This window comes from Meleagris gallopavo, chromosome 3 (assembly GCF_905368555.1).
Source record: "Meleagris gallopavo chromosome 3, MGAL_WU_HG_1.1, whole genome shotgun sequence".
Classification (NCBI taxonomy): domain Eukaryota; kingdom Metazoa; phylum Chordata; class Aves; order Galliformes; family Phasianidae; genus Meleagris; species Meleagris gallopavo.
In genome coordinates this window covers 14,494,529-14,984,989 of record NC_139406.1, presented here as the reverse complement: position 1 = coordinate 14,984,989, position 490,461 = coordinate 14,494,529, and the positions used below count along the sequence as shown (strand labels likewise).

General features: G+C 42.4%; 10 protein-coding genes and 2 long non-coding RNA genes across 19 annotated transcripts in view; 7 read left to right on the top strand and 5 right to left on the bottom strand.

The window, feature by feature from the left end:
* Positions 1-5,264: 5,264 nt before the first annotated feature.
* Positions 5,265-31,413, top strand: TNFRSF11A (TNF receptor superfamily member 11a). 2 transcript variants are annotated; one of them, XM_085220330.1, is made up of 10 exons: positions 5,265-5,545; positions 16,474-16,555; positions 17,027-17,152; positions 17,698-17,841; positions 18,903-18,996; positions 19,353-19,447; positions 20,245-20,352; positions 22,052-22,101; positions 23,765-24,602; positions 28,419-31,413. In XM_085220330.1, exons 1-10 carry the CDS (start codon positions 5,486-5,488, stop codon positions 28,784-28,786), a joined length of 1,965 nt encoding a protein of 654 aa, XP_085076456.1. In that variant the 5' UTR covers positions 5,265-5,485; the 3' UTR covers positions 28,787-31,413. The 2 variants fall into 2 exon arrangements, with proteins under 2 accessions (XP_085076456.1, XP_085076455.1); XM_085220329.1 differs by having other exon boundaries at positions 5,267-5,545; positions 22,049-22,101.
* A 28,709-nt stretch (positions 31,414-60,122) lies between these two features.
* ZCCHC2 (zinc finger CCHC-type containing 2) lies at positions 60,123-115,570 on the top strand. 5 transcript variants are annotated; one of them, XM_085220323.1, is made up of 15 exons: positions 60,123-61,446; positions 73,347-73,458; positions 76,664-76,740; positions 78,964-79,035; positions 82,135-82,247; positions 84,723-84,817; positions 88,218-88,301; positions 89,986-90,043; positions 92,889-93,027; positions 94,442-94,506; positions 95,389-95,483; positions 97,869-97,997; positions 98,694-100,202; positions 101,206-101,278; positions 106,307-115,570. In XM_085220323.1, the coding sequence occupies exons 1-14, from the start codon at positions 60,502-60,504 to the stop codon at positions 101,271-101,273; spliced, it is 3,561 nt and encodes a 1,186-aa protein (XP_085076449.1). In that variant the 5' UTR covers positions 60,123-60,501; the 3' UTR covers positions 101,274-101,278; positions 106,307-115,570. The 5 variants fall into 5 exon arrangements, with proteins under 5 accessions (XP_085076449.1, XP_085076451.1, XP_010706729.3 ...); XM_085220325.1 differs by lacking the exon at positions 106,307-115,570 and having other exon boundaries at positions 92,892-93,027; positions 101,206-103,229; XM_010708427.3 differs by lacking the exon at positions 106,307-115,570 and having other exon boundaries at positions 60,124-61,446; positions 101,206-103,229.
* A 4,704-nt stretch (positions 115,571-120,274) lies between these two features.
* On the bottom strand, positions 120,275-124,650 carry LOC116216429 (uncharacterized). The gene is made up of 2 exons (XR_004159151.2): positions 123,581-124,650; positions 120,275-123,270 (listed from the first exon to the last, which is right to left on the bottom strand). It is a non-coding gene; the product is annotated as an uncharacterized LOC116216429 (long non-coding RNA).
* A 6,512-nt stretch (positions 124,651-131,162) lies between these two features.
* Positions 131,163-264,938, top strand: PHLPP1 (PH domain and leucine rich repeat protein phosphatase 1). Its single transcript, XM_085220322.1, has 17 exons — positions 131,163-132,406; positions 204,364-204,560; positions 206,891-207,016; positions 220,930-221,096; positions 231,345-231,491; positions 232,014-232,244; positions 234,136-234,338; positions 235,919-235,979; positions 236,913-237,008; positions 240,777-240,932; positions 248,935-249,135; positions 250,061-250,223; positions 254,020-254,150; positions 257,119-257,223; positions 258,158-258,352; positions 260,785-261,013; positions 262,897-264,938. The coding sequence occupies exons 1-17, from the start codon at positions 131,290-131,292 to the stop codon at positions 264,013-264,015; spliced, it is 4,644 nt and encodes a 1,547-aa protein (XP_085076448.1). The 5' UTR covers positions 131,163-131,289; the 3' UTR covers positions 264,016-264,938.
* Positions 264,939-273,132: 8,194 nt separating this feature from the next.
* Positions 273,133-289,345, bottom strand: LOC104917132 (MARVEL domain-containing protein 3-like). Of its 2 annotated transcripts, none has more exons than XM_010728244.4 (4): positions 289,215-289,345; positions 288,127-288,282; positions 285,268-285,437; positions 273,133-274,020 (listed from the first exon to the last, which is right to left on the bottom strand). In XM_010728244.4, exons 1-4 carry the CDS (start codon positions 289,325-289,327, stop codon positions 273,314-273,316), a joined length of 1,146 nt encoding a protein of 381 aa, XP_010726546.3. In that variant the 5' UTR covers positions 289,328-289,345; the 3' UTR covers positions 273,133-273,313. The 2 variants fall into 2 exon arrangements, with proteins under 2 accessions (XP_010726546.3, XP_085076454.1); XM_085220328.1 differs by having other exon boundaries at positions 288,127-288,397; positions 289,215-289,290.
* Positions 289,346-310,903: 21,558 nt separating this feature from the next.
* BCL2 (BCL2 apoptosis regulator) lies at positions 310,904-401,270 on the bottom strand. The gene is made up of 2 exons (XM_085220321.1): positions 399,295-401,270; positions 310,904-315,702 (listed from the first exon to the last, which is right to left on the bottom strand). Exons 1-2 carry the CDS (start codon positions 399,859-399,861, stop codon positions 315,568-315,570), a joined length of 702 nt encoding a protein of 233 aa, XP_085076447.1. The 5' UTR covers positions 399,862-401,270; the 3' UTR covers positions 310,904-315,567.
* On the top strand, positions 362,294-365,470 carry LOC146544619 (uncharacterized). The gene is made up of 3 exons (XR_014882332.1): positions 362,294-362,435; positions 364,022-364,172; positions 364,788-365,470. It is a non-coding gene; the product is annotated as an uncharacterized LOC146544619 (long non-coding RNA).
* A 4,974-nt stretch (positions 401,271-406,244) lies between the features above and the next one.
* KDSR (3-ketodihydrosphingosine reductase) lies at positions 406,245-427,210 on the bottom strand. Its single transcript, XM_085220320.1, has 10 exons — positions 426,916-427,210; positions 421,336-421,425; positions 420,854-420,910; positions 417,416-417,481; positions 417,155-417,250; positions 415,832-416,023; positions 414,706-414,789; positions 411,905-411,988; positions 409,993-410,094; positions 406,245-409,648 (listed from the first exon to the last, which is right to left on the bottom strand). Exons 1-10 carry the CDS (start codon positions 427,021-427,023, stop codon positions 409,529-409,531), a joined length of 999 nt encoding a protein of 332 aa, XP_085076446.1. The 5' UTR covers positions 427,024-427,210; the 3' UTR covers positions 406,245-409,528.
* Positions 427,211-438,703: 11,493 nt separating this feature from the next.
* VPS4B (vacuolar protein sorting 4 homolog B) lies at positions 438,704-456,706 on the bottom strand. Its single transcript, XM_085220319.1, has 11 exons — positions 456,504-456,706; positions 453,870-453,981; positions 452,632-452,782; positions 451,365-451,432; positions 448,844-448,963; positions 448,451-448,607; positions 447,524-447,672; positions 447,273-447,354; positions 445,588-445,807; positions 442,654-442,791; positions 438,704-440,885 (listed from the first exon to the last, which is right to left on the bottom strand). The coding sequence occupies exons 1-11, from the start codon at positions 456,693-456,695 to the stop codon at positions 440,784-440,786; spliced, it is 1,491 nt and encodes a 496-aa protein (XP_085076445.1). The 5' UTR covers positions 456,696-456,706; the 3' UTR covers positions 438,704-440,783.
* Positions 456,707-463,571: 6,865 nt separating this feature from the next.
* LOC109366617 (uncharacterized) lies at positions 463,572-464,513 on the top strand. The gene has a single exon (XM_085219907.1). The coding sequence runs from the start codon at positions 463,572-463,574 to the stop codon at positions 464,511-464,513; it is 942 nt and encodes a 313-aa protein (XP_085076033.1).
* A 5,527-nt stretch (positions 464,514-470,040) lies between these two features.
* LOC116216410 (uncharacterized) lies at positions 470,041-470,982 on the top strand. The gene has a single exon (XM_031552692.2). It carries the CDS (start codon positions 470,041-470,043, stop codon positions 470,980-470,982), a length of 942 nt encoding a protein of 313 aa, XP_031408552.2.
* Positions 470,983-478,833: 7,851 nt separating this feature from the next.
* The window catches only part of SERPINB5 (serpin family B member 5), a 13,405-nt gene continuing 1,777 nt past the window's right edge, over positions 478,834-490,461 (top strand). Inside the window, exons 1-6 of one of the 2 annotated variants that reach the window (XM_010708417.4) lie at positions 478,834-479,100; positions 484,629-484,803; positions 487,068-487,205; positions 488,195-488,312; positions 489,643-489,785; positions 490,239-490,406. In XM_010708417.4, coding sequence (XP_010706719.1) covers positions 484,630-484,803; positions 487,068-487,205; positions 488,195-488,312; positions 489,643-489,785; positions 490,239-490,406 — 741 coding nt within the window. In that variant the 5' untranslated portion in view covers positions 478,834-479,100; position 484,629. Of the gene's footprint in view, positions 479,101-481,888; positions 481,908-484,628; positions 484,804-487,067; positions 487,206-488,194; positions 488,313-489,642; positions 489,786-490,238; positions 490,407-490,461 lie in introns of those variants that run through there. The other variant, XM_019613781.3, reaches the window with a different exon arrangement.

Sequence of the window (490,461 nt, the reverse complement as noted above, 5' to 3'; positions counted from 1 at the left end):
TAGTAGATTGGTTTAGGCAACAAAATGAGTCAACAAAGGTATAGAGTAGTGCTGCTGTTGAGTATGTAGGCTAAGGAGATCCTGGACGTTAGCACTGCATGATAATGTAGCATGTGTTAGCTAATCTGAACCCATAATTATGAATGAGTAATCATTTTCCAAGAATGCTGTTTCTAAAGCGCCACACGCCTCTAGGTTTGATGCTCTCCCGTGCTACAGGTAAGCAGTAAGAAAACATGGCTCTGCTTACAGAGATCGTAAAAAACACACACGTCACTGGTGAACGGTGCAGTTCTTTGGAGGCATCCACACTCTGTGTGGAACTTGTGTCATTCTTCCAGTATAGATTTTGTTTGGCTGAAGATGTACTTATCTTTCTTTTTGCTAGAAACTTTCAGTAGAAATCAGTGACTTGGAAATGTGACTGGTGAACCTGCCTAGTTCCTTTCCCAGCACTTGCATTGGATGCACTCCTCAGTGTCTCCCTCATCCTTTGCCTCTTGGGCTGGTCTGTACCCTCACCTGTGAGACTCTTTGAAACATCAGCCTCCCCAGGCGGACAACCTCCAGCATTTCCATTCTAGAAACGGATGCTTTTTATTCCGATGTTTAAATACTTTGTGCATACAAGGAAGTGTGCCTCCTGTGTATTTGAGTATGACCATTCCAAAAATTATTTTGCGACCTTGGAAATCTTTCCTATCTCCCAAAAGCTGAGAAATTTCCATGGCCTCAGGTGCAGCTGCAGAGGTGGAGGCATGATGATGTAGAATCCCGTGTGTTGTTCTGCTGGGCCTGTCACACTTTCCCTTTAAGTTTGCTGCACGGGAACTGGGGTGGGGACAGGGAAGAAGCTGTAGCATTTAATAGGTGACAAGGTTTCATTTCAGCTTGAACCTTTGCCGAGGTATCAATGAGCTCATTGATCCAGGCATGGGTCACCTAAGTATTCAGGTGAAATTTCAAAGTTCACCACAGTTTCAGTGCGCTGACAGATGGCGTGACGGATGGCTCTGTGGAACCCATAGCGTGGTGTTCCAGAGCAGTGCTACAGTGCCCGTCCTCACAGCAGGGTGGGCTGGCGAGTGCTCCATGCTGCACACAGCTTGAGGGATGCCCTGAGCAGTGTGAGGAAAGCTCCCCAGCACTCTTGCCCTAAGGATGACTGTGTGACTCGTCTTGGAGATCAGATTGGTCTCTCACAAGCACGAACAAATATTCGAAGTTAAAAATTCACCACAATGTTTGTATTTCCTTCCAGAACTATGTGGGCATTGTTAACACCACAGAGGCTGGTGATAGCAAATCAGCTCAATCCATGCTTGCCTGTACTTCAAATACTCGGCACCATCACAGTGGCAAGCTGTGAGCTTTTACTCTTTTGAACGTAGCAGAAGTTTCTGAGAGGCATTCAGCACTGCTACGTTCTTGTGCGATTGCCAGAAGCGCGTTTGATGTGACCCACATTGCTCCGTCATGACATTTTGAAGCACACACACTGTGCAGATTGGGCAACCATCCGCTGTCCAAACATGCACTACACAGGAAGAAGACAGTTTCAAGTTGACGGTGTTATTTGTGTTTGGGTTTCTGGAGGGTAAATAATACAACTTTTTGATGGGTTCATTTTAATAGGCAGAATCCACGACTGCAATTAGAGTCTATGCTAAACATGTGCAGACATGTCTTTTTTTTTTTTCTTTTGCTCTGTTAGCAAGCCCACACCCTGCACCATATGGCAGGGCCTCTCCCTGCAGTGGGCGGTGGAACAGCCAGTGCACCCTTCCTCCCTGGTTCCCTGCATGGCTTGCTGCTGCTCTGGCAGCTTTGCAGGTGCTCTGGGCTTCTCACCTGTCCCAGCTGAGACGGGTTCTCCTATTTACAGAGCTTGTGTGTAGTTCAGAGCTTGGAATCCCAACCAACATTTACTACGCTAAGTGGAGGAAAAGCCCTGACCTAGATCCAACAGATTCCTTCAATCCTTTGCCAATATGCAAAGCACTTCCACAGCATTTCTCTGTAGGATGAAGAGAGATCCTCTGAAACAAGCATGTAGCTTTCAGTTTTGCATCTCTGCCCAGAATTACTTTGTGTCCACGTGGGACATGGTTACTGGAAGTGGTGGGGATGGGTTGGCAGTTGGACTTGATGATCTCAGTGAGCTTTCTATGAAGACCCAAGCTTGCACACAGCCCCTATCCCACCCCCACCCCTCCTGCTGGGGAAGTGGAGCCCAAGTCCTGCCTGTGCCCAAGGCACCATGCTGCTGGGTCACAGTTGCCCAGATGTGCAGCTGGGGGCTCAGCCAGATCATTTGCTTCCTTAGTGCCCTCTGGTTCTCAGCACATGCAAACCAAAGCACCAAAGTAAGTTTGCAGATGTGACACTTGTGAAAAACATCAAAACCAAAGCCCCTGTTCATCCCGTCCATCTTGTGCAGATCTTATGACACAGGACTGCCTCTTGAACTTCCTTGACATATTTTTCACCTGTAATTTCCACTTCTCTCACTAGGATGGAGGTAAGAAGAGATCCATCCTGACCGCGGCACTGCTAATTTATCAACTGCTGTCATTATCTGTTCTACTGAGGGCTTCAGAAAGGAAAGGAACCTGATATTGATCAGTTCTTCAATTCTGTTGTAGCTGTAAAGCTGCCCACTGTTTTCCATCTCTTCTGAAGGCAGAGCATCACAAGGGATGGCCCAGGTGAGGCTTGCACCATATAGGGGTGAAAAGAAACAGGACACACTCAGACACCATCTGAAGTTCAAAACTTTCAGATTTCAAGCATTTCAATTTTATTCAAAATAGATATTTTGCAAAGATAGCTGAAAAAAAGCACAACTATAATTGAAAATACATATCTTTTCTGTGAAAGAAAAGCTGACAGTTTGAGAGTAAATTTTTAGTTTTTACTTGCACTACATAGAACAATATACGCAATAAATGTAAATGCACTGATAGCACTTTCTGCTATCCATTCCATAATTTGTATTTCCAAGCATTCACTTTTCAGTTTCTAACTATCTACTGCAGTACATGATTAGAACTATAAAGCACCCAGCAGTGGCTTCTGTGGGTTTTGGCTTAGAAACGTTACATTTAACTCAGAGGAAAATGTCTGAATTTTCAAAAAGAAGCTGTTTTCACATAGCAGGGAGAAAAAAAAAAAAAGAGAGAGAAATTCCAGCCTGAACAGCACATACTTCAGGCAGGATTAGGGATCAGAGTGCAGAAATGCTGCAGCTGCTGTGCAGCACAGAGCTTCCTGGAGCAACTCTGCACAGAGCACTGTGCTCAGCACATCCCCAGGCCCAGGATAAGGCGTCCGACTGCTTACAGCAGCCAGCTTGATCCTGTAAACCTGTGGTTAGAGAGCAGCTGGCAGATAAACACTGCTCATAGCCTTGGTATTGTGCTAAACGTGAAAAGGGGAAGAGCCTTAATAAAACTGTTCTGTTTAAACAGAAGCATTTCCTTGTGTATCTCAAATACGAATGCTTGAAAATGTCTGGCCGGCCCAGGGCTGCAAGCTACCCACAGTGGCGGAGGTGGCTCAGGCAGAAGGATCCATCCATGGGAGCAGTACCACCCTCAGCAGCCAGGGACCCACTGGTTGCACTGATGCCTCCCAAAGCAACCAACCAAGGAGGCCTTAGGCACTGCCCTGCAGACAGATCTGACACATGGCCTCCTGCCTGTCCCCATGTTTGTTTCTGTTTGGCAGCAGAGCTGTGGCCTGTTTTGCCCCACATCCCTCTGTGGAGAGCCAGACTCACATCAGGTGAGCAGTGCCCTAGTGGCCACATGGCACCTGGACCCAGCTCAGGCACTGAGGCCTGCTGGGCACACGCTGGGCTGAATGCTCACAGAGGACACTAAGGGTGTATGAAGTGTAGATAGGAGCTTTAGAAAGATTAAACAGGTCTGGTTTCACAGTCTCTGGATATCGTACAGAGGTAGAGAGATCACAGCTTTGTTTTGCTGTGTAGATGGGTGTTCCATATCAACTACAAGAGAGAAATCCCAGATGCCCCTACTCTGGTGCCTCCCTGCTTCTCCCAAGCAGAGACCACAGTGGTACAAGTAAATAAAAGGTGTTTTAATCCCCTTCATCTTCTGTATTTGCATTTATTTATTTGCAAATGTAGAGCAAGACAGAATCATAGAATCACAGAAGAGCTCAGGTTGGAAGAGACCCTAAAGCCCACTCAGCCCCAATCCCATCTGCTGTGGTCAGCTCTGCCCAGGTCCCATCCAACCTGGCCTTGAGTGCCTCCAGGGATGGGGCACCACAGCTTCTCTGGGCAGCTGTGCCAGGGCCTCACTGCCCTCTGAGTAAAGAATTTCCTCTGAACATCTCACCTAAATCTCCCTCCTTTTAGTTTAAAGACGTTTCCTCTCATCCTATCGCTATAAGACCATGTAAAAAGTCAGTCCCTCTGCTGTTTATAAGCTCCCTTCAAGTTCTGGAAGGCCACAATGAGGTCTCTCTGGAGCCATCTCTTCTGCAGACTGAACAAGCCCAGCTCCCTCAGTCTGTCGGCATAGGAGAAATGCTCCAGCCCTCTGATCATCTTCATGGCTCTCCTCTGGACCCTCTCCAACAGCTCTGCATCCTTCCGGTATTGGAGGCCCCAGGGCTGGACGCAGTACTCCAGATGGGGCTCACTAGGGCAGAAGAGAAGGGGACAATCAGCTCCCACTCCCTGCTGGCCAGTCCTCTTCTGATGCAACCCAGGATACTGTCGGCCTTCCGGGCTGCAAGAGCACACTGCTGGCTTGCATCCAGATTAACTTTTCCTTTTTTTTCTGGCCAATGGTTAAATCTAAACACACATGCGAAAGAATCTCTTTCTCCTTCTCTCAAGTCAGAAGCACACTCCTCACTCTTCTCACTCCAGCACGTGAGCACGGCAGATGGGGCTGCATGGCATGAAGGTCGGGTGGCTGCGTGAGGGCAGGAGGGCAGGGGAGACTGGAGGCACAGCGGAATCCTGAACTATCACAGAATCATAGAACATCCCGAGCAGAAGGGATCATACGAGTTGAAATCCTGCTGAGAGAGGTGTCCTCGTGCCCAGAGGTGTTGGGGAGGACACGGCAGCACCGTCCCAGAACATAGTAGGCAGCAGGAGGGAGGTGGGCACCCCGCCGAGAGGGCAGGAGCAAGGCCGGGGCACGGTGACTAAAAGGGGGTGGAGAGAGGAAAGGGAGGGACGAGAAGGAGGCGGGGGGGGGGAATAAATAAATAACCAGGGGGAAAAAAAAAAAACCTGCATGTCAAGTCTGAGGAAATGCTGTGGGAACTAGAGCCGGGCGCTTTTTTTTTTTTTTTTCTCTCTCTCTTCTTCTTCTCTCTTCTCCCCTCGCGTAGCTGAGAGGAAGGGCGGCACGAAGGAGAAGTAGGCAGCCCCATGCGCCGGGCCGCGCCGCCGGGGCGCGGGGGCTGTGCCGGCCGGCGGTAGCGCGGCTCAGGCGCCATGCCGGGCCCGCCGGGCTGGCTGGCGCTGCTCTGCCTGGCCGCCGCGGGACGCCCGCAGGTAAGGGCAGCGCGGGGACGGCGGGACGACTCTCAGTGCCCTGCACCCCAAGCCCGCCTCGGCTCTCTGCCTGTCTCTCTCTCTTGTGGTGGTGGTGGTTTCTTTTTCGCAACTCGCGAGCGCCTTTTGCTTCTTGAAAACGCTGATACTTTCAAACGAAGGCAGGGGATCGGCGGGGAAGGCAGCCCGCTGCTGTTGAGGGGTAACATTTGTACGTAGAGCGAAAAATAAGGCAGGCTCCACCCTGCCGAGCGGATTTACTCCGGGGAGGGTGAGCGCGCTTGTTGGCCCTTGCCGTCGTGAGCCGCGCCGATCGGGCGTGGGCCGTGGCCCAGCTGCTCGCACGGAGCCCACGGCCCGGGCGGTTGTTCGAGCGCATCGAGGAGCCTCCGGGGGAAGGGTGCCGGCGGGCAGAGCGCTGTCCGCGACGCTCCCCGAAGCACGGGCTGGCTGCTTCTCGTGTGGGATCGCCGGCATCGCCCCGCTCTCGCAGATCCTTTCCTGATGTGGCTGAGCCTCCTCAGCGCCGTGCAAAGGAGCTCACAGAATGGCTTGGGTTGGATGGGACCCCTGGAGAACATCGGTCCAACCCTCTGCTAAAGCAGTTCCTTACTGTAGGTCGCACGGGAAAGCGTCCCGGCGGGTTTTCGGTATCACCGGAGAAGGAGACTCCACAGCCTCTCTGGGCGGCCTGTTCCAGTGCTCCGTCGCCCTCACAGGAATGAAATTTTTCCTCATGTTTGTGTGGAACTTCCTATGTTCCAGTTCGTGCCCATTGCCTGTCACAGGGCACCAAAAAGAGCCTGACCCCATCCACTTGACTTCTACATTTTAGGTATTTGTAATCATGGATTAGATCCCCCCTCAGCCTTCTCTTCTCCAGGCTGAACAGCCCCTGGTCTCTCAGCCTTTCCTCTTAGGGAGGTGCTCTCACTTTTTCTAATTAAACTGCTTAAAAATAATTCCTCTTTCTCCAGGTTATTTAGGGCCTTCTGGGCTAGCAGGTTTTTCATCACTCCTACACTAAAAACGCTTTATTTCTCCCATTAATCACTATTTGGCAGCCATGTGTGCTTCTTTCATGTGAACTTCTACAGTTTCTCTCTCTCATTACTCTTGATTAGGTGCGAGTGTCATTTTAAGTGCCTCCCTCAACTTAGTGCTGTCACAGTGCTGCGTGGGTCATGGTTGGGCTCCCTGAGAGCAAGGTGCAGCTTCAAGGAAAAGCGATTACGGAGGAAGAAAAAAGCCTCTGTTGTCTGCAGCTTACAATTTAATGTCTGACCACATAGCCCTGAGAGCCTTCCCTCTGGATCTCTGTTCCTAAATATGTTGCCTTGAAACCACACAAGCCTTTTTTTCCCCGCCAAAATATATGTTTCTTTCTGTCCACTCTCACCCCTTGGGCTTCTCTTAAATAGCTGCTTTCCAGGTGTTCTCCATATGTATATGAACAAGCCTGCATGTTTCAAAAGAGACCTGCCCATCATAGATTTTGGATGGATTCTCCCACCTCCTATCTGTAACCTCTATCTGCCTATTTTCTGCCTGCTCTTCAGAACTGTGATCGGTGCACTGAGGTGAGCAGACCTCAGTGGTCTTTGTACTTTTGCTCCCATGACACCTTCCTTCTGGAGCTGTTTTGTTTTGGGGCGCTTGTTACTTTGGAATCTCCTTGTTGCCTGAAACCTGCTACATTCTAACCTTGGAAATTTAGATCCCCTGCTTTAGATACCTTGAAGTAGGAGCCAGCAGTCTGTCAATTCATTGCTTTTCAGAGGATGCAAAACAGGGAACTCATATTTACTTGGGACAAATATGTGAAGTCTTTTCTCTGCTTTCAACATGTGCTTAGTTCTGAGTCTGTAAGTGCATCTTTCCATAGCCAGTGTTTCGGACAAGCAAGCAAAATAATAAGGGATTCCAGGAAATCTGTAGCATTAAGTTTGCATAGAAAGAAAAACATACATCGTTGAAGAGCTGGTTGACTTTAATACCTTGTCTTCAACAGTGAGCAGAGCTGGCAAGTCCAGGAGGTGAATGTAAGGCAGGCCTGGAAAGATGCTGCTCCCAGAAGTTCTCCAGGTTCTCCTTTGGCTGACTGGTTTGAACGGCAGCTTTGTAATCCCTTTAATGGGTTGTCATTTCTGATGGAACCAGTTGTGAGAATAAGTGCAGCTGGGCTGAAGTTTGTCTGATGCACTTGTGTTAGTACAGAACCACCAATATGTGGGTGGTGGTAGGACAGTAAATCTGCAATGTATTTCCTGCGAGGAATGAGAAACGCAAATGTAAGTTAATGGGTACTCATAGTGCTGCTGAGAAAAGACATCATCGTCATCATTTTCTCTAAAGAGGAAGCAGGAACAGAGAATTCGTGACTTGCTGTAGGTCACACACCGAGCATGGAGCAGAACTGCTGGGAGCAGAGCTCACCCTCCTTGTCTTGTGCTTCAGCCACAAGATGATCTTTTCCGAGTGATGCATCCTGGGCGGCTGTCAGAGGACACGGCGTTTGGCTTTCTGAGACACAGTCTGCATTTACAGTGTGCATTTAGAATGTGCAGTTACAAATATGCAGTAACCGAGTTGCCTGATGTAACATCAAGTCTTCTTATTCTCTTGTATAGCAATGGGATTCTTCCACTACTTCATAGTCTTTGCTTTACAGGGAACGTTTGCTCAGTGAAAGCATCTAGAAGTCTTCATAATCTAGAAAACAAATGTTTTCAGATGTTTTGGCCAACATCTGTCTGTTAACTAAAATGCATGCTAGGGTGAGAGGTGGAAAAAAAAAAAAGAATAAAAGTGTCCATTCTGTGTTAGATCATGGGTCCTCCCAGTCCGTGTTCCTGCTCTGATTGGGACCAAAGGAATCACTCGATAGAGCAAAACTTCTGTAACAGCTCATCTAAAGCCTTGGGTTTATTCTGGAGTTAACAGTGTAAAAGTTACTGTAGTTTATTTGTCCAAATGCCCTTGCAGGAAAGGCACCTGAGAACTTCTCATTGCTTTAAAGTTTCTCCTAGATCATATGAAAAACATTTTACAGCACCACATGTAAGAGGAATAACGCATTGCATATAAAACCAAACCAAAACATGGTTTAAGAAACTGGTGTTGCTTCTCTTTTCATGTTAAGCATCATCTTCCTGATGTAATTTCTACTTTCCCACAGACAGGACCAAAACAAGCCTTCACCACATTCCACAAGTCAGTAGAATTAAGAGCCTATCAGCTGTCTGTAGCAATACTAACCCTTGTCGTTTAGGGCACAGAAAGTCACAGAAACCTCAGAGCATCGCCCTCTGGCATTTATGCCTTAGCACTGCTCAGGGGAGTCTTTGTGTGTGCTTATCTGTCCCTCTGAATCGAAATGCTGAAAGCCCTGCTGTAGGAGGGACATGCATAGATGCAGTGAAGAGATGACACGTGCTGTCCTGCTGCTCCCTGCCCACTTCCCCTCAGTGTGACCGGGGCTCCTTGTGGCATCTGCAGTGACCAAGCCAGCAGGGTTCCCTATCTGTATTCCAAAGAAATAAACACAGTAATTCTCATGACAGCAGAATCCAGCCCACTGTTTGCAGGGAGTGAGCACTGGAGCAGGTTGCACAGTGAGATGGTGGATGCTCCATCCCTGGAAACGCTCAAGGTCAGGCTGGACAGGACTCTGAGCAACCTGATCTCACTGTAAGTGTCCCTGTTCATTGTAGGGGAGTTGGACTAGACAGCCTGTAAGGGTTCTTTCAGCCCAAATGTGTCTGATTAGCTTCCAGGAGGTGGGCAGCAGGGAGAAGAGGGAAACTGGGCTGTATGGTTCTTTGAGTCCTCAGCTGCAGCTGTGTTCTTGCAAAGGCTGCCCTTTCCTTTCATTGGAAGCTTGGCATGCCATCCCTTGAGTTGTTGGCTTCTGCTGCAGCTGCTCTTAGACTGGCTCATTATTACTGATGGAAAGCACAAAGGCAAACATTTGTGCGTTATAGATGCAATATAAAAATTAAGTGCTGTTTAACCAGGTTGCACTATGGACTTGGGTAGGCCTCTGTCTGTGTAATGCAATAGTCTGCCTGCAAGAACTTGCCCTGTTTTATGACTTAGTCTTTAAACACAGCCCAAAGTTCACACAGATGTGGGATGGAGCAACTTGAAAGCTGCAGGGTGGGCTGCAAGGGTGGCCCTGGCTACATGTCAGGGCTCCAAGGAAGTGTGGGTGTCCTGGTGGGCCACTGCCCATTTGTCACCGCGCCGAGGCATCGTGCCTCTCACATGGTGTCTTAATGGCGGCGGGTACCATGCTGGGCTCAGCCCCACTCCACAGGGCCATGCTAGCTGCTGCTAGGCACCCCAGAACACTCTGGTTTCTGTCCCATGCCTGCACACCTACCTCAGCTGCTTTGCATTGCTCCCTTTAGTTACCTTTCTGTTTGTCTGTGCCGGGTATGAGTTCTCTGGGCGGAGAGTTTGGCTTTCTTCTCTGTTTGTACAGCGCTTAGGGTGTCATGGCTGCAAACACAGCTGAAGACTCATTAATCACAGCAGGTTAGGGCCCTGTCCTCTTCTCACCAAAGTCACGTGGAGGCCTGCTGGGAAGGAAGCAGATACATCCTGTAGCCCACAGCCACCATACGATTCCTAACCCTCACTCTTGTTCCCCACCCCAATGGCAGGGACCAGGAGAGGCTGTGTATGGTGGTAGAGCCAAGCTGGCCAGTTTAATCCACCCTGCAAGAGCCAATTAGCTGGGGAGGGGTAAAAAAAAAAAAAAAAAAAAAAAAAGTGAGGTCATTCACCCTGACCACTTTGTGGCTACTCCAAAAGAAAAAGAAGTGTATAGGATCTGTTCAAGAATGACAAAGAACAACATTTGTGACTGCAGATTGGTGCAGAGTATATTTAGTCAGTGGTCAAAATGGAGGGAAAAGAAAAAGTCTCACATGGAAAAAAAAATACTGTGAAGTTTTGTTAGGCAACCTATTAATCTGGAGTACAGATAGGGAAAAATGTGCCACTAGGTTCATATGAAGTCTTAAAAATTGCTTATGTAGCACACAGGGGAATCTATTTTGAGCCTGTTATTTTGCTGCACCAAATAGTTTTGCCTTACGAGCATCGTGTTCTCTGTAACTTTTCATTGCTCGGCAGCAAGAACAATGAGATGATTCCATGAATCTGTTCTCACAGGAAGAAAAAAAGCTCTCCCTGCTATAATACTGCATGTAGTAAAGCAGGCTTATCATGGAAATCAGCCAAAGCCCCATCAAATCGGGGAGGGGTATTCCTGCTGACTTGGCTGAACCCCGGCACAGTTGGTTCCTCATGGTGACACTAAAAGAGTAAATTAACCGTTTCTGAGCCCAATCCTTTGTAAAAGCAGTGATTCCTTCTCGATGAAGGCAGTGCAGACAGACCCTGGAAATCTCTCGTAGTTATTTCTGCATGAAGCATGGAAAAGTAATCTTCTGAACTAAAATGCAAGGGGTAAGCACTCCCTGTAAATGTGTCTCTAGTGCCTTATAATAATAATTATTATTATTATTATTATAAGTGTGAATGGGTGAAAGGTTACTCACAGCGAGTGGCTGATGCTGTGCCTGGAGGGCTGAGACTGCTGAGCTCTGCTTGTAAGCAGTGCTGTTGCACCTGTTTCGTTTAGGAGGGAGACCTTGCAACTTTCCTCACAAGCACAGCTACGTAGTAGCTTTGGTTATGTCTTTACTCTGTTGTTCTTATTCCTGCTCGTTAGGGACTGTTGTGTTGCTACTCTCTGCTAAATATTTTGGTTTGGTTGGCTTTTGGGTTTCTGCTCTCTGATTCATCTTTAAAGCACCCTGCCTAGTAGCTGCCAGTCTTTGAGTGAGTGTGGCAGCGAGAACCAGCAGGCTGAGGCATTCAGGATGCCACGTGTTGACAGACACACATCACCGTACACAGGTCCAAGCCTGGAGCTTGTTGCGTGGAGATGACTTTGCAACTGGATGAGCACTGCTGTGCAAGTGATGGCGAGTTTTCGGCCCGCAGAAGAAAGCTGCACAATGGACATGCTCAGTTGGCTGCATTCAGCCCTGCCATCTGTCTTCTCAGCCATCTCCCATGCTGAGGTTCTCAGCATGCTGCTGCCAGCATTCTTCTTTGCACGGTGTACCCACTCAAAGCAGCACCGACTGCTGGTCCTTCCCCTCCGTGGAGCATGGCCTGTTGCTCAGATGCTTGCTTTTTACCACATGTTAAAACCAAAAGGCAATGGGAATAGTCAGGATTGAGCTTTGACCACTGCTTATCCACTTTCTGGTTGCAAGTTACATTTTTCTCTTAATCTCTTTATTATCTATTTTATTCCTCATATCCCTTCTGGCCTCTTTAGGTATTCAGGCTCTTGCAGGGTTTCAAGGACCTATTTTTAAGATTGGAATAATATTTAGTCGGTAGCCGTTGCCATTTCCCGGCTATATTTTACCACGTGATGGTAGTTTTGTGATGTGGTTTACTGGTCACTGGAAAGTTGACATCACCAAAAGCATTTCATTCACAATCTGAAATTTTTGTGTTGAATTACAGACCTGCAAGTGAATAACTGGAATTGTGTGGTGGTGACTTGCGTGCTGTTCTAATTTAATTTTTTGTATCAGCAGTGAAGCCTGTCCCTGCTGAAGACCAAGGTGCCAAGGCTGCAGGGTCTACTTCAGACTGCCTGAGAAACTGTTGGTCAGAGCTCAGCCCTATTGACAAGGGCAGAAAAAGCCTAAGCCAAGGAGCCGTAGAAATATTGTAGTTGTACATTAAGTATGGCTAAGAATCTCAAAAGCAAGTAGTATGGGTACGTTCAGGGCCCAGAGTTCAACTAGCAAATGGTGTGCAAGGCCGGAGCCACCTGAGTTTGCTCTCCCATAGGTAGTTCGGGTCAGCAGTACTAAATGGAGAAAGAATGTGCTTTGCTCAGTGAAATGATTGCAGATATCTTGAATGCTCTCCAGAAACAACCACACTGGGCACAAAGGTGTCATCTTGAGGTAGTTAGGCCTTGGCGTGTCTCTTTACATCTCAGCTTTTCTAAACTAAGATTATCGCTAATCAGCAGTCCCAATTAAGGCTTCAGGTTCTTGTTCAGAAATGACATGGGAAAAAGGCTGTGGAAACCCCCGAGCTTGTTCTTCCAGATTTTTTCTTTTAAAAGAAAGAGGCCCGTGCAACTTTATCTTCTCTGAAATGTCCGTCTGAATATTCATCTGAGTGAGAAAGTAATTTTAGCATCCATGACACACAGCTTCTGCTGTCATCCGATTGCTCAACAGCACCGAGAATAAATATTTCCGTAAGCCCGAGGACAGGAATCTGAATGCTTCTGGTTCCCCTTTCAGAAGCACCTGTGTGTGTGTTTTTTCAAGATCTGAGTAAGATGGTTGTGCTTTGTAGCTGACTCATTGAAGTTCTAGGACCCTACGAGCACAAGCACACTCTTGCTTAGCGTCCTTTTCAACAAATAGGAGGAAAAAAGAGCTTGGCACAAAAACACAGTCCTCTGCAAACCTTGACAGGAGCACGCATGTTTCTCCAAGGAAGTCAGTGGTGCTACTCATGTGCTTGGAGGTAAGCAGGTGTTGGCATGCTTTACCAAACAGCCTTTGACAATCCACTGAGCCCAGAGGACATTTGTTGTTTTTTTTCTCTGGATTCTTCTCCTGCTGGGTATTCTTGTCTTATTCTTCTGAGGAAGTGTTTATCACGGCTGAGAAGGGAAAGGACCACCAGAGTTCTTCCAGTTCAGCCCCTGTTCTAGCAGGACCCCTAGAGCAGGCTGTCCAATACCAACTGAAAGAAGAACTAACTTTATTTAGGAATTGGTACAAATATGTGTGCTTTGCACACATTTTAAGTGACAAATTAAATGTGCAGAAGATACCCAGGCCATTTTGAAACATTCATTCGCATCTTGTGGTGGTATTTACTGCAAACATTTACCAATAGTGAGACTTAAAGGAATGACCAGCTTGGGTTTTCTTTGTTCTGTGTGATTACTTCAGATAAGGTTGGCATCTTTGCTTTCACCAACGCCCCTTCTCTAAAGAGAAGAGCTCCATGATGTCAAAATCACCATTGCCTGATAAGAGGAAGGGTGTCCTAGGGTTTACAGGGCAAGCTTAAGACTTTGGAGACTTGTTTCTCTTTCCTGCTTCGCCACTAATTTCCTGTCACCTTTTGAAGCCATCTGGCCTCTGGGCCTGAGTTCCTCCTCTGTGAAATGAATTGCACTTCCTTGTCTCAGATGGACACTGTGGCTGGGAATGTGTTGGTGCTGGTGGAGCATCAGCCCATCGTGCTGCTGGCAGCACACGTGCTTAGTATTGGATTCTTGCACCCTCCAGAAAGCTGATGTCCTGTTTGACAGTGCGCTGCAGTCCTCTGGCAGATGATTGAACAAGGAACAGCCTAACTTCAGTGGGGCCCTGTTAAGAAAAGGCTCCAAGATCACGAGATCTACCTAAAGAAAATGTGAAGGTTCTGTTGTTTCCCTTCCCATCCTCTCCATGCTCGTCTTTCACACTCAGCAGGTCCAGCCAGTCTTTCACCTTTGTGAGCTCAGAACAGAGTTAACAAACGGACACTGATAGCTTTGTCTTTATTTCATTGAGATAAATAAAAGAAGGGAATGTTGCAGCTTTATAAATGCATTGCCTTGTCTCAAAAGGGGAAGGACGCTGTCACAGAGGATAATGCTTATTGACACAGAGCATAGATTTACGCAGCTGCAGCTGGGAGTATTTTGCAATAATAGCCCTCTTCATGCTACAAAGCAGGAAGGTCCAAAGCAGTTTACAAAAGGTAGTGAGCAATTAGCATATGCTCCTGGCCTCCACGCAGGGAGGTTGCTTGTTCTGTTCAGGATGAGTGTTGGTTCTCAGAAATTATTCCAAACCCTTCTGCTGAATGCCCTTCAGCAGATTTGCATATCCTTCCTTAAATGGGACAACTTTGCCCTTGTTTGACACTTCAGCTTTTTGCCTTTTCTTCTAAAGAGGAACTTTCAAACTGGGGCGAACGAGGAAGAAAAGAACGTTCTGTTGATAAAGCAAGTGACTGGATCCATCCTTGGTCTCACTGCTTTTCTTGGCACTTCAGACTGCTGGGAATAGGAATCGATTGCTGAAGATCTTCTCTCTGCTGCTCAGTGCAGCAACATAGCGTGAGCGCCATTCTGTCGACCTTGTTTTTAGCTCCTTGCATTACTGGAGCATTTCAAGAGTGTCTCCAATGGTGTTGAGCAGCATCACCATTCAGCTGCCAGCCTGGCCAGCTTTCTATTCATAGATCATCTGTTGCTTCACCAGCACTGGTTGTTGCCCTGGTAATTGGGAAGACGAACAAGGTGGCTATCAGGAATAAAGCAGAATGAAAGCTTTTGAGAGTATGGAAGTGCTTATTTATGTTATGGTAGATGGTGCTTTTGTGTGTGGTGCTGTGCAAACATGAAATGCAATCTTTGTTCCAGAAAATGTATGATCTGATCAAAAAGCAAGATACTGCTAATAAGTGAAAAGAAAGAGGCAAGGAAGCAATAAGACAAAAGAAGTGTTCTTGCAAGATTGAACTCTTAATTTCACATGGGATCATTGTAGTGATAAAAAATGGCTATAAGGTGTATATAACCTGTAAAAGTATGAAAACTCAAAAGCTCTGGCTTGAGGTACTTACCCTGTTTCAGGCACAATTTTGGTAAAGGCAAGTCATGCACCAGCTCATGGCTCAAACTCCAAGCCAGGAGGTGATGTTTTAAAGAAAAAAGTCATTTTCTTTCATCAGTTTTAAGTCACAAGACCCGTTCCCAGCATTAGAAGATCAAGATGCTTGGAGAAAAATAGTTTATATTCAAGATATTGCAGTTGATGTGATTAGAAAAGGAGGAAAGAGGAGAGGAAAAGACACAGAGGAAACCAGAGGAGAACACTAAGTAGTGGAATAGAAACAATTATCAGCAGGCAGTACTTTTATACACTATTAGACAGCCAAAGCTCTTGCTGAGCAGCAGCAGAAATCCTGGTGCAGCTTTCTCCAAGTAAAAAATTGAGTAAATGAGATTTTAATAGTGGCGTTCAACCATAATGAATAATTTCTTGCTATGAGCTGATTTGGAGACATTTCACCAACTGGCGGATCACCAAGTGGGTGTGAGGTGTTGAAGTTGCTTGAAGCACCCGTACCAGGAGATTCCCAAAGCAATGGCCTCACATGTAGCACTTCCACCTGGTTTGTTTGGGATCGGTTGTGTTGGATTTTTTGGGTTTGGAGAGGAAAGAAGGCTGTTGGCTTAGTTTGTATCGCCTTGGTGGATTGCTGCCTCAGTTAAATGAGGTCACCTCTACAGAACACCTTGGGAGCCATAAAAAGATGCAGAATTAAGGTCTGGCATTTTCTGGGACTAGCCAGGAGTGTTGTGTATTCTGGTGGGAAGCTGGGAACTTCTTCTTTTCAAAGGGTGTAAATAATTCACTGTATTTGTTTGCCACATACCATATTTTAAAACTGTCAGTGGCCCAGGTCTTGATCTCAGGTCGCATATGTGGAAGGGACTACAGAATTATGTCAACACTTTTTTCTTTTTGTTACAATTGTCTTGAAGTCATAGGTTCGAAATAATAGAGTATTGTAAAAAAAAAAAAAAAAAAGGTTAAATAGCATGCCAAAAGTTTCTGACAATTGCAAGATTGTGATATGATTGATTTATCACCTGACTATATTGCAAGTCCCTGTGCATACATGTTGTTGTCTACAAAGAGCCTTTGAAGTCATGAATGTTTAATGCTTTACTGCTCAGCTATAAAATGCTACACTGGAGAAATTTTTTCCTTCTCTCTTATCAGCATTGTGACGAGATAGGTCTGAAGCTTTCTGGGTATATTGGGTCTCATGTCCTCTCTGTCTTTTCTCCTCTCCAGTTGTCACTACAAAGCACTCTGCCATGTGACAGTGAACAACACTATGAATACTCTGGACGGTGCTGCAAGAAATGTGAGCCAGGTATGTGAGTGCTGGGCTGTACTGCCTCAGTAATTGAAGAGCTCCTTAGAAACTCTAAGAAGCTCTGGAGGTCAGTAAGGCAACTTGCTCTCGTGACTCTGCAAATCTATTTGCACATACAAATGCAGATGCATAATTTCAGGCTCACAAGTGCCTTCTAGTGTAGGAGTGTTCCTGCTGACCTCAGCAAAAGCTGTAGCAATATTTTTGTTGGGATAACAGTTTACTACTGCACATGGTGTAAAGCAGCTTGGTCTTCATGCACGTACATAGGATTGCTCCCATGTCATGAGCTTCACAGATGTTTCGGTGCCACTCTGATTCCTCACCTGAGTGAGAAAATGAGTGGGGCAGGAGGAAGAAATGGTTGTTCCCAGTAGCACAGCAGTGTTAGCCCATCTCATTTTCCCTGTGCTCAGAGAAATGGTGTGCATCTTACAAATTATCTGCTTGTCCTTCTCTCCTTCACAGGAAAGTATATGTCTGCTAAATGCACTGAGACTTCCGATAGTGTGTGCCAGCCATGTGGCCCAAATGAGTATATGGATGTCTGGAATGAAGAAGACAAATGCTTGCTACATAAAATATGTGATCAAGGTGAGCTGTTCATACTGAAGAACTTTTTAATCCAAATTAGTGAAGCATGAGATGGGCAAGTGAATCTAGGAATATCCTCCTTTTGGGAGCATGGCAATGAAGGCTGAGCTTGCACAAGAACCTGGTGGATGGGGAAGTCCCCAGACACCAGAGGGTTTTGCTTCTATGCTCTGCTGAACACTGCAAATATGGTATTCGTGATGCTGAAAAGATCGTCTTCAGTCAGGCCCTTCACTCCCTGTGAGTTGGATCTTAATGGCCATCCTTTTGCCCAGCATATTTTGCACTCACTTCTGCCCTTGTCTCATTCTTGCAAAAGCTCTGTTTATTTTCTACAGGAGCTACAAGGAAAAGTATTGCTCAGGAGCACAATCAGTGAGGTGCCCCATGCTGATCAAGGGCCTCCCACGCTTCTTGAAAGATTCCTCTAACATGAGTGGTTTCACCTCTGGCATTCAAGCAAAGCAAATAGGTAGAACAGGATGTTCATAAACCCAAGGCTTGTTTTCAGAGAGATATTTACTGCCATCTGCTTTCTCTTCTAGGGAAAGCTTTGAAAGAGGTGAACCCAGGAAACAGCACGTTCCAGCGGCAGTGTGCCTGTACCACAGGTTACCACTGGAACGAGGACTGTGACTGCTGTCAGCGAAACACCATTTGTGCTCCGGGGTTTGGAATTGGGCATCCTGGTAAGATACAGAGAGGGGACATACAAATGAAATATCCAGCTCTGGCCTGCATAGTGTGGGTTGTGACGTTAAAGAGTAGATACTGTAGACTCTCAGACCATTGCTACTGTGTGTAACTCTCCAGGACTATTTGCATTTGAAAGGCTTCTGCCTTTGTAGTTAAATAAAATCTTGAATCAAGTGAGGTTTGCCAGCTTTAACATGGGTATGACAGTAACAGCAAGGTCTTCAGTGCGTTTCTAATGATTGCTGAGGTGCCTGACTGTGGATCATTAGTTTATGCATTGCTCCCATGTTCAAAGGAGTGATCCACTGGTGGTTGTTGCTGAGGTCAGATTTGAAATCAGTTTTTGTCAAATGGCTTTGTTTTGCCATTCTATGATGTTAGGACTTAAAAGCAATAAACACCTCTAAGGTAGCGCAAGTATTCCTTGCTTTAGATGACATGCAATGCAAAAATGTATTACAGACATGCAATTTAGTCCCAAGTCTGACTGAAAGCAAAATGCAGGTATTTTGTGGGTGGAAAATGGAGATGGTTAAGTTCAGGGTTGTAATAGATACTGAGAACAGCTATTACACCAAAAATTCAGCACACAGTAGAGCAATAGAGGACGAAACGCTGCATGGGCTTGGAGCAGAGTGGTGGTGTTTTCCCTGCAATCTAGCAAACCCTGATACAGAACTTTGTTTACTGTGGCTTCACAGAAGTGACAACATCAGTTAACGTCACAGCCTGTGTTATAGCATTGTCAAGAGGAAGTTAATGGGAGTGGACTCGTATGAGAACAGTGTATTATTTTGCAATAACTGGAAATGGTTCCTGGTCATTTCTTATTCTGATCGTGCACGGGAGTGTGCTTATCTCACCTGAGCACTTTTTTCTGCCTATGTGTGACTGTCACTGTTGCTTTAATATAATTTTAGATCCCTCTATCCTGAGGGAAGCTTTTGGCGTGGGGGTGGAGTGGGAGGATGGGGGAACATAGTCACCTTCCCCTTACTTGGAAAGAACTCACAGAAACTCAGTTGTGATGTTTTTCTTCCTCTGCTACACACAGTGCAACAAGACAAGGACACAAACTGTATGCCGTGTCCCAGAGGCTACTTCTCAGAGGTTGCTTCATCCACTGATGAGTGTAAATCCTGGACCAAGTAAGTTACTTTGCCTTCCAAAAAGCCTATTACAGCCACAAGGCAGTGAGAAGCTTGAGCAAACACACCTTTTGGTGGAGTGTCTCTGCTTCTCAGTGGCATTTATAGAGCATGTTGGTTGGTTGGATAGCGATAAGGGCTTTCTCATGCTGAATCTCAAGTCTTTCTGGGGTGGGAGAAAGACAGCTAGGACAGCAACTGCTGAGTTGAGATAGATGAAGATAAAGAAGGTGTCTGAGCTTCAGGATGGAGAAATGCAAGAGTACTTTACAACAGAAAGTATTACTCTGCAGAAGTGTAGGAGCCACGATAAGCTCCCTCTTTGGGATTCTAGCTTCTTTGTCTTTCCTTTTCAGCTGTTCAGCTCTGGGGTTGGCAGAAATAGTCCCTGGGACTGATAAGTCGGATGCAGTTTGTACAAAGCAGAAGATGGCTGAGCAACCAGAATATGGTATGTGTCCTCATAGAGCTTATCTATTAGAAAGTAGTACCAGGGAGGAGGAGTATATGTTTACCAGGGTTTTTGGCTGGCTTGACTCCTTTCCCACAGTGGATGAGTCAATGGGAAGCAGCAGACCAAGACAGAGCTCTTGTGAAATCTTACCTTTAAAGCCTAGCAGCTCTAGGGCTCACGCCCAGTGCTAAGCAGTGCTTCACACTTCTCTCTGAAGCTGCATGGTGAGCAGTGTTGCTGTTACACATCCATCATTTTTCCATCACGTTTACTGCTCTTTCATTTGTCAGCCTGCCAGTTTCTGTACACATTAACTGTTTCAAGGCCACCAACTTCTCCTCGTGTCTCCTTTATAGCAGTACCTAATGTTCCCTTCTTGCCAGTTGCTCTCTTCTCTATCCTGTGAAGCATGCAGTGATTCTTAAATGTAGGCAAAATTTTGCTGGCTGAAGTCTGTAGCTTCCACAAGATATGCATCCCTCTCATCTTGAGACAGAGCAAGCATGGCCCATAGGCTGCTGGTGGATTGCAAGAAGACTTTCAGAGGAGTGTGGCTGAGTCATACCTCCCTCAGACATTAAGTAGTGAGATGGCTCTGTACCATGTACCTTTAATGAGGCTGGTTGTCACAGAACTCCATAAGTGCCAGAATGTGGTCCTTAATATAGAAACTGAAAATCAATTAGGAAGAACAAAACCGCTCTCCTGTGGAAAAGCAAGTGACAGGAGCAAGGATTGTCGTACTGCTGAGAACAGCAACGTGTTGATGGTATTATCTTTCTTATACCTTACAGGAACAAACAAGATCTTGTATGTGTTGATTGTCATCTTGTTTTTTGTGGCACTAATTGGCATTGTCATCTTCATCGTATACTACAAGAATAAGGGAAAAAAGCTGACAGGTACATGATAGCTAATGTTATGTGTGAATGTGACAGCTGCATGTCTATTTGTGCACTCTGTTTTCACAGGTACCCACCAAGATATGAAACTCAGGAACTTTTTTTGAATTCCTGTCCATACGGATGTCTTGACTAGCACAAAGCCAGGCTTGAAAATCTTTCCTATAGGCAGGAGTATATTACATGTCTGCATAATGCATCTTTCACAGCATCTTCCTGCAGCCAGCTGTGCCAGGGAGATGAGTGCCTTGAGACTGGATGTAGCCACAGCATGTATGATGGAGGGGAGGAGGGTGGATTTTGTATTAGCATGGTAACTTTGTACTGTCTGGCACAGCAGAGGGAAGCAGGGGGAGAGTAACATAAATAGTAAGTATATATATATAGTAAATATACACATTTAATTTTTAATCTCGCAAAGGTACACTGAATAACATTGGATTTTTGAATATACTGTGAATAGGACAGAAAAATTTCCTGCAGTTACTCAAATCTGTGTTAAGATCTGGGTCTTCACAGTTAAGAACATAGTCTTACGTTCTTTTCATTTTTTATTTTCTTCCCCTACACATGGAAAGCATTTCCTACCGTATTTTTCCCTTGATCTCCTTTCCTAAGCCCCAGAAATCTATGAAATGTTTTGGGAGCAGAGGAAGGGAAGGCAGCAACCCTTGTAAGGTATTTTTCAGCCCATGTTTTAGAAATATGCTGCCTCTACCACACTAAACATGGGTTGTGCTAAATCTGGAATTCCTGGGATGGGCTGAAGGAAATGGTGACTCTCCTTGCAAAGCAAATACTTATGATGCACAGCAGGTTAGGGGAGAGTGCTCTTTACTTAACATTCCTATTGATCTGGTGCTCTGCAGTGACAGTCCTTCACTGCCTTTGCACAGTAGATCCTTCTAATTAGAGTTCCAGAGACTTGCAGCCTCAAGAAGAAACTCTTCCTGAGTCTGCCTGCTTGGGGACTGATTATAAACGTGCAGACCCAACATCAGAGGTACAGAGTCATTGCTGGGAAGTGACAGGGGCTAAGTGACTTATCTATCTTCAAATATACAAAAACCAGTGCAAGCTTAAAGCAAAACTTAAGCCCTGCACAATCTCCTGGAAGCATAAATAGAAAGCAAGAGGAATTGCTAACTCTGTAAAACAGCTTTAAAGCATTTAAAGCAGCTTGAAGCTTTTCCGTGGGAGATACTTCGATAAAAAGTGTTTCCTAATTAAGTACATCTCTGTTAAATGGAATGCTATACTTGAGTCTGCCATCTCGTGGTTTCAGTGGCTTACCCTCTTCTCTCCAGTCTCCTCACTCCTGTCTGGGAATGGTCTTTGTGCCATCCATGTGACTTCTCTTGAAATAGACTGCACAGTTCTAAGTGGGTCGGTATCAGGCCAGTCATAGTGTGGTGACATATGACAAGGAAAGAAACCCCATTTAATGTGGAACACAGTTTAACGTGATCTATCTTAGGAGCTTGGAAACATTTGTTCCACAGAAATACATCCCTATTCCAGTTAGAATGAATCTCAGACAGCCTGATGCTGGGACAGTTGAACAGTCAGTAAAAACAGTCTTGATGGTTTTCATTTACTATAATATTATGGGTCGTGAATGACTGCGGGTGTTTAGGTCTGTGGCTAGTTTCAGTGCCTGCTCTGTGTTACAACTACTCTTTTGTTTTCCTTACAGCAGATCTACAGAATTGGGCTAACGAGGTGTGCAGCCAAATGAAAGGAACAAAGGTAAAGTCAGGGGCATTAAGATTTTCCCTCTGTTTTATGGTTTCCTCAAAACGTTCCTGACACCCCTCCTTACTTCAGACTTCATATTAGTGTTTGGCTAGAAAACAAATTTTGAGTTTCTCAAAAGCCACTTACAGCTTTGGCTTTTTTAGTCTGTTTTTCTGTAAATGTGAGGCTTATGAGATCAAGATTCTCAAATAGCTTCTGAACCTGCTCTGTGGTTTCAGCCAGCTTTAACAGTCTCTGTGATGATTAAATATTCGTTGGAAGAGAAAGTTGAACATGAGCTCATGTTACTGAACACCTGAGACTCTCACCTAGGAGAGAGCCTTTCCGAATTCTAAGGCTGGGAAAAGCTAAACTTGAGTTGCATGTTTTTACATACCAGAGTCCTCATGGGAGAGAGACCTGGATTTGATGCAACACCAAGAATGCCGAACACTCGAGGAACAAGAACAGAGCCATCAGCTAAAGGAAATGGCCACAAACCCCTTGCATTCTGTCAGTCACTGAAAACCTCGAGTGTGAAGAGCGTATGACTTTCCAAAGAGTTTTGCTCTGGAACAGCCTCAGATGCCCTTGCTTGAAACTCTTGGTTGGGAACATGGATTCGCATGCATGTGCACTGTCTGATTGACATCAGGGATATGGACTGAGGTCCCCTAGCTCCCAGGTGCATGCTCTTCCATTGCCCCACCTGCCAGTCTAAGAGCTCTGTCTAGCTTAGATGTGGTAACACTCAAGTCCTGTTGCTACAAAAAAGAAAACAAGCCTAGCAGCTTTTTGAGCAGGCAGTTCCTCTTTTGTCTCATAAATGTTCTTGCAGTGTCCTGCACTGGCAGCTGCTCAGATCCTCTGGGACAGAGGAGTGAATCAACAGCAATTAGTGGCTGGCAGCATTTACTTTGTGTCCTCCACTGTGGAGGAAGGGAACAGATGCTAGAAATGAAAGGTAGCGGTTCCCAAATACCCATCATTATGCATGACTGGCAGGAACTGAAGGGAACCCTTGAAGTATTTCCCAAACCTTTGTTTTTTATGGAGCTTCAACCAAAAATATAACTTAACTGTAAAACTATTGGCAAAATGATGTCACGGGCATTTGCATTTGTTGTCTTAAAGTATTTGAGGTTAAAGCAACCTTGTCTGTTTGACTTCTATTTTTCTAACACGTTTCTGAATCAATCAAGTATTTGAATCAGTTATTACTACTATTACTATTTTATTACTACTATTTTATTATTACTAATAAAGATTTTGCTCACAGTGGGGTCTTCACAGATCAACAGCCCTTCAAAGACGTAGATTATTCAGGGGAGTTACGAACCTTTTAAGCAGTTAGGTAGTTCTAACCAGTGTCCACAAGAAACAGCAGAATCCAGCAGCCCTTCTAGATTTATTAACTCTCAGGTGCTCTCTTGACTAGTAGATGGTTGGACTTGATGATCTTAAAGGTCTTTTTCAACTGAGATGATTCTGTGATCCTTAAGAGCTAACCAACTATATTATCTGACATTACGTTTTATCAAATCCAGCAATGCCACTCAATCCCACCAGCTCCACGCTGAGGAAGCATTAAGACATGCCTGCTTCTTCTTCATTCAGAAAATAACCTTCAGCCAGTTTCTTTATTAAATTCAGTTTTATTTCAACTTTCTTTCAGGAGCCATCTAGAGATGCATACGTCACTGTCAATATAACAAACACCACCGTCCCGCAGCTCTCTGAAGACATGCGTCTCCTGGGCCCTGCTGGCTCCCCTGCCCCTGGGAGCTCACCCTGTGGTCAATCCACGTGCAGGCACGGCAGCCCAGGCATGGCACCCTGCAGGGCTGGGGGAACCCTCCAGGAGATCTCCGTGGGGACCGAGACCGACGATGACCATTTCTCCCCCGTTCCCACGGAAGATGAATATATGGATAAAGATCTCAATACTGCCGATTATTTACCTTTGCTGAGTCAGCCTGACAGTAAAACTTTGTCATTGTTTTCAGAACCAGTGGAGATAGGGGAGAACGATAGCTTAAATCAGTGCTTTTCAGGGATCGGGAGCACAGAGGACGTGTCCATCCCTCAGGGCTCCGACCCTTCCTCCGATGCACATGGTGTACATGCCACCACGGACAAATACCTGCAGAAATCTTGCCAGCATTCCCATGGTTGCCCAAAGGAAATTGACAGCAAAGACACAGATCGTTTTGCAATGAACCGTGACTCAGAGAAGATCTGTGTGAGGTGTGGCATTTCATACAGGGAGACTCCCAGAAAGGGGAGCAGACCCTGCTGTGCTGCAGTTATTGGTGCCTCCACCTCCCCAGAAACTGGATGCTACACACAGTGCACCTGTGGCTTGAATTTTCTCTCTGCTGGTCAGAGCCCTCTAGCAAGTGACCATGGTATGGAAGATGTGTCTTCTGATAGTACCAACACAAAGTACCAGAACACAAACAGAAGCACTTCAGGGACAAATAGCAGCACTTCAGACCTCCCTCCAGCATCCGGTAAGTCCATTGGGATTGGCCTGTACACAGTTGTGTAGGGTTAACTTCAGTGCTAATTTGGTGTTATTCAGAAGGTCTGATCTGGGAGAAGGGAAAAATGAAATGGTGCTTTTTCACCTAGTTGCCCTGAAGCTAATCTGAAAGATAGAAGTGAAATAGGATGGCCATTTGGTTTATAGTGAATTTCACGTGTAGCGTGAGCACTATGAGGGATCTCTGTAGGAGAAGACTAAGAAAGAGGAGAGAACAGTGACCAAAAGGCTGAAGTGAGAAGAGATGCATAACTCCGAAGGGCATTTTTTCATTCTGCAGCCTGCATGTGCATTTTTCTCCTTGCCATTAGGTTGCAGTCCAGTTATAATCACGTGGTGGTCCATGAAACTGGCTGCAGCTGTAACCTGGTGGTCACGGTTGGGTCTGAGAGACGGTGATCAATTTTTTGCTTTTAGCTCTTTCTCTTTGTTTTAAATTGCTAATGTATGAACATATTTACATATATAATATATAAGCAAAAAGTAGGTGAATTCTGTGATTCACCTAAAAATAATTTCATATAGACATTTTTTCTCTAAATATTAGCACTCGGTCTCTAAACAACTTTGAAACACCAGTGTCTCCAGTTTACTACTTGGCTCCTAAGTTACTAGTTCAGTGAATATAGCAAAATAGTTGAAATGAAAGCAGGGATAAAAACCACCGAAGAAGGGAAGTTATGAGCCTTTTCTGGAGACGAAACTTATGTCTCTTTTCTTCATTATTAAAAGCCTGCAATCTTTTTGTCATATCTTATTAGTTATTCAAGATGATAATCTCCTGAAGACGGATGCTCTGTTTTTATTTGCCTGTGCACTGCCAAGCATAATGGGACCTTAGTTTTGTCTGGGACATCTGAGTGTTACTGTAATACACACAGCGATCATCAGCAGTTGCCCTTCTTTAAAACCACATCATGCCTTAACGTTTCTTATGCAGACATTCTTGTCAATCTGCCAAAGACCAAAAGTGACGCTTTAAAGACCCACAAGTGAAATTTTGAAGGCCCTTCCCTTCTAAACATACAGTGCTGTGCAGGAATCTCGTAGTGTGCAGTGATCTTTCTAAGAGCAGACACTCTTTCTACTGCTTCAGTTTCCTGAAATCTTTAAGCAGTTTCACTGCTTGATGTGTACAAAATTCAGAAGTAGCAAAGAGAAGATGGATTTTATTTCTGTGGAAGGTGACTCTGAGGTACTACTGAAAGTCAAGTCATATCTGGCACTGCAGAAGTACTGCTTTTCTTTCTGAATCGCTCGAGAAGAGGAAGAGAGAATAGTAAGGAACAAGAGGGCAAGCAGGTTTAAGTGATGTGCTTGCAAATACCATCTTCCATAATTCTTTATATATGATTTTCACTGTGTCAGTACCTTTGGCTGTGTACTTGCTATAGTGTGGTATCTGGTGAAACCTGAGCATAGATGGAGAGTTCCTGGTTCACCCCAACCTTGGCATAACTGCCTGGAGGTACTGGCTGAGCAGTAGGCAGTGAGAGAGTGTGGGTTTAGTCAGTATGGAGCTGATGTGCCTTCTGGAGTGGCCTTGCCTGCCTGTGGCATGGTGGGTGCCCTGGTGTGGCACTCCCCAGCTCATTCTGGGGCTGCTTGTGGAGCTGTGGTGGTATCACCCATTTTGCTGGGCATTGTGAAATGCCCAGGTGGAATAAATATGCATGCATAATAAAGCTTCTTCAGGCAGATACTTTGGATGCAGTTGTGCTAAGGCAGAACTGGATGAAAGTGGGTGGATGAAAAAATGGGAAGAAAAATGATGTGGGTAATTCCATGAACTTTTGGTTTTAGTTTCTTAGTACTCAGAATGACAAGAGAAATTGCAACATCTGCCTCTGGTGTGAAATAACCCTAGAAGACCAAAGCAAACCTCTGGACAGGTGCCATTCAGGCTTCATGGATAGTAATTGATACGAGCCTTCAAGCACCTTTCCAGATCTCCCTGAGCCTGGAAGCAGTCAGAACGTGGAGCATTGGATCATGGCCATCTCAGACTTTGTGCAAGACTTCAGCATCAGGCACAAGTGGTGGAGGACTTTGGTGACTCATGGCTAGGGATGGCTTTGCAGAGCCTTCACATTCAGAGCCCACACCATCCCAGCTCAGCTGCATGAAGCAACATCAGATGGCTCTGAGGAAATTAATCACTTGCATTGTTCCAGTTCCTAGCAAATAATTACCACAAAAATTTATCTGTTTCTGTAATTAACATCATCAAGTGATTGAAAGGCTGAAGTGTTGCATGCAGCAATGCCTTCATTTATCCTCTGAAGGAATCCTTTATGTTATCTGGAAGCACGTTTCTTAGTGCAACCCAGGGAGTTCTTGTGTCCATTTGCTCTTCTTAATCTTGTACTGAGCTCAGGTGAGCTTTTACAATGCCTTTTTTGAGTGAAAGGCAATCCATGTAAAGGTTTTGGTGTAGCCCCATAGTGCCTGACAGAGTTGTGTTGATGGCAAGCAATTAACCTGAACACAGGGGAAGCACCTAGGAGGGAAAAATCCCCGTGGAAAGCACTCAATTGACACCTCGTGTTCATCAGCAGTACTTGGAAAGAAAGCAAAGAGTCAGCAGTGTGATGGTTTAGCTGAAATAAATAGGATTACTTAAGGGGAGCTGTTAGAAAGATGCTCCAGTACTGCCTAGGCTCGGTTGGGTATCATATGAGGTCTTCACTCAGTTCTAGTGGAATCCAGCAGTGGTGTATAAACAACACCTGGGGATGTATGCAGCACCCTCAGCTGCTGGAGAAACAGCACTTCTCTGGGCTGGGCCGTGCTCAGTGCCTCTCATGTCTAGAAGAGCATTAAGAAAATGACTAAAATATCCCAAGAGGTGCATGGTCAATCTGCAAGTTGTGATTAAATGAAGCTCAGTGGGAAAAAAATATTTATAAGAAGTGGTGTTCATAGGCTTCGAGAGTTTCTTTTTGGGTTGGTTTGGTCAGTTTTATTTCATTCTGGGGACGTTTGTTAGTTTGTCATTTAGAGTTTGTTCTAAATATTTTCTTTCTGTTCTGAGAGAAGTTTGTTAATTCCACAGCCTGGTCCTGCTGTCACTTGAGTCAGTGACCCAGTCCTTGAATTACAGAAAGATTGATTGAGCACTGAAAAATCTCTGCCCACAGGGAGACTTGCTGAAACCGTAACACTGTTAGGTTGCTGTGTATAGATTGTCTCTGCCCTGTAGCGGGCTGTATCCTAATAAATCCACTCACCACAGGGTGAGTGCTGGGATGTGCCTGTGTGGGAGCACAGACAATGCAAGGTAATCTTATAAGCTCCATTCCATGTGACTGCATGGCCTGATGTTAAATCTTTCAGCATTTATTGATTAAACCTGCTGTTTTGTCCACAGAGTAGGAGTGATCACGTACCAAGGGGGAAAACAAGATGCTAATAGCTGTTTCCTCACTAACTGAGCAGTTTCCTCACTTCTCACTGGGAGTAGCTCATGTGTCCAGAGGCAGTGGGAGAATGGGGTTATCACGCTTTCTCGCTTGTGGGAGTGCATTGTGTAGGGACAGCTTTTCCAGATGCCACAGACAGCCCCCCTGAAGCAACAGGCTTCATCCTGAGGAGGCACAAGTGGAAATCGTGAGAAAGCCCCGTGGAAGGCATTGATTATGAGAGCATCCCTATGTCACGGGGAAAAAATCACGGAACAAAAGCAAAGCTATCGCAGCGGATTGAATTCACGGTGCTAAACATCCTCCTCATGAGAGAAAATATTAATCATGCCTGTCTTCTTCTCTCCCCCCTCCTTCCCCAGGAAATGTGACTGGAAACAGTAACTCCACGTTTATTTCCAGCGGACAAGTAATGAATTTCAAGGGAGACATCATCGTCGTCTACCTTAGCCAAAATTCCCAGGAGGGAGCTGCGGCCTCGGGGGCGGCTGAGGAGAACGTCAGCAGCCCAGTGCAGGAGGAGAACCCCAGCCGCTGCGAGACCTTCGCCGGCAATGCTCAGCACTACAAGGAGAAGTGCGCTGAGCTGCATGCCAACATCCCAGTGGGCAGCGGTGGGACGCGGCACCACACAGCCCCAGTGCCAAGCCTGGCCCGACACAGCGAGGCCTCACCGCCCGTGCAAGAGGAGGGCAGGCTGGGGCACAGCTCGGAGAAGGTGTTGAACTGATGTGAGACACCATCCCACGAGGGGTCGTCCCCAGATCCCGGTTGTTGGGACAGATTTGTTTCTTCCGAGAGCGCTGCTGGCCCTGGGGTCCTCCAGGAGACTTGGGATTGGGAGCCAGGCCCCGCGGGCCGCCTGTCCTCAACAGGGTGGCAAGTTCTCCATGACTTTCCCAAACAGCAGCGAGGGACAGCTGAGGGAAACCCCTCGGGCTGGGGCACTTGGCGAGAGTGAGGACGTGGATCACCAGTAGTCCCCTCCTGGAGAGGGGCAGCATGCTGGAAGGGGCTCCAGACCAAGGTATTTTTTTTTTACTGGGTGGGAATTTAGTAGCTCTGTAGGTGATCCCTCTCACTGGGACTTCAGTCCTCCTCGATACCTCCCATGAGAGAAGGAAGCAATGGCCACCTCTGCTGCTGAGCTTGGTGCCCACCTGGCAGGGCAGGGATGGAGTAGGTTGCTCCAGCCCTTCTCATCAAAATGTAGCAGGAGCTCCAGTCCTAAACCAGCACAACAGTCAAGATCCTTGCCTGCCCCTTGCTAACTTGTGGGTGTGAGTTGGTATAGCACTGCCTTGGGTTACAATAACAGGCAAATTAGCACTGATATGCCTTGAAAGTGCATCAGATTAATCCTGAACAAGAAGCATTTTTATAGTTTTGAACCCTGATTCACTGCCACCTTACTGCATCTCCTCAGAGGAACACAAGCCCCTGAAGCTGAACGACTAGCAGATGAAGGCAGGATTTAGGACAGCTAGCTGCAGACATTTCGCAAGTGACAGGAGAGGGAGGGAGTGCCTGAAGATGGAGAATTTGCTGAGGGTCAGGCACATGTTCCTTCATCTGCCCCAACAAATTTGTCATTCCCATTGATCTTTTCATTAATAAGCAGCGCTTTATTTAGGCAGCATGAAGCGATTTCCAGAGCTCAGCCTGTCTGAACTGACATCACTGTAACCACTGTCACACTTAGAGCTGTAGAACCAAGGGATTGGATTCAAAGAGTAATAGCGATTGTTAGTAGAGTCTCAGCTATTCAGTTGGCTTTGGTTCAGATCCTGTATCCTTCAGCCTCCTCCACCAGCCACTGTGGAAAGGTGAAGGGAAAAGAGCCTCAGGGAACCTCCAAGAAGAAATCATGGTATTTTTTACATTTCCTGACCAGGGGTAATTTTCTGATGTTTTCCTGTATGCACAAGAGTTGCAGGAACCTTTCTTCAGTCTGAACGTATAGGAAGATCTGTGCTCGTTTCCTGCTAGAGTGAAGGGATCTCTGGTCAAGTGTATTCTCATCTGCTCTGACAAAAAAGATCTCAGCAGGGAGGGCTCCTCTCTAGAAAGTTATTAAAGCTGTTTGCAGTAGTACTGCTCTGAGAGTGTAGAGAACCCATGAAGCTAACAGGGTGACCACTGTGTCATGATGAACTTCTCATCCACAGAACAAAAGGATGGCCTCAGCCACCCTCATCTCTCAGGAGAATAATTCTGCATTATTTATATAGCTGGGGTGGAAAGCTCAGCACAGTTGTGAGAGCCTCTCTTGGGTTGCTGGGGCAAGGGACGTGTGACCAATCCGACTCCCTTTCACCTTTATGTGGCCTTCAAGAAAGCAGGCCATCTGACCTGAGGCTCAACCAGGCAGGAAGGCTGTGCCGTTCAGTGATGGCCACTGCTACCTCTTCCTCTTTGAAGGAGGTGTGCAACTGGGGCTGTCTTATCTGTGGTACTGTTTTGTCTTTCCTGCTGGATCCTGTAACCACCTCGCTCTAGCCTCTTCAGGCCTGTGTCTGTATCTTCCAGGCACTGGTGCAGTGGGGACAAGGAAGCAGAACTGCACATGAGGTTCATGCCAGCTGGTGCAGATGCTTTCCTCCTTCAGTTTTGTAGTTGTATTTTTATAGAAAGCATTCATCTAGGGCACCACTCAGCCAGCCCCATTTACAGGACAGGAGGGACTGAATTAGTGTGCTCAGCTCTGGGTGAACCAGCTGCACACAGGTCTGTCTCCTTCTCCATCCTGTGGTCTTTATACACCACCAGGGAGCAGGCTCAAAATCCTGATGTCAGAGAAGACAGTGGAAAGTTTACTGTGCTGTGTCGCCAGTGAGGGTACGTTTTTCCCTCACTGAATTACAGGATTCTGCTGAGTGGGTTTTGAAACTGGGATCAGCAGCAGGCATGAAGAAAAGGGTCATCGAGATCTCAGCACTGTGGCCGCTCCCGTATGGGAAACACAGCACACCAAAAGGTCCAATTCTTGGTCTTCCTCCAAAGTCTGTGTAAAAGTGAAGAAGCCATATCACAGTCATCAGTGTGCTGCATGTTCCCCAGGTCTCTGCCTGGCTGCTTAGACGTGGACCCCAAAAGGGACTTCTGTACCTTTGTGACTTCACATGTTGTCAGCTTGGAGCAAAAGCTGGTGTTTAACATGTCTTTGTACAACGGGGCCTTGTGCGTTGGGCACTAACTTGGAGGCTTCTGGCTGCTATTGTAATACACATAACTAATGGTAATAAAAATCTTAAGGCCTATTTGAGAATGAGTGAAGATTTGAATTAACGGAGAGAATCAAATGTTATTATTTGCCCACACTCATTTTTACAAAAATAAATCATTAATATAAAAACATTCCTGGATAGGCTTTTGTAACCTTTTTTATATATGTGAAATTGTTTTAACAAAAAATTCTGTATTATCTTGGGAAAACGAGGAGCAGGCTTGTGCTCAAGTGCACCAGAGCAGCTGTTCATATCCCCATGAAAATCAGTATGGGGTTAAAGATCAATATGCACAAGAACTGCTGTTAATCTCTGTGCCTTGCTGCACGTTCAGATGTAGATGAGAAATTGTTCTCCAAGGGGACTGCACACCTGGGAGGAGCACTGCTAAAGTGTTGAAATTTCTACCTGCCCATTTCCTTCCTTCAGGTTTCTTACCATAGCAGTGGTACCTCAGCAACTACACCGCTGTGTCTGTTACAAGAGGAAACCCTGCTGAAGGCTGCCTTTGTGCTCATCAGGTATTTTAGTAGAACTGTAGTTTTAGCCATTCAAATTAGCCTTAAAAACCATCCACAGTGTTTGGAGAATTCCTTTCTGTCAGCACATGCCAGCGAACACGGTAAGCTGCTGCAAATTCTTTGTGTGGGAAAGATATTTCTGGAGCATGTAATATACATGTTCTTAATAGGCACTTAATTATAGCCACTGTAAAATAGAAGTGTATTTGACCACACTGCCTGAGGTTTTTGTGAGGAAGGCTGAACTGCTCTGAGCTTTACAAGTTGGTTTTCTCAGCCTCCTTCTGAATGGCTGTCACCCTCTTGAGGTGCCCGGGGATACTTTTGGTCCACTGGGGATCTTTCCTCCTGACCTGAAAGATACACACTCTCCACAGCCTGCTCAGGGCAGCACTTGCCAGCACTCTCACTTGCAAATGTGGGCACGGGAGAGCTCTGCCAGCAGAATTTGGTCTCATGGGGGATTGTCACCCACCGCCACCCCAGCATGCTGAATATCTGCAACATGCATTCATACATCTCTTGGAAAATCAGACTGCTTGAGACCATAGTGGGCACCCGAATGCCCAGCACCAACGGCAGTAAGCTTCATTTCAGAGCGAAAGATTGTCATGGGATGTGTTTCTCCTCTCCTCCTTTTCCTTTGTGCTGTCTTACTTTCTAGAATGAAGAGTGAGTTGTTTCTATACAATAAATTATTTCTCCCGGAGCTCTGCCATACGAGTTTACTCTGCCTCTGTGCTGCAGTGTCAATCATCTGGTTGAGTGGGAAGATCGGAGTAGGGAAGGGCGCATTCGCACAGCTCCTAATAGTTCCAGTCTATCCAAACCATTTACATAGTAAAAAATGTTTCTTTACATCAGCAAAATGCTGTGAGGGACAAATCAAAGAGCAGCATTTCCCCCTCGAGCCAAGAGGAGGAACTGCTGCTGTTCAGATAGCATTGCTGATTGCACGTGGCATCTCTTCCAGAGGAGATAATGCAGGAGAAAATCCTTTTTTCTCTTTTTCCTGTTCTTAAAGTTTTTTTCATACATTATTTCCTTTCCAGCTCCATTGTATATGGGGTGATTTACTTGAATAAATGTTATTTTCAGTCTTTGTGATACCTTCAAACCCATTCTACAAGGCAGTTTAGTGACTGTTGATGAGCAATGTGCAGTTTTATTGCATACCCTTGGGAGCCTCTGCTATCACTCAGTGATGGCACCCTCAGAATTTGCACCACGAGGGTCCTCTCCTTAGCAGCTGCCCAATGCATTTCCCCTTGCTCTCTATTCCAGAAGTCTGCTTGTCAGGTTTTACCTTCTGTGGGGCATGAAAGCTGTTGGTGGCTACCAGTGTTGGTGTCATCTCCACAACTGGACTGGCTGCCCCTCCGCTCTTGTCTTGAGGGCCCACCAGTGCTCCTCGCTGCATTGTCAAATATTTGTTGAGTCTTGTGTAAAGTGGAGCATATGTGGGCCCAAACACAGGGAAATGTACTGCTACAACTCTTCTGGCTTATGAATGAGGCAATGACAGGGTGCAGCATCTCATCTGGGAGCCTTGTTGTGGTGGATGATAACCCAGAGTGTCCGACTGGATGTGCCTTAACACTGCCTTTTCTCCTTTTGGATAGCTGGCTGTGGCTTCTTTATTTTCGCTGAGGATTACCACGTTCTTTATGTGTTTAACCACCTGGTTGATCTCCAGACATTGCTTTTATAGCATGAAAGTTGACCAGTCTGTTGTATCTGACATTTCTACTGATGGGCTCAGAGTTCTAAGCATTATCTGCAACAGATCACACACAGAACTGCACCCAATTTCAAGGAAATTGCACCCAGTTTCTGGGAAATTTTTTCCCAAGGAAAGCTGCCAAAGAGGCTGAAGAAGCTCAGGAGTACCAAGACCACTCATACAAACTGAGCATACACAAGTTGATGGGACTTGGCAGCACGTATCTGAGAGGGCTTAGTGGACAGTGTGACTGCAAAGCCATGCTTCAACATTTGTAGCAGGGGAAGTCCCAGATGACTGGAAAAGGGCATATATTACACCCATCAACAACAAGTGCAAAGAAAGATTTGGGAAATTACAGATGAGTCAGCCTCACTTGAGTCCCTGTAAAAATTATGGAGCAGATTCTCATAAAAGTTACTTCCAAGAAGAAAACTGAGAGAAGCTAATACCTACGTCAGCTAACCCAGCCCTCTTCCACTATAAGAGTTCACCATTTGCTTTCTCATTGCTTCAAGAGAGGCCTGCAAGGCTGACTGTGCTCATGGAGATGAAGGCAAGGAAGGCCTGAAGGAAAACCTTCACGTTTTGTCATCTGTAATTAACCTGACTGCCTGTTCAGCAGCGGGCCTGCCTTTTCCTTGACCTGTGTGACAGTATGTATACAGCAAGTCAGTACTTCCTTGCTACTCTTGACACCTCTTGGAGGTCTAGGCTTTGGCTGGGCTTCAGTCTCTATTTCTGCATGCCTCGACAATACTTTTCTTGTTTCCTTTGAGAGCCTGTTCCCTCTTCCATACCTCTCATGCTCCTTTCTGCAACTGAGCTCTCCCAGCAGCTCACTCTTCAACCATGCTGGTTTCTGTGCACATTTTGCCTTTCAGGGAGTCAGGGCAGGTGGCAGCACCGTTTTGGCTTTGCCACCCCCAGTGCTTTACACCAAATACATCACCAGCCCACATAGAGCTGCTCCCCTTCGGGGAAGGAGCTCAGTGGCCAGCCGGTGGCTCAGGTTTCCATCTGTGCCTCTCAAAAAAATCAGTGTCAGAAAAACAAAGTGAAATTGGCCATAGGCAGCTGCAGAAGAGACAAAATCACAAGGCAGCACAGTCGTTTCAGATGCAGTAACCACGGCCCTAATAGGCTTTTCCTATTGATCTGCACCAGATTTTAATGGCAGGCCATTTCAGTGAAGTCTCAGTTGTTTGAAGCTCCTTAAATGAGGATTTAGGAGGTGTTTTTCAGCATGCGGTCTAGACATTAAAGTTCCTAATTACTTAGTCTTTATGAAGCAGCTTGTTTCCTCTACTTTCTCTGCTTTTGATTCTTTCTAGCATTTATTTCTCTCTTTTACTGTCCTGAAGTACAGAAGTTCCTGCTCCATGTGGGGAATACATAGCACTGTTTCCCTAAGGACATTTGCTTATTGCATCATTTCACTTCCTCGCTGGGTTTTTTGCAAGCTTAGTTGGTGATAAATGAGCCAGACAACAGATGGCAGAGCTCCCTCTGTTAACGTGGAAAGTGGTCCTTTACCAGGGGCGTCCACTTAAAAATGCAGCTGCCCGCTGGTGTGCAGCCAAACTCCCTCCTGAGAACGCCCTCTGAGAGCACTGCAGACTGGGATGGATGCGAGTGGCTCTAATCATCTCCTCAGCAGGCTGCTGCTAAAGGCATCCTGCAGTGCAGCCCTGCTCTTTTCATCCTCACCTTGCAGAGCCGACAGCGGGCAGCGCTTCACTGCATGTCAGAAGCTCATCCAGCTCATCGTCTTCATTTAGCCAAACGGTCACTGCGAGGAGTTGTTCCTTTTGTCTGAAAGGATGTTGCATGGATAGCATAGAGAGATGCATGGAAATAAATCCTCTTCAGTGCTCGGGTTGTGTGAGCCAGATCAGCCTGCCACATGTAGGTGCTGCCTCATTCTAAGCGTTTCCTTTCCTTTCCAGAGCTGTCTTTTGTATCAGGTCTCACCTGAGTCCATTGCATTATGCTTTTATCCGCTATGTAGTAAATATTGAGGAAAAATATTAGAAATCAGCTTAATATTCTTATTCTTTAGGGTGAGACTGAACATGAGAGAAACAGCCTCAGGAATACTTTCCCGCTGACTCATTTTAGAAGCTTTGAAGATCTGAGAGCTCTTGGATCCTCATGTTTTGCTGAGATGTTACACTGACAGCGAGCACCGCCGTGGTGCCACCATTTTGCCCTCTCACAGCCCTTTTCTGCTGCAGGACGGCAGGACAGCTGTAAGCTAAAGGTGTTACCGGATGAAACTCTCAGGTGAGCCTTCTACCAGACGGACGCACACAGCTCTGCTCTGCCTCACTGCGACCAGAACACGGCTGCTGCAGGGACTGCGGTGCTGCTGATGGTGGGCACGGCAAACAACCCCCCCCCTCCACACCCAACTTCCTTAACCTGCAGCCGACTGTGTTTCAAAAAGCAAAGCTGTGCTTGGCTTCTGGTTTTCTTTCCCTCTCCGAAGCTCACCATTCCTGTTTTTGGTGTAGATACAAAGGTCGTGGCTGTCAGTGCGGTGAGTGACTCACTCTCATATTTGAGCAACGTGATCAACGTGGAAGCACCGAAGTCCCCGTGCAGTGCGTGCTCCCCGCGGGCTGTGTGCATGGAACGCGTCGAGGTGGGTGCTTGCTGCCCTGAGCAGCGGCAGCACCGTGTGGGACTGCTCGTGAGCTGCGTGCCAGAGCAAAGACGTGCTGGTAGGAGGAAACAAAATCTCCAGCTCTGCAATTTCAGCGTCGTACGCATCCTGTCCCCTCTCCCGGCGGCACCGGTGCCGCTAGGTGGAGCCGTGGGGCAGCTCCTGCACAGGAATGGTTTGGGTTGGCAGGGATCGCCTGGTCCCAACCCCCTGCTATAGGCAGGGTCACCTCCCTCCTGACCGGGTTGCTGGAAGCCCATCCAGCCTGGCCTTAAATGCCTCCAGGGAGGGGGCAGCTGCAACCTCTCTGGGCAACCTGTTCCAATGTCTCACCACCTTCACAGATGCTGATGGTCTCCAAAAGAGTTCTCATTGGCTGTCAAAGTCAGCGGGACCTTGGGCTGCGTGCACACAGTGCACACAGTTATGTGCTTTATCAGACGGATACACGCAGAAGCTCGGCGAGCTGGGCTGCAGCCAGCACTGAGTGCCATTCACCAGCGCAGTTTGCAAGAGCAGACATTCAATTAGGAGAAAACAAAATCCGAGGAGGAAATGATTGGTTTTATCCGTCTTGTGCCAGCTAGAAATTAAACCTTTGAAGTCAAAGACTGTTTTGTGCTGGTATTAAAGCGTTCTTATCTGGCTCTTGTTCTGCTGGGGCGAGAGCTGCCTCCTTTTGAAATCCTTTCCTCGAAGTCTTCTCATTTCTGAGCTGCCTTTGAGAGTAGAAATTCTGGGGGGGGGGGAAAAGTCTTAAAAGAGAAAAAGGAACCCTGAAATACACTGCGTGGAAAATTACAGTATGGAAATACTGAAATACTCACTGAGTCCAACCTGTGCATCCGTCCCTGAAGTGAGGGAGAAAGCAATTCTCGCTCAACACAACAAAAACAATTCAACTTATGAAATACCTATCATAACTTCTGCAGAATCTGAATGATGACATTTATAGTATCAGAGATGGAGTGTACTTATGTACATTTTTTCCACTTCAAAGTCTAAAAAAAGCGTTGATCTAAGATGGTTGATTTGTGAGCAAAGACTACTTACTGAGATTAAAAAATAGAATGTAGATGTAATATAGCTACTGTAACAATGTATTTTTTTAAAGCAATGATTGGAAGCCGAGTAATTGATACCCTTATGGACTTTCCTTGCATGAGCAGCTACCTACGCATCAGGAACTGGTAGAACACTGTGTTCAGATTCAAACCTGATGGCAAACACCAAAAACACAACTTGGTTTTGCTTAGGATAGATTTTAAAATAGCTGAGCAAAGCTGAGGTCACACAGTGCTTGGTTTCAGAGCAGATTATCCCTTCATCTTCTTTTACATAGAGCAAACCACCTCTAAATGAACCAGCATCATCTAAATTGCTAACTGAACTTATCACACCTTGCAGTGTTTACAAGCTTCTAGAATGGAGCACGTTTGCATGGGAGCCATCTGAGCAATCACCACACTCCCACTCTGATACACGGGCTGTTTTGTTCAGTCTGCAGGAACCACTGGAGATCTCTTTGTATAAAAAGAGGTTTGGGGGAGTATTTACAGTTCTGACTGTGCCACCTTCTAGGTTAAAAATAAGTAAATCAGTTGCCTTCCCTGAGTTCAAACCTGTCTAAATAATCCATTCCTATAAAGCCCAGGTCTCATCACACAAACCAAGGCTATGCTTTTGCCTCAGTAGACGAAAACAGGGCTTAATGTCCTAGATATGAGGGAATGACCAAAGGTGAGAACAGTGTTCAAATCGCTATGCAGAGCACCACGAAGAGGAAAACCTACTTAATGGAAAACCTTACTTAATCACAGAATCATTCAGGTTAGAAAAGACCACTAGGACCATCTAGTCCAACCATTGACCCATCCCTACCATGCCTACCAACCACGTCTCTCAGTGCCATAGTTACATGTTTCTTGAATACCTGTAGGGGTGGTGACTCTATCACCTGTTCCAGCCTGTTCCAACCCTCACCACTCTTTCTAAAGAGTGAGAAGAAATTTTTCCTAATATCCAACCTGAATCCCTCCTGGAGCAACTTGAGGCCGTTACTGTAACTGTTACTTCAACTTGTTCCTTGAGAGAGCTCATAAGCCTTCATCCCAGTAGGGAACTATCATGTCAATTTCTCCCTAAGACATGGGCCTTTTTCTTCCTTTTCCCATGCCAATTTTCAAGTCTTGCCTGAAATTTATGGCTCTTTTCACAAAAGTTTTTGCTATAGACCTCAATATATATAAATGAAGTAATGATGGTACCACACAGAGAAGATAATCAATGTCACTTTTCAGCTTAACAGCGAGAAAGATACACGTCTGCAAAGAGCAAGACTCAAAGGCTCTTTTTTCCTCCCTGAGTGGGTGTCTGATTAGAGCAGCTTATCCTATATTAAGGCTGACACAGGACCAAAGACTTTGCATATAGCTCAGGGTTCCCAGGTTGTGCAAGCTGCCCAAGCAGCTTTGAAATCATTAGATGTTCTGCACCCAGCTGTGCTAGTTATGTGACGGAATCACATTTGAGGTTTGACATGTGTCAGGAAAAATGCTCTCATAGAGGCCTCGTAAAGCAGAAGTCTGTTTGCTGCATCACTATTGAAAGGTCCAGGCCATGTGCTGTGAGATGAATGGAAGACATTTGTAATCTTCACAAAGTATCTGACAAGGTCACTGTGTATGCAGAAGGTCGTGCTGCTTAGTCCATTCACATCTGCTTGAGAACAGATACATCCTCTGCCAGTTAATTTTGGTGAGATCTGAGGGTGCAGGCTACCCACACAACTTGCAATCCTGCATGAATCTGATTGTTTTTGATATTCATACTTCCTTTCTAGATTAAGGTTTTGCAGCTCTGACCTACATTCATTGAGCCAGAGCTATAGCTCTTAATCATCACATATTTGTTACTACACCACTGCCGGTGGCTTTCAACCTCACAGCTAAGCAGTGCAGAGCTGCCAGACCTCATGTACCTTGCTACGTGGCCAGTTTAATCCTGGCTTCAAGGTAAGGAGCCAGACTGTGATCTGGGGTGACCAAGGAGCCAGCATCTGGGACTGTGCTGCAGGAAAGGATGGCCAGGTAACCTCTTTCTCAACCACCTCCAGGGATTTATACTCATGGTTTATGAGAAAGTATTTCCTTTTATCTGTGTGCACTTCCCATCTACCAATTCGCTGAATATTCCCTTGTTCGGCAAAGAAGGAAAATGAGAAACCCTGGATCTCTCTTCTCCACATCATTTCTCATTGCCCACTCTCATCTTCAGGACCTCTGCTACTTTTCTGCTTTGCAGGGTATGCAGTCTCACTCCTTCAAATCTCTCTTTGGTTGGGAAGGTTTCATATTTAAACCTTCAAAATTTGTTGTGTTTAAGAACTTCCCCAAGCCCTTGTGATGATACCTTTTGTGAAATCTGTCAAGCAGTGAATATACAGTATTATTCCTGCCTGGGTCTGCCTAATGCTTGGTCTTTTGAAATGTCTTAGAAACTGTTCTTTTTCTATCTTTCAGCCCACTCTTTAAACTTCCTAATGTCTTGTCAATGGTTTTGATTGCCTGTTGAGCTCTGCAGTGCCACCTGGGTCACTTTATGAAACTGAGACAGTTAATTTAGAGCCTTTAAGGTGCTTGAAATGCTCTCATTATGCCTCCAGCCTGGATTACTCTACATTTACTGACACGAAATTTAATTTCTGTTCATCTAACTAGTTCATGTCTCCAAAGATAATAGCAAAGAATTCCAAGAGGGCACTTTACCAGGAGAAGCACGGCTTTATGTTCGTTACCAACCAGTCTGTGTAATGAGGAAGATGTCCTATGGAAAAGAAAAATCCGTGCAGACTTCACTCAGACAGTGTGCTGAGGTGAGAAGGGGGGACCCTCTGTTTTAGACACTCAGATTTCATATGCAAGCAACATAATAAAGCAGCGCCCTTTGTGGCTGCAGGCGGTGTTGCCAGGGTTAATGAGGGATGACTTCCATTTGTAGGACTGGTGCTGGTGAACTGTCTGAGCATTCCAACCCAACTCGACAGGTATTTGTAATGACATGCATCAGACCATAGTGCTGGCTTCCTTCTGTTTCCCAGTGTCTGTAATATTGAGTCAAGGAAGAAACAAAGGATTTGTCCTAACCACATAGAGAAAATTTTTGTGCAGGAATAATCTTGGTGATGGATATTCATGCAGCACATGAATCCAAATTTTCACATGGATTTATTAAGAAAGCTTTTTCTGGAACCAAAAAAAATCAAGAGTCAGACAGACACTTTGGGTAGAAACACGTCTTTCTGGCAATCTCGGGTGGTTCGCTCTCAGCTCTGAGAACACCCACTCCTCCCTGCTGTCTGGAGCAGAGAGGCCACGGGGGTGTTTCAGTGCACTTTAGCAACCGCCTGCATGACTACAGCCCACCACACACAGCCCGAGAGCTGCTCATCTTCTCACGTATTAACTAATTATTCCAGAAAGCATCAAAATAATCAATGAATGACAACTGTGCATCCTTTTGTGATCTGCTTTGCAGCATTACGTCATCACCAAGGCACCATTAAAGCAGCGGTATTTGGGATGTGAGAGTATTCAGGTTCACAGTAATCTTGCTCACTTCAACCCTTCCACCTCCCCCATTCACTTGGAAAACCAGGGAGGAAACGTGCAGCTCCCAACTCCTTCCTTTGCTGGGCATCTCTCTTAGAGCATCCCTAGCATTGGTGATGCTCTCAGGCCAGTGGAGAGGCCGCCTCATGCTGCTGGACCTCCTGCCCTGCCCCACAGCGAAGTTATTTTAAAGCCTGCCAAATTCAGCAGTGTTGATGTGTTCTTCATTCCTCTCCCTGTATCTAGTTGCCGTAGTTACCTCATGTATCTAAGGCAACCAGATGTTGTAGACGAAATAGCATCAACAAGTGCAAGAATGACAAGTGCTGTAACTGGCTGCCCAGAACTAACCTGCCCAGGGCTGGTTCCCACCAAGGAAGAGGTCTTAAGAGAGCTGTGAAGGGATTTTTGGAGCACGTGGCCAGCCTTATCAATTTTTGCAGGAAAAAAAAAAAAATCCAAGCTGGAAAAGAAGCAGCTAAGGCACATTTTGTTTAAATAAGCTGCAGAGGAAAAGGAAGAGTGGAAAACTCCTAAGCTAAGCATTGCTGCTTTATGAAGAAAATTACAGTGGATCTACAGCACCTTAGGTGCTGCCGTATTCCAGCATCCAGCAGGAGCATCTTGCTGCAGCTGCTCTCCTGCACCTCCCTCCCTCCTACAAAGGCTCTGACTCCATGCGAGGGACCAGGGAGAGCTCTGAGCAATTAATTCAGATGTTAAAAGCACCCTCCCTCCCAAGGCTGACAAAGCACAAATCAGGCACAACACCTTTTCAGGGAACCTTTCTCACCACTGAGGGAAGCAGGTGCTTAGCGTTACATTAATTTTAAACCCCTAATTAGTGTTACTTGAATCCTGGCCCAGTTCCAGGTTAATTCATTATATTCTTCCAAACTGAGCTCCCTGCTGGCTTTATTTGCATGCAGCAGGCTGGATACCCACCCACCAACACCTTTTCTTTGCTCTGCATGTAGAGAATGGAGTGGCATTGAGCTGCCATGGAGTTGGGGCTTTGCTATGAATCCAGATCCTTTGCTATGAATGCAGCATTAGCAGCAATAGTCACTGGGAAGCCTTCAGTGCTGCTGAAAGATGTTAAGTATGAGGAGTCGCTGAGGTCCCTGGGTTGTTCAGTCCTGAGCAGAGGAGCTGAGGGGAGGCCTGATGGCGGCTGCAGCTCCTCACAGGGAGTGGAGGGGCAGCGCTGAGCTCTGCTCTGTGTGACAGCGACAGGGCCCGAGGGAATGGCATGGAGCTGTGTCAGGGGAGGGCAGCTGGGGGTAGGGACAGGGTCTGCACCAGAGGGCAGTGGGCACAGCCCCGAGTGCCAGAGCTCAAGTCGTGTTTAGATACAGGACCACCCAAAATCCAAACCCTGTGTGGAATTGGGAGCTGGATTCAGTGACCCTTGTGGGACCTTTCCAGCTTGGGATATTCAGTGATTCTGTAAAGTGCATTGGCCAGAGGTGGGATGGAGCTGCACGTGAACCAGGCCTTGGCCTGCTACTGGTTGCCACAGAGCTTTGGTGGTTGTTGGCCACCAGCACCTTGGGAGCCAAGGATGTTTTGTGCCTTGTGAGTGGGATCTGCTTGTGGGAGCTGGGGGGGATTGCAGAACAACCTGGGCCTTTGTGGCACCAGCTGGCAGCCCAGCTGCACACAGTTATTATAGAACCATCCAGGTTGGGAAAGACCTGTATGATGCTTGAGTCCAGCCATCTACAGAGTCCCATCACTAAGCCATGTCCTCTGACACACGTGTCAAATCTGCTTCTGGCTCTGTGGAATTTTAGCTGAGTAAGAACTGCTGGGTCACCAAACGTGCTAGGGCAAGGAGCAGTACAGGAGGGATGAGGAAAAGGACTTGGCATGTTTCAGCCAGGATTTCAGCTTGGCTGAGTTATCAAGCAATCAGAGACACAAAAATGTCATTGTGCAGAACTGGCTCCAGAGCACATCATGCCTTAAGCTGTGAGGTGAAGGTGAGGGGAGAGGAGGGCAGCAGGGGCACTGTGGAGGGTGTTCAGGCACTGGCATTGCCTGGTGCACAGCAAAATGTGAGAAGAATGATCACTTCTTGGGTGTTTGCTGGACTGGATAGGAGGTACTTAAGACCTGTGTGAGCAATTAATGCTGATTAGCAGTTCCCTCTGCTGGTTGAGCTAATGAAGTTATGGCTTCTGTCCTATAGGCATATTTCTACTGCTGGAAGATGCAGTTAAGCCAAGTGATATGATATTTCTGCATATAACTTAATGAGGACAGCTACACAAAACAGTGCTGGGGGGGGATCTGTGCGACAAAATAAAACCATAGCTCACTTTTCTGCCATCAAACTCCTTTCTGGTAACGAAAAGAGCAGAGCAGCCAGGGCTGCTTGCTTTAGGAGTGATCCTGGCATATATTTCCCCAGATAGTTCAGATGCTGATGATAATTTGTGTCGGTTTTGTTGCTGCATCATCTCACAGGTTCGTATGTGCGTACAGGCACTGTTTGTGTGGGACTTGGAGCAAGAGTGGAAATCTACCAATTGTTTAATGTTTTATAAAATGTTATTTTAAGAGGCTGTGCATTTCATTTTTTAATGGAGCAAAATACTTTTCCCTCCTCCTTTCTTCCTTTAAGGAAGGGTAAGACAGACCATTAACAAGTATTCTGCATCTCTCACATGAGATGTGGTGACTTACATAAAACAAGATATGAGCCAATTGTTATGAAACTCCAAAGTCTTAAATCACCATGAAATAAGAAATAGAGGAAGCCCATTTCAGGCCAGGTAGTTGGTATCTGATCTGCTACCTTCTGTCCAAGCATCTCTCCATGATGCGGTTCTGCAGGAAATGAGGACTTGCTGTGAATCCACTGTCTGCTCACAGACCTGAAATCATCAGCTGGAGTCACAGCTCACACAGTGATCCTAGGAAAACATTGTTACAGACAAATGTGCTTTTCTTTTATTCTATGGATTTATGTATGTACTTGTTTTAAGTGTGATTTACTGATCTGCTGTGTGCTTTTGGATATCTCTGTCTACTTCGCTGTGTGGAGCAGGGCCAATGCCAGCCCACCTGTGCCACAGGGCTCTACAGACACAAAAGGGGGTATGAAACTAGGTGACTGTTTTCATATTCAGGGTAACTGGCTTGAACCCAGCTGCTGAATGCTTTCCACTATGGGATTCTTGTGGGTTTTTGTGAAGAGCTCTTCCACCTTCTGCCTCTCCACCACTCGGCAAGGGGGAGGACTGGATGCTAGACAGCCACCTCCAGCCTTGCCAGGGAAACCTGCTCCTGTCTGGCCAAAGCTGTAAAGGGTTTGAAGTACAGACTTGAACTCCTCAGGAAAACTTCTGCTACAGCCAAAGCAATAGCTGAACACAAGCATCTCATGCCCAGATCAGGCTTACTGTGGGAACGACTGGATGCAGCCAGGGAAAGAAGGCGGCTCAGAGAGTGGCTGCGGTGGGAGGCGAGGACAGCCAAGCTAAACAGTGTCAGTCTGCTACCACATCCTCTTCCTCAGGAGAACGATGGGGAGCAGCCGCCCTCCCACATGAGCTGGGGTCAAGATGCCCTGCTCAAATCTTCACTATCCAGGGGCCAGGGAACCCTGCTATGCCCAGCTCTGCTGGCATCAAGCCTTTGGGCTTCAACTCACCCTTGTACTGCTCGAGTGCTGCTGCCTGGGTGCACTCTCACTTTCTTACTTGAACCGAGGGAATTTGCATACAAAAGCCCCGTTAGCCCTGATCAAGTGACATTTATGTTGTGTTGTTAAGCAGCCAGAAGCAGACAGCCAAGTTATGAACTGAACACATTTTCCTTCTAAAACTGAAACAATTGGTGGTGCCACAGGAGTTTCTCAGGAACGTGTTCATAGTAATTGTATAGCTTTTCTTGCTGGGTTTTCATCAATACATTAAAATTGAATTTCTGCAATGGCAGGAAGCTTAGTAAAATGTTATGCCCTTTAAAAAGATATTTTTTTACATAAGGTATTGAACCTTATATACAGATGCATTTATTCACTGTTACTGTTTGAAATTTATTTTATTTAAGCCACTAATTATATTAGCTACTAGATAATAATTGTAATAGAGCTGCAAGAGTCCTCATTCCCTGCATGGTCCAAACTACCAACTCCTCAATAAGGACTGGGTCTTTGCTAGCTAATGATTCCCAAATACTTCCTGACTTTGTGTGGCAAAATCAGTGCTAATGTTGCTTATTGCTTTATATGCTGGGTTACTGGAGCCGCTACTACTAACTGTTTTAACTGGGTTAGGAGGTTGCATTACAGCAGACAGACAGCAGAGAAATTGGGGAAACCCCACATAGAAATACAGTCATGGCAAGAGTTGCTTTTATGCATGCACACACACTTCATAGATCTCAGTCAGGTGGGAAATTCAGAGGTCCCTGTGTGAAAGTTCACAAGTATCGGTATGCAAATACTGGAGCTCTCATATGTGGGCTCCCTGTTCCCAGCATCAAAATGAAAAGTGCCATACTGCAAATATGGCACACTGTGGTGTGCAGCACTGAGCCGTTTCAGCCACTGCCCATGGGTTGTTTCATTGGATGGGCATGGGGATGGCTACATGCAGATACATATACACAGACAGAGGCTAGGAGGAAAACAAAACAGAGGATACAGAAAAAAGGATTCACCAGCAGCAAGGAGGAGATGGGCTGGCCTTATATTTCCTTTTTTTTTTTTTTTTTTTTTTTTTGAAGGCCATGAGAAGTTCATTTTCACCTCATACCCATCAGGTGTGGGGTTTTTGAGCAGCAATCCAGCAGCCTGCAGGCTCCAGCTGATGTCTGTTGCAGGATAAAGGTCTTGTGGGTGCTTTGGGACATTCTGTTACATGCTGGGGACCTGTATGGATGAGCACGTGGAAGTGACTTTGCAAGCAGGCTGATGGCTGAGAACTTGGGTCTGGAAACAGCAATGGAAAGTGAGAGGAGGGAGAGCAGGAGTTGCTTGTCCAGGGAGGGTGAAGCGGGAAGGCCCAGGCTGGCTGAGGGAAGAGGAAGAGGGTTTGTGGTATGTGAAGGTGTGGTGAGAAACTTGCATCGTATTTCAGAAAACAACACACGTTATCCACAAACCTGACTGAGAGCAAATTCTGAGGATCATTTTAAAAATGAAATAGAATCATTGAGAGCAAAGCTGTACTTCATTTGTTTATAATCCTTTGAATTGAGATATATTTCAACTCAACTGAAGACTCCTGACTGCCGTTCACAGAAGAAACCTGATCACTTGGCAGAGGGAAGGATTGCCTGTTAGAACTAAATTCTCTCAGCTGGCATGTTTATCACTAGAGATCAATGCAGACCAGAGGATAAATAAAAGCAGATTTTGAAAACGAACAGGCAGACATTGAGGCACAAAAAATCTTTTCTTTTCTGGGGAGGGGGGCATTCCTTTTGTTTTTCTGCCTCGAAGAAAATTAAATTGAAGTGTATTTTACTGACAGGTCAGTATCTTGTTTGCAGTCCTGGTAAATCAGTGGAGAGCATAGCAGAAGTCTTGCATCTGCTGCCCCTCATGACCTATGGGTTTGCCTTGCTAAATGCAGGCACTGAAACAGGAGCGTATCTTCCAAAGGGATGTTCTGCTTTAACAGGAAGCACGGGGTCCAGTTCTTAATTTCATCACAGGACTTGGATAGGACTAAAACTGCCAAATAAACTGTATTTTCCCAAGGAGGCTTAATATTTCAAAGGAAAAGAGAGTAAAGAGGTGTGTTTTTAATGACAGACTGACAAACTCTGTCTTCCCTGATCTTGTTTCGGAACTGCTGCTTCCCTCCTCTGCCATCTCCTGTGCTCATGCTCAGCCACACCATCCCTGACCCCACCAAAATGATCAGCCCCTCAAGCTGGCAGCCCTATAAATGCTGCTGTCTCCACTTTCTGGAAAAGCCAATGAAATGAACAACATCACATTTTATCCAATGCTACTTTTCTTACTGAAGAAGGCACGCGTGAGGCTGCTTTCTTATCGTCTCTCATTGGTCACCTCAAAGCACCCCGCGTTGTTATGGCGCTGATAAAAAGAAATGACAAGGGCTAAGCCTCCTGGACGCCGAGATCAGGACATCTCGCACTGATGAATATCTCTTCATTGCCTCTGTGCATTTCCCCATTGACTGACCGCTGTGCCCGGCCTTACACCCGCACTGCACATCCGCCGTTCTTTTGTTCTGTTTGTGCTGAGTATAATGGAACCTGCATCCTTGCCTGAGATCTCAAAGGCTTTCTGCAATTAAACACTTAAGGTGAGTAAGAGTAGCTGAAATCTCTTCATTAGCAACCCTTTGTATGGATAGAGTAAGATTTCAGTACAGGTTTCAAACACAGATGTCTTTCATTCAGCAGTTCTTCCTGTGCTTTTTGTATATAAATGTGTGCTGCAGTAGGAATGGTGTAGATGGGTGCAGAGCTATAATTTTTTTAGAGCAACAACAAGGTGAGAAAAAATATGATCAGTGTGGGAAGACATAGCCTGTTTCTGTAACACGCTATGTCTGAACGGGAGCCTGTCCTACAGCTGCCTCCAATAGACAGATAAGTCATTATGCAGGGGAAGAATTACAACAGTGACGTGTGCCACATTTATAAGCAAAACCTCATAGGCTCCTGCAAGGGAGAGGATCTTCTGCTGCAGGAATATGTGGCCTTGGTTGTCTGATAGAATAATATTAAGACACCTTGAAAGGTATCTTGAAGAAAACATATGTAGTACTCAGCTGTCCCAGTGATAAGAGTGAGAGGTAACAGAGGTCTGTCTGCCTCTTGATTTTCATTTATTTATTTATCCTGATAAACCTCTGCTTTGCAGAAGTCCTTAGTTACTACTAAAAAGGCTGTGCTATGAAAGACCTACCATGCTCCTTCACAGACCTGGTGCCCACCCCAACACCAGGCCCTGCAGGTTGCACTGGGGCAGGGTCAGCACCCGCCAGTCCCAATCCTCAGCCTGTACTGACACACTTGTGTTGCTGTTGTTACCAGGCGTGGAGTTAGCCTGTCTATGACACATCATGTATGGCTTCTTTATGCTTCTGCCAGACTGTTTATTGCTATGGCAAGAAGGAGAACATCTCATCACTTTAATTCCACTGCCTCTCCTTATCCATCTTTGTTCACTGCATTCATAGAATATCCCAAGTTGAAGGGACCCACATGGATCATCAACTCCAAGTCCTGCCTCCCCACGGGACAAAAATCAAACTCTATGTCTGAGAGTGTTGTCCAAACACTCTTTGAGCTCTGAGAGTTACAGAGCTGTTTGCCCAGCTCTCTAATTTGACAGGATCTCTCAACAAGGCTTCTTCACTCCTGAGGGAGCTAACAGTCCTCCCAGTTTAGTGCTGTCCACAGACTATATGTTGGAGGCCTGTGTCCAGGTCATTTCAGCAAAAAATCAAAGAGAACTGGCTCTGAAATGGAGCCCTGCCAGTGGCTGGCCACCAGCCTGATGGAAGCTCACTTACTATAGCCCTCTGAGCCTGACCTGTCAGCCAATTGTTTACCCATCGCATTCTGTTTTTGTCTAATTGTATGCTGGACAATTTTTCCAGAAGGATACTGTGACAAACAGTATAAAAGCTTTGCTGAAATCCAAAAAGATTATACTAATGGGCTTCCCTTGGTCGATTAAGTGGGTAGCACTGTCATAAAAGGAGATTAAGTTCATTAAACAGGACTTTCCCCTTGTGAACACATTGGCTGTGACCAATGACTTCACTGTTTTCAGGTGTTTTCCAGTAACATCCAGAATAATCTTAAAATTTTCTAGTGAGACCAAAAGGCATGTAATTGCTGGAGATTTTCTTCTTGGCATTCTTGAAAAGTGGGACAACATTTACTGGCTTCCAATTGACTGGGACCTCTCCAGATAATGGATAATAATCAGAGGGCCATACCATGATAGTGAGTTTTTCAGTAATGTCTCTTACCTCGTTTCCCTCAGAATGGAGTCACTCATGACCACAACTCTTATTTTTTTCTTGTCAGAGGTACTCTAGTACGAAGGACAGTCTGGCTAACCCTACATGACCTTTCCAAGCAGTGGACCTTCACTGACATGACCTTTTTGCAACCACTCCATCTGTTCACTTTTATCCCTGGTGTGTGGGACATGTCTCCTGGGCATCAGAGAGCGCTTCACTGTCCCACCATCTGCTTTTGAGTCCCACCGTATTGCTGCTGTGCTGCATCCCTAGCTGTCAGCAAGTGGATGGGGTGGTTCAGAAAAGGATGCAGGTTGATGGTATGATGCCAATCAGGAGGGTGTGGGCACCTCTGAGGATGGCTACACATGCTTTACTAATCGAAGCCAAGAAACTGCCTCTGCAGCTGTTTAAGTAGAGCAGGACAGCTTCTTTGAGTGTTAGCACATACAAGTCTGGTACACATCTATATTGCTCTGTTTCTTTGAAAAGGGAGCACAAATGAAAATATTTAAAGTTTTTTGATACTTCTGTATAATGGGTGGGCTGGGATTCAGGAAAGACACTGGATTTGCTTGGATTTAAGCAAAGAACGTTGAAAATAGAGACTGAGTAGTTCAAAGTATGTGTAATAGGAGATGAGGTCTGCACCAAATAAATTGCCAGATTAAGTAAACTCAAATGTAGTATCTAATTAATATTATGTCTGTGATGTCTGCTTGGTGGTCTCTGCAAAGAGCAAGTTTTGACCTTGAAGAGATCCCTAAGGTATAGTGAGTAATAGCTCTAAAGTGGATAACACTGGCCCAAGCCTGGAAATTAGAAAACATTTAGGATTCATGTCCATTACAGTTTAAGCTGGTGTAAATGAGAGCAGGAACAAGTGTAGTTCCAGTCCTAGCCAAACACTTGCTTTGCCTCAACATAAAGTTTGTGCAGTGATGAGACAGTTTAAAGAGTAAAATAGAAAAGTAATGGATGCAAAACTATAATTACACAGTTAAAGAAAAATCCAGTAACTTTTTGCTCAGTTCACTGCCTGAACTGAAATGCAGTAGGATTAGAAAAGCACCAGAGCTGATGGAGAGAAAAGGCAGGACATGCCAAAAAAGGGTTGGAGCAGCTCATGCCATTTTTATGCAACAGAACTGTGTTGAAGCCTCTACTGCAAGACTGAAAAATTCTGACCGTTTATTTGTACTTACACCTGATTGACAGTAGGAAGATAATGCCAGTTTTCAGACATCATCAAGGATTTCATCACAACTAATGTATAACTACATATCACCTGAGCTTTGGCAAAACAACATTTTTTCAGTGCAGATACATTTTGTTGGAAGTTCTGACTGGTCCAATTATTTTGCTTCCATTTTAAACTCCTTTTTATATGGGTACAGGTCTGTAAAAGGGATCTTCATACTGGCTCTTGACAGGGTCAAGCAATGTGGGTTAGGAGTACAGAACTCCCTGAGAATGGGCTGAGTGAAGCGTAGGGCTGGTACAAGCTGTGTGGTTTGCCCCTTGGTTCCAGCAGAGAAGGTCTGCTGCTTGGAGGCAACAACTTCACCTCCTGCTGCATCACTGTACCTGTGGATTTCACCTTACTTTTCAAGCATCTTACAGAGCTTCTAAGCAACTGTTCCCATTGGGGGGTATGATTATCACATTCTTCTTCTTTTGTCTCTGCTTGCTTGCTTTGGAACCTCCTGTTTCTTGTCCTCATCAGTTGCTTCCTTCAGCCCTCACTCCTGAAGATGGAATTGCTGAAGAGATTACATCTGCTGGGGATAAATTCTTAAATGATGAGGCTTAACTATGTTTATTTCAATTTCTTCACCTTGGAAAAGAACTCAGTGATTTCTTAATGGTCCCCCAGGAGAGGGTTAAGATTAAGTAAACAGTGACTGAAAAGCACTTGGCAGATGGCAAAAGAAGGCAAAGTATTTTCAGAGCTCTGGTGAGAGGAAACCTCTTGTTAGGCTGTATGTCTCAAATCAGCTTCAGCAGATTTACTTTTATGATCATGAGCTTTAAAAGGAAAAGACATGTTCACGTTTGTGGCACTTGCAGTTTGAAATTCACGTATTTGTCACATTCCCTTGGCTTTTCTCTCTTGTTCATTGCTATGCTCTTTAAGTGCTTAAAAAACATGAGCTCTTCGGACAGCATGAATTTAAAATTAGCCAAAGTGTGATGGTCAAAGGTATTTATGGAGCTGGGAACCCCTTGGAATTCATAAGATGCTGGATTTAAGCTATATGTCCAAGCTAGAGATTCACATTTCAAAGGGTTTAGGATATTTTTTTTGTTTTTGAAGCATTTAAACAGAATGTTCAGAGCTGAAGAACAATGATCCCTGGAGAACCTTAAAAATGGGAAAGGAAGAGAAAAAAAGAATTGGGCAAAACTATCTTGCAACTAGCTTCCAATGCAGACCAGCATTGTTAAAAAAATAAATCGTAAAAGGAGCTAAAATCCTGGTACAGAACATCCCTTCCCAAGGAACTGGAGTACCTTTTTAGGGATTCCACAAAAAGATTTCAGCAGTGTAATTCATGTGGTTTAATTGATTTTTCCACCTTTTCTCTAGGAAGTGATAAAACTCGTTGTCAAGTCAGATAAGAAAGCTGCACTGTGGACTGCATGTTCACAACATTTTCCAATTTAATTTTTCTAGCACTTTTTTATCATCCCTAGGCAAACTCAAAGTATTACGGTTCGTTATTCATTTAGCATCTCAAAGTACATCAGGCATATTAAAGACATAAAAGTAAAATGTGTCCCTGACTAAGACAGAATTTCTTAATTACTATTTCATTTTGTATGTTATTACTTTCTAGAGGCCCTGATCAATGCCTTGGTCACTGCACAAATACAGAGGAAGGATCAATCACAGATGGGTGAGCTTGCCTCCGAAACAGATGGTTCAGGTGTAGGGTGGAAGGAAAGGAAGATATTGAATGGAGACCTCAGGCAAATGCACTAGTCTACACCAGCCCTGAGCCAGCCAGCTCTGGAAGCAGCATCACTGCCCACCTTGGAAGCAGTGCAGGCCTCATCCATGTTGCCCTTTCAGCAGCCTGGCTTCTACAGATGATTTCTTCCCTTGCAGCAGGCAAATCTTAGCACCTCTGGGGAAGGGGTACTGGGCAACCTTATTTGACCAACATTGCAGCAATACAAACACAGCTATAGTGACAGGAGGCAATGGAGGCCCCTGAGAATTGCAAAAACTGGTCACTGCTACGTGTAGGTGTGCATTTAATTGCACCCTGGGGTATCAGCCTTCTTCAGGCACAGGTCTGGGGTCTCAGTACCAAAATGGGCCTCTTACAGTCAAGTGGCACATCTGTTCTCTAGCCCACTTCAGGATTGCACTTAAGTGACACTGAGGCTGAAACTTGAGGATACCAAGATATCTGGCACAAGTCACAGCAAGAAAACATCATCTGGGCTAAGAGAAGATATATTAAAGGAATGCCTTTCAAAGGCCATCAAAAGGCATTTCATTGGTAAGTAATGGTAAATATTTAAGGAGTAATAGTAGTTATGTATCAAGTGAAATAAAGGGGAGAAAAAGGGATGAAGTCAGTAAACCTGGGATTAGCTTAATTGAGAGGAAGATGCTAAGAGTACTTTCGACAGAAAAAAAATTTAAAACCATTAGTTGTTAAAGCCTTTGAGCAATCCTTTAGCCAGGCTTTCTAGCTTTTTCAGAGCTTGTAAGACTTTCCACACTGTGAGGAAAACAAAACAAAACAAAACAAAAAAATAGTGTTCCTCTTTGAAATACTGATTGCTCATTCAATACATTCTAGAGAAAGCAAGGATGACTAGCCTATTATTTTCAAGAGTTGGTAGATGATTGTGGATGATAATTATACCCTGTTAAAAACATCCCTTGAGGTAGGGATGAAATAGAGGCAGGGTAAAATGGCGTAATTTTATGGCCCTTCACTTGTCTTCAATTATTAAGGATAGTCTGTAACTGAGGATAAAGGAAATGAGTGAGGCTTTGGGCTTCAACCACTTGAAATGTCTCTTTCTGCTAAGCAAGTACAAGCATCATCACTTTTATATGCAAGTAAGTTTGAGGTATGCATATGCTCAAACTCTGCTCTGCCCTGGAACAGTTGAAGTGCCTCGATTTATTCAGCTCAAAAAAGACAAGGCTGAGGAAAGGCCTCATGACAGCCTGCAGCTCCCCACAAGGGGAGCGGAGGGGCAGCACAGATCCCTGCACTCTGGTGACAGCAACAGGACCTGAGGGAACGGCATGGATCTGCTTCAGGGGAGGGTCAGGTTGGATAACAGGAAAAAGTCCTTCACCAGAGGGCGGTGGGCATGGCCCCAGGTGCCTTAGTTCAAGGAATATTTTGGACAGTGCTCTCAAACATAGGGTTGGAATTTTGATTGGTGCTGTGTGGAGCCAGGAGAGGAAAGAGACCCACAAGAAACATTGAGTCCAACGTGGGATATTCTGTGATGAGTGATTCTATAATTCTATGTTGGAGCACCTTTGCTGTACTGGAACTGTGTCTATCTATGTACGGATGATGCCTTGTATCCTTCATGCAGGAACCACTCTTCTTCATAAAAAAAGAAACACAGCTGGCCTCAAAATTGGACAACATTACCAAAAAAACCAAACCACTCAACCAGAAGAGGAAGAGTGGAAGTTTGTGGCACTAGGGGCTAAGGCTGAATACTGTCTGAGCTGAGGACAGTACTGATGATGCACTCATCATTTTTTGTACAATGGTTTCCCACTTCAGGTTTGCTCAACTTTCTTGATTTTGGTACTAAATGCCAAATTTGATGCTCTGGCCCTTCAAAGATCTCTGAAGTGAGGCTATTTGTTTCAGTAGGACCAGAAATTTATTTAGATTTCTTTTCCCTTAGGAGGCATCAACTCTATTTTTTTAATTTCTTTTTTTTCTTTTTTTTTTACCAGAATGATTTTTGTGATGCTTTTCCTCAAATATCCCAGATTGTAAGCCATCCCACTTATGTGCTTTAAAGTCCCTAGTAAATATATATCAGACTTAAAAAGCTTACACAAGTGTCATTATTTCAGTGCAACCTACTCATTCTTTGGAATTAGAAAATGAAAAACCTCTCCAGCATGAAACATCTACTTGTCAAGAGATTTCCAATTCTTTGTTCTATTTTCAAGAGGATTGCCAAATGGAAAAGTTAGTAGCATGGATTTACACCTGAACTGAATACTGGATGTCCCCAAAGAGCAAACATTAAAGCACTCAAGGACTGATAATTTGAACTATGAACTTCTCAACATAAACACATACATTGCAAGAGACAGCATGGGGAAAGTGAGGGTTTTTTCTTTGGATTTATGTATTTTCACAACCTACTTTAACTGAGTGGCAGTGTGTAACATCTGCTCTGGCAAGCATTCTTGCATTATTTTCGGGTTAATGAAAGCTGTGGATTCAAACAGCAATGGTGTACCGAGGTCAGCTGAAGCTTGAGAATTTTTCAACAGCAACACTGTGTGCCCTAAGCCAGTTAAAGTGTGCAGAGCTGGAGTCAAGTGAGCAGTAGCAGCTGGCTACCCCACACCTCAAGTAATACTGTGAAATGTGCAGCTGAGCAGCTGGACTTTTTTTTTTTTTTTTTTTGCCATCCATAGGCTTATGATGGCAACTCCCAACCTGGATCCCTCTTCTTGTTGTACAGCCTGGTTTGCTGGCTAAATCAAGCGAAGTCCCATTGTTGAGAAATCAGCTCTGGCAGTTGCAGGAGCTGTTCCTCTCTTGAGGCCTTCTATGGGATGTAAGCCACACATGACAGAAGAGGGGTTTCCCTGGCTGTAGCTAAGATCAGTATCCACAGCTCAGGCTGTGTAGAATGCCATGTTCTGAGCACCGAGAGCGACTCTTTTGCACAGTGATGGTGAGAGCTATGTGTCTAATTTGGGCAGCAGCAGATGGGACTCCTAAGACAGCAAGAGACTGGCACTACCAGCAGAGGGAAGGGATAATGTGTTCCTTCTGCAACAGAAATTTCACAAGTGACTCATGACTCTCCTGCAGCTCATGCTGGCATCAGTTGGTCTTTCTAACCGTGACTGCACATTTTAAAGGTCAGGACGTAATGCTTCTTTTCCAAGAACCTTTGAGTTCATATTGATGAGAGTTTTGTTCTGAAGGACGTTCGGTGCACACAGAAGTTCCTTATGATCTAACCAGGAGTTTTCTCTTCTCCTGCTGGCACAAGTCTAGAAGTGATGAAATAATCCAGTCAGTAAATCTCTCAGGGGAGTTTGATTCCTGGGTCCTAAATGCACACATAATTATCGTGTATATGACTAACACTAAGCAGGCCTCGTGCTTGGGCTCTGGCATGTCTGAGCAGCACCTACATTCCTCCTGCAGGCCATCATTTGAAAACAGATTTCAATTAGTTATGATCAGATGTTTAAGGTGGCCTAGGTCTTTTATCTTACGTGTAGGTGTTTAATTTTCACTGCTTTACACTTAAGGATACAGTTAGTTGCTAACTAGAACAGGGGCTGACTTAGGCACGTGCTTGAACGGTCTCAAATAGGACTTCCCATGACAGCAAAATCCCAGCGTTGGCTGAACAGTGTATGCAGATTATCCGCATGCATTGTGAAAGCTTACAGCAATGGTTCTCCTGCAATTTTCCACAGTCACTGGCATTTCACCACTGTCCTCTGCAAAATGTGAAAGCCCAAAGCTGAATGCTTTTGGGAGTTGCATTTGTTCTCCCCGGGATGAATTCTCACCTACATTAGGTAGTTGTCTGTGCAAATTCCAGCTCTAGCACGGTTTGTACTTGCTTGAAATCATCGTGATCTAAATCAGCACAGTCTGTGATCTGTAGCAGTAAAGCCACAGTGAGAATTTCCAGTAGGGGAAACTGCTGGCCAAAAAATCCAAAGGATACAAACATCTCAATGCTACTGTGTTCTTCACTCTCCCTAAATTCCCTTGTTAGCTGTCATTTACTATTTTACACAGAGAAGAGTAAACCAGTGCAGACTGCTATTTGTACCATGGGTTGTAACCCCATGCAGGTATGTAGCCTGCTCCATCTACACATAAGCTGAAATCCTTGTAGTTTTTTGTACTGTTTCAATCTTTCATACATTTCTGATCAGCATTCAGTTTAAAATAGTAATAATTCACCTTTGATAGTTACGTAAAAAAAGGGTGTCAGCCTCAGTTCAGCTTTCCTTGAGTGGTGAACTGAAATTTGTGACTGTGTTTCGTAACAGCACCTTTCTTGGCCAGCTTGCCACAGAGGCCTGGGACAGGTGACCTTTGCAAATCAGTAACCAACTTTGACTTTAGAAATTGTCTTTCATAATCATGTTAATCCTGGGGACACACCCTCTGCCTACACTGAACTAATTTTTCAGTAACTTTAAATTGAAAATGACGTGTGAGTGATTGAAACTGTGTTTAAAACCATATGTTTATCCCTGCACGGGATGCAAACATGATTAGGACTAAGGATCATTTGCATTTCACTGGTCATACTGAGTATTAAGTTGTAGAAACACCTGTCTTCATTTCACATGTATATAGGAAAAGAAAACAAAAAACATTGTTAAGCATAGCTTTAGCTTTCATAATAACACACCATGAAATGGTCCATCCAACACGACTAACCTTATGTAATAAAATGCCCTGCCAATACCAGTTTTATTTCGAGAGGAGGTTACAATCTCAGATTTAGAAGATCCATAATTAAAATGAGCACTTAAATGTATCCTTCTATTATTGAAAACATAATTGGGCTACAAACTGTGTACGTGGGAATATGGCTAAGTAAATGCCACCATTTGTTCTGTCGACTTGTTTCTTGATTGAGAGAGCCAACCTCAAAGGTGCTGCAGATATCCTAAGCCTTCCATATACAGTCAGACTGCCTTATGCCAAGACATTAAATCCCACGTGTGCTTGTTACATACAGGGGAATATAAGCTTGTTCAACTCGTGCTGAAAAAGAGGACACAGGAAAGAACAGATGAGCTCAAACATTCAAAATCTTTACAATAAGAAAAAAAAAGTAGTAACTTATTGATTTGGCAGGCTTTGTTTCCAGTGAATTACAAATTGTCATGTTCTCAAGGCTTTCTCCTTCCAGTTCTCTCAGCTAAAATGTAACAAACGCTTGTTCCACAAAAGGTAAGATACTCAAAAAAAATGCCAACTATCATAAGGTAAATGACAAATAATGACTGAGCAAAACTGCTCAAGTCTCTACTGGAGATCTGTATTTCCTGCTCTAGTTAGATTATTCCCTCTGTGTGCATCACACCATGACCAGCTTAGCTGCTTTGAGAGGTTTGCCTTTGTTTTCCCCCAACACTGTGCTGTCTATCATACAATGTCACAGTTCTTCCTCTCATCTCCTCTAACAGATCACTAAGAAAATCAGGTTAACAGCTCTCAAGATCAGCTTATCACATCAGTATTCATGCATTTCCCCTCTGCTTGCTTCTTCCACCCACAGCCCTGAGTTTCACTTTCATTTCCCCTGGATGCTCAAAGTTTCAGTTCTCATTCCACTTTGTCTCAGTATTTGCTACCAGCTCCTTGAGCTCTAGAAATACTTTTAAGCTCTTCATTTTCTTCTTCCTTTCTCACACTATTGGTTTTCCTGGTTTTCTTCTCCTATCTTTCAAATCAGTTTTCCTCAAGTATCGCAATTTCAACCATTAGAAAAAGGGAAACAAAATAGGGCTGAGTTAATCAAATTCTTAAGTTTATTCATGAAACAAAGTATCAGCTTGGAAACTATCACAAATTGGGATGGATGTAGGCACATGCTCAAGTATTTCCTAGACTTGATGAGCGAACTTTCAACCATAACCGTTGCATGCATACTGTTTATCCCACCACTTTTTGGACCACTTTTGGACTCAGGAATGAGTCAGTGGATTTTCTCTCACTCCCTTTATCCCTTTCTACCAAAATTAAATTCATTTTTGCCTCTCTGTAGAGTCACCTGTTTGGAACTATTGCATTTCATTTGAATTACATTTTGTTCAAGTATAAGAAATCTTACTTTGAGCATCCATATAATTCTGATCCAGCATACTTTATTCAGATAAAAAAACTACATTCAAATTAAGGAGAAACCTCAAGCCTTGTTTTGGCATTTGGCATTAAATGATTCCAGTTTGACATATCTGCTATTTTTTGTTTGGGGAAAAAAAAAAGAAAAAAAAAACCACCATAACAACGTGACTAGAATTACTGTAATTCTAGAATTACTACTTCACAATGACAATATGAGAAAATAATATCCTGGGGTATTATGATAACTGCTCTGACTAATAACTGCAAGGATTTGGAATGATTCGTGAGCCCATCAGGCCCTAACCAGAGAACAGAGAACAGTATAAAATAAAGAAGGATAAAATGGGTTTATGCAGCTCTTTTTTTTTGTGTACTATTCACCTTCCTTGTCCTGGGACTGACAAAGATTTGCTAACAATCTGGGATGATAACAATTTCCCACTCTCTGCTACATTTCTGCTCACAATGATCTGTAACAATAATGAAAGAGCTTTGCTGATTCAGGTTCAAGTCTATTTGTGTCACTGGAAGAGGACAGAACAACCATTAGGAAAGTAGAAACCTAACATATCATACCTTAAAGTTTATTTTGTTTTAAAATAAAATGCCATGGACTAGCATAGATATGAGAAACTGGGATATGGTTTAGTTTGTGAGCAACATTTAAGAGTAGACTGATGCTTTGTGGCAAGTCTGAATGATGCATGCAAGATTATTATAATCTGCATGACATTTACTTGGTTAATAAATAGGCTCTTTCACTGCAGCACAATCAGCTTCTGGACAGACAGATAAGGGGGGTTAGCACTGACTGTTAATATTTCTTTTCTGTAAACAGTTTAGGGATGCTGTTTTGCATAATTCTAATTAAAACACATTTCATTCTTCACTGTGGTGCTCTGCAAGCCATAGGCTTGAGTCTGTTTCCAAATATACTGTCTTTCTCTAAACATGTGGGGACTGAAGCAAGAGGCACCACAACTTCCCAATTACTGACTAATGCTTAATGGTGTAATTGTAGGCTCTCCATCATCTCTGATCACAACAACTGGTAACAAAATGGGTGAAATTAGGGTGAATCCAGTGTTCTGTTTCAGGATCAACTGTCTCAAAGGGCCATACTTTCTTAATACTCTCTGTTTTTCCATACTGCAAAATTACCTGCAAAATCATGCAGAAAGCTGCATGATACTGTAACAGCAGCAATATGCTCTGTATTCAGCACTGGTGAGGCCGCACCTTGACTTCAGTTTTGGGCCCCTCGCTACAAGGAAGGCGTTGAGGCCCTGAAGCGCTTTCAGAGAAGGGCAACAAAGCTGTGAAGGGTGTGGAGCACAAGTCTTATGGGGAGTGGCTGAGGGAACTGGGATTGCTCAGTCTGGAGGAGGCTCAGGAGAGACCTTATTGCTCCCTGTGACCTGAAAGCAGGTTATGGCTACGTGTGTGTGGGGGCGGGGGGGGGGGGAGAGGGAAGGGGGGAGATTGGGGGAAGGCTAGAATCTTCTTCCAAATAACAATGATAGAGAGGTAATAGCTTTAAGTTGTGCCCGTGTGGAGGTTCAGGTAAAAAGAAAAAAACTTCCCAGAAAGAGCAGTGAGGCAGTGGCACAGGCTGCCCAGGGAGCTGGTGGAGTCACCGTCCCTGGAGGTGTTCAAGGAAACTGTGGATGTAGTGCTGAGGGACACGGGTTGTTAGAACGGCAGGGAAAGGCTGGATGGTAGGGCAGGATGAACTTAGACTTATTTTCCAACCTTCTTGATTCTAAGATTCTGTGAATATAAAAATGACAGCTCTCGCAACAGCGGTTCCCATCGTATTAGGAATGCAAACACACCAGCGGGTTTGCACCCAGCGTCGTCCTACAGCTGCGGAGCTCCACACACCAAAGGCAGCAAATGGCGTTACTTCAGGAGAACGCCTTTTTTCAATATCGGGGCTGTGAGGCGAGCCTCGGGGCTGCGCGTGAGCCTAACGGAACGCAGGATGCACCCGCACGGCCGAGGCAGCGCCGGAGCCGGCTCAGCCGCCCACCACCACGGCCACTCCTCCGCTACCAAGGGACGGGAACGGCAGGTGGGATAAAAAAAAAAAAAAGCACAGCCCGTCGTCGCCGGAGCGGCCGGCACGCAGCAGAGCGCCGCAGCCGCCAGCGCAGCCCGAGCCGGGGGCGCCGCACGCGCTCGTGAGCGCGCAGACGTCCGTTCGCCGATAGGCCGACAGAGGCGCCGTGCCCGCCTCCCCGCGCCGGCCCCGCCCCTCGCCGCGAGCTCGCGCTCGGTCGGCTCGGGCCCGGGCCGCGAGCGCCGACGGTGGGCCGACGGGCGCGCGCAGCGGCGCTGGATCAGGGGAGGGGGAAGCGCCTCGGGAGCTGCCGCCGCCAGCGAGACCCGCCCCTCCCCCACCGCCCGCCCCCTGCCCACACGCGCACACGCCCCTTCCCCCCCCTCTTTCCACACGCACGCGGACGCGCGCGCCGGGACCGTTGCCTCCGCGCGCGCCTCTACTCCCGCGCCGGCAGGGCCGCAGCGGCGTGAGCGTCGGCTCCGCCAGAGCGCCGGGCCCCACCTGACCGCCGCTCCCGGCCCGGCCGCGGTCCCCCGGCCCGCCGCCGGGCCCCGTCGGACGCTGGCGGCCGCCTCGCGCCGAGGATGCTGAAGATGAAGCTGCCCCTGAAGCCGACGAGCCACAGGGCGGCGGCGGAAGAGGCGGCCGCGGCGGCGCTGGGGCTGAAGGAGGCCGGCGCGGCCCCGGACTGCCACCCCTCGCCGCCGCCGCAGCAGCAGCAGCAGCCGCAGCAGGTGCCCCGGGCGCCGGGCCGCGGGGGAGCCGCCGCGGGGCGGGGGTGCGGGCTGGAGCGGCCCAGCCAGCTGCACGGCCTGGGGCCGGGGCCGGGGCCCGGGCCCGGCCCGCCGCCCCCCGCCTTCTCGGGCGGCTCCGGCCCCGGCGCGGCGGCGGCCCGCACCGACAAGGAAACGGTGTACGAGTGGTTCGGGCTGGTGCTGGGCTCGGCGCAGCGGCTGGAGTTCATGGTGGGGCTGCTGGACCTGTGCAACCCGCTGGAGTTGCGCTTCCTGGGCTCCTGCTTGGAGGACCTGGCCCGCAAGGACTACCACTGCCTCCGCGACTCGGAGGCCAAGGCCAACGGGCTGAGCGACCCCGGCCAGCTGGGCGACTTCCGCGATCCGGCCGTGCGTTCCAAGCTCATCGTCTACCTGGCCCTGCTGGGCTCCGAGAACCGCGAGGCCGCCGGCCGCCTGCACCGCCTCCTGCCCCAGGTGGACTCCATCCTGCAGAGCTGTCCGGCGCGGCGGCCCCGGGCGGGTGCCGCCGAGGAGGAGGGAGCCGAGGATGAGGAGGAAGTGGTGGTGGTGATGGACGGGGCCGGAGAGAACGGACAGGGCCCTCTCCCCGCCGCCCAGGGCCTGGGCTTCGGTGCACAGGAGGAGCTGCTCCTGCTCTTTACCATGGCCTCGCTGCACCCGGCCTTCTCCTTCCACCAGCGGGTCACGCTGCGAGAGCACCTGGAACGCCTGCGGAGGGCCCTGTGCGGGGACCAGGAGGAGGAAGAGGTTTTCGGCCGCCACCGCACCCAGGTAACGCCGCGCTCCGCTCCTTCCTCTTCCCCTCCCCTTCAGCCCTTCCCCACTTCCTAGCTGTTGAAGCAGAGCCCCCCACGCAAGGCTTGGCTTTCTCTGGTTTTCTCCTTGGCCCAATCTGGTTTTCAAATTGTGTGTTGTGAAATAATAACATAATAATGCCTGACCGTGACTTAAAGAAGGGGGTGAGGGGGAGGTTCTTGTTCTTGGCCAGCCGAATGTTCTGGTGTGCTTCTTCTCAGACCCTCCTTGCTAGAGTGTAGGATGCTGAATGCTCGTAGGGCCTGGTAGGCTTCCTCGCAAACTACAGGCCTGATGGCAAGGCAGCTTAACTCAACTCATAGAAATAATAGCAATAGTGCTAGATAAAAACCATAGAACATTCACCAGGGGCTTGGGACAATAGGAGGTGTTGGAATAATTTTTACATGGAACCTGTTCTTCCTGCCTCCCCCCACCCTCCCCAGTGAGATTTAGAGTGGGGTTAGCAGGGACCAGGGCAGCAGTTGAGGGTTAGTGTCTGTAGGGTTGCATCTCTCCAAAGCTGCATACTGTAAGGCGGTTGAAGGCCTTGGGGAAAGGGGTTGGCAGCCGTTTTACTGAAGGAGCAAACTGAAATGTCACAACTGGAGCTTTTGTGGAAAGAAAATCTGAATTTCTGTGCGACTGTCAGGAGGCAGTGAGGCACATCTTGAACACAGATGTGCCACTTGTTGCTGAAAGGCAGCAATCCCAGAACACAGACTTTCCTTGAGTGGCACTGGAGTACCCTCATTTGCAGCAGCTATATCTAAGTGCAGGTAATCTCATTTTGCCCCTTTGATAAATGTCTGCTTTAAAAAAAAATCAGCCCCGTATTTATGCAACCAAGCCATTGTGTTGGAGCTCTATGGTTTTTGGTCTATAGATGGCCTCTCATGCAAAGAGGAAGAAAGGGCTGGAAGATAGGTACTTACAATGCAGATAGACTGCTGAAACAGACGTGAGGTTTTCATTGGGCACTTAACAGAAAAAGGTGGAAAGCAACACAAACAGTTGTTTTTAAGTTTGCGTTCAGCGCTGTCCAATTCAGCCACTCCGGGAAAACTGCTGCCCTGCTGAAGTAGCGGCAGCCCCTTTTTCAGTTTGGTGGGGAAAGGATATGCTTTTGAGTACTGCTCGAAGGAGATGGGGATGAATTGTCAAGACTTCAAATATGCTCAGTAAATGCTTGTATCGTTTTAAGGCCAAAGCACATTTGGCAGGTCATAGACTAGTGGGTGGATGTTACGGTACTGAAATCATAATGAATTCATAGCATAAGTCCAAAAAGTGTTTGTTTTGGCTCTTAGGCCTGCTCCAAGTCTAGCTATCCCAAAATGAGTCCTGAAAGTCCTTTCTCAGAGAGAGAAGAGGGGGCTGGAGGAAGCAGTGAGGCTGGGCTCTGATCTCATGGGGTCTGAAGCACCAGTAACTAGAAATGCACTGCCTGACCGAGGCTGGCACCCCAGGCACGACTGTTCAGAGCCCAGGTGAGGGCATTGGGGAGCTGACTGCTATAGACTACTGGAATTGAAGTCTGTGTTGTGCAGCGTTCTGGCTGCAGTGTCAACACAGCCTTCCAAGTTGTAGTGGTTTCATTTACTGAGGGAATGCTGAGTGGCCCGGCCCAGCTTGGCTGAACATACCCATCACATAGTTCCTGGTCTGCACGGGGCTGAAGCTGCATCCCTGCTGCAGGGTTTTTTTCTTTCTTAAATTGTAAGTAAAGCAGAGCTGCTTCCAGGGATTAATGGCCAGTGAGGATCAGAGGCATCGACGGGTTTCTGCTGAGGGTTTTCAGCTCACACATGTAGTGGACCCCTTGGATGTCACACTCCAGGTAACAGAGTTAGCATGGTTGAAGGTTTCCCTCTGCAAATGCATCCATACTGTGAAATTGGACTTGATTTAAAATCCTGTCAGGTGCCCACGTGCTTTTTATCCTCCTTTTATCTGTGAAATTTAGTGCCTTCGGGGCACCGCGTGTATGCTGTGAGATGCTTTATAAAGAGCTCTTTGAATCTTGGGGCCGGCCTCAGGTGGGAAGAGCCGGGCTTCCAGCAGCACCTCGCGGCCCGGCCGGGCCCTCCGGCACCAACACGTCCCTGAGGCATCGGGCAGCGGCCGTGCCCTCCTCGCTGAGGCCGGGGGGAGGGCGGACACGGCCTTAGGGCGGAGAACGCCGCCTACAGCCACGCATGGCGCCGCGGCGGCTGTCCCGCCGCCCGTCCCGGTCCGAGGCGCGAGGAGGAGGGCGGAACTCCCGCTTTGTCTCCGGGGTGCGGAGGACGGAGCCGTCGCGGCCGCGCCGCGCCGCCCCTCCCGCCTCCCTCCCCGCTGGCCGCGACGGGGCCGTCCTTCGGGCCGCGCCGCGGGGACCGGCGGCGCTTCCCGCCCCCGTTCAAGATGGCGGCGGCGGGGCCTGCGCGCCTGTCACGTGCCCGCAGGGCGGCTTCCCCTCCTCCCTCCTGCCGGGGGCGGGGAGCCCCGTCTTGCATAACGGGAGGGCGCCGTCGCTTCCCGCCGACGTAGCGGCGCGGGCGGACCCGAGCCGCCCCTCCCGCTGCGCTCCCGGCTCTCCGCCGAGCGGTGCCGGGGAGGGAGCTGGCGCCCTGTACGGGTGAAATAATATGGCGAACCGCGGTCGTATGAGATCAGCTCCGGAGGAGATCGGTTCTGCTCCGGGCCCGTCAGACTGTTCTGTACCCTTCGTGGCGTGAAGCCCGTTGAGCGAGGACCACGGCCCCCCGTAGGAGAGCTGGAGGGGGTCCCTTCGTCGGGAGGTGTAGTGATAGGTCAAGGGGGAACGGCTGTTAAAGAAGGGAAGTTTAAGTGAGATGTGTGTCGTAAGTTCTCCGCTCAAAGGGCAGTGAGGTGCTGGCACAGCTGCCCAGAGAAGCTGTGGTTCCCCATCCCTGCAGGTGCTCAAGGCCGGGTTGGATGGGGCCCTGGGCAGCTGAGGTGGTGGGTGATAGACCTGCCTACGGCACGGGTTGGAACCGGGTGGACTGCAAGGTCCCTTCCAAACCGAACCTAAACTGTTCTGTGGTTCTGAGATGTGAACTATATGCGGTGTCCAATAAAATGGCATCATTTGGGGTTTCCAGGAGTTACAATATATAGCTGTAATGAGCAGTGGTGCTCAAGAGGTTCACCTATGAAGAATTTGACTGATGGCTACGTGCTCTGGTTACCAGAGTGTAAAGTTTTATTTTTTTAATATATAAATATTCATATGTTTTAATATATAAATATTTATATATTTTAATATATAAATATTTAATGTGAAGTCAATCTTACCTAGACAACGAAGACCCTAACCGGAAGACACGATCAAAATCACAGGGAGAAAGAAGTCATATATATATATATATCTTTGTCGTCTGGTAGGATTAACCTCACATTAAACCTGCTTCTTGACAGAAGATTAATAGAATTGCTACTCTTGGTCTCTTGTTCTAATTATCCTTTAAGAACTTAACATTTCTTAGTGATAGCCCTTTACAAATTCAGCTGGAAGTGGTCGGTAGATTCGAAGATATTGGGGAGAGTGCTGATGGAGTGGGATCTGCAGAGGTAGGATTGCTTTGTAATTGCAAAAACTTTGTTTAACTAAATGTTCTGAAGCACTTTGTTTAGGGCAGAAACACCTGATACAATTTGCAGTTTTTGTAATGAAGATGGAGTAACACTACTTGGAAAGCAAGCCTTTGGTGAATTAAGCTGTACAGAATGTGAACTTTGAGTCTAGAGTTACATATAAAAATAAACAAGCAGCATTCACATCTGTATTCATAAGCCAAACTTACCACTGTGCTAAAAGTCTGCTGATATCTCTATTATATATAATCATTTTAAATCAAAGAACACAGCTTAATTCATGTGTTGATTGTATGTTTTTAATATGTGCATAGAAGTCGAAGCTGATCCAGTTTATTGTCTGTCATGCTCCATTCCACACCTCAAATTTGAGTGCTGCAATACTGAAGAAGGTCTGAATACATGCTAGCGTAATAAACGTGGCTTGTATTAGACATGGAAGCATTTAATCAGGCATATTTGTTGGTAACAGAACTGAGGTTCTATTGAAATAAACAATCTCCTGCAGGTAATTGTTTGGTGAATAGTATTATAATTAGCTGGCTTGAGGATTCTTTGCAGCAAAAGTCCCTATTTAAAAACAAAGGGAAAGTTTCTATTTACAGAATGCTTGGTTTAATAGTTTCTATTTATGGTTTATTTTGTCTGTGAAGGAGAAAAGTACTTTCATGATTGATCTTCAATGACTTGCAGTTGAGAAAGATACTAGAAATTAATTTTAGATTCTATGAGCTATGAGGGAATGAAAATACAAGCAATCCCATTTTGAATCTGCAGTGGACCAATATACTCAGCTTTAAGTATCATGGTGTGAGGGAAAGTGTATTTTCAGAGTCTGGTTTAAATAAGAGGCAGAAGCACAAATTTGTCATTTTATTGTTGGCAGAAATCTTTTAGATTGTGGTATGATGTTCTACATGTTTTGCACATAGAGATACAAAGTGCTCGTGCTCTCTTAGTGATCATAACACCCTTGTCACTTAGCAGAAATTTTTCTCACTCGAAACGGGAGTTAAGGATGTCCAGAAATGTTACTGGAAAGCTTCTGGAAAGGAAGTCATAGATAAAAATGGAAGAGCTTTGTTTAAATGTACATGCTAATAATGCTCTAGGAGACTGCATACTGAAAACTTTCACTGCTTTCATTGTTGTAGTTGTTCAGCTCTAATTATGAAGTATTAGGATGAGACAGATCTGTAATCTTACCCTGGGCTTCATCAACTTCTCTCTGGTTTCCATGTCATTTCTTCTCTGTTGTCTTAAATAAGCAATGGTAGCATTGCAGGTATACCCATGGCTTCCTAGTGTTTGCACTTACCTTACTGTTTGTCAAGCTGTGGCTGGATTTTCAGCATTGCCCGATGCTGACTTGTTTGTAGTCAGTAGGATCTTCATGGGCTTGTAATCCTGAGGATTCTCAGTTTGTTTTTCTGAAGAAAAGGATACAGATGCCAGAGGTGAGACAAGTATCTATGATAGCACAAGAGTATGTACATTTCTCTCTACTTCAATCTCTGCCTCCCATTTGCTTGTTGATATTGATGTCTAGCCATAGATGTTTTAGAAGACACTACTGAATATCTACATTTCCTCCCTGATTTAATGAGGTTCTTTAGTATTTTCCAAATCATAATTGTTTATACTTGTAGAGGTTGAAGTTTGTAGAAGACAAGCTCAAAGATTTGGCTGGAAATTACATTCCTTCGTAAGCTGTAAGCTTCCTGACTTTCCTTAGCCTCCTAATCTTGTCCTTTATGGTGGAAGAAAGTGAAAATACACTTAATGGTGAAAAGGGATTTGAAGCCTTCAAAGCTATCCTAGGAGAGAGCAAATAGAATGACAGATTTTTTGTTGTTCAGAACTGCTGTATGTTAAAGAATACTTCTAAACCTTGCCTCTTAGATGTATTATTCCGTGTAAGGAGTTGGAAGTAGTAGTGAAGGCTTTGTCACCTCTCAGAACTAATTGTACTTCAGTGAACCATTCTTGATGTTTTTCAATCTTTCTGTCATTGTAGGTGGTTGTGAGAATAACTTCTGTGTATCAGTCTGAACATTCAAGTAATTTTCTTCTCAGTCAACAGACAACACTGAAGCTATATGAAGCTGTGGGACAAGCAACCAAGGGGAGATGCAGGAACATGTGGACTGCTACATTACTGGCTTTAGCTTCAAGATCTGTATTTGTCATGGGCTGGCTAGGTTGGGCAGAAATTGTTGTTTAAGTCCAGGTAAAAATTCTAATGCAGATGGGTGTTGAAGACCTTTCTGTATGATGAGCAAACATAGGGTGCAGTGTTCTGTCAGCACTGAAAATCGCTGCTGTAGTTGTAGTTGTCTTCAAGTTTAGTTGCCATAGGCCTTGATAGTCAAAGTTAATAATCCTGTGTTAGAGATTGGTATAGCCTTTGTCTCAAAATTGTTGCAATTTTGCAGTGCTACAACTTGATTTGTATGGGATTGTTGAAGCTTTTGTATGGTTTGCTTACTCCCCAAATCAACTGGTGACTTACTGGAAGCTTTCTGTGTCCCTCACAGTATATTGTTGCTGACTCTTACAGATAACATTGTTTAAACGCTGCAGGCAGCTCAGCTCAGCACCACACAGCCAGTCACTTATTCTCCACAGGTGGCATGAGGAGAGAATCTGAAAGATAAAAGTGTGAGAACTCACTGGCTGAAATAAGGACAGTTTACTAGTAAAGGAAAAGCTGTGCACACAAGCAAAGCAAAAGAGTCCATTCTCTGCTTCCCATTGGCAGGCAGATATTAAGCCACTTCCAGAAATGCACAGCTCATCACAGATAGTGGTGAAGACAAACCCTGGCTATTGCTCTGAATGTCCCCCCTTTTTCCTTCTTTCCCCCAGCTCTTATTGCTGAGTATGATGACATGTGGTATGGAATATTCCTTTGGTCTGCTGGGGCCGGCTGTCCCCTCCCAGCTTTTTGTGCACTCCTAGCCTCCTCTCTGGCAACATCCCCCTGAGCTTTTTCCAGTCTGAACAGTCCCAGCTCTCACAGCCTTTCCTCACAGAAGAGATGCTACAGTCTTTTCATCATCTTTGTGACCCTTTGTCTGAACTCTATCCAATGTGTCCATGTCTCTCTTGTTCTAGGGAGCTCAGAATTGGATGCAGAGCTCCAGATGTGGCCTGAGTTAGAGAAGAATCATAGAATGGCTTGGGTTAGAAGGGACCTTGAAGACCATTTAGTTTCAACCCTCTGCTGTGGGTGGGGACACCTCCCACTAGCTAAGGTTGCAGCTTGTTGGAGTTGTGAAGTTGAAAGCTTGCAAACTGGAGTGTAACTTAGCAGCAATGCCAGTTGAGCAGTTGCCTTCGGTTTTATCTTACATTTGGCTTGCAGCTTGTTCAAGAGAGTAAGAGGATTTTTTTTTTTTTTGCATTGGAGGCAATCTGCTGCATCAACAGTTGTCATCATTGAACAAGTTTTCAAGAATTGGGTCTGCTCCTGCCCTGTATTTTTGTATTCGTGAGTATTAGATGCATGTGCTGAATTTCCATTTAAGTACAAGATAGCATAAATAGCATAAAATAAAATCCCTATATCCAAGCAACAGCAATAACTAAGAAAGAGAGAGCAGTTTCTGTTGCATATGGTCTTGAGTCGCAAGGCTTCGTCTTCTGCTCTTGTCATCAGAAGGTTCAGCAGCACATACATAATGTGGGGTTTCAGCTGTCTCACTTCGTAAGAGGTCTTACTGAGCCTTTGTGCCAGCATGGCTGCGTAGCTCTGCATCTGCTGTATAGCAGTATAGCAATAAGGACAACAGCTTGTAAGGATTGTTCTGAGTGAATCGTAGCTTTGGTCCCACAGCTGGCACCAGATCTCTCAACTTGGGATATTCTACTCTTCTGTGATTCTATGAATCTAATAGAGATTACTCTGATGTTATTCACATTTATCTAAGGTACAGATGTTGCGTTTAAGAATGTGTGGTTGTGAGGTGATCCTTCCAAGGTGCTTTCTTTCATGTTTGTTTATTGACATCTGGTTCTGTTTGCCAGTTTCCCACTTGTACATGAATGAGTAAGCTGTGCTGGTTTGCATCTGCACAGCCTGCAAGGCTGCCCCTAGCAGCACATCGACTGAAGTCTTGCAGAAAAACAAGCTTTCATTTTTTGGCATGTAGAACTAATCAAGCTATCCAACTGCTGTAAGCAGGTTTCCCTTGTTAGTGTTCATCAGAGCTGATGCGTGAATAGCTTCTTTTATGAAAGTGCAGTGCAAACATCAGAAGACTTATGTGCATCAATCACAATGATTAGTATGTTATCCAGTAACAGATTTCATTACATATTGCCAAACCCATACCAGCATGACATTTTTTTCATCAGCAGTCTGTGCTAATAGAAGGCAGTGTGGACATCTGTTGTGTATAGACTAGCTCACATATGTTAGTTTAACAGAGCAGTGTCCTCTTGAGCAGAATGACTCACCTTTTTCAGCAATTGATGCTTGTGTCCTGGGACTAAAAAGACATCTCAAGCGTTAGGTCTTTCTCTTTAATACACTACTTGTTTCAACCATACGAGGAGGAATGGTGTTCTAGCTACAGTGCTCTGGTCTAGATTGTGAGAGCAGGCAATTTTTATAGCACTGTTTTGCTTTACTTTCAAAGAGAAATGTAGCTAACGTCACAGAGATCTGTGAGATTATCAGATCAATTATCTGGCAACTCATTTGTGGCCACCCACATTTCTTGCTTCACTGTATTTTAATCATTAGCAGCAGCGCTACAAACCACATCTTTACATGTAGAAAGCCTTGCAGTGATAAAGGGCTGCTCCACGCCTGGAGCTCCTCCTGCACTGACCGTGGGGCCTGCAGAGCTGCTTCGCTCGTGCTTTACTCGCTGCTCTTTCTCACAGCTGCTGCGTGGCATTTTTTATCCGTGCTGAAATGTGTTATCACAGATGTGCAAGCAGCATTACGCACTGACCGGCAGCAGCTCCATTTCGGAGCTGGCTGAAGCTGCCTCTTATCTAACTATATTTCTGTATATCTCCTGTATTCCATCATGTCTTATGAAAGCTGTCAGTCACAGAATACACGCATGTAGTATTGGTTTAAATTGCCAGGTGAAGATTTTCTCAAGTGAATTATTTTTTTCTGTGCTTACGATTATGTGTAAAACTATCGATGTCAAGACTTGTTTAAATACAGGATTGAAGCCCATATTATTTTGCAGTTTAGAGGGAGCCTTAGAATGTGAGTGTAGTTCACCTTACACAGAGAGTGTTGCCATAGGTAGAAAAGTAACCATTCTAGAATAATTCTCTGCAAAAATATTTGAACACTATTACAAGGACGGTGTATATTGCTGGTGAGAAGCAGTTTATGAGTATAAAGAGGTGCAGCAGCAACCTTTGCTGCTTCTCTGATAGAAGCAGTAAAGCTTCTATCTCAGCGAAATATATGTTTGAAATAAATTTTATTTCTAAACTCTTTTAAAAACTGCTGACAAATTCTTTGACTTCCTAACTTTAGTTATTTCTTGGAATAGACTGCAGTTTATTTTTCCATTAATAAAACAAATGTCCTGATTTAAAGAGCAAAATAAAGTCTGACTTTAAATTGATTTGGTTTTAAATCTTTTTTTTTTTTTTTTTAGTAGAAGAAAGTGATGATCAGGTATAACTCTCAGTATAACTCTCAGCTGACTCCTTAAAATGAGTACAGCTCTGCCTTCAGCTCTTACAAATTAAATAGTTGGAGGGCTGCTGTCAGAATAAATGCAGATTTCTGCTGTCTTCTGCACGTGGTGTGGATGATAGCAAAGCTGCTCTTGGCGGAACACATGGATGCCATTTAACAAAGGCTTTACTTCTGCCAGGCAATAAACATTGTTTGTCTCTTTAAAAAAAAAAAAAAAAAAAAAAAAAAAGGGTTCAGTTCTCTGATTTCCTATCAGGAAGATTCATACCAAAACATGCACTGAACTTGTTAATTTAATATAGTTTGGTCACAGCCAGTTAGTCATACGTATGGACAGTCTTAAGCAAATCTGTTTTAGCAGTGTGAATTCAATGCCCAAATGCTAACAGTTCTGTGAATATTGCATGCCTGGGAGTTAACCAAAAGGAAGTGTTACAGTTTTTAAGGTTATGTGTTTGGGTGTTAGGAAATATCAGACAAAACAGTGTCAGTGGGAGTCTACAAGAGATCTTGGGGTGGCTCTCACCAGGCTATACTTGTGAAGCTTGCAAATTTGCTAGAGCTGCTAAAATGCAGTCCCACTGACGCACAGCTATTTCCCATTCTTGTTCCTGGTCTGACATTGTTTGTGATCTGTTAGACACTTGGAGCGTGAAGAGAAGCTTTGGTCAGTAAAGAAGTTTGCTGAACTTGTCTACTGAGGGACAGGGGGCTGGTGTGAGTTTTAGCTTGACAACAAGCGCTGTGTATCGTAAGTCACATTGCTTTGAAAGCTGAAATTACTGATGCTCAGTATAGTACATAAGCCAAATGCTGTCTTGGGTGAGAGAACTGAAGTGCTTTCCAGTTCCTCTGCCCATTTACAGTGCAATCTGAAGGCAGGCTGATGCTGATTTTATGCTGCCATGGATTTATCCAATGAACATTCAATTATAGGTATGTGCTGGGCAGGATTTACCCAAGTCCTCAATGAGTTCTGAGTATTGTTAGGAGTTACCTCAGTTTATAGCCACACAGTAGATGGCTGATGTAAAGCTGGTTAAACAAAATGAAGCAAGCTATGCTTGGAACATCTGTCAAATCTTCAGAGTTAATTGAAAAATTCACAGACTGTTTTGTTGTGTTTTGACACATGCTTCCTCACTGTGGTCTTTTTGTGACAGTCTTGGATCCTCAATACCAGACAAGGTGTAACAGGTCTTATCTGCTTGTTTGTCCCATCACGAGTCCTTCAGGAAAAGCAGAAACATAACAAAAGCAACTCTTTCACATTCTGGCACTTATTTGCAAAACCTTATGCTTCCCTTATTTAAAAATGATAAGTTCTGCCAAGGATTTATCTTCTGCCCCTGTGTTCTGAAGGACGTAATGCAGTAGCACTCTTCACCCTGAAGGAGAGGAAAAGACTTTGAACTTCAAATATTATCTACTTCAAAAAGTATCCATTTCCTCCAGTAACTGTGTGTTTTAAGAAAGTCTAATAAGGTATTGCTTTAGTTCCTAGTTTTCATACAGACCTAAATATTTCATACAGCTAAATATTTGTGGTGCAGTGAATACTCTCCATCTAACTTGCTTCTTTTGAATGCTTTTTCAAGAAAACAAACTTCTGTTCTACCTTCCAGTACTTAATAAAAAAGAACAGTATGTCATTGATTTGTGCTAAGTAGAGAACCTTCTTTCCTCCTTTGTGTTGCTGCTACCCTGCATGCCATCCTGCTTGCCCAGAGGTCAACATATTTGCATATTGCTGGTACTTGCACGCATATACTGAGCTCGTATGTTTACTTGTTACAGTAAAATGAGATACCTGACTTAAACGTAAACTCACTACTAACTTCTAATATTTCTTAGTTCTATGCCCATGGTTTTTTTAAGGTGTTATTTTATGTCACTTCTTTGAAATGTGGACTTAAATTGGTCATCTGGCAAAACCTGTTACTTCTAAAGTCACTGGAGGCATTACACTGCTTTGAATTTTATGTTGGCTAGTTGGATTGCTTTTTAACAACATTTGGTCACTGAAAGATAAGTAAATTGATACATAAACGTTTTATATCAATTTGAGAAAAATTATATAGGTTCATATTAGTGATGGGACTAAAAGGAATGGCATCAAGATGCTCCAGGGGAGAATCAGGTTGGATGTTAGGAAAAATTTATTCTCTGAAAGAGTAGTCAGATGCTGGAATGGGCTGCTCAGGGAGGTGGTGGAGTCACCGTCCCTGGAGGTGTTCAGTAAACATTTACATGCTGTGCTAAGGGACGTGGTGTAGTGGGAAATATTGCTGGTAGATGTATGGTTGGATGGGATGATCATGAAAGTCTTTTCCAACCTTGGTCACTCTGTGATTCTGTGTTACCCTAGGAGAAAAAAACCACATGAAGTCCATTTTCACCTAACACCTTTCTACTAGGTTAGTTCTTCTCCCTAGTTTGTTTTCCTCCCACTCTGGGAGACTATTATAACTATACAACTATTACTAATATATATAACTAATATAACTACTATGGTGTGTTTTCTGCTGTTAAGAGTGTGCTTGGATTATTTACATTCTATTAATACGCTTCCTTTCTTTCTTCCTTCTCAATTTAGGATGACTTTTCTCGCAGTGATTGCACGTCAAGTAATGAGACCAGTTTGCTAGAACGGACCACAGCACCTCACGATGGACTACCAATGGCTTCCCATAGGCCTCAGCGAGAAGGTATGTAGTCTGCACTTTCTTTTGAGGAGTTCTTTGGGTTTTTTTTGAAGGTAAAACTCACCTTGAAGTTGTGGAAGTCTTGGTTAGTTAGAAGTGCTTGTAACTTAACCAGCTCTTGTGTTGTATGTCTTTGTACTCATCTAAATCTGGAGTGGTTGGTAAGTGTATTAGCTTCTCTGCTCGTTACTTGGTCTTTTCTTTATTATGACATATTATCATCCTTGTTAGTTGCTAAATACTAGTGACTGCTTGCATGAAAACTGATTGCAAATGGGCTTCCTCCTGAAGAAAGAGACATGGCATTTGGGAGAAGGCAAGAAAATTTAATGTCACTGTATTAGCATTGTTAAGGTTTTTGAAGCAAAACTAAACATACTTTGAATCTGTGAATGGCTTTTGCTGCATCATTCGTTTGTATCTGATTAGTCTTAAAACACAAAGGAATAAAGAAAGGAAAAAGACATGTTGAGAGGTTTTAGAGGAGTGGTTGCTTGGAGAAGTGGGAGAACTTTCCTTATGAAGTAAATCACTTTTGGTTCTGCTGGGAAGAGGAAGGATAAGGCTTCAGAGCACAATCAGAACATTAGTGTGATTGCTGGAACACCTTGAGGAAGTGAGCAGCATTGAAAACAGATTTATTCTTACCCTTTATTCTTCAACAAGCAGCTCACTTGTCTACTCAAGGGAAGCTTACATTATCTTCCAGTTAGTGAAGAGCTAGCAATCTGGGAAAGGCTTGCTATTTTATCCTGATAAATGTCCTTTTGCCTCTACTGTGGAGATTTAATTATGCTTTGAGACTTCTAATTCCTTGGGAAAAACACAACAACAACAAAACAACCAGAAAGATTATGTGAGATTACAGACAGTAGTCATATTTGAAAACCTACTGTAGAGTTCTAAGTACAAAATGTTCGTATTCACAAATTAGAAACAGAAATGGGAAACTCAGCAGCAGCATTCTTGAATTAAGTAACAGAAGCAGAGCGAAGCTGAATAATTGAATCTATCTAAATGCTTAAATACTTCTCAGTTATTATATTGCCATATTAACAAACTACTGTGAGGGATCAGAATAATTTTGTGATAGTGATATGTTAGGTTTATGATATAGAGTCCTTAATATAGTCTCCTTAGTGGGTTAAAAACAGCATAGATCATTGAAAATTATTTTTATTTTCAATTTTAATGGTACTAGTTCTCTGAAATCTTAATACTTAAAATGGAAGCAGTGATACACATGCTTGACTTCATCATCCTGACTGTATTTGCTACATTTAGAATACATTTAGAGATGCTACATGCCTCATTGGCTCATGTTTCAAACATTTCTTCTTTGTCTAGCCACTTAGAATAGCTAAAATGTGATTGTGGAAACAAGATTTTAAAGTAGGCTGTTGAAACTGTGAAGCTAAGGTTGTCCTGCAACAACACAGTAATTACCTGTTGTATCATTTATTAAGACTGAGCATTGACTGCAGCAAAGGAAGTTGAGGAAGTTAAAGGTACTACAGTGTGTAATGAGATGTCTTATGGTAGAGGACAAATATATTTAGCGTTGATAGCATCCAATAGATCAAAATAAACACAATCTTATTAGAAAAAAAGCATGCCTGTATGTGAATGTTAATGGTGGTGATTAGTTTCTGTAATTAATGTATGTTAAATATATGCATGTAGGGAAATAATGGAAATTAAAGCATTATACTCGGTTCCAGTCATGGGAATCAACTTTTTAATTAACTGTTGAATATCAGCCCAGCTGATGTTACTGATTTAAACACTGGCTGTTAAAAAGATTCAGTTAGCCAAAACTGATGTTAGGCCATAGCCTTTTCTAACAGCAACCTTGGCTCATCCCGTATGTCTTTGATTTTGCAGTAACTAATCTTCATTAATTGATAAAAACAAACCAGTTGTCCTGTTATTTAACTTCCAGGTAAGGGGCCACTATACAGCCAATATACACGCTGTTCCAACTCAGTATTTGTCACTCTTCCCAAGAAAAGAATGGAGAGTTGTAACACTACCACTGGGGTTATATATGCTTGCTTACTATTCTCTAAAGGACACTGAATACACTTGGTTCTCATAGCTCTGGCATGTGCAGATAGGGATGATACTTCAAGATGTTTCAAATGGGTGAAATGGTAACTCATTAAATTCCAAGGATAAGCTTTTGTAGCAAGTACTTGTAGGAGATTGATAGTTGTAGCTGTTTTGAGTGGTTCCCAGTATGTGTCTCGTGGGACTTAAGAATTGCAAGAAAAGTGTTAGCACCGAGAGGGAGCTTTTGTGGTGTATAGTTGGTGGAGCTATTATTAAATAAGATTTTTTTACTTGTCGTGGTGGTGCTTGTAAAGGAACAAAGTTCTGCTGAACTCTTAGAATAATGTAGCAGAAAAGCTGATACGCCTATCTTAGCTCTATAAGGATTTTTATGTACAGTATTACAATGGTAATGTTCTGTGCTCTCAAGAAACATTTCCAGATCCTGAATGCCATACATACATTTGCTGCTGTTTATGTCACAGCCAGAACTTGCCTATATCTTAAGCACAGCACTCTTCAGGGAAGGAGTGTTAAAGTAGCAAGTGCTTTAAAGTGCTCCGCTTCTGTTTCAGTTCTGCTGGTACTCTGATGTGATTACAGTGACCTTCTGCTCCTTGTTCTCTCTTTGCTAACACTTATTTCTGTCTCTGAGGCCTTCACCAAGACTTTTCTTCCACCTAAGTGGTTTTTAGAAATGTGGTTCTTAATTTGCTCTCACCATTACTTGATGTTTCAGGAACAGATGTGGAAGACACTGTCACTAGGTTATTTGTTTTAGGATTTTTTTCAGCACTTGTTACTTCTCAGAATAAAGATGCATCTTGACTTCTTTTCATTGTCTTTTTCACTTCCAGTGGTTACATTGTTGTATTTATGTGGCTTCAGGTCCAAGTAAGGTCTTGGTTAATGCAGGAATTCCCATGATCTTCAATGAAAGAACTGTGGTCAGGTCAGAGAAATACATTGAAGAGAATAAGGTTCTACCTGCCCCCTACAGTTTGTTACAGTAAAATAGCATCTGAAAAGAAGGGAGATATTCTGAGTCAGTAAATGTATGGCACTACTCAGAGTAGCTAGATAAGTAGATATGTTTTTAAACTGTTTTTAAACTAAAACAATTTTTAGTATGTACAGTAAACTCTTTTTCTTTCAGCTGTACACATTGAGAAGATAACCCTGAAAGGAGTACCAAGAAAAAGGGCTGACAAACATCTGGAGTACACATTCAAAGTAAGCAAATAACCTCCAGCACAGCAATGTCTTCATGATCTATGCGTTGTAGAGGCATACAGCTTGTTTCAAAGACCTGCTCAGAAGGCCATTTTTAATTACATTAGGCTATTCAGAAATTCTTGGGATTATCCTATAATTCTCTTGGTTCTGTGTGCAGAGTAGGCTTCTTTGTATAATCCTGGGCTTAATATAGGAAGGTGTGAAGCACTAACAGCAGTCAGGTGTGTGACATTACTTCAGGAAACCTGGCATTCCTAATTTGGGGCAAGCACAGCAAATTAAAGGTAACTGATTGTTTTAGTCAAATGACATAGGAGTGCAGTTCTTGTTTCTGCAGCTCTGTATTTCTTGGAGTCATACGTTCATCTCAGATGTCTTTTATGAATGTTGACCAGAAAAGCATGGCTTCTGATAGACCTGTTTGTTCTGATTTGGTTTCATTTTCTGAAAAAAAAAAAAATAAGCTAACAAATTTTAAGGGTCTTCCCAGAATAGTCTCCATGTATGATAATATCATCTTCATGCATCATATAAAACAATTGTGACTAAATTTTAAATAAAACTGAAGCATTCCTTCTCCCTACTTTGGAAAACAGGCTCTCAGTATTGAGATCTGATATTAAAGGTTATAGGTGTTAAATAATAGCTGCTAAGGCTGTTGGTGGTGATGTTCTAATCCAGTCAAAACTGGCATTTCCTTAGCAAGGCTTGACTAACATCATCAGTCATATGGCCAGTAGATGTGAATCATGAAGGGTACAAGATCTGCACACAAAAGAATGCTGTAGATCAAATGTTATATGTATATATAACTGATCATTGGATGTGCTCACAGAAGCTCTTTGAGGAGGTCAACTGCTTATGTGTTCAACGAGTCTGAAGCCAAAATTCAACTGAAAAAAGAAGGAATCATCACCCTTCTTTTGCTGAGAATTTAGAATTTAGCCCTCAAAGTCTTGATGATTTTCAAGTGCTTCAACATTGCGGTAGATAATTTTGTCCCTATAGTCTCTGAGTTGGATACTAAGATACAGTAATAGATAGCAGAGTTTGTACAGAATGCCCGTATGGATCATCAATATTTAAACTGACAAAACTATTTGGAAAATTCAGCATGTAGATGGATTTGACAGTGGTTTTGATTTTCTTTGTTGAAGGGGGAAATGTTTGGAGATATTCTGGGAAGTATTTGAGTAAGTTTGAAACACCTCCACCTCAGTTCTCTTAGATGAGGAGATGAAACACTTTTCTGTGCACGTATATGCTGTGTTCCTCACTGCAGATCATTTTATGCTTGCTCAGACAATGGTATTGTAAGGTTATAATGGCAGTTACAGTCATGACTTCCTAAATGAGATCGACAAGAGTAGCTGGCGTTTCTGGGGACTAAGTTGAAGGCAGTTGGTGGTTAACGTTATCCTATCTGCTCTTCAGAGTGAATTAATCCTTATAATTGTCGTGTCCGCTCCCATTGCACAGAATCCTCCCATGCACGTAATGGGAATCTTAAAGCCAAAGGTAGACTTAAAGCCAGGCAGCACTCATCTAACCAAGCTTCTTTTTCTCTCAAAATATGCACGTAAATGTGCTCTTTTAATACCTGCATGTTGTGTCAGAACCATAAAATATTGAAAATCTGATAGAAGCATATATCAAAATGCTGTCTTATTCTTGAGTGACTTCTTGAGTAATTTGCAGTATTTTTTATGGATTGTACCCTTCCCAGGCAAGTTCTTTATGACCATATAAGATTCAAGTCCAGTGCAGATAAAATTATCTTATATGTACAATAAGCAGAAATATATCTATCTATTTTCTGATGGCAGCAAGAACTAAATGCAGTACATCTAACCAACTCTGCTTTGGTTTTTGAAGTTAAAGATGTTTGATGAAAGTCCTGTAATGACACAGCCTTCTGCCTGGTTTCTTTCAGAGCCAGAAAGTAATCTTCTGGAACTTCAGTGCGTTTATCTGAATTTGTTCATAATACATTTAGCCTCAAATAACATTAAAGTGATCTTCAAATGTACTCTCAAAAGTAGTGTACCTGTCTGAAAAGGTACACTGTTAACCTTGATTTGCCTGGTATTCAATTAGCTGTTAGTGTTAACTCTTCTACTGAGATCATCAGACTTATGGAAGTGTTGAAATCAACTAATTGGTATGTATGATCTTTGGAAAAAAGAAACTTTACTCATTCTCTTCACCTTCATTATTCAGGTAACGTGGTCCGACCTTTCGGTAACGTGTGTAACAAAAACACACCAGGAGCTTCAGGAATTCCTGCTAAAAGTATGTATTGAAATAGAAAAGCAGTATTTACACATCAGATTTATAGCTTCCTATTGTTTAGGAGTGCTCTAATTTCTGGAATATGATTGCAGAAGCAAAAGCAAGCTACCAAGTTTTGTACTTAATAATTATCTTAACCATTTTAATAGTGTGTACTGTGGAAATAATAAAATATGTGGGGAGTTTCAGATGACGTAAATTGTCACTGAATTGTAGGGGCTGGAAGGCACCTCTAGAGATCATTGAGTCCAAGCCTCCTACAGCAGGCTGCACAGGTAGGCATCCAGGTGGGTCTTGAATATCTCCAGTGAGTCCACACCCTCCCTGGGCAGCCTGGTCCAGTGCTCCGTCACCTCACTGTGAAGAAGTTCTTTTGCACATTGGTGCAGAACTTCCTGTGCTCCTGCTTATGGCTGCTTCCCTTTGTCCTGTCCCCACAGACTGCTGAAGAGGCTGGCCATGTTTCCCTGATACCCACACTTAAGATATTCAGAATCATTAATAAAATTATTAATAAGATAAGGGCAGACAAATATTAATAATTTCTTATTAATAAGAACATTAATCTCCTGGGAAGCTGCTTTTATAGTTAAAACTATGCACTACCATAAAATGACTGTACAAGTGTTTAATATTTTCCATAGAATTAAAGCATAGGTGCAAACACTGCTAATTTGCTTAATTATGTCCCTGTTGGAATAAATTCAGCAGTATAATTTTTTTGTTTTTAATTAATTAGGCAGAATTGTAAGCATAACAGTTTTTAATTTTACCATTGCATTCGGCAGAAGAAAGGTATATTCACTGACACAAGGAGTTACATTTGAGAAAAGCTAGCAACTACTTGCACAAAATACCCCTATTCCCTAAGAGAACCTTAAAAGCAGGGCTGTTGTATGAGATCCCCTGCAGTTCTTGGAATGAGTGTTACCTGCAAAGATGCACACAAGCTTATGAAATGGATTCTCTGGTACCTACTTGCTTCCAGGAGAGGGAGGAGGAGGAAGGCAAACAGGATCCAAAACGTACTGTTGCAGAGCTGTAATGTCTGACTGATTGGCACTTCCATGTGCTGGCTGACTGCTCCCTCTACGAGAGAGTCTAGATAGAAGGTGGCAGAACAGGAGGGAGACAACCACAAACTGTTAGGAGCTTGCTAAGGTGGTTCTGTGGGGAATGTGCACAGCTGAAAAATCCTTTTGGTTTGTAGTGGTTTGATAGCCAATAGAAGAAAGAAGGAATTGTTAATAATAGGATAAAAATTGTATCTTGCTTTTAAAAGCACGGTAGAAGTATGAATGCTGTGAAGGTCGTGCATATTTGCCTGCTGGCTTTCTGGTATTCTAATTTCCAATCTGCCTGTTGGTGTTAAGTAGTACACTGTATTTCCTAAAACAGAAAGGAATGGTCAAACTTCCTGATAGGAAATTCCAAGTTTGTGGGTAGGTAGAAGTAAGATAACTGTGCAAGAAAGTTTTCAGGCTAGAAGAATTGGTGGGAAAAGCTAATGTAGTAAATGCAGTAACTTTGGTGCCTTATATTTAAAGTACAATTTCCGTTAGGTAATAAGCATAGAAAGTTACTTGTGTGCAGGAAATTACCCTTGTGTGTGGAAGGATAAACGTGCTTGTTGTAACAAGGCATTACCTGGAGGTAAGATAGCAATAACCTAAGCTTGAATTATCTAAACCTGAATGAGCTGAATCCTTTTCATTAAAAGTTTTAAAGCAAAAATAGTTGTAGCAGTTTCTTAAGATAAAATTAAATAGAGAACATGAGGACAGGAGAAGTACGCTCTTCCCCATGCTTCTGCATGAGCGTGCTTCTCTAACAGAAAGCATGAACTTTTTGTAGTTTTGTCAGTTACCACTGACAGATACTTTAGTCAGAGATACTTAGTAGCATGTATTAAAGCCAAAGTGGTCAGGAAAACTGCTTTTTGTTCAGAAGTCTTTCCTCCTGGGTTTGTAGTGCACTTGAGGTGTTATGTCGTGGTACTAACACTAATGGCACGTCTGTCTGGATTCCAGGATTTCCTTCCACATGTTTAACCGAGCAATTATCTCCATTAGACAATTAGACACAGTGTCTGTATGTTAGTAGCAGTTCATTCACTCAAAGAGTTGCTTAGAGCTTTGCTGTTACATTGCTAGCACATGTAATAGACCAGTTGGCACTCTGGGTTGAGTGTGTTCCAGGCACAAAAAGAAGATGCTGCTGTAGTGTAAATTGTGTAGAGCTGTTCATCATAACGTGTGGCAGATGTTAACCAAATCAGCAATAGTTTTTAAGTGTAGGGAACGCGTTTCTGCTATGACTGTCTTCTTTTAACAGCACCAACGTTTAAATAAATTAGTATTTTTATGAATTTTGCTCAATAAATTAATGTCACCAGCTTTCATATACTTTACTGCATGCTTTGGAAGTCATAAATGTGAGAAATCTTCTAGGGATTTCTCTGTTTTCTAGTTCTCTAGGGAGAATTTTTCATTTAAAATTGATGTGCTCTTTAGTAGCAATCATTTTACACTATAAGCTAGAATATCAGAAAGCCTCACTTTGTGATTGGAAATGGTCGTAATGAATTTTAATGAACAACTTGGATATTAAGAGCAACTGGAGAAGGACTTACTATTGAGGAATACCAGTATTGCCCACTGTATTATAGAACTTATAACACTTTTTTTTTTCCTCTTTCTTTGAAATAATTTCATGATGGTAGCGAGTACAGTGCATGTCATATTCCCTGGTGTTTTGTTCTTGTTATTTTCAGACCTGCTTTCTTTGTGTGAAAAGATTAAAGAAAGAAAACAAAAAAGGCTGTAAATTACTCCGAAAAAGAACATAGTATTAGTAAATTTCTGAATCTCCATCTCCTTTCAAAGAATGCTTTAAAGCTTCCTACGCCTGGATTTCATGTGAGAATTTAGAGCAAAGTGTTTCTCTGGCAAATTAAATTATGATAATTTGTTGTACTTAGTCTTCAAATTACCTTATTCAAACTGGAACAATAGAGTTTTTTGTTGATAACAAAAGATACAAAGATCAACAAAGATAATATGTGAAATGAGTAATTGACCTTTTTAACCTTCTTCTCAGCTTCCAAAGGAACTGTCTTCTGAAGCATTTGACAAGACCATTTTAAGAGCACTAAATCAGGGTTTTCAGAAGAGGGAAGAACGAAGGCATGCTGATCTTGAGCCCATAATCAGGTGAGTATTCTATGTGAAATGCATTATTTGAAGAGGGATTGGAATCAAACTAGGTGACTGCTAGGCACAGTGGAAATTCTGTTGTGTAAATGAAGTTTTTGAAGAGGATGGAAAGGCAGTAATGAAATTGATACTCTAGTCTCTTATTCTTGAAATTGAGACTCTGTTCTCAGACTTTAATGGTATGGTCTTCTTAAGGAATAATCATACAGTCACAGAAATATTTGTCCAGGGCTGCACTGTGTAGTAATGATTGCTAATTCAGGGAGGAGCAACTTACTTCCATTATGCCACTAAATATATTTAGAAATATTAAAAACAGTAACTCAGAGTTTCTGATTTTAAATCAGGGCAGAATGACACAGAACAGCATTTGTAAAAGAATAAAGAGTGGTAACGAGGCATATGCATAAAATAAAATACGATTCACACATTTATAAGAAAAAAGCCAGTATCTCAAGATCTGCTGTCTAGCGATGAGAGTCCTTGCTGGGATGAGGGATGTGCTGTTCAAATCCTGTAACTCAGAAAAACAATATAAATTTGAGTGTACCTCCTTTGTTCTTCTTGCATTTGTTATAAATCTTGTTTGGTTTGTTGTTTTTTGTTGGGGCTATTCAACCTTATTCAAAATAACTTAAATGATTTATTAGGTCAGGCAGATTGCCTCTTGAGTACATGCTGAAGTAATCAGGCACTTCTTGTCAAGCTCCTGCTCTAAATACTGCAGATATTTGGGTGTGAGCTTCTCACATCATTGGTTTTTGTCTCAGTAGCTTACCTTTAGGAGATACAGAGCTGCTGTGTGCCTCAGCCCTTCCCTCCAAATTTTCTTTATTTTGCTCTCTATTATTTGTCCTTTATTGGCTCAATTTTGTTTAATAAACATTCAGTTTTTTAAATGAACAAACTGCTTTTAAATAGAATAGGATTTGTATTTTAAGTAGAAAGTATTTATCTACAATACAAAAAGGCTGTAAAAACAGTAGAATGATTGCAGACCCCACAGATTGTTTGAGGATACCCTGAGAGCGTATCCAACGATGTTATAGTGTGGAGTTGTAATTACTGTTTACAACCTAAGTTGTGACTATGCTAGAATACAGTCTGAATAATCTTTTAACAGTGGCACCACTGTGTAACGTTTTTGTTTTCTTACAATGTTAGTTGAGCATAAATGTGTATTTGAGGGTCTTAATTATGCACACCTGATTGGCAAAAAATATAGACACAGGTCGCTCCGAAAGTATTGCCTCCTGTTTATTTCTGTAGAAACCACAACAGCTATAAAGGGTGCAATAACACTGTTAGATAGAACAAATTTTCAGCTACAAAACACTGTTTTTCAACACAGTTGCCACTGTTAACTGTGCATTTTCGCCAGCAGTGAACAAGAGCCTTCATGCTATGCTCATAAAAAATCTGAATAGCTATCTGGCAAGTGTCTTGTCTCTCACATCACTGTCACCACTGCTGAAATGCATCACCCACCACCTCACTGTGCTTACATCTACTCTTTGGTCTCTATAAATGTTCAGCGAGTGCTGATGATTGTTGGTGGGTGCCTTTTTTTCCACATGGAGGAATTCAGTGACACACCTTTACTACATACACACTTCCATGTCAGATGCCATTCTGTCAGACTGCCCCTCTGCTGCCTTCTGTCACACGGCTACGACACATCATGGAATATTGGCAGGAGGGTTCAACCTCTACTGCCATACCATCAACATCTGCTTCTGATGTTGTAGGCCAACATAATAAGATAGGAGCTGTTACTTTCGGAGCAGCTTTTGTATTTTGTTTCTTCCTCCCTCCAGAAAATAGAGCTGGGTAGTGCTGGCAAACAAAAACTGGAAACCTGGTGTGGGACTTAAGATGTTCATTCTTGGTCTGTCCTCTTATCTGGTGCTAACAGAAGTCCCTGACCTCTTGGGAAGAAATTCAAACCACTGCTGAGCAATTTTGAGAATCTCCTCATTTGCTCTTGAAGATAACTATTAAATTCAGTCACTGACATTGTAGGTGAATTCAGCTATTTGTTTAACGAAATAAGTGTGGTTAATGACCAGGTGCATTGCTTGTGAAACAGTAATGTGCTCTCTGTTTAAAAAAAAAAAAAGATACACCAAACACGTTAAGGTTCAGTGCTTTTTTGAATCTGCCTAAACTCCTCTTTGGTAATGTTACAGGTGGCTAAAAGATTTGAACTGGGATGGCTTAAATTCACACACCTTTTTAATTTAAAGCACCCATCATACCAATCTCTTGCACTGGCTGGACTCCAATGTCACACCAGCACTGAGCATCAAAGCTCTGAAGTAGCCCTTAGGTTTCTGTACACACAGTGTGCGAGTTTGCGAGTTCAAGCCTCTTTGTGAAGTGTCAGATTTGCTCTCCAGTGGTACTGTAGTATTTTTGTATTCTTCCATGGAATATTACTTACAGTTTAACAAACTCTCCCTTGAATTTCAGGCAGCTATTTTCAAATACATCACAAGCTTTTCTGCAAAATCAGAGAGTATACAACTTCTTCCAATCAATTTCATCAGAATCTTTGCACACTCACAGTAAGAAAAACCTTAATATTGTTTTGTATAATGAAATGTCTATTAAAAGTGATTCTTCCTTTCTTTCCTAATTATGTTTTTTTAATTACTTATTCATGTTGTGTTGTATTCTACTGGGTATAGTTGAACTTGTTGCCAATGAGTAGTTTTTTCAGGAGATACATTAGACATTGGGAATGTGCTGTGAACCATCAGCTTCTGTTCTTTACCTTTCCTTCTCCATTGTACCACCGTACTGTCAGAATAGGTAATAATGTCCATCTGTTTGGGACTTTATCCTTAAAAGGAATCTTAAAAGTGCCAGGCTTCCCTGATCTGATTCCATTTCAGCAGTAAGGCCAGTGGAATTGAAGAGAAATGCAGCCAAGTATTTTTGACTCTTCAAAAATTTAGTTAAAACTTCATGACATCAAAGGAAGAGGAGACTTCTCTTCATGGTTGTTTTGTTGTTGTTGTTTTTTCATTAAAGCTACTACAATGTTTTTTGTGAATCCTGTGAAAATGAATGAAGCAGTTGCATACTTCGGAACAAAAGTCTTGAACTGATACAAAAAAAATCAAATCTGTTATTTATTTCATTTCTTTTGTAAATGAAGGGTTTGTTTTGGTGTTTAAACTAAGATTTGGCTTGGTTACATAGTATGTAAGTAATGGGATGGTCCTGACTTGGGAACATATGGAGTATTTTTCAGAGCACTTGTACTGCAGGTATTTCCTTGGTGGATCTCTCACTTGTGTGTTCACCTAAGCTTAGCTTCTCTGTATGGCTGCCTTAGGATGTGGTCTTTGTTTCTGTTGAATCTTTTCTTCTTTCAATGCATGTTGACTTAACTGTGACAGTTAAGGCACTGAGTGTGAAACCATTGCCTCAGAAGTTGCAGATCTTCACACAGCACTGTGCAACTCAGAGTTTTCAAACAGCCTGCTTGTTAATGCTTGAAAGAAAATAGAGGGATGACAGCTGACACAAATTTGATACGACTTGTGTGATGTATCAGATGTATTCTTTCCGTGATCAGATAGAGCTTTGTGATTACAGGAGAAGCTGTAGATGTCGGTTTGTGACTTTGTTGCTGGTTTTAGTAACACTTAAGACATTTTTATATGTCAGTTTCATAAACAAATTAAGCAAATGAAGACCACGATGGTTGCGAAACTGGCTGGAATTCACTGCTGTGAAAAATTCTGGCAACCCTTTGTTAATAAGAATCTGCATAGGGAGGAAGAATTTCAAGCTCTGGGAAGATTTGCATTAATGATGGGCACACGTGATGTACATATTTTAGTCTATGGCTACATCTAGGTGGGAAGAAGTTGTAAATGCATTGTTGTGTATGATCGTAGTTTTCAAGTGGTCGTGGTGAGTTGTTGAAATGATCTGAGGAAGATTCAGTGCTGAGTTCCATCGTAGTGGACTTAACTGCGTTACTGCAGGGTGTCAGTGATTTGTGCAGAGAGGTTTCTGCAGAAAGTTTGTGAGGATTTGTCACATCTGAAATGCATGGGAGGTAGAAAAGATGAGGAGCTTGTTCAGCAGGAAGGGGAGAAAACTTCCAGTGGGCTCAATTTGCCCAAGTTAGAATAAGGGGTAGGCAAGAATCTGGTGATTACTGGAGACATCCTTGGCAATGAGTCATGCAGAAGAGTCAGGAGGTCAGGGTTAAGAACAGCATCAGTGAGGCACATGGCCAGGCACAGCATGGCTGCAGCACACCCCAGGCACAGGCCTAAGCTTGCATGCAGTTCCTAAGGCAAGGGATGAAAGCCCTGGATGAGGGATCTCCCAGCAGTCTCACCCAAAATTACAGAAGTGCATTGTGTCAGCGCTGCTCCTGAGCAGGTGAAGTCCTCAGGAGGGTAGGGGAAGAGACTGTAAAGCCCATTGGTGTGGTTCAGGGCCCCAGTATTGAGTTAGATATTAAGGAAAACTTTAATGAAGACAAATAGTGTGGTAAATATATAATTATTCTTTGATTTTTCAGTTGAAGAGGAAGACTGGTGACTTGTGTGAGATAAATCACCATTATGTTTTCTGTGGTGCAGCTTAATAGCTGCTCTACTAAGACAAAAGCACTCATTTTCCACTTCATCAGAATTGCCACAGTTAAGCAACTCATGAATTTCCTTTATTGCTGGCCACTGTTTTCACAGCTTTCCTATTTGGGAATCCTGAAATCCTGCTAAGTTCTGACAATTGCAATTTAGGCTGTAGTAGCATATTTTGAATACAGTAACTGTCAAGGGAAATGGAGGAAGCATATTTTTAAGAAAAATCTCATTCCACTTGTCAAATTGAATGTGCAGAATTAATTGGCAGACAAAGCAGCTGTGGCTTAAGTTGGTCTTCAATTACAAGTAGCAAGGATAAAATATCTTTTCATGGAAGCGCAAAAATATTCACTTGCTGAAGTACTCAAGTGCTGTAGGTATGATTTTGTATTAAAAAAAAAAAGTGGAATAAATTCTCTGTTCAGTGGAGGATCTGTATACCATAAATAATAGTTGGAATCTCACACTGAATAAAACATTCTGTAAGTGTAATTATGTATGCTGTCATGGTTCCATTAAGGAGGGAGTCAATTAGCTCCCCCTCGTTCATAACATCAGTTATTTTCGATGCTTCCTTAGGCTGGCATACACTTTTAATCCCAGTAGACTTCATTAGGATATGATCTCTTGGGCTTAGTATGTTCAGTTCAGACAGTACTCAGGAGGATCTTCCTAATGTTTCAGGCTCCTGAACAGCAGCTTGCAGATGTTTTTTTCTTACGCTGGTTTGGAACTTTTTGAGAAGAGTAGACTTATAAAGTTAGATGCATTGTTGAGTTTAGTTTTCTTTCAGAGTATGGTTGTGGTATTTTTGCAACAAAACTGTAAATATTATTGCCATTTCTCTTTGTCATTCCATCTGTCATGAAAAGGCAAAAATCATAAATTGAGACTGTGATAAGGGCACTGGAAAACTTTACCTTGAATTAGGTCTCCTTTGGCACATGAATGATTTAACAGTGGAGGAGCGTAACTCATTGCCTCGAAATTACAGTAACTATAGTAAGGCTCCTGCCATTTACAACTGTAACAGGACATTCTTTATTAATAAGTAAATAAATAAAATCTGAACTGCAATGTAATACCAGTGTTCTTAAAACTATAATCACAATCCAAACTTTTAAAATTGCACCATAGCTTTAAAATTGTTCTGCACGCTGTTTTTTTAAAAGAAAAGCATCTCCTCTTGGAGGTGTTCTACTTTGAAGCAGATGATGTCGAAATTGTTGCCACGTGCAAACCAGTAACTTCAGTCATCCGTTTCTGTAGCTTCCAGTTCAGTACAAGCATTCAGGAACTGTCTAGTTGTTCAAGATCTATAAAGTTACTACGTGAACTTTATTCTCTGCAGGTAACTTACAACCCTCTTTGAAGACGGTTAAAGCACCAGAACACTTCAAGGAGGACAGTTCAGAAGCTTCAAGTCAGGAGGAAGGTAGTTATGTACTCAAAGGTGGTTTTTCTCTGAGCAATTTTACCACACTCAGTTCTGTAAATTGTGCAGTTGACTGATTCCTTTGTACAGAGCTGAGAGGCTTGGACTAAATGTGCTATGTAAATGAAGAATCTTTGCATACTTTGAGCAGTTTCCTTAGGGAGTTGCTAATAATCCAAGCAGTGGGATTGTTTGTAGACAGCGTGGAGACAGAAGTTCACAGCTCTATCAAGCAACGAGAAAGAAACACTTTACAATATACATGAGCCGTGTTTGTAGCTTCTCCTGTTGTTACCTATTATTCAGTTATTTGGGTTACAAACTGAGTGCAGTGACCTGTTTTGCTATAAATGTGTCAAATTTGTCTAGCTTTTAGTTTCACGTGAGAGGATGTTGGTGTTTTCCTCTTCTTCTTAGCCTGTGCTGCGTTTATACTCTGGCCAGTTAGTAAGGACTTCAACCACTTGGGTCTGCAATGAACATTGGTGACTGTCTGAAAGCTGGTGTTCCCCAAACACCTCAAAAACCACTAGCAGCTTAGTGGCTGGTCAGCAATTTCATTCTGAAATGGATGTCAGACCAGTTTTGCACTGTTTTGAGCAGTAGACAAGTACAAGTATGATCTTCTGGTAGGTGGAAATAGGTGCTGACAGGTGAGCATAGGCACATACACTGGGTTTCACAGAATGACAGCACTCTTACCCTCTTACACGTTATTAAGCTTGCAGTTGACTTTGTGTGCCATCAGTAATCCACATACATAGTCAGACAAGTTCTTATTTAAAAACTATTACCATGCTCTTTGTTAGAGTTCAGAATACACTTAAATAAATGTATAGTATATTTGGAAATAGCTTAAATAATGCCTTTATATGCTGTACTTAAAAGGAATCTGTTCAATTGATGAAGGAATAAACACAATTCAGAACTCCTTTTGTGCTGTTTGTGTGAAGTGCTATCAGGAGTTTAAAAATCAGAATATTTTTTTTCAGATCATAATTTTTACTTCTGTGTTGTATATGGAGAGGTTCAGGTGAAATGATGGCTACCAAGAAGGCTAGTTGCAATTGGGAAAAGTTGCTTTTGTTAAAGTTTAACCGTTGTTTTAAAAAAATAGGCAGGCCTTGTATCCAACTTTCTTGTTTGAGGCAGTATTTCTCTTTCTGTTTCTTGTTATTTGCAAAGCTTTACTTGCACAGTGAAACTTATGAAGGTAATAATACAATGCTTCTGTGTAAGATTTATCTTCATTAGCTCTTCAGAATATGTCAATAACATGAAGTTTAGAGATTAATTTTGGCAGTCCAGAAAAAATTACAGAGTTCTATACTTTTCTGACTGAATTAATTTCTCTTCATCCCTTCATGCTGGTTGATATTTACACATGCAGTCCTTATGCTTAAATACAGAGGTGAGCAAAATTATAGCTCCTATTTTTCTGTTTTATTCTTCTGTGAAATTGGAGGTAAAGAATGAAGATTCTACTGTGTACAAACTGGTCTGTTTTTTATGTAACACCTGCCAGACTGAGCACTATAAGCTAAGTCTAGTGTATTTAATAGAGATGTCTTACTCCAAATTTCTGGTGGTGATGGAAAAATGAATCTGCTGGATTGATCTGGAAGAAGAAATCAGGATTGCTGTTGGAATCATGCATTTTGCTTTCTTTTTTTTTTTCTTCCAGATGTAATGCAACATGCAGCAGTCCACAAGAAACATAATGGAAAAAGTCCTGTTGCCAAGTAGGTACTAGGATGTGATGAGTCTGCTATGTTTCTGAGCTTCCGTTGGTTAGGGATTTCCTCCTAAATTAAAGCTTGCTTGATTGGGTGCTATTGGTTAATGTAATCTGTATTAGAAAGGTATATGTAACATAGAGCTCTCTGTTACAAACTCTATTTAAAATATTATAAAATAAACTACTTCTAAATCTGCAAGTGTAGGTCGTTTGGTCATTCTTCTTTTCCAAACTTTCAGAATTTATGAATTTCCAAATTTGTTATTTTCTTTTTCTAAGTGAGTAACATAAATTTTAATTTTATATACTTTTCCCACGTGCACCCTCACATGCATTTTTTTTATATGAAAATTTCTGTTGCTGTTGATTCTCTTCTTGTCTTCTATAGTTTTTCTATGGCCTTCTATGAAAAGGCAGTCCATCCCTTCCCTTGTGTAGCAGCTAAAGCGTATGTGCTTCACTGTTCTACATCCATTGCAAATGGAAGTGCTTCTTAACCGTGTTAGGTCATAGGCTTCATGTACTGGAAAGCACATCTAATGTGAATTCACTTGTTAATGTATCTTATCCAGAAACTTTGGAGGTGTTTGCACATGGTTGTGCAATATTTTAACTGTTTTAAGAGAGAAATTGTTACAGTTTTTGCTATGGTTGTCAGTCTTATCCTGTATTTCACTGTTATTTTATCTGTAAGATGTATTTACCTCAGGGGAGAAAAATTTACCTGAGATTAAAATAATTACTGTATAACAATAGCACAACGGAGTGCTAGGTGAAAAGAAAGGAGCAGACTCTTTAATAGTGTCTTTTGTGATAGAACAAGGGGAAATGGTTTCAAACTAAAAGAGGGAAAATTTAGATTGGATGTAAGAAAGTTTTTGACACTATGGGCAGTGAGGCAACGGAACAGGTTGCCCAGAGAAGTGACGAAAGCCCCAGCTTCTGGGATATGCAGGGTCAGGCTGGATGGGGCTCTGAGCAACCTGATCCTGCTGTAGGTGTCCCTGCTCATTGCAGTGGAGTTGGACTAGATGGCCTTTTAGTGTCCCTTCCAATTTGAATGATTCTATGATTTGATACCTGTGACAACATAGGTGTTTTTTTGTTCTGGTTTGCTTTTATTTAATCCTCCTCGTTACTCTAAACTTCCACGTGCCCAGAAGGAGAATGTGATCTTTACCAAATCTTTGGTAGAAAATCTGGATAGACATTCTGTTACGAAATAATGAAGAATTCAGTTCAATCTTGTTATCATGCAGTTATAACTGTAAGAATAAAGATTTTTTTTCCTTATTCTATTTATAGTAAAGTATAGTGAAGCTGACTGTAGTTCATGATCTGTCTTTCAGATGAGGCTTTGGTTAGAAGAATTTTGATAGACTGAGACAGACATTTCCACAAACCTCGGTGATAGGAAATTATTATACTCTTAAAGAGAAAATAATAGCTAGTGAGAAATGTTTACTACCTGACTACTAAAGGTCTAATTCTCCCCTGTTCACTTTGAGGTAATTTCTATATTATGTAGGTCTGTTTTTGAAATTAGTTAGTATGGCAGCCTTATTCTTGGAAGCATCCAGAAGTTTACTTAAGGGAATGAGGTTGAACAATGAAAAACTCACTAGTACTGCAGCTCATATGTAATGATGCAAATTTAGCAGGAGTTTCACCTAACTCAAGTTGACAGAAGTTTCTTAAGTGACTTTGCTCACGTCTCTACAGTCATGGACTCACATCTGTATTTAGGGACCTCCTTGGGTTCTTACTATTTATCTGAGCTTTTTTTTTTTTTTTAATATTTTATTGCACATCTTTAAGTAGCCAAGCACTTCTTTCCAGAAGCATTTGGTAAGTAGCTGCTGGAACGTCGATGTGATTCTGCTTTGGATTGATCTTGGCTTGTGCCATTGTGGGATCTGAGTGGCATTGCACACTGTAGTAATTTTGATTACCTTGACAACAGCTCTGAATTAGAAGGTGCTTTACATTTTCAACATGAGCACTTAGATTACAGTTTTAAAGTATTAACTCATTTTTCCTTTTTTTTTTTTTTAAATCCAGTGAGTAGTAGGGCGTATTTTTGAATAGTAGATGAAAAGTTTGTAGGTCCTTGTGCCCTACTGGTGCTGCGAGAACCCTGAACAGTTCCTCCAGCAGTCTTCATTGAGAAATGCTCTCAGAGCTGGTTAAAAGTTGCTATTGGCTGGCAACTACTAATTGAAACTTCAGTGAAAGGCATAATAAGGCTCAAAGGAAATGCCAAATGCTACTTCCATTTCCCAGCACTACTCAAAACTAACAATATTCAAGGTAAAAATACAAAACAAGAAGATTATTTTGAAACTCAAATAAACAGCTGCAGCATGATCTGTAAGTAGCCCTTCTTCTCTTATATGTGTCATGAATTCTGAAGCAGTGATTATAAAGTAATTCCAGCTTTGTTGTTAATAATACGGAAGAAGGAGAATAAATTCAGAATACATTTCTGTCTGTAAAATTTCTCCACATCATGTATGACGAAAGCAGGCAAAAAGACAGTGCAGAGATATCCGTGACAATTCTCTCAAGTGCTGTTTTTTATAAATTGTGTTGCTCTGAATTTTTGCATCAAATTAAACTCCAAGAAGAACTCCACGTATGTTCAGATCATTACTGTAACTGAAGTGCACAACAGCTCCTGTAACTTACATCTGTAAAATCTCTTGAATTTCTAGCATTTTTGAAAACAAAATACCTCTGATTCCCAACGTGTTACAAAAATGCCTACATTGATTAAAAAAAAAAAAAAAAAAGAAAAGAAAAAGTTTGAATGTTTGCTCATATTGGCATAACTTGTTTTTTCATTTCAGCAGCACTAGCAGTGCAAAGTGTTCTTCACTGGATAGCCTTAACATACAGCACTCTGAGCAAAATGGGGTAATGGACTGGAGAAGGAAAACCTGTATTGTCCAGCAGCACCCAGAGCACTGTACAAACATACTTGACCAGGTGTGTTGGTTTTTGTCTGAAGCAGTGTTTTCGAAAGTGAGGATGTGACTCTCAATTGAGGAGGCTGTTTGCTGCATAAGTTTACATTTAGTTTTCAAAGATGAAGAAGATATGAAAGTTGCTTGTGACTTACCCTGGTCAGAAAATGCCTCGTAATTCTTACTTACCACTGTCTTCTTAAATAAATAGCTTTTATTTGAGCTTATAACTAAAGTAGCACAGTAGGATGTATGTAATCAGAAAAGTCTGATGTTCATTTCTAATCAGGCACGTTCTTGTCTGATTGTCATCAGAGAGAATTTCAGAAGTTCTGAGGAGTTCGTGTTATTGCAAGGAACAAACTTGAAATTACGTTAACAACTAAGCTATATGCATCCAAGTATAGTGGAAAAGAATAATTGCTTGTAAATAAGATGGTAATACTGAAATTGAGGAAAGGAATATTACTCAGTGTTACATCTGGAAAACCTTTAATGTTAAAATTACTTTGTAATTAGTTAATATTGCTTTTATTCTGTGTGCAGAACTTGGCCATTAGATATTGGGTGGGAAGCAGCAAGCCAACCAAAACCAGTTTCCTTATTTCACAAAGTAGGGTAATGAACTGAGATTTGCTTTCACAGATGAAATGGTAGAGATCATGCAGGCTTGAAATATGCAAGTTTGAGGCAAGAAAAATTTGATGTACTGCACCAGGAAAAGCTACTTCCCGTATTGAAGATGTGCACATACAGCATAGATAGACATTTTTTTGACTTGTCATAATTTCTATTCCTGTGCCAAATAGGAGATATTATCAGCAACTACTAATAGTATATTTGCAGAAAAATGGAGATGTTGTAATTTTTCTAGTATGTTTGTAGGTGATATTTTGCAGAGTTTAGTTTAGCAGCAATCAAGGCTGAGCACTGGTTTTGACAAGATCTACAAATAACTTGATGCTATTTAAAAATAATTTGCCACATGGGTTCCCTCTCCCCCCAGTTAGATAATTCCAGTTAAATCAAAAGGTTCTGTATCTGTTTAAGCCTTATCAACTCTGATGAGAGAACTTCTTTTTATGGAAGAAGTTGTTAGGGGATATTTGATTAAAAGTGTTGGTTTTTATCCTCAAAAGGAAAGACCTGGAGCTTACTCACAGCAGTAATTTCATTGATATCTTCTGAAAAATTGGAAGTGGTAATTTGCTGAGTCCCTGCTGATCATAGCATAAATGAAGATAATTTACATAATTCTGAAGGCCTGATTGCACTATGCAAATAGTTGTTTGTGTGACTGTAGTGCCTGTGAGCACACAAATTGTGACTCACAGACCTTTAAGTCTAGGACATATTTTTTGTAAGGGTTTTTGTTTGTTTGTTTTTTGTGAAAGAAGTTCTGTCTTTTGACTGACATCCTCGTGTTTTCTGTCTAGCATACAGGGGAAAAACGGAGTTTATCTGCAGTAAGCAAGAAGAAGGGAAAGCCACAGCTGGAAAAGTAGGTTTCCAATGTAACCAGTAATTGAGGAACAAAGTGTAATGCATTCACTCTGATAAACAGAGCGGATAGTCAATTAGATGCTTTGTTTTTTAGTTGGTGAAAGAATAGCTGGCACGTTGCAAGGCTAGTCTATATAGAATTCCTTCTTGTATGTTTTGAAAAGAAGTAACGTAAAAAATAGAATGTAATTCTGTGCATTCATTTCCTACAATACCACTTGTCATTTAGTGAACAGACAAAGAAGTAGGTTCTTAGCTGATACAGAGTTGCCTTTTTTTCTCCCTTGTATTTATTATTAAGTTTGAAAGAGTAAAGTTGTGCAGAAAACGCTGAAAATTGAGGAAGGTTTGCCAGCAACCTTTAATATTACTCAGGTAATGGTCATGGTTCATGGTAACATGGTGAAATGTTTTATTGAAGATAATTTGTGCATTAGAGGGCTTTGGAATTTATTGAACAATCCTGCAACGTGAAAAAGTTTCTGTCTTATTTAATACTCTGCCTGATTCTTCTTGTCGTTCTAATACTCTGTAATCAGATGCTTTTATGCTAGTCTAGACTATTGCTCCATTACGTTTGTCATCTTTCAGGGAAGAGTTTACAATCAGCTGCACCCTTTTTTTTTCCCCCCCCTTTTTTTTTTGAGTGTGTTTTCTTTCAGATCTTCATTCAAAGTGCTTAGTAGCACTGCTGGCATTATAATGCCTGGTGTATCACTAGTAGCCTTTACCTGTTTATTATCTACATTTGTTGTTATCCCTATGAAATATATGTTTGTAGCCTGGAATTACTGCCTTTGTTTACATTTGATTTTCCTACATAGTTGTTTATTTGTGCAATGCATTTGGAAAGAAACAAACATGAGAATTGTTTACATAGGGAGAAAGCAAAGAAGGCTGACTGCCGGTTGAATAACAGGACAAATGGAGTTAGAGTTGCAGCATCACAGCACATCCGTGCAGGGACAGCAAAAGGTAAGGTGCTCCCTCCTGAGCTGATTGTACGATTCAGCTCTGCTCATTTATTCATGTTGGGCTACTTGTATATGAAATTGAGCAATCTGAGCATGTGGAGGTCCAGTGCCCTGTCATCAGTGATCTCTTTGCAGCTCACTGGTACCTTCTGATGAGGAGTTGGCCTGTGAGGAACTTTGTGAAAACTGTCTTGTGTGAAATTTGGTTGAGCTATAGCTTGTAAAGCAGGTGACTACTGAGCTACCACACAGAACTGTGTATGCTGCCCAAACAGGGTTTTCAAATTTAGGTAATCTAGCAAAATCCAGAGTCTAGACCAAGACTTCTGTACATCAGTAAGTGATGAACAACACAAATGTCTTTTTGTCTTGTTAAATTGAGCATCCAAGCTTTATTATCAATTATCAAAAGGCTGCGTTACCCATCAATTTTGCTGGCCTGATGTTTTTGCAACCTAATACCAGATACAACCTCATCTCTCTTATACTCAATTCTCACAACAGAAAATTGATAAAGGCTTTGCCTTTTGTATACCACCTAATAAGCTGATGTGTTGAAAACATCTTATGAAGTGCCTTGTCTGGCTCTTGTTTCTGCTTGGGGTGCAGTCTTTAAAAGTTTTCATGCTTTGTCACCGCTTCTCAACTTGAGAGTTGCAGGTAGATTGCACGCTGAATTACTGTCATGTGCTTTATGAGCAGTTTTTGTCATCTAAAAACAGTATTAAAATCTGACTGAAACTAAGAATTCACTGTTAACAAGATTAGTAAAAACAATATAGTTTGAAAAAGTAGGTAAGAAATCTACAAGTAGAAGACTAAATCTACAGGACAGCTCTCTGTGTGCTTGTCTGACTGGTTGCTGTTCTTGTCATGTAAAGCACGCTGAGTGTTTATGACCTGATACATTTCAGAGGCTGTGTAATTTTGTGTGATACACTGCAAAGCTAAAAAGAAGTGTTTAGCCGTAGGAGTTCTGTCCACTTGCAACACACTGACCTACAGATGTGAAACTGCCTGCTTGATAGGAATGGCTGGTTAAGGCCACTGCAAGAGGAAACTGCAACCCACAATTGCTGGAAGCAATTCAGTCCTCAGGGATTAGCTTTCTACCTGTCTTTGTATGCAAACATCCAAGTGTCATCTGATACAACCTATGGAGAGGTGGTTGGGGGGGGAGAAGCGGGGAGCAGGGGGAGGAAATAACATTGCAGTCTGAATCTCTGCCTAGCTTTATATATGGAGACATTGTTTGAAATGTCCTGTTTTGAGTCAGTAGCTCTTAACTCTTTTTTTCTTCTATTTTCACTTTCTGTTTTTAGCTTGTCAGTCATTTCTTAGTAACTTATAGCTTTGGAGACTTGAAACTTTGTGACTGGGACTTTAAGCTTTTTCTTTTCAGTGATAGGAAGTTGGCATGACTGTTCCACATTATATTAGGAATTCAAAACCCTTTTTAAAATAACTTGACCACGTATGGGTTTAATCCAGGAAAATGGTTGCAAGAATCAAAAATGAAAACTTTACGGCAACTTTGTAGTAATTTAACCTAAGCTGTTACATTTGCAATTGTAATAATAAATTAACAATTTATTTTCTTGCAATTACTAATAATACAAATAAATCCTAGTGTTCATTTTCTGTCCTGAAGTTTTTTTAACTGAGTTTTTTTGGCAGTGGGGTTTGCTTTATACTAGCATCTGGCCTACAAAGTGTGAGAGCACGAAGCTGTCTTGCTGCTTCACCTCTGAGGCAGAATTCAAAAGCCAAAGCATTCTGGCTTGCATACTGGACTTTGATAATAGTTTCTAAACCCACTCTGAAATATAGTTTCCAGCAAATGAGTTTCCCATGATTCTTTTTGAAATCTAGAAGTGGCAATTTTACACTTTTGTAGTTTACCTCTTTTTCCTGAAACAGGTCTTGTTGATGCAGTTTAAGTCCTGTTGTTGAGGAGTTCACTGTGAAAAGGCATATTGTTTTGATTTTTGCCTGCTGAGTTAGCTTTCTGCCTTTGCTGATATTCCCCATGGGTTATATTCATCTCTTTGGTTGGAAATGCTTGATTGTTACCATTCAGAGGAAATTACTGTAGTATGATTTTTATAAGTATCACAAAATTTATGAGGACAATTATTTTTATTACTCTTCATAAATGTGAATTTTCATTGCCCCCTCCTTTGACATGGAGGATTCAGTCATCAGGAACTTGAGGACAAGACCAGTCCTCAGTGCAAGGAGTCACAGCACTGGAAGTACAGGGAACAGATCCATTTAAGTAGGAATACAGGTTAACAAATAAAAATCTGAACTAGCACGATGTCAGCAAACCAAAGTAATCTTATTTCACTTCAGTACACTGAAAAATACTTGTTTTTATTTTTAGACCTGAATTTGGACACTGGATCTGGTCACGATACGTGTGGAGAAACATCATCTGAAAGTTACAGTTCTCCTTCTAGTCCACGACACGATGGGAGGGAAAGCTTTGACAGTGAAGAAGAAAAAGACAGAGGTTGGATTTATGGAGAGTGTGCATGAACCTTGTATAGTCCTTGATATTAATCTCTTTCTTGTATTAATTTTAATTAGTTTCTCATTTTATCACCTGCTTTTATTTAACTAGCTGAAGATGATGTTTTTCTTAGTTTTGTGACTGTGTGGTTTGAGGACTTTTAGCAAATAGCAGAAGCTGTTTGAGTTTTAGATCACTATGTAGATGTATGTTGTACATGATATCCCATTTTTCTGACTTTGGCAGTATCTTGAGAAATTTCAGCAGTACAGCAAATAACATATAAAGTTATAAAACTATGCCAGCGTGTCTGAGAGGTCTTTCTCTTTGTGTTGACTGTTTAATTTGTCACTCCTTCCAAATTTGAGCAAACTTTATCGATGTCTTTCTAGGTAGATACAAATTCCTAATTTGGCCTGTTTACTGCTGTTCACATTTGCAGACATACCCAAGTCAAAGACACAGCTAGCTGAAAGCAGGACACTAGCCAGGCATTTTGATTTAGATGAACGATAGAGATTGACCTAGCCTGATCTGGATGACTGAAAATAATCTCAAAATTAGTCTAAGTCAGAAAGACGTCATTATCTTTTATGTCATCAAATTCATTAAGTTTTATATGTAAGTAGGTCCAGGGTGAGACTTAATACAGTTTCAGTTCATTCTTCTGACTGACAAATGCTGCTTTCTCCACAGACACGGACAGCAATTCTGAGGACTCTGGAAATCAAAATGCAACCAGGTTCACAGGCTACAGTGCTGTCAGTTCATCAAATATGAACAAATCGTCTGCTCAGATCTCTTCGGCGAATAATGAAAATGGAAGCCTTTCAGAAGATCCTTTGAATGCAAAGTTTCAACACATTTCCTTTATGCCTGCCTTACACTGTGTGATGCACAGCGCTGCCCAAAAGCCTGAAGCGGTTGTCCCGCCCCCCATATCTGCAGATGGGAAGACAATGGGAATGCTTGTTACCACGCCTGTTGCTGTCTCACCGGTGAGAGAGTCTGCAAATTCACCTCCTGGTGGAATGGGCCCAGTGACTTCTGGCGAGCCTGAGAAACGCCTTGAGCTGATGGCTTCCCCTTTGCCAGTCCCATCCACTTTTCTCCCGCATTCTGTCCAGCCTGGTAGCCCTGCTTTGCATTTGGCAATACACAGATTGAAAATGCCCTCTCCGCAGGGATCGTCGGAAAGTTGCACGGTTAATGGACCACAGCAGCCAACAGGAAACTTAAGTATTGGATCACCAAATACTGCCTTTATCCCAGTCCACAATCCAGGTAGTTTCCCAGGATCCCCAGTTCCTACTACAGATCCCATCACAAAACCTGCATCCCAGGTGGTAGGACTGAATCAAATGGTGCCTCACATTGAGGGAAACCCAGGAGCAATCCCTCAGCCTACCAATCTGAAGGTAGTTCTTCCAGCAGCTGGTCTCTCCACAGCAGCACCGCCACCTCCACCAGCTTCATACGCTTTGCCAGGCAGTCCTCATGCTACCAGCGTGTTGCCCAACCAGAATACAAATGTGCTAAACACTGTAGCAACTTCCTCACCACCTCAGTCAGCTGGTTTAGGTGTTGGTCAGATCCAGTCCTCTGTTCCTCCTGCAATTCCTACACACACGCCAGGCCCTGCCCCTAGCCCAAGCCCTGCTTTAACACACAGCACTGCACAGAGCGACAGCACATCCTACATAAATGCTGTTGGAAATAATAACACTAATGGGACAATGTTACCTCCACAGCAGCTGGGATCTGGTCCTTGTGGTTCTTGTGGACGTAGGTGCAGCTGTGGGACCAATGGAAGCCTTCAGATTAATAGCTATTTTTATCATAACCCTCTTCATGGACAAGTCTACAGAGTTCCATCTTTCTTCACTCTGCCATCACTTTGCAATGGCAGCTACCTCAATCAAGCACATCAAAGCAATGGAACGCAACTTCCTTTCTTCCTGCCTCAGTCTCCGTATGCAAACGGGCTTATGCATGACCCAGTAATGGGGAGCCAAGCCAACTATGGTATGCAGCAGATGGCAGGATTTGGGAGGTTCTATCCTGTATATCCAGCACCTAACGTAGTTGCCAACACAAATGGGTCGGGACCCAAGAAGAATGGGAACGTTTCATGTTACAATTGTGGTGTAAGTGGACACTATGCGCAGGACTGTAAGCAGTCATCCATGGAGGCCAGTCAACAAGGTAATCATGATAACTCCCAACGGACTTGCTTTTGAGTTTAGCAGTTTCTCTTTACCTAACTGAATGTGTTGTTTCTGGTCTTGCAGAAAGGTGTGCGTGCGTGTGTATGTTTTGTGTAAATGGTTGTGCATTAGTGACCTGCTCTAAAGCTGCAAAGTATCTTATCTCTGCTTGAAATTTCTGTAGAACAGCGCAAGGTAAAAGGATTCACAGCGCGAAGCAGAAAATGAGCATGATTCAGAGCTGGGAATTCCAACTCTATCTGTTCTAAATTGTCATTCTTTTCGCTCATTTGTTTTTGGTATTACATTTGAGGTTTGCATGTCGTTTCAATTTTTCCATTTCTGGTCAGTGTTTTCTAGAGAGAATTCATTGGCAAAAAGCAGAGAAAATATAGAAGAATTAAAAAAAAAAAAAAAAACACAACAAACTGGCCATTTAATGATTCAACTTTTCTAAAGCTTACCTTTGCACAACCAGCCATCCTCTATGCCCCATCATGAAATACACAAATGAAATATGCTTGAACTTCTCAGACAAGTTACAGCAAAAAAGCAGAAACCAATTGGAATTAGAAGTCGAAGGAATGGCTGCAGTCTTGCGTGCTGTTTCTTCGTCCGTGCAAAAACAAACAAACAAAAAAAAACAGGAAACTCAGCGTTCAGATGGAACATAAACTATTTCTGATTCTTGGCCTGTGTCCATTCTGACTTGACTTGTCTGGTCAGACAGGAACAGGAAAGACTAGCCATGATGGGGTCTCCTTCTCTTTGTATTTTTCCAACTAAGGTAAAATCTGGTATCTGCTGTCTATCTATTTTTTTAAACTGATGTTTTTAGTGAGCGGTTGAAAGAAAATAGTGTAAGATCTTAGGACCTACTTTAAACGGACTGGAGGATGATAGTGCCTTTTGAAGAGCATGTCCATTTTGATACCTTGTAGTGGTTTTGTAATCCATTTTAATTGTAAGCAGTGACTTAGTAGTTCTCTTTCCTGTTTTAGGCACTTACAGACTGAGATACGCACCTCCCCCTCCCCCTTCCAATGATACCTTGGATTCTGCAGACTGAAACAAGTAAACATTGCCTACTTAAACTGAAGCTTGGGGAATTGGGGGAAGGTGTGTGTGGGAGGTGGGGGGTGGTCTTGTGTTTTGGGACATTCCCAGTTTTATATTCTTTTGGAATTTTTCATTGCTATCGCACCTCTTCCGTACAAAAGAAGAAAGCTGAGTCCCTGGTCTCCTCCTGGTTCTACAAAAGGCTTGCGTAGTGCATGTAATTCAGACACACAGCCAAACAATCAAAAAGAGCATTCGAACCATGCTTTTGCACTGAAGACTTGAGACATGTGCAATGTTTACTGCATCTAAAAAAAAAAAGTCTCTGACCTCTGACATCACTGATGGAGCAGCCATATGGTGAAAGAAGAAAGTTGGTCATGTTCCCCACCACAATCTTCTTCCTCCCTTCCCTGTTCTCTTTATGCTGCTGTTTTATTTTCTTTTCCCTGTTTGTCCACGTGGATTTGTTGGGCTTGCATGAGTGTTTAGCGCAGTTCATACAGACCCTGCCCGTACGCTGAGTTAACGCTCGTGAATTGAGGGGAGATGTTCAGACGTCCTATTAGGAGGGTCCAAAGGAGCACGCCATACTGGATGTGTGCTGTAGCTGATAATAGTACATATACGCAGCTCTTGAGAGTCCCAAATAAATTAAAATACGTAGAGCAGGAAGTGACTGAAGCTGTGTGGACTTGAACAGATTTATAAAGGTAAACAAGCTTAAGTTAACAGATTTTTCTCCCATTGTAGCTTTTTAGCCTGTATGTTCAGCAAAAAAAGGTGAAAAACTGGTATGAATGTTGTACTCAGTGTGTTTGCATTTGTAATGAAAGTTGACAGCATTTTTTTCCTTTTTTAAAGCTATTCTACATCGTGTCAACACAGAATGAACATTACTTGATCGAATATTTTTTTCCTAAACTATTACAGTGTTGCATTGTACTTAGAATGTAAATGTTTTCTTTCAAACTGAACAAAAGCTATGGTTTTCTACAAAATAGTCAGGTATTAGTATTAGAACCTGTCTACCAAATAGCAAAGTCACTATTTTATAACAATTTACCACTATGCGTAATTACGGTATAATGTGAAAGACTGAAATGAGTGTTAAGATGGTATTAATCATGTCAGTATCATGAGTAAGTAAGTTTAATGCTGCTGTATTTTTTATTTTATTTTTAAAAGCCAATATATGTACTAAATTGCTTCCAGGTAATATTTGATTTCCTGAAGTGCACTGAGGTTATCTGGAAGATGAGTGTATTTTTTGACTGCTGCATTCAACACCGATGAACAACTACCACTGTATATCCATAGGGTTTGGCATTCCTCACAGTTCATGGCAGAAATCTTTTTTCTTAAACTAAGAGTTGGTGTCCAGTAGAGGGATGAGATAAAATCAATCTTTGGTTCAGCCGTCTAATAAATTGCTAAACAAACAAGAAACTTGAAGAAAAAAGCTTGATTATTACATTTCTTCATAGGTAGCATTTATATTTATAGCACCAGTGTACATTTTGGAACTTTTTTCTCGGAGGGGGGGCTGGGGAGGGAGGTAGATGAAAGCTTTAATTTAAAAAAAAAAAAAAGAAAAAAAAAGAAAAAAAAAGAAAAAAAAGTTTAAGTAGTAAATGAAAATTATTTTGATTAAAATTTTTATTTGATCTGGGTATTTTTGGACCACTTGAAATGAATGAACTGCGTTTGAGTTGAAGTGAGGGTGTTAAACCACCAATGGACTTGTATTGTGAATTACCTGCCAGTTGTACTTTATGGAACTTATTTTATGATTTAAAATACTGTACTGTAAATAGGAGGTATGTTACCTTCTCTTTATTTGTATGTTTACCATATACTTTGATATTTGAAATGTACTGGAAAGGTCACTTATATTTCTAGAAGAGATTGGATTTTATGCAACCTTTTTCCTTGACTTAACAGCAATAAAAAAAGAAAAAAAGTACCTGCGTGCAAGTCCTTTATCACTGAGAACAATGAAATGAAAGTGATGGTCTGCCTCTCAGTAGAGGGATGGGTTTGTGGAACGTTTTTGGCAAGCTACCATTTTGGTTGGAATCTGTCGCTTCTAAGATGAAGCTGACTGTGTTTGACTTAAGGTCAGAGCAGGCGTGTAACTGCAGTCAGGGTGCTGTCCCCTGCTCTGAGCTCCAAGTAGATGGATCTCTTGGGAGATGGAGGATGGCCTTCTGTGATAAGTCCGGGATATTGAGCTAAGCTCTTCTAGAACGGTTGTGTCTGTGTTTGATTCTGATGGCTTTTGGAGTTGAGATGAGACGCAATTTAAACATACTGTTTTTTTTTTTTATTTCGTAAGTTTTGAATCCGTTACGCTCCTCGGTATAATGTGTGCATGAAGTGGAAACTTCCAGCTGCTAAAATAGATGGAAGGACATAGGGAAATACTGGGGCTAGAGAAGTGACTTAGGGATGTGTAGATTACAGCTGAGCGGTCTGAATTTAATACCAGAATGTTTTCTGGTAGTTCTGAAAGACAGGAGGGTAGCAATTACTCTCACTTCCTCTCTGCTTTGTAGCTCTTAATTCCTAGTGCTTAGCAGCAGGTTCTCTATGGAGCTGAAGACCACAGGCTGTCATGATCCTTATCTCAGCTTACTCCCCTATTTCATAAGAAACCAACTAACATGGGAAGGCTCGAAGTTGCCGTGAACCCAACCTTTTTTTCTCAGGCAACTTGCATGATAGTGGGTGTTTAAACCAGGCATCATGCAAAACATCATTATGCAAACACTCAGTTTCTTCAAGGATCTTTATCCCCTCTCATAAGTCTGTGTGTCTGTCCGAGGAATTTGGAGTCACCGTATTACTTTGAAAACGAAATCTGCTGCTTATCATTCCATCAGAGATAGCAGTACTTTGGTTTGTCTGAATGGCACCATCTGTTTATGCTGCAAGCAATCCTAACTGTAACAGATCTTGCTTGCATCTATCAATTAAAACATCTAAAAATGCTTACCCTCTGGCACGGCTAATACTATAAAATGCCCCATTATTCTGCTGCTTGCTTTGCTGGGGGCCTAACAATTCCCTTAACAGCTCTCCTCTTTGGTTACCGTGCCTCATATCTAGGCAATCTAGGTTTAACTATCTGCTGTTGGAGAGAGATTCTTCTGGGTGGCTGAGAACGAGCTGAGCGCCATGCAGTCACATGAGGCAATCCCACCAGCTGGTTGGCCCTAGCTGCTGTGCAAGCTGCCCAGGAGCGACTCCTAATACTGCATTGCTGCTGGTCTGTACTGCCTGATGCAGTAATACTGCAGATGCAAACGTATTGTTTGGTTCCCAAAACTGGAATTAAAAATCAATGAGTTTGACATGGGCAGAACTGCAAAATGGGAGTGCAAGGGAGAATGTTGATGCACGTGGTTTGCTTACAAGTGAAGAGATGATCTAGTTTTCCCAGCTAAGCGGCACTAGGGTGACAATGATGACCTAATGTCTAGATCTTGACTGAGGTGTAGGAACTTTCACTCAGAGAGAAAAAAAAAAAAAAAAAAAAAAAAAAGAAGCATATGCATGGTGCCAAGGCAAATGGAAAAGCAAAAGGCCCAAAAATGTATACTGAGAACTGGACCAGTGCCAGACTGGTCGTAGAGACGTGAAAGTACCGTTGTAATTTGATTGTCTCCTCATGCCTGCTTCTAGAGGTGCACTGAGCTGCGCCTCCTGCAGCTGCTCCCCTGAACTAAGGTTACCTGAATTCTGCACGCACAGAAACAGAGCTCTGGGCAATTGTACTTTCTGTTCAGGGCTGGTAATTAGCAGCACATTCTATCTTCAGCAATTATCAGTAGCAGATATTTAGGAAAAAAGTCTTTTTAGCAAGAAAGAGATGCAGTGATAGTTGGTGCATATCTGTTGTGCTAGCAAAATGAAATGGATCTCGTTGATTCGCCTTCACAGTAGGTGGCAGCATAACTCCAGCAGCTGCATATAATGGAGCTTCTATCTGAGACACCCTGCAAGACACTTCAGTTTTACTTGGTTTTAACACTTTCCTGCCATGAAAATGACCTTGTTTGGGGGTTTTTTTGACTAGTGATTTTTGATACATTAGTTTCTTTAGAGTTATCTCGTGTTTAGGTATGTTCTACCGTGAAGAAGATAATTCTAGTCTTGAAGAATTTGTGCTAAATGTGTATCTGAAATATTTACTTGTTTTACTACTAACATAGACCAGATCTCATAGGGAGTATTGAATACGTGGACAACTGCAGCCAAATGTGCACGTGATATCTCAAGAACTATTGATAGTTAGAAATGGTTTTAGATATTGGTATTCTTGTAATGAGGAATGCTTTCTGAAATCCACATGGCTTGTGAACAGGCTAGGATGGTTCCCAAGGGGTTATCTTTCAGGATATGAGGATCCACAGTGTAGGGTTTAACATTAGGTGACACACTTGTCTGGAATGTCTTAGGCCCAGAAACATGTCGACCAAGAGATGGGACTTAATAAAGCCATAGTTGTTAATTCTTATATACGTGCTCCCTGACTAGAGCAAAGGGTTGCTGTCGTATGAACTGGGCAATAAAACAATCTATAAAACTACAAACTGTGAAAACAGTTTAACTCAGTAAACTGATAGAATAACTGTTTCTTAACAGTTCTTTTTTCTGTTGACCACTGAAGTACATTGTTTTCTTGAGGTACAGGGTGTTACTAAACGAGTCAAAGTTGAGTTAATTCATAAAATTGATATGATTGCTGAAAAATGAGGATTGCTGCTTTGATTTTAAAATACTTGTTAGAGACTCCTTAGGGGGAAAAATAGTACTTTACATAAAAAATATCATCTGCATAAGCAAATATGCTTACTTTATAGCAGTCTTATTTTACACCACTGGTAATTTGAAAGTTGAACAATGGTACTTTCAACAGATTTGGGTCTTGATTCGACTGAAGCGAAGTTGTGAAGCTGTTGATGTGTCTACATAGAGTAGTCAGTAAGATGTATAAAATTGTGTCGCTATCAAAACACTCTTTTCCTTTCTCTGAAGCTCTTTTACAGGACACACACACAGGCCCCAGCATGAGAGTGGGCAGCTGAGCAATGGCAAGGCTTCGGGTGAAAACCTCACAGGACTTGAGTAGCTCCTTGATATCCAGATCTGCTCTGAGGTGCACACTGACAATGATTTCCAGGTATTTCAAAGTGTGCGTGCAAATCGGGAAGTCCTGGCCTCTGTTACCGTATGAAATAAAGATTTTGAATGAAAACACCAGAAATGTGTGAGGAGGGGAGGGAAAGCTGCAGCAAAGAATACCATCGGGCACTGGGTTAGGCTTAAGGTGAGATAATTTCACACTGCGTTGAACTTCTGAGCTCAGATCCAGCTCATAGCAAAGAACAGCAAATAAGAGATTGCATCTGTGTGGGACAAAGGCAACTGAATCGTGTGCTGGAGCACAGTACAGCTGACCATCTCATGCACCTAATGGGAAGTTGGAGCCTCCTGCAACCTACCTATGATTCTAACAATACATTTAAAAAGGTATAGCATTCATGATTATTCTTAAGGCTATCCAGAGCTGTCAGCTAGCGAATGCACCCTTTATGGTGTTGTCTTTCTTTGCTGTGCTTTTCATTTTTAATTTTCATGCTAACCTTTTATTTTTTTTTTCCTCTTGCTTGTGCCCTGATTATCCTTTCAACATTTCTTTTACATGCCTGCTGGAAACAAGTACCTAATGGAGTGCCATTGGAAATACAGTAATCTGTGGTGTGCAAACTCTCAGACAACACTACAGAAAACTCGCTAATCCAAATTAAAATAACCAGTGCAAAGGGGTAGCTACTTCAGTATGTGACTGTGCCAGGAATCGTCGTTGCGAAAAAATGGGAGCCGTGACTTAAGCCACTTTGGAGCCTCACTTTGTTCTTCCCCTTCAAGGAAAGATCTCTTATTTCTTGCAACTTCTCAGGTGGAGGATGCAAAGAATGGGAAGTTAATCAAGAGACCTCAAACAATAAACGTGTTCAGCCACTGTACTTGTCTGCATGAAAGTTGGGAAACCTAAGTGACCCACGTTTGTATTTGCACCAGCAGCACCATGGTTTCCAGAGAATGCCAGAAGCAGGAGGTGCTTAGCAGGTGGAAGATATGGTCTCTTCAGCAGGGCCCATCCTGTGGCTGATGGGTGATAGCTGACCCTCTGTTTAGCTCACAAGCTGCTCGAGAGATCAGCTGCAGAATCTTCATTTCCAAAATTTGTTTCTGCATATTTACTGAATTTTAAAAGCAGAAACCTTCCTAACCTGGAGTATTCTCATGACTGAGTGCCAGGATTGGGACAGTGCAGGTCAAGCCCATTCAGTGTTACCAAGTGGTCAGCCACCCCATATTTTTCGAAGTTTCCTTGTTTAGAAATGTATCTCGTTTCCTCTGCACCCTTTAAAGCTCCTTGCTTCCATGACTGATGTGGGTAATGTATTCCATATGCTTGCTTCCTTTTTGTTAGTGAGCTCTTTCAGTCACTGTCTGTAGGGATACCCCAGGTTACTGCTGCTGCCACCTGAGAGCTGGGAAATGCTCTCAGCCCTTTAGCAAAATTAATTCTGTTTCAGAGCTCTTAAGCTGTACATAATGCTGCTTTGCTTTGCTGAGGTGTTTGCATGCTGTGCTGTGGATAACTGTTTTGTCTGTGCCAGGATATTGTTTTTACAGCTGGCCATGCCTTTGAGAGAAGGAAATGTGAGAGTTTAGGGGATGGAGAGGGAGAGGTTGTGGGGAGCCTCAGTGCAGGACAGGAGAAAATACAAGCCAAAGCTTATGCAAAAAAAAAACAAACAACAACAACAAAAAAAACACCAACTGAAGTCAAACCAAAGAGCTGGTGCTGGAGAGCACTGATGGGCCTTCATCCCCCTGCCACAATCAGCATGGGCCTACACACCTAGGCCTGGCTGTGGCTGAAGGGTCCCTGGGTGAGCCTCAGGCCCGCACTGCTGATACCCCTGCATTGCTCCTCTCCTGCTACCCTGCCCGGCTCTCTGCTGGTGGCCCTGCCAGGCTGTGAGCCTGCTGCCAGGCCTGCTCAGTGTCAGGGGACAGCCAGCTGAATTGGGCGGCCGGCGTTCCCCCTCAGGAGCAGCCCCTGCAGCTCTGTGGAGCCTCATTCTTCAGTCATGCAACAAATGCAAAGTCAGGATGACGCAGCGCTGATTTAGCCAGCTGTGAAGCAAATGGCTTTCCAGCTACACTTCTGTGCAAGTATTTCTGTAGCAGTGCAGAAGCCATTAAACCATACAGTTATGTATTTTGCTGCTCATTTGAGACCTATTAAAATACGTAGAGCCTGAGGGAGCAAGGACAGGTGGAAGAGGGCGGGTTTTTCTGCAGACTGCTATTGCCGTATCAGAGAAAGCAAAACACATATGTCTAATTTACAGATAAAATCAGGTTTTTTTTTACAGATAAAACTCATTTTCCAGTGTTATTGCATGGGGTCTAAAATGTCATCTTTTCCTCTCTGAGACAACAAGTGGCAGTGATCCCATGGCACTAACTTACAAATGCGAATGTAAATGGGTTTTGAGCAAGTTTTTTTAATTGTCTGTGATGTCTCCAGCCTACAAAGTGCTGGCTCTCAGTATAAGATTTTGCCTGCCCTTTGCTTTGTCTGTTAAGAGCATAGTGACTTTGGTCAGATGCTCGCAGGTGGGGCCTTGGATAGCACCAAGGATGAGCAACTTGGGCTCAGCTTACCATGATTATCCAAATGAAAAACAACATTATTTACCTGTTCATCTCCAGTTTCACAGTGTTGGGTCTCATCTTTCCATTTTTGGCCTCAAACTACAACCATCTTTACTATGTCCTGCATTACTTGCTTCCAGTGGAGCAATGGAGTCAACATCCAAATCTTCAAGTCCAGCTCTGATGCTGTTGGGTGTCACTGATAACATGGCTGTAAGTCATTTCTCAGAGTTATCTGTCCATTTTTGCAGTTATTTTTCTGCATTGTTTATTTTATCATCATGTCACATTAGGATGATGTCATGCTTTGGCTCTAAGAGCTTTAAAAGTTCAGGCAATGTGATTAGGGATGAGTTCACTCCTCTGGTTCATTTTCTTCCCAGCACCAAGCAGATTGGCCTTGCCTTTTCACATGTGTTGAGCATTAGCTGTGGTGAGGAGACAAGGTCCAGCCCTGCCTCTAGGGCAGGAGGCACCGGAGGGGAGTGGAAATATGCTCTCTGCCAGTAGTAGTGTTTAGGTGAAATTATACAATCATAGAATGACCAAGGTTGGAGAAGTCCTAAAAGATCATCCAGTCCAACCATCCACCTGTCACTTATATTTCCCATTAAACCATGTCCCTCAGTACAACATTTAAGTGTTTCTTCAACATTTCAGGGTCGGTGACTCCACCACCTCCCTGGACAGCCCGTTCCAGTGCCTGACCACTCTCTTGGAGAAGTATTTCCTAATGTCCAACCTGAATCTCCCCCAGTACAACTTGAGGCCATTCCCTCTAGTCCTATTGCCACTTACATGGGAGAAGAGGCCAACCCCACCTCACCACAACCTCCCTTCAGGTAGTTGTAGAGAGCTATAAAGTCTCCCCTGAGCCTCCTCTTCTTCAGACTGAACAATCCCTGTTCCTTCAGCTGCTCCCCATAAGACCTGTGCTCCAGACCCCTCGCCAGCTTTGTTGCCCTTCTCTGGACATGCTCCAGGGCTTCAGTATCTTTCCTGTGGTCAGTACATAGAAGCATGGACACAGGCAAGGTGGTGTCTGAAAATGGGTAGCAGAAAGATGCTGATCTCTAAATCAGCACAATACAAGATGGAGACATGTGGCGTATTCAGGATGCTATTGTTGCCCCAGAGGCCAAAGCACAGCTGAGCTGGGTTGCGTTAGAACCAACCGGAAACATGAGGCTTACACGCTAGCTGGGGTAGAAATCATACCTGGCACAACCTGGGGGCTGAACAGTGACCTCCCAGCCCCACCACTGGTATGTCTGAGTGTTCTCTGTAAACGTGCAAAACCTGGACTGGGGGACATCCCCGTCAGCCGGATCAAGGGGCAAAGGTACCAAGTGCACATGGGGAGGGCGGTGGCACATCCTTCTCTGTCTTCCTCCTGCAGAAACTCACACTGTTCTCCACTCCTGGGGAAACATCCATGTGGGGCTTTTCTTCCTGTTTAGGTTTCCAAATAGTGCTTCAAGGTTGTAGCTACAATACACTGGATACTCCTAAAGACTGAATTATCTGTGCACTTAGGAAGCCTCTGGAATTAATTATAATTCCATCTCTATGAGACACAGAGATAGTTTTGTCCCCTGTTGTGTTGATTGTAAACAGAGGTACTACTAGGCTGGAGTCCCAGATCATGCTGTCCACTGCGGACATTTGGTTTGAGAAAAAGGCAGAAGATGTGTGTTAAAAGCCCAGGGCTACATCTGTGCCCCTGTAAAAGACGGGCATGGGGCTGCTGGGATGGAGCTCTGGAACAAGTCCTCTTTGTAAGTATGTGGGTACACGGCTGTATTCTCAGCATGGTCCCGGGAAAAAGGTGGGGAAGGTGGGGTGAGAGCACTGAGTTATTTGCTGAGCACGAGTCAGAGCATGAATCCCCTCCATTGGAGGGAATCCAGGCTTGGCTTGTGCCAAATGGGGCAGCGGTGTGCTGAGTCACCGCTCCTCTTTGAGGACCTTTGTTACCGGAGGGCTGAACAACTATAGCGTGCAGGTCTGGTGTTATAAATCGGGCAATTACAATCAAGCCGGGTTGATTACAGTGCATGATTTTAGGTGCTTGAGAAATTCTGGCCTCCGGCTCAGAAAAATGTTGCAGGAACATGCCAGAAAGCAGGGTGAGCAAATGGCGGTGGAGGGCTGGGTCATTTGGCTGTGTAGACTGCTCATGTTCACCCTGGTGAGGTTTCTATCCTGAAACCAACGGCAGAACAAATTCATCCCCTGCCTTAAACCCACCAAACACGCTTCCTCCCCAACTGCCACCTGTGTCAGCACGGCAGCGAGAGGCTTGGTGCATGAGTGACAGGGCTGGTCCCTCTCTCCCAAACGTTGTCCCTTTTTCCCTTCTCCAAAGCATGAGGTAGGCTTCTTTCAATGACAAAATGAAAAATAGCAGCTACTGCTTTGTGGACAGAACCAGTTGCACTCTTGCGGTGTAAATTGGCTCTGGCTTCTGCAAGGTCTTCCAAAATATCTTCTGAACAGCTCAGGAGTTGTGCTACAGCAGATAAGGGCAACTCCACTATGTGCCCAGCCCGAGGTGCCATGTAGGGGTGCCACACAGGCTGCGTGATTGTGACTGGCCCGAAATCCAGGGCAGTGCTACCCCTCACTGTGCACAACTTTTCTGAAGGGGGAACTGACTGCAGCAGTAATTGGCTTAACTTCTGTACTCAGCTGGTCTGCCTCACAGAAGTGTTTCAGTGCTTTTGCTTGTGTCAATTGCTCCTGGAAGTGCTGGGTTGATGTTTTCTCAAGCAGGAGATTCAGCTTTCATTGGCCTCCCATTCAAAGTCCATTGCTAGCCTAACCACCCTGCTGCCAGCGCTGCTTCCTTGACTGTGTGTGGTCTTTTTGCCAAATCCTGACATTTTTTATTTTTGGTTAACATCAGAATGGGAGTCCAGAATAATTACTCTTTCACTTGGCTCTTAAGTAGGCCATGCTGCTTGTCCACATAAATAGTCTCTTCATGCATCTTGTCACTCTGCCTTCCAGTCTCCCTTGGAAAAAAAAAACAAAAGCAAAACCAAAACACTATGTTGTATAAGATGCCTTTTCTTCCTCATGAATTGCCCTTGCCCTGTAGGATAGACAGAAATGAGCCCTGAAGGGTGAATACTAAGCAGCTTTGCCAAGGTGCAATTCAGCTGTAAGACTTCCTGCCTACCCAGGGCTGTCCAGCAAGACCTTGAGTGCAGGGGATTCGAAGCCCAGTGGCAGTGAGGCTGCCTCTGCAGCTGCACCCACCTCATAGATTTGATCTCAGGTCCAGCACAGGTTTGAGCCACAAGCATGCAAGGCCTGTTGACACAGGAAGACGAGCTGCAAGTGCAGTTTTGTCAAGGCTAAAAGCCTTTGGCGTTAAACTGTTCGAGAGGAAACATTTATAGGGAATGAAGAGCCTTCCTGGGTCAGAAAGCACAGCCTCTGTCATCACCCACCTCACATTGTAAGCTTACTTTATAGACTCCTGTAGCTCCTTTATAGAGGTAATTAGGCTGGGTTGTGTTCTTCTCTCAGTAAATGGTTGTCTCAGATCCCTGTATCTCTCAAGATTAGAAACCAGATAAGATGGGTGTAGCCTTGTGGGGTCAGGATCCTTTTAAATATCATGCCTGGCATTTGTCTGCAGCATATTTAGGCGAGAAAATCTCTTAAATTTATTAAAAACAGAATATGCCACCTCAAACAAACTACAAGCATCTGTGTAGAAAATACAAAGTGAGGCCACACCTAGCATTCTGTGTCCAGTTATCGGCTCCTCAAAACAAGAGGGGCATTGACCCACTGGAGCAAGTCCAGTGGGACACGGTAAGGTTACCACATGGCACTTCTTTAGGCTGAAGCTGTCAGATACGTTCTTTGTGCTGCGAGTCTTCTGTCAGTACGTTCACCTTCTCTCCTTTGGCGTTCCAGTTTAAGTGCCCTAACCACTTCCAAGAACAAGGTCACTGAAAGGGTCGTGACCAAGAGCCAGGAGGTGGCTTGGAAACCAGGTCACATCTCCAGCAGATGTGGAGCAGGGCGATTGGGTGGGTAATGTTCCAGCCATGTGGGTGGTCAGAGTCCACACCCGGATACAGCTCCTGGGTTTGCTTTCTGTGGCGGCCAAAACATGACCTTATGTTTGACCTTATGCTGGCAGGAGCCCTACCCTCCCCAAAATCTGGCCCTGGTCCCCAACATTCAGTACCTAGAAGATCCCTGTGACTCACACAGTAGCTCAGCATCCATACACTGGGGATGGAGCCCAACCTCCTGGTGTCCAGAAGACGAATCAGGTGGTCACAGATTGGGGTGGGATGGTAGGACCTGAAGGAAGTGTGTCTTTCCCTCCACCGACTGTGGAGTGCAATCCCTCTGAGTCCTCTGCTGCTGAAATGAACTGCACCATGCTTAGGTCAAATGGCTGCTGCCCTCTCTGCTGCTCTAACTAAAACAGGTCAAAAGCATGTTTTAAGTGAAAATGGTGGGGCCTCTAGAGCAGGAACAAGCCCTCGGACATTTCTGACCATACCGTTTTTACTGCAGCCTATCCTCCAATACTTCAATGCAAAGTAAGGCACTTAAAATGGATGGTCATACCCACAGGACCATCACTCTCAATTGTGAACCCTTCACGAACCCAGTAAAAAAAAATCAGTGAAGGGGATTAAAAAAAAAAAAAAACAACAAAAAACAACCAAGAGAATCATATTTCATCTCCTCTGTGGCAGCAGATCTGCAGAGAAATTGTAGGGTTGTTTGCCTCTGGGCTGAGCTGGGCAAAAAAAAATAGTGATGCAGGTTTCCCTGTAGGGGATTAGGTTTCATTTTAAAATTTAAACAAACACAGAAATCTTAGCATAAGCTTCTAGGAGATTAAGCATTCTGGCATGAACCTAGGCATAAGGAGCAGAAGGCTGGGACTCAGGAGACATCAGGATTACTGTCTTCTCCACCACTATGCAACCTGTTGTGTGATCATCTCCTGCTTCATTTAAGCCAGATCTTCAAGGCTGACTCCTTTCTTCTGGTTTCAGTGGGAGTAAGAGCTTAAATGCCTTGAGAAGGTGCACTTGCTGTCTGCTCATCACAGAAGTGTTGCAAGAGTTCTGAGGTGAGGGCTGGTCCATACATTTCTATAAAATGACATGGTCTGCTCACCATCCCTGTGGACTAGGGGATGTTATAAGAAGTCACATCACTGTGTGGTGATTCATATTTTCTTTTGAAAGGTTCACTTGGAGCAGGAAACCTGTGGGGTTGAAGTTTCGGGGCAATGGCCAGTCATCTTTTCCCTTTGTGAAATGTCCTTCCCACTGGTCATTATATACATACCAAGGTGGCCAGGTACAAACTTCAGCTTCTGACCTCGTTTCCTTCACCCTGTGCAGAAAGGAGGATTACCTGTTGTTCGCCCCAGCAGGCAGGCAGTGTTTGGTATGTGCAGCTGTATGCAGGTGGGCAGGGAGAGGTATGTGTGATGTACAAATAGGCTGCTGCTCACAATACAGCCTTGATTGTACGGTTGTATTGTAGATGGAGGTGACACCAAATATTATTGTGCAACAGGAGGTTTTTCCCGAGTTGCACAATTGCTGGATCCCGTGATGAAGATCAAGGAACTCTGACTAATTGATTTCAGGTAACAAAATGTGCCCAGGCCACTAGAAACTCCATACGTTACCTGCGTGTGCACCACAGAAACCGTCCTGACAGAGATTAAAGGTTTTTAATTTGTTTTACCTCAAGATTAATGTGCGTGTCATAGGCCAGGGTGCACTTTCCTAACGAATACCTGGTGTCTGCTGGGATAGGACACCAAGTCCTACTTTTCCCTCATATATTAGGGGCTCCCCAGGGCCCACTGGTGCATCCAGGGCAGCACATCCCGCTGTGACCGCCTGGTTGGTTGCTTCTGGGGGAGAGGAGATGCTGCCAGCCCCTTGCAAGGCATCTCTGGTGGAAAGTAGATCAGGGAGAGAGAGCTGGATCTGAGGTTGGGTGGGAAAAATGATCTGTGAATACAGGAAATGTATTGTTCTGATGTGACTCTTCCTGGCCCCTGGAGCTGCAACTACTATCAATGAATCTTAAGTTATGCTCTGTGCCAGGACTCAGTGCGTTACTGCAACAAAAGCTGAGCCAGGAGCTGACCTCAATCCTGAGAGAGGGTTCACGTGGAGCCGTGAGATTTCACATCTTGTCTACAGCCCTGGTGTTGTACACTGCATCTCCATTATGGAATTAAGCATACAGCACGGTTCTAGGATAGCCTGAGCTTTTGTCTTCTTTTGTCTTGGCAAGAAGGAATCGTTCTCTAGATACACAAGGAAAACAGCAAGGGATTTTCCAAAACCACAAAATGATTGTTCTAGGTATATTGCTGCAGCAAACACAATTCACTCTCCTTATAGCTTATGTTTCTTGGTAAACACAGGGCTTGCTGCAATGAGGATCATTTGAAAGGCAAAATCTTGTGATTTAAGATCTTATCCAGGGTATTCACAGGACACAGTACTGACATTTGTTCTGTTTTTCATGACAATAAATCACCAGCAAGAATGTTTCTACTGAAAAAAAAAAAAAAGTATGCCCTCAATCACATGCTGGCTGTCCTTAGAAAGGTGGCTAAAAGCAATACTTTCCTGCATATTTTTGTAAAAATTTGTGATTGTCTTGCATAGACACATATGTATGATACATATAATTACTTTTCTCTTCCATATATTTACTTTTCTTAAAAACTTTGCAAAAACTTTTTTCAGAGCCTGAGATCTGAATTTTTTTTTAGAAGCAGCACCAAGTGCCAGAGGAAGGTGTGACCAGGATTTACACTGCACCCATCCAAATCTGCAATCTGCTGCATGCAGGCCAAATTCCCATTAGCACTTGAGATGCAGCCAGTGATACAATCCTTGTTTCCTTTTCTGCTCTTTCTTCTAGCTGATTCACAGCTTTTGTTATCCCCACACTGCCGCTCAGTTTAAGGATTTTGGCCAAACTGCAGCAATAACTCTCTTTGCCGATATATGAAGGAGTGAGAGAAGTTGCTCCTGCTACAGAATAAGTTGATGGCATTAGTTGTAAGCGGGAGGGGCTAGAAAATCACTCTTGGACAGCACGTGCTGGATGCCTACAGCACCTAGGGAAGGAGGTATTGACTCCTCTTATAATCTCTGGTCTCCCTTTTTTTCTTATCACAGAATCACAGTTTGGGTTGGAAGGGACTCTTAAAGGCCATCTAGCCAAACTCCTCTGCAATGAACAGGGACATCTCCAGTGAGATCAGGCTGCTCAGAGTCCCCTTGAGCCTGACCTTGGATATCTTCAGAGATGGGGCACCCACCATCTCTCTGGGCAAGCTGTTCCAGTGCCTCACCACCCTTATTGTAAAATACTCCTTCATTATATCCAATCTTATTCTCCCCTCTTTTAGTTTGGAGCCATTTCCCTTTGTTCTATCACAACTAACCCTGCTAAAGATTCTGTCTCCTTCTTTCCTGTAGCTCCTCTTTAGATACTGCAAGGTTGCTATCAGGTCACCTCACAGCCTTCTCCTCTCCAGGCTGAACAGCCCCAGCTCTCTCAGCCTGTCATCATAGGAGAGCTGTTCCATTTCATGGATTGTTTTTGTGGCCCTCCTCTGGACACACTCCAGCAGGTCCACATCTCTCCTGTACTGAGGACTCCACATCTGGATGCAGTACTTCACATGAGGCCTCTCTAGTGCAGAGCACAGGGGCAGGAGCACCTCCCTCGCTGTGATGGCCACACTTCTTTTGATGCAGCCCAGGGCATGGTTGGCTTTCTGGACTTTGAGGGCACATTGCTGGCTCATGCCCAGCTTTCCATCCACCGGTACTCCCAGGTCCTTTTCATCAGGGCTGTACTCCACCCTTTCGTCCCCCAGCTTGTATTGATAACAGGGGTTTCTGTGACCCAGATCCTATGTAGGACCTTGCACTTGGCTTTTTTGAACCTCATTAAGTTCTCCTGAGCTCACCACTTGAGCATGTCTGGGTCTGCCTGCACGGCATCCCTTCCCTTGGGCATGTCGACCACACTGCACAGCTGGCTGTCATCTGAAAACTTGCTATGGGTGCACTCAATCCCACTGCCCATGTCGTTGATGAAGATATGAAAGACATCAGTCCCAGTACCAACCCCTGAGGGACGCCACACGTCACTTATTCTCAAATCCAATCTGGATGGAAAGAAAAATGCCTGGGCTCTGCTCATCTGCAATTAGGGAGGGAGCAAGCATAATGCAGGTGTGTTTGCATGTGGTTGAGCTTTCCACTCTGCCCCTCAAATTGCTCTTAATTCAACCGCGAGTGTTTTGCAACTGGGCTCCTGTTGGATGATGCTGCAGCTGGACAGAATACCAAATACAGCCACCATGGTCACAGTATCATAGGATCATAGGATCATAGAATCATAGTACCATAGAATGGTTTGGGTTGGAAGGGACCTTTAAGATCATCTAGTTCCAACTCCCTGCTATAAGCAAGGACACCTCCCACTAGACCAGGTTGCTCAAAGCTCCATTCAGCTTGGCCTTGAATGCTTCCAGGAAGAAGGCATCCACATGATGCTGGCGTGCTTTCACATGTATCACACTATTGTTATTATAATGGCCAATAACTAGCTGCAGACAAATGAGGTGACTCAATGCCACACTTTAATGAGCTTAACTGCATACCCAGTGGTAGGCAAAAGGTAAAACAACAGCACCAGGCAGGTAATTGTTGGGCCTGTTGCAAGTAATTTGCAAGCGCAGGCATCTCAGTTTTGCAGTCTTGCTCATCTTAATTTCCTTTGAGCACCGCATCTTCTGGCAGTGTGAGCTGGCTTCTTTTTGGAAATGTTCAGCTTTTGTTCAGCTCTTTAGCTGCACTTGCACAGGCATCAATAAATGTTTAACTCCATGGATAGGTGGAGCCTGAAGCAAATGGGACAAAACTTCCATAGAGTGATAAACATTTTTTCCTTTTTTTTTTTTTTTTTTTTTTGCTGGTGATACTAATTGGAGTAAAGAGGGATGTGTTTGCCCATTGGCACTACTCTTACTGCACGCTCTGTAAGGGCCTGGCACGATCCCTTGGGCTGCAGACAGAGCTTACAGGCTGCCATTGCCTGCAGGTAGGGATCTCTGTAAACAAGGAAGAGAGCACCTCCGTGTTGATGTAAGTTTCTTTTTCATTTGTCATCCAAAAAGAAGGAAGAAAAGGTGGATTTCTGTGGAACCAGCTGGTTGATTGCTGGGTTTGTGAGTGGCTCCAAAGCTTGCTGCCCCCACTCACTCCCTCTAGCTGTTGTCCTCATCCATCTCCAGCCCAGGAGGGAAGAGTGGGCAGAAGACACACCGAGCTGGTGAGCTGCATTCTAAGCATAGCCCCAGTGTACAGGAGTGGAGAAAAGTGAGGTGGAAACCAGGTGCCACAGAGCAGCCATACTGGCAGAAATGGTGGATAAATATGCTGAAATGGGAAATTTTTGGCGGCTTTCCTTTTGGTGGTAGAGACGCCCAGTGCCTTTTATGTTTTACTTCTTTTCCCTGAAGCATCAGCTGCCTGTGGGTGCATGATGCAATTAACAGCAATTCCAAAAGGATGAGGGCAGGTGCCCCTAGCAAGGAAAGCAGAGGATGTTGTGCAGAAGTTAGCTATTTGTGCATTGGCAGCGATACAGAAGTCAGTTATTTGCAGGCTGGAGGCTATACTCTGACCTTGGATACCTGGAGACCTGGCTAACAAAGTCCGAGCTGCAAGCAGTCATCTGTAAGACGTGATGGAGGACAAGTAAAGCTGCCTTTAGCTGTAGTCCTGTCTGAAGGAGGAAAGAAGGCCATTGCAACATGCCAAAGAGAGGAATGGAATTGCCCTCCTCTGCCTGTGGGGCAGCGAGGAAGTTTCAGGCTAGTCACTGGGGGAAAATCTTACATGTACAGCCAGTCAGGGCAGCAGGGTGGGGCACAGCCAGTCTGGGAGGTGGTGGAGCCTCTGTCACCTCCTAGCATCGAGGAAAAAACATCTGCTGAAACTACATCAGTACAGCTTATGTATTACAATTTCTGCTGTATGACAGATATGATCAAATGGTGCCTGTAACATGCTAACCCTGAGTGGGATGTGTGCAGGCCCAGGCTGCAGAGCCCCAGCTTCCGTAGGCCAAAGCTTCAGCCAGCGCCAAGGACAAAGCCCACAGCGGATGGAGAGCCCGAGAGGTCTGTCTGGGGATCAAGGATGCAGCAAAACCAATGGGGGCTGAGCTCACAGTTTGGGAGGCGGCTGCAGATTTCTCAGCCTGGTTGTAAGGGGCTATAGGCACAGGGAAATAAGCAGGAAATCTTCTTAGCTGATATAGGTCACTGTAAGTTGCATTCCCTGCAAACGGGGAAGCGTGCTGTAGGAATTGTGCTTTGAGCCCAAACATTTTCAGGAGCTAATGAAAGGCATTTTGTAATTACGTCAAGCAGGAGGGAAACATCTCTATAGTTACTTAGTAACTAGGATACTTTGTCAACATAAAAGTGACGGGGATCTTATTGCCTAGTTAGCTGCTCGGGAAAATTGAACTATTTACAGCAGAGGCATTCAACGTGCTATTTGCTAATGCTGCATTTCAGTGGTACAGCCGCGGAAATGAAGGCTCATTAATAACCAGGAGTTTGTAATGCTAGAATCGTGGTGGAGCCCCTTGGAAAAAAAATAATGCTTGCTGGGAATGGGTTTTATATTTGCAATGTGTGCTTTATGAGATGGAGAATTAAACCAGCTCCGTGAATCAGAGGGTATGGATATGGTGAAGCTGCTGATCTTGAACTTCAATTTATTTTTAAAGACATGTACAGCTCTGCAGAAACCCATACCAGTAGGTGAACTTGAGGGCCCCTAACTTTATTCAAGTCAGGGTAAAAAAAAGTCTCCTGATAAATAGGGCAGAAAGAGGAGAATTTGTATGGCCACCTTCTGCCAGTGATTGGTGAAGATGCAGCCTTCTAAGAGCCAGGGACGTGAGAGCTGGAAAAAATGCTGGTGGAGATGCTTTTCAACATCGGCACGCTGCGGAAAGGTTGGCATGTTTTAATGCTCCCTTTCTGCCTTTTGATTTATTGTGGGTACCATTCACTCTCCCCTCTCTGTTTATAACACAAAATGAACGCACGAGATCAGCTGTGACAAGCAACATGGGGAAAGCACACATTAAAGATGTGAACCTTTAGAGCAGGAAATAAACCACGGTATTCAATATTCCATTGTTGCATTTAATTAGGATAATTGATTGCTGCTCTTTTGCAAGTGGCATGAAGTGTGAGCAGCCGTGAGCCACAGAGAAGCAGATGGATGGGGCTGGAGGAAGCTGCGGACAGGAGCTATGGGCGCTGTATTTGGCTGTGTGTCCATAGGGGGTTCCACTGCTCCAGGTGGCCTGGGGGCGTCCCTTCGTTAGCACTACTTTTAATCAGCAGTGAGCACCCAGCAGGCAAACTGTGCGGAAAAGGAGGAAAAGAGGAAACTGCAGGAAAGCCAATGAGTAGGTCCCCTGCTGTGCTGAAGCAACTCTCTTGTTCTTTCCAAAGTAGGCTGCATAAATATTGATCTTGTTGGGATGTGTCCTACATTCATTTGCACAGACGTTACAAATGTGCTTAAGAACGAGAAATCAATCTTGTTTTCCTGTGTGGTAAACATGGGCAGCCAAGGATGCTCATAGATAATGTGAATTACAGCACTCAGCTTTGCCACTTGTACGCTGGGTTGGAAAGGGTGTTCTTTGGTAATAGAAGAGAAAAAGATGTTCTTGCCTACTGGACTATTTTAAGGTATTTTCACAAATCCAGACCCTTTAAAATGCCTTCAACTCCCATTTCAGTTCTCATAATAATCTTTAAGTTAACTAGTTTTCTGCTGAATTTGCTTGAGTTGCTTTTTCACAGCCTACTGCCAGCAAATCAAGGTACAACCTTAGACATTCGTACCACTTCATCACTCCCTCTCCCATTAACCTTTCATATGGTTTAGCACTGCAACACTGTAATTTGGAAAATCATATCATTAGGTTGCAAAAGCTGTAGGATTCTTGCAGTAGGCAGCCACGGGGTGGCTTCTGAGTCACTGGATGATTAATAATTAATAATAATTGTTGGATAATCTATTTAGACAGTCACAGTGTAGGGAATTTATTATTGTTTTCTCTGGAGAATACTGCCACTAAAGTAATAAAACTTTAATGTGTCCCCTCTCCTTGTCGTTCTACTGAATTTCTCTTAAGGAATAGCAGAAAGCTGCCACATCTTGCTATAGATCGCAATGCGGTAAATGGCAGCTCCTGCTTTCCTACCAATCAACATATACGTGTGTTCGTAAAGCAGCGGACGTGAGAGAGGTGTATTTCTATGTTCGGGTAGATTTTAAAAGAAAATGATTCTTTGGAAGTATTTGCTTTACTTGCTTGACTTAGCATTTGGCTGATTTCTATATTATTTATCTGGCTTGTCATTCCCAGTTATTTTCAACTTCATTTACACTATATTACATGTGCTCCTCAGAAAGTGTTTAAAATGTTTATGTTATACATATAACAAACGCACAGTTCTCTTTCACAAAGCGAGGCAGGGAAGAATGGTGACCACGGTATGCTGATAGAGTCGGCAAAGGCAGGAAGTCAAAATGGAAGAAGTGATCCCCACTTCTTAAAATTGCCCACCACTCCAACACAGCTCATCACAGTCGACCTCAGAATGGAATAACTGCTGTGCTGCATTTCCCAGCTGTGACTCAGGAGCTGTGGGATGTGTCACGTTGTTTCCCGACACACAGAGATGCTCACCTTTCCTGTGAGGATGCTGAATGTAGACTTTTCCTGCCTTGCAGAAGTGTAGTTTATCTGAACGCTGACTTACTTATTCTTTGTGACTAATGAGCCCACATTAAAGCATTGGATAGTGTCTAGAATGGGCAAGTGTATTATACTCCATACTAAGAAACTTGTTTTGTTCAGCTGTACGTCAAATGTGATTTGTAGCTGGGCTGTGGAGTCAATCCAAAAAGATAAATTTGCTTACCAAAGGTAGCTGTCAAGCTCTACCGTGCTGAAGCTCCAGCTTACAGAAGGCAGTGTCTTCCAACGAAAGGGTTTCAGCCAAATAAAAGGAGCTTAGAGAAAATGCAATGTTACAGCTGAAGTGCCGGGATAATTGAGCCTGTAACATCTGCTGAAATGCAGTGACACCAAAAATAAACACTTCTGCCCATGCTGCTGGTACCATTCCCTGGTAAAGCAGTGTGTAAACGCGTGATGTGACCCCAGCACATCAGGAAATGTGTCTTGCCATCACAAGTACCCTTCCCTTGCCAAGGAAGGAGCTTTTCGAGCACAGCTGTAATAAGGATATTGCTTGGGTTGCTCTCCAGCAGCTTTTATGAGAAGGGAAAAGGGATCATGTGCTTAATTAGCCCCTTTAGTAAGAGGTGTTCGTGTGTAGATTTCGCAGTTGGAACAAAGGGACAGGGTGAGGGTGAAAATGTATGAAATCATTCCTGGGTGGCAAATAGGGAAAAAAAAAAAAAAAAAACAACCCAAAAATCTTTTGTCTGTTATAAGGACTAATTTTCCTATGAAAATGCTCAAGAATAAGATTTTCCTTTTGTTGCAAATTACTGTTGAGTTTGATTAAAAGAACCATTGATTTGCTTATTCTTCTCTGTGTGATTTCCCCTGGCTTGGAGCTGTGGGAAGCCAGGCTCAGCCTCTGTCCAGCAAATGCCCTCACAAACACATGCTGCTGGTTTCACTTTCACAGTATAAACACAAGGGAACGTTCAATTACATTGAAAAGAGATGCTTTTAAAACTGATAAAAAGGAAATAAATTTTTGTGTGGCTTGCAATTACTCTGTGGAATCCATTCCTCTTGAGTGTCATCACAACCAAAAGCTTAGCAGGATTTGAAAGAGGGCTGGAGGGCTAGTAATACATACATAAAAATAAACAAGGGCTCTGGAAGGGATTTACACTCTTGGGCTTCTGGGGAGAAGCCAGCCTCCCATTGCAGCAGTTTTGGGAAAGGTTTCTAGAGCTGCTTGTCCCACACTGCCTGCCACCATGCTGCTTGCACGTCCCCTTGGCGTGCTGCAGTGACAGCCTCCTTCAGCAGGACATTGTTGGCAAGACCAGTGGTTTCATCCTCTGTGATCCACCTTTATGCTCCTGAGAGGACGTAGATTGGAAATGTCACAAATGATTTCCATTCCTCAGTTCCTGAAAGAAAGGAGTGGTTGGTTAGTTACGTATTTGACAATCTGTCGTTACACGCATTCAGCAGCCATCTCACTGACAATGAGTTTTTTGTCCTGTGAGTCAGGCTGCTAATTTCAGCCTGCAAAGCCCTGCCTGACTTGTGCCTTGTGTACAACGAGGCCCTGGGCGATGCGATCTCACTTTGGTGCTCACAGAATGATGACCTCCAGGGTCTCTTCCGTCCAACCTCTTCAATGATTCTGCTTGAGGCATGACAGCAAGGAGATGTTACAGCAAAGAAAAGCATCCATCTCAGCACGTTCTAGCTCACCTGTCACTCCCTGGGAGAGGTACACCTTCCCTCTGCAGTGAGTGTGTTTGCTCCAAGCTTCATGTGGAGACTTTCCAAACAACTTGGCTTCCTTCAGTCTCCAGTAAAATCATGCTTGTGTGGCCTCCATTACTCCACAGCCACACTGGCTCAGCATGATCACTCCCTTCAAAAATTGTTTCGTGGCACTAAGGATGGAGGGAGAGTCAGCACAGCCTCTGGGCTACTACTTTCTGCATGTGCTGGAGAATGGAGAACTGCAGCCAGCAAGAGGCAGTGCATGCAATGATGCAATACCTTTCTTCTCAGGGTATGTGATGGAGAGGAGCCACGCCTGATGGCATTGAGGCACCAGAGCTCTGGCTAAAGCAAGCAAAGACAAAGCTTCACATTCTAGCAATTAGACAGCTTTTTGAATACAATGCCATAGCATGGAGGAAGGACGTGGTAAATGGTTTCCTGCCCATCACCCGAAAATCTGCTGGAGGTTCTTGTGCACTGTAATACGGAGAAAGTATAAAAGGGCAGCCAAGAATGGCACGACACAAAATATTCAGCTATCAGACAGAAATCCAGGCAGCCAGCTGTGCTACATCATTGTGGATGGGAGTGCTGCCAGCAGCCCGTCTTCAGATGATGGGGAGAAATGCTCTATGGTGAGGTCTTCTCTGCTGCAACACAAGTCAGCTGCACAGGAAAAACTTCAAACACTTTTAAAACAAAACAAAACACAACGCTGATTGCTTACTGCCCCAGCTGCCAAGCTGGTTCCCTCTCTCCACCTTTTCATCTCTGCAAGAAAAGCCTTCACCGTTTGCTCTGGGCAACCACCTTTGTCAGAAATTCATGCTTGAAAGGTTACGTTTGCACAGCACTGAATTTCAGACCTGCTGTTGGTGCAGGTCAGAGCTGCCTGGTGTGCCAAAGAAATGCACCAGGCAGGCGGAAGCTGAAGCGATCCTGTTGTGAAGATGGCTTGTCCCTATATGTTGGCAGATGTAGAGTTCCTAAAAATCTAGCTGACTTTCAAAGCGCCGCAGTCCTCAGCTGTATGAAGGTTTTCACAAGTTCATCACCTGCCATCTCGAGAGGCCAAGGAAAATTTTATCCACAAAATGCATCTCGATCTGTGCAATAGGTAGGTCATGGGTCCTTGGTACCATGGAGAGCATGGACCGGTGATGGTAACTGGGTATTATGCACCTGGAAAAGATGAGACATATTCTGCTGTAGCAAGGAGAATTTGTGCTCCTTTGGGGAACCTGGTTATCTTCACTCCTGCCAGAGTAGGTGGAGTCACACAGAGTCTTCAGCTCTGTTTGCGGCATTCACAGAACAACACAGGGCACCTTTGGGAAGCTGAAAGCAGAATGATGCTGCTGAAACAGTTTGATTGCCAAATAAATACCTGTGACCATGATTTGCTGTGCCACTGCCAACATCTGCAAAGCTTATGGTGCAGAATCATTCTTCACTTCACTGAAATCTGGATGCCGAAATGGTAGCTGCTCCCACCTGCACCAGGTCAGCTTCCACACAGACTTACAGAGGGCATGAGGCAGGGCCTCACCACAACCTGGTCATTGCCTGGGGAGCCCTATCACCTCTAGGCTGCAGGTTGGCCTCATTTTTCTGAATGTCTTTAGATTCATTCTTCAATACTGGGTTCATTCATGTTGTCCTACTGTATTGCTAAAAGCATTCTTAATTTCATGCACAGCCCTACAACTACACTTCCACTGCTGAGATGGCTACTTTAGTACTACCTTCTAGGTTGATCCTGAAAATATAGCTTTATTTTATTAAGCTCCTTGGGGGATTTCTACGTTTTCTTTTAACAAGATAAACCTTTCAAGTTCAAGAAATAAAGTTAAATAATTCCCTCAAAGTGCATAATGTGCATCTGTGCTCATACTTCTAGTAAATTACTGTAGCTGCAGCCATTGATAGCACTGATTCTGTACTGGTATAAATTATCAGTAACATATTTTGAAACTTCATCTTCCACGGCGCTGTTCTCACATCAGCATATTCATTCTCAAGTAAATAATATGCGCTTATGAGATAGACTCTTACTGCCTTGAAGCAATACCTGACATTCTTAAGGCATAATTCCTGTTAATGAAGAGCATTTCCATCTCCCGGTTGCCAGGGCAGCCTCAGAGTCACAGGGCAGCATATCATACAGAAGTGACGTATATAAGGGAGAAGAGGAATGCACTTTCTTGGCCAGCCTTGTTGCCAAATGTGCAGTATGGAAGAAAAATATGCTCAGCTTTAGTGAAAGGCCTTCATGTACGGCCCTTCAAGAGGCAGTGCCATCACTTGGCTGAGACGCTTCCAAGTGAATCAGAGGGAGATGACAAACCTCACGAAAAACTGATACCAAAAATGTTTGGATCTCCTGGGTCATTTCAAAATATGCCAGCCGTGCTGGTTAGGGTTATATAGTGTGTAAAAACATTGCATCCAAGTCTCCGTTTTGGTTACAGCTTAATGAATCCACCATAATCCATCTCTATCAGTAGTGATGAATACTGTACCTCCAGGAGTTGTAAGGCTCTGAAACAAATGGGCTTAAGAAGCCATACGAGCATGAAAGATAAAATGAAATAATTACATGGAAGGATTGCTACAGTTCTGGAAGAGAATCTTACAGTGCATTAACATCTAACTGAAAATGAAGCTCTCTTCCTTTTAAAAAAACAAACAAAACGTGCAGCTGAGGATGGAAGAGCCAAAGATGCAGTAAGAGGATTAGTGTATAGAGGTTGCTGAATCCACTGGGAATTAGAAGGTCTAGCTTTGCAATTAATATCAATGCAAATGAAAAACAAAATCTGTAAAACAATGTTTTAATTTTAATACAGGATTTGATACTGGAATAGTTAACATCGCCCTGTAATCAATCCTGGTGCCGGTCAAAGCTTTCTTCTTGAATTTGTTTCCTCGATGTGTGGTTTTCAGCAATGGGGAAGCTGGTATTTATTTCTGTAAATTGTTTTCTTCATATATGATGAAGACAAGAAGTTTGTGCTGGAGAAGAAATTCCACTATTTGGTAATGAAACTGCACTTCCAAACTGTTTAACTGCAATGCTGGCATACTGCAACCTGCATACATCGCAACAGAAAGCATTTGTGCAACCAAAGGATCTCCACACCACACTGCTGGTGACTGCATAGGAAAACCGTACCGTGTTGAGTGCAGTACAGCTCAGCTCTGCCAGAAGCTGAAATCTCAGTGGCAAGCAGGGGCACTGCAAGAGTAAAGACCTTCCTCCTTGGGGACGGGAGAGCCCCATACTGCTGGCAGATAATGCTGTGTGCCAACTGACCATCGCAACAAGAGTGCTGAACCCAGCTCCAGCCCAGATAAGCAGGGGCAAGATGTTCCTTCAGCCAGAAGGGTGCTTCACAGCCTCTTGAAGGATGTGGGGACCTGAACTCTGCCCATTTCCTTCCAGAGAGCTTAACGTGAAGCCAGGAAGGCTCTTTTCTCCTCTCCCTGTAACATGGAAATAATTATATTTTTACATAGTGCTTTGAGGTGTAGAGCTGAATAACATTTAGTGGTGTTGATATAACTTGAGTGGAAGTGGTTTTGGAATTAGAAACACAGATCAAGCCTTGCTGAAAATTATTTAGGGGGCTGTAAGTACAAACAAGCCTCCAGGCAGTGCAACTCTGCCATTCCTGAATATATAAACACAAGTGCAACCTGTTAGATAATTTAAAGACTAACTCTATTTCAGGCATCAATTAATGGAAACTTCTCTATTCAAGAACGGTTCTTAATCGTATGCTCAATCTAAAAGCACATTTATAATTAAGAGTTTTGTTGAATAAGCACCATCTTAAATGCCTTACTACGCTGAAGACCTTACACTGCTGGATGAGCACAAACAGCCCAGAGCATGCACGGTGTTGTGTTTAAGCTCACAGCTGGAGCAGCAATCAGTGTAAATTTTCTGTTCCTTGTTACGTGCATACCCAATTTGCTCCTACAGTTGTGACAGCCCCACCAATTGATGAGGCATACAGGTGCGTACCTAGCATTTTAAAGACTGGAAATCATCACTACTGATAAAATTAGGTATTATTGTCAGAAGAGCTTCCGTATAAAGACATTCCATTTCCCTTTACAAAGAAGGATATTATTATAGCGTTCAATCTGAAATGGTCCCTTTGCTCATCTTTCTCCTGCTCTTTGTATTATTTTTACAATGGCAAATGTTTTGTCTTTTCCTTGAGTATTTTGACATTGAAATCGGTCTCTTGCTTCCACGTCTGTAGGGAAAATCTCTCAGACTAGAAAAACAGGCTACTGAAGAGAGCTGAATAAGCCCCCTAGCATTTTGCAGTGTTAAAGGACATGAAATTCCTTCTTTCTAAACTCCCTCCCCACCTTCACGCGCTAACTGGAATCACTAAGGTGATTTATACCTTCTTAAATCACAGATGAACATTCAACAGCGCCATTGATGATGACTTATAGCAGAGGAAGAATGAATAGAATTTTTCCCACATTAGCATTTCTCGGTGCTCATCAGCTTTTCATCCAGAACTGACTTGTCAGCCAAGTTTTCTGCAGTCAAGGAGTAGGGATTCAGTAATTCCTGTTTAACGAAGGCGTGTTTTTCTGAAAGGCTTTATTTAAAAACAAAACAAAACAAAACAAACAAATTGGGTAATTGTTGCATATTTGATACATTTCAACAATTCTCTTTGAGTATAGTTTATGGCAAAACTGATTCTATGAAGGCTGTATGTTGTCTGCCTCTGATAACTGGGTATATTACACAAAGGTCACTGTGGGGTTCCAAGGCCTTCTGGTGTTTCTTGCCACTGTCTGCGGGTATGTACACTTTGTTCACTGATATAAAGACTTTTGGTATGGTAACAGAGTAATCTGTGATGGATTACTTTTTATTTCCTTATTTTTTGTAGAAAGCTCCTATAATCAGAAAACTCTTCATCAAGTTTGCCAGACTGGCTGGAAAACTGCAGATTGCAAACCATCCTGTTTCATTTTACCATTCTTCAAAATAGCCATCATCAATCAAACTTTAGAAAAGGAAGATGTGCGTTTCACCCTTCCACTTCCTTCTGACAAAAATCAATTTCATAAGCTCCATTCCCATGTCTCATAGCAGTAGACAATCTGCAGCAAAATTCACAATTCCTAGAGATTTAAAAAGCACTGATCAGTTACTGGGAAATGGAGAATAGCACAGTCTTCTCATATGCCTGAGTTCAATTTGAACACGCATATAATTACAGGATTTCAAACGCGCTTCCCTGCATAAAGCAAAAACAACCTGGCTCTGTACCACTTTGCGTTTGGAGATGCTGAGTTGTTACAGAAATCAATGCCTGACTATTCAGGAAACCGGGGAGGGATACAGTGTGCTGCCTTCTCTCCCCATGGCACAACACAGGAAGCCTCGCTGCCGCCTCCTGCTCCTGAGCAAATTTCACAGAGTAGAGACAAATCCAGCAGTTTTCCATCTCTGGACTGCTACTACTTGGTTGTTTGATTGCCTAAAGCCCTTCATTAGCAAGGCCCGGAGCAGTGGTAAATCAGCCGAGCAGCAGGAGAAGCGAGGTCAGCTCAGCCCCTTGCTGGCTTACAGCATCGTGCGGAGCTCCTCCAGCTCACCCCACCACGTGCCTGACCTGAGGCTACCGAAATGACCTTCACTCTGTGTTATCATAGAATCACAGAATCGTTTGATTTGGAAGGGACCTTTAAAGGTCACCTAGTCCAACTCTGCTGCACTGAACAGGGACACACACAGCTAAATCAGATTGCTCAAAGCCCCATCCAGCCTAACCTTGAATGTCTCCAGGGATGGAGTGCCCACTACCAGTGTTCTTGTACTCTGTAGGCTATCTTGCCATGGGAGGCAAAAGAAACTTGTTTAGTCTAGGAAAGAGAATGCAAAGACTGCTCAGGGATACAACAGCTGCCTGTAAGTACATTGTGGGGAGACACTGAGAAGGAAAAAAAAAAAAAGCTATTGGAGTCAAAGGGCAATGTGAACACATGGATACAGACCACCCATGTGTAGATTCAGACCGAAAAGTGCAAGAGAGCTCTTGACCACCAGGGTGGTAATGTGGGCAGACCCACTTGGTTCGCTTTGAGAGGACATTCAGCTAGGCAGGGAGACCTGGGATCCCGAGGACGGGGGACACCTGATGTCCCAGAAAACCTCCCTTCCACTTTGCATTCCTGAGATGTATTTAAAGATCTCTGTGTTTTAGATCTTTCTGTGAGCGTGAACAGTCAGATAATTGAACAATTAGAGAAAAGCACAGCTCCTTTCTCTCTTTGCTTCACTCCAAGGACTGCCTTCAAGGGTAACAGACTGTTTTCTACAAACTGCCTTTTATTTCAAGTGGTACTGCTAACAGGAATGTCTCCAGAGCCTGCTGTCTTCTTCTGCTGAGTGTGTCGGTGTGTGCCTTTGCACGTACAGTGATTTTCTCGCGCATTTAAATTAGGAGACCTGGGGTAACCTTCGTGAAACAGGTAGCATGAGGGTACTCTGAATCTGTAGGAATCATTAAAATTGAATGTGGGGAGCAGACAGAATCGGGCTGCAATACACTCAGTGCTGCACCACAATCCCCACTTTATTGAGGAGCACAGCATTTCTGATGAGTCTCTGGCATCATGTTTTGCTGCCATTTTACAAAAGGTATTAAAAAGGAATGACCTCAGGCAGCTACAGCTTCCGACCCACGTTACTCAGCTAAAACATCCCCAGGAGCATAAGCGAATTCTCTGAATAAATACTGCAGGTAAATAGGCTCGTGCCTTTGTGCTAACTGCATTTATCCGATTGTGATTTATCCTTTTAGCTATTCGTTTAAATTAACTTTATTTGCAGGCAGGAGGGGGGCGTATTGCCATCTAGATACTGATTCTTCAACAGTTTTTCAGGAAATATTTCTAGCCCCTGAAATACAGTGACAAGGTAACGATGCTTTCCTCGTGACCCTTCACACCAAGCAGCTCCATCGGTGCGTGTGCACGTCCTTAACACCCCCAGCCCCTCTGAACGTCGTCTCTGACGAGACGTGGGACGGCCCCAGCTCCGCGCTCGGGCAGCCGGCGGGGAAAACACGTCAGATCCCGGCGGACGGGATGGGTCAATGAGCCCGTTCCACACGCTGCCGGGCGCCCGCCGAACAGCACCCGCCCGAGAGACGGAGAGAAAGAGCGGGAGACGGCAAGCCGAGGAGCGCGCGCAGCCGGGAGTTGTAGTCGCCGGGGTGGGGGGGTGGGAGCGGCTGCGGACTACATTTCCCAGCAGCCACCGCGCTCCCACCGCTCCCCTCCACCCGGTGTCACGCTGTGTTTATGGACGAAGCTCCGCCCCGCCGCGCGAGCGGTGTCGTCACGACGGGCCACCTCCCCCGAGCGGCGGGGCCGCTTAATATTCATGAGGCGCGGGCGGGCGCGGCGCCGGGCTCGCTGGCTGCCCGCCTTCCTCATGGCGCTGGCGACGGCCGGAGAGCGGGGCTGAGGCGGGCGCGCGGCGCGGGGGCAGCGGCGGAACGCTGCGCCCTGAGCCCCCCCCCCCTCCCCCTTTTCCCGGGGCGCGGCGCCTCGCCCCGCTCGGGTCCCCCTCCTCGCGCCGGCCGAGCGGCGCTCCCGGCAGGAGGGCGGCGGCGGCCCCGGCCCCGGCCCCGCGGGCGATGGAGCCCGCGCAGCAGCAACAGCAGCAGCAGCGAGCGAGAGAAGCGGCAGAGCGCTCCCCGGGCGGGAAGGGCCCGGCGACGGAGAGCGGCGCGGAGGCGGCCGGCGGCCCGCGGAGGAGGCGGGGGGCGGCCGGCGGCTCGGCTCCCCCCGCGGCGCTGGCGGCCCCCGGCGGGGCGGGCGGCGGCTCGCTGCTGCTGCGGCGGGGCCGGCTGAAGAGGAACCTCTCGGCGGCCGCCGCGCCGCTGGGCACCCGCAGCCTGGACAGGAAGGCGCTGCTACCCAAGCCGCCCCGCCAGCTGCAGCCGCTGCAACCCCCGGAGCGGGACTGGGTGCGGCGGGACCTGCAGCGGGGCTGCGTGCACGTCTACGAGCGCTACGCCAACCGCTACCTGCGCCCGGTGCTCTGCACCCTGGAGACCACGGCGGCCGAGGTGGCCGCCCGCCTGCAGCAGCCCGGCCCGCGCGGCGGCGGCGGCGTGGTGCGGGTGCCGGGCAAGGCTGGCCCGCAGCTCCCGCCGCCCGAGGAGGGCCCCGCCGCCGCGACGGCCGAGCCGACGGCCGAAGGGGAACGGCCCGGGAGCCGGCGGGGGACGCGGGGCGCGCCACCCGTGGGAGGCACCGAGGAGGGCGGCTCGGCGAGCCCCGCGGCGCCGCCGGCCGAACTGTACCTGGCGGGACCGCCGCTGTCGTGCCCCTCCCTGCTGGGCGAGCTGGGGCCGGCGGGCTCCGACTGCGAGAGCTTCAGCCCCGGCGCCGAGAGCGTCTCCGAACGCCTGGACCCCTACAGCAGCGGCGGCGGCGGCGGCTCGTCCTCCTCGGACGAGCTGGAGGCGGAGCCGGCGGCCTCCGACGGCGCGGAGGCAGGTGCGGGGCCGGGCCGGGGCTGCCCGCCGCCCGGAGAGCCGGGGGCGGGGGGCGGCCGGGAGGCGCCCGCGGGGCCGCCCGCGTTGTTCGTGCAGCTGCACGGGGAGACCAGCCGGCGGCTGGAGGGCCACGAGAAGCCGCTGCGGATCCAGAACGACTACCTCTCGCAGCTGGGCTTCAGGGACCTGTGGCGGGTGCAGGAGGAGGGCATGGACGCCGAGACCGGCTGCCTCATCCGCTTCTACGCCGGTGAGTCGGGACGCGCGGGTCTTGGCGGTTCGGCGCTTTGCTCTGACGTCGTCTCGTAGCGGAGCCGGCGGCGAGGAGAGCCGCGGGCGGGGAGAAGGGAGCTGCCGTCCCCGCGGTTCGGCCCCGGGCATAGGGGACGGCTGCGCTGCGGCCGCCGTGAGGGCGATGCGTTCCTGCGGGCTCGGCCCGCTGCTCGCCTCGTGCCGCGGGAGCGGTGGTGGGTTCGGGGAGATTGCCGTCACGGGCTGTGGGAACGGGCTGTCGCAGGGGGAGAGAGCTTCCCGAGGCGGCCTCACCGTACAGCCGTGGGCGCGGGGTTTGGGGGGTGTCGGTGGGAAAGTTATCTCTCGCGTCGAGGTTATGCAACGGTGCTCTTTTACGGGGGCTTAAAAATACCTCCCGTGCACGGATACCGAGTGGCGTTCAGTAGAGGAGCTGACAGGACGGGGTTAGGTAGGGAAAGAGCAGAAATAACTGCGTGTCCGGGTGATGAGGTGGGGTTCAGCAGGTGGTGCTGGAGGGAGCGCTGCTCCCTTGCTCCCGGCGGCCGGGAACGCGCGGGCACGTTTTAGGTTGGCCCGTTCTAACAGGATGTATGCGATAGGAAACAGAATCAGCAGACGTCGGTCAGCCTTAGGCACGCAGCGACGCCTGTTTGCATGTAGCTTTTGTGCGTTAAGTGATGAGTTCTACCTGCTGAATGCAGATGCTTTATTTCGGTGTCACAACCCATTGGCGAATGCAGCTTGTGAGCTCTGGACTTCCTTGTACGAGGCTCTGAAATAGGAATGTAAATCTGTAAGCATACGTGGGATTAAATGAATGCAAATGTGTTATGTAATTCCATATCCCGGGCAGCGTGCCTCTGCGCTTCAAAAGTGCAGTGTTTCTTTGAAAACTTTATCTCTTTGGGGGCATCTGTGATCAACACCTGAAACACCTGTGATCCGGTGCTTGTAGCAGAGTGTTTCCAGCCAAAAGCGTGAAGGGAGCATTGCTGATACATCATCTGCTGACTTCCTGCAACTATTCTGGCAGCTCCACTTGACATCCTTATGGCCTTTCATTTTTCTGCTGGGTGATGAAAGGGAGGAAAGGAAGGAGACTTAAAAGGGAATACGCATCAAATTAGAGAGTCAATTTTGGCTGTGGAGTTAGGGTGTTGGAAGCACCTTTTTTGATCAAACGATCCTCCAGGAATACCGAAAGGAATTTTTAGCAGTGGTTTCCTGCTTGCCCTGGACTCATCGGCTTAGGCAGGCTGCCTTGTCCCAGTCGACAGAGAGCAACCAGCAGCTCTATCCCCCTGCAATTGTAATTTCCTGCAAGCGGTCTCAGTAGGATTTGATGATGCTGGTCTTGTACTGATGTGAAATGGTGTAGACTGAGGCTGGATTCATTGCACTGCTTCTATAAAAAAATTCTTTTCCCTAATCCCCTCGGAGTGTGGAGAGAGGAGAATGCAGTGATAACTTCTGGGCTTCTCTGTTTCTGGGGAGAGACCATTCTAAGGCTGGAAGATCTCAGTGCTGCAACAATGCTAAAAATTCTAAACAAAGTAAGGTGATACAGCCAGTGATTTCAGCAGTTACCTTGTGGTGGTGATTTCTCTAGCTGTGGAAGCTGTGAAAACATGCTTTTTGAAAAAAACTAACTAGGAGAGCTGCAGAGGATCAGGAGTTTTACAGCAGTGATACAGCTTTCTTAATATGTAGCTGTTCAAATATGTAGCTGTTCATAGACATTCTGCAGCGAAATGTCTGTTCTTTAGGCACAGCATTCTGAATTTAAGAGGCTCAGAAAACAAAATGTGACACTGAGAATGTAAAACTGCCTCCTGCGTGCTGTCTTGACTCACTTCAAAATGTGGTTAGCGTGTATTTTTGTGTCTCCCCTACTTGTACTCTGAGTGAGCTCAATTTCTTCAGTCTCTTGACTGAGCATTGCTGTGCAATAACGCTGTTGCTAAAACAAAACCCATTACAGATGTAAGCATCCAACTCTGCCCCCTGTAACATTGATTTGAGCAGAACTGGGCATTAGTGGCTAGCCATGCATGTCAACTTCTCCCTGTGTTGAAATCCATCTCAATAAAAGATACTGTCCTCAAAGTTTGGAGTACTTAATCTCTCTTTAAAAGGATATGGTTAAATAGCTTTCTGCTGAGATACTTCTTTACTGGTTATGGAACTCTGTAAGAATCCATAGTGCAATTACAGTCCTGATATTGTAGCTGGGAGACCGATTAGGTCAGACTTACTAAACTATTCCTAAAACCATAACAGTGGCTGTGATCCAGAAGGCTTCTCAAAAATAAGTTGTAGTATTCCTTATTGCTCTGTAAAAATAATTCTTGTAAAATGAGATTTTTCCCAGTGGCCTTGCCTTCTCTGTAGTTTGTGTGCCGAAGGAAAATGGGCTAATGCACCAATGTAGCCATTTGAAAAACTGCAGAAGCGCTTACTTGTTATGAGCCCTTAGGTCAGAAGTAAGTGTGGAGTCTTGTTCAGCCCTGTGCTGTGGAGCATCTACATGGCAAGGGACTTGAGAGATTTGGTCATGGACTATAAGACCAGCTCAGGACAGTGGAAGTTTGAAGCTTTTTTTGCTTTTCAACTGAAAGGTGATGGTGTTTGATTCTCACGCTCGGCCCTTGTTAAATTGTCTGCTCTCTGATGTGACATAGGGCTTCTGCACCTGATGGTGTCATCAGATGTATCACTTTCCAGTAGATGGCTGCCTGTAGGCAGAAAACGAAGAAATGCCAGATGTAATTAAGGGTGTTAATTTGGCAACTGGCTGTCAGGTTTTGTTTATGAGGAGAGGCTTGTTGCTCATGTGACCTTTTAGAAAGCTGAGAGGAGAAACCAATCCAGCTTTGTCTGAAACTTCACTGCAGAAAATGTTGCTCTGTCCATTGTGAAGGTAAGAGTGGGAGCATGTAGCGTGGGTCTCCCAGTGTGCCCACTGAGGTCCCATGAAGAACTTACAGGTATTGGATGCTTAGTGATAGACGAAAACCATAGGCATGGCAGCATTTTGTGAGGTATGTATTGAGTTGCCAGCTGTTTGCTGCATGCATGTCTTAGTGAATAAATCAGCCCAGCTATTAAATGCATTAGTAAACTCAATTTAAGATAACTGCATGATGTTTAAGGGGAAAACGGCCATAGACATACCTACTCTTTAGAGCAGGACAACGGCTGTGCTGCAAGGAATAGCTTCTGACTTTGGGGCACTGGCTTTTTTTTTTTTCCCCTGAAATCCAACACCTTATTTAACATGAAATCAGTTCACATTTGGATGCCTTTTTCTATGGGAGTGATTGTAAAGGTAAGGTCCCAGTGAGTGAACTATTCCTCAGCTGAAAGGAGAAACATCCTCTGCCAGTGGGCTGCTGTGCTCTTACATTTTTTTTTTTTCCTTCCCAGTGTGGTTTGGATGTATATCTTGTTTACTTTGTAATCATGTGTGTGTTTGTATCTCCTGCAAGGGAAGTAATATGGAAAACTTCCTGCTTCGGAAAACGACTTCATTTCAGTGACATCATGTGTTTAAATCCAGGCAATCTTGGCATGACCAAAGTAGTGAATTTTCCAGTCCTGTTCTGCAGGATAGTGTTAAATGGTGGCAATGCTGGGCTTGCTTCACCTGTCCCTGTGCAGCGATAGCCTTTGCTTACGTAAGAGTGCCAGCTGGAATGGGGTCTTCCCAAGGCAGGCGGTTCTGAGAGGCTCTGAGGCTGAGTGCAGATAGCTGCGAGTCCTCCCCAGCATTCCAGCACTAAGCCTTGGTATGTAGCACCTGTTAAGTACAGCGGTTCTTGCAGCTCTTACATTCTCTTGTGCTCCTGGCTGGCATCCATAACTTAAGTATGTGTGAAGTACCAACACATAAGTTTCAGTTCTTTATATATAAGTAACTCTATATACAAAATATTAGGTTTCTCAACTGAGCTGCATCGGGGAGTGCAGCATTCATCTTTTTTCTTCCTTTTTCTTCTCTTTGTATTCTGCTGCTACCCCTCTCTCCGTATCTCACCAACCATTTCCTTCTTTTTTTCTTTCTGCAACTGTGCATAAACATTCCCTTGGTGGTGGCACTGCTGATATACCTACATGCCTTTGTGCAATTAAAACATCCATCTGTTCTGTTAGAACACTGGCAGGCTGCTATGCAGCTAAAATGGTACATGGTTCTTGGAAAGATAATAGTACAAAAATAATAATGTTAGTACCTGGCATGTGCTGCTTAACTATGGAGAACTGGTTTGTGGCTTAATAAAGCAATGTGAAGAGAGATGTCTTGGTTATCCACGTGGTCTTCCAGAAGACAAGGAGGTAAAAAAGCATGTCTGAGGAGGTCAGTTTGAAACGTGTACATCCATGGAATTTCACAGAAGAGGAATTCAGAGGTAGGAGTGCTACTTGTTACGCTCAGCATTTTAATTTGGAGGGAACCCGTACCTCACATGCTAACAGTTGTATTTTTTTCTGGGCTTAAGGGAGCTTCATGTTTGAGTTAAGTGTATCAACTTCTAGACAAAAAAAAATAATCCAAAACTGACTTGTAACTTCTATTTGCCTTGGACAGTAAAAGCAAAGATGCTTTGACTCAGTCTTCAGTGTTTAATCACTTCTCTGCTTGTGGGATGCGGCACACTGGCATTTTGGATAAGATCAAATAAATCTCTGCATGTGTCTGTTTTCAGCTGTTTCCCTTGACTCAGTTTTATTGCTGTGTTTTAGAACGTTTGCTCACGTGGAGATTTCAGCTCTGTGAAGCTGTGTCTGAAATAGCCTGGTAATAACTTTATTCTTTGACTCAGAGTACTGAATATCGCGTTTACCTTTTTTTGGTTGCTATTTTTTTGAGGTCTGTGTGTGTGGATTGAAATGGAATGGGCTTTGATGCTTGCAGTCAATTGCAGTTTGTGTGAGGAAACCAGCTCAAGCAGAAGGGACAGATGTACTGAAGTCATCTGTAAACATCACTATCTTGATAGTATAATTCCAGCTAATTTTTTTCCTTCTCAGTGATGCATGAGAGAAGTGCAGCCGACCCTTGTAAATGCCTAAAAAGATTTGAACTCACTCAGGGATTAATGCCTTAACTTTTTCTTCTAGATGTGGGTTTAAGACAGGAATTCTGAAATGCATGGCTTTTTATAAGATATTTAAGAAACTTCAGGGGAAGAAAACATCCTCATTTAAAAGTAATTTAACTTCTTGCTTATACTCACGAGTGAGATTAGAAACTGGAGTTGAAATTCCAGCTGCATGGTAATGGCTGAGTTGTGTATAGATTGGTGGTAGTTGAGCACTGCAAGTTTTATGTCAGGAAATATTTATTTGAAAATGCTATATTTTCTGCTTTACTCATAAGTCCTTAGTTTTACTCTTTGTGTAATTCTTGCACTTCACATGGCTTTTCTGGACAGTTGTGTGAATTACAGCATTACTTTTTTGGAGAGAATAATTTTTATATTTTCACTATAAAATAGCCTATTGACTATAGAGCTTATTTTTCCCAGTTGGGCTTTCATTTCTCAAGTTATGCTGTCCTTATACAGATACTGTTTTCCAAAAGTAACTAGTTCTTGAGTGCTTGTTAATCACTGAAACTGTCTTAAATATTGGAGAATTTTAGACTCAAGTCTTTTTATGATGTATCTTAAATTGGCACAATTTCCCTTTTTTTTTTTTGACTGTTATGTGATGTTGCATGCAAAGAATGCACATCATTTGCCTCTTGAAATGCAGCAGCTGTCCTAACAGCATGGAGAGACACATGTGGGTTGTAAATGGACAGTGCTCCTGAGTCCAGTTGAAATTCCAATTGGGATTTCAGGTAAGCAAAATTAATAGTAAAACTAACATTCTCTGGTGTCTGAGCTGTCACACCCACTTAGTGTTTGCTTTAAAAAAAAAAAAAAAAAGATTGTCAGCAATCATCATTTGGAGTCTTGTAAGATAGCATGGGTATGGTGGCCCCTACCGTGCTCCTGCCACTGTCACATAGAGTCACTGGTTTTAGGTAGTGGCCACTGGCAGAAAAGCTACACAATCTGGATTCTTCTTGCTTCCCTGTTGAGCTAGCTGACCAGGCCTGACCCTTTCAGTCTGGTTGCTGAGTCTGCTCCTGTAGATGTGGTTAAAGTACATGGATGAATGGAAATGCTGTAGAATGTCTTGCGCGTTCGTTATGGTTGTTGAACTGCCACTACCTCCCATTATTTTAGGGGCAAAAATTGTTCTTCAGAGAACAATTTTTGTTTAACAGTGACAACTTTTAAATCAAGAAGACAGACCTCCTGAAGAGTCATTTAATTTCATAGCATAGCATACTGTCTTTGAAGCTTCTCTTGTTGATGGAGAAGTAAAATTTCTTCCAGCTGGCTTTGACTTATTTGAAGGGATGCTGAAAATACTCATTGCCCAATTAACTGTGCGTTCCTTGATCTGACAGTTAAGAACAACTACCTGCATACCGATTTAAAATAGCTGGTTTCAGGGGATTTTTCTCTCCAGTCTCATCTAGCTTAGTTCTCCGGTATAGAAGGAAAATGAAGTGAAGCCGTTGAAGAGATGCAGGCTCAAACGTCCAAGTAGAGTGGAGGAGGCTTTTAGAAGTTTAATGCTTTTTGTGGACCAAAGGTGAAGTTGGCCCTCTGAACTCCGTGGGCTGTTACTTGCTCTGGGCCTTGTCTAGTGGCAACGGGACTCTTCCCACCAACTTCACTGGGCACCGAATTGTATTCGTAACTCTCGAAACCCCATAATCGCCACATTAAGCGGTGCCTCTCATCTGCAAGCACTCCAAGCGCTATGCCAGCTTATTTAAATAAAAACAAAACAGCGGGCCTTGTTCCAAGGGAGTAATGAGGAGCTGGAATGCCTTTGAAGTTCAGAAGCTGAGGCTGTAGGTGCAATTTACATAAACCTAATTATGTAATCTGAATGCAGTTTCTCTTCCTGTTTGTTCAATTTATGAATCTTTGTGTCCAAAGAGAAAGAGATAGCAAGACCTGCAATTAAGATAAATAGCAGACCACTCCTCTTCTGAATGTGTGCTCTGGTGAGAGGAGAATTTCCGAAGAGTAGAACAAAACCTGTGATTCAGGCACCTTCAGTTGATGAGAATAATACCAAGTCCTTTTCCTTTCAAAAAGCTGCATGCTTCTTTAAACAATAACTATGCCTAGTTCACCCTATTATTTGCTTTAAAATAAATGGTATAGAAAACCTTGAAGTCCTTACTAGCAAAGATTTTGCTTTCAGATAAGCCTTAGATAAGCAGCTCCTTAGTTTTAAGGCTACCTTGAAACCAGTAAGTTTCCAACTGAACGGTGAGCTTCCTGATCAGATTGCTGCACAATGATGTTTTGTTGTTCTCCAACACTGGCTTTTTTTTTCCTCCTGTCTGATCCTTTTTAACCTTTTAAAGCAGATAATAGGAGCACTGGGCTTCGAGAAGGGTCCTACAAACAGCAAAGATACTGTATGCGCAGTCTGCTGAAGACTTGTTGGAAGATAATTGATTGTAAACAAACCCTGCTAGATCCAACCAGTTGCTTTATGATGCTTATCAACTCAAATTGTAAATGATAGAGGAACATATTTTTCCTTTTGCTGTGTATTATGTAGTGGGACAAACAAACCTCTAGGGGATGACAGTCCCAGTGAGCAATCATTTTATTTGTGAAACTGAATTATAATTATCCGAGACAGCCTAATACTGTATGTCATTATTGTCTTTCATACTATAATGCTTGCTTGGTGTAATAAAACACTTAATGACAGAAGCTGTTATGAATGAAGCATTGAACTCCTGAAAAAAGGCTGTACTCAAGTTAACAGGTTAGGACCTCTAGTTTCTTCTTGTACTGATAGTACATGGATGTAAGCACAAGGCAGGACAGTTTACACATTGCAAACAGGATGTTCCTAACTGTAAAGTTAATCGTATGTGTGGGAGATGCATTTTAACATTTCAGAGATACTATCAGAAGGCTATTTGAAAACTATGAAATAAGTAGTTACATGAAAGGTTGTTTTTTTTTTTTCTTATTTCAGTGCTAGGGTTGAGGATTTATTGTATGCTGACTTGGTGAAAGTATGAAACTCATAATTGGTGGCATGGATTAACGTTTCAAGGTTAAAAGTAGACCAGGGCTTATATCCTTTCAGAGCAAATAGTTAACTTTTTTTTCTCGTGGGTGTCATAGCTAATAAAAGAAAGGACTGGCTGAGAATGGGAATCTGAACTCTTTGAAGTGTCCAAACTCTGTGAAGTGGCTGTGGACGTGTCTTATCTTTTTTCCTTTGGTGACATGAAAATCATGTTTCTTGTCTTTGTCAACAGAAATAGAACCTGTAGTCTGCATCTTTCATGTGAATCAACTGAAAAATAGTGTGATATGCTTCAGACTATTAAATAACAAACCGTTTTCATTTCATAACTTCAAGAACAGTGAAATCATCTCTCTAAGTATATTAATTCCACTTGAGATTAGACTGTAGCACTGAGGACTGCTTGGTTCGTGTCTCTTTAATCTTCTTAATCAAATGACAACTTTAATTCCTGCTAATACAAGAAAACTACATTACATTGTTCTTTCTTTTGATTTGCAGATTCCGTCTTTGGAATGTCTCTCTAAGAAATATCCTTCAGAATGTTTGTTTTCTGAATCTGGGATAAAAGATCCTAGTTTATTTATCATCTTCCAAACTTTTCCTTCATAAATAAAGCCTAGAACAAAAATGTGCAGATTAGTATTGCTGGATATCACAGCAGAAAGATTAAGAGGCTTTGTAGTCTGCACTGGACTAAGTCATACTCCTTCTGTCAGTGCCAAAATAACTGTCCAGAGAAAACGGTTTACTAAAGCCTGAGGTATATATTATATGTACTTAATTTGCAACACCATGTGTGTTGTGTACCTTTATGTAATGCTCCACTGGAGTGTGAGCAGTTCCAATGCCTCTTGCATCTTCAGTTAGGCATTAAGAGGAGGCATGTTTGGAGTTGCTGGCAGACAGTAAATACTACTTACCCTGTGGGGGGGGGGGGAGGGTGGGGGGGGGGAGGGTGGGTGGGAATCCTTTCAGCCTAGAATATGCAGCCAGACTTTTCCTGCAGGAAGTTTTGGGACATTCTTGGCTGCATTTGTGAACTCATTGATTTTGTGCAACAAATCCTGTTTTCAGTTCTTGAAGGTTCTAGGATTTTTCACTGCAGTGCCCACTAATCTGTGGGTCTCTGTGTTAGAATTTTTAGGTGTTCCCTCCCTTTCCCCCCCCCCCCCCCCGTGCATCTATGAGTTTGTGTAAGAAGCAATTGCATGAAGTTACATGTGGACAAGAGCATTAATTGCAGCCCCAGGAAACATGGGGCTGCAAAACCAAGCAGAATTGCCTTCAGAAAAATCACAGTATGTTGCTGCAACAGAATTGTTGTGTATATGTGTATTAACAGTGTAGGATAAGGGAATGAGGTAATAAAAAGAAAGAAGCAGACCCTTGGAAGTGTTTAAGGTTTTTTTTTTTTTAAGAGGTTTTACTCTATTACAGAAACAAGCACACGAAAAGTTTAAATAAAAATCCTGTGTTACGTGTATGTTCTTCGCCCACCAGTTCATCTCTTGCAAATGTAGGATTTTAGGGGGGCTGCATAACTTTATCAAAGGACTTTTTTAATAAGAAGAATTTGTAAAGTGATGAGGAAAGAAAAAATATCCTGGTCATGCATAGTAAGAATTGTGTCTGATAGTAGAGGAGTTCATGCTCTTAAAATCTTTGAACCTCCAACTGGACTTACTGAATCTTTAATACCAGTCTGACTTGCAAACAGTGGCATTACATTTGGCACTTCAGTAAGGCTTATGCTTTTTAGGAATGTGTGCAATGAACATGGAGGACCTAAAGCATTTGGCAGTGCCCTCCTACTTGCTGTCACCAGCTAAGCTAAATACGATCAACAGATCAAGTTAAAAAATGTAGTTAGCCACCTGACTTTTCTGAGTTGTAAAGGGAGGTGCTGCTGAGGAATAGGGCCTGGAGCAAGCCTAGTCTCCTCCTGTAACCCTGAGAAAGGATGGATTCCCAGTAAGCAGATGCTCGGAACTCAGTGTGCAGGTGTTTGTCCAGGAGAGGATTACGTGCATTTACCTGATGCTAAACACAAAAAATATGCGTACATGTAGTCTTCGTTCTGCAAGGTTCTTGAGCATGTCACAAAGAACTGGTGAATTGCCTTTCCAAACATGGTATTAAGTGCCTTTGAGCTCTCTCAGATACCGTGCATACTGGCAGCTCTTAAGTGGAACTCTTATTGGAGACTCTTCAACTGTTCATTTGACCATTGTGTCCTGGCACTCTGTGGGTTATTGCTGGCCCTTATTTTTTTTTTACTTTTTTTAATGTTCAGGTTTTACTTTTGCTGAGCACTTTGTAGCTCATATCCACTATTTTTTTCTAAACATGTAAGGCACATACTCATATGAAAATCCTTTGAACCTTTCTCTGCAGACATGGCTTTGCAGCAAAATATGTAGATGTTCAGAGATGCTCAGAGGCTAATGTCAAATTCCTTTACCTGGTGTAGATGCTGTCTGTACCAAAACAAATGACATGGTATAAAGTTAATGAAGAATCACAGAATGGCCAGGGTTGCAAGGGTCACCAACCTCCACATTTAATACCAGACTAGGCTGCCCAGGGCCCCATCCAACCTTGCCTTGGACACCTCCAGGGACGAGGCATCCACAACCTCTCTGGGCAGCCTGTTCCAGCACCTCACCACTCTCTCTGTGAAGAATTTCCCCCAACATCCAACCTAAATCTCCCCTCCCTCAACTTAAAACCATTTCCCCTTGTCCTGCAGTTATCAACTCCTTCAAAGAGTTGATTCCCTTCCTGTTTGTAGGCTCCCTTTATGTACTGAAAGGCTGCAATGAGGTCACCCCGCAGCCTTCTTTTCTCCAGGCTGAACAAGCCCAGCTCCCTCAGCCTGTCTTCATAGGGGAGGTGCTCCAGTCCTCTGATCATCTTTGTGGCTCTCCTCTGGACCCTCTCCAATAGCTCCCTGTCTTTTTTCTACTGGGGGCTCCACACTTGGATGCAGTATTCCAGATGGGGCCTCACAAGAGCAGAGTAGAGGGGGACAATCACCTCCCTGTCCCTGCTGGCCAACCCTCTTTTGATGGAGCCCAAACTAATGCTCACTAACCTGTTTGAATCAGAATATTGTTGTGTCTTTCGTCCTCAGTAGCAGGGAACCGATACTTTGCTATTTCCCTATTGAAAGATTATGCAAACCTTGTCTTATCATTTGTACATAAATATCCTGGTTTGACTTGTTGAACTCTCTTGAGTATTTGCTTCTCAGTCTTGAAGTTACCCTCATCCTTTTGGCACCTCGTGTTCAGAGGAATGTATCCCAGTGGGTATTGGTTTGCAGTCAAGTATGCATGGCTTTCTTGCTATGAATGTGAATACTTGTTTGCTTCTTATTCTTGATGGCTCGTGGAAAGCATGGTGGTGTGAGGTGTGGTAGTTACAAGTCTCATGAAGCTGTGTCAGCATGGTACTGGTCTGAGCATTTCAAATCTTTGTGAGTTGGTGGGTGGCTGACATCTTTGTGGTAAAGTGTGAGGACCAGGTGCTGGTATCAGGAGAGGTGTCGTACATAACAGGCTGAGTTCCCAAGTCATAAGCAAGGTTGGCTGAACTGTAAGAATGAGTATACTGTGCTCTGGGTCAATCTTATCTTTTCCACTGTGTGGTATTCTCATCCTGTCTATTTTCCTACATGTGTATTGGAGACAGAGAATGGCCGAGGTTGGAAAGGACTTCTGGAGTTCATCTGCTTCAACTCAACTGCTGTGCAGGGCAACCTAGAGAAGGTTTTTTGGGCCTGTGTCCAGGCGCCTTTTAAATGTCTCCAAGGAGGGAAATCAGCAGCCTCTCTGGGCAGCTTTTACTAGTGCTCCATCACCTGCATAGTAAAGCGGCATTGCCTGGTGTTCAGAGGAAACCTCTTGTGCTCCTGTTCGTGGCCGTTGCCTCCTGTCCTGACGCAGCGTTGCTGAGAATGATCTGGCTCCATCTCTTTTTCTTAGTATTTGTACACATTGAGATCCTTTTCTTCTCTGAGCTGAGCAGTTGCAGCTCTCTCAGCCTTTCCCCCCAGGAGAGATGCTCCAGTCCCTTCATCATCTTGATGGCACTTTGAACTCTCTGCAGCGCGTCATGTCTTTCATACTGAGGAGACAGATTGTTATATGAGGCTGTTGAGAGATTTGGTGAGAAGCAGAGCCCTCAGTAAGGGAAGCTGCCTTGATTTTTTGTTTGTTTATTTGTTTGTTTTGTTTTCTTGAGACTGCAAGGCGAACTGCAGAGTGGATCCATTCCTGGCTAATTATAGGGGGATGGAAGATAGCAAGCGCAGGATTGGGAAAGTAGAGGTTTTAACATCTTGCTGCTTGGCTGTAGTTATTCTTGTTAATGTGTCTCCTTTAATTTTTACTGAAGGAGGTTGAAGCCAAGCAAGGACCTGTTGAATGCTGCATTGTAAATGCATCTAGTTAGAGGTTGAAGATACAGTGGTAAATAAAGATGTAGTTTGTCTGGAAATGTCAGGAGTTTCCCAGTAAACAAAGTGCAGAGGTGAAACATCCCCATGGTAAGTCGACATGGCTTGTCAGCAATGTAGTGGTGAGGCTTGTGGTCCCAGCAGGTAGGCAGTGCTCTCACACCACAGCCAGCTCTGCTGGGTGCTGGCAGAGGCACTGCTGATGTCGCCCTGAGGAAAGGGAGAAGGTTAGGCCGAGTCACTGGGTCTGTGTGTTCCTCACAGGCACTTGGGAAGGAGTTTCTTTCGTATGCCGTCTAATAGATTCAGCCTTTTATTTTATAATATAATTAAATAACCAAGCCTTTGTGAGGCTCCTGAATTCCTTTAATTTAACGGCGGCACAGAAGCTGAATTCAGCGCATTCATGGGTCTGTACTATCTCCCTGACTACTTGCCAGCTCTATTCATGCTGTTCTGAGTGCAGGAAGTTCTCACATTGATTCAGGGGTGGGGGTGGGTGGGTAGATGGCGTTATGTGCTTGGCTTTTTTTTTTTTTTTTTTTTTTTTTTTTTTTTTTTTTTTAGCAAGGGAAATAGTTATAAGGAAAATTCTTCAGTGATTCTCTGGGACCAATTTACCAACTGTTAATCTGTGAGTAAATAATGGGAACAGTTTATACACTTGGCAGCCCTTGAGAAAGAGCAAAGAATCAAGAAAAGTTCGCAGTCCACAGACCCAAGATAGCTGAATACTTTAGTATGTTAGGATTCGTCTGAACAGGGATAGAGCAGTACTTCTCTGTTAGCAGAGGCAACCTCATATATACTGAAGTACTAGGTCTGATGAGGAAAACTGTACTGTGGCATGTGCTAGCTGGCTGCTTGTACTGGGTCAAGTTAAATAATTCTTTTTCTGCTGCAGTTTCAGTGCTGTAGCCACTATGTTCAGGCTGTTTTACAGATGTCTGCTAGTGCGCCCTCAAGGAGGGGATGAGGAACTTTATGTACAGCCTGGTGAGGGGAGCTGGTGGAAGAGTGGGTTTCTTTTGATGCAGGGGAAGGGTAGAATCATGGAATCACCAAGGTTGGAAAAGACCTCCAAGATTATCCATTCAACCGTCCACCTTTCATCAGTATTTCCCACTAAACCATGTCCCTCAGTGCAGCATCTAAACCTTTCTTGAACACCTACAGGGACTGTGACACCACCACCTTCTTGGTCAGCTCATTCCAGTGCTTGACCACTATCTTGGAGAATTATTTCCTAATGCCAAACCTGAATCTCCCCAGTGCAACTTGAGGCCATTCCCTCTAGTCCTATTGTTAATTACATGGCAGAAGAGGCTTACCCCCACCTTGCCACAGCCTCCCTTCAGGCAGTTTTAGAGAGTGAAGAGGTCTCCTCTGAGCCTCCTCTATTCCAGACTGAACAATTGCAGCTTCCTCAACTGCTCCCCATAAGACTTCGCTCCAGACCCTTTCACTGCTTCATTGCCCTTCTTTGGACATGCTCCATGACCTCAATGTCTTTGTTGTAGAGAGGGGCCCAAAGCTTGAACGCAGTGCTTGAGGTACTGCCTCACCAGGGCTGAGTACAAAGGGATGATCACTTCCCTGCTCCTGCTAGCACCGCTATTTCTGATACAAGCCAGGATGCCATTGGTCGTCTTGGCCATCTGTGCACTCTGCTGGCTCATGTTCAGCCAAGCATCACCTGATACCCCCAGGTCTATTTCTGCTACATAGTCTTCCAGCCATTCTGCCCCAAGCCTGTAGCATTACCTGGGGTTGTTGTGGCCAAAGTGCAGGAACTGGCAATTTGTCTTGCTGAACTTCATCCTGTTGACCTCAGCCCAGTGATCCAACCTGTCCAGATCAAGGTAGAAATTGAGAGGAAAAGGTGAAACACAACTGAGAAAGCAATGACAAAATCAGAGCTAGCAGACAGGAAGAACAAAATGCAGCTTATGCACAGCTTTACTTCCTAGGAGCTGTCCCACATCTCTAATCTGTGGTATCTTATCTTTGTAAGTAGATACCACAGTGATAGACAAAGTTGACATATGTAAAGTGCATAGTGGAAAGGAAAGTGACTTCTCAGAGAGGGTGTTCTGCTGATGAAGCTGACAGGTCTTGGGAAGAATGCAGGTAGGTAAATAAGGCAGATAATCTGCAAGACAGTTGCGTTTTCACCAAAACAAGCAGAACTGTGCTAAGACTCTTCTTCAGATCTGGTATTTCTTGGTGAAGTTCTGTGTCTGGATCTTCTTGCAAATTAGAAAGAAAAGATGTGCGAAGTACACTTTCCTGTGCTGGGGTACAAAATCAACCAGACAGCATACCCTTCAAAACAACATCTTAAACTTAGGTTACCTAAAGGCAATGTAACTACTGTTGCAAGATCTCGTCTTTATAGGTAAGCTGGCACGCACAGGGCTCCCTAGCTACAAGGCTTAATTTGCCACTGTGGTGCTTACCTACAGCTTCCTGTTATTCTGAAAACTGGAGTGGGTGCTGGAGTTGTGTTCCTTTCCTTTGTGGTTTCTGTAAGGAAAAACATTTCTCATAGACTCTGGTATAGTTCTGTTTGTCCACCATGAGTACTTTGCCCTTTTCTCTTTTCATCCTCTGTGTGTTTTAGAGGTCAGTCTGAAATCCTCTTCCTGAGCTGTCATGAATAGAATAGTTTTCTTAAGGTGCTGTAGTTTCTAGAATCACAGTCTGTTAAGAACATTGACTTGTGGATTATGGCACACATCACCACGTGCAACTGTGTGGAAAGTGTTGCTAACTGCTTGGATTGTTCAAGTTAAAACGAGGAAAGGAGGAGAGTGAAATTGCTGCTCTTCATTGCTTTTTTTTCCCCTTTAAGTTAAAACTAGGTTTTCGTTTCTTTTTATTAGAGGTAATGGTGCTGAATATCTGCAGCTTTTCTTCTTTTAAAAATTTACCATTTTAAGCTATAAAAGTACTGTGACAGCTTTGCTCTTTACATACAGGCAAGCTGAAGGTTGTATATTTATTTGTACACAAATGTGTACATGTACTTATAACTCTTCAGAGTTTAAAAGGTTTTTACTTATTTTGTGAACACTTATTTCATAACAAGGCTCAAAAATATGTAGGAGTATACATTTTCTTCAAGGTTTGTCTTCTGTAATTTTTTTTAGCAACTTGTAGAAGTCTCTAGCTAAACAAAGATAAATAGCATCAGCTATTCTACCTGTTCTTGAATATTGGAGGAAGGGAGTGTGTCAGTTGAGGGAAGGTTTGCACTTTAAATAAAACTCCCATTATGAGGCAGTTGAAGAAGTGAGTTGACATCACTTTAAAATGAGAGTGGATTGTGTTGAGCATTGGAGAAATAGAGAAAATAAAGAGAAGCATGAATGCTTTTAAATTAGCTTATTTCTACTCTCATAACACAAAATATTAAAGGGAAGGTAGCTATCTTGGAAAGTCTATAATTCTGTTAGAAGGAAGTAGAGAACTGGACTTCACTGGAAGGCTAATTCTCTTCCCTCTTTTGTTATTATAGCATGTCATGGTGAGTTAATGACTGCTATTACAAAGTAAGATGTTAGAACTCTTCAGGTTATACTGTTGTTCCTCCTAGCTGTAAGACTTACTTGATGGATGCTCAAGATACTCAAGGGTCTCCTGTAATGGTAAGTCTTTTTGTTTAGCTTCTGGTTCATATAAGTGAGTTGAGCATTTGCTGCAAGCTGTTTGATGTGGTGTAACACCCACCTACAAATTCCAATCTCCATAGGGTTTTGTTGTTCCTCTGCCTTCCTAACCTGGGGTTATGCACTCTTCACACCCTGTGACTGGGAGTCATGATGTGACTAGAGACATGGTGTGTGGATGAGTTTTGTATAAAAATGTTTTGTTTTTAATGAAGCACTTGTCTCCTCCCTCCATCAGTGGTGTAGGACTTGCTCTGCTCAGACATGTACCTTTGTAAGATTAAACTTGTCTGTGTGCGTGTGTTCAGCAGAATGTTTTAAGATAGCAATTGATGCTGTAGCCATCATGTGAATGGAAAATATTTCTGCAAATGTGTCTGTGTATCTAGATACTTAAGTGGATAAAATTAGGCTTTGGAATTTCCCTCTTACCCTGTTTAACTTAGAAAACTCTTGGACATACTTTATTATGGTGATAATGGTTATCTGCCATTGTTTTACTTCTCATGTCAGCGTTATGCTGTCCTTTGCAAGAGCATAATGTGCAGGCCATTATGCAGTTGGTTTGCAGCAAATCAGGAGGGTCAGCTGGAGAATATCCTCTTACGTTCCAGCATCTGGTAAGCCTCCTTCGTTTCTTCCATTTTTGTGCACGTCTAACAACTTGTGTGGCATTGTTCTTGAAAAACTTATAATACTAAAACCCTTGTTGGAAAGTACAGTATTACTAGCATATATTCCTTTAACTTGGTCTTCAGCATTTGTATCCTGTGAGTATGGTAGATGCTCATTTAGCTGTGACTCTAACTTATCCTAGGATTATTGAGTATAGGATAAAACTTAACTCTCAAATCTTCTTGCTACAACTGTACTGTTTCTTATTTTTGGTTTACTTATTTGTTTGGAGAAAAGTTTGGGTAGCTCTAAAGGGCGCACCATATTGTCTGCTTTTGCTTATATTTTAAAAGTAACTTGTTAGGAACTATGTAGGAAAGCAGTTAAAAGTTGTGTCTTCTGGTCCTTTCCCCCACATCTTGCTGAAAATTGTGTTTTAGTGCACGTTTCTTCCCATGGTTCTGACCTTAAAACTGTAGTGGGGAACTAGTGTTTTCTGGGGCTGCCTATGAAAGAGGCAACGAGATGGTTTGAGACAGCAGTTTCAGCCACAAATGAGATGGTGTTGGTAAAGCATGACTCAGTGAACAAGGAGTCTCTAGGCTATGTGCACCGATCAGCTTTGATTGCTGCAGATACAAACACCGAAATCCTTTTGTCCCAAGAGCCCTTGAGTGTAAGGTTCATTCTGTACAGAAGCTCCTTACCCAATACGAATGTGATGCGTCGTTCTGTTGCATACAAGGATTCCTGCCAGCTGCAGGATTACTGACAGAAAGCTGACTTCGTGCCATGGATGGTAGGGATACGTACAGTAGAAGCGTGGTGTTCAGCTGACTTTGCCTTTGCAAGCAGTATTTGCACAAAGGTCCTTTCCTACTGTTCAGTGCTGCCTCTGCTTGCAGCCTCCTGGGTTTTCCTGTAGTACGAGCAGTAACCTTGAGGTTTTGTTTCCTTTGGGAGTCCTGTCCTGGAAGTTGGGGATGTGAATGCTGGTGGTGTGGAGACCTACTTTGTTTTTTTCCCCAGGCAGCTGTCTGAGAGCTTCTTGGTTTCTCCTGCGTGTTGCTGGGCAGCACTGTGAGCAAGAGCTTTCACCTCTTCTCTGAGGAACCTTCTGACAGAAGGATTGGGTGCTCCCCTATGTTTGTCCGAAGCAGTTGGTATCCTTCTATTCTATCCAGCTTCTGTCTGGAGCTGTGTTCATGTTGTATTGACACAGGTGTTTGAGGTGGCCCTGATGTTGGAACTTCTAATAGCTTGCAATAGCAGACAGCTAGATTAAATTATCTGAAACTTCAGAGGCTGCTAATCACTTGTTTTCATAAAGCTGAGCCTCCTGTTAGCTCTAAGCCAGCGTGTGATTAGTTACAAGAACTCAGTGGAGCCCTTTTCCTGAGGCTTTTAATTTGCCAAGGAATCCAGCTGTTGCTTGAAAGGCTCTGCTCTTCCTTTCCCTTCACCTCTGCCTGCAAAATAAAAGTTTAGTTTTGTGAAATTGAAGACCCTAAATGCAGAATTCGGATATTACAGATTTCTAAAAATGGAGGGAAGAGAGGGCGGTAAGGCAGGAGTCAGTCCAGCACCCTAATACAAGGGAAAGAAAATAAGTCTTGTTATAATATCTTTATCTAAAAGCTTTATTTTGCCAAGCTTTCATAACAGGCTGGGTAAACAGTCCTGATAAAGTATGTTGTTCTAATTTTTGTACACTTTAAACCTTAATCAGACTTCAGAGTGTTGCTTTCAAGCTCAGAGGCAATTATCTAGATTACTGAGATTAAATATTTGTGATGGTTGGATTTTTTACCACAGCTTTTTTTGGCTGTGTGTGTTTTCAACTGCAGAAGGGAAAAAAAAAAAAAAAAAAAGCAGTAATAGACAACTGCATTCCCATTGTAGTGGTTTTTGGGGCAGTTTGGGGGGGAGGGGGAGTGAAAAGTAGGCTGAAAGCAAATACAGAACTCCTGGCAGCGGAGCAGTGCAGTTGCTCACCCACTGCTTTGCCTTCTTGATTGCCGTGTTGCCTGTTTAAAAATTACTCATTTTTAATTAAATAGAAGAACACATTGTCTTTTTTTCTTTAAATGGAGCTTTTTTTTTATTATTCCATCAAGAGAAGGAGTCTTGATTATTTTGCTTTTTAATTGTTTGTGAGGAGCTTTTATAGACTGTGCTGGACTGCAGCTCTCAAAGGCCCTGGGGAACCCGTCAGTGTTTGCACAGCTTCATGGAAATGTGACCTGCCAGAGCCAAAGGGCTGCTCTGTGCTGAATGGGAACAAAATCTGTTTCCTTTCAAGGGGGTTCTGTACTGAGGACAGTGCTGTTGCACTTCTAGAAAAGCTCATGAAGGAGCAGCTTTCCTAAGGCCTGGTTTTGGGTAGGGCTTTGTTTCACTCTTCTGGATGAATATCCATCTAAAGAAAAGACTTTGTCTTGTACTTACTTGATTGCTTTGCAGGCTTAAGTAAAATGTATGTGCTATCTGGCTTGAAGAATCATGTTTGTTGTGTTCTTTCAGCCCACAGAAACACATAGAAGTGGGGTAAACCTTCTGAAAGAAGAGTCTTGTTTTGAATGCAGCTATCAGTGCTATTGGTGTTTGCTGTGGTGGTGACAAATCTGTGCTCTGTTGGCATAGTCTTTTCCACCCCACTGATAGGGAGACTTAATAGGCTTTTTTTTTTTTTTTCCCTAAGCTTGGCTGGTCTTTATCATGAGTGATACCAGAATGTTGTATTAAGGAATCTGGCTTTTTTCCTTCTTTTTCCCTCATCCCCAATCTTCAGTGACAGTAACAAGCCCTTGCATTGGAGTCCCCTAGCAGTGCTGCCTGGTGCTGCTGTTGGTGCAGTTGATCATACGTGCTTGCATGGGCCAGATGCTGTTCCCTGGGGCATGCCTCTGTAACGCTGCCTTCTGTAGGCTCTTGAATGGAGGACTGCGCTCAAGCCTTGGAGGACTGAAAGTCTTATATTCTATAAACACTGAGCATGAAAAGCATGTTTTTAGGGACTCAGATGTGTGGTGTTCAGCAGGCAGCGCTTTCCATTGTCTCCTTTTTGTAACATTCGTGCTCAAAGGCTATGGAGAGATCCATAAGTAAGGCCAAGGAATGTCAGTACCATTAACTGTGCCCACGGACATCTTCTGCATAACTGAGCAGGGATTAGTGCTGCCTCTGCTCTCTTGTGCATGTGCATTTTGTTATTAAAAATGTTCTGTGTGTAGTGCCTGCTGTGCTGGGATTGCAAATGCACTGGTGGTAGTAATGTGACATCTTGTTCTTAAAATATCTTAATCTTATTTTTGTAGTATCTTAAGTTAGGAGTTTGCCTGTATTTCTAACAGTTGCTGAATTCTCACAGGCTTCTAACTTGAGCCTTCTTAAAAATAAATGTGTAAATATTTACATGATACCTTTTTAAGTGAGTGTCCTCCTACATCTCCTGCAGCATACCATCCAGTCCACATATTACAGCCTATAGTTAGTTATACATCGAACCTGTGCAGTTACTCTCTATTAATTATGGAAACGTGACTTTAGCTCTACTAGAGTGGAAACTTTCATCTCCAGGCTCTTTCAGCTTTGACTTTACTGTTTGGATGCTGAAAAAAGATGAGTTGTGTGCAGTTCTGTGATTAGCTCCAGCAAAGGTGGAGAGTGACAAAGCTGATCATAGTATCTTTGCTGTGTGAAGTTTGAGGTAACTGTGTTGTAGTTTTTGCACAGGAATCGTGTAATACATATAAAGGCTGTACATGGTTGCACACGAAGAACTTCCTTTCTGAAATGAGGGGAACTGCATTTATGTGATGAGTAAAATGAATGTGCTGTGTTTAACTCTCTTTGAGGAGAGGAGATTGATCTTTTCTTTCCTTCTCCTACGTACTGTTGACACATTGCTGTGTGTCCACTTAGCATTCTGGAACATCTTTAACCCTGTAGGAGACTTTCTTACTACTGTGCAGTCCAATACAGTATGTGTTATAGCTAAAGTGTTTTCAGAAATCTTAAAGAACAATTAAAAATGGACTGGTGTCGAGGAATTTAAGAAGACCACTCTTCTTAGCACAGAAGTTAAAGGTTAAGCCTGGGTGCCCTTACTTGCATAACTTTTAAAGACTTAAGCTCCAGGCATAAACAAAACAATCCATCCTACTCATCTCTGAAGTAGAACTGTTGTGCAGATTAGAGAGTTGCTTTACAGTAATTTGCAAAGTAATGGTACTCTCATGTTGACATTTCTATGGGCATTATCTGGACCTGGAGTTTGGTAGAGGACACTCTAAGGTAGTAGAAATTAATATGTTAGTAGGTTGATTAAAATTAAGCATTTTACACTGCTGTTGGTACCTTATTTCTTACTTTGTTTCTCTACGCTTCAAATGGACATAGTATCTTGAGAAACTCCTTTTGCTTTGTTGTTTTTTTTCCTCTCAGGAGGTCTCAAGGAAGGGGAGAAAAAGTTCTTCTGACCTGCCTTGCCCAAAAAGAAAGCGAAGCACCAGATGTATTCCTGCAGAGCAATTTTCTAAGTCATTTCTGTTAAATCTTCGAGAGTTCTCTATTTCAGCCAGGATAAACTTGTTTCCCTCTGTATCTGCATGGTGTACCATACCATGCAACTGCTAGGATGTTATCTGTGGATCTCCAGAATAAACGTAATGTTGACTTGTATGGCTTCGCAAGATCTGACTTGAAAAAGATGCAGCTTTTCCAATATATAGTTTGGGTGATATTTGTCATTTATGATTTGTAGTGTTTTTTTTTTTGTTGTTGTTGTTGGATTTAAACAACCTTATCTTAGTCAGTACTGTCTAACAAAATTATCTGAATCTCATCATCTTGTGTGAACTGACTGTTTATGAAGTGGTGCTGCAGTATAAAAATAATAACGTAAGTCCTTTTGTAGCAGTTCTGTCAGCATGCAGAAGGAGGGAGGATGTCACACTGTGCCTTTGTCCTCTTTCATCTCCATTATAAGCTCATTTGGGAAGACTGAGATAATATCAGTTAAAATGTTCATTTATAATAGGATGATACACAGGTATACTAACCCCTGTAGAAGTATTGCACATAGTTCTGGTCCTGATTCATCTTACTTGAATGTGTGTGACTATCAGAGGAAAGGAACACTACAGGTAATTAAGGAATATACAGAGTTGGGGTGGGAGTTACTTTAGGTGCTGGCGTAATGGAGGTCAAGGAGAAGTTGATTTAAATCTAAACATCTGGTGTTGAATGTGAGCTAAACCTCAGTGCTTTCACTGCATCTACTACAATGTAGTTTGAGTCATCTCTGAACTGAAATGTAAGCAATAAATGTAATTCAACTCTAACATAAGTGAACACTTTGTTAGGACTATGCCTGTCTCAAAGTTTCTCAGCTGCTTGTATTGAGGTCTTCAGAATTAGGCTGCCTTGGAGACAAATGGGCTATGCACAGAGGAAAAGCAGATGTAAATTTGAGTGTGCTGCACTGTCTAGGAGATGATGACATCCTATCTCAATGTTCCAGTGTTTCCTAGCACTTAAGATCCATTTAAGAACATGGATTTTGAGGTTTTTTTTTTTTCTACTAGAGAAAAATCTGGTATTACTTTGCTGTCATTGGGTTTAAATTTTAGCCTTTGAAATACAGTCTGATTATTAGGCAGATATTTGCCAACAGTTTCTTGAAGAAAAGACTTTTCCTTGGAGGAGGCCACATTTTCTATTCCTTGGTAGGGAATGTATCCTGATTTGGTGCTGGTGCTAGGGGGCAGTTGTGTAGGGGATAGGGGATATTTTTCTTTTTTAAAACTCTAGATTTCAGTGGTTACAGGGGCAGAGGATGGGAGGATTGTCTGGAAGGGACCTCATAAGGTCTCTAGTCCAATCTACTGCTCAAAGCCTCTACTGATGGGTCTTAAACTCCAGTGTTTCATGGTCACCACATCCATGGTCGCTGTTGATTGCTATAAGCCCAGTTAGCTTCTCTTCGGTGAGCAGCAGGTCAAGCTGGTAAGTGATAGGCATGGTGTACTGAAGCTTCCCTTGAAGTGATTCATCTGGGAAGTTGAATTTTGTATCCGAATTCTTTTTGTTAGTGTTTCTGGTGTCCTTTTTTTGAAACAAACAAAGCAAACAAGCAAAAAACCAAAACATTGAAAGCATTTGAATACCAGATTGCTTTAAAAGTATTTCCGCTCTAACTTCTAGCTACTATCATAGATCTACTGCATACACTCAGTAGCTTGCTTTTCTTTCTTCCTGCCTTTCCTACGGGAAGTAATTGGTGACTAATTTCACATTTTGCTTACTTCTCTTTTCCCTCTACTCCAGCGTAGTTTGTCGCTTGTGTAACAGTGCTTTGTTTTTTGTTTTTTAAACCCATTCATCTTGATTAGCTTGAAGACTTTGTTCTTTATTTTCATTTTGATTAGTTGAAGGAGGAGGAAGGCAGTGTACAAAGTTTCTTAATGGGGGAGTGTTGCAGGGACAAAAAAAACCTCCCTGCTACCCACTGCATTGGCATCAATAGCATGACTTTGGTCTCTTGTACAGTGTTTAAGACCATTAAACTAAAATGTGCCAGAGCTGTTGTAGGAGAGTGAACCTGGTTAATTTTCTGAAACACAGTAATAGAGGGGTGAAAGGGTAGCAGCCTGCCACTGTATTTTAAAAGGTTAGTGTTTATTTAGTTTGTATATATATAAAAATATACACCTGTGAAGGAACAAAAAGACAGGTATAGAACTAAGATGTTAAAACCAGGTAAATGTGATTGTCCTAGTAATGCTTAGGTATCAATGAACAGAAAGTCTTCAGTTCCTGCCCCTTTTATGAGGGGTAAATTGAACAGGTAAAGAGGAGCTAGGGTTCCCTAGACATTAATTTACAGTGCCCCCACTGAACCAAGAGTTCTCTTCTTTAAGAAAAGGTGTTCAATTGCGTAAATACTTCTATAGGTATCTATTTAATATGGCTTAAATAATGATTTGTCTAGTGTTTTTAACCCTTTTTTTAATATATCTAGATGCCCTTGTTCTGTAGAGGGTAATAGATTTGTGGAACAAATACCTTGTCTACTTATATACAGAGTCATTTCCCTTGTGGTCAGAGGTGAAGGTCTAGCTGTCTCAGGCTGATGAAGAGCATGGGCTTAGCTCAGAGGAAATGCAGCAGTGACATGCCGGAGTATTTAGGTAGTGAGTGGCATCATACTATTTTAGCAAAGGTGGAAGTCCTTCTTAAACTCAGTTTCACTTTCCTTTCTGTGTCCTTTGTTCTGTCTGTTAGCACTGAACTTCTGTGCTTGTTTCAGTAAGAATAAGATTACTTTTCTTTTGCCCTTTCTTGCTGGTCTCAAAGCCTTTGTGCAGCATGAGTCTTGCACTCAAAGGGAGTTAAAATAATCTAAAAGACTTAAAAGGATCTCTGGATAGTTACTGTTTTGCCACTAGCAGATATCTCACAGTATCTTTCTCTAATGAAGCTCTTGAATTAATTGTTGTTCTAAGATGGAGTTAAGTGAAATATATTCTACTGTCTTATTTCTGCTGAGTTCATTTGGTGCTTAAAAGGTTATTCTTTGTTATCAGTGTGATAGGACAGATGCATCCTTGAGGCCATCAGTTCAAGTGTGGACTTGGAAATGTTTCCAACTAGATTCTAAACTTCTGGTCGGGTGATTTTTAAGGAGGAGGAAACTAATTGATAGGAGCTAAAGGGATGAGCTTACTATATAGTGGCAGGAGTTGGAAGTAAATTGTTGTCATCAAAAACTGTATAGAATTCCTGCTTGGTGAAAGCAGACGGATGTGATCTCTTGGATTTGTGAAAGCATCTTTACTTCTCAGCCGACTCCTCACAGATGAGTTGTGTGTATGTGGAAGCTGGCTGAATATAATGCAGGAGTAACTGGAGGCAGAATTGGAGAGACTATTTTGAGACTCTTCCAAGAAGAGAAAACAAAAGAACTGTTTCTGGAGCTGAGGAAAGGCAGGATGCATGATGAAAAGAACTGAGGTATGAGGTGTTAAAGGCCTAAGTAGTACTGATTTATAGTGGGGCTCCTATCCCGGGTTGTACTTGTAGTACTCTCAAATATTAAAAAGAACACTTCAGCTTAGATGTGAGGGCTGCATGTGAGAGAGAAAAATCTCTTTGAGTTACTAATGTTTGTATTGGTGATTAGGAGATGAAGTCTCCTATGAATTAGAAGTTGAGATTCATTACCATTTCTGCATGAAAATGTATTTTTCTGTCCAAGTTGCTCTGTATGTATTTGTGCAAAATTTCAAGCTGTTTTAAGCAAAACTGTCTAGGTTAATAGATTAATTTGGTATTTTTAGACTTTGGGGTTGTGTCCTTGGAATAAATTAACTATTCCAGAGTTGAACAACTGTCCCAAAGTGATTTGAAATAAGTTCATGGAACATTGGAAAACCTTGCACAGGCATTTGGGTTTCGGTCTGTTTTTGCAGCAGGAATTTGCAGCTGAGCTGCAGGGTTTGTTCTCCAGCACACAGCTATTGTAGTTCCTCTCTTGTTCTGCAATTACTTCATTGAAATAAGGGAGCTGAGAGGTACACTGTGAGTCACTTGTATACTGGAGTTCACCATGGCTTTATCCATAACAGCGTCTCCTGTATACCTCTTGTTCTCTGTTTCTACTACTTAAAAAGATGCACAGGAAGCAGGTTTGAATAGCTCAGTTGGAAAATCTCAACAAGTGGCTCTCCGTTCTGTCAGAAGGAACTGCTTCTTGGGAAGCTGATGTTGGCTGTACTAGATGACCCTGTTTAGATACTCCTTAATTCATGAATTAACACTTATTTTTTGACTTTCAATTCTTAAACGGCATCTTCAGAAACAGAGGATAGATCAGTATGGATTGAGAATGTAGTCTAAGAACGTTTCCCCTCTGAGCAGTTACCCTTTGCTTTTGCTTGTAGATGTTTGATATATTCTTGAAATAGTTTGTCTCTTCAAGAAGGGCTGTCAAATCTCTATAAGGACTGGGATCTAGACACTGTCTAGAGTGTCTCTTATCTTAGCATTAATAGCATGCTTTATCTAATTACCACAGGTCACAGGTTCAAAAAACTTGGATATTCACTGCAATAGAAGTGGTGCTGAGTTGTTTGATAGTTATGGTAGCAGTGTTTAATCTAAATACGGGTGAATTGAGTCTTAATTTTAAAGGGAGCACTCTTAAACACATAGCTTGAAAGGTTTGTGTGCCTGTTTTCTCCAGCTGGAAAGTTGACTTAAAAATATGTGTAATACCTGGATGTGTTGTTTTACAGTGTACATCCTTGCATCTGTGGGACTGTGTCAGGAAATGCTCGATGTGCTCAGAGATTTCTGTTATTAGACAAAACTCAATTTTAAATGTGCTGCATGATCAAGTACAGAAATGTCTCTCTAATCTGGCTTTCCTATTTATGAGTTACGGTAACCTATGTATCCCATTTGAGGGAGTGCAGTGGAATAAATCCTGCTGAAAGCTACCTAATATCCTGCAGCAGTGATTTGCTTCAATTTGTAGCTCTATTTCTAAGTAAAAAGGCAGCATTACTGCAAACGTGGAGTATTAGCTTCTAAAATATTATGAATTACCATGGAATTTGCAGTGGTAATGCTGCACACAAAAATCTTCTATTTGATGGAGGCTCTAAGGTAATGTCTGAATTGATGGTTGTTTGTTGCATGGATTTCTGTATGGTCTTATGTAAAGCTCAGATGTTGATTTTATCTGATACTGTCTGCTGTGAACTCCAACTAGGCAGAGCCAGCTACCTGACCCTTGTGGGTTAACACCTGTGTGTTCATTGGTTTGTGAGCTCAGGAATTTCCAAAAAGAGAAAATTGAATTGGTGTCCTTTACTTTAAAAAGAAAAAAAAAAAAAAAAAAAAAGGGGTAGGGGGGAGGAGAGGGAGTGGAAGAGGAAGAAAAAGCCAAACAAATAATTTGAAGGTGTCATTGCACAAATCCTGCACTCTTGAGAGAATACTTAAGCTTGTCTGTTTAGTGGTGAACATAATTGATTCACCTTCTCATTGCATAGAACATAACTCAATTATGTAGGAACAAACAGTGTCTCCACAGATGCAAGCTTGAGTGGATATGTAAGATCCTGGCTTCCATCCAGCAAGTGCTGCCATGGCTTCACTTACTTCTGGTGCTTCAAATCTTGTACTAATTCTTCTGTGGGAATTGATGCAAACAGGGCAGAGGGGAACTGAAGTGGTTCTATACAGTTTTAGCTATCTTGATAAGGCATTGCTGTCAGTTTAAAATGTAACATGGGAATTTTTAAAAAATCTGTGTCCTTTTAGGATGCTTAATTTCATCTTTCTTTGGTATGCAGGCAGTTGAGGATGGTTTTTTACGCATGAGCTTTATTTTGGAAACTGTTTTTTCTTCCATTTATTATACTTAACATACGTATAACAAAATGTATCTTTCAAGCAGAGCTGTCCATTTCCACAGCGCTTTTTCTTTTTTGTGTGTGTGTTTGGCTCTCGGTTTCAGCATGCAAAACAGAGTGGTAGCAGGATGACTTCTGGGCCTCATTTCGTCCCACTTTCTACTCAGAGCTGGTCTGGCTAGATTAGGGCTTGTTTAGGGTTTTGCCCTGTAAAGTTTGGCTGCCCAGTGAAGTTCCCCATGACTGAAAAAAGGGGAAACATACTCCCATTTTTAAGAAAGGGAGAAAGGATGACCCAGGGAACTACAGGCTGGTGAGCCTCACTTCTGTGCCTGAGAAGATCATGGGGCAGATCCTGGATCTTAGAAGCTATGTTAAGGCATGTAGAAAAGACCAAGAGGTGATCCAAGACAGTCAGCATGGCTTCAGCAAGGGCAGATCTTGCTGGACCAATCTGGCGGCCTTCTGTGATGGAGTGACAGCATCGGTGGACAAGGGAAGGGTGACGGACTTCTGCAAAGCCTTTGACATGGTCCCTTACCACATACTTCTCTCTATATTGAAGAAGTATGGATTTGAAGAATGGACTCTCATAATATAAAAGCATTTCCTGGTGTCTTATTAAAGCTTCCTGTGTCTTAACTAGTGTACCTCTTATGTTATACCACTGGGCATCTTTGAAAAGATTCTTAACTCTGTCTTTGCAACTACCCTTATGCCACTGTAGAGAGCAGTAAGGTCTCTGCCTTCTCTTCCCCTGGTTCTCTAAGCCTCTTGTGATGTCAGCCATCTGTCTCAGCCTAGAAATCAGTGTGGTGACCCTCTTTCCTTTCCTTACTGCAGCATGTCAACGTCTCTTGTAGTGGAAATCCTAGAACTGGATACAGATGAAGTTTGATCACAGTTATTGAGCCTGATGGTACAGCGCCTTATTGTCCATTTATTATCCCTATCTCACCAAACTGAGGATGCAGCAGGAGAGCAAACAAAACGGTCTGCTTAAACTGCAGTAAGCAACATACACTTTGCATAGACCCTTGTCTTGTTGCAGAATACAGCTAGGCTAGTTGGGTGCAACTTAACCTCATTAGAACTGCCACCTGTGCCTAGACATCTCCTTGCCTTTCATGTGCTCAGAAGTGGCTTCTGGGAGGATTGGCCCTTAGGTGCCCCAGGGTGATTCCAGGTCTTCCCCCCAGCTCACCACAACGATGGTGAAGGGCCTGGAGCATCTCCCCTATGAAGAAAGGCTAAGTGAACTGGGTCTGTTTAGAAAAGAAGACTGAGAAGGGACCTGATCCAAGTCTATAAATATCTAAGGTGTGATGGGCAGAGTGGCCAGGCCAGACTCTTTTCAGCAGTGTGCAGAGACAGGATAGGGGGAAATGGCCAGAAACTGGAGCATAGGAAGTTCTGCACAAATGTGTGCAAGAACTCCATTATGGTGAGGTTGACAGAGCACTGGAACAGGCTGTCAAGGGAAGTTGTGGAGTCTCCTTCTCTGGAGATATTCAGGACCCGCCTGGACACCTACTTGTGCAAACTGGTGTAGGAAACCTATTTTGGCAGGGGGGTTGGACTCAGTGATCTCTGGAGGTCCCTTTCAACCCCTACGATTCTATGATTCTGTGATTCCTGCTCGTAGTTGGATGTGTTTGCCATTCAGACTGAAGGATGGGAGCCTGGTCCTCCTGAGGGCCCCTCCAACAAGCATGCCTGTGATCTTTAGCCATTGGAACTGAATAAACCTGGGACTGCCTATGACTATGCTGCTGGCACCTTGGAAGGCCACTTATTCAGGAGTCCTGAAGTTCTGTGTGTTACTTCATGCGCATCAGAACTTCTAGGCTTATTTTATTATCTGAGAACTGACTCCAGGATAGCAGAACTCTTTGTTTGGGCATGTAATTTTGCCAGTGGTTTGGTTCACTGGGGAGATGACCCTTGCACAAATTTAATATGAAGTCATAGTTTTCCCATAAAACCTCTGGAGCTGAATTATTGATAAGTACAGAAGTAGTTTGTTTTGAATGTACAATGAAACACAGAATGGACTACATTAAAAATATTTTAAGTGTGTATTGCTGAAATACTTGTCCTAGATGGAAGTACAGTATTGAAATTGTATCCATACTGCAGAATGCCCTACTTAGTAAGAGTTATGGCTGCGGGTGGTTTGGCTCTAAGTGGACTTATTTCTTCAGAGGAAGAACAAAAGTACAGACAGCTGTCTCCTGAAGCTATGTATGGCTGTTACTTGGCACAAAGTTGTTAGCAAAGAGAGTGTTGGGACTTCAACAAGTAGGGAATAAGCTGGGAAAAAGAACTTAGTGGGAAAGTCTGCCTTACTTTAAAAAAAAAAACAAAAACAAAACAAAATATGTTTTTGGTGATGCAGATAATAGATTCACAGAAGGGCTCGGGTTAAAAGGACCTTGCAGCACACCCAATTTCAACCACCTGCTTTGGGCAGGGTTACTGCCCACAAGATCAGGCTGCCCAGGGTTCCATCCCATGCCCTGTCTGTAGGTACTGTGATTTTATAGTAGGCTATTGAGAAGCATAAGTGGTGGGAAGGGAAATAAAACTTTTGTGCCTGAGCTGGAACTTTTGAGGTGGACAAATTACCTTTGACTAAGCGTACTCTGAATTTGATTATTCAGGATTTGTAAGCTTGCTTAAACTTGTTTATATTTCTGACCATATAGAAAAAATAGTTTGTCTTCAGTGAATGTAATTCTGGCTTCAGGGGTCTGACTTGGAAAGCTAAGCATGAGTAACTTGAACAGTGCAGGCTTAGTCTATTCGTATTGTTACAGTTGAGCTTGTAATTACACGTTCAAACCAGTAATTATGTGTTCAACCCAGTGTACCCCTCTGGAAAAATACATGTTGCTGTTTTGCAAGAGTCCAAACAAGTATTTGTATTCAGCTGATTACATTTCTCTAGCCAGTGTGCACTATTTTAAAAGTAAAAACATTAGTACACTAAGTAGAACAGTAGTCTCACCCTTTGCAACAGAGTATGTCTAGAAAAATGCTTACAAATGTTACTTGTGTTTCTGTAATAGAGGAGAAGATTGAAGTATGTATTGATGTTAAGTTTCTTACTATTTCTGGGCAGGAGGTTATTAAAAGATATTTCTGAAGTCCTGTTTCTACTCTCCTCTGAAGATAGGACATGAATCCCTGTAGCATGGAATAGATGCTGTTGTTTCCTATTTCCAGTGCTACTAGTACCTCCATGTTTCTAGACTGCCCTCTCCACAGGGCAGGCAAGTAATGAGGGGATTGGCTCACTGGTTTAACTAGCTCTTTTCCACCTTAATCTTCGCCACGAACAATGTAGCTTTTAAAATGTAATGTGCTGTTTTTGGTGGCTGACCAAATGTTTTCTAAAATTCTGTCTGGCAGTGTCAGTTAGCAGTCTGCTCAATTTCAGCTCCAGCGTAGGAGAATCTGGTGGTGTTTTTGAAATTAAGTGGACGTTAGGCCAGATGTGCGTGGAAGCCTTTGGTTTAGAAGAATTGAAATGGATGCATCCTGATGCAGCACCAGCAGTGAGAGTGTGAACCCCTCTGCTGTGAAGGATGTAGGAAGGTAACACCTGTTGCTTTTCTAAAATTTGAGATTAGATGTCATTGTGGAGGATCCGGCAAGGGACCAAATTAGTAGAAAAGGTTCTTGTGTAAATGCAGATGTTAACTTCTTTGCTTCTGTTGGTTACAGACTTCTGAATTTATAGTGATAGATGAGTTCTAATGATGAAGTGTATGGATGTCCTCTTCTGCAGGATGCAGGCTTCCATGACTAGCAGTAGATTATAATTAGTGTTTTTCTGTGTTTTGTTTGCTGACCAGTGAAGCCTGTTGCTTAGCTGAGTTTTGATAAACACAGGCTCAAGAAATAGATTTCCAGGTGGTTAAACTGTGAGCATCAGTCCTGGTTCTTGTTCTCTTGCCTGTAATTTCTTACAGCTAGTGGGACTTCCAGTTCTTCCTTAAGCCTTTTGCTCTGTTCTGCTTGTGGCAGGCCTAGATAAATGCTAGATTGTAACACAGATGATAACAAACAACTATTGTACTCTTGTCTTCTGGATGAATGAATGCTGTGTTCTGTAATTACTAGGGTAAAAGAGGACACTTGAGTTCTTAAAAGTGAGCCATTTTCTGCTTCTTTCTTTTCCATCCTTTTCATTGTCTTTCCTGGATATTATCCAGGCTGCAGAGGGAGCTTGTGCCCTCACAAGCAGAAGAGTATGATTCCAGGTTTGTTCCTGTCTGCTCTTCTCAGTCTCTCTAGCAGAGGTCTCCATGTAATTGGTCCTCGTGTAAGCTTCAGTTTTACTGTTTTTTGGAGGATGGTGCTGATTGGCAAGATACATGTAGCACACTAACGAGAAAGCTATCTTTTAACTTTGACTCTGGCCTGGAACAGAGTAAATATTGTTGTCTGAGTGATTTTTCAATCTTTGTCTTCCTTATTGACACATGGATCTTTACTGATCAGGAGTTACAGGAATTGTGTGTGCACAGTAGGCACAGGACAGCCTTTTGCTGCTCTGAAGGCATTAGAAGTGATCATTCGAGAGTTCTGCATCATGGCAGTTGAAACCTAAAGTCTTGATGCTCGTTTTTTATCTTCAGTGGATCGTCACCATGTCTTCAGTAACTCTGTGGAACAGCATGACAGAAGATTTGTCTTCCAGAAGCAGTCGAATATATGGATTCCTTTGTTGCTGTAAATCTTAAACATTCATTTATGTACAGATCTGACTCAAAATATTGATTGTAGTAGTTGGAGAGGAGGGAAGTAGTTCCTGATATAATTCACAAAAACTGCTTAATAGCTGGGAATTGAGGTTCCTCCATTCAGGTGTTCTGGTTTTTTTTCCCTTAGCTGTTACTCTGTGCAAGAGCTAATAGGCATGGAGGTGGCACAGTGGATGCCTTGCATGGGCCAGAAATGACTATTTCATCACGTTTTCCAAGAGATGCATAGCCTACTAAGCAACTTCTTACAGCAAGAAGTTCTGCTTCCCTAGAAATTTGCAGCTTTCAATTGCGCATCTCTTTTGAGGGAAGGGGGGCTTGGGCTTCAGACTCCAGCTGGCAACCTGGAGTGATCGAGTGCTTGGTCCCCAGCCGTGGGATAGTTGTGATAAGCTGTGGATCTCATTATAAAGTGATGTTTTGTTGCTGGAGACTTCTAGCCTCAGTGCTTAGGTTTTTGTTGTTAGTTATTGTAGGTTCTGGCAATCTAGCATCTAGCTCAGAGGTAAAAAAAGGCTCAATATGGTGGATGCGTTGTTTGTGTTTATGTAGTGTTTTGTTATTTTTTCACCCTGAATTTTCATCCTGTAACATTCCTGGAAATCAATAAGGCTTTCCTTGTCAGAGAAGCTGAAAACAATGAAAGTGCACTCTCTAGTTCAGATTTCTAATCACAGCAGTTCTTAAGAGCTGATTAGCTATCCTGAGAAGAAGTTGTTGACAATAGGAGTGGAAATCCTGTTCCTTTCAGGTTGGGTTCAGCTTTAGAAAAGAAAGGTTAAAGGAATTCCTCGTGTCCCCTGCTAGGGGATTTGTAGGCTCACAAAACTAAGCTGTTTTTATCAGTGACTGTATGTCCTTGAGCTTGTCCCCTGGTTCTTCAGAACACTATCTTCTGTCTTCTTCCACGAGCAGAGGAAATGCAAGAATTGACAGAAATAGTGGCTTATCTTCCACTACGTGGATCCCTACTTCAGAAACTGAAGTGCAGGGAAGCATTTCTGCCGTCATATGAGAGTACCAATAGAAGGGTGATGGGAAACATTTTCCCCTCTCGTTGAGTGCTGTGAAGGAGTAGAGAGCTAGGTTGGACAGTGTTGCACAAGGCCCCGTTCCTTTCCTGTGGGCTGTTACCATCTCCTCCCTTCAGAGAAGAGTGGAGGCAGTTATGTTAGGGCAGTTCTGTTCTAATCTCTAGTTCTGTTTTAATCTCTCTAGGAGAGATCCTACTGTACAGCTTCTCCAGATCAGTGGTAGAGGTGCATGAGCTACAGTTGCTTTTGGAGAAAGATACTTCTGCTTTTATTTTAGATGGCGAAGGACTGACCCTCTCTTTAGTATATATGATTCATTAGTACTTTTTCCTATTTTAATTTCATCTTGTAAGATAAAAAGAGGCGGGTGGGAAGAAATGGAGAAGGCTTTTTATAAGCATGGACCATGATGTCTTGATTTCCATCCCCTAAAGCAAATAGCAAAAAAGGCATCAGGATTTCTGAAGCAATTAAATGACTAACACATTTCTATCTTTATAACTTGTACAGTATAGCCAGAACTAGTAAATATCGGGCATTGGTTTGTCAGACATCTTTCTGTTATAAGATAGTGGTGCAGGTGCTGATGAGATGGTCAGTCTCCTTGGGCTCAATTTCCACACAGTGTCTGCTCAATGCTGAACTGTTTGTAGGAAACCTCAAGAAAAATACTTCAGTTGCTTTCAGGAAGGATTAAGGGAAGTAAGTTTCCTTCCTATGGAAGAAGTAGGGTTGTATGTATGTGTAGTGAGGGGAGGAGTGTTAACAGTGTTAACTGTTCTGTATTCTGGGGAAATAAAAATTAAAAAAAAAAATAAATTGCTGGACTACCTACATGTAACTCTTCAGTGAAAATCTTCAGACTTCTGTATTGCTTTTCCAGGAACTGAAAATGTTACTGTACACATACTTGAGGAAATGTAGCTTGGAAACTGCGTTCTTGGAAGATAGCAGCTGTATGAAACATTGAGCTTCTGGCTTCGGAGATGCTAAATGGATCTCTTTGACTACATAGTGGAAACAGAAAGTGCTCCTTTTGTATATGATGCAAAAAGAATTTTTTTAATGCTGATTTTCAAGCTCAACATGCTTGAAATAGGGAATTAGAAACAGTTTTGGTGTTGCGTCTAATTTAAGAAGTTTTTTTAAATGTGCATTATATTTCATTGGTTGGTGTTCCATTCCCAGACTTCACCAGGTTGTAGATCTTCATGTCGAAAATGTTATATTCTATCCCTGTATTTTCATCTTTACTTGAGCGTTCAACAAAATGTTTGGGTTGAAACCAGTTTTCTTGGATGAAATGTCTGCAGTGCTGTGTTTTGCCTGTATTGGAATCTCATTAACTGTTCTGTGTATTTTGGGGTTAGGAAATTACTTCTTGCAGGCTTCAAACTGTGTGTCAAAGTGATAAATTTTCTCTTGCTGTGGCTGTTGGGCTCCATGGAGGAGTGGGTATTTTATTGTAAAACAAGGAGAGGAGTCCCTGCATGATTTCTGGCCAAATACTTAGTGCAGACTTACAGAATGAGGGAGCTTGATATGTGTTTGTTAGGATGGTTGCCCCGATACTTATTACTGAAAGACTGGAATTGAAGTCTAATTTTCTGTATCACAAAAAAGGCAGTGTAGGCTTCTGATAAATATACTTTAAACAACATTTTTCTCTGAGCTAGACTGTTCCAGTGAAACAATTCTTGAGTTTCTATTGCTGCTGGAGTTATGAATCTGAGCTCTTCATTTATATCTAAATCTCCTGTAGAGTTTTTAGACTGAAAACGACTTGAGCTTTGGTGAGGAAAAGAGAAATTGTCTCACCAGCTTTTACCTTTTAAATAAGTTCAGTAATTGAGGCATGGAACAGCTGATTCTAGCTCCGTGTAAGTTGGATGTCCTGGGTTGCAGGTGTTTTTTTTGTCATTTGATGTCTAATACTCAACACAGCTTCCAGAAGTAATTTTCTCTGTACACAAACCTGTAAAGATAGTAGTGTCTTAACCACAGAGTGAGTGCATTAGGCTTCTGAATGTAGCTATGCTCTCCTTGCCACACAAAATGAGCAGATTATGTGGTTCTGTTTTTTGTTAAATAATTGTGTGGTTTCTCTTCAGAGGTAGCTGGTACAATTTAGAAAATTGAATAGGATTGCTTTGAGAAATTGAGTCATGAAATCGTGGAAAAAAGAAGTATGCAGGGAAAATCGCTCCTTTCAGTTTCTCTGTAGCTGTTCAGTATGAAAAGAATCGTATTTGATGTCGATTGGAATTTTTATAGTGCATGCTTTTGCTAAATTAGCAGTGTACAGAATAATGGGGAGTTCTAGTAATTGGTACCTTTCCTATTTAGGCTTGCATAGACTGATGACAGGTTTTTAAATTTAATTGCAAAGCCATGTCTGAACGTTCTTCAAGAATGCTTTAGTACTGCGTGCTGCTGGGATGGTAGTTTCTCTCGTACAAGATGAAGTTTTGCCAACGGTGACGTATTGGCTGCTATACAGAGAGCTCTAAAGATTGTATTTTAAGAGGAGGGTGAGAAACTTGGATGGGCCTCAGCAAAATCTTTAGCAGGGAGTGGAGAAAAAACTGTAAGTTCCTTCTCATTTTCTCTCTATTGTTAGATTTAGTATCAGTTTTTTATTCCGTACCAGTAGTTGCTTCAGCTTTTGTTATGACACAATTTGAAGACCAAATTTTACAGAAATTGTGCTGGTAACTCAGCCAACACTGGGCAAATTCTTAAGCTGCTTATTGGTTTTTCTATTAGTTACTGAGGAGAGAAAAAAAGTATAGGTGAGCAGACCAGGCTTGGAAAGTTGAAAGGGTAATGTTTTAGGCCTTAAAGTGTTGACTAGATGGACATAACTGTGAAGGAGGAATGGCTAGTATATTTCACTTCTTCACAGACAGAAGAAATGCTGAAAATGGCTGCTCCCGAGCTTGCTTGTAGTTCCAAACAAACTGGTTTTGTCCAAAAGAGTATCTTAATCCTGCTTTCCGAAACTGTGAGCTGCTTTTTTTTTCCATTAGGGTAACACTGTGCCTGCTGTTTGTTAGTCCTCTTCCAATTGCGCAGAAAGGTTTTCAGGCACAGCTGCTAAAAACAGCTTCCACTGGTTCCAGCCATAGAGTTCAGAGGCCTTCTGCAGCTAAGCTTTTCGCACTTTATTTTCTGTATACCTCTTCATTCTGTATTCAGCACTGCCATCAATTGCTGGAACCGGTTGTTTCATCTTGACAAAGCATTGCTCAAAGCAGGTGCCGAGAGGTGGGGGAGACCTTTTCTTGCTTTGAATTATTCAACAGTGGATCTCTGGCTGACACTTCTAATATTAACTTTTAATAGAGGCTTCTGTCCTCTGGTAATCCATCTGGATTGCTTGATTGGGTGACAATTTTTTTTTTAATGTAAGTCACGAATTCCCTTAGTAGGAAACCTGCAGCTTTTTATGAAAGCCTTTGGTCTGAATGTCACCTACGTGCTTTCAAAGGTGCACAGCACGTAGATCGTCATAGCTGTTGAACTGGCCCCTAGCACAGTGCAGGCAGACCTGGGCTGGTCACCAAGCCTTTAAAGCCATAACGCCAAGTAAGGCCTACTGGTATTTACCAGCCTGGGGAGTCTCCTCACCACTGGCTCATCCCTCTCCTACAGCAGATTTTATCTGGGATCCTGGAGTAACACAACTTCAGTTTCTCTTACAGAAGTTCTTTTTGGGGCAGGCTGGTAGTTTCCCCGCCCCTTACTAGCTTTCCATGCAAGGCAAGGTGGTTGCTGTTTTCAAATAGGTGGAGATGTGTTTCTGTGCATGTATGTGTGTTTGCACTCCTGCATTGCGAGTGTGTGTCATTATGGCAAAGCTGAAGGAGACAATACAAGCTCCTTGAGAATGCCTTCAATGCAGTGTCTTGTAGTTGAGGAAAACCTGAATAAACTGTACCGTGTAATACCAAGTCAGTATTGAAGTGATGCAGCTGAATTGCTGTATAACTTGCTTGTTTTTTAAACACATAACTTGGCTTCATCTGTTGTGAATCACAAGTGGTAGAGAACTTGCAGGAGTTAAACCCTGTTCCTTAATGCACACAATGGGAAGAGCAGATTAGGAAAACAAAGGTTGACAGTCATAGCAGGGAAACGAAGGGAGCTTCTGGTGTTTCTGTCATAGCAGCTGGAACTCTGCAAAGGAGGAGAGCTGCAGTGAAGGATATGAAAGAGCAAAGAGGAAGGATGGAAGGGAATATGAACAAGCATAAAGATTGTTGCCGCGTCTTCCCCGTGCTCTAAATGTACATCATCCCCGTAGCCCAGGAACCACACAGGCTGTAAAAGCAACTGTTAAAATTCAGCTTTTTGTTTGTACTGTCCAGGTTGCAAACATTGCTTGACAAAACCTTTTCCTCTTACTTTAGAGACAGTGAAAACAGTTGCTACTTATTTTCTGTCAGTTAAAGGGGAAGAAGTCCAGTCTGCAGTGCTTTAAATATTGTGTATAATATCCCTTTTAAGCACGTTTTTGTCCACTGCCAGCAAAACAGCTTAATGCTGATGAGGAAACCCTAGCACGGAGACTGCAGTTTGGAATGGACCAGCCGAGGTTTGCAGCTGAAAGGAGTCCTCCTGTTTCTGTCAGCTGTTTCTGTGTCAGGGATGCTCCTACAGTCTGAGCCACATCAAAGCCCTAAATCAGCTGGCAGAAACTTCAGTGCTACATCAATACTGCGTGCTTTGTCAGCTCAGTCTTATGCAAAGCAATTGCCCTCTTAATGTGTCTTGGAAAGAGTGAATTGGGGTGTCAAACTGAAAGTATTTGTTTCTATAATAGTATGTTTTACATCAAAAAAGCAACAACAAGAACTTAATTTAAAATGTGCATTGTTATAGCTAGGCTTTCCTGCTTTGTGGTTCAATCTCCTGTTGTCCACTGCAGATGAACCATAAAGGTGAACTGTTTGTAAATTGTCAGCAGGAAGAAACCATGGCTGTCATAGAGTCCTGAAATACGCAGATTTCTTCTATTTACTGCGTAAGTTTTGCTAAAAGTGAAATACTGCTGCAGTCAGTACTTGGAAAACTGAAAGTAGAGCTAATACGAATTTTTTCTGAAGGTGCACGAGCATTGGGTTGTCCATCTGCTGCAGGTAGTGCAGATGACCTGTGCACAGATCAGGCTCATTTTGTCAAGGGGAAAGTTTGAGTTGACACTTTCTTTGTGAGAAGTTAGTGATGCAGTGAAAGCTAAAGCTTAGGGCTGCAGACAAGGGAGTGGCTTTGTACCTAACTAAATAGGAATGAATACTTTTATACCCTTATTTTCTAACAAGGAACTTACTAATTTACTCGACTACCTTTTTTTTTTTTGTGTGTGTGTGGATGAGCACTAATTTGTTTCCTGCTTTCTAGATCCACTTTAGTGAGTCAATATATCAATTCTTAAGATAGTGGGAGTAGTAAAACTTCATTGTCTGAGAAAGGAGTTGAGGAATGAGAGATGAGATCCTACTTCTACCGCTGACTCATTGTGGCCTAAGGCAAGGCTGTCTCTCGTCTTAACCATCTGCAGAATGGTGAGGATACTTGTCTCATGGTGATAATTGCAAGCATGTGACACAGTTATTGTGGTATTGGTGAAAAATGAACTGTTCAAAGCATCTGCAGAGTAAATAAGGCAGAGGCTGCTAATTGGAAGAAGATGCGTTTTTTTCTCCTTTCCAGAGTAATATCTCCCTTCTCTCAAGTTGGTGCTGTACATGAGTAAAATCTCTTTGAGTTATGTGAATGCTCTTTTGCAGAATGGAAGAATCTAGCTGTGTATCTCTTATTTTCCAATCGTCTCCCTCATGTGCTCACATAAAGTTTTAGCTAGTAATTTTGAGGATGTGAAGGCCCGGCGATGGAGTCTCAATGTGTTAACTACTACTTGGCATAGCTCATGAGTTCTTTAATATGAGCATTTGTGGCATTATTTAGAAGTCTAATGACTTCCGTTAATACTCAGCGAAATTTGTGATGACTACTTATTGAGCACATAATGTTTGGGAAAGAGGAGATGATAGCTCTGATGCTTGGAAGGAACTGCATGCTACATGCAAGGCACAGTGAAGAGCTTTAATGTTTCTGCATGTATCAAGTCTGCCAGACATCTAGATGGTAGTAGGAAATTTCCTTGATATTGAAAGTTTGGTGTAGAACTTCATTTTTCTAACTGCTGCTTTGGTGATTCTCGTTACAGTGCTGTAGCCACCAGAAGTTGAACATTTTCAAAACTGTCTTTAGGTAGCTGATGGCAAATAGTAGTCAACACTGGGTTTGTTTGCAGAGTAGTCCTCATTTGAATCTGGTTTTCAGATCCTAATAGCAACAATTCACTTCTTAAATACCTTCCTTAGCAAAATAAGCAAGTTGTAGTTGTTGGGAGAGAGGTCTTGTTTTCTGAGAAACGTCAGAAGGTCAACAACTCTTTAATATAGCATAGTAGAAAGTGTGAAATGGTGCATTTGCTTCTCTACTGCTCCAGATTCCTCAGATTGCATTTGGAGCATGACTGAGGTCATGTGTATAAAAACAGTAAGTACAAACTAGATTTGTTTTGTCTGGCAATTAATTTGATAGCTGCAGTTTTCATGATGATGCACATTTGTCATGCTCTTCACAGGAGGTGCTCAGGAAAGAGATGGCCACAGGATAGAAGTGAGCTGTTTGGGACAAGCTTGTCTTGTAGGTTGTTTTTTTAGTGCATGTTTGTGGGTGTAAGTTTTCTGCCTTTATTTAGATATCATCTAGCATAGTGGGTTCCATTGCTATAACTAGAATTCCTAGGTGTTACAAAGACCAGTATATGCATAGGAACAGTTGAAGCAGATGGCTTAGATGAGGGCCGTTGTGAGGAGAGGAGGCATTGGCAATGTGAGAGTGTGGTGTGTAAGAGGAGTGAAACAGCTTAAATAATTTCTTACTAGTGTGTGGCTTTATTTTTTTCTTTGCTAAAGAGATCAGAAGGGTTCCAAGTTGATGTGCGATTACTTAGTTATTAATTGTATGGGATGAATGTGCATAGAAAACACATCATCCAAAACCCTGCTGATGCTTTCTTCACAACCACAGCAGTTTTCAAAAATGAGCTGTCTGTAAGAAAGAAGTGGCTCAGTGGAGTTTAGCCTCTGAGGTAGGGCATGCTGTTTCGTAGCTTTGCAAAACCACATGGAAAGGTATGAGGCTTCCTGTGAACTGTTTTGAGTTGCTTCTAGGTTCCTGTATTCTTGCAAGCTCTTACCTTTAAACATACTTGACGACAAAGAACTGAAGAAGGGAAATGGAATGTAAGCTCTGTTACAGGCATGGAAGGTGATATATTACTTCTGAATTAAATGTTACCTTGAATATTCTGTGGTGGCTGATGGCAGTGTTGCAACAGTAGTAAATTGTTTGGGTTACCTGGCTCTTCTGCTCTGGTTTCCTGTGGTTGCTAATACTGTTGTTCCTTTTATTTTCCAAGAACCTAAATTAAAGAAGAGTCTGTGGGGCCCTGTTCCTCCATCACTTCCTTCACCTAGAAAATAAAGGAAAAAAGCACTTGGCTGATATCTGGAAGGGTCTAGTTCATTCTTGCAGCAGGCCAGTGTGGAGTGAAAGTGGAAGGTATGCTGTTACCTTCTGCTTGCTGGAACAAGAAGCAGAAATGACACTATAGCTGCTTAGATAACAAGGTTGATAAGGAGACTTAAGACTTAACTCACGGATACGTTGTTAGAATTTATCCTGTTCATAAAGATACTCATCTCTATTAAAAAAAGAGAAATTTTAATATTTGTTTTCTGCTTTTTAAGTGGAGCATTAATCTCAGATCTGAGCAGGGGAAAAAAGCTGAAGTGTGAAATCAGAACTAGCCATGCATGTAAGTCAGATACCATAAAATGTTTCCAGATTTCGGAATGATCTCCTGCGTTGCTTCCTTTCATTTGCTTTAAATAATATCTGCCCACTGTTGCCAGTACATTTTCTAATAGTATAAATTCCTCCAAAATAAGTGTTTAGAAGTGTGACAATCCAGATGTGCTTGGCTAATCGAGTTGTTAGAGCTAGATGGATGCTTTGAGGTTAAAGCATTATACATCTGGGAGAATGTACATCTCTGTATAGTGAATTACTTTAATGTTTGTGGTAAAAATCACTGTAGTAACAAAGTTTGCTGCTTTGGTTGATGATGACTTTAGGTTGAGATGTTTTCTTGACAACTCAGCCTTCGAGGATTTGCAGAGTGCTTGGACTTGAACAACACTTTCACATCTTTTCAGCTCCCCGCTGCTAAACAAAGTTCTCTGCCATGACATGGCAACAAAAAGTGATCAACTGCATGCTAGAAAGGACTAAGAAGATAGCTTCCTGATGCAGCTGGTGAGAGAGCCTACCAAGGGAGGTGCTCTGCTAGATCTGCTGTTTACAAACAAGAGGACTGATGGGAGGTGCGGAGGTTGGCAGAGGAACCACAAAACAGTAGAATTCTCTATTTTTGGTGAAATCTGGAGGGAGGTCAGCAAAACCTTGAGGGTGGACTTTGAACTATTCAGAACACTGGTAGAGAGAATCCCTTGGGCTTCAGTCCTAAAAGAGAATGGGATCCAGGAAGGCTGGTTGCTCCTCAAGAAGGGAAGTCTTAGAGATGCAGGAGCAGGCTGTCCTTCTGTGCTGTAAGATGAGCTGGCAAGAAAGAAGGCTGGTGTAGATGAACGGGGAGCTTTTGCTGAGACTTTGGGAGAAAAAGTGTCTGCTTCTTGTGGAAGAAGAGAACGGGCAACTTGGAGAGAGTACAAAGAAGTTGTTAGGATATGGAGGGAGAAAATTAGAAAGGAATAAATCAAGCTTGAACTCAACCTGGCCACAGTAGTAAAAGAGAATAAAAAACTTTTTTACAAATATAATAATAGTAAGAGGACGGCTAAAGAGAATCTCCTTCTTTACTGGATGAGGCAGGGAATGTGACCACTGAGGATAAGGAAAAGGCTGAGGTTCTCAATGCCTTCTTCGCATCTGTTGTTAAAAGTCAGATCAATTATCCCTGGAGTACTTTAGCCTCTGACCTAGAAGTCTGGGATGGGGAGTGGAATAAGCCCCCCACAATTCAGGTGGATTCCACCTGGCCTGTCACAAGTCCGTCGGGCCAGATGGGATCCATGTGAGGGCACTGAGGGAGCTGGCATAAGTAATGGTCAGGCCACTTTCCTCCATCTATAAATGGTCCTGGCCAACCAAAGAGGTCTGAGAGGATTGAAGGCTTGCCAGTGTGAGACTCCCATGTACAAGAAGAGTCATAAGAACAATTTGGAGAACTACAAGCCTATCAGGTTGACCTCAGTTCCAGGGATGGTTAGGGAACAGATGATCTTGAATGAGATCATGTGACACATGCAGGACAACCAGGGGATCAGGCCCAGCCAGCATAGGCTCATGAAAGGCAGATCCTGCTTAACCAGTCTGATCTTCTATGATCAAGTGACCCTCTTGGCAGATGATGGAAGGGCTGTTGAGCTAGCCTATCTAGACTTCAGCAAAACCTTCAACAGTGTCACTGTCTCCCACAGTATTCCTTTGGAGAAGCTTGCAGCCTGTGCCTTGGACAGGCTTCTGGAGGTGTTCAGACAACTTCCGGATGTTGTACTAAGGGACATGATTTAGTGGGGAAACATTGGTGGTAGATGGGTGGTTGGAACTAGATGATCTTGGAGGTCTTTTCCAACCTTAGTTATTCTATGATTCTGTGACATACTGTGATGTAGTTCTGTTTCTTGTTTAAGCTGTAGTAATCATTTAAATGATTTTTTTTCTTTTTAAAGACTAACTTCAGAAAAGTTCCTAATACCCAATCAAAACTGCAGTGTGTGTGTATGTGCAGTGTTGTTTATGGAGGATTTCTGTTCTCCATAGGACTCATTCAGGGGTTTAAAGTCATGTTGGTATTAAACGCATCTTGTAGCATGAGTGTGCATGGTTTCAACTTTCATCAATTTTTATTGGTACGTATTTGTTGGATTTGAAGTTGGATCTTGAATTTTTCATCCAGTATAGAGAAGATCTGAAGACTAAGTTGCCTCTTTTGTCTTATAATGGGCCTAAATAAATCAAACAGTTAGCAAATGTAACTTAAAGGTACAACTTCAATCATCTTATTTTTACATGTTTTTCCTGGATCAGGTCTTGCTTGCCTTTGAGCTGTGGATTCTAGAACTGGCTGCAGTATTTTGCTAGCTGTTGCACTGGTGCTATAACACTTTTAATCCTATTTGCTATTGTCTATTTATATTCTCAAGGATAAAGTCAACTCTTTTGACCTAGCATCATGGAGCTTTTGTGATTCAGGTGGAAAAAGAAGCCAGACTCATGCCCAGAGTTGCTGTACGGGGTGTGAGAATTCTGCAACGTGAGACCTGTTGTCAAGACCTCCATGTGTCCACAAGGCTACTGCAAGTATGTTTTGCACTAATTTTTACCCAGCTGTCTGAATCTGTCCAGCTCTTTCTGAATTGAATATCTTCAGAATATCTCATTTACGGGGTGATGGCTCTTTGTTTTTATTAAGCAGAAAGACCTGAATTTCATCTAGACCTGTGAAATAGTTTTCTGTTTCTTCTGCAGAATTATCTTTTTCATCCATACTGGTAAACTTACCTCCTACAAACACTTTATTTCTATCCAGTGTTGCAACCTGAATAAATGTTCCATAGGCAACACATCTCTCTCCTTGGCTGGACTCTATTCAGGTCTTTACAAACCATTTCCTCTTATGCCTCTTTGGATTTATAGTGATGTTCCACTAACACGCCACTCACAAGACTGGCTGTCAGGAGCTTGGGTTGGGAAGGTGCTCACCTACATGATTAGCCAGATGGATCGTGGCTTTTGTAGGTGCACTGGGCTCTGATGCCTGTCAGAAATATCAGCTGGTTTGTCACCTGAACCTGCACATTTATGGCTTCAAGTTCATACATACTGATGCGCATGTTGTTTCATCTTCTCCAGCTCATCCAGCTACTCCACTCGACTCTGTGTTGGTAAATAGTCCTTGCTAGAATTCCTTACCTTGACTTTCTGCATCCTTTATGATCTTTGGATGAGTTGATTTGGTACTTAATTTCTTACTGTACAATATGAAGAAACGATCTGCAACCCTCCTGGAACCTTTGCTTCAGTTGAATTTTTTTGACTGTACTTTTAAATTCATCCCCCTGGAAACTGATATTTTGTATCTGTTTTGGTTTTAAAACTTGTTGTTTGGGTATGAATGTGCTTAGTTTACCAATTCCCAAAACAGTATGCTTGAAGACAATTGCTTCCAGCGTGTAAGGCCTTCAGTACTTGCTTTGCTGGAAGTAAATTCATGGCCTTCTCCGGTACCTCAGAGCTTTCCTGACTCTAGAACTAGAGTTCTTCTGATTCAGCAGTGCTGAAATATTCGTTGAATATGAGAGAGATAAAAGAACTGTAGAGCAATGAGGAGAGAAGTCTTTTTTCTTTTTAAGAATCTTTGTGGTATAAGCTGGCTTTTCAATAAGCGGAGTTAAGTTGGGAATGTTGCTTTTGCCTATCTGTTAATAGCAACAAAATTGGTACATAAGCAAGCTAACATTCATAGTGTACACTACAGAAGTGCTTGTGATTAATTGGAATTGTTTTCCCATCGTGTTAGGCATTGTACAAGATATTCCTGCCCTTGAGATCTTTGTTTAGACAAGACATAAACAAGCACAGTTGTGGTGTAGTGAGGCAGGCATGTTTGTATCCCAGCTGCTCTGCTTTTTGGTCTCAATGAAATCTGATTTAACTTAGTGGAAAGACATGAAGGCAAGTTGCAGGGGAGGGGTGAAATTGCAGTCAGTTATGGAGGAGCTGACTGGAAAGAGCTGGGGAAAAAATCACTGCTGTAATTAAGAACCGAGTCTTTCAGTGTGGTAGGGGGAGGATGGCAAGAGAAAAGGAAGAAAGGGCTGGGCTAACTTGCAAGGCCAGTGACTTTACAGTCTGAAATGCCTGCACTGCAAGATATGTTCCTTTTGTCCTTTGGACTATGAGAGCTCTTTCCTCAGTTTTGTTTACTCTTCAGTGTGCATTGTGGCAATAAAAATATTTGCAATAATTAGAAAAACTAATCCTTTATGAGAAGCAGAGGCAGTAATTACACTACTTACAAGTTGTCCTTATGCACTTCCTGGTGTGATTAAAAGCAATTGCTTGTTCTTGTGGATCTCCTCCAACCTTTTCTCCATTTCATAAGACTTTGATATTTGAAAAATAAATGCCTTCTCCCTTGCTTGCTTTACAAGTGGTTTTTTTGTTTGTGACAAGGGTGTCTTTGCAGAACATACTATAACTGGTAGAGATAGACTGATAGGATATCTGTAAAGATGAAAACAATCAAATTCTCTCCTGTCTGCATTGCCATCCTGTGCTATCATCAGCGAATCCGAAGGTGCCCATGTTCTGTAGTAGATGGAAATTTCCCTGGAGCATCTCTTCTTTAAATGGGCCTCCATCTGAATCACAATTGTCCCTCTTGTGGCAGTTGTGAATCGTTATAACCTTACTAATGATGGAACACTGATCTCCTGTGGTTTACTCCAATAAGATGAGTCACTAAAATGTTACCTAATGACTGCTGAAGCACCTTAAGGTAATTTTCATATTTAACTCATTTATTCTAAGAACAATGTTAATATTTACCATCGGTAACTACGATGTATCTAGTTAGTTCAGCATCACTTGATGTAGTTGCAGATGCTGTGAACTTCAGTGGAATGGAGCCTGCCTGCTCTGACAGCACTGGACTCTTAACAGCCTGAGTCTGTTTCATTAAACTAAAGATGTAACTGTTCAGAGTGTCTAGAATAATTAATGTCATTTGCTTCTCTGTAGGATTTAGTTGCTTCTATCTCTATGTGAATGTGGTATGCACCTTCTGATGGGAGGTGAAGTCTGAACTCCCACAGTCCTTAGAATGAGAAGAAGATTGTGAATTGAGGATGTGCAGGTCATCTTCAAAGAATTTAGTGGTCTGCTTTCAGTAATAGTAATAATATAATAATAATCAGTATCTTGGATGTGACAGAATTCTTACCACGTATTTTCTGACTCCTGTTTCTCCCCCCATTTTTCCCCCCCAACAGTAATTGGAAACGATGGATATTACACTACAGGGTACATTTAAGTGTTTGAAATTGGTTTGTGCAAACTACCTTGAATGTGACTGCCATTCCTTGTTTGATTTGATGCTTGAGAAACAAGGTGAATAATACATGGGGAACCTCTCTTAAGTTCTGCCAACCTTTCCTTTTGTTTTGACATAATTCTTCTGTGTTCTAAATTGTGTCATTTCAAAAACTAGTAGGAAAGGCTGAGGTTTCAGGACAAATTTTGTTTACGGAGCAAGGACAATGAATTAGTCTCTAAAGAGGAACTCGCACTTTAAGTTGACTTCCTATCTTGTGGGATGATTTTAATGTAGGTAATTAAATTTCTCCAGCTATGAAATGACTGAGAAGTACCTGGTCTATGCTATATTGCTTCTGGGAGAGTATAGAAAAATACATTTCCTCGTTCCACTTCTTAATAGAGCAGTCATCTAAATGTAACCTTGCTGTCTCTGCTTGAGCAGAGGGATTGGATCAGATGACCTCCAGAGGTCCCTTCCAACCTCTACCCATTTGTGAAATGTGTCTGTATCTTAGCTGTGTCGTCTTGGTTGATGATGAAATAAAAGAGGCTGTTTAAAACCATCCCCTTGCAATTGTCCCTAGTATGCTACAAATGCTCTAAGTAGCAGCACTGTGCCAGGTTGAGGCAAAGGGTTTTAATTATAAAGGCTGGGAATCTTAAAGCATTAGTGCCCATGTGGTTTCTTTTTACCTCTCATGCTCCTATCTTAGGATGGGAGGGCAAGGAATGTGAGCAGTGAACAAGTATCTGGTCAGATAAGAGGGGCTTTTGGAGGTGTATATTCAGTGAAAATAGCACCTGCACCTTGAAGCAGAGTGTTTGTGATCTCAGGCAGTATTGCTGCAGGGTGGAACGGGCATTTTAGTTGTCGCTGGCATTCAGTGCATTCAGGGTGCCCAAACTTCTGGTAAACACTACTAAGCCTGCGACAGTATTTCTGCTTCAGTCTGTTTTCTGTAGATAAGTCTGAGCCCCTTGGAAGGAGGAGGTTACAGGAGTATAATTGGCCCAAGGATGACTGCAACTGCAAAGCTGTCTCTGGTATGTTGTTCTGCTTGCACTAGGCTAAATTAAAAGTAAATAAAACCCCATAAGCTTAATGAAGAATCAAATATACCACTAGGGAGCTGTGGCTGTTCCATTTGACTTTTTGAATTAAAATTCTGAAGCTTGAAGAAGTTTGAGAGCGAGCAGCCTAGGGGTTCAAACAGTATTGAGAAGTGATAATTTAAGAATTTTGAGCCCTGTGGGAAGGGAGTTACATACTTGAGGCTTGCTAGTATAGATGAAAGCCTCGTTTTCCTCAGGATTTTTCATTCTTTCTTAACAGCTTGTTGTTGGGTTAGGTGACACTTTCAAAATTTTATCTGAATTCACTGATAGTTTTCCCCATAATCCCGGAAATTTGACAAATGTGTTATCTAGGTAGAGGAGAACCTTCATTTAAGTTTTGGAGGAAATCTTGTCAAGTAGCATGCTTTTATAGTCTGTGTGGAAGAGAGGGAGCTTTTTCTTCCTTAATGTGTCTCCAGGTGATGAGAACTGCATTCAAACATGTGACAAACTTGCCAGTGTTCCTTCTGTTGAGCCTGAAGTAAGAGCTGATGGTAGGTAAACAGAATTGCAGACTGTATAGTTTGCTCCTAGGTAAATTAAACATGAACAACAAAACCACAAAAATTGTTAAATGTACTTTGCAAGGTGTCTCTCGTTTAAGGAGCTGCTATACAATTCCACCTGCTGCTTTTTTTCTTCCATCAGTTCCTGTACTGAGGCTAGTAAGCTCTAAACTCTGCAAGATATGTAAAATGAAAGCCAACTCTGAGCAAATTTAGAACAAAAACAAATGTGTAAGGGGGGGGAAGGTGCCACCTCTGACCCCACACGTGGGATGGAATGCATCTGTTTAAAGAAGCATAAAAATAACCACATCAGACACTCTTTACCATGACGGGGGTGTATATTCAACTTGTCCAGGTAAAGGATATAAGAAGAAACTTTGTATTTTGTGTGCTTATTAATCCATGGAAATAAACTGAAGTTTAAATATCTGATGCTTTTGTGAGAGATGTTCTCAGGCTACCTTGAGCTACATGTTGGAGAGGATAAACAGGATAAACTGCCATACTCAATGTTCCCAGCCTTGCTTTTCGGTGACTTTTCTAGCTGTTGTTGTTATTAATTGACCAGGAAGAGAAGCAATACCACATTGTTCAGGCAGGGCATTTGTCATGCCACTAAACCTTTGGGCAGAGAGCCCTTAGAGCATTGTAAAAGCAGGGCATGAGTTTGTTTTAGCACTTTCACGTAGCGTAACTCCCTGTACTGCTGTTCATTTTGTCACAGTGGCCTCAGCTCAGCAACCTTTTTACTTCAGAGAATGGTTGGTCAGATAGTTAAATCAGTAAGCAGTGATGTGGTGTATTACATGGAAGGGTTGGTTGGTTGGAAGGAGTAATGCGGAGACTTCTCATGCTAAGGAAGAGACCTGTATTGGCACTGAAGTCTGGAATATGTTAATTTAAATGCTGCTATATTCAGCAGTGCTTTTTTTTATAGGCAAACAACTTACTGTACAACTTTTTCTAAATAATACAGCCTGTATTATGATGAAGAATTGCAGTTGATTTCTTCCTTTTTGAAATACTGTTTCATGTAAGTTTTGGAATCCTCTTATAGGTGAGTCACTTGAACGTTAAATTTCTTTTGTGGAAGCGTTTGGGAGTTTCCCTACCTGTAGTTGGAGATCAGTGTGTGCTTTGTACATGTCCTAAGCTGTTTTGGCATGAGAAAGATTCAGGTTTAGCCCACGTGGTTGGGGATGTGCAGCATTTAATTGTTGTTAGCCCTTTGACTTTTTATACTTCCCACATCTTTATGATATTATTTAAATGGTGGAAAACTCTGATTTGGATGCTGACATGCAAATGTGAACATATTACTAATTGAAGGTAGCTGCATAATTTCTTGCCCTAGCATTTACTTGCTGCATGCTCTGTTATGCCTCTTCTGTGCTTTTTCCTAGCGCTGCCTCTTAAAACCACACATACCAGTGCTTCTGCCGCCTGATTGAAGCATTATAACTTTGTACAGTAGGAAGAATGGAATGAAACTGCATAGCAATTATGGCTCGGGGGTTTACTTCGAAAGTATTCTGTTCATATGATTGCCACCTGACCTATTGTTTTGTATCTAAATTATCACATGTGGTAGAAGTCACCTGCAAACATCAGACTTGGAAATTATCAAGTGAGAAGCATTCAATAAGAAGCAATAATGGCTTAGAAAAACTCGAAAGAAAAAGCATAATAATTCCATGGTCTGGCCAATGCTACATTCCCACAAACAAGTATAATGTCAGGGCTGGTTAGCAGAAAAGGAACGCTGTGGAAATGTATTGCAGAAGTGGGGTTAGAAGAGTTGAGAATACTTTAAGACAGTCTTGCTGCTAATCTAGACACGTAGTGTTGTGTAACTGTGGTTTGAGGAGGAACCATAAAGGAATTGCGTGCTCTCATGTGCTCAGAGTGCGGAGGTGGTGTGTAAGATGGTTGGGCAGTATAGGAAGTGAACCATCACAATACTGAGTTGTTTATTTTATTGTTGCTGAAGTTAACAATTCCCTTCAAATTTTTTATTGCTGTTAAGTAACATGCAGTTGATGGTTGGGCATTTCATGGAGGGATCAGATATGAGTAAAGAGGAGAAACCATTCCTGGCAGTCCTTGGGACAGGAGGGGAAGGGAACAAGCATTTTGAAGGTCTGTTTGGGAGATAGCAGCCATGGGGTGAAACCATTCGCAGTGCTTGTATGGAAAAGAAGGAGCCAGACACTTTGCTGCAGAGGCTATATGACTGCTTTCCTGGGCATGAAGTCAAGCAACTGCAGTGATTTCCAAAGTTCATGTTAACATTGTTGATGAAGCTCTACTGAGACCTTGCTTACATCTTTGTTGCTGAAATGCTATTAAAAGATTAATATAATCCTTCATTGTTGTTGACATAACAGACATGTAGCAGTAACAGAAGAACACAGATTGCCTAATACATGCTGTTTTTTCCTAGAATATTAAAAAGTATGATATGTTGAGTAACTGCTGTATTTTCTGTTGGCTGCTATATCTTAAGCCATTCATATCAAATTTTTATCCCTTCCAGTAGCTGAAGGGTTGCTTCCCTCTATGTTCCTTTGTGAGACTACTTAAAATATTTGACTGCTTCAGAAATTATTGTCAGAAATGTTAAGAGCATGTCAGTTCTAAAATAACTTCTTCCCTTATATAGGAAGGTGAATTGAGTTTCTGTACTGTAAAAATTTCTTAGACTGCTAAATTGATAATTCATTGTCAGGGACTTTTTCTGCCACCTTTCTCCTAGTGAAAATGATTTCCAGCTCCAGGAAAGTGGCATTGCTGTGCTGTGAGTACAGAGAACCATTGATGTAATCCTAAGCATGCAGGATTCAGTGCAATTTGAATTGGAAAATGTGACACTTGGGAAAGTTGATCAGCCCTTAGAAATCAAGTGGACAAACTAAAGGCTTGTGTGGGCTGCAAAAAGGATTATATTTGTATTTTTTTGAGACTTAAATGCTTAGCAGTTGTAGGTGTCACTGGGTAACAACTGTTTCAACACTAGATACTGACATGATTATTTTTTTTGGCTTGGCAGTTGGAATAATAAATGTTTAACTTACACCTTATACTTTATTTCTTTATCCTGTAGCCACTTATTTTGTCAGTTTGTAGTTCATGACAAGACAAGATGTATCTCTTCCTTTAGAGAAGGAACATGGTGGTGTAATCTTTCTGTTGTTCCAAAACCAGTGATGAAGTAAAATTCTAGAAAACTTCTTTCTCCTCCTATGTAATTTGGCTAACCCTTAAACTCCTGAGACCGTGGTACTTGTTCTGAAAATGTACTTTACTTTCTTACCTTGTACATGAAGCTTGTCCCACTGGTTCTCTTGTTTCTGGTGACTGCATCTGAGAAATGCTACTGACTTTGGTTGTTACTGCTTCTGTGGAATTACTGCTATCTGCATTCCATGATGGGAGCTGAGGAAGAAAAGTGAAGACATGTCTTTGGTAGGAAGAGTAAGAAAGGAAGACAACAGACTAGTGGTTTAAACTCCAATCTCAGGCAAACAGCAGTGTGTGCACCAGATGCAGTTGTGGGGATTTTGTCTCCATTCCTAAGTTGGTACTGTCCTCTACCCCTTACCCAGTGTGAATGTGACCCTTAATGTCCTTGCCTGCAGCAGTCCTGTTGTTTTAAGAACAAAACCTAAAAAAACCTAAGAGATAAAATATCTTTGTCCTCTGGTCAGTGAGTTTGTCTGGATTTAGGCCGTAAAAAGGAAACACAAGCTATGGGACTTGAGTGGGATTTTACGTCATTTGAAAACTGCATCTTCAGTTCATGATAGCTGTGTTCTTTGACATCAAGCTTGGAATTAAAGTTAAACTGAATCTGGTAACTTGGAATTAAAGTTAAGCTGAATCTGGTAGGAAATGCTTGAGCTGTTGGGGAAGGTTTTCAAAAAGGTAGATGGACAATCAGCAGTCTTAACTTGGCAAGATGTTGGTTGTATTTGTTTCAGGGCAGACTACTATGTGTAGCATTCAGTCAGGGCATAAATAGGGATTGTATGTATTCAAACTTGTGAGCTCTGGCTGCAAAAGATGTTAACTCAAGTTTGCTTTTTGGGAGCTGTGTTGTTGCTTCGACTCAGCTGCAAGCTCAGCTTCCTCTGCTGTGGAGGGGATCAACTATTTCTGTGTGGCCAATTTTGCTGAAGCCAGTTCTCAGCTGGCTCCGTAAATGCCCGACATCAGCAGCCTTCAACTTTTGTTGTTTGCCTTTTTAAGGTGGTGAAGTTGATCACTGTTGTGAGGTTGCCAGCATAATTTTAGGAATTTTAAGGTGGGACTGTAGCTCATTACTGCTCTCCTGGTTTAAAGTACTTGGGGACAAAATGTTGGCTTCTGAGTGTTACAGAAGAACTTTATCACCAGGAAGCTCTAGATGAAGTTTGTTATTTTGAGCACTTAAACTTGTGGGTAGTTTTTTTTCCCTTCTGCTTCACTGAATAAATTTCAAGTTGGAATTAAAACTGTTCTATTTTCCTATTCCCTAATGAAACAACATGCTCCAAACATTGAAACTGCATTCTTACATCATCCCTAACTTCAGGCTTGAGATGGGTCATCTAACCTTTTCATCAAAACTGTGAGTTAAACATAGGCTCTTTTTGGTAAGGGAATGTAATTTTAAAATACAGACACTTTGAAGTTCTGTTGCATGTATACTTCATGTTAAACTTTGAGCTTGCATTAGGAAGAGAAATCTTATCTGAGCTGGGTTTGTAGGTTGCTGAAGTTTGTCAGCATCAAGGCTCTTCAGAAGACAGCCTTATCTGTCTCTAAATGACAGATTTATTCTCTATTCTTTAAAACCACATTATGCACTGTGGAATGTCATCCATGTTGTCTGAACTAAAGGGCTCTTTCATCTAAGTATGGACCTATTTTATTCAATGCTTCTGTCTTCTAACTTTTTTTTTTAACTACAGAAAGTAAAAAATGCTTACAAGTAGGATGTAGGAGCTGTTTCTTTGTGATTCCTCGTCAAGAAGTGAACATGGGCAAATAAAATCACACAAAGCTAGAAAGCCTAATGTCAGGAAATGCAGGCAATCTTGAGGAAAACTTCAGTTTGAAGCAGGTGGCTGTTCCTATTTTCTCACCTTCTTTGAACAGTTTAATATCTACTTCCATATGCTTGAGGAGCAAGATAATACAAATTAGATCTTCATCTGTAGGCTTGTTTGATAGCTGAAATCACATGGGTGTCACTACCTGTTGTCTTCTTTCATCATGGTATGAGTCTCCAATTGTGTGTGGTAGGGGATTGCTGATTCTTTCATGCCCGAGAGCTTTGTGCCCTCTTGGTGATCTCTGCAAGGACAGTGACTGCACTATACTGAAAAACTTGACTAGTACTTCTAAATTTGAAGCACTGTTCTTATAATAGATCTACCTGTAGTTTTTCAAGGCACTGTAACAACGTGATACGTTACACTGAGGTTGCAGACACTGGAAATTCCTGTTAACGTGAAGAAAATGAAAAATGGAAAAGGGAGAAAATGGAGATTGTGATTCTGAAGTGTCTATTATGCTGTGATAAGTTTTGGTGTAATATCACTACTTTTGTCTTGGTATCACATGATCTGGCATAGCACTTGTATTCCAGGTGCTGGGCTGTGTCCTGAGGCATGTGGAAAATAGTTTCACGTGCTTACGGGAATAGAACATACCAAAAGGAGCAATCTAGAAATAGTCCAGGCTGGTCAGGGAGTTGGTATTTAAGATGCCTGTCTGGTATATGTCTGTCTGTCTTCTAATTAAAAAGTACAGTGTTTTGGGGTGGGGAATATTCTTTGTTTTGGGGTTTGATGTAGAGTGTTTGGTTTTGCTATGTATGGCACACCAACTGAAGTTAATAAATACACACACAGTATCTGTGTACGGGTGCATTTAAACTGGAGAGCCTGGAAAATTTCTGCAAGTTAGGAAATAGCACTCACTCTGCTAGTCTTGAATCACTGTCCAGCAGAATCTGATGCTACATCTGCTCTCTTCAAGCTCTCAATCCAGAGTGGAAAAACAGAAAAGTTTGGAGTCCTATTTTTGGTTTTAGTGTCACAGGAAAGGAATTCCTGAAACTGCATGTCTTGCCTCTTATAGATTTGGTTCTTTTTGAGGATCTCAAGGATGCTGAATGGAGATAGAAATGAGAGCAGAACCTCACTTTCAAAATGTTTTAGCGTTTAACTTGCAAACTTGGGCAGCTCTGGCCCTGCTGTGTGTAGATGATGGTGGGAACAGTAAATGCTTCAAGGGATGTACCCTCTGGAAGAGCAGTGCTTTGTTCCAGCATGTCATTTAGTGCTAGCTATTCCATTAGCCTTATATTTTGAACAGCATTTATTTTCCAGTAGAACTGTAGAATCATTAAGATTGGAAAAGACCTCTCAATTGCCTAGTCCAACCATCAACCCATTCCCATCATGCCCACTAACCACGTCCCCCAGAGCCACATCTACATGTTTCTTGAACACCTCCAGGAATGGTGAATCCACCACCTCCCTGGGCAGCCTGTGCCAATACCTCACCACCCTTTCAGAGAAGAAAATCTTCCTAATATCCAACCTGAACTTCTTCTGGTGTGACTTGAGGCCATTACCTCTCATCCAGTAAAAACTGAAATTTCTCAAGTACTTGAAGAGGGGAACTAGCTTCTCTAAAGTCAGCAGGAATTTGTTAGGGAAGCCAAATCTTTACTGACAGTGCAGTCTTGTGGTTTATCCCATCTACCAAAAAATCATCCTGTGCACGCAGTGCGATAGGCTTGGGGGAATTCTCTGATAAGCAGTGTACATTCCTCCTCAAATACTAACTGCCTTCTGAGTCTTTGAATATCAGTTTGCACAAATACATAAATGAGAATCTCTTAAAATAATGTCATGTTTTAGTAGGCCTATAGGCAGATAAATATCATAGAATCATAGAATCACAAGGTTGGAAACGACCTATAAGATCATCTGGTCCAACCATCTTCTCATTAGCACTGCTACCACAAGCACTAAACCATATCTCGCAGCTCCTCATCCAGATGCCTCTTGAACACTGCCAGGGACAGCGACTCCACCACCTCCCTCGGCGGTCCAGGCTTCCTGGACCCCTTTACCCTTGAGAAGCGACTCCCAAGGGATGTTTAGATCAAGTTTGAGGCCCCCAGTAGTCTAGTTCAGAGTTTTGTTGGGTAGCAGTGTGAATGAGACAACAATGCAGGGCTTGCAGAGCTGGAGGTATCAGCACCGAGGCTGTTATGCAGCTCATGCTAGCTAGATGCGCAGAACTGTGAATCAGAAATTGTAGTGACTTTGAAAATATCACTTGCATCACAAATAGGCTAGGATAGGAGTGACTTGGTTGAATTTGTCTGTGTGGTCTGGCCCACAGCCAAGAGTTTTCTTAACCAACTGCAGGATCAGGTTTTCTTTATATATCAGGTAGCGAAACAGCCAAGGAGCCAGTTTGCTTATGGTATAATGTATATATAGAACTGTGGGACCAAGGTTTAGGATCCCAGATATGATGCTATCATCCTATTAAAAAAATAATGTCCTTTTTTTATTCAGTAAATCTTTAAATTTTGTCTGGCCTACATACTGCAACATTCATAACCTGTGTGGTTTCTTGAAGGAGACAAATCCAGAGGCTAACCTTTTGCCTGCTTTCTGTGGAAAATGTTCTATCTCAAATGGAAATTGAAATGGTTCTTAACAGAAGAGCTCTGAGAAATGTGCTTGCCAACTCAGGGAAGCTGCTTGCTTGCTTCAAATCCAAACAAAGACCAGACAGGATATATTTGAAAGCCCTTTTTCATGATTCAGATCACTTGTCCTAGTTTCCAAAGGCTGACTTCAATAATGCACATTTGAGGCAAACAATGGGGTATGTCAGTATTTGTTCTACCTCTTCTCTACTTAATAACATCCCAGTCCCATTATTTTATCCCTCCTCTCTTCCCATTGTTAAATAGCTTGATTCTGTCAGGTTGAATAAATATCTAAATTCTGTCTGCTAGAGAATTGCTCGGTTTCATCAGCAGATATAAATGACCCACGATTTCTAGAAAATGGAGCAGCACATTGTTGCTGTCTTTGCCCGTCTGTGGGCTGCCCCTCTCTACAGAGCCAGTAAATTGGAAGTGAAGGGATGAGAACCGCAGCTCCTGGATTCTGTGGGCTGCACCTTTTGTGCTCTGAATGAGTATGCAGTTGTGTGAGCCTGGCACCCCTGGGCTATACTTTGGCCACCCATGTGTTCATATATCACAGATGATGGTAAAATAAATTGTTTTAACTGCTGATTGCTGCAGACATGCTGAAGTAGCATGTTGTATTTCGTGAATATGATTTGAAGCTAATGAAGCAGATCAGAGAGAAGCAGCCTTTTACATAATGCCATTGCTTCAGCACTAATATGACTAATCTGTTTGGACAAGTAACGATGAACTTCTGAATGGCTTATTGCAGGATGCTTGAGTAACTCGGTTAGAAACAACAACCTTTGTGTTGGCACGATAATCTCTTTTGTAAGAACAAGTGGCTGGGTTCTTTTCAAAAGCGTACTATTTTTGTTTCAGAGCAGTGGGATGACAAGTCTTGGGGCAATGCTTTAATAAAATGGAAAAAAAAATCAGGCGAACTTCATTATAATTGCAGGCTGGAAGATGTTATTTGGATCGTCTGTGGATACAGAAGAGGGTAGGATAGAGCTGGGGATACGCAGTGACACAGGAGGTGTGTTGGGAATAGATAAGGCTGATAACAGCCACCTATAGAATATTTTGCACCTTGCACATAACAATATTTAGGTATGTGATAATTTAGCCTTAAAGAAATGATAAAGAGCCTTAAGTTTTAGCATACTGTAGAAAGAAACCGTTAGTCCTCTGTTGGGAGTGCAGTGGTTGGATATTTTTCTGCTCTAGGAATTCACTGGCTTATTTTACCTTATAGTGTGTATTACCTTTTTGCACGTATAATGCTAGTGCTAGTCTTTTAGTGTAATAAGTAATGTAGAAGACTGAATAATACTTGGTTTGAATCCACTGTCTTCTCTCTTCATTGGTGGAGTGTGTCTGTGTGCCTGCTTTAATGTGTTACTTCTGATGTGCAGTTCTGTGGTGCTGACTGACTCTCCTGGAGAAGAGACAATACATCAAATGCCTTGTATATTAAATAAAACATGGACATCTGTCATACTTACAGAATTTTGTTAAACTGAAGCGCTCTTTTGTCAGTAAGTGTGGTGTAGGTGCTTTGAATTTCTGTTGAAACTGAAACCTAATGAGAAGGCAATATACATACCAGAGGCAAGTTTTTTCCACTTGGGTGGGAATAATGAAGCATCAAAGGACCTTGGAGCATTCCCTATTTTTCCTGTCTGGTGTGGCCTTTATTTTTGTCACAGGAACACCTGCAGCATCGTTCAAGTGCAAATCCTGCACTTGGTATCATCTTTTATCTTCCCGTACATGTAGATTTGTGAAAGCACTTAAAAGTGTTTTGTTCCTGTTTTGTTTTAATTAAATAATGAATTTTCTACTGTCATGTAGTATTACTCGTCTTAAGCATAAGAAAGTAAGAGTACATACAATGCTGTGGGACTGGCCTTATATAACAGGAGTACTGTTATTTTCTTCAGAGTTGTTTAGATAAAGCTGAAGGTGACTTGATAAAGATTATGTGCTTTTTGGAAAGGATAGACTTCCAGAACGCACCGTTTTCATTACTTCAGTCTTCTGACCAGATATGCCCCTAAAACTGCTGCTGACACATTTTTAGCTTTCAGCAGCCTTCCTTTATGGAAGAGATATGACTCTGATCCATCTTTAGGATGATTACATTTAGTCACGTGGAAACTATCTGTTGCAACTATTTCCAAGAAATATGAGCTATTGTTCTGAGGTTATCATTGTGACAATTCTTAGTTGAGACTATAATGCTTGCGAATAGATTTTGAAGAAAGTCCGACTGCGTAGAATTGTATTTACTTTGCTCCCAAACAGATTTTCTCCTAATGAGAGCTGGATGAACGCAGCTGCTCTACTTCAGATTGCATTGAAAGCTTTAGAAGTAATTTTGTCTGCATGGATTTTTTTTTTTTTTCCTGAAATGGCGAATAAAACAAAATCTAGAAGGCAAGGAAAGCTGCTGAGAGAAGTTAGCATTTCAGTCCATTATCCTGAGGCCTAGCACAGTGAGTTGAGATCACTTCCATGCTCTCCACAAGCAATCTTTACTATGGGAACATGAGAATTTTTGGTGCGTTTAATCCTCCGTGGCAAAAATATGATACCACCTATGGATTCAGAATGTCTCTTTTGCATTAGTTTAAGTCATCCTGGGAAAGCATACCTTTGTAGTTATGTCATAATTGCTTCCAGTAAAAATAATAACGTAGGGATCTTTTTTTTTTTGAGTAGTAGTCGTCTTCATTCGGGCTTTAAAATGCCTAAGTTACGTAGCCTTGGCAGTTTCAAATTGAGTTGATAAGTCCTTTCAGTGCTTGATTAAGAAGCAAAGCAATTCATCCAGAAAAAAATGGTTTGCTCTAATGATCAGGTATTGGTAGATCAATGAATTTGTTTTCCAAAAATGGTTAAATGATTTTGAAACCGTGTAAAGTCCTTGGACATCTAGCTACATCATGATTCAGTGAGACAGGACCGTGTGACAGCTGTTAACACTTCCCTGAAGCTGAAATCTCCAAGTCAGTAGTTCAAACAAAGCCTGTTTTTTGGAGAAGGGTGGTGGGTTTTTTATCTCCTGAGCAAGTTCTAGTTGGCTTTTTGTACACATGTGAGTGTTAGAATGCACTAGCCATCTCTGCAAAGGTGTCTTACAAATTCTAGCACCTTTTTTCCCAAAGTTTTGCTAAATATTTTTGCTTCCTTTTAATTTTGTTGTGACAACTGTTCAGTTTTTTCAAATTGTGAAACCTGTCAAGCTTCCATGACGTGTGATATGACACTCTCAGTTCTTGATTGAGCTGTGATCTAATCATCATGTATTTTGCATCATTTTTACCAGGAATTTGAGGTAGCTTCAGAAAAACAGTCTTTGTCATACTAAGTAAAACTCAGCCTTAGTTTATGTGGTAAGCTTTAGGATGGGACTTGGGTTGGTTCATTGCTACTGAAACCAGCTTATGGAGAGAGACAGTGGTGAATTCTGCCCTGTGACTGACAAAACTTGAAACAGAGAAGCAGAGAAAGTAGGAGGAAAATAGAAGTATTAACTAACAGCAATTAAAGGCAAAAGTTTTAATTCTCCCCAAGAGCAGAGGGCAAAAAACTTGTGGGAATGACTTTTGCTCAAATGCTATGTTGTATAAATTTTTGCATACAGTTAAAGTGCTTGCTCAAAGCTTCTCTATTTGTCAACAGTCAAGACAATTGTACGCTTCTATAGGAAAATGATGAAGTAAATGTGAACCAAAATGTTGCTAAACTCACTTCATGGATTCTCATATTAACAGCTCTCATGAAAATACTTAAGAGGAGCAGGAAGATAAATTACATCTAAACAACTTTTTGTGCTATGACTTAATATGCAAAATGCAAATGGGATGAGGTAAACTACCCTTAATTACATTTCAGGTCATTACTTGGCTTACTTTGCTTCAAAAGCTAACAGGAGCCAGTATGGAAACTCAGAGTTGTGAGTAGGATTTAGAGCAAGGCAGACTGGGGCAGTTCCCCATGTGAGGGTGACAACAGTTCTTGACCTGGTTATAACTGAGAACAGATTTGGTTGTTTGGGCAGTGGTAGCTGACTGAGCAGCTGTTCCCCATTTTTCTTTGGGGAACCAGCATTGGTGAGGAGCAGGGGGATTTCAGCAGACTTGATGTGTTGCCTAGATGAGCTGTGTGATACGTTTGCCAATGCTGATTGAGGCTTACGAGTTCATTGTGTGGGCAGGGTAATGGACCTTCTCTGGGGACTTAGCCCAGTTCCCTGTGTCCTGCAGAATGCTGCAAGCAGCATCAGCCTTCTAGTAAGAACAGAAGAGCAGGCCTAATATCAGTTGCAGTTGATAAAAGTTAGTTTGTCTGATTTCTCTTCTTGCAATGTCCTCTTTTAGTGTTGTCTCTTCTTGTATGCTTTCACATGTAACATGTGAGGCAACATGTCCTCTTTTGAAGTATTTTCTTCTTGCTTGTTTTTGCTTAAGATTTACAGGAATCTGCAATCATGCATGTATCCTTCATTTTTAGGCTTCTGCATATCCAAAATAATAATGAAACACAGGGAAAATAAGCTGGATTTTCTTCATCTTTTATTATTTCTAGAAAAACACTCAGCTGAACACTTCTGTATGGTTTCAGCTTAAGTCTCATTGTCCTTTCTGTAGCCAGAGGTGAACTGTCCAGCTACAGGAGATCTCTTCCTACTTCACATTCCTGAAAATTAATTAAATCATCCATTAACTCAGTTCACCAGACAGCACCTTACATTAAAAATACATGCCAGTCTGAATATTACTGTTCTGAAGTAAAATAAAGTAGCATCGATTTGGAGGTTGGCAACATGTTTTACATTTGGTATCCAACACACTTTTCTTGTGCGAAGTAAATAGTTGTAATTAACTTCAAAGATTGTTTTTCCCCTAACAATAAATTTAACTGAACAGATTTGTGTTACTCCAGTATTAGAAATGAAATTAAAGTACCATTTATACATAGATTAAAAAAAAAAAAAAAGCCAGCTTTCAAGCAGAATGCATTCTTGCCCTCTTCTTTTTTTGCTAGAGTGGAGATAGAGATGTATAGAACATAAATTGTGTGGGAGAAAAAAATCTTCAGGAGTCTTAGTTCTTCCTCAAAGCTGATTGAGTGGGTGGAAAAAACGCTAGTGTTTGGGGGGAGAGAGTTTTCAAAATCTATTCAAGTGCCTCATAAACTCAATCCTGTGAAAGTTTGTGGATGGGATAGCATCATTAATTTTTCCTGTGTTGGTTTTTTTTTCCTGACAATGAGCTTCATACATGTTCTAATAAGGTCAGATCTGGCAGTGATTTCTGAAGGAGGCTGTTACATTATGGATGTGTCCAGCAGTACGGCAGAGCCGTGGAAAGGCAAGGCAAAGAGAAGGGTTCTGATCCATGCTCACATGTTCCTTCTCGCTGAGTTCAGTACGTTGGTTGCTGAGATTGCATAGCAGAGGATTTTTGCTTTTGGAGTATGCTTGTAAAATCGAGACATTTGCATTCCACTGCATGGAGGTAACTTGTGAAATGACTTTCAGAGAAATGAATGTGATATGATCTCTTACTTCATAAGAACCCAAACATTTAGACAATTGAACTGTCAGAGTGGGTGGATCAAAATAGAGCCCGCTTACATAAGATCTTGCATATTTTAGTTTTTATTGTGATTGCTTACAGGATGGAGGGTTCAACACAGATTTAATAAGATTTATGTGTGTTATGCTTAAAATGCTGTACTTTTTGGGAGGGAGGAGGAGTGTTGGGGGTTTGTTTTCCTTGAGAGGAGATTACATGCTACCATTGGACATGGATTGAGTGGGGGACAGTTGGAGTTTCTCTGCTTTTTCTGAGTACACAATTTAAATGGTGTCTTTGAGCCACAATATTTTTTTTTCCAATGGTACAGAAAGTACTCATTTCTGTGACAGAAAATTGAAATGTTATGGTCTGACCACAATCAATATACATAAACAGACTTTATTGTGCTCTGTACTGAGCGTTGTCCAGCTGGACTGCTCTTCTGTCTTGGTATTGAAAGGTCTTGTCAAATGCCAGTAAAGTTCTCAGTGTTTAGGGTAGGTTTCTCAGGTGTGCGGTTGGGCACTTCAGACTCACTTGGGTAATAGTCAGAGAGCTTTGCTGAGTAGCCCCAGCTGCAAATTGGTCCTGCCAGTGTTGTGCAGTGTGCTCAAAGTGAATACTTAGGGATCTCTTTCTAAAATTGAACCAGGGTTAGTCGTACTCCGACTTCAAGTTCACAGGGCTGTTTTTCGCACACTGACTTTCCTGTCAAAGCTGAATTTTGATCTTGTTTTAATTTTATCTCAGAACTTCCTGCCTTACAAGTGGCTTCAGGAGCTCTTAATGGGACTGTGTGCTTGAAAACTGGACACAGGCTTTTTCTTCTTTTGCTGTGGATGTGAGAACTTTCAGCATTATACTTATAGGGGTGTGTAACATAAAAAGGGAATTCTTAGTTCTTAAATTCGGAGTGTTTTATTAGCTAGCACTTACAGTTGTACTTTCATGGACCCTTGCAGCGCTCTGGACAGAAAACTGATGAGTTTGGGATGACTCATGTGTGTAATAGTTTATTTTAATTCAGAGGGAATGGAAAAAGCCAATCTCTTCTGGTTTTTCTGTTTTTCCTGCCCTTTGTAATAAAGCTGTATGACATGTGCCTGCAGACAATTACCGTATGCTATCCGGTCACTTTTAGACTCCATTGTGGAAAAGAGAAGAAAGTGGCAATTCTGATATCTGAGGTCATGTGGTAAATCATCTCTGCCTCTGTTTCCAGGAGTAGAAAGGCACTGAGAAAAATGTTCCCTTTCATGTTTCTTTGTGATACTTACCTCACTCCCCACTGTTTCTTTCTTCTCCAACTTTAGAAAATCAGCTGTTCTTTCCTTGTTTTCTTTTTTCCCTCTGAAATGTGCTCTGAAGTACAGAGTTCTTATGTAAGTTGCCTTTTACTAGTGCATATTTGCATGTATTTACATACACATTTAATGTATGTCAACATAATCCAACCTTTGTCATGTAAAATTAAAAACCCAAACACTTGAATGACAAGTCAATTGAGAGAGGATCAATGGGGCACCTTCTTCAGCAACTGAAACACCTTGTCAGCTGTCAGCAGACTGAAATCAAAGTAGTGAGGCTTTGAGGGCAGCTGTTGATCCAGTTTCTGTGTTTCCATCATTCATATTTCTGCACAACTCTTTGCAGATTCTGTTAAGAGAAAAGTTAAGGAGGATGGGTACACTTACATAGCAAGTTGGGCTGGATGGCTTTAAAGGATGGAGTAAGACTGGTTTACAGAGACATTGCTCAGCTGGAATTCCTTCTGGTCGTTGCATTGAAATCTTATGTTAATAAAATTGAATTAGAAATAGTGTTTAAAACCAAGAGGTATTTTGTCTGACTAATATGCTTGCACTTTTTCTTCTGGGTTTTGTTTTTTTGTTTGTTTTTTTTTTTTTTTTGCCTTCTTGTAGCTTGAGGTGGCTGTTCTGTTTTACCTACAATTTCATTGTTTATTTATTTGTTAGGTAATGATTGTGGTTGTTGACCGTTATAAATCTAACCTTTTTACAGTCCTAAACCTTGAAGGGACTTTACCAGACAGCATTTAACTTCTTTAAATACTGTTTCATTTTAAAATTATTTGGGATTTTTATGTTAGACTTAATTGATATGTACTAGTAATAGCTTTGTAATACTGCACAGAACTGTTTTGACATAAGATGCTCATCAGCTGGGTCCTATAATGAAACTTGCATTTAGATTTTGATCTATACAATAGTGCTGGTACAGTAGTCTATTGTAGGAAATGTCATACTTAAAATGCTTTAACTTCATAGGAATGTAAATCACCATATGCTTTTAGATATGTTGTAGAATACCAAATTTAGTTTTTTCTAATGAAAGAGCAGGTAGAAAATCTTCTTACTTGGAACTTGAATGCATTTAATGTGCAAAAATAGTTTAATCATCTTGTTTATGGCATTTTAGTCTAGAATACATTGACAGAAAGCATTTGTATTATACGTGACATTCATATTAAACAATGCTTAATTTAGTGTGCACAAAAGTTCTTGTTCCTCTATAGCTGTATATTTAAAATATTTGACTGTCTGCATATTCCAGCCTCGGGTTAAGGCAGGTAAATATTGGACTGTGGGGAGCTTTGCTCAACTTCTGCTGGTAAGGAGCAGAGATTTCTTTGTTGTAATGCTAAGGCACATAGATGAACTTCGAACTTCTGCCAGGGGCTGTCATTGTTCCTCCTCTGAGGAGTGTGCATTCAAGTAGTTATTTTGAGCTTACTTGCTGCGCTTCATGCTGCGCATCTAATGCTGATAAAACCTGAAAGCTGCTGTTAGCTTCAGTGGAGTCATCAGTGCAACTTTGTTCTTGAATTCCATCAAGACTCCAGCTTTGCCTAAAACAGTTGGTTAGCTCAGAGCTTTTGCCAATATAGCAATTACATTAGACTTGGAATGCCACGGATTTTACTCTGCTTGTGGCTTTGTTGTGCTTTGGGATTGTGATAACTAGAAGTCAGTTTTGCATGACGTCGTAAATAGTGCATTTCCAGCATTCTCTTCAACTGTGCTTTATGGGGATTGAGTTGGGGAAGAAAGGTGAATTCTGCAGACATTTGGTCCTATCCTACTAAAGTTATGCTTTTTTCCAAGTTCACTGACATATTTGTAAAGCATAGCTTTTTGACCTATCTGTTCAATTTTCATTTTTTTAGTATTAGTGCATGCAGTTGTAAATGGGTGCAGAAAGTTGGATTTCCATCCTAAACAGGGATAGCATGAAATATTTTGATAAAGTAGTCTTGGAATTACAGAAAATATTTGTCCCTCTATCTGATCGCATCTCTTGTATTAGATGTATGCTGCTCTAAATTTATTTTAAGCCAAAACAATTGGTAGAATATCTCACTGAGGAACTTCTTGAACATCTTCATTAAATGAATCTGAAGTTCAAGGTGAGAAGGTTGTTTTAGGCGGGACTTCCTGGAATCCTGGATACCAGTAACGTAGGTTTTTTTATAACCCTATTCAAGTGTGGGAGAAAGAAGACTTCTTCTGATGGTTCCTTCTTCTCGTGGTGTTTCAATTATCTTTTCTCTGCGGAAGTGTGGTATGGTGCTTTACCAATTGAGTTTTGTTACTGAAGGTGATTCTTCATGAATGGAATTTCATGAGCCCTCTTCAAACTGAAGCATTTAATTATTTGGGTGTAATACTAGAGTTTAACTTACACTTCATTGTTTCTAATGCAAGCAAAAGTGAGTGTATCAAGTGTGCTTTGAGTGTTGTAGTCATTTTTTTTTTTTTTCCTGAAAAAGCCCTGCCTACATGCATGTAGCTTGCTTAAATTTCCTGTAGACAAGTGAGGAGAGTGAGTGGCAAGTGCATTGGGCTGAGTTTGAGTGTGGAGACCTCTGCTTCAGCCACAAGAATGCTCTGCAGGGAAAGCTGGAGACTGGATGAAGAGTTTTAAGTGTAGGTGGGTTTGAAGTAAGCCTTTGGGATGTGTCTTTGGCTTTTGTTTGCTCATGCTATACTACATAACTGATAAAAAGCTTCAAAATACTTAGGATGAGCAATTCATTTGTTAAGATGAAAACAGTTGGATTCCAAGGCTTTAGATCTTCTGCCTCTGCACAGTAATCCAGATGAACTTGTGCTGCTTGCTTTTAATTGCAGGCAGCATCCTGTTCACCATTGCACCTAGATCATCCTGGCATTGAAGTCGTGCTATGTCAACAATGAGTCTAAGCACGTTCTGCTGAATCACTGTTCCTTTTTAATCCCTCAGAAGCTATTGGTTTATGCAGGTTGATGTTGAGCTTTTGATACTGTGCTTACTGGAACCTTTTTTCTCTGAAGAAACACCCAATACCTGATACAAATACTGCTAAATTTAGCTTGCAATGTCTTTTTAATGGTTTATACCATGTTTTCAGGTCTCTTGTGTGGAAGTAGTGAGAATAAGACACAGGAAATGATCAAGTGAATGAAAATTGAACTTTGAGGGGGGAAAAAAACAGAGGGAGAGTTACTTTCTGTACTAAGAAATTCATACTTCTAGTGAAGGATTTAATCAGGATTATTGCTATAGAGCTGGTGACTGTGTTTTATTGCATCATATCACATAGTGATGATGCCTGTCTTTAAGGATGATCTTCGAGTAAAGTTAAGCTTCATAAAGACTGAAAGCCTGTCTGTCTTCTACTCTGTTTTGTCTCATAGAGAACATTTAAGAAAAAGCTGAATTGAGACAGTTAAAATAAAACAACAAAACACTTTGTGTCTCAGGTGAAAAGTTGTCAGGCTTCAAGTATTAGGGCTTGAACTGCTAATTTCTAAAGAAATAAATCACTTCAGCTTTTTCCCCAGCTCTCATAATAATACGGAGAGCACCACCAAAATGCTGCAAAAGTCTGTGCTAATAGTTACATGCCCATAGAAACAATGTGGTGATGTCTGAGGCCCTGTTCCACAGAGCAATATAGAATCAATCAGCAGCTGTGTTAAATCTTGTAGGAATTTGTAAGAGTCTAAGCAGATTTGAGTGCAAAAATTCAAGTCCTTAGTTTTGGAATGGTTTTGCTAGTTAAACTTTACCTTATATATGCTTGATGTGTCATCTTTGCAAAAACATCCTCTGATTGCTGATAGATGCTACTAGTTGAATTCTTGGTATTGAATATAAATAAATGTAAAAGCTGCTAATTTTGTACTTTTGTTCATAAATTATAAATGTGATTCCTTCAGCAAGGAAAAACACAATTAGCATGTGAACTCTAAGTAGGCTTTCTTCATATTTTTTAAAAACAAAAATGAGAACAATGCAGTAATTTTGGGATTCTTACTTACGGTTTTTATGCTTTCTGTGCTTGTTCCCATTCTTTTTTTTTTTTAAATCCACCTCACTGCTTTATTTTTACACATCTCATTGCACTGGGACCTTGCCTGAAGTCATCATGACTACGCTTAGTGTCACTACAGTGAGAGGGGAAGCAACCTTAAATGACTGAAATGCTTCAAAAGTATTGCAGGAAATAGCTTTCTCTGGGTTTAATTAAAGGATTTGGGCAGAAGTAGAAATCTGCAGAAAAATCTGGTAGTAAGGGTTCAGCAATGGTATACCACCCTCTACTTTCTGTGTACTAAGAGGTATGGTTTAGTAGGGAATATTGGTGGTAGGTGTATGGTTGGGCTTAGATGATTTTGAAGGTCATTTCTTTTCCAATCTTGGTGATCCTGTGCGTGTGGTGGTTGTGTTGGGGGTCTGTAGGAAAGGCTGGGGCAAGGTTTTTCCCAAAGTCGAGTCAGAGGAATGGTGTTCCAGGTAGGCGCTGAAGAATCCACTTGCTCTGTTGATTTCACCACCTCAGATGGGAAACCAGCTGGCTTTGTCACCGGATTCCAACATCTTCAAACTGGTTGCTGGGTTTTGACTTGAATGTGGAGGATATGGCAGGGTAAAAAAGCAAACAACATGACGCTTGATGTTAAGTGTTAGTGTGGGAAGTATTTTGTTTCTGAAATTACTTACTGAAGGCCATAGGTGGGCTTAATTACGTATCCTCTCCAGTGACTGTGATGTAGGTTTGGCCTCCACATGCTCTTCCTCTGTTCTCTGTACCGAACTGCTCACTCTGAGCTGTTGCTGTGGCCTTTCTTTTTGGTCAGAGAGAGACAAGAAATGCAAGCAGCTTGGTTTGCCTGAAAGGGCTTAGGGACAGCTTATAGTGAGCAGCTGATGTGGTAGGGTTGATGCAGTGTTGGCCTCAGGCCAAGGGCTTGGACGTGTGCGGATGAGAATATCAACCTCTGTTGCTGGCCCAGCTGCAGCTGAAAAAGACCATCCCTAAGTCAGGGCTGAGACTGAGTCCTTCAGTCCCTTCTGAAAAGCCTTGAACTTGGACACTGTTGCCACTGACCATTCAGCCTTTGATACCATTAGTACCTGAGTGTGCTCAGTGAGGGCAGCCTGGTCCTCCCTGTGAGCTGCCCAGCTGTACCATGTGCGTCTCAGAACTGCTGGCTTTCATTCTGTCAGACCAACGTTAGCAATAAAAATAAAATCTGCTGCACAGAAGTGTATGTGTCTCTTATGTCAACGCTTTCCTCCACTCTTATTTTGGTAATGTCTTAAATAGTTTTTTAGAGGCAGACTTCATTGGCTGTATTTTTCTTACAGGGTGGAATAATAACTTGCAACTTAATGAGCCATACAGCTTCAAGAGCTTTCTTCTCCAAATACTCTTCATGTCCCATAATGAGCTGGTATTTCATAATTTCTGATGGTAATATATTCCATATGCCTTCTATTGCTAGGATGAGGAGCTCTACTTAGCATCCTAAGCAAGTGGCTGTAGGTATTTAGTAAGATTTGAAGTCTTCGCTCTAGGTAAGAGTCAGTATATGGTGTAGCGGTGGCTTCCTCGAGCTGCTCGTTGCCAAGTCTTCATGTTTTAAGATCACTGAAGGGTGTCTGTCCCATCCATGCTTCTTGTGAGTGGTTCATGGTTCTAGAGAGCTGTCCTACCATTTTGATCAAATTCCCTGTTTCTCTCTGTTCTTGTTTTAAATACCAGTAGTTTTCCTCCAGGACTTAGGACAAGCTAAAGCTGAGAGGAATTCAACCATGAATGTCAAGATAGCCAAATGAGTGGTCTGTTTGTAATTCCTTGAGGCATCTCCTCTAATGCTTCGTTCAGAACAAAAGTCCTGTTGTGGTTGTGCTTAGGAGCTGCAGTAGTTTTGGAGTCCTGACAAGAATGAAAAATAATCTTTTTATGGTTTCTTGCTAAAACGCTCCAACTGTTCTGGTTAGGCTTAGCATTTGAAAAACATTTTCTGGTATGCAAGACTTCTAGATGCTCTGGCATGTTTGTCTCCTCTCTGATCGAGGCAACAATAATTATTCTCCTGCTTTTGGCAGGATTGAATTTTTGTTTCAAGTCACAAAGGATCATCGATACCTTTTTATCTGCGCAACTGACAGCTTCAGTATAACATCACAGGGCCCACTGAAAACTTGTCTGCTCCCTCTGGGTGTAGTTAAAACAAGGGAATTCATAACGTGAATCTCACACTGTCTTCTGAATCTCAAGTGGGAAGTCTGAGGCAGAGGATGATTTCAGAACAGATGATCCTTTTTCACCAGCAGTGATAGGTTGCTTAATTGATGTGCAGCGGTGGCACTCTGATTGTACCATAACTTGTGCCCTTTGATCCTTCACCTAAAGGTATTCTGGCGAAGTTCTCGTATCTGGTGAGGGAAAAGGTCATTTACATTAATTGCTGGGGCCTTCTCATTGGCTTATTTTTCAAGTCGTGAAAAGCACGGGTACCCGTGAGTCTTCCTTTTCTTCCTGCTCCCTCGGTGCCAGTGCTGTGCTCTGGCAGGAGCTGGCTGTGGGGCAGCGTGACACTCTGCCACCTGCTGCTCTCCTCGGTGAAGTGAGGAGCAGCGATCCTAATGCTCGCCGCACCTTTCTCGAGTCCCATTCCTCTTGTGGCTGTAATTCCATAACCTGCTCGCGTTTCAGTTTTTCCTCCCTTTATGCGCTTTCGCCAGCTAGTCGCTGAGCCATTTAGCACTGTTCAGGCTTATCTTTCTGGCAACATCATGTGATTCAACATCAAATGTAGATTTTGCAAGTTATGTAGTGGTGTAGACAAGAATAGGAAGAGATAAACCTTTTGCTATCATGAAATAGGCTCAATATTTTAGTTTTGTATGTTCTCATCAAGAATCTTTTAGCTTTAATGTAGCAATAGGCAGAATTTGTTAGGAAAATATGTCTGAAGTGCTTAGAAGTTGAAGGGACTGTTGTAAAAACCTTTGTAGCTGAAAACTTTTACTCTGGTAATTTTTCCATCAAATCTGTCTGTGATGCAAGAGGAAAGGACAGTTCGTACCTAGCATGGAGACTTTGTGATAGCTCTGTTCTGACTTTTCTAGTAAACATTTAGTAATTATGCTAATTATTAATGTGACTTGCAACTTAAGTGCCTCTGAATTTACCTGAAGTTAGAACTTCCATTTAGATGCTACTGGGTAGTTTTACAGGTCCGGCTGTACTTTACTTCATGGAGCCTAGTTCAAGAAAATAAATGGTTTAATCTGGTTCCAGGAAACAGGCTTGTCAGGTTCCTGGCTCTTTTCCTGTAGCTTTTCTGAAGATTTTCTAATTTTCCAGCACCCTTTGTGAAGTGCAAGCACCTGCTGTCAGATCCCAGTAATCATTTTGCCAGTACAGTACATAGGATAATGTTACTTCTCTCTTTCTGAGCGTTCTCATGTTTCATGCCAAGGCTGCAGCACTGCAATGGGATCTCATGTACTTTGTTATCCACTTAGTAATCTAAAGAACTTCTGAAGATTGGTGTTTCCCACCTAGAAGCGTGCCTTGGGAGATATTACTTAATATATCGCTTTTGAGTTGAAACTGTCCATAGTCCTGATGACTGTTCCTTGTACAACCATGCTTTTGACAATTCCCAGGCACTTTGTATTCCATTACAGACATTTTTATTGTGTAGCAGATTCTTTGATCAGTGCTTTGCAGCATCAAGTCCATCATTCTGCACGGACTAGATAAACTATCAATTACTTTAGCAACTGTGATTTTTCTATTTCATATTGATTTGACTTTTGTGTTTAGTTAGGGTTATGTTGATCTATTTTACTCACTTGTATTTCCTAACAGTATTATGACTTTATTAAAAAAAATAAATAGATATTCTCAACTTCTTTCTGTTCTGTTGGGCTTAAGAGAAGTGCTTAATCGCAGCTTCTGTTGTTGGATTTGAATTTGCTTGATAATGAAGTTACTGCTTTCTTGAGGCACCCAGATTTTTATTGGCACTGAGGTTTGTCTTTTAGCTTCGAGCAACATTAACATTCCAGCAAATCTGAATTACGAGTAGGCATTGGTAGTATAAGTGATACTGTTTATTAGAACTGAGCAAGGCTTGAGGCTAACTATGCCTAGTCATTGGCTTACTAATCCTTAAGGAAGGTATGGGAAGGCTACTTCTTAAGGAAGGGTAAGAATTGGCATGAGGAAGGTGAGGGTGAGGGAATTAAGTGGGGGTGGCCATGTGGTAGGTGTCTTCTGTCTTAAGTAATCTGAAGGCAAGAGTAGACTCATTAAGACAAATGTTGTATGAACAAGATTAGTAATGGCAAGTTGTGGTAATAGTGTACTGCACTTGTCACTGCTGTAGTTGAATTAATGCTGTTCTGAAAATGTTGGAATTAGGAGACAGGATCAACTCCCTGATTTTCTGGAGAACCAATCAGTTATTAATGCTTTGATTTATTAATCTAAGAATTTTGTTAAATAAAAATGTGTAGGAAAATAAATGGTTTATCTTGCCTTGTGATTTGGAAAATACCTTAGGTTACAGTAGCCTTTGGTTCTTCATCCATGAGAAATCCTTTGCAGAGTTTCACTAGTACTGGTGTCCTTCAAGAAATCTCAGCTTATTTAACTTGAACATGATTACCTTACCTATATTAGTATATTTGGGTGAATCCAAATATAAGGGCTGGATTTTTCAGGGTTTGATATGATAACTTGAAATAAATAAATTCATCAGATTAGAATGAGTGAATTGTGCTTCTTCCTATCCATGTCCTAAAAGGACTTGGTTCTATTACGGAGATGGGAGAGATACTTGTCTTTGTGTTGTCCTTACTAACAATGGCTTTTACCAGAAACCATTTTTACCAGATTATTCTTAATAGATAGTATAATCTGAGCCGCGTATGCCATCATTTAACATATTTGGTCTAACTGCTAGCTTTGCTAATAATCAAAATCATAAATAGTGAATTCATTGTAAATATAGGCAGAAGTACTTCACCATCGTTGAAGTTCTCAGACCAAAGCAGGGTCTTTCAGGGGTTGCATCTGTGCACATTGTGGCTTTCATTGTGTACTACCTCTGCTTTGGCGTTTGGACTGAACAGATGGGCTGGAGGAAGAGTAGTAACTGTATACTGCAGCTATTAAAGCTATTCAGCTGTGATGTTAAGGATGGATGGAAATGCAAAGGTGTGAGTGTATATGCAGTACATCACCCCCTTTTGCACATACCAAATGAAGGTAACAGAGTATCAACTACTTGATTCTAAAGCTGCTGTCACTCCTTTCACTGCTAAGGAACTTTGTGATGAAGACCCAGGATGACTTGAATGAAAGAGGCAGAAATTTTCCATGATTAAATGGATGTTTTTGTTTCCATTTCAGGAAAGCCCCACAGCATTGGCAGCTCCGAGCGGATTCAGCTCTCAGGAATGTACAATGTTCGAAAAGGGAAAATACATTTGCCAGTCAACAGATGGACAAGACGTCAAGCTATCCTTTGTGGAACATGCCTAATTGTCTCATCAGTAAAAGAAAGCCAGACGGGAAAGATGCATGTCCTGCCTTTAATTGGTGGCAAAGTAAGATTGTATTTCTACTCTTATTTTATGCATTTGTTTGCTTAATCCCTATCTCTTTATTCATGGAGGAGATCACCTTCCTTTGCCATGATTCCTAACCCCTCACAAAAGCTTGTTTCTGGGGGAGAAAATCAGAGTATATAACTAATTTTTGATTGCAGTAAGATTCATACTTAATGATTTGGAATATTTGGATTGAAATGCGAAGGAAAAGTGAGGGGGATACATTCAGCTGCCTTGCGTGCAGTGTTTTATATACATAATAGTGTTTCGTATGTATAAAAGTTCAAAAACAAAGAATACATGAATCTGTATTTTGTGTGAAGTTTACTATATCTTTTCACCACTTTTTATCCATGTTGTGTTACTCTAAGATCTGAAAATTAGAAGTAACAGCAGATTTTATTTGTGTTTTGGGTTGGTTTTCTATTTTTTTTTTCCACTTTCAGCATTATTAGTGTAGTGATCTAATATTAGCTTGCAGCAGCAAATACATTCATTTACAAAAAGCTGAAACTGGCTCTTTGTTTTCTGATGAAATGCATCTGAAACACAGGAGATTCTGTCTAAATGCAGGGACGTCCTTTTTTTTTTTTTTCCCCCCCCTACATCAGTGACCAAGCATTGACATAAGCTGCCCAGAGTAGTTGTAGAGTCTTCCTCTTAGAGCTATTCAAAAGTTGCCTGGTCATGGTCCTGGGCAACCTGTTCTAGGTGACCCTGCTTGAACACGGGATTTGGACACAATGACCTTCAGAGATCCTTTCCAACTTCAACTGTTTTTAGATCTGTGGAACTTTACTGAAGGCAGTAAGATTTATACCCTTACCATTTCAGCCTGAATGTAGTTTCAGAGTGCTGTTATTGACTTGATTAGCCAAGGTAATGGAAAGAAAATCATTAGTCTGAGGATGAATTCACACCTGAAATAGTGCTGTTTTACTTTCTATACTGATAAGTTTGATTTCTTTGGAGTTATTGGCAGAGGAAAAAAAGCTTCCTTATATAATACGTGCAGATTGGAGTTGATGTGTTATTTTACTGTCCACATTGCTAGTATAACTTCTGTGAGTTCTTTTCTCTCATGCTTCCATGATTCTTCAATGGAGATTCTTCCATGGAGGTACCAAAGTAGAGACTTTTCTCTCTCTTTTTAGCAGCATTGTGTGAACTCTGGCAGTGAGCTTTATTCCTAGCTGCAGCACGCTGAATAGGGCAGAATTCTGGTCCTTGCTGGCCTTCTTTTTGAGAAGAAAAAGTATATTTGCACAGAAATACATCACAAAACATAAAACACGAAGACTGCAAAGCTGAAAGCTGACAGCAAATTTTAAAAGAAAAGGAGAACCAAGCAAAGAAAAAAACTGTACTGAGGGCTTCTGCTGACAAAGCTTGAGTGGAGGATGCTTGGCACAGAACTTAGTGTTTTTTAAATTATTACTCAGAAAATATTCTTTCTAAACCTCATAAGTACTCTGCACTTCCTGGTTTGCAAAGGCTTTCCAGAATGCAGTGCTGAGGCACTGAAACCATAAGTTGTGTGGGACTGCGCGTGTGTGGTAGCAGGATGATGTATTCTGGGGTGTTTTTAGCGAGTTGAGAAATGCCAAAGAATTTAATTGGGGTGTAAGAGAAGCATTTGGTAAAGCTTGATTTTAATAATCAGGAGTATAAATTGTGCTCCCTTAGGTTGCATAAAGACAGCTGTAGATAGAAAGCCTTCTGTGATCCTCAGTCTCTTAAGATGTCATTCTTGGCTATTTTCTTCTTTATGATGGTTTCTTTACATCTTGCATACTATACTGAAGATAGCAACCAGAAATAAAGTTGCAGATACATTGGGGAAAAAAAATTCCAAAAAAACCACCCCAAAAAACAGGTTTAAAGGAAGCAATCTCCAGAGAAACATTAAATGTTGAGAATAGCAGCATATTTTAATTCAGTATTGCCATCCATTACCAGTTCAAACTCGAGCTGTTGCCAGATTTATCTGCCTGCAGCATCTCCAGTTTGCATCTCTTTTTCATATGACAAGAGAGTAAGTCATGTGGCTAGGATTTTTTTTCAGACATTTTGTTTGTTTTAAAAGTTTAGCTTTTAGTATTCTAGAAAACAGACAAACAAGCTTAAAGGTTTTGGTTCTGTTCTTACTTCTTGCTTGTGTAGATTGTATGAATATTTGACAGTTAAGATCCAGCTTAAGTACTTGAGGGGGGTTAGTACAACTCTACTTGAAGAGCTTGTCTTGGACACACATGAATTTTCTCTGGGGTGCTCTGTAGAGATATTTTAGTTTCTTGTTCACTAACAGTTTTATGCCTTTGTTGTAGGTGGAAGAAGTGAAAAAGCACCAGCACTGCTTAGCATTTAGCTCTTCTGGACCTCAAAGCCAGACTTACTACATTTGTTTTGATAACTTCACTGAATATTTACGATGGCTTCGACAAGCATCAAAGGTGAGAAGATTAATTCCTGAATGAAATTTATAGTGTTACCCACAGTTCTATCCTCCATACAGCTATGTAGTCTTCTGGGTTCACATTATTATGAACTTGTGCTGCTCTTCGTAGTGCACAGAGAGGGGAGTTCTTTGGGAGCAAGGTGAATTTTTCTATCTATGCTGAGACTTCTGTAGGCAAAGTGCTGTGTTAAATTGTCTCCCTTTTTTCATCTGATTCATCTGGGTGGATGGAGTGAGATCATTAGAACATGAATGATGACAAATAGCTGACAGAATTAAAATTTAAAAGGCTGTATTGAAAAATTGACAAAATTTTAGGTTTTATTAATTAGCTTCCAACAGATCTCAAAGCCTACATTCCTGGAGCTAAGGGCTTGTTTCCTTGCTCAGTTGCTAAATCATTCTTCAGTTTTATAATTGATTTTTTTTTAATAAGCAAAAATTTTATGTCAGTCAGAGAAACATACTTATTAATTCTTTCCTAAGGAAGTTTTATGCTGTTATAGTAGGCATTTTTAATGGGAATTTATATCTTGCATTATTTCCTTTGACATTTCAGTTCCACTTTGCATTATTGAAAGGCTGTTTTTTTGTTTGTTTGTTTGTTTTGTTTTGTTTTGTTTTTTTGCAATTACTTGGTTTATGTCAATCCCTATCCTCAATCTTCTCTGAAGTATTTTGTGTATGTTGACTCATTGATTTTTGGTTTATTTTACTATGCAAGTTCTTTTGCTGTGTGGTTAACAATCTTTGGTTTTCTAGTGGTTCCTAAACTGTTCCTTTGTTATTACTTGATAGGGCTGTTCACGTTCTTTGCTATGTTAAAGCAACTAGTTTTTGTGTAGTACTATTTGGAAATACTTACGGCACACTAGAACGGTTTGGTCTTTTTAGATTGCAGCAATGAATCAGTCCAGCATACTGCCAGTGGTACAGCCTGAGTTGCATGGACTTTTTAAAGATACCTGATTGTTTTATCAAGCTTTCTTTTGAGCAATAACTACTGCACCTCCAAGCACACACGACACTTAAAGTATCCTTTGTGTTCTAAGTTTTTAAATTCTTTAAAAAGACTTTGGTTGGCATCCCTACTGGGTCTCTTCAGACTCAATGTACAAATGCCCAGTGCACGTTTGTGAGACAGTAAGGTATGGTCTGTCAGATCCTTGAGTTCTTGCCACTTTGTGGTTCTGTCTGAGAGAGTAATGTCCTTTCATCTCCAGAGTCTTTGACATCAGATAAATGAAAGGCAAACCTAATGAGTGAGGGAGGAAATAGTGCAAAACAACGAACTTCAGAAGTAGGGATAAGTAGCCAGAAAGCCCCTCTGAATTACTGTCAGCATAAGCTCACTTGGTGCCTTGCTGTGCTTCCCTTTTTCTCTCTGGTTTATCCAAATGACTAACAACATTGGGAAGATAGCCAGTATGAGAACATATCCCCATGCACTCATGAGATCCTCCTGTTTTTCTTATGTAAGGGTAGAAATAAAATGTAGTTTGTGTCTCTTCAGACCCTCAGAATTGAGGAAACTATACTTCTGGTTAAAATGCATTTTAAGAAAAAAATGAGGCTTAATTTTCCCCAACCCACCACTCCTCCATCTTCCCAAAAATGAGACTTAGCTTTCAGGATTTCTGGAGACTGCATGTTGCCACTTCTATTTGCCTTTTTAATGTTTGGGTTTTCTATCCTTAGACTGAAAGACACAAGCATGATTGTATGCAAGACAGTTGTGTGGGAAGCACTGTGCTGTAACAGTTCCTGAAGAATAGAAACAGAAAAACTAGTAATGCTAGGAAGAAACTCTAACTTACTCCAGCTGATGCTACCCATGTCCAAATGCTTAATTGTGAGATTAATCATTCCCAATCTACATGCACAAATAAGTTTCATTTTCATATAGTTCAGGCAAACCAAGGCTGTCATGCAAAGGACAAAATAAAATTATATGAGGTAGGCTGCCTGAGGTGTTGTGAACACAGAAGCTTTTTGAGTTCAGAGAAGTTTAAATGTTCTTGCTAACCACGAAAATGCTGTATAAAGTATTGTATGTCTGAAGGCAAGCAAATTTAGGAGGGAAAATGTGTCTTTCCAGCATACAGCTTGTAGTTGCGTTCTATGGGTTACACAACCTCAATTTAAAAAGAACCTGGGTAAAATGCTTGCACTTTTACAAATTCTGAATAATATCTGAGTGTATTTTAAACATAACTGTTGTTTGCTGACAGTTTTGAAACATTAACTTAGTTACATTAACTGATAGCTTTTTTTGTAGTCCTTCATGCTCCTGATGCATGCTGCTGAAAACAGACATTTGTGATACTTGCTTTAATGTAAATTTTAGAATAGAAAGCAGTCATGGGTAAAATACTTCATTAGAATTTCTCAATTCAGTTTTTAACTATGGAAAAATACTTCATGTTGTCTGTGTACCTCAGAAGAGCCAAATGATGCTATTTTAACTTGTGAATAACGGGCCTAATCTTGAAAGGAGACTTTGCAAAGAATGCTTGCTCTGCAGTCTTTTTTCCCAAAGAATATTGTCAGTGTTGACTTTTTAGGAGCGTTGCAGAATAAGAGAAATCTTAATGCATCACTTCTACAATAAGTAAATGTATGCTAAAGAAGATTTGAATTGTGTTTGCAGAGGGTTGGGTTTAGCTTAATTAAAAATGAACATCACTCTTGTATAATCTGATTCATTCTAAAAGTCAAATATATCCTAGCCAAGGCAGCTCTGATGCTCTGCCCCAGTACATATTTGGAAGAAATTTATGAATAGATTTTTTGATTGTTTTTCTTGTATGAGTGCTTATCTTGAGGTGAACAGAGCTCTCGCTTCTAGGGCTGACTAGAATTATTACACAAATACTGCCCTAAATATTGAACTTGGTGACATACTTACTCCAAATAGGTCACTTTTAGATATGCAGATTTAACCTCAAACAGAATATTTTTAAAAGCTGGAAATGTGGCTTCTTCGTTAATATTGATAGCTTTCTGTGCCACAGTGCATTTTCTTTCCTTTTAGTTTCCAAATACTGGAGTCCTAATTAAGGAAGCTCAAAAAGAAAACAACAGCAACAAACTTGGTCCTTTTTGATCTAATATGCTTACTCTGTTGCCAAATGTAGAAAAAAATGCTGTTTATACAGCACTAGGGGTAATGAGGGGCAAGAGGGTAGAAGGACATCTTTTCTTTATGGCTTTAAATAATTTTATCTACATAAAGTTGACAAAAGTTGACACGGTGCTGGAATTCACACAATTTCTTCCACTGTTTACTACTTAAGTTTAAACTGCAGAAGGACAAGGGGAGAATGTGCAGTTAACAATGAGGAATACGTAATGAGGGCTTTCCTCCTTTGCTGCATCCAAAATTGTGAAAGGTGGGTGGGTTGATCGAACAAAACTAAGAAGCTGCACCCTTAACATGACAGAGAAGAGGGTGTTCTGCTGTGTGAAGTGTGATGTAGTGGTGGAACTTGCAGTTGTAAGCCTTGTATTTGGGGTATGGTGATGTACTCCCGTTGTATGGCACTTGTAACAGCTACACTCAGTTCAGCATTTTTCAATAAGTGACATTGCTGTGTGTTGACAACTACATGACTAATAGCATAGATGATTTAGCTAGTGGGAAAAGGATAATCAGTCCTCCATATTCCAAGGCATGCAATTAAAAGGAGGCATCTACATCTATCTCAGAAATTTAGTATTGCACAGCTGAAGTAAAGGTGCAGTGCACAGTTCTGTTTTCTTGGAAGCAGCGTGCATCCCTTGGTTATCTGACCCTGCAGAACTTCCCCCATTTCTGTTCTGGAAGGGCAGGAAGTGTGTTGACAGCTTCTTGCAACAGCTATTTCCCGCTGTAGCGGTCAGTTCCGTGGGGCAGGTAGAAAAAGAGGCAATGAGAGACAAGGACTGAATAATGCATGACTGCTTCATGTGAGCTGCCTGTGCATGGCTGCATGTAATACAGGTAGATGAAGATGTACAGCGGCACGCTGCCGTCCTTTGCCTGACCGCAGCTGAATTGTACAGCTGCTGCTGTACCGATAGTATGTTTGCTGGGGAATTGTGTGGGGTGTGGATGGCAGGGTGGATTTGTACCTATGAAGAAATAAAAATCTCCAACGCTCCTATTAAAAAAAAAAAAAAAAGAAAAAAAAAGAAAAAAAAAAAAAGGATTATACAGAAAGTGATCCTTGATTTAAAACTTCAGACTTAAGAATTTTCTCCTGTGTACCCTTGTATGAATATTTTCTCTCCTCTGATTCAGAAACCTTTGTCTTTAGGCTTGTAGTGGAAACATCTGTGCCATTCTGGACAATCAAAGCCTGCTGCTAGTATAGAGTAAATTGTGATGGCAGTGTACATTATGTTTTAAAAGCTCTAAAAAGAGCAAGAATAGCAAACTGAAGGGAGCGGGACATGCTGCCATATTGGCCTTACTCCTTTCATGTCAGGGCAGAGTATGCTGTATGTATGTAAATCCATCTGCACTATGAAAAGAAGTTTTTGCAAAAAACAAAAACAAATCCCAATTTAATTTATCCTATACAAATAGTGAAGGGACCTCTAAAGCAGTTGTATCCATCTTAAGCTTGTACAGAGGCATATCTAAAACAGCCGTGCAGGATTAACTTTATTGCAGTGTTTTAACACAAAATGTGGTCTTCAGCCTATAGAGGCAACAGTCCCATGGTTAAATTAGCCCTACCTCGTACCTTCCTTGCCTTATCCAATTGACTTGTTTCATATGTGTTTCTAGATACTGTAATGAGTTGCACCATCTGTACAAAATCCTCAATTGCAGGGTTATTACCAAACCTGTTTTCTCTGGAGATGTGTTTGGCTGTATGGTCATGATATCTTAGTGTACTGTGTTTATGTGTATGTTGGGGATGGGTTGGAGGTCAGGGATTTGCTGGTCATTGAATGGGTGACTGCAGTAGCTGGCTGTTACACTCGCAGTGCTTGGAGGCTTGGAAATGAGTCTCTATAGCATATGACCTAAGAGTAAGTAGTGTTCAATTCCAACATCAATGGTATCTTCTAAAAAAAATAGCATTTCATCAAATCCAAGGCTCTTCAAAAAGGTTGTTTTCTTTGAGAATGGTAGCTATCTAGTTTTCTACAAATTTGAGAGACTAAGAGGCATTGGTCGCCTGTTTGTGACTGATTCATTATCTAGTACAGGAAAAATATCCCTGAAAGATTTTCTCATTTTTCAGTGCAGGGAGGTTTTCTGTTTGTTTTGGTGTGGTCGTCTTTGCTTTGTTTTTCCTTTCTTACGGAAAATGTGTTGACTCTAAGTTTGGAAAAAGGAAGCCATTTTTTCTCTCTAATACCATAAAAATGACAATATTGAGATAATGCCTTCTCTAAAAATAGATCCCTAAAAATAAAACCACAGCTTCCTTTTAGCAGTGATTACAAGTATTCTAACATAAACAAACCTCTGCCTTTTTGTATGGAACTTGATTTCCTTTTCTGTGTATGTGTGAAAACGTCAATATTTGGGACCTTTGTTCTGCAGTGATATCTGGGCATTCTGGCTATGGGTGGCCTCTTGTTGACTTGCATTGAAAACAGGAGATGAGGCAAAACAAACTTGAGGCCAGTTTTGTTTCTCTTTTGATTATAACACTTGAAAGTATTCTTCCCTCTCTTTCCCTGCAAAACCTATCCTTTTATGCCTTTTGTTGTTAGAGGCCAATTGATGTTTTGGAAGTTAACTTCTGTTTGTTGTAGTTTCTCTTTTAATAGTTCAGGAGGGAAGCTTTGTAGTTTGCTGTTTGTTTTTCCTTTTAAAAACAGTTCAGACTGACTCCAAGTGATGTAAATTTTGACCAAGCCTTTTCTCTTAGTTTCTGTGCTAACCACACTATAGCTTCACTTTTAATTTTTTTTTTTTTTCTTACTGAAATTTTGGGTCTATGATCCTTATTGCTGCCTTCAGCAAAGAGTAGCTATTGAAATACTGTGCCAAGAGTGAGAATGGAGAACTAGTTATCACTCACACATCTGGAATAGCTTTCAAGTAATGACCTTTGAAGCCTCTAAGTCAGCTTCTGATACTGAAACTGAATTTGTGCAGTTTCTGCATTTATGTGGGAAAGAATAAACAGATTCCAGCTAGAAGCTCTGTAAAGTGTTGCAGACATTACCTTTTAAGGTGACTTCAATGCATGAGAATCCCAAAGTGTTTTCAGTAGTCTCTGGTGGTAGGTGGTGGGACTGAGCAGGAAAAGTGTACTTCAGCTCTTAACGAAGCCCAGGGGATCTACGCGTCTGTGGTGCACAGATCCCACTACCTGTGGTGGGAGGCTGCAGGGGCCAGCATACTGCACAGCAGTTCAGTTATGTATTAGGTCATATTTGAGTCAGTCATGAAATTGAATGTCTGAGAACCTTCTAACCCGTATAGTAAGGAGGAGAAAGAAAGAAAGATTAGCTAAAACTAATTTTAGGGATGTTAGGCCTTTTCCTTCTATGGTTGAGGGAGAAGGAACAAGGTCTCCAGCAAGAAGGATTAAGTGTTGGAAACCAGTTTTAGGCCCCAGGCCAGCAAAACTATATTCATTGTTAGTATTAAAAAAACAACAACAAAACACTGTGGGTTAGAAAGCGTTTCTAAATTACCATGAAATAATGACATGGAAAGAGTTGATCTTATTGCAGAATTGATCCATGTGGTGTGTGTACAACAGCGTAGGAGAAACTATGTCAGAAATCAAGGACCTGGTGTAACTGCTTATCTTACAAGAAAACCCAGCAAACAAAGCCCACCTAAAACCAACCAAAACTCTGCTTCTTGTTGAGGAGGGGAGAGTCAGGCAAGTGAAGGACTTCGGGAAGTGCTGACAGTATCACTAGTGAGAGTCCATGTATAGCAAACACTGAAAGAAAGTCTTTGCTGGAGAATTGCTCATTGCAAGCTTACTAGCTGTACAGCTATTTGTCTACTTAAAAACTTATATCAAACAGAAGTTACTTGAGGAAAACAAGGCATTTCTCTGTTTTTGAGAGACTGTTTCTTTTGCAAAATTCTGTGGTGAACAACAGCTTGTTTTCATTCAGGTTGTTTCAAGGATGTTAATATTCCTCGCCCCACCAAAATGAAGGTCCTTGCAGGACCTTATCAGAGTGAACATCCTGGGGAGACTTCCCCTAACGCAACAGTGTTAGTATCACTGCCTGTGTAGTACTGGTATCATACTGGGTGTGTAAAAGAAGAGCAGTTATACTTGTGAGGAAACAATAAATACTGCTATCCCAGAATAACTACTTCAGGCAGGTCTACACATTTTGAAATGACAGAGGACAAATGCCATCATTCCGACAAACCCTCACTTTCCAGATTCTGATTCTTAACCTTGGTCATTGGCTTTCGCGTCTGTGATTTCTTCTGGACTTTTATCGTGCAAGGTGAAGGAGTGCAACTTCTGCTTTGCTACCTGCACACATCCCCCCTCCTCACGCACTCGTGTGTTACTACTGTCTTCACTGGCGTTCCTACAGCTTTGTCTAACATCCTCAAGTTGAAATGAGCTGTTTCCGCATGCTGTATTCATCTTCATTTAGAACTAAAGAGAGGAGAGGAGGGCAAGCAGAACGACCTTTGTGTCCCTGAGCTGCATCAAGATGAAGTATCTCCTGGAGATTTCTGGCTGTGTTGCTGCACAGCCCATGAGCCTCATCTGAGGAGAAGAAAGGTTGAGAAGTGGTGGTGACTGCCTGTGGATGGTATCGCATGTGTGCCTGCTGCCACCACTGGTTTCACTAGGCAGTTCCTGCTCTCACCTATGCCTGTACATTTTCTGAATGGCTGAGATGTTTTGAAGCCTCTGCAGAGTTCTGTTTTCTCTTTTCAAGGCCCTTAGCTTTAGTCAGTATGCATCTATTTTCATGTTGGTAGGAAAACAAAAAGGAGAGGCCAGAAAAGCACTGAACTTTTCACCCTTTGGACTGCCTCCATTTTTGAAGTTGTCATTTAAAGAACACAAATGTAAGGCTTTAAAGCAACAGAGAGCCTTCTTATTTCTTTTCTTTCCTCTTCCGTTGAAGTTCTTGGCAGCCTGCATGCTTTCTCAGCTCTTGAGGGTGGAGCAGGGGCCCTGTTGATGTGCAGAAAATCAAACCCTATAGCCTGTAAGGATATAGAGAAGGTATGTTTTATTGGCAATTGTGCAAAAGCCCTGGTGCAAGGAGGATAACTCCTCCAAGCTTGCACACCATCTGGAAAAATCGTGCTACAGATATAGGGCAAACTAATACATAATCAATAATTTCCCAGAATTCAGATACATATTCATTATACCTCAAAGCATGCAGACCCTTGCCTGTTGCGTGTGCGTAGTGGGTCATGGGTTGAAGAATTTTGTTGTCTTTTTCGTGAAGGCTTCTGACCCTCCTCGCCGTAACTCCTGACAGGGAAGGGGGGCATCCCCCAAACTAGTTTTGTCTCGCTCTGTGGACATCTAATCATCTCCCTGCCAAATGTCTCAAACCTTATCAGCATGGCATTCATCCCCCTCACTATCCCAGACTCCTTGTCTGCTATCCCCCTTTCTCTAACGATCTCTACATTCCTGCTTCTATAAACTATTCCCTAACTATCCCCCTCTATCCTCCCCTATTCTCAGTTGCTGTGAAACCTTCTTTTTGCCTTTTACTTTTTCTTATGGGGCCCCTTTTCCACCTTTCAATTCCCCCACTTTTCTTCAATCTAGCAGGATTTCTACCTGCTAGATTATTCCTTCTTAACGTGTGAAATAAGCCCCACTTTATACCTTTTGCCTTAACTCATGTTTCTTCCAGACTTCGTACTCTTTTCTCGTATTCCGGCACAGGCACATAGAAAACCTCATTACCACACAGGTAAGGCGTACCAATAGTACCAGTATGATGCATAGCAAGAAAAGTTGCCTTAACCATCTTAGATTTGGTAACCAGTTAGTAAGTGAGTCCCATAGGTCTGTTTCCCAGCTTGTGTCATCCATGCTTGTCTTATGCATGACTTGCATTATGACTTGCTCTGAAGGTCCCACTGATATATAGGGCTGTGACACTGGAACGGGAAAGAGAGGAGGGGTAGGATTTGAAATAAGCCTGGTTTTGAGGAGAGCTTTCTTGTTCTAAGTGGCTAGTTTAGACATTTCAAGCATATGTATCACTGTTTAGTTAAGCTTTATGCATACATTGGTGGGATGTGATGGTTATCAAGCTGTTTAAAAACAAATCCTAGAGGAAAATTATATTACTTCTCTATTAGCTTGTCTGCAGCAGGTGTAATTTAACATCATCTTTGTTCAAATAGAGAATTTGGCTGCTTTCACAGTGTGGGCTGTTTAGTTATTTTAATTGTCTTCTGTTGAAGTCCTAAATAGTAATTTCTTATCTGAATAGAGCTGTAGGGAATGGGCTGAGGGTAAACAGGAAAAAGATATAATTACATTTGTTTGAATTCATACTGCAGGTCACACCAAAAGATGGTCTTGTGTAAACAAGGCTTGTGTTTGTCCATACAGCTGGGCTCAGCTGCGTCCATTGCTGACATCCATTGTCAGCGACAGATCATTTTTGGAATATTGCCAAGGCTTTAAAACAAAGACTGTAATCAGACTTGTTGCACAGCTTGGTGACAGAGGTGGTATTATACTGTTGGACAAAGCAAAGCAGTTTTTAGCCCTGTGGAGTCAGACTAGGCAAGAATATGGATCGATGCAAGTATTTGTGGTTTTATAGCTAGCTACTGAAGAGTCACAGTAAATCCATTCTGCATTTTCATCATGTTTAAAGCAGTTTCCTTTTAAAAAAAATAATAATTTAAATACCTTGATGAAACCTTTTTTTCTTCTAAGATACTGCTGACATTTGTGTGAGCTTTTTATCCTTTTAAGTACTACTGTGGCACAAATACTGCATGTTTAAAAATAAGTATCCATATTTGGGAGACTCCTAGTTGTTTGTCACTTGTTCAGCTCTCAGGTGAAGGAAGAGCAGTAGGACATGTGCAGAGGCAGAGTTCTCCAGCATTATTTGTTGTAGTGGTGTTTACAGGATAAAGCTGCATTTTATTGCTACTAGAGAAAAGGTTGTCGTGACAGTGATTTGATATTTGTAGTGAGTAGATACAGGGATCTCTGTCGTGTGTACTACAGTTCTATACTACTATTTGGATACTGCATTTCAGTATGCTGTGCATACCTGGAGACTGGAAAAACAAACAAACAAACAAACAAAAAACTTAAGATGCTGCAGACCAGGGCTGTGTAAGTGAGTTTTATTTGGCCATACTGTGCTGCAACTCCTCTGGTATTAAAATGGAAGACTTCACAATGAAATGATTGACTGTAAAGTGTTTAAAAATCAGTCAGGAAATGAAGAGGAGCTATATATTTTATCATTCTTCTTTGAATTCCTGATTAAAAATCCAATAAAACTGATACTTCAGAAGTACGGACCTTGCTATGTGTTAGAGCTGCACTGTTGTGAAGCTGTTTCACATCCACATCAGATAGGTATGGACTCTACAGCTTCTGAAGCTACAGCAAGTGAGACTGTGTCACACCATCATGGAGAAAGTCATTACCCCAACCTTTCTCCCCACTTTTTACATTTTATAGTAAATGTGACAGGGATGTCATGGGAAAGCAGGTGTCAGGGATGTGTGCAGATTTGGATGTGATTAGAAGACATTCCAGGGGGATTCTTTTGTGCAGTGGCTTCACCCTGTTTGGGGAGGTATGTAGGTACACACACACACACACACACACACACACACTCATAGGATCATTAAGTCTGGAAAAGTCCTCCAGCATTATCTAGTTTAACCATCAAAGTTGAAGGTTACATCAGATCCTATGTCAAAGACTTTTAAAACTTCATTTTAATTTAGATTGAGAGAAAATAATTGCCTTTGCATTTGGTTTCATATCAAGTGTTTAGAACAGTTATATTTTTCTTTAGAAGAATTCAAAAATGAAACACCTAACAAGCCGTAGTGAGAGCTTAATACTCTTTCCACGTCTCTTTAGAAAGCACTTCTGTCAAGTCTTGTTACCACACTGACTCTTCAGTATTTTTGTTGGAACACAGGCTTGTTAAACCCAACCCAAATAACTTGTTGGGATACTTTATTGCAATGGAATGTCTTGTTTTCCTCTCTCCTCATAGAAATCCTCCTTGCTGCAGATCATGTCTCTTCCTCAGCACATTTTTTGTTATTTGCCTGTGAGAGGGGTATTCTGGTCAGATTTCTTACCCATTATCACCATAACTCTGCAGTGATTCCCCACAGTGAGTAGGAGAAACCCTGTGCTTTGTTTAAAAAATGTATCATGTGTTTAAAAGCACTTATTGCTCCTAATAAACAATAGCAAACAACTACATGAGCAGCCTTACTGCATTTAAATCTGTTGAAATGCAAGATTGAAATATCCCCTTATTCAGAATTTCAGTATTCAACTTGAAAACAACTGATGAAATTTTCTGGTGAATGAGATGTTGTTCTTTTCATCTTTTTCATCTGTTCTCTAGGAATTTGTTACAGAGCACTATTGAGTAACGAAAAGAGAAAAGACTTTATCCCTGCCTATGAGAATAACTGTTTATATTAGTGTTCCTTGTAATGATTCAGAAGATGATTCTTAGAGTGCTGTTTTGCTAACAGCAACAAAAGAAGATTTCAATAAAATTACAGCCAATTCCAAAACTAACTCCACTTAAAATCTGCTTTTAACTTTCAGAGTCATCTGTGGAAGAGCCATGGTAGAATTTGTCAGTGGCATGATTAGTATACATTCTTTGTATATCAGAGTGGTTGCTTTTAAAAACAAACAAAACCAACATATAAAAAACCACACAAACTGGATGTTACTTATGAAAACAATTACTTTTAACAGATTTTTTTTCAAGAAAAAGTATTTGCATCCTTTTCTTGAGATCCCAGTAGAACGTGGAGTTGTTGGCTCAGTCTGAGTTATCAATTCTGGTACTTCAAGATGTTTTGGACTGACAGGCCTTGCTAAGTACTGCTGGGTTGCTTATTGCTATTTCTATCACATTCCAAGCAAGTAGTTGGAGCAACAGGATGTGTAAGCATTACATGTGAAATTACACATTCTCCTTGGCGTTTAATGGATGTCGGTGCTTTTTCAGATTAGCAGTTTTCCATGTGATGAGAAGTGCGCTGTACTGGGCAGGTTCTGGCACCATAAATAGGTGGAATACCTCCTTTTCAGAAATGACTGCTGAAGACTAGCTTATGAATAATTTTTTTCTAATACTACATGAAGAAGAAAAAGCAACAATGACAAAAGGATTGAACTAATTGAGTAACAAAAATCGAAGCGTTTTGATGGATGTAGGAGGACTGGATAATTAGAGGAAAAACACTGCACCGTCTGTTCCTCTTGAAGCTTATGGCTGTGTGTTTGTTAATAGAGGCCACTTATCCTCAGGCTTGTGTAGCTTGCATTAGCAAGGAGGGAATGAAAAGGAAGAAAAAAAAGTCCTTGGCCTTCCTTTCAATGGCAAGCTATTTCACTTATGCCAGCGAAAAATAATCTGTCTCTGTTCAGGGTCCTTTGTGGAAAGGGCTGTATCTCTGCCCAGAAGATTAGATGATATCTCCTTCCTTGGAGTTCAGAGGCTCTTATAAGATGCCACTGGACTTTGTTTATGAAGGTTTTTTGGTTTCTTTTTCTTTCTGGCCCTTAGATGTGTTTGTACTTCTCCACTCATAGCATGTGAGGCCAATCACAGTGCCAGAGGCAAAAATGATTGCTTCTCTTGCAGTGAGCAGCCGACAGAGCACATCACTGCTTGAGCACTATTTGTTCAGCCCCAGAAATCTAAGATGTTGGTAAAGTTGTTTGCTTTTTCTCCTTTAGTCTGGGCCATGTCTGCTCCAAACGTGCCTTTCATTGTTCCAGTTCTTGATCCCTCCTTCTTGCCCACCAATTCTCACTGTGTTGTATCTCAGCAAGGTGGTGCTTTGTGACGCGGGCAACTTCATGACTCTTTAATAAGACTCTATGAGAGCATTTTTTAATAGGCTTGGGTAGAGAATGTAAGAAGCAGTTCTTGGTGGCAGTGTTTTTGTTGTTTTTCTTAAAGTAATAAGTTAATAAGTAAATAAATTGGCAGGCTGTACTTCGCTCAGTCATATTCTGGAGATTTGATGAGGAACAGTTTCTGTTATTTAATTTGTTGCCCATAGATTTACGTTGTGGAATAATGCTAGCCCTGTGTAGCTCTAGGTGCATGATTTCTGTGGCCTCTATAGAATTTGTCTTGTCTTCTCCTTTCTGGAGAAGCGTGTTATGTTCACAAATCTATTTTATCTATTACCCTTGGCAGTATTTCAGTACAATGAGAAGTGCTTATTGCTTCGTTGCTGTTCCAATTTTGTTTTCCCAGTAAGATATAGATGTGATAACTACTTCTGCTCTTCACTGTCAGTTTTCAACCCTTGAAGCTGGGATATGATGGTGACAGCATCTCACCTCTGCTTGTGTTTTGCCTGTGTTCTATGCTGTGATACAACATAGAGGACTTGCGTGCTGTTTTTGCTGCTGTTACTTCTCAAATACCTTAGCTTTTTTTTTGGTCACAGAGCATCCCACAACTTCATTGAAAATGAATTAATTTTCAATATTAGTTCAACAAAGCTTTGCACTGTCCCCCTGCTGGCCGTCTGTGGATCTGATTTTAGTACTCAGATGAAGCAAGATTGTGGGTTAACCTGCAGCAGTGACATTAGCTGTGTTGAGTTAGCTGACACTGACTTGGGCTGGACTGCAATTTAAAAACAGTTTATCTTGTGCTAGTAGAGGTGAAGGAAATGTTTTTGTTTTGTTATGGTATTAATGTATTGGTATACCTCTTGACTTCCAGGTTGCATCACAGCGCATAAGCTCAGTGGATCTTTCATGCTGCAGCTTGGAGCATCTGCCTGCCAACTTGTTTTATAGCCAAGACCTCACTCATCTCAATTTAAAGCAGAACTTCCTGAAGCTAAACCCTAGCCCATCCACAAGCAGAGCACTTAGTGAATTACAAAGGTAAAGTCTACTGGTTCTACTGGTTTTTCTCTGCCCTTGGAGCCAAGTGACCACTGACAAGAACTTTCCTTAAGTGATGCTGGTTTAATAATGAGTAACTCCTCCTTTATAGGAATAATCAGGTTGTAGGACTTCGGAAATTGGTGAACTTTTGTGCTAGCTAGAACAGATCAAATTTAATGAGAAACTTAGAGTTTGCCTTCTTTTCTGGAAGCCATTTTCAATCTAAAATGCAGTTGCAGACTCAATTGTTTTGTATGTAACCTGCTGAGGCCAGATTGTAATCCTTCAATCTGTTACTTGCATGAGAGAACGAGTTGGTGAGTTGCCCAGCAGCAACATTCTAGGTGGGACAAGGCTGTGTGTGACTTCACTTCTGAGATTTTGTTCTCTCTCAAGCTAAGAAAGTCTTGTTGGAAGATTTAATAAGTTCAGACAGATTCCTGTCATCTTTTTTCTCTGCTCAACTGTAATTTTTCTTCCCTAGTAACAGTGACCTTCCAGGTGTTCTTTCCACTTCAGCTCATCAAGAATGTAACAAATGGAAAGATAGCAGCCCTATCAGAGATGTGAATGATTTAATCTGTGTGTCTCAGAATTGTGGAATCAGCAGGCTTTCTGTATTCAGAAAGATAAATTTTCCATGCTCAATATAAACCTGTGATTTTAATTTCAGTGATAACTAAATTGCAGAATACCTCAGAATTATATTTGTAGATAGTCATGTTCAAGTGCATGTTTTAAACCACATTTCTAAATCCTTTCCTCTTTGAAAAAGAACCCAAAAAATGCAAGACTATGCTGACTTTTGTATTTTGTGTAATTCCAATTTTCTTCTGGAAAAACAAACAAAATAATTGGCATAATGGAAGATGAATGAGCCCAACAGGTTCAGTTCACAAACAAAGCAGGCAGTGCTTCCAAGAGTTTGTGAACAGTTTGGAGAGGAATACTGGATTAAGTGTTCTGTGAATTTTTGTATAGATCTCCAAATATGGAAATTCCACTCCAAAAGTGGAAATTTTAGCATGTCAGATGATGAATATAGGCAATTAATGAATGTTGTAATTTTTAACATTTGTCTTCTCTAAATATTACAAAGTGTATAGGAGATACTTAAATATTTTTGTCTGTGCGCAGCTAATTCTGTCTGGGATTAACATTTATAAATAATGTGATGGGTGATGTTTTGTCTGTTTAATGTCCTCTTAGTGCTGCAATTTTATGAATAGCAAAAAAGTTTTGCAGAAAGTCAGCATTAGTAGATGATTACGATTTTCATCGCTAATGTGGATTTAAATATACAAGGGAGAAAGATTTCAGTTGACAGAGTAAAACTCTTTCTGACATTTTACATAAGGGGAATCTGGAGAAGTTGACAGGTTATTGCCAGTTGTATTACTTCTTTTTCTTCATCCAATTCAATAAAAATTTCAAAACTTTTGGGGACTATATGAGTTAGGAGTTGATTGGACAAACCAAAAGTCGTTTTTGTTCTCTCAAGTTCCTTCGAATTACTGCAAAACAACTATAAAATCTGTTCTTATTTGGTACTTTTGGGTTTTATAATAAATTCTTAGCTACAGTTGCAGTCACACACGAGACACAAAACCAGTGAATCAAGCCCAGAAGTATTTAAAGCTCCAGAAATATTCATGTGCTTAGATGTTGTGAGCATAATGCATTGGCATTTACGTACCTAGCCTTCCTGGTTCAATTTTTAATAGAATCTCATTAACAAGGCAATCTTAAGAAAACTCGTCTTGCTATTAGCAGCTCTTGCTGTTTGCTGTTTTTCTTCATAAGTCGTTTTGGATGGTCATTTAGTAAATGTGCATGGATGGAGAATTTCAAAACAAAAAATATATCAAAGACAGAGGAAAACAGTACCTTTTCAGTAGTCTAAGAAGGGATTTGGTTATAGTAGTGAGATGGTGTGAACTTCTGTACCTGCACTGTCTGAATGTTGAAAAGTACTTACAGTTGTCTGTATCTTTTTAACAGAGCGTATTTCATATATGTGAAAGTAGGCAGTCTAAAAACACATCTCTGAAGATTAACAACTTATTCTCATGCTTGTTTTCCCTTGCATTCATTTTTTTTTTTAATGAAAACGGGGTGCATTTTTGCATTGGGTGGATAATTGAGAAATTCCCTAATTGGCAGTACTTAAAAGATGTTCTGCGATAATGTGTGTGAAGTGTCCTATATGACATCCTAGTCATCAAATTGGAGAAAAACAGATTTGATGGATAGACTACTCACGGATAAAGAATTGACTGGATGGTCATGCTCAGTTGTGGTCAGTTGTTAGTGTTCAAGTAGAGACTGGTGACAAATTACATTCCTCAGGGATTGATGTTGGGACTGGTGCTATTTAGCATCTTTGTAAGCGACATGGACAGTGAGATAGAGTGCATCCTCAGCAGGTTTGCAGATGACATCAAGCTGAGTGGTATGATTGACATGGTAGAGGGAAGGGATGCCGTCCAGAGGGACGTGGACTTTGAGAAGTGGGCCCATGCCAACCTCATGAAGTGCAACAAGGCCAAGTGCAAGGTCCTGCTCATGGGTTGGAGCAATTCCAAGCACAGATATGGGCTGTGCAGAGAATGGTTTGAGAGCAGCCCTCAGGAGAAGGTTTTGGGGGTATTGGTTGATGAAAGACTCAACATGAGCAGGCAACGTGCACTTGCAGCCCAGAAGGTCAACTGTATCTTGGGTCGCATTAAGAGAAGCATGGCCAGCAGATTGAGGGAGGTGATCCTGCTCCTCTACTCTGTTCTCATGAGACCCCTCTCGGAATACTGCATCCAGTTCTGAAGCCCCCAACACAAGAAGGACATTGAGTTGTTGGAGCAGGTTCAGAGGAGGGTCAGAAAGGTGATCAGAGAGCTGGAGCAGCTCCCCTGTGGGTACAGGCTGAGAAAGTTGGGTCTCTTCAGCCTGAAGTAGAGAGAACTCTAGAGCGGCCTTCCAGTACCTGAAGGGGGCCTACAGGAAAGCTCGAAAGGGACTTTTTATGAGGATATGCATCAACAGGATGAGGAGAAATGGCTTTAAACTGGAAGAGGGTAGATTTAGACAGATTTAGCCTAGATATTAGGAAGAAATTCTTTGCTGTGAGAGTGATGAGACACTGGAACGGTTTGCCCAGCAAGGCTGTGGTTGCTCTCTCCCTGAAGGCATTCAAAGCCAGGCTGAATGGGGCTTTGACCAACCTGGTCTAGAGGGAGGTGTCCTTGCCTATAGTAGGGGGTTTGAACTAGAGGATCTTAAAGGTCCCTTCCAATCCAAACCATTCTATGAATATCCTTGTAGTCAGAATAAGCCCTAAAGCCCTTTGGGGCTTTTAGCCTCTGTATGCCACGGATGGAACGACTGAAGACATTATGTTGTCTAGTCACAAATTCTACAGTTTGCACTGTTTTAATGTCAGGTAATGGTTAAAATATGCCATAAAGTTGAGACTTCTGTACACTGTTCCCAGACTTCTTTCCCCTTGTCTACAATTGAACTTCACAACTTTTTTCTTGAAATGCATACAATTTGGGATTAATGGTTTTGGAGAGGTTTGAAGTAAATGAATAAACCTTAATTTACTGTTGCACTGTTTCAGTGGGCTAGGCACATTTTATATATAATTGTTTCAGTCAGTGCAATTGGGGGAAAAAAAAACTGTTTGCATTGAAAACACTGTTTGCTTGTCAATACTGAGGAGGAAGTTGTATGTAGATCTTTAATCCTGTCATGCTGCAGGGCTGATGTAAGGAGAGCAAGCAAACAAAAAGCAGTGAGGGGGGAGACAACATAAGTTTGCTTTAACAATAAAGACAACAATGCTTGATAGTTTTATCTGAAGAAAAGTTATTCTGACTGTGGTTGTTAATAAGTGATTATATGGATTTTTATCTGAAGATCAGTTGGTATTTTTCCCAGAGCCTCTTAAGAAATTATCTGTCTTCTCAGCCGGAATCATTCTGGGCTAGTGGCAGTAATTTCAAGTTGATTCCGTGGTGTGTGAGAAGGCTAAAGGACTTTGGATATTCATGCAAGTGTTTCTGAAATTCCTCCTGACTTCCAACAGAAAGGTAGCAGCTTTTAGTCTGGAAGCAGTGAACTCCTTAATAGTGGTAGGATTAAAAATAGATGGGACTAACAAGCATGCTGTAAAATCACATTTTAAAAAATAATGTATTGCAAATATAGAAATCATAGTTGTTAATTAGATTCAATTCAGTGGAACTGTTAAGCTAAAAATGGTCATATCTCTCTAAATGGTATGGAATCCAGCCATGCTGCAGTGTACTAATCTGACTTGTCTATTGCTTTTCAATACGGCTTCCAAAGTGAGGCTTTTCTTGTTATGAGTTTTAACATGCACCTATTTAGAGGTAACATGTAAACTTATTAGGATAATGCTTATTTTCTTGGTTATCTAATAGCTGTTGTACTTGCTTGTTAACAGCAAATAGTGTGAAGAGTTGATTCCTTGTTTTAGCTGTAAAGACTTGGAGGCTATCAGTAGAACCTATTGCACAAAGAATGCTTTACAGATTGACAGTACTCTAAAGGGCTGCCCTAAAAACTATTTATTTATGTACACACTTAAGTTCAGCCTTAAGAAGTAAATGTTTCTGAATGATTTGTCATTATGTTCAGCTTGGAAACCCACCCCCCAGTTCATGTTTTTGCATTTCAAATATACATTTTCAATGTGGAGGAGAATACACTTTCAGTTTTCTAGGAATTTTGTTCTTTCTCTGGAAAGGATAGTCTTTTCTCACTAATGAAGCAGTGTGCTCAAGGTATGTGCAAGAAATTGGGAACTACAAAGTACAGTAATGCAGGTTTATATTGTTTCCGCTAACAAAACCTACTTTGTTTTTCCAGTCTTTATGGTTGTCTTACCAGCTTTGTAATAGAGTAAGAGCTTTATTGTTGTCTTGAAGTTGGTCCAAATTTGGCTTAACATCTGTGATTCTATTTTGAAAAATAACTGCCTGGATTTAAGGTTATTCCTGCAGTGCAGTCTCTTTAAGGCAATCTACCAATTAATTTTGGCATATAGACTCAAGTCTGCGTGCCAGAATTGTTGCCTCTTTTATATTATTAAATGGAAGGAGAGGGGAGAAGTGTCAGGATGACTGTCTGGCACGTTGGCATAAAGGGTAATGAAAATACCAAAACTGCAGCTATTTCTGTTTTTTTTTTTTTTTCCTTTCTCCCCTTCACTGTGGGGTTTAAAAAAAAAGGACATGAAAATTCAGGCACAACTGTGTTTTCATTTATTCATTCAACTGATGGGGAATTTGATAAGTAATGGTGAATTTGTTCAAGTTTCTTCTGAATTGACCAGAATTGATCTCTTCTCAAACTGTGTAACTGATCCCCTTGCCTGAGATGACTTCATTACAACTGGTTTTGCGTGGTGTGACATCAGTTACTTGGCTGCTGGATGAACGGGAGTCTTGTCCAGCAAAACAGAGTTCCTCCTTCCTGCTGTCTGCTATGATCTGCGGAAAACTCTTCTGTACTCAAACTTGGAGTGCTGCCATTGACCTCAGCTAGACAAAGCCTTCACCTGCGGCATCCAAGTGAATTTCCATAGCTGCTGCAAAGCCAGTCTGCCCTTATTCAGCTTTTTTTGACAAACTTAGCAGGGCAAGAGGGCTGAAATAGTTTATTTTAATTGTCTGACTTATTTAAGGCTCTTGCAGTTACACACCTCCCTGTAAATGGAGATGCTCTGAAGTATTTCTAACACTAGGCCGACTGCTCCTTTAAGTGATATGCCATGGATGGATGAATCAGATGCAAGTGCAAAATGATAGAAAATTGGACTGTTTATTGTGATTAAGTTAGTGGCTAAAGTAGCAGGTACTTCTGGCACATGAGTTTCCACCTTCATAGTTCTGCTAGCAAATGATGCTGGAGCTGAGGGCCACGAAGATGATCAGGGGACGGGGGCACCTCCCCTATGAAGACAGGCTGAGAGGGCTGGGCTTGTTCAGCCTGGAGAAAAGAAGGCTGCGGGGTGACCTCATTGCAGCCTTTCAGTACATAAAGGGAACCTGCAAACAGGAGGAGAATCAACTATTTGAAGGAGTTGATAACTGCAGGACAAGGGGAATTGGTTTTAAGTTGAGTGAAGGGAGATTTAGGTTGGATGTCAGGGGGAAATTCTTCACAGAGAGAGTGATGAGGTGCTGGAACAGGCTGCCCAGAGAGGTTGTGGATGCCTCGTCCCTGGAGGTGTTCAAGGCCAGGTTGGATGGGGCCCTGGGCAGCCTGGTCTGGTATTAAATGTGGAGGTTGGTGGCCCTGCATGAGGCAGGGGTTTGGAGATTTGTGATCCTTGAGGTCCCTTCCAACCCTGGCCATTCTGTGATCCTGTGATTCTGAGGGACAGCAATGTGGCTGCTTGAAGTGATGGTCACCTGCAACCACAGAGCGCAATCATCAGATAAACCAAATATACTGGAGATAGTATTCGGAAAGCAATTGTTTAACTTAGTCTGACTCTCTTTGTAAGCCGTGTATTCTGTTGGGTGTGTAGTAAAACATCAGTGTTAAAGTGCTTTTGGTAAGAGTAAGCTGAGACTGGCTTTGTTAGACCAGGCTTTTTGGTTGTGTTCCAGACATGGTATATGGCTGTCTTGAATATATTTACCCTTTCTCCAAGCAATCTGAAAGACAAGTATTGTACCATATAATGGAAATTCCTTTGTGCACGTCAAGTAGATGTGAATTTGAATTTAGTGTGTCAGCTCATTGCTTTGCCATGGTATGACCTACTCTTGTTAGCCCCTCTCCTCATTTTGCATATGTCAAATTAATACCGCTCTTGAAGTGGCAGCTTCAGGATTAAGTATGCTTTTTTGCTCAATTATGGCAATTAGTGTTCAGTCATGTTGTGTGTTTAAAAGCAAGAGCTGACACTTGAACATTTTGCTCTAGCTTAAAATAGGACTATTTTTGGCCAGATGAGTATCTCTGTGCTGGTCGTTACAATAGAAAGCCAACTATGTTAAGTGAGCACAACATGTCCAGCAACATTGTTCTTCAGTTTGACTTTTTTTTTTAAGGGATAATGTATCCTAGAACCAGGGAGGGTAGAAAAAGAGGAAGGAAAGCATTTACACTGACTTAATGTGAGGTTATTATGCTGTCATACCTCAAATGAGCAATGTTTTCTTCTTTCCTGTTACACTGTGAGGGCAACATCAATGTGTTCCCCAGCTTCTGTTAGCAATAAAGATTTGGGGGTGAGAAAGCATTCTGTAGAATGCTTGAAGCCCAACGTCGTGTAAACTCAGCACCAACAGAAAAAGTCTAAAATACTTCTCTCATCTGTGACTTATAGCCATGCTGTAGGTGCTGCTGATGCTACTGACTGTAACTCTATCTGGATATGAGAAGCGCTGTAAACAATTCAGCGTTTCAAATGTGTTGCATGGCAGCACTCCATAGCAGGAGTGCACTCACCCATTTGTGGATAGTGTGGATAGCTTGGCGTGTGAATGATCAGAGATGAGAGGCAGACTAATTTCGGGCACTTGTTGCTGCTTATTGTAATTGACACTGCTCCATAAGAAGAAATGTGACTTCAGCACGTTGCAGAACATATTTAAAATATTTGTCTTCCAACTTTAAGTACGATATAACAGTAAGCTTTCTTTTGTGGTTTATTTGACATAAACTTATTTGTGTATTTTTGGTTTGTATGTATTCAGTATTGGAGGTGCTACTCATCCTTCCTTACATGTTGTATAGACCAGTTGACCAGTACAATTCATGTCCTTAGTAATTAGATTAACTGGAAGTTCAGTAAAATTCAGACAAATTAAGTCACTGAAGACCCTTAATATTAAAACATACCTTAGGATAGTAAAGATAAAACACAGATTAAATTTTTTTTTTCCCATGGACCTGGAGTGATTTTCCACAAGAGAATGCACGCAGAAAAACATCTAAGTTGAACCCTGCCTTGAAGCTAGTCGATGTAAACATGTATTTTTAGCTTCCTCCTTTTCCACTTCCCCACCTCTTTTCTCTATGTAACAACTTTATCTTCCGTAATTTTATCTTCAGATTGTGTTTGGAGTCTTCTAGTAAATTGCAGTTTTCACTTGGCTGATGGGCAAAAGCCTTGGAAGTTCCTGAGACTCTGGAGTAGCTATAGCCTACGTGCTGATTATTAAATGAGTTAATTCAGTTTCGTGCTTGACTTGAAAGTTGGAATGTTTGCATTTTGAAGCTTCTGTCAGCTTTTAGTTACTGACTTCCTGTCTTCATCACTACTTTTGCACACCTAAATACTGGAAAACTCATTTGAAATGCTTTTTCCATAGTCACTGGCATTTGTATTTGTAGATGACTTTGAGGAAGCTGGGGGGCAGCTGTCCCACCACAGAATTGCCTCAGAATTGCGGGTGGCATTCTATCTTTGGCCTAAGACTGCAATAATCTTCAAGACAAATGCAGGATAGTGGGTGTCAGTTTTTAGGTTCAAGATTTTTAAGCCCTTCCTCCTAAAATAGGAAGGTATTTCATTTATTTTTGTGTGTGTGTATGGCTAACAGCCCATATTAGCATCAGTTAGCTTACCCTAGCACTCTTTTTTTATTTTTACCATTCCCCCTCTAGAGATGCATTAGTCATTGTTTCTGCACGGTAGCATTTCTTTTCCCTGCAGCAGTAATTTCATTGCAAGATTTCATTTATTCTCCATCTAACTCTGTTCCAAACTACTTCTGCCTCCAGCATAGCAAGAAGTGTTCAAAATCTGTGCTAGTTCTGTCCATGAGTTTTCCTTCTTTTTTGTCTCCATCTTTGTACCAAAATACCAATAGGTGGCACAGCATTCTGATGTCTGTTGGAAACAATTATAAATATTAAGTGTATTTTGTCTCTCGGGGTAAAATCCACATCCCCTTTGACATGCGCTAATGAAGGCACTATTTCATTTTCATGTTGATTTTTTTTTTCAGTGACTTGGATTTGATTGTTAGGTAATACTGAAGTTGTGTACCAGTTAATTGTGACAGTTGGCAAGGCTTTTTTAAGGGTCGTCTTATGTTAAAGATTTATAAGTGGCATAATGCTCAGTGCATTTTCTGTTCTTGTTTTCTAATTGGGGCAGAAGTGCTTTGAGATTAGAATGTGTTGGGCCAACACAGAGGCTATGGATGTATTGGCACAAACTATCAGTGATGACTCCCATCTGAAATGGGGGGATTTGTAGGTGCGGTTTTGCTTCTGTTATCTTGTTATATAAAAAGCCTGCTCACAAAATAAAGGGCTTGAGACTTAATAAAGGGAAAATTAAGTTTAAATAAAATATCCCTGAATAAACTGTGCCAGAAAAGAAACTTCCTCCCATGTATCAGATTATGACGCAGGTCTTTTCATTCATCCATTTACTTGCCTTTCGGAATACCTCCCAAGTGGTTGTTAGGCAGCTATAATAACATTGCTGAACGTGCGTGCTGGCTAATTGAATAGTCCTCCTCTTGTTTTTTTTTTTTCCATTCTTGGTCATTTTTACTAGGGCAACACAAGCGAGTTGCTTCTGTGGCTGACTGGATAAACCAAGGGGATTTTGAGTTTTGTGAAATGTCAAGGATAACATTTTGAAATCAGGCTTTTACATCCTGATGGATACCACCTAATCAAAATTCTGAGAATTTGCCTGTCACTGCAGAAGTCCTACTTTAGTTTTGCTTTATTTCCCATTTTTTATTCAAACCAATGCATTATAATGAGATTCTTTGTTTGAAAGACCATAGCATCTATTTGCATGAATGGAGCTGGGCTGAACCAAACCACAAAACTGTGTTGAAATAAGTGAGGTTCCTGCACCTTGTAACCAGCATCACTGAGATGGTCTTAGCTTCAAAAAATGTATTGAGAAATATGCTACGAAAGGATCAGATGCCACAGAAGACCGTATCAGAAATGGAGTATGTTATATGGATTACAAGGATCTGATCTGTATTTAGTGTGTTGTTCTAGAGGACCTATTTTCCCATACTAGCTTAACATGATTGAATCTCTTGCAAATGGTACTGAACTTGAGTGCCTGGAAGTTTCCATGCTTGTTCTGAGTACTATAAAATAAAAGCACATGTAATTTTTATTTGAGTAACCAGGCTTACTTTGTGTTAGTTGTTGCAAAGCAACTTGGTGTGTATTATGCTCCACTACTTTTTCTGATTTTTTTTTTTTTTCCTAATCTCTTTGTAGATTCACCAAGTTGAAGAGCCTTAACCTCTCCAATAATAATTTAGGAGAATTCCCACTGGCAGTTTGCAGTATCCCAACCCTGACAGAGCTCAACGTGTCCTGCAATGCCCTCAGAAGTGTTCCAGCAGTCGTAGGCGAGATGCACAAGCAAGTATTTTCTTAAAACTTAATGTACACAGCCTTATAATAAAGGCAACAAACATAACTCTGCACATAATCTTGCTATGAAAAGCAATATAAATTTAACTGGGTTGTGTCAGAGCAAACTGTCTTGAAGATCTATATTGAAGCAGTTCTGTGCCACAAGTAGAGTAAGCTCTCTTTGTATCTGAAACTCTACCAATTCCCAGTATTTAACACGAGGGTCACCTTCATGGTGAACAGAATCTTTAGGCCTTGCTTACGTGCTTCAGTCATCACATATGCGGAGGTGTTTGAAGATGTAACATGTCTACTAGCATGGCCTAAATTTCATAGTTACCAAGGTTTTTAATTGTTCGGTATCTTCTGTAGCAGATGTTAAACTATTGTTCCTTTGTTTTTCTTCTGCCCTTTGTATATTTTATTTCACTGTAACCACAGCAGACTTGTATGTTTATAGCAAGGATATGTGATTTAACAGGTCGCTCACATTCTTCACTCTCCCTTCCCCTCCCCCATCTGTAATAGCTTGCAGACATTTTTGCTGGATGGTAACTTTCTCCAGTCCCTTCCTGATGAATTGGAGCATATGCATCAGCTCAGCTATGTGAGTCTGTCCTTCAATGAATTCACTGACATTCCAGGAGTATTAGAGAAGCTGACTGCAATGGACAAACTCTGTATGTCAGGAAACTGTATGGATACACTCAACTTGCAAGTGTTAAAAAGGATGCCTCATATTAAACATGTGGACCTAAGGTAGGTTTTTGAAAAAGGAGGAAAAAAAATCTAAGTTGAATCTAAATTAGTGGTATTGAAACAATTTATTTAGTTGTCATAATAACCTCTGGGCATGAATCTGTTGTATTAGTTCATGTTTCTGACTGTTGCATAACTCACAGCACTTGCAGGGACTTGGTGCTTTTTCTTTGAGGAAGAGGTTGCACCGAGGACCAATAGTCAGGATAGTTTTGAAGGACGTGAATATTTACACCAAAAGATGAAATGAAGTGGTGCATGGGCTGCTGGTGACTCCTGCAGTTCTAGTTGGTGCAGTATTAGTATAATATAAATTGTAGTCTTTTATCCGAAAAAAGCTTCTATCTGAAACATTACAGATACGTAAGATGATGAAGAGGGAAGTCAAAATGAATGGATGAAAACAGATGCTTTCATGTTTCTTGGTCTGTAACAAAACCTAGTCCACAACAAGTAGTAGTATTTTATTGATGCCTCCTTAAAAAGATCCTTATTACAAATGGCTTTTGTGTGCTGGTCATTCTTATTGTCTTGGGAGAACCCAGATTTTGCAAGCAGCTGAGCAAGGGTCAATGCATAACCTTTACTATGATATCCAAGTAGGGATGGATTTTGGAACTGCTTAGTTAAATTTAATTGTTCAAGCTAAAACTTTCTGTTGTACTGTTCTGAAGTTGGCAGCTTTTGAAATCAAGAAAAGGCCAGCTTGTCAAGAAAATAGATAACATGATAAAAAGTCACCTTTCTATCACACAGCTTTAACTTTTTGTTAATTCACTTTCTCCTATCCTTTGTTAAAGTCTATTAGTTAATAATCAGTGCAGTTCACTTCAGTGTAGTTGAAGGCTGTATCTTGTGAAAGTATTAAAGGGATTGAGGTAGGTGGCATAACTTCTCAAAGGTCTTTGTAAAACTGTCCTGGCTATTTTGTGTCTATTATGTTTGTGAACTGTCTTGTAAATTGGAAGCAGAAAAGAGTAGCCTGTGATGGTGGAAGGAGGCTTATTCCATAATTTTATTTAGTGGAAAAGTGTTGTTACTTTGAAAACATACAGCTGTTGTACAGAGCTGAAACAAAGAGCAACAGCAAAACTATAGGTAGGTACCTTCATGCTCAGTAGGGAGGAATAATGAGCCAACACAAATTGATGGAGTGATTTTAGTGTACTGTTCAGATCTGAGAATTTGAACTCTTTGAAGTGCTTTGCCATCTCAAAGATAGCTGTTACAAGATAATATTGTTTCAATTTCAACTTCTCCAGAAGATGCTGAATGCTGGCAGCAGCTGCACTGCGGTGAAGGTGTGATAAACAGCTGTTTTCTTTATCTGATAGACCCACTTGTCTTGGGTTTTTGCTTTTCTTTCTTCCGACACCCTTCTCAGGCCTCTGAATTTGCCCAGTGTGGAACATGATGAAGTGGCAAGCGAGTCTGGAAATTCATGAATCTCAATTTGGCCTTTCAATAAAGTAGGGAATGTGAACAGACTTCTTGTCTGCTAGGATCTCATCTTTCCAGGAGATGCCTGTGATGCACCTGTTTTTTATCTTTTCTGTACTATCAGGCACAGATAATCGTTTATTTTTACGATTACACTTAACAATACAACACGATAACAATAGCACGTAGATTTTCGTTGAGCTTTTTTTCAGTGGTTTTCAGAAAGGAGCCTGATATCATCATTCCTTTGTCATGATGGGTAAAACAACAGAGCTGATGCATCCTATTTTTGAAATCCCCCAAGGGTAGGGCAACTTACTTAAAAATCAGAATTCATTAGAACCTTGAGGTATGTTAATTTAATCCTGAGTAACTGATGGTGGAGTGAGCATTGGTTTGTCAGCAGGACCCTCTCGTGTAACTACATTTAATCTCATTTTTTGTCTGCAAGATTGAATTCAATTAGGAGATTGGAGGCTGATGAAATAGACTTTCTCCACCACGTGACCCAGTTGGACCTCAGAGACAACAAACTTGGAGAGCTGGATGCAACAGTATTTAACAATGTTGAAGTGTTACACTGTGAAAGAAATCAACTGGTAACTCTGAAAACTAGTGGGTATTTTCTCAAAGCCCTGTATGCTTCCTCGAATGGTAAGTGTGTTTCCAGGGCAGCTGCGTTGTCCTCTGCTTTCTGGTTTTTGTGCTTGGCTCAATATATACTCTATGAGCTGGGATGCTTATAGAGATTATAATATATATAATCGAGAGGAGTCAGGAGTCTCTTGCAATGGCCTTGGGATAAAAGATTTTCACATATGCTATGTCATGTTACTGACAACTCTGAGCTTCAGAAATGGCTTCCAGAGAGCACTATAATATTGATTTGGAGTTCTCAAAACCATGAAAATCTTAGAAATTGGGCCAAAATTCTCTATGTCAGCTGGGAGGGGTGTTGAAGCTGTCATTTATGTACTTTATGAAGTAAATAAGGAATTTATTGCTTCTCCCTGGACTTCGAGTTTTGATGAGTGTCTGTGAGACAAACTAAACGTATTTTTGCTACTCCTTCTAGCTACTTATTCTTGCTGGAAAGCTATAAAACCTAGAATGAGTAATTTTGTTTGCTTTCTATAATACAAATGTCATAGCCTTTTCCAGTTGAATATTTCCGGTGTTCCATTAATAAGATTTGTTTAATGTCTCTGTAGAAGCTGCTGTGTTACTTAAATACTCAATTTTCACTACCATTTTTATTGTTTGGAGTAGTCAGTGTGGAATAAACAAAACACCAGCTCAGTCAACTGTGAATTTTCTAAACAGTCTGCAATGCTTGGTTGTCATCTTAACGATATCCAGAACTGTGCTGTCATTAAATATTCATGTAAGGATATTTGTAACTATGGAAGGTTAATATAATCTGAGCATGTGCAATGTGAGCTGAGAACCCAAGTTAGCCTGGAGCTTGCTATCAACTGTTTGTTTGGTCACATTGCCAGTAGGAAGAGCATGATGCTGTCCTCTCTATGCACCCACAGCTACCTTGTTCTAAGTCTGTCTCCAAATGAACAGTGATGTTTGTTATATCCATGTTAGTGGATTTTTTATAAGCTTAAGCACCTGCTGGTTTTATTTCAACATCAGTGTTAAGCATCAGCTACCTAAAAGTTTAGGATATGAAACATAGAGTCAATCAAAATGTGCTGCTGGCTGTAGTTGAGGAGCTGTGAAAAGTTTATAAGACTACTTGTAACCAGAAACTCTTGGGTAAAGGATAGAAAAATGCTGTCTTGCCATAACCTAGAGGACTCCAGAAGTATTCCTTAGCTTACTGTTTCAGAGCAAAGAATCCATGGTTGTACTGTTAGTGGAGGGGAAAAAGAAGAAAAAAAAAAAAAAAAAAAAAAAAAAGTAGAGTACAGACTGTTTGGCTAGAGCAGACAAACTTGGGTGGCAGAAGTGAAGCTACAAATCTGGGCCAATAGTGGATTTTGTTGTGAAATTTTTAACTCCCTATTTTCTCTTCTCTGATGAATTTTGTAGCATCTGTCATATCAAATACAGCCTCATGTAACAAGCATACTAAGACATAATAGAGGAGAAAAAAACCAAGCAGATCCCTAGCAGCTTTTTTAGTTTACTGACTTATCTGAAATCTGATTGTTAGCTTCTTAAAGTACCTTTTACAGAGCAGCAAATTGCAAAGCTGTATCGTGTTTATTTTACCCTCCTAGAACTTGTTCATCTTGATGTGCATCCAGTTCCTAATTACCTGACTTACATGGATATTTCTAGGTAAGAGTATTTTTTTTTCTTGGGTTTGTGAAATACATATTAATTGAGTTTATGGAGAAGGAACACTGAGTGTTTTACAGAGTTGAAGTGGAAGTAGGAATTGAACCTTGAGATACAACAGTGCTGATTCTCAAAGTCAGTTGTTGTCCAGTAGAAAAAAAAAAAAAGCAACAACTGTTCCCTGCTTCCTCTTAACTTTATTTTTAATTTTAGCCTGCTTTAAAGCTCTTTTAAACTGTTGAGGATGATGTAATGTGTGTTTAGGGTCCTATTTGTGAATTTAAAATCTGCAAGAGCTTGAATACAGTTTGCCTGCTTTTGCATCTGTGTATGCTAACTGAAGCAGTGGATATGTGAATGCATGTGCAATCAATCTTGTACACTTATTTTACACTACTGGCTTTTGTCTTTAAGGCAGGATACTTTGAGTGCCCCACTGTGCTTTGCTGAATTTTTGCGTGCAGCTATTTGGAAAAACTTAACTTTTAGAGTGGCTAGCTTCAGTGAAGAAAAATGCAAGAAAAACAAAACCCTCAGCTTTTAAGATGCACAGAATGCTTTACACTCTTTGGTGAAGAGTAGCAGAGCAGGTTTCAGAATTGAATTTATAGGGCATCAAAGAGATGTTTCCAGTTGAGACCATGAATATTTTTTAAAGGGTGTCTCACAAATGTGCACTAAAACAATTTCCTTTCCTCTGGAAAGACAGCTTCCTGATACTCCTAATACTTCTTCCCTGATACTTGGAAAGCAGCTTTTTTTCCTTTCTTGGTTAGAGGCCACATATTTTGGGAAGTTATAATGTGTCAGCTTTATGCTATTGCTATAAGTCTTACTGCGGTGTCCTTAGAGGATATGATCTCAGGAAGTGTACATGTAGGAGAATCATTTGGATAATGATCTGGTATGCCTCATTGTGTTATTTGTTCACAGAAATCATCTGGAAAACCTGCCTGAGTGGGTATGTGACAGCAGAAAACTGGAAGTGTTGGATGTTGGCCACAATCGGATAAGTGAGCTGCCTGCCCGGTGAGTCTTGCAGACCAGCTGCAAAGCACAGTACAAGATAAGCAGTTCAGAAATAATTGCTGATTCAGTGTTTAGTCTGTTGTGATTGTCAGGCAAATTTTATCTTCTGTTTGATTTTATTTTTATCTTGTGGAGTGTCATCATGCCACAAGGTTCCACTGAGCCTTTCTTCTTTTACTTTCATGCAGAGAAAGCAGTGCCTTTGAACTTCAGATGGAAGTTTTGAGTCTGTTCAGGGAGGAAAGCCCTTCATTTTTAATACTGAATATTAAATATTTACAGCCATAACTTTACATGACAATTTAGACATTCAGGACGTGTAACTTATTTCTGTTTTAGTGGCATCTAGAGACTCTGTTTTAGAGCCCAGTTTGAGTTTCAGATAAGAAAAAGGATTGAGAGGAGAGAGTAAAGCTGTGTAAAGCAAGTAAGCTTTTGCATGCATAGCAACTGCATTCGATATAAGGATGATCTCCATTCCAGGTCTCTAAACTTTAAGTTGATAAAGTGGTAGGAAAGGAAGTGAACAAGAAAGAAAATCGGTTACATAATGAATGGCTGTTTGTAACTTTTTTCTAGATAGACCCAGTCCAAATATCGGCTAGGTTCCAGTATTGAGCATTTTTAAGTGCCTGACTTCACTGGAAAAGAACTGTCCTTTCTGGCTGCTCTGTACACTTCGAAAGAGATGTTGTGAAAGAGGGAGAGCATGCTGGGCACAAGTGGTGAAAATGCGTGGGGATGTACAGAGCCACTGAACATTGTGGACAGCTAGTGATGAAGAGCTGTTTTCCTTACGAAGCTGTGTAGCACTAAAGAGCATCAGGAACAAAAAAGTTGGTGTTGTCGGGGGATTTAGTGTTGGAGATGAGAAGAGAATAGGTTTCAGGAATCTGGTCTGAAAAGGATGTGAGGAGATTTACTGAGCAAACTAATGGCATAACATACAGACCGTTCATCGCTCTGTTTTTTCTACACAAAGTGAAACTTGCACTCACTCAGAAGGTTGGGGGAGCCAAAGTTCATTTGCCTTTCATTTGCACTTCATAACAGCAAGGAATATCAAGGCATACCGGATATCTTTGGGAGATTAATGATTAGCTGAGAACTACGTACAGTCAACATCCCACTTGTCTCTCCTGGCATCTTATCATTAACCCCAGGAAACAGCTTATCTCTTGAAAGCTCTTCTTTGTAGTATGTGTCTAGATAGCTTAGTTCCTAATAAGTCAGCTCATTTTTAAGGCTCAGTTCAAAACGTGGCCTTAAACATCAATTAATGTTTAGGGAAACTTGGGTCTGAATTCAAATGCAAACAGCTCAGGCATATATACTTCGTGTAAGTATCAGGAAAAATGTTAGTGCTCAGTAAGAGTTCATGTGCTCTACTGCTTGCTTTTTTTGCTTTTTTCTTCTGTATAGAATAGCACTCTGAAAACACACCAAGTAAACAAACAGCGCTCCCCTTGGAGGATGCTTACAAACTTAGCCACAAATGTTCAAGCCTTGACTGCCCAGCGATTTCCTGGAAGGCTGAAGGTTGCACCTAATCTAAACAAATTATGGTTGAGGCTTTCTACTTGCCCCCTTGAAATAGAAGAGCAGCCTTGAAACTAAAAATTTGGAGAGAGGACTATGTACTGATGTTTTTCTCAAAGGAAACAGGAACAATGTATGCTGCTGGGCTGTAGTAGAGCCCATATCTGCTTTAAAAGTACTGAAAAATAACTAGGAGGGTACTTAAGAAGGCAGGACAAATTCATCATAGTAGAACTGATGTCAGAGAATTCCCCAGTGAAAATGGAAATGTTTCAATTAAGGATTGCCAAAATGACCTTGCTGCCACCAGTGAACAGATGCCTGTATGTATTTTTTGTTTGTTTCTTTTGGTCCATTTTTTAAAATATCTGCTTGTATTCAACACTGCGTTCTCTTGCATGCTGGCTTAGTAAAGGTTTAGTGAAAGTATTCATCCAATTCATCCAATGTTTTATACAGAGATGCTTGATGCTGAGCAGCATGCTTATGCTTACACTGTTAGATGCCATCGGAGCTTCAGTGGGAATCAGGCAAGTGGGAAGGCTGCTCTTAGGGAGAACAAATCCTAGTTCCTCACCAGGCCTGAGAGCTAGTTGTCCCAGGCTTGTCAGAGCTTGATCAGCTGAATGTTGGTGCTTCGGAGCGCAGTTTCTTTGGTGGTTGTGTAACTTTGAAAGCAAGAAAAAATCTCCCAAAGGCCTACTTAGTTCTTTTGAATTATTTATAAAATGCATTTCCATAAAGGAGTGGATTGTTAAGGTTTTCACTGTAATTTGTACTTTTCTGATTTAAAAATGGCACTGCCCCCACCTATCCAAAAAAACCCCAAGTGTGATTTGTTTTTTTTTTTCCTGGAGATGTTCTGCTGCAACTCTTGTTTTTTTTCCTGTAATGTTTAGTGTTGGTGATACTGGCCAGTCTTGATTATGAAAGAAAGTAGAACAGGAAGGCAAATCCTTTAAAATCTCATTCATGTAAAATTGTAATTGAGCAAAAAATATAAAGTATAAAAAACATAATAAATATGCATACCACTGTATGATAAATCTTTTTACTCTGCATTGAACCTCATGTAATGATGTGTCTGGCAGTTGACCTGTATCCATGGTCATAATTCAGATGATGCAGCCAACTGAGATAACTGTTAACACTGGCACGCGGATATGGAGTATGACCGTATCTGTCAAGGGGAAAATGCTCAGCATACTTCATTGATTATTTTGGCACAATAATCCAGTGACCTGATGGATTGTAGGAAAGAGGGAGAAGGAAGGCCCTTCATGGGTCTATGGATCATTGAAACCGAGGGAAGATTATTTGCTGTAATGCTGAGTAATTTGAGAATCTTTGAAATGGGTCAGCACGGCCCTCGGGCTTGCCAGATTGAAGAGTATGGTAGCAGGAATGTAAGATAGGTGGCAGACAGAATAATCTCTTTTTTCTTAATTTGTTGAAAGTGATTTCTGCTTAAAAGCAACACTTTTGCCTTTTTTGAGGTTATTTGGTGCAGATTTTAAACTCTTTAAGTTTTTTATATTGCAGATTTTAGCTTTACTGTTTGATTAAAATAAGCAGTCTTTCCTTTCCCCTCATATTGCTCTTTTTTCCCTATCCCTAGTATACCCTAACATCCCACAAAAGCAGAGTGGGGGGATGGGACTTGGGGTCATCTATCGGTTGTAAAAGCTCAAGAAAGTAAAGCCGATTAGATAAATTTCATTTGCTGTAGAACTGGAAAGGAGGCTTTATGTTTGTCTGGTATTAAGGGAAAAGGAAAACATGGGGTGGGGAACTGCGCTGGATTGAATCAGTACATGATGAATCAATTACTATGAAGTTTGTGGGGTTATTTCACCTGCACTTCTGAAGTTCCTTCACTAACTAGAGGGATCCCACAGCTTTCTGCAGCCCTTGTTAGCGATTACGGAGTTCACCGTCACGTTAAATGTCCATGTCTTTTATGCTGCAGTAACGTAACCCTTTCTTGCTACTTTCACTCCTTAATCATCCTTGCATCTCCTTCCCTGTCTCTGAACAACCTTTTTACCTTTTTAAGAAGTTGGTGGAGAGTGGGAAGATATTCTCAGATCTGTGTGTAACTATTGCAGTATCTACTAATCAGTTGGTTGAATCACTTTTTTGTAATGAACTGTGGCATCAAGCTGGAGATCACTAAGCAGATCTTCAGCTGAGATTTTACTTATTCGGGGTGTTTTTTCTTTCTTACAGGTTGTTTTACAACAGCAGCTTGCGTAAACTGCTGGCAGGACATAACTTGTTAGGAAGGCTACCAGATCGGCTTGAACGAACACAAGTGGAGGTCCTGGATGTGCAACACAACCAGCTCCTTGAACTGCCATCTAACCTACTTCTGAAAGCTGACAGGTAAATATAAAGGAATTCCAACCTGTCTGTGAGAAACCTTACTTTGTGTTTCATTTCATAGCTGAAAGGGTAATCTGAGAGTTCCTCTAATTTGAAAGTTGCCAAACTTTATGTGAGAAGAACAGATGTCTGCCCAGCTCACCAAAACACAAATTCTCTTTATTCTAGTTTTGTTGCCTTATATGGTAGCTTTTTTCCTCTACTGAGCTTCTGCTGGAACACCTACTTCTTGATATCTAACTGTAAAGTGAAGTGTGTGCTATTTTCTGCTACATACATTGAGATGAGTTAGTGGCAGTTTCTTTAAATATATATTTCTTAGTCTCGCTTGATGGAGTGTGAAAGCTTTACCCCCACTCCATCCCTTCAGTCACAGGCTAGAACTTATTTATACCCATCAAACAAAACAAGATCTGTGCATAAGGATGTCAGAATAACTCAGTTATTCCTGTGTCCTCGCTTTGTGAATTTTTTATGCCTTTCAAATGTTTGTTGCTAATCTAGCTGGTGTCACCACTTCATCTGATTTTTGGCTGGTTGTTTTTGTACTGCTGTTCCTGTAGCCTCAAAGTCTTCATAATCTTTCTTCCTTGATCTAAACATATCCTGTGAAGTGACTGTGATTAAAATACCAGGGATTCATAGCATAATTGGATGGTGGATGGTATTGCCCTGCTTGGTGTCAGTGTTCTTTGCACCTCTGCACTTTAACAAATAGTCTCGGTATTTCTGAATATTTTAACCTATACATAATTTAACAGTCAGAGTTGGTGCTGCAGGGTTTTATTTCTGGTCTGAACTGCGACAAAAGGAACATGTAGCTCCTGGGTTTTGAGGGAGGTAAAGAAGCAAGAGGAACAGTGATTTCTCTCTATCACAAATCATCGCCTAGTTAATAATATTACAACCCCCCATTTTTCTGCCATTCTGGTGGGAACCCCTGTTTAAACTTTTTGGGATTCACAGTATCAAGGTTGCAGAATTATGTTCCAAGGAGATTATCTCTCAAAGGAGAGATTTCTTTAGGACAAGGTTTTGTTTCTGGGAACCAGTATGACATTTCAGTCTTGATTTTTATACTTTCTCTTTTAGACTATTGCATACCTGTCCCCATTAAGCCCTAACTAGGGTACAACCTTAAGAACAAACTGATTATCAGCAAATTTTTTCTGATGTTAATTTACTGCTATAATTGAGACTTTACTTAGAAGTGCAGTCAAAACAATGAAACTCAGCAATGCTGCAATTGTAATAATTGCAATTACCTGTTATATTTCTGTTCAAAAATGGTGACGTTCAAAGTGTATTATGTGGCAGAGAAGTTTCATGTCAGCAGCTATAACGGTCTTGAGGGTGACTTCTGAAACTCTTGTTCAGTAGAGATTGTACGAACTTCAGAAATGAAACCTTGTGCAAGTTCTTTTATTGAAGTTTGCAGAGTTAGGTCAATTTAAAATACAGTAACACTATTTTCCTGTCTGCTAACTTGGAAAGAAACTTTGAATCAGATTCAGAAAGCTACTGGCATCTCAAAAAGCAAAGAGATTTACTTCTGTAAATTTCACGTATAGATTGTAGGTCTGGAATGTAGATTAGTGCAATTTTGGTAGTGAGAGAACCTGGATAATTTTCTTTTTGGTCACAACTCACCATTTTAAACAGGGCTACAGAACTATGAACAGTTTGGTCTGAGTTTTTTTTGGGATGCCAAAAGGAAGAAGCACAGACTAAAATTAAGACTGGGGCTAGACTTCCATACGTTGGCTAAACGTGTGCTGAAAAGAAATGTTAAAATTCTTTTGAAAAACATGCTCTTAAATGGCTAATTTAGACCTTAAGAATTTTTCCTATCTGCAGCCTTGATATTATGCAGCTTTCAGACAGCATCGGGCATGTGTTTTTAGGCACAGGAGTCAACAATGCTTATCTGTTGTGGCACTTCCTCAGCACTGCAGCCTCCTCATTTGTGGTATAGAAGCTGTCGTGAGGAGATTCTCATGTTGTCTACCCCATTACTGCTTTTGACTGCATTTAATGTTTTGTTCATATTGGCACTCCTCCTAAAGCTGCAGAAGTGATGCATGTGAAGGAAAATATCAGTGCAGATTAGTCCTCAGTGTAACAGTTCTAGGTTTGGAATTTCCTACAGTACTTTTTCTTTGCTTTGCTTTCAAATGTTTGCATCTGTCAGTAGCCATGAGTCTGGACTGGGGAAAGATATTTAGGGTTTTGTTTGCTTGTTTAAAAAAAAAAAGTGTATCTTCTCAAAGCATTCCCTGGGAAGCACAGTCTGTGCTGCCAGACACGTCAAGAGAATGGGGTTGCCTGAGCATTCTGCCATGATCTTTTCCCACTGTGTAATGTTGGGCAAATCATATTGCAGAACCCTTATCTCTCCATAAAATGACTTAGCTTTTGCAGCATGAAAAGATTAGTTTGTTTTTCAGAAAGATACTCAAGTCTATTGGTTGACAGATAATATCTTGTCTCAAAGTCTCATGCTGTGAATTATGAACACTTTCTCCTCCTTGATCCGATTTGACTAAGTGGCTCTGAATTGCCTTGGGCAAGTGCTGGTAGGCTTTGACATCTAGAAGACCTGAGGAAGGCAGGGAAGCCAGGGCTCTGGTTCACATACAGGCAATGTCGCTTTCATAAAAATCAAGCAAAATACTGAAAAATGTATTCTCTTCATAAAATCTACAGACATCAGTCTTCTCCCTTAATTCGTCAAAGCCAATTAAGAAGTTTGATTCTCTGATGAAGAGTATAATTTATTTTCTTGGTCTGTTTTTTTTTGTTTGTTTTTTTTTTTTTTAATTTTCTTCTATTTTAAACTGTTATTTGAGGAGAAATCAAGGCCTTTTCTGTGAGACATTGACTGAGACTGAAGTTGGTTCTGTTTATTACACTGGAAGTGTGCACATCTTGATCATGTTAGCACAGATTTCTCTTGCTGGGTGGGGATTTTCTTGGCAAGATCAGCACTGTGGAGACAGCCAGATAATCTGTTCATTTCTCATTACCAGATGCTGCAGAAATACAGAACTCATGCAAGAGCTATGGCTGTTGGGGGGGGAAACTTGCAAGCAGGATCCTTAACCTTTTTTTTTTTTGTACCTGTTACCTTGCACCTTTTCTTTAAACCCACTGCTTCGTGTGTTGTAATGGCAAGTTAGGTTTAAAAACGAAGGAATAGTGATGAAGGTCCAAGGTTTACCCATTGCATAAGCTTCCCTTTCCAGTTAGCATGAGTGCTGTAGCCATAGTAGACTCTCAAGAGCCATCAGATGGGTAATAGCAGTAGTTGTGTAGTGAAGGTGTGCAGCTGTACTCTGCCCATCTTGGGCTTTCTGTTGCTTTGTAGTGGCAACTGTAGAGCCTATTTGGAGCCTATCATCTAGTCTGTTTCATGATTCTTCTTTTCAACTTCATTCATCTGTTTTAAACTGTTTTGAATTTTTCTTGTAGTTTGAATCTATTTTTTGTTGGAGTTTTCTGTGTTGTTTTTTTTTTTTTTTTTTTCTGGAATTCTAGAAGATGACCCACTTACACTTAATACTTGCCATTTCTACCCACAGCAATTGCTGCCTTTTCATACAACTACTGGTACATGTCACAGATGCAATGAAAGTGAAGAAGAAAACAAATTCAAATGAATGCAAAGAGCTATTTCAGTTGCTGCACATACTTTCATTGCAGAAATGCTTAGCTGTGTTTATTTCATTGCTGGTAGGGTAGGGTTTGCAGGCAGATTTGTGAATATCTTTTAGTGGCACAACTGAAGATAGATTAGGAAGTATGAGATGAGGTAGCAAGAACAGTCAAGTGTTTGGGCTTTTATTTTAAATTTTTTTTGGCAGTTCATCAACAGGAAAGAGGGTTCACTTGAACATTTCCATCCGTTTTTGTTGTTTCTTTTTTTTCCTTTTCAGGAGCAGAAATAACCTCTTGGAATAGGTTGGCAGAACCGCCGTGATGTTTTCTCCCTAGTTACACCTGTCTTGAGTATTTCTCTCTCACACATTTGCTACCTCAGTCATAAATTACTTTAGGATTATCTGCTCGGAAAGTGAGGGCGTGTTTTAGCAGAAGGGACTGAAGAAGTTTTGATTTCATTGCTCTCTTCTGACGGGGATCTTGGGGCACAGGCCAAACTGGAGAACTTGATTTCTCTGCATATTTCATTTTACAGCTGCAGTATTCTTTCCAACATTTATCAATGCTTTCAGTTTTGTCTTGCTGTTACTTTGCCGTGTTGTCTTACTAATGTTGAATATTCCTAAGTGTTTTGGAGTGCTTATATTTTTCCAATGGTGACCGTGTCTTACCCACAAGCCAAGTTTGCCAGGCTGCCTCAGAAACTGGTGAGGAACTGAGAGATGCTGTGTGAGTGAAACCTGACAACAGTCTATATTTAGTCTCTGTGCATGCTAGAGTAGACATCAGTGTTGAAGGAAAAAAAGAAATAGAACCTTTTGCATTTTCCAGTAGGTTTTCTTTCTTTGCTTTCAAAAGTTCAAATTCAGTTCAGAATTCTCAGGATTTAAATAGGAAAGACATGTGAATGCTGCATGCGCAGTAGGTCTGATTTGTTGAATTCAATCCATGTCCTTGATTCTAGTGTATTCTTTGGGACAGCCATTATTTTCTGTCTTGGAGAAGTTACATCTAGCAAGGAATTGTACTTTAAATACCCCATAAAACCAAAGGTGGCCTATTCTAGCCAGAGTTCAACGTTTATACTATTATGCCAGAGGAGAATTTGCACCTTGTCAAAGCTGAAGAATTCTGGTAGCTCTCTGCCAGTGCCTTTCTTAATCCTCAGCACTCTTCTAGTACTTGTTAATTCATACTCCCCTCACTATATTATAATCTGGTACGTGCGCAAGCTGCTGAATTCAGGTTTTTGTAGTGATGCTGTACTTTTTTTCATGAGCTTATGGTATAATGGTGTGGGTGGAACTGGAAGGGGAAACAATTAGTTTTGGACTGAGCTTAATACTTGACATTCTGCTTCCATCTGATAAGCAATATGAGTGGGATATCTTCAAGGAACATGAATCAGTTAAAGTCCATGCACAAGTGAGATGGGAACGGTTGTGCCCAAGTAAATTTCTACTCTTCCAGAGGGCATTCCTAAGATGTGCAGCTGGCACACTGCATGAGGATGGAGAAAGGGGTGTGAAAATAAGCTGAAAAAGGACTTCGGTGTTAAATCAGTGCAAAGTGAAGCTTGATGGACAGGAATAGATTTTTTGGGGGGGACATAAAATAGCACAGAATCAACAAAGCTGTATGCAGGAGCAATCTGCTGGTTCATCCTGTTCCCTGCCCAAAAAATGGTGTCTCTTATTTTAATTGAGAGAATATCTTGAAAGAAGGATCTTTAGGGAATGTTTTCACCATTTTAATGTAGCAGCTGGTCAAAAGGAACATGTAATAAACAACATACTCTTCTCCAAAAAGATAGCTGACATCATTAGAATTAAAATACAGATGGAGATTACTGCGTGAGTATCCTAATTCTGAGTGCTGCATGGCTGAGAGTGTGCATGTGAAGGTGTTTGTTAGGTGTGGTACAGGTGAGATACTCTACTACCAAAGGGTTTCTGACCTAAGCTGTTGGGGAAATGCTTCTACCCACCTAAGTGTTGCTAGAATCAAGGCACTAAGCAGTAGGTTGCATCCATTTCAGCATTATCAGAACAATGTTCTTTCTTGAAGCTTTGGCAGCTGTTTTGGGCAGCTGTACTGGAACAAACTTGTATCTTTGGCACTTAGAACTTCATAGCTGTAGGATGCTCTCTAAGTTATCTGTGTCTCCATTTAGTCATTAAAATTAGGTACCAGTGAAGTGCTGCAGGATGTTCTGCTGCAGCCTACTGAACATACCTAAAATGCAGATTTCTCTTAAAGTGCCTCTTCCTGGGAGTATTCTGCTCCTACTTTCTCATCTTTATCATATTCCTGTAAAGGTTATTCTTCCCTGCATCCTCCAACCTTTTCATTAACTAAACCTTTCTAAACTGAGCTGAAGATGGCCATACTGTACTTCAAGCAGTACGAAAGGTACCATGGCTCTACTGTTAATCAAAGTGCCTTTTTTGTGAAAAGAGGAAAGATTATCATGGATTTTAGAAACAAGTTGTCCAAGCAGTAGTTGTCTGTACTGTAGTAATAGGTGTGCTTGTTGGTGTTTAATTAAATACAGAGGCCATTGATGCGGAGCGCTTCGGTTTAGTAATCCAACTTTGAATGAGCTTAATGTATTTTTAGTTCATGCCTAACAGGCAAAATTGAGCAGCATCTTTTTAAAATAAATACTACTGAAAAAACCCTTTCAAATGCTTATTCCCTTCTCCATATTAATCCTTCCCTTCCCCTCCTCCTTTGGAGTTTTAGCACCCTTGTGAATAATGAATGAGCCTAAGGATTAAGCTGTTTCTCCATAGTGGACGACTCTGCTTGTGTAAAACAGCTAACCTACTTTCGGTTCTGTGCAGCGCTGAGAGATCTCTGCTTCTAATGGAAATATATTTTTTTAAATCCTTTGACATTCCATGTGACTTCTCTGTAGCATGTCTGACCCTTATTTGCTGCTGAGCAAGTTTCAACCAGCTGCGGCTCATGCAAATCCATTTCATTCATTAATAGACCTAAAGGTCAGTGCCAATTGCTGCATGCCTAGGTGGAGCAGGGGAAGAGCTATCAATATTTTATAGCTTTCTCTTGAGATTGATGACAAGAGCACGTACACCTTTTGTGTCCTGATCTCTGGCTGTGTAGGCTTCAGCTAGCTCATTTCCAAGTCCTGTTTCTTGAATGCAACCGTGACTACTGCAACTGCCATTTCCCATTAAGTGGTAGGAGCAGTGCAGCCTGGTTTGAATGTTGCTGCAGCCTGACAGGCATACTTCTGTAGCACAAGTTCTCTAAGGCAGCCTTTTCTGAAAAGGGGAGGGAGGAAGAAGAGCAGTCTTGTTTCTCTTGAAAAGGCATGGTTGTGCCAGAGTTAATTACTAAAGCCTAAATGGCCGTAATTTCCCATTTGTTTGGAATTGCCTGTGTGAATTCTAACCCTTAAGATGCCAACAGCATGTTTCCCTCTGTGCTCCTGCCATCACCAGACTCCCCTACAGGAATGTGAATCATCTGTGTGCAGAGTATTGCTGAGAAGAGCAGGCAAGGCCTATTCTTCAGCAGGCCTTCTTCCCATCCTGGGAAGGGTCCTTTGAGAAGGAAGGAGTAACTTCATTTCTCTGTTTGTTCAGTCCTTGCTGCTTGTGGAATTCAGAAAATATTGACAATGATTTCTGCTAGGGGAGGGATGCTCCAGAACTACACACAGATCTGGCTTGCTTGCTGCAAGATCAACAAGCATCTTACTTTTTAATTTAATTGAATATTGGCTCTGTTTCTCTTTAAAGCCTTTAAGATAAATTATTGTTTGGGATTTTTTTGATTGGTGTTGGATCTTAGTTGTCCAAATATTCAAAGAAAACTCCTGTCATATTTTGTAGTTGCTTCAGGCCTGCAGGTTTAAAAAAGCAAAACATAAACCAACAATCTCTAGCAAGTATTTAAAAAGAAGTTAGCTGACTTCTTTACCAATGACTTCTTAGTCACTTGAAGGGTAGCTGTACTGTCATGGTTCGTTAATGATGATTTGGAATTCATTTTTATGTGGAACAAGTATGGAAATGATGTGGTTTGTTCTTACCTGAAGGTACATCTGTAGCAATATTAGCAGTACTGAGGTTTTAATAAAGCTATAGAGGCATTTTGACACACTCATTTTGCTGATGCTTTGTTCACATAAATGGGCTCCTATAAAAATGGAATCAGAAGTTTTATTGGTGTAATACTAGACTTCTCATCTTTCTATCAATGAGAACTTGTGCTTTTGACCTTTGTTTTGCAACTATCTTAACTTACAAATAGAATTTCTGTTTGTACTTATAGACAAAACTGAACTCCCTCACACAACTTTTCTTTGCAGTCTGAGATTTCTTAATGCCTCTGCCAACAAACTGGAAATGCTTCCCCCAGCAACCCTTTCTGAGGAGACCCATAGCATCTTACAGGAGTTGTATTTGACCAATAACAACCTCACGGATAAATGTGTACCCTTGTTAACAGGCCATCCACACCTGAAAATTTTGCACATGGCCTACAACCGCCTACAGAGCTTCCCTGCAAGGTGAGTAACTGCTTTTACTGCCCTGGCCTGCTGGTGAACAAAGTGAAACATTTTCATAGCAAAAAACAAGGTGCACAGTGATCTAGTGGGACAGGTTGTATTTCAGATGTGGTGACATTGCAGTGGGTGAATTCATCTGCTATGCCCTATTACACATCGCTACCCGTTTGCATTACACAGTATTAGTGTGTTTTGATTGCACCTGGAGTACTTTTCAGCATGAAGGCAGTATGCTTTTGAAGTCAGGCAAGGAGGTCTTCTGTTTTCCCCAGCTTGGTCACTTTGCTTATAATTGGTGGGCTTCTGCTCACGGAAGACTTGTAAGTGTAACAGTCTGGAAGTGTCCCTTTGGCACTGGGAAAAAATCCTTGCACTCCTGAAGGAGATTCTCCCTTGGCAGCGATTTAGATGAACTACTGTGCTCTCAGTTCACTCTGTTTTAATCAGAATTCTTTCAAGTGTAAGATGTGCTGTAAAGCTGATGGGGTACAACCTTGGAAAGGAGATGCCAATAAATAAGGAAAGACATTGCTGTCCTTGTGTGGGGTTCTGAGCAGCCAGTGGCAGGAGAAAGATGAATAAGGGGGTGGAGCTGAGCAGGGTGTCAGAAAATGGAGGGGGGGAAGGTGAGATGAAGTGAAAAGCTGGAGCTGGAGGAAAAAGAGTAGAAGTGAACTGATGAACAGAGGGAACGTAAGCAAAATAAGTTGCTTCAAAAGTAGTGTTATAGAAATTTATAGAAGCAGATTTAATTCCATGACTGTTAGAATCTGATGGGAGGAGAGGTGAGAGGCACTGCTGTGCTGGGCTGAGGTCTGCAATTTTATTTTTCTGAAATAGTGAAAACCATTGCTTTTACCACCACTTCAAAATAAAATATGCATTGGTAGTAACAGAAAAAAATCTCAAACTCTCATTCTTATAGCAAAATGGCCAAGCTGGAAGAGTTGGAAGAAATTGATATTAGTGGTAACAAGCTGAAAGCCATTCCAACCACCATCATGAACTGTAGACGCATGCATACTGTAATTGCTCACTCCAACTGCATTGAAGTCTTCCCAGAAGTCATGCAGCTTTCTGAAATAAAGGTAAGGCATGAATGTGCTGCGAAGTATACAGTAATAATGCACACTTGACCAATTCTGTTCTCCCCTTTGGTCTCTTGCTGCTGCAGGGCAGTAGATTCTCAGTTGTGGAGATCTGACAGCTGCTTTCTTGTCTGAGTTACTATTTAAAATATTCACCCTTGTGCTGCCTCTGAGAGGAAAGGAGGAAGTGCCTCAAAATCTGGTTTTACACTCATCTTTACCACATCCCATCTTCTTTGCCAATAAATTGTTAGTTGTCTTCCTGTGACAGGCCATTGCAGTATGACTTAAACATGTTGTAAGGGCTACACATAATTAACATAAATAATATGCATAACTAACTCTTGCTTCTTGGGCAATTGTTAATTCTGTAGAAGGGACTTTGTTTAGAGTGTACTTTAAAAAATGCAGAGGCTGCAAAATAGGATAGGCCTTGGGGATAGAAATTCCAGGAGCACAAGATTTGGGTGGTTAGGAAGCTACTTCTGTTTTCATAATTGCAGTCATTTTGGACAACTGGAAGAATGTTTAATCCGTCTCTTGTGCTTATTACCACTTTTCCTGACACATTCTTTGCTTGACTGTGCTGAAGAACACTACCGTGTAGCTTTTGTGAATTAAGTTTCTGCTTCTCTCCTGGCCACAGCATAGAGTATTTTGGGGTGCATGCTATTTCCATTGCTTAGAGTTGGGAGATTAACTCGTAGTGCACCAAGCTTGTGGTATGACTGAAAAGTTGTTCCCTGGGTTTGAGAACTGGTTACCTATTCACAAGATCAGAACAACTTCTGTGTCCTTCATACAGTCTGCAGAATCAAAAGGTCAAGTTCTTAGACTCCTCAGTGTCCTTCAGTGTCTGGGGTTATGCAGAGAAGCAGGAGGAATAACTTGATTGGACAGTGAGTACATGGAAAGATGAGCTTTGTGGTTTTAGCCAGGAAATCTCAAACAAATGTGGATTTCTGAATACTCCTCCCTCTTTGGAACAATGGTCAGAGGAAACTGAAGACCATTTAGAATCAATTAGAAGTAAAGCTTTTCTTCTCAGAGGAAGAGTTGGGGTGGGGAGCAAGGCTCTGCACAGTAAATATTTCTTTAAAAGTATGAGGGCATTTTTAACCATGGGGAAAAAAAAGGAGGATAACATAAACATGTTGGTCAGGAATAACCAACAACTTCCTTTCTGTTGCTGCATTTTGGGGAGTGAGTATTTTATAAAGGCATTGATGTTCTACTGAGCTTTGTAGCTGATAGCAAAGTGTTCATGGAAGACCTAGTGTTTTTGCTTTCTGATGGTTCCCTGTAGTTACTTCAATGAAAGAAAGAGGCATGGATTTCATTCACTGGGACTGCAGGAATAGTGGGACTGCCTTCATCTGGGAGGGTGCAGTGCTGTGGGACTTCACTTTTGTGCCTTACTCAATACCTAAGCCTGGTTTTGACTTAGCTGAAATGAGTTTCTGTAGTTGCCAGATAGCTGTGCTTTAGGCAGAGGGTATCTTGTGGCCTCTTGGTGATTTTTCTGGATCAGGGCTGGAGCTTAAGCTTTTGATTTCTGGCTGAATACATTACTAGGCTAAACTGGAGCTCATTCTTTGATGTTGGAGGGCATTTGTAATGTTCCAAAGCAAGTTAAGAAGTTAAAATTTGAGTACAGGTTTTATAGTTAGGTGAAAGAAGCCTGCTTGTAGCAAAGCGTAGAGTTGTATAGTTTCATGTTATGACTGTGATTGTCGTACTTAATGGTTAATCTTAATTGAGGTGGCATTCAAACGCTCCTGATTTCTTGGGAAAATGTTACTTCAGGTAATGGCTGCTCTGCTTTTGTACTTAAATAGCTTGAGAGGCTGACATTAAATTTTTTGAGTCAGTGCTACTAGAACAGCTAGTAGTACAGTTACTGTTTTGTTTGAAATTGTTTCAGAGGGAAAGCTAATTACAGAAGGTCATGCTTTTGCACTTAAGATAACTCCAGGATTTCCAACTATGAGGTCATTTTAGTAAGACAGCTGTCTCTAGGCTGATCTTACATGCTCCAGTTAAAGATACAGAAGTTTTGTGTTGTCCTCTGCCTCAAAAAGCTCTGTGGATGTCTCTGAGATACTTTGCATAGTACCTTCTTTTGAGTTGAGATGAGTTCTCATGTGCCCACCTTCAGTCACAAGTGGAGATAACTCAAGCCCCTGTCAGCCATGGATGAGATGTACTGCATTTACACCTGTGCATTTGCAAGTGAGCAAATGCTGAATATTCAATGCTGTGCACCACCTGGCCCATCCTAGCACAGTGTCCTGCATGCAGTTGCACTTGTTCTTCTGACACTGCATGGATGGGGCTAAATGAGAAGGAAATTAGGATCAATTAGGAAATGTGCTTTGCTGTTTGCCCATGGAGTAGAATAAGAACTACGTTTAATGTAGCTATTAGAAAGTCCCTGCTAACCTGTTTTTCAAACAATACAAATCAAATCAGAGAAACCCTGACCTGATGGATAAACTATATTCATCACTGCATGGGGACCAAGGGATCTGCAGTAGACTGTTACTACCTTTAGTGTACTGGGCATGTACTGAGAACAATGAAATGATTTTGTTCATTTTGTACTCCTTATTCCACGTTCTCTTCCATCAAATTTCCGATGGTTTTGAGTACAGCAAGGCCTGCTGGCAGCTTTGTTAATCTGATAGGTAATTATTGACTCTCTGGAAGCAGCAAGGAGTAGCAATGAAATACAAAAATAAATAAATTAATTAAAAAATTGGCATAACTCTTCTCCTAAGCTGTCTGCTATTTAGTTTGCATAATGTATTTTAAATTCTGATTTCCATATCAAGTTTAGATAATGTCAGCAGTTTGTTCTTCCTAGATAATTAGTCCTCCATATCAGACAACCTCAGGATTTGAGATTTGGGTCATTATGTGTGTTGCATATAATTAACAGCATTTGGAGATTTTTCTTTTCCAAATTTTAGTGGATTATCTTATGCCTTTTTTTGTCCAGCTTAGGACCCAGTATCTTAGAATATACCTAAGAGATTTTTGTTTTCATGCTTTTATCATTGGAAATTACTTGTCAGTCAAAGTGTGCAGCTAAGAAAATTCTCCCTGCAGCCTACCCTCAACTATTCAGCCCTCGGTTTTACCAGAGGTTTTGAGGTCTGCTTTCTTTTTCCAGGTTGAAAATAGGAAATTATCATTCTGAAATATGTGGATAGTATTCTTGGTTAAATATCAGCCTATTCTGTCTTCTAATAAGATTCTGTCTGGTTTTGTTTGCTATACCTGCTGTATAGAGGCTTGAAGAGCTAGCTTTGTTCAGATTTCTGTGTACTGACTTTCCATATGGATATGCAACTTTAACATAGTTTGGTTTGGGATTTTGTCATTCAAGGGCACTTGTTCTACCTGATTCCTAACTTCATTTGTCTGTTTCCTTTATCTATTACAAGAGTGGCAACCATTTTCATCAGTAGCATTTTTTTCTTTAATACTCACCTGTTAATAAAAATACGGTGACCGTATTTGTCCCTGCAAAGAGCAGAGACAAACCTTACTAGTGTTGCAGCAAGGTCAGAAGCACCTGGTCAGAAATGGAAATGGAGCCAAACATATTTCTGGGTGTCCCAGGCATCTGGGAAGAAGACTTTGTAGACGCCATATGAAGAATCACTTATTAAATGAATCATCTTAGGTCTCAACTGCAGCCTCTCTTACTCATGCAACATACATTACTGCATTTAATCACAAATGATCTTAATGCCAGCTGGATTCTTATTTGATTGCTTTCCTTTTGCAGTGTGTGGATCTAAGCTGCAATGAACTGAGTGAAATCACATTGCCTGAAAACTTGCCTCCAAAACTGCAAGAGCTGGACCTGACTGGAAACCCCAGATTGGCCTTGGATCACAAAACCCTTGAGCTGCTGAAGTAAGTTGACTTACAGAGTGGAGAGGATGCAGAAGGAGCTAGTTTGATCTCCACGTTACTTCTGACATTAGATTCCACCATTGAGATGCTAATAGCTGCTTATTATGTTTTTTCTTTCATGTTTGCCACTGTGCTTCTTGTTACCTCCTCACAAAAGATTTCCTGTAATCCATCATATCCTTCTCTGGGATGCTCTGTTTACTTCCTGTCTACCTGTTTATTTTCTGCTCTATGACTCAAGTGCCACCTGTTACTGAAATGCACCAAGTGCCTTGTGCTGCCTCCTGCAGCATGTTGTGAAACTTGCACTAGGACAGATAATCTGTGGACAGTGGTGCTGCTTTGAGCCTTTCTTACGTCCTGAAGAGAACTGCACCAGCTCTGTTTAATTCTGAGTCTCCTTGATTCTTAAATACTGAATGGTTGATAACCTTCTGAGGGTTGAGTGTTGCGTTGTGTGGTTTACTTTTAAATGCTTAAGATCAAGCACTGAAGTATTAAACCCCATTATAATAATTATTTATAGGTAAAAAACAAGAGTCCATGTTCTGCAGCAGACAAAGGAGGGAAAAAAAAAGGCTGGAAGAGATGTCTTTTTCTCTTAAAGTGCTGCTCATTGTATGCCAGAAATGTAATGTTGCTATGATTTGTAGAGAAGTGTGTGTACTACCAAAGCTTCTTTAATGGTTTCTAAACTTATAGATCAGGTACCTTTCTGTATGGCCAATATACAAGAGAGGCAAGCTTATCTCTTGCCTATTTAGTAATCAGCCTTAATGCTCTACAGCAGCGTTGTACAAACATAAGACCTATGCAGTAAGAGCGTAGCATCACCCAGTGCCACATCATATTTTCACTGCCATAAGCATTGTCTTTAATTCACAGAAACTTTTTTCTTCTTATGCATACGTATGTATTTTTCTTTCTTTAATAAATTATTTTTCTTAAATTCAGACCTATTCTTGTCTGAGTAAACACCCTTCAGCTGAGGTCAGGTGTTTCAGGTCTCCTTTGAGATACAGTGGGTGTCAGTATAGACATCCACAGTCCACTGCCATAACTGAACATGAGAGAGGAGATGCTCCTTGCCCTTACTTTTCGTGGCAGGCACAAAAACACTTGTGTTCTTGGTGCTTTTTATATCTTGCTTCTGCACGTGGAAGGCAGCTCTCCATCTGTGTCCTGGCAGGATTCAAGCAGGCAGTAGGTTAATATGTACTGCTTCTGACGAGAGGAGTCCTGTCACGCGTGCTTGCTTTTTTTTCCCCGTGTCTGGAGATCTTAAAGGAAACTTGCATGCTTAGGAGGATGTTGCCAAGTGACTTACAGGATGTAAGGATTTCAGTAGCAATTATAATGAAAAAGGGAGGAGAAAAAAAAAGATGCTATTACTGTGATTTTTCAGAAAGAGCTTCTGGTTCAATTATAACATCTTGAACTGGGGGAAAGTAAAACAAACCGTATGGAAGCCTTAGCTCATCTCCCTGTGCTGCTGGGTACTGTTCCTTTATGAGCACATGGTCTAGTTGTAATTACACCACCGAGGAAGATGAAGGCAATGCATTGAAGTAGCTTTTTTTTTTTTTTTTTTTTAACCACTGCTGGGAAGCATTGATACAACCCTGGGTCCTTGACCTGCCCCAGGGTCAGTCAACCCAGCTGCAAGAGGAAACAGAAAAACCCTTCTGATCCAAGTTCCTCTGCCCTGCAGGATAAGTGCCTTGCATTAGAAGCCTGTGAAGAAAGTGCATTTGCTGCTGTATGTCTTAGTATTTTGCAGGTACAGACAGACGTAGAATATCTGCTACTTTAGAATCTAGGTTTCCTGTTTGATCAGCAGATCAGATACTACTTTTCTGATGTCATTGGTGAGGTGTTTGCCTTACGTTTGTCACACAGGGGGCTGCAAAGTCAAGGACTCCAATGGCTCTAACTTGATTTGTGTAGCTTATTTGCTTTTAGCAGGCCCTAGCTGATGTATGTCCTGACTATTTGCATTAAAAGAAATCAGAGTGGAAGTGACAGTACCTCAGGTTATTTGAGGAAGGCTGTGAAATGCGAAAAAGACTTCCTTGTGTGTTCAGGTCAGATGGGGCTTTAGATGGAGAAAAATGAATCCACTGAGCAAACAGTTAGACCTTTCTGCTTGTCCTTTTATGATTCATTTGGCTCATGAAAGGTTCAGGTGCCTTTGAAGTTCCTGCAGCACATGGGGAGCTTGCTTTCCCTGCCTTTGGAAGAGAGTGGAGGGAGCACAGGGCAGGTCATCTCTCCCCAGCAAAGCCCAGCTATGAAGAGAAGCACATAAACAGATAGGGATGGTCCTTTTTCAAGTCTTTATTGTGCTATGCGAGGTATTTGAATTTCAGGCTAGAGGCTATGTTGGCAGTAAATTGGAGGGTAGAGGATCAAGGGCCCAGGTAAGATCTGGGCTGTAAAATTATGGAAGGCAGAAGGCCTGGGCTGCACACCTGCTCTTGCAAGTCAGAACAGCACTGGGATGGAGCTGATTTCTGACTCATGGGCATTTTTGTAGTAGGCTGTTACTGTGTGCTGCTGCTTCTGAAGACTTATCTTTTAATTTAGGGAATGGTGCAGGTCATACGGATTTGTTTTTAACGTGGGCGAGAAGGGCTTCAGTTGAAAAATCACTCCATATACTGGCTTCCATTAAGTTGGTGACAAATTGGCCTTGCATTCCCACTGGGCTGAGCTGTAAACAAATAGCTCGGGGGTGAGGGTAAGGAGAAGAAAAGCTGGGTAAGCAAAGAGTGCAGCTGACACCCTCATAGAGGCTTGGTTATTTACTGCTTTTTTGTTCTTTGCAGACAGACACAGAAGGGTAACTGCTTTAGATGTCCTGCTCTGTTTTATTCTATTAAATGTATTCCTAAGAACTGGGAAGAAGAAAACTGCTATTCTTACATTTGAAGCTGAAACCAGTGCATCTTTTCCTTTCATCTTACAGCAATATCCGTTGTTTCAAGATTGACCAGCCCTCGGCTGGTGATGCTTCAGGAGCTCCAGCTGTGTGGAGTCACGGTTACACAGAGGCATCAGGAGTTAAGAACAAGTAAGAGCCGGCGTTGTTCTTATTATACAAGCATCCTAGCAGCAGAGCGCTTCTATGCAGATACAAAGAGATCTGCTATTTCAGTTTGAGGATGTTTCGGGCCTCACAAAGGCAGAGGCCATGCCATGACTCTATATTGGTATACTGGGCCCCTGCCTGGCTCTCAACTTTCTTCTTTGTCAGGAATGTTGCTAAGATACAAGGGTAACCGACACATTTTCTCTGTGCAAGCCTTTGGTACTTGCAAAAGATCAGCACATTTAATAGCATTTTCCTCTTTTCAAAGCTTCTTTATCTTCAGCTAAAGGATGTTTACCAAGGAAATCAGAGATACTAAAGGAAGAAGTAGAATGGCCAAAACTGAATATTCATAGTATGTGGAGCTTCTGTGACTGAGGCAGCACTTGACGAATAACACAGCAAGAGTCTGCTAGTCTCTGTGTCACTGGCAAAGTGACGAATCTCGTTGTTCCTTAAATACCTTTGTAGAAATCTTCTGCTACCTAGGTTTCCCTAGCAAGTGCCAAGCAAACCTTTACTTGCTGTTCACTAATTTAACACACAACTTGGTCAGCAGCTTGCTGAGTCATAAAGATGGCTCTTGGTGGGGCAAATGCAGTTTCAGCTAATGATGTTTTGGATGTATTTCACCCCTGCAAGCTTGTCCCCTGTTTTATACAAATAAGAGACTTTTCCACGTGCAAAAAAGGAAGAAGAATCTTTAGGTCTTGGCTAGAATTTTCAAAAACAGCTCTCTCCCCATTTTAGCATTGTTGAATGGGCCTGCCTCTTCTCCACAGAAGAAAACAATTGTGAGGAGCTTGTGAAAAGAATTAGTGAAAACTGGCTCTCAGACCAGGCTGCGTCTTCTCAGAATGACAAGATGAGAAATCAGTGCTGCGTACAATCTTGTTGTTCTGCTTTGCTCTACTAGGTTGTGTGTGGCAGCCCTGTCAGCCAATAACTTCTGTGACAACAGAGAGGCACTTTATGGTGTTTTTGATGGTGACCGCAATGTGGAAGTACCATACCTGTTGCAGTGCACCATGAGTGACATCTTGGCAGAAGAGCTACAGAAAACAAAAAATGAAGAGGAATATATGATCAACACTTTCATTGTTATGCAGAGGTGAGTCTTGGATCTCAAACTTTTTTTTTTTTACCTTGTGTATGTTCATTGGGCAGCTTGTTCCTTTTCAGGTTGATTGTGTTGTTCTTCACTTGCCACAAAAAGTGAGAGGGAGAGAGGAAAAGGGGGAAAAAAGGTAGTTTCTGGCACCTTTGTATTCTTTCACTGCTTATTTTGTGGATATTGCCTTCTGTTCCTTTCGGATGTGAGGAGAAAAACCCCAACCTTTTTCCAGCTACCCAAACAAAAAAGGTATCCAACCTCAAAATTATTAAATATTTGACTAGCAGTTTTTCTCTTCTGTGTCTTGTGACTCTGTGTGGTAGCCAAGACAGTGGTATGAATTTCTTGATCATCTTTTAAATTTCCTTACTATTACTGCCTGCAGAGCTTGGGCTGATTCTTTCTCTCTGTACCAAGTCAGGTTATTTAAAGCTGTGCAAATATTAAAACATGCACTCTTGACTCCCTAAAAAAAAGAATCTGTCTCGGCATTCCTTTGACCTTCAGATGCAAGACCCATCTGTAAAGATTGTGATACAATAGATGTGAGTGTAATAGGAACTGTGTGTGGAGGTTTGGAGACCTGTGTGTACGTGCACTCTTCTTCACAGAACAAGAAATTGTGCTTGGAGAGACACTGAGTGGAGGAGGAGTATGAAGGGGACTAAGAAAAGAGAATGAAGAGGTCAGGGAAACAAAGGAGAAAGCTCTCAGATGAAGGAAGCGGATCAAGTTGAAAGTAGCAACTCTTGTCATTCAATTGCTGCAGCTCTGGAAGGGAAAATATTGAAATTCTGATATTGGGAAATAGAAGCAGCAGGATGGGGTTGAACCTTATAAACAGAAGCGAAAATGCTTCCTCGTATAATTGCTGTGGTTAGAGTGGTAACTGAGAAGGTTGCCATCTAATTAAAACCTTCAAGAACAATATAAATGTTAAGTACTGAAAGTGTTTACTAGTGGCTTTGTTTCCCACTCGTGGACTTTCACAGGAATGTATGCTCCTGCAAAAGAGCTGTATTTGTGGGAGGCAGGGCTCGAATCAAAGTAAGCTAACCATTCCTTTGGTGAACCAGAAATAGCATTCATTCTAGTTGCATGCAGCCATTCAGTGAGGATTATTACAGATACTATGCAACATTCCTGAAGTGCCTAGAAAAAAACAAATAAATAAACAGAAAAGAATATTGAATCTGGGTACAAGTTTAGTTGTGCGTTGTTTCCCCAGCATTTTGAATCAAAAGTTCTTGCCAGCTTTACTTAGCCTTAATGTAGATTTTAGTAGCCCTTGTAACTAGCTTTCCAGTACTTAATTACTGTAGGAGAAGGTCCTGATAAACAACATACTGGCAAAGATGGTTTTTTGTCTCCAGTCCTATTTCAGTTTACACAAGTAAAATTACTAGTATTGAAATGAATTCACATTATAATGACAGGATTCTTAAAACTTTAGTTTTATCCATGCTTCTTTTTCCTTGTTTCTGTTTAGTTTTTATTGTGACCCCTGCTAAAACAGCAAACAAATGTTTCAAAGCACCTATTTCATACAATCATAGAATGGCCTGGGTTGAAAAGGACCACAATGATCATCTAGTTTCAACCCCCCTGCTACGTGCAGGGTCACCAACCACCAGACCAGGCTGCCCAGAGCCACATCCAGCCTGGCCTTGAATGCCTCCAGGGATGGGGCATCCACAGCTCCTTGGGCAAACTGTTCCAATGCTTTACCACCCTATGGGTGAAAAAATTCCTCGTAATATCCAACATAACCTCCCATGCCTTAGTTTAAACTATTTAACAGGTTAGTAACCAACTTGATAACTAAAAAGCGTGCCTTCTTATGGTGAAATTAATAGCTACTGTGTTGTTTTGTCATTGAATCTTTGAAAGCATTATTTTGAAGGCATCACAAAACAATGAACCTCTGATTTCTATTTATGCTCAAAACTGGGATCTCTACAGTTAAAATTACTGTTTTCATAGTAAAATCTGTAGCTGCAGGAGCCCAAACTCTGGTTAATGCGACTTTCTTTGTAAACTCTACCTGTACTCAATTTATTAGCCCTCAACACTTTTCCAACCTTCTTTGTTTCCCTCTGTGTGACCTTTAAAGTAGACTTCTTTCAAATGCAGAGAAAGGGAGCTGACTGTGCGGCTGTTTGGAGTGCAGAGATTTTTCTAAAATTGATTCTAAGATTGGAGTATCTGCATCATGCTGCAAATAGCACACAGCTTGAGAGCAGTACGTGATGACTCTGCAGTGTTGCTACAGTGTCATGGTCTTCAGTGGAGACTTTTGTTTTTGTCCCAGTGATCCAGTAGTCAGTGTCCCGAGTGCTCGTGGTTGCAGAATAGCAGTTGTTTCTCATTAGTACCCATAACACTTGCTTTTCAGTTGAAGAACAATCTGTGTTTTGTTTAAATTCCAGGAAACTTGGAACAGCTGGACAAAAACTTGGAGGCTCTGCTGTCCTTTGCCATATAAAACATGATCCCATGGACCCTGGAGGATGCTTCACGTTAACCTCAGCAAATGTGGGGAAGTGCCAAACTGTTCTCTGCCGGAATGGGAAGCCTCTGCCTTTGTCCAGGTGTTATGTGATGAGTTGTGAAGAAGAACTGAAGAGGATTAAGCAGCATAAGGCCATTATCACAGAGGTTAGAGAACTCTGGTGTGGGTGAAAGGAGGACTGCTGCAAGTCGCAGCTTTCTTTGAGGATATTTGCATGGTGGTATTTGAAATTACACATCTGTATTTGTAATCTCTAAGAGATAGTATTGATAATGAGTTCCAGAATAGCGTTTCTCCTTTCAAGGTGATTCATATCATGCAATTAGGTTGTTTTTCCATCTAATTACCATGCTACATTTTGGTTAGCTTCCGAGGGGGAATTATTTTGTGAGCATGCTGTGGTGAAACAGGAGCTGACACCTTCCCTCTGAGATGATGAGAGCCAATAATGTGTTAGTGCTGTCATGAAGATCCTCTCAATCTAGAAAGATAAGAGCTGAGCACTTGCGACTATGCCATCCTTACTGCAGGAGAGTCCTTACTGCTGGCAGATTGGCTTTGTTGTCTGAGCTGTCTGTTCCCAGAGGTGCCCTCTGACAAGTAGCTCTCGAAGACAGCAGTTGCCTAAAAGGAAGAACCTATCCTTTGCTCAGTTGGAGGGCCATAAGAGAAAGCTATTTGCTGCCTTCTTACAAGCTTAAAGCCACCGTTGTCAGCTGTGCGTTGCCTTGTGTGACATATGCATAGGAACAGAGAAATATTGTATCCTCTCAATGGGGGAGAAAAGGGCAAAAAACTCACTGCTGTACAACCACGAGCAGGTGTGTGCGTGTAATAAAATCGTGTGCTTGTTCATCTTGCCAAGAAGAGGTGATGACTGGAATCTCAAACGTGACAGATTAGAAAGGAGTCACTCCAACATAGCGTGCATCACTGAGGCATGCTCGTTATGCTCTGTAAAGGAAAAGGGAAATTTCTGTGCTGAATCTTGAGATGACTCATTGATTTCATGCTTTGTTGATGGCTTATCGCTTCTGTTAGAATCTTAATAGGGAAGTTAACAAGCTGACAAGGTTTTAAAGGGGAAGCTTTTTTAGTCTTGGTTTGCTTTTCTGTGGTTACTTGCTGTATAATAACCACTACTGTCATCAACTGGACCAAATGAGCGTAAATCCTCACCTCTGCTCTTCATCTCAAACACACAATTAGTGGGCTGCAGCTCTCTCCACAGGCTGCCAACTAACCAGGCTTGCTGTTTCAGATGCTCGCTGTGCTTATTCTGTCAGCTCAGATCCCAACCAGGACAGGATCCTGGGATTTGGATGGGCATGGGATTTACTTCTCAAATATGCCCATTTTTACTGGTGTTTTCCCTTCAGATGTTATTCCTCCTCTTTTTGGAAATGTTATTTATAAGTGGAAGCATAGTAAGCAATTAGAGCATGTAAAACATTTCACTACGGTGCAGCTGACTGCAAAATGCAGACTTGCTCTCTGCTGCATTTGACTTCCTTCATTTGAAGCTTTTTAAAATGAACTTTTGTTTCTGAAGTGATGAGCCAAGATGAAACCTACAATTGTTACACCTGCAAGAGAAGAGTCATAACTGAATGACCTGCTCCTATATCAAATAGAGCTGTGTGCAACTTTGCCCTCTATAAAGCCAGATATTGTGGGCGGAGGAGGAACAAGTCTGACTCATGGATAAAACATTAGTCCAGTTGGCTCTCACAGCTGCAGGAGTGGAATAGATGGGTCTTTGTTGCAGACTTTGTTGCTTTGTTGGTCTGCATAGGTGATGCTGATGACAAATCAGTAGGGTGTAGGAGGCTGAGTGCAAGGTTACAAAGCAGCCGTCACTGTGTTCCCATTCCAGCTCTGTCTCCTTGCAAGTCGCTTTTACATTTGCCCATCAGTAAACGGCTGTAATGGGGGTACTGCAAAAACAAACAGAGGTAAAACGCGGGGAGATGGGAGTGCCGTGTATCTGTCTGCCTTGTTTCCAGTTTTCTGTCCTTTCTAATTTCAGGATGGCAAAGTAAATGGTGTGACAGATTCAACGAGAATCTTGGGATACACGTTCCTTCACCCAAGTGTTGTGCCACGTCCTCACGTCCAGTCCATTACCTTAACTCCACAAGATGAGTTCTTCATTCTGGGGAGCAAGGGGCTGTGGGACAGCCTCTCCATGGATGAGGCAGTGGAAGCAGTCAGAAACGTGCCTGATGCGCTGGCAGCTGCCAAGAAGCTTTGCACTTTGGCCCAAAGTTACGGCTGCAACGACAGTATCAGTGCGGTTGTGGTTCAGCTCAATGTTACGGAGGACAGCTTCTGCTGCTGCGAACTTAATGGGGTCCCACCCCCCAGCCCAGGCATTTTCCCCCAGTCTGTCAATGTGGTCATCAAGGACAGGCCAGCGGATGCTCTTGGGATGCCATCTTCAAGCAGCGGCATGGCTTCGGAGATCAGCAGCGAGATCTCCACCTCGGAAATGAGCAGCGAGGTGGGGTCCACAGCCTCTGATGAACCTCCGCAGGTAGCCATGAACGAGAGCAGCCCGGCCTACCCCGGGGAGCAGCGCTGCATGCTGCATCCTGTCTGCCTGTCCAACTCCTTCCAGCGGCAGCTCTCCAGCGCCACGTTCTCCAGCGCCTTCTCCGACAATGGCCTCGACAGCGATGACGAGGAGCCAATAGAGGGGGTGTTCACCAACGGCAGCCGTGTGGAAGTGGAGGTGGACATCCATTGCAGCCGAGCGAAGGAGAAGCAGCTTCTCCAAGTGCCTGTGGAAGCCAGTGACGAAGGTATTGTCATCAGTGCCAACGAAGATGAGCCCGGCCTTCCCAAGAAAGCCGAATATTCTGCCACAGGCACAATAGGGCGTCGGAGGGGCAATGGCTCTGTGGCACCCCAAGAGAGAAGCCATAACTTGATTGAAGTTGCAACAGATGCACCGCTTAGAAAAACAGGGGGATATTTTGCTGCTCCGGCACAGCCGGACCCGGATGACCAGTTCATCATCCCACCAGAGCTGGAAGAAGAGGTGAAGGAGATCATGAAACAGCACCAGGAACAACAACAGCAGCAGCAGCAGCAGCGGCAGTACCAGATGGACCATCTGGCAGACTACTACGATACGCCACTATGACCCATTCTAGTGCTTGGAAACGAACAGATGAGGAGATTTGAGTGCAGGACCCAGTGGGTGCACACTACAGCAGGGGTTTCCCTTCCACGTTTCCTTTATATACTTCCTTTTCTTTATCCTGCCACTACAGATAACTGCAGCTTTTCAGTTTGTTAGGTTTAATATTCATTGACTTTCTTCTAGAGATGCTTTACCAGTAAAGTTTAAGATAGTTAATCTTCCCTTAACATATCAAATGTAAAAACAACAAAAAAAAATAATAAAAAGGTTTAATATATTGCTGAGAAACAGATGATGATGTAATATTTTTTAAAATGGCTTGTTTGTTTTGTTTGAAAAGCAGGGCAGTAGCCAGTGCTAAATGATTTAAGTAATATTGTAATACTGTATTTCTTTGAGAGAAAAGGCTTTTTTTGGTCTTGAAAATGATAGACATTTGTAGAATATGGAGACTAACTCCTAGGAGTTGCTTTACTCTTTCAGGTGACTTAAGTCACTGAGATTCACTAATTTTCTCTGAGAGAACAGTTGATTGGGAAATTACTGTAAATAGCTCAGTGTTGTATAGTGATGCTTACATGTTTTGTAGCCTTGGCATTAAGGACACAACCTGAAAAACTGACCTTTTTCTTAAGCAATTCTTTGGGCCGTGGTCATTGAGCATAGCGAACAGAGCGACTGCGTACAAGTTAGCTAGAGTTAGATGGTACAGACCATTGAAAGAAACCCACTTTTTCCTCTGGTCTCTTTCTATTCTTTTACAAACACGTTTTATTTGTGTTCCTTATTGCTGCCACAACCAGCATGATTGTATAGAGCTCATTTGCTGTAGAACATTTACAAACCAAGAGTTATATTAAAGCCGAATGCACAAATGAACATGTCATAATTTTTGTTATAATAAATATGAAATTTACAAATGATGTCTGCTTTTGTCTGAATAGCTGAGCAGCAGTCTTCGAGCAGCTTGCTGTAGATCATTATCATACCACAGTCTGTTTAGACTGCGGCGGGTTAAAACTTTTCCATCTCAGTGTATGCTTTTTCTTACAGTAACTGCAGAACCTCACGTGTACTCTTAGAAATTTTAGCAAGGAAGTCATCCAGTGGCTGTGCAAAATGCCCTTAAGAGATGCTGGGCAACAATGAGGAATTAGCATAATTCTTTTGTTTCTCAGTACAAATGGAGCACTATCGATTTGCCCTTCACCATAGTATTGACAATATCAGAAGACTGAAGAGGAGCGGTGCCCTGAATCTATGCCATTGGGACTGAGCAAGTGAAGGTAGGGATGATGAAGGGATAGGGGCTAAGAAAGGGAGCAAGAAAACACAGGATATGAGAGGGGAGGAAAAATTGAAGGTGGAGAAGAGCTCAAAGTTAAATACATAAACTCAGATTTGGTTGTACATGTTAAATGAGTGGCAGTTTGATAGCAAAAGGGCATTTCTTTGTGAATCCTGCAGGAAAGGACCCTCACCCTTCCTCAGTGTTGCCTCCAACAAACTTTCTTTTCCTCCTCAGTCTCTAAAGATGAGGTGCAGATGGCCAAAACTGAGAGCACACTGAAGCCGCCTGCTTACAGCATGGTCCCTTTTAGAACTGCATTCCTAAGTCAGAGCTTTTGTAGCATTGAAGTGACAGGATTTGGGCAGAGCATTTCTCGTCTGTCTGAAGAAGACATTTGTATTAGTGGTCTGTCTCAACAAGTCACAGTGTGAGGGATTGATGCGTTCATAGGGCCTTCTTGTTCCCCTTCCTGTAACTGGATCAATAGGTTGGCTGTCTGGGAACATCTCTGGAGAATTCAGTGTTTTTAAGCAGGGTGAAGGGTATTTTGTTCCAGTTTTAAAGGGGAATTTGGAAAACAAGGTACAGTTTTTGCAACTTACGACTTTTCTCGACATCTCTGCCCTCTTTCACAAAGGATGTTAATGTATTCTTATCTGGTGAGCACTGGAGCTGAGGTCACTGACTTCATTTCAGAGCATTGCTTGTACGTGAGTTTATGGTAAAGTGTGCAGTGTGTTTTAGACAGTTTGAGCAATCAGGAATTACCTGACTTGAAAAAAGAACCAGATTTGTTAGCAGAATTGGGATTGCTGTAGCAGGGGTAAGGCAAAGGGGCTGCAGAGAAGGGAAGGCTTTTGACTGAAGGAAACGTAGAGCCATAGAGCCACACTACCTTTATAATCAAACCTTTTGAGTCCTCTGAAAGTTGCCAGCAGCCGTATCTATGACAAACAAATGCACGGACAGGAGGAGGTAGATAGCTGGAGGCAGAAAAATGAACATGGTTGCATTGTTTGCCTTCAGATAACTTTATATAGGAAGATATGATGGTATTGAGGAGATACTCTTTGCTTGCATGCAAGTCTTTTTTGTGGCATAAAAGCTTTTTCATTTTGCTTTCTGCCATAGTGCTCTTACATAATGCGTTTTGTTGTGCATGAGCAACCCGTTGGCATGAATGCTTCTGCATTCAGAGCAGGGGCTCCTCATTGGTAACCAGTGCTGTGGTGCTGCTGCCTTCCTGTGGCTTATTGCTTTCGGAATGAGCAAAATATCTGCAGAGTATCTCCCTCATTACTGGAGATAGTTGTGCTGCTACTGCAGTGCCCCATATGTTATCTTTTAAGCATTCTCTTTGTAATGATCTCAGCCTTCTTGATAGCCGTTGTGCTTTCAACTCATACACATCATGTTCTAGCAAATTGTACGTGTGTATTTTCCAAAGCGTGATGCTGTCACTTCGGAAGCACATCCAGGAGGGAGTAGGCGTTACTGAGGTGTCACGCACCTTCAGAAGTCATTCCTTAAGAATTCCCCTGACGCCAGCTGTTCTCTAGTGATATCTGAATGGATAGCCTTTGTGTTCAGAGGCGCATATGCCCTGAATCACTTCAGTCAGCCCCTCCAAGGGGATGGTGCTTTAGCCAAGATGGAGTAAAATCTGGGTTCTGACAGTAATAACGCTGTAGAACAGTGGCCTCCACTCATCTCTCTGAGAGGCTGCAGTTTGCCTTGCCAGGTGACACAGATATGTATGATTCTGCATCTCTGCACCAGTCACTGATGATGTCTTTTGGCTTCAGACTTGCAGCTTCGGGCTTGGAAATATTCACTGGAGTGGCTCAGTTGGAATAACCCAGTGCCCAGCCTGCAAATCAGGGGTGTAGAAAAGCTTGAGTTATTTCTAGCAATGCAGTAGGACTTAAAGGAGCAAATAAAACAGCATCCTTAGCCCAGTCAGCCTGCTTTCCCTGGACGTTGCTGCTGTGGATGGAGAGATGAGCTCGTCTAACAGGAGATGACCCTTGAGCTTTAAGTTGAGCAGATCTGAGCTTATGCTGGAGTTGGATCCCAGGCTTTGGCTGGGGGGGGGATATGTGGCCAGTGGCTGGCCCCAAAAGAATCTTTTGCGCTCGACTGGAGCCAGGACTTCAAGGTATCTGTAAAATGACTGTGTTAACACTTTTCTCAGTTAACCTGCTTTGCAGTCCTGCCTTGTTAATTCAATTGACTTGATTCAGGGCCAATTTGTTGCGGTATTGTTGGATTAATCGATTTGCTCCTGACAGATCCAGTTGTTACCTGCATGATGGCACTTGCTGTGCAGCAAGGACCTGTGGGATGTGCCTGAATGGGGATGTGCCTAAACCTGCAAGTGCTGGAGGCAGGGACGGGCAGGAGCGTGAGGGCACAGCAGTGCTAGGAAGCCACCGTGTAATAATGTTGATTGAGACCATGGCCTGTAAGGCATCAGGCAGGACCAGACAGACCTCCAGCAGGGGAACCCCAGTGCTGTGGTACTGTCTGGAGTTGATGCTCTGAGCATGGCATGCCATTCTCCTCTCCTGTTGGATTTAGCACAGCTGCACAGAGAGAAGTCCCTGTGTTTTAACAGTGAAATCATCACCGCTGACTCACAGAACAGATGGAATTGTTTCTCTGGTTCAATGTATGCTGTGGAGTGCTTTAAAGAAAACTAAGACGCAACTATGGGGGAAGGCTGGTACAGCAGAAGTGTGTGAGTCAGTGACTTGTAAGATGCTATTTCATTGTAAACACTACAAAGGAGAGACAGGAGAAAATCCGTGTGGTTAATGATTCTCTTAATCCCGAAGAACTGCATACATACAAGGTAAGAAATGGCTTTCAGGCCTCTCTTTGTAATTGAAGCTGAGCTTTTGTACGTAGGGTAAAAATGATGTGTTGCTGCTGTCTTTGCTAATTGAAGACTACAGGGGCTCCCCCTTGCGTTACCACGGGATGGGAGAATATGGCTTCGGCTTCCTTGCCAAGCGCCCAAGTGAAACCCGTGCTCCTACGTCCTTGCTCACACCTACAAATGAAACCGTTCTGGAGCAGCCTTGGCTCAGCCCATCACTCCTCACAGCAGCAGCGCTGGCAGCAGCAGGAGCTTCCTGGTAAGGTCAGGGCAGCCGTGCCCACAAGACACATTCCTGTGATCCCCAGGAAGGAAAAACTTTCCAACTGCTTGTGTGCCTCAATAGTGACTGTGCACACCGATCATCTCCAGTTAGGAAGTATTAAGCTCCTTAGTTTTCTGTCGCCAGCTCTTCCAATGTCACGTGGCTTCCATCACTCTGTGCCAAGAACCTTGCCTCTACATGCTGAAGGCTGGGAAGCTGCTGCCTTGGGTCCCTCACACTTTGCAGGGAAGGGCTGTGTGGGCATGAAGTGCTGTGGGCGTGCAGATGATGGATTTAGGCATCGCTTGGTACTATAAATCTGGGTACAGTGGGAAGCCTATGAGTAATGCATATGCGAGGCGCACAGTGTATTCACAGCTAATGAACCTCCAGTGCTCAATAAGCAGCTGGGTGAATCTCAGCCCTTTTTTTCCTCCCGCACTTCAGCTGTCCTTGTTTAACTTGGACGGCAGTATGGGTTAGCAAAAACTTTGACGTTTTCATACAGATGTCTTAACCTCTCTGCTAACGTTTCTCACGTAGTATTTCAAAGCCTGTTTCAAATGTACGGTCCACACCTGTGCCTGTCTGTCTTGTGAGCCTTTGTACATTCTGTTGAGAAGCTAATTACCTGTGCATGGATGCTTTCCCCTCACTTAAGCTTTCCAAAATGTCCTAGGAGCTTCAGCAGCAGGTGCAATGTGTGCTAATGGCACAGCTGGAGATCAATAGCCCATTTGTAGTAATGAAGGGCATCCTGCGACTTTCCAGTCCTGCACTGTCACACGCCAAAACCAATTCCATCAAATGCAGTGACGATCTGCAGACCTTGCAAGGAGCCTCATGTTTTATTTATGACGGGTGATGGTGAGCATCTGTGACACTTTTATGCTGGGCAGGCATTAAGCCTCTGTAATAGATTGAATGCCACCTTTTCCTGGAGATGGATGGATGTGAAAGAGGTGAGTAATGACGAGTGTCCCAGCTGTCATAAGCAATGTGGTTATGGTCCTATTTAATAACCTATCGGAGCACTAGGAAAGGAGATTTGTAAGATCTGCAAATGTAATTGAGAGATGGGAGTTAAAGAAGGTCCATTTTGTAGTTAGAGCTCAACTTACAGTCAATCTGAGTTGAGGCGGAAAATTGCCAGGAGACAAACTCAGATGAAGGTAGATTTGCACTGGGGATAAAATACATGGATTACAAAGGAACAATCTCCATTCAAACTGTTCTTCAGTTCTCTAATCCCTGTATGTATTCTCATCACTTTGAAGCAGTTTCTCACGTAAAGTGAGATTGCAGTTTCCGTAAAGCTGAGCTTCAAATTCTGCTGTCACACAACCGGTTTGTGTTCAGAGTTGTTTCTTCACATCAGATACACTCAAACTGCCCTGGAAAAGGCTCAAGTCATGGTAAAAGTTAATATATTCTGGGAATGTTCACAGTCCTTCTAGCTGTGATGGTTTTATGGTTCCAGATGAGTGAATTATTTAGTAACTGTAAAGGTTATGTTGAGCCTATTTTCAGGAGCAAATATCTTCATTCTCCGCTGGCCCCAACCCCCACAGTTTTGCCTTTCACATTGAGAAAGAAGCAGCTCGCATCTTGGGATGCTAATTTGCTCCGTTTTGGAAAAGATTTTCCCCAGACTGAATTAATTTTACAACAATTATTTGAATAAAGGCGATAGTCAGGCAAATGGATGCTCAGACAGACACAGCCCACCAGGATGAACATTTCACAGCAGTTTACGCAGAGCAGTGGGATGCAGAATCAGTGGTATGGTCTCTTTTTTTTATTATTTCATTAACACAGACATCTTAAATATCTGTGCCCTCTGCTTCCTCCTTGGAACAAGGCAGGGGAAGGCATTCTGTCAAAAAAAATGACTTCATATTTCAGTGCTTTGATTGAGATCATCTCTCTCCAAGGCCATGGGAGGGGTTCCTCTGTGGATAATGAATGTCTATGAGCTCAGATGGGATTTTTGCTCCCAGACTGACCGAAGCTGTTTGCTCCTGCACCAAAGCAGACAAGTGTGAATTGATAGTTTAAAACTAACAGGAGTGCAGAGTGACTTTGAGATAAATCATCTACTGTAGTCAGCCCAGTGCCTGACACCAGGGAACATCCGCAGTGGGGCTTTTCTCCTGCCAGGTAGATCCAGCCTTGACACATGCACCTGTCCCCTAGCACCTGCAGAGGTCAGGGTAGTGGCTCTTTTATTCCTCTTTCTGAAGCTTCTGAATCTGCTCAGCTTCCCAGAAGGCTTCCTGATGTATAATGTTGAAAGTCTGTTTGCCCACAATGCAACCCACAAGAAGTGTGGGTTTGGCCTTTACCTAACACAGATTGTCTGTCCAGACCCCCAGGCCTAGACTTGTGGTGGGCAGGGATCTTGGTTTCCTCTGGTTGATATATTGCCTGCCCTGAGGAGAAGGAAAGCTTCTTCTTCCCTGCTGGAGTCCTCCAAAGAGTATTCGTGGGATTTGTACTCTCCTCTGCTACACTTCCCTCAGTAAAGGTGAGTGGAGAAACTGGCCGTCACTGGCCCTCTAATGGCTCTGGCTTCCTTTGTGGACCCTCTGCTTGTGGTGTGCTGCTCTCTGTGTCCTGGAAGAAACCAGCTTTAGTGATGGATTGCACTAGATGGTCTCCAGAGGTCCCTTGCAACCCCTATGATTCTGTGAGGGGTAGAAACAAGGTCTCTGCACGGAGAGATGCTTCATCCTGGACGCTTTCCTGCCAAATAGATCCGGAAGGCCCCGTGATCTGTCCTTGTTCTTGAAATCTGGCACATTTGCTCACAGGTCACTGCTGCTTACAACAGAAAACATCATGGGACAACACACAGTGAGCCAAACTACATCCAGAAATTTGAGCTCAGACTTGAGTCATCCCAAGAGTTGTGTATCTAGGACTATGAGAGCCACCAGTCCCTACAAAAGCCATGTCAAATGGAAGGAACTAGGCAGTGGGTATTTCTTACGGTGTAGGTGAAGCCTGCTAACACAAGAGGCTTGGAAGCCTGTGTCCCAGGAAGCTTTCTCACTTCTCACCTTCTGCTCTTTGAAAGGAAATGCTGGGGCTGCAGGTTGAGTCTTGAGATAGGGAGCAATCCCTGCAGCCGTGCATGGGGAGGCCAAGACCAATGATTGCTGCAAAAATGGGAAGTGGAGGGCAGAGGCGAGACTGATAAGGGAGCTGAGCTGCATAGAAAAGGACAGGATTGCTTTGGCAGGAAGATGGATGGAAGCTGAACATCTTTTTTTGAACCACTTGAGGTTAGTTGTGACTTTAGCTGGATGCCAGATATCCCTGTAGAAGAATTCAGTCTCTTATAGCGCACGGTGAAGGCCTGGTTTTGTGCAAACAGCTAGAAATCATGGCCTCAATTTCATGGCTATCATCATTAATGTGAGTCACAGCAAGTTTGCAAAAACTCTTCTGTTTGCTCCATAGTAACGCTATGAAGCCTGTTTATGTTCAGATTATTAAAGAGGTGTTTAAGATACTATATCAATGTTAAATACTTGCAGTAAAGGTTTGTGCAATCATTTCCTTATCAGAACTGCAATGTTTTCTTGTTATGAGAATATTAGCTCAACTATAATACTCTGACATGTGTGTTCTTGTATGTGTATACATACATACATAAAATGTATAAAAAAAATAAGCTCTATGATGGTTCAAAAGGGCCTCATCTAGACCAGTGATTCTGAGCTACATGAAAGTGAAAGATCACAGCCAGGCTCAAAATTGCCTCTTCCCTCCCCACAAACGGCCAAATCTTACGTATCTCAGCAATAGCTCTTTTTTCTCACCCTCTTGTCTGTGAAGTCCAGTGACCTATTTCATCTTCCTCAAAAAAAGGACTCTTAAAAGATGTTCTCTTATTTTCTCGACCCTGGGGGCATACAATTACTGCTGTTCACTCATGCTTTTCTCATTTAGATATTGGAAGGATACGTGAACGTTTTGTCATTGTTACAGAATTTCCTTGAAAAGCTCAATGGCAGCCAGTGCATACCTGACTTGGGCTCTGCTCATCATCAGCTGTAGTCAGCAAGCCAAACCGTGCTGCAGAGGCAAACAGTATCTTCATTAGGAGGATAGCTGACAAATGTGCTGCCTCTTACCGTCTGATCGGTGCTCAGTGGGATGAGAAAAATGTAGCAGACCTGGAGCCAGGACCCAGACGCTGCCTTTGAAGTCAGCTGCAGCTAGTTCCTCTTGGCAGCATTTCTAACGGAGCACGTGACTGCCATGTGATGACCCCATGACTTGAAAGATAAAATATTTCACTGTTCCAAGTGAAACAGGTCACAAGTATAACTCAGGATGCAATTCAGAAAGGCACCTGAGTGTCCTCTGCTTTGTGACTATCGTGGCTTAAATCAATAGTATGCATCAACAGGCATGGGATGTGTTCAAGGACTTCTCTGCACAGCTGGCTGCCCATGCAGGCTTTATGTTCAACTCCTTATGCCAAGAGAGAATAAAGGGAGTGGTTATTAACACCAGCTCGGCACCATTGCAATTGCAACCTGTTAACAGTCCACTGTTGTTCAGATTTGCTCTGTACAGGGTGGAAACATTAGAATCAAACACATTTTAAAGGCAGGAGTCTGTCTGAGAGACTGATGTACCAAAAAAAAAAAAAAAAAAAAAAAAGCCTTGTTAGAATATCCTCCCGGCATCTATTTTATTACGTTTTATTTACATTTGGTGATTTGAGACACACTTCCAGTACCTTGTTGGACAGTGGATTTTGGAATTGTTGCCTCTTAGGCACACAAAGTCTAGTACCTGCCCCTTGCTGAAGCTGCTGTTCTCTGGCACAGGCCCACAACTGACTTCACACTAATGTGGCAAGAGCCTGGATGTTATGGGAGCTTCCAGAGGTTCTGTGAATGGGGCGGTCATTTCTGACACTTCTGTCTCTAACGCTGCTCTTGGGACTGTGCTGAGCCGTGGCCATGTGGCTCTGGAAGGCCCGCACGGTTCGAATAGCAAGGATGCAGACCACAAAGCTGGCAAAGTACAAACAGGCTGCAGCTACACCGAAGAGGCCGACGGCTGCATCGCCACCCTGGACGACGCAGTTCATGGAGGTGTAACCACGGCGCGCGTACAGCCTCTCACGCCTCTTGCAAGCTTCCGTGGCGTTCACCTGGGTGACAAAGTGCAAGTAGAGACCAACTGCAATGACGTAGCATACGCCAGCCAGCAGGCTGAAGGCGCATTCACCACCGAGCAGCCCCATCTTGAGGCGGTGGATGGGTTTCGCCCCCACTACGAGGAAGACGAGCGTGAGCGCTGCTGCTGCTAAGCTGAAGGCTACTCCGCCGTAGACGCAGGGGGCTCTCATCTGGGTGATCTGCATGTCCAGCTCCCTCACTTCCTGGAGCTCCGTGCCCTCGAAGGGGCTGTAGGCTGAATTCAGGTTAAAGGATCCGATGCCCAAGCCGCCAATGGAAGTAAAGCCTGCAACAGAGGCTTGGGCAGCGCCCACGCAAATCAGCACCAGGAGGTTCACGGTGATTTCCACAAACTTCAAAATGCCTGTAAGGAGCAGAAAGATGGGAAGAGATGTCAGAATCATGTGCAAACTGGGGGTGATAAAAATACATCCAAAAACATAACCAGAGAGCACTATTACTGAGACAATCCTCCTGGCTATAGCAACAACAGAGTGCTTTTTTGGGAGGAAGAAGGGGAAAAAAAAAGTGTAAGCTCTCATGGGCACATTTCAGAAGTTGGGCAAATTACTTTTCTAAAAATTTGTCAGCAGTTTGATAAATGGGACTCCATGAGGGGAAAAATCCATAAAGATTTTACTGTGCTTGTGTTACTGCCAAGGAAAGCGAATAACGATTGCATTTTGGCCTGTAACTGCTTGGCATAAACAATCTGAACAGAATGCAGAAGGTGAAAGCTGACAAAAACCTACAACCCTCTGATGGCTTAACAAATCGTGCAAGCTATGTAGGTCCTTAAAAGTTTACTGCTTTAACGGACACGTTTTTGGAGCCTAAGTGCTAATCTGAACTTCTTATGTATCACTTTTCTTTCTCTATCTCTTACAGAAATAAAATCTCTTCATAAATATTAATAAACTGATTGCATAGAAAAAGTGGGGGAAGAGGACAAAAATACCTTATGTATTGAGGTAAGGGGATTTGATACTTTGTGTATTCTTTCACACATGCCCAGCTTCAAAAGAAAGCTTTATGACTTCTGAGTTGAATCTTCTTTTCCCTGTGCTATGCTACTGATAAAAGTAACCTAGGAGAAATGGCTTCTTCTAGTAGCTGCCTGTCAGGAAGGACCAGCACGGCTTAGATGAATCTGATTATTCTGTGACAGCTCACTAGGGGTCAGACTAAGATTAGTAAACATGACCGATGCTGAAGTGTAGCACAGCTAGAGTTGCCTATTCAGGAAATGAAAACCCAAAGTGTATCACGTGCTGTTCCTCAAGTCCTGAAGCTAATTACTGAATTGTGAGTCTTATCCTGCTGCAGCCTGACAGCCAAGAATATAAGATGCTTGATAGAGTGGTCCTATGCTTGCCTTTAAAGGGGGGTGGGATCTTTGGCTTGCATACAGACTTTCATTTTATGCTATTAGCATTGATCAGCGTGACATTTTCCTCCTGAGCCATGGCTCTGTTGCTGTCAAGGCTGTATGGGCTTAAAAGAAAGGGCTGAAGCAGTATAAGGGATGATGGATTATTGGCTATTCTTGTTCTGCCCCTTCTTACTCCCTCCCCAGAGGGCTGAGGCAAGAAGTACCTTCCTGCTGCTGCTTCCTTTCACTGGAAGGTGCTTGTGGTGGTTTGACAAGGGCCTTTGGCTATGCTAAGTATCAGCTTTTCCTGTACATCCCCTTGCTGAGCTTTAGAAAGGGCAATTTTCTGTTGTTAAGTGTTCGCACCTGCTGCAAATCTCTCCATATTTACAACTCTGTGAAAATAAGCCATTCCAATCCTCAGTGCTGCTGTTTCAAAACTTCCTAAGTATTCATACAAAGCCTTACCTTCGCTGAGCTGCTACTGCAGGACTGGCATGATGCGTCCCTTTGCAGATGGAATGAAAAATAAAACCAGTGAGGGCTGTTGTATTTTTAATTGCAGTAGTAGGTGCTCTATGGCATGTGTGAAAAATGTCCTAAAGCAGGCCATTCAGGTTGGGTGGGTTTTATATGTACCTGCATAATTTTCACACATGCCTGCTGTAGAACTGATTGGAGGGAAGCAAGGAAAAGAGGTTCATTAGCAGTTACTCCAGGAGTTATCTGCAATGTGAGGATTGACTTAAAAACAATAAAACGTGCAGTAACAAGAACTCCTCTGTTAAAGAAAAAACCTAAAATGATGAATGCTACAAAGCTGTGAATTAAAGGTCTGTGTTGGCAGCCAGCAGAGTTTTTTAAGTGGACAACTAATGGAAATTCCCAAGGCCTTTTGCAATCTTCAACTGGAAATATTAAGCCCGATAATATGCTCAAATCTTTACCTAAAAGCTTTGTACAACTTTGACCTGTTATCTGTTATAGTTAAAAGCTGATACTCAATCTACTCCACTACCATAAACAAGATAAACAGACTTGAGAAATAAGGGACAGTGACATTTTGCACATTAAGTCCTCTAACGTATACTAACTAGTGTATTCTAGCAGTAATGTACAGCACTGCACTGCAGGCAAAATCCATGCTTCTGAGTCTACAATGCCATTCCTACCTTCCTAGGCTAGTTAGCTAATTCATCTTAGTTACAGATGCAGAAACTAGATTGTCAAAAAGTTTTCTAAAGTGGCAACTGCTTTTCTCTGTAACTATTCTCTAATCCCGTGCAACAATGAATGTGTTGCAAGACTTTAATCTTAAACAGCAGGAGGCCTGAAAACTATAGATTTGTAGAATTGTAAAACTTTACAGGCTTGGATATATTTTTCCTTTCTCAAGGTCAAAATCTTGGGATTAATCTAAAATTAATTATAGCGATTTGTATTATCATACAATCATTAAGGTTGGAAAGATCTCTCAGATCATTCAGTCCAATTGCCAACCCACCCCACCATTCCCACTCACCGTGTCCCTCAGTGTCACATCCACATTTCTTGAACACCTCCAGGGACAGTGACTCCACACCTCCCTGGGCAGCCTGTGCCACTGCCTCACTGCTCTTCGGGAGAAGAAACTTTTCCTAACATCCAACCTGAGCCTCCCCTCCTAGTCGGACTGAAGGCCATTATTTCTCATCCTAAAATTAGCATAGTGAATAGCTGATTTTGGGAACGAGCCCCCTCCATACTGAGAAACTAATGAGACTCAAGTCAGGGTTCTTGGACTGCCACTTTCTTTCCTATGCTTCTTTTCCACTCTGCTTTTCAACACTAAAGGTGAGAAGAACTGATGCAATCTAGAAGGCTGTAGGTATTGCCAGGAGCTTTCCAGAGGATTGCTTCACTCATTCCATAAAATTCAAATCTGCAGTGGATGATAATTTCAATTTAATTGTTAGCTTTGTTTGAATCCAATCTTTACTGCTATGAGTAGGATACCTGCTGTATCAAATACATTCTCTCCTATCAAATGCAGTCTTTCCATTTATATTATTTATCTATTATTCACTGTTTTCCTTTTTCTTCTGTATTGGGTGCATGCTGGGCTACTGCCATGACATTAATGCATTGATCAATGGCTTTGTCCTATGCCAAATGGTGAGCTTAAATGCAGCAAAACAAGCAGCCAGGCTGTAAGCACATAGATCCACAGGCAGCTGACCTTAGTCTAATAGCTCCTACCCTTGGCTGGGAAGTCATCATATTCTTCCCTTACCCAGCAATACTCTGGCCAAGCATTAGGTCCTTCCAAGAGCTGTTTTAATAAATTAAAAGAGCAGGAAACGATTCAGCTCCTTTCTTGTGTGCTGCTGTTTTTTCCTGCAACTTTAGCAACTTGAAGTGACTCATAGAGGGTCTGATGAGCAATTGTGCTGGCACAAGTTTAGCAGGGGAAATAACAGCCAAAGAAGAATCAGAAATTCTCCATTTCAGGTGTGGTGAGCTGTTAAACCTGCATGCTTTGTCTCATAAACCTACTCTGCATCTGACTGTGGTAACCACTAACTCACAGCTGTTTGAATCTTGTATGCAGTAAGCTGTGAAGAGGCTTTTCCCCGTTGCAGAACGATCCCAACATTCAGGATCACTGTGCTTACGTATATGTGTCTATAAAGTAATAAGGTCAATTCACATTTGTCCCTGTGTTTCTGTAGCTGACAAACACTCATCTGCAGGACTGTCAGAACTGGCTGCTTCTGTTGAACTCCCCCTAACCTCACGAGGGCCTGGCTAAATAGATGCAGCCTTCAAAGTGTGTCCCTCCACTGCATCTTGGCACTTTATTTCCCTCTACTGACTGCACAGGGACTTCTCCTGACTGACTCTTTTGGTATCGCTCCTTCCTCTCCATTTAAGATCCCTGTGCATTTTTCAGGTATTTTACATCTGTTTTCTCCATGTGCCTTTTGGCTTGCTCTCTCCCTCTGCTTCCATTGCAGGCCAGGTGCCACCAGGAAGGGCGGTACCCAACCGGCAGCCTCAGAGGTGTCCAGCTGTCCCTCTTGGGCACCTCAATCCCAGAGCCAGGGGCGTAGGCCAGGACAGGCTCACACAGGGCAAGCAGGTAGAACGAGGAAACTGTGTCAACCCACACAGGTAAGTAGTGCCTCAGCCACATCCCATTAGGGGTCGCTCGAGGAAAAGAGAAGAACTACAGCACACGCAGTAGAAATCATTCACCCAACCTTTCTCACTGAAAGTTGTTGTTTTGTCTTCCAGTTTGGGTAGCTTTCTGCTTTTCAGAGGTAGTGGTGTGTTTTGTTTTGTTTTGATTTTTTCCACAGGAGCAGACAAGTATTTTGACCATATATAGTGACTTCCAAAAGCTGCAGTCAGTCCTGAAAAAGATCTCATATACTGAACTTCTCCTGAAGTGTAGGTTGTGCATTCCACAGAAGGTAAGTACACAGCTTGGTGCACAGCTTTGGTCACCTCTGGCCTAAATTGGCAGAAGGAATGCGATGGGTGGGAGAGGGAGGAAACATCAGAGGTAGAGAGAGATTCCTTTTTTGGAAGGAAGGGGACAAAAATGTGACAGAAACAAGGAGGAAGGAAAATTGGAGGAAAATGAAGAAGAAATGAAATGGAGAAAACAGTCACAACAGGCTAAAATATTAAATCTCCAAGTGAAGTATTAAATTATCTTGCTAATGGTACTACATCCCTTACATATATATCAGTACAAAGCAAGATCTAACTCTTACTGAAACCAGTAATGAGAATGAAACCAACTTCACTGATGTAAGTTCAGGGCAATAAGGAGCCTTCTCATAAACAAACCTTCCCCATGCCACCACTACCTGTGTAGTTCTCCAGTGTTCTTCAGACACTGGTGGGATTTAGCTTTCACTGAGTTATGCTGAAATCTTCCTGATGTTCAAAGAAGGAATAAAAACAACAACTCTAAAGTAAGAGTTAGGCAATGTGAGACCAACAGTCGTTTACTGAATCTTGGCTTTTCAAAGGACCCACGGGAACCATGTAGTCGGAGCCAACTGAATTTTAATGGCACATAAGCGCCCAATACGTGTAGGCTCATTTGTTTGAGATATCATCTTACTGGAAATGGAAGGAGAAATAGTTATAAACTGGGAAAATTAAATTATTCATGCACTCCAGAAAAAAGAATAACTGTCTTGTAATATGTTGTCTCTCTTTACTAAAGACAGTTTCTCCATAGGAAATCTCAAAGGATAACCAGCCTTGTTTTCGATGATTTGCAGAAGCCCTACAAGCATAACTGGAATGCTCAAACCCAAATGTATGGTCTTGTTTTTTCTGTGTGTAATATTCCCTTGAACAACTATTGTCCTACCTGCTCTATCCAGCTGTCACAGAAAAGGGTTGGCTTGATTTGCAGAAACATAGTTCCCCGCCACTGTATGAAACTGATTTACTTGCCTTTGAGACAGTTTCAGTGGTTTTTCCCCTGCCTAGAAACAACTTTTTTTCCCCCTGGTAGTTCCTTAAAGCATCACTTCTAAGCACGTTCTTGATTTTTCTCCTGTTAGCCTAGAATGAACCACCTTCCACAACCTTCTAAAAGGCAGAAGATCATGCATTAAACTGTAGCACTTAGTAATACTGACTTAAATGCAATGTCTGTAAAAGGCTTTAGACATATCTGTAGTGCTGGTAGGTCTCAGCATGGTGACCTTGTATTCTGTCTTTTGGGAAACAACACTTTTTCTTCCTACTGTACCTGCTGTCAGGTAGTAAAACAAATATCTTGTAACTGAAACAAACTTGGGCAGTCCAGAAAACAATGAAATGCTCGTTTCTTATGCCAACTTTCTGTAGGCACTCCTCTCATTCAAAGTGAAACACGGCCACCTTTAGAAGTACAAAGATTGGGGTGTTATTGCTCCTTAAGTAACCGTAGTCTGGCTGAAGGAAGATCAGGTTGGAGGAACCTGTGGAACTCCTTACTCACTTTACAAGTTGTGGGTTGTCATACCTGGTAAGCAGCATTCCTGACTGAGTGGATTTTTCTCCTTTAAGGGAGCTGTAATCGGTTGCTCAAGAAATACAGCTACATCTCACATAGCATCGCTCTGCTGTATCATCAATTAGCTTTGAGAGCCACTTTGTGAAAAGAAGAATTTCTCTTGCTTCTAAAAATTTGGGTAAGGTGAAAGGAAGACAAACCCAGTAGTCTTGCAAGAAGGATGGTTACCACTCTTGTTTTACATTGGTAAAGTGCAGATTTAAGAAAGATTTCCCAGCAGGTAACCATGGACCAAAGTCTAACACATACTAAAAGTTAACATGACTTTGCAAGGGTCTTGCCTTGCTACCTTAGGTGAAAATTCTCGGTTGTAGTTCTCCTCTCTCTAAAAAGAACAGTATAAGCAAGCAAGCAAAAAAAAAAAAAAAAAGTGGATGAAAACAATTGGTATAAAAATGTGGGTAAAGTCAAGCCCCATGTCTTGATAGGGCAACTATTTGCTGAAGGTAGAAACTGGTATCTGTAACTACTATAGCTCCTCTTCATGTTTTTTATAGAGCTAAATGGCTATTTGTATTTCACAGCAAACAAGACTTAATTCCAAATGAAATAGTCCTCAGAACAGAAAGGTTACCTGCAGCTCTGCTACGTACTCTATCTATCTTGTAGATGTGCCATTTTCATTAAGCGTTTTGAATCATCTAGATTATCTTCATTTGTATAGCTCTATCCAATTCTCATTACAAATGTCTTCTTTCTTTCCAATTCCAGGATTAAAAAATGTAATGGCAAATTTAATGTGTTAGTCACCCTGTAGTTAAATATACGTTGCAAGAGATAGGAGGCGAATGCTGCCTAACTACAAATGAGATTGCAGGGGAACTTAGTGCTCCATCCTCACAGCAAAAATATGTTGAAATAAATTAACTGTTACAGGAACAGTGCATGACAGCTTTGAGCACAATTTAAAAGAGCTAAGAATGCAGAGGCAAAATGTGAAGATAAAGACTAATCCCACTAGGTGCCTCCACAGAAACATACGCATTCTATTGACCACAATGTTGAAAAGATCTATCTTGTACTGCTGAATATACTTCTCTAACTCTTATTTTAATCCATAAAGTTATCTGCACTGTGTGCATTTAATGACCCTTCAATGTTTTTCAACATATATATGTAACTGGAGTTATGGAAAGTCTTTTACTTCAATCCAATGCCTCCTGCAAAACACTACTTCCCTGCCATCAGAGTTCCTCAGTATCAGATGTTATGCAGTGTTCTGCAAAGTATTTTTCCCTCCTGCTCTCAGGTCAGACTCTCAAAGAACAGTATCAGGACATAACACTGCAACGTAATGGTATCAGTATAACTGTTATGAACAATGGCGTAACTCAAAGCGGGTGTCTAACAGTGAGATCCCTCTGCTCAGGGTGACTTTTCACCTCTGTACTTTTTCCAGTCTGAGAGTATTTGCCAGCATCTTTAGCTACAGGAAAAACATGGACTGCTTTGTGAAAACAAAAGCTTATAGATGTTTACATTTGAATTAATGCTGGCTTGTTAACGTACAAGTATATCTTGGAGAAAGTCACTGTTACTCCCTAATTCTATTTCCTCCTCCTAATAAATTTGGTTTGATATTTCCTCCTGGCTCTGTTTGAAGTCAGAGGCTTTTATTGTTGTTACAAATGATAACGCTGTCTTGTTCTGAGAGGAAATCAGTCTGAAGGATTTAACAACTGTGGCTGCTGTAATGCAAGGCTGAAGACACGATAGTTGGAAGCACCTACAATATGCTTAAGAAATCGGTCACTATTCATGGCCCCTCTTTAAGCTGTGTTTATGGCAGTGAAGATCAGAGGTTCAGTTGTACTTTCACTACTCAGATAGAGATCACATTTTTTTTTTTTTCCTAATCTTTTAAAGTGCTATCTCCCTTCCATGCTAATTGGGCTGAAGAATTAAAAAAAAAAAAAAAAAGTTAACAGTATAGTTCTGGCTAGCACAGTACAGTTCTATAAAGGACAGAAGTGTAAGCATTTTCTGAGTCTACTACTGACTGAAGATGGGAGAAATTTGATTTACCTTCACCATTTCAGCAAAACTAGCAGCAGCATTACCCTACAATTGCATCACTCCACCTCTTTCACATCAATATACATAATATAATTAAAAGCTTTTGAGGAAAAGTGATCAAGTATCCATGACCAACATAAGATCAGCAGTTCCCCCCTGAGTTTGGTGCAGATTTTGTTCTCTCTAATGTAAAGGAAGGAGCATGGCAGCCAGACTTGAACACTTCTCGTGTTCCCTCTGGTAACAAAAAGGAATGAATTTGACAAAGCAAACATTATTACTGATTTAATTTTCCTAAGCAGAAGACAGAACTACAGAAATTTAATCTGCACCAACAGTGAAAAACAAGTTGGATGTGTTTTTCTGAAAGAATTTCAGCACTAAGAATTCCAAGGCCAAAAACCATGTTGTTTTAAATAGCATATGCTATTGTGCTTCAGCTGTAAGAAATGGTTATTCCAAGCACTAGTTCCTCAGCTGATGAATGGTTTGTCTTTATCAAAAGTAGTTTATTTCCAATTCTCATATAATCATATAGAATATCTACACAGCTTGACACCATTCTATAAACTGTTCTGTAATACAGAAGCATGAGGTGGCCAACTTCTTTGTTTTTATTGTCTTTTGAATCTGTGATCTGCAGATCTCCAAGTGTGATTTTCCTCTTAAATATAAATATAGAAACGATACATAAAGCTAGAGGAGCAAGGGAGAGTCAAAAGTTTCATAGAGGGAAATGATTCAAAAGAATCAGGAGATACAAGAAGAAAGGCAATCCAAGTGGTAGTGTATCTGATTATCCAAAAAAGCTCGTGGTAAAGCCTCCAGCCAAAAGCTCTTAAAGGACAAAAGCTCCCATGAGATAAAAGGAAAGATCGTCTCACAGATTTGTAGTGGTTAAAAGAAAACAAAAAGGAAGTGCCTGGTTTTCAAACAGATGGAGTTAAGAGAGAAGTCTTAGTTCTGTGCTGCCTGTCACGAGTTACACCTCTATTAGCAGTGGAATGCGAGTGCGTCCCTAGAACGAAACAGGTGGAGACTGTACAAAGGTATGAAACACAACTGAAGTGCATACTGTTTTTCAGTTCAGAAAATTCCACGAATCTGATGTGAATAATCCAGAGAACAGCTTGCTCTTTACCGGTCCAAAGTGCTACATTCCTCCCAAACTTGCAGTCTAGCACATAATTTGGGAAGATGTATAATCTTTATACAACCTGGTACTGCTACCCAGATGATCCTACCTAGACAGCTTTGAATGGGTAATGCTCACAGAATTCTTAAAGTTTTTTTTTTTTTCTTCTGTTTTTAAGATGAAAGGACTGAAATGCAACAGAATGGTTTGAAGTCTCTTTAGATGCTATCAAATGCTCCCCATAGCAAAAGACGTTAGAATCAGTTGTCAGTTGTTTCTTCCACTGTATTCAGGTTGGGTTAATTTTCTTAATGCAGTTGTAGGGGGGAAAAAAAAAAGTGTGGGAGGGAATTAGAGAGGAAAGGAGGCAGTAAGAATAATTTCTTCTTTTTTTCAGCTACAGCTTGCAGCTAAGGTGCTAGAAGGATCACTGGTTTCATACCAGCCTGTTTGTGAAACCTCAACTTTAGTTTTTTGGGATATTGCAGGTGAGGAGCACAGCGTCTGGGTGAAGGAAATAATGCTTGAAGCTCTGGTTGTCTACAATTCCTCTACAGTTCGACAAACCAGTCAACTTGTACAAAAAGCGTATGTATAGTTGCTGGGCAAAAGGAAAAGAAAGATATGTAGTGAAAGGAGAATGATGCACACTCAGGGACTAAGGCTCACATTTCAGTTGTTGCTTTGGAAAAGACTGTGGTAGATCACTTGATTTCCCATCCTTGTTTGATACTACTTGATTTTGAAATTACGGCAATCGGGAAGGGGGATTTCACCAGACTGCTGATAAACCATTGGCAAAAGAAAGAGAGAGTTAAAAAGCATTTCCAGGAAGTTTCGATGCTGTAAGAAGTTGTAGCTCACATGCACTGACTTCCTTTCAAAAAGTTGGTGTTAGTTTTTCATTTATAACGTTTGCTATCTGATTGCAGGGAACAGAGAATTCTGAAAACAATTCTAAGAAATTGCACCCAAATTTTTTGTACTTTCAGAAGTTCAATAGGTAGTTGAATTCTCATGATTTTACCAATCTCCATTTTTTTTTCATTTTTTTGAAATTAAACTGCCAATAGTGGGCTTTGTTTTCTATGTGATTTCTTTTCCCTCCTCCAGTGTAAGCTCAGCCATTAAACTTTTTGGAAAATACTGAGCAATACCTGGGGGAGGGGTGGGAGTGAAATCATCATTGTCAACTGATGCATCCAAATCTGGGACATTTTGAAAATGTTAATGATGCCTGATGCACTGAAATAATGAAAAGCAAATGGGAGGGAAAAAAAAAAAAAAAGCATGTCAGACTAAGCTCTTCATAAGCCTTATCAGCTTCTGACCAAAAACTGTGCACCTCAGCTTTCCACTTAGACTGAAGCAAGCCTTTCCAAAAAACAAAGAGGGAAAACTTGAAAGGAGAAATGTGTATTTTAGCTACATTTTCTTTCAATTTACGGGATTTGCTAAGTGTTAAGGCTGATTCCTCCCCACATTAATGTCCATTTCTCTCCCTGTTGTATCCATTTTCTAGCTATGAAAAAATCACAGTTATTTCTGAAGAGTTGTCTTACTGGATTACATGTCCTTAAGATAGTTCTGCCTGACATGCTGTTACTTTATAAAGATGCATCAGTGACGACTCGATTAAATACAGAGTTGATAGAGAGTGTGAGAAGAACATGTTGGAATAACCCAGCATCAAAACTTCAGCAGCAGTATTTAGATTGTCTACTCCCAAATCCCAAAGCCTACCTCTTGTGGCACAACACATCACCTGCGCTGACACCGTGGCTGCATACTCTGAACACACATCTTCAACTATCTATGATACTCTGTACGTTTTGCTTTTTAGATTCTTCCAATTACTAACTTACAATTACTAACCTGCAGCCATGTCATTCATGAATTTCATTTTCATATTTTATGCATTCCCCTGGATTTACTTTGTTCTGCTTCTGATCACAGACAGAGAAACCTAGAAGAGCCTTGGGAGGGGGAGGAGTGGGTGGCAGGCAATAAGAATCACACGTACCTCTTGTTGTGCATACCTTTGAACACTTCATGGACAAGGTTTCCTTGGTGGGGTAATACTGTGGTGGTGGTTCAAAGTACTCCTGTGATGCTGCTGAAGCTTTAGAGTATGGTTCTGAGCAAATGGTGGAAGCCCTTGAGTGCTGGCCACCACGGTTATCTTTTGCTGGCCTGCAGTGGAGTAAATGGGTAATATACAGTAACTAGATCATGCTGCAGTGACACACAGGCTTCCTTCAGCCTAATGAATGTTTAAGGTTGATGAGATTTACATTATTCTGCGTGAAAAGTGTAACTGGCTCTTTTAAAATGAGTTAACGCTCAGCTTAAAAGAAATGGTAAATTGTTTTGTAAATGCTTGGTCTAATCTAAACGTTCTGCTTCATTTAAAGGAGAGTTTGAACTTGACTTTTCAAGGTACAGCTGGATGATGCTGAATTAGTAAGAGGCATTTTAAGTCTCATTCTGTATTTTCTTTTTTAAGTCTTCCTATTTGATTACTATCTTGAATTTCTTATCCACATATCAGCACTTTCAGCTGTAGTTTTGTTTCCTAGCATCGTTGCACTATGGTTTATTTTCATCCAATTCCAGATTTAATTTAAAAATATTATCTTATGCATTCACACTAAATCATGTTCATTGTAGTTTTTTACATTTTAATTGAGACCTTCAATAACAAGACCAATGCTAACAACTCCACGTGTAGTTGCCAACAGCTCTTTTTGGCTGAAACATTCCTGATTTTTCTGACCTTTGTCCTGGGTCTTGTGCAACCACCAAGGCATCCTGCACAGCTGTGTCACATAAATTAAATAAGCTATGTGATTTATAAGACTTCTAGTTAACTTGAAAGCAATCCCTTTGGTACTTCTGATGCAGCTGCTTCTCTCTATTGTATCTTGCTACTTGCCAGAAAACAAAACAAGCAAAACAAAATAAAAAAAACTCCTCCCCTAATGTTCAGTATCTGAGTACAATTAGGAAAAAAAAAAAAAAACAAAAAAACACCAAAAAACAAAAAACCAACAACTTTCTTCTAGATGTTTTTTTCCCCCCTCAAAATGGGCCTCTTCTGGCTGCCTTTGCTCCTGTTTTCCTTCAGGACTTTCCAGCTCAGGGTGATGCAACTCCTCCTCAGCAATGAGAGAAAGCTTACTATAGAAGTTTCAAACAGAAATGCATTGTGAAAGACATATTTTGGCTAGATAGTTTTGGCTCACAAAGGATGAGAGCATTAGGCACCCAAATTACAGTTCCTACAATACTCTTCCCACCTCTTCAATTATGGGATCTGGAGATCTTTGAGTCAATAAATCTAAGATTTCACCAAAATACTGTAATTTCCTTACAGTTATTCTTTTCAAGATTGGTAAGCAGGGGAAATATTGTTAAGTTAAGCCAAACTCCATAAAAAAAAAAAAAAAAAAAGATGAAAAGTCGTTTTGATTAGTTGCAGTGAAGGCTGGTTCTTCTCAGTTTCTTGGTTGACTCCAAGAACCATCTCTATGGTTGTTACAGATCTGTAGATGCAGTTTCCCTTCCTCTTATCCTCAGTGTATGTGGGGATGGTCTGTTAGCCCTTATAGTCCTTCCACCATTTGCCAGTGTGTCCTGCCATTTATAAGTAACAGCAAAAGCAAGAAGTCTAGAAAAGAGCCTTACTAAGAAGAGGTGGTTCGATTTACAGCTATCCTTGCACACGTTGCAAGATAATTTAACTATATTCACTCCTGATCTATGCTCTCACTAAGAGCAATTATTCAGCCTGATTTTTAGGCTGATTTCTATTTCCATTTCTCTCATTTCTTTTTCATGAATTAAGAGACAAAAAAAAAAAATACAGTAAGTAGTTTTTGTAATAGGATTATCATCCACATCTTTTATTCTCAGCTGAAAGTACTCTTTTCAGTCCATACAAGCGTGTTCCACTGCTGCTTTTATTCTCATCCCATTTTTTCTTGCTTAAGTGTGTATTAGCAGGGTGGATTTCAGTATTTCAATTTTAAAAGAACCTTTATTATACCTATCTCCTCCTTGCTCTTTGATTCTATTATTATCTTACAACCATGCTCCCAAAGGCTAAGCAGGCCTGAAGAACGCCTTACTGTCTGAACTCATTTGCTAATGTTTACAACTGCAGATCTCCTACAAAGCAGCCAGCAGCATGCCCTCAAATAAAAACAGTCTAAGGTCAGTTCTAATACGCTATAGGCTATCCAGGCTGAAAGGAGGAGTATAATATCCTGAGAACTGATTTGTCACTCCATCTCTTCTGCTTGCTTATTTACTTATTGCAGTGATAGTGGCTGGCCTGCTATGACGTGCCACAAACTACCCAAGGCACTTAAATAAGTACATTTATTAACTGCAATTATTTAAACTGATTTTGTTTTCGATTACCATTAACTTGTGAACCAACCAGCACATTCACTAAGTCCCTTTGCTGGCACATACAATAATACAGCGTGTATTGGCAAGCCTTGACTTACTGTCACCTGCTGACCAATCAATCCCTTAAGCAGCTGTACAAAGAGCCATAGCCATACTTTAACTACTTGTGATCTGGCTTTACCCAGACAACCCCATGAAATTCACAGATCTGCCTGTGTCGCACAGCCTCTTTCTGCTTCCTCTTAGCCTGCAGCTACCCTGGAGTTCAACAGAAAGATTAAAAACTGTTTAAAATTTCAAAGTGTAAAATAGTTTCCTGATTCTTAATGTGGAATTCTCATGCTTCATGATTTCAAGTAAACACTTTCTTTACTACTGCAATGTGAATGTATTTAAAAGCAAACAAACAAAAGGACAAACAAAGCAGACTTGCTGTGATACGCTCCTTTAAGATGATAAGACGTACCTTCCATTATATGGGCCTGGTTTTCTTTTTTTTCTGTCTTCCTCATATCCATCAGATCCACGATTCTCATGGTACCCACCTTGCTTATCTTGGTATCGCCTCCCAGCATGAGCCATCTTGTCTCTTACATGTACTCTTTCTTTCACAAATAACTTCCTGCACCAGAGGAATAAAACTGATTCATTTTACAGCTCCACTCAAAGTTATTCATTGACCAGTGCCCAACAGAATGTATCCATTTCATGCTGACTCCAGACATAGTAAAGACTTCCTTAAGAAAAGTAGAAAGTAAATTTCTTAAAACTACAAGTAACTTCAGTAAAGTATATTTCTCTACTTTTTCCTATTGATCAAGCAGGACGCTTTCTATATTCAACACTTTTTACACTGAATTTATTTATAAGATCCACTCTTACTCTCCCACCTCTGCTGCAAGGACAAGGTGTGTTGGCCATACACAGAAACAATCATAGAATCGTTTAGTTGGAAGGGGCCCTTAAAGGCCATCTTCTCCAACTCCCCTGCAACGAACAGGGACACCTACAGCTAGATCAGGTTGCTCAGAGCCCTGTCCTGCCTGACCTGAACGTCTCTATGGAAGAAAGAGGGGAAGAGGGAGGCATCCTTTAACTCTCTGGAAAGGGAAACCTGTTGCAATCCTTCACTAACCTAATTGTAAAAATCTTCCTTATATCCAATCTAAACATCCCCTCTCTCAGTTTGAAGCCATTTCCCCTTGTCCTACCACAACAGACCCTGCTGAAGGCTGTCTATTTGAGCCGAAAGCTGTGAGAGGTCACTTCACACAGCACGAGCACCTCTGCACCCCCTCAGACCCAGCTGCAGCACAGCAGCACCCACGGTCGATGTGGTTTTGACCGATCAAGCTCAGGTCTCACATAATGACTTCCCTTCAGTCTCCTCTGGGTGCCATTAAGGAAAGAAGTCGATTTTTCTTTCCGGCTAACTAACAGAGAGACTCTCCTCGGCTCGGCTCCTCTGTTTGGAGCAGAGGGCTCTCTGAAAGGCGGCTAAGACCCCAGAACGCACAGAGACGAGGCCCAGCCCGTGCCCCCCCCGCCCCTCACCTGAGGGCAGCGCGGAGCTCCGGCTCTTGGCCAGCCCAGGTCCGCCCTCCACCTACCACCGCTCCTCCCGCCGCGGGGAGGCGGCCCCTGGCGCGGGGCAGCAGCTGCGCCATACCCGCCCGGAGCTGCCCGGCTTCAGACTGCGGCCCTGCTGCCACCCCGCTCGGCTCGGGCACGGGGGAGAGCGAAACTTCGGGGCCGTGGGGCGGCCTTGGCGTTGTTTACTTTAATAAAAGGAGGCCTCGGTTCTTCTTCTGGAAAACGGGGGCCCTGGGAAGGTATAGAACTGGAAGGTCTAGAACTGGAAGGTCAATAAAATGAGAATTCAAGCCCCCTCACCATCCCAGCAGCTGCCTTTTTAAAATTACTTTTGTTGCTTTTAAAGCCAGCTTCCTTGCCATGCAGTACTTGGGATTGGAAAGCCTGCGCTGGTCCAGATGGGTGGCAATAGGCTGTTCAAGGGCTGTGGCACTTGTTGGTGACTTGAAAAAGGAGGTGGCTGCTTCATCCTCTCAGGTGTAAAGCTGCTTTGTAGATAACTGACCGTGCAAACACACAGCATACAGTCTGTTTTTGTGGTGCTCTGCTGAAAGGCCTTTTTCTGCTGCAGCAACGTGTGGCTATTCTGGGGCTATGTCTCTGCACTGCCAGCCTGCAATGCTTCCCCACAGGAACGCTGTGCTGCTCCTCAGGATGCCTGCTGTCCGCAGGCTTTGAAAAACCAACAAACACAAAGTATTTTTGGTAGGGGATATCTCCATTTGTGTAGAGAGCCGTGGGCAGACCCATGGACTGGCGCTGCTGTGTACTGGATGCTCATTGTGCAGTCCCACAGAGAGAGCTGTCGGTGCTGGAACAGTAGGATGGTGGGGCTCACGTGGCACGCTGCCCAGCTAATCTGCAGCTTTGGAAAGTTTCCTGAGACCTGTGGTGCAAGGCAGAGCCCTGAGAAGAGCTGGGACAAGAAAAAATCCTTGGCTTTCCAAAGGCTTATACAGCAACACACTTGGGGTACCAATGTTTCTTGAACTTGGGCTTAAGATGTGCAGCTGTTACAGTGCGGCCCTATTGTAGGGCTAAATGCAAAATCCCCTTTAAGTAATTTGTGGGTATCAGAGGAACTGCTGCCCTTGGAATGAGGAGATGGCTACGGGAACTGAGTACTTAGACATGCGTTTTTTAAATTGCTGGAGCACATTAAGGCTATGATTTCCTGCTCCAGTTGAACTGTGTTAACAGCTTATTCTGCTGTTTACCATTCCCATCTCTCCTAGACCTCTTTTACTGTTCCTGTTTTTAGCCGTACGGTTTGTCTTCTCTTTGTCTTGCACCAACTCTGGTGCTCACTTGATCACATTGTAAGCCAATTCAGCTTGCTTTCCAGCCAAAACCAATTTACTTTCTGCTGTTTTAGTGAGATGAATTGGCTTTGTGCTGCAATCAAATGTGTGCTGGAACAAGGACTTGGCAAAAGCACGTCTCAGAGGGAAGAAACTGGGGAAGGGATGTGGGGAGAAGGCTACCTCTCTTGGCAGTGGTGAGTGCTTAATGGAACTGAAGCTTTAATGTGGAACTACAGTTTAAGACGCTACTGCCTACCATCAGTTACTTCACAGAATCATAAACCCATTTGAATTGGAAGGGACCCATAAAGGCCATCTAGTCCAACTCCCCTGCAAAGAACAGGGACACCTACTGTGACATAATGTTGCTCAGAGCCCTGTTCAGCCAGACCTTGAATATCTCCAGGGATGGGCATCTACCGCCTCTCTAGGCAACCTGTTTCAGTGCTTTGCTACTGTTATTGGAAAAACCTTTTTTCACATATCTAGTCTAAATCTCTCCTCTTTTAGTTTGGAACAATTTCCTCTCATCCTATTACAATAGACCTTGCTAAAGAGTCTGTCACTTCTTATAGCCTCCCTTTATATACTGAAAGGCCACTGTCGGGTCTTCCCAGAGCTGAACAGCCCCAGTTTTCTCAGCCTGACCTCATCGGGCAGTTGTTCTATCCATTGAGTCATTTTTATCACCCTCCTCTGGATGTGCTCCAGCAGGTCAGTTTCTCTCCTTTTACTGAGAACTCCACGTATGGATTCAGTATTCCAGGTGAGGTCTCACCAGTGCAAAGTAGAGGGGCAGGATTGCTCCCCTTGCTCTGCTGACCATGTTTATTTTGATGCAGTTCAGGATACAGTAGGCTTTCTGGGCTGTGAGGGCACATTGCTGGCTCATGTCCAGCTTGCCACCAGTACTCCCAAGTCCTTTTTGGCTGTACTCTATCCTTAAACACCCCAGATTGTAATGAAAGCAGGATTTGCCATGACTCAGGTGCAAGACGTCCTACTTGCTTTGTTGAATCTCATGAAGTTCTCCTGTGCTCACTGCTCCAGCATGTCTCGGTGCCTCTGGATGGCATAACATCTTCCAAGCATGTCTACGGCATCCAGGCTGGATGTGGCTCTGGGCAGCCTGGTCTGGTTGTTGGCAACTCTGCACATAGCAAGGGGTTGAAACTAGATGATCACTGTGGTCCTTTTCATCCCAGGCCATTCTATGAGTCTGTGATACTGCACCCCACAGCTTCGTGTCATCCACAAACTTGCTGAGGGCGAGGGTGCACTTGATCCCACTGGTAATGTCACTGATGAAGACACTGAAGAACATCTGTTCCAATACTGACTCCTGAGGGACACCATTCATCACTGATCTCAACTGACATTGAGCCATTAACCACTACTCTCTGGATACGATCTCACAACCAGTTCCTTGTGCATCAAATAGTCCAGCCATCAAATCCATATCTTTCCAATTTAGAGAGAAGGATGTTGCAGGGGATTGTGTCAAAGGCCTTTCTGAAGTCCAGATAGTTTACATCAGTGGCTCTTCCATTATGCACATATGCAGTTACACCATCATAGAAGACCACTAGGCTGCTCAGGCAGGATTTGCCCTTGGTAAAGCTGTGCTGGTTGACTTGTATCGGCTCCCTCCCTTCCACGTGCTTCCAGGATGATCTATTCCATGATCTTTCATGATCGTCCCTGGCACAGAGGTGAGGCTGACAAGTTGATAGTTCACTGGGTCATCCTTTCTACCCTTCTTAAAAATGAATGTGACACTGCATTTTTTCCAGTTACCAGGGACTTCACTTGACTCACATAATGAACAAAACACTTTCTCAGTTTGAGGCTGTGATTTTGGTAGCAAAGACAGTTTAATAGCAGGAGTGCTTTACTCCTTTTAAGTCTCTAATTAAAGGTAGTGTGGGATAGATTGCCAGATTTCATGCTGAAGATGATTAAAGTACTTATATTAATTCTGTTCTCCCATCTGTATAATGGAAACCTTTGGAAAAGCCATTCTTAATTTACATCTGGCAAGGGATGTCTGCTCTGCTCTTGACACTAGATACAAGGAATATTGACTCCCCTTACATAGGCAAGGTTCATACAAGCGGTGGATGCTTCTCCCTTGGTGGCAGAAAATAAGCTAGATAGAGGGTAAAAATAAATATATATATATAATAACCACAGGAAGACTTGGTTGGAAATTGACTTCTTTTTGGTGTGGAAGAAGGGGTTGAAATATGAAAGATTCTTGGCAGCCAACCTCTACAGTTTAACAAGTGGTTTTGATAAAGTTTGTCTTTTTGGGGCTAAAAGGATTTAGGGTGTTGCCGTTTTTGTTTGATGGAAGACTGTGTGAAGCTGAAGGGATGTGATTATAGACTGGATAAAATTCAGTGAAGCTGACAGCCAAGGTAAGAAAGAGTTTAAAAAGTGGATAAGGTCATTATGGAACCAAGTTGCTGAAATGACTAAGCCAAAATCCACCCAAAATTACGTGCTGAGGTCTACATTCAGATCTTAAATGTATAACCAAAGAGTTTCTCCCTGAGAAAATATGAAGTGAATACAAATTGTTGAGATAATAGTTAGTGGAGCTATCTGTATATGACATAAGAACCCACTAAACAACCCACAGTAAATGAGGCTGGTTTGGAAGAAATAAGCAGAGCTAGTGGTAGAAATATGTTTCTAAAGTAAAAAAAAAAAAAAAGAAAAGAAAAGAAAAGAAATAGAAAGCTCGTGGAAGGATTGGATACAGTACTGGCTGAATTTAGATGAGAACCATCAAGGAAAAGAAAGTTTTCATTCTTTCTTCTTAACTTGTTGCAGGAAAAATGCCCTCTTGTATGTAAAGAAACAATTTTGTATCAAGGATATACCTGGCTGTGCCATCAGTTTCTCTTTTTAATAGAAATAGCTTTTGTGGATGAATTTTGGCTGACTGCTGAGTCCGTAGGGAGTAATTTAGAGAAAATTAAGTGTGAAACATTTTGATTTTTTCCTAGTGATTTACTGTAGTAGGTAACATCTGTGTCTTGGATCAATGCAGTTCTGGATACTTGTTCAAAAAAAAAAAAAAAGAAAAGAAAAGAAAGAAAAAAAAAGAAAAAAGGATCAAAAAAAAGAAGAAAAAAGAAGAAAGAAAAAAAAAAAAAAAAAAAAAAGAAAAAAATCCAACCAATCCACCCAAGAAAACCATCCAATAACAACAACCCTCAATACTAAGCTAGATGTAAGGTATAAGGTGCCACTACCAGCTCTCCAGAGGTAGATTTTTGCAGCTAGACAGTGGGGCACCCCACTGGAGTATGTTCAGTCTGACAGGAATGCTAAACTTCTAAGATCAGCAGGACTAAAAGTAGCTTCAGAAATTGTTTTCCTACCCTCTCAGTGTTGCTTTCACACTAAATCTGTTGTCTGTTGTTATAAACAAGAAGAAAAGAATTTGGGTTGAAGGCTTTCTTTTATTGCTTTTTCTTCCTTAAAATGATTTTGAAATCTCTAGTCTTTTGGATGGAGGTAAATTGAATTTTGAAACTAAATAATTTGTTTCGTGTTGGTCAATTTCTTCTGTTGTAGAGGGAAAAAGAAACTGTACAACACCAAGTAGTACTTCAGCAAAAGGAATCCTTACTATATGCTACTATAAATCCCTTTTTAGAGCATTGCAAACCACTGTTAGGCTTCTTTTGTTTCTGTGTAAGGTAGCCTATAACTTGTTTGCTTAGTGGTTGCTTTTTTTCATGGACTAAGTCCTTCCCAGTGTCTGCCGAGCAGTTCCTATTTCTGATTTAAAGATCTTACAGTATGGCCTTCACAAAAATGGGATTTTGCCACACAATCTAGCCTCCAGCTGGGGAATAGGCTGCTTCTAGGACACATCTGAAACACACTGCAGACTGTGAGGGTGAAGCTTTGAATCCCAGAAGGCTGTTATCCTTGGGCCCCTTCTTATTTATATCAGCTTGAAGTATGGAGCTGTAACACCAGCATCTGTAACACTCTGCATCATCACAGCTGTCATTGTCATGCTGACTGTCCTCAAGTCCTGCTGTTACTGGCCACCCAAGCTGTATCTGAAACCTTCATCATTTGTTTTCTTTTTTCCTGTTCTTAAGCTCAGTTGTAAGCCATTATTCCTATTTGCAAATAACGAGCAAAACCGAAAAGGCTTTTGAAATCTGAGGTATGGTTATATTATTTTTTTCCTCCTTGCTGAAGAGTCCTTTATCAAGAATTATGTTGTGCTGAACTTAGAAGAATCAATCATGGAATCAAGAAATAGCTTAGGTTGGAAGGCACTTTAAAGCCCACTGTCATGGTATAATGTGTTGGAAAGTAGAGCAATAATACTGAGGATGGCAGTCTTTGGCTGCAGCAAATGAGGACGAGCCCAGATGCGGCAGCTGTGGACACAGAAATGAAGGAAAAGAGCTGCTTATCTTGAGAAGGCCTCAGGTAGGCAGGGATCTCCAGTGAGATACCCTCACCTTCATTGCCAACCCTTAAATGAGGTCTGGAATTGGGTGGATCCTGGCTCCACCCCTTCCAGTCACTCCTGAGCTCCCCTGGGTTTCTCCTGTCTTCCCACCAGGTTCTCCATCACTGGTTCAAGCCATGACTTAGCACTTCCACTACACCTACTCAGCTCCAACTCTGTGCTGTAGGCAGATCTGTCGCCACCGGCTGAGGCTGCCCAGCACCCCATCCAACCTGGCCTTAAGGATGGGGCATCCACAGCTTCTCTGGGCAGCTGTGTCACTGCCTCACCACCGTCTGAATAAAACATTACCTCCTCGCATCTAACTTAAATCTTCTCTCTTTTAGTGTAAAACCATTCCCCCTTGTTCTACCACTATCAGTCCATGTACAAAGTCATTTTCCTTCTTGTTCCCTCTTGGTATTGGAAGGCCACAGTGAGGTCTTCCTGGAACCTTCTCTAAGCCAAACAATCTCAGCTCCCTCAGCCTGTCTTCACAGGAGAGATGCTCCAGGCCTCTGAGCATCCTGGTGGCCTCCTCTGGACCCACTCCAACAGCTCCACAGCTTTCTTGTGCGGGGGGCTCAAACCTGCCTGCAGTTCTCCAGATGAGGCCTCACAAGGGCAAAACAGGAGATCAGCAATCTCAAGGAAGCTGCAATCCCATACTGCATTTTCTTTAATAGTTTACAATTTAAAAAATATTGGGCAGAAAAAATATTTCAAGATTGAAATTTGGTTTTCAAAGACACTTAGAACCTGCTCAGATCCATGCCTTGGTCTAGAAGTCACACTGATATGCCTTGATGAAGAGCCTCTGTCTCTACCTGTCTGAAGATCTCTTGTCCCAGGCATGTTTCTGGGTGCCAGCTTATAAATCACTGTCACATCACTGTCTCCTAGCACGAATACATTACATTCCAGACTTTTATATGAAAGAATTTATATTAGTAAAATATTTGTGAAGTTTTACTAACATCGTAGGAGTTCTTTCCCCTTTTACAAGAGGTAAGAATTATGAGCAGTCTGCCTTCTCTCTCATTTTATCTACTCTCCCATCTATTGTTTTTCCTCTCTCCTCTGAACACAGATAAAACCCAGTAACAGTGGATATTTGTTTTGCGGTCAAAACTATCAGGATTGGAATCAACACTCCTGGCAGCCACTGGAAAGAGTTCTTGTCCGTAGAAAATTTATGAAGGCGCAAAGATGCTGTGTTCAGTAACGTAGCCTTAAAAGGTATCCAAACACTTTGTTCCTGATTAAAACACACAATGCTGTGGGACTGAGCTATTTACATCTGGACTGCCTGGGGCTGTAACACTGGCAAATGTCTACACTAAAAAGGGGGAAAGAGGCATTAAACTTAGGTATCCACTTCACACCATTTGTCGCAGTTTTGTTTTGACCTCCTGAAAAAGAAATGCAACAGTGGCATCCTGTGGCCTGAACGGCTAACGACAGGTGTGCCTGCCGTGGGGCAGCATCTGCACTGAGTTCTCCCTTCACTGAGTGGTAAATGGAACAAGTTATTTCTATAAAGTTTTTTGTTTGTTTGTTTTGTTTTGTTTTTTTAATTCTGTAGTACTTCCTGCATGTACACTGTATGTTTTCAGTCTGAAGGAAGAAGCTAAAAACTGCCCATGTTTTTCGCTGAAGGCTTTCCAGTGACTGGGTGATGTAATCACCAATTTATCTTACATTCCGATGCTTGTTTTCCCACCAAACTCTTGGGGTGCTCGGGACAGAGGATGCCTTCAGTTGCTCACCTAGGAGACAGACTGCTGGGTTACAGTCTTGTTCTGCTGAACGTTTCCTCAGAGAAAGGAATAGGCTGAGAGTGCCCTGCTTTAGTAACCCACTGTTCAGTGCACTATAGTCCGTCTGAAAATGAGCATTTTGAGAAGGTCCAATCAAAAAAACGGCAAGAGTTGTTTTTACTTGCATCTTCATTGTATCCTAGCATGTGTGTGCGTATGTGAGTCTCTTGTGCTTTTGAAAGCCCTAGCCTTTACTTGTTTAACTTGGACGGACTGCAATTTGCTTACCTCCTTACCAGCAGATATTGGCAGCTGTGATCAGCAGGCGTTCTAAAAGCTTGCATGCCTGCCAGAAGGCACTTTAATGAGGAACATGCAGGCTCACCTGCACTCCTGTGGAGAACTGCCAGAGAAGCTGCTGATAGCCTCATCTCTCCCTCTTCTCTCCATGGTTTTGCCATCAATTCCCTTTGGGAAAAGAGGAGATATTAAGGTGGTGTCTTTAAATCTCTTAGTTTCTATTTCTTACCTTCAGATTTAGAGGTGTAAATGCTACCAAATGCTCAGCATAAGGGGAAAAAAAAAAAAAAAAAAAAAAAGGGAAAAGCAGACCTTACCAGCAAATGGAACAGCTTTGATCATTTATATTTTGCTTTTTCCTGTGTCCAGAAGACTTTAGCCCTGTATGTTCTCATGAGAAGCAAAACACAGGAGACAGGAAAGGACATCCCTGGATGTCTGTGTGTGGAAGAACCTGTGAGCATTAAATTTCCCATTGTGCAGGGAAGTCACAGCGATTTCCTTCTTGGGAATGTTAGAGTTTGAGGCTGGAAAACCAGAACAGTAGTGGGCAGGGATTTAATTGCTGCCTTTAATAATGAACTTGTACTCATAAGATTTTCATGGAATTGCTTAGCTGAGCTTGCACCACAGTTTCTCACCAGTATTTATCCCTGAGCTGTCTCTTATAACATTCACATGCCTGAAAACAAACAAATGGTAAGTCTTGCTGTGGCTCCAGTAATGTTAAACTGTGCTCCTTTTTGTCAGTTAAACTGACAATGAAGATAAGAGAAGCCGGTGTCGGTATCATCTGTTGCATAACAAACCACTCTTGACAAAAGAAGCAGCCTCCTGTCAAACGAATTTCCTTTATAACTGCCAAGGGGACTATTTTTAGTTTCATCTGCCATTCTTTACTCCTTAATCGTCTGTTTCGCTTTTTCAGTTTTTGTCTGTTTTCCTCTTTCCCATCAGCTCTGATACCAGGTGATAATTTGCTTCAGAGAAGCCACTGGGCTCTCTTCTGTGCTGAAGGCCTGTTCCTGGGGCTGGGTGCTGTGAGCACATGTGCACTCCATTCTGCTGCCTTGCTGCTGTATCCAGGTCAGCTCTTGGGAGGGAATATTCAGAGGAGGATGAATAAAAATCCAGACTAGGGGTTTCAAAGACAAACAAGTAAGTTAAATCATTTTTTGTTGGGGCCGAGACCCTGTTCAGAAAACATTGTAAATTGAACGAGGGAAGCCACAAATAGTATTTAAACAGCATCACAGGCAGCAAACTCTTCATATTCCATTAGCAAAGCCTGTTTTTTTTTACCGGAGATAAAACTGAAGTGCTTTGGGAATTATGGTGTTTATTCCATAGGTCTTGACTCTGTAGTACTGGCTGTGTTCCCTTAAGGTCTGTTTGACCCACTACATGTTTTTAGTCCTTCAAGAAGCAGAATGATTCTTGTCTTCTGACTGAGATATAAAACAGGAGTCCTGCCTATCTGTAATCCATTAGAGATTTTGTGGTGCTGGTTGCAAAAGTAGGAGCGTCTTAAGGCTTTGATTGTTCTAGAAATAACACCACTTTGCTCAGGTGCACATCATAGTTCAGTCAATTTAAATCAAGTAATTGTCATCCTCTCCAGCCTCCTTCTAAAGCCTGGTTCACATGGGTTATTTTATACTTTATACCTTCTTTCTCCATGGTGTACAAAGGTGTAACAATGAGTGGTTTTGTGCCCATGGTGTTTCTGTAAGGTATAAGTTGTTATAATACTCATTTTATAGCTGGAGTTGAGGTGCCCAGAGGTATGTGAATAGCCTTAAGTCAACTAGGAGGTATGGCAGCATATTTATGTCTCTGTCTCCCAAGTGAACAAAACAGTCTTGAAATTGGCATACTAACATGTCCCAGGAGAGTGACACAGCTCTTATGAAGAAGGAATTGCTAGAAATATAGTCAAAAGTTCTAACCATTATTTTTTTCTTAACAAATCAGAGTTTTCAAATGCTATGTAATGTTTGCAAAAGATTAAAACAAAGCAAGTTAGGTTTATGATTGAAGTGTTCCAAACTATCTCTTTTTCCTCAATGGAAAAAAAAAAAAAAAAAACGAAGAAAAGCTGCTGAAGAGAAAAGCAAAACAGGGACCTGATTTCTTAGCTGGAATGAGAATACAAATATATATTTTTATGGGAGAAAAAAAAAAGTACATTGCATTCTTTTCTTCATGCTTTCCCCTCTCTAGTCTTAGTCTGTTCTTCACTTTGGAATATACCTGACTAATGCAAGAGTGGCCAGTTTCCACGTACCAAAACTTTGGACAACACTGTTTAGCCAAGTAAAGTTAGAGAGAGTTGGGAAGCGTTCGTGTGGCTGGTGACAACAGCTTCTTACATGTCTGACTGCTTTGCTGTCTGATGGGATTGGACAGGGATATCCTCAGCAGTCTTTGCTGGCTCACCTACTCCCACTACATGGGTTTGGATTGTGCAGTAGCCCCCAAATTAGTGTACCCATGCTGTGAGTCACCTGGTGAGATCCCAGCCTGTGCATAGCAAAGTCATTTGGGTATCTCAGGGCTTAAAATTTGAGCTACCCCTTGCTGTGGCATACACCTCCGAGCAGTCTATGGGCTAACATAAAACTGTGCCTGCTGTTCTATTCCTCTTTGTTCCATTCCTTTCATCAGTGCTACTTTTTAGTTTCTCTCAGCTTTATTTTTGATTCTGCAGTTTTCAATCCCCTGAATTAGATTTTCTTTCAGTGGCTGGAAGTGAAGGAAGCACTCGAAGCAAGGCTGGTTTCTTATTTTTGAAAATGCTTGAAAGTCTGCCAGTGAGCTGTCAGGTTAGTGATGGCTTGTGACATATAAAAGCAGACAAGTGAGGGTTCATAATAATTCAAGATCTGTTAAAAACAGCATTGAAATGTGGTTAGCAGTGAAAGCTTTTTAAGGAGAAAATAATTATTGTGGGTGTTCAGAGTTGTAAGTATATTTCAACCATTGCAGTGTAAAAGGTCTATCATTTTAGCTGCATGTATATCATTTGGGTTTTGCCACTCTCACTCAGATTTTCAGTGTTTTCATCCCAGTTCATCTGTCTCATTCCTTGTCCTGGTGCCTGGAGGGAACACTGCTCTTACATGTCTGTACAAGGGGAATCCAGGTTTCCATGCCACCTGTGTATGTGCAGCCCTTCTTCAACCATTTATCGCATTGTTCAGTAGTTCCTTTTTCTGCCTCTGCAGCCTTTTGTCATTCTGTGCAAAGGAGAGGTTGCGTTTTCTCCTGGATCAGTGGCGTGAGAAGTAGCAAGAAACTTCTTGGCCAAGAGCCTAAAAAAAATCATGTAATTTCCATTGAGTGAAGAGGGTCTGACCTTCAGAATTTCTCACAGCACGCTAAGAGGTTTTGAGCAAAGATGTCCAGAGGAAATGAGAATTCTACTTTCAAAATAGATATGAAATGAGAAAGCTAAAGAAAAAGACAAATTTTCCTCTTACTCTGTGTAAAGGGCCTCTATGCTGAAGACATCACCAGCTGAATGCATATGAGAAGTCGCCAGCGATCATTAAGCTCAATTAATCTTATTCTTGCACGCATGATAACAGCTGTGGATTATTTAAACAAAGCAATGGTGGGCAAGCAGGAGAGGGAAATTGAAGAAAAGAGGTTCTGCTGTAAACACTCGTACCACCATCACCCAAACTACACTGTAATATAGAAACTGGGTCAGAGACACCCTTCCCCCTCCAGGCTGTCAAAGTTATTTGAGCTTCTATTGAAACCATCACAATAGAAGAGTTTGGCTCATGCATTCACTGAGCAAAACTGATTTGTGTTTCTTGGTTCAGAAAAAGCTGCTGGGTAATTTTCCATGCAAGTACAATGCAGCAGTTCAGCTGATCCCTGAAAGCTGATTTCTTGGTGATTTGCCTTTCATTTAATAAGGCTCTTCAGCTTTTATTTCGCCTTTCTAAATTCACATGGTGAATCTTTGTTTAGAAGCCTTAAACCTCTTGCCTGTTTCAAGTTTAGGAACTGCACTGGTAGCCTTCATTCAAAGTTCAGAAGATTGCTGTAAGTCTATTGAGATGCCTCTTGCTCAGTTTTCTTACTGGCGATATAAGTCTAAGTTAATTGGTTTATTTGCTTGTAGGATAATTGAATTAAAATGCATTGTTTAAGAAGGATGGCTTGATTAGATACAAACACAGCTCTTTTGGACTCTTCTCACTCCCCTTTTTAATCCTGTATTTAAGTCTTTCATCCTTGTTTACAGTCCTATTAGTGGTCTCAGCCTTCTGGTGCACTCCATCTGCTCTGGTTTTTTTGATGTGTTTTGTTTTTTTGGCTTCTTTCAGGGAGTCTCTGTGGCTTCCTCTTGTCCTGAGAGAAAAACTAGCCTCCTCTTTAAGCCCATGATGACAGGCTACAGGGGTTGCCAGCAAGCACAGGGCCTGGGAGTTACGCTATTGAAGTGGCATTAGTTGGTGGTGCTCATAAGCCCTTATTCCAAAGGTGTCACAAATGAAGTGAAACAACAGGGTAAACTAGGTGAAATAAAGCTCCAGCGTTAGAACCTGCTTTCCAGTGCTCAGTTAATACATTCTCTAATTTCACTTCCCCTCCCTGCTGCCCTAAGGTACACTTTCACCAAACAAGCACATGCAGTGTCACTCTTCTTTCTCCTTACATCAAACGTCATTTGTTTCTTGAAAATCACCTCACTCAATGGACAGTGTTGCCAGGAGGTGTCTGTGGGGTCTACTCAGACATGGAGCCAAGAAGGCTGTTTAGGCTGTGACTAAGTAGCTTCTGTGTGTTGTATTGTGGAGTGATGTGCTGCGGTGTGTTCAGGAGGTGTGTTTGACTGTTGAGCAGAAGAAGGAACAGCTTTTCCTTGAGTACACTCTCCAGATGAGAAGCTGGTCGTTATGATTGCAGCAGTGAGAACTTTTCTATCCATTCATGTCCAGCTCCTTCTCAGTCTTCACTGTATTGTATATGGTAACAAAAAAAAGAGTGGGAAAAAGTGCCCCAGACTGTATGCTAGTTTCAACAGTGAATGTCTTGAACTAGCTTTCTCCAGCAAGCACACTTATTGGAACTGCTCATGTTCATATGCCTTCCTTGCAACCTCACTATCAAGAAGAAAAACAGAAATTCTTGCCATTCCACCCAGCTGCCCAAATGAATAAACTAAATAAGTGATTTGGGAAGAATCTCAAGCAAGGGAGCCATTTGCACTCTGTGGCTTGACAGCAGAATGCCTTCTGTTGTTATCAAGGCTTATCACTCTCTCTGGCAAATGCTCTATCTGTAATAATCAAGTCTGTGCATACGACATAGTTCTTTGACAGGTCAATATTTCTCAATAATTTAGTAGCACCGCACACTCACAAAAATAGAGTTATAATTAGCTCTCATCCCTAAAGTTGGAAGAGCTTTTCAGTTTGTTGGGGGCTGCTGGCCAATTCTCTTATCTAATTGGATGAAGTTCCTACTTTCTCCCATTTGTATGATGTCTGCTTTTACACAAACTCATTAAGTGCAGCTGTACTTGAAGTTTATAATAACAGCCCCAGTGAAGCCTAGACAGAAGTTTAATAGCAGATCTGTTCTCTCTTTTTCATCTGGTCTCAGTCCATTCAGATGGTTGACGTATGCCCAAATATCTTTCCCTAGCACCTAATTCTGCCCCATTCAGCTCTTAATTATGAATTATCAGAACAATTAGAAACCAGACAAATTATGTTAGATTCCTCTGTCTGTTTTGAAGCCTGACAATTTACAGCTTGCTTGAAGGAAAATATATTTTAAAGCAATTTTTTTCCCCGATGCATATAGAAGTGTTTTTTTTCCCTTTTATTTTAAGACTGGTGTTAAAGGGCAATCAAATAATTGCTACATCATTTGTTAAATCTTTGGCAGCATTGAGCTAGCTATACAGGTAGAAATCAACACCAGAGTTATTGTTACATTAAGCTTTTGCATTTAGATCTTTTTTTTGCAAAACATTTTTATTTTTATTTTTATTTTTTTTATTTTTATTTTTTGCTTTTGTCAGGATGACTGCATTTTTCTCAGGTTCCCACGTGTAACTATGATTTTTTAATTTCTGCTTAGTAGAATATATATGATAATAGAGAAACTTTATTTTCCAGAACTTGAATTTTTTCTTATTTTGTGGCCTTTAATACAAGCTTACTTTATTCTGCAATACAGATATAGCAGTTTTAGTAGTTTTAGAACTTTCGCAGATTTATACTTTTTCTTGCACTGGAGTGCTATTCCAAGGTTTTCTGGGGAGCTTCCAGCTGTGTAATATCCTTCCCCTACCACGTTCCATAAGAGAAAAGGAAAAGAAGCACAAGACATCAGGACTCCTGCTAAGCAAAATTCAACAGAGAGGGAAAATTCTGTCTGCTGGTGTCTCACCTCCCTGCATCTGTATTCCCTTCAGGTTGTAGTTCTCTCCCAGCTCAGAAGGCCAGCACAGGTTTGACCTGTATGAGTTTCACAACACCCTTAGCTCTTTCCATGATCTAAAATTGCAAACATCTTGCAAAATCAAAGCCCAGAAGGAGTAAGGAGGAAAAAGGAAGGAAGAAACCCCTCACCTGCATGATGAGTGCTGCCTGAACTCACGCTGTGCTGTAGTTGTCTCTTGGATCGTGTAATCATCAGAAGATAGTGGAGCTAAACATTTTGTTTCTATTCCAACTATGAAAAATGAACAGTGTTGTAACCAAGTCCATGGTCACTGCTGTCAATAGACCTTTAGAGCAAAGTGGATGTGTTCAGATTCATTATCATTCCTCTCACTGGTGATACCAATAGCTGGTTTAATTGATTGTTTTAATATAAAACTTTACCTCAGCATGAGTCACAAACAGTTTTGACTGGTAAATGTCTACATTAGAAAAATGAAACTTGCCAACATCTCTTTTTTTCATATAGTTGGTTTTGTCTGTAGACTATTATGTGCTCAGACCGTTTTTAGACAAATATAAGATACAAGCATCCTTATTTAGTGTTCTGCCCCTTTCATAGTTTTCATATGGGGCTGCTACCTAAAGTGTCAATAAGATAAGCTTCCCTCAGATTCATAAGCCGGGGCATTTAGGCCTCTTCTAACAAGTAGAGAACATTTTTATAATTGACCTCTAGCACCCTGTTGTCTTTGAAATATGCAGGCTTATTTTTCTAGGAAATACTTTATGCATTAAAGGGACTATTAAAACACCAGAACATTTGTTTTGCCAGATACAGTCATCATGGGCACATCATGAAAATGACAGCAGTAGCTGCCCTGTGCTGTCTAATTTTGCAATGTTTTGACAGAAATTAGGATGTGAATGTATGTTTGTGCTACCAGTCATTGGTGAATCATAGCACTTAATTGGAAGGGTCAACAAGATCAACAGATGTGGTCTTCGGGAAATGAAAATGTCTTCTTTCATTTGTGATTTTGAGCTTGTTTGTACACTGCTTTTGTTGGAAGTAGGCTCAGCTGACAGAGATTAAGGAAAAAGTAGTGAGTTATTTTTCCAGCACTTGAGTGAGTGGTGATGGTTGTTGGAGGATGTGATGACAGAAGAGAAGTGGGTTTTAATTTTGTTTTTGAAGTGGGTGGGGGTTGGCAAATGGATGCTTAAGACATATTAATGAAGTTATGTTGACAACTGTTAAGTGCGAAGTCTGTCATGTATCTCCTTGCAATGAATGTGTCTTTATGAGCAAGCTGCATTACAGACATCTGTGCAATTGTCAGCTGTAAGTAAAGGAAAGGATGATTCGGCAGTGGACACACAGTTGAAAATGAAGAACAGGTATTTATTTGCGTGGGTGTGTGTACTTCTGTTTGCCAAAAGTGACATATTTTTCACTGTCTGTTCTTCCCAAGTAGTTAGTAAGTGGAAAAAAATGAGTTGAGCCAGGGATGTTATTAATTTTTTCTTCCAAATTTCTCCTGTAGCAGAGAATTTGAACATTTTAGGGCACATGGATCATGCCTTTCATAGTCACTTTCTGAAGATGCATGAAGATGTGAGAAAGAGTTGGGAAAGCTTCAGGTAAAATATCACTAGTCAAGCGTACAAAATAAGTGAAGAAACTGGTAATGCTTAGACCTGACCACATCTGTGTTTGCACGAGCTGTGCTCACTTGCAGTACATGTAGCAGCTCTGTGTTATGTTCCATTTTTCTAGTACCTTTGTGACTGGGTCTTGGTGTGGTTCTCAAAGGGGCTTACACATACTGTAAAGGGACAGCTGTGTTTTTGCCAGAGTAAGGGAGGAGCAGGACTTGGGATTGTTCCCTGACTCTTTCCAACTGACTTTTTCCAGTTACAGAGCTCTCCCCCATGGTCAACTTGAGCTTAAGAAAAGCAAAAATATTTGAAGAAAGACCTTTGTTTTTCTTAGGTAGCTGAATAACCTTGTGTAACAAACAGTTAAATCTGTTCTGCTGCTATCAGTGTTTCCATTTCAAGTGCATGCAGTAGGTCTTAACCCAGCTAATGCTGATGGGGGTTTTGCAGTAGATAACAGTGGGAATAGTTCTTGAGTTACATGCATGCTTTGAGAAGTGTGTGATGTGAAGAGGAGCCTGGATCTACCTGAACCCCTAAGACTGTCTCATCTCTCTTTCTGGAGGTAGTTGTATCTTTTTTTTTCCCCCCCTATGTATGCTTCTTGAGCATCTTGAGCATCTCTAGGTTTGCCTTACTTTCCCCCTCCATCTTGGTGGAGAATAAAGACGCGGACATAAAGTAACAAGGCTGAAATCTAGTTCCACACCTGGAAGCTGTGCCTGGGATGTAACTGGAAGCAGTACTGCCTCAGTTAAAGATTGGTTTTTTTTTTGTCCCTAATGCAAATACTGGGAGGATGTAAAAGAGTGCTGATGTAGGTGGTCAGCAGCTGGCATGAAGGGTTTATTAGATACTTTGTCTGTGGGGAGAAGGAACCAAGGGAGCTAAAGTTCAGCCCCTTTGTTTAAAATACATCTGTTTCTTTCTTGCACTCACATTTTTTTACGTGTCAAATATACCAGCTTCTTGTAAAGCTGCGGGTTGGAGGAGTTCTGCATTCTGCTAGCACTAAATGAATTACCTAATGAGAAGAATGTTTGCAAAGCCTAGAGAGAAGTAACAGCTGCTTTTTCAAGTGCAAGAAATCCCTCTAACATTTCAAATCCATAGCAAGAACAGGGATTTTTTTAAAGACCTGGATGAAAGGAAATCAGTAATGTGTAGGGGGTGCTGAGTGGACCAGACACCTCACCTGCTTTATTCCTAGGTGCAGAGGGAATTCAGAGTTAGACGCCAGATGGAAGACAAGCTCAGAACCACATGAACTACAAGCCTGTTTCCTTCAGCAACATTAATTTACAGTCTCATGAGAGAGCACCTTGGTTTTCTGCCAGTTTTGGCTTCAAGCAGAGTTGTGAGAGGACAGAACAGAGCAGTCAGCAGTCCCTTTCAGGCCACACCGTCTGCGCACTGAAGCAGACGGCACAGGCTGTTAACAGGGCTCTGCTGAAAGAATTACAGAAAGCGTCTGTGCCCCTAGTCCCTGGTGAAAAGCGTCCAAGTACATTAATTATGATGTGGTATCCTGGCTTCTCCTCTGCCTGCCGGGCATTTTACAGGGTGCTGGCATCTTTATGCTACAAAAGCTTGCTTGCCAAAACTATTGCTTTAGGTTATTTGATGTGTTTTGCATTGCTGGTTCCTGCTCTTGAGTTCTTTGTTGAGTGGATGTGGAGCAGATCGAGGGGAGACTTGAAATTCATTCTGATTTGCTTTTAACAGTGCTATGGGATCACATCACTTGGGATCACACTGTTGTGATGCAGCTTGGCCTTTGGGGGTGATGCTGTCTTGAGGGAATTGAGTGGAAATACACTGTAAAGTTTATTTTCAAAATGTCTTGTCATGTGTTAGGGCATCTCGTGTGATCTTTTGGTTTACTTTCCATTTTCACACTGTTTCCTTTCCAACTTATCCAGGAGTCATCGTTATGATTATTATTATCTTTGTATTTCTTCTTCTTTTTATTTGTCAGTTCATATGCATAGGACATGCAGCTCTGTGCATGCAGATTTCTTATTGCATTTTGGTAGCACAGTAAATCTAAGTTGAGGGTACTTAACCAAAAAAAGCAGTTTTGAAGAAATATGAAGTATTTGCGTGGCGTGCATGAATATAAATGCACTGCACAACCTATTGCTTCTGTGTAACCCCTGCTGGCTCAAGTTGACCAAATTATTTTTTGAAGGAAAAGTTTATTTTCTGCTGTAGAGTTTTACGATAAATGGGAAACAGCCTGTTTATGTCATTCTAACTAGTTGTTGCTGGATCAAGTGGAATCCATCTGCCTCCAGCCAGGTTAAATACCTTAGTATGAACTGTGTGCTGCTTTGACAGAAACGAAATCACACATCTTTTCATAATCAGGGTGAACCTCGTACATATACAAACCAGTAAATAGATTGCCTGCCTTTCCTTTCTGTCACCTGTGGCTTTATAAGGCTTTGCACCAGTTCTGGGCTCCAGATGTACATTTTTATCTGTATGACCATGACTTGCTAGAGTTAGTGTTGATTTCAGAGTTTCTCACAATAATCAAGACATTGTGTTCCCACTGCTGTAGTCGTGTGTGCAGTGGGAGTTCTGGAGGGCACATGCAGAAGAGGGCACATCAATACATTTCTCTCGCATATCCAAGTGGCAGAATGGCAACTCAATACATTTTTAATGAGTTGCATGGGTTGAATCCAGAGCAGGTTTCCCATTGGAGGGGAAGAGGCATCTTCTGGTTGGACTCAGCCAGGAACACTTCTCAGTATACAGAATCATAGAATACCCTGAGTTGGAAAGGACCCATAAGGATTATTGAGCCCAACTCCTGGCTCCACAGGATAAAAATGAGTGTATTAGTACCTTGAGAAGTCCTGAAAAAAAAAAAAAAAAAAAGATACTGATGATTTTACTGACTTGTGTTTTTATCTCTTTAAGGTTTTTTAGAGCCATTCTGAATGCTCACACTCAATTTTAGCAAGCTGCTGTAAACTAAGAACCACATGATCTCTTCTTGTCTGTGCAAGTCAGTCTGTTGCAGTGCACAGATTTTGACTACTAGATCTTTTGCCCTGAATAAGGCCTCCTCAGAAGGAGTTCTTGATACCAAAACGTTACTTATGAACAAAAGGCTAACTCCTGTTGGGGTCAGATGTAACACAAAATTTAAATGGGAAGCAGTTATCCAGCAGCCGTTCACACTGGAATAAATTTCATTCTCATTAAATATTGAATAAGCTCAAGAGACAACAGCAGGAACTACCGGTACTACCAGGCTGAGAGCCTGCTGTCTCAGAGGGACTGCAGCACATTGCCAGCAGTGGAACTTCTCTGAGGATTTACAGTTGCTTGAAACAATTGGTGTATATTTTGAAGAGGGAGGCCAGCGAAGCTTGCTTTAAAAGTGCTCCTACCAGTGTGATTTTCAGATTGTCAAACCCCTCCTCCGCTGGCGTTCATTTTATCTTTATTCTGACCTTTTCTGTTCTTCTCTGCACACTGTGCTTTGTCCCGGTAATGAGGTAGGCATTTAATCACAGGTGCTAGCCTTCCAGCTTTTTACAAAAACTGGAAACATCTAAACAGGCAGATAAAGGAGTCTCACTAAATTTACTTGGGCTTTCTAACTTAGTCTACCTCCATAAAGAGACTTCAGCACATCTTCCTTCCTTAGATTTTAGCTTGAAATAGGACAGTGCTGGGGATTCTTCTCTCCAAGTCCTTTCAGACTTCTTTCAGTCTCATAAAATAATCAGGCAAAAAATGGCAGTACATGCAGAACTGCAGATTTGCTTGCCTCCTGACTTGTAAAGGAATTTGCAACCTCGTTCTCTGCTCAGCAGTTCAGTCCTGGAACTAGGAGGACAGAATTTATTGCATTCTTCTGCTGTGGCTTCTTTCAGAAGGCTTCAGGCTGCCTTCTTCCACCTTCTCTGTCTTTGAGGATGCAGACTCATAGGGTAGATGTTTGTGCATGTGTGTCTAAATTCTCCTTGAAATGGATTAAACTACTAACTTGAGGCACTCACTAGCTGGGCATGCATGACAGCACACTGTGCACGCTAGGCTGCAAAACCCCCTCAAGTAGTTGGGTAAATTCCTAAATACTCATTAACAAATTCGGCTATTATTTTGTACATGAACTACAGCCACAGAATGTGTGTGACAACATCTGCAAATTAAGGGTCAGTTAAAATGAGCCTTTTAGAGGCAGATTAGCTAAACACCTACCCGTATATAAACAGGACTGTAAAAAACCTTCATCAGTACTGAAAATGCTTTACTTTTTTTTTCCTCATCCCTCTTGAGATTTGCTGATATGTTTTTACAGCTCCTTTCTACTAGGATGGAAAGTAGTTCTGGTAAAGAAATAGAAGAGTCTCATGGTACTTTTAACAAGACTTTGGAAACATGAGATAGAGCAGGTGGCAGCATCCTTGAGTCTTGAGATATATTATATACCTGTGTACTGCATTTCACACAGCAGCAGCTTAGCAAACGTGGGTTACTTTATCTTGAAGCACAGAGACCTTTGATGAATGCTTGCGAATACTGACTGATTGTAGCTTTTTCTGGAGTTTTTTTACTTTCTTGAATCAGTCTAGAATGCAGGTTCATGGGGCTGTGTCCATAGATGTGATATTGGATGCTCCTTTTTGGGATCAAGAGAAAGAAGAAAAGTAGTAACAGAACTTAACTGCCTGAACGAAAGCTAAACCCTGTCCTTGGTTGGCTGCTAACAGCACAGATACTTCCAAAGCATGCCTTTAGTGCATAATTCACATAGTATTCAAAGAAGCCCGCTGGTGCTCTTCCAAGTACTGCCCATAGTAAACCCCATTTAGAAGTGATTTTGTCCCAAAGTGTCATTTGGAACTCGCGGTCCTCAGTGAACCTGCCTGAAAGGAGTGACATGAGCTGACAGACTCACTGAATCTGTGGTTCCAGCCAGCGTGAACTACAGTGAAGGAAAAGACCATGTCAGAACTGCAGATAATCTCAGTTGAGGTGCTGACTTGCAGCCCTACAGCTCTGAGTGTTGTCGTCAGTGTGACGAGGTGCTGTGAGAGGGAGTTATAGCTACAAAACATGAAACACCTGATTAACCAGTCTGCTAATGGTCAAAGCAAGCAGAAAGTTCTTCCACCTTCTGTCGTGACAGTCCAGGCAGACCAAGGACCCACCTTAACTACTCTGAATATCAACTCTCCCCCAACCTTATGGGCAGCCCCTGGACAGAAGCACATTAGACCATCAAAAGTAAATGTTATAAATACATTCATGAATACATCCTTGCACATCTATTAAACATTTTGATATTAGCTTGAAAAATGCCACAGCATTAATAAAAATTTAAAATTTTGCTTATGTGCCTCTGTTGCATAAACCTCTAAGATGTACACTTTGTTTTTTGTTTCCTTTTTAAAGCATCTCTGCTGCTGTGAAGTTTAGCAAGGATCATGTCTGTTTTTAGGAAAGCTCGAACTCAGTTGCATTCCCAGTTCCAGGGGGGCTTTACAAAATCATCAGGTATCTTAGATTCAGAGAACACATGTGGGTAAGCTGTACTTCAACAATGTCACTGTAGCCTGAAGATGTTAACGTAGAGCAGAATGTCAACAGGACAAGCAGGAAGGAAACACTACATTTCATTGACAAGACTGCCCTCATAGCTATTAGAGCTGTGTTTTATCAACCAATCCTAAACAAGTCAAATGCAAAACAAGTCTTAACTCACAGTGTGCTTTATTATTTTTTCACAATATTAACTAGACAGACATGGAAAGTTTAATGGCAGCATGTTCTTATAACATTTTAAAGACAAAGAACGACATAATCATATTAAATGATGATAAACTGACAAACTACATTACCGTACATACATCATCCAAAGGTACTGGATAAACGATATCTGCTTATGTACATTTATGCTGGTGATAATTAAAATTCAAATATTCAGGAGAAAAAGAAAAAAATATGCTAATTAAATTATAAAAATATACATTTTTTTTTTCCTGTGGAATTCTTAATGCTGTATAACTTGCCAAGAAAGGTTTCATTGTGTGATGAAGCTGCATTAACTTAGCATAGGAGTGTGATTTAAAAGAAATACAGATTAAATTGGCTCCTTTGTCTTCCTTTTGTTTAGCCTTGATTGAAAGAGAGAGAAGAATGAAAAACAAAGCTGGGCTTTTGCAATGAGAAAGAATTTTTATACTCATAAATCAGAAGATGTTTAAATTTTCGTATACTACTGAGCCATTAACTTGTAATACAAATGAATCATTTTGCTAGCTTGTTTAAAGACAGAGAGAGGAAAAAAGACAGGCTTTAAACATGCTACTTCACTACACTTATAATCAATAGGAGTTCTAGGTTTGTGAAGTCAGATGCAGGTGCATGGCTAACCATAGTGTCATGCTTTAGGGTCAAAGCATGCAGTCCTTATGTGCATCTGACTCCCACTGACTCAGCTAGGGAGACTGTGTGCAAGCAAGGCTTGGGTGTCCTGAATCTGTATTCTTTGAACTGTACCACATCAACGTTTCCTCTGCACATCTGGTTTCAAAGAAACATTTTTCCATTATTGTTCTCAATTAGTGCAATCTTACTCAGGCTGTTTAATCTCAAATCACAGCAGCAAACAAATGAGCTCTTGTAATGAGTGGATACTTTTAGAATCATTTTAAAATAATTCTGCAGCTGAACATTCTTAGTAATTGTAGTCACATCATAGTGCATGGATTTGTAGCTGGTTTTAGTTAAAAGCAATTTTCAGACCATCATGGGTGGACTCCTGCATCATCTGAAACTTGAGATTTTCTTACACACCAGTGTCATTCTCCATATCTTCCAGCCCCCTTCCCTATCTGTATATTATTCTCCATTACCTCCAAAGCCCTGTTCCTCCTTTCTTAGATCCAGTGCTTATTCTATTAAGAAACGTCCTCTGTGTCAGCTCTGATTCCAGAACACTGAACTTGCAGATTATTTTCCTTGTTTTTCTCTTTATTCCCAAGATACTGATCTGTAACAGATCTTAAATGACTGTACAGATATATTTTTTTTTTCAGGAATAAAACATTTTCCTTCATTATTTTCTTAATAAATGAGGTGGAAAAGAATTAATGACAAATAAATTAAACACAGTCAAATAAAGTATTACTCTCAAATTCCTAAGGATTTTCTATTATGCAAAAGACTGCCTTCAGCATTAATAAAATTTTATACTGAAAAATAATTGCGATGAGTCAGTAATGGGTTACTCTGCCCTTGCATCACCCTTTTTCAAGGGAAAGAATGAAAGATGAACCAATTCCTCGTAACTGTCATCTTTAAGCAGGGAGATATTTCAGTGATCTCTTCGCTTCTCTACTTCTTCACCTCTTCCTTTGTTGTCCTCTGGTCTTCCACATCTAACCATCTTCAGAAGTCTCCCTCTTTTCTTCACTTTTTGCTTTGACGACTTGGATACACTGGGAACGTCCAAGTGCGTGTGTTCACATAGTGACAGAGGATGAATTGTCACTGAAGTGTAGTCTTAGAGCATGCAAGTCTATAAGGCAATTTGTGGGAAAAAAACTCTATGGGAAGATGTAATGAGGAACAGAAAAGACAGGAATTATTGAAAAAGAAATGCAAGAGTGAGAGGAGAGGATTTTATTAAAGAAGTTCAAGCTTTTATATACATTCAACGTTTCTACTATGTTTCTTAATAAATGTATTATCAACTACCATTATACCTAATGCAGCCACAACACTGTACTATTCTGCAGTCAGGATGGGAAAACTCCGTTAACTCTTTAATAAAATAAAATCATCAACAGTCATCGTGACTTCTTTTTGCCTGGTATTAACTAGTACACTGGGTAGTCCCAGTGAGTAGACACAACAGAACACAAATCCTCAATATTCATTTAAATGTGTATCATGTGTCGTCTTCATATTATTTCTAAAGCAGCTTTAAAAGACTTTTGCCATTGGAAGGTATTAAAAATAAAACCCATTCAAATTATCCTGGTAGTATAGCAGCACTGGAATTGATAGTTACTCTTTTACTACTTTTGATAATGTAAACCTTTAATAAAATAAAAAATTTTGAAACAATTTGAGGTCTAATAGTTCATGAACTTTAATGGGCGTATGGGCACAAATTGAAACGAAGACTAGATTGTGAAATGAAACATTAGCTTGATAGCAGCCAATTCCAGTTTTGAAATCAGCTTCAGACACGTTCAGCTTTGCAACTGAAAAAAACAAAGCCCACACTCAATCTGCAATACTTGGTCGCTCCCATTTCAAATATTTCTCATATGAATCCTGCACACATATGCCCACTTCTGACAGAAGCTCTAAAAACACTGCAGGTGTTTCTGATTCTATGAATTTTTTTCTTTTCTCTTTTTTAAATCAATCCTAGTTTTAGTCACACTTTTGTGATCTTAGAAACACTTCCTTTGTATGTTTCTGTGAAATTGTAAGTAATTTCAAATTGGAAAGATAAGCTCGTTCCATCTTTGCTCATACAAAGTGTAGGTGCCATGACTAAATAGCAGTAAAAATGCTGAGATGTACAACTCTTAAAACAAACAAACAAACAAAAAAGCAGCTTTGAAGACACAACATCAACTACAGCCTTAACATTGAACACATTACATTCCCAAGTTAATGGAGATATTTTGCATATAATGCCACAAAGTTATCCATCTGAAATCTTGAGGTTGAATCTACAGTTTATTCACTGCATTTTTTTTTCACCCTTATAGCACTTCTTTATTGTACGGTATGTTTCATTCAGAGCTTTAAAACCTTTTCTTTCTATCTCTGAATGTCCATTTACCCACAAACCCCAGGTTTCAAAAGTTTCGTAGAAAAAATAGGAGCGTTTGATTGAAGATGTTGATGTCCATTACACAGAGCAGTCCATGCAACACACTCGGATTCTCCTGCTTCGTCAGCAATTCCGGCCCCCTCCGAGCACATGGAAAGCCCTGCTTTGACATACATCAACACACCTGGTCTTAGAACACAGGTCTGCTTATAAAACTGTATACCAAGGTATTCTGCACTAACTGTACTTGAGTTGCATTTCTAATAGGGGCAGATGGCTTCACCCTCCCCTTTTTCCTCCACCCTGTTTTTGCTTGAAATGACAGTAGGCACCTGTGCGATCGAGGTGTCAGAGAGTCTCTGTCCAGATAGAGGAGTTGGAGTTTCTTCTTCATCTTTTCTTCAGTAGACAGTCCTAGGAAATTATTAGCATGAAATAATTTTGAGGGCGAGGGGCAGAAGGATAAAGCTCACTTTCTTTTTGTTATGAAAATGAACTTGATTTTGGTGTCTGGTTTGAGAAACAAGGATAGTCAGAGCTAATTTGTAACTCAGCTGAGGTCTGTTTCTTGCCAAATAAAATTAAAATCTTTTTCAACTTTCAGGGATTTGGAGACCACATTTAATTGATTTCAAACCCCTGGAGGAACTCCGTAAGTAAACAGGATTAGTTGCAGATATGAGCCCTAAAGTGGGACGCAGGTCAGGTCTTCAGACTCCAGCTCTGCTCTGTAGAAGCAGGCACTTAAGGTCTCCTGATGTTTCTGTGTCAGTAGCCGTGAAAACTTTTTACTGCTAAGAAAATCATTGGAACAGTAACTTCCTGCAAGCTCCAAAGATTTAACTTCACACATCTATAAAGAAAAGTATTTGAGTTGACATATAGTAGGGTATAGGATGATACTATCATGACTATGATGCGATGGCACGACTGGTAACTTGAAAATGCATGTCTACAAGGCAGAGGCAATTGTATTTCAAGCTGTAGGGATAGCCAAGTCTCCTTCAAGAAGTTGCCATTTTGACTGCACGCACGTACCATGTTGAGCCTCTTACTCTGACTGCTCTCGCTGGCAGGACAGGATTAGAACTTTGTTCACGTTGACCTTTTCTGTCAGAGCACTCCTGGCCATCCAAAAATTGCAAGGAAATCTACACAATTACACAGCCTTTAGCAGCTCAAGTAACTGCCTTCCTAAGTGTAAGCAGGTAGGTCTTTGTCAGTATACTTGCTCTTCGCAGATAAAATAATCCAGACAACCGCATTAATTAAAAAAAGAATCTAAAATATTTTGGGGCTCATTAAAGTTAAGAATAACAACATGATGTGATGACAGATACAACTTGCAGAGTTTCTGAAAATAGCAGGTTAAAATGTAAATATATTTTAATAAATAATTTTCCTGCAATGTAAAAATAAATGATATTTCCTTTGGCAGTAATAGCTGATTTAATCTTTAGCCAGGAAGTTGTTTTGCTCATAAAATACCATTGTGCTACAGAAAAAAAATATTATTTTGCTGTTTTGAAAGACTTTTGTAATCCACGATAAACTGGGTGACTCTACTTATGTCCAAGATAAGCGCCAAGAGTGATGCAAGCTCCCACCAGAACCAGGCTCAGGATGGTCTTCAGAGAGATCCAGGAGAAATCAAACAAAGGCCTCATACTGGTGCCGTACAATTCCACGAAGGCATCCTAGAAAGGGAAATAAAGGAACATCAGAATCACAGTAACTCTTGAAGAGAGGAAGGAGAGCTTCCACATGCAGCAGTCCTCCAGCAATCACTCCAATAGAAAAAAACTCACAACATATCAACGTATGAAAATAGTGATTTGGGAGCAATGTTTTTATGTGCTGCTCAGCACAAAGTTCTCCTGCCTATTTCTTAACAAATATTGCTGTAATTACTTACAGTCTTACGTCTGCTTTAGGCATGCCCTGTCCAATAGCAAATATAGTAAAAGCATTTTTAAACATGAGTAACTCCCTTTTGGCTTCTAAATATGTATTACAAAAACACACAAAGGAAGGAACGGAAGAGACTGAAACTTCATTCTCCAAACCTTTTGCTTCCACTGGAAACTGGGCATCTACTTTGCTATTCAATATTTATTAAGTTCCTTAGGAATGGGTTCAGAAGATTCCATGTAGTAGTCACTGAGATGTTTCTTCTGTGTGAGTTGAAGCTGTTAGGGTGCAGTTCTGTGTTACGTTACTGCTGGCCTTTCATGACTCTCACTGAAAGGGGTGACACCTCACTCCTGTGTTCCTGATACTCATTCCTTTGGTGTAACAGTGATCTGTTTTTGTGCTCCATAAATACAATGGGATTTTGACTGGGTTAGTGATCAGATCGCTAACACTCTGTGCTTAATGTCTTTCTTTCAAACATGAAACCTGAGAACACTCAGAGAGGTAAACCACACTGCATTGCATGAAAGCAATGAATAATGAAGCTGAATGACTTAAAAAAAAAAAAAGAGGGGGGGAAATAGCAGAGTTTAGGACAACTCTTTCCTTGTGCAACCAATTAAGATCTGCACCCAAACCACAGAGATAAACCCATCAGACAGCTATCCATTGTAAGGTTTACATCATTCTCTATTATCCTAGGCTTCCAAATTTTTGTAAAAGCAAACATCCTCTATTTATGTTATGTTGCCTTTAGACATTTTGTGATGTTACTATGCTAGGCAGCAACCTGCCTTCTGCAAATGCATACACATGTCATGGATTACAGCAAGAATGAAGAGTAACAGGTCTCTGCCATTCACAGAAACCTTTCAGCCAGGTGCATTTCCCATACATTACATACATCGAATAGCCTTCATCATTAGCCTTTTCTAGATATTGTTAAAATAAGTGCATTTATGGTTATACCACGAGAGGGCGTGTAAGGGTTTTTTATATCGTGCCATTTTGACTCCTGTCCACTAGACAGAGCGAGATGCAAATAAATAAAATGTTTGTAATCTCAAAATGTGCTTTTATATTAAGTTATATTGGTACATGGTGTAGGTAAGAGTGAATGTGTCAGTAACAGAATAGCTAAGGGGTTTGCCCAACAGTTTGACCCAAATCGTCTTCCTCCTGATATTTCTCAATGCTTCTTCCTCCAGGCAATCATTTTCAAACCTGAGTATCCAAGACAATATTGTTAAGTGAAGGCAGTTTAACCTTTGGGGCCAATGTCTTAATGCAAACTGTTCTTCCCTGAGAAAATTCAGCAATTTTGCATAGCTGTGTTGTGTTTGAAATAGACATTGCCAAACCTTGGCCTCAATATTCTGCTGTGCTGATGAAGAGCCGAGAAGTACAGAGTTTGCTGTGCAGTTCTTTGGACAGCTTCCTTTATTTCTCCTTAAGGCTATGAAGTAACACAATATCCTAAAATGTTACAGACTGGGCTAAATCCTGTTGCCGCCAGTGCAGACTCACTGACTTCCATGGGAGCTTTGTCTGGATAGAGAGTTCAAGATCATGCCTTATAAAAATACAAGAAGGGTAAAGTTCAAAACTTGGTGATATTATAATGGGTGGAAAACAGAGGAAATGAAAAAAAAAATACCATGGAAATGCAAGTCATGTGAAAATATTTTAATGTTACATTTCCATGGTTTCTTTCTGTGGGCTGAGTCTCACTTCTGTATAGTTATGACAGCCGACGCACACCCAGTACCAACTGCAAAATGAGCACATTTTGTGCCTTCTTTCTACCCATATTTAGCAACGTTCAGCCCAGTTTCCCTGAGAGGCCATTTCTAACAGTTCAGTAGAAGTCCTGGAATTTGCTATGAGGATGGATAGAGGGTTACAGTGGAACTTGAAGACAAGGCAAACGTATGGTATAGCGTATGGTTCAAAAGAGGAATGCTAACAAAAAATGTGCAGCATGCAGTACTTTTTTTTCTGAGATTATACAACAATAACATGAACCCAGCTTAATGGTGTCTGCACTATATATTACAAGTAGCTCTTTATGATCATTCTCCCTCCCCTTCTCAAACATCCTGATTAGGCCTATTTCCGAAGCTTGTTTGAACAGCCTGTCACTATTTGTTTAAGTTTCAAACCTGTTTTAAATAAACACATGTCCATTTTATGTACTAAAACAAGGAGAGGGGGAGGGACCCATTACTGAAAACTTTTAGCACAAGGAGAACCCTAAACAGAATCCTGACTGTTTCATAAAGTTTGTCTTCTATAAACCCATGTATTTGTCACTGGATTTTTGTCACCTAAACTAGTCTGTTTAAAATAAGAGAATCTGCACTAAAACAAATAAGCTTAGCAAAATTGCTTGAAACACTTGATGTCGTCTGAAAAGCACTCTTTATAATAAAAGCAAGCGTCCCCTTGGCAAATGGACCGAGGCAAGTTTTGGCTTGGTCAGGCCTTCTGGAAATCTCACACGGTTGGAAACAAAAGGGTTGTAGGCCTTTATTTTAAGACCTGACTATTTAAAATTTAATGGAATGTTATATCCTGGATGTAAAATTATATCAGGGCAGTTAAAAATTATATGGAAAAGAGCTCTTCATTCAGACCTGTAAGTTGCTTGAAAGTAATTTCTTCAGAAGCTTTTATGAAGTCAAATCAGCCTGTCATTCGTTTATGGCCTACATTCATGCTGACCGTTTCAACGCAGCAAGAAGGATGGAATGGTAAAGGGAAGAACGCTCTGCTTAAGCTCCTCATGCTCCCTGTGCAGCGAGGTGCACGCCTCACCCGTCTGGGCTTATATGGCGGGCCGGGGGTAGTCCAAGAGCCCCACTGCCCACCGAGCTGCCCATCGGGAGAGCAGGTCCCGATCAGGCCCCGGTGGGGTTTGTCACCCACGGAGGATAAGGAGGCGTGATGGTGATGATGGTGTCCTGAGTGGTGTCCTGGTTCAAACCAGAGGCTCTCGAATGCACTACCCCTCTCGTCTGCTGGCCTAAATTTGGCAGCGCTGATCCAAGAAACAAATATCGTGTGTAACTACACAAACATTTGTTACTTGCATTTGGGTTTTATTTAGTCTAAGTCCTTTTGCAGCTCAGCCTCCATCCCTGCCTGAGAGGTAAGGCCTAGCCTTGAGGCTGCAGAGGAGTCAATATTTCCCATATGCTGAGCCCAGCACTGCCAGCACTGCATTACTGGCAGAGTGCTCTCCCCGTCAAGGCCAAGGGAAAAGCCAACCTCAGCGTGGCATTATGCATTTATGGCTGAGGGGGTGGTAGGGAGAGCGAACATGAGGAAGTAAAGACTTCCTTTTTCTACCTGAATCAAACAGCTGTTAAGGAAGTGACTTTATTTCCCTCGTTATCATTGGTTTGACAGGATATCCTCTTGAGCCACATTGTACTGAATGAAGAGCTGGGGAGCCTTCCATTTTACTGAGCGGGAATTGGCTCGCAGCTATTCTCTGCTGCCCTCTCTTTGACTCCAAAACAAACAAACAAATACCACCTCCAGACTTTTGAAGAAACCTGCCCAGGTCTGAATGACACCGTGCTGCCATCTGTCACGGTGGGAGAGGGAATGACATCCACTCCAGTGCCAAGATTTAGCGGCTGAACGACTTTTCACTCACCCCTGCCTCAATATGAGTGACAAAAATTCTCATTAAAGCCTTCATTCCTGCATGGTAACTCATTTCAGAGGTGATTTGAGGAGGGAGGGAGCGAACAGAGGTGCTTAAATCGTCTTGTGTTTTTTATGCAGTGAAGCCTCATTAAAATGTCATCTTGAAGCTAATGAGAAAAGTTCTTGGAACATAAAAAAAAGCAGACAAATCTATAGCTGTTCTTCTCTTGAAGAGCTCACGAGTCCTCTATGGAAACCCAAGTACTGAGGAGATGCAAATCAGGGTAGCTGAGCCCCTGACGGTGTTGTGCCAAGGTGCGGAGTTTCATAAGGCTGCTGTCTTTAGAAGGGCTGGTGTCTTTGTACGCCCGGAAGTGCTGACATGCTGGCACTCCAACCAGGTCTACTTTATCAAATCATAATGTGCAGGAAAGAAAGGTGTCACCATACCACCCTACTGACCACAGGCAGAGATCCCACCTGGGGACTGGCTTCGGAACAGCTGCACCTGATCAAATCCCATCCAGGTGGGGTTTTTTTTAACCCCCTCATGTTTTCCTGTGGTGGAAATGGATCTGTTCTGGATTCTCTGTTTTCACAATACCCTACATAGTCCTACAGCTGCAGCTTCAATTAGTTTGTGTCTGCATATCCTTTTTTCTATCCAGTGATATCTGAAGTTTGTGACTGGACAAAACTGGTTCTCATCATAGCAGTCTCACATATCTTCTTCGTTCCATGTTCTTGTCTTTTGTTTAAATACTTACACTGGTGACCCTATGTTCTGGGGCATGTCTTGCAGCTCTTATTGATGCCAGGCTCTCACTGAAATATATGTAAATTCAAATCAATGGAAATACTATTTGCATAGGTCTGACTAAACACAGCACTCAGATGGAGACATTTATGGGGTAAGGAACAATCGCGGTTAGATTTCTTCATAGGAACTGATGCATGTGCTTAGAAATGCATAAATAAATCTGACTGGGTATAGCAATGGGGGTGACTGTTCCAGTTCATGCTGCTGGAAAGTGAACCTGTTGGCAGATAGATTTCCTCCAGAGCTGACAGAGATGAAGGATAAACCTACGCTATGGGGAATGGTCAAGCTATTTCTCTTTAAATATGGGTTTAGTAAGGTGCGGATCATTCAGCTTGCATGGAAAGCCATGCAGTGTTCAGACAAGGCTACATTCTTGTTAAACCAAGTCAGCATGAGAAATGTTTCAGCAATTTTGTCTTGGCGTCTCTGCTTAATTCAGTTAGACGTGGCCCTGCAATATGCAAAAGCCCAGACCTAGGGGAGGTTGCCTGGTTTTCTTATTCCTGGAAAGGCCCACACTAAAGTGAAGTATTTCTGGCATCAGCTGTGCAACATCACTGCAGCAGTTCATTGGTGGTATTTAATGGGTGCAACTTACGGGGGAGCAATATTAGCATTAAGGAAAGAAAGAAGGTGAGGAGGCAGTCTGGAGAAAATCCTCCATGTTCAAACTGCTCTGCCCAGTCCTTGACAAGTTCTTCTTTTCTGCAGGTTGGTAAGCCCATTCAACCAATTTTCTATTTTTTTACATTGATATATAGCAGCCTTAGTTTTAACTTCCGAAGTTACACTACTTGGGCTGAATGGTAGAAGCTGTATATAATTCATACATAGAAAGAAATTGCATGTATTTTCACCCATCTCAGTTGCACCGAGAACCATTCAATTTTAGGCCACCTTCTTCTTCTTCCAGTCAAATTTATCAAACCATTTTTAAGAAGTTTACATTCACATACAGAGGTAAACTTAGTAAACGCCACAGAGATTTGTGGATCACTTTGGAGAACAGAACAAGCATCACAGAGTTGGTAAGGGCACTCATGCTCTAACATCACAATCTTGATGATCCATGGAGTTCCTTCCAACCCAAACCATTCTGTGATTCCGTGTACACTTTGCAAAGAAACACAGTGTACTGGGCCCACTGACACAGCTTTAGAATGATTCTAAAGTAAAAATAATGACAAAATGGGTCTGAAAGATGACAGGCCTGATTCTCTCAAATTCTTGTTTAAACTCTCAATAATTTACTTTTAATGTGAGTGACCTTACACTGGAAATAGTCTACCTAATTTAAAACCCCAAGTTTGAAAATTTGGCTCTGGCAGGTATTTTGCTAATAATAAAGGGAAATATGTATATGTGCACACCATTATGTTCCCCACATGCTCCAGCTGCCAGCATCTGTCACTCTCAGGATGCAGCATAAGAGTTAAATCATGTAACAGTCTGAGAAATGGGAACTGAAAGTAGCTGCTTGTAGAAATGCTCAAAGTGTTCGGCACAGCTTTTGTCATCAGCCCACCACTTGGGCAATGGAGGGCTTTGTTTAATAAATTTATCCTGCTGTACCTTGAAAGGGCTCAAAGCACAGGTATTAGCTGAGGTAAACAGGGAAAAGAAAGACAGAAGGAGCAAGGGTTTGCCAAGGCAGGGCTCACTCAGAGTGGTCTCTGCCAGGAGAGGCAGCGCATGTGAATGTGGAGGGTGGAATCGAACTAGTCTGAGCAGGTTGTGCCATCAGCTGAGCCATGAGAGACCAGACACGCTTTTTCCCTGCTGCTTGTTTTAACATCTCTTAGGGAAATACTCGATCCCTTGTTTGCTGTCTAAACACAGAGTTCTGATCCCCAGACCCCTTGGCTTGCCTGCCTTGCGCTCTGCCTTGAGTGCAGCGCACAGAAGCGTTGCTGTGGCTGTAGCACTCCGGCCCCACACTGACCAACACTGCACTGCTGCAGAACCTCTGGTAAAAGTTCAGGCAAAGCCACTGGCACTGTCTTCAGAAATGCCACGCATTCCTCACGTGGCTCAAAGTAGGCTTCTGCTGTTTTTTTTTTTTAAGATCTTGTGACAATCAGTTGATTTACGAAGGGAAAGAAACAGCGAAGGTTATCTTATGATAAAGTAATCTTATGATATATCTGCAATTTAGCAAGTAAGTACAAAAAAAAAAAAGAAAGAAAGAAAAAAAGCTTGAGCAATATACAAAATGCTGTAGGCTTAAATGGGCAGGTAGCTTCTACCAGGGACCTTGTGGAAAATATGAAGTTGTGCACGTGTTTTCTTTGGCGAGCAGCACTTTATTAGCAGCCCAGACTATTTTTGCTCACCTGTGAAAGCCTTATTTGAGGAAGGGACAAGCAGAGATTTTTGGTAATGGATTTCTCATGCTATTTCCTACACCTACCCTTGTGTGCTGTGCCCCAGCTGGTGCTGAAGGAGCAAGCTGTAAGCCTCCTGCCATCTCCCAGCACAAAGGGGCAAAGACCTCTGGCATCAGCACACGATGCATTGCCTGATCACTTGTGGGGCTGCTCTACTTCGTGCTGTTCCTGAAGGCCTCTCAGTGGTTTGTTCTATGTTTTCATCATGTCACAGCCAAGTGGTAATGGGGAATTAACACAATGGGAAGTTCCTGGCCTGCACTGGCTCAGAAGAGATTTTTTTTGGTCCGAGTGCCTCCATTCCACTCCTCCTGTCTGTTCTGTTCACCACGAGACTTGGGAGACCAGTGACGGGTGACCAAGCAGAGAAAGGAGCTAAAGGCTGTGCAGACTGAGGAAAGTGGGAATTTAGACAAAGTCAACTGCCTGTCAGCTGTTGTCAAGACAGCTTTGAGTTGCCTTACCTGACAGGCACTCATAGGATGGGCTGGGAAAACCTCAAGTTTTCTGTTCATCCAGAAAGCCCTTTGGCAAGTACTATCAGGTAAGAGCTAATAGGGACCACATGAAATAACAAGGAAAATCAGGGTGTGAGGATATGGTTCACAAACAGATTGAAGGGCTTTGTTTTGCTATTCAAAACAGCTGTTAAATTAATTTGCATACACAGTTGTAACACATTATCTACAACCATCAGGTTTATTCAAATGCCACCACGCAAAAACAAAGTCAGAAGGCTTAATGAAATGCAAATAATCTCGGTCCCTCCACCTCCAAAACCATCAGCAAGCATCCCATAGGAGAAGTGCTAATAATTCCCTTTCCCAGGGCCCACCTGCTCTTTTCTCCTTTCTAGTCCTTCCTCCCACCCAGAAGCAAGTACCATAGGGATGTTTGACAGAGGCACACCTCTGACCCTTACGCATGCTTTAATTCCTCTGTAAAAGGTAATGATGTATAGCTGATACATGAAAGGGCGCAAAGTCTGTGTGTTTCCTCTCAGTGGAAAGCTCTGAAAAATGTCAGAGACTGGTAGCAGGAGAAGAAGGGTCATTTTCTACAACAGAAGCTGTGCCAGTGTCACTGCTCTGGCCAAATCCCTTGATGGAGACAAGGCTTATACCATCAAAGGAAGCTCCAGCATGGTTGAAATACCTCCCAGACAACATGAGCTGCACTGACAGAAAGACTCTGCTACCCTGTGTTAAGTCTACATAAGTCTACCTAGTGGGAAGGGGAACCGTGCCAAAAAGTTATCTCTGCAGACTACCAATGTGATTTTTTCCCTGTGAGATAGTTATGCTGGCCAGACTTCATCAGGTAGACCTAAGGAACCATTATTTGCAAAATAAGATTGTAATTTATTTTAACCAGATGTTCAGTACTGATCTGTGTCTGTGCACTTGCTGTGCACTCAAAGTCATTTTTACTGTGAAAGAGATATACCTTGGGCACCAGTGAGATTTTAAAAACTTAATGCTGAAATCTAAGGCTGTAATGGGTTCTTCTTTTCTTTTAGTGGTTATGCGTAGTTCCCAATGAAGTAAGCAGGTGTTCTTGAGCTTTGCTGCTATCAATCAGATCTCCTGCAGGTCTTGCAGGGCAGAAGTCTCAGCTCTCCTGTGTACCAGATGCTCACATTAATCGCTGGAGCAAGTCACGTGCTGCTCCTCACAGTCTGGCAGCACTGGCAGCTCAGGGTGAGGGCTGAGACAATCTAGAATGCCAGCCCTCTGAAACAACAGGTCCCTCGTGGTTTTCTTTGGAGCCTGGTGCTCCTGAGAGGAGACAGAGGCTGTGCTGCTGCAGGATGATGGACACAAGGGCGGTCACACTGCTGTCAATGGAGCCTGAAGCACCGCTATCAACAAGTTACACATACACATCCTTGGGAACAGCTGAAATACAGCTCAGCCTGCATTCCTATGGCCAGTCATTCAAAACAGAAACTAAAGGATTTGGTTAACTGCCTCTTTTTTTTTTTTTTTTTTTTAATGCCTGCATGTCCTTGCAGATCATTCACAAAGAGCTGAGCATTTATATTTCCTGTTGACGAACTTTGAAAGGGAGAATGCCAATGGAAATTGGATCTCTTAATGAACAAGTTCTCTGGATAGCAAGTCAGATGCAAATTCATGAAGTATTTAAATCTGTTGTTGTGACCTTGAACTAACACTGCTAGGAAGCAGAAGGCCCTTCACTTACGCAGGAAAGACTGGTAATTACTTGGTGCGTTGGTGTTTCCAAGGGAGCAGAAATGTCATGCTAAAGTTCAGATACTCAAAGGAAAAACTAAGAAACAAAATCACGAATATCAGCCAAATAAAAAAAAAAAGAAAAATGTATTACCTATGAAATCAGTGCTTGAAAGCTTTCCCACTCTTTAAGATAAATACGACTTCACAGATTGGAAGCTGCAGATCAAAATGGCTATAAGGTCCAAAATCTAGCCATTTGCTTTTCTGAAAACTTCTACATGCAGGTGGGCCTATATGGCAGAATGCAGTTCTAAGGAGAAAAGAGGGAGCTGACCTCACGCCAAACAAGCTGGCTTAGGGGCAGGTGTATGGATGCAAGTACTATAGGTGCATAAGAACAGTACAGCGAGCAGGCTAACTATTCCTGCTGTGAAACTTGTGCAACTGCTGCATAGGCACAGCTCATCTACCAGAAAGAATTGTTGGCTTCATTTGTGCACAAAGAACTACAGCACTGCCTTCTCTGTGTAGCAATGTGCACAGTGACTCCTGCCCAAGCAGCTGCTGCTGGAAGGCCAGGCTCTCTTGCCCAGGCACTTCCAAGTAGCCTCAAGAATTTCATTAAAGCATTCATCCACCCCACTGAAGTGCCAGAGGAAGTGGTTGCAGGAGCTGAGGGATTCATGTGTGGTGGAGGGAGAAGGGCCAGATCTGAAGTAGGTATTGCAGTTATCTAGAGGATTAACCACAAATAACTCTTGTGTGCCACACCTCCTGTTCTTGTCTCTTCAGATGACGACCTGTGTCCATCTAGACTCTCTCTGCATCACAGTTTAGCTATTATGGTCATCTTGCTTTTTCTTCATCAAGCCTTCGATCACAGATGTCTGCTGCTTCTGTCCCAGAGCGGGAAGCCACCAGGACTGTTTCCACCAGCTTTGCAATAGGAGGAGCTTCCTGCCACAGCAGCAACCCTCAGCTGGCAATGAATGACTGGAATCCAGAGTATAAGTGACATAACCCCCCCGGGAGCTGCCTTCAGAATCTCCTATAATTAACTGTTGCTGCTATAAGTTTAGACAAATCCAGGAAATCGCATGCAAAATTCTGTCTGATTGTCTATCTAATCTTCTTCTATCTAGGTTCTTGTACCACACACATTGCTGTGGTATCTGAGCATCTTGGTGCCTGGATGCAACTCAGTCGAACCCTTTTCAAGCTAAGCTGCTGGCCAAACATTACTTCTACCTGCAGCCAACTATATTGCCATGAACAAACGGCAAAGAAGCATCTTCAAAGGCTCTCCCAACGTACCAGCTTCTCTTGTCTTCCTTTCCCAGATAATGTAAGATTGGGAAACTTGCCAAGCATCACACTAAACTGAAAGAGACATTCAAATTGCTGCAAGTATAAGAGCCAAGGGAGCCCAGTCTGCCAGAATGTTATTGCAGCAGTCTCAAGGAGCTCACGGCATTAAGACTTCATTTTGTTGTGTGCCTGCCTGTCTAGGAGATGCATCACTGGAGGCCAGAAAAGCATTGCTTCCTCAATATTAAATACTAGCGGCTTGGACAACTGCAAGCCATTTGTTAGCTTCAAGCTTTTGAATCAGTTTTCTTTCTTTTAAGATTGGAGGCATTTGATCCTGTGGTTACTGTTGCTTGAAACAGAACTTCTGCTTTCAAGGGGGTTTCAAATACACTCCTTTCTGGTGAGCGTATAATCAAAGCAGGAACGCAGAAAGGGACCAACAGTCAAAAAGGTGATGAAAAGAAGCTGTGTTATTTCTGGATGAGAAATACTAGATATAGGTTTGACTGATTTAAGCCCCAGTAAAGGAAGAGAAAAGTTCAGAACTTATCTACATTTTAACTGCAAAGAAGCAGTCCTCCCCCCAGGATGAACAATTTATACTGATATCAAAGAGTATTCTGAGTCATTAACTGAAATATGTTGTGCTGGTAAAAGAAGTTATATCAGCAAGATTTTGCCTACATAAGGATTTGCAACAGCATAGTTTATATCCCTAAAAGAAGTCAGATGCTGAACCAATATGGACATACCGTACAGTGCAAACAAGGCCTGAAAAATGGGGAAGATTTTGCAGGCCAATGTTTTGGGCTGTGCGTTTGTTTTTACAAATTTGTATTTTAAAAGTTCCTCTATGTGTATAAGGACAGCAGTTAAAATAAAAAGCAATCACTTAGAACAACAAGAAACTAAAAGTGATCTAAAATCCCTTCTTTGTTTTATCTATTTATTCCCACAGCTTTATTCGCAGAGGTGGTGGGAGTCAGCGAAAGAAGCTGAGATGAGCCTATGATCATAGTATTAAGTTGATTTGACTATTAGATAACTTTAATTTAAATGTTCCCCACGGGGTTTCTGGTATTTTTTTCCTTATTTACTTCTTGAGACTATTTAATACTTTGACCTGAAGGAAGAAGATTTTGCACAAGCAAGAGGATTAAAGGTTCAAATTAGTTAAAGATGAAACAAATCTACTGATTCACCAAAGCCCAGTGTTCCCAGTGTCACCAATAATATTATCATACATTACACTGTTAATATGCTTGAAATGCTGAAAAAAAAAAGGCATTTAAAGCATAGGCTACAGGTGGCATTTGCTTCAAAAAAGAAGTACTGTTCCATTGCACACTTTTTAATGAACTTCTCAGAATCACAGAATCACAGAATGGCCAGGGTTGGAAGGGATCTCAAGAATCATGAATCTCCAACCCCCCTGCCATGTGCAGGGTCACCAACCTCCCTATTTAATACTAGACCAGGCTGCCCATGGCCCTATCCAGTCTGGCCTTGAACATCTCTAGAGATGGGGCATCCACAACCTCTCTGGGCAGCCTGTTCCAGCACCTCTCTGTAAAGAACTTCCCCCTGACATCCAACCTAAATCTTCCCTTCCTCAACTTAAAACCATTTCTTCTTGTCCTGCCATTATCAACCCTTGTAAAGAGTTGACTCCTCTCTTTCTGTTCACAGGCTCCCTTTAGGTATTGGAAGGCTGCAATGAGGTCACCCTACAGCCTTCTCTTCTCCAGGCTGAACAAGCCCAGCTCCCTTAGCCTGTCTTTGTAGGGGAGGTGCTCCAGCCCTCTGATCATTTTGGTGCTCCTCTGGACCCTCTCTAACAGCTCCCTGTCTTTCTTGTACTGGGGACTCCAGACCTGGACACAGTACTCCAGATGGGGCCTCACAAGAGCAGAGTAGAGAGGGACAATCACCTCCCTGTGCCTGCTGGCCACCCCTCTTCTGATGGAAACTGATGGAACTTCTATTCCACCCAAGTGGACATCCTGTATGTCTGTAATAACCATGGGATGTTAAATGGGCTCTTGTCATACCTATTTCACCTGGTATACTATTTTTATCATCTTTGTCACTGATATCCACTCCTAAATTGTACCTCTAAAACTTCACTCTTTTCATATCTTGGGTTGTTTTTTTTTTTTTTTTTTTTTTTTTTGGCATTCTTTGTCCAAGTACTCACTTTCCATGTGTGACTGCTTGTTCCCTATGAGGACAGATTGAGAGCTGAGGCTGTTCAGCCTGAAGAAAAGAAGGCTCCAGGGTGACCTGATAATGGCATTTTAGAATCTAAAGGGGGACTATAAGAAGGAAGGGAACAGTCTCATTAGGAGGGTTTGTTGTGATAGTAGAAAGGGAAATGGTTTCAAACTAAAAGAGGGGAGATTTAGATTGGATGTAAGGAGGAAGTTTTTTACAGTAGGGGTGGTGAAGAACTGGAACAGGCTGTCCAGAAATGTGATGGATGCCCCATCCCTGGAGACGCTCAACGTCAGGTTGCATGGGGCTCTGAGCAACCTGATCTCACCGTAGGTGCTCATTGCAGGGAAGTTGGACTAGATGGCCTTTGAGGGTCCCTTCCAACACAAACAGTTCTATGATTCCTTCCTTCTATGCCTCTGTGACCTTCCTTCCTTCATTGCCTGTTTTTCCTATTCATTTCCATGCATGCGGTATTGCCTTGCACGGTTTCTGCAGAGTATGCATGCATACAGAAGCTACACCTTTTCATGCTGATATATTACTCTACAGAGTCGAACTTAGTACAAACACAAGGTTGTCATTGCTAGCTAATCATGCTTAAGCTGTGATCCCATCAGGCTTTAACTGCAGCTGGATGCCATAGTGCTGAGTGCAATTTAGGTGAGCGTAATTGCTAAGTCACATGCACTGTGAGGCAGCAGTGCTAAGGGGACTCTTCAAAGTTGTGTTCTGACACAGACGGGAATTTAACTGGAAGAATAGCCCTACTTAGTTCTCTGTGAGGCTGCAACATACATTTTGCATCTAGGATAAAGCTAAACCGCAATAATGATCCTATAAAAGGAGGCAAAGTTGGGCAGAAGTGTTTGAAACCAGTTGTAGTTGGTTTGCTGCGAAACTGGCAAACCCTGCTGGAAAGCAGGAACATCTGGGCACTGTAGTTCAGCCCACTCAGTGAATACCCAGCATACAGCAGGTGAAACACAAGGGGTAAGCTTTATCGTGAAGCTGGTAGCCACTGAACTATATGATCTGTCTGAAGGTTTTCAGTCTCCTGGGTGAGGGAACAGCTTCTCAAGTCCTTCTTCTCTGCTCATTTTTTAAGAGTAGACTCAGAAGGAGAAAGATGAAGTTGCTCTTTGTTTGATTTCCTAGGTAGTGAAGTATGTTCTTATGTAACAGGTTTTTTTTTAAAGTGAAGTAATACCACCTTGAAGAGATGAAAGTTTTGATCCACGTACATAAGAGCTGCTCTACTGAATCAGGCTTGTGATCCATCTAGACAGTAAGACTTAGTGAGCCAGCTAATATCAGACTGTGATTAATATCAGAGTTAAGACTACTTTCTTCCTTTTGGGTTTCACTTTTCCAAGAAGATGTAGTGCAAGGTGTCAAGAAATCTCTTCTAATATGTGTTTCTCCTGATCTGTTTGATCAAGCATAGGGGAGTAACTAAAATTCAAGTTACTACAGTTTTGTTAGCAGTTGGAGTTCTACACTGCTCACTGTTTCCTTTTCTTAAGCTGGAGATTATCAACAAAGACCAGCTAATGTCTTTACTATCCTAAAGTTGTTAAAATGCTTCTGAATTTCTAGTCTCAAATTTCTTGTCTTTGGAGATTCAGTTGTGTAGTGCTTGCCACTTAAACCTCATCTAAATAGTGCTTATGCTATGCTATCCTTCCACACAGCAGCATCTCCTCTGCTTCTATGGACCAGCCTTTCCTTCCTGAACACTTTGTAGGTCAATATAAGGTCAATATAATGTTGTAGCACTGTATTTCCCTACTGCCCATTATAATTGAAATCATCTTCCATGGCAAATACTCCAATTGTTCTTTTGCTTTTAAGCTTGTTAAATTTGTTAAATACTTACACTTACTCAACTCTTACATCCAATACCTTCCCAGTTTTACTGAATTCCCCTTTATGCTTTTACCAAAATTACGACTCTCTGATGATCATAATTGGCATCGTGTTCTCTGAATTCACAAGGTGCTGCCATATACACAGATGTCTTTAATAGACATATCTGACTAATATGTTCCCCAGATCCTCATAACTTCTTGCTTATTTGCCACGTCTACTTCTGTTCTGATTCTCTCCATTTTCTCTCCAAGGCTCTCCCTTCCCTAGGTTCTCTCAAGTATCTCAGTATCTCTCAAAGTAAAATGCCACCTCACACAATCTTTTTGGCCACACTCAGAAGTGCAGAGCTCCCGCTGCTGTGCCAGGCTTGCATATGAAACCAGGAACAACTTAGTCAAAGCGCTGTCTTGGACCTAGAGTTTGCCCATCTACCTAGTCAAATTAAATTAGTTCCCAGACAGTCTCCTGTTCTAAGCAAAGTTACTGTTCTTTTGACTGCATTCCCTGGGATGACTGAGGGTGTTTGCTTTGCTGGTCTCATTCTGACTGATGAGAAACCATCTTCTGTGATAGCATCTTCAGGAAGGTGACCTAACCTTTGGCTCTGGCTTCTTAAAACAAAGTCTTGGCCGGGCTGTATCTAAGGGCCACCCTCTCCTCCCACGTGATGTTAATCCTCTGAGCTTCCTCGATTTCTCACAGATATTTCTGGGATTTCAGAATATTTGAAAGTGAAGAAGCAGAAGCATTATGAGATGTAAGGTCCTTAATAGAAGATAACATATTTTAAGCTGTTCCCTAGTCAAAATAAGAATTGCTATCTTTTTGTCTGTCCCCCTTCAACTAAAATAATTAAAAATAACTAAAAAGTGAGCTTTTGGTTGTGCAAAAAAATGGTCAGTAGCAGCATTTCCCAACAGAGTTCTTTCTCATCCTCACTGTGATGTATCTCATTTCCTTCAACCTTTGAAAAATAAGCTTTCAAGTTAGATTCCTAAACGCATAAGTAGGCACTTAAATGAACAGACTGGTTTTCCTCTTTTGGTGGTCTGAGGATAGTTAGGTGCCAGCCTTTGAAAGTTTTGGACGAAGGAATACAAATTAAAGCTACAGTTTGAATGGAGACAACAGAAGCCAAACTCATGGTTCCAATTCTAAAATTCTAATATTCCGCATTAATAAACACTGCATCGATAATCATGTAATTAAAATTTTTTGAGGCATTAAAAGTCTTTTCTGAAAATCATGCTTGCATTTCCTGCACTATTTATTTAGCGGGTACCAGAATGGAGAAATGAGATGGTGAGAACAGAAAAAACTTTTCAGTGGGAAGAGAGAGGGAACTGGAGCTAGTCCTATTAGTAAGTAACCAAATAACTGAACAAGGAGTCCATTGAATAATGAGTGACAGGGAGAATGAACATAGCTATGGAGTCTCCACACTCCCAGTCCCAGGTATTTCAGTTACATAAAGGAATGACAAAAGTTCAAGACTGATAAGACAAAGTATTTTTGCACAGGATCCACAATTAGACCATCAGATTCATTGTTACGGGATGCTGAGACAGTGAGTGTAGCAAGCTTCAAAGAATATTACATTTCTTCTACCATGAACAAAACCTTGTAACAATTAATCTAAAATCATAAAAATTGGGAGCCTTCTGCTTGAAGGATTTCATCAATCTCTGAATTCCTGGGATTAGCGTGAGTTCCTCATGAGGTCTATGCAGGACAGACGAGGGGCTGGGAAAGAGATTACTCTACATCTGCTTCTTGTGAGTACATTGTGGGTACAGCCTGTGCTGGATGGATCACGATTTTGTTGAAGAAGGTATGTATTAATACTTCTGTATTTTTAATGACATGAACTATTTTCAGAGAATAGAAAACGGGTGCACAGAACTGTGTCTGCAGTGTGCCAGGGGTAGCACGCTGGTGTCTTTCTCACAGTCGGCAATGCCTCCCTAGCTCCCTTCCTCCCTGTGCAAGCACTTTCACTCCTTTCCTTTCAGACCACTAACCAACCACTGTTGATCAACTCTCAAGCCCCAGCCCACCACTTTCACTCTCAGTCACTTGCCCACTACTGTCACTCTGCCATGGTGCACCTCACCCAACCCTTGCAGACGCCCACTCCTTCTTGCTCACCTCTTGAAGCTTTTCGTGTGGGCAGCGATATTTAACCAGGGGCTCAGAGAGAGCTGCTGGCACTGTGGTAGATACAGCAAATTCAAAGCACAAAAGGAGAACTGAGTGACAGTGGCACTTGGGGACATGGCATAATGGGCATGGTGAGGAGGGACCTGGTTAGACTTGATAATCTCAGAGGTCTTTTCCAACCTATGATTCTAGGTGGAAAATTCCTTATCCAGAAGCTTTGGCAGGTCTGGCTGTGTTAGAGGAACTGCAGGGGTTCAGCTGCTTCAAGCACTTCTGCAGTGCAACAACTACACCCACAGGAAGATTCCCTCGGGTTCAGTGAATATAATGACAGAGAGTGAGATACTCTTCCAGAAAGTGAGGCTGTTCCAGAGAAGAAGGAGCCTAACTGGGTATCCCCAGCTGCCTTCTGGAGAAACCTCTCCCTCTGTTGACTATATAGGGAAAGTCCTTGCCTACATACCCGAGTGTGAATGCCCCATGTAATCTCTGTATCTCGGTTCATCATCTGGGGATGGTGGTCATAAAATGCTTGACTGAGGCATGTGGAGGAGTGTTCCTGGAAGGTGAGTGTTACTGCAGCTGTAGATCAGCTCCCACAGTGGGAAATTACAGGTTTCTCTGCATGTGCACAGAGCTGGGAAGTCCCATGCAAAGATGCTGTCCATGCCTGCTTAGATTAATGATATATATGAATTTCTCTGTTAGTACGGCAAAAAATGGTCATCATCATATTTTCTTTTGCAAGTTATAAATCACAGCAAATGTATTTGGTGCATTTATATTCCTGCATTAGTTTGCTCCAGTAAAACAAAGACTTCCATTTGCATTTGCATCTCTCATGATTTTTGCATGTAAAACAATAATGAAAAGAAATTTCTCAACTACTCTTCAATCTGAACACTGCTTATCTTTTCTTTTAGCTTGCTGTTAAATGAAATATCATTTCAAGTTAAGGAAGGCATTATTTGACAAAACAATAGATATCACTCAACGCCTGTCAAGTTAAAGAGTAACTGGAAGTTACTACATTCTGATCCATTTATTATGTAAGTGTTAACGCAGAATCCATATATACTTTTCCACGTAAATAAATATTTAGACTAAGTACTAGAGATATATGTACATGCATATGTATTTATATATACTTATCTTTGTAAAACTGTGTCTATATATGTTTACTGCTGAATAGATTGAGCAAGTAAGTGAAAAATCAGGATCCCTGTAAAGAAATTATTGTGTTACTGTTTTCCCAGCTAATGACCATGCTCTGAAATGGTAGGTTGGTTATAGTAGAGCTGAACATGGAGTGCTTATAGGTGCAATATATCCATCTTAGACATTGTAAAGGCTGAGAGCTGAGTGTTAGAGCCTACACTTTCCTTATGCATTTGTTTCCTCCATAGATTTGATGTCAACAGAAAGAGCTCCCCTGTTTTCACTTGGCTTTGGTCAGGTCTTCAACAACCTAAACTGAACTTATCCAGAGTTCAAAGAAAACTCTCTTTGAAGAAGACTTCAGAACTATGCTTGTTGTGTTAGCAGGGGTGTGAGTAGTATCAGCAAAGAGAGCAGGCAAATTCTGGGAGAGGTCTGTCTTGGAAAGCTCATGGAGGGTTTCCATTATGAGGTTCACTTGACCAAAAAGAAAAGATGTTTTCTTAATCCTCCTTGATTCTTCCTATATTTGCAAATATCACAGAGCCATCACACATAATACTGGTTTATTCGAGCTTCCGCCTGAGACAGTGACCTGACCCCAGACCACTGAAGAACCGATCTCATCCCAGCTAGCAACTGCCTGTGTGAGACCTTACAGTCCTTGTCCTCCACAAACACTTCTTAAAACTATTGTCAATTAAATTTCCCAGAGTGAGGCAAAGAATGATAGCAGCATTTTACATGTTCACACATTCTCCAGACTGATAGAACGCTCAGTATATATTAAAAGGGAGCTCAGTCCATTCACAACACACAATAAGTGCGCAATTCAATTAACTAATGCAATTCATATTTCATTAGGACAGAAGCTGTTTGTGACCTTAAACGGACAACAATTTCATGACAGCATTGTAGAATTTTAATTAGATAGGAAAATAACAAAGAAAAATGAAACAGAGGGAAAAAGAGCTGCCTGGCAGAATTGTTCCAAGGAACTTAAAAACAAAAGATGCATTTGTTCTCCTACGTCCTCCTCCTCCTTCCCCCTTACTAATGATGCAGAGAACAAAACGTTATTGCCTTTATTTGGCTCTGATTAACCATTTGTAGAGAAGGCTGTCATCTCAGCATTGAGGGTATGCACCTGGTGGCACCAAAAGACACAGAAAAGAGAAATGCAAGGTCCTGCCTTTACCTTTTGTTCAAGAGTATCTAAGTGAAGACAACTCCCTTAAGAAGAATTCTATACCAGTTTTGTATCAGTTTTTCATTTGTGAAGGAAAGTGGTAAACCAGCAAAAACAACAGATGCAATTAATAAAATTAATTGTTAATACAGTTGTTACAAAATAGCACACAAAATCACCCTGCATAAAGGGCTGTGATTAAAACGGAGATGGATTCCAAAGTTAAGCTGCAATTGCTTCAATATTTCTTTCTGTGATACTCTTAAGAAAATGAGGAAGGCTTAATAAGGTTAGTTATTATGATTCTGTAGTAATTTAATATTAAATCCGAAGTATTCCCATCTATGCTGACCCCTATGTGAGAAAAATGGCTCCCTGCAGTCTGTAATTCAGTTTCATTAATTATATATCGCCAAAACGGTGCCCTGTATTTCAGAAACATGTAGGGAAGGTATCCTTTTTGTTTTATACAGTGCATTTAAAGAGATGGTAGAAGAATGAAACTACCAGGTCAGAGTTCATGGTCTGTCAGACATGATCCTCTCCCCTCGCCCCTCTCTTGAACAATGACTTCTGCTGCTAAGATACAATCAGTACAAAAATTCTTCAGATTTTGCATTAAAGGCAAGATGCTGCAATAAGGAAGCCGAAGAATAGCAAGATATGTCTGTTTAATCAGGATATTTGTTGATCTGGGTCAATAACAAGACTGTTATTTGTCCCTGACCAGTGGGTGGCAATGGCAGCAAATGGCTTAGAGGAGACAAGAACTGATTTTGATAAACATGTCCAGATGGGTATTTAAATCAGTAAATATATTGCTCTGTGGAAAGAGAGGTCTCTTTAAAAGTAATTTTAAACCAGTGTTTACAGTAAGTTCCTTGTATCTATCAGTCGCTAAATGATACAGATATGCTCTTAAAATTAAATTTAAGCCAGCAATGTGATCAGCGAAGAAAAAGAAAATAACTTTGCCTTCTCCGATCCTAACACCTCCGATGTTTCTTTATAATGCATTATATCAAAGTCCCATTGTCTGTACCAGGAAGTCACAAATATCAATATTATTTAGTACTGTTTTTCTCAAACTTACTCTGAGCTAAAGCTCATTTTACTGGAATGGATTTAGTTATTTTATTGGCAGTATTGTCAAATAACTTCTTAGTGCAATGAAAGCATCAGAAAGTACAGCTGCTAGATGAGAGAGATCGTGAAAAGGGAGTTTCCAGAACTCACTGATATTAGCCGCTCACCCATACATTCCCTTCCTCTCAAGTTTCAAGATGAGATTATCATTAAAAAAAGGCCGACTTGTCAAAAAAAAAAAAAAAAAAAGAAAAAAAAAGAAAGAAAGAAAGAAGGAAAGAAACTGTCTGAACAAATCTACAAATAAACCAGCTTGGGGAATTCCCACGTCTGTGCCTGACCTCCACAATCAAAATAAGGCATCCTCAGTGCGATAAAGCATTGCCGCCATTTTTTCGCCCTTAACCCTTCCCCGACAATATGTGACCACCACAGCTCGTGCTTCACCAAAGCTGCACCTTTACTGTGGGCAGCCCAACCTCTACCAGACCCACGGCTGTCCGGGGGTGACATCAGCAGGGCCCAGCTCAGGGATGGAGTGGTAAGCTGGCCCCGTGCAGGAGCCCATCCCAAGCTACTTACTGTAAGGAGAACTGCTGTGCAGCCAGATTGCTCTGTACACTTTCCTTTTGATCTTTGTTCCCCTTAAGTTTTTGGCTTTGCTATTGGAGGAAGTGCATCCCAGCAAAACCATCGTCTGTCAGACCTGCTGGCCAGGGCTGACCACGATGGAAACACCACAAAAAGCTGCTGTGTTAGCTGGGTAAGAAGTACCACATAGGCCCATCAGCACTATGTCATTCAAGTTTTCTTTTTAATTGTTTTTTTGTGCCTTTTGTATGCTTAGATTTACTAATTCAATGTGTAGCTTTTCTTAGAGTGTTGCAAAGCTGGAGTCAGTCCCTGCTGCAGTGCTGGGATCTGCTCCGAACAACCACCGATGCCACCGACGGCTTTTAGAGAGAAGGAAACTGAGGCTAAAGAGCAAAGTACTTCTTGCCTTGCATTGTTCTTGGAGACTATTTCTGGCACACAGGAAGGACTCACAAAATCACTATCATACTTATTTTTGTTAAGCCTGTACGTGACTTGAAGTATTCCAGAGATGTGTGTCAAGCTCTGAGAACTGATGGCAAATTTCATTCGCTGGTTAGAGGTAGGAAAAGAAGTATGGCACTCCTGGGGCTGGCTGGAAGAGCTCTATTATAAATGGAGGGGAAACAGCCTTCAAACGCTACACGAAAATATTAACGGGAGTAGCTCCAAATATTGTAGTCTAAAACGAACACTTTGATAATCATAACAATGTGGTTTGAAAAGCATCACTTTAAAAGGTCAGCTCTAACACCCTCTGACTGCACATTGAAAGCATAGCGGATATATTGAGTCATACATATTGTTCATTGTCATTTGCATTTGGTGAAATCCCTGTATTTTACCCAATTTAGCAAGCAAGCACCGCCTCGGGCTCCCTTGGCAATACCGAGCCTGAATGTTGTTACTGTTTGTTGCTCTTAAACAACATCTTGTCCCATCCTGCAACAATATATCACTCAGCGTTCTTTTGATAAATTTTTGTCATTTAAAGCATGTGAGTCATTGTGCATAAATGGAAAGAAGGGCAACGGCACACTAAAGCGAGATGGGTATTTTGGGATTCACCTCTGGGATACTTCCACGCACATTGCTCGGAGCAAAATGGCCATCTATGGCAGCCTGCAGGCAGCCACCAGTATGTGACAATGCAATAACCCAACTCTGCAATTGTGTAGATAAAGACCTTCTGCTTAATTCTACAAACACCACGTAGCGTCCGGCTGTACTTCGAGAAAAGGCTCTTGAATTCAAGAAAAACTTTATGCATTCCAGCATTTTTCTTAAAATGTACTCAGGATTTGACCTCACGCTGTTCTCTCATTTTTGCATATTGCCACGATTAGGGACTGCCTGACTTTCCAACCATCATGTGAGCAATGTTTCCAACCAGAATACGGCGGAAGCTGTCCTCACCCTTCCGGGGGCTACACCTGAAGAGTAAGCAAATTTTGTGGGTATTTTAAACCTTGTTTTATTTTCTATGAGCAACGTGAAGATGAGTCATTCGTGCTTGGGTCGGAATGTATAGTTGGTAAACATTGGTGGTGAGAAATCCTATTGCTAGATTTGTAAATAAAAACAGTCCTGGCCTTCTAGAGGTGTAAATAAAAACAGTGCTGGCTGCAGTTCTGTTAGTGATGGGAATCTTGGGTAGGAGAGGCAGGGAACACTGAGTGGCACACTCAGCTGGGCATGACTGCTAGGGCACACGATCCCAAGCCATCCAGCCCAAGGGAGATAGCAGGGGGAGAGGTGCTTCTCTGTGTCACCACACTGACACAAGCTGTGAAGCAGTTCTGAATGAAAAGAAAAATAAAAGGCCTTGTGCAGATGCATGTATACAGAGCAACGCAGAGCCTAATGCAAAGGCCGCTGAAGCTAAAGAGAGACTTCCATTCTGCAATGAGCCCTGTGCACTTAGTTTACCCTCCATACACTTTTTCTTAAACTGACAGTTTGAAGAAGGCATTAGCCTGTATCGTGGAAAAGCACGTGTCATGAAGAAACTGCTCAGGAGAGCAATCGCTTTCAAGTGCATCTGCTTCTGTAAAACATAAGGCTTTTCTAGTGCCCTGAAAATCATGATGTTTGCAAGGATTATATTAATGTTCTCCATACACGAGCCATGTGCCTCAATATGTACAGAAAGACCAGCACTGAGAGAACTTCATGTAGACCCCTAACCCAAGATGCTCAAGCAATATGGAAGGGAAACGTGGAAAGGGAACCTGGTGGTTCGCTCCTTCTCTGCTCGCCAACATAAGTGCACAGGACTCCTACTGTGGCAAGATGCTGAATGCCAGACATGGAGCACTCCCTGGCTTTGTTGTGCTGGGGCTACTCCAACGTTGTCCTGCCCAGCAGGCTGAGTCTCCCTGTTCCCACCCAGTGACTGCAACTCTGCATCACTCCACTACTGCCTGGCCATGCAAAGCATGTGTGAGACCCAGCACATGCCTCCAGTGACACCAGGTTGGAGTTACCCTGATGAGTAATAGCGTGTAAAACTCAATTACATTCAGATTCATAGGCGCCTGCTACTTCAAATGCTAAGAGTGGGGAAATCTGCCCTACAGGAATGAGGATGGGGGCAAACTTTTATTAGCCTCATGTTGGCTTTATCTATTTTAAATGTTTCATTATTGTAGGGAGAGAAGTGCCATTGTTAACAGCATTACAGGCAGTCAGCTGCACTCAATTTAAAATTAAAAGGGGAAGAAGAAAGAAGTGAAAAGAAAAAAAAAAAAGGGTCTGCTTGATGTACTGCAGTATGGCAGGCGATGGTAGCTTGCCCCAGAAACGCTTTATTGAATCCAGCTCTTCTGTACAAAAGAATTTGTTAACCTCCTCGTGATGCCAAGTTTGCTAAAATTGGCCCAAGCAAGGCTGCTCCCACAAGCCGTAAGAGCTGTGTTCACTGATCAGCACTTAGTCCAAGGTTGCATCTACAAGTAAATATTGTCAAGCTGTGCACACAACAGAGGCTGTCCTGGCTCTGATGCCCTGCCACTTCCCTGCCCAGGGCAGTGCTGTTGAAATCAGGAGCAAAGCTCAGCTGAGGCCAAGGCACAGCTATACGTGTTGGGTGAAAGGATGGCATTTGGGACTGCAGAAAGGCCACTGGTGAGGTAAGAGACCCTTCTCCTGCCTTGCCCCAGTGCAGCACCAGTGCATCCTGTGGGCACCTGATCCTGGCAGGCTGGGTGTACCTGCCCTCAGGGATCCTAGTGCAGTACAGGTCCACTCCAATAAAGGTAGCTCAGCATAAAGACTAGCAGTTCCAGATGTGTTCTGCTTGAAAAGTAACACCGCATGAGTACAATCCTTCTGTTGCTTGGGATCTTTGCTTTTGGAAACGTTCTTTTACTGGGCTTGTAAAGCCCTGCTTTACACAGCCCCCGGGTCTGCCTCATCCTGCAGTGCCCATTCAGCTCCCCTGCAGCCTCAGTGTGAATGAAAGAGTCCCTGCAGAGCAAACAGATAAGGGTTTGGAGGAACCGGTCGATATATTTAGATAAGGTGTGACAAGGATACGTGGCAACCCGCGTCTTTGTCAGCTCTCGGTGGTGTAAAGATTACAAGAGTGGAAAATAGAAATCCCCATGTTAGCTGCTTCAGGCTGAGTCCTCTTCTGCACCGCTGTTAATCGACACCGCTGTAACCATGGAGCCGGCGTACAGTGCGGATAACGCGGCGGCATTATTCGGAAACTCAAACACAGAGATACAGCCGGAAAGTCCTAAGCCTCCCCAGAAAATGAATCCGCTGAGCCCGGCTCAGCCACCTGCCCCATTACATACATTGTCCTTACCAAGGAGATGCTGGATGTTTAAAAATAATTCAAATGGTGTTAGTCATCCTTGAAATGGCCAAATGAAGATTAGAACAAAGCAGCAAAAAAAAAAAAAAACAAACCAAAAAAACCCCCAACAGCTTAACTGAATATAATGTGACATTAAAGGGTATGTAAATATTTATGTGTAATTTTGTAACAGTCGACTATATTCTGCACTTTTTTTTTTTTTTTTTTGCTCACGCAATGATTCCTGTGCTCATTAACTGGAACTTCTTGATGGGGCCAAGAGGAAAAAAACCTCGAACAGCATCGAATATGAAACAGGTTTTGAGAGAAGAGCCACTTGCATGACGAAGACTGTATTCAATTGCTTCTGCTGTTTTCTTACAGGGAAGCAGCTGAGCAGTTTTAAATAATGGAAGAAAAGGGTCTGCTTACAGAACAAACTGGAAATGAGACTCTACCTGCATCTGCAGAATACATGGCCAAAGTCTCCTCTGGCTACACTTGAGCTTGTGTTTATAACAAACCTAAACCAGACATGTTTCATCCTTGTCTTCTCTCAGCTATGTATATATAAATATGTACACACAGAGGACAAAAAGTGCAAGTCAGTCTTTATAAAATCCCCTCTATCTTTAGCAGAAAATTTTTCTGCTGTGTCAAATTCAGAATGCAGTGCAAAACCAAAATCTACAGAAGAGTATTTTGAGACCAATTTAGTTTTGAGGGGATTTTTTTCTCACAGATAAACATGACATTCAATCTATGAACTTACCTGTCTTGGGTATAACACTGTGTGTTTGTAAGACGATGCATTTAGCATTGGAAATTCACCAATTACACATTATAAAAACGCTGTTGCTAATCAAATTTCACAGAAAATCTTATCAAAATGCTTATGGGGAAAAAGAAACTACCAACATCCCATAGCATCTGCGCGATGTTCCTGCTGGCAGCTCACACCACACTATTACCCACCAGCAAAATACCAGTCAGCCTGCATCCAAGGGCTGATGTGTAAGCACAATGACAGGTGCCTCTGTCTACCCAGTTTCCTTAAAAACAATTTATAAAAACTTTACTGATAGCTTAGGCCAAACATTCAGCTGTGATTTTGACTTGGGTTTTCATCTAGTGAGTCCACCAGATTTCGAGTGGCGTTTTGGCCTGAGGCACACCTCCCACCCATCTGATCGGAAGGCTTTCCAGTTGCTTCTAATACGTAACGCTGAACCCTTCAACAGCTGGAACAGTTGTGCAGGCACTAAAAGACCCAGGCATCCACACCGATTGCTGTTAGGATCAGGCCTTACAAAAAGAGATGTTTATTATCCTTGTGCTACCATCACGTTCTGCTAAGAACCACAAACCTACAAGGCTACTCTTTAGGAGAATATCCCTCTATAAGCGGGTCTCCCTTCTGTTAAAGTTTTCCCATTTAAAAGCAAAGCAAAACAAAACAAACATTTAAAATTAGGCACTGGAAGAGGATGATCCCACATCTCTCATCCAGTCCAACTCAGTTTGCAGTGGTGTCCAACACAGCTACCACCAGCCAAACAAAATGGCTTCCAGAAGAAACACGGCATCTGGGGAATCACTACCCATGGGAAGATGCTTTGAAGGAAGTCATGGCTGCCCTCAGCCAGCTCTCTGTGAAGACCAGCCCAATGCATGTGGTGATAATGCCTGAAGTTGCAGGCATTTCTCTCAGTGCTTTGCAACCCTAACATTTGGACTGGTACCAGAAAGAAGAAGCTAATGGCCAAATGCAGTTGTAAATGCTGCTTACGTTTTAGCAAAGTGTAAGTCAACAGATAGATACCTACAATCCAGGAAAAGATGAGTTATAATGTCCCTGCTTTACCTTCAAGAGCCAAGGATACTGTAATAATCATGAGCTTAAATGGAAATCAAGTACTTTTTTCCCTCTAACATTTGCTTCAAAGAATCCTGAATTAACTCTAGACATAATAATGATACAAACAGTCGTGTGATCACTTAGGGCAGGCACATGCCAGCTGTCAGAACGTAACACTGTGTACAGGTTTTTCCCCTAGGTAGAAAAAAACCCAACATTTTCCAGCACAAAGTTCTGTAGAGTGATCAACAGCTGCAATGGGGTGGTAGCAATATCGCCTGGTTAGCAAAGCCTAATGCCTAGCTTCAGAAGAACTGTTTCCAGCGATGTAGAGATTTCTGGGGCACTTCCCACGCTGATTTTGATGCACTGGATCTTTAGCTAGGAAAAAAATAGCATGCTGCTTAGCAGATATCAGAGACATGCAAGAGCAAAGATCCTGTGGAGAGGACCAAGTCACCTGCTGTTCCTCTGCCTCACCTAAACCCCCAACAGCATCCCTAGACTCTCATGTCCCAAGACAAACACTTGAGGAAAAAGGAGCCCAGCAGCATCCCATCTGCAGAGCCAAAGGGGCAAATCCTATCTGGAGAAATAGAGAGTTTAAGCAAGTTCCTCTGCCCAGGCTGTTGGTGGGGCTGCCCAAGTTGTCATGTTACTGCTTGCAGACAGAGAACACCATGCTAAAGTGTGTTTTACCTGCATATCCCAAACACTCTGCATTTGTTCAGCTTGGATGGGTTCAGCAGTTCAGTTCACGTAAGCTCAGGCTAGTCTGAACCTGTTAAGTGCTCAATTACGCCTGATTTGCTGCACCTCTTGCTTTAATTTGTGCGTAGCTGGATTCTGCTTTTTTTTCCATGACACAAGCATTTCACCAGTCTCTTGGAAAAGGTGTTTAGCTGAAAAGCACAGAGCGGTAGGAAATTGTTTGCTCTCAGTATGCTTTGACAGAAATAAAGTCAACATGATAGATTAGTACTGAGCAAGTGGAAGCTACCACTCCCAAGATGTCACACTCACGCTTCTGCAAGGAGTGAACTAGAGCTTTGAATAAAGTACCAGCAACATCGCCACAATATACATCACTTAGAGCAAAATAAATGCCACAGAGAAAATTGTTATAAGCTCATGCTGAGCCATACAAAGCCCAATAAATGTTGCTTGTCACAGAGCAAAGCACGCAGAGGAAATTATGTCTGCACCGCAAAAGTGTGTGTCTGGATGTAAAACTAGGTGGATGGATCAGTTCTTCATCTGGTGTAAGTCAGAAAAGCTGCAGAGATTTCAGTCAGGTTTTAGATCATTATTCCTAATGAGCTCCTGCTCCATAAATTCAGCAGAGATGCTTGGTTTACAAGGCCACTGCTTTGAAAATTTATAATCTTCCTCTTAGGTTGCTCCATAAGGAATTCCTTATACAGATTTGTTGTTTGATCCTCCACAGGAGGAAGAAAGTGGAATAACTCCCCACTCATTTGGCTCCAGCAGACAAATTGACATAGGCACCAAAATTACAATTCTGCTCAATTCAATTTGGAAATGAAGGAAGAACTGACTAGGGAGGAAGGGAGAAAAAAGCCCCCACAACAGATTGCCTCTAGCAGCGCTTGTAGGTCCTCCGAGCTGCTGTGCCACAGTAAAGCACACCTCCCAAAACAGGAGTGGTAGGGGAGCTTCCCTTGAGGGCTGTAGCTGCAGCTGATGAACATGCAACTTCATTAGCAGCTGGTGACCCCATTAGATGGGGCTCTTCATGTCTTGGCTGGGACAAAGATCCCCAGGGACTTTTGCATACATACAGGGACCTGGCAGCTGGAGTGAGGGAGATGGCTTTCAAAGTCACCTTCAGGAAAGGCTGTGTAATTCAAAGATCATCCTGAGGACTTAGGAAAAGAAAGCATTTTGTTCCGTGTTTTTTGTTGTTGTTTTTGTTGTTTTAATTACGTGTGTGTGTGTGTGCATCTGAATACAGCTGCCATAACTTGTAGAGATACCTACCCTGCACAGTGTAACCTCTCAAAGTCCCAGGTGAGGAGCTGACACTGAAAATCACATCAAGCGTAACAATGCTCCTCTTTATAATTAAGTTAGATGTATGAGGGTCCTTATTTATATCATGACTTCATATCCTTTTTTTTACTTTTTTTTTTTTTAATGAAAAAAACTGAAAAACAAAGAAAGAAAATTAGTAAGCAGCTGATGACCTGATGGGTGTAGATCAGCTACAGAAGAGCAACTGTGTTCCTCACAAAGGACTTTTGATACAAATAGCAGGCAAGCAGTGATTTAAGATGGGCTGGAGCTGAGGGCGGTAATGGCAGGGGACATTTGTGGCAGGCTTGAACTCTTTGGTGATTAGCTCAATCCACCACAGATCTCGGAGTGGGGCTCTCCAGGGAAGAGGATGTTTGAGAAACTGTGACTGCACTCAGCTAGCTGGGGGATGCTGCTGACAACCAGCTCTGCCACCTTGTTCCTTTACAAAGCAGAAGAGAGGGAAGTAACGGTGCTGATGGGATCCTGGTGACCCTGGTGGGATGGATGCGGAGAACTAAGCACCAAGACTAGGAGGATGGTAGAGGTTCAAACATCTGTTTAGAAGAAAGGAGCTGTAAGAGCAATGGGGAAGGAAGGGTCACACTGAACGTCCCCTTTTTCACTATTCAAATCTGTCAGGTCGCAGATGCACTCGAGGAGCCCACGATGCTTTATGTTGGCATGTTCAAATAAGCACTGCCAAAGTTCTGACCTGAGTTTAAAACTTGGTCACAGACATTAGCAATAGAAGCAGCATTCAGCCAAAGCTTACAGTAACAAAAAGATGTGGCTAACGCTGTGCTGACAGTTTCAACAGCATGCTCTGGATGCTTCTGTAAGCTTCCTACATGCATTTGGGAGAGAAAGGAGATATAGATGTTGTCATTTGTACATGCTGTATCAACTGCTGTTCCTAATGTGTTAGTCTGGCATGATTTTCTGTTCCTTTCCTTCAAATTTCCTTTTATGGCTGCCATGCAGTAGATTTGTTATTTTTAAACTACTGCATTTTTTTCTCTCTTAATACTCATCTGATTGTTCAAAGCCTAACCATGAATTCTCAAAATATACGTCTGTGTTCTTCCACAGTTTCATACTGAGTTCACTCTAGATTTTTATCAGAAGGATTTCAGCCTGGGAGGTTTCACAGTATTCACTCGGTGGCTACAGGTGGGAAGTGTTGATCAAGCCATGAGCAAGTCTGAAGGCTGCAAGACAACCTTCTGCCAAGGCACTGGGGCTAAGCAGTAAGCTAGCTGATGTAATGGAGTTTTCAGTGTTTGGTGTGTTTCGGGAAGCATCAGCAGTTTTGTATGGCTGGTAACACTTAAGGGTAGTTTTTAAACAGTCCCAAACTCGCCCCTCTTCCCACTTTTGCACTGATGTTCTATTCTGGAAACTTCTGCTGATTTCTTTGCGTTGATGCTCTCGTGCATGAGAGCTGCTCTTCAAGGCAGGGCCATGGCTGAGGTGAAGCGGTTCAACTCCACCAACTTTTGCTGGAGATGTGCCAGTTTGCACCACTTGAGATGGAGCTCTCTGAGCACTTTCAGAATCAGATCTGCTGTATTTAGAAGCAAAAAATCGATTTCAACAGTTTCTTAATCTTGTTAGCTCTATAAAATCACGCAGCAGGGCAGGGAATGGCAGCTGGCAGGCATCTGTTACAGAACAAATTTTACCAGTGAATGGAACATCTCCTTAACCATCTGTTTGTAACGCATAGAAAGAGGAATTACCATCAGTGGTGACTTCAGCCTTGGAGATATTTACTGGATATCTTACGTGGTCATTCAAAAATACCTTAGATAGTCATGCACTCAGCATGCTTGAGATAAGTACTGATTTCACTCAGATGGGCAAAAAAAAAAAAAGTTTACAGCCTTAAGAATTAGCAGGTGGCTGTGCACAAAGATGACCTTATTAGGATCAGACAGAATGATGCACCAACCAAGGACATGTATGACAGAACTTAAATGGGTTGATATCTCAAAGCTTGAAGTACTGTAGTGACTGGAGACACACGTCAGCAATAGAATTACAAAACACGTTTTTATAAAAGGATATCCACAATTCCACGGGGAAGTGGAATTGTGGAAGAAAAAAACAACAACAAAAACAACAACAACAACAACAACAAAACCCTAAAACTATTAGTCTAGACAGAAGGACATTTCTACTTAAAAGAGAGAGATAGAGGCAATGATAAAGCATACTAAGTGAGAGGAAAAGGCCAATTCATATAGAAAAAGGATTTAAAAGTCAGTACAAAGTCTAGTGTGAAAAGTCTAATACCTGCTTCCATAGTCCCAGCCCAACAAATGCATTTAGAATCACAGAATATTCTGAGTTGGAAGAACCCACAAGGATCAGAGTCCAGCTCCCAGCTCCCAAAATTCAGACCACATGACTGAGAATGCTGTCCAAATGCTTCCTGAACTCCGGCACTTGGGGCCATGCCCACTGCCCTGTGCAGCCCGTTCCAGCCTATGTTCCACGCCCTCTGGTGCAGACCCTTTCCCTACCCCCAGCTGCCCTCCCCTGACACAGCTCCATGCCATTCCCTCGGCCCCATCGCTGTCACACAGAGCAGAGCTCAGCGCTGCCCCTCCGCTCCCTGTGAGGAGCTGCAGCCGCCATCAGGCCTCCCCTCAGCTCCTCTGCTCAGGGCTGAGCTAACCCAGGGACCTCAGCTGCTTCTCGCACACCTTGCCCTTCAGACTCTTCACCATCTTTGTAATCAATCCTCCATGGGACACTCCCTAACAGCTTTATGCCCTGCAGTGCCCAAAGGAGGCTTACCCAGAGGGGATGCCTCACATTCGGAAGCCACACATGAGATTGCCCAGGGCAGCACAGAATCATGCTGATAATGGAGCTGTGCTTCAGGACTGGTGCATTTCTCTGTCCTGATCTGCTCGTGTTTCTTAACCCAGAGTTAGCCTGGAGCTCGTATAGCTGCCCCACACATGCATGATACACAGGCAAGTAGTGTAGATGAGTTAACAGCTGCTACATCCCAAGCCAATACAGACCTAAAGAGAAGCATACTATTCCCCACTGATCAGAAGCACATGTAACTGCCCCCCAGCCAGCTCTCTCCTGGGCAGTGTGCAGGTGGCAAGACCTCCTCATAGCAGAAGTCCCTTAAAACCGCACTGCGGTAAGTTCAGTGGCAGAGGAACTGCATCAGCCTCAGCAAAGCCCTGAGGAATGAAGGCTGAAAGGTATTTAAATACATCTGCAGGTATAGTGTCATAAGCAGATAACTTTTATTTGTCTGTGTTGCAAAAACAAAGTCTGGTATTTACAAAGCGCACGTGAGATAACAAGCTCTGCTACCCCACAGAGTCTCTGCAGGGAAAGGAGACCACATGCTCTTGAGGATAAGCATATGTGGGGCAGAGGAGCTCCTGGAAAGCAGATGAAGATGCTTATCACCATCAGAGTTTACATCAGAGCAACTGTGCCCCTCTACATCCACAGGGTAAAAAAGTCAAGGGCTAAAGAGTTTGGTTGTGACATTTCTGTGAGGAGGAAGAGTCTAGCAGATGCTGTAGGAGACTGGGTATAGCTCCCGGGATGGCCTGGCAGTTTGGTTTGGGGAGGAGAGTAATACATTTTTGCACCTGAAGGCTGAAAGATTTTGCAGTGACAGCCCAAATCCCCATCTCCACTTCTCCACTGGGGTAGAACCTAGCCAAGCCCACACGGGGTGCCAGTATTCCTCTCAAAGCAGTAGGAGTCCAAAACATGTAAGAAAAGATGTGGGATAAATCAACTGGCTGACCTAGCCCAGATGAAATGTGGGAGACAAACCATGCCCTCATTCCAAGGCAACAGCTGTGTGAAGTTGGGATTGCAGAGTGATGCCTTCATCCTGGGGATGCTGAGCCTCCTGCATTTGGAAGCAATTACTTTCCTCCTAGGAAACAAACCCAGAGGCCTGCACACTCCTCTTCCTTACCCCTCGGATCTAACCAAGAGGCTCTGGGCTCACCCCATCCCATAGGCTTATGGGAGACCTAAGATCATTTCTCAGCCTGAAGGGACAGCAGCCCACTATTTCACTTTGCTTACAACTCAGCATCATGGGTTATCCTGAGATGATGAGGTAGCAAGCTCCTCCTGCTGCAGTTTCCTCAGCTCACAGCTAATTTAGTGAGACAGAGGAGCAATCCCTGTGATCCAGCAGCAAATGCCCTCACCCAGGAAGAATCAGGAAGAATCAGCACTATCGCGGTAACTTGAGAAAGGTGCTGCCTCTCCCTACAAATCCTGCCCTCCTCTAACATGAGCATTCACCAGGGTAAGCAGCAAACTCCAGATCTCTGCATGCCCTGCATGGGACCTCAGGCTACAGAAATGTCAAATTATCACTGGACCATTTCCTTTAGAGGCATGCACAATACGCCTTCCTTTCTTTCTTCAAAAGCCAGCATGAACATTTAAAGAAAAATAATTCCTTTATACTTGACTTTTGAAAACAGAAATTAACTTGTGTATCTAAAGCTTCATGTAAAACAAACACAAGCTCTGATTCCTAACATTGCGAAGAGGTAGGTAAAGGAATTAAGGGATATAGGAAACTTTTGAAAAATTAACATTTTTCAAGCATTTTTGAGAGAGATCATTTTATGCATTTGTTTCTTTGCTGCATGACAAATGTTTTATGAACCAGTAGATCTGAGCAGCAGGGTTTGCTTAGGTTTTTGGTGTTGTTTTTAAAAAAAGAATGTTCTGGATTTGTTAGGTCTCCCCACTTCCTATTGCTTCACTTGGCTTAAAATTAGAGCTATTGCACTTTGACCTAGGACTGATTGGTTTTTCTAGACTGCTGCCCTAGATGTTCGTAATACAACAACCCAGGTTATCCAGTATCTAATTAAACACAGGTGGAGCTTGAATTTCTTAACAGGAAAAGAGCAGAAACCATTTTAAGCAGCCTGTAAGAGTCAAGGATACATTAGTAGAAAAGTGTGGAGAACATGGTGGGGGAAGGCAGATCATTTTTCTACAGAAGTCGGTAACAGTGGATCTAGCCTCTTCCAGAGTGATACACAGAAGATCAACTGCATCTTCTACTACCAAATATATGCCTGTCTATTAAACTGGTATATATTAAACTGCACATGAACTATTTTTTTGTAGTATCTATTGCATCAAGAATTTCTTTATGGGTGAAGGGCTTCATCTGTAACCTACAAGCATCCCGCCAGTGCTCACTTAGAAGGCAGAGCTAGCTAACCCTCAACAGCACCTGTTTTTTTCTGAGCCTTGAATGAACTTTGTATTAGGTTACTGCTCCTTGTAAAAAGCATTATGTTTCCCACCTGCTGCCTGTAACTTCACCATCAGGCAAAGTTAATTTTGAGGCCAATGGCAGAGAAAGCACAGAACCAGTGAGTTCTCTGAGCCCCACTTGAACACGCAGCCACCTCGAGGTCAACGGCACGGTGCTGGCCTTCAACAAGCCTGTTCCATGCGAGCAGTTCCACGCTCTACCTCCAGATGCATCACCCTCATCAACACATCGTCCGCACGTCCTTGCCCCTGCCACGATCCATTCCATGGTCCATTTCATGCCGCCTTTGCTGGGACTGCCTCCTCCAGGGCACGGAAGCAGCAAGAGATGACCAGCTGGAGGCAGCACTGCTGACAAGTACTCAGCTGGCCAACGGGCTCCCAGCTTGCCTTTTGATGAGAACGGAGAGAACGCCGGTGCCAAGCAGCATGAACGACGGCAGAGGACAGAGGCAAAGTGGTGGTGGTGGTGGCAGCAGAGTTTTCTCCCCTCATGTTTCCCTCTGCCTGCTGCAGGAAGCCTCTCGGATGTGACAGGGACGCGGCACCCGCCCCCGCTTCTCAGAAGCCCGGCTCTCACCACTACCGGCCTTCTGCGAGGCCGGGCGCCGTGGCTCCGTTGGCGGGTACCCGCCCCTTCTTTTCACTGGAATCCCCTGGTTTTGGCTATTTACAGCCTTTTCTTAGAGAGAGGCAGGAAGCTGAATGAATCAGAGCCATCTACGGTTACCTCCTGCACCACGTGCTTGTGTTATGGGGCTGAAGCAGACCAGAGGGGTGATGCACAGAAGCCTCCTCCATCCTGGGCTGAGGACTGCAGATTCTGGGGCAGGGAGAAGCCCAGCTGCCCTCTCGACTCATGGGAGAATGGAGCCATGTCAGCCTGTCCAGAGGCACACAGAACAGGGATTTAAGACTGCAGAGAGCCTTAGAGAGGAGAGGTCTAAGGGCAAACCTGAATGTCCTCTCCACCGGTTGCCTATGCTAATCTTGAGCACGTGGGAGTGCAGGTGGGAGGGAAGAAGTGCTTCAGGGTAAGATGGGCTCTTTCCACGGAAAAGTAGAAAGCACACATTCCTCAGAATGAGCACACTGTATACAAAAACACCGCGTGTCTTGTCAGAGGAAGCGTATCCTTTGCTCTTCTCTCACAACACCTGGTTTACATGCAACACAAAATGCTAGCAAGCCGCGCAGCTCGTTCTCTTGGGGACAGGCCTTCTTCGTGCCCAAACCTTGAAGCATAAGTGAAGGAGGCAGCGGGAGCTTAACGCTACTTCTCCCCAGCAAAGACAAACACACAGAGCAAGGACCGAGCTCTTCCTTTGTGCAAGGGAATCAGGGTTTACATCTTTGCTGCCCATCAGATAGAAGAGGCCCCCTCTGAACTGAAATGATGCATTTGTGGGCTTGCTTCTGTCAGCCCTGCTGTCAGACAGATGGGAAAGCAGGCAGGGGAAGATGAGATGGCATCTGAGGAGTAGGGAAGCCACAGGTAGCTCTTGTGCTCGGCCCCTGACACCGAAGTGGGCCACACAGAGCTGCCAGAAACTCTCTACCACGTGTACCAAGCCCAGCAGGGAATCAGAGGCCTCCGTGGCCATGCAAGTGCACAAGCTACAAGGAGAGCCAGGTCCTTTGTGCCAACACAAGGAGCTGACAGTTGTGCTGGGAGGATTAGAACAACACGCCCTTTGTGTGTCTCATATGAAATTGCAAAACAAAGTGCACGTCTTCTCTCTTCCTTAAGGGGAAAAAAGTATCTGTCAGTTACAGCAACGGGACATCCAAAAATACCTTCTCCAAACAGAAGAACATTAAATTTGCAAAGGCCAGAGCACCAAAGATAGAATATGCCAGAACTGAGGCTGCTGTTCAAACCCAGAGGAAATGGGCAATACCAGTGAAGGACAGACACTGTACTTCATTGATGGAGAACTGGATTTGCAGATCTCCTCTGGCCACTGGGCACTGCTATGGAGTAAAGAACAAATCCAAACACTTCTTCCAGCAGCAAAGGACCAGTAGGGAGAGGTGAAGGCAAGCAGCACCAATTCAGTGGACCGTGGCTTCTCTTGTACCAAAGTTCCACTTTGTCCCAGCAGGAGAAAAAACAAAGCTCAGCAGCCAGTTTGGTACCATTTTAAATCAGTTTTACAGCAGTTCAACTCCACTACTTGAAAGCAGACAAGCACTTCCCTTATGCATCAGATTGCTTTTTCTTTTTTTTTTGGGGGAAGGGAAAATGGAAAGAGAAAATGAAGTACTCTTTACTGATAACCCATAGTGTGGAGGCATTTTATGGGAGTTAAATTACATAAAACAGAGCACCAAGGCAATATCTTGGTCTTTACTGAACAGATGCAGCAGAAGATGCATTTTATTAGCACCAAAAATATCAAGCTATACTATTTAGAACTTGCACTCACATATTTTTGCATTGTGAATGCAGTCGAAATAGTTTGGGTTGTCAATTGCTTGGCCCCAATACTAATTCTGAAACTAAATATCCGTGCTTACAAACAAACCAAAATATTCTGGCAACCCAAACTCATGCAGCTACGCAGAGTGTACACTCTTTATTTTCTTAATCTAGCCTGCCTCCCAGTAAACAACTGCTTCGATAAAAAGGTGTCTTGTTTGGAAATTCAACATGACCGTCCTTCTGGAAAAGTGTATGTTCCACATGTGGGTCAAAGTGGGTTGTTTTGAAGTTTCATTTCTGTGGTTTCAGTTTATCACGGGGTGTGATTTATTAGAAAAATACAAACAGTGATAAAAATAAAATATCCGATGACCTTTCACTGCAAGTAACAGCAATTTCACAATGCATTCCTGATTAGAAAAGAACATCAACTGACCCTCATGCTGGTATAGCTGAGCAATTTACAAAATCACGGGATTTTTTTTTTTTTCACTTAAAAAAAAATGCACACAAAACATAAACACAAGTCTACACTTGCATTCCCAAGTGGAAAATGTCTAAGGACCTTATTTACTGACTCAAAGGCAAAGGAAAGATCCCTTAGCCTTGTAGCCAGTTTTAGGAACTTTCAGGTTTTTCTTGGCAAAAGCTCAAATGCAACACTGATGCCTTGCTTTAGTCAACACGATTTCTGTTAGACTTACCTGCTTCGTGAATTGGGCAATTGTTTGGCTTTATTACTACCAAACAGTTATTTTAAATAGTAATCCTTACAGTTAACGAAATGACAGCAGAGGCCTTGGCTTAGATATGCACCAGGAAGAGAGCATTTTCTTAGAAAAGCATAGTTCTCAGTAAATGATAAACCACAGAGCTACTGCTGTGCACATTAAACCACAAAGCTACATTCATATAGAATTAAGGGTCTTAAATCCCACCTTCACCTTTGTTTCCTAGCTTCTGCCATCCAAAAGCATGGATTTACATTTAGTATTCTGACACCCAACACAACCTCTCGACCCACCCTATTAAGCACCCACCTTACAGCCACATGGGATGTAAGACCTTTTTCCATATGCCTGTTTAATTTAAGGCATCTGAAATGTCTCCACCATGTATTATTACTGATCTTTTGGGTTACAGTTGAGCCCAGAGGCCCTTTTGTGCCAGAGTCATAGCAAAGTAAGAGTCCCTGCCTGGCAGGGCGACAGCTCAGCGTAACCACAGAGACACCAGGAGTCAGCCAGAGGAAGCAAGTGTTGTGATCCCAAACACATATGGGGAGAATAAATCATTCACCAAAACAAGAAAGCATCCCAGAACACAGTTCAGGAATACGTTTAAAATGCCCCACATTTGGTCCTGAGCAGAGACCGTGGGACTGGCGATCTCCCCAAGTTTGCCTGGGCCACGAGTTGTGCTGCTGCTATGCTGGCCAGGACATCATGGACTTACTTGTTTTTTTCCAGTGGAGAAGTACAGTGTGTACAGTGTGCTGGCATCCAAAGCCAGGTCCCTGTGAGCTAAGTGGGTACAAAAAGCATTTGACAAAGCAGCTTCTGTCCTGGGTGAAGGGCAAGGCTCATCAAATGGGACAGTAAAACAACCCGTGAAGATGTTTTTCTGTGCCTAATGTAACAAACTGCCTGTAACGTTATTTTTGTGGGTTGTTTTCCCTATTTCAGTTGGGCAAGAAGAAATGGGTCTTAACAGCACTGCACCTGTACAGTCTGTACAGTGTGAACCATATCCAAGCTCTGTACCCAGAAACAGTTCTCAAGAGAAAGAGACTTTTGGAGCACAACCCACGCCCCTCCAGACTCATGTATTTCTGAACCCTTGCCATGGAGTACTTGGGGAGGAGAAAAAGGGCACACGGACCTTGCGTGAGCACAGCCTTCAGACATTGCTGAAGACCTGCTAGCATATGGTAGTGTTTTAAGAGCAATGCAGAGCTTTTTAGGTGCCTTAAAATTCTTTTAGTCAGTCTGGGTTTAAATCTGCTTTCACATAGGAAAAGTAGCTGAAGGCAAACAGCACCTTTCAATGAAACTATTAGTGGCAGGGCATCTTGGCATGCAAGGGACAGTGTGCTTCATTGAGCAAGCTCCACCATCAACCTAAAGCTGCAAGGACTTCGTTATCCCCCAGCTGACAAAGGAAAGTCTCACGATCCCCTGATTAGAGGAAGAAGATCCAGGTGGTGATAGCTGGATAGTTTCTGGCCTTCGCTATTAGCTGAATATCAGGATTTTGCCACGAGTCCGAAAGAATTGAAAGCTAAGCACTTCACCAGTAAAAGCCAAGATACTCTTTGCAGGGTAAAATGGCCACAGGCTGCACCAAATCCTCAGAAGCACTGCTATTTTCCCTGAATGTATTTGCAATTTTGAGCATTATCTGCCTCAAAGTGACAACTCCCTGAACCATACCGGTACAGAGTGATTCAGGATATCCAAATAGATTGTATCAAGTTCATGCAGTTCACAAACCAAACAATGATTTTCCTCCTCTTAACCCAACTGATTCATTAGGGCACCTGTTATCAAGTGAAGTCAAACACGAGGGTCTGGGCTGAAGGTAGAAGTGGTTTTGATCAAGGTTGAGCAGGCCAAAATGATCCATACTGCAATTTCCAGACTGCAGAGGAGAGAAGCAATTGTGAACTAGAAGTACTTAAATGTCCCAGTGTGGAAATAAAAAAATATAACTCTGGTACTGATGACTTCTGTATTAATAACGCATTAACTGGCGGGAGGAGAGGAACATTTCTGTCACATATCTAAGGAAAGTGGGAATGCAGCATTATGCTGGAAATATAAATGCTGCTTGAATAACCCTTGCTACACTTAAAGGGATTTCTGTTTGGGCTAATTAACTAACTTTTTCCCCCCAGGCACTGACTTATGTAAGTGCTTTCAGTAACACAGAAGACAATGAGTGAAACAGTCATTGTGCTTTGTAAACTCATGTGCCCTATAACCTCCTACTATGAGACATTTTGGACAAGTTTTATTCCCCGGTTTGCACATACAGCTCCCACTGAAGTCAGTGAGAGCCCAGCTTATGCTTCTCAAAGACAACTTTCCCCTATAATGTCTAACTGCAGTGCGAAACAAATCCATACTTTTAGAAACCTGGTGACTGGAAAAATGCACTAAGTATTTTTAGAAGGCAGTTAGGAGGACACTCCAAATCTCTGGCTTTACAGTGGCTCAACTCTAATTTATGAAGCAAGAGTCTGGCGAGAAGAACAAAAGCACGTGGATTTACCTATTGTACATCTCATGATTAGTTTTTAAATGGAAAAACAGTTGAAAGATACTTCATTTTGGAATAAAGCTAGTCCAGTCAAGAGTTTACACAAACTCAGTGGGTCTTGAAACACTTCAAGGCATTACTTAACATGAAGGCACTGCTTTAACGTTACATTGCTATACGCTGGGCAATTATCATTAAAAAAGGAAATATCTGCCTTTTTTGATACTGCACAAGGGAACATGCACATCCCAGTTATTCAAAATAAATTAGAAGAAAGAAAGAAAGCACCAGAAAGAAGACAGCAATTAAAAGGTGGGGAAAGGCAGAACAAGACCTCCCACTTGTGGCTCCTACGCTGCATGTTGCACAGAGCAGGCCATGGGAGCAGGAGTGGCTGTCAACAGCAGCCTCAGATGATGAAGTAACCAATTACTCTGCCATTCTGATGAGCTGGCATCTAGGACAAAAAGTTTAATTGCTGCATCAAATTAGGGGAACTCCCAGATATAAATGTAAGAGTGGCTTACATCTGCAGAAGAGTCAAATGCAAGTGCCTGGGAAAGTGACGGATTCAAGAATGGGTCTTAGACAGAAGATATGTGAAGAAATGTGAAATGGAAAATACCCAATGGAATTGTAATGAAAGCCTTCCTGATAAGATCAAGTTAGCTATAGGAGTAAAACCACTACCACTAGATGCATACACACTTTCACTAGATTGTCATAGATGTCCTGCACCCTAGGTCACAATCATTTCTAGTAAGAGTTTTCTTTGCAACAGATAAGTAGACATGAGGGAGCAAGGTACTTGTACTGAAATTTCCCACTACCAAAACTGAATGCATAACATAGCAGAGGAGTTTTATTTCACGCCAGAAGTTTAACAAAAGCCACCACACCATAAGCCTTTTCTGTGAATGGTACTGATTTTGCACAGAGCAAAGGAGGTGATTTCACCTCTCTGTTCAGGTATTAATAGAGGGGGTTTCTGGAGGAAGAGCTACCCAGACATTGCTAGAAACCTGAGTGGTAGGTTCTATTCCATCCAGTACTCCTGGTTCTGAATACTCCTTCCTTAACCATGCTGCTGGTTGTTTGTCAAAAACTGCATCTCCTGGAACTGGGGCAACCAAAAGCCCAAATGTTGTATCCTTCCCTCTGATTCCACTTTGCACTGAGAATACACGGCTTCAAGAGTTTTCATGAAGGGATTTTTTTCCTCCTCTGGCTTACACAGTGAATGGCAGAGCTCCGAGTCTGAATAAACAGTGTGGGTGGTGACTGCTCTGTGAGGCCCATGTAAAGGATGCAATCATTTTCTTACTCTGTTCAGCATTAAATCATGTGAAACTAGCTTGATTACCACACATAACATTGACTCTGTTACTGACTATAACATACTGTGTATCCTTTCCTAACTTTGCAGGGAAAAAAATAACAATTAATTCTCCCAGCTTCAAGTGTTTAATTGTGTATAAAGTTCATTGACCTCACTAGTTGCTGTCAGATGATCTTGCTAAGGCCTGTGAAAAACATCCCAGGAATGCAGTGATGTGGGCAGAAACAAAGTGAGTTCATGCCACAAAATGCTTTAAATGGAACAAAATCAGCAACCATCCAGAGAGACTGCACTGAAAACAGAACTTCAGAAAAATCACTGGTTTAACCTCACCTAAGCACTGCTAGTCCTTGAAAAAGGGACTGTTATAAATCGTACTCTTTGAAAAATAAATCCTTCAGGGATCCCGCATGTGACTACATGAAGTAACCTTGTTTACTGGTGAATCTCTGCAGCTGACTGGGAGTCAATACTTTGGAATGATTGGGACATGCAGGAGATAAGCTGGGAACAGGGAACCTGTTCTTACACTGCGTCCAATTCCAACCAAATGTGACCATAGATAAGTCACTCAGCCACTGTGTGACTCAATTTCTTCTTCTATAAAAATGGAAATAGGACAGCTAATCTACATGCTTGTTTGTGATGCTTTTTTTCTATGCAGGGAAACCACTGTCAACAGGAGGAGTTATCACACATTTGACACGTATGTGAGTTTTCATACTGCATTTTTTTTAACGGCTCTGCTGAGTTCTAGCACAGGAAGTTTCTTCCTGAATGGCTCCAAAGCAGCTTGTTGCAATGTCTATTTCATATGTTACTACTAAGGGATAAATAAAATCAGCATGAATTCTGTAGGTTGTGCCGATTAAAATACACACCACTTCCATTACGTACTTTTCACAATTGACTTACGCAATTTCAGAAGGATGTCACAGCCTAATTTTCTCAGGAAGCTGTTTATGAACCACTGATTAGATGACAGCTTTCCTTAAGCCCTGAATCTTAGCAAAAGTCGAAAGCATGTCTGCCAGATCTCTGCTAGTGATGTCTCTGTTGAGCCTTCAAGGTGATGCTGGTGAAGAAGCCTTGCATCCCACCAGGCCTGCCAGCGTTGAGTGGAGGTCCCTGCTGCAGAGCTCATGGTGTTTCTGGTGTTCTTGTTGGCACCTCTTGCAAAGCCTCGTCATGCAAACTGAGTTCAGTGTTCATCCAGCGAGTCTCACAGCAGAGAAATTCTTCAACACTGTCTCCTCATTCTCTTTCCTTCCTCCTCTCCTGTTAGAGACTGTCCAAAGGAGCACTACAAAGATGGGGAAGGGTCTGGAGGGCAAGGTGTGTGAAAAGCAGCTGAGGTCCCTGTTCAGCCCAGAGCAGAGGAGGCTGAGGGGAGGCCTCATGGTGGCTGCAGCTCTTCACAAAGGGAGTGGAGGTGGAATGGCATGGAGCTGCATCAGGGAAGGGTCAGGAGTGGGGTTAAAAAGCGGTTCTTCACCAGAGGGCAGTGGGCATGGAACAGGCTGCCCAGGGCAGTGGTCATGGCCCCAAGTGCCAGAGACCAAGGAGCATTTGGACAGTGAGCTCAGACTTAGGGTTTGATTTTGAGTGGTCCTGTTTGGAGACAGGAGCTGGACTGTGATCCTTGTGGGTTCCTTCCTTGGGATATTCTATAATCCTCCGACTACACTGTGGTATATTGTCTGGCAGCAGTTGTCTTTAGTTTGCTGGGGAGACTTCTGGGGGCATCGTGGTTCAAATATACTTCTGGTATTTTGCATTTCTGATGACAGCCACAGAAGATAAACTCCTGAACAAATAATTCCAGTGAGATTATTTTCCATTTGGTTTTTTGGTTCATTTTGGTGATCGTAACAGGCTTGGATTATAACTTCTACCATCTGGAATTTAATCTTCTTCACAGACAGATAAAACCAGATAATAGCCATATTAAATTGTGGATTATGATTTCTCTCGGTATTAAGTTCTAAAGTCTTACCTCGGAGGGGTACAGGATTAAGACAAACTATACTATTAAATGCATTGAAAAAGATGTAGTTCATGATTTCTCAGATCAATTCTATCCATTCATTATCAATAATAATAGTGGCCTTTTAAGAAAATACTCCAATCATACTCTGTAGCCAAAACAAAGTGTATGTGGGAGAAGGGGGTTTAATTAATTTTTGCTTTTCTTTCCTTAGTTGCAAGTGTTTGAGTGGGAGGGGGATGGGGAAAGAGGAATAAAAACCAGAACATGTGATGCAACTTAATGTTTATGGGAAAAATATTCAGAGGACAAGATATCTATGAAATCAATGGGTTCCAGGCCACAGCCAAGTGTTTCATGCTTTTCACAGATGCTGACATATCAAGACAACAAAATGGGGTTTCTGCAGCTGCAAATAAGTACGAAAACTGTAACCAAATGCCTCAAAAACCTACAAAGTACAAAAGCAATTTTAAAGTACATTTCAGAGAGCATTTGAAAGAAAATGACATACCATCCTTCTGTTTTGCATTTTTTTTTTGTAATAATAAAGCAAAATACCTTAGCAGCAATAGTAAGAAATAGGTTTCTGAGCAACTCCCACATATTGAAAGGTACCCACAAAACCTTGGGTTTAGTTCAGTCATTTCCAAAGTTCAAGATAAATATTCTGAACAAAGGACTCAACGTAAGTACAACCCTATTTTATTACTCAGAAAACCATGCCCCACCAGAATAAACTGAGAAAGAATTCCTGGGTTTCATAGTTTGTAAAAAAAACTGAGATAACGTTAAACTTGCTTTAGGGGAAATACACACATATGGCTATTCATACACACACACGCTGCGATAGAAGAGCATAGAGATTTCTTCTTACCTGAAAATGTCATTCTATTCCATTTGGGCCTGAAAAATACAATATAGTAGATACCTATCTCTGAACAGCTGGTGAAAACCAAATAAAGCTAGGAAAAGGTCTGCATATGGATGAAGAAATTCCTGCCACATCACTCCCTTCATTTAACTTTATTTCAGGAAACCTAACTGATCCTGGAAGCAGGAGTTTTATCTCAAATAGCAGTGTCCTTCAGTCACATTTGATGCCAAAGAACACTTTGAGTCCTATCATCTTCCCACCTCCTATCTGCTGCAAAATTCCGAAGTGACTTTAGCAGCCCACTAGTTAAAATTCATTGCTTTGTACCATTTGAACACTACGATTTTGGACTGTATGAAGAATAGGCTGTGATATCTAATTGTTCCTGACAAAAAGGACAGCAAAAGCATGTTAAAATTTGAATTAAGATGACAAATATTATCTATACATACATAGATAAAGACCTTTGTTTGTATAAGTTTAGTACCCTCAGATGTTATAGAGCTAGAATACTGTTTGGATACTGCTGCAACAGTGTAATCTTGGCGTTCCCGTGGGATACAGCATGTGTTTCTATCCCGGGTGATTTATGAACTATTGGACCTTAAAACTCTCACTGCTTCTTTCCTCTAGCAATGTTTTGCTGGCACACGTCCAGCTCTGAATACAGCAAGTCCTCAGCCTTTGACTGTTAAGCGTATTCCATGCCTCCCCGTTTTGAGGTAATGGACCCGAAAAGTCTGCACAAGTGACTCTGTAAGGTCAACTTCTGGATGTGTGCTGTCACAGCTCCACCACGTTCAACAGTGCTGTACTGGTTAGGATCCCTCCAATAGTTACACCACAATCCCATATTAAATTTTGGTGCTCCTTCAACATATTAAGAATAAACAAACATTTCAACTCTGAGTTCCCATTAAGATAAAAATGCGAAATCACCATCAAATGAACGGAGATATTGCTATCACTTCCAAAAGTGAGGATTAAAGGATTCCTGTCTCATCAGATAAGACTCTGGATTTTCTTGTCTAGCACTCTTGTATTAATCCATTTTCCAGTTCTATATGAAATGAATTACAGCAAGATCTCTGCAGTATTTAAAGACATAAATCTATCCTACCAAGTATTTGAATTTAAAATATACACAGCCTAATATCTTTCATGCCTGAAAAAATGGAAGCAAAGTCTCAGGGGGAACAGAGCAATTACCTATTTCAGTCAACGTGTGAAGATTAGTCAAATAAATGGGCTAACAGGCCCACCAGCTGGAAAAATTAGACTGAAAGCCTACTTCTGAATATATGCATTATATCACCCTTAGCCAGAATGGCTTTAATTATTCTTAAATATAGCAGCAGAATAAGAAATAGGAAAATCTTATAGACCTTTTCTCCCACAATGAAGAAAGAGATTAAAAAAAAAAAAAGGCCATCATAATTTTTATTGCCTTTAGATATATGGGTAGTCTTCTCAATCGTGGTAATCCTTCTTGGTTTCATATATCATCTATTTTGCCCAAGGATGTATTTTTTAATGCTCATGAATTGTGTCACTCACCCATCACCTGCTAGGTATGTAAACAGCACTGGACCCATTTTGCAGGTGGGAATAAACACCGCTCTGTCAGCTGCAAAGCATGATCGCTGAGCTGTCACTGCCAGCTCCCTGCCCTATTAGGCCACTCAGAAAAAATTCAAGAGACGTAGGGTAAGATTCATTTTACCTAGCCTGAGTTGTCTTAAAACTACAAGTCTAGACTAAACTAATCACATAGATTTCTCCCCTGGATGAATCATGTACCTTCACCCTACCTATTTTAGGACAAGATGAATCACCTTCTGAAAGTGTCTGCCTGCTGGATGCCTAATTTTTAGATACGTCAAATCCATTCTGTGCAGAGAAGCACAATCATCTCTAGCTAGTAAACAGCTAATAAATGCTATAGTGGATCTACCTAGGACTAATAACATAACGGGCTAACAACATAATGTCTTTTATCTTTTATTCTTTGAATGTAATGACAAAATACCGAGCTCTTAATTTTCATAATCTCAAAAATATCTCCTGAAAGAAAACAAACAAAAAGCCACTACATTTCAACATAATATACTCAGAAAATACTACTTTGTCAGGCACACCGCACAATTGAAATGAAATATCTCAGTCAAGATGGTGAGGAGGGAAAACAAACACATTGCCAGACTTCACAGCAGCTTGCCTTCTTCCCTAGTTCTAGCTTTTTTACATAGGTTTCTTCATCCACTTTTAATGAGGGGCTGAATTTACATTTGTATTTTCTCTGTAGTCATCTGCTAGATGGGCTCATCCTTAAGTATGTGTTGCCTTGAGAGCTAGTTTTGCCTGAAACAATACAGAGAAGTTTCTGTGTTGACTACGCTTTGATGCTACAGCTGGACACAAACCTCTGTTGTCCACAGAAACTGGCGTCTATCATCCATTTACTCTTGGTGTCTAGTACCAAAGAAGACAGCAGAGCTCAGTACAGATCTCGCTGTAGGAATTAATTGCTTTAGGATGACACAGATGACAGAGTTTCCCCTCTGGAAAACTCCCTAGTGAATTCCCATGTGAGAGCTAAACCCATTCTAAGCCATCAGCTTAAAAATAACAAGTTGGGTTTGGAAAAAATGTAATTCTGGGGGGGTTTATGTAGCCTCTGTTTTTGACCCTTTAAGGCTGTACAGGGGCTGAGCTTTCAGAGAACTTCTCTGCAACCAACTCCAGGAGTGGAGACCTTAAGAAAATTAGTCAGAGTGAGACTCAGACCTTTAAGACGTGGCAGTACTGCCAATGTAAATGGCAGCCTGAAAAGGCTCTGAAACCCAAGAGGCCCATCTGAGCAGAATTATAGACACAGCGCGTTTCTGATCCCACAGTAACAAGTGCCTTGGAGAAACCAAAGGCACTTAAAACAGCAAGTCAACAGACAGACTGCATCAAATTCAAACTGGTGAGTCTATTTCACAACTGATTTCACTCTTGCGGGTAATCCCCAGGGTAAAAAATTCTCCCCGTTTAATGCCAAACTGTTACCAACGGGTTTTAGGGAGGTTGTGCATAGCTTGGGGATTTTTTCTTTAAGTATTTTAAAGCCCTATATGATGGAAAGACACAGTGACTAAAACTGAAAGCATGGGCATTCTGCACTATGTGCAATTGTCATAGAAAACTTCAGGGTCTTAGGGTTCACAGCTGATAAATGATGATCTCCTTCGCATGAAGTTGTAAGCATTTAGCACGCTCCCACTACTGCAACATTCATTTTTTGATTTCATAAACAGAGAGAACTGAAGTGTCTTTTTTTTCTTCAACCTGTTTCCCTAAAACTTTTTTTAAACCTCTGAGCAGAAATGTATTGAGTAGATGGGCAGAGATCACAGACGAACATCATGTGTAGTTCCAAAGTGTAGTTTCCCTGCCTTGAGCAATTAGTCAGCTCTTAGATGTCTCAGTTGCAAAGAAAACCTTCTGAATGTGACCTGATACAACAGTATTACTCTTGAGTCTACCAGCCTAGTGGTGGAGAAAAGATCAAAGTTTTGGGAATTGCTCCTGTTGAGGACATGAAATGATAACAGCAGCAAATTACTACATTGCTGATAATATTAATGGAATAATCACTTTTGCATGTGTAAGGGCAGAGAAGTGGTTACGGGTGAGCTTGAATAGAGGTGTACTTTTTCCAGCTGACCTCTAACCTTATATTACTTTTTCTACATAAACAGCTGACAAAAATAACGAGGATCTCAGATCTTCTTATACTTACAGAATGAAATCAAGGGAAGAGGTCATATAAGAATGGAATTGTTTTACCTTATGATGAGCTAATTCCATCTGAGCATGTTCATGCCAGCACCATGGCCAGGCTTCTAAAGTGTACTGTCACCATTAGAAAAATGGATAGGAATACAGAACATAATTTGCTGCTAAAGAAGTTATTTATCTAAGAAAACAGCAAGAAGGGGGTCAAAGATCCCAAAACATTGTAGTGCAAGTTCTATTAAGATATGTATGGAAGCAAAAAGCAAATAAAGGGTTGTAAAATTGGAGGCACTTTCTCTATTCTGGGTGATGAGATTATTTGGGATTAACTTCTGTATTGGATGGATGACTCTGAGTACACTGTGGGTAAGGAGGAAATAATACACATTTTTGTGGCTACAAACACTAAACCAAAAAAACTAAACTGTCTGGCTTCAGACTGCTAAAACACAGAGTTGTGGAAACGCTGCTAAACTTTTGTTGGTACAGACCATTGTGCTGCTCATTGTACTGTCTCTTTCACAATTTCTTTATCTCATGCCTAATCTTCCATTTACTTTCTGTTTTTTTCCTTTTCCTCTCCCTCCTCCTCTGCCCATCAGCATTTATTTTCTTTCTTTCTCAGGTAGAGAAAGGTCAGTTAGCAAGGAAATCCTGATGCAATTGTGATGCTTTCCTGTCACCCTTCATTATTCACTATAGCTACAAAATCATAATGAACAATATCATGATTACTAAATAATAGTCCCCCTCTGGCACTGTCCCCTCTGGCAGGACCCTGGCCATCGAGGTGGGCAGCTGCTTCCTGGAGTTCCTTTAGAAGACCTCCTGCATCCTTCCCACCCTTCCACGCCTTCCCACACCCACGAGAGGAACAGGAACCACGGCTTCACTGCCAGCAAGAAGCTGCTGACTCTCAACAGAGGTGATGTCCCTGCCCTGGGATGAGAATGGAGACAGGCTTGCTACATTTCCCTTCCCTTCAGCCGATAACATGGACATAGATAACTCAGACCTTTGAGGGAGCTGTGGGTGGTGGGAAAGGTTTTGAAACTCTATCCTAGGCTTGAAAAGCTGGTCCTAGCTCCTTCTTTCCATCTGCCACCTGTGCAAAGCTGTAGCCACGCTAAGATTGGTGAGGTAAAAGAAACTAGGCGTAAACAGACTTGGTCTACTGATTCCTCCATGGCAGGCTGGTATGACATCCAACCTCATTTGTGCAAGGAGTATGTAAAAACAACGTAAACCCTTGTCGGCTGTGCTTATGACCATGAGATTTGAGCTCTTCCAATTTCTTCCCCTTTAAACTAAAAGAAGGAAGATTTAGGTGAGATGTTAAGAGGAAATTCTTCACTCAGAAGGCGGTGAGGCTGCCCAGAGAAGCTCTGGGTGCCCCATCTCTGAAGGCACTCAAGGCCAGGTTGGCAGCCTGAGTTGGTGGGGGGCAGCCCTCCCCATGGGAGTGCAGTTGGGGCTGGGTGGCTTAAAGGTCTCTTCCATCCTGATCCTGATTCTATTCTTCTATAATTCCCAATTTCAGTTGCTACTGGCATGCACAAACTGAATTGTTTGTGCTGAATTGGAGCCGCTATGTGCCACGTGTGGGGGAAACGCAGTCCATCTGTGGCCATGTGCCAGTCCCAGCCAGATAAGATCTGGCATTGTCACCTGATGAAGTCTGCAAGGCAGGAAAAAAACAAACACAGCAAGCAAGTTGTCACTGGCATGTTCAGGTTGTGCATGTACTAAAACAAATGAGTCCAAGATCCCTAAAAGCCCGCAATCAAAACATATAAGACAAAGACCTGGATGAGGGAAGGCAAAAATTTTAGAGCATCTTTGAGTGCCGAGAGCAGCCAAAGCCTCCAGAACGTCAAACCTCAATCAAGAACAACTAGATTTCTCTCAGCTCCTCGTATCCCCCCCATAATAATTCATCAACGTCTGTACAGAGTGGACAGCACAGAAAACGCACAGAAAGACAAGGCAGCTGTTCCAAATACTTTTTCATGTACAGATCACCAAATGCTTCCATGGCAAATTGTTATGCAGATCGATGCTTGATGAAATTGGGACTAATTAAACAGTCTTATGTCAGAGTTGGACTCACAGAAGAGCCTTATATGGGAACCAAGCATTGCCCTAACGAGCACGCACCCTGCTAGCACTCCACAATTAACGACTGAGGGGGCTGATTAGAAACAGCCAGCGAGGATTTGGGGTTTGGGGGCTGTTGTACCCCATGGCATGTGGGGAGCAGAGCAGGACACAACACAGGGAAATATTACAGATGTCCTGCGGTGCTCCTGCTGTGTCCCAGCACAGTTAGTGCACATTCAGTTAAGTTGTTTTTTGTACACAAAGAGGATTTCAGCTGCTGCAAGGCAGATGGAAGGCACTTTTGGCTGCACTGAAATGTTTAGTACAGCCCGTGCTCGGAAGCAGGCATGGGGCAGGAACAAAACACGCTACTGTGCAATTTGTCTGGTAAAAATCTAATTCAGCACAGAGCTGATGAACGACAGGAAAACAAGAGAAGCAGTGGCCTGTGCTGCTGCTCTTTGTGAGACACTGGAACAGGCTGCTCAGGGAGGTGGTGGAGTCACCATCCTTGGAGGTCTTCTAGAAAACGGTAGATGTGGCACTGAGAGACACGGTTAGTGGGCATGGTGGTGATGGGTTGGCAGTTGGACTAGATTACCTTAGTGGTCTTTCTCAACGTTAATGATTGTATGATTCTACGACTCCACTCTTCCCATCCCCCCAGGAGGGAGCGGCTCACCTGGTGGGTCAGGAACCAAGGATCACACAGGAAGGTGAGGGCAGTGGCAACATCAGATAGACACGGGCTTCAGAAAGTTTGAGAATGTCTTTACTGGAGCAGCAAGCTCATATGGTGAGGGTGATTGCATCACTGAAATATCTGTTTGCTCAGAGTCTTAATTGGGCAAGTGTTTTTCTATTTAAATTTGCAGGTCTCCATGGATTTACCTTCCAGTACCCCCGGCCTGTTAAAAATCTTTCTCCCGGTCCGTTTTTGCATGGTGCTAACATCAACCCACATCAAAGTCCGCAGGAATGCTGCACATGTGAATCCAAGTTTAACCAGGAAAAAAAGGGCTTGGGTTTTTATTACGTGAATTTTATTGGAACATTCCCTTCATGTCCCTACATACAGCAGAGCGTCTGGATCCAGTTACAGCTGCACTCACTCCCACACATCTGCTCGCTCATTGTTATAGTTACCTTTTCTCAGGGGATTTAAGAAACTCCAAAAAAAGCCCTTCACCTTTAGGTTGGCGAGGAGGAAGATCAAACAGCCTCCGCATTCCTGCACCGTGATACTCGGCGTGAATTATGCTTTGAAGCTGTTTAAACATCGCCCCTAACTCCTGCCTTCTTAGCTGGGCTGCTGCCATTACTGCTGGCTCTCCACAGACCCACATGGACAGTGGGCCCATGCCATGGGGAGCTCTCCCTTCCAGTCCCCATAGGTGCATGGCTGTTAGTTACACGAGCCAGTTTCACCCCGACAGCCGTAACACAAGGTACAGGGCAGTTCCCTAGCAACAAATGCAGAAACACCACAATACACCCTGGAAGTGTGGGGCTCCAATTATTGCACAATTGCTCAGCAGCCTGCCTGATGGAGAGCACTGCAAGGACAGCTGCGAGTGGTGCTGGGTCTGCTGTCTGATGTCCATGGGATAACAGGTACTCAGCACATAAAAAAACATAAGGAGATGCTGGTGGCAAAATCATATTTTAATATATTTTGATCACCAGCTGCTACGGTATGATGCGAGACTCGTCCCTCCTTTAAACATTGCCCATGCAGCCCCTCCACAAAGTTTCTGTGTCCGTCTCCAGCTGAAGGCACAAGGGAAGCTCTGGTTTATGTCAGTGGTAAAAAGAACGGGCACTGGAGGAACAGACAAGGAGGATGCCAGGGCCATGGGGCTGCGGCACCACAGCAGCACGCAAAGTGTGTCCCTTGGGACAGGGATTGGGGCAGGAGGGAGTTCTGAAACGTGGTGAAAGGATGAACAACTGAGCTACTGCAGTGATGACAGCAGGCATGGCTGTTACTGACATGGGCACAAAAATGTGAAAAACACAGTCTACTCTTGAGTGCTCCCATTAGCTGGTTAAGGCCAGCTAGCATGTCCTTGGGGCTGCAGATTGAATGGATCTAGAGACTGGCACTGGCCATGTTTCCTATGCAGGAAAGCATGATCCAGGTCCCAGCAGCAGTCACTTACACAGGAGGTGGTTTAAGACAATTTTAACTATGGATGGACATGACTTAGAAGAAGCAAAATGGCAAATTGAGAAACACCTTCATGGCTGGGATAAAAGCTAAGAGAAAAGGAGGCATCACTTATCCAAATCATCTCCTAATAACCGTTTACGAGGGTGGATAGTGATAGGACAAGGGGGAATGGTTTTAAACTGAGACAGGAGAGGTTTAGGTTAGATATTAGGAGGAAGTTTTTCACCCAGAGGGTGGTGAAGCACTGGAACAGGTTGCCCAAGGAGGTTGTGGATGCCCTATCCCTGGAGGCATTCAAGGCCAGGCTGGATATGGCTCTGGGCAGCCTGGGTTGGTGTTGGTGACCCTGCACATAGCAGGGGGTTGAAACGAGATGATCATTGTGGTTCTTTTCAACCCAGGCCGTTCTATGATTCTATGATGATTCTATGATAATCCCAGCAAGGATCACCAGGACCCATCATGCCATGCAATTGTGGTGGTGCTGGCTGCATGCTGCCCCACTTGCAGGTGCTCCCCAGGACAATGTGCGTGGCCATCCCATTGCCCTGGCTATACAGTAGCAGTCCAATCTGGGCCCTGTGAGCAAGGAGAAACAGCCCATTCCCCAGCTTGTAAATTAATTTAATTCCTGGAGTGCACTTACAGAGTAATGCCTGAGGCTTACGAGCACAAAATGGAGCGAGAGACAGCACATTAGTCTCTGGAGAGACGCACCAGCTGTTTCACGTCCCAGCCCCTCTGATGGGGGTAGGGTGGAAAACAGGGCTGTGCACAGGCTGCACCATCTATCTGAAGAGAGAGCGTTTTCCCCTTACTTTCCCACACTATTTAATAACCATGAACCCAAATAAATATAGGAAATAAGCAACTTCTTGGAAAAGCATAAAGTCCGAATCGTGCAGTACACTTGTAAAGTGACATGCTGGAATAGGAATGGCAGGCTTCTCCTCTTACAGAACATTACCAAGAAATAATGATTCTCTCTGATGAAGAAACAGATTAAAAGGGAAATTAAACTACAGATTTAATTTCAATAGCAGTGCACCCCAGTCAGTCTGAAAATAAGCCAATCGGGCCATCTAAATTAGGCATCAGCAGAGAATTAATGTTGACCTATAGGAAAATTTTAAGCCCTAAAAAAAGTAAAGAGTAGATGGCTGTCCCCTCAAATACAAATCTACCACCAATCCTCAAAAACGAAATGAAAATAATGGCCGGCAAATTAGATTTAAGAAAGCAGATTTAAGAAATACATAAAGGGTTTCCATCTCAACCGAAGGGGCAGGGATGGGCCCAACCCTGGGATCTCAATGCTCCATAATTTTGCACAGTCCTCAATCTGTGTATGGACACTGCAAGCAGCCCACGCATTGTGAATATGCTTCCCTGAGAGCCTGCATTTAGCCACCTTATCAGGCTGCTGCACCCCAGACACTCAGAGCTCTCCCCAGGCCCTTCCAAAGGCTTACATAAAATAAGTGCTGGGGGTTGTCTCTCGGGTATTCTCATTTCTGCCTCCCAGAGGGTAGCAGTTCGCATGACTCTGATTGGAATATCGTGACTGCAGCTCAGCTCAAAGCAGCCAGGTAAGGCACAAAGCTGCCGATGGCCTGGAGCACATAATTACAGTGTCCCTGAGCTGCTCACAGGATGCTGGCACTGACAAAATGGGAAAGGCTAAAAGAATCATATTAAAATGTCATAAAACATTAATTTTGCATGATTAGAGAAACTGGTAATTAGCATTTTTGTTTTAGCGCTCAACTTTTTATTCCAGCTGCTCTAATCCAGCTTCTTTCTACGGCAATTATTGCCAGGAAAGCTGAATTTGGCATTCTTTCCATGTCCACTTTAAAACTTGCTCTGTAATCTGTCAGCGAGGCAGGCCTCATGCACAGCATTTGAAGAGAAGTGAGGGACTTTTTTCCCTAGTCAAATTATGTCCATAGTAAACTTCAATTGTTAAAACACTGAATTGTAGGAATACGTCCATACTGTATGAAACAAATTATACAAATATGTTTATTCTCTGTTCGACTCCATTTATCTTGCCAAGGCTGAAGTTTTGTGTAAAAGGACTGACCCCAGGAGTGCGTATCTCAAGCTGAATTAAGGAAAAGAAAAAAAAAAAAAAATAGAGCCATATCTAAACTTCCCAAGAATAATAGGATGTTGATTAAATTGTTAGAAAGTTAAATAAACAAGGGTTTGTTTTTTTTTTAAACTGACTTTTAAACTGACTTTCCGCTTGCCCTGGCTTTCCCGCAGGGTGAAGAGATGACACAGACCATTTCCAGAGGGCAAGCAAGTTTCAGGAGGCAGTTCTCTGCCAAAGCCTTTTGAGTGAAGTTGGGCAAGCCACTGAAGCCTGGGTATTTTGACATGTAATTTCCATCCCCTTAATTCAGTTGTTGTAGGAGTAAACACAGAGTGGAGTGGGAGATGCTAGAAGCAAAATGAATTCAGCAGGAGCTGAGAGCTGCAGTGCTGTTCATTGCAGGGATGCTCATTGCTTGTGTGCTGTCCTCTTGGAAAGCAAGTGCCAGCACAACCCTGTTAGGAGCACAGCTAGAAAAGGAGGGTTGAAAACAGCTGAATAACATGAGCAATTGTGCGGATCTAGCTGTAATATCACTGCTGCTAGACATATCAAGAGAAAAAGACAAAAACCAGTACCCATTTATGATGGCTGCTTCAGAGCATGAGACAGCCATATGCACAGGCTTGGGCAACATTGCCATGTGGGTATCACAGGCTGGGAATTTCTGATCTGAGGTGCAGGGTGGGTATCTCCACAAACTTAAAGCAATCATCCATCTTTCTCCCGCTTCTCAAGGTTCTTCACTTGGGTATCACTTTGGCCAGGTGTTAAGAGAGCAATCCAGCTTCACATTTGCAAACATTTGGCAGGGGATAACTGCAAACCTTAAAAATTCTTAACCTTTCAGAGAAAAACTTCCTTGGTTTTTTCAATGGCCCTGTCAAGCCCCTAGCGTCATGTCTCATGACACAGGTCATGCCTACCTCAGTGGCTCAGGCCACCCATCAGTTGAACTGCCTCCATGCTGTCGAAGAATCATGTAGAATCCTAGAATCATGGGACAAGTTGGGAGCGACTTTAGAGATCCATCTCCAACCCCCTGCCACGGGCAGGGCTGCCACCACCAGCTCAGGCTGCCCAGGGCCCCATCCAATCTTGAGCACCTCCAGGAATGGGGCACCACAGCTTCTTCAGACAGCTTGTGCCAGTGCCTCACTGCCCTCTGAGTGAAGAATTTCTTCTTCCATGTGAGCGTGGCACCAACTTCCAGTTTCTCAGCAATCTTGGAGGCAGCCTCACACTCATGTTTTCAAAGGTTTTGGACAGGAACTGACTTAACCTCCAAGCTGGATGAAGTGAGATTACCACCGGGTTGTCTGCATCCCCTCACTGCAATCCACAACCACTTGAAAAACAGCACACATCTTTTCTCATAAATGCCTTTTTAACATACCTCAACAAACACTTTTTATTCTTTCCTGAATCCCTGCAGGGCTATCAATCTCTTTCTGACAACAAGTTTCATTTTTTCCAGTTCTTGCCAAACTGGGCATAAACAGGATTGCATTTCTTGGCTCACGGATAATTTCAGAGAGGTAACCCCATTTCTTCTGCTGTATGATTTACAATTTGTTTTCTGATTTCGTATTACAGAAAGGTATGTTATAGATTGGCATTAGCCAATTTTATTTCCCTAAAATGGCACATTGGATATTTTGTTAGATATTCATTATTATTAGATATTCAATTAAATATTGCAATCACCTTTCAGGTGATAAAATTCCTACTAAAAACAGCAAGCAATAAGTTCTCTTTTATAAATGCCAATAAGAAGTACCAATATTTTCACACGTTGCCAGAGCTCCTTAGCATTGGAGAAACTTAGAAAGTTGCTTTTATTAGTTTATCTACAAAAGGATTTCATTAGTATTTGAGAAAGAAAAACATGGAAGTCCAGATGTGGAGTTCTTAGTAAAGGAGAGGGGAGATGTGGACCTGCTGGAGCACATCCAGAGGACAGCCACAAATATGATCCAAGGAGTGGAACACCTCCTCTGTGAGGACAGGCTGAGAGAGCTGGGGCTGTTCAACCTGGAGAGGAGAAGGCTCTGGGGAGATCCAAGAGTGGCCTTTCAGTATCTAAATGGGAGGGCTATAAGAAAGGAGGGGACAGAACCTTTAGCAGGATCTGTTGTGATAGGACAAGGGGAAATGGTTCCAAACTAAAAAAGAGAAGATTTAGACTGTATGTAAGGAAGTGGTTTTTTACAATAAAGGTGTGAAGCACTGGAACAGGTTGTCCAGAGAGGTGGTGGAAGCCCCATCTCTGGGGACTTTCAAGGTCAGGCTGGACAGTGCTATGAGCAACCTGATGTAGCTGTAGGTGTCCCTGTTCATTGCAGGGGAGTTGGGCTAGATAGCCTTCCAACTCTAACAAATCTATGAATCTATGATTCTGTGAAAATCAATACCAAGAAATACAAACACAAACAAGGAAGATATTAAATTAAGCCACACTCGAAAAGTTTCCTACTCCAAAGAGTACATGATGTCCAGCCAAAAACCTATTTACATACTACAAAAATATTTAAGTGAGCACATCAGCAGCAGGCTTCTGTGGGAACACAGACTGGGGCTCTTGTTCACAAAATGTATGCAGGTAAGGTCAGGTTTAACCAGCCAATTGAGCACTGTGAGACACCCTTGCCTGCTGTTCACATTCCCTGCTACACACAGCTTTGGGAAGGCGGTTGAGGCAGACTTGTCAGCATTTTCAACACTTCCATACATATGGCTGTGGATCGTCCTGCTTCCTCTCTGCTTTTCCTGGACTGCAATTTCCAGCATACCTGTTTTTTCCCACCAGTTTACCACAGCAGGCAGGCAAGAGTATTTCTTGCTGCCTAACCACACTTTCAGCCTGTCAAGCTTATCTGAAGCCACTCCCTGCCTTTTTGGAAGCCCTCACCTCCCTTTGGCAGGACTCACACAAAGGGCCCTCAGTTAGCAGGCAGCATCTTGACAACAGAAATGACTCTAGTGCAGCCGAACGTAATGCAGTGCCCATTCTGGGCAGAACCATCTCCTGTCCTCAGATGTAATGGCACAGCAATCTCCTGCATCCAGCAGGTAACAAAGCAAAGTGGAAAGATGACATTGGACCTCTCAGGTGGAACTGGAAGAGCAAAACTTTCCTGGGACTTAGGTCTGAGCAAAACCAGTCCTTTCAGTCACTCCTCCCTTCAGCTCATAGAAATGGTGAGCTCTGTAAATGGTTTCAATAGGCTGCAATTCCTTTTGTGCAATTATAAATATTTTAACATACGACATCAGTACAGTATGTTTTCATTGTGTTTAGATCTCTTTAATTAGGATGGGGCCTGAGTTCTCCTTGCTGCCTTTGGTACTTAGACTTGGCAACTAAATTTGTTTTGTCTCAACTTACTGATCTTTCTTCCAGTGCGGGAGGAGCAATGTGCACTTCTATTTTATTTATTGTTCTTGATAATTGGCTTCATTTTTAGTCAGAACTGATCTGATCATCATGGAAAAAGAAATAAAACACATAAAAAAACCATTAAGGAATATTTATCTCCAAGTTAGAAGGGCAGTGAAAATAACCAGAAGGATGAGATAAGTGGTATTCCTAATCTAAAGGATAAAATCCCCACTTAAACATCTACAGACGACAATACAGCTTTCAAATGCAAATATTTATGTCCTTTTATTTCTGGACTTTGCACTTAATATGGTGGTTAATTTATAGCGAGCAGAGGCTTAATTTATGGGATTGCAATGAGCCAGAAGCATAACCCTGATATGGAAGAAGTCAACACATGCCATCCACTTCCCTTTCACCACAAGGGCAATGGCTGCACACACAGCCACACCTGGGCAATGTCATCAGCCACCATTTAAGGTACCGGCCTTGCGGTGCTCCAAGAACCCAGCTCTTCTTCCCTTTGGGCTTTCGTCAAAGAAAAGAGACCCTCATCCCATCCTGCCAAAGCAAAAAGTCCTCAACGTGCTCCCAGTGCCAAGTCCTGCTTCCCCGCACCGATGCTGGGAAACACATGGATTGTTCACTCCCGAGGCTGGAAGGCTTGCATGCTGCTTCGTAATGTGAGAAGTACCAGAGAAGGGTGCTTTCCATCACTTGTTTAATGTTTACTGGCAATTGCTCGCCATGTAGAAGGGGCCAGAGGGGCCCAGAGGCTCGGTGCTGTTGGCTGGTTAGCCGGGGGCTTGGCGAGCGACACGGCGCAGGCGGGAAATTTCTGTTTGGGTACATCCAAGTACCAGAATTAGTCTGCAACTTTTGCTTGCTCATTTTGTGGTCATCGAAATTACGCTGCCACACCGCATTATTAGTCAAAGCAGATACTAAAACAACCGAATCGCGAGAACATGGAAATAAGCTAGTTAGAGCGGAAGATTACAAATTACTAAAGTACATGGAGTAAGAATGCAACTCTCTTTGTAAGCCAATATGGCAAGGACAACCGTTTTTTCCCCCTAAGCAAGCTAATAAGGAATGTTAAGCAGGGCTCCATTTTCTCCCAAGAGAGAGTCTTTTTAAGTAGATTTAAATGTATTAACTAACATACCAAGATGCTTTATGAGAAATCCTGGCAATAGAATTACAGAGGTTGACAGCAAATTCGAAGTGAAAAATTAAATCATAACTGGTACGTCCTGTCTAATCCATTCATTTCAATCAGTGTGAGAGCAAAACTTGTCATCAGAAGAACGAGAACTAAATGAACAAAGTGCTCAGGGACTTTCTGGCTCTTTCCTTGATGTCTGTCAAAGACATACAGAGTGGGTTTCACCCTATGATTCAGCCAACTGGCTGAAGACTGCAGCATTTAGGTAGAACACAGGCACAGCAGGTCTCTGCGGGCCCATGGTGAGAATCAGAGAGCCCATCTCAGCGCCCTGGAGCTGGCAGAACTTGCTAGGTCAGCAGAGTTTTATTTTTGAAAGCTGCCCAACCCAAGCAGGTAGGGACTTATTACCCATAGAGCCAAACCAGTAGAACATGCAGAGGTCCAGTTTCTCACACATTATACCGCTCCTCTCTTTTCTCTGAGTGCACAGGGTTGCCTCCTCCAGACAAGCAGTGAGCACTTACCAGGAACTGGCTTTCTCAGCCTTTACTCTGAAGGGTTTCAAAGTTTCCATTGACAAAGAAAGCAGCCTAACTACATGAACATGGGCTGTCCTCCTCGGTGGAGGACAGTCTCCCATCCTTCACTGTAAAACTGCCCATCCCAGTGAGCAGGAAGGACAAGGGGAACCAGGAAGACAAGAAGATACGTGGGAATGGGTTTGGGTATCACATGGGACAACGTGTCCAGGTCTCCACACCAGTATCACACTGCTTTGGTTTTTAATCCAAGATCAACTGGAGATACAAAAGCATACGTGGTTCTGGTGGCAGGGATCAGGTCCCAGACAAATGAGTTTGCCTCTAAACTCATGGGAGGGTATCCTCAGCATCGGGCCATTTTGTGACAGCAGGCATCTCAGTTCATGGGTACATATGTGTAAAAACATACCAGTGTATTAGAGGCATTTAAATGCAAGCTAAGAACCAGATTTCAGATGCAGGAGCTTACACTCAGCTTTACACCAGCAAACTGAGCTAGTTCCCTGCACAGAAAGAAGGCTCCAAATGCAGAAGCTGAACTTCCAGAGGTACTGTAAATGACGCAGGAAAAATCTTCAGGACTGTTTGTCTTTGAAGTGCCACTGGGAGGATCAATCCTATTACAGTCCTCCTGAGGAAGTGTTAATCTCCCGCACAAAGAAACCAAGGCTCGCTCTTCATGAACTGACGCGTAGTTTTGATTGCTTCTGGCTCACTTTATTTGTTTAATGAAGGCACATCAAACCCAATCTTTTTCCAAACAACTAAGCCTACGGCTCAAGTGAAAGGCAAATGGAAGCTACTAGCCAACACTGGGACACATTTTTTAGGAAGGGTGAATTTATGGGCCTATATTTAACCATTATTGAGGAAACACTGCCCTTGCGGAAATCAGTAAAATACCCCATGGACAAAAACAGCACTAGGATCTTATTTTTGATTTAGAAATTGCTGGCTATTGTAGAAAGACAAGAAGAGAAAGAAGGTGTTTTGAATGTTCAAAAAACGATGTAAGAAAAGAGGCAGAATGCTAGGAGATAAGCTACATCGATAAAATGTAATCCTTTTATGTTGGAATTAAAAAGGATTCCAGGTTTATATATCCAGTGCTTTAGACTACATTTATCATAAATAAGCCTAAGTTAGTACAACATGGTTGCATAGTCTGTTGGGAAAAAATTTACAAATCAGCCCCTTTGTTAGGATTACCATTACTACTTTCAGGGCACTCAAAAAAAAAACAAAACCCTGAGTTTTTTTTTGAGTATAAAAAACAATTACTGATCTTGACTGAAGCTGAATTCAATTCCTTTTTTAATGTTCTGCAGTGTACTTCTGAGCATCTTTTGGAAGCTATAACTAGCATACAGCATTTGCAGTCCCTCCAACAAAACAGAAAATATATTTGTAAGCTCATTACTAGTGGCACAGACAAGATTCACCAGTTTGTTCTTGCAGTGGTGATGAAGAAAATTCCTAGTATGAGCAAGGGGAAAATCACAGCCATCAACTTCTGATTTATTTACTCAGAACTGTTTTTAACATTTAGGTGTAAATTCTTCAGATTGGATGTTTGCCACAACTTGCATCTTCTTGAAGGCAGGTCCCAGAGAGCAGCATCCTACACAAGCCTCCATTTGCTTTTCCATTGTATGGCTCATGGCACATCATTTGCAAGCTGACCCTGGCTCTGGCTGACCAAGGCATGGGTTGCTTATGGTTCGCCTGCTGATTTTCCCTGGGGCCCGTCTTGCCCCTGGCCATCAGACCACAGAGAAGGAGAATGATTTGCCACCTCCAGGAGTGCTCCATCTAGTACCCAAGATCAAGAATGGGATTGAAAATGCAGTACCTGTGTTTGTTGCGGAGACAATGGTGCTCTGCTAATGCATCACAGTCTGCTCCAGTTGGATATTAAGAGGGAAAAAAAATGCTCCATGGAATTGAGTTATTACATTAATTTGATTTTGTTGAACAGAAACGGGAAATAAAAAGAGACATACTAGAGCAGCTTCAGACATAAACAAGGAGTGTATCCCATTTTGGACAGCCTCACGCACTGCGTATGGCACAACATGTAGTTTTCTTCTTCTTGTTTGTTGTTTTCAGTTTAGGTTTTATCCAATTATATATCTATTGTGTGACAGGCCTGGCATGAGAGATTCCATTTACAGGAAATATTTCTGAGATCACGGGCCCTGCAGGCTAAATGCAAACACTGGAGCAGATGGTAACTGATCCAGTAGAGCCGTACCTAGGGGTGCTGGAAGGGGAAAAGACTTGGAAAGTAAAGCTGCTAACAAAATAGCCTCGCGTTATTAAGACTTAAAACCACATTGGTCCAGTGAGCAGTGAGGGACCTCATTAGGGGTACCTCTCACCACTGCTCGCAGTGAGGGGCCACGCTCTAAGCAGAAGACCAAGAGTCAAGCACAAGCCCACCTTTTCACGTGGTGGCTCCCAGGCTTTCCCCTGGGCATCCCACAGGATTCTGAGGCTTACCCTGCACTGTGGTCTGGGTGTCAGGCGTGGAAGTTCGCTCAAGAGGTGGATGAGCAGGACACATTCCTCAGGGGGGTGGCATTGGCCAGCTTGTACGGGATGGACTGGGGTGATTCTGAGAGAGGGTGAGGGTGAAGGAAGGAAGCTTTCAGCAAGGTACTCCTCACCACTTTCTTGCAGCAAAAACACCCTCTGCATGATGCTGGGGAGGCTGCAATTATAAAACTGCCATGATGAGAAATCACAGCCTTAAGGAACTAAACTGAAGCAGGAAAACAGTTCAATAACAGAGCAAAAGTAGGTGCTCTGTCTCCCCATGTATGTAAGTAGCATTTATTACAGTGGATTTCCAACCTTGGTGCTATGACAGCTTCTCTCAGTAAAGATGGTAACTGCAGCTTTTAAACAAACGAGTGGAAGTTCGGAGAGACTGGATGGTACAAGTGAGATTCCAGACCAGTAAACTGGAACAGCTGACCAAAACCCTTGAGAAACAGTGACTCATTCATCATCAGTATTTTAAAGGTTGGTAAAAGTTACATCACTTCAGAAGGCGGAGTGCAAAATACTGGTTGGCCCCAGCAACTTTACCTACTTTTTTTTGTGCAAAGGAGGGACAAGCTGAGTTAATTTGCCTACAGGACTTGTATTATTTCATTACTAAATATCAGCGCAAGCTTCATTACACTAGAGGGAATGCCTATGTCATCTCTGACAATCCTGCTCTTGTATCATTCTGGCTGTGGAGCTGCCACAAGACTTACCCTATCATCCCTTAGCCCTTCTGCACTTTCACAGACCAAGTGAGCAGACTTTGCTTTGATTTTCCCCATGAGCTATGTTCCCCGGGGCCATGGGGAAGGCCTTTGGACTCCCTCTCAGATTTTGTCCAAAACTGGACTCAGTCTACAGACTTTACCAGCATGAAGCCTCTGTACCATGGTTTTTTCCACACACCCTATATCTCACTCCTGTCTATACATGTCTCCAAGTAACTTCTTCACCCTCTGGGATGCAACAACATCCTAGATGCAACATTTACACTAGTCATCCAGTTTTACCAGGATCCTCTAATACCAGCCCCCATGCTCTTGCAGTGTCCTGTTTAAATCAAGGGGCCTTCACGTAGCTGAAGATGTCTTACAGAAAGATTGGGATATAACTGTCACAGTTATTATGATTTGGTAACATTTAACAGCTGTGATTTTTTGCTGTAGACATCAGCATTTTACAGTTGAAACTGTTCCTTTAATTTTTTTTGCAAGAACGTTTAGCTATTTTTTTGGTCTTGTTGTTTCCTGGACTCCTAAATATAGCCAAGTGGAATAACTAGCACCTCTGTAAACTGCTGGTTAAATGCCACAGTAAGTTTCATTTTGCCCTCTGGAAGGCCATTTAAAACACATCAGATTTGTACAGCTCAAAATTTAGGACATTATTTACATTCTGGGAATAGCTTGTAACCATTTCCTCAGGTTTTTCTGCCTTTAATACATGTTAATGCCATTCCCACCAAATAAAAATGTGGCTTGAAAAATATCAGGTGTCAAAATAAACGGCACTTCAAAGTTTAAAAAACACAACTGAAAAACGAAAAGCATGAAAGGTTGCTCTGCTGTCACGAGGTGTTTTGTCGCTATGATGTTAGACAGCAAGCTGATCGCTTTGGACGTCACGGATAATTTCAGGCATAAGAGGCAAACTCACTAGCAGCAAACGAAGCCACTGCTACACTTAACCCTATGGAGCTGAGTTCATCAGTATTATCACTTTTTAGGACAAAGACATACTATTTCAAAACTACAAATGGAATGAAGTGTCTCACCTCTGCACAAAGAGGAAGTAAGACTTCCATCCATATAGGGTCTACATGCCACAAGACCTAAGATGGCAAACGACGTGGCTCTGGAGACAAGAGATGAATCCCTTACTCCATCCCCACAAAAAAAAACAAAAAAAACAAAAAAACCACACATGCAACATCAAGCTGAGGTACAAGGGTTAGTATTTGAAAGCACGTTAAGTCCTTGATGGGCCAGGAGCCCTTACTACATCTCTTGACTCCTAACACACTTAAATGAAACTCTAGAGTTCTTTCTAAAATGAGAATGCTTGACCAAAAGAGATTTAAAAATTGCTTATTTGTTCTCTTTACTGTCAACATTTCAAAGGAATTGTTATCCTCTTTCTGCAGAAATTAAGCAGCTTGCCCAAGGTCAAAGAATGAATTAACTTTAAACTAGATTACAGAATATCGTGGTTCCCATTCCTGCGGTCAATCAGCTAACATATGATTAGGTCACCCCAGTACATTTAATTTAAAAAGAATGTTGAATCTAACACTGCCTAAGTGCTCAGGCCTTCAATAAAAAGTCATGTGAAAGTGAGAGAGGGAACAATAAACAAGAAGGCTGCTTAAGCCTCTGTAACTTGCAAACCCAAGGAGACAAAGAGCAATGTAAAGTAACCATACTGAAATACCTACATTTGCTGCAAAAAGATCCACAAATACTCTCAGTCTTTGGGGTACAAATGCATCCTGCAGGATCTGCACCATTGTAGCATTGGGTAGGCTCAGCTGCTGTTCTCTGCTTAGCCCAAGCAGTCCCATGAAACTACTGCCTCCTCAGCTTCTGCACAGATATCACAGCCTGGCCAGGAGGAAGGCATCATGACAATTAGGTGACATGGATCACCTGTAAATAGCTACCTACCCCAGCAAACTGCAGTGCCTCACAAACGAGCACCTGTAACCTGTACATTTAATGTCCTCAGATCAACCTTCAGCTCTGAAACTGTACTTTGAAGCAGTGGGGAACTAACAAAGATTGTGCCAAAAATATATATTCAACATAATTTATTGACAATTTCAAACATCAAATAGCCTGTACCTTTTTGGTTATTTAAACAAAGCTCATTCAGTTTGCAGGCCAAACTAAATGTTTCTGAAGTCCTCTTTCAGACAACCACGAGGTAACATAAACTGTGCAGACAGGTCTTCAGAAAAAATAACCAAAGCATCAGCTGACTGTCAATCCAAACAAAATACCATCTAGTCCAAAACCAAGCCTTGCATCACAACCACAGAGCTAAGTGAAAGAAGAGAGCTTGCATTTCCATGGGATGGCTGAGGAGCAGCTATTTCTGAATCCCTCCGTGAGCTGACCCTCTCGCTCTAAAGTAAGAGTGCTTTGTTGCTCTTTAGCCGAAACCAACTCCGCAATACTGTAAATACAGGAGCAACACAGCCTCTTTCCAAAAAAAAAAAAAAAGACAACTGGTTCACAGACTCTTTCAGAAACAGCTGCTCCTCCACACCTGTTTCTGAAAAGTATGTCACAGGTAGACAAATCCTGAGAAACCTGTGTCACCAAACATGTGAAACTGTGGACTCATGCAACATGTTAGCCACCTACATGCAGGTTGTTGGGTACCAAATTTGAACAGATGATAAACTAGCCAACTGCCTTGGATCAACAGTATGAAAAGCTGCTTGTAAATGAAGAACAGTTGTTATAAAACCTTAAAAATAAAAAAGAAGAGAGTCTGCTGGCAGAACCACTGTGAGTTTTCCAAAAGACTTGTGTGAAGCTGTCCCTGTGGCAGCACATTCCAGCTTGAATACAACCACGTCTCTGGTGAATTTCATGGCTTATCACTTTGTATTCACATAACCCATCAAGACCATGTCTTTTAAGACATAAAGTGGTATTCTTACATGTAAATTTAGCCTTTTCTTTAGCTAATAAGTTCAGCCTTCATGTAAAAAAATGACAGGCAAACAAACCTATGAAAATCAGTATCATGTTTTCTAAATTTAATTATAAAAGCACACTGCACAAGAAATAGCAAGAGGACATAGTGAAGTACAATTTTCATAGATACTACTTTCTTTTCCTACTTTTGTCTCTCTAGTGACTTCTCCCATATCAATGGAGATAATACACTTTATTTCAAAACATCTGACAAAGGCCTGTGAATGTGTAATAAAGGCACAAGATGTGCTTCCCATAAGTTGCACGAGTGTGGGGAGGGCTTCATTTCAGTGAAAGGAATTGCAATTATGACCGAAAGAAATCTTTCTTTATGAATATGTAGCAGTGAAAAAGAACATATTCATTCATCTGTGCAAGGAGGTCTCTGTCCATGAAAATCCAGTGAGGTCCCTTAGTTGTATAGGGAGGATGTGGGATGCCTGTCTGCTTCCCCAGGTTTGCATACCTCTAAAACTACCAACACAGCTCTAGAGCTCCACTGGTAATTTCACCAACCAGTTTTACCAGCCCTCTCCTTTGACGCCCACACAATAGAAGTATCCAGCTTGCATCCAGATCTTGTATGCTAGCATGGAGGAAAGCCTGAGAGCTACTGCTACACCCACTGCCGTGTTCCACGAATCCAAAGAACACAATCAGCCTAATTGTTTCTTTGAAGATAGACCATCCTTTCCCTGTGGCCTAATTTAGACTAAACATTAAAAGTACATAAAGCTAATGGTGGAAAATCACTCATAGTTGAACTTGTAAAATGTAGACTCTATTTTTTCATGAAACAATTTTAAATTCTATTTCTTATACAGATGGTTCCCTACCTCAAACGGAAAACAGAAGACCTGTGGCCTACTCCATTACAAACTCCAGCACTTTTGACCTACAGCATGTAGGATACAAAACAAGGTGAAAAAAAGGATGGCTTCAGATCTGCTTCGAAGTGTCCCAAGGTCAAGTGAGAGTCCTCTGAGAATGGGCTCATGCCTGCAAGAACAGCAGTCCGAGACAAAAACAGTACATGACAGAAGAGCGCAGAGGCAATTGTAGGAGGCCAATAAACATTGGCCTTTTCCTGAAAGTGAGCAGCTGTTGGGTGTTATGATAAGCCATTACAATAATACTGTTTACTGCCAGTGAGTAAGCAGTTCAGAGTATGCTTACGACCATGGAATGTTATACTAGCAATGCTAACAATTTTGAAACACGAAGCACCTCCATTCAAGGGGAGAAGCTGAAGATGCGATATTCTCAGTAACAAGTTGGTCTCATGCCTTTGGGTCTGGGTTGTGCCCAGCTGGCAATGCGACCACCAAACAAAGACTGGTGTGGAAGGAGCCCCCAAAGAAGAAGTCTTAATGGGTCCTCACAAATCCTGGGAACTGTGCAACCCTTTCTTCAGCACCATCTACTGGTACCGTGCCTAGCATCAAACTATTTGCTTGTAGGTCACAGCCAGCTGTCCCTTGCCCACTCCTGTGAGAAAACCAGGGGCCCCATCAGGTCTAGGATCCATCTGTCACTAACAACAGCCTTTTCCTCACGGTGGATATGCTCCAATTACGCTCCTGAGGCTTATCAAGCTCCTACCGATGCCAGTACGCCCACAGCTCAGATTTGATCCAGCTCATACATACCTGGGCCATGCCTTAAGGCTGCTGCTGCTCAAGAAACGAAACAACATACTCCCATAACCAAGACATTGCTGACTATACTTGCAAGCGTTGGCCTATAAATACCCTTATATCTGCTGGCCACAGAGAACTATTTGATCTCTGTTTGTTTTCATGCCTCTGTCACCTTCTGCTTCTGTTGTGTTCAAGTGGCATCCTCACTCTGGACTGTCTCTGACAACACTGTGCAGTCAAGAGTGGCTTAGATGAAACAGAAGGCAAAGCAGCATCCCAAAAGATGGTTTGTATGCTAAGCACACACAAATAGGCATGCTTAGCACAGGGGAAGCACAGACAGTCCCAGCTAAGCCTCTCTGGAGCAGTAAGGTGTTTGCTTCCCACCGCGCGAGCTCTGAGTAGCACTTGCAAAACCAGAACCCAGCAATTACTGGCAATGCAGCTCGCAGCTGGTTAGACTGCTTCTGGAAAGCAAAGGAGCTGAAGGACATGCTCTCATTAATAGAGAGAGGCTTTTTTTGAGGTAGTGTGGACAGTTCTGGAGACCGGAGGCAACACAATGCCCAGGCTTCCATCCCTGCTTCAGAGTCCTCAAGCCCTATTGATTTCACTGTTTCAGCTGAAAGTTGGGGAAGTGTTGACAGGGGTTTCAAAGGGAAACTACGAGTCAAAAACACTGCCAAATCCAAGCCTTTGGTAGCTGTTTTGTTGCACAAGAGAAAGGAGGGAAAACATGAAGAAAGAAGCCCATGGCAGGCAGTGTCCCAGGGCACAGGCGCAACCACAGAGAGCTGAAGCTGAGCGCCAGGAGCTGCTGGTTCTGTGCCATGCCCACCCACCATGCCCACCCACCAGCCCCTCAACATCAACACCACCAAACTGGTTAGCATTGCTTGTTTAAGCTGTAATTGCATGGTAGCTGTGTGGCATTGCCACTCGCCAGGAGGCAGAGCAGACATCCTGCTGCACCTGGAGCCAGCCCTGGTGGCACCGAGCAGCGCATCCCGCACAGAGCCGCACATAATGGCAGGGCGCTGCCAGGGAACTTGGCAGAGCGCAGAGGATTGAATCACAGCTGGCAACAAAAAAGTCATGAGTCCCAAGTGGAATTTTTCACCCTGCTCCGCACGTGCAAGGACAAAAATCATCTTTTTTATCTTGTTGTGTAGGGCAGCACCTGTGAAGATTCAGAATGAATTTGCCAACAGGAGGAAGACCTAAATACAGATGATAGCCACTGGTGTTCCATTTAAGCCTAATTTTTAAGTCTGAATGCTGCATTTAAATATACAGTACGTACTGTAGGCAGAAATTAATTTCACCCTCTGCTCTCCCCACTTTTTTCCTTACTTGGCTCAGCCATTTAAAGGGAAAACTTTCCCCTTGAACTCTAATCATTTTCGAATGAATTATTAAAAAACTTTACAAGCAGCCTTCCTTTTATACAGAACTGCACACAAATAAAAGAGGAAACTGATTAAACAAGGACCATGGCAGCATTCACTTGAAAGCACACTCTGTAAAAACCAAATGGTGCACGTGTGGTGTGTGTGCGTACATCTGCCTGGGTGACAAGAGGTGGCTTTTTTCTTCAGGCTTCTCATTTAGAATAATCACATTCTGGCATTTTTGCTCTGAATACATTGAGCTAACTATGGTTTATTCTTCTTTAAGTTGGTAGTGCCTTTTTAAAGAGAGTAAATATTTCAGCTTGCTTTTTTTTTCTCCTTAAATTTATTTCAAATTAATGGAGCTTACATTGCATTCTTGAAAGGCTCGTGTTTCAGCTCCAAAAAATCCAAGTGATTTGGGAATACTTCACTTACTTCTTCTAGATTATATTCATCATAAAAAAAAGGGATGCTGCCAGCACTCTTTCTAACAGCCATGGAAATAAGATGTCTACACTTCGCTACTTCATGTACTTACTCACGACTGACAAAAGACTTCTTTTGAAGTAAATTATAAGCGTGCAGCACCTTGAAGTGATTAAAAAGAAGTAAAATACTCAAATATGCCTATTTTTTGTGAAGATGATAATGCCTCTAACAGCTAGAATGCAGTGCAAATGAGAACTGCTCTCCTGTAGCTTAGCGTGGTGAAGCAAAACCTTTCTGGGGATAGATGGGGCCAGGGGGCTGTGAGCCCCTGCATCGCTCTGCTGTGCTGAAATGCCCACGGGAGGAGAAGCGAGAAGAAAGGATGTACATTTGTGCTCTCCTGCCAGCTCCTTGGGCGCTTTGCAAGCCTGCTGCCCTTCCACCAAAGACCTTGCCAAAAAGAAGCGACCCTAGCATGCTGCCCGTGAGCCAGGCAGTGCTCATGTCACTTTGCTCTTCCCCTGCGGTGTGCTTTTCAGATTCTTGCTGCCCATTTCTGTGGAGGAGGTACATATTCACTGATTTGCACATTTGGCTTCGCTAGATACTACTAGCATATGAATCCCATTTAAAAAAAAAACAATAAATAAATAAATAAATAAATAAATAGGAACATGGACCTAATTAGGTTCATAAATAGGAACAGAAAAGTACAAATTCAAGCAGGAACACAACAACAAGATGATTTTGAATGAAAATTGAACCAGAATAGCCTGAGCCTAAGGAATGCCTCCTCTGATACTAAGGGCACAGAAAACCAAAGCTGACATTTTGACATTTTCAACTAAACTATGAATCTCAGTCTACATGGCTACCCATAATGACACCAGCTACCTCTGCAAACCTTCCTTGCTCTTCAGAGGACAAGCGCAAGCCCACGTATCACATGAAGGCCAGCTGAGGCTTCCCAGAGAGGAACCACAGGGCTGCTGCTGCTGCTGTGCACCAAATCTCAGCGCAGGGCTGAGTTCTGCCCAGCACAAGTGACTGGAGGGACACGTTCCCAAGCGATACACCAGAGAGCAAGCAGCCAGGTCACGCACTCGATTATGCGCTAACAGCATAGGGGAGACAGCACGTAGCCCCTCCAGCATGTGGCTCCGCAACCTCTGGTGACGTTGATGTCCAGAGCATCTTTGCCAAGACACTGACTGCTGCACCGGGCCCTTGGGTCATACATCAAATGTTCACATGCACTGACAGATGTTTATGTTGGTCATCCTGATTTAATGCCCATTACATCACTTACCAAGCCGCTGATGGTATCATAAGTGCTAAAACAAGGCAGCAAAGGAGACTCGAATACAAAATTGATTCCCTCGTGGTATGAGCGTATTACACCCCAGGCTGCATCTTGCTCTTGAATTAAACTGAACAACTCTACTGATCCTTTAATTCATTGGAATTTTGTGTGGAAAAGAGCCTTTTTGTTTCAGAAAACTGGTTTCATTCATCGTTTGGCCATCAAAGGATGAATAAAAGGTATTAAAAGGTAATGTGGGAGAGTCAGACCTTGGATCACAATCTACTAGGACAAAACAAAAATCTGTTCTATACTTTAATTCAGGCTGGGATTCACGTTAGCTACATTCACTCCTTACTGCCTATGGCTTAGCACTTCCAGCCACTTCTGTTTTGTGTCTGACCAGACTGTTTTAACACACTGAAAATCAACTCAAAGTTGCAAGGGAGCAAAATTAATAAGCACAGGAAGTCCTCAATCTATTGTGCATGCCTGCATAGCATGTTGGCTGCCTACCACAGAAGTACAGCCTTATTATCAAATATAAGGGGTTAAATTTAAACTCCGTGACAGCCTCTATGTATGCTTGGTTGTCATAGATGTGGGGGAGGAATAGGAAACACTTCACACATCTTGTTTTCCGCTTCTAATACATTTTTGAGTTTTCTAGTACAGCCTTTGCTTGGATGTGTAATCACTGTGGAATGGCTACTATACCCTCGCTGCACTGCATAATACTTTCCCTTCCTCCTTCTGTAGGATTCCTCATGAAAATAGGCACTTTGTGCTTTTGGCCCTAAGGACAGAACATAATGTACTGTCTCTAGGAAAAAAAAAAAAAATCATTAAAACATTTTCCACTACTTAAAAAGAAAACAACACATGAAGTACTACTGTATTTCTTTTACGCACATGACCTCATAGATACATGTGTGTGCACACACACAAATGCATTCAATTTAGCTATTTATAGAGTTGTATAATTTTTCCTGGCTGAAGTTTTAGCGAGCTTCTCCTGATGGGGTTTGGTTCACACGGTTTCCCAGCCCATCCACACTGATGGAATATCCCCTCCCAATTCCCGCCTCCTCCCAGGATCCTGTTTAGCATTTTGCCAGTGACACTGGCCACTTGCTTTACTGGACTCATCAGGAAAAACAGAGGGCTTTTTATTTCCCAACAAGCTGCATGTATTTAGTCACTTTTCCTTACAGTCTCCTAGAGGCAAAACTCATGGATGCAGCCTTGGACAACCACCTCTGTTTTGATGATTCAATATTCAAGAGTGTCTTAGAGCAGTTGCATGAGCCATTGGGCCTTGATAGGCACCCATGCTGCACTTACTGTTTTCGCGCTCCACTTACAGTGAGATGAATGCAGGTATCAAGGCTGGGAAAACTTTCTTACCTTGGAGCTAATCTGCTGTTTGGTTCCCCCATATTTCATCAAATGGACTTGCCCCACAGTGAAGGGCGCCCCTGGCTGATGTGGGACAGTGGGTTCTGCAGGGTTCTGCACCAGGGGAGGTTCAGTTTGGACATTAGGAAAAATTTCTTCTCAAAGAGAGTGGTGAGACACTGGAACAGGCTGCTCAGGAAGTCGGTGGTGTCAGCATCCCTGGAAGTGTTCAAGAACTGTGTAGATGTGGCACTGAGGGACATGGTTAGAGGGCATGGTGGGGATGGGCTGATAGTTGGCCTAGATGATCTTAGAGGTCTTTTCCAACCTGAATGATTCCATGATTCTACTTCATCTCTTCCCTTCCCTTCTGGTTCAGCCCAGAGAGGCAAAGCCTGCACAAAGGGCCGAGAGGCACAGCTCAGAAAGTAGAAAGCTATTAAAGCAAAAACCCATGAGGCAGATTACAACTTATGCCAGACTTCTCCAAATTTAAGTGTTGATTGTTCAAAATTTATGTCTAGATTTTTCTTAAGAATGCAATTTCCTGGCACATGGTACAAGTTGCTCTAGACCTGCATGTCAGCACCGCAGGCATCCTGTTGCAAAGGTTATTATGGAACTATTGAATGTTTTCATGCCAAATTTGTCCAAATTAAACCGAAGGGAATGGAAACACTTTCCCTGGATAGGTGGTGGTTGTTTTAGGTGGGTTTGTTTATAAGGAGAATGAAAGTTACAGCTAAATATAACAGCAGATATATCATAATATTGTCTGAGAACTTGAATAACATGTCATTCAGCCTGTGTGCTGTGGAAAGAACATTAAGGTCAAGTCTAAAATAAGATCAGTGACTGTTTGACAATAGAAACATGTAGGAGGTAGAACAGGAGAATTTTCCACATTTTTTTAGATGACATTTTTCTGTAGAAAAAAAATTCTTGCCTGTCTTGCTACAGGTCTGATGTAATTAAACTCATAGCAAAACACGCTGCTGGATTCAGCATGTTTTTGCTCACCCCCTGACAAACCTGCATTAGTCATTTGTGCCAACTGTTTACTTTTTGCATTATACTCAATTTGGAAATAAGAGGAGGCTTCTCTGTTGCATTTTTGTTTTTAAAGACTTTCACTTTCTGCTTCAGTCCTCTGATCCTGCTCCCCTGGAAGTCGATGACTTCAGCAAGGCTCCTGCTATGTTTTAAAGGTAAGCACATCTGTGTTTGCAACATTGGGAATCTAGAAGAATTCCTGGCAAGGTCAAAAAGAGGGGGAAAGTAAGGAAATAAAAGGCCCAAACTACTCCTTTAAGTAAGTTATAAAACACAAAGCCTCCTTTTTCACTTAATTCATCCACTCAAACCTGGGCTAAAGGTATGACTTCAGGCACCTGGCATTTCCAAAAGCAAAACACCAGCGGGATGCCAGCTTCTCCAGGAAGTCAAGAGCCCTGGGCCTCAGCCTCCACAGGGACATCCAGCACTCTCCCTTCTCCATCCTACCTTATAGTCTATTCACTTTTAAGCACACTTACAGCCACCTACAAAATGAACCTCCCTAACCACCTCACTGACATGAGCCCATGGTTTAAAAGCAAAGGCAGAGCCAGGAACAAATCCAAGGCCAGGGGCTGATGACAATGCCCGCTGCCACCATCTCACTGCAGGGGCTCCTAGGCCTCCAGGAGGAGGGTCTGGGGCACAAGAGGGAGGTACACAGAGCACAGTATCCTCTCATGCCTCCCCCAAACCGCCCATGGGCCTGGCTGCAAGGCCCAGCTGCAAGAAACTGCAGGAGCAGCAGAGCGGCGAGGGGCCAGTGGCCACCTCCAGCCTGACCTCTGGGTGGACGCAGCCAGAATTAGTATCACACTGAGGACTGGCACACGATAGATTTGACCCTTATCTATCCCGTTGGGAGCACAGCATTGTTCTGGCTCTATTAAGTATAATTTGCATGCTGTCTAATGGCCCTGGGAGCGAAAAATAAAAATAAAAAGGGTGGTAGGCCTTGAGGGAGGAGAAGAGGAAATGGGAGCGCTGCCATGTTTTTCTGAGAACTGGCAAAATAAGAAGGCTGACTTTCCTACGGAGCCAGAGGTAAAACTAGTCACTGCAAAGTTATTTCATATCTAACACATCGCTCACCCTCCATCGCCACAGTACAGGGCACTGAGAACGTGGGTCACTCAAGTACACAGAAGAGCTCTGGTTCAACCACCCTGGCATAGATCTTGACCACAGGAAGCTTATTCCAGAGTGGCCCTGAGCCTCTCCCAAGGGCTGACAAAGATTCACTCTGAAAAGAAGAGCCTGAGCTACGGGGAGAGAGAAATGAGACCTCCATACACCATGTTCCTCCAGCTCCCTCAAGGCTTTGCTTCTAACAGCAGCCAACTGCACCAAGTTGCCCTGGTTTCGGCTGTTTTTGCTGAGAGGTTTTTTCTTTAGGGATCAGAATGTCCTTAGAAATAAATGCTGTCTGTCCATTGCTTCCAAGGGAACAGGTAGTTTATTCTAGCTGTCAGTGACGGCAAACCAAGCAGCTCTTCTCTCACTGTCAGTTCTAGCTCTAGGTCAGTTATAAAAATTAAAGAGTTTCATTGTGAGAATGATGTATTTGTGTCTGCAGGGGGCAGAGAAGGCAGCAGAGAGGGGAAAAAGAGAGCAGGCTTTCTAAAACAAACCCTAGGCCCATTTACACAGCGTAACGGCATGCCAATGCTGTGTCTTCACTCAGCCCATTGAACTATCACAGCAGCCCCAGCCTGCAGGATGTGTTACCATACCCCAAACATCCTTCTCTCTAGGTTGGAAAGATGGGGAAAAAAAAAAAAAAAAAGCAAAAAAAATTCCCCATTGATTGCACAATAAATACACAACATCCCACTGAAACAATCACCCTAGGAAGATAAGAAGAAAGGAACAGAGATGCCTCAATGGGTTTCTCCCACCATTTATAGCACATGGAATGGAGGGTCTGCCCACATGCTGTATGACACTGGATACCACTGTGTCCTGGAGGGAAACTTTGCCACATTGGAAAAATGTATCTGTTGGCTGCAATGGGGCCAAGATGCCATGCACTCAACTCCAGAGCCAAGACGGCGATTCTTTTGCAGTTAGCCTTGAGCTACTGCAGGAGCCTGAGTGCACTCCAGACTTGGTCATTTATTTTCAGTCTGATTGCCACCTAACAATTTGAATGGAAGGTGTTATTTCCTCTCTTCCTAGTGTGCCCTGCTGCTGAATTCCAGCTGGGAATGAGGAAAGCATTTCCCTCTGCAGGCTTCAGAGATGTGCTGCTACTTATTGCTGTGTGTTAGTGGGTCTGGGCAAGGAAGAAGGGAACAGGCTAAGCTAAATTTGAAAATAATATGTGTGCTAAGTCTCCTTCCGGGTTATACTTGGGACCTTTCGCATCCATCAGCAATTGGGAATAGGCATTTAGACAGCGTAATTTAGTGTGATTTGCCAGATGACTTCAGTCAAGAGTCTTTGGATGTGACTAGCTGAACTTAAATTTGCAGACACTTGGAGCACAAATGCAGGATTTACTTTCGTTATTAATCAGGGAGTTTTCTTACTTCAGTTTTTTCAATGTTGTTTTTTACTTAAGCTGTGCAAACGATCTTGATCAAGAAACGTTACCAATGTTCAACACTGATCATCTTATTTTGCTAAGTACAATATCAACACATTTAGTACCGTATATGAATCATAGAATGGTCTGGGTTGAAAAGGACCACAATGATCATCTAATTTCAACCCTCCTGCTATGTGCAGGATCACCAATCACTAGACCAGGCTGCCCAGAGCCACATCCAGCCTGGTCTTGAATGCCTTCAGAGCATAGGGTGGCAGATTCTCCTTTAGATAATTTTTAATTCTTTTTTTTACCTAGAAACAGGGCTCTCTCCTACATTCTATATTACATGCTCTGACTATATGATGAATTTTCTTAAGTTCTTTCCTTAAAAGACAAAGTTGACAAAATCTACTCCCTCCTGAAGACAGAACACAGGACTCCTGGTACCAAAGAAGGAGGCATTTCATCAGCCTCTAGTCCAAGGACCTGTCTTCCCAAGGACTCATGGAGTTCTCCCCAGCACATGCAACAGGAATTCTGTCTCATATGCTTCAATACAGAAGGACAGTTCCGAGGACAATCCATGGTCAATCGCAAAGGTTTGATCACTTAAAAAAAAAAAAGGTTTAAAATTGTTTTTTCTGCCCAAACACTGTGCATCTCTGTATGCAACATAGCTTATCAGTTTCCTCTGAAGTGCTATAGCTGCTGTTACATGAAAATTTTGTGGGAATGGAAAAGGGAAGATAATTTCCTCCATTAAGTCTCTGATGAACTGTGCTGATATGTAGAGGGAAAAAACTAAGGTAAATTGCCATTCCCCATGTTGTTTGTCCTTTTCCTGAATACAGGAAACAGCTACAGACCAACAGCTGAAACAGATCTTTTTAATCTGTTTGCTTCACATCCAAACAGCAGATCAGAAAAAGTTTAAGTTCCATTTTCAATTCTCTCTTCTTCCTTGCCTCCCTGGTCGACCTCATCACCAGGAATTTTCACCAACGGACTCACTTTGGTCTCTCCTAGGCTGGAGAGCTCCAGCAATAATAACGTTCAATGTTATCCATTTTGAATACTGGTACCCAAAATTATCATGGCAGGTATTTTGTTCAACATTGTATCTTGCATGACTTTTTTTCCCCCAGCTAAAAAGCATGAGCCTAACTCATGATACCGTAATGGTCAACACCATATTTCCCAGACATGTAATGACATATACCAGCAAGATTGCTCATTTCATAGCAGGGCTGACTGGAAAAAAGAGCCCTTAACAATCTGCCCCAAATCACACAGTTTACTCAGTGCTAGAACCATGATGAGTTTTGACTCTCAGCAGTGTTCTCTAATACCTAGGTGACAGCCTCTGAATCACCACATGGGGAAAACTGGGGCCTCTTCTTCTTGACTGTAGCTAGCACATGTACTTACATGACTCACTGAAGTACCCCAAAGCCCTCCAAGTTGGCTTTGCAGATAGCAAAATGGAATCATTCTTTTGGTTCCTCTGGTAAAATAAAATAGCAATTAAATTATGCATCCACTGAAAGACGTTGACCATTTCCTCTAAATAAGAGATCCTCAGTAAGTCAGTGCAGGAGTAAATCCAGTGGTGTGGCATGGTTAACCAATAGATAACTATGAAATAACATGCTCTGGAGAAAGGCCTATCCTCAGCACTTAGTGATCCAATTTCACCAGATAATGTTAAATTTATCTCGTTTCATCAAGGTGCACGATTGCCCTTCAAAGCAGTATAATTCAAACTAAAGTTCAGATGTTCCTCTTACCCTTATAAAAACCTAAACCTTCCTTTAACCCAGCTTAGTACTTCCACCCAAAAACTCTTCCATGGAAACAGCTACCAAAGGTTAACCATGCATTGCAGTAAAGGCTATTTTTTTTGTTAGTTGAAAAACTGTGGCTTTTTCATTTGATCTTATTTTTCTTGCCGCAAATACAAAGTAAACACAACTACAATTGTCCAATTAAGTGCCTCTTCCTGTTCCTACTAAAGTCAATGGCAACACTTTCTAAAATCAGGTTTGTTTTCTTACTCATTAGCTGTAAGATGCAGAAACCTGCAAAGAACTTTCCAGTGAGGGGAATTTAGCTAAGTCTACCAGTACGCAATCATTGTAAAAGAAAACCAGCATTAGTATAAAATAACAGAAAATAAATTCCAGACTTTTAGATGCATTTGGAAAAGTTATCTGGTTACACAGTCTTCCATGAGCCAAAAAAGCAAAAAAAGAAAAAAAAAAGAAAAAAAAAAAAAGAGAAAAAAAAAAGAGAAAAGCCATCTGATTGTTAATGAAACTTAAACCAGAGTAAAATGAAAATCCCTCAAATCTGTCATCAGCATTCATGTTTGCCAAGAAAGCCTGGATGCTATCTATCTGCAGAAGAGAAGATTTACGGCACTGCACACCTTCATCCATCCTATTATTATACATAAAATGGAAAATAGAGCAGGCCAGCACTGCCCTCAGAAATAATCAGTATTTTGCTGCAGCTGAGGAACACGTGTTATCATCATTGCCAGGTCACCAGGTACGAGCCGCCTTGAGGCGCTCATACATACATTAAGACAAAACTCAAAGGAGAAGAGCTGTGCTCCTCCCTGTCCACACAGCCACAGGCAGGGTCTGCCCCATGCAGCTCAGTGGGATGGAGAACGAGCAGGAGATCATTAGCAGATCTCCTGGAGGCTGCTACAGGATGCTCCTGACAGCACTGCTTGGCCAACAGGGCAGCTTCGCCCAAAGCAAGGCCCAAGCTCTGCTTCCTACCACTGTGTGCTTTGGTGACCACCTCATAGGGATCCAGCACTGGTGGAGATGACGGCAAGCACAGCCACAGCTTTGCATCATGGTACCAGCAGTGCATACAGGAAAGGAAAGGAGTGGAAGGTCTGGGGGAAGCTGAGAACCACCAGCTGTAGATGGAGCAAGAACAACAGAATGGGCAAACAACCAGAAATCAGCTGAATGAAACTGCGCATGGGGAGCAGTGAACTCGTTCTAATAGCTCGTGATCAGGCAGCTGCGCTTTCATCAGCAGAGTCACATGCTTCACCTTCACCTGCATTACTAAATGGGATGAAAACAAAATAGCCAAAAGGCTTGGAGGTCTTCAAAGGCCACCTGGACATGGCAGCCTGCTCTGAGTAGCCCTGCTTCAGCAGGAGTTGGACCTGATGACTTCTAGAAGTGCCTTCCCACCTTTAACACACTGCAATTCTATGACAAGCTCATGTTGCCATTGAAGATTTGTTATTTAAGCCCATCTATCATGCCATGTATTAGTCATGAGTCCCCACTGCCAATGCATATCATACCCACCCTTGCCCTAGGCCAGAAGCTGCAGCGTATGCCACCACCAGCAGTGGAAAGACACCAGCCAGATGGCACTGAAGCCTGCAGGCCAGCCTGAGCAGGTGCCAGTAAGGCCAAAGGAGAACAGGGATGCAGAAAAGCTGGCCTGACTGCATGCCATAGACCAACCATTACACAGGACCCAAGCCACAGCAGAGGTTTCTAAACGACACCCAAGCATCGCTTCCATCTCCCGATCTACTATGCTCCACCATCCCTAATCCAAAAGACCTAAGACCAGTGCAAGGACAAGCCACAGGGCTTCATTTTGCTGCTAACACAGCACACAGTCTCTGCATCACATTAGAGAGTCCAGGCCCTCCTGCATGGCTCCTGAGAAAAGGCTCCTGCTCCACACACACATTCACACACCGCTGCGCCTGCCTCGGGCTTCTGCACACTCCTAATTTCAAGAGCAAACTGAAAGAATTTATTTTTCAGCAGAGCCAAGGCAGAATCTCAAGAGGGGCCTGCCCCAGTGCAGACAGAGAACTGACTTCTTTCTCAATACTGAAAGTAAAGCAGAAATTTTTAATAGGATTGCTGTTTGAACTTCAGGGTTCTTTGCGAGATCAAGGCAAATGACATCACCTCCATAACCAGTGGCTCTGAAATTTTAAAGGTCACAGTCAATACATTGATGTAAAAAAAAAAGAAAAAAAAAGGATGAGACTGCTGAAAAAGCGCAACCTAACATTGTCCCAGGTTACACAGAAAGCTGTCACAGCTGAAAGAGACCAAGAAATACATTTTCTCTCTCTCTCCTGGTTCTTTCCTCCCTCCTGCCACGCAGCTTCTCCGCAGAATGGATTTCTCTCCAGCAACAGCAAAAAGAAAAATATTTTGATAATATTTTGAGAATTCGATTATAAACCCACAAAGCCACAAAAACTGGCAAAAGGACCTAGAAGGTGCAACACTTGAAACTGCCAATTCATTTACTTCACTCAGTGGATTTCAGATCGCTTCCTTTCGACAGTCAAACAGTGACTTGGGGTTAGCCCCAGTGGGGATTCAGCCGAGACAAGGCCTCTCACTGCCACAACCCATGGCACCTGCGTGGCCGCAGGGCCCTGCCACATGCAAGACAAGGAGACACACAGGAAAAGCAAAGCCAAGGTGCTGAACACCAATGCGGGGTTGGTACTCATTCATGGCCTTCAGATGGTCACCTCAGAAAGCACACCAGAGCACGGCAGTCAGACATCTGGCCTCTTCCTCCTGCACCACGTGAAATCTCACCCCTGCAGAACAAGGAGCCCTGCTGCCAAATGGGAAGACATAGTGGCAAAACCACCAGTCATCTGGCAGGCGAAGCCTCCTGAGATACTGGAAATTCGGGTGTTAAATCCCATAGGCTGCAGGAGGACTAACAGGAAAATCTTGGGAGAGGGCTCCAGTGATGGGGCCGCTAGGCAAAGCAGTGGCTTATCCACAGCCATGTTTGTGAATGATGTTGGCATGCATGTGATGATGGCTGGGCTCAGAGGATGCCTGCTGGGTTTGGGACATCGTAGGTCATGGGAACCTGTGCTGTGCCAAGTGGTTCCCCTCCCCTGCATGACGCTGGGGCCATTCCCAGCTGGCTCTGGTAAGTACTCACAGGAACATGAGGCACCTAGTGGAAGCATGCCCTTATTGGCCACCTACAGTCCACTTAAGGCATCTATATCCTCCTCTCTATCAGCCCTGAACTGTGGAACAGAACAAAGAGCTGCAATCACAGACAGAAACATACAGCTATCACATCTCTGGTTCAAATGACAATATTTTTATTTTAAATGTTTTTTTTTGTTTGTTTTTGTTTTTTAATTTTTAACAACACTGCTTCTCTCACCTGGGCCTCCTTGCATTAGCATCAAAGATTTATCTGCCTAAATGCACATGATGGTGCCCATGTCTTCTTCTATAGTCTCCATATTCTATGCTAAGTCCTGCTTTTTGTTGGAAAGCTCATGGAGGAATCATAGAATTGGTTAGGTTGGAAGGAACATTAAAGATTGTCGAGTTCCAGCCCTGTGCCATGATCAGGGCTGCCCCCCACCAGCTCAGGCTGCCCAGGGCTCCATACAACCTGGCCTTGAGCACCTCCATGGATGGGGCACCACAGCTTCTCTGGGAAGCTGTGCCAGGGCCTCACTGCCCTCTGAAGAAAGCTGTGCATTAGACTACCAGACCCCTGAGAAGGGCTAGTGTAACAGTTGTGTGCCCAAAGTGGGAACCTTTAACTGCAATACAAATGCAGTTAGTCCCCACTACACCAGCTGCACCACATTTCATATTCGCTCCATCAACATGAAAGCCACAACATGTGCTAGTCCACTGCAAAGCCTGCAGTACTGCAATTAAGACGTCAGGCAGTACAAAAGAAAATGAAGCCATTAAGGTGTCAGTCAGAAAGCACACATTATACTGGGGACCACAAAATTGCAGAGATGAGCTGGTCCTCTTATTTCTCTTGTAACGCAAGGAAGATGTTATTAGGCCAAAGCACAATATTGTGGCATCCTGACCTATGTGAAAATCTTTGAAAGCTGCATTTATTCGCCACCAGAACCACAAGCTCATAACACAGCCTTCAAGCAGGCACTCTCCATCTGTTGCTTGTTCCAAGTTTTGAACAAACCCACGATGCTGTGTGGGCACCATCAATCATGGGCACCACCAGCAGTGGATGTCCTGTGACTGCTGAAGTAAGAACTCCACCAGTTACATCCTCTTCCAACCTGCACTCCAATATCCTTTTTTTTATTCTCTGTTTTCACAGAATTGTAGAATGGCTTGTGTTGGAATGAACCTTAAAGATCACTATAGTTCAAAGCCCCTCTCTAGCTCCTTGTAATAGAAAGGATTCATATTCTTCTAAAAGCAATGTCCAGTAAGCAGCCAGAATGGATTGAGACTGGGCAGATTAACACCTCAGCCCAGCATCAGAGATGGTGTAAGCCCCAGGCCCACACAACACCCTAAAAGCACATGCTGTCCAACTTGCTGCGTAACATGTCCAACTTGCTGCGTAACATGTGCTCCTGAGTAACTGTGACGCTCTCTCCCAAAGTTACATCTTGCTGCCACACAGCCTCATGACCACACAATGCTCCTCAACATGCCAAGGGGCCACCCTGTGACCACAGCAGGCAGCAATGTTTGTTCCAGGAACCTGGACAACACAGGACACTGAAGTCCTATAAAACACGGTCACCTATTAGGTGAGATCAAGAGCAGCCACTGATACACTGCCATGAGGTTTGCATGCAGGGCATGGTGCAAGTGCCAAGCAGAGGACTGAGAGCTTTGTAGAACTGTACTAAAGCATACTTTCCCACTGACGTATGCTGAAAACTAGAAAAAGAAATGATCCATTGCTGTGCCATCCTTGATTTCTTCTGGTTGCGAACAGGATCCTAAAGGCTGTGCTTGGAACTTTGTTTCAGTCTTTAACCCCTTGTAATGAACCAGAAGGCTCTGCACGTGCTTAGCAAATGGCTTGACTTGGAGGTACCAACCACTCAGGCAAAAGCCACTGCAGGGGAGCAATCTGCACATCTTCCACACGTACACTGCAAGTAACACACAGCAGTAAATGGCATCACACGCATCACCCCGAATAAGGAGCTTTTGTTTATAAGAAACCTCAATAAACAACGAAACGGATAGGAAGCACTGCTGCCTTTTAAAGGCATTTAGTGTTTCCAGTCTGAATTACTTCTAACCATCCAGAATGAGCTCCAGCATTTGCTTGCTCTGGCCAATGACTCCTGCTAACACCTGTCCTTTCACAGTCTCATTTTTGCTCAGCATTGACGTTTCCCCTCACACACTGCACCCACAGGACAACATCTCAGCCTGATCACAGATCAGATCCAGAGCTCACTGCAGTCAGCAGGATGACTTCACTGGCTCTGCAGCAAGCTGAGGGCCCCAGCTCCGTGCACGGGCTTCCAGCCTGGAGTGGGACTTATGCACAAGTAAGGCATCCCAGCCCAGACATGCAAGCTGGAAATCCCTAACCCTTTCACTGCTTGTGTCGTGTCTTAACCAGCAAAGCTCTCTGGCAGCCTGAACTCTTTACAGATTTATTTTTGTTTTCCTCTCAGCATCTGCTCCGTGAGAAAAACAGCAAGCAGCGAACCCTCGGCACACTGATGTCCCTGGGCTCCTGTGCCTTGGCTCAGGTGGGCTCAGCAGAGGGAAGGCAATGCGTTTGATGTTAACAGACAGCCAACGTGGGCAGCAAGTTGAGCCTAACACCAACCTAGCAAGAAATCAAGCATTGAAAAGTTAACTCTTTGTAACACTAGCCTTACAACCATGCTAACCAGGCCATACGCACTGTATTCCTTTACACATACTGTGCAAACCATTCCCCTAACTGGCTGTGTTCCACAGGAGGACACATCTAGAACACACACGTCCAGTGCCAGGGGACTGGCACTCACTCCAGCTGTACACCAAAGGTTCTCCTTCAGTACAGATGTTGCTCATCTACCCACAAAGGCACTGGTAGCACAGCCTTCACATGCACAGCAGGCTTAGTTTGTGGGAGAGCAGCTGGGACCACATTTTGTCGCGGTGTATCAATTAATACAGGAAAAAGGAAAGAAATACCCTCTCACTTCCAATGGGGTTATTTACTTTGGAAAGAGAGAGAGAAAAAGGAAAAGCACTTGATCGACCACAAACATAAAAGCTGTCCATTTTCCATAAGTGGAAACCCTCCCGTTCTGGAGGATGCTGAAAGCAGCCCCAGCCAGAGGTGATTTCTACCCTAGAAACTCCACAACAAACACCATTTTTTCCAGAACAATCCCATGGACACATCTCCCAGCACCTTTGTTTGGTGGCGAGACAAAGACAAGTTTTAACACTGGGCACAACCTCCAGCTGCCACCGCAGCACCCATGGTCTAGCACCGGTCCCCACTCTTGTTGCACACCAGTGTGTCACCCCAAGGAGCATTTGGGGATGAGGAGGACGTGCCTGCACACCTGGTCGCCACACCAGGAACCCACCACCCCTGGTGCTGTCCCCAGCCACGCTAGAACTGTGCCACGTTGGGATCCCGTCACTGCCAGGCTCACTGACAGCCTGGGAGAGCAGGGAGCTCCGATGGGGCAAACCCTGTGTCCCCTCACTGAAGTGACCCCAGCGCCCACCAACCACCGGTGGAGGAGAGCGAAGCGCAGACACGTACCCATCCTCCGTTGTCCTGGATCCAGTTGTGCAGGTGCCTGTTCAGGTATTCGGTCATCCAGGTGGCAATGTTGTCCACCAGCGGCGACATCTCCCGGTTGACGCTCTCGACGCACATCACGCCGCCGAACTCAAAGAAGGCGACGATCCGGCCCCAATTGACCCCATCACGGAAAAGCTCCTCCACCACGGCCACGAAGCGGCCGTGGGCTGTGAAGGGCGTCAGGTGCAGCTGGCCCGACATCTGGGCAAAGTCCCTCTGGTAGCGGCGCGAGAACTCATCCCCGGCCTGGCGCAGGGCGAGGTGGACGCCGGGAGGTGCGGGGCGCAGCCCCTCAGCTGGGGGCACCTCACTAGCAGCAGCCGAGCCGGGGGGCTCGGGGCGGTGGTGGGAGGAGGCTCCAGCAGCAGCCACCGCAGCGGGAGCAGCAGTGGGAGCCAGGGCCGGGGGCACGGGTGGCCTGTCCTCGCCGGCGGCCCAGTCGTAGCCCCGCTGCGAGAGTTTATAGTGGATGTACTTCAGCACTATCTCGCGGTTGTCGTAGCCTCTTCTCCCGGGGTGAGCCATGGTTTCCTAGGGGAAGCAGCGAGTGGGAGGGGGAGAAGAAGGAGAGGAGTGGGACGAACCCCCAAAAGTAAAGCAGCCAATGGTAATAAAATTAAGAACAGCAACAATTATAATCCAGTTAAGGTGTGGGGCACGGTTTCATTCATGGTGAGGCAGGGGGCTCTCAGAGGGATGCGCGTCTTCTCGGTCTTGCCTCCTCAGATGGAGATGCACAGCATAAATACGGACTAAAACACGGCGAATGCTTTACTTCCAGATGCACGTTTATTACTTATTATAAATCTACTTGAGCAACGCTTCCTCCTGGCTGTCAGAATACATGTTAAAGGGTGTTACGCCCGCCGGGAACCAGGTGCATGTTCCCCTGTGCTGAGATTCCGCGGACACAAAGAAGCAGGCGGGCGCGCTCCGTCCCAACGCCGACACGAGAACCTCGGCACCGCTCTGTTAAGTTACACAAACTAAATTTCCTCTGAAAAGTACTTACTCGGGGCTATAAATATGTTCCTCTGTCAAGTTTCCTCCGCAAAAAAAAACAAAAAACAAAAAACAAAAAACCAACAGCGACACAAAAACCCAAACATCCCAAATCTTCAGAAACGCGACTCTTTGATGCTTCGGGTCACCGCGGGGATGGGGACGGGACCCAGAGGCGGTCAGCACGCTTCCCAGTGTTTTTCCCCGGGCATCTCCGGCGATCTGTCAGAGCTCAGCGATCCCCGGCCCGCAACCAGCCGGGCGAGCGGCCCCGCGGCGACGGCAGATCCTGGAGAGCAGATGGGACGCATCTGAAGGCAGGCTGCGGCCGAAGCGCTCCGCTCGTCCCTCCAGCGCGACGCACCGACAGCTGCATTTACGTAGTTTCATTCAGACACTGATCGCGGGAGCCCAGCGCTTCCACACGCACGCACGCACACGCACACACATTTAAAAAAAAATAAAATAAAAATTAAAAAAATAGGGATATATTTAAGAAATTAATTGTTTTTCACCGAAAAGAGGCCGCTTAAAAAATAATCAAAATTAAAAGGCAGATCGCTTCCGACTGCGGCTCCGGGCAGCGGTGCCATTTCCCAAGCAGCTTTGTACCGCCGAGCAGGGCCGGCTGCGCTGCCACCGCTGCGCCGGTGGGGACCGCGGCCGCTGCCCGCCCGCCGCCCGCGCAGCCCCGCGCACCGCCGCCTCCGGGCGGCTCCTCCGGGCGCTCCGCGCTGCTGCTGCCGGCGGCGGCTCCGGGCGGCGGCTCCGAGCGGCGGCGGCGGGCGCGGGCGGGAGCTCCCGGCGGCGGCGGCGGCGGGGGGAGCGGAGCGGGGGCGGGGAGAGGCGGGGAGGAGCGGAGCCCGAGGGGGAGGCTCCGGCCCCGCGCGGCGCAGCCGGGCGCGGCGGTTTCCTAGAGCTCCGCCTCACGCTTCATTCAAGAAAAGGGGGAAATGGGGAGGGGGGGAGCAGGGAGGGTGTTCAAAAAAAAAAAAAAAAAAAAGGAAAAAGCCCGGGCCCGCCTCCACCGCAGCGCGGGGCGGCCGCTAGCAGCACCCCGAGCAGCCCCCTCCCGCAGCGGGAAACCGGGCGGCGGCGCCGCGGGCGGCACCGAGTTGGACGGGAACGGAGGTACTGAGCACCTCTCTGCGCTTCTCGTGGGGGAAGCCGTCAGTCGGAGGAGTCCGATGAAGGCCACCCGTTTGGCTCTTAAAGCCTGCGTGACGGCGACGGCGATCCCCTCTCCGAAGCACGGCGCAGCTCCCCGGGCGCCAGGCCGGGCCCTGCGCACCGGGGCAGCGCCTGCACCTCCTGCTTCCCTTCTCCCCCCGCGGGTGCCGGGTGCTCCGCGGCTCCGCTGGGGCCCGTGCGCTGCTGTTGCCCCCCAGCGGCCGCCGCTGGCCCCCCGTTCCTTCCCGGGCTGAAGGCTGCGGCCCACCCAAGGACGGGTACAGCAAACTTCACGAGACAGATACTCCCTTTGGAATAGATTGAGTAAGGATGCTTTGTCCTCACTGGCTCAGCACTTCCCTCTGGCAGTGACAGATCCCGGCCTTCTGAAAGGGCTAATAAGAAAATAGCCGTCACAGATTGCTAATACCAAACACAGCTGAGACTGTACCAAAGACTGCCTCAAGAGAAAATCCTAGGAACTGCTTACTTCAAGCACAGGCATTAAGGATGAGTCATGGGAAACAAACTGCGCCTTGAAGAATGACAAAGTGGACTCTGTAAGAAAAATAGCAAAACATGATGATGTACAGTGCAAGTCCTTTTGTTCTTCATGTGGTAAACGGGTTGCATCTGACCTGCCTTAAAAGCACAGACAATGCCACCAGATTGGGTGATGAGTAGCTACTGAAGTTTCACAAGTCTGCATTATCGTGCTGGCTCTTACTTTGTCTGGCTGCTGGATAAAGCGACAGCTAAAACTACAGCCAAACCAAAGGTAGTACACAGAGCAAATCAGCACAAGAGGCTCAGGATTTGACAAGGAATGTGGAACAAATACATAAAGTCAGTCAGGGAATCACTGCTGTGTTTTTTTTTTGTTTTTTTAGGTATCCCACAGGCAGGAACACCCACACCAGGCCTCAGCCAGGGCTGGCAGCAGGCAGGGCAGAGCAGTGTGGTGAGGTACCTTTCTTAGCTGCACTTGGGCAGGATCCTGCAAAGCTGTGCTGTTCCCTGAGAGCCTCCCAGAAACATATCTAAGGACTGTAAGAAAGAAGGCTCTTGTTGTGAAGGGTGGTGAAGCACAAGAACAGGTTGCCCAGAGAGGTGGTAGATGGTCTCTGGAGACACTCAAGGTCAGGCTGGATTGGTCTCTAAGCAACTGTAGCGTCCCTGTTCATTGCAGAGGAGTTGGACTAGATGGTCATTAAGGGTCTCTTCCAACACAAACAATTCCATGATTTCTTAATGGCAGGGCCATTGCCTCACCATCTGCAAGAGGACACCTTTCCCCACTATGCTTGTATAACATCAGCAGGACCTGAGCAACAGCTCCAGTTCCTGGTGACCTGCCCCCTCTTATTTCCTTTGCTTGTGGGCAACCAAGTTGCAGAGAAGCGAGCAATTGCTGAAAGGACTGCCCAGACAGGCATGACATGAATGGGGTGATACGTTGCTCTATGACAGGACTCAACGTGAATAAGGACACTGCCACATCTCTCACTGTAAATCTGCAGACTTTCTATTCACAGACAGATAATAACTTACAGAAGAAAAAAAAAAATATCTGAGTAACCCCAAAGCAGAATTTAGTGTGGTAAAGGTAAACACAACGAAGACAACCAAAGAGGTCCTTTGCTTCATGATGTTCTAGCACAGTTTAAATGTTTTTCTCCCAGCAGAGCCCACTTGGAATTCACAAGCAGTCTATGAAAACCACTGGGCTGCTCCTCACACAGCCAGGGGCACCGTAAATGCCACCAGTGGTACCTCTGCCACCCACAGCCTCACCTGTGCTCTGTTCAAGGCATTCAGTGCTTCTCCTCATGCCAGCCTGTTTGCTCTGCATGCCCTTGTGCCTGCAAGAGCTGCTTGTTCTACCACACAAACCTGCCCTAACTCAAAGTAGCTACTGTCCAAAGTATCTATTGACCCATGTGTGCGACCTTGCCTATTTGTTTCTGTCCGTGAGACCACGACACCCACAGAGCTATGATACCTTCACCAAACTGAAAAAGCAGCCTTGAAAAGAATGCTCTTTTAGTGTCTGGCATACATGCATTTGCCTGCTCTCAGTGTCACACCATTTATTGGTACTGATGCCTCATCTGTTTTACTCCAAGTGTTGCCTTAACACCATCAGCCAGGCAGCAGCCAGGATTTAGGTATAAAATACTTTCTGAAAAGGTTTTCTGCAAAACCTTTGTAAAAAGTCTACAAAAAAGAAAAAAGCATAGACAAAACTTAGATGTGTTTTCCTCATTCTTAACCAGGACAGGTTAACTGGAACAAATGAGCACTTCTTCAGAGCACATTCCTGAAACAGGAGATTGTCTTTCATCCTCCCGGTGTTGCAAATGCTACAGGTGTGGAGTGGATCCTTCTTGCCTGAAGTGCTTGCAAAACACAGAATGCTACTGTAAGAAGTTTGAAGCTTGCTTAACCTACAATTAGGGTTTACTTCATGGGACCTTAATTGTGCTTTCCAGGAAGGGCAGCAGCAAGAGACGTTTAGATAGCATCCAGCAGATCCAAATAGCAAACAGCGTCTGACTTTCAGCTCCTTTTACTGTACTTATCCCTCAGCCACCCTTCCTTCTGTTCAAGATTAAAGGTGAGAAGGAGACAGAATGGCTGCACCCAGCTCGAGCTAACAGGCACCATGAGCACCTGTGGAAAACCTCCTCCTTGACACCTGCCCTTCATACACAGCAGCAGGGTCTTGTCTTAACAGTATCAGAGCATCCCCCCACCTTCCGCAAACTGCCAAAAACATTCTTGCCATTTCTCTTTCCACTATGGAAAGAGAATCAAAGACCACTATGGAAAGAGAATCAAAGAGCAATTTGCCCAGTCAAAACAGTAGAAGCATTCCTCCATTTCAGTACAAAGGTATAGGAAATGAGAAGAACGTGCTGGACAAATGGGAACTTTCATTAACTTTTTAATTACTTTTACAATTTTCTCAAAGTTTAAACAAAAAAAAAAAAAGAATTTATTTGATTAGATATCTTGGAAAAGAAAAAAAGACCAACTCACCTCATTTTCGTTACTTTCTTCAAATCAGCTTTAAAAAGCATACTTCCCTAGCAAGTAAACTGCAAGCTGCCTAAAGCATTTCCAATTCTTTTGAGACTTGTTGTTAAACACTGTTTACAGCTGTTACCTTTACAGATTTAACTCTTTACTTTGACCAAAAAATCGCTTCTCAGTGCTTGGTAGCATGATAGTATTAGGCATTTTATTTTACCCCCTTGCATTTATTTATATTTCTCTAGCAGCACAGAATGCACTCCTAGATAAAAGTAACTCAAAAGGTTTAAAATTAACTTGGGGATTTCCCCCTCAGCTGAAAACAATCTTGTTTTCAACTTTGAAAAATAAAATCTCAGGCTGCCTTGGTGGCACTGCACCATGAAGCAGGTTTGATGCTATAATCCTCATTCAGGGTTCCACCAAAACCAAGACTTCCCAAGCTAGCTTTGCAAAATGCTTTTCTTTTTTCCTTTCAACTCTGACGTGTAATATTTAGATTAAAAAAAAACAACACCACTTTATTTCAGTGCAAGCTTCTGTTCAAGAAGCAGATAACATTATTTCACCTCCTCCCAGCCCACAACATGCAGATGACTAAAGTCTTCTTTTTCACCACTTTAGTGAATTGAGGTTGGAAAGCAAGGAAATAAAAGAGGATGGGAGGTGTGGCTCCAAAGGAGACACCTCATTTAAAAGGTTCTGGTCTCATGAGAGTCTCCCCCAAGTGACAGAGGAAAGCAAGTGACTGAAGGTTTTGCTGTCAGACACCCACCTACTTGAGTGTGCCTGCTACTATCCCTGTGTAAAAGCAAACCAAAAAACAACCCCTACCCAGCTGAAATCAGAAAGGGTGGTTTCTGTTTGCTGTTTTATTTTATTAGAAAAAAAAAGCTATGTATTTTTATGTTTCAAAAATGCCTACAGGAATGAAGAGCAATCTACTTTGCTTGCTAATTCTACTGAAAAGAACATCAGCAGCTCCCAATGCAACATGGCTGCCTTCTGTTACAAAACTTCTCATTATCTATCTAATGAACACCAGCCCCCTCAGCTTTAAAACATTTTACATAGCATACTTCCCTTTACCCAATATTGATTTTGGAGGATAAATCAGCAAGAATGGCTTTCTAAAAGACTGAATTTCTGTGATCCTGGATTTGACAGTAGCCATCTTCGGAGTATTTCCCCATGACTAGTATTATCTTGGAGTTAGCCTTTCTCTCAAGCTGAAAGATAGTACAATAATTTTATATACAGGTTCACGTTCAACAGTGTCACAGAAAGACAGCCACCCTAACCTTGTTTATTTCTATGGTTTCCCACTAGAAAGAACAAGCACCACTCGGCTCATCAGAATTCACGAGCACTTCCAGGGAGCACAAGTACAAGTTAAATTCTGGAAACAACTCCTACAATAAAAGCAGATTTTATCAATTTAATGCCACTTTCCAATATCAATTTAATGCCACACCCATGTTTGATGACACTGCTGAATGGAGTACCTTACATCTTCCCCCATTTGCTGCACACCTCTGCCTGGGCTGCCAAAACAGGGAGGATTTATTGCCCCCCCTGCTTTTCTACAAAATTAAGAGGATCCTGCTGAATTAATCCCAGATTAAAAAAAAAACCACCAAGCCTTGCAAATGAATGTACCTACTGCTCTTCATCCCTTCAAAGAACTTCAGAGCTATAGGTTTTGTTGATTCTCCATTTATTTTGAGAAATATAAAATCTGAAAACTAGTTTACAGTTCTGGCACAAAATAGATGAAGCAATAAGCACAATGTTTCTTTTTTTTTTTTTCTTTTTTCTTTTTTACAAATGGTACTGTGTATATTTTTACCATTTAAAAGTGCCTCAAATTTTTCACAGCAAATGAAGTTTACCTATATCTTTTGTCTTAGTAAAATATTAAATCTATTTAAATTGCACATGAACACCTTGGTAAAGTTATAATAAATCTGTTTAAAGCAGACAGACAGTCATTAGAAACTACACAGAATAGAGAAGACTATCAAAGTCCAAAGTGAATCTTAAAGACTGACCAGGAAAACAAGAGACAAGACATTGCCTGATATGGCACAAGTGATTAAATTACTGACAGCTTTACAAAACAGTAGTTGCATCTATTTGAAGTTCCTCGTGGATTTAATACACTGCTAAAATGCTTCGATGCAGAGGTTCTGTAACATTCAAAGTAGCAAAATATATATATATATATATGTATTTTTTACTCAAACATTATTCCACAAGATTACAAGGCATCTCCTTCACTTAATATTGGACCTTAAAATGAGTATGATCATAGATTTAGAATGGAGATAAGAAAAAGTTTACATTGAAGGCTGCTGCATTTGACAATATACTCCATTTTGACAATAAAACAGCTGAAAAGTTTATCAGTTAAAACGAACTGTACGAATGTGCAACAACGGAAGCTGGAACATTCAGAAAGAGTATTCTTGACTTGTTTCTTTTCAAAGTTTGCCTGCTTCACATTCCTAGAATTGCTGAGGGGATGCAACCTACAATTTTACAACCAATACAACTCCTTGCAATATGCAAAAATCAGGTGTGAACTGAAGCACCTTTACATCAGGGCCGTAACTTTCACCCAGTGTTCCTCTTCACAAACACGCTCAACTACGATCAGTCATTGTTTGGAGCATTCTTCAGTCAAGATTTCTGAAAAGTGACTGGTGATTTAAGATGCCCAACCCGAAATATTCTTAAGAGGCCCAGTTATCAGATTATGTGCACTCTAATCTTCTGGATTCTTTCTTAAATGCAAGCCTTTTAATATCCCAAGTTGAAGATCCTATAAAATTCAAGTATCTAAAGTCTTACTGGTTTCAAGACTTGACCTTCAAAACTTGTGTTGCTCTAAAGTCATTTGCAGAAGCAAATATCTTCCAAACTACTGCATAACCGATTCACCCACTTTGGTATCATTTTGCAGATGATCAAAGGAATGTTTGATTTTTGCACCAACGTAACAACTAACGTAGATAACTGGGTCCAAATAGCATTGTAACGTTGCTTTAAGAAACACAGCAATATTGACAATGTATGAGAAATGCTCCACTATGTGTAATTCACATTAAGCAGCACAGAAAACACATATGCAGACTAGATTTCTCTGCACTAAAGCCCAGCTGATTAAAAAATGCAGGAATATAATCTACTCTCAAAATTAATTGTATAATATAGGCATGCACAACTTCACATATCTAAACAAAATCAAGAGGCAGGACCTAAAACACAGGCTTTAGGAAATACTCTGCAACGCCTTGACGTTTGCAATCCAATGAAATTCTAACCACTTTGAATGAGAGTATCAGTGTGACTCCTCCAAATACATTTGTAAAACAGACATTAAAGCAAGTTTAGCCTACATGAACAAAAATTTTTGAAGTGATCAACTGAAATCAGAGGGAGAACAAACAAGTTACATTTTTAAGACTTTTCCCTGTTAACCACCTATTATTTCTCATATCTCTTCTTATTCTTAACTGAATGCCTCTTCTTAAATAGGTATACAGAACATCTTAAAAGCAATCAATTTTGCTTGCTTTGCTCTTAAATATTACTTTCAAGGAAGTGAAAACGCCAAGTTTTAATAGTTTTAGATTCAGAGTACTGACTGAAAATGGCAGATTTACAACACACTGGCGCTAATAAATACAAAATACACAGCTTTTGGGAAAAAAAGCTCACAAGGCACTTGCTATAGTGGTCCATTAAATAAACAGTGTATATAGTGCACCCTTAAAACATCACTGTTATGCATCAAGCTTTTCCAGTGTTAAACTTGCAATTTATTAGAAAAAAAAACCACACCATTGTGTTCTGTGTATTCTGAAGCAGTTATGGAGCAGCCTTGGTTCATATATAATGTAAATCAAGCAAGTGAGGAGAGGGACAGAGGAGAGAATTTTAAATAATTTCTTGTCATGTTAGAAGTTTTTCTGTGTAACAAACAAATTAAGCACAGAATACCATTCTGACTCTCCTCCCTGCCCCCATCCCAAAAGCTACATTCCTGCTACTCTAAGAGCCCAGTATCTGAGTCTATCTATCATCACCTACTGGTGTGGCTCATCACTTGTGGCTTTCAAAAATAACGTGCATGACAGTAGCATGAAGCTACTTCCCTTTCCAGAGCAAAAACTGGCAGATAGGAAGAGTGTATAACTTTGACAAATACTTTTTCCAATGATTTAAAATGTTGAAAGACATAATCACACTTGAAAATGGTTTGATTTTTTTTTTTTTTTTTTTCATTCACAGCATACTTCAAGGGCCAGTTACAACTCCTAGCATTTCTCTGTAGGAATGGGTTCTTCATCTCCCTTTAGAAAGTATGCATATATTAAGTCATACTTTTTAATTACTCCCAGACTGAGAAAGCTTAGATTAACCAAAAAAAATAAAAAATAAAAAAAATCTGTCATCTTGAGGTTTCCACAACTGTGTGCTGAACAGAATAAGGAAAGCTGTCTTCGACTGAAAGATCTGCAGATTGGCCATCAAAGGAAAAGTTAACGTTCCAAATTACAAGCAGTCCCAAAACATTAGCAAGATTATTGACTTGTTCAGGGGACTTGAATCTACTTCAGCCTGGTCTGTCATTTTTTTTCCACATAAGCACCAAAGTGAGAAAACTTAAGCATTTGTCCAGAATTACCACACATGGTCCATTCTCAAGTTCTACCCTACAGATGACTTACAAGTTCCCAAATTCTCTCCAGCTCAAATCACCAAAGGAAAAAAAAAAAGCTAATCCTTAATCACTCTTTTGCATAGCTTGGCATTTTCTGGAGTTAAACTTCTGTTTTCTTTCATTGCTTTTGAGAGGACTCATCTATCACATAACCAAGTACCTTCAGTCTACATCCTTCAACAGAGAAGCTGAGTCCCACTTGAGCAGCAAGCTGTCCAAGACTGTTTGACATTCTTCTTTCAATTCAATTCAAGATTATTCAGTCTTATCTGTATTTTCAGATTTTTCTCTTTGCATCATGCAGCGTCGAACTATGCTGTCAAAGCTTCCTAAGTAAAAGAGGCCAATGATGCGAAAAATGCCCATGCAAACAACCTGGAAACAGAGAAACATCTTTCAATTCACTTATGATCCTGGATTGTAGCTTATTATTTACTCATGAAATAAAAGAAAAAAAGTTCCAGACAGGTAATATAATCAAGAAAAAAAAAAATGAAAACATTCTTAACCATGTTCCAGTTCAGGACTGAGCAGTGTGTAGTTATCTCTGCTTTCTTGCCATATTGCTGCTTCAGCTCAAGAACATTGCTTCAGTTTCCTAAATCCAAGCTTCCATGGTATTGACAGCTACTTGATGAAAAAATAATCAATGCTTGCATAACATTCTACATATTTTAAACTACAAGGAATTTTAACTATGAGGCCTTTGCAAACCTTACCTGCTGAAGACCTTCAGTGATAGAAGTGACTGGTGACATTCCACTTGTCAATATTGATAGCATGTAACCATCTGATCCAACAAAGCTGTTAAAGTTCCCTTGCTGAATGGAAGGAAAACAGTAATTAAGGAAAATGTAATTTACCCAGTTGTGGCAAAACGTGACATGCCTTAATTTTACAGCTATTTATAATAATCATAGTTAATTTCATGTCACTATGAATTAATACATCAATGTAAAAAATATGACCACAATTAAGAGCCTGTATTTTAAGAAATATTTTGTACTATACAGCAACATTCTGAAAGATACTCCCTAAAAACAGAGGCGTGATAGATTTCTAAGAACTTCTTTGAAAGCTAGGAAGGCTCAATGTTTCTTCTTGAAGTATGCCCTCTGATAGAGAAAATGCACAATGTTCTCCCTGTAAACATGTTTCAGACAGAATTACACCCTATTTCTCCCAGATCACCAATCACTGCTGTACTCAAAGAATAAAATGCTGCTAAACCTTTTTTTCAAATCAGGTTCCTACTGTGTGAGACTTATTGGAGGAGGTGCCCTTCAAACACTGTGCAACAGGTCCTCCTTCACTTATATTAATGACTTTGATTGGTTCTCCTCAAAATCGCAAAATATTGCACTGCCTACTAAGTGATTCAACTAACAGAAGAGGGGGAAGCTCCCCAGGAGAAAAAGATATGGATTTTTTTTTTTTTTTGGACTACTCATCAGAAAAGACTGCAACTGTGCAACTCTGATTCCCAGGCTTCTCCCATTTTATTTATTTTTTTCTCCTAGCAGGTTATGCTGGAAAACAGACTTTCTGAAACACTACAGAAGTGAAAAGGGGTGGCGGTGTTCCTGAATCACAATTATCTATTTAGAGCAGTAGAGGAGATGATATTTGAGTGAAATATTACCCAACATGCATCTGAGAGAACTGAGTTCCTACAGTCCAAGAACTACCTTTTAGTTTCAATTTTAGTCTCTCAGCTGAGGGCTTGACTGCATAAAGACCACATCTCAACTAATAGACCACCACTGGAAGGCACGGTGTAAAAAGATCAGATGCTTATGATTAGAAACCAGATTGGATGTCCTTAACTACCAATGCAGAATAAGAATACCACGTGAGGACATACTAGATTTTGAAACTCACCACCCCAAATCCAGGCGTGATTTTGCACTTATCTGCTGCATTTGTGAAACTATTGTAAACATTTCTCAAAACCATGTTAACAGTATTTAGAATTGTAAAATAATAACAGACAGGATTCAATTACTGTACTGTAAGGATATTAAGTTTCATTTTTATTTCCACCTCAGAATGTCCTTGGTGTTTGCTTCTTCTTATTTTATGAAGAAGCAATCTTCAGCACAAATCTTTACAACAATTCCTCAAAAATGCAATACTCCTTTAACTAAGAACATCTCATTGTATTTTAATCACTCATAAATCAGATACTTTAGACATTTATAGCCAAAAAGGCTAGACATCTTCCATTTATTTTAAGATCATCTTGATCTAAGCTCATATTCAAGAAAAAAATTAGACAGTCAAAGAAGCTTTTGAGGTTAGACAAATGGTATTTGATACATAAAAAGTCAATATAGTTCAGTGCTTTGAAATAAAGCCATAACCTGCTTTTGAGACATTGTGTCATACCGAGGCATCCTTTTATTCTAAGGGACAACTATGGATACATTTCAGTTCAAAAAGATTGCACAAAATCATTTGTGGGCACAGCGGCAAAAGAGAAATAGAGAAAAACTTCCTGCTCAAACTAACCAGAGACCACCACTTCTTTAAATTGATTTTATTTTTAGCTCAATCATTCTCTTAAACAAGCATTACAAGCCATCTTGGTCTCTCCTACGAAGGTCATCCTTTAAGAAATGATTTACTTACTATGGCATCTTTGACTATAACTCTGGCAACTTGTTCCGCTTGGCAAACAGATGAGGTTTCAGAAATGAGCTTTGTCTCTAAGGGCTTTAATAGAAAAACGTCATTAGAAGTTTGACTAAGAACACACAGCAGAGAAAACACAAAGGACAAATTTTGCTTTGGGGGTCTTTCAGTGCAGATGGTGTTGCTGCTAATAAGTGGTACCATTCTGTCACTTAAAACATCCACTGAAAAGAAAAAGTACCTTCACAAGCAGCACAGTTTTACAAAGAGAATTGCCAGCTTTTAGGCAGTATTTTTCCCCTTGGAGTTTATTACCAACAAAATAGGAGGTGGTGTTCTTTCCAAGTATTTGATTTTCAGAAGCCAGAAAAATGCTTAAGCTGTGTCTCCTCAATGCCTCTATTTTTTCTTTTAATGAAGTAAAAAATAGAATGCCTTATGAATTTGTTTTGTAGGATTTTACTTAATTTTTTTTTTGTTTGTTTCTCAAACCCCACACAGGGTACCCACCAAAATCCACCACTGTATTTCACTTCATTGTGTTTTAGAGCATTTATGTCATTTTACCTTACTAGAAGAAAGCAGCCACGGCAATTTTATCAGTCACAATTTCTTTTACAAAAATAAGTCTGATCTGTTGTAAGAGCAAGCAGTAAAAAGGTTTGAGAAGTACTCAGAAGGTTGGTTGTCATTTATTTGCTTCTATAATGCTGGAGCTAAATGCATGGCAAGCTGTTTAAATGATAAATATATGAAGATAAATGGTTCTGTTGATAAAGAACAAACTGCACTAAATTAGGAAAAGAAGAGTGGTTACAAGTAGATTTGTTACAGAGAAGAATTGAATTAGATTTAATGAAGTTGAATGGACGCATTCAAACCTAGTCAAATACTTACTATGCATAAAGCATTCTAAGATTAACATTTGAAACACACACACACACACACACACACACACACACACACTTCTAGGGAAGAACTTAATTACAGGCTTCTCTCTCAATCTGAAATATCTATGAAATTGTGAATCCTGATGTGCTGACCAGGCTCACTAGTTTATTTTTTAAACTTGTGTATTAAGAAAAAAAATAAGAGTCAGTGTCTTTGTCAGAGAAAAATCACACAGAAACACCTTGCACATGCTTTCTTATGGTGGTATGGTGTGTGTCACTAGATCTTCATTTCATAACCCATGCATAATTTAATCCACTGGCCAGCGTCAACAAAATCCATTGAGAGATACAGATGTCAAAAATAAACTACAGTACTTTAAGTTTTGGAAAAATCAGCAGCTATTCGGGGGCGTCTCACTAAAGTTGATGACACGCTGAGAAAAAGGCAAGCAGAGCTCAAGCATCAAATACTTCATCTGATTAGCCAGTGAAAGCACTGTTACAATTTGTCAAGCAGTTATCTCAGAAAAAGAGCTTAGTGATTAAACACAAGGAAGAAGCATCCTTGTAACTGACTTTTTTTTTTTTGCTTAAACTAACTATGAGCAGTGATTACAGAATAAAACAGCTTAGCCTTAATGAGATGCAAACCACAGAAACAGATGTTCTAAACTCAGCAGTACTAAATAAATGCAACCATAATGAATGACATTCTGAACTGTTAAATGACAGAATATTGCAGTGATGTAAGGTACACTATCAAGGTAGTCACACAACAAAAAGACTTCATGTGTGCTAAAACGATGCATGAACATGTTTAAAAGACAGTGCCTTTTTGATAAAAAAGGCCACACACACACACACACACACACACACCCCACTGATTCCCCTTACACAGAAATCTGAGATTAACAGAACATTTTGCTGGAGAATATATTTCCCTGCAGTAGGCTATTATGAAGAAAAGACAAAGAATGTGCAAGCTACACAAGTATCTGCAGATGTGTAATTCTTTATGTGGATGTGAGGGAGTATGTTTAATACAGAAGATCTATTATCAAGAAGGTACAAAGAATTGTGTTACACAGTCCCTGCTGATTCCTATAGAAAAAGTGAAAGACAAAAAATTTAAACTCAATTTCCTATTACACATTATATTAGATGGAGCATCTTAAACATGGCTAATCTACAGATACCAGTATGTGTTCTCTGGTTAGCAGATACATCAGTGTAAACTGGGGGCCTAAATGTAGTACTGCCAGCACCCTTTTTATATATTACATTTTATGTGTAGGAATTTGCCAAGTGATGAGAAGCAAGTAAATTTCTGAAGGTCAAAACCTGCTTTAAGCTAAGCTAAATGAAAAAGACAACCACTGATACACCTCCCTGAAAAAGCAATAGTGCCAAACAGGATGAGAGAGCTTCTTTTTTACATTAACAGTGGTTGTTCTTGCATATAAAATTGTGCCATAGCACGTATTCACACAGAATAGTTGGTTTGCACATCTCAGTGAAGAACTGAAGTTTTCCTTTTGCCTGTCAGGACCATCCTAACAGCATAATATCAAAAGGTGCAAAATAGGTACACTATTCTGGCTCATCAAGCTTTTACATCCAAACAAGTTACAGTGGCTTTAGTTTGCTATTTTGCAACATTCAGATTGCATGCAGAAAAGCTTATTAGTGTTTCAGCTATTAAAAGTTAAGCAGTTCTTCCATTTAAAGCCAGAGTAAACTACACTGGACAGCGAAGTTGATAAAATCCAAAGTGTTTAAGCATTTTAAACATTTTAATATGCACTGTTTCCAGAAGTACTACAGAAGTGAATGATACCTGAGATGCATTGTTTATTATAAAGTAAACCTTTAAAAACATTACAGTGTTGCTGAAGGATGATTTACCTTTGTTTTACTTTCTTCTGCAAAGCCTGGTGTGTCAGTATCTGGAGGATAGGCCACTGTTACATAGATATTATAAGGTTTGACCTGCAGTTCACAAAAAAAAAAAAAAGTGTTATCTTATTACTGACAGCCTTTACATTTCTCTCATAATTTTGTTAATTTCTCTTAAATTCATGCTTGCTTTATTTTTTTAGATTGCTTGTAGTGTTAAATCATCCACACACACACTCAACACCTGCAAGACTCGGAGCTTTGTCAAATAAGGAAGAAAACATGGATTTTAAAGAGATGATTGTGTTGCTTTGTTTGGTAAAAAACCTTTAAAAATTCAACAAAAATATATCACCAGTTTGAAGACAGACTTGGCAGTCCCACTGCTCTGCAGGCCAGAACTCTCTAAACCTGATCGACACGATCCATTACACTGAACAGAACAGGATAACAGCAGTGATCGTGCAAGGGTCTAGAACCAAACAGGTATTAAGGAAAATCACTTCCCAATCAATTTTACCTGTCTTACTGCAGTGACATACATCCAACTCTCATCGTATCAAATAATGAAAACAGGGTTGTTTTTTCTTTTTGTCTCAACTTAAATGTAGACTGAGAACATTGCAATATATAAAACTCACATGTACCAATGTCTAGAAGAGTGAACCACTTTGAACAGAGGATTTGGTTATTGCATTCAAGCTTGTAAGTTTTACTGTCTCATATGTTTCACATACCATTCATTTAGCAGTGCCTCGCCATCAGCTTGGGAATCATGGGCCTACACACCAACCCCTCACATAACCATGGGATCTTCAAAACCGTTCTGCTTAAAATTCAAGTTCCTTTCATTAAACTCGAAGATATTTAGACATAAGATAAACAGAACATATAAGTTTGTATGTGGCCATCTTCAGTTCTAGAAACAAACTGAGTTTCTTCTCTCTTGTGCAACTGAAAGCTTAGTTTCCACAGCCCTGCACAGAGCCATATGGTTGTACTGCTCCCAAACAAGCACCAACACAACAGGTATCAGCAGAGCCGCACAAGACTACTGAAATAAAAATGTGCTTAGCAGCTAGTGAAATTATATGTTCTTGTTTACAAGCAAGAATACTTCAGTCATTTCACACACCTCCATTTGCAGGGCTTCGGCCAATCCTCGAAGAGCAAACTTGGTTGGAGAATAGGCTGTATAACCAAAAAGGCCTAACTGCCCAGCCTGAGATGATACAAACACAATCCTTCCCATCCGCCGTTCTTTCATGGTAGAGATAACTGCACGACTCGGGTAAACACTACCTAGATAATTGACTGCCATTAATCTCTGTAAAAAAATGATATTAAAATGGTATTTGAGTCATGGATTCAGAGTTCTTCAGATGCTTAGTATTATTTCGCCAAAATCCCTACTAATGGTTGCTTTAACATCAAATTCCACTAGATTTCTATTTCTATCAACTAGCAAAGTAAACAATTGTTTTCTACTGTATTAGTTTCGTAAACCATTCTATAGCTAAGAATCTCTCTGTAAGACAAAAAGAAATGCACTGTATATACAACTGTTAATGGCATTGAGGATAGTGATAATGCGAGCTATTATGGCCTTCCCAAAGAAAAAATGGCAAATTACAAAAAAATCTGACTCGAACAGTGTCTAGAAAGCAATGCATTTATACATAATGTACAAAAACATACTGAAATGAAAGTTTAAAGGGCTTTCTGAAAAAAGAAGGAAAAAATCTATGTATATATGCACAAGCTCTCATCGTTGACAGGTAAGATGAATTTTTCTGTTTCATTCTCTTGAAGACCTAAAACACAACTGGTGGCCTATACAAGCAATAAAAGAGATTATTTACACTTACTGTTACACCTACTATAACAATATGCCTGTTTAGTATCAAGCCTAATTAGCATTTTCACGTGCCTCAGTGATGAGGTGGGAATCAAAGTAACCAAAAAGTAGAGAGGATTTTTTTTTTTTTAAATATACATTTTGGTTTGGGTTTATTGTTGTTTTTTTCTTTCCATCAAGCTGCATCAAGCTACTAACAATCTGTGCACCTCAGAGTTGAATGCTGACAAGATGGATTCCTCTTAAACAGATACAAAGTTTGGGAAAAAGACCCACACATCTTCATCAGGAAAAAAGAGACCATATGAAATTCAGTGTCTTTCACAGCGTGTTAAATAAAAGCACACATCAGCCTTCCTTGCCATCTTGAGGTCCTTCCCTATCTCAGGTGGAAAATTCACTGTTCTGAATCATCCATGGACCAATAATCAGGTAAAAAAATAAGTTGCAGTCCTTGCAAATCTAGAAATGCATACAAAAACCACCACTAATGAAATACATTGCTACTCATACAGTCTGGAAAGACACAGTAAAATAATCTATTCCTTAGAACAGGGGAATGACAAATTACTTGCAATGAAATAAAGCATGATCACTCACTTCAAAAGAATTCACTTCAATATCTTCAAATTTTCCTGTAACTGATGTTCCTGCACAGTTTACAAGCAGGTCAACTGGCCCCAACTTCTCCTGAGCCTGCAAGAGGACAGAAGTTAAGCTCTCAAGCAGGAAAACGCATTCATATAGTACAGTGTCATTATAAAATATGTTGCCACTTGGAACACATCACACAGAGATGACATTAATATATACACATACATACATACATACACACACACAGGTGAAACAGCTGCCTCTCACCTGTTTTAGAACATTCTCCACCTGTTCATAGTCTTTGGATACATCAACAGAAATACACAGCACAACCTAAAACGAAAATGAAAGAACATTTTATAATCTAAGTCCAAGAATGGTTGGCCCCAAGCCTTACAAAAGAAACTGCACACTGCTTAATTAGGTCATATCAGGGACAAAATTAGAAAAAACAAGGCTAAGAAGAACTGATTAGTGGCACAGTGCTACACATGCCTAAAAAGTGATTTAACGTTTACTCCTAGTCTGGGAACAAGAGATTATGGATTTTAGTTTGAACGATACAAGAAAATGAATATAGAAAGTGGTCCAGGGGAGGATAAGTAAATAAATACCAAAAAAAAAAAAAAAAAAAAAAAGAGACAGCAACATCTTAAGTTTTGTCGCAGCTGGAAGTTAGGTATTGATTTTCTTTAAAAGTGATTACATTTAGCAACATGATCTCAGAACCTAAGTTTTGAAGCACCTTCCAGTCAACTTCCAGCCAAAGGAAGGACTGACTTTGGGGTATCACCAACTGTAAGATCACTGCCAACTCCAGCTTGGCCAGGGATTTACAAAGAGACTATCCTCTCTGCTAAACAATCAGCAAAGTTCAGGGGCAACTCAGCCTCTTGAAATGAGAAGCAATCACATACCATAATAAAAGTAGAGACTCCTATATTCTCATCCTGATTTCTATGCCTTACTTTACTTTGTTCAATTCATCTAAATTCATTTCAGGTGAAATAAAGTCATCACCAGTTTCTAACGAGTGCCATCAGGGTCACTTGTCATAAAGCATGCCAACAAAAATGAAGAAAAGCTTACCAAAGTGTAACTAACTGCTTTGGCAGCTAGTCATTTGTCAGTTTTGCCTCTGGTCAGACTGCAACACTTCCCAGCTACATAAACAGAATCTGCTTGCCGTTCCTGTGCAGCAGGTTGGCTATTCCTGCCTTCCAGCACTGCGCATAGCTGGACGTCGGAGTAAACTTGTGGTGCAAGTTATTGGTTGGCCAGCAAGCATCTCTCCTCAGGGCATTTTTAGATTTTAGAAATATTTATCTTTACCATAAGTTTGAGAACAAAAATAACAGCTCATTTACTATCTGCATGCCTTCACAAGATCAGCAAGGTTAAAGAAAAAAATTAAAAAAAAATCACAGTTCCATATGAAAATTGGACATTGGGCCACAGATCAGTTAATCATACTGTGAACACTATACTCAGGAACTACCAAAGCTTTTATTGGCTACCAGCACATTATACAATTCATCTTTTTGCTTCTATTATTGTATTTCCTTTCTGCTACATTAAGTTGATTACCTCCAGTCCAGAGCGTGCACTGTGAATGTGGTCCTAATAAACAGATTATGCTGCCAGGAAGTCTAATATCCTCATTCCAGTTCCTCGTCTTTTGTTCTAGTAGAGCACTGCCTGATCATTCCTGAAGCATTTATTTCTCAATAAAAGTTTAATTCCACTCCCAGCAAAATCACTAGGAATATTCCATACTAGGAAAGGGATTTTTAAAACTTTCAAAAAAAATTATGGGCAAGTATTTCATTCCACTGCACACCTTTATTTGTAAAGGCTGCACTGTCAGCATTCTAAATAAATCACATATAAATGTCTTTCAGAGAAAACATGCCAAATCAAACACCTAAAGGTATGTAGACACCACAATCCTGGTTCTCAATGCAACTTAGTTTTACATATACATACGTGAGCAGAATGCATACAGCATATAATCAGGTAAAAACTGGTATTTCCTCTGGATTTTTGCTCCCTCGCTTGACATCTTGCAAATGTAACAGCCTCTGTGGTCTGCCAATCTATCCCAGACAACTCCATGCTTTCAGCAATCTTCTTGTACAGCCTCTGTCTGTTCAGCTGCCCTCATTTGTCAGCTTCTTATCAGCTGCTCCAGACACCCTGCTTTTTCTATTCGTGTTCTTTGAATTTAGAACAGACAGTCTTCCCTGTGACAATGACTACAACTCAACAATAGGTACATGAGGGCACTCCCACTACAGCCAGATGAAGTATGGACAAGTCTAAATTTGCTAGTGCTAAAACAATCCTGTTTAGCCCACACTGAAGCTTGTTCAGTCTTGAACTTAGTGAAATTTTAACTGAAACTCTTGAGGGTGTACCTAGTACTCTTCTTAAGAAAATAAAAACGTAAGCCCACATCTGTCTAGCTTGGACAGATTTTTAACAAGAGCATTTTGACAGTGTTTGACAAAATTCATCATCAACCCTGGGAAAAGACTAGATCATAGAACCATAGAATGGCTGGGTTGAAAAAGACTACAATGATCATCTAGTTTCAGCCCTCTGCTATGTGCATTGTTGCCAACCAAGCAGCTAAAGGAAAACTGTTACCGGGATTTATTTGTTTTAAAAGGAGACAAAATGTTGCTCCTCCTCACCTCACATGACTTAATATTACAAGATAAATTTGATCTGAGTAAGGCAACATGCACAGAAAGATCAGCTTGAGCCATTTGACAGGAACGAGAGAAGACAGAATCTTACTGAGTTTGCTTGATACCTTCATTTATCTAGTACTAGTACTAGCATTATTGCTTCCCAATATTCATCTTCCTCCATTGCTTCTTTTCAAGAGAATATCCAACTTCCTAATTTACCAGACTACAGAAATGATTTACTGCATCCAATAGACTCCAAATTCCTTATCACAAACAAATTGCTTGCATTTGTAACAATGAAAGTAAGAACCAATTTCTGGAACACAAGAAAGAGGAAATCAAAGATGCAGTGGTCTCAACGCTGTTTCCCCTTTCCTTTGGATTATGAGTATCAAGAAAAAAAAAAAAAAAGTATTTCATCTTGAAGTTGTGTTTTTTGAACACAGAAAGCTGCCCTATTTTAACAGCTGGTAGCCCAGCAAGCATTAATGCACTAAAACAGTGCATTAAGCGTGAGTACACTGTTTATTCACCAAAGTACCTTCAGTGTTTAGAAACCTCAGTGCTTTGCCAGGAGAAAGCAATACACAGCACAACATAGGGAACAAAATCTGAAAATAAGAACCTAAATTCATTCCCCATTACGATTGCTGCATTTATGATCTCTCAAGGAGAGACTTGAAAAAAGTAGGTTATTCTCTTCAATCTTGAACAATACAAACATTTATCAAGTGACAGCAAATTGCAGCTATCAAAAAAATTCTATTACACCTACAGCTGAAGATACCAATCTTTTTCTCTGAGAAAAAAAAAAGTTAGTGTATTAACCAGGCAACATCAAATGTAGCAGAGTTTGGAACACCACACGTAGACAGATTGGAATTTTTTGAATTCAAGTGAGGCCTCACCTATTTTTAATCAAACAGCTTGGTTTTAAAAACCAGACTACTAAAGCTGTGTTGAAGTGACTATCTTGAAACACAACAGTTACAGGTAGCAGTGATCTTACCTGCTTGTCATTAACAGAGTACTTTTCTATTTCCTTCTTTGTCTGTAACAGCTTGTTCTGAAATGGATAATAAGAACAGCTAAAGCACCTCAGTTATGAGAACATATTAGTCTTCAGTATTTTAAGAAGCCCTAGAAACATTCTCTAAAAAAAAAAAAAAAAAAAAAAACATTATCATCAGCTAATGATAACACTTTCCTGTGTTCATCTTAGAGATTTATGAATATACAATCAAAACATCAACTCCATGTGATAGCAATGGAAGAGTTTTAATGCAAGCTTATCACAAATCCTATGTTAGGATACACTTCTTAAAAAGGCAGCCATCTCTACTCTGAAAATACATAACATTTAAATTATTAGGACCACCTTAAAGCATACAGTGAAAAAAAAAAAAGAGTAATTATCAATTCCCAAATTACTCCTCAACCATACCAATTTCATTAATATAGTGTAGCCAGCAAAAATACAAATATGCTTACCTCATCTCTTGCAATCAGTGTTATGAAAGCACCTTGCTTATAACATTCAATAGCAATACATTTTCCAATTCCACTGGAGCCTCCAGTTACCTAGAAGTTATTTGAAAGCCAGTTAGTCCATTATTCTCATCCCTACCCCTATACCATAAAAAAATCAAATCAAAACTCTAAAAGTGTACCGAGATTCAAATATTATCCAGTGAAGTATGAATACACAAGATATACAGAAGTCAGTGTACTTACTGAGTATGAATGAAAAAACAAAATCTCACTACCCTGTCAGGCAACTCTTTCTGTCCCAAATATCAGCTTTACCTTGGTGGTATTTTTTCATGTTTCTCTAAGTTTCTCACTTAGACCCACTCTCACTTGCCTTCGATTAACTTATTTCTAAAGTACACTAATAGTTATAAGTTTGAAATCACTATTAAGAATGCAATTACATAGTGCCCCTCCAAAGATTCATAAAGCGAGCAATCGTAGCTAGTCTGCCAAAAACATCATGTAAACAAATACAATTTAAAGTTATCTTCTTTTTTATTAAATAAACATCCTTAATTTGACAGCTGACCCGCTGTAGAGCACGTCTCACAGTTCACATCTGGATACTGAACTGCCTGTGCCATCCCTCAATGCCTTTCTGTGGGGATCCCAGTTCTAAGCCCTCGTAAGCCTTTCCTTCTTCCTCTAAAACATAATTCTCAGTGTTAAAGTCACCTTAACACCCCCTCACTGCCCTCCAGAAAAATCTATTTGTGAACTCCATTTAAAACAAAACATAGATGGTGACCCAACTGCTCTTCTTGACAAAAATAAATGTCAGTGTCTTCCTGATATTGACTTTCAGGTGATTTGTTCATTTAAACCCAGTGTCTGCACATGCCTTCGGTCCTTAAATACGCACAGTTGTATTTTCCTTGTACGGCAAAATTTGTTGAATCCTCTCCTAAGAGCATATCACTGAAAAAATACTGGAATGCTTTACTGATGAAGTGAGTTCTGAAATACAGGCTTAAATATTTTAAAAAGAGATTCATATTCCTCTGAAAGTTGTTATTTCTGTTCTTTATCAAGACTTCTTCAGAGAAAGTAAGGTATCACCTCTATTTCAATTATGAGAAATGGAACGCGCTGAGCCAATCAGTGGAAGAGCAAAGGCTCCCAGTCTCATCTGCACATGCCTCAGTTTGGTTTTCAGACTTACTACCTTCAAAATTCTTTCATATTCCTAGAGGCAGTAAAATCAAAAGAGTTAGAAGTATGCTCCCATGAGTCACCAAACTCTTCTTTCTTATGAGTGTCTCATCACAAAACCTTCAAACAAAACAGCTCAGTACACAATGGTGATCATTTAACTTCAGAAAACTTATTTTAACATAGTCCACGGTTTTTGTCTAGTTTGTCGCCTGTAATGGGTCAAGAATAATTTCAGCTTAAGCAGAACTTCATAGACTTCCTCTATGAGAGAAAGTCATTTCAAATCAGCTTCTAATTGACTCTTCACTACACTAACCTTTGTGGGTGACTTCAAGATGCTTGTTCTGTTCTGGAGATCATAGAATGGCCTGGGTTGAAAAGGACCACAATGATCATGTAGTTTCAACCCCCTGCTATGTGCAGGGTCACCAACCACCAGACCAGGCTGCCCAGAGCCACATCCAGCCTGGCCTTGAATGCCTCCAGGGGATGGGGCATCCACAGCCTCCTTGGGCAACCTGTTCCAGTGCTTCACCACCCTCTGAGTGAAGAGCTTCCTCCTGCATTCTGAATAAAGGATGACTGCTTTCTAAGCAAATTAAGTCTGTAAGAATGAGTGTTAATGTTTGGGGACTCCAGCAGAATCCCAGCATCATTTAATTCTTCACAATAGAAGAGTTGAATTTTTAGTTATTCCCAAAGCATCTTTCAAGAGTCCAATACGTCTCTAGAAGGATTAAGAGATTCAGTGTGATGTATTCAGGCAAACCTCAGTTCCATAGATGAGCTTTCACAGATTTTCAGCAGCAGCTGGTACGTCAACACAGGAACTAAGGAACGAATGTGGAAGATTGCTCCAATTCTCACTTTTGGCACAGCGCTGAGGCACAGATGACTGCTACCTGTTCAAATTGCTAAGTGTCATGAACTGGTCAACTACACCAGTGTTTGAGGAATTCTTTGAAGGTGAAGGTACTGGCATAAAGCCTTTGGCTTGTCAGACAACACTAACGTTCACTTCGGAAAGACAGGGTCTGAAGTTGAGCAAGAAAGGGAAATTTTTATTTGCATTCATACCCAAGAATGCTGGATAGGGCTCATGTCAGGTAGGTCAGTGACAAAAGGCAGAATCAGTTAGCTGGGAACTTCAGCGCTTAGGTGGAAGGCTGTTACTAATATGTTGGAGGTTGTTACTAACACGCACCATGAGGTGCAACGTAACAGTAAGGAAACAGAACAACTCAACGATCAATGAGTAAGTGCAATTCCAAATCACCACAACTATCATCAGAAGCAATCAAAATGAAGACCTGATGCTCTTTCCAGCAGGCCTTGTTAGCTTTCACTTAGCAGCAGCACAGGATGCAAGCTGGCTTCATGCTTCTAGATGGTGCTCTCACAGCAAGTATTTAGTTCCACTGGAACAGAACATCCCTGTAACCTGCTCCGATTGGCTGGTGTGCCAGACAGGACTCCAAATGATCTCTTGCTGAACCTCTTGATTCACGCAAGCCACAGGTCACAGTGCCCCCAATGCAAGAGCTACAAAGCTGAGACACAGAGATGGGTCAACTCCTGGAACACCCAGAACCTGCTGTCGTTATCTGATGGGCTCTGCACAGAAATGCTGAAACTACTCCTAGTCCTGAGATGACCCTTACACCTTTACCTAGGGCATGCTAAACTAAGCATGAAGCTCAACTAAGTCCAAGTTAAAGGCTCTGCTCAAACTGAAAGAAAGACCATCACAAGGAGCAAACATCCTTTCATTCCTGCCATAGTTAGCCCACAAAAGTAAATATACATATAAAAGCATTTTGTTTTACTAAATAAGCAAAACCTGATGCTCGAATCAACCTGATAGCTGCAAAGTCCTTTCTATTTAACAGTGCCCTCTGAGGTTACCAAAACACACAGCAGATATGGAACAGGAAAACACCCCCACAAGATGAAATCAGTAATTCGGAGTTCTGCGGAGTTCCATTCCTCTCTAGGTAGAAGAGATTCCTGTGGTCACGATTCCTCTCTAAAGCACACCTTATGTCACACAGCAAGCACTTCCATCGCACAAGTGACTCCAGGAGAGGACAAGAGGGAAAAAAAAAACAACAACAAAAAACAACCACACATTTTCTGCCTCAGATTTCTGTTCTCATACCTCGAACACCTAGCTGTATTACCCATTACAACTGTTAGGAGCACAGAGAAATAGCTTCTACAAATGATTGAATGTGGAAAAAATGCTGATTTAAGTTGAGAATTCAACAAGTAACTGCTAGGAAATAATATACACAATAGTCCAAACACATCCAATGACCTTCTTTAAGAAATACTACAGGTATCCTCTTGCATACGCAAAGGAGGAATTAGATATACAAATCACATTAACAGATTTTGACCTCTTCTCTGAAAACACTTCAAGAAAGTCTCTGAACAGTGCTACAGTCCTGAATATTTTCACAAAATCCAGTAGCAGAGAACACTCACTCCCATTATACGATGCAAGAATTCACCTTGCACATGTGATGTGTAAAGCCTCCATGAACAGTTGCTAATTTACAGAACTATCATCTAATATTTTTTCTTACACAATTCACCCAAGCATTTGAAATCCAAACATGCAAGTTTAACAGCATCAGGGTTATGAGCAGCACCTATATATCCAAAAATTAAAATTCTGAAACAACTGCTCCATATTTCAGTTGTTTGCATGAATGTTTTCAGAGCATAACTGAAGCCACAGTCAAAAAAGTTCTTCTGCCAGCAGCAATGCCACTAAAGCTCATCATCCACAGATTTGTAAGATTGTCAACGGTTCGCACAAAACCATGACAAAGGTTATGCCAATAAATACCTACAGCCTTTTCTTATATTGGTATATCAATACAGTTAACCCTCCATAGGGTGGTGAAGCACTGGAACAGGTTGCCCCAGGAGGTTGTGGATGCCCCATCCCTGGAGGCATTCAAGGCCAGGCTGGATGTGGCTCTGGGCAGCCTGGTCTGGTGGCTGGCGACCCTGCACATAGCAGGGGGGTTGAAATTGAGATCATTGAGATCCTTTTGAACCCAGGCCATTCTACAGTCCTATGAATAGTCATATTCAGCTTACAAGTGTCAAATTCTTGTGCCAGCTTACATGGCTAATATAATTAGCAGTAGCTGCTGTGAGGGAAGGTTTCTCCAACGAGATTATTCTTTGTTGTTTTCTGTGTGAGCCAAGTGAAGTGGTTCTTTGAAAACAGAAGAAAAAGCAGAGTAGCTTTGGAAAAAGAGTAATGACATAAAGAAAAGACAATACTTGGAATAATCAGATTAAAACAAAGAAGTGAACAATATTCTGGAATGGAACACACCGAACACTTTATTGTTTACTATTCTACTTTCATGTGAGCATTGCAGAAGACCCTTACCCTGTTTCACCTTGTTTTTTCGCAATACAGAAGGATTCCTGCTTAGCAAGAGTTACTGCTGTGGGAAGAGACTCAAAGAAAGAGCCTTCACTCACAGTCTAATATCTCATGATGCTGTTAAGCCAGTTACAGTACCCAGCAATACCCACTGCACCAAGTAACTCGGGAATACTGCCGCAACTTGGACAGCTCCAAGCAGGGACAGCTCTACCTGCAAGGAGCAGTCTTAAAACAAACAGGCAGACAAAAAAGCAAACAAAAAACAAGGCACTGCAGGAGCTCAAAAAAAAAAAAAAAAACAAAAAAAAACCCAAAAGCAGAGCAGCTGTCAATCCCCTCACACCTCAAAGGTCTAACTTCTGCATTACCCCCCAGTCCTGCTGTAAGGAGAGCAATCCGCAAGCAGACTGAACAAGCAAACAGCGCAGCTCCTCTACACGGAGCAAACCCGGGCTAACTACAGCTAAGTCCCGCCATCCGACGGAAGGACCACCGCTGTCCCGACTCGCTCTCACACACCCACGTTCCGCACCCGCAGGCCCCCGGCTGTCGCTCCCCAACCCGCAGCCGTCCAGCTTTCGGCGGTACGCTCCTGTGGAACTGTTTAAACGCTACATTTGCCCGGATAAACCCCCCCTCAAAGGCTCCCTCCTACCACGCTGATTACAGACGAGCAAAACGTTGCTCGTGGACACGGATACCCGCGCTGCGTGCCGTCTGACGGCTTTCCTTCGAGTCAGCCCGCCTGTTTCCTCGCCCCGGGTCTCCTTTCGGCCCGTGCCTTCCCCCTCCCGCGGAGGGCCGCGCTCCAGCACCCCGACAGACGCAGCCGGGCCTTTGCCGGGACACGGCGGCCGCGGCCTCCCCGCTCCCTCGTCCCGCCCAGCCGGACCGCTCCCCCGCGGTCGGTCGGCCAGCAGCGGCCGGCATCGGGGCGGGGAGGGAGAAGCGAGAGGCATCGCTCGACTCACCACGACGTGTGCGCCAGGCAGCTTGAGGGGCTTGGGGCTGATGAGCGGCGACACCATGTAGAGGAGAAGGACGACGGCCACGATGAAGGCGGCCGCCAGGAGCAGCATGGCTCGGGCCGGACTTCCCGCTGGGGAGGGGGGCGGCAGGCGGTGAGGCGGCCCCCGGGGCTGCGGGAGGCGCCGAGCGCGGCGCGGCCCGGCGCGGACAGCGGGAGTACAGCCGGTACCCGCCTGCGCCGCGGCGCCACGGGGCCAGGGAGGAGGAGGAGGGAGGAGGAGAACGCGGCCGCCACTCCGTGCCCTGATTGGCCGGTGGGCGCGGCCTCGCACGCGGGGATTGGCCAGTGAGCGAGGGGAAGGAGCTCGCGGATTGGCCGAGGGGCGGGACGGTGCTCGGAGATTGGAGCCGCAGGCTGTTTGCGGGGTCACCGTTGGAGGCAAAGGGCGGCGGAGAAGAGAGAGTTCCTACGGAGAAGACGGTGTGCTGGAGGGCGCCCCCTACGGTCCCCGCCTAGGGCGGGTGAGGCGAGGCGTAAGGTAGGTCCCGCCCCTTCTCGTCACGTGGGGCTTCCCGCCGAAAGGAGGGGGCGTGGCTCCGTGAGGAGAAGGCGGGAGGCTGCGGGTGTCGTTCGCAGTATCATGGAATCGCAGAATGGCCAGGGTTGAAAGGGACGTCAAGGATCACGAATGTCCAACCCCCCTGCCACGTGCAGGGCCACCAACTTCCCACTTAATACTAGACCAGGCTGCCCAGGGCCCCATCCAGTCTGGCCTTTAACACCTCTTGGGACAGGGCATCCACAACCTCCTGGATGGGCAGCCTGTTCCAGAACCTCACCACTCTTATGGTAAAGAAGTAAAGGGCGTTTGTACCCTGAAACCCGAGGGCTGCTCTTCTTTGTTTGAAAAATATATGTGTAAAAGCGTGGTTTCAAAACATAATAATAAAAGATAAATGAAAACAAAAGCATCCTGGAGCTCAAATAAAATGATTCCATGCCTTTAACTTAGTATGTCTGCTTATGTTCAATATTTCCTTCGCTGTTTATGACTGAAAGGAACTCCCTGAAATAATTTACGTTGCAAATGCTGTGCAGCCTCTGACTTGTAGACAGGAGTTTGCAGCATACACAGCATTATGGCCTCGGAGAGATTAGGATCAGACAAAAGCGCTGGGCAGGAGGGCATACGGAAGGGTGTGAAGATAATGCAGGAGATGAGATTGGAGCGAGGAGTAGGCGGAAATGGGAGCAGGGCTGCAGGCAGGGATTAGGCAGTCATCAAGCGGAGAGCAAAGAATCTGTAACAAAAGAATCCAGGAATTAGTTCTGGAATGGGATTGAGTCAGGATCGGACTTTGGTGACAGTTTGACCGTGATGCTGTGGGGTGAAGGTGTGAGGAAATGAGAAGAACGTGTGCGCACTGAGGTAACAGCTGCCACAGCACGGATGGGGAGAGAGCTGACAAGCGGCGTGTCCAAGGAAAGGCAGTGTGGAATCATAGGCATCCTTAAGGTTGGAAGAGGTCACCAAGTCCAAACCACCAAGTCCAACCAGCAGAAGTTGGTGTAGGATGTGGACTAAAAACGTGGCAAGCAGAGATATTGACTTCATTCTTTACATACAGGGTGGTGTATGTGTTATCTTTTGTAGAATATTAATTAAACACAAAAGAGGAGATTGATAATGTAATATAGCCTATTTATAGATATCTCCTGCAGAATACGACAAGACTTGAAAAGCCCAAATGTCAGCAGCATGGAGATAAAGCAGACGGAGATAAATCCGTCTTTCACAATCGCTCTCAGAATCAACATGAGACGAGGGCATGGATGGAAACAATCATCTGCAGCTAATGTCTAGTAAAATGGAGGTTAAACATATTGGTAGGGAGCCTTTAAAAACCTCAAACGCTTGATATGCTCCTGACTGGTCACAGTTACGATCACATATTACTAAACATTTGAAAAGCCCTTGTAGATTAATGAGGAATCCTCTCAGTAAATTTTATGGGGAAATCCGTACTGTCTTTTCCTTTTGGCTATGTGGCCACTTTACAACCTTGTGATTGACAATCCAGGTAGCGTCTGCTCTGGTTTTGTTCTGGGGGCAGTGAAGTGTCATGAATTTATCTCTGAGAAAAAACATTCAAAAGTGAAGACCCTGCGAACTGATTATAACTCACCAAAGTATTGCCACAGCAGTAGGTTTTTGACTCCTTTAAATTATGCCAGCAGGCACTGAAGTTTGTCCTCCTGAGCTGTCTGCTGTTTGGTTTGTATTTGTCTCATGTGATCTCATTCACTAAGGAAGTGCATTCCTGACACACGGGAATGGTTTGCTATGAAACTCTTTTCTCAGTGACTGTGGAACTGGAAATTGAACACTAAAAAAAATGTTAAAGCTCTCCAGTCCAAACTTTGGTTGTATATAAAGCAGTATTTAATTAATCTGACCTTGATAAACAACATCAAAAAGTGTAATTTTGAAGCACAAACTGACCAAGGTACGTATGTCCTTGGGGATGGGTAAGAAAACAGAAAGGTTAAAACATGCTAATTGCTTTGCTAATTAATCCGTAGAAGAAGCGTCAACACAACAGTGATGTGTTTAGAGAAGAAAATCAAATACAAGTAGATTAAAGTGTCCAAACTATAGGACCAGCTGTGGTTTTCTGCTTCCTCAATTGTTCATTTAAATCTTTCAACAGACGTTTGCAATAACAATATTGTGGGTTGAGATAACTCAGTATGAACAAAGCGCGGAACCAAATTATGAAAGTAGTCATTTAAACACGGAAACAAATGTATGAATTGGTAATATTGCAATGCAAGTGAGTGATATTAGAGGTGTCCTTTTGATCTTCTTGAAAGATAATTGTTCCCAGAGCATACAAGGTACGCACAAAAGAGATATAGGCTGTTTTAAGATGCCATTAAGAGAAGGCATAAAGCTTTAGCAGAGCAGATAGTGAGGTTACAGCCTGGACAGACTTTCTTATTGTGCTTGAGTACTCATCTGCTGGATTTTCTGGTTGTGACATATTCACCTTAGGAAGAGAGGAGGGAAGAGGATGCGTAGGCTACGCAGTGATTAAAAAAAAAGCTGGAGACTTCTTCATGTGATTTCCATCCAGTCAGTCCTTCTGCTTTTAGGCAAAGCAGCAAGAATGAAAAACTTCAATAGCCAAGGAGAACAACTTTTTCCTCCTGTTTTTCTGAATTACTTTCTTCTCCAACCTTCCCCCTTTTATGTAGCAAGCATAGGTGTTCTATGTTCATTTCTTAAGAGGTCTGTTGCAGTAATCATCAAAGGCATGTTGGCAGTTCTTGGATTCCTGCAAAGCTTCAAGCTTTAGAATAATGGCAGTCTAGGTGAGTGGTTCCTGGTCAACAAGCTGTCTTGATCCCCTGTGTCCCAGATGAGAAAAGCTAATACGGACATAAGAACTGAAATCAGAAAGGGATTTACATAACATGCTGGCAGTAGAGGAGAATTGGGAAAGAAATAATGATCTGCACATGGTAGTGACTAAAGCAGTGTGACTGAAATACTTATCACATCCAGCTGCCTGCCTTGCTGTTCTTCCCCAAACAAACAAGCAAACCCCCTGTAGCTGAACAATAGCTTCTTTACTAGCCTCTCATGCTGGAGAGATCATCAGCTACCCCATGTATAGCAGGGGAAACAGCTCCCAGAGCACTATGCAGGTCAAAATACCATATGTACTCTGTCTGCTGGAGTGCTATCGCAGTGATCTTCTGGGTATTCCTAGAAGGAGATTTCCTGTACTCCCAAGCTCAGCATATCATCCAGAAAGCGCTCGCCTGCAGCAGGGACGGGTTCCAGCGATCTCTGCAGCTTCCAGCTATGCCGCATGCCCTTATCGCGATGAACTCAGGCTGGGCTGATGGCCCAGGTGCTGGAGGCTGCCAGCATACAGGCAGGGGGTGGTTGTAGCAGCTCAGGTTCAGGTCAAACCAAGGCTGCTTGCTGGGGCAGAGGAGGCTGATTGTGGTGCAAAAGTGGGTAGTATATACATATGTAGCCTAGCTACCAGCCAAGAGTCTCAAGGCTGCTGCAGTAGTTTTGCAATGAGCACACAGGAAACAAGAAGATCACTGAAAAAACTGCTGAAATCAGATTTTTGTCTTCACACAGGTCAAGCTGATTTAACCGTTTAATGTAATTGCTGTAGTTATTTGGAAAAAAAAAAAAGAAATAGCAAAACCACATCCAAAATGAACCATTCATGACTGGTGGCCCACTACGTGTCACAACTGATTTTGCTCTGAATAAATAACTTTTCACATATCGAACATATTTATTGAAATAAAAATAATTTACCTCAAACCAGTGGTAAAAGGAAGTCTTTGCTGTCTAATTTAAATAGATATAAGTTAAACTTGGGACCAAGAGGATTTTTTTCAGTACCCACGGTTCTTTTTATTTGGTACATCTGCTATACTAACCATCACTCTGGAGCAGCTTGCTCTTCACTCTCAGATGTCAGACACTGCTAGATTTACAATAGCTTTGGGGATGCTGTAGGTTGGAAGAGAAGGCCGAGGCCTCCCTCTTATCAAGTGCCATGGAAAACACCCTCACGTGAGCATGGCTGAAAGCAGGTAGGAGGAGGGAATGGCCTGCCATTTCCTTTGCACTGGAACGATCAGTGCTAAAACTTGTAAATATCTGTTAGAAACAAACAGGGATGTCCACTTTGTCTTGTGATGCAAGAACACCCATTCTAAATTTTCATCTCCTGAAAAGTTGTATTGAAGCTGATGTTTACCATGGAAGTTCATGTTACAAGATAACCTTTGATACTACCGATAACAAGTCCTCCTCTTTGATGAAGTGAAGCTACAGTCACAAAGCACGCACTTGTCTGACCCTTTGTCTGTCTGACCACGTTACACCATTGCACCCAGCCCCAGGAGATCTGCTCCAGGGCCAGGGAATGGAACACTTAAGGGAAAATGCTTCATACAAAAACGTCGCGCTTGTGAGTTGGAAAATGTACTTCCACCAAAACCTCCTCAGGTGCAATGAGTGCATTTTTTCTCCACTACTTACTGCACTTTGAATGCTAGTTAAGAGTGCGTTTTGATTTCTAACGAAAGTATTTTTTCTTCTAATAGTAGGCACGCTCCAGTCCTTATTCCAGAAAGCTTACTCCTTGAATTTTGAAGGTCTTATCCTGAAACTGGGATGCAGAACCATTCTGAAAATAACAGTACTTTAAGACTTCTCTGAACTTACTCTGGCTTTCCACATACCTTCCTCCTGCAATCTCCCAGAACTGCAGTACAGCCTTTCCTCCTCTGCCAGAAAATCAGATACCACAGGCTCTATCCCACACCTCCAACCTCATGGCAGCTGCCCTCTTTCCCAGGCCCTCTATGGAGGAGCAGAACTGCTGAGTGCACAAGGCAAAGATTTGCCGTTCCGAGAAAGCAGAGAAGGGTTGCTCAGGAATCACCGCACAGCTCCAGCACTATTATATTTTGCCTTTATTCAGAGGCAGTCCTTCACTGTAAGTATCATTACTACCTTACTGAATATGTATTTTCAGGAATATTTTCACTTTTTAGCCAGATAGCGAGCATTTTTTGTAATTACACTTCCAGTAACTTACGGCCAATTACTGTTTCTCCTTCCTGTCCAGCAATTTGGTTGCAGTTATTGTTTCTCCAGAGCAGGCAGAATTTTTTGCTTTAGGAAATGTACACCTCGAGGTAATATTTGAAGACTGACAGATTCTAAAGTTCACAAGTTTGATCTGTTTCGGGATTAAGCTACCTGTTAAACCAGCACCCACCATCCAGTCAAGCCATTTCTATTATGTGCGTATGACTGATTCTTATCACAAAAGATCAAGTTAATGATTTGCAGTCTTTGGCAAGTCTCTGGTTTCTTTGAACTTGCTTTTTGTAAGCGATATTCTCAGGTAGTTTCAGTGCCTGTGAAGCTACTGAAATGCTCTGGAGATTTTCTTTCTGCTTCTGGCTGTCTATTTCTAGACCTGCTTGGCCAACCCCATAGCAAAGGGAGATCTGTACTCTCCCATTGCCCTTGTACCTGCACTTGTAAAAATACTAAAGGAACTGAAATTACTTCCAGTTCATGCCACATTCTCTTTCAGAGCAATTCTAAGAACTTTGCTCAATCTTTTCACAAGAGTTAAATCTGTTTCCAGTTCCAGGTAACACACTTGTCATACACAGCACTGGCAAGAGAATGCTGTTTGTTTATTGGACACAACTACACAGCATGTGCCCTTGTTATCAGTCCCTGATCCATTATCTTTGGCATTTACTGCAAAGAAGCCGCTGTTATGCAATGGAAATTTAGATCTCTTTTTCTTAGCTTACTTCTCCTCTAATCCAAGAAATGAGTACAATATAGCCTGCTGAATGCAAGGAAACCTGCACCTGCAAACTTTTCTCCCCAGTGTGTTACTACCAAATACGTCAGAGTTGCTTGCACTTCTTAAGTCTGTTTCCATCCTCTAATGGCATGAACCATTGCCCTCCTGTTGTCAGCCCGCAAAAAGGCCAGCATGTACAGATCTGCCCTGTAGGTTTGAATGGAAAAAGGGAAAAATCAGAGAAACTGCCAGCTTTTGTTCTACTGCTTGTAAGCTTGCTTTGGTAGAAAAGTTGAAGAAATAGAAACATGCTTTGAAATGGGATTTTAAAGGAATCAGCTTTTTATCTTCCCTTTGGGAAAAAATAGTGTGAAGGACAGAATAAATCAGACAAAAAAAAAAGAAATTGACATGAGAGAACTGGTTGGGCAGAAAGGAGATGGAAAATACCCAAAAGCAGCAGGAAAGAGGGAGGCACAGATTGCCAATTAATGCTTCGATCAAAGGAAAAGCCCGATCAAAACCTTTTTCCTCCTCTAAGAAACATCACCCCTTTTTACTACATACTGCAATCAAGCGAGCGTGCTTTAGACCAAAACTCAAGAGAATAATCCCAATACCAGTAAAGCCTGCAGAAATCATTTTTTTTTTTTCACAGCTGACACCCCAGGCAAAATAAATAAATAAATTAATAGTGCAGAACATCAGCGCCGTAGCAGTCATTCCAGCAGTCACTCCTCCTCTGTGCTGGCTATAGGAGAGCTGCAGCACAGACCAGCATCTCCCAACCTGTGCATTTCTTCATGGACAGATTTGCATCACGCAAACCCTCAGATTGCCCAGGAAAAACAAAACTGCTATGCCCAGAAAGAGCGTGGAAGCTCCGAGAAGTTAGCTGCCTGCTGGATATAATCCATCTACACCTGGAACAAGCAGGCACCTCTCTGTGCTGCCTATGCTGGATGAAGAGAGCTGTGCAGCAGCTCCTCCCTGAACACTGGCTAGGTTGTGACACCAGCCTGTGGTTCCTGTGGCAGCTCCTGCAGTTCTGCAACTACATGAGTCTGACTGGCAGGCCACCTGCTTGTTTCCATATCAGCAGCGCCCACGTGCACCATGGGCAGGAGGCCTCCAGGCAGGTAAAAAAACAAACACAAACATTTCTTAATTACAGAGGCAGAGCAATGCTGGATATGAGCAAACAAAACCATACCAAAACAAGTGCATGTGTAAAGAGAGGAAAAAAACACAGCTTTGCAGTTTATATTCTGAGCAAATTAAGGCTGTGATTAATTCATTACACATCAGAACTCCAAGCCACTGCAACTGGCATTAAGAACGGCACGCTTGAAAATCAGCCAGGTAGATTTCCAGATTCACAGAATAGAATCATAGGTGGGCCTGGGTTGAAAAGAACCAAAATGATCATCTAGTTTCAACTCCCCTGCTTTATGCAGGGTAACCAACCACCAGACCAGGCTGCCCAGAGCCACATCCAGCCTGGCCTTGAATGCCTCCAGGGATGGGGCATTCCCAGTCTCCTTGGGCAACCTGTTTCAAGATGTTAGACTCTCTAACATCTTACCACAACATAATAATGAAAAAATATTTTAAAAATCCTTGACAGGCAGGAACTTCCTGGCTGCAGCCTATGCTCCAGCCTTCAGGTGGTAGAGGGAAATGATCATTTCTAGTTGGAATTTTCATTTTTTTCCCCTAGCTTTCAATTAGGCAAATAATTCACTTGTCTCTTCCAGAGCTCAAATCACTGCTGTAAGTAACAGTTTCCATTTGCCATTTTTATTTCCTCTGTGAGATGGTGATATTTATAGCAACTTTCTCGGTCCCTTGCTTGGTTGACTCGTGATTGCTAGGGTTCTTGCAATCACATTACCAGAACAGTAGCAAAAGACAACTGCTCCAGCACTGGTTTTTGTAACCCATTACCTGTAGACACTCATCTGCCTACAGTAGTATGAGTCAGTGGAAATTACTGTTTATAGTTTACAGACTACATGTGACACTGAGCATGTTTGAAAGCAAAGTCCCTGCCTTGAATAGCTGAGATTTAAATTAGCTGAGGCAGCAGAGGAGGGAGGGCAAGCAATAGCAGGTCTTGCCAATCCATGGCATGATGCCGGGTGATAGGTCACCAAGCATGAAAGAAAACCCAACCCTGGCTTCATTATCAACATCAGGCCTATGCTCAGATGCCCGTGACTTATTTCCTGGAGAAGTCTCAAAACATGACCAACACCTGTTTGGACTTCTATGAGAGAGCTTAGTGCCTGCTATGATGCAGGTAGGACATTGATATTTATTTTCATGACTAATGCCTGAGACATCCAAATAAATTAGCTGTAAAATGTCTAGTATTCCTGCAAAAGAATGTAGCAGATTCTGCACGTGGCAGGTGCACCACGCACATATGGTACCAACGGATGGATGCTGGCTTCCTCACATATTGAGCTGTTGTGGAGTTGCTCTGATGAAGGGGAGAAGCATTTGTGAGCATTCATTCATGGAGCTGGAGTCACAGAGCAGGGTAACAAATGCAAAGGTAGGAGTGTTCAAGTGACCTAGGCAGGCCTGAGCAGGTGAACCTCATTAAGTCCAACAGACCCAAATGCAAGATCTGGCACCTGGGTTGAGGCAGCTCCCACTAGCAATACACGCTAGGGGATGAAAGGACTGAGGGCAGCCCTGCTGAAAAAGACCTGGGGCTACTAGTGGATGGGAAGCTGGACATGAGCCAGCAATGTGCCCTCACAGCCCAGAAAGCCAACCATGTCCTGGGCTGCATCAAAAGAAGTGTGGCCAGCAGGTTGAGGGAGGTGATCCTGCCCCTCTACTCTGTGATGGCGAGGCCTCATGTGGAGTACTGCATCCAGATGTGGAGTCCTCAGTATAGGAGAGACATGGACCTGCTGGAGTGTGTCCAGAGGAGGGCCACAGAAATGATCCATGGAATGGAACAGCTCTCCTATGAGGACAGGCTGAGCATGAGAGAGCTGGGGCTGTTCAGCCTGGAGAGAAGGCTGTGAGGTGACCTGATAGCAACCTCGCAGTATCTAAAGGGGAGCTACAGGAAAGAAGGGGACAGACTGTTTCGCAGGGTCTGGTGTGATAGGAGAGGGGAAATGGTTGCAAGCTCGAAGAGGGAAGATTTATGTTAGATATAAGGATAAATTTTTTTTACAGTGAGGGTGGTGAGGCACTGAAACCCAGTACAGTGGTTGAAGCCCCCATCCCCTGAGACTTCAAAGCGAGGCTGGATCAGGCCCTGGGCAACCTGATCTAGCTGTGGTGTCCCTGTGCACTGCAGGGGAGTTGGACTACATGACTTTCAGAGGTCCCTTCCAACTCCAAGGATTCTGTGATTCTAGTAAACAGAAAATGTACAAAACAGTGACCCAGTAAAAAATTGACTATCAGAAGGGTGTGTGGGTAGAGGTAGGCAGGCAAAACTGTAATTAGGTCAAAGAAAAATAATAGGACAAGCTTATCTAATACCTGGGCTGTCAGTACACAAATGCCAGGACAGAGGATGAACAGGAACAATTAAGAATTTTTATACAGGTGATTATGACGAGAGGGTTTGTGGAATAATAATTGAAACATTATTTGTAAAAAGGTATTTAAAAAAAAAAAAATAAGGTGAGAGCACAGTATCTTCAACATAGACTACCTGCTCAAGAATAAAAGGAGCAACGTTTTGATAATAATAAAATATCTGTTGGAAAAGCAAACTGTCCATCAAGTGCTTGCAATAGTTTGTGTAAGTTGTGTGAATGGCTCTAAGTCAGCCATGATTACTAGGATGAATCTGGTTAAGACAAACACGTTTGGAAGCCAACCATGAAACCACGGCCATCATTCTGGAGGAAGGAAGGAATATGCAGCAAAATCAAGGTGTTCCTGCATATTTCAACAATTCAGAGCCATTAAAAAGCTCCCTGTCATGATAATCTTCAGAAATAATGTGAAAAAATACATAGCGGAGCAGATTTTCATTAGGAAGAAGACTAAATAAACACAAAAAGTAGATCAAACAGTGGCTAAACAGAGCGTATTTAAGCAGTTTCTTTGCTTCAGCTGCCAAAGAGCAAACTATGATTAGGCATATCTGACTGATAGGATCACAAACAACAGCTGATTCAAGGGTATCTGTCCAAACAACGTGTTCTGCTGCACTCATTATAACAAAAGCAACCAACTCAACTCTGAAGACTAGTAGTTGAATAATAATAATAAAATCAAAACCAAGCAAACTTTACCAGTTTCTAAGATAGACAAAACCAACACTTAAATCACGGAAGGAACAGAACTCTGGATTCAGAGGCTAATCAGGCAACATGGAAAAAGATAGAACCAGAGAATTTAATGAGTTTTTCTAACTCGATGAATATGTGTTGAGATATGTAACGAGTGACAAAAAATCCAGTGTTAGTCAACGGGAAGAAACATCTGTGGAGAACAAAGCAAACATAGATACAACTGATTTAAAAGCTATTTTACCCATAGAAAATATTTTTTCATATTACAGTCAGAGGTAGCAATAGCACTAGAAGCTAGGAAAAAAATGTAGGCCAAGTAGTCAAAGCTTAGTCACTGCTGACAACATGAAAGATATACAAGTCATCCACTGCTTAGAGGTTCTGGTTATGTAAAGCAAATATAACCTTTAATCAACTGTAAACCAAGCAGCACTGTTCAGAGTACATAGATTGCTCTGAAAGTAATGCCACCTATTTATTTCCACAGAAACTACAACTGATACAAAGAGCACAGTAACACTGTTTGAGCATATTCTCAGCTACAAAACACTACTTTTCAACTCAGTCATCACAATTAGCTCTGCTGTTGAAAATGCAGTGAACGAGAGCCCGCATGCTGTGCTCACAGAAATCTGCACCAGTGGAGGTGCCCCACTGACACTGCTGCTGAAACGCACCACCCATTGCCTCACTGTGCTCACATCCATTGCTTGGCCTCCATAAATATTCAGCAAGCATCAATGAATGTCAATGGCTGTAATTTTTTCCTGTGTGGAGGAATTCAATGACACACCTCTGCTTCACTTGCACTCCTATGCCAAATGCCATTCTGTCAGACTGCCTCTGCTGCCATCTGTTGCATGGCAAGAGCACATCATGGAATATTGGTAGGAAGGTTCAACCGCTACTGCCATGCCACCAACATCCGCCTCTGACACCATGGGCTGATATACTGAAATAGGAGGCATTACCTTTGGAGTAGAACTCATAGTTTACATTAACCCTGAAAACTGAAGTAAATGACACCTCCCCCCTGCCTCCCGCAGCCATTTAGCTGTATTTTCTGGGATAACTTAGCTAGGAATCTGTGATAATATATCAACTTATTCTCATTGTACAAAAACAGCAAACCAGAAAGTTACCCTTGGAGCTGCAGTTCTAACCAGCAGTGTTTATTTGGAATATTTCTAAAAACAACTTGAAACACCAAACAATGTTTCCATTACAGATGTCGCCCCACAACCGAGCAAGCAGCAAGATGCAAATTTAAAACATATAAACAGTATACTTTTCTACGTAAAAGATAAGGGATTACACAGTTAAGTTTAGGGAAACCCATCAGACAAACAGACCTACGACAACAACAAAGAAACACGTTTCCTGAGAATTTTAAGATTGCCATAAGGACTGTCATTAATAAAGGTCAATTAACAAGTAATTCAGACAATAGCTTCAAACCTCCAGGTGAGAGCCCTGCCAGAGTGTGGCTCACTTCTCAAGTGTTCACCAGAGGCAACTGTGAACAAACAATCCTGCTGCAACTAAGATTAAGTTTACTAATCACAGTAGCTTGCATCTACACTGGAATCGCCCCGCTTGCTCACAAAAAGATCTGCAGCCCACTGAATCACATTCACATTTTCCAGTGTGAGACCAAAAGTAAAGCTGTGTGAAACTGAATGCCTTTGGAAAGAACATTTCATTATGTTAGTAAACAAAAGCTCAGCACCTTGCAGATGAAAGAATCTGTCTCTAAGTATTTTGTTTAGCTGTCAAACGTAGAAACAAAAATCTACACAAAAGTGATAAATTCTTGAAAATAACATGGAAGGAATACTCACAGAACATAACTCATGTTGTACATTTTACTTCATTTAAGCACAGCAAATTTCACCCATCCTATGATTTATCGAGTACACAAAATATGTACATAGAGGAAACCCAAACCCATAAAAAGACAATCATCTATGTGCATATGTACATATAACATATGCACATGAAATGTGCAATTTTCTTTTAATGCAAGTTAAACAAAGTGTACGCACAACAGGGTTGCACAGCCATTACAGAACAGAGCGTTCTGGGTATCCTCGTGATGTTTCGCATCTACAGCCAGTGCAAACTTACAAGGCACAAACTCAATGCTGACACTGTAGTGTTGTAAGTTCAGGCACATTTCAGTTTGTAGTTCTTCAGAATAATAATCGACAGAAGTGCTACTTCTGTACTAAAGTGCCAGCCTCTTCCCAAAGATTAAGCATTAAGTTGATGTAACCTGTACGCAATAATGATGAGCGGGGTTCTGAATTAACCTAACCTATCCCTGCAAAGTCTGTGGCTATGTCATGCTGTGTGGTCCTCACCTCTCAGACTATGCTGCTTCCCAAAATGCCTCCCTTACACTCTTCAGTGACTACCCATAGCTTGCTAGCCTCGACATACAGAATCTTACAGGTACTACTCAATGCTTTTTTCTAACTTTAGCCAAACCTCTGATAAAACCAGATTTAAAAACCCAGCCATCAGGAAATCTTTCACATACTTGCATTTAACGAACCTTTGTTCAATTGCATAGTGGGATGTGTATCAGCTAGTAAAGAGTTAAAAACAAAAGCTTGCTGCTTAAGGCAAAGTTTTTAACACAGCACAGCAGAAAAAGCCGAATACCGGGTTCATCAGTGTTTAAACAAAGCACTGGCTCATACAGTCTTCTCCTCACAGTGTTTTCTTTCTTACTTCAACAGCAAACACACACACAGTATGCTCAATTAGCAAATCCTGTTGCATTTTTTTAAATGAAAGGAGTAACTAACACATAGGCTGACTGCTACTGAAAACACCTGACCAATCAGAATTCTTGCACCCTCAAAAGAGGGTTTCTTCTTGAGCCTACCAGAAGTTCAAGACTCGCTTGTGCCCAGGTCTAATACAATAGCTAAAATTGAACCGATCATTTAGAAATTACAAATATTTAATGAGTTGCCACATCACTTTGCTAAAATTGTATTTTCAGTATTATTTTTCAATAGAAGACATTTAATAGACATCTGAAGAAAACAATACAATATAAAAGCGTAAGGGTCTTTGCAAACAGATCTTCTATTCCTTCTGCAAAGTAAGAAAGGAGAGTTTATTGGCATTTATTTGGAGTGCCATTGATAAAGACATGAGAATACGTAAGAAAGCAAAAGTTCTATTGATCCACAGACATCTTTGGCTTAGCCTTCCTGACCAAAGTCTTCTGTAAATTTCTTTAACTTCTCCAGGTCCTGCTCATTAACTGTTGGCTTTGTGCTAGCTAGTGAGCTGAGCATATCAGCCTGTGGGAAAGAAATCAAGAAAACATGCATTCAGAAAACACAGTATTGCTGTGAAGAAAAGTAAGCTTTAAAAAGGCTTTTAAAACAAGTTGACTATAGGAACTCTTATTGAAACAAAACTTCAATTAAGCCTGAACATTTCTGTACATGGGCCACTTTTTAACTTCCTGAAGACAGACAATTAGTGAGTTCTTCAGGAATTAAGTCACAATCTGAGGTTTAGCTTTAAAACAATTCATCCATTCAACAAGTGTTATTCACCACTGCTTACTGCAACAAACTGAGCTTCCCATCTTTCAGATACACATTTCAATACACTTTTAAGGATAGTTTAAAGTGGAAAACAATCACACGTTCCCACACATTCTTCAGTGTCCACCAACACAGAATAGTTCATCACTGATCTCCAGCAAAGTTTTACTGCTCACGACTGGTAAATTCTGTTTCTTCAGCTCAGCCAGTTTCTTATGTTTACATTTGGCTACTAGAAAATGGAGGAGTTCAGAAAAAAAAAAAAAAAATCACAGAGGTGTGAACTAAAAATCAGCAGTTAAGAAACCTTGTTAAAAAAAATTGTAAGAAAAGCACTGGCGAAGGGCAAATTAAATGAGGAGATGCTCAACATCTCATGTTACTATAAAAGCACAGGTTAAGTTAAAAGTCAACATCGTGATTTTCTAGACTTTCTCATCTCATCATACAACAGATAACCTGCTTAGAAAGAATTGAAGTCTGATCTTTTTAACGACAAGGACTGATTTTGGACTCTGAAACAAGTCCCCGTGCAATGTAGCCTACATTGCATTAGGAGCATTGAAGGAACTGTATTTAATTCCAGGAAAGACTGATGAAAAATCCACTTAATTTACACAGGCAGAAGTTTTAAGGCAGGCCTGCACTTGTTCACATCTTTTTGTGCTTCCTACTGTGTGCAAATATGCACGGATATTTCTCTCCTCAAACATAGTGACAGTTACATGTACAAAGCAGTGCATTCTATTTATAGGCTTGTGATCCTTATGCCACACAGCTTCCTTTCATTCATTACAGTTTGCTCACAGGAACGGACATCAGCACAAATCTGATATCAAGTCTTTCCTTCAAACATTGCACTTATATTCGGAATCTTTTGCTGCTTGGGGATAAAATACAGAACAAGTGCTCAGCGATTTGTAGTTTTTTAAGCAATAAATTTCAATTTGTCTCCAATATGTTTCATTCTTTAAACAAAAGCAAATATTTTAACATACACAAAAAAATCCACCTGAAAGCTTGTGAGAGCTGGCTACATCATCTGTGATGAAGTATAATCCAAACTACCATTACATCCACCAGTTATGCTTGCATTTCTTTTGTGGGCAAAATTTACCTACAGCACATTATTCCCAATTTACTTGAATATAATTTCCCACTTCTCAGTGTCAATAGTAATACTACAGAGTAATGAGAAAGTAACATATCATGGGGCAGGAATTCTGAAGGTTTTAAATGAACAAAAGAAAAATTAAAGAAGGGAGGAAGGGTCAGGTGCTGTCTATACTCCATGCCACTAGACAATAATAAATGCTTATCAGGGATGTAGAGCTGGCTTGCTGATAAATGTATTGTATTGTCATGCTGTGTGTTGGGATTGAAATGTCATCTGGTATGTCCAAGCGTGTCTGAAAACAAAGGGCTAAGCCAACTGCCTTGCATGCTGGCTCTAAAAAATCTTGAGTATCTTCACGATTCTGCAAAGCAAGAAACGCCACACAAAAAAAATACCCACCATGGAAACCTTAGGCTCCAGTAATTTATCCCCTGGAACATCCATCCATGTCATTTCTTTAGCTTCAGGATCACCTGGAGAGCAAGGGGTGAACAAATCTACCATGGTATTTGGATTTGACACTGATGGTCCTTTTACCTAATAAATAAATACATAAATAAATAAACACACTGGAGCTGAACATCTTTAGAGCAAAAGCATTCCCTTCCTTCTCTGTAGATGCCCCACCAATAGGAAAGTCTTATCCAGTGAAGTGGAATTGTGCAAAGGTGCTGGCATCATTCACTCGAAAACACACAGCAGTAGTCAGATACTTGACCTCATATCATGTCAGAACCAATGAGCCTTTAAGGTAGGAACGTTTGTAGAAAGCTGAAGTGTCAGGACTACCATTTGGAGAAGGCCAGTCTCTTCTTAGCCCTACGTCACTTTAGGAGTCCATTCACCACTGGTTAACATTTCTAAAAAATTCTCAGTAGTTATTGCTGAGCATCCCTCAAGTTAGGCAGCCATGGATGTCCTTTTAAGCTTTTACTTACTCCACTACAAAGTTGTGGGCACTTTTTGGACACAATCTCAAACAGCGTTTGACAGAAAATGAGGCCATCTAGTGGGAGAACAGAAACCATCCTTCTTTTGCAGATACACGGACAGAACCTCAATAGCTGCACCAGCTGCCTCTTATCTTTTCACAGCGCATATCTAGGAGCTGTAGTTCTACCATCTTTCGTCAGGCAGTGAAGTATCACACATCTCCATGAACACAGAACATATGCAAAGATCAAAAACAACTGTTTGTTTTGTTGAGAACTGGATTTGCTGTTCCAATCTGCTTTTAGAGCACAGCGAGGAAAAGCACGGATTATAACATTAGAAACTCACTTGGACAACCCAATATCAATCAGCTGCAACAAGCAATGGTTTACAATGAGTTACAAAAATGGAGCAAAGTGCTAAAAACAGGAGGCAGATAACAATTAGGACAAGGAGGAATAGTTTTAAACCAAAAGAGAGGAGATTTAGGTGAGATGTTAGGAGGAAACTTCTGAGATGGCAGTGAGGCAGTGGCACAGCTGCTCAGAGAAGCTGCGGTGCCCCATCCCTGGAGGTGCTCGAGGCCAGGTTGGATGGGGCCCTGGGCAGCTGAGCTGGTGCTGGCAGCTCTGTCCACAGCACGGGGCTGGAGCTGGGTGGGCCTTAAGGTCCCTTCCAACCCAAACCATCTCATGATTCTATTTAACTGGGACAAATTGCTATTATGGAAGTAGTTAATAAAGGAAAGATTTTCCTTACAAAAATAAAAGTCTGCATCCAATTAAAGTACAAACAAAACAAGTGGAATAGACTTGCATCAGAACACTCAAAGCACTGCAGTTTTGTTGGTTTTTTTTTCTTGTTTGGCAAAAGAGGTAAGAATTGCCTTTGGCTGCTCTGCAAACTGTGGTAACTGAGATTATTTCATTGTTCTGTGGTAGTCTGAGACACGCCTCAGATGTCTGCAAATGTCCATGAAAGGCTGAACTTCGACAACCCATTGGCCAGAAATGTCATCATCGTTTAAAGACAACAATGGATAAATACTTCAGGCATCACTGCTTAAGGGAAGGAATAATCCAGAAAATCCCTGATATATCAGAACAGCTGCTTATTTTTTAAGCAAATGCAGTTTACAACAGTGTCACAGCTTCAGAACACTGTTTCAAAATATTCTTTGATTTTAACTTGGAGAAAGTTCCTCAAAAAAAACCTATCAAATATTCCTCCCCACCACCAAAATTACAGACTGCTAACATTTTTTAGCAAATTGTTAAGGTTTCCTCACTGCAAGCACTGGAATTTAAATAGATCTCTCATATTCTGAACCATATTTTTTTAAGCATTCCTTTCCCTTGGTGTCTTAAGCTGAATGCGTTCTTTTTAACTATGTGGAGAAAAGTGCCCACCTTCAGTTCACACTAACTCTAGCTGTTCAGTCTAGGGCCCTGGACGAGTTACTGGTAAAAAGAAAAATATAAAAAACTGTCGTCATAACTGATGAGCAAGAATTGCTGCCAATATAAATTGCATGTATGACACAAATAGCAACGAAATGAAAGCTTTGGAAGCTTCCCTTTACAGAGTCAAAAGTCTCTACAGATAACAAGAATCCTTCACCTGAAATACATGAATTTCTGCAAAAACAAAGTTTGCAGTAAAAATGTAAGCAGAGATTATTTTAGTTTGGATCTCTAAAAACCAAAACAACAGCAAGAAAAACCTAGACAAGAAAAATACTATCATGTTATTTATACAATGCAGGTGTAACTGCAAGATAAGCAAAAAAAGTCTTACCTATCTATAGTTTCAACACTCTTTTTAGACAGCAACTAAGTGTAAAGCAGTTTTCACTTTACAGCAGCATTTATAAGATGTTCCTTGCTCCCCAGCAATGACAGAGCTTGCTCAGCTGTCTCGCATCTTTACTACTGTCACAAGTAACATTATGGAACTCAATGTTTTTACTGGAATCTTACAAGAATCTGAATTTTACAGTTTGAAGGACATCTCGAGTAAGCAGTTGTGCAATTGTAATTCATCTGTTCCCATGTAGATAAGGAATACATTTACACACACACACACACACACACACACACACAAGAAAAACAATTACACAATACAGAAGAAGAGCACAACTCTAACACTCTGATTTTAGTTAAACTTCAAACCGAATCTTTTAACATAGGTGAAGATTCATTGGATTACACAGCACGAATACCTAGAAACTTATGGCAGGACTTAGAAGCACTCCTTTGGTAGGTAAGAAGAACAGCATACACACATCTGTAGGCACATGGTGTTACCCCAAACCAAACTTGGCTTGCTTACAAGAAGTTTTCAGATCAAGTTAATTCTCAGAGTTGAAGCAATATGAAAAACGTTTGATTTTTCACTTACTTTTTTAAAGTGAGTAGCTGACTGCACTTTTCTAACAGGCTGCATCAGTGCATCGCGTACAATGATGCTTATATCTGCACCCGAATAGCCATCGGTTCTCTTCCCAAGCTCCCGATAATCTGCTTCTGTTAGGAGATTTGGAGTTGACCCGAGGTGCAGTTTGAACATCGCAGCCCTGGCGTGGTCTTCAGGTAAAGGAATATAAATACGCTTCTCAAACCTGGTTTCAAAAAGATAAAAGCAAAACACCCTACAGACACTGGTTCACGCAGGTGCACAATGGAAAGAAGTTTATGCAAATCAGCACATACTTTGGTCCTAAATGAAACTGCTTCTTTCTAATGTTGTATTATAAATGTTTTAAAAATATATCTCAGATATTCTGCAGCCTGTTCTCCTTAATAATACCATAGCTATCATAAGCTAGCATCTACAATTGAACAACTACTTCCTTTTTATGACAAAAAGTCTCTTCAGACTGCAGTTTCGCCAGGTTCACTCCAGCAAAGTTTGTGCTTTAAGAGAAAATAACTGAAGGAAAAGGAGTCTTTTAGTGTTTAAGTGTATCGGAACAGTTTTCACTCTCAAAGAAAGAGCTGCCTGATAACACATTCACACAACCAGTTTCTACAGAGAACGTTGTAGTTGGAAACAGATTTGAAAAGTCTTACTCTCAATACAGTTGTCGGTAGGAATGGTTAATAATTGCAGTGCTTCCTTTGAAGCATCTGTTCTCAAAGAGAGGACGACCTCCCACCAGGGAAATAAGACCAATTCCAAGTTCTGTAGAACACTATTAACTTCCTATATGTAACAAAGTGAGCCAGAACCATGACAAATTAATTCTGTTACTGCCGTGCTCTACCAGCTCCTTTAAGTTTTACGGACGAGAATGAGAGATACTCATTCACACTGCAAAGAATGAGTACCACGTTCGCTTCTTGTTCTTTCTATGAAACAACATTCGCACAGGATGGAAGCGACCTCTGGAGGCCACATGGTTTAAACTCTTCAGTCAAAGCATGGTCAAGCTGAATTAAGTACATGGATAAAATGACATTGTCACCAAAAAGCAATGCTTCGTTAGCCTACAAAAATTACCATTAAAAAGGTTGTACTTTCATCACAACATAATCACATCTGGCACATAACTGCATTTGCCCTTTGCTGCTCTGCAGCTGCAAGATCCAGCAATCAGATACAGATACAAACATCATCCCATTACAGAAATGCAGCTGAAACAAACACTGAAAGATCACAAATTGTGTGACCGGTACAGCAAAAATCATGCTTCTGTGTTACATAAAATTCTGTGAAATTACTCAAGCTATTCAACAGTTTGCTACAGTTGAAAATGATGGCTCTGCCCCCTCTTACTCTTCTGACTTGCTTATGTTGTACCTCACCCCCCATACTCACCAGGTAACCAGTCAGCAAAGAAGCAGAAATTTTTTTGCTCGGTCAAATGGAATTAGCTGCCTAAGAGATCACATTAACTACAGGACAAACATAAGAGTGAACAATCCACTTCTTAAATGAAGGGGATATTTGACTCAGTCCATCTCATGAGCCATGTCTGCAAGGATCAAGTAAATCACTCACCCAAACAGCCTCACAATGAACCCTCACAATAGTTGTAAATTTCTGACCATAAACATAAATACATCAATCATAGGCCAACATACCTTCTCCTGATAGCAGAATCCAAAACCCAGGGTATGTTTGTTGCTCCCAAGACCAATATTCCTTCATTATCAACACCAACACCTACACCAAGGAGGAAATAATTTCACCATTTAGAAAATAAACAGAGAATGCTTGATATTTTAGAATATTTACAAAATGTAATGGAGTAAAGCTACAGATCTTTTCACATGTAAGCTATGTATTTTATGCACAGCTGAACTCCTTCGAATCTGAAAACTATTAAACTTACCTTGCATCTGGACTAAAAATTCTGTTTTAATCCGTCTAGCAGCCTCACTTTCATTTTCACTTCTTGATCCACACAGTGAATCTATCTCATCAATGAAGATAATAGAGGGCTTGTTTTCTCTGGCAAGCTGGAACAGGTTTTTCACTAATCTTAAAAAAGGAAAAGGCTGCAGTTATCTTAATGTGCAAACCAGCAAGAACACGTAACTTTGGATTATGATGCAGTGATTTTGTTAAGAAAAAGCTAAAAATAAAAATTAAAATGAATCCCACATAAGATATTAACAAAGCTACTCAAAGATACAACATCCTTTCAGCTCCAATAGCTCTGCATTATGCTGAGATAGCACAGAATAAGGTAACTTTAGGCTTCCTGGTCTTGTTAACATATCGCATCATAACAAACAAACATGCAGAATGAGTATTTCACGGGCGGTCACCACTTCCAACCCATATATGCCCATCTTTTATGTCTTCAAGATTTTGTCTGAAAACAGAAAGTAGAAAAAAAAACCCCTTCACACAGAGAAAGAAACATCATGTGTTATATGCAGGGCTACTGCAACAGATGAGCCAGAAGGGGACAAGAATCAAAGTATCCCAACACTTCAGACCACTTCGTTGTACAATCACACTGGGTTCAGAAGGGCATTGATCACCACTGTGCTCCTGCTACCTTCGTCTGAACCAGTTTTAAAAACAGTCTTGAGTACTGAAGAGCAGTCCAGCTGCTACAGCACAACATACAGTGCATTATGGTACCTTCATCTGACACTACTCTGAAGCACAGAAAAAAATCTAAGGTTTACTTTAACAAGACACATTAACTTTCCTTCAAATTTAATTTCTTTAGAGTATCCTATCTAGCCCTGAAAATTTAATTTTGTCTTGATAATATTTTCCTGGAACTCTGGAAACTCCAACTTACTTTTCACTCTCTCCTAACCACTTTGAGACCAGGTCAGAAGAAGATACTGAAAAGAAAGTGGAATTGTTTGCTTCTGTTGCAACAGCTTTTGCTAGATAAGACTTTCCTGTTCCTGGTGGTCCAAACAGAAGAATCCCTCTCCAGGGTGTTCTCTTTCCTGCAAGAAAGGAATCAGCAATCATCAAAACACTGTATGAAGAACAAGTCTATCTTCCTCACGAAGCCTCCCTATTTTACTAAGTTTTCTGTATGTACCTGAGAAACATCTGTCAGATCATTAATAGCTCAGTCTGAGCCTCTGATGTATCAGCATAATGCTCTTCTCAGACTCTGCTCACACTACTCATTTCAACAGTAGTATTTAGAATAGGAAATAAATGCTGTAATACTGACCTGTGAACAAGTGTGGAAATTTAATGGGCAAGATCACTGCTTCTTTAAGTGCTTCTTTGGCACCTTCAAGGCCAGCAACATCACTCCATTTTACATTTGGTCGCTCCATAACAATGGCACCTATGAGAAAAGATTGCATAAATCAGTGAGGCATGTTCTTCCACTATTTGATACCATACATTTTAAAAAAGAAATCTACACATATGTTTACATAAAATAAAAACAAGCCATTTCCATGCAGATTTAAACATCAAACAATGTGAGTCAAATGGATATAATTTCTACAGCGGCAGCGCTAGGCCGGCACCGCACTGCCGTCAGAGCACGGCTCCGGTGGGCTGGGAGGACAACATCTACCTCTCGGCCTGCTGCTTGCAGAGGAAATTTGGGAATTCAAGGAAGAATATTTAGAGCACAAGCTGCAGAACAAGATAAACAGCATGCCAAGGACAGAGGACGTCTCCAAGCGAGACAAAAGTCGAGTGAGCTGCGTGATCGCCACACGATGCCAATCTAATTGGAAGAAGAGCACGTGGCTAGGAACGACTCGTGACTCTGACTGGAAATCTTCCCAAATGAACTATTCCCAACTACCCCAATGCTTATCTTCCTGTACTCAAGCACTCTTATCATTTCAGTTGCCATTTTTGTCTACAAAGGTTTTTCTGTAAGATCACAACCAGTTTTTGCTAGCTATTTTCTTGTCGCTTTCCCCTTATGCCTTCAGAGCTCTGTGAATTGGTTGATGTCTGTTTTCTACAACGCAAAGCGTACTGCTACTTGTGGCTAACAAATAAAGCAAATGACATTTGCTCACTTTTTGTCCACGTCCTTAGAGATTTTAACTTTTCCTGCATGCCCTCCTCATCAGATTGAAAGGAATATTTTTTGCTTGCAATCCATATACAGGAATCCAACCGCTCTCTTTTAACGCCCTAAATACTTCTGCTAGGTTGATTAAACTCAGTTTTTCTTTAAGATTGTAACCGGATTCCATCACTAAATTAAATAGTAGAACAGATAGGAACAGGAGATTAGTTCCAAGTTATCAGTTATCTGGACCTGACATACTGTGGTAACTGAAATCAGCACACTGTAAGACATTACCCATACCAGGAAACAAATGGAATGGGACATTGTGGCTTCCTCATTTGTAGGTAAATGTAAGAGAACAGCTGGAATACTAAGCAACAGAGTGTAAAAGGTCTTTAAAGTTCTGAGAGTTCATGACAATAAACCCACAACTATGTTCCAGTTTGAATTTTAGTGGCCGCTACTCCCACAGTGAGTCAAATTGCTGTTATAATCAAAATGTTGATGAATAACCATAGATGTGGAAGGTTCCTTAAGACCAAGTCAGCCAACACTAACAAGGCAGTAAAACTGAATCCAGGGCATAGCTATAGCTGTCACGGGAAGTAAAATGATGATGAGTAAAGTGAAGGCTGCCCAGAGCTTACACTGAACAGGAGACTCCTATGTTAAGTTTAAAAACACCAAAGATCTCACATCTCAGATGTTGAAAGCAAGAGAATGAATAAGCAAGAACCTTAGTGTTTATAGGAAACTCTTCAAGAAGTGCTGGGTGAAAGCCACTGTTTGTTGATGAACTGAAGGTCAGATTAATTTTGGAAGAAACAAAATGGTTACAGTGAAGCACAGGCTAAGAGTCCAATGCTTAATGATTTTACAGTATAGGAAATTGTCCCATAGGACCAAACACAGAATTGAGTAAATGTGTAGAGAAGCAGAACTATGGCACAGTTTACAAATGTGTACAGCAGCTCTTGTAATGACAGAAACTGAGAGTTCAGACAAATGCATTTGATCTCTTATAGTGAAAATAAGGAGAATGAAGTTTCTACATATCAATACACATTATCTGGCAGGGAAGCTTCTACCATTTCCTTACCATTAAGAAGTAATAAATACCAAGCTAAGCCACTTCTTTACTGTATAAAAAACTACTGCTAGCTGCTATACATTGCATCACTGAATGTGTACAGCACGTTATTTCAAAAACAGAAACAATTATGTTACTCAACTGAGTAACACCCCTCATCACAGCAACATGAGGAAATCCTGTCTGTTGCTATGAACAAACAAGAATCCATCTTCCCACCTTATCAACTTGAGTTCGAGCCTTTCTGTGAAAATGGTCCTGCTTATTCTGTGTACTTGGATGGCATCTGTTACTCTGGCCTCTGGGCAATAATACAGCAACGCACCTAAGAGTAAAACTGGCACAGTCTAACAAAATAGCTATCTGGGATCTTGCAACTATTCCCTTTGGAAAATGTTTTCTTGATAAATAATACAATTTCAACATACTCACCACTGAATTTCATGGCATGCTTCATTAAGACTGTACTTCTGAATGTAAAGAGTATATACTAGTTGAACCACTTAAAGTTAACAAGTTAACTGGCAAAAAACTCAAAACCAGCAACAAAACCAAACAACTAGAAATTCACTTGACCAAAGTTACCTCTATTTAAATAAATGGAGGCTTCAAAGTTACCTTGAAGTTGATTCTGTAGTTTCTTTTTCTCAGGATCCTCTGACTCTCCTTCCCCATCACTGTCATTCCTGATATGGAAACAAGAAATAAAACGTTGAAATACACAGAGACATGCTGTCCTACATTACAAGTCAGAAAGCAAATAGAAAAGACATCACTCTAAGGAATGAAAAACCTTACAATTTTAGATTCTTTCAGTTCTCTACAAGTTTACATCACTGTAGTCTTGTTTTTCTACACTAATTCCCCCCGCCCCAACCATTTCAACTTCCTTGCAGACCTGAGCCCTTCCTCTTAACTCACTTCTACGTGTGTTGACTCAGCCTCTAGGAAACAAAAGCAACATGGAAGCAGCAAAATGGTTTCGCTGTAGATGCTGGCACTTACTCCTTGTCCAGAATTGCAAACTGGACTTGGTCAATTTCATTTAGTACTATGAAACTCTCTAGTCTTGTCAAAGTAAAGGAAACTGGAAGTTAAAAGTAGAAAAAAGTATATGAGATAAGGAACAAATAGAATAGAGACACCTAGCCTCATGCTTCCTTCTACTATAAACCAGCAGAACGCAGTACAGCTCAAAAAACAGTTCATGAAATGAGCAGACAATGACAGACACTGAAAATTGGGTGAAGTTGCAAGAGACAACTGAGCAGTTCTAGCTGTTCAAGATTACCAAACAGGGCAATCTCACTCAGAGACACCACTGTGAAACTCTTCTTTTACCTTAGCAAATACAAAAGAGGATCGGCTTGTTCAGGTGGACTGATTCAGCTCACAGATGTGCAAAATGAAAAACAGATCTAATAAAAGGAAAGCAGTGGATAGGCAGGAGCAATTCAGACCATCAGAACATCAGCCTATGACAGAATCTTGTTACCTCTTATCAAATGTGAGACAAATAAAACTTAGACCACAGTAATCATCACCAAATCTGAATTTATTTTCTATGCCTAAATATTCACATGCAGAAGAACTGTGTCACTAGGTTCACTGGCACTGAACCTAAAAAGCAAGTATTAGTGTGAAGCAGCTTTCATTCTTCAGTGAATTTCCTATGAAGCATTCAAGGACGTACCAAACAAGCACAAAAAAGCCTGTGATATTAATTTACATTGTTTTTCCTCTTTAAGCCCGCTGTACTTCAGCATTAGCAGTTACCTGAAGCGAAGCACTTGAAAAACACTATTTGAAGCAATCTTTGAAAAGCTGAATCTTAGAATAAGCTGAGTTCAGGAAGTATTTTGCTTTACCTTCTCCCAAAACATACCCTTTTCCATCAGAAGGACCAGACTCTTTAACTGGCTTTGGTGCAGTTTTTTCTCTCTTTTTCAGATATTCTTTCAGTTTTTCTGCTCTGTCCAAGTATTCTGCACACTTCACTCTAATGCTCTGTTTTGCTTTATCACCCTGTGCTTCATCTAAGAGTTTGAAGAGAAACAATGCTTTATTAACAGCAAAATACACGTGCATCATTCAGAAAACATCTCTAAGTCTTATCAAGATACTTCTCTCAGGGTTTACCACATATCCAAATGTTTCATTTACCTTATTTTTTCCTCTATGCCATGGAAAGAAGTGACAGGAAAGAAGTTAACGCCTACAAATCAATGGTAAATAATCACTTACAAATCAAATATGCACCTGAACATTGCTTTGCCTTAAAAACTTGACTGAACAGGAGTAAGGACAATGGCACTGGAAGCTTTTTCTGTCAGTCTCTCAAACTGCTATGCAGTATCTTAAACACCTGAAAAAATGAGGAGTGGTTTAACAGCCACAGTTCTGTTAGTCACTACTGCAGTACTTCAAATCAGCAACCAAGCTTGAAAATATGAAGCTCATGTGCTAAGTTCCCAAACGTACATCAGTACGGTTAAAAGCACAGGAAGTCATACTCTGACAAAATCCAGAAGAAATAAATGGACAATATAATTTGTGTTTATCAATCCCCAAGCAACTGTAAAGGAAATAGTGGTCTTTGTCTTATTTTCCAAGTCATAGGAGTTCTGTGAGCGCATTCATGTCAGGCCACCAACCCTAGCCCACTCAAATTAGGCCTGATACCTACATTAAAGAAATGCATTCTTTGCATACAAACATCGGACACGAGGCAAAAGGCACACAGAAATGTGAAAAGAAAGGCATAAAATAATTACAAGGGAATGAAAACTGAAGAAAAACGAGAGAATACAAGTCCATCTCATACATTTTGCTGGCCAAGGTGATTAGCGTGACTGATACAAATTGGTAAAAAACACCAGTAGAAAAACCATATGAAAGTAAAAGGCATGAGTTAATGAGCAAAGAACAACCTGTGGATGCTACTAAGAGTTTTTAAAAGAAGGGAGCAGGCATGCTCCCTTGCATAATATACCACCTTAGCCAAACTACAGAGAGCAAGTGTCAACTGACAAGGACAGTCAGAAGTTAAACACTGATGTCAATAGAGGAGACTACTCCAGGCAATATCAAACTTGACTTCATCACTCAGTGCATTGCACTTACATTTAACGACGTGGATAAAATACTGCACAGCATGCTGGTACAAACGGAAGGCTTCTTCATAGTTTCCTGCTTTATCTTCTTGTGCTGCCTTACTAGCAAGGTCTATCGCTTTCTGTAACACAGGTAAATAATTCAAATGAGTGCTGCGTGAGTGTTTGGTGTGATCAAAGGGATTTTAAGCTGCTGCTCTGACTGCCTTTTGGTGGCCAGCTTTTCTGCTCCTCAATGTTTACCCAAAACAGTTGATGTTATTGAAGACTTGCTGTCAGTTGTCTTCACCAAATCCTATTGGCATCAGAGTCACTACTGGAAGAAAATGATTACAAAGCAATGAAACCAGCATCCCTTCCCTTCTGACCCAATGCCAGGAGTTAGTTTCAAAGACTCATTATTTGGTAAGCTTCTCTTGAAGGCTTTAGGTACTTGATATCCAAGTGAGAAAGTCTAACCATCTCTCCAGTGTGCATATGGGGGGAGCCCAATGGACAGGAAATGCACCTAAATTATCACAGAAGTTAAGGACAATTAGAAATGGATTTTTATTTGTTTGCTGAGCTAATTTCAAATACATCTGGTCGTAATCTAAGACACCACACTGGCCTGTGGATTTATTGATATTACTGTTATTCCTTTGCTCTTGAGTGCTTATTATTACATTTCGTTCCTTGGAACATCCATACTTCTTCAGGACAATTAAAAATGACAATTCAAATGACCAAGACACGTATGCTTAGAAAAGCCAGAGCAGACTAACGCTACCTAGAACTTCTACAGCCCCATATGCATTTTTCTACTTCTGCCAGCTCAGTTCCCAAGACACAGACAGCACGTTCATGACGACTATGCTAATATCAGGCAGCAAGGTGAAGATGTTCAATCTCATCACAGGGTTTCCACTAGGCACTGCTGTGCACGTACTCTCAACAGTAAGCAGACACTCTGATGCGTCTCAGTCAAAACCAAGCTGATAAACTGAAGCCACCAGAAAAGGAGGAGCAAAACTTCTCCTTCTATTGTTTTGTCTTGCCTTTTTGGAAGTAAAGATATTTCACTGGATCCATCTGAAATTAAGAGTAATTTATTTCAAAACAATCACCTGACAAGTAAGACTATGGATCCTGTGTGACAAGTGTTGAAAACAGAGCAAACATCTGTTTCTTTGAAACAGAACTTCGTCTTTCCTCACTGCTGATCTCGTGCTGCCCTCTACGAACCATTCAAATTCAGCACAACAAAAATAAATTCCAAACAATAATTTCTGTTACTTTAGTGATTTAATTACCACAAGAACAATCCAATGATTCCTGGACAGAGTACAACAAAAGCAGAGCTATGATAGAAGTGACACTATATCCAAACAACAAATAAGAGTTGTACTTGATGATTCCTGTGTAACACTTCTAACCCAGGATATTCTATGATGCTATGGTTTGTGTTCTAAATGGTAAAGACTGCCTCTGCTCAGTGGTAAGTCTCCTAACAGGGCATCTTAGAGCCTTGCTCCTCTGAAATACAAAAACAAAGGCCTACATCACGTACTGGCTGCTTCTGGTATTTTTCTTTTTAAACAAAAACCCAGAAAACCATGACTTTGGTGTTAGACTCTCAGCTCTGGTACTTGATTACATTAAGAAGGCTCTTAGTCTGTTATTGCGATGGAAAACACCAGTATCAAACAGGAAATAATTTATATGAAAGTTGTATAAAATAAGGCATAGCTGTAACCATAAATGAGGTACAAGCTATATCTATGGCTATAGTTTGATAGCTGGATGAAAACCACCCTTGGAATGAACACTGGCTTTGCTCTCCTGCTTACTCTGAGCCCTGCAATTGCACAGAAGGGCTCAGGTTGGAAGGGACCGTAAAGTCCACCCAGTTCCAATCCCGCTTCCATAGGCAGAGCTGCCCCCCACCAGTTCAGGCTGCCCAGGGCCCCATCCAACCTGGCCTTGAGAACCTCCAGGGATGGGGTACCACTGCTTCTCCGGACAGCTTGTGCCAGAGCCTGGCAACCCTCTGAGTAAGGAGTTCCTCTTAACATCTAACTTAAATTTCCCCTCTTTCGGTTAAAAACCATTCCCCTTTGCCTTATCTCTATCAGAACATGCAAAATGTCAGTTCCCCTCCTGTCTATAAGCTCCATCAGCTCCTGGAAGGCCACAGTGAGATCTCTCCCAGCTTAGTCAGCGTAAGCACTACACAGTCTTAAGCTTACAGGCATGGCCATGGTTCAAACAGGTTAAAAGCTACTTTTTGCACAGGTTATTCCTGGATTTATTTTGAACCGATAACACAAGCAGTTACACTCCCACAGCCGAAGGCTAAGATAAAAAAAATAAAAAGGAATAGAGAGCAGACAAGCATTTCCGAGAGCAGCGCTCTCAGCAGAACCCCAGTCCAAAGTATGCCTCCAACTCACAGCAGGCCGCAGTCTCGCCCCAGAGGCCACCGGACCTTCTGGCCTCAGCCGTGCAAGGGACTACCCGGGATCCTCCGGCGCTTCCGAGCCCCCTCCCGGGCCTCCTCGACGCTCCGCCACCGTCGGTGTCGACGCTTCTGCCCCCAAGTCCAGCCCGGCGCCCCACCCCCCGAGTCCGCCCGCCCGCCGGGGTTCAACGGGACCCGCTGTACCTGCAGGTTGCCCGCCATGGCGTGGCGCCGGGAAGGGGAAGGACACGAGACGAGACTGACCGCGGCTGGCCGGAGCTGCCCTTCCCGCCACCGCCGCCCACCGAACCGAAACGCCGGCCTCCGCCAGCCGCTTCCGCACCTCAGCGCCGGCCGGACCGCTTCCGCTTCCGGGCAGCGCCCCGCGCGCGTCATCTGACGTCAGCACGCCGCGCCCCGCCCGGCCCTATCCGAGGGGCCGTGCGCATGCGGGCTGGGCGCCGGAAGCGGAAGTTGGTGGGCTAGCGGGCAGCAGTGGGGCCGAGGAAGTGGGGGCGGTGCCAGGTCCAGCAGTGACGTAGGGGGAGGGCTGAGCCGGGTCGGGATCTGATCTTTACCTGCTGTGGGGAGCCTGCTGTAGTAGCGGGGGCTGGGCTGAATGCTCTCCAGATGTCCCTTCCAGTCCATACGATTCTGTGATTATTTCTGTAAAATGTTAAATGGTCGTTTACATGGTTTTGAATAAATCTCGTTTTTTTCCTCCTGCCTCACGTTTGGGACACAAAGACATTTTTTTCTTACATCTCTGCTTTCTCACACCATTTGCTTGCTTTCAGCAGCACCGTCTTTTGCATAATCCGAGCACTGAATGCTTTTATTCACAGAACCAGCTCTTAATAACTCCTGACAGTCATAAGCAATCAGGCATTAGTCACCTGCGGCTCAGTAATAAAACTCAGCTCACGGGTAGTGTCTGCAGAGTAAGAGCAATGGTGTGACTCAGAAAGCACAGCACATTACAAACGACTCTTGTAAACTTGCTATACAGATTTCAGACTTATGAACTTCTGCTAAGTCAGTGCAACAGTTGTGTTAAATTAGTGTCATTATCCTTCCCTGTGTAATACTGTTAGGGAAACTCTGCCTTAGATTCACAATCCTCATTTTTCCACCTGCCTCCAACTAAGCCCAGTACAATCTGCTCTAGGATGAGGGTAAAAGGCACAAGCACAGTCAGCCCTATATCTAGGAAGGTTGATGTAATTTCTTCCTGAAGTCCTCTGGTCAGCAGTTTGTTTTGCTTAATGTCTTCATATGCACACATGATACAGGATGCACAAGGCTGATGTTCAGGCGTGATCAGTAACAGCTGTTCTTCTATTCCAAATGTGAAAGGGCACAATGTAGCAAAGATTACTGCATGTAATCAGGCTGTGGGAAATGAGATGGCAAAGGAAATGTTGGAACTAAGAGCAACGTTCAGGAATCAGAATGATATGGTTGGACGGGATCTTAAAGATCATCTTGTTCCAACCCCCATTGGAAGTATGTAGTATTTCTGGCTGTGCCATCTGTACCTATGGTTTTCAAATCTGTAATGCTACACTTAGCTTTTAGATCTAGGTCTAAAACAGTACACAAGTCACAGGCATGTAAGTAATGTCTCTCCAGTCACATTTCGCAGGTTTCCGAAACGCCACATATAAACGTGTTTCTTTGACTGTGAATGAGATTTAAAAAAATAAATCAGAAAAGGCACATGTATATTTACAGATAACAGGCTAAATCTTGTACTTCTTAATTAAACCTTACTCATACAATATTCCTATCGTGTGACTTTGCAGCTAGTTTTGCCTAAGGAAATACTGGCTGAATGCTGAGTAATAACATCACAACAGATTCCTGAGAAGCTAATGAAGTATCACAGCAAGAGTATAGTTTCAACTTGAAATATGTGTATGGTCACATTTTTGAATGCTTTCGATTGCTGAATTGCTGTGTTACAATATTCTCAAAATCCATATCACAATTGTTAGCCGAGTATAATGACAATAAATTATATTAATGATGTTAAATGAAGATATCGTAGAATCATAGAATATTCCAAGTTGGAAGAGACCCACAAGGATCACCAAGTCCAGCTCCTGGCTCTACACAGCACTACACAAAATTCAAACCCAATGTCTGAGAGCACTGTCCAAATGCTCCTTGAACTCTTGCAGGTTGGGGCTGTCCTGGGCAGCCTCTTCCATGCTCATTGCCCTCTGGTGCGGAACCTTTCCTAACCCCCAGCTGCCCTCCCCTGACACAGCTCCATGCCGTTCCCTCGGGCCCTGCCGCTGTCACACAGAGCAGAGCTCAGCGCTGCCCCTCCACTCCCTGTGAGGAGCTGCAGCTGCCATGAAGTCTCCCCTCAGTTCCTCTGCTCTGGGCTGAACAAACCCAGAGACCTCAGCTGCTCCTCGCACACCTTGCTCCCCAGAGCCTTCCCCATCTTTGCGGTCCTCTTTTGGACAGTCTCTAACAGTTTTATGTCCTTATATTGTGGCACTCAAACCTGCCCCCAGTGCTGGAGGTGCAACTGCACAGCACAGAATAGAGGGGATAACCCCTCCCCACACTCAATGGCAGTGCAGGGCCTGATGTACCCCAGGGTATGGTTGGCACTTTGGGCTGCCAGGGCACAACTCTCAGTCACATTCAACTGCCCTCCAGCAAGTACCTATTGGCCTCAGTGAGGCCCATCTGCTAGCTGTCTGGGTCTCTGTTAAATCACATCACTGTGACACTAGGTGGCACAGGCACACATGATCTCCATGTTCCTTAAGGATGAGTGAATTGTAGAGAATGCTTCCTGTTACCAATTTTTGGCATGGAAAGAGAGGAACCAAACCACAGGTTGGTTGAATGCCTTGTGCTAAGAATAGGTGAATGCATCAATAAAATAAGTCGTGTATACAGCACAGCCAGGCCTCCTGTCACCAATACTGCTCTACTGTGGTAGCTGAAAGTGGCTACAAATGACTAACATTAGTGTGAGACTTTGTTGTTAGATGACGTGAGAGCCATGAAGTGAAAGAGAATCTTTGTGACAGAGTATCTAACAGTGCAGGTAGATAAGGCAGGAAAGATAAGTGTAAGGAAAGATAAGGAGAAAGGTAGGAAAGTAAAACCACTGTTTTTCTCTAGTTTTCTACCTAGTGAAATGATAAAGAAAGATCAATTAGACATAGGTTAACAAAAACTTTAATTAAGAAAACTAGGAGTTAAAATGCACGTTGTCCAAATCCCATTACACTACCTTGATCTTCTTCAGCATATGTGCAATGAGATCTCTCACACTAGACAGCTCCTCCAGTGGGCACGAAATCTGAAAATCAATTATTTGCTGTTTATGCTGCTTATCATTTCCAGATGAAATTCTACAAGATAATTAGAGTGATGTCCTTGAAGATCTACTCTTTCGTCTATTTAAGCTTCCAGATGTATTGCTTATCTATGATAAATATCCTTCCTACCTACAAGGCTTCTATAATAAGAGTAACGTTTTCTACAGTAATCAGTAATCAATCAGTAGAAAGTAGGTGAAGGCTGGGTGTTCCTAGACAACCTGGGCCCATACATGGACAAAATGAGGAGGGGGACACCTCCCTAAATGACAGCCAGAGAGCACTGAAGACCCACAAGCAAGCACAGAAGGTTCAGATATGTTGGTGTAACCTTGTAAATGCAGTAATCTTGTGAATATGTAATGGATAGGTGTGCCTTATATATTAGATAGGCGAGTATTGAAAACGTTTGGTTTATGGATATAGATAGTACTATTATCCACCTTTCACCTGAGCATAAATAAAGCAGTATCTCTTCTCTAATGCCTTGTCTTTTCATTGTATTTCAGGAGACTTTGAAACTGAAAACAGGTGTGCAGCTTGTGAGCACTCAGTGCACACAGTCATTTTGTCCACAGTGCCTTCAAGCCTCCTCTGCACTGGGGTGTGGTGTGACAAAAAGTGCAAACACTGCTTTTGCAAAAGACCCAGACCACGGGCTGTACTAGGGAACATGTCTGCCTGGAGCACAGTGCCCTGGGGAGTGCTGCTGGTACAGTAGTCCTGGATGAGTGGCTTCCTTCTGTAACCACTTTTAATTGCACTAGAAGCATACCAGCATGGTGGAGGAGAGCTGGGTCCCAAGAGCCTTTCTTTCAAATTCATTCAGAACTCTAGATTTTAGGCAGGGTGTTGTAGCTGTAAAGCCCAGGAAGAAAAGATTTAAAGCTCTACTCAGCACTAGAAAGACTGGAGCCAAAATAATGCCATGTTGCACCTATGGCACTAGAGACAAAGGGGAGCTTCAGGGCAAGACTTGATGTACTGGGTGTTGAGGAGTCCTCAGACTCTAGTGTCAGGGGGATGTGCCACAACTCTACTCTGCCCCAACCTGCAGCCTGAAGTGTCAGTGCAAATGTCTCCTGCATAGGTTAGGCATCCTCTTCTGAAAGCCCTTGGTCTTTGCACACTTTATTCTGCAGCTGCAGCAGCAACCAAAGGAAAATTAGGTCTTGCTTTGAAAGCCAGCCCCTTCCAGCCATGACTGGACCCTTCTCACTCCATCTCCGTGGATGATGCTCCCACAGCAGCTGGGAGAGACAGAGGCTAGGGGAACACTGTAGAGGCACAGGGCAGGAGGGATGGCTTTGAGACAGTGATATACTCCATGGCTCGTTCTTCCCCTGCCTGAGTGCCACTGGTGCTGCTCAATGGTCACACGTCACCAAAGTCCATATTCATCTTTAAATGCTGCTGAGAATTCAACCTTTCATAAATCATCTGCTTTGACAAAATCGACATTCAAAAATTAATATTTTCTCTTCCATCTCCTACTTTTACAGGCTGGCTCAAGAAAATGGGAAGCCTAATGTGGACTTGGGTCTTACTAATCCATTTCACTGGGAAGTGGCAGATGGTAGCATTGTATTTTCTGGCATAGTACAGGAGTGGGTCTGGTAGTACCTCTTTGGAAAGGAAAATCTAAGCTTGTACGTTTTGAGCTAAGCTCCATTGGATTTCTTAGTTCTGTTAGTTTCAACTCCACTCCTGTGTAAACTGTTTCATTTTTAAACTCGGAAACTGAAAATATGGAAATGCTTGGAAATTTACTATGATTTTGGTTCAGGTATGTGTATGCAGGAAATGTGCTACCTTCCAAAGTAAGTTACTTTATTCTAGAAATGGGGTGACTTCACTTTTATTCACTTGTAATTCACAGTGAGATAAACCCAGCACATAAGGAAAACAGCCTTTCTTAAACTGTGAAAAGCATACTCCACTACTTCGATGTAATTTTTAATATACTTCAGCATGGTGAATTTGAGGATTTTTTTCTATTGTTATGTGAATTTCAACAGAAATGGTCAGGAACGAAAATGAAATCTGAAAAAATATTTTTTCTTAGCTTTGCATGTGTTATCTTCAAGGGTAATCATTGCCCTAAACAGTATACATACGGTAATTTCTGACTCTTTCTTCTTCATGAACTCATCAGAAAGGGACACTCATACTGATAGTCTGTACAGTGAGCCAAGGACAGATATTTCACCTATGTCTTCTCTGCATAGCATTTTATATATTAGGTCTTGCTAGTGCATTACAACTGAACGAAATACAATCTCTTCAGTGATGACTTCATGCATGATTGAATAAATGTGGCTTCAGGGCTGTATTGTTGACTTACATCATCCAATTTTGTCATCTGCAACTGCCAGCTCCTCTATCTATATACGAATATAGGAAGGGATTTTGTACTATGTGTTGCTGGGATGTAGCAGCATTTTTCTTTGAATTTTTTTTTTTTACAGTTGCAATGCCTACCAGGCTTAACAGCCCCACTTGCTTCAGAGATATTGCTGTAAAAAGAAAAAGAGAAGTTTCCCAGCCAGTATTTCATCAAGTTAAAAAAATCTAAAAGTTTAGACTGTACAGTTTGGATTGCTTCATGTTGACATCATTTAAGATTCTGATAACCTATAGAAGCTTTGGAACAACTCCTAATATATGGTAAATGCTCTTATTACCTAAGCGTGATAAATCACTACCAGGTTTCCAAAAATATGTGCTGAAATCGAAAAAGAAATTATGGATCCCATGAAACTGGATCTGTAGTTCAGGTTCTGCAGACTCTGGTATGGCAGGGTTGAAGTGGAATGATTGTTGTAGTTCGTGTCTCAGAGTCAGACACAAATCAGTAAACAGATTTTGTAAACTGTTGCCTATCACCAGATGAGCAGTAAGTAATCTCAACATCCAGTATAACAGATCTGTAAGAGTTAGGGTTGAAAGCATCATGAAGTTTATTTTTTTCTACAACAAAGCAGGCTCTCTGTACCTGTCTAGCCACATTGTCTCAGGCGAAGTTTATCACCAATTCTCATCTCCATCAAATTTTCAGAATCACAGAAAGTAGGGTGGGATTGTTGGAAGGGATCTCTGGAGATCATCTCGTCCTACCCCATAATGAAGCAGGTTTCTTACATTAGGTGGCCTAGTGTGAGCAAAAGCCCTGCTGTTAGCACTCACTATAAAAAGCAAGCCTGGAGTGAAGACCAACATCAATTTGTTTTGCATCAAAACTACAACAGGCAAAAAAGTGTCTAAGTTTCAGGAAGTGTGAACAGTTCACAGAAGATGGATTATTGTGGAGAGAGTAAATATGTGCAATTTTTGTTTCCTCAAATATATCACCACTGCAAAGGAAAATCATAGAATGATGGAAGGTGATGGAGGCCCAGGCTGGGGCCCCAACACATGCAGTGATGGTCGGTGGGTCACCGACCAAGGGGTTGTGATGTCAGCAACGGAGATGACTGTGACCTCGCTAGCCCTCCCTGTAGAGATTCAGGCTTCGCAGAGGCCAGCGTGCACTTGTGCCTGGACTCCAGTTGAGCATTGCTGCGAGACTTGGAGCACTGAGCGAGTTGGTTGCGTTGAGCTGTGGGGCTGCTGGCACCAGTTCTTGGTGCCCGTCCCACAGTATCAGCAGCGTTTCCCCCAGCCCTGCCCACCTCGGGCAGCTGGGGCCGCACAGGGTGCGCTTGTAGCGGCAGAGGTGAGTGGTGCAGGACATCATGGCCCCTGCAGCAGCTGGTGGGGAACAGGGACCAGGAGGGTTTGCTGCTGAGGGACCAGGGCAGCGAGTGACCGTGAGCTCTCTCTCTCTTTTGCAGTTCGTAACACCTTCTGCTTGCTGCAGCACCAGTGAGGGGAGCAGCTTCCCGACCTCAGCTCTCCCCAGCCCACCGCACAGCCCGGGGCCATGGACGTGGCATCCGAATGGATCTGCCCCATCTGCGGGCAAATTCGGGAAGATGTCACCTACGTGACCCCCTGCCAACACCAGCTGTGCTACGGCTGTGCCATCTGGTGGGCAAACAGGAAGCCGAGTTGTGCCGTATGCGGGCACGAAATAACCACCATTCGATACTCGGTGAGGTCGGATGATGATTACCTTGAGTGTGCTGTCCCGCAGCCCGCAGCGCACTCAGATCAGGGCCTGCAGGACGAGCAGGGGCCTGCAGAGCCAGTGCTCATCCCATCCGAGCACAGCTTCCCAGCCGAGGTCTGGGCTGCATTTTTCAAGGAGCACCCAGAAGACCTCGAACCCCTGCTCCAGTGGCTGCAGGAGGAGATCCAGCAGGAGTCCAGCGAGGACTGGTGGGAAGTCTATGCCGGACAGTGGACCACCATGAACCTCCTCTGTGAGCATGGACTGGACGAGGAGGCCTTGGTGCGGGAGCTGCAGCTGATCACCAACGGTGATGTGGTGCCCTTCGTGAGAAGGCTCATCAGCACTGCCGCAGCTCTGTACGGCCCCACGATCCGCCACGAGCTGGACCACCAAGTCAGCCATGCTGCTGGAGGATGGGAGGACAGCCCTGCAGCCAGCGCCATCACCAGTGCCTCCCATCAGGAGCCTCCCGCTTTGGGCCCAGGCTGTTCCACCAGCCTCGCAGGGCCCAGCACCGAGGAGCTGCCCGGCAGCTCTACTGGGGGACCCGGGCACCCCAGCACCGCCACCGCGCCCTCAGAGGAGGAGCCGCAGGAGGAGCCAGGGCAGGCGGCGGCAGCGGGCCCCTCCGCCCAGGGCAGGGACCGCTCATGTGGGGGGCCCCGATGCCCCGCAAAGAGGAAGGCCAGCAGCAGCCGCCAGGACTCGCCCCCACCCCGCAAGAGGCGGCCCCGGCGGCGGCGGCGCTAGGCCGGCACCGCACTGCCGTCAGAGCGTGGCTCCAGTAGGCTGGGAGGACGACATCTACCTTTCGGCCTGCTGCTTGCAAACAAAATAAACATCTGTTACAACAAAGAAGAAATAGTGTCTGTCTTATTGACAAGGCCATTGGCGTTGCTGTCCCTACCCATGATGTTTCCTCCATATTCTGGTCCTTGGGGAGGGCGTAGAAACGCAACCTTATTTCCACCACCATGAATCGGCACTCATGGCAGTGCTAACAAAACATGTGAGGGCCCCCATTCGTTGGGAGTTGGAGCAGACATTACTCCAATAATCCCACCATTTAAACTAGCGGGTGGAAGGGCAAATTTCTCCACCTGGGGTGGAACACCTCCTGGCCACACCGCAGCTGGGGCCACCCGGCTGGACAGGACCCAGGAGTCCTGCCGGACACTCTGCTGAACCGGCAAGGAGCGCTGCCCGCAAAGGTGAGTGCTGGGCTGGGCTGCACGAGGTGCCAGCCTGCTGCCAGTGTGCAAAGGGCGGTGATCCTGCCCACCTGCTCAGATCTAAGGAGGCCGCATCTGGAGCACTGGGCTCAGCGATAGGCTCCCCAGTGCAGGGGAGACCTGCCCTTAATCATCTTGCACATCCTCAACCCTGGGATGTGCTAACTGTCCCTGCCCCAACCGCCCAGGGGTTGCTCATCTTGATGTTGAGTTTGGAGGGCACAGGGGCTTGCTGTGAGGAGCAGGGCTTTTCTCCAGCCTCAGAGAGGAGCCAGTCTGCCATGCAAGTGTGACATTCCCTTGTGCCTCACAACTATTGACCCACCTATCATTAGGTTTGCATGTCCTGGTAAGCTTTTGGCTTCATTAAACATTAAAAAAGTCATTAAAACAATGGAACACACAAAAAACCCAGGCACCCCTGCCACACACATTCTCTGTGACACAAGACGACCTACAATCATGACTAGAATTGAAAGAACAGATAGTTATACGTGGTCCAGACCTAACCTCAAAAATCTTTGCTTCTCCTGCATCTGTCACCACAAGGACATCGAATCTAGGCTTCTATCTGAATATATTTACTTTTTGTTGGACATGATCCATTTCAGTATTTCGTACCAGTTGTGCATGGAGTATTTGTTTTGGTATTTACTTGGTTTTTTCCAAGTACTCATCTTTGGAAATCAGAAGACTGGCAGATCATAGCTAACATAATATCCCAATCAAGAAATACGAAAGTACGTACCTATAACCTCACTTGCAAACCTCACCAGCTTCCTTGCCATGTAGAGTGGATCTTCACGACCTTCAAGCATTCAAGCAAACCAGCAGAGGAACACGTTTTCATCTGAGCCTCTCATAGACTTATGCAGGGCGGGGATGTAATTGTAATTGTTCTTTTCCTGTTTAGAATGGAGGAGCAGAGATATGGAGAAATATATGAAGGAAAAGGAGCAAAATACATTTAGGAAAATAGAATGTACTTTCTTGGATCATAGAGGGTAAACATAATCTACTTCTCCAAGGTCTCTTTAATACAGATTATGCTGTTCATCCGTGTTTTCAGCACCTTCATGCTCTCACGTGTGGATCACCGCACCAACAGATCAACAGCAGATAAAGGAAAGAATGGTTTGTTCTGTTGCTTAAACATTACAGGGTAAACGATACCTTGCGACCTTTCCTTGAAAGAAAGGAAAAGAAGTTGGAAAGAAAACCTTATATCTATATCTCCTAATTCACACAAACTAAGGTATGAGAACATACAAGCCATGAAACATGTCCTTGGGATCTATACACAGAGCACTGAGGAAGCAGCAGAAGGAGAAGAGTAAAGCAATTTTATACACAGGAGATATTTTAGAAAAAGAATTTTCACATCAAATAAAACTTGAAAATGAAGCATGAGGTAGAATCAGACATGAGTTTTCTGTATTATAGACACAGAATAAAAAAAGAAAACATTGCTGTAGTACCAGGGCTTTATCATTTGGTGTTATCGGCATTCCACATCATGACATCATGTAGTGCACTGGGAGTTAAACTGTTACTGCTCCAGTTCCATAGGCTGTCGATATTTCCAGGTACATGGTTCTCAGAAGAGAAGAACTACATCTCCCAGAAGATGTGACTGTTCCATTTCCATTTAGAGGGATAGATAAAACTGCTCACAACTCACGGAATGGCCCCCTCCCCTTACTGCTCATCTCCAGGCATCTCGCCTTCAGCATTAGAGCAAGGCCTTCGGTATTGGACACTCTCTCTCTCTCATTTTATTTATTATCTTCAATTCCAATTATATTGTATTATGTTATCTCATATTCCGCTATCATGTTTAGTAAATCAGTTTTCCCCGTCAACTTGTTGCCACCTTTTTTTGATTTCAGGCCTATCTCCCTGCCTTTTTTCCCCATCCCTCCTACCCCTTTCCCAGGCCATGGGTCCGTGGATCCTTCTGCCCCGATTAGTTACAAAATCGGGCTGAACTGTTATTGTTTTTATAGGTCCACTGGCCAGGAAAGATACTTTTAGAACAAACTTCTCAGTACTTTCCAAGAATTTGTTAGAGAGCTTATCAGTACTGCAGGACTCGTACTGCAAACAAGGCCCTCAAGTCCTCGCCTTGGAACTGTTTCTGTTCAGGGACCTGGGACCACTTGGTGGGTAATGCAGAAAAATGGGGATGTTCAGTGCGTACCACAAGGGAATTTGACCTTGGGGGAATGCATACAGTAATTCCATGTATTAAGATATGCGTGTGTATTTAATGTATGTTAATCACTGATCGTATACATAATAAGCATGAGGTATTAATCCTTGGCCAAGTTGTTTTCCACAACTTTCTCATTTTAGTAAGCGCTGTTGCACAAACCTTCTCTGGAACATGGTAAGAGCAAGAATTACATTGCAAATATATGTAACCCACCGCATTTCAGCAGGAGGGTAGATATACTGTTTCTCTGGAAAAAATTTTCATTCGCACATTGAATGAGAATCTGAATGTCAGTTTTTAAGAGCTCAATGAAAAACTCCAAATAACACAAGGCACCAGTGACGTTCAGCGAACACAGGAGAAATGAGAAACAATCCCACATTATTCAATGCAGTGAAAAGCTGTAGCAAGTGCACCTCTAATAAACCTTCTGGCACCTCAGTCAGGAGGTCAGCAGAGCCACCTGTCCACTCAGTGCGGACGTGGCAACATCAGCTGAACACCAACAGACCAGAAGTTACATATGAAGCATTTATTTCATCACATTTCACAAATTAAGCAGGATCAGGATAGCAATCCCTGACATGCATCAGGTAACCGCTGTAGGCCTGGTAATGGAAGCATATGGGGTCTGTAGCAAGCAAACCCTGTGCAGTTACTGAACAAAACCAGCTGGGACTGCTTGGGGTTCTTGCATAGGTGGCCATATTCAGGCAAAGTACACACACACACATCCTATTCATTGGTAGTTAGTTAATTTCACAGCACTTTGACAAGTGCAGACAGTTGCTCCAGTGGCTACTCAGCATCTCAGTAATGAAAGCCTATTAGTAATTCTAGTTTTCCACTCTAGTCAAATGTGGTCCCTTTTGCTACCCTGCTCAAGCTAATTAGCAGCCCTATGCTGCTTCTGGAGTGGTTGGCTTTGCAGCAGACCAGACCAATGCACATTTAAAATGGAATAGAAAATATTAAATGCATCAGTGCTGCCAATGTCAGGGAAAGCTTCACTAAACAGCAATCATGCATGTGGGTAGAATAGAATCACAGAATCATTAAGGAGGGAAAAGACCTCTAATATCATCTAGTCCAAGAGACAAAGGGAAGCATGAACTTTTATTGAATGATAAACCTTCACGATGTATGAGCCTGGGGCTGCCTGCCATGGCCAGAGACACCCAATGGGCCTGTGGGAAGACACGGCCCAGATGCCAGTGATTGGTGTGAAACACTGACACTGAGCACACGAGATGGGGGGGGGAATGGAGCTGGCAGCGGCGCTGGGGAAAGCCCAGGAACGTGTGCTGGGGCTGCGGTGCTGCTGGCACACATGCAGCAGGTGAGGCCAGCACACGGTGATGACCAAGCAATGGATGGCGACATCGCTGTGGGACGGGCGGTGATGTCACCCAGTGAAGGTGAGGACTGGCGACACGGCCAAGCCGTGGTTTGTGACGTCTCCGTGCGATGCACTGTGACTGCCTGGCCCACGCTGCTTTAATGCGGGCGCGGCAGCCCGGCCCAGCAGTTCGTGCCTGGCCTCCGACCGAGCGTGTGTGCGAGGACTGGAGTGTGGACAGGGCGAGCTTTGGAGCTGGAACGTGCTCTGGGTGCTGCTAGTGCAGCTCTCAGACGCCGTCTCAGAGCCATTTGTGCCGTACCCCGACCCTGCTGGCAGCAGGCAGCCGGGACATCGCGGAGAGGCGCGTGCAGCAGCGCAGGTAGGCAGTGTGGCAATGCCTCATGCCGGCAGCTGGGAGGGGATTCTTGAGGGACCCTCCCCAGGCCAGCCCAAGCCCTTGGGGTCTGTTGTCCTCTTCCAGCGTGACACCTGCTGTCACAGCATCTCAGCTGGGGAGCACATTGTCATCTCCTGCTCACCCATGCCCATTGAAACTGGTGGAAGCATGGAGGTGGCATTAGATACCCACAGACCCATAGGCCTCAAGAAGTGGGACAGTGTGGTATGCACCATGCCATGCTGCCACCAGTTTTGTTTCCACTGCAACCAGCTGTGCAATAGCAGCAGGCCCCAGTGTCTACTCTGCAAACAGGGCATGCAGTCCATCATCCATGCAGTGTGGATGGACAGCAACTGTGAGCAGTTGGTCCTCAGGCCAGCCAAAGTGGCATCCCTTGCTACATATTGAACCTGTCTAGATATCTCGTGGCATCTTGTGGCACCAACTAATCACAAGTTGGCTACAAGTTACATGGGTAGTAGAAACGTGCAATTTTTATTTTCCCAAGTCTATCACCACTGCAAATGAAAATCATAGAATGATGGAAGGTGATGGAGGCCCAGGCTGGGGCCCCAACACATGCAGTGATGGTCGGTGGGTCACCGACCAAGGGGTTGTGATGTCAGCAACGGAGATGACTGTGACCTCGCTAGCCCTCCCTGTAGAGATTCAGGCTCTGGCAGAGGCCAGCGTGCACTTGTGCCTGGACTCCAGTTGAGCATTGCTGCGAGACTTGGAGCACTGAGCGAGTTGGTTGCGTTGAGCTGTGGGGCTGCTGGCACCAGTTCTTGGTGCCCGTCCCACAGTATCAGCAGCGTTTCCCCCAGCCCTGCCTGAATCGGGCAGCTGGGCCGCACAGGGTGCGCTTGTAGTGGCAGAGGTGAGTGGTGCAGGACATCTTGGCCCCTGCAGCAGCTGGTGGGGAACAGGGACCGGGAGGGTTTGCTGCTGAGGGACCGAGGGCAGCGAGTGACCATGAGCTCTCTCTCTCTTTTGCAGTTTGTAACACCTTCTGCTTGCTGCAGCACCAGTGAGGGGAGCAGCTTCCCGACCTCAGCTCTCCCCAGCCCACCACACAGCCCGGGGCCATGGACGTGGCATCCGAATGGATCTGCCCCATCTGCGGGCAAGTTCGGGAAGATGTCACCTACGTGACCCCTTGCCAACACCAGCTGTGCTACGGCTGTGCCATCTGGTGGGCAAACAGGAAGCCGAGTTGTGCCGTATGCGGGCACGAAATAACCACCATCCGATACTCGGTGAGGTCGGATGACGACTACCTTGAGTGTGCTGTCCCGCAGCCCGCAGCGCACTCAGATCAAGGCCTGCAGGACGAGCAGGGGCCTGCAGAGCCGGTGCTCATCCCATCCGAGCACAGCTTCCCAGCTGAGGTCTGGGCTGCATTATTCAGGGAACATCCTGAAGACCTCGAACCCCTGCTCCAGTGGCTGCAGGATGAGTTCCAGCAGGTGCCCAGCAATAACTGGTGGGAAGTGGAAGAGGCACAGTGGACCACCATGAACTTCCTCTGTGAGCATGGGCTGGACGAGGAGGCCTTGGTACGGGAGCTGCAGCTGATCACCAACAGCGACGTGCTGCCCTTCGTGAGAGGGCTCATCAGCACCGCTGCAGCCCTGTACGGCCCCACGATCCACTACGAGCTGGACCACCGGGACAGCCATGCTGCTGGAGGACAGGAGGAGAGCCCTGCAGCCAGCGCCATCACCAGCGCCTCCCATCAGGAGCCTCCCGCTTCGGGCCCAGGCTGTTCCACCAACCCCGCAGGGCCCAGCACCGAGGAGCTGCCCGGCAGCTCTTCTGGGGGACCCGGGCACCCCAGCACCGCCACCGCGCCCTCAGAGGAGGAGTCGCAGGAGGAGCCAGGGCAGGTGGCAGCAGCGGGCCCCTCCGCCCAGGGCAGGAACCGCTCGTGTGGGGGGCACCGGCGCCCCCCGAAGAGGAAAGCCAGCAGCTGCTGCCAGGACTCGCCCCCACCCCGCAAGAGGCGGCCCCGGCGGCGGCGGCGCTAGGCTGGCACCGCACTGCCATCAGAGCACGGCTCCAGTAGGCTGGGAGGACGACATCTACGTCTCGCCTGCTGCTTGCAGACAAAATAAACATCTGTTACAACAAAGAAGAAAAAGTCTCTGTGTTATTGACAGGGCCGTTGGCGTTGCTGTCCCTACCCATGATGTTTCCTCCATATTCCTGTCCCTGGGGAGGGCACAGAAATGCAACTTTATTTCCACCACCATGAATCGGCACTCATGGCAGTGCTAACAAAACACGTGAAGGCCCCCATTCGTTGGGAGTTGGAGCAGACATTACTCCAATAGTCTCACCATAATGTGGGGATTCAAGGAAGAATATTTAGAGCACAGGCTGCAAAACAAGATAAACAGCATGGGAATGGAATGCCAAGGACAGAGGACACCTCCAAGCGAGACAAAATTCGAGTGAGCTGTGTGATCGCTGCATGATGCCAATATAATTGGAAGAAGAGCATGTGGCTAGGAACGATTCATGACTCTCATTGGAGAAGCGCCCCATGTGCGGTTAAGGAGTAGACTGGGAGTGACTTTGTGGGATGTTTTGTTGATGTGAAGAGGGGATAGGAAAGATACCAGAGAAAACTTGGGAATGTGTTTAAGGGATATTAGAACATGCAACAAATTATTTGGATCATCCATACATCTGCGTCCATGCCTCAGACACTGCAAGAAAATAAATTAAAAAAAAAAAAAAAAAAAGTAGAAAAAGTCTCTGTGTTATTGAGAAGGCTGTTGCTCTTGCTGTTCCTAGCTGTGCTGTTCCCTCTTCCAGACCTCGGGGATGGCGTAGAACCACAACTTTATTTCCATCACCATAAATCAGCACTCATGACAGCACTAACAAAACATGCAAGGGCTTCACCAAACAGAAAAGGGAACTTATGTTACTCTAATAATAATCCAATTATCAGGGCTTGGCTAATTTCCTCTCATAGTGCCAGCTCCAGGCCACCAATAATTAAGTTTTGTTTGATTTCATTGGCTGAGCTGTGATGTCACTCTCTCTTCATATTAGTCTGATGTTATAAACACCAAAAATATGTGCTGCAATTCAAAGGCTATGGGCCCCATTAAATCGGTACTTTGGGTTCTATAGTCTCTGTTATGAAGGGTTCAAGCTAAATGATTGCTGTAGCTTATGCATGAGTCTTGGAAAATATACCTATCTGTGAATAGGCCCAGATTTTCTTTCTGGAATTTTCCTCCTCTGTGCGAAGGAAAGCACATTGCTTTTTGCTCTTATCAGAGTATTGGAAATGAAAATTTTTGAGTTAGACAGTGAGGAGCAGAAAAGCAATTCTATTCATGTAGGTAGTTTTAAAAGCATTACCAGATTCTTCTAGACAAATGACAGAGGAATAACTTTTGCCATTCCCATTACACAATAGAATAACTGAACTGGAAAACAAAGAGACATACTACATGAGTAAGTTTCAAAACTGACTTGCTCACCTCTCATGCTTCCAGCTGACTTTCTCTATTCTCATGGTAGATACAAATTTTTTTTTGCAACTGTGTGATTGTAGTGAGATGTGTTCACTGTTAACTGCATGCTGTATAGTCTGAACTAGAGACATGAAGGGAACGGAGCTGGGAGTAGGTGATACTGCACCTCCTTCAACTATTTTGTTTTCCTGAAATGTGGTTTACATTGTTATTTTCTTCTAAATGGTATTTTAAGCAATAGAAGTTTAAACATGCCTTTTGCCTGCCTTAGAACTGTAGAAGACCTTAAATGCATCACTCTTACTGTTCTTTAATTCATGGCAAGGTATGAGAAAATAGGGCCATCCAAGATGTCCTCCAAACAATACATTCCCTCTTTCCATACTGCAGAAGATACAATGGCATTGTACCAGGGGGTAAACCCCACAGTGGTAAGAAATTTGCTGTTGGACCTCTCATGCAAGAACAAAAAGTCCCTCAAGAGCCAAAGCTGTACCAGGAGTAGCCGACTATGTAGCTGCTGTGATTTGGTCTGCACCAGATTTCTAGGTTAGCATTTTCCTCTTAAATCCCTCCTTATTAATCCCAAAGCCTTTGAATTAGATCTTGTATGGAAAGTAGCATAAACTGTATAGGAAGTAATTTATCTTTCTCTTCATCCTACCCACTCTTACCAGAATTTTCATCTTAAGCATCTTTGAGCCAGGCTATTATTCCACCATAAACTGTCTATAATTCTTATATGTGTACAACATTTTGTCCACATCTTCCAATATCTATCTCACTAACAAGCCTGTTTCTGTGTTTTATCCACAACCCATTGAATTTGGTAGCCACCTTTGCAGTGGGCTTTTAATCTTGATCCAAGAAAGAAAGATGGAAGGGTATTTGCATTGTCACAAGTTCCTATGGACCTAATTGCAGCTTTCCAGGTCACTTATGCCTGTTATGTAAATGTTAATGTTATGGTGGAGTTTATTAACTCACTGGAATATGCATGTAGTATCTTCTACAGTTTCCCCATCAAGCTTAATGGAACCATTAGATCTCAGAAGAATGAAGAAAGCTATTTCTTGGTAGGCTACATATTACCTGGGTTAATGTAGTGGGAAAGAGAAAAAGAAGCATTCTGTTATCAATTCCTAGAACTTTCTTTTGTTAAATATAGGCTTTTTTTTTTTTTAATCGTTCACAATTTTTCATACTTTTCCTTTTTATGGGCTAATATGTTCTATGTTTTTTTTACACAAATGTAGGGGCTCTGGGTTACTGGTGATACAAGCTGAATCAGCTGCTGAATGTGGGAATAGCTCACTTGCTTTCATAGGTGCTAATCAGTTTACATCAGCTGAGGTTCAGGGCCATTATTTGTTAAGATTTTCATCTGGATGTCAAGATGGGTTTGCAGGTATAACTTTTAAAAATGACTGATGAGACAGCGACAGTGTAGGGTGTTTTACTTCAAGTAATGTGTAAAAATGTACACTGATTTTGTTGCCTTTAGCAGATCTGCCAAATACCAACTGAAGAAACAAGAATTAACATGTTCTTCTTTTTAGCTGCATTCAGGGACAAGCAAAGCTCTGTCCTTCCCTGAAAACACACAGCTGGAGAAAATTCAGACCATGGAGGCAGGCTCATTTCCAGTGTCTTTATTTCAGCAAATATTGACTCTAAACTTTTATTGTCCTTTAATATGCATATATTCATGCTGTGAAACTGTGCTGAAGAACTCTGGGAAGGTGTGTGCCCTCACCCACATTAATCACCCAGACACTTCATAACTACCTGGATTACAGGAGAAAGTGACTCATCTGCTAATGACACTGGATAAAAGCAAGAGAGAAAGAAATCCCCAATTCTCACACCTCCTTCCTCTGCACATAGTAAGGGCATAATGCAAACCCAGAGCTGGAAGGGAAGCTGTGTGTCAGAGTGCAGGCCTGTGCTGTGGGCAGCAAAGGCCATGTAATCCCTGGACATGTCAGCTGCTAATGCTCCAACCTGAAACCAGTTCAGTGCCAGAGGGAGAGGTCTGCTTGGTCTCTGCTACTCGTGGGAAAAGCATTTCTGCCAATGCGATCTACTCTCCCTTCAAAGTTTCCACATTGCTTACGTGAGCAATCCTATCCCCATGCAGGTTTTCCTTTGATAGGTGAGCCGCTGATAATTTGAAAATCACGCCTACACTCAGCTAGGAGCTAACTGATGGATTGTTGTGGTGCTGGTAGTTCACTGGTCAGTGTTCTCCCCAGAGCTATAATCAAGCACAGTGTAATGTGGCTATGTAGAGGAAGCATCCTCAATAAATGTACTGCAGTGGCAATATGCTTTTAAAAAGGCAACTCTGTTCACATAAACAGTACTAGAAAGAAGCACATCAAGGCCTGAAACTTCAGGGCAAACAAAGGTTTGAAAATATCTCTGAATTAAAAAAAATAATTAAGGAAAGGTGACAAACCTAAGTTTTTGGGTTTTTTTTTTTTTTTTTTTTTTTTTTCCTGAGACAAGCATCATTTAGGTTGTTCTGAGACCTAGCCATAGCCTGGCAAAAAGAACTTGGTGCAGTCACTATGGGCACCAGGGATGAAGGAAGAACAGTGCTGTCCCTGTCCTTGTGAGAAGGTGCTCTGAACCACAGTGCACATGCGTGGGGGTTCACAATATTTTCTTCCTGGAAGGACTGGATTACAGATGCTTCAGTTGGAAGTAATTAACTCAAAGCACTGTTTCTCTGCATCTGATTTATCTGTGCTATACCAAGGCCAGATGTGCCCAGTGCTAAGAGCTGGGAGCAGTGTCTTTAGGGAAAAGGTTAGATGCCAGATGACCTGATTCCAGCACATGGAATCTTTCACTTCCTGTTCTCCAGGTTAAAGGCTTTGTTCTCACTGAAAGCTGGCAGCTGTTTGGTCACCTATTATTTCAGAGTTGTTTTATTAGTATTTTTTTTTCCTTTTGAGATGTATACCCCAAACAAGAACAGGCTTAACAAAATAAATGAATACAATTAATTTCCTGTCTATGACTAGAAATATTCTCTGGTGAGGAACACTTCTATGTCAGCAGACATGTCTGCAGAAGCCTGAATTCTTGCTGTACATGTTGAAGCAGTGTGTTGATATGTTACACCATCCCTCATGCATCTCAGTGCAAATAAATGCCTTGGAAAGAAAGAGGAAAAAAAGAGAGGTCAGTTTGCCGCTGCTCAGTTTGTGTTTCTCTCAATATAATCATAGAATGACACTTGAGTATTCTAAGTGCTATCGTACTTCACTTGTATAGGCCAACTTACAGACACTGTGATTTTACCCTTTGTTTTTTCTAATTGTGCTGAGGAAGCAGGTTTTCGTATTGAAATAAAGGCATGCAAACAACCTGTTATTTGCTCCCTCCAAGGTCTCAAGCCTGCTGTAAAAGCTGTAGCCAGGTGAAAAGGGGTTGCACCCTTTGTGACTGGCAGCATAATAAAAACGCCCCAGTTTATTCTGCTCATTATTCCGTCCCACTTGTAGTCAATTTCCTGTGTGGTCTCCAAAGCATGAAATCTGGAATCAGACATGCCCTGAGCGTCAACATGTTAGGGAAATAAAACATGAAAAAAAGACAACAGCAGTCACTTGGAGTCCATGAAGGAGCTGAACTACTTCATAGCACTGTGTTAAGCAGGAGGAGCGTTCCTTGCCCCAAACAAGCCTGTCCAAGGGGTGGGAGGAGGGAAGCTGTTTCTCTTTTCCACTCAGCAGAGTGTAGGAACAACGCCCTGCAGGAGTGGCAGGGTGAGCAGAGATCTGGGGCTGAAAGCAGACTGAATGACAGGAGTGGCACCGGGGCGGCTGCGTCCCTCCTGCACACAGCATAGCCAGGTGGTGGCACATGGGGATGGCTGCTGTGTTCTGGTGCCCATCAAGGCCTTTGCTTGTGTTTCCCCTTGAGCTGTTGAAGACCAAAAATGTTGGTGACCTGGAAAAGGAAGATCAAAGCTCCACTGTTGCTTTTTTAGAAGACTGTGGCTTGTCTGTGTTATGAAAAACTTTGGACTGCAATAATGATGGCGTTTCACTTTGCACATCCCTTGTTCCTATGTTGTTTTGTCTCTATCTTTTTTTCTGAGACTACATCATGACAAGAGGTGTCCAACTCAGAGGGAGCTTTAAAACAGCTTTGATTTTTTTTTTCCTGGTAAAGAAAAATCCTGTTCTTGATTCTATTATCGTTTTAAACTTGATTAAAATACAGGTTGCAGTAATGTGTGTTGAAAATTTTTGGAGGACAAACCAAACAACACTAATTCAGTGACAGGTAAATGCAGGAGATGCACAAGCTGATGCAGTTAGCTGTCATACAGTCAAACTGAGGAACTGGGAGGCCAGGCTCCAGTGCTTGTCCCTTGCAAACCTCAGGTACCTAAGGCTCAGAATCTTCTGCTTTTCAAGTCAGCATCTTTTGCTTTACTGCTTCTTCCTGGTTGGGCTGTAAGTAAGATCCTGGTAAGTGACAGGCACTCCCATAAATACTAATGTGAAGACACATATAACACATACATAAAATAACTTTAGGATGTTATTTGTCTTTATATGTGACATCCTAATGTTATTTTAACGTCATCTCCAACTGTAAATTAACCCCAAATATCCATTCTCTGGGGAAGTAGGACTTCCCTGTGAGCCACTCAGTTACTGGAGCCCATGTGGACTCCTTTCTTTGAAGCGTGGCAATTGGTTATTTCTTTCATGGCACTATGATCAGAAATCAGTCATTTCTCAGCAGCAGGTCAGGCAGAAGGGTTCTGTAAGGCTCAGCTATCAAAGAGAAGTTACTGAGTGGAGTGTAGTAATGTTTACGCACCTTCAGCCTCGTAATGTAGAGTTCTTTCACCTTTCCCTGCTCAGCCTTTAGAAGAAACCAGTGCACCCACTTTTATTTGTATTTCCAGCCTACATGGTGATGAAGCTGCTGATGGTGATAGGAGGTGAAGGTGTTAAGCTGTGCTATCTCCATCAAGGCAGTTGAGTTGTCAGCTACTCCCCACCAGGCCTGGGCCTGAAGGAAAGTTTGTTCCTTTGGGTCTAGATTACTTGCAGACATCTGAGAAGAGTCTGGCAGCCAATATTATTGCAGATTTTTATCAAAATTTCTCTCATAGTATAAGGCATAAATAGTTATGTGACAATAATTGCCCAGATGACACATTTTATTCAGCTGTTCTTGATGTTCTTTGAATTAAACATATCCACATCTTAATGTTTGTTATGAATTCAGTTACGGCAAAGAATACTAATTTTATGTTCACTGTCTGCTAAATAAATGAAGTTGAACCCTACTTCATCACAGTAGAAAGGAAAATAAGATTTTCTTTGGCTAATAATGAGTCATTTGGAAGAACATATTGCTGGGATCTGATCAGGAAGCCGTAGTGTGATTTGCACTCAAAACAAAACAGGAATGTGTCATTTCAGAAGGAGATGACAACTCCTCAGTTGCCACTGCCACCAAGAAGGTATCATGTCAGAGAAGACATACACTCTGGTTTCCTAGCACTTTCATTTGCCAGCACAGCAATCTTGAAAGCAAGCTCAGAAATACTGCGCTTACTTTTTTTGTAGCACATCAGTGGTCTAAGGGCATACAGGGACACCTGGGGTGGGTGAGGTGTGGACAGGAGCTGTGTTTGTGGGTGGCAGTTTCCTCATGAAAGTTGGCTTGGACCCCAGAAGTCCTTGTTAGTGTGGTGGAAAGCTAGACTCTGTGGTGGGAGAAGCAGTGTGGAGCAGGGTGGGCTACCTTTTCCTTGCTAAGAATCGCGTGCATTTTTCAAATCAAATAGGACTGTTAAGCTGCACTATCACCTCTCCCTCTCCCTTTCTTCTCCTCTCTCCACTGGATTTATCAGTAATCATGTGGCCACTGAGGCCTGAACCCAGTGGTTCCCATTCTTGAGATGCTGGAAAGGAGCTGTGGCTTTCTCCTCCCTCCCAGCTGAAATCTCCTGCTTGAGAGCAAAAAGATGGGCATGCTCTTTGAGCATGAGCTCCACTGTGGCCTTGGGCTTTTGAGGCAGCCAAGTACAATGTACAACCCTCACAAAGACAACATTGAGACATTATCTTAATGCATACACAGACGCAAAGTACTGGATGGCCATCACACGTTTTGGTTGCCTTCCTGTGTATCTTTTTCACAATTACAAGTTTTTACAAATCGCAGCAATTCCAGTGTACCTTGGAGCATTGGTTTTGCTCAGAAAGTTCTTCAATTGCTCCTTCACTCTGGTACACTCTCTCTCAGAGTCTTTGCTCCCTCTTGTCTGGTGCCTTTTGTAGGGCACTTGCTGCAGGCAACGTGCCGAGGCTGCTGTTTCCTGCTGGAGCATGTTGTTGTGTTCAGTAGCTGGGCAGACAAAGACAACTCTGGTGTGACTCATACTGCTCCTCCAGTTTAGGAGCTGCTTGGAGAATGATTAAGGGAGAAAAAAAAAAAGAAAAAAAAAGGGAGAGTGTGTGCGTAATTAGGGCTGGGAAAGTGGGAGTGGTGTCAATGAGCAGGCAAGCTAACAGACTCTTCTGCTCAGCAAGGTTTCGCCACAGGTCTCTAGTTCTTCGTGTCGGACCCATTTCATTGATTCATTTACCAGGATTATACCCTTGCAAAGTAAGTACAACATTTTTTATTCTTCTGTTACTTTGATGCCTAACTAATAGTTATAAAATCTCTGACGTGAAATGTAATCGCAGAGTGAGCAGGATAAGGAAGCTTGTACGAAAAGACAGCATATGAAATTAAGGGTGGAAAAAAGCCTCCTTAAACTACATCTTGGTTTTGTCCCAGCATTGCTGTGTTCGTCTGTCTACATTCCTTACCCTTGAAAAGATTCATTGCAAACGGTGAGTGGGGTCTGTCAGGTGAGGCTGCAAAGGAATTATTAGAATATTTAGACTACCTGTTGGCTGTTCCAAATGGCTTTTCCTGAATCAGAAAAACAGGCTGTATATGATGCCATGAAAATGCTCCATATCTCTAAGTAGGTGTAGACTGTTTTAGAAGTTTACAAAAGAATATTCTTCTTGTTTTCTGCATGGGTTTTGTGTTGCTTTGCTCTCTTTGCTTTGTCTAAGCCTTGCTTGTTCAAAGGACAAGTACTTAAGTCTGCTAATTACCTACTTTATCTTCAGTGTGCTCATCCGGTTGGAAGAATTCACTGACTATGAGGCACAATTAAAGCATATTCTTAAGACTTTCCTATTCCTGGCGTGACTTTCTCAATTGTGTCGCTGATGGTGCTTTTTCCACAACCTGATGAACACCCCGATCTCACTAAAGTAAAGCATTGGTCTGATATTGTGTGTTTCTCAGAGAAACATCTGTTTAGAGGAGATCATGTATTTGTCACGATGCTGTGTAGCCTGCGTGGTGGAGAGCTGCCATTTGTGTAGAAGTAGGAAGAAGAGGCTCACAAGAGTTTTGTTCCTTTATATTTTGTGTTATCCGAACAAGAGCTCCAGTAAGGTCATGTCAAATGATCTAGTTTGGAGGGGGAATGCCCCACTTGTGAATAAGTGTTCTTTCATGTCATTTATCTAAACTGAAATGACTGTGGGGTGTTCATTCACAGCTCCTGAGCTGTAGCCCTGGTGCACAGTCCCAGTACCAGCCCAGCTTGGATGGCCACTACCCTGTCTGCCCCAAGTGTGCTCTCCTCCGGGCTCTTTAACAAAGGCAAGAATGAAATAAATGCTTGCTCTGCTTTATCAGATGATTCTTACCATTCAGCTGACGTGACTTGTCAGGTTTCTGCAGAGATGCTGCTGTTCTTCTGATTAATTTTTAGAAGATAAGCTACATTTAGCTTTTCACTTAGTAAGCAAACAGTAAACAAAGCCTTATTTGTTGGTTGCATTCAGAAGTGACAAAGCAAAAATAGTGTCTTATGCTACCAAGCACCTTTAAATTATTTTTTTCAAAACTGATTCTAGAGCCTCTCAGCTTCCTCCTGTATCTGAATGTGTTTCTTGAACTCTGTGGCCCCATCACAGCTTTAAACAAAGCTGGGTGGATCACAGGCTGCCTGTGCATAGAAGGTGCCACTGTGCCGCGGGCCTCTCAGAATGCTGACTTGCTGCTCTGCTGGGAAAGCAGGGACTCAGCCAGAATCCAAACAGCCCTTCTTGAAATTTCATTTCCAATTTTGTTGACTCCTCCCTGTGTGAGAGTTTCCTGTGATTACTGACTCAGGAGCTGTGTCTGGTTTCTGGGACCACTCATGGGCACCTAATGGGCTTTTGTCTTGATGGGGGCATCAGCCCTTCTCACTCAGCCAGAACTTGCTGTAGTGGGGTCACTGACACAGCTTGGGGTGCTCAGGGCTTTAAAGAGGTTCAAGATTTTGTAATATTTCATGCAGTAAATTCCTTTCAAGCATATGAACGCCATGAGCTCCTATGTGTCATACACCATTAATAAATGGAGCATTAAAAAAGAAGACTGACCAGATGCAGTTAAAAAAGATGGTGAGATAGAGATTATTCTTTGCTATCCAAGCCCTTATTAAAACAGCAGGGTGAAACTGAAGGGAGTTTTTTCCCCCACAAAATCCTCTGAATGTGCATTATATCAGTAGTAGCACTAAAAGAAAGAAATGATAAGAGTGATAAGCCTTAACCATTATCAGGAATAGATTCTCTTGGCGTAACAAAAGCATTGAGAAACGTCATCAGTTTCCGAGTGAACAGAAGGTCTGTAAAAGGTTCACCACAAAGTACCTCCAGGTGTCCTCACGGAAGAGGAACATAGAAACTTTGCAGAAAATGATCCAGCTTGAATGGTACCAGAAAAAAATTTGCTATGTCCTGGTGCAGAATTTCACTGGTGTAAGGTAGAAGGGTGTCATTTAATTTTGCAAAATTTCACGATTAATTTCCTTACTCTGAATCTTTTGCCACCTAGGAGAGTGAAACGCAGGTAGCACATGCACATTTTATTATCACTGCAGGTCATTTGCCAATATAGCTGAAAATGCTGATGTTAAAAAGGCAGGATTGCATTTCTGGCATGAAGTCAGAAAGGAACATGAAATGTTTTGAAGTTATTATGATTTCATATAGTTTCTTAGTCTGTAAGGAAGATTTGGAAGTGAAAATAGCATCAGGCCAACCATAACTAAAGAGGGATATTTTACTCCACTAGCAAATGAAATATTTTTTCATGTAAACTGCACACATCATTCTGGCATTGTGAGATTATGCGTATTGTTTATCTTCATGAGAATGGTAGATGTTGAATGACACATTCTTGGTTCCTTGGGTAATTTTCCACTGTCTCCTCAGTGAGAAATGCCTGGGAAACTGGTACTTGCCCATTTCTTCAATTTTTACCTGGGACAGAGAAAGTACGCATATGGATTGTGTGCTCCTGGACCTTAAAGTGCCCTTAAAGAGAATGAGTTCAAAGGGAAAAATAAGGTAGGCATCCTGTTCAGAGCAGTTTATGTAAGGTGCACAGAAGTGCATGTCTGTGTTGAGCAAGTGCAGAAAGGCATTTTAAAGGATGATTTCACATACGCTTCTTTGATCTGTTGTTCCAAGTGACTCCCTCAGCAGCAGTCCCAGATCTTCATATTTATTTTTACTGCCTTTCGCCACTATTTTGCCCAAAGCTCTCTTCTCCTTTGACATATGCAGAGTCCATCATTTCTAGCAAGCTTGACTTTTCTAGTAATTAGTTGCTTTTATATGTGAGAAGTTGTGACCACAGGAATGACATAGATGCTTGTAATGCTGACTGGCACTGAGTTCTCACTTTTACACCCAGAAAAACTCTGAGAACATTTCCCAAACTTCACTCTGACACCATCTTGATTCCTGCTGACACTATAAAACAGGATCTCCCAGGGTAATCTTTGTTACCAAGCACCTTGGGACACTGCCAGTGTCATGGGAGATGGACAGACCCATTCTGCTTGAAAAGTGACTTACAGGAGTCCTCTACATGTTGTAAACATCCTCCTCTTCATTTTTATTTGGGGATAACTTTCTCCAGTGCTGTATATTTTATTTTTTTCCCTCCTCAAGATAAATTGATAAATTTCTTTGCACTGGGAGGCAATTAGGAAATACTTTGTTGCTAATACCAACAAGCACTATGTGAGAGGACACTGCTAGGTAAGTGTTCTTCAAATTTGGATTTAAAAAGCCTTGATTTTATGCCAGTATCCTTTTTCACTTAATTAAATTGTGCAATACATTTCAGTACCCTTTTATACAGCGTTTTTTAGCTAAAATTAAGCCAGGTGCCTTACTAAATATATAGAATATATACATATGTAAGTTAATGAAAACAAAGACATGAAGGCCTTTTCTACAGATCTTACATGGAAATCAAAGTTTTCTCTGCTGTGTTGCAGACAAAATACTCCCCTGTTCTGTTACTCCTATAAAAATGTATAAATACCACAGATTATTTTGGAAATCTCTACTCTCAACTACCAAAACAGTCACAGCATGTCTATACAGTGGAGTCTGATATTCAGCAAAGTTTGGACAGTATGACACATGCTCTTGAAGCAGATTTTTGTCATTCAAAATGCCATGCAAAACAGGGATGAGAGTGAGTGGTTAGGAGCAGGCGTCCTTGCTCTGGAGACAGTTCCCTGCCCATATGTCCCCTCTTCCCATTTCTGTCTTGACTTACCTAACTGCTCTCATCTGATGAGATCTTTACTCATCTGATGCAATCTAGGATGCAAAAGGTATGAACCAGGTCAATGTTTAAGAACTGCAGTATTTAGTAGTCATTTGAGAGAAATCCCTGTCCTTCAGGTGCTGCTTGGAAGATCAGCAAACCTCTCACCAAGGTAATGCTTCAAATAAATAGCCAACTTTCCTGTTCATATCTTCTGTATCAGAGCCTGAAATGTATTGTAAATAGATGTCTGGATAAGAATAGAACTTTTAAAATCACCTCTCCATGCCAGATAAATTCCAATATTTTGTCATTTTTTTTTTTCCTGGGGAGAGCACATGTTAAAGAATTTTTTTGGGTTCTGTTTGAAATCTTTGCTCTTTTGAAGTCCCTTGCAGTATTCATCTTTTCCTTTTCCTTTCTGTCTCTTTCAGTAGACAGAACTATTGAGCACCAATTTATCAGACTGCCTTTCCCTTTCTTTAGGGACACATGATTTTGGAGGTAGAATAGTGTCAAACTCACTATGCCACAGGAGTCACCATCTTCCATATCTGTGCTGGTCTTAAGCTCGATATGATATTGGCTGAATTCCATGGTTTACCTTTGTTGTCTTTAATCTACACAAATGCAGTTACACCAAAGTGCAGTTTTAGATCTATGAAAGCAGTCTGGAAGATCGGAATATTCCTTGGCATTCCCAGAACATGGTCCAGAACATCTGTTGCTTGGCACCATCTTTTCCATTCCTGACTGCATAGATCAGCTAACAGCCCTGCGGCAATTGCAGTTACTCTGAACTGCTAGGAAAATATTTGCAGTCATCACTGTAAATGATGAGTGGGCACATAGCAGTATTTATGTAGGAGGCTAAGTACTTAGAGTTTCTAGGATGATCTCAACCTACAGGACCAGACAGCTTTCTGGAGACTTCTAGCAAGGGTAGGGAGAACAGGGAATCACCCCTTAGAGAGAGGATATGCCACAGCTAAAGTTTTAATGAACAATTAGACATGAAGCAAGAGACAGGAAAGATTGTGAGACTCTTAAAGGCCTATGAAAGTACTAGAAGGGCCCAAAGCATAGGCAGAGTGCCTTATAAGTTGGCCCATTTGAGGAACATCAATTAAAACCAGATTAAATCCATATGTTATCCAATGTGACTCGATATGTGTGGGTCACTCTGACCAACCCAGATTTCTCCACATATATCTGGTAATACTGGCTCCATTCAGCACGCAGAATTGCCAGCTGTCACTTGAAGGTAAGGCCTTTTACTGAGCCACTCGCATCACCTTGGTTGGGCATGGATGAGACTCTCCTCAAAAGCTGCTGAGGGTGTCTGGGACTGGACAGGATTGGTCAGACTGTAGGCTGTAGGCTCAAGCTGCCCAGTCCCCATACTGGTGTCCAGCCTCCTTCAGCAAGGAAATCAGTGACCTGCCAGCCCCGCTGCAACAGGAGCTCACTCTATGGGTCATCTCTATCCTTTTCTGTTTCAGGATGACAATGGATGCTCTGCAACTAGCAAACACTGCCTTTGCTGTTGATATGTTCAAAAAGCTATGCGAGAAGGACAAAACAGCCAATATTGTCTTTGCCCCACTGTGTACCTCCACGTCTTTGGCTCTGGCATATAAAGCTACAAAGGGTGACACTGCAGACCAAATGAAAAAGGTGAGCTGTCAGCATCCTTCTCTATAGCTGCAAAATTATGTGGCTATCAGAGGTGGCTTTCCTACTTATTCTTGTTAATACTTAAAGGAATGCTGGTTCCCTTTTAAGCCAGATAGAAAACTGTCCGTCCAAAATTCCAGAATGTTTCCACACTCCATGGCTCCACACAACCAAGGAGGCCGAAAATCATTGGCATACGGAAAAAAGCTTTCTGAAGTATTTACAAGGTGGAGAGGAACATGGCAGAGTCCTCAGCAGTTGCATTAAGGCCCTGTCTCTTTTCAGCAGAGTGCTGACTATGGCTGAAGGTCACTGCTGAAGTCACTGCATTTTCCGGATAATTGTTTTATGGTTATTCAGGACTGCCTAAGCTTAACAGGACTGGAAATAATTTTGCCATTACCAAGCGATTTTAGCAGTTCTGTCTGCCATTTCCCCTTTCTCCTGCCATACAGCTAAGAGGAAGATAACGCAGTAGGAGGCAGCACAGCTTGAATAGTAGTTTGCCTTGCAAATAGCACTAAATGCTCAAAGGTTTTACAGCACCACAAAGCAGCATCATGGTGATGGTGCAACGAGTGTATCGAGGTCGTTCTGTGGTGTGGAGAGGCTGCACGACTGCCTCTGTCACAGCCAGGATTTTTTTATTCCAGTGCCCACAATTTCTGCAGCTACCTAGAGGTGAATGAGAAGCAAATTCAACATGCATTTATATGCTGATTATCACCTGGGTCTCAGGGGCATTCCACGTATTTGAATACATTTTGCTTCCTTTAGCAGTTCCTCCCTATATTTTTGGTTTCCCTGCTGGCACACTGCAGGAGCACAGCCTCTGATGCCTTCACTCATCCTACAGATTGCAATGAGCCTATCTACACAGCAACAAAGTGATATACCCACAAAGGCCTGCTGGATATTTTCACAAATAGGATTATGAAAAAAAAAAAAAAGATTTTTAGATCTTATTTCTAGTTTAAATAACACCTCAAAGCTTCCTCACCATTTCAAAATTCAAGCACTGTCTTTCCAATGGAAGAGCTTAAAATATTATCCTATGCTTAATTTCACTTTCACTTGTGCCTGCAATTTGCATTGAACTGTCCCATAGTAAGTGAACATCCACATCCACAAATAAAGTTCTGTTACACAAGCGCATTTACATTTCACATTTCTCAAGAGGTAATTTACTGTGTCTGTAAAGACATGATGTGTTCAGGGAGAAAGAGCAGGAGTGAGGCTGAAAGGGAAAAGATCACTAATGCTGACTGGGAAAGATGATAAGGGTTGGGCAGGCTGTTTTTAATGGAACATGCACTCTCAAAGATCTTGCAACAGGGAGGCACCTAAAAGCAGAGAGTTTTAGGTCATGTTAGAACATCCTTAACTGGGCATGTGATTCCCAGGAGTTGGGAGGTGGGTCAGCAGCCATACCTCTAGGTCACATTCTGTCTACCAAAGCTCACCTAGTTATCTGATTGATTTCTGCTGAAATACCACATGATGGCATGTGTCAATAATCAGCAAATTTTGCCATATGGTAAGCAGTTTTCAACGAAGTAGCCCATCTGCAGAAAGTAAACTAACTGGAACATTTATTTATCTGGCCTCTAAACTCTAAACTCCAGATTTTTGGACAAGAACGTGAGTTTGATGAAAACGTGACTCCACACTGCAGATGTGTATTTCACTAAATCACATTACTAGTATGAACAGCTCTATGGAATTCTTTGGACTGCTCACAGGAAGGAAACACTTTCGGTTGAAGTTTTGATAGAATCAAGTCTTTAGGTTTATGTGGGGATGTCAAATAAATGAGTTTTTTTTTAGTAATAAATAAGAGTGAGAGTTGTGTTGTTAGCTTAAATACAAAAAGTCAAAGCTCTGGTCACAAACAAATATTACTTATTGTCAAGCTGTTACAACTTCCTGAGAGGAGGTTATGGTGAGGTTGGGGCTTGCTTCTTCTCCCAGGTAGCATTAATAGGATGAGAGGTCAATGCCCCAGGTTGCGCCAGGGGAGGTTCAGTTTGGATATTAGGAAAATTTATTTTCTGAAAGAGCAGCGAGGTATTGGAACAGGTAGTGGAAGCTGTTCGAGAAATGTGTACATGTGGCACTGAAGGATGTGCTTTGGTGGGCATGGTGGTGATGGGTTGGACTAGATCATCCTAGAGGTCATTTCCAACCTTAATGATACTATGATTCTCTGAATTTTTAGATGATAAAAAGAAAGGTGATCAGTATCTTGTTATGTTCATTATCAGGTGCTCCATTTACAAGATGTCAAAGATGTTTCTTTTGGGTTTCAAACGGTAACTGCAGATGTTTCCAAACTCACCTCTTTCTTTGCACTGAAAATGGTCAAGCGGCTCTTTGTAGACAAATCTCTCAGTCCTACCACAGTAAGTACTGCAGAAACGCGCTTGAATTGCTTGACCAACCAGACTTCGATGTTATTCAAAATACATTCTCTCATTATTACCTTTTACTTGACTAGACTCAAATGATGAACAGCATAATAAAAGTTTGTAGGAGGATGATTGTTCTGCTTGACCCCAAGCAATGCAGCTACTGCTACAGTTGCAGTTCTTTCATTAATATGTTTTAGGTCAGTAGACCTAGTAGGTTTTGAATACAGTGTGACTTCTATGCCACATCAAGGGCTTTGCAATGTAAGTATGACTGGGAAGGATTTTAAATAAAGATGGTGGTGCAAGTGTGTGTCTAGTCCACACACCCAAGTAATTACTGCATAAAGAATAGTTTTCTTAATCTAACTGAGGAGGCACAAGCCTGGTTACTCAAACAACACAAGTGAGGAAGGTGTTGTTTGGCCATGAAATTTAAGGACCTTGCAAACAACTGAGAAAAACGTTGTGTTTGATTTATCAGAGTTGCTTTTGAATAGTTGCCCCACGCAAGGGCAACTTCAGCCTAGAAGTGATGTTTCAGAAGACTCACAACCTGCTTAAATGGTGTTATAATTAGGTTGCCTGCTCTTTGGTCCCATCCACAGCAGTGGGCATGTCATCTGACAAAGATAGGCACACTGTGAGCAGCTTGTGGCCTTTGTCTCGTCCCTTTCTTTTGCCCAGGTCTAGACTGAAGGCCGCTTTATCCTTTCAAACTTGGGCAACGTGTTCACTCCTGTAATACCAAAGCTACTTCAGCAGCCAGTGTAACTGGATTGAAGACAGTCTTGGGAGCACGAATGCGGAATGTGGCTGTGTATCCTGGCTGTCGCTTGCTGTTACTTATTAGCTGTCCTTTGTAATATACTCTACGCCTACACCATAATGAAGCTTGGGGTACTGGTGTTGTAGGCCATGTAGAAAGTCATCTAGTGAAGAGCATGTAAGGGAGGTTAGCTTCGGTACTTCGTGTCTTTCAGGATTTTGTTAACTCCACAAAGAGGCCTTTTCCATCGGAGCTGGAACTAGTGGAGTTCAAAGAAAAAACTGAGGAAACACGACAGAAGATCAACAAATCTCTCTCAGAGCTAACCGATGGTGAGTAGGGCCTAACCTCAGGGATACTGCTTACCACTTTGAAGAATGATATCTTTGTCCTCATAACAACTCCTAACTATTGCTTCTAGAAATAAATATATAGTGAAAGCAATGGGACAACTCTTATTATTTGGATTCATGAGGATTAGCCACATTAGCATGCTTTTAAATCATTTACTTTACTACTGTGACATTTCTGGAGGCAGACCTTGCGTTAGCCTTTGGCAAAGCATCTCATTTGTTTTCACTGGGAAAGTATGGCAGAATGAAGCTTTACAAACATCTGACATCAGTACATCAAATCCTGGCCCCATTCTCTAATGGAGAGTATGTATTAGACTCTGAATTTCAAGCCGTTAATTAGTAGCTCATCTCAGCAGCACAGCTGATTTTGACCACAGGTGGACATATATTTCTTACTTGGAGACGCTCCTGTGGCAATAGGGCTGCACTTTTCCTGCAGTACCTCTGAGCCACTAAGTCACAGGAAGCACCTCTCAGTGTCCATCAGGGCTCCCAGGCAGAGCCTGCCCACTCTATGCAGGGTAGAGGTCTGGTACGCAGTGCCCAAGGCAGAGCTTATGTACATGCTGCTCACAGGTAGCTCCAGGGTTGGTTGCTGCCTATTGCCCTCATGTGGTACAAATATAAAAATATGGGTGCCTGAGTCACATCTGGTCCATCCCAAGGTGACATTGGTGCCCACGGGGAAATACTTTGCACTGCTTGTGTGATTTATGCATGAATGGAGACTAAAATACACAGCATTCTGAATTCAGTATCTTATGACAGCGTTTGAACAGACACGAAATTAAGTGAGGGAAGGAATTTCATTCTCTTTTTGAAATCCATGGCACTGCTTGGTAATGAACTGTAATTAGATAGTTAGCGATATTTCTTATTTGGGTTATTTTATTCTCATGTATCACTCCAAAAGTGAGTAGAAGCTAAACAGAAGCTTCTCTTGAAGTCTTGCTCTCCAAATGAGAAATATTTTTTCAGTTCTATCTGCTGAATTTCACTGAAGTTTCAGTATCTTCTTTAAAGTACTAAACAAAAGCAGTAGACATATTTCTTATTCTGTTTTATGTAAACCGAGTAAAAATGTCACTTGGAAGATTTGTCTTGACCCAAATTCCACTTCAAACATGAAGCTGCAGCTAGGGAACTAAATGCTTCTGTTTTGGAATTTCCCTTTATAATTAAAATTGCTATCTGTGAGGTGCAGGGCAGAAATATTTTAATTCAGTACAGTGTTTCCATGTTCTGTGAAAACAACACATATGTTGATCATTTATTGTATTAATGACCAGCTTAACCATGTTCACAGGCAAAATGGAGAATATTTTGAATGAGGATAGTGTAAGTGACCAGACTCAGATCCTCCTAGTTAATGCAGCTTATTTTGTCACAAACTGGATGAAGAAGTTCCCAGAGGCAGAGATCAAAGAATGTCCTTTTAAAGTCAACAAGGTATGTCCTAAAATAAAATAGAGTACTGCTTCCACTCAAATAAATGTTTGTGCTAAGGAAATTTCAATGAGAGAAAGTGAGAAATGTTTGTTACTACATGGCATTCTTAGACTCTCTATCAAAACCTGCATGCTGTTGCAAAAGTACCTAAGCCAGTTTTCTTGTTACGTTGCTAGTTTGAAGCTGTTGGTGAAACAAGCACTAAGGGTCACCAACAGTAGGTAATTTTTTCCTTTAAAGCACATCCCCAGTACGTTGTATTAAGTACACAGGAAAACTGCTCCCCTTGAAGTACAAACAGCTTTCACTAGTAGAGTCTTACAGCTGATATCATTACTTACGAAAGCCAACAAATTCCATAATGGTAATGAGTGTACCACTTACAAAATTTCCTCTCTCATCTTCTCTGTGAATTAAAAGGAGTGCTAGATTATCTCCTCTTGTGTTTTGCAGACTGAAACTAAGCCAGTGCAAATGATGAATCTGGAAGCTACGTTTTGCCTGGGTTATGTAAAAGAGTTAAATGTTGCAATCCTTGAACTTCCATGCCTTAACAAACATATCAGCATGCTCATTCTGCTCCCCAAAGACATTGAAGATGAGACGACCGGCCTGGAAAAGGTGAGAGAAAAACAACAGTATTGAGATGATGCTTTCCGTGCACAGCTGTGTTGGT

Coding starts and splice junctions, on each gene's coding strand:
- TNFRSF11A (XM_085220329.1), top strand. CDS start 5,486: ATGCCGGGCCCGCCGGGCTGGCTGGCGCTGCTCTGCCTGGCCGCCGCG. Junction 20,353..22,048: donor TAAGGGAAAAAAGCTGACAG/GTACATGATAGC, acceptor TTTTCCTTACAG/CAGATCTACAGAATTGGGCT. Junction 24,603..28,418: donor AGACCTCCCTCCAGCATCCG/GTAAGTCCATTG, acceptor CTCCTTCCCCAG/GAAATGTGACTGGAAACAGT.
- ZCCHC2 (XM_085220323.1), top strand. CDS start 60,502: ATGCTGAAGATGAAGCTGCCCCTGAAGCCGACGAGCCACAGGGCGGCG. Junction 79,036..82,134: donor TTCAGGAATTCCTGCTAAAA/GTATGTATTGAA, acceptor CCTTCTTCTCAG/CTTCCAAAGGAACTGTCTTC. Junction 84,818..88,217: donor AGAATCTTTGCACACTCACA/GTAAGAAAAACC, acceptor TATTCTCTGCAG/GTAACTTACAACCCTCTTTG.
- PHLPP1 (XM_085220322.1), top strand. CDS start 131,290: ATGGAGCCCGCGCAGCAGCAACAGCAGCAGCAGCGAGCGAGAGAAGCG. Junction 254,151..257,118: donor AAAACCCTTGAGCTGCTGAA/GTAAGTTGACTT, acceptor TTCATCTTACAG/CAATATCCGTTGTTTCAAGA. Junction 257,224..258,157: donor GCATCAGGAGTTAAGAACAA/GTAAGAGCCGGC, acceptor TTGCTCTACTAG/GTTGTGTGTGGCAGCCCTGT.
- LOC104917132 (XM_010728244.4), bottom strand. CDS start 289,327: ATGGCGCAGCTGCTGCCCCGCGCCAGGGGCCGCCTCCCCGCGGCGGGA. Junction 285,438..288,126: donor CCAGGCCCATATAATGGAAG/GTACGTCTTATC, acceptor ACTCCACTGCAG/GCCAGCAAAAGATAACCGTG. Junction 274,021..285,267: donor AAAGGTATGCACAACAAGAG/GTACGTGTGATT, acceptor TGCTCCTTACAG/GCATTTTGAAGTTTGTGGAA.
- BCL2 (XM_085220321.1), bottom strand. CDS start 399,861: ATGGCTCACCCCGGGAGAAGAGGCTACGACAACCGCGAGATAGTGCTG. Junction 315,703..399,294: donor TCCAGGACAACGGAGGATGG/GTACGTGTCTGC, acceptor TTCCCTTTCTAG/GATGCCTTCGTGGAATTGTA.
- KDSR (XM_085220320.1), bottom strand. CDS start 427,023: ATGCTGCTCCTGGCGGCCGCCTTCATCGTGGCCGTCGTCCTTCTCCTC. Junction 421,426..426,915: donor TGCCTGGCGCACACGTCGTG/GTGAGTCGAGCG, acceptor AATAACTTCTAG/GTAACTGGAGGCTCCAGTGG. Junction 411,989..414,705: donor CAGAAGAAAGTAAAACAAAG/GTAAATCATCCT, acceptor TTTCTATTAAAG/CCCTTAGAGACAAAGCTCAT.
- VPS4B (XM_085220319.1), bottom strand. CDS start 456,695: ATGACGCGCGCGGGGCGCTGCCCGGAAGCGGAAGCGGTCCGGCCGGCG. Junction 448,608..448,843: donor ATTTCCACACTTGTTCACAG/GTCAGTATTACA, acceptor CCTTTCTTGCAG/GAAAGAGAACACCCTGGAGA. Junction 447,673..448,450: donor TGGTTAGGAGAGAGTGAAAA/GTAAGTTGGAGT, acceptor TCCTTTTTTAAG/ATTAGTGAAAAACCTGTTCC.
- LOC109366617 (XM_085219907.1), top strand. CDS start 463,572: ATGGACGTGGCATCCGAATGGATCTGCCCCATCTGCGGGCAAATTCGG.
- LOC116216410 (XM_031552692.2), top strand. CDS start 470,041: ATGGACGTGGCATCCGAATGGATCTGCCCCATCTGCGGGCAAGTTCGG.